This window comes from Dermatophagoides farinae, chromosome 1 (assembly GCF_024713945.1).
Source record: "Dermatophagoides farinae isolate YC_2012a chromosome 1, ASM2471394v1, whole genome shotgun sequence".
NCBI lineage: Eukaryota > Metazoa > Arthropoda > Arachnida > Sarcoptiformes > Pyroglyphidae > Dermatophagoides > Dermatophagoides farinae.
This window is the reverse complement of record NC_134677.1, coordinates 1-411,727: the sequence shown is the minus strand read 5'-3', so window position 1 is coordinate 411,727 and position 411,727 is coordinate 1. Positions and strand designations below refer to the sequence as shown.

General features: G+C 31.7%; 108 protein-coding genes, 4 long non-coding RNA genes and 1 other non-coding gene across 182 annotated transcripts; 62 read left to right on the top strand and 51 right to left on the bottom strand.

Annotated features, from left to right (window-relative positions):
* The first annotated feature begins 1,917 nt into the window (after nt 1-1,917).
* On the top strand, nt 1,918-4,311 carry LOC124491427 (Ubiquinol-cytochrome c reductase core protein 1). Its single transcript, XM_047054063.2, has 4 exons — nt 1,918-2,686; nt 2,755-3,398; nt 3,469-3,670; nt 3,734-4,311. Exons 1-4 carry the CDS (start codon nt 2,633-2,635, stop codon nt 4,247-4,249), a joined length of 1,416 nt encoding a protein of 471 aa, XP_046910019.2. The 5' UTR covers nt 1,918-2,632; the 3' UTR covers nt 4,250-4,311.
* LOC124491431 (motile sperm domain-containing protein 1) lies at nt 4,312-5,529 on the bottom strand. Its single transcript, XM_047054067.2, has 3 exons — nt 5,083-5,529; nt 4,927-5,002; nt 4,312-4,858 (listed from the first exon to the last, which is right to left on the bottom strand). Exons 1-3 carry the CDS (start codon nt 5,198-5,200, stop codon nt 4,414-4,416), a joined length of 639 nt encoding a protein of 212 aa, XP_046910023.1. The 5' UTR covers nt 5,201-5,529; the 3' UTR covers nt 4,312-4,413.
* Nucleotides 5,530-5,656: 127 nt separating this feature from the next.
* LOC124491424 (uncharacterized) lies at nt 5,657-10,599 on the bottom strand. 2 transcript variants are annotated; one of them, XM_047054059.2, is made up of 4 exons: nt 9,775-10,599; nt 7,968-9,702; nt 7,178-7,905; nt 5,657-6,556 (listed from the first exon to the last, which is right to left on the bottom strand). In XM_047054059.2, the coding sequence occupies exons 1-4, from the start codon at nt 9,836-9,838 to the stop codon at nt 6,021-6,023; spliced, it is 3,063 nt and encodes a 1,020-aa protein (XP_046910015.2). In that variant the 5' UTR covers nt 9,839-10,599; the 3' UTR covers nt 5,657-6,020. The 2 variants fall into 2 exon arrangements, with proteins under 2 accessions (XP_046910015.2, XP_046910016.2); XM_047054060.2 differs by lacking the exon at nt 5,657-6,556 and adding an exon at nt 6,624-7,032 and having other exon boundaries at nt 9,775-10,598.
* A 707-nt stretch (nt 10,600-11,306) lies between these two features.
* On the bottom strand, nt 11,307-14,021 carry me31B (ATP-dependent RNA helicase me31b). Of its 3 annotated transcripts, none has more exons than XM_047054065.2 (3): nt 13,168-14,021; nt 12,596-13,091; nt 11,307-12,542 (listed from the first exon to the last, which is right to left on the bottom strand). In XM_047054065.2, the coding sequence occupies exons 1-3, from the start codon at nt 13,224-13,226 to the stop codon at nt 11,796-11,798; spliced, it is 1,302 nt and encodes a 433-aa protein (XP_046910021.1). In that variant the 5' UTR covers nt 13,227-14,021; the 3' UTR covers nt 11,307-11,795. The 3 variants fall into 3 exon arrangements, with proteins under 3 accessions (XP_046910021.1, XP_046910022.1, XP_075587614.1); XM_047054066.2 differs by having other exon boundaries at nt 12,596-13,088; nt 13,168-13,993; XM_075731499.1 differs by having other exon boundaries at nt 12,596-13,085; nt 13,168-13,989.
* Nucleotides 14,022-15,522: 1,501 nt separating this feature from the next.
* On the top strand, nt 15,523-20,942 carry LOC124491426 (uncharacterized). The gene is made up of 5 exons (XM_047054062.2): nt 15,523-16,837; nt 17,696-18,086; nt 19,641-19,900; nt 19,972-20,043; nt 20,107-20,942. The coding sequence occupies exons 1-5, from the start codon at nt 16,134-16,136 to the stop codon at nt 20,747-20,749; spliced, it is 2,070 nt and encodes a 689-aa protein (XP_046910018.2). The 5' UTR covers nt 15,523-16,133; the 3' UTR covers nt 20,750-20,942.
* A 495-nt stretch (nt 20,943-21,437) lies between these two features.
* Nucleotides 21,438-22,676, top strand: LOC124491593 (uncharacterized). The gene is made up of 2 exons (XM_047054267.2): nt 21,438-22,198; nt 22,280-22,676. Exons 1-2 carry the CDS (start codon nt 21,753-21,755, stop codon nt 22,557-22,559), a joined length of 726 nt encoding a protein of 241 aa, XP_046910223.2. The 5' UTR covers nt 21,438-21,752; the 3' UTR covers nt 22,560-22,676.
* On the bottom strand, nt 22,659-24,446 carry Rho1 (ras-like GTP-binding protein Rho1). Its single transcript, XM_047054068.2, has 4 exons — nt 24,080-24,446; nt 23,797-23,997; nt 23,670-23,727; nt 22,659-23,608 (listed from the first exon to the last, which is right to left on the bottom strand). Exons 1-4 carry the CDS (start codon nt 24,233-24,235, stop codon nt 23,460-23,462), a joined length of 564 nt encoding a protein of 187 aa, XP_046910024.1. The 5' UTR covers nt 24,236-24,446; the 3' UTR covers nt 22,659-23,459.
* Nucleotides 24,447-26,031: 1,585 nt separating this feature from the next.
* Nucleotides 26,032-36,489, top strand: jbug (filamin-type immunoglobulin domains fbug). Its single transcript, XM_047054057.2, has 16 exons — nt 26,032-27,629; nt 27,684-27,897; nt 27,967-30,892; nt 30,979-31,125; nt 31,197-31,283; nt 31,340-31,480; nt 31,609-31,740; nt 31,804-31,839; nt 31,899-32,042; nt 32,113-34,026; nt 34,095-34,418; nt 34,485-34,607; nt 34,703-34,849; nt 34,927-35,046; nt 35,112-35,723; nt 35,788-36,489. Exons 1-16 carry the CDS (start codon nt 27,043-27,045, stop codon nt 36,261-36,263), a joined length of 8,130 nt encoding a protein of 2,709 aa, XP_046910013.2. The 5' UTR covers nt 26,032-27,042; the 3' UTR covers nt 36,264-36,489.
* Nucleotides 36,297-37,464, top strand: LOC124491433 (golgin subfamily A member 7). Its single transcript, XM_075731559.1, has 3 exons — nt 36,297-36,719; nt 36,782-36,934; nt 37,011-37,464. The coding sequence occupies exons 1-3, from the start codon at nt 36,561-36,563 to the stop codon at nt 37,152-37,154; spliced, it is 456 nt and encodes a 151-aa protein (XP_075587674.1). The 5' UTR covers nt 36,297-36,560; the 3' UTR covers nt 37,155-37,464.
* Nucleotides 37,011-39,908, top strand: LOC124491425 (uncharacterized). 2 transcript variants are annotated; one of them, XM_047054061.2, is made up of 3 exons: nt 37,011-37,720; nt 37,785-39,727; nt 39,873-39,908. In XM_047054061.2, the coding sequence occupies exons 1-2, from the start codon at nt 37,584-37,586 to the stop codon at nt 39,718-39,720; spliced, it is 2,073 nt and encodes a 690-aa protein (XP_046910017.2). In that variant the 5' UTR covers nt 37,011-37,583; the 3' UTR covers nt 39,721-39,727; nt 39,873-39,908. The 2 variants fall into 2 exon arrangements, with proteins under 2 accessions (XP_046910017.2, XP_075587541.1); XM_075731426.1 differs by having other exon boundaries at nt 37,785-39,237; nt 39,322-39,894.
* A 342-nt stretch (nt 39,909-40,250) lies between these two features.
* LOC124491423 (dual oxidase 2) lies at nt 40,251-45,574 on the top strand. Its single transcript, XM_047054058.2, has 6 exons — nt 40,251-41,076; nt 41,139-43,989; nt 44,062-44,308; nt 44,375-45,004; nt 45,076-45,204; nt 45,293-45,574. Exons 1-6 carry the CDS (start codon nt 40,269-40,271, stop codon nt 45,413-45,415), a joined length of 4,788 nt encoding a protein of 1,595 aa, XP_046910014.2. The 5' UTR covers nt 40,251-40,268; the 3' UTR covers nt 45,416-45,574.
* Nucleotides 45,575-45,720: 146 nt separating this feature from the next.
* LOC124491429 (uncharacterized) lies at nt 45,721-47,822 on the top strand. The gene is made up of 2 exons (XM_047054064.2): nt 45,721-46,295; nt 46,362-47,822. The coding sequence occupies exons 1-2, from the start codon at nt 46,085-46,087 to the stop codon at nt 47,489-47,491; spliced, it is 1,341 nt and encodes a 446-aa protein (XP_046910020.2). The 5' UTR covers nt 45,721-46,084; the 3' UTR covers nt 47,492-47,822.
* A 147-nt stretch (nt 47,823-47,969) lies between these two features.
* Nucleotides 47,970-48,969, top strand: LOC124491660 (serine/arginine-rich splicing factor 10). The gene is made up of 4 exons (XM_047054338.2): nt 47,970-48,180; nt 48,257-48,465; nt 48,559-48,652; nt 48,712-48,969. The coding sequence occupies exons 1-4, from the start codon at nt 48,083-48,085 to the stop codon at nt 48,887-48,889; spliced, it is 579 nt and encodes a 192-aa protein (XP_046910294.2). The 5' UTR covers nt 47,970-48,082; the 3' UTR covers nt 48,890-48,969.
* A 142-nt stretch (nt 48,970-49,111) lies between these two features.
* On the top strand, nt 49,112-50,701 carry LOC124491482 (uncharacterized). The gene is made up of 2 exons (XM_047054126.2): nt 49,112-50,059; nt 50,126-50,701. The coding sequence occupies exons 1-2, from the start codon at nt 49,236-49,238 to the stop codon at nt 50,292-50,294; spliced, it is 993 nt and encodes a 330-aa protein (XP_046910082.2). The 5' UTR covers nt 49,112-49,235; the 3' UTR covers nt 50,295-50,701.
* A 225-nt stretch (nt 50,702-50,926) lies between these two features.
* On the bottom strand, nt 50,927-53,787 carry LOC124493202 (dual specificity protein phosphatase 2). The gene is made up of 4 exons (XM_047056281.2): nt 52,691-53,787; nt 52,428-52,621; nt 51,893-52,360; nt 50,927-51,825 (listed from the first exon to the last, which is right to left on the bottom strand). Exons 1-4 carry the CDS (start codon nt 52,927-52,929, stop codon nt 51,596-51,598), a joined length of 1,131 nt encoding a protein of 376 aa, XP_046912237.2. The 5' UTR covers nt 52,930-53,787; the 3' UTR covers nt 50,927-51,595.
* An 84-nt stretch (nt 53,788-53,871) lies between these two features.
* LOC124493013 (uncharacterized) lies at nt 53,872-60,795 on the bottom strand. The gene is made up of 15 exons (XM_075731280.1): nt 60,660-60,795; nt 60,408-60,593; nt 58,919-60,328; nt 57,989-58,833; nt 57,763-57,910; nt 57,652-57,693; nt 57,525-57,587; nt 57,402-57,470; nt 57,237-57,326; nt 57,058-57,176; nt 56,888-57,002; nt 56,746-56,828; nt 56,587-56,685; nt 56,497-56,521; nt 53,872-56,438 (listed from the first exon to the last, which is right to left on the bottom strand). The coding sequence occupies exons 3-15, from the start codon at nt 59,538-59,540 to the stop codon at nt 56,236-56,238; spliced, it is 2,523 nt and encodes an 840-aa protein (XP_075587395.1). The 5' UTR covers nt 59,541-60,328; nt 60,408-60,593; nt 60,660-60,795; the 3' UTR covers nt 53,872-56,235.
* Nucleotides 60,796-61,611: 816 nt separating this feature from the next.
* LOC124492353 (E3 ubiquitin-protein ligase MARCHF5) lies at nt 61,612-63,503 on the top strand. Its single transcript, XM_047055223.2, has 7 exons — nt 61,612-61,988; nt 62,047-62,135; nt 62,208-62,330; nt 62,401-62,448; nt 62,515-62,604; nt 62,685-63,040; nt 63,116-63,503. The coding sequence occupies exons 1-7, from the start codon at nt 61,717-61,719 to the stop codon at nt 63,233-63,235; spliced, it is 1,098 nt and encodes a 365-aa protein (XP_046911179.2). The 5' UTR covers nt 61,612-61,716; the 3' UTR covers nt 63,236-63,503.
* LOC124492350 (insulin-degrading enzyme) lies at nt 63,208-66,905 on the bottom strand. Its single transcript, XM_047055217.2, has 8 exons — nt 66,762-66,905; nt 66,449-66,704; nt 66,250-66,380; nt 65,882-66,174; nt 63,997-65,822; nt 63,719-63,928; nt 63,519-63,647; nt 63,208-63,454 (listed from the first exon to the last, which is right to left on the bottom strand). Exons 1-8 carry the CDS (start codon nt 66,839-66,841, stop codon nt 63,338-63,340), a joined length of 3,042 nt encoding a protein of 1,013 aa, XP_046911173.2. The 5' UTR covers nt 66,842-66,905; the 3' UTR covers nt 63,208-63,337.
* Nucleotides 66,906-67,184: 279 nt separating this feature from the next.
* Nucleotides 67,185-71,290, top strand: LOC124492347 (5-oxoprolinase). The gene is given in 4 exon segments (XM_047055215.2): nt 67,185-67,655; nt 67,657-68,704; nt 68,777-70,849; nt 70,913-71,290. Coding segments are annotated over 4 exon segments (3,759 nt in total). The 3' UTR covers nt 71,080-71,290.
* Nucleotides 71,038-74,586, bottom strand: LOC124492351 (cGMP-specific 3',5'-cyclic phosphodiesterase). The gene is made up of 17 exons (XM_075731287.1): nt 74,280-74,586; nt 73,875-74,222; nt 73,698-73,819; nt 73,534-73,635; nt 73,387-73,476; nt 73,161-73,325; nt 73,051-73,109; nt 72,925-72,994; nt 72,817-72,864; nt 72,472-72,732; nt 72,148-72,402; nt 71,967-72,076; nt 71,814-71,901; nt 71,650-71,750; nt 71,336-71,590; nt 71,236-71,278; nt 71,038-71,173 (listed from the first exon to the last, which is right to left on the bottom strand). The coding sequence occupies exons 1-17, from the start codon at nt 74,581-74,583 to the stop codon at nt 71,072-71,074; spliced, it is 2,523 nt and encodes an 840-aa protein (XP_075587402.1). The 5' UTR covers nt 74,584-74,586; the 3' UTR covers nt 71,038-71,071.
* Nucleotides 74,587-75,041: 455 nt separating this feature from the next.
* LOC124492354 (WD repeat domain 54) lies at nt 75,042-76,347 on the top strand. Its single transcript, XM_047055224.2, has 6 exons — nt 75,042-75,257; nt 75,321-75,383; nt 75,440-75,789; nt 75,846-76,008; nt 76,073-76,144; nt 76,205-76,347. Exons 1-6 carry the CDS (start codon nt 75,042-75,044, stop codon nt 76,337-76,339), a joined length of 999 nt encoding a protein of 332 aa, XP_046911180.2. The 3' UTR covers nt 76,340-76,347.
* Nucleotides 76,336-77,701, bottom strand: Sil1 (Sil1 nucleotide exchange factor). Its single transcript, XM_047055222.2, has one exon. It carries the CDS (start codon nt 77,698-77,700, stop codon nt 76,399-76,401), a length of 1,302 nt encoding a protein of 433 aa, XP_046911178.2. The 5' UTR covers nt 77,701; the 3' UTR covers nt 76,336-76,398.
* A 114-nt stretch (nt 77,702-77,815) lies between these two features.
* Nucleotides 77,816-83,266, top strand: Oseg1 (intraflagellar transport protein Oseg1). Its single transcript, XM_075731265.1, has 16 exons — nt 77,816-78,475; nt 78,528-78,758; nt 78,812-79,022; nt 79,078-79,227; nt 79,297-79,482; nt 79,540-79,681; nt 79,750-79,808; nt 79,866-80,315; nt 80,405-80,530; nt 80,596-80,717; nt 80,788-81,321; nt 81,388-81,946; nt 82,051-82,154; nt 82,253-82,530; nt 82,597-82,994; nt 83,050-83,266. The coding sequence occupies exons 1-16, from the start codon at nt 78,417-78,419 to the stop codon at nt 83,128-83,130; spliced, it is 3,690 nt and encodes a 1,229-aa protein (XP_075587380.1). The 5' UTR covers nt 77,816-78,416; the 3' UTR covers nt 83,131-83,266.
* LOC142597542 (uncharacterized) lies at nt 82,996-84,332 on the bottom strand. Its single transcript, XR_012832245.1, has 2 exons — nt 83,809-84,332; nt 82,996-83,105 (listed from the first exon to the last, which is right to left on the bottom strand). It is a non-coding gene; the product is annotated as an uncharacterized LOC142597542 (long non-coding RNA).
* A 9,667-nt stretch (nt 84,333-93,999) lies between these two features.
* Nucleotides 94,000-98,143, bottom strand: LOC124492737 (RNA-binding protein 5). Its single transcript, XM_047055717.2, has 13 exons — nt 97,928-98,143; nt 97,766-97,853; nt 97,171-97,611; nt 97,037-97,106; nt 96,893-96,966; nt 96,715-96,825; nt 96,511-96,640; nt 95,810-96,375; nt 95,153-95,734; nt 94,995-95,069; nt 94,742-94,921; nt 94,525-94,633; nt 94,000-94,462 (listed from the first exon to the last, which is right to left on the bottom strand). Exons 1-13 carry the CDS (start codon nt 97,963-97,965, stop codon nt 94,395-94,397), a joined length of 2,532 nt encoding a protein of 843 aa, XP_046911673.2. The 5' UTR covers nt 97,966-98,143; the 3' UTR covers nt 94,000-94,394.
* Nucleotides 98,144-98,558: 415 nt separating this feature from the next.
* Nucleotides 98,559-100,427, top strand: cpa (F-actin-capping protein subunit alpha). The gene is made up of 7 exons (XM_047055721.2): nt 98,559-98,951; nt 99,028-99,091; nt 99,157-99,208; nt 99,262-99,325; nt 99,386-99,687; nt 99,759-99,915; nt 99,983-100,427. The coding sequence occupies exons 1-7, from the start codon at nt 98,910-98,912 to the stop codon at nt 100,184-100,186; spliced, it is 885 nt and encodes a 294-aa protein (XP_046911677.1). The 5' UTR covers nt 98,559-98,909; the 3' UTR covers nt 100,187-100,427.
* Sld5 (DNA replication complex GINS protein Sld5) lies at nt 100,305-101,073 on the bottom strand. The gene has a single exon (XM_047055722.2). The coding sequence runs from the start codon at nt 101,068-101,070 to the stop codon at nt 100,414-100,416; it is 657 nt and encodes a 218-aa protein (XP_046911678.1). The 5' UTR covers nt 101,071-101,073; the 3' UTR covers nt 100,305-100,413.
* Nucleotides 101,074-101,205: 132 nt separating this feature from the next.
* ais (DExD-box helicase 52) lies at nt 101,206-102,921 on the top strand. The gene is made up of 3 exons (XM_047055719.2): nt 101,206-101,344; nt 101,402-102,696; nt 102,762-102,921. Exons 1-3 carry the CDS (start codon nt 101,276-101,278, stop codon nt 102,874-102,876), a joined length of 1,479 nt encoding a protein of 492 aa, XP_046911675.2. The 5' UTR covers nt 101,206-101,275; the 3' UTR covers nt 102,877-102,921.
* Nucleotides 102,876-138,535, bottom strand: LOC124492738 (uncharacterized). Of its 2 annotated transcripts, none has more exons than XM_075731210.1 (5): nt 138,467-138,535; nt 108,406-110,245; nt 104,688-104,798; nt 104,525-104,615; nt 102,876-104,454 (listed from the first exon to the last, which is right to left on the bottom strand). In XM_075731210.1, the coding sequence occupies exons 1-5, from the start codon at nt 138,476-138,478 to the stop codon at nt 103,515-103,517; spliced, it is 2,994 nt and encodes a 997-aa protein (XP_075587325.1). In that variant the 5' UTR covers nt 138,479-138,535; the 3' UTR covers nt 102,876-103,514. The 2 variants fall into 2 exon arrangements, with proteins under 2 accessions (XP_075587325.1, XP_075587330.1); XM_075731215.1 differs by lacking the exon at nt 138,467-138,535 and adding an exon at nt 126,626-127,337.
* LOC124492740 (beta-1,3-galactosyltransferase 1-like) lies at nt 133,485-136,772 on the bottom strand. 2 transcript variants are annotated; one of them, XM_047055720.2, is made up of 2 exons: nt 136,102-136,772; nt 133,485-135,132 (listed from the first exon to the last, which is right to left on the bottom strand). In XM_047055720.2, exon 2 carries the CDS (start codon nt 134,750-134,752, stop codon nt 133,646-133,648), a length of 1,107 nt encoding a protein of 368 aa, XP_046911676.1. In that variant the 5' UTR covers nt 134,753-135,132; nt 136,102-136,772; the 3' UTR covers nt 133,485-133,645. The 2 variants fall into 2 exon arrangements, with proteins under 2 accessions (XP_046911676.1, XP_075591557.1); XM_075735442.1 differs by lacking the exon at nt 136,102-136,772 and adding an exon at nt 135,966-135,982 and having other exon boundaries at nt 133,485-135,129.
* Nucleotides 138,536-139,267: 732 nt separating the features above from the next.
* Nucleotides 139,268-142,594, bottom strand: LOC124492715 (integrin beta-1). The gene is made up of 8 exons (XM_047055690.2): nt 142,298-142,594; nt 141,931-142,228; nt 141,626-141,868; nt 141,387-141,568; nt 141,176-141,330; nt 140,481-141,108; nt 139,490-140,424; nt 139,268-139,414 (listed from the first exon to the last, which is right to left on the bottom strand). Exons 1-8 carry the CDS (start codon nt 142,383-142,385, stop codon nt 139,310-139,312), a joined length of 2,634 nt encoding a protein of 877 aa, XP_046911646.2. The 5' UTR covers nt 142,386-142,594; the 3' UTR covers nt 139,268-139,309.
* A 53-nt stretch (nt 142,595-142,647) lies between these two features.
* LOC124492714 (uncharacterized) lies at nt 142,648-147,377 on the bottom strand. Its single transcript, XM_047055689.2, has 5 exons — nt 145,507-147,377; nt 144,790-145,445; nt 143,219-144,723; nt 142,907-143,153; nt 142,648-142,830 (listed from the first exon to the last, which is right to left on the bottom strand). Exons 1-5 carry the CDS (start codon nt 145,876-145,878, stop codon nt 142,782-142,784), a joined length of 2,829 nt encoding a protein of 942 aa, XP_046911645.2. The 5' UTR covers nt 145,879-147,377; the 3' UTR covers nt 142,648-142,781.
* A 13-nt stretch (nt 147,378-147,390) lies between these two features.
* Nucleotides 147,391-149,001, top strand: LOC124492716 (carbonic anhydrase 7). Its single transcript, XM_047055692.2, has 4 exons — nt 147,391-147,874; nt 147,953-148,180; nt 148,244-148,362; nt 148,419-149,001. The coding sequence occupies exons 1-4, from the start codon at nt 147,784-147,786 to the stop codon at nt 148,929-148,931; spliced, it is 951 nt and encodes a 316-aa protein (XP_046911648.2). The 5' UTR covers nt 147,391-147,783; the 3' UTR covers nt 148,932-149,001.
* LOC124492717 (ras-related protein ced-10) lies at nt 148,947-150,467 on the bottom strand. Its single transcript, XM_047055693.2, has 5 exons — nt 149,885-150,467; nt 149,783-149,817; nt 149,590-149,704; nt 149,481-149,525; nt 148,947-149,405 (listed from the first exon to the last, which is right to left on the bottom strand). Exons 1-5 carry the CDS (start codon nt 149,999-150,001, stop codon nt 149,079-149,081), a joined length of 639 nt encoding a protein of 212 aa, XP_046911649.1. The 5' UTR covers nt 150,002-150,467; the 3' UTR covers nt 148,947-149,078.
* A 2,216-nt stretch (nt 150,468-152,683) lies between these two features.
* dtn (transmembrane protein 132C dtn) lies at nt 152,684-174,909 on the top strand. Of its 9 annotated transcripts, none has more exons than XM_075731015.1 (8): nt 152,684-152,816; nt 156,355-156,662; nt 159,102-159,745; nt 170,230-170,654; nt 170,734-171,939; nt 172,000-173,141; nt 173,201-173,864; nt 173,946-174,909. In XM_075731015.1, exons 3-8 carry the CDS (start codon nt 159,255-159,257, stop codon nt 174,638-174,640), a joined length of 4,623 nt encoding a protein of 1,540 aa, XP_075587130.1. In that variant the 5' UTR covers nt 152,684-152,816; nt 156,355-156,662; nt 159,102-159,254; the 3' UTR covers nt 174,641-174,909. The 9 variants fall into 9 exon arrangements, with proteins under 9 accessions (XP_075587130.1, XP_075587126.1, XP_075587141.1 ...); XM_075731011.1 differs by lacking the exon at nt 152,684-152,816 and adding an exon at nt 155,682-155,851 and having other exon boundaries at nt 155,961-156,662; XM_075731026.1 differs by lacking the exon at nt 152,684-152,816 and having other exon boundaries at nt 155,682-156,662; nt 173,201-173,831.
* Nucleotides 174,910-175,096: 187 nt separating this feature from the next.
* On the top strand, nt 175,097-179,834 carry LOC124491587 (uncharacterized). Of its 7 annotated transcripts, none has more exons than XM_075731104.1 (4): nt 175,097-175,334; nt 175,655-175,846; nt 177,912-178,502; nt 178,578-179,834. In XM_075731104.1, exons 3-4 carry the CDS (start codon nt 177,917-177,919, stop codon nt 179,756-179,758), a joined length of 1,767 nt encoding a protein of 588 aa, XP_075587219.1. In that variant the 5' UTR covers nt 175,097-175,334; nt 175,655-175,846; nt 177,912-177,916; the 3' UTR covers nt 179,759-179,834. The 7 variants fall into 7 exon arrangements, with proteins under 7 accessions (XP_075587219.1, XP_075587235.1, XP_075587226.1 ...); XM_075731111.1 differs by having other exon boundaries at nt 175,185-175,334; nt 175,554-175,835; XM_075731095.1 differs by having other exon boundaries at nt 175,185-175,334; nt 175,554-175,846.
* On the bottom strand, nt 179,759-180,992 carry LOC124491582 (uncharacterized). Of its 2 annotated transcripts, XM_075731143.1 has the most exons (4): nt 180,829-180,992; nt 180,523-180,766; nt 180,413-180,460; nt 179,759-180,319 (listed from the first exon to the last, which is right to left on the bottom strand). In XM_075731143.1, the coding sequence occupies exons 1-4, from the start codon at nt 180,958-180,960 to the stop codon at nt 179,847-179,849; spliced, it is 897 nt and encodes a 298-aa protein (XP_075587258.1). In that variant the 5' UTR covers nt 180,961-180,992; the 3' UTR covers nt 179,759-179,846. The 2 variants fall into 2 exon arrangements, with proteins under 2 accessions (XP_075587258.1, XP_046910210.2); XM_047054254.2 differs by having other exon boundaries at nt 179,759-180,460; nt 180,829-180,960.
* A 397-nt stretch (nt 180,993-181,389) lies between these two features.
* Nucleotides 181,390-182,668, top strand: LOC142597537 (uncharacterized). The gene is made up of 3 exons (XR_012832240.1): nt 181,390-181,532; nt 181,593-181,800; nt 181,889-182,668. It is a non-coding gene; the product is annotated as an uncharacterized LOC142597537 (long non-coding RNA).
* A 239-nt stretch (nt 182,669-182,907) lies between these two features.
* Vps28 (vacuolar protein sorting 28) lies at nt 182,908-183,997 on the bottom strand. The gene is made up of 3 exons (XM_047055678.2): nt 183,785-183,997; nt 183,303-183,724; nt 182,908-183,242 (listed from the first exon to the last, which is right to left on the bottom strand). Exons 2-3 carry the CDS (start codon nt 183,708-183,710, stop codon nt 183,030-183,032), a joined length of 621 nt encoding a protein of 206 aa, XP_046911634.1. The 5' UTR covers nt 183,711-183,724; nt 183,785-183,997; the 3' UTR covers nt 182,908-183,029.
* Nucleotides 183,998-184,060: 63 nt separating this feature from the next.
* RpS21 (ribosomal protein S21) lies at nt 184,061-184,672 on the top strand. Its single transcript, XM_047055688.2, has 4 exons — nt 184,061-184,221; nt 184,296-184,428; nt 184,487-184,542; nt 184,604-184,672. The coding sequence occupies exons 1-4, from the start codon at nt 184,172-184,174 to the stop codon at nt 184,611-184,613; spliced, it is 249 nt and encodes an 82-aa protein (XP_046911644.1). The 5' UTR covers nt 184,061-184,171; the 3' UTR covers nt 184,614-184,672.
* Nucleotides 184,673-184,689: 17 nt separating this feature from the next.
* On the top strand, nt 184,690-192,112 carry Shab (potassium voltage-gated channel shaker cognate b). Of its 6 annotated transcripts, none has more exons than XM_047055655.2 (8): nt 184,690-185,323; nt 186,511-186,931; nt 186,995-189,187; nt 189,243-189,268; nt 189,324-189,497; nt 189,571-190,023; nt 191,518-191,702; nt 191,778-192,112. In XM_047055655.2, the coding sequence occupies exons 3-7, from the start codon at nt 187,663-187,665 to the stop codon at nt 191,677-191,679; spliced, it is 2,340 nt and encodes a 779-aa protein (XP_046911611.2). In that variant the 5' UTR covers nt 184,690-185,323; nt 186,511-186,931; nt 186,995-187,662; the 3' UTR covers nt 191,680-191,702; nt 191,778-192,112. The 6 variants fall into 6 exon arrangements, with proteins under 6 accessions (XP_046911611.2, XP_046911610.2, XP_075587205.1 ...); XM_047055654.2 differs by having other exon boundaries at nt 186,412-186,931; XM_075731071.1 differs by lacking the exon at nt 184,690-185,323 and adding an exon at nt 185,483-185,517 and having other exon boundaries at nt 186,412-186,931.
* LOC124492709 (ubiquitin-conjugating enzyme E2 W) lies at nt 192,006-194,614 on the bottom strand. Of its 2 annotated transcripts, XR_012832239.1 has the most exons (5): nt 193,544-194,614; nt 193,380-193,471; nt 193,242-193,316; nt 192,312-193,173; nt 192,006-192,247 (listed from the first exon to the last, which is right to left on the bottom strand). XR_012832239.1 is itself a non-coding variant. In XM_047055686.2 (4 exons), the coding sequence occupies exons 1-4, from the start codon at nt 193,556-193,558 to the stop codon at nt 192,900-192,902; spliced, it is 456 nt and encodes a 151-aa protein (XP_046911642.1). In that variant the 5' UTR covers nt 193,559-194,614; the 3' UTR covers nt 192,006-192,899. The 2 variants fall into 2 exon arrangements, 1 of the variants encoding a protein (XP_046911642.1); XM_047055686.2 differs by having other exon boundaries at nt 192,006-193,173.
* A 96-nt stretch (nt 194,615-194,710) lies between these two features.
* On the top strand, nt 194,711-196,156 carry LOC124492702 (uncharacterized). Its single transcript, XM_047055677.2, has 2 exons — nt 194,711-194,976; nt 195,270-196,156. The coding sequence occupies exon 2, from the start codon at nt 195,280-195,282 to the stop codon at nt 196,012-196,014; it is 735 nt and encodes a 244-aa protein (XP_046911633.2). The 5' UTR covers nt 194,711-194,976; nt 195,270-195,279; the 3' UTR covers nt 196,015-196,156.
* A 727-nt stretch (nt 196,157-196,883) lies between these two features.
* Nucleotides 196,884-199,784, top strand: LOC124492704 (heat shock protein beta-1). Of its 3 annotated transcripts, none has more exons than XM_075731175.1 (5): nt 196,884-197,279; nt 197,347-198,073; nt 198,132-198,336; nt 198,409-198,879; nt 199,184-199,784. In XM_075731175.1, exons 4-5 carry the CDS (start codon nt 198,481-198,483, stop codon nt 199,382-199,384), a joined length of 600 nt encoding a protein of 199 aa, XP_075587290.1. In that variant the 5' UTR covers nt 196,884-197,279; nt 197,347-198,073; nt 198,132-198,336; nt 198,409-198,480; the 3' UTR covers nt 199,385-199,784. The 3 variants fall into 3 exon arrangements, with proteins under 3 accessions (XP_075587290.1, XP_075587285.1, XP_075587280.1); XM_075731170.1 differs by having other exon boundaries at nt 196,973-197,279; nt 197,347-198,053; XM_075731165.1 differs by having other exon boundaries at nt 197,078-197,279; nt 197,347-198,879.
* A 1,167-nt stretch (nt 199,785-200,951) lies between these two features.
* LOC124492698 (potassium channel, subfamily K, member 16) lies at nt 200,952-203,646 on the top strand. Its single transcript, XM_047055672.2, has 5 exons — nt 200,952-201,934; nt 202,110-202,574; nt 202,645-203,257; nt 203,316-203,401; nt 203,471-203,646. Exons 1-5 carry the CDS (start codon nt 201,923-201,925, stop codon nt 203,555-203,557), a joined length of 1,263 nt encoding a protein of 420 aa, XP_046911628.2. The 5' UTR covers nt 200,952-201,922; the 3' UTR covers nt 203,558-203,646.
* Nucleotides 203,647-203,812: 166 nt separating this feature from the next.
* LOC124492706 (uncharacterized) lies at nt 203,813-204,668 on the bottom strand. Its single transcript, XM_047055682.2, has 2 exons — nt 204,060-204,668; nt 203,813-203,991 (listed from the first exon to the last, which is right to left on the bottom strand). The coding sequence occupies exons 1-2, from the start codon at nt 204,469-204,471 to the stop codon at nt 203,813-203,815; spliced, it is 591 nt and encodes a 196-aa protein (XP_046911638.2). The 5' UTR covers nt 204,472-204,668.
* Nucleotides 204,669-205,018: 350 nt separating this feature from the next.
* LOC124492693 (complex I assembly factor Egm, mitochondrial) lies at nt 205,019-207,365 on the bottom strand. The gene is made up of 3 exons (XM_047055663.2): nt 206,992-207,365; nt 205,479-206,919; nt 205,019-205,418 (listed from the first exon to the last, which is right to left on the bottom strand). Exons 1-3 carry the CDS (start codon nt 207,198-207,200, stop codon nt 205,116-205,118), a joined length of 1,953 nt encoding a protein of 650 aa, XP_046911619.2. The 5' UTR covers nt 207,201-207,365; the 3' UTR covers nt 205,019-205,115.
* A 273-nt stretch (nt 207,366-207,638) lies between these two features.
* On the top strand, nt 207,639-207,723 carry TRNAR-UCG (transfer RNA arginine (anticodon UCG)). Its single transcript is given in 2 exon segments — nt 207,639-207,675; nt 207,688-207,723. It is a non-coding gene; the product is annotated as a tRNA-Arg (tRNA).
* A 308-nt stretch (nt 207,724-208,031) lies between these two features.
* Nucleotides 208,032-210,382, top strand: LOC124492692 (complex I assembly factor Egm, mitochondrial). The gene is made up of 2 exons (XM_047055662.2): nt 208,032-209,881; nt 209,943-210,382. Exons 1-2 carry the CDS (start codon nt 208,109-208,111, stop codon nt 210,237-210,239), a joined length of 2,070 nt encoding a protein of 689 aa, XP_046911618.2. The 5' UTR covers nt 208,032-208,108; the 3' UTR covers nt 210,240-210,382.
* Nucleotides 210,261-216,162, bottom strand: CtBP (C-terminal binding protein). 6 transcript variants are annotated; one of them, XM_075730971.1, is made up of 8 exons: nt 215,961-216,162; nt 214,341-214,442; nt 213,165-213,259; nt 212,815-212,975; nt 212,235-212,741; nt 211,951-212,175; nt 211,754-211,882; nt 210,261-211,694 (listed from the first exon to the last, which is right to left on the bottom strand). In XM_075730971.1, exons 4-8 carry the CDS (start codon nt 212,855-212,857, stop codon nt 211,324-211,326), a joined length of 1,275 nt encoding a protein of 424 aa, XP_075587086.1. In that variant the 5' UTR covers nt 212,858-212,975; nt 213,165-213,259; nt 214,341-214,442; nt 215,961-216,162; the 3' UTR covers nt 210,261-211,323. The 6 variants fall into 6 exon arrangements, with proteins under 6 accessions (XP_075587086.1, XP_075587099.1, XP_046911626.1 ...); XM_075730984.1 differs by lacking the exons at nt 213,165-213,259; nt 215,961-216,162 and having other exon boundaries at nt 212,818-212,975; nt 214,341-214,789; XM_047055670.2 differs by lacking the exons at nt 214,341-214,442; nt 215,961-216,162 and having other exon boundaries at nt 213,181-213,802.
* On the top strand, nt 216,137-217,953 carry LOC124492700 (uncharacterized). Its single transcript, XM_047055675.2, has 2 exons — nt 216,137-216,652; nt 216,725-217,953. The coding sequence occupies exon 2, from the start codon at nt 216,904-216,906 to the stop codon at nt 217,837-217,839; it is 936 nt and encodes a 311-aa protein (XP_046911631.2). The 5' UTR covers nt 216,137-216,652; nt 216,725-216,903; the 3' UTR covers nt 217,840-217,953.
* Nucleotides 217,824-218,847, bottom strand: Tctp (translationally controlled tumor protein). Its single transcript, XM_047055685.2, has 3 exons — nt 218,668-218,847; nt 218,532-218,602; nt 217,824-218,444 (listed from the first exon to the last, which is right to left on the bottom strand). The coding sequence occupies exons 1-3, from the start codon at nt 218,693-218,695 to the stop codon at nt 218,022-218,024; spliced, it is 522 nt and encodes a 173-aa protein (XP_046911641.1). The 5' UTR covers nt 218,696-218,847; the 3' UTR covers nt 217,824-218,021.
* Nucleotides 218,790-226,394, bottom strand: Oseg4 (intraflagellar transport protein Oseg4). 2 transcript variants are annotated; one of them, XM_047055646.2, is made up of 5 exons: nt 225,989-226,394; nt 223,875-225,920; nt 223,371-223,818; nt 222,823-223,313; nt 218,790-218,905 (listed from the first exon to the last, which is right to left on the bottom strand). In XM_047055646.2, the coding sequence occupies exons 1-5, from the start codon at nt 226,392-226,394 to the stop codon at nt 218,823-218,825; spliced, it is 3,474 nt and encodes a 1,157-aa protein (XP_046911602.2). In that variant the 3' UTR covers nt 218,790-218,822. The 2 variants fall into 2 exon arrangements, with proteins under 2 accessions (XP_046911602.2, XP_046911601.2); XM_047055645.2 differs by lacking the exon at nt 218,790-218,905 and having other exon boundaries at nt 222,226-223,313.
* On the top strand, nt 218,948-222,814 carry l(1)G0020 (RNA cytidine acetyltransferase l(1)G0020). The gene is made up of 3 exons (XM_047055648.2): nt 218,948-219,425; nt 219,484-222,212; nt 222,271-222,814. The coding sequence occupies exons 1-3, from the start codon at nt 219,226-219,228 to the stop codon at nt 222,447-222,449; spliced, it is 3,108 nt and encodes a 1,035-aa protein (XP_046911604.2). The 5' UTR covers nt 218,948-219,225; the 3' UTR covers nt 222,450-222,814.
* A 24-nt stretch (nt 226,395-226,418) lies between the features above and the next one.
* Nucleotides 226,419-228,150, top strand: Alg7 (Alg7 dolichyl-phosphate N-acetylglucosaminephosphotransferase). Of its 2 annotated transcripts, none has more exons than XM_075730966.1 (4): nt 226,419-226,772; nt 226,915-226,981; nt 227,043-227,683; nt 227,756-228,150. In XM_075730966.1, exons 1-4 carry the CDS (start codon nt 226,519-226,521, stop codon nt 228,069-228,071), a joined length of 1,278 nt encoding a protein of 425 aa, XP_075587081.1. In that variant the 5' UTR covers nt 226,419-226,518; the 3' UTR covers nt 228,072-228,150. The 2 variants fall into 2 exon arrangements, with proteins under 2 accessions (XP_075587081.1, XP_046911622.2); XM_047055666.2 differs by having other exon boundaries at nt 226,430-226,772; nt 226,840-226,981.
* A 5,163-nt stretch (nt 228,151-233,313) lies between these two features.
* On the top strand, nt 233,314-235,891 carry LOC124492699 (uncharacterized). Its single transcript, XM_047055674.2, has one exon. The coding sequence runs from the start codon at nt 233,887-233,889 to the stop codon at nt 234,907-234,909; it is 1,023 nt and encodes a 340-aa protein (XP_046911630.1). The 5' UTR covers nt 233,314-233,886; the 3' UTR covers nt 234,910-235,891.
* A 4,852-nt stretch (nt 235,892-240,743) lies between these two features.
* LOC124492687 (telomerase reverse transcriptase-like) lies at nt 240,744-247,111 on the top strand. The gene is made up of 3 exons (XM_075730920.1): nt 240,744-241,163; nt 243,633-246,483; nt 246,540-247,111. The coding sequence occupies exons 2-3, from the start codon at nt 243,960-243,962 to the stop codon at nt 246,998-247,000; spliced, it is 2,985 nt and encodes a 994-aa protein (XP_075587035.1). The 5' UTR covers nt 240,744-241,163; nt 243,633-243,959; the 3' UTR covers nt 247,001-247,111.
* Nucleotides 247,045-250,595, top strand: LOC124492683 (ribosome biogenesis protein BMS1 homolog). Its single transcript, XM_047055647.2, has 2 exons — nt 247,045-249,273; nt 249,336-250,595. Exons 1-2 carry the CDS (start codon nt 247,156-247,158, stop codon nt 250,551-250,553), a joined length of 3,336 nt encoding a protein of 1,111 aa, XP_046911603.2. The 5' UTR covers nt 247,045-247,155; the 3' UTR covers nt 250,554-250,595.
* On the bottom strand, nt 250,496-253,197 carry LOC124492688 (ATP-dependent DNA helicase DDX11). Its single transcript, XM_047055653.2, has one exon. The coding sequence runs from the start codon at nt 253,195-253,197 to the stop codon at nt 250,588-250,590; it is 2,610 nt and encodes an 869-aa protein (XP_046911609.2). The 3' UTR covers nt 250,496-250,587.
* Nucleotides 253,198-253,200: 3 nt separating this feature from the next.
* Nucleotides 253,201-254,401, top strand: LOC124492701 (uracil-DNA glycosylase-like). Its single transcript, XM_047055676.2, has 3 exons — nt 253,201-253,406; nt 253,473-253,831; nt 253,884-254,401. Exons 1-3 carry the CDS (start codon nt 253,272-253,274, stop codon nt 254,293-254,295), a joined length of 906 nt encoding a protein of 301 aa, XP_046911632.2. The 5' UTR covers nt 253,201-253,271; the 3' UTR covers nt 254,296-254,401.
* Syn (synapsin) lies at nt 254,304-257,281 on the bottom strand. The gene is made up of 6 exons (XM_047055667.2): nt 256,706-257,281; nt 255,949-256,647; nt 255,790-255,879; nt 255,508-255,713; nt 255,149-255,436; nt 254,304-255,083 (listed from the first exon to the last, which is right to left on the bottom strand). The coding sequence occupies exons 2-6, from the start codon at nt 256,507-256,509 to the stop codon at nt 254,552-254,554; spliced, it is 1,677 nt and encodes a 558-aa protein (XP_046911623.2). The 5' UTR covers nt 256,510-256,647; nt 256,706-257,281; the 3' UTR covers nt 254,304-254,551.
* A 2,149-nt stretch (nt 257,282-259,430) lies between these two features.
* Nucleotides 259,431-263,201, top strand: LOC124492690 (SWI/SNF-related matrix-associated actin-dependent regulator of chromatin subfamily A-like protein 1). Its single transcript, XM_047055659.2, has 6 exons — nt 259,431-260,012; nt 260,068-260,125; nt 260,187-260,242; nt 260,298-261,950; nt 262,009-262,250; nt 262,308-263,201. Exons 4-6 carry the CDS (start codon nt 260,837-260,839, stop codon nt 263,043-263,045), a joined length of 2,094 nt encoding a protein of 697 aa, XP_046911615.2. The 5' UTR covers nt 259,431-260,012; nt 260,068-260,125; nt 260,187-260,242; nt 260,298-260,836; the 3' UTR covers nt 263,046-263,201.
* A 1,028-nt stretch (nt 263,202-264,229) lies between these two features.
* Nucleotides 264,230-268,301, top strand: UbcE2H (ubiquitin conjugating enzyme E2H). Its single transcript, XM_047055683.2, has 6 exons — nt 264,230-265,506; nt 265,589-265,673; nt 265,750-265,826; nt 265,889-266,003; nt 266,068-266,249; nt 266,330-268,301. Exons 2-6 carry the CDS (start codon nt 265,621-265,623, stop codon nt 266,446-266,448), a joined length of 546 nt encoding a protein of 181 aa, XP_046911639.1. The 5' UTR covers nt 264,230-265,506; nt 265,589-265,620; the 3' UTR covers nt 266,449-268,301.
* Nucleotides 268,302-268,494: 193 nt separating this feature from the next.
* On the top strand, nt 268,495-269,163 carry ND-13B (NADH dehydrogenase (ubiquinone) subunit ND-13B). Its single transcript, XM_047055687.1, has 4 exons — nt 268,495-268,594; nt 268,651-268,695; nt 268,752-268,868; nt 268,922-269,163. Exons 1-4 carry the CDS (start codon nt 268,574-268,576, stop codon nt 269,087-269,089), a joined length of 351 nt encoding a protein of 116 aa, XP_046911643.1. The 5' UTR covers nt 268,495-268,573; the 3' UTR covers nt 269,090-269,163.
* On the bottom strand, nt 269,101-270,799 carry RtcB (RtcB RNA ligase). Its single transcript, XM_047055665.2, is given in 3 exon segments — nt 269,101-269,482; nt 269,541-270,086; nt 270,088-270,799. Coding segments are annotated over 3 exon segments (1,518 nt in total). The 5' UTR covers nt 270,721-270,799; the 3' UTR covers nt 269,101-269,143.
* A 204-nt stretch (nt 270,800-271,003) lies between these two features.
* LOC124492686 (glutamate [NMDA] receptor subunit 1) lies at nt 271,004-274,695 on the top strand. The gene is given in 11 exon segments (XM_047055650.2): nt 271,004-271,515; nt 271,575-271,644; nt 271,714-271,856; nt 271,914-272,110; nt 272,174-273,089; nt 273,149-273,319; nt 273,377-273,419; nt 273,486-273,729; nt 273,731-273,752; nt 273,817-274,244; nt 274,315-274,695. Coding segments are annotated over 11 exon segments (2,910 nt in total). The 5' UTR covers nt 271,004-271,100; the 3' UTR covers nt 274,576-274,695.
* Nucleotides 274,696-274,719: 24 nt separating this feature from the next.
* On the bottom strand, nt 274,720-278,152 carry CaMKI (Calcium/calmodulin-dependent protein kinase I). 3 transcript variants are annotated; one of them, XM_075730871.1, is made up of 11 exons: nt 277,512-277,648; nt 277,191-277,314; nt 277,006-277,106; nt 276,799-276,933; nt 276,606-276,680; nt 276,395-276,533; nt 276,178-276,309; nt 275,895-276,105; nt 275,761-275,809; nt 275,608-275,695; nt 274,720-275,539 (listed from the first exon to the last, which is right to left on the bottom strand). In XM_075730871.1, exons 2-11 carry the CDS (start codon nt 277,263-277,265, stop codon nt 275,225-275,227), a joined length of 1,320 nt encoding a protein of 439 aa, XP_075586986.1. In that variant the 5' UTR covers nt 277,266-277,314; nt 277,512-277,648; the 3' UTR covers nt 274,720-275,224. The 3 variants fall into 3 exon arrangements, with proteins under 3 accessions (XP_075586986.1, XP_075586972.1, XP_075586977.1); XM_075730857.1 differs by having other exon boundaries at nt 277,006-277,314; nt 277,512-278,152; XM_075730862.1 differs by having other exon boundaries at nt 277,006-277,314; nt 277,392-277,517.
* Nucleotides 277,628-284,495, top strand: LOC124493079 (uncharacterized). Its single transcript, XM_047056138.2, has 10 exons — nt 277,628-277,888; nt 280,237-280,347; nt 280,409-280,521; nt 280,578-280,645; nt 280,718-280,973; nt 281,032-281,196; nt 281,278-281,644; nt 281,699-283,924; nt 283,987-284,159; nt 284,228-284,495. Exons 3-10 carry the CDS (start codon nt 280,486-280,488, stop codon nt 284,285-284,287), a joined length of 3,351 nt encoding a protein of 1,116 aa, XP_046912094.2. The 5' UTR covers nt 277,628-277,888; nt 280,237-280,347; nt 280,409-280,485; the 3' UTR covers nt 284,288-284,495.
* On the bottom strand, nt 284,345-286,005 carry LOC124493080 (2-acylglycerol O-acyltransferase 2-A). 2 transcript variants are annotated; one of them, XM_075730880.1, is made up of 5 exons: nt 285,583-286,005; nt 285,173-285,495; nt 284,982-285,112; nt 284,722-284,921; nt 284,345-284,662 (listed from the first exon to the last, which is right to left on the bottom strand). In XM_075730880.1, the coding sequence occupies exons 1-5, from the start codon at nt 285,788-285,790 to the stop codon at nt 284,511-284,513; spliced, it is 1,014 nt and encodes a 337-aa protein (XP_075586995.1). In that variant the 5' UTR covers nt 285,791-286,005; the 3' UTR covers nt 284,345-284,510. The 2 variants fall into 2 exon arrangements, with proteins under 2 accessions (XP_075586995.1, XP_046912095.1); XM_047056139.2 differs by having other exon boundaries at nt 284,982-285,116; nt 285,177-285,495.
* A 339-nt stretch (nt 286,006-286,344) lies between these two features.
* On the bottom strand, nt 286,345-287,994 carry LOC124493081 (2-acylglycerol O-acyltransferase 2-A). Of its 2 annotated transcripts, none has more exons than XM_075730889.1 (6): nt 287,647-287,994; nt 287,266-287,588; nt 287,078-287,208; nt 286,871-287,007; nt 286,752-286,814; nt 286,345-286,685 (listed from the first exon to the last, which is right to left on the bottom strand). In XM_075730889.1, the coding sequence occupies exons 1-6, from the start codon at nt 287,849-287,851 to the stop codon at nt 286,534-286,536; spliced, it is 1,011 nt and encodes a 336-aa protein (XP_075587004.1). In that variant the 5' UTR covers nt 287,852-287,994; the 3' UTR covers nt 286,345-286,533. The 2 variants fall into 2 exon arrangements, with proteins under 2 accessions (XP_075587004.1, XP_046912096.1); XM_047056140.2 differs by having other exon boundaries at nt 287,078-287,212; nt 287,270-287,588.
* Nucleotides 287,995-288,367: 373 nt separating this feature from the next.
* On the top strand, nt 288,368-294,468 carry LOC124491576 (protein ECT2). Of its 4 annotated transcripts, none has more exons than XM_047054247.2 (17): nt 288,368-288,849; nt 289,418-289,793; nt 289,850-290,158; nt 290,213-290,299; nt 290,359-290,487; nt 290,550-290,885; nt 290,947-291,127; nt 291,192-291,286; nt 291,345-291,530; nt 291,609-291,719; nt 291,777-291,873; nt 291,940-292,021; nt 292,084-292,315; nt 292,392-292,548; nt 292,630-292,844; nt 292,907-293,152; nt 293,276-294,468. In XM_047054247.2, exons 2-17 carry the CDS (start codon nt 289,674-289,676, stop codon nt 293,387-293,389), a joined length of 2,697 nt encoding a protein of 898 aa, XP_046910203.2. In that variant the 5' UTR covers nt 288,368-288,849; nt 289,418-289,673; the 3' UTR covers nt 293,390-294,468. The 4 variants fall into 4 exon arrangements, with proteins under 4 accessions (XP_046910203.2, XP_075586947.1, XP_075586954.1 ...); XM_075730832.1 differs by having other exon boundaries at nt 288,393-289,292; XM_075730839.1 differs by having other exon boundaries at nt 288,650-288,875.
* Nucleotides 294,469-294,840: 372 nt separating this feature from the next.
* LOC124492233 (uncharacterized) lies at nt 294,841-301,190 on the top strand. Its single transcript, XM_047055072.2, has 12 exons — nt 294,841-296,460; nt 296,955-297,383; nt 297,457-298,407; nt 298,469-298,506; nt 298,589-298,669; nt 298,737-298,799; nt 298,862-299,002; nt 299,123-299,315; nt 299,387-299,549; nt 299,619-299,721; nt 299,781-300,801; nt 300,859-301,190. The coding sequence occupies exons 2-12, from the start codon at nt 297,082-297,084 to the stop codon at nt 300,995-300,997; spliced, it is 3,195 nt and encodes a 1,064-aa protein (XP_046911028.2). The 5' UTR covers nt 294,841-296,460; nt 296,955-297,081; the 3' UTR covers nt 300,998-301,190.
* Nucleotides 301,191-301,287: 97 nt separating this feature from the next.
* Nucleotides 301,288-302,211, bottom strand: LOC124492243 (NPC intracellular cholesterol transporter 2 homolog a). Its single transcript, XM_047055082.2, has 3 exons — nt 301,815-302,211; nt 301,671-301,749; nt 301,288-301,606 (listed from the first exon to the last, which is right to left on the bottom strand). Exons 1-3 carry the CDS (start codon nt 302,014-302,016, stop codon nt 301,420-301,422), a joined length of 468 nt encoding a protein of 155 aa, XP_046911038.1. The 5' UTR covers nt 302,017-302,211; the 3' UTR covers nt 301,288-301,419.
* A 317-nt stretch (nt 302,212-302,528) lies between these two features.
* thoc7 (THO complex subunit 7) lies at nt 302,529-303,620 on the top strand. The gene has a single exon (XM_047055075.2). It carries the CDS (start codon nt 302,658-302,660, stop codon nt 303,450-303,452), a length of 795 nt encoding a protein of 264 aa, XP_046911031.1. The 5' UTR covers nt 302,529-302,657; the 3' UTR covers nt 303,453-303,620.
* A 49-nt stretch (nt 303,621-303,669) lies between these two features.
* On the top strand, nt 303,670-305,070 carry ppl (glycine cleavage system H protein, mitochondrial). Of its 3 annotated transcripts, none has more exons than XM_075730798.1 (5): nt 303,676-303,884; nt 303,962-304,072; nt 304,153-304,434; nt 304,502-304,654; nt 304,712-305,070. In XM_075730798.1, exons 3-5 carry the CDS (start codon nt 304,263-304,265, stop codon nt 304,936-304,938), a joined length of 552 nt encoding a protein of 183 aa, XP_075586913.1. In that variant the 5' UTR covers nt 303,676-303,884; nt 303,962-304,072; nt 304,153-304,262; the 3' UTR covers nt 304,939-305,070. The 3 variants fall into 3 exon arrangements, with proteins under 3 accessions (XP_046911035.1, XP_075586913.1, XP_075586924.1); XM_075730809.1 differs by having other exon boundaries at nt 303,691-303,884; nt 303,962-303,992; XM_047055079.2 differs by lacking the exon at nt 303,962-304,072 and having other exon boundaries at nt 303,670-303,884.
* On the bottom strand, nt 304,941-305,649 carry LOC124492245 (dynein light chain roadblock-type 1). Its single transcript, XM_047055083.2, has 3 exons — nt 305,516-305,649; nt 305,219-305,462; nt 304,941-305,165 (listed from the first exon to the last, which is right to left on the bottom strand). Exons 1-3 carry the CDS (start codon nt 305,516-305,518, stop codon nt 305,083-305,085), a joined length of 330 nt encoding a protein of 109 aa, XP_046911039.1. The 5' UTR covers nt 305,519-305,649; the 3' UTR covers nt 304,941-305,082.
* A 37-nt stretch (nt 305,650-305,686) lies between these two features.
* Nucleotides 305,687-309,355, top strand: LOC124492234 (aspartate aminotransferase, mitochondrial). Its single transcript, XM_075730778.1, has 5 exons — nt 305,687-305,912; nt 306,178-306,888; nt 306,959-307,241; nt 307,301-307,591; nt 307,682-309,355. The coding sequence occupies exons 2-5, from the start codon at nt 306,809-306,811 to the stop codon at nt 308,318-308,320; spliced, it is 1,293 nt and encodes a 430-aa protein (XP_075586893.1). The 5' UTR covers nt 305,687-305,912; nt 306,178-306,808; the 3' UTR covers nt 308,321-309,355.
* Nucleotides 308,321-309,273, bottom strand: LOC124492235 (uncharacterized). Its single transcript, XM_047055074.2, has one exon. It carries the CDS (start codon nt 309,271-309,273, stop codon nt 308,458-308,460), a length of 816 nt encoding a protein of 271 aa, XP_046911030.1. The 3' UTR covers nt 308,321-308,457.
* A 640-nt stretch (nt 309,356-309,995) lies between the features above and the next one.
* Nucleotides 309,996-310,819, top strand: LOC124492242 (low molecular weight phosphotyrosine protein phosphatase). The gene is made up of 2 exons (XM_047055081.2): nt 309,996-310,182; nt 310,254-310,819. Exons 1-2 carry the CDS (start codon nt 310,085-310,087, stop codon nt 310,633-310,635), a joined length of 480 nt encoding a protein of 159 aa, XP_046911037.1. The 5' UTR covers nt 309,996-310,084; the 3' UTR covers nt 310,636-310,819.
* Nucleotides 310,689-311,303, bottom strand: MED20 (Mediator complex subunit 20). Its single transcript, XM_047055077.2, has one exon. It carries the CDS (start codon nt 311,301-311,303, stop codon nt 310,689-310,691), a length of 615 nt encoding a protein of 204 aa, XP_046911033.1.
* Nucleotides 311,304-311,395: 92 nt separating this feature from the next.
* On the top strand, nt 311,396-312,367 carry EMC8-9 (ER membrane protein complex subunit 8/9). The gene is made up of 2 exons (XM_047055076.2): nt 311,396-311,789; nt 311,846-312,367. Exons 1-2 carry the CDS (start codon nt 311,517-311,519, stop codon nt 312,290-312,292), a joined length of 720 nt encoding a protein of 239 aa, XP_046911032.1. The 5' UTR covers nt 311,396-311,516; the 3' UTR covers nt 312,293-312,367.
* A 13-nt stretch (nt 312,368-312,380) lies between these two features.
* LOC124491573 (mortality factor 4-like protein 1) lies at nt 312,381-313,978 on the top strand. Its single transcript, XM_047054245.2, has 2 exons — nt 312,381-312,884; nt 312,944-313,978. The coding sequence occupies exons 1-2, from the start codon at nt 312,491-312,493 to the stop codon at nt 313,867-313,869; spliced, it is 1,320 nt and encodes a 439-aa protein (XP_046910201.2). The 5' UTR covers nt 312,381-312,490; the 3' UTR covers nt 313,870-313,978.
* Nucleotides 313,884-314,685, bottom strand: LOC124492240 (uncharacterized). Its single transcript, XM_047055078.2, has 2 exons — nt 314,596-314,685; nt 313,884-314,536 (listed from the first exon to the last, which is right to left on the bottom strand). The coding sequence occupies exons 1-2, from the start codon at nt 314,617-314,619 to the stop codon at nt 313,988-313,990; spliced, it is 573 nt and encodes a 190-aa protein (XP_046911034.1). The 5' UTR covers nt 314,620-314,685; the 3' UTR covers nt 313,884-313,987.
* Nucleotides 314,686-314,869: 184 nt separating this feature from the next.
* Nucleotides 314,870-319,174, bottom strand: Tsc1 (tuberous sclerosis 1 protein hamartin). The gene is made up of 6 exons (XM_047055071.2): nt 318,726-319,174; nt 318,540-318,667; nt 318,301-318,462; nt 315,582-318,246; nt 315,346-315,497; nt 314,870-315,274 (listed from the first exon to the last, which is right to left on the bottom strand). Exons 1-6 carry the CDS (start codon nt 318,877-318,879, stop codon nt 315,149-315,151), a joined length of 3,387 nt encoding a protein of 1,128 aa, XP_046911027.1. The 5' UTR covers nt 318,880-319,174; the 3' UTR covers nt 314,870-315,148.
* A 217-nt stretch (nt 319,175-319,391) lies between these two features.
* Nucleotides 319,392-322,317, bottom strand: LOC124492246 (uncharacterized). 3 transcript variants are annotated; one of them, XM_047055084.2, is made up of 6 exons: nt 321,804-322,317; nt 321,650-321,742; nt 321,519-321,589; nt 321,271-321,375; nt 319,765-321,111; nt 319,392-319,692 (listed from the first exon to the last, which is right to left on the bottom strand). In XM_047055084.2, the coding sequence occupies exons 2-6, from the start codon at nt 321,702-321,704 to the stop codon at nt 319,396-319,398; spliced, it is 1,875 nt and encodes a 624-aa protein (XP_046911040.1). In that variant the 5' UTR covers nt 321,705-321,742; nt 321,804-322,317; the 3' UTR covers nt 319,392-319,395. The 3 variants fall into 3 exon arrangements, with proteins under 3 accessions (XP_046911040.1, XP_075586849.1, XP_075586848.1); XM_075730734.1 differs by having other exon boundaries at nt 321,929-322,173; XM_075730733.1 differs by having other exon boundaries at nt 321,650-322,286.
* Nucleotides 322,318-322,867: 550 nt separating this feature from the next.
* On the top strand, nt 322,868-332,683 carry LOC124491945 (uncharacterized). 5 transcript variants are annotated; one of them, XM_075730692.1, is made up of 9 exons: nt 322,868-324,721; nt 324,805-325,564; nt 329,071-329,333; nt 329,399-329,469; nt 329,541-329,645; nt 329,749-331,048; nt 331,153-331,661; nt 331,747-331,946; nt 332,007-332,683. In XM_075730692.1, the coding sequence occupies exons 3-9, from the start codon at nt 329,258-329,260 to the stop codon at nt 332,245-332,247; spliced, it is 2,502 nt and encodes an 833-aa protein (XP_075586807.1). In that variant the 5' UTR covers nt 322,868-324,721; nt 324,805-325,564; nt 329,071-329,257; the 3' UTR covers nt 332,248-332,683. The 5 variants fall into 5 exon arrangements, with proteins under 5 accessions (XP_075586807.1, XP_046910633.2, XP_075586813.1 ...); XM_047054677.2 differs by lacking the exons at nt 322,868-324,721; nt 324,805-325,564 and adding an exon at nt 325,617-327,360; XM_075730698.1 differs by lacking the exons at nt 322,868-324,721; nt 324,805-325,564 and adding an exon at nt 326,142-326,484.
* On the top strand, nt 332,604-336,839 carry pic (DNA damage-binding protein pic). The gene is made up of 6 exons (XM_047054019.2): nt 332,604-332,979; nt 333,037-335,923; nt 335,987-336,162; nt 336,231-336,457; nt 336,528-336,626; nt 336,697-336,839. The coding sequence occupies exons 1-5, from the start codon at nt 332,919-332,921 to the stop codon at nt 336,606-336,608; spliced, it is 3,432 nt and encodes a 1,143-aa protein (XP_046909975.1). The 5' UTR covers nt 332,604-332,918; the 3' UTR covers nt 336,609-336,626; nt 336,697-336,839.
* Nnp-1 (Ribosomal RNA processing protein 1 homolog Nnp-1) lies at nt 336,447-337,759 on the bottom strand. Its single transcript, XM_047054023.2, has one exon. The coding sequence runs from the start codon at nt 337,645-337,647 to the stop codon at nt 336,610-336,612; it is 1,038 nt and encodes a 345-aa protein (XP_046909979.2). The 5' UTR covers nt 337,648-337,759; the 3' UTR covers nt 336,447-336,609.
* Nucleotides 337,760-338,014: 255 nt separating this feature from the next.
* On the bottom strand, nt 338,015-338,842 carry Fdx1 (Adrenodoxin-like protein 1, mitochondrial Ferredoxin 1). The gene is made up of 2 exons (XM_047054024.2): nt 338,242-338,842; nt 338,015-338,182 (listed from the first exon to the last, which is right to left on the bottom strand). The coding sequence occupies exons 1-2, from the start codon at nt 338,702-338,704 to the stop codon at nt 338,079-338,081; spliced, it is 567 nt and encodes a 188-aa protein (XP_046909980.2). The 5' UTR covers nt 338,705-338,842; the 3' UTR covers nt 338,015-338,078.
* A 10-nt stretch (nt 338,843-338,852) lies between these two features.
* Nucleotides 338,853-339,992, bottom strand: LOC124491390 (uncharacterized). Its single transcript, XM_047054022.2, has one exon. The coding sequence runs from the start codon at nt 339,987-339,989 to the stop codon at nt 338,877-338,879; it is 1,113 nt and encodes a 370-aa protein (XP_046909978.1). The 5' UTR covers nt 339,990-339,992; the 3' UTR covers nt 338,853-338,876.
* LOC124491389 (chitinase) lies at nt 339,565-341,906 on the top strand. Its single transcript, XM_047054020.2, has 5 exons — nt 339,565-339,713; nt 339,768-339,955; nt 340,108-340,551; nt 340,604-340,945; nt 341,042-341,906. The coding sequence occupies exons 3-5, from the start codon at nt 340,479-340,481 to the stop codon at nt 341,836-341,838; spliced, it is 1,212 nt and encodes a 403-aa protein (XP_046909976.2). The 5' UTR covers nt 339,565-339,713; nt 339,768-339,955; nt 340,108-340,478; the 3' UTR covers nt 341,839-341,906.
* A 1,206-nt stretch (nt 341,907-343,112) lies between these two features.
* On the top strand, nt 343,113-344,386 carry LOC124491446 (uncharacterized). Its single transcript, XR_012832472.1, has 2 exons — nt 343,113-343,449; nt 343,680-344,386. It is a non-coding gene; the product is annotated as an uncharacterized LOC124491446 (long non-coding RNA).
* A 1,952-nt stretch (nt 344,387-346,338) lies between these two features.
* On the top strand, nt 346,339-347,925 carry LOC124491381 (uncharacterized). Its single transcript, XM_047054011.2, has 2 exons — nt 346,339-347,279; nt 347,339-347,925. Exons 1-2 carry the CDS (start codon nt 346,751-346,753, stop codon nt 347,452-347,454), a joined length of 645 nt encoding a protein of 214 aa, XP_046909967.1. The 5' UTR covers nt 346,339-346,750; the 3' UTR covers nt 347,455-347,925.
* A 50-nt stretch (nt 347,926-347,975) lies between these two features.
* shi (dynamin-1 shibire) lies at nt 347,976-354,706 on the bottom strand. Of its 6 annotated transcripts, none has more exons than XM_075730616.1 (10): nt 353,962-354,706; nt 352,856-353,016; nt 352,631-352,795; nt 352,383-352,562; nt 351,187-352,316; nt 350,766-350,927; nt 350,386-350,696; nt 350,222-350,321; nt 349,781-350,163; nt 347,976-348,490 (listed from the first exon to the last, which is right to left on the bottom strand). In XM_075730616.1, the coding sequence occupies exons 2-10, from the start codon at nt 352,929-352,931 to the stop codon at nt 348,313-348,315; spliced, it is 2,685 nt and encodes an 894-aa protein (XP_075586731.1). In that variant the 5' UTR covers nt 352,932-353,016; nt 353,962-354,706; the 3' UTR covers nt 347,976-348,312. The 6 variants fall into 6 exon arrangements, with proteins under 6 accessions (XP_075586731.1, XP_046909953.1, XP_075586736.1 ...); XM_047053997.2 differs by lacking the exon at nt 353,962-354,706 and adding an exon at nt 353,297-353,573; XM_075730621.1 differs by lacking the exon at nt 347,976-348,490 and adding an exon at nt 348,570-349,365.
* Nucleotides 354,702-356,419, bottom strand: LOC124491375 (polyprenol dehydrogenase). Of its 2 annotated transcripts, none has more exons than XM_047054005.2 (4): nt 356,247-356,419; nt 356,005-356,150; nt 355,057-355,910; nt 354,702-354,987 (listed from the first exon to the last, which is right to left on the bottom strand). In XM_047054005.2, exons 2-4 carry the CDS (start codon nt 356,087-356,089, stop codon nt 354,784-354,786), a joined length of 1,143 nt encoding a protein of 380 aa, XP_046909961.2. In that variant the 5' UTR covers nt 356,090-356,150; nt 356,247-356,419; the 3' UTR covers nt 354,702-354,783. The 2 variants fall into 2 exon arrangements, with proteins under 2 accessions (XP_046909961.2, XP_046909962.2); XM_047054006.2 differs by having other exon boundaries at nt 356,005-356,172; nt 356,247-356,412.
* Nucleotides 356,420-356,506: 87 nt separating this feature from the next.
* Smyd5 (SET and MYND domain containing, class 5) lies at nt 356,507-358,073 on the top strand. Its single transcript, XM_047054004.2, has 2 exons — nt 356,507-356,699; nt 356,767-358,073. The coding sequence occupies exons 1-2, from the start codon at nt 356,649-356,651 to the stop codon at nt 357,913-357,915; spliced, it is 1,200 nt and encodes a 399-aa protein (XP_046909960.1). The 5' UTR covers nt 356,507-356,648; the 3' UTR covers nt 357,916-358,073.
* On the bottom strand, nt 357,934-358,523 carry LOC124491382 (cyanate hydratase). The gene has a single exon (XM_047054012.2). It carries the CDS (start codon nt 358,509-358,511, stop codon nt 357,960-357,962), a length of 552 nt encoding a protein of 183 aa, XP_046909968.1. The 5' UTR covers nt 358,512-358,523; the 3' UTR covers nt 357,934-357,959.
* A 1,263-nt stretch (nt 358,524-359,786) lies between these two features.
* Nucleotides 359,787-360,548, bottom strand: LOC142597496 (uncharacterized). Its single transcript, XR_012832214.1, has 3 exons — nt 360,106-360,548; nt 359,971-360,051; nt 359,787-359,913 (listed from the first exon to the last, which is right to left on the bottom strand). It is a non-coding gene; the product is annotated as an uncharacterized LOC142597496 (long non-coding RNA).
* Nucleotides 360,549-361,572: 1,024 nt separating this feature from the next.
* LOC124491383 (serine/arginine-rich splicing factor 3) lies at nt 361,573-364,067 on the top strand. 2 transcript variants are annotated; one of them, XR_012832212.1, is made up of 5 exons: nt 361,573-361,921; nt 361,985-362,125; nt 362,190-362,231; nt 362,510-363,460; nt 363,675-364,067. XR_012832212.1 is itself a non-coding variant. In XM_047054013.2 (4 exons), exons 1-4 carry the CDS (start codon nt 361,710-361,712, stop codon nt 363,790-363,792), a joined length of 513 nt encoding a protein of 170 aa, XP_046909969.1. In that variant the 5' UTR covers nt 361,574-361,709; the 3' UTR covers nt 363,793-364,067. The 2 variants fall into 2 exon arrangements, 1 of the variants encoding a protein (XP_046909969.1); XM_047054013.2 differs by lacking the exon at nt 362,510-363,460 and having other exon boundaries at nt 361,574-361,921.
* Nucleotides 364,068-364,144: 77 nt separating this feature from the next.
* Nucleotides 364,145-365,098, top strand: amrt (TM2 domain-containing protein 2 amaretto). Its single transcript, XM_047054010.2, has 2 exons — nt 364,145-364,572; nt 364,632-365,098. The coding sequence occupies exons 1-2, from the start codon at nt 364,233-364,235 to the stop codon at nt 364,937-364,939; spliced, it is 648 nt and encodes a 215-aa protein (XP_046909966.1). The 5' UTR covers nt 364,145-364,232; the 3' UTR covers nt 364,940-365,098.
* Nucleotides 365,099-365,206: 108 nt separating this feature from the next.
* On the top strand, nt 365,207-384,898 carry Hipk (Homeodomain interacting protein kinase). Of its 2 annotated transcripts, XM_075730603.1 has the most exons (13): nt 365,207-366,005; nt 366,348-366,803; nt 366,862-367,151; nt 367,207-367,626; nt 377,200-377,595; nt 377,666-378,042; nt 378,124-378,283; nt 378,339-378,790; nt 378,863-379,039; nt 379,104-381,991; nt 382,049-382,422; nt 382,485-382,777; nt 382,861-384,898. In XM_075730603.1, exons 1-13 carry the CDS (start codon nt 365,872-365,874, stop codon nt 383,581-383,583), a joined length of 7,140 nt encoding a protein of 2,379 aa, XP_075586718.1. In that variant the 5' UTR covers nt 365,207-365,871; the 3' UTR covers nt 383,584-384,898. The 2 variants fall into 2 exon arrangements, with proteins under 2 accessions (XP_075586718.1, XP_075586721.1); XM_075730606.1 differs by lacking the exons at nt 365,207-366,005; nt 366,348-366,803; nt 366,862-367,151; nt 367,207-367,626 and adding an exon at nt 376,053-376,688 and having other exon boundaries at nt 377,144-377,595.
* LOC124491378 (uncharacterized) lies at nt 368,442-369,636 on the bottom strand. Its single transcript, XM_047054009.2, has 2 exons — nt 369,282-369,636; nt 368,442-369,211 (listed from the first exon to the last, which is right to left on the bottom strand). The coding sequence occupies exons 1-2, from the start codon at nt 369,589-369,591 to the stop codon at nt 368,568-368,570; spliced, it is 954 nt and encodes a 317-aa protein (XP_046909965.1). The 5' UTR covers nt 369,592-369,636; the 3' UTR covers nt 368,442-368,567.
* On the top strand, nt 369,877-371,193 carry LOC124491377 (uncharacterized). Its single transcript, XM_047054008.2, has one exon. It carries the CDS (start codon nt 370,172-370,174, stop codon nt 371,180-371,182), a length of 1,011 nt encoding a protein of 336 aa, XP_046909964.1. The 5' UTR covers nt 369,877-370,171; the 3' UTR covers nt 371,183-371,193.
* LOC124491372 (uncharacterized) lies at nt 371,223-375,024 on the bottom strand. The gene is made up of 5 exons (XM_047054001.2): nt 373,354-375,024; nt 373,116-373,298; nt 372,566-373,037; nt 371,876-372,495; nt 371,223-371,819 (listed from the first exon to the last, which is right to left on the bottom strand). Exons 1-5 carry the CDS (start codon nt 373,540-373,542, stop codon nt 371,670-371,672), a joined length of 1,614 nt encoding a protein of 537 aa, XP_046909957.2. The 5' UTR covers nt 373,543-375,024; the 3' UTR covers nt 371,223-371,669.
* A 596-nt stretch (nt 384,899-385,494) lies between the features above and the next one.
* On the top strand, nt 385,495-393,263 carry Galphao (G protein alpha o subunit). 6 transcript variants are annotated; one of them, XM_075730568.1, is made up of 10 exons: nt 385,495-385,520; nt 385,603-385,926; nt 385,990-386,125; nt 386,218-386,683; nt 388,825-389,275; nt 389,340-389,382; nt 389,482-389,784; nt 389,865-390,123; nt 390,185-390,338; nt 391,229-393,263. In XM_075730568.1, the coding sequence occupies exons 5-10, from the start codon at nt 389,158-389,160 to the stop codon at nt 391,414-391,416; spliced, it is 1,065 nt and encodes a 354-aa protein (XP_075586683.1). In that variant the 5' UTR covers nt 385,495-385,520; nt 385,603-385,926; nt 385,990-386,125; nt 386,218-386,683; nt 388,825-389,157; the 3' UTR covers nt 391,417-393,263. The 6 variants fall into 6 exon arrangements, with proteins under 6 accessions (XP_075586683.1, XP_075586689.1, XP_075586680.1 ...); XM_075730574.1 differs by having other exon boundaries at nt 385,990-386,484; nt 388,850-389,275; XM_075730565.1 differs by having other exon boundaries at nt 385,990-386,683.
* Nucleotides 393,170-398,377, bottom strand: LOC124493045 (uncharacterized). Of its 3 annotated transcripts, XM_075730561.1 has the most exons (9): nt 396,081-398,377; nt 395,806-395,961; nt 395,603-395,734; nt 395,455-395,517; nt 394,781-395,400; nt 394,286-394,710; nt 393,897-394,183; nt 393,442-393,842; nt 393,170-393,377 (listed from the first exon to the last, which is right to left on the bottom strand). In XM_075730561.1, exons 3-9 carry the CDS (start codon nt 395,727-395,729, stop codon nt 393,279-393,281), a joined length of 2,022 nt encoding a protein of 673 aa, XP_075586676.1. In that variant the 5' UTR covers nt 395,730-395,734; nt 395,806-395,961; nt 396,081-398,377; the 3' UTR covers nt 393,170-393,278. The 3 variants fall into 3 exon arrangements, with proteins under 3 accessions (XP_075586676.1, XP_075586669.1, XP_046912048.2); XM_075730554.1 differs by having other exon boundaries at nt 395,806-396,336; XM_047056092.2 differs by having other exon boundaries at nt 393,897-394,222; nt 395,806-396,270.
* LOC124493043 (uncharacterized) lies at nt 395,899-398,378 on the bottom strand. The gene has a single exon (XM_047056090.2). The coding sequence runs from the start codon at nt 398,363-398,365 to the stop codon at nt 396,110-396,112; it is 2,256 nt and encodes a 751-aa protein (XP_046912046.2). The 5' UTR covers nt 398,366-398,378; the 3' UTR covers nt 395,899-396,109.
* A 62-nt stretch (nt 398,379-398,440) lies between these two features.
* On the top strand, nt 398,441-399,384 carry LOC124493047 (uncharacterized). Of its 2 annotated transcripts, none has more exons than XM_047056096.2 (3): nt 398,441-398,637; nt 398,689-398,810; nt 398,859-399,384. In XM_047056096.2, exons 1-3 carry the CDS (start codon nt 398,522-398,524, stop codon nt 399,311-399,313), a joined length of 693 nt encoding a protein of 230 aa, XP_046912052.1. In that variant the 5' UTR covers nt 398,441-398,521; the 3' UTR covers nt 399,314-399,384. The 2 variants fall into 2 exon arrangements, with proteins under 2 accessions (XP_046912052.1, XP_075586711.1); XM_075730596.1 differs by having other exon boundaries at nt 398,465-398,637; nt 398,700-398,810.
* Nucleotides 399,385-399,439: 55 nt separating this feature from the next.
* On the top strand, nt 399,440-402,227 carry LOC124493044 (uncharacterized). Its single transcript, XM_047056091.2, has 5 exons — nt 399,440-400,192; nt 400,247-401,068; nt 401,130-401,192; nt 401,279-401,685; nt 401,748-402,227. The coding sequence occupies exons 1-5, from the start codon at nt 399,709-399,711 to the stop codon at nt 402,069-402,071; spliced, it is 2,100 nt and encodes a 699-aa protein (XP_046912047.1). The 5' UTR covers nt 399,440-399,708; the 3' UTR covers nt 402,072-402,227.
* Nucleotides 402,228-402,238: 11 nt separating this feature from the next.
* Nucleotides 402,239-403,185, top strand: RpL13 (ribosomal protein L13). Its single transcript, XM_047056097.2, has 2 exons — nt 402,239-402,667; nt 402,724-403,185. Exons 1-2 carry the CDS (start codon nt 402,394-402,396, stop codon nt 403,092-403,094), a joined length of 645 nt encoding a protein of 214 aa, XP_046912053.1. The 5' UTR covers nt 402,239-402,393; the 3' UTR covers nt 403,095-403,185.
* Nucleotides 403,117-404,746, bottom strand: jub (LIM domain-containing protein jub). The gene is made up of 2 exons (XM_047056095.2): nt 403,756-404,746; nt 403,117-403,695 (listed from the first exon to the last, which is right to left on the bottom strand). The coding sequence occupies exons 1-2, from the start codon at nt 404,534-404,536 to the stop codon at nt 403,238-403,240; spliced, it is 1,239 nt and encodes a 412-aa protein (XP_046912051.1). The 5' UTR covers nt 404,537-404,746; the 3' UTR covers nt 403,117-403,237.
* A 1,556-nt stretch (nt 404,747-406,302) lies between these two features.
* On the top strand, nt 406,303-410,129 carry Ythdf (YTH domain-containing family protein). Of its 3 annotated transcripts, none has more exons than XM_047055930.2 (4): nt 406,303-406,836; nt 406,924-407,230; nt 407,309-408,496; nt 408,577-410,129. In XM_047055930.2, exons 2-4 carry the CDS (start codon nt 406,975-406,977, stop codon nt 409,491-409,493), a joined length of 2,361 nt encoding a protein of 786 aa, XP_046911886.2. In that variant the 5' UTR covers nt 406,303-406,836; nt 406,924-406,974; the 3' UTR covers nt 409,494-410,129. The 3 variants fall into 3 exon arrangements, with proteins under 3 accessions (XP_046911886.2, XP_046911885.2, XP_075591278.1); XM_075735163.1 differs by having other exon boundaries at nt 406,320-406,384; XM_047055929.2 differs by having other exon boundaries at nt 406,304-407,230.
* A 78-nt stretch (nt 410,130-410,207) lies between these two features.
* JMJD4 (jumonji domain containing 4) lies at nt 410,208-411,562 on the bottom strand. The gene has a single exon (XM_047055931.2). It carries the CDS (start codon nt 411,375-411,377, stop codon nt 410,262-410,264), a length of 1,116 nt encoding a protein of 371 aa, XP_046911887.2. The 5' UTR covers nt 411,378-411,562; the 3' UTR covers nt 410,208-410,261.
* Between the last annotated feature and the right edge of the window lie 165 nt (nt 411,563-411,727).

Sequence of the window (411,727 nt, the reverse complement as noted above, 5' to 3'; positions counted from 1 at the left end):
ATGACCATATGAACCATAATAATAATCACCGGAAATTGATGTCATCATTTTCCATATGGATAATCATCATCATCATCATTTGGTCAAAGCAAAAAAAACAAGCAACAGATGTGCCATACACACACACATATGATGAGATTTATTTATTTTTGTTGTTTTTCAAGAAAAAAAAATTTTTTTTCCTTTCACATAAGAATCATAATTTTTTTCATATCAGCAAACAAAACAAGATAAAATAGTGATTCCAGAGGCGAAATTTTTTGGCCGTCATACATAATTATCATTATAATGGAAGAGGGACAAAGAGAGGTGCTATGATAAAATTAAATTCTGCACCCAGTAAAGAAAAAACCATCGTGGCTCATTTATCATGCCACCCGAATGATGTAATAAAGATTTTTTTTGTTTCTTTTTCTTCTTTTTTTTTGGCTGAAAGAATCATGAATTTTTTTTATTTTGGTTTCTGGCTCAGAAATTGACTTTTTTTTTGGGGTTTAAACTTTTACACGACGACGATCATCTTCATCATGATGATGTTTGGCTGCTGTTTTCGTTTATTGGTCGATTAGTTGGTTCGTGACCTTTACTTTATATTGATGCTACACATGTGTGGAATTTTTTTTTGTTTTTTTTTTGTTTTAGCCATCAAACCACCTGACCTCGAAGAAAACAAACGAAATTATCGATATAATGATAATAGCTTTTAATAGATGAAAAATTTATCGATATTTTTTTCCATTTCTCTACGTTCATTATCTCAATCATTCATTCAAGTGGGATCCACCACCATCCACACACATCCATAGAGTAAACACAAATTGTTGTTGATTGGTCAACAATTATCGGTGAAGCACGAAATAATTGGCTTGTCATCAGGATTGTTTTTTTATCTTTCAAGCGATCTATTCGAAAACATCATCATCATTTCATTCATCTCCATTTATGGTGTTTTTTTTTGTTTTGTTTCATTTCAGATAATGTAATGTGATAATCACCTGTGTATAGAAATTTGGATTATTTTTTTCCTGACATTTTTATTGGAATCTAATTTAACCGAAACAAACAAACAAAAAATATGATCTGGATTTTGTTGAACCAGATTGATTGATTTATCTACATAAATTTAAAAAATCAAAACGACAGTTTTTTTGTGTGTGTGTGTTGATTATGATTTTATTATCGCGTGTATGTGTTTCACATGTCACATATGATTGATTGATTGATTTATTAATAGTGGGCCATATTTTATCGTCATTTTACCTGCAACTAATGTTGATTTGATTTTTGTGTTCAACATATGTTGACCATCTTTTAATTAATAACCATGGAAACATGGTATCTCAATAGATCAATATATTGATCGATGATTGATTGAGTGATCAAATTTCGATAGAATAAACAAACAAAATTGTTGAATGAATGACAGATTTGATGGAAAGTAGAAAAAAAAACATTAATGCATATCCTAATGATGAATTTGATTAATCAACGGGAAAAAAACAAACAAACAAAATAAAAGCAAAATGAAAACCTTGAATAGAAACGATGAAACTATTATGAAAAATATCATCACCATAATAATATAATGCCATATGGCCATCAATGAATCAACGGATTTATATGGATGGATGGATGGATAATCAAATAACGATCGACGATGATGATGAGAAAATGAGATTGTACATATGCATTAAAATAAAAGGATGATGGTGATGGTGATGGTGATGGCTTTCTTCAATCATCTAATCGATTAAGCTATTTATGTGTCTATATTATCGTTGAATGTTTCTTGGTTTCCAGATGTTTACTGTTTGATCATTATAAGAAGAATAAATATAACTGAAATTTATTTAGATAATGTTGGTGGGTGGCTGTTGATGTGTTGGTTGATGGATGTGGAGGGTTTGTTGTTGCTATAACCAAGTTGCTGTTGATGATCCAAATATAAACCATACAAACCATACAACCACACAACCAATCTGCACAAATGTCTATGACCTTTTTTACACAATTTGTCTTAATTCGTTGATTAAAATTTCAACATGTTATGAATGATGAATGATTCCAGATACTGAATTCAATTTTTTTGTTGTTGGAATACTGATTCTGTTTTCGAAGTACATTACGTTTGTCGGCAAATGTTTGTGAACATTTATTTCTGGATAAAAAAAAAATTCCAGATTAAAATCTCAATGATGAATTTTATTATATTGTAGCAGTCAACTGGCAAACATTTTAGCCAGAAAAAAATGACCACAACAAACAAAACAATTGGTAGTAGTTTGAATATATAAACATTTTGTTTTGTGTTTATTTCCAAATCCAAATCAATCACAATCGAATGTTCATTTTTTTGGAAAATAAAAATAAAAAATTCCACCGCCTGACAATAGATGTCGCGTGCATTACGATTATTTTTTTCTATAGAAATTAATTCAATGAAAACATGATCAATTGATGATTGGGTAGAAATAGCCAATCCCAATTGATTTGTGTATTAAGGTCACATTCTCACAACTGATTTTTGCCAACAAAATCATCATCATCATCAACATTTGTTCTGATTCGGCAAACAAAAGAAAAAAAATTTTACTTTCTTTCTTTGCGATTATAGTGATAATATAAATTACGGATGGCTCTGAATTTGATTCGTTCGGGCTTGTTGGCCGGTAAAAATTGTGTTGGGGTATGTGTGTATTTTCAAGTTTTTTTTTGTGGTTCAATGACGAATAACTTGAATTTGTTTGATATTAGGCTCGTTATTCTCATCATGCAGCACATAAATTTAGCCATGCATTGAAAAATGGTGGCCAAACCAATGTGACCGAATTAAGTAATGGAATTCGTGTGGCTACCGAACAGAATAATTCACCATCGGCAACCGTTGGTATATGGATCGATTCAGGCTGTTCGAGTGAACCAAAAGAATTGAATGGTATCACTCATTTTATCGAACATCTTATACTTCAAGGATCGAAAAATCGTGCCAAGAAACAACTGGAAAAAGATATGCATGGTTTGGGTGCTATTCTTAACTCATACACTCAACGAGAATCGTCCGGTTACTATATGACATTGGCACCTAAAGATGTAGCAAAAGCAATAGAAATCATCTCCGATATGGTTCAAAATCCGATTCTGAATACTGATGAAATTGAAGCCACAAGAAAATTTATTCTAAATGAATTGAATGAAACGGAAAACAATTATGAACAGGTTGCAATGGACCATTTGCATTCAGTTGCCTATCAACAAACACCATTGGCTCATACCAAATATGGTCCAACTGCAAACATTGAACGATTCACCAAAGCCGATATTGAACGTGGAATAGATCTGATATTCAAAGGGCCACAAATGATTGTTGCTGCCAGTGGTCCAATTAGCCATGATCAAATGTATGTGTGTATGATTGATTTTTGATATTGTTTGATGAAAGCTAATGCTAATTTTTCAATTATATTACAGTTGCAAGGATAGTGAAAAACATTTGAAAAATGTGACAAATATTTTCGAGAAAAATATGATTCCAAGCTTGACGGTTAATCGTTATACTGGTAGTGACATTCGTGTACGTGATGATTCAATGTCTTGTGCTCATGTTGCCATTGCCGTACAAGGACCCGGTTATTCGGATCCTGATTTTGTTGTCATGGATGTTGCAGCATCGGTGAGTGTTCCTTTTTTTGTTTGCTTATGTCAATTTATCTGAACATCATCATTAATTGATTAGCTTATGGGTCGATGGGATCTTACTCATGGTGGTGGTATCAATGTATCATGCTATATGGGCATGGTTTCCAATATGGATCATCTGGCACAATCATTTCAATCTTTCAATTTGAAATACAAAGATACAGCACTTTGGGGAAGCTATTTTGTTGGTGAACGAATGCAATTGGAAGAATTCGTCTGGCATTTGCAGACACAATGGAGACGAATGTGTATCGAAGTTGCTAACAATGAAATCAAATTGGGTAAAAATATCCTGATGACCAATTTGATTTGTGAACGTGAAGGTTCAGTTAATAATGCAAATAGCATCGCTACTGATATGTTACGTTTTGGTCGTCGAATCACATTGGAAGAATGGGCTGAACGTATCAATCGTGTTAATTCAGCTAAACTTCATAGTATTGGTGAAAATTTCATCTGGGATCGTTGTCCAGTGGTAGCAGCCATAGGACCAGTAGAAAACCTTCCATTATATGAAGAACTGCGAATGAAAATGTCTTGGATGCGATATTAAAATTGATCGGAGTTGAATAGTAAAAGAAATTAATTAATAAATAAATGAATATTTGTAAATTATCAGTTAGATTAATATATTGTTTTGTTTTATTTATTATTTTTGTACATATTAATATTACACAGAATAATGTCACAAGTTTTTTTTTCTTGGTGGTCAAGTGGTCAATTACGAATCAATAACACGGTTACCAGACCCAGAATATATGCAGAACAGATTTTAACATTGACGCCAATTTGTAGATAGCTATAATTGGACTCATCATCATGTGGTAACATTAGAATTATCAAACATATGATCAATGCAGTCCATATTAGATATTGATTCGGTAATTTTTGTCCACTATTGTGTCGGGTACGCTGTGTAGCTGTTCGATCATCATATTGTTGTGATCTATTTGGCTGGTCTGATAAATCATGAAAATAATCATGATCTTTTGATGATGAAACATTCAATCGTCTTGTTGTCTTTGTTGTCGACGACATTGATTGTTGATCATCAGGTCTATACATTACACGAACAATTTTTTCACCAAGTTTTTTATCCTTTGAATAGATTTTAATCAGAAATTTTTCCTCTACAATTGTCTTGTCCAATAGATTGATTAATCTAATAACAACAAATGAAAAATGAAAAATTGACAATTCAAATCAAAAAAATTCGAGTTGAAAACTTACACATCTAAAGAATGTCGTGATAAAATATCTCCATGTGTTGCTGATAATATAAATGCATTTGGACGGGTTGATTTGACTAAATGGAAAGAGAATTCGAAATAGAATGAATCCAGAATGATGATGATCACACAACAATTTTTTTGTTTGTCAACTTACAATTAAATGTAATGGTAAAATCATATGGATTAAAAATTGTTATTGTCTGTGATTGTTGTTGTGCATCATTATCGTTGAATTCAATTTCATGTTGATTAATGAATACAAATGAACTCATGTTTTTGATGATTTGAATTTACCACTTTTTTGGAATTTGAATATACGAATACGATGAGATTCGAATTATTCTGGTAACATTTCGAACAAGTTTATTTACAAATAATAGAAAAAAAAATCGCAATCATTAATTGAATGATGATGATCATGCCATCGTCAATAATCACAGACGCACACACACACACACAAACGATAATCAATCAGAACAAATCACAAGAAAAAAAAACGATCAAATTCAACAACAATTAATGCATCAACGACGCATACAAAAAAATTGCTGGCCATACATTCAACTTGTACTCATGTTGTTTGTGTATGTGAGTCCATATCATCATCAATATATCGTCGTTGTAATCTTTTTTTTTTTGAATTCAAAGTGCGCGCGCGCGTATTGCACTTGTCACGTGATGATTTTTTTAATTTTAATAAAAAATTTTAAAATTATCGATCGAAATCATCGTTTGATTTTTTTTATTGATTTAAATAATAATTATACAAATAAACACTAATTAACATTAATTGAATTGGCATTATTATTTGTTTTTTGTTTGTTTGTTTGTTCCTATCATCATCATTATTATCATTATTGATTTGAAACGATATCAAAAAATATTGATTTTTTTGTTTTGAAAAATGAAAAAAAATGTCACAATTTGATTGATAGCTCACAAAGCTTTGTTTCAAAGTGTGTGTGTGTATGTGTGCGGGTGTGGAAAGGAGTGAAGTAATATAATTACATAATAATAACAAACAAAATAAATCAATTTGATGATTGATTGAATGAATTTATTGATTTGATTGCCTCACATATTCAAATATGTTTAGATTATAGTGGATATTAATTCATGACAAAGACTTTGATATTTTGTTGCATCACCAGAAACATGTTTTAGAATCAATTTTTGTTGTAATTGATTCCATTCTAATGAAATTTGTAATTCGGTTTGGCCATAATTCAATACATGATTCTCACGACAATCGATTAATTGATCATGATCACGGCGACCAAAATGGCTTAATAATTTTGCCGCTGTTTTTCGATCATTAATACATAATGATCCAGAATCGGTTGTAGTCAATTGTTTGCTATTCAATACACATGGTACACTGGTATAATGATTGTGCAATAATGTTGATGATGATGATGATTGACATTGATCATGATGATCATCATCATTGTAATAACCATCGATTGATGATCGATGATAATCAGATGATAAATCGATTGATTGTGTATTGTTTTTCTTAAGATTTGGATATGATGGATAATTTGCTATTGCTTGATGATGATGATGATGATGATGAGCACCGACGACCATCATACATTTCGACGATTCAATTATTGGTGATTGTAGTGCTATTTGACGAAGAGAAAAAAAAAACAAATTAACCAGCTATTTTAACATCAAACCAGAAAAAAATCATGCATCAAATCATTTCGAAATTTATTCATCAATTCACATTTTTTTCATTGTTTAAATTCCAAATAATAAGTGTTTTTCAAACAAACATTAGAAAAAAAAATTCAAGGCACAATTTGGTTGAGTGTAGGTGTGAATTTGTGTGTGTGAGAGAGAAAAAAATGTGTGTGACTACAATTGAAAAAAAAAATTTAACACACATACAAATTGATTGACTAAATGATGATGATTGTGAGAAGAGAAAATGAAAAACAGAAAAAAAAACATAACAAGGTTAAATCAATATAAAAGAATGGAAGAAAATAACAATGAAAAAACAAAACAAAAAAAAAACATTCCAGGTTTCAGTATGTGTGTGTGTGTGTGATAATCATCATGATGGAAATTGAATTGTCAAGCATTGCTACAATATCTACAAAATAAACAAAAAAAGAAAAGCAAATTTGATCATTCAGTAACATGGATAAAGAAAATCTGATTTCCTCGGGAAAAAAACTCTCTCTACAGAATGGAAGTAGTGGTGACCGAATAGGATGATGGTAAACGGTTGTACTCACTTTCATCGTTTCGCCAACGATGTAGACGATTGAATAAAAGATCGGTGGTTACTATCTTGGCGTTGGTAACCGAATCTGAATCTTGATCCAAATTTGGATGTGAATTTGTCATGGTCAATTGAAAATCAATAGGTGGTGGAAGTATCGGAAATTGTGATGCTCCCAGTTCATCTGTTACCGATATTGATGGTGTTGTTGCATGATTTGGCGATGTAACCGGTGATGATCTAAATGATTGGGGTGGTGTAATTAATGGTACTGATGATCCAGCAGCAGTATATCTGCTGTTTGGAAGTTGTTGCATTTGTTGTGAAGTAGTTGTTGTCAGCTTGGCTGATTTGTGCTGCAGCTGATGTTGAGGTTGTTCCAAATCGATATCAATTTTATGAATTTCTTCACTAATCTGAGGCAATGTAGGAGGTGGTGATGATGGTGGCAGTGATGATGATGTAGCTGATGAATTCGATATTGCTGATGCTGATGATATATGGTGTGATTGTTGCTGATTGGCCATTGCAGTTGATGTTCCATGATGAATGGGTGAAGTATGTAATGATGGTGGCGATGATAAACATAGGGCCCTTAATTCATGCTGTAAGAATGGTATCGAAATCTGTTGTTGTTGATGATGATGATGATGATGTTGATGATGTTGATGCTGATGTTGTTGATGATATTGATGATAGATGCCCGCAGCTGTTGATCCATCGGATGCTCTTCTACGTGATCTAAAAAAAATGATGGATAAAATTAATGAAAAAGGAAATCGTGAACTAATGGTATCCATTACCTTTCAGCATTAAGATTGGCTTGAGCAAGCTGCATTCTACGTTGACGGGAAATCAATTCATTCGTATCGGTAAGTGAATGCCTTTTACGTTTAATATAGCTAATTGGTGGCGATGTTTGTGCATGTGTTGTAGCGATCGGTTTCGACGACGAAGATGATGATGATGTTTGTTGTTGTCCATCTAAATGCGTATTGGTATTGGTGGTGTTAGAGGTGGTGGTGGTGGTATTGGTTCGTGCATAATTGGCTTGACCATCCGATGCTCGACGAACCATATTATTATTAGCCAATAACAATACAGGTGGTGGTTTCAATAAATCCATTGCTAATGGATAATTGGGTGGTGCCAAAGGAAGATTACAGATTGGTGGCGCCATAGTTGTTGCTGTCATAACCGGTGGTGTTAGAAACAATGTTGGTGTGACCATCATTGTATTCATTGCGCCAGAATGATCACCACCACTAACATCACCATGATGATCGGATGGATTAGCATCGGGACATGTATGACGACGAATTTGTGAAACATTTGGTGCTAAATTCGTTGGTGTTGGTTCCCTTTCAACAATACCTGTAGTAATACTTGATTTACGTTGATTAGTGGACGGAACAATAGGTAACAATGGTGGTGATGGTGGTGCAGATGATAATGTTCCAGAACAACAATGACTAGAATCATTGACAAGATTATATAATGCATAATATTCATCAAATGAACGATTTTTTATCGATGATAACACTGTCTCGGAATCGATATCTAATTCAGATGCAATCCATTCTACTAATGAATTATCGATATCATCATTATTGTTATTGTTATTGTTATTGCCATTATCATTATCATTATCATTATCATTGGCTTTTTGATTATTGGCATTGATGTCGTCATCACCACTATTATTATCACCAATATGGACATTTTTCAGTCTATCACTTAGTTTTTCAGATGTCGATACTACGGACGATATATTATTATTATTCATTGTTGAATGAGACATCCATCGATGTTGTTTGATTTGTTGAAGATTGAAACGTTTTTCCGGATCAATCACAAGCATATGTCGAATAAGATGTTCGCATTCACGTGACATAAAGAATGGTATACGAAATTTTCCCGATAGTACACGTGTTTTGAGCGATTGCAGTGTATTACCATCGAATGGAAGTGAACCACAAACTAGGACATAAAGTACAACACCCAATGACCAAATATCGGCTTTAGGTCCATTGTATTGTTTACCCTCGAATAATTCTGGAGCTGCATATGGCGGTGAACCACACCAAGTGGCAAGAAAACATTGATTTGTATAATAATTTGAGAAACCAAAATCGGCCAATTTAACACATTTAAAATCCGATGTAAGCAATAGATTTTCAGCTTTCAAATCACGATGAACAATTCCATTTGAATGTAGATATTTAACAGCATCGACAATTTGATGAAAATAGAATCGAGAATTGGATTCCGATAAACGGCCTTTAGTAACTAATTGTTCGAATAATTCACCACCTTGACAATATTCAGTGACCAACATGACATGTCGATCTGATTGCATAACTTGATAAAGACGAACAATATTTCTATGTGATCCAACACGTTTCATAATATCGATTTCACGATTCAATTTTAACAATTGATCCGCTGTTAATGATTTACGTGATATCACTTTAATGGCTACCTGTAAATTGATGATTGTATGACGAGCCAACTTGACAACGGCAAAATTGCCTTTGCCTGTTGAAATAAATAAAAAAAAATTCACATCACTTGATGAAATAATATTATGGATCCAAAAAAAAAACTTACCAATCGTTTTAAGCATTTCATAGCAGCCAAATCGAATCGGTATGCCATTCTCGTCAGTAGTCATGGCTTCTTCTTACTAACAATTTGTTCACTTTTTTTCACAGGGTGTGTGATTTATTTTTTTATTGTTGTTGTTGTTGGTGGTGGCGATTTATTGATACAATGATGATTTCCACAATTATTCATTAAACAAACAAATGAACAAAAATGAAAAACAAAATGTTCACAGCAAAAAAAAAAAAAAAACAAAAGAAAAGTTATGATTATGGATGGAATGATGATATCAAGTGCAAGTAGAAGAAGAATGGATCTGTAACATTCATCATGACGAAGTAATGATGATGACGAATGATTCTCATGTTACAAAAAAATGTGTGTGTGTGTGTGTGTGTGTGTGATTCAAAAACAAAAATTGATTGCCCCTTTGTTGTTGTTGTTGAATAGCAGCAGATTCTTTTTCTTTTCTTTTTACAATTTTCAATCAAATTTTTCATTCATTCATTTTGATGTTTTTGTTGCTGTTATTGTATTTTTAGTCTATTGAACAGAAAAAAAAACATCGATATGAATTGATTTTTTAATTTTTATTTTATTCACATCAAATTCTTGCCCCCTTCAACAACAACAACATCATCATCATCAACAACAACAACAACAACAACAACGACGACGAGGATGATGATGATGACGAAGACGACGACGGCAGCGGCTGCTATACCATATACACACAACATTTATAATTTCATTCGAAAATTCACTAATTTTTTTTTCTTTAAGCCACAGCAGCAAGCCATATAGAGCATAGAAAAGAAAATGATGATTGAATTTTAGTGATAAACATAACAAACAAGCGACAAGAACATATAACAATATAGAGTTGTGTTTGGTTTTTTTTCTCTTTCACTTTGCTCTTTCTCTCTCTTTCTCCATCAATTTTTTTCTTAGAGTGAAAAAAGATAGCAGTGCAAAACCGTATTATTATTTGTATTTAGGATTGAATTGAATTGAATTGAGAATGAGAATCTGTGTGAACGAAGAAGGAAAAAAAATGAGAGCCAAATGACGCCAATCGTCGGCTATATGATGATGATGATGGACTATGCGCGCACATATGATTCCAATTGATGATGATGATGATGATGGTTGTGGTTGATCCAACATACACACACAAACATACATTCTCACCGTGTATATACATGATGATGGTTGTGAGGATAATAATAAGTATGAAAAATAAGAAAAAAAAAGAGAAAATGGAAATGATGATCATCAAACCAAAATGTATGCGGTGTGTATAGGTATATTTTCAGATGTGCCGCATCGTTTTTTTTTTCATTTATATGGCAAAAAAAAATGACACTGATGACGCTGATGATGATTATGATTATGATTGTGGTGGCTCTATTATAGACATAGCAGCATCAGCAGCAGCAGCAGCAAATATTCATATCAAAAGAAAAAATTTTCAAATTTTTGAATCGTGTGTTACATAAATGGATCACATTAGAATGAAATTCTCTCACGTGATTCGATTAATTTGCAAACGAAAATTGACTTTTTATTTATTCAATGAAACAAAGATTTCAAAAACAATACAAAGGGACTAATTATAATTTTTTTGTTTTTAGAAAGAAAAGTGACAGACATTGTGTGAATGGAAAGAGAGAGAGAGAGAGAATCCTTTTTTTTAAATGATACTTGTTTTGCTTTTTGTTTTTTTTGTCTGTTTGTTTGTTGCAGGTAAGAAAATATGAAATTGGTAAAATACAAATTTTTTTTCGCTTTTTTTTGATTAACACTATATAGAAATTGATATATTTATTTCATGGATTTACCTTTTTTTTCTTTTTCTTCTCTTTGGCCGGATCCACTGGTTGTTGTTGGTGGGTATGTTGTTGTTCTTGTTGGTTGGTTGGTTGTGGTTGATTGGGTATGATGATCTCGATCAATGTCTGTGTATATAAATGTGTGTGTGTGTTGAATATATTGATTGATTGATGATATATTAGTTGGTTAATTAATTAGTTATTATCAGCATTTTCAGCTTGTGCTTCAGCAACATATAATGTTGGATCAATAACTTTGGGTATTGGTTTAATGGTTGTGTTTAGTTCCGCTTCAACTTTGTGTAACAAATCACGATCTTCATAGGTAATCAAATTGATAGCAATACCTAAATGTCCAAAACGTCCTGATCGACCGATACGATGAAGATAGGTTTCGGCCATTTTGGGGAAATCGAAATTAATGACAACATTGACAGCTTGAATATCGATACCACGTGTAAAGAGATCACTGCATACAAGATTTCGGCAAAGACCTTTTCGAAAATCATGAAACACACGATTACGATGTGGCTGTGACATACGAGCATGAATGTAATAACATGAATATCCAAGTTCAGCAATCTTCTTGGCTAACAATTCCACTCTTTGGGTAGAATTACAGAAGATGATCGATTGATTAATTTGTAGCTTTGAGAACAATGTATTCAAGCAATGGACCTTTTGTCGTTCCTGTACAAACGCATAGTATTGAGTCACACCTTTCAAGGTTAATTCTTCCATAAGATTTATTTCATGTGGATTTTTCAAATGTTTCTTCATGAATTGTTCAACCGTAATTGGAAATGTTGCCGAGAATAACAATATCTGTCGCTCTTCAGGTAAATACGATATCAGTGTATCGAGCATACCCTGAAAATCTTGGCCCAACAATTTGTCAGCTTCATCCAATACGAAATATTTGCAATTATTCAATGCGGCCACCTGTCAATCGATTAACAGATAAAAACAAAACAAATGAAACAATCAATCAATACCTTTTTCTCGACCAGATCAAGAATACGTCCAGGAGTTGCGACCACAACGTGCACATTTTCATAGATACGCATAATGTCATCTTTGAGATTAGTTCCACCAGTAGTGACCATTACTCGAATTCCCAGATGACGACCGAGCTCCATACAAATGTTTGATGTTTGCATGGCCAATTCACGAGTAGGTACAACTACTAATGCTTGGATAGCATTATTGGTCACATCAATCTTTTGCAACAATGGAATAGTGTATGCACCAGTCTTTCCGGTACCATTTTTAGCTCGAGCCAATATATCATTACCAAGCAATGCGACTGGTATAGCTGCTTCTTGAATTGGTGATGGTTTCTCCCAACCTTGTTCAAATATGCCCATCAATAGTTCACGTTTCAAACAAAATTCTTCAAAATCATTGCCACGTGTCGATGTAACATCAGATGTTTTGATACGATTATCTTTCGGTGGAACCTTAAGTTTAGCTTTCCAATCGTTGCTACTACTGGTTATAGACAAAAAAAAGAGACAAGTTTAATAGACAAAATTAATCAATGAATCACAATGATAAATGGACATACTTGATTCCGTTATTAGCATGATTATTATTGGACATTGTTAACGTTGCGTTTGTTGCCATAACACCACGTAGGAATTTAAATTTTGAATTATTATTAATAATAATAATGACACTTTACTATAACACCAAAACAATTGATGAAAAAAAATGTTTGAAACAAAATATATTTATATATGTAGAGATGCTATAATTTCTTGGTCAAATTTCAAAAATATTATTCAAATTTATTATTAGAACGTGGAAAAAAAAGTTTTTTGTACAAAATAAACGAATGATTGTGAGTAAAAAGTGATGCCAAATCAATTTATATATGCTTGTATGATGGCTAAATCGATTTTGTTTGATGATGACGAATTTTAATCAATCTATATAGATGAATAGATGAATATATGATGTATTGATGACTCAAATGTATAGAGATTCACATTTACAAACAACTGACAATCATCAAAATTGACCAATAATAAAAAAAAATTTATAAATTTGTCAGCTCTAGTTTTGAACAATGAGAATGCGAATAGATGTGTAGTTTTCAATTTCACAAAATTCATCAACACAAACACAGAACAAACATATATGTTTATTAGAGTGACGACAAAAAAAAAGAGGTAAAAGTGTAAAGAGCAAATCAAACAACAACAACAACAAAAAAATGATGAATTGTTTTATTTCGATAATTACGAATCAAATTTTTTTTTCTTTGCTTTAATTTCGTTTTTTTTCTTTCTTTCTTTTCGTTATCGCTTTGTCAGTATTATGAATACACACAATACAATACAATACAATGAAACACGCTGTGTGTGCTGCTCAAAATTTTCTTCCCTTCATCATCAGAGTCTTTTTTCTTTTTGGTTTTTTTCGCTCAACAAAACTCACAAATTGCACATGCGTAGATTGATTTTTTTTTTTTGTTCATTCGACGGTTGTTTGTGTTTGCTTGCTAAATACAACACACACACACACAGACACAGACACATTCAATGGCTACTGGGTTGGTGGTGGTGGTATAGTTTTCAATGTTTTTTATACCGGCAATGGCAGCACTGTCGAAATTCGAAAAATTAATGGTTATAATCAACAACAATAGATGGCGATTATTGTGGTCTCTTTTTTTTGAATTTTTTTTTTTAAATTCGTTCGAAATTTTTTTCCCTTTGAACACTAAGCCTCTCTCTCTGTGTGTGTGTGTGTGTGTGATGAACTTGAAATTCCAGTTTGATTTTTTTTCTGTTTGCTTTCTGACCACATTCATTTGGGACTTTTTGGGTCTGTTTCGATGATGAGAACAAGTTTGAAATTGAAATCAAAATCAAATCAAATCAAATTTCTGTCTTTTTTTTGTATTACAATTTTCAAGAATTGTATTTGTCCCTTTTCTACACGTTTGCCAATGTTGCAGCTATTTTTTTTGTGATTTGGTCGATCGAATAACAAAAATAAAATATCAACAACAACAACAACAAGAACAGCAAAAAAAACGACAATTAAAAATGATTATTATTGTTATTGAACAAAATGGATAGTGCAGAGCAAAAAGCCAATAGAACACACACACACACACACATCTGTCTAATGATTACAAGTAATCATTATCATCATTAGAATTGTTATTGTTGTTATAAATATAAATGGGTTATTTTGCCCAGTTTTTTTTTATTATTATCATCAAACAATCAATTATATTGGACATTGTCATTTTATCATAATAATAATCATCATCATCATTATTATTAATCTCTATTTCATTATAAGTGGATTTAAGAGAGCTAGATTTTGAATGATTGTATCAATTAAATTATTACCATGGAATCATTTTTATTGTTCATGATGATGATTATATGATCATCGGTGATCATAATCATCACCATCATCATCATCATTATACAGACACATGCTATAATGTTATCAGTCAATGTGTTTGTTTTGCCAGTTTTTTTCCTATAGAATGAGATCAAAAACAAAAAAAAAAACTCAATCCATTCGAATGTTCATCATCATCATCATCATCATCATTGTTGTTGTTGTCATTTGTACAAACAAAAAAAACAACACTACGGGTGAATTCAATGTCCGATCCAAATGTTGTTTTTTTTTCATCATGATTTTGATTTATAATAACTACAAAATAACAACCATCAACACACAACACAACCAATGATGACCATACAGAGAGAAAATGTTTTGAATGAGATTTAATCCAGTTTGTTCATTTGTCTATGTGGTGAATTTTTAGTCAATACGTGTGAGATTCACAATGATGATGATGATTATATGAATGAATCACAATACATACACATACACACACACACACACACACACTTACCTGAACATGTATATATACGACGTTATATGAACGTTTTTTTTTTTGCATTCATTCATTGATTTGTTTTTTCAGTCATTCGTTGTTGTTGTTGAATGTAGGCGGTATCAATGTGTGTATTGAAAATAAAGAGAGAGAGAGATTTGTCCAACAAAAAAAAAAGAAATTTTCTTCCATAAAAAACAAAAAATTCTTCTTCATTCAGCAGCTAGGCAGCAGCAGCAACAAAAACCAAAAACAGTTTTATTTGCCCTGATATATATGTGATTATATCAGCCATAACAAGAAATGTTGATGATTGTCGTCTGCCAATAAACTTAAGGGCATGCATTCATTCATTCATACCACACAGGTAAAGCAACAGGCCAGGTACAATTCATTCAACATTTCGAACGTCAAACAACGAAACAAAACGAAACGATCGAATCGAATACATTTTGTATGTGTGTGCTTTTTGTGTGTGATTGTTGAATTTTATTTTTTATTTCGTTGTGTTTGTGAACCAAAAAAAAAAAAAAAAAAAAATCCAGCAATTCGCAGTGATGATTTAAATTGAAATTTCATCATCGATTAATCATCAAAATATTTTACACATATCTTGATCTTTAACTTGTGATTTTCATTTGATTCGATTCGATACAGCCAAAATGACGAATCATCATCAATTGAAATGTCAAATTATTATCACCTATTTGGTGATGATCATTTTGATTGTACGGGCAAATCCGTTGATTAATTCTTGTCATAATGTTCGACAATTGTATCAATTATCGATTCATAATAATAATAATCATCATCATAATCATCATTATCATCAAAATCATCGATCTCAACAATCATTAAATTGTGCTGCAAGTGCCAATCCATCCAGTTGTTGTTATGGTCTGGATGATGCAATCGCTACAAAAGCTTATAATGATTTTCATTCGGATATTGAAAAAATTATGAAAATATCAACATTTGAAAATCATTTCATTCAATATTATAATCGTATCTATTGGAAATTGGATCAAATTCTCAATGATACCATCACGGATATTGATGAATATTTTGGCCGCACAAAAACAAATCAACAACAAGATCATCGTATTGTAAAAGCTAATCGTAATCTGATTGAATTTATTCGCATGGTAATATTTGAATCCCGACATCATACACCAATTCAATTGAATGATCATGTGGATCATTTATTGGAAGCGATTTTCATCGATATATTACAACAGCCACATCAGAATAAATTTCCAAATGAATATGAATCATGTCTATTGGACACAATGAAAGATTCAGATATTCTAAGTAAAACACGTGATGAAATGTTGTTCCGTTTTAGTCGTACAATTGATACGGCAAGGTATGTATCAAATTTTTTTTTGTTTTTGTTTTTGTTCAATCATCGAGGTATTATTATGATCAGAATTCCAGAACACACACAAACACAAATAAACATTCCACAAACTCAATCAAACAAACAAAAAAAAATACCGTGTGTCTGATATGTGGTGAGAGAGAGAGAGAGAGAGAGAGAGAGTTGAAATGCAATAAACGCGAATTTCAAGGTATGATGATGGCCATCGGGCAAATCCGGTCCTTCTCCTCTCCTCTTCGACCGATCGACTAACAACAACAACATTCTTGGTGGATATGAACAACAACAGAAAAAAAAGTAAAAAACGACGAGGACCAGCTTGCGCGGTGTGTGTGTGTGTGTGAATAGGAAAAAAGCCGCATATTTTTCTTTATCAATAAAATATAATCATAGAACATTTGAGAATAGTGAAAAAAAATTGGTAAAGTAGAAAATATTTGAAATACCATTCCATTCCATTCATTCAGTCAATCTAGTTGTTGTTGTTGTTGTTGTTGTTTTGAAGAGTGAAATTGAAAGAATGTTTGTAACGACTAAAATCAAATGTACAACAATCACACACTGAAATACTGTTGGTGGTAGTAGTAGTCTCATGGTCAAAGGTCATTATTATTGATGATGATGATGATCAATGAATCAATTTTCAGCTATATAGCTCACACTTACACATTTTGTTCCATTATGAATGAATGAATGAATGGAATTGAATGGAAAACGTATACATGTTATTATTATGATCAATCAATCAATTCCTATTGGACGTGAACAAATTTTTCTTTGAAAAAAAATTGACTAATCCGGATCTAACAAATCTTTTTCGTTTTTTTTTCTTTTAATCATTAGCCTGATTGTACATTCATTACAAAATTCATTACAATTAATCAATCAAACGATTGAGATTAAGACAATCAACAAACCGGATTGCATACAACGATTATCACGAACATTTCATTGTTATCATTGTACAGCAACAACAACGGCAACAAATTGGCCATCGATAATGACAGCAACATCATGTTCATCATCATGTTATGAAACAATCAACAATTGTTTGGATCAAACAAATATGGAAAGATTAGATTCCACAATGAAAACATTATATCGTTCATATCAACAGCTAGTCAATTTAATGGTTAATTATTTTAATCCAGAAATATTAATGTCATCACATCGTCGATCGATAGAACAGGCACAGGAATGGATACGTTCCAAAAATGATAAGATAGCCAAAAATGTAAGTTATTCATTAATTTTTTATTTTACATCCGGATAGTGTGAAATATAATAAGCCTTGTGTATAATAATTGAGTGTTTGTGTTTGTGTGTGTGTGAAAGTTTTTGTTAATTTCGTGCGTGGGCTCGTCTCGACAATGACGACCACGAACGACACAACGTCGGTGGTAGTAATGGTGGTGGTTTTTGTTGTTGATGATAGTGTGAGAATGGAATGCCGGAATCAAGCATATACCTGGCTTTTGTCCTGTGTTCATGTTATCATGTACCTTGACCTGGCCCGATTTGGTTTTTTTCTTTTGAGAAGAAAAGAAGAGAAAGCTCCTCTTTATTGTTGTTGCTAACACACGCCTATCGATAATACATAGAAAGCAATGGATTTTTTTTTTGTTTCTTCATCATGACAGCCCGGATTCTGTTGCTTTTTTCAGGTTTTTTGGTCGGTTTAAATCATCATCAACGTACGTATGGTGTGGTGAAATCAAATGCAAAGAAAATTTGCTGCCGGCCTTTCCTTTTAACTTTTTATTTTTTATTTTGCTTCTTTGGCAAACGACAACAAAAAACCGATGAAAAAAAAATGATTCACAATCAAGCAAAAGCAAAGACATATATATATTGATTGGTAATGATCATGATGATAGTTGAAAAAATGTTGTCGTCAATTTGAAGAAAAATTTTTTTTTTATTTTTGAGGAATTATCGTTACCTCAATGAAAGAGTGCCACCACTTGTTGAATATTTTTTTTTTTTACACGGACACTTTTCATCATTGGCCACTTACCACCTGGTGTGTGTGTGTGTGTGAAGAAAAAATCTAGCCATCATATAGCATAAAATAAAGTTTTAACACAACGAGGGTAGAGAGTAGTATGATTTCTGAGTCATTTGGCGTTTATATTCAAATTTTTCCAGAAAGAAATGAATAATCAATGAATAAGTGTCATTCAATTGTCATTTTTCACACACTACGACGCGATCGTTGTCGTCGTCGTCGTCGTCGTAAACTACCATTCTTTTTTTTCTTAGTCATTTGGCTAATCACATATACCAGTGTCAACAAAAAAAATCGTAAAATTCAATTAGTGGTCAAAATCAAAAATCATCAACAAAACAAATAAACAATGGAAAATTGGTTTTGGTTGTCGTTGTTGTTTTTTTGGCCAAAAAAAAATTGATATTTTTTTTTACCACACACTCATTTGATTCAATCAATCCAATGCTAGAATGAAATATCAATCATCTAGCTGGGTTGTAAATTTTTTTTTCTGTTCTGGGTGTTCTATACTATGCCCATTATACAACAACAACAGTCTAGTCAACTTGTTGAATGTTTTTTTTTTTTTTTTTTTTTTTTTTGATTGTATTTGGGTGGCTATTATGACTACTTGTTTGCGGAAAATGAAAATTTTTTTTCCAGATGATTTAAGTGTGTGTGGCTTGTATTTTTTCTTTTCACATTTACATAATCATCATGATGATTAAAATTATCAAATAAAAATGAATAAATTGAACTGAATAAATTGACCAATGTGACCTGTTTATCCATATTTAGGCTCGTATTGCTTGTGGTTCATTAAAAAGATATTTTCGAAGTGCCGCCGGTATAATTATATCTGCCAATACAAATAATGGTAACACTGGTGAAAACGCCTACGATTTTTATAATTATTCAACAACAACAACAACAACATCGCCAAATGATGATTTAACCGACGATGATAACACTGGCAGCAATGTTCATGGATTCAGTCTTTATGTTTCTATACAATCAATGGCTCATCTATTTGCTAAACATAAAGATATGTTTGCCGAGTAAGTCTCTCTCTTTTTTTTATCATCAAGTCAAAATCAATGAATTGATCAATGTTTTTTTTCCCATACAGTTTGGATGGTAAAATGTGTGCCCAATACAATAATAATGATCAAAATTGTTGGAATGGTACCAATATGGTTAGGTAAGTTTTTGATTTACAATGTTGATAAAATTGTCCCTAACTTTGTTTTGCTTTGTCGTTCAGTTCATATCAAGCTAGACAACAAGACCGGCAACAACATCAATCATTATCAATGAATAGTGGACATCATCGTAATCATAATCAAAATGTCAGTGATAATGATATGATTATTACATTACATGATCGTGTTAAAAAATCGGAAACAACCATAAAAGAATTGCTTATCCATAATCAACGTTCATCAAAATTTATTAATAGTCAATCAACAGCAAATGATGATCATCAATTACTTATTGATAGAAATGATAACCATTTTGATGACGATGATGATGATGATTTAAATGGTCATGATGGTAGTGGTGATAGTAGTGGAATGAATCCAATAATGCCTGATGATGAAGATTACAATTATCAAGATGGTTCTGGTCATTTACCACGATTATCCATTAATCATGACCAACAACCAAATAATATGGATGATGATGATGATGATGATTCAACAACAAATACTGGCGATATAATGATTGATCCAATCACCAAAAAAGTTAATCAAGTAATCACTACTACAACTACCACAAATACCAAACATCAATATTCGGATAGTTCAGCTAAACGATTTGCTATGCCCGCCAACAGCCTTCTATTTGGATCCATCTTATTAACCACCATATCATCATATTATCTATTGTTATTCACCACTTCATAGATTGATTGTCAAATTCTGTTGTTAATTCTGTTTTTTTTTGTGGTGAAAAACACTGTGATATCACTTTTTGTATATAATGATTTTCTAATTTCCTTTTTTTTCTGCCTTTTTATTCATTTTTTTTTTTTTTTTGATCAACTTATAAATAATTAATAAATTTGATGATTGGTTGATCAATTTTCAAAAACAGAAAGAATCTGAATGTGTACAACTTTTTTGTAACATTTTTTGTTGTTGTTGTTGTTGTTTTGTTAATTATGATGATGATTGGAATTTTTTTTTTGTTTTGCTCTTTGCACTTTTTTTTGGATACTTGTTGTTGTCGATGATGATGATGATGATGTGATTGATATGTGCCTAAATTCAAAATGATCACAACCCTATGTGAACGTTTTTTTTTATTTGGTCGGTTGATTGGATAATCTTATCACACAATCGTGCCTAAATGTGAATTCAATTCAATTCAATCAATGATGAGCTATGTAAGTGTATGGTGTATGTTTTTTTTTGGCACATTTGGTTGCCAGAAAATAAAAAATTATTGCAGAATGATACTGTCAACCATCCGGCTGTGTGTGTGTGTGTGCCTGATTTGCGAACGTTTAGACATCATCATCAAATGGTGGTGGTGGTGGTGGTGTTAAGGGGAAAGGAAAAAAGAAATCAATTATGACAATCAGCCAAAATGGTAATCTTGCGTCACATTCGTGCCTTTGTTGTGTGCAATGTTGTAATTAAAATCAATCAGAAAAAAAATAATTGGGTGATGATCGAATCGAACCAATGGATCAATGATGATTTGTGATATTGCATAAATATTGCGGGATGAAATTTGGACTTTTTTGTTTTTTTTTTGTTGATCATGAGCTTTGGTTTTTTTTTCTCTACTGGCTTAAATCAAAAAAAATTTATTCGACTATATAAATACATGGCAAACATTCGAAACGAGAACTATCCATCCATCGCATAATTTTGCATCATCGAAACAAAAAACAAACAAACTATGTATCCATCAAATCAAACTAGCGTCATTACTAAAAATGTTCAGATTCAACAACAACAACAACAACAGCAGCAGCAGCAGCAGCAGCAACAACAACAACAGCTTAAACATTCCGTACAAACAATGGTCATGATGACCAATGATGATGAATTATCGAATCATCGTTTTACTGATTGTAGCCATTATGATGATGATGATGATTATGATCAACAACGATTATCCTATTCACCAAGTAATTCGTATTCATCATCATCACCGACATCATCACAAATTAGTGATTATTATCATCATCATCATCATTCTTCTACGTCACCATCATTGGAATCACATTCTTCGATGACAAAATTTGAATCATCGTCGTCGCCGACCAATTTGATTGCTTGTGATCATTATAGTAAAAGAAAACGACAACCAATACCAGTTCCAAGCGAAAATAAAGATGATGCGTATGTATTTTGAATTCAAAATTTTTTTTTTTTGGTCTTTGTTAATTGAATTTTTTTTTTAATTTGTCATTCTCTGTACAGCTATTGGGAACGTCGTCGACGAAATAATGAATCGGCAAAAAGATCACGTGAAAGTCGTCGCCGTAAAGAGATGCAAACAACAATAGGTATTATGGTTCTGGAACAAGAAAACGTTAAATTAAGAGCTGAAGTAAATTTATTACGTGAAGAATTGAATCGTTTACGGCAAAATGAACTGTTACAGTATTTAATGATGAATAATAATAATAAAACAACAACAACAGCAGCAGCAGCACAATCACCAGATTTGATAAAAATAAATCATCAGAATCGATTATAGGAAGAAAATTTTTTTTTTTTTTTGTAAATCAAATCAATGTATAAATCGATGTATTTTTTTTTCTCGATCTTTCCTCGAATCAAATTAAAAAAAAAATTGTTTCCATTTATCATTTATCAATTACAGATAGTTTTTATTCATTTTTTTTTCGTTTTATTTAATTTTATAAATTTTTTTAATTAATTAATTAATGGACCATTGTGTGTGTGTGTGTGTGTGTGTGTGTACGTGTATATGATAGACAATTTATCAAACCAAAATTGTTGTTGTTGTTGTTATGGTTTCAATTTCAAGAGAAAAAAGTTTCAACATTTTAAGAATCAAGTTATGTTTAACACAACAGGTATTTGTAGGGTAAAATTTGTGTGTGTGTGTGTATGTGTCTGTTTTGGGATAAAAAGATTTAAGCAACAAACAAATGATGACCATTTTCCAAAGAAAAAAAAATCGGGATACCACATTATCAAATTGAAAAAGAGGAAAAGGAAAAAGGGATTATCATATGTGTGTGTGTACGTGTTTAAAATTCAAATTTTTTTAAAAAAATCATCAAATCAAATCAAAATCAATCAACATTTCGCCAATGCTATGCAAAGCAATCAATCATATAAATATTTTATGTGTGTGTGTTTGTTACAAAAAGATAACCAAAACAGCTGGGTAGAAAGAGAGAGAGAGAAAGATAGGTGGTAGGCAAAGATTCGCTGTATTATTTGTTGTCAAGATCATGAACATATATCATCATAAATTGTGATGTGTGATTTTGGTAGATTGTTGTTTGCAGGAATACCGTTTAAAAAGAATCCAAGAATTGGGGATGATGGTGGTGGTGGTGGTTTTTTTTACCGTTGCTGTTTTGTGTATGGCGGTTGATGTTGAGCAACTCTCACTCTCTGTGTTTTACAAGATTGTACATTTCTTTCTACGTCTTTTTTTCGATTGTAGAGCTGCACGTGTTGCTACTTCGAATACTTCGCGTACACCATCTTTGGTCTTGGCACTACATTCAAGATAACCAAAAGCATTTATCTTTTCAGCCATTGCTTTACCTATGGACAAAAAAAATCATATGAATGTGTAATGTGATGAATTTCTTAATCAATCAATTACCTTCTTCGGTTGACACTGTCTTGATTTTTGATTTAAGAGTATAATCATTTCGTAAATCCTAATTCAAAGAATCAACAATTGATTAGTCATTATTATTCATTTAGAGAAAGAGCTCAACAAAACGAACCTTTTTATTACCAACAAGAATAACGGGTACATTGGGACAAAAATGTCGTACTTCTGGTGACCATTTCTCTGGAATATTTTCAAGTGAATCAGGACTATCGATACTGAAACACATTAAAATGACATCGGTATCTGGATAAGATAATGGTCGTAAACGATCATAATCTTCTTGACCGGCTGTATCCCAAAGAGCCAATTCAACCTATGATGATGAGTGAGTAACGGAATCATATATTAGATATCACAAATGGATATTCTTGAAATCATAACACAAACACACACACCTGTTTACCGTCCACTTCAATATCGGCAACATAATTTTCGAAAACAGTGGGCACATAAAATTCGGGAAATTGATCTTTACTAAATACAATCAATAGACATGTTTTACCGCAAGCACCATCACCAACAATAACAAGTTTTTTTCGTATCGATGCCATCGTTTGATTGTTGGAATTTTTATTCTATTTTTTTTTCTTTAAAATTATAGATAATTCTTCTTAAGAATAAATATATAAGCAGATGATGATTCGAAATTTTTATATGATTGATCGAATGCTGGTGGGAATTTCAGTGAAAAAATAATTTAATGGCAATAATCATCATCATCATCATCATCATCAACAACATCATCAGCATCAGCATCAACAGCGAATAGAGCCAATAAGCACACACACACACACACACACACACTGGTCGTTGGGAGGAGAAAAAGAGCAAGAGAAAAAGCGCCCTCCTAAAATCATATAAAACCGCACAACATACACACACATAGATCAACGTTCAAAGTTTTGTGTGTGTGTGTGTTACTCCCCCCTCTTTCAATAGTTTCACACTGTGTGTATTACTCACCCTCGTCAGTTAATTCAATACCCAATTTATACTATGCAAGTTTATCAACGTATTTATCATCATTTTTTTTTAATTGAAAATTTTTCTATCAAAATAAAAAATCAATTTTCATTAATAAAAAATAAATGTTTTTTAAAATTAATTTTATAAATCTATTATCATCTATAATTATGCTATATCATTGATATCGGAACATTTGGAATTTTTTTTGTAAGATATTGAATAACTTGTCTTTGTATGAAATTGGCAAACAAAAAAAAATCAGCGAAATCGAAGGTGTGCCGTTTTTTTTTGATGACAGACTCGTGTTTCTTTCTTATTGAAAGTCGTTTTAGTTTTTGGTTAAAAAGAATGAATTTTCGAATTACAAATTTTTTTTATTCACAAACATCTAGCCGACAAGGAACACACAATGCCGAATAATGGAGAATTTCGAACAATAATATGGCTAGAATCCATTACGAAATCGAAATGAAACGACTCAAACAATATAATGGCGATTCTAGATTGATCATGTACACTTCACAAATGTTTCACGGAATTGTGTTTCAAGATAAACGAAATTCTTTGACGAAAAAAAAATCTTAAAATCTAGAAATGAAATTATCCATAAATCCATTTTCGAATGGAAAGAAAATGTATAATAATTTTGCGCAACAACAAGATGGCAGCACTTGGTCTATAAAAAAAAATTTAAAATTTTATTATTTTTATCTGTCGAAAACAAGACTTTCTTTCAAATAAAAACAAATCATGAAGCAAGCATATATGATTTGGCTTCAAACAGTCAAATGGTTATACATACATAAAACTTTGAACTTTTTATAACATTTTTATCGTTTTTCTGTTTGAACAAGGTGTAATTGGTGAATGATAAGCGATAGTTGTAGCAAACGCGATTTGATCAAATTCGATTGGTAATCAAGTTTAGCCATAAGCCATTTTGATCGGTAAATCTGTAATTACATATTTAATGGGCGGACTGGCATACCACATACGAAAAAAAACTTGTTAATTAAAGTTTTTTCGCTGCAACGGTGATCATAACACCAAATAAGTCAAACAACAACAAACGAAGACTGTACAATGGTGATAAACATAACCGGTAATCATCTCTCTCTCACTTTATCACTTTTTATGAGAAAAAAAATCAAAAAAAAAAAAAAAAAGATAATCAGTTGCAATTTTCAAATGTTAAATTTAAATTCAAAACAAAATATATGAATGAAAACAACAATCGTCATGTATTTTATGAACAGAACTTGATAATCGAACGTTTTTTTTCCGTTTTTTCCAATTTAATCGAAAAAATATTTTGAATTTTTTAGTTTTGTTGTAAAAAATAAAAAATTTATTTATCTGAATGTATATTTGCCATGGAAAATAATACATTCGTGTGTGAGTGTTTTATATTGATTGAATAATTGACATTCAATGATTTTATGATTCAATAGAATGGATGGATCACTTGTTGTTCCATTAGAGAAACATGTGTGTGTGTGTTTTTTGAATACAAAAAAAAAGAGAGAGAGAGAAAAAAAAATTATACAGAAACCATTCCAAATATAGTATGTTTGTCGGACATATTGGACATTTAAGCCAATTGAGCGCCACACAAACATTAAGAATGTTTGTGTGTATGAATGCGGTGCAAGGTGTGCGAAAAAATGAAAAAGAAAAAAAAATGTTGAAATGCCAAATAGCCAGCCCGAGTTGTGTTTGTGTTTGTGTTTGTGTGTGTGTGTGTGTGTGTGTGTATACAAACTGTTTGTATACTGATCATCAGCTTTCGAAGCAGCAGGTTGTTGTTGTTGTTGTTGTTGTATAACATTCGAAAACAACAAAAACTTGTTGCTTGTGTTGTGTGTATTATGCATTTCTTCTTTTCTCAAGCCATCGCCATCATCATAACATTATTTTTTTTTTTTTATTTGATCAAAACATTATTGATATCTGAATAAATCAAGAACAAAAAATGTGTACGACGATATTGACTTGTTGATTGAAAATATGCTCTTGTGTCGAGTTAGTGGCTGTTATTGTTGGTTGGTTGATTGGTTGGACATTCCCTTGTGTGTGCATGCATTAGCCGCACAAATAAAAAAAAAATCAACTGGATAATTTCGATTAAATGAGAGAGAGAGAAAAACGGAGAGGTTAAAAAACCGAACAACGACGGCGACGACTATAGATTATTATATGCCAAATAAAAATATTTTTCTTTTTTTTTTTTGACCACGTTTCGAATTTTGTTTGAACCATCATCATCATCGTCAGTGTTTGTTTATTTTGATTTTTTTTTGCTGTTTGTTGTTGTTGTTTTTTTGTGAATATTACTCATCATCATTGAATTATTACCATAATGATGATGATGATGATAATGATTACATAAACGATGGAAACACAACGAAAATTGAATCTAACCGATTCTTGCAATAATGAACAACTTCATCAGAATTCAAATTCAACAGAATCAATCTGGATTAATATACAACAAAAAACATTTATAAATTGGATAAATGAACAGCTTCGATCAACTGGTGTTCAAGTCCGAAATCTACAACAAGATTTTGCAAATGGTTTAAAATTAATCACATTGGTTGAATGTTTACAGAATCGTAAATTGAAAAAAATCCAACGACCATTAAATCAACATCAATCAATTGAAAATGTACAGATTGCATTGAATGCAATAGCTTCCGATCATATACGTCTTGTCAACATAGGCAGTACTGATATTGTGTCTGGTAACCTAAAGCTAATACTTGGTTTATTATGGCAACTGATCACTCGTTATCAATTGGGTAAAGCAACTACACTGCCAAAAAAATTGTTGCTTTCATGGCTTGAATCTGCGTTACCAGATTTGAAAATAACAAATTTCACAAAAGATTGGAATAATGGCATTGCATTGGCTGCATTATTGGATTTTTGTAAACCGGGCATATTCAGTGATTGGCGAAAACTTTCACCAAAAAATAGGTAATGATGATGATGAATTCTTGATTTGATTAATTTTAATCCATTTTCAATTAGTGTGGAAAATTGCCATAAAGCAATGACAATGGCCAAAACTGAATTCAATATACCGATGATTATAACGGCAGAAGATTTAAGTAATCCAAATTTGGATGAAAAATCTGCGCTAACATATCTATCGTATTTTATGAAAGAAAATGGTCCCGGTTACAATCTAATCGTTAATTGGACAAAACAAATATTGCCAAATGCTGATTTAACAAATCTAACGGTAAGTGTTTATTCGAAATTCATTGGTCAAAATTTTGATTGACTAGAATTTTTCATTTCAACATTTCAGACCGATTGGAATAGCGGCATTCTGTTCTGTCATTTACTCAATAAAATTGGTGCCAACATTGAAAACGTTCAAAATCTCAAATCGGATAAAAAATATTGGGAAAATAATTGGTCACTAGCCTTCGAAACAGGCCGCAAAAATCTAGGCATTGAACCACCGAATCAATTGAAAGCAAAACATTTTTCTGATCCAAATATTGAATATATAAGCGTTATGGCTTATCTGACAAAATTGATTCACATTTCACGTAAACAAAATGATCACGATCAATATGATAATCAACTACGTGTAATTGGTGTAAATTTGAACAATGTTTTCGTACAAAAAGAAGCATTATTCAATATTGAAATATTAATGGATAATATTGAATTGGAATTTGTTCGATCAGAAGTTCATCATTTATCGACGAATAAATTGATAACATCGGAAATCACTGTGAATAAATATGGTGGCACAGGAAAATTTACACCACTAGATGCCGGATTATATGAATTGAAAATTTTCTACAAAGAAACTTTGGCCACAAAACCATTAATGATAAAAGTACATCCTGATCTAACGAATGTCATATTTTCCGGCATTGAACCCTGTTCAGTTGGTTCACTAGTTGAAGTGGTGATCAATTCCAATGGTGCCGGTTCATCCGATGTTAAAGTAGTGGCCGTATCGTCAACGAAACGTGAATTAAATTGTGAATTAATCGAAAAAGATAATTCAATTATTGCAAATTTTATACCGGATGAAATTGGTGAATGGCGTATTGCCATCACATATTCCGGGGAACATATTAATGGTAGTCCATTTCCATGTTTAGTTTATGATTGTAATCAAGTGACAGTCAATCATAATAATAATCAACAGCAAGTGAATTTGGATGAAAAAATTTTCTTCACCGTTGATTGCCGTAAAGCTGGCTGGGGTAAATTGAATATAAAAGTTTTTCATTCATCGAATCCACAGCATCAGCAACAACAACAACAACCGCCAATTGAAATTGATGAACGTGGAAATGGAATCTATAATGTATCGTTTAAAGCAGAATCGATCGGAAAATATTTCATTCACGTTACATTCAATCAACAAGAAATACCAAATTCACCATTTGAAATTCAAGTACTTCCGCCATCATCATCATCATCATCAATAATTGATCTAAATAATCGAATGCAAAGAGCAGCTATCAGCGATCATGCTATGGCCAGCAATAAAAATGGCCAAGAAAAGAAACAGCAACAACAACTTGATCAAAAATCGTTTATTGTTGAAAATCAAGAAATTTTTCGTACACAAGTTGGAAAACTGGCACAATTAGAAATCAATAATAATTTTGGTGATTCAAATTTGTTATCATATTTTGTTAAAGATCCATTGCAACAAAAACTTTCGGCAATTTTGAAACGAATTGAACCAACACCTGGTGATGATGGTGGTTCATATAAATTGGAATTCATGCCCATAATGGTTGGAAATCATACAGTATTCATTGATGTTGATAATCAACCCATCAAAGGTAGCCCGTTCGTATGGAATGTTTATGATTTGAATCAAGTGAAAGTGATATTTTTCCATGAAAATAATTTGAAAATTGGACATGACGTTCATTTTGAAATCGATACATCCAATGCTGGTGTTGGAAATGTTGAAGTTTTCATTGATAATGGATCAGTTCCTTGTACATTGAAATCGTTGTGTAAAACACGATATTTAGTAATATTTAAACCAAAACAATCCAATTCAATCATCGATGTACGATTCAATGGTGAAAGTTTGCCAGAATCACCATTTCATTTGCAATCTGCAACATCTACTACAAACGGCGCTAAACATCATCAACATAATGGCAATGATGATCAAGATGAAGATGAAAAATCAAGCGGTACATTTCATATTGAATCTATTGAAAATTTCAAAGTCAACGTATCTACTTCGTTCACAATTAGTGTTAAAAATATGATCATCTCAATGGAAGATTTATCCGTATCGATATTGGATTCAACAATTTCATCCGTAATAAATTATCGTATCGTTGAAGAACCGGATAACGTGTATCGTGTTTTATTCACTGCCCAAGCGGTTGGAACTTATGAATTTAAAATATTCTATAAAAATACAATGATTCATTTATTTACGGCCAAAGCATATGATTTAACGAAAATTACCTTGACTGATATACCAAAGACGATAATTTTGAACGAAAAATGCAATATACAAGTTGATGCATCCAGTGCTGGCGAAGGACAACTGGAAATTGCCATAAATGATGGTGAAGTACCAAATCATGTACAAGTATTGGGCAATGGAAAATGTTTGATAAGTTTCAAACCAGAATCACTGGTGGAACATGTAGTGGATATAAAATTCAACAATGAAAACATTATCGGCTGTCCATTTGTTTGTCGTGTTCAAGAATTTCCGGATCTAAAATTTGATCTTTCGAAAATTGAATTAATACAGGTGGGCTTTCCTGTTCGATTCACAATCGATAGTGGTAATTATCGATTGGAAAAGAAAAATTTTTCGATTATCATTCTATCACCATCATCGAATGAACCGTTGCCCGTGAATATAACATATGGTCCAATTGTATTATGTGAATTCATACCGAATGAAGTTGGTCTATACGCTATTAATTTTGAATATTGTGCCAAACTAGTCTTTAATCAGCCATATTTAATTAAAAGTTTTGATCCAACCAAAGTAATTGTTCAAGCACCGACAAATGGTTGTGTAGGGAAACCGATACAATTTATTGTCGATGCTATATATGCTGGTGAAGGTAATCTTGAAATATCTGTGGTAACCAATGAAAAAAATGTGCCAACACAAGTACAACCAATTGGTGGTGCTAAATTTGGTGTCTGTTTCACGCCATCACAATCTAATGATCACGTTGTTTCCATTACATTCAATAATATTGCTGTCAATGGTTTGTTTTGTTTTTGTTTTTTGCTCTGTTTTGTTGATTGACACTGACATCTATGATTTGATGATTTGATCATTTTTTAAAATTAGGCAATCCATTTTTGGTCAATGTTCTGCCATCAACCGATAAGCCGATTGTAACCGGATCGGCATTACATTATTCACCAGTCGATCAAATTGCGCGTCTCACCATACATAATGTTGATTCGGAGAATGATATCATAGCCAAAGTACAAGGTACGAATAAAGAGAAAAATTTTTCTTTGTGATTCATAAACAATTTTTTTTTGTTCCGAAAAATTTAATAGATGGAAATAATCAAGTCATTTCGGCCAACATTATCAAAGATTTACAAAATCAATGTATTCATTTGGAATTTTTGCCAAAAATGCCAGGTATATATGTCCATCATCATCATCATTGTCATGATTTGAAATTTTCCATTATTTAGGCGAATATAAAATTCAACTTAAATATAAAGGCGAACATATACAAGGATCGCCTTTCTTGACGAAAATTTATGATATCAAAAAAATCAAAGTAAAAGATATCCCAGATGAAATTTGTATGGGAAAGATGGTTACCTTTTTAGGTTTGTTTTTTTTTTGTTTTGTTTTGTTTGTAAATTTACCTTTTTAGAGATAATAATAATAATTTCAAAATGTTCATCTTATTTTTATTCTATTTTTTTTGTTATGGCAATGAAAAAAAAAACAAAAGTTGAAGCAACAAATGCTGGACCTGGAAATCTAGAAGTGATTGTTAATAATGGAAAAGTTCCATCCACGCCTAAATCATTGGGACCTAGTTTATATGCCATTTCATTTGTACCGATCGATCCAGAAATTCATGGTAAATTTATTTTTTCATTTCAATTCTCAACCTGATTTTTTCCCTTTTTTTATTAATGTTTAGTTATCGAAATTAAATTCAATGGAAAAAATGTTGAAAGTAAGTTTTCTTTGTCTGTCAAAATTGTTTTTTTTCACATAAAAAAATTCACCATTTAGATTCACCATTTCGTTGTAAAATACTTGATGCAGAAAAAGTGGTCATGTTTCAACCATTGGAAAAAGTGGCCGTCAATAAAGTATCACAAATTACGGTCGATACAAATGGTGGCCTATTGAATGAAAATTCCATTGTCATTCTAAGTATGATGATGATCCATGTTTTATGTAATCGAATGTATAATAATCGAATTTATCACCTTTAACTCAACAGGTCCATCACATCAAAATCTAAAACCAATATTATTAGGTGATCATTTAAATGGTTATCAGATTCAATTCAATCCACAAGAAGTTGGTGATCATGCTATTGATATAAAAATTGGTGGCAATTCCATTCCTGGTTGTCCATTTTTAGTAAAAGTTTATGATGCAAAAAAAGTTAAAGTTACCGATATCAAAAATGGTTTTGTTGGCAAACCAATTTATTTTTCCATAAATGCTAGTCCAGCTGGTGCTGGAAACCTGGAGATTATTGTATCATCGAATGGCCGAAATGTACCGAATTATGTACAATCAGAAGGAAATGCAAAATTTCGTGTTAATTTCAAACCAACAGAAGCAACATTACATATGATTAGTTGTAAATTTAATGGTGAACCAGTACCGGGTAGTCCATTCACCGTTCAAGTATTTGAAGCAAATAATCCATTGGGAACCCTATTCTCGGATTCATCAATCAAGAATATTTCATTAAACAAAGGCGTAGAATTTCGTATAGAAAATCCAAATAATGAATTGAAACAATGTCAAATCATAATAACTACACCTAGCCGTAAAAACGTTAATCCTGTGGTGGAAAAGTTACCCAATTATTTTAATGTACGATTTAAACCTATGGAAATTGGTCCACATCAAATGATTATATCGTTGGATGGATTACCAGTGCCTGGTTGTCCATTCACCAGTAATGTTTATGATGTTAACCGAATCAAACTTGGACAATTGAACAGATGCGCGTTGGGCAAACCATTTACCTTTCAAGTGGATGCATCACAGGCAGGTGAAGGTACATTAGAATTGGTTATATCCACTGATAATAGCTCCGTACGTGCTGAAGTATTGATGAAAAGTCGTGGGCTTTATGATGTTACTTTTATACCTCAAGAATGTGTGCCACATTATCTAAATATGACATTTAATGATGAAGATGTTCCAGGTAGTCCTTTCGATATTGAAATTATAAAATCTCCTGTTTCCAGTACAACAACAACGGCAGGGGCTACAGTGGAAGATCGACGGACTTTAACTGGACGTGTGAATCAAATCAACTTAGTGAATTTTCGTCAACAATCATCATCATCATCGAATATTCGATCAATGATCGTTGGACCAAATAAAACAAAAATAACTGGATCACTAATAAAAGTGGATGAAGAAAATTTTCGATTAGAATATCTGCCTAAACTGGTAGGCAGACATAAAATCGAAATTTTTGACAATGATAAACCAATATGGAAAGAACCATTATTTATTGGCGTCGTTGATCCAAATCAAATTCAAGTTTCAATGCCCGCAAATTGTTTACAAGGAAAAGAATATGAATTCAATGTTGACACTTCAAAAGCAGGCGATGGAGATTTACTTGTCAAGATTATTAGCGATCATGATCATAATCAGGATGTTCCATTCAAAACCAAGGATAACGTTGAATCACGATTACATCGATTTTCATTCATACCTGAAATGGCTAATATTTATCGTATTGAAATTTATTATAATAAATATCCAATGATCGGGTCACCATTCATCGTTAAAGTTCAACCTGCACATCTTGAATCAATCATTATCTATGGTGAAGGATTGAAATCGGCCCATTGTAATGAAAGAGCGATATTTTTCATTGAAAGCGAAGATTTATCTGCTAATGATTTTGATATCATTGTTACCGAGCCTATTACACGATCACCATTGCCAGTTAAATGTTATCAACAGAAAAATGGTTGCCTTTTAGTGGAATGGTTACCGAAAAAAATTGGCTCACATAAAATTGAAGTTTTTCGTGGCGATGATGCTAAGCCAGTGATTGGTTCACCATTTATATGTGAAATATTCGATGCATCCAAAGTGAATATTGAACCAATTGAATCATCAAGTTTTGTTATTAACAAAAAAATCACTTTACATTGTAAGTTGATTGTTTTTTTTTTGGCCAAATTTTTTTAAAAAATTTATTTCATTTCAAAAAAAAATTAGTAAATAGAAAAAATGCTGGCTACGCTGAATTGGATGTTACGGTGACCAGTCCATTGGGTCGTCATCTTCCTATTGAAGTGAAAGGAATGCCCAATGGTGAAGGTGAATTGATTGAATTTGTTCCAACGGTACCAGGAAAATATAAAATCGCCATCACCTATGGTAATGTTGAAATACCAGATAGTCCGATAACGTTTTTTGCACAAGAAAGTATTCTACCGAAAATATCTGGCAACGGTCTCTATTGTGGTATGATAAATGAGCCTTGTTTTTTCATTATCGATGCCAAAGATATTTATGGTTCACCTGAAATTAAAATTGATGGTAAGTAAATATCTCTATATGTTATATGTGTTTATATAATATATTTAAAATGGAAAAAAACACTAGGTCCAGAAAGTGAAACATCATTTTCGATTGAAAAATGTAATGACATTTATAAGATTACCTATATACCATTGGAAATTGGCATTTTCGACATAAAAGTCTTGTGGAATGGTCAAGAGATTCCAGGTAAATTGAAAATTTTTTTCGTTTTTTTGTTTTGTTTTGTTTTGTTTGTAAACAACAACAACGAAAACAAACATTAACCTTTTTTATCATAATAGAAAGTCCATTTCATCCACATATTGTCAACATTGAAAAAGTCCGTCTAATCGGTGGATGGGAAAACATTTTAGACGGCCATAATAGATTGAATTTTTGTATTGGTGAAGAAAAGAAATTGATTTTTGATATTAGTGAAGCTGGAACAGGTTTGTACAAAAAAAAAATTTTGTTTTTTTCTGTTTATTTATTTTTTTTATTTACAACATGTAATTTTATTGTATAGGAAAATTGAACCTTAAAATCAAACATCAAAACAACAACAGCCAAAATTCAGAAGAGTTATTACCATTGGAACAAATAGGATCATATAAATATAAAGTGATTTTTAAGCCAAAATTTTGTGGTAAATTTCTTTTTCAGTTCAATAACATTCATTGATGTTGATGCCTTTTTTTATCTTTACCATAGGCGAATACGATATTTTTGTTTATTTTGAAAATTTTCTTCTACCTAAAATGCCTATACACGCCGTTGTCAATGAAAATAGTATGGAAGGTGTAACCGTTGTACTTCGCGGCCATGGTCTTGCCGGTGCTAGAGTTGGTGAAGAAGCTGAAATCGTTATTGATGGAAAAGATGCTGGTGATGGTGAACCAGACGTTTCGTTGACGGGTGTTAAATCTGATATCAAAGTTAAATTGGTTGCCATTGGTCCTCGATTATATAAAGCGATATATGAGCCAAGAATTCCAGGAACCTATCTATTGAATGTACTTTGGAATCAGAAACAAGTAAAAGGATGTCCACTTAAGGTTCCAATATTACCTAGTTGTGATGCAAAAAGAGTTATTTGTACTGGTGATGGACTTAAAGGTGGTACAATTGGTAAAGAGATTAAAGCATTCATCGATACACGACGTGCTGGTCCAGGTGAACTAAGTGCTCAATGTGTTGGTCCGAATAAAGCTGCCATTTGTGAATTATATGATCAAAATGATGGAACATTTACATTATTAATTCATCCTCAAGAAGGTGGTAAACATACCTTGACGATAAAATATGGCGGTCAACATATAATCGGTAAGTTGTTGACGATTTTCATTGATAAATTCATTGAATAATTTTTTTCTTTCTTTGAAATTAGGATCACCATTTTTAATGCGAATCTATTCAGCACCAGATGCTAGCAAAGTTCGTGTGATTGGTCCCGGCATTGAACATGGAGTGCTGCCAATTTATCAAAGTCACTTTATGTGTGATACTAAAGGTGCTGGAGCTGGCCAATTAACAGTTCGAATTCGTGGTCCAAAAGGTGCATTCAAAGTTGAAATGCAACGTGAAAGCCAAAAAGATCGTACGATTTATTGCAAATATGATCCAACCGAACCAGGTGATTATAGAATCGAAGTAAAATGGGCCGGTGAACATGTACCTGGATCACCATTTTTCGTTATGATTTTCGATACTCAAGATGAATTGAATCGATTTATACGTAATGGTTGTAGTAATTCAATGATATCATCATTACCACCATTGAATGCTATTGAAAGAATGGCTGGACCAAATTATTCTGAAGAATGGAAACAAATTTCATGGAAAGGATCTACAGCTGATTTATGATCAATCGATGATAATAATAATTTTTATTTTTTATTTTACAAACATTGCATTTATTATCCTCACATATTATTTATTTTCAGGAAAATTTTTAAATTATTTTCATTGCCCGAAAAGTTTCTCGGTTCAATTTGTGAGCCAAAATTCTGGAAAAAATTTTCTGACGTAAATATACACACACACACAATTATTAATTAAATGTACAAATAATTTATTTTGAACAAACAAATTTTTTTTTTGTTCTTTCATTCCCATTGTTGAATTAATCAATCAATCGAATAGATCGATTGATTCATCATTATGGATCATCAAGCGAAACCATCGTCGACTACGAATACAGTGAAAAAAATCTTCATCCAAAGAGATTATAGTCAAGGAACAAACATTCGTTTTGATACAACATTTCCAAAAGAATTCAGAGATGATAAGGATAATAAGGATAAGGATTTTAAAAATAAGGTAAATTCACATTATTTCTCGTTTATTTTACATTCTATTTATATTCTATTTATCTTGTCCAGATTGATATTAAAACATATACAGATTTTATCATTACATTGAATACAATGTACGGTGAAGCAGAACAAATGAATGCAAAAGTCTGTATGGAAAGCTGTTTTGCTTGTCTCACCGCTTATCTTACATATTTATGTTTTGATACATATTTCGATAAGGTAAATTTGTTTGTAAAATTTTTATTTCATTGTAAATTGTAATGTTTTATTATTATATTATTATTATTATTCGCAGTGTTTAAAAAAAATATCCGCATACATTGATGAACAAAATGACATTGTTTTCCATCCTCGTGGTTTACACGTCACCGATCCAATTGAAAGAGGACTTCGAGTGATTGAAATATCCACTACAATCAGCAATAATAATGAAAGATGAAACGGATTTATTTTTCTGGTTTTAATATTCAATGAATGTTTTTCTTCAAACAAACAAACAAACAAAAAACGGTGTATAATAATAATTTTATTTTCGTGAAAAATCAAATTTTTCTCCCATACATTCATTTGATCATTTTTTTTGTTTGTTTTCTCGGAAAAGATGAAAAAATTGTTTTATTTTATCTTTTTAATTTTTTTTTTTTTTTGTAAATTTTAATTCATCAATTTGATGATAAACCCACTTGCATCCATTTACAATTTTTTGTCATCGGAACATATATTATTATCATTAAATATTCGCACAATAACAATCTGTCTATTCTGAATTTTTCCAAATGATAATTGTGTGTGTGTGTATGTGAGTGGACACCCATCATTCGTACGTGTACACTCTGCATTAGCGTTCGAGTTTTTGCAGTGTGTTTGAATGAATGACGGTTGGTTTTTTTTTCTCTTCGAACATTGGTTGCATGCATATCTGCATGTTCGATGTTTTGTTCAAAAAAATCAAAACAACTCATTTTTTTTGTTTTTTTTTTTGAAAAATTCTTTTTTTCCAATCATGTAAGTGATTTTTTATGATTGATCGAATCAAATATGTATCATTTATTGTTGTTCTTTTTTTTAGGGATATCCAAGATGAATTGTTGATGAAAATTGATGATTTAGAAATGTTTCTTAAAGAAAAAGATAAAATCATACATGACAAAGAAAATGTAATTAAAAATCAACGTGAAACATTGGCCATAATTCATGATCAAAATGTCGATATCGATTTATATAATGGATTGAAAGAAGAATTTGAATCTCTACAAAAGAAATATGATAATATTCGTCAAAAATATGAATTTATTCAAAGTGAAAATCAAAGTATTCAACGTCAAGTCGATGATCTTTATACATCAATCAATGAGAAAGATGATGAAATTAAAAAATTGGAAAAATATAAAAATGATTTTAAATTATTGAAAGAAAAAAATTCCACTCTATCTGAAGAGCTTTTACAATCGGATCGTATTATCAATAATCAACGTGAAAAAATGTCCGATTATGAAGAAATGGTCAAAACGCTTGAAACTCAAATATCGCAGCTAAAAGAAAAATATTCCATCAATATCAAAAGAAATATTTCATTCAATTATTCATTTGATCATTCGATATCGGACTTGAATAATGTTTCTATGCAAGAGATGGTTGGTGAAACTGTTGCCGATATTAAAATCAATTCATTAGAGGAAGATATACGTAATCTAGTGGTGGAAAAAAAAGATCTCGAACATAAATTATCCACCGTACAAAATGAGAAAACATTGGCCATGAAATCGCAAAAAGAAGCTGAAGAAACAATAAATTCATTGAATATTGAAATGAATCGTTTGAAAAATCAGTGTGATGAAAAAAACCAACAATTATTGCAACAAAAAACACGTATCCAATGTTGGAAACAATCAGTGGATGAAGAATTGAATAAAGTCAAAAGTTCGTTTGTAGCAATGAAAGATAATCATGAAAATTTTACCAAAAAATTTGAAAATGAAATCTACAATAATTGTAGTCAGATTATCAATGTTTTCAATGAACAACTGAAAACAATATCATTGCTATCACATTTTAAACATACGCTAGAAATTCGATTAGAAGAAATTTGTGCCGACAATACAAAAATTCAACAAGAAAATCAAACATCGAAATTAATGATTGAAAAACTTGAAAATAATCACACCGTTCAAATGGAACAAACCGAAAAATTACAATCAGAATATGATGAAGCTAAAAAAGAAATCAAACGCCTATTGGTTATCATTGATGATAATCGTGAAAAAATCAATGCTACAAATAATGATGAAAATTATCGAGAAAAAAGTGCAAAACTTACCGAAGAATTGGAAGCTATGAAAATAGAAGCGAAAAAAATCGAAATGAAAAGAAAAAATCTTCATAATGCATATCTGATTGAGCAGCAATCATTTATGGCCGAAAGAAAAACTAAAGATCGATTGCTCAAAGAAAACTTGGACCTGGAAAGAGAAATCGGAAAGCTAAAGAAAACAATTGCTCAATTGGAATCTAATGTCACTGATAAACAACAACAACAACAACACAATCATCAGTTAATTAATCAGGAAACACCACAGATTAATTTACCGAGACAAAAATCTAAAACATTCGTGATACCTTCATCGCCATCAAATGTAAATCAAAAACATAATAATAAACTACCCGAAGTAAAAGGTATCAAATTTGAAATGGCTGATGAAGAAGGAGAATTTATGGATCCAAATAAAATTGAAATGCATCATCGATCACAACCAGCACAGCCACCATTGGCAACACCATTTCCACAGGAACGAATAAATCAATTGAGACACCGGAATAAATTGCTTAGACCACATCTTCGTACATCATATCCAGTGGAATTTCAAAATGTTAAATTGGATGAAAAAATTATACAAGGAGCCACGCCAGCAGCAGTAGCAGCTTTACGATGTCATCAAAAATCCACCAGAGAACGAATAACATCAACATCGGAAAATAATATTCCTATTAAAAGATCTAAATTATAATTTTCATGTAAGATAATATTCTTTATTCGTGCATTCATTCTAATTTTTTTTTATTATTTAATTTTATGATTTATGAATCCGAATTAACAAAAATATTATAAATTTCATTTCATCTATGTGGATTGTGTGTTATCACAAACAAATATTAAAAGTAAAAATAAAATAAAATAAAATTGCTATTGCGGTTTTTCCATTGTATTCCGTTTGCATAATTCAAGGATGAAAGTTTTCTTGTATTCATTGGAACAAGGAAACAAATAAAATGAAAAAAAAATTAATGGTAAGATTATTTTATATATGAAAATTCGGATAAACAGATGATTACTGTAAATTTTCATTTTTGTAGAATTACTGAAATTTGGCCATTGCAATTCAAGTTTGATTATGATGATGATGATGATGATGATGATGGCACACCAATTTCCTGTCATGGAAATTTTATATCACGACAACAACAGTATCCTCAGTTGTATAGAAAAAAAAGAATTTCCTCTCTGATTCAATTAATTTTTATTCACATTCATTCATTCATCATTTCATCATTGATCATGGATAGTCGTGTAGTTAATTATGGTGCTATAATATTGATATTGATGATTCTATCAAATCAATCATCTGCCATGGTTCCATTGTTTATGCAACGTTTACGAAAAGCAAATGAATCGAAAACAACTCATACAACGATTGATGGTGATTTTGATGATGAAATTAGTGGATCATTATTACGAATATTCAAGAATTTTCCATTGGGTTCCACTGGATCTTCGAATGAATTCATTAGTTATGATGGCTGGTATCATGATTTAAATAAACCAGATCTTGGTTCAAAAGGTTCACCATTGAAACGATTGATGTTTCCAAAATTATCTCAACCATCGGTTGATAGTAATATGACTAGCAACATTTTTATGTTAAGTGAATCAATTTTCAAAGATAATCAAATTCATTTCTCCGTCAATGGTAAGAATTTAATGTCCGTATATTTTGGCATGTTTATCATGAATGAAATGATGTATACATGGCGTCCAAGATGTCCACCGAATTATCGAAAAATTCCGTTGCCGAAAACATATCTGGATCGTCTTGGAAATGAAGTGCGATATCGCCCTAGTACTCCTGGACATAGTTTTATGTTTTTAAATGAAATTGAACATTGTAAATTATCCGAATCGTCCACCGAATATCTGCCGAGTAAAATGAATTTTCGTAGCATTTGGATCGATGGTGAACTTGTATATGGTGATTCAAAATTTTGTGCCGATTTTCTTCGTACATATAAACGTGGCCGTTTAATCGATCATACTAAACATCATCAATCATCATCGAACCATCGATTTGGTCGAGAATGTTTTAATTGTAAGTTTTGAAAATAATGATAATGATTTTTTTTTGTTCATAAATTTTTGTTTTCGTTTTAGATTTTGGTGATAATCCAATAAATGAAAATCCATTTTTATTGACCATACATTTCATATGGATTCATTGGCATAATCTGATTGCTGAATTAATTTATCAAAAAAATCCAAATCTATCCGATCAAGCTATATATGATGAAGCAAGAAAATATACAATCGCTACAATACAGCATATTGTGTTCAATGAATGGCTACCATCATTCATTGGTGAAACACTGCCACCGTATCATGGATATGATCCAATGATTGATCCACAAATTAGTGATTTATTTGAAATTCTATCCAATGTTTATCATTATACATTGATATCACCATTTGTATTCAAATTGGGTACAGAATGTTCAAAAAATTTCCGTTATTCAATCCTACGTACATGTAATACATATTTTGAGCCATTAAATTATGTAGTACGTGGTGGATTCGAAAAAATTCTGGTCGGATTATTATTACAAAGTGCACAACGTGATGATCATTATATTGTTGAAGATATTCTTATGTATTCCAAAGGAACAGCAGCAGATTTTACTCGACAAAATTTAATCGCTATTCTTCTACAATATTCTCGTGATTTTGGTACACCTGATTATCTATCGATAAGAAAACAAATTGGTCTTGATCAGAATATTACATATGGATCATTTAAACAATTATCACGTACACAATGGTCATATCCACGACGTTTGAATCATCAATTAGAAAGGAAATTATCACAATTATATCGAAATAATGTGGCCAACATTGATCTAATTGTTGGCGCATTATTAGAGAATAATGGTAAAGAACCGGGTCCATTGATAAAATATTTTTTCATTGAACAATTTCTACGTCTTCGTAATGGTGATCGTTTGTATTTTGAAAACACAAATAATGGCCTATTCGATTCATATCAAATACGAATGTTGAAACAGATTAAATTTTCCGACATAATCAGATCGATTACAAAATTTACAGATGAATTAATACAACCTGCTGCATTTAAATTACCAACAATGGAAAATGATGATGAAAATTCCATATCGGATAAATGTTTCGAGAGCCTACGGAAATTGATTCGTGTTTATCCATGTGATACAACTGCTGCAACGGAAACAAAATGTTTAACACTGGCAACATTTCAAACAATTGAATCAATGGAAAATTGTACCAATGGACAATGTTATGATTATTTCAATGGCAGTGAATTATCATTTATCGCCACCATTCTATTCATACCGTTGTTTATTATGTTGTTGATTATCATATTAAAATTATTGGTACATCGACGTAATCGTCAAACCGAATGTCAACGTATAAAAGTGTCAAAACTTCGTCGTATGACAATCAATGATGATAGTACATTGGTACAAGAATGGCTTGGCAATAACAGTGATGGTTATCGTAATACGATTGTAATTTTAAATTCAAAAATTCATGCTATCGTTGTGAAATTACAATATGAAAATCGTATTGTACGTAGTATTTATCTCAAAAAAAGTGCTGGAAAAATATCCGTGGAACTAAGTGCAAATCGATGCCAAAATCATATGTTGATTCGTTTTCCAAAAGAATATGATCTTGTATTGAAATTTGATTCATATTATGAACGGGAAAAATTTCTGACAAAATTTGAAACATTTCTAAATGAAATTCATTATCAAATGGAACGATCATCAAAAGAATTGAGATTTATATTCAGATCAGCATATACTAAATGTAAACGGCAAAAACATTTGGAAAAATTTTTTCGTGTCGTATTCACACAGGCTTTCAATCGAAAACCGGATAAAATTGGCAATTTAGATTTGAAATCGGCCAAAGAAATTATCGAAACAGAATTAACACAATTTGAATTCGCCGAGGTATTATCAATGCGTCCGGATGCTACATTCGTGCAGCAAATGTTTCGTTTGATCGATAAAGACAATAATGGTTATATATCGTTTCGTGAATTCTTGGATGTAATCATCATATTTGCAAAAGGTTCAGCTGAACAAAAAATTCGTATCATGTTTGATATGTATGATATGAATCAAACTGGTCGTTTATCTATTGATGATTTTCGTGCAATGATTAAATCATTGCTGGAAATTGCTAATCAAAGTGTATCATCAATAGAGATGAATGAAACAATACAATCAATGTTATTGGAAAATGGTTTCACAGCTAAAAAAGAGCTTACATTTGAAGATTTTAGTCGTTTATTTCATAATTATAAAGAAGAATTAGGTTATACTGAATTGAATTTTGATCTGTCCAGTTTGGATAAATTACCACAACAGATGATGAAATCGAATAAAAGACAGAGTAAAATAATTCGTGCAAACGATACAATTGTTCGCAGTTATTTTGGTGGTCATGCCAATAATGGGCCAGATTTCACTCGAATTAATCGAGTGCCAACATTTTTAAAAATTGAAACACAAGAAAATTCCCGTGAACCAGATTGGATTGTATCATGGATACGATTTTTTGATGCAAAAAAGAAAGAAATATTCTGTCTGATTTTCTACAATCTAATTGCAATGATTATTTTTCTGGATAAAGCTTATTATTATGCCAATCTAAATGAATCATCGGGACTTCGCCAAATAGCCGGAATGGGCATACCAATAACACGTGGTTCGGCAAGTGTAATGATGTTTACCTATTCAACGATTCTATTGACAATGTGTCGTAATATCATAACGGTAATACGAGAAACATTTTTACATCACTATATTCCATTTGATTCGGTTGTTGCATTTCATAAATACATTGCGTTCCTGGCATTCATAATGGCCATTCTACATTCATTTGGTCATGTTAGTAATTTTTATCATATATCCACACAACGTCCATCTGATTTGAATTGTATTCTATCGGAAACTTATTTCACGTATGTTGCATCATCATTATGATGAATTTGAATTTTTTTTTCTATTTATTTCTCATTTCATTGATTGAATAGTTCAAATGAAATGCCAAAATTTCATCATTGGGTATTCGGTACATTGACTGGATTAACTGGTTTCAGTTTACTATGTTTATTGTTCATTATTTACATTTTTGCTATACCATATTCACGTCGTCATATATTCAATGCATTCTGGATAACACATAGTCTTTATCCATTATTCTATCTATTGATGGTATTACATGGCTTGGGACGATTGGTTCAACCGCCAATTTTCTATTTTTATTTTGTCATTCCATTGGTTCGTTGTCATTTATTTATTTATTTTCTTTAAATTAACATTTTCTATTTATTTTTCTCGATCCAGACATTATTCACTATTGATCGATTGATTAGTGCAAGTCGAAAAAAGATTGAAATATCCGTCGTAAAAGCAACATTACATCCATCGAATGTTACACATTTAGAGTTTAAAAAACCACCAAATTTTGATTATAAAAGCGGCCAATGGTTACGTATAGCTTGTTTAGGTTTGAATCCAGGGGAATATCATCCGTTCACCATTGCATCGGCACCACATGAATCAACACTTTCACTTTATATTCGAGCGATTGGACCATTCACGAAAAATATTCGCCAAATGTATGATCATAACCTGTTGAATGGAAGACCATATCCTAAACTGTATCTAGATGGACCATATGGTGAAGGCCACCAGGATTGGTTTCGTTTCGATGTATCGGTGCTGGTTGGCGGCGGTATCGGTATTACACCATTTGCATCTATTATCAAAGATATAACATTTCGTTCAAGCATAAATGCCAAGATTAATTGTAAAAAAGTCTATTTTCTATGGGTAACACGTACACAAAAACATTTTGAATGGATGTCCGATGTAATACGTGAAGCAGAAGAAAAAGATTTCAATAATTTATTGGTCACACATATTTTCATTACACAATTTTATGAAAAATTTGATCTAAGAACAACAATGTTGGTAAGGTTCATTCATTCATTCATCAAATTAATAATTTCTTACCCAAAAAAATTTTTGCTCTTTGTTTGTAGTATATTTGTGAACGTCATTTTCAACGTATTTCCAACAAAAGTTTATTCACCGGTTTACAAGCGAAAACACATTTTGGTAGACCCAATTTTAAAGTTTTTTTGGAATCATTACAATATGAACATCGAAATGTAAATAAATATTATTATTATTTTTAACCTTTTTTTTTAATATTCATAAATTTTTTTTTCTACCCCTTTCGATTTCGATATATCACAGGTCGAAAGAGTTGGTGTATTCAGTTGTGGACCAAATCCAATGACAAATAGTGTACAACAAGCATGTGATCAATTGAATCGTAAAGAGGGAATTATATTTAAACATCATTTTGAAAATTTTTGACATATACAACTTGTTGTTGTTGGATTTTGTTGTTGTTCATTTTTTTGTTTGTTTTATTATGCAAATTATTATTCACCACAATTCATTTTATTATTTTTATCATATCATCATCATCATCATCATCATATATCGGGAATAAAATTCTTAAAAATGATGAAATGTATAACAGATAATGATGAAATCATTATTCTGTCAATGATGCAATGCTTAACAATATTGCCACCGGTTGGCAACAAAAAGATCTTAAAGACATGCGCGTAATATCTAATTGTATCTATTGTTATGGTGGTCGGTAATATTATTCACTTGTATTGTATGCATTCATGTTGGGGTAGAAAACGTTTGTATAACGTAAAGAATGGTTACAAGAAATAAAATTATCATTTTCATTTCAGCCTTTCACACGGACGCACACACACGCATACACACACACACACAAACACACGTTGTGATTGATTTTCAATCATTGCATTTCATTTATCATTTTGATTGGTGTTGGTATATATCGGTCATAGGCCATTTTGTGAACGAATCGATTTTTATTGATAACAAATCAAATTCTATTTAATCATCATCATTGATATAGAAACCAGAAATCTGGAATCAAACAACAACAATTCACAGAGAATATTATCACCGATTTTATCGCTATTATCACCGACATCAATAATGGCTTTGGAACAATCATTGGTTGATGAACAGTTTAATGATACAAATTATGATTTATGGAATGCACCGACACCATGTATCAGTCATCGTGATAATGAAGATCCATTATCATCATCATCAGATACAAATGTATTAATAAATAGACCGTCATCACCAATAATTACTACTACTACTACTGCTGATATTGCTACTGATCCATTGGATTGGAATGGTAATGTAATTGGAATGCCAACAACAATTGAATCCTCATCAGAATCATTTTTATTTGAAAATTTAGATTCTACTTGCATGTACAATTTGGATTTAGCATCGATTCAGCCAACATTATACTTTAATACTACACTTGTTGATGAACATCAACTACTACAACAACAGCAACAAATTAATCCAATTATTAAAAATAAAGATGAATTTTCATCATTAGTAACATTGACTAATGTTAATGAGCTACAACAAACACTAGTTGATCCACCTCGGCCACAGCAGCAACAGCAACAGCCAATATTTTCGCCATTATATGAACAGAATTTAAAATTTGAACAAAATGTTCAATTTGTAGCGAATATTGCTGGACAATTACAAGACCAAAATCAATATGATGATAATAATAATCCATTGACTAATAATCAAGATGATGATGATGATGATGATGATGATAATGATGATTTGATCTCACAATATTCATTATCGACAATAAATCAACCACAACAATCAAAAACAACAGCTACCATTTCTAATGATAATAATGGTGGACGAAGATCAACATCAAAAAAATCAACAAAAATTGTATGCATGAATCCAAATGCAATTGCTGCACGTCAAAATCGTGCCAAAAAGAAAACTGAAATGCAAATATTAATTAATCGTAATGAAAAATTGGAATCAGAATTGGCTCAATATAAACAAATGTACGATGGAATGGCAAATATATTGGACAAAACACAAAATCGAGTAAATTATCTGGAATTAATTCTACGGCAAACACCGCAAATAATGGAATTGATTGAACACATGAAAAAATTACCAACAATTAGATTGAATAGTGTTCATATCAATAATGATCAACAATTCAATATGATGAATGATGATGATCACCACCACCATCATGTTAAAAAACGATTGAAATCATCAACATTTACAACAACAAAAATGGACGGAAACAACCACAGTATTGCTGCTCACACCACCAATGTTCATTATCAAAATCCTTCTAAGGATAATTCGAATGCTGGAATCTGTTTTCATGTTAAACCAAATTGTGAAATGTCATTACAATTTTGTCATAATTGTTCCAATGCTAGTAATAGCAATAATAATAGTGCTACTACTACCGGTAGTGTTGGTGTCTGTGCTGGTGGTGGCGGTGGTGGTGGTGGTAAAACAATGATTCGAAAAAGTTGTTGTTGATCATCATTGTTTTTTTTTCTTTTGGCTATTTTTCATATAATTTATATTTTATAATCATGAATTTTGTTTCAGCATTTTTTTTCTTTCATAATTTTTACTTTCGATTGCATTTGATGTTTATTTTTAATTTTTAAGCATAATTTTTATAATATCCCATTCTTTCATACCTAGACTATCTTGATTGTGTTCCTTTTTTTTGCCATTGAATTTCACTTTGATTTTATACATTTTTTTTCTCAATTTTTATCTATGATAATGATATTAATGAATTACAAATTATTAAATTAAATAAATAAAATAAAAACAATGTCGCCACATTTTGTCAAAAAAATTTAATGCAATTACAAATTTTTATTATTTTCATTTATCGGCTATTTGGGTTAACCATAATCGGTGCAAATAGAAAACGAATGTTTAAAAGGAAAAAAAATTTTTTTTATAAAGTTCGAATTCATTACATTTCCCTTTGTGTTATATATGTGTGTTGACTTATTTCGAACGCGTTTTTTTGTGATCTTTTGGTGATAGTTTAGTGTTTTGTTTGATAATCAAAGATATCGAATAATTCAATTGGAAATTGAAAAAGAAAAGATGAGTCATCATCATCATCATCATCATCGATATGATTATTCATCAGCACCGAAACCTAATCGTTCTTTGTTCATAAAACGTGTTCCATTTCAGACAAGGTTTGTTTTAGATTTTTTATTAACAAATTCATTAATTATTTTTTTTTGTCTTGAAAATCAACTAAAATCAACACAGATCGCATGATTTACGTGAAATTTTTGAAAAATATGGCCCAGTAAAAGATGTTTATATACCAAAAGATTTTTATACAGGAAAAATTCGTGGTTTTGCCTATGTTGAATTCGAAAGACTGAAAGATGCTGAATATGCAATACGAAAATTAAAATATGATCGTTTATGGGGCAATGAATTATGCGCAGAATTTGCACAAGGAGATCGAAAAAGTAATTAAAGAATTGTTGATTTTTGTGTGTCGTATATGTAAAGATAATAATCTAAAATTTGAAATTTTTTCCCATCAAATCAATGATCAAAAGCTCCAACACAGATGCGAAAACGTAATAATTATTCAACAACAAGTTATGGACAACGTTCACCAATTTCTAATGAATATTATTCTCGTAAAGAAGGGTAATTTTAAATTTTTTCTGAAAAAATTAATATTAATGAATCTCTTTGAAAAAAACTAGAAATTATCATCGAAGGAATCGTTCACGATCACCATCATCAAGCCATAATTCTCATCGTCATCATCATCAAAAACGACAATCATTTAGCCGTTCAAGATCTCGTTCACCATATAATAATAAAAAATATCGACCAACAAGTCCAAAGCCAAGCTATGATCCAAGACTTTTTCTTGACTAGAAAAAAAACAAAACATTCCAAACAAAAAAAAATTTAATATTTTGTAATTAGAAAAAAAATTAAATAAAAAATTGGCATTTACCAAAAATCGATGATGAAATATAATTCAAATTTTTTTTTTCTGTTCGATAACGTTCTTTATGAATGACCCCATTAACTGTCATGGTTAAAAAAATCGATGATGATGAGATGCAGAATGGGTTTGTGTTGTGTTGTGTTGTCTTTCTTGTCTTGTGTTTTTAGTTCGTTGCCACATTCAATCGCGGTATATGATAAAAATTTGTTAACTTTTGGTCATTTTGTGTTTCAAAATATTATTATTATTCCTGAATTAAATCCAAAAACAATGGATAAAATGATTGAAAACAACGAAAATAATGAAAATGATGATGATAATCAATTCAACGCCAACACTGATCAGTTTATCGAACAATTGGATCAATGGGAATATAATAAAGATGGTAATCGTCGTGTTGTAAATGTTGGCCGTATATCGTTATATAGACAATTTGATCCATTGGTTGATACGCCCATGAAAGTGGCAGCTACAGCAACACCACCATCTTCAAATGATACGTATAATTCATGTTTAGATCCTCAAGTTGATAATAATAACGATGAATCGGATCTGAATTCTAATAATCGAAGCGAGGATCTTCTTCATCTTAACACTCCAATGAAAACGAATGATAATAATGATAATCTTGATGGCAAAAATATTGTTGTTAACGATGATAAGATTATCAATGAGAATGGATTAACTCCACTACAACAACAGAATATCGAGATGAATGATGAAAAAATTGAAAAATTGCAACAAAAAAATGATGATTTAGGATTATTAATGGAACAATTGTTATTGTATAATGAAGAAATAATCAATCAAACAACAATGAAATTGTCCATAAATCAGAAAGATATTGACATGAAAGATGAAGAATTGAAGAAAAATTCCATGATCATTAGCCAATTAGAAGAAGATATTAATGGTGTTGAAAAGAATTATTATGAAATTCATAGCCGTTATGATAGTCTGCGTACGCTAGTGAAAGAAATGGATCAACAATTGTTACAAAAAACTAATCGTATTAAAGAATTAAAAGATAAACTAAAAGAAAAACATGATGATTGTATTCGTCTACGGCAACAAGCTGATGAGGCAATTGAAACGTAAGTTTTTCCAGAAATAGTAAATCATTCGATATTAATTGAATATTTCCGAATTTTTTTCCACAGTGCCAATCAACGATTACTGAATAATAATGAAACTGTTAGCCTCAAAGCACAGGTAAAGGTTCTTGAAATGAAAGTAAATGGACTACAATCACAAATTGAACAAAAAAATCGTGAAAATGAAGGACTATCCACTATTGTCAATGAACTTATTGCTAATCAAAAGGCCTAAAATACATTGATACATTCTCAACATACACACACACACGACAACGTGTTATTATAAAACTTCAAAACATTCGATTTCGAAAAAAAAACGAAAACAATACACCAGTGGCTTTTAATCTAATAAATCACATTCATTCATTTATCCGTACCATAAAATCAAAATCATCATCAAAAGAGAAAAAAAAATCCTGACCATTGTGATACATTGCTTGATTCTATACGAAACGAAAAATGAAACCATTGCCTTTTTCTAATTTTTGATAGTTGAATCATTATTATTATATTCACTGGTTGCCATTCATGGTGATGATGATGATCGATTTGCCTAAATATAATTATAATTTTTTTATTTTAATCTCCGCATTGAGCTAATATTGATTTACCTCATTTCATTAAATAAAGAAAAATAAATTAATTTTTTTTTGTTTGAATTTGTAGAAAGTTCATCATCAATTTTAAATGATCAACGGTTTTTTTTAGTAAAAAAAAATATGAAAATGAAACAATAGTTCTTTTCTCTCCATTAACAGATGGCAGCACTTGAAATAATTGAAAACAAATACCGCTAATGATTGATTCAAATGTTCAATTATTTATTTGATGTTGATTTTTGTTTTTCAAATTAAAATCAACAAATTTTTATTCAATAGATTTATTTAGGCACTTTTTGTCGCTAACTTTTGTAAATATCAATGAATGTGAATTGTTCGTTACGTGTGTATGATCATGATGATGAAGATGTCATGAATGGATTATAATTAATGAGAACATGATAAAATAAAAATATGACTAGTGTTTGTTCTGTTTGTCTGAAAAATAGATATTTAGAAAAATATATAATTTAAAAGTGAATGTTGTATATATATTCGTGTGTTTATCTAGTGGTTGATGGTTTTTTTTTTGTAGAAAAATAAAGAAAATTTCATGTCAGACTGACAAAAATATGTAATTATTATAAGAAAATGATGATACAATATGATTAATTATTTATATGTAGAAAAAAAATGAAACAAAAAACACGTAAACATGAACCAATATGATGGTTGATTTGGCTGTGTTTGAATGTGGTAATATTGTGGAAACTGTGAAAGATATTTATCAAAAAGAATTCTAGATTCAACAGCTTAATGGATGATGATGATGATGATCTAGTTGTTGTTGTTTATATAACCAACAATCGAAAAAAACCAAATGTATAGTTGATCGTTTGTTAGTTGTTTAAAATGAAAAAGGGTGGTCTGTAAATATATTCGATGATGTTGATGAATGAATGAATGAATGAATGAGGATCGTAATATTTTGTTGTTAGATCTGTTTATTATCGGCAAATATTTGATCTTCAAATTCCATTAATTGGGTCATGAAATTAAAATTGGGCGATATTAATTGACGTCGGGATTTAACAAATTCATATGCTTCTTCCATACGTATACGTTTCTTTTTAATAAGATATGCAATACAAATTGTTGCTGATCGACTTATACCCGCTTGACAATGAACAAGAATTTTTCCATTTCGATCTTCTTTCATTTCATCTGTTAGGAAAATTTTGTGTGAGTGTGTGTGTAAGTTAAAAACATTGATAAATGAAACAATACATACCGATAAAATTTAAAGCTTCATTAATCCTAATGGTGATGTCATCACATTTAGAATCACTGATAGGTATACGTTTATAGAAGAATTCATCTTCAAAATGATTTGGACAACTTTGTGATACATTCAACACAGCGGTTATGCCTAGGTTAAGCAATAAATTTTTCGACGATGCATGACATTCATTGCCCAGATAAAGATACGGTAATAATTCGGCAGGTTCGGTTTGATCCTCAAAAAATATTCTTGGAAAATCATCATAAAATGTTAATGATGTTGGTGTGGATGGTTTGAAATAATTATTATTATTATTCGATTTAGATCGGAATGGCCACGTATGGATATATTGATAATTGGACCTTCGATTTGTTCGATTCATCATTCTTGTTTTCGATGGTTTCATCGTCAACATCACCGGTTTCGGTGTATTCGTACAAAATAAAGGGTATCGATTACGGAAACGATTAAAGCCACCTGAATATAATTATCAAAACAACCATTCATTATTATTACTATTCGATAAACACAAAAAAAGACTAACCTTCCAAATAATTGATATATTTAATTCCAGCTTCCTCTTGTAAACATCGTGCAATATAAAATGATATTGAATCCGATGTTAAATCATGATCTTCATACAATATTACATGAAAATAATAGTCAGTTATAAGACGATCTTGAATCAAATTATCGGAAAATAAAGTTTTCAACAATGGTTTTGTTCCATTTCGTCGCCTGTGTTTGTCAGTGTGAAAAAAAATATAAACAAAATAAACAAAAAAACAAGGCTTTTTACATCATTACCTTAAAAATGGTGGACAGAAAACATTAATCGAATGAACAATATGTGATTCATTGTGAGCAAGAAATGATCGACAATCAATCAAAAGTATTCTTGAATGCTGTAATTTATCCTGATGATGAAGATGATGATGATGATGGTGATGATTATTATGTGGATCGGTCAATGGATGATGAAAATGACCTAAAAGTTCACAAAGATGTTCAGCAGTAATGCCAATCATGTTGGCAATGTCGAACATCTTTGTTCTACAATATCATCGAATAATAATGATGAACAATGATTGTAACACATTGATTGACAAAAAACAAATCAATCAAATGAAAATGGATAAATGAATATTTCAAATGGCACAAACACTGATTATATCAAAAAAATATATGTTATGATATGAAGTAAATTTTTGACCGGAAAAAAAATAAATGAGATATAATAATGGAAATGATGATAATTTTGTGTTTAATTAATAATGATGATAATGATAATCATCATCGAGATTGTTGAATTGTGAACAGTGTTAGTTAGTTAGAAACAACAACAACAACCATATTTATATTTGACGATGAACATTATTTGATCAACAATCATCTCATCAATTTATTATAATAAAAATAAACGATGGCGATGATGATGATGAGTATTTCAATTTTTTTTCTCATCACTTTTTCCAGTATTATAGAGAGTTATAAATTTTATATATTAATCATTTCATTCAATCAATAGATGATATAGAAACAAAAAAAAATTTGCAGATGTGCAGAAGGATTTTTTTTCTATTAGGATCCATCATTTGTTGTTTTGTTGATGTCGTCGATGTTATGAATGGAAAACCAGTATTTTACTCAATGAACACAGATACACATACACGCATATATATTGTTGTTATCATCATCAAATCAAAAAATCGAATCAAAATGAATAACAAAAACAAATTTTTTTTTTTTTTTTTACAAATACGTCGTGTGTTGTTGTATGTAGTGCTCTTCTTCATTCAGTCATTCATTCATCCTCCTCTTCGTTTTTCTTCTTCTTTTTTTTCAATCAATCACTCACTCATTTTTTTTTTATTTTGCTCATCACTCTCCATTTTTTTCTGTACAGAGTTCGCGCGCGTGTTATGATCATATATAAGCGATATATATATGACAATCGATTGTTTGCTCTCATCACCATCTGGTGGCAATTTTGGTGATTAATTGAATTATTATTTTTTTTTTTAAATTGAAATTTTGTGTTTTTGAAAAAATGCAACTTGTTGAATAATAATAATTGAAAAGAGAGAAAAAAAAGAAAATTTTACAATTATATCGATTAAAGAAAATATTGAGAAAAAAAGAGAATGGATTGGTAATAATAATAATAATAATAATAGTATAGATTAGCAAAAAAAAAATCGATCCAATTAATAATTGATAAATGACAATAATAATAATATAATGATTGTAGAAAGACAAAAAATATTTTGTTGTAGCTGTTGCACAAATTTCATTTCATGTTTTTTGTTTTCACTGTTGTGATAAGTTTGATTCTCAGGTGGGGAAGAGGGGTTAGTGTGTCAGACGTTGTAAGGTGGTTGTAAGACAGTAGGGGAAGTGGGAAAAACAATGGAGATCTATATATATAGAGATAGCACACACACGCACACATTTGTTGTCTAGTAAAATGAATCAGAATCAGATTCAAACTAAAATTTGGAAGAAGGAAAAAAAAATGAATCATGAATGAAAATAGAAACTGAGTGAGAAGGAGAAAAAAATTTTTTTTCATTAAAAATTTAAATAAAAAATTTTAAAAAAAAATTTGTTTTCATTTTCTTAGTAAAACTTTTTGTAAAATTCATGTAATCAGGGAAATTATAAATGGATGATGATCCACAGAAAACGAAAAAAAAACATTGATGATAAAAATGACACGATTCTCACGGTTTTGTATATTTTTGTGTGTATATGAAGAATCATATTGGTCTGATATTCGTTTGTTTGTTTGTCTGTTTGTTTGTTTGTCTTTGAACTATATATAAAAATTGATTCAAAAAAAAAAATCATACGAAATTGTCGGTTGTTTTGTACTTTGTATCAAGATCAAGAATCAATAAGTGATGATGATTATTAGCATTATTAAAAACAAACTAGAAAAGAGAAAGAGAGAGAGAGAGAAAAAAAGTCTGTCAAATTTTGCTTTTTCATCGATGGAAAAGCAAGAAAAAAAAGTTATGATTATTTTATGACGAAAAATGAGAGAAAAGTGAATGGTTGCTTGTTGGTGTTGGTGGTTGACGGAAGAAAATCAGTCAAAAAATATATCAATTATAGTGGTGTTTGGTGTGGTAGTCACATTAGAATTTTTTTTTATAATAAAATTTGTCCTATATATAAATCTGATGATGATGGTACGAAAAAAATCATTGAAAAGTGAATTCGAAAAAATTGACTAAATCAAAACAATAACAACAACAACAGAAAAAAAAAGAGATTGCACAGAGGTTGTATGGGGTGATTGTCAATTTTGTATCTGACAAGGGATAGAAAAAATGGAAAACAAAATCTGACTAGATACGAGGAAGAAACCAAAAAAAAAAGAAGAAACTGGAACTTGGAATTTTTCATGGTCAAGATGGTCAATATAAAATATCATATTGCTGGATAATAATCAAAAAAAAACGGTGGTTGTAAATAACAATAAATTGAGATGGATAACAACAATAATAAAGACAAAAAAACAAAACAAAAACAAACAATCTGACCATATACTATAATAATATCATTATGTATGAAATATGAAATGAGGAATTGAAATGGAAAAATCAAACACAAAAAAAATCAATCAATCAATCAATAGCTTTCATTAGGTAATAAGTAAATTTATAGGTGTAGTAAATATATAATATAAATAAATATAATTCATTAAAAAGAATGAGAGTAAGAAGAGAGAGAGAGAGAGAAAGAGAAAAAAAATAGTAAAAACTAAATAAATAAATAGATTTTATCAGTATTTTTGTTTGTTTGTTTGTCTGTTTTGTGGATCATCATCATGTAAAATATTTGTGCAAATTATTATGTAGAAAAAAAGAAGAAAAAAAATTGACCAAAATAAACAAGTCAAAGTATAGAGAATGAGATTGAGAAATAAAAATCGAGAGAGAGAGAGAGAGAGAGAGATAAAAGGCGACTAGCATTTTGTTAGAAAATAGAAAAAAAAACCACAATTATAGACAATTAGAGATTAGACAAAAGTAATAAGTAAGTAAGTAACAAAGGAGATCAATCAATCAATCGAGAGCCAAGAAAACAAAAAAGACTAGTAACACGTGTTGTACCAAAAAATTATTGGATGATAAATAATATATATAGATAATAATAAATATTCATCATCAAAATCGGGTGTGTGTGTGTGTTTATGTATGTTCGATGTTTGTTTGTCTGTGTTGTGTATTTTGTGTGAAGGGGAAGAAAAAAAAAAGTTGAAATTCAAACAATATCGAAAAAATTGAACATAACCAAAAAAAAAAAAAAAAAAAATTTCACCACTTTTCTTTTTCTTTCGTTTATTAACACCAACGAAATGGTATTGCCCTAGGTCGATCGGCACCTTCTTTCACTAGTGGTTTATGAAATTCACGACCCGGCCGTGAATGAATTGTAGCCCAACAATTTTCACAATAATATTGAAGACAAGTTATATTGGCGCAAAAATATGGAGCATATTTTCCATTACAACGTGCTCCTTGACATTCATCGCATATTTGATCATCTAAATAAGATCAATATGATTATCAATCAATCAATAATTGAAAAAAGTTAATAATTACCCAATACGTATGGTTTCACTTCAACCTGATAAATATGAAAAAATCAGTGTAAATATAAATATTTAAAATCAAATCATTCAAAACACATACTCTTTTTTCGATATCAGCATGTTGTAATTGAACAAAACGTGCACTGATTGCTGCAATATAACTTTGTTGATTGGAAAATGCTACTCGGCCAGCTCCTTTCTGTAATTTTAAATTTTGTTAAAAATGACAATAATTGCACAAATTTCAAGAAATACAAACAGGATATTTGAGTTCAGGATCAGTATCAATGCCAGCATAACAAACACCACCATAAAGACGATCCATAATCATTGCAAGTTCCACTAAACAAAAATGAAATGAAATCCACATCCAATGGAAATTTTATATTTTAAATAAATACCAGCTTTAAGTGGTCGAGGAACACCACCAACAAACACCGTTTTTCTTGGATCCAAAGGCATTGATGCATCGAGAACATAATCAGCGTCACTTAATCGCCATGGACGAATTTGAACCTAAATCATATATCGGATTAATTGAGAAAAAACCAACAAATAAAATAAGCATTACCGGTTTGTCTTTCATTGTTGGACTTGAAACACAAAGATAAAGTTTATCATCTTCTTGAATGCAGCTATCAATCAACATTTGTACGGAAGATTCGTCCTGAAATAATAGAAACGCATAACCTGTGTGTTGATGTAAACATTTAGATTATTTGTCACATGTGTCAATAAAATTAATTGTACCTTTAGGTGGAAAATATGATTTACTTTCAGCTTTATGTGGCCAATCAACTACTAAATGTCCAAATCTTCGAAAACTGGCAGTGATTTCCTCTGTTTTCATCACAGCCAAGTATAAAGAAATAATTATAATTCTCTATATTACCATTGTGGCTAAAAAAATACTACCTTCATCAATATCAGGTGGTAGACCACCAACAAAAACTTTACGTGAAAATCGTTCATTGGGATCATTATCTAAACGGACAATGGTTATAAAAACGATGAAAACAAAAAATGATCTAGACTTACTTGACATTGGGAAATCATTGAACAATGATTCAGTATCATTTCCAGTGAAAAATGGTGATTTTCCTAATTGAAACAAAGAGAAAATAATTATAAATCAGTGCTGTAAGTTATTGCCATGATGGTTCACCTCTTCTTCGATTAAAACGGCCTTTTAAATGTTTTTTATCATCTAAAAAAATGAAGAAAACAAACAATTATTATCTGATATTGAATCATTCACTACTACAATACTACTAACCTGGTAAATTCGTCTGGCCAACATAATTATTGAAAACATTTTTACTAGCTTCTTGGCTTGATTTCAATACATCACATAGCTGTGGATCCAATGTTGTTGTGTTGCGTGTAAATGAATCAAGTAATGGGGTTTGTTCAAAATTTTTATCCTTTGAAATTATAATTATAAAAAAAATTAAACATCATCATCATTAAATTATGAATCAAAGAAAATATATGCAACATACATGAAAAAATAATCCATTCTCACGAAGATTGGCCGAATCACTTGATGATGAAGTATTATCACTTCCAGCTGAACCTAAATCATAGGTAGTTGTTTGACCACCACCAACAACAACACCAGGTAAACATGTGTTTGGAGGATAATTTTTTGTCGATATCATTCCGGCTGCTGCTTGAGTTTGACGACGAAATTTCATTTGATTCGCTTCATTTAAAAACAATTGATTTTCATTTGGAAAAAATAATTTTTTACTATTACTGCTTGCGGCTGCTGCTGCTGTTGTACTGGCCATTGGATTCTGATTATTGATTGAAAATTGTTGTTGTGGATTACGTTTCTGTTGTTGTTGTTGCTGTAGTTGTTGTTGTTGTTGTTGATTTGAATATAGAACATTAGACCATACATTTGGCGATGATGATGCCGATGGTGATGATGAAACAATATTCGAATTGGTAGTATTTGATGTATTATATATCGTTGATGAAATTGAAGGATAATTCGATGTGAATGCATTCGACCAACAATTCAGACCATTGGATTGTAATGAATTTTGTTGTTGTACTATTCCTTGTTGTGGTGACGATCGTGGCCAATTCAAATTGGATATTGATTTAGGATGTTGTTGAATACTTGCACTACTACTGCTGCTGATACTATTATTATTATTATTATTGTTGTTGTTGTTGTTGTTGTTGTGATTATAAAGACTAGAATTTTGAGATACCGATGATGACAGCAAAGGTCGATGATTCAAAGATGAACCATAATTTTGAATATTCATCGACAATTTTTGTGACATGTTTATTTGGCCAGATTGATTTTGCATTTTTTGAACTAAAGATTGTTCTTTTTTTTATTGTGAGGGTGAGTAGGAAAAAAAGTTAAAAATTTAATTAAATTGTTGAAAAAATTTCTTGAAAAAAAATCTTACCAGAAAATTGTAGCGAATTATCAGCTATAGCAGCAGCATAATGTTGATTATTGAAATTTTCATTCGAATTATTATTATTGGTGTTGGTAGCGGCTACATCCAGACCAGACCAGAATTTATCATTATTCGTTTCATTATTAATATTTAGATTGGAAAACGTTAATGAAATATCATCTTTATCATCATCATTGTTATTATTATTATTATTATTAACGGTGGAACAATTAAGCAATTGTGATTGCCTACTAGAATTAGAATTATTGATAACATCGGAAGATAAAGTAGTATTATTCAATATATTTGAAGTTGATTCTTCAAATGATGATGAAGAATCATTATTATTATGACCAATACTTTGCATATCGACCGTATGATGACCACCGTAGCTATTGAAATGATGATGATGATGATGGTTATTATTATTAGATAGAAAATTCATTAATGATGATGAGGTGGATGATGATTTTCCATTATCAATACAATCAGATTGTTGTTGTTGTTGTTGTTGTAATGATGATCTTCCACTAATCGATATGGTAATATTCTCTTCCGATTGTTGTTTTGTCGATGCATTCTGTTGTTGTTGTTGTTGTAGTTGAATATTCAATTCATCTTCATTCATATCTTTAGATATTTAGATTGTTATTTTGAAGAATAATTTCGTTGATTTATTCAAATTTGTACAAATATTGCGTTTTGTTTTGTTTATTTTAATGAAATTCTTGTTAGTAAAAAAAAAGAATAGGTCACATTGAATTTATCATATTTCGATGTAAAAGATCGAAAATTGGACACACACACACATATACTCATGCACACAAACACAGAGGGAGAGAGAGAGGAAATAAAAATAAAGACTAGAACAATTTTCACTGGGATATATAAATTAAAAAAAAAATTTTTTTTTTTGATGAAAAAAATGATGATGATGATATTGCACTTGAATATTGCACTCGGTTATTATTATTATTATGGGAGAAAACAAGAAAAAAAAATTATCAATTCTCACTTTTTTTTGTACTAAACAATTCTTTTTTTTATTTATTTGCTTGATGATGAGGATCGTCGTTTATTATTATGGATCAAAATCGTATCATTTAGGCTTTATTCTCTTGTCGATGTATATTCCTTCGTTGTCCGTCGTTTCAATTCAACTTTGTTTCATCATCGTTCGAGATGCATAGTAAAAATTCTTCATTTTTTTTCTTCTTCTTCAATCTACGTACTTCTTGAGACTCTATGTATCGATTCGCCAAAACACAAGCGTACTCGGGAGACAGAACCAAAAAAAATAAATTATTCTCTTCTTGACGCAAAATCTTCAGAATCACTGTTATTCATGGCTATAATAATGTTGTTTGAATGAATGAATGAATGGTATGTGTGTGTGCAAACTAAGCCAAAATTTGGCTTGATGGAGCGAAAAGGAAAAGAAGAAAAAAAAACATTTGGAGCATAGGAGCCACGATACTATAACCATCATATATACCATATATACATTGGTGTCATTGAGAACGGTTTTCGATATGGATGATGATAGTGGATAATTGTAATGCTGTTGATGATATAGCGGGCGTTCGCTCATTTTCATTCATTCATCGTAGTCGTTGATTATATATGTGATGATGCCGATCTATGTCATTCGAATGATGTTTTCGGGTTATAATATAGAATGCTATTCAAAAAAAAAAGAAAGAAATATGTGATACAAATTATTCTATATAGGATCATGTAAGCATACCATTGGATTTGATGAACATTGAAGCAGGCGCCATTATTTTTACGTTTTTTTTTCGTCAAAAAAAAAAATATTCGTTCATCATACCAAAGCAATGATGATGAGAATAGCATATTTAACACCACCACCCCCACATCACATCACATAAGATGAGGAAAAACGAAAAAAAAATCTGGTAGCGGCTTTTTATTTGCTATATGATGAGGATGATGATGATTATTACGAAATTCTGTGATATGTGAATCGTGCGCAACATGAAAAATCATTTTTTATTCTTATGAATTTGTCTATTTTTTTGTTGATTTTCTCATTGAATTGAGCATTTCATTGCCGCTATTTTTCTTTTTCATTGACAATATATTGGCTACCAAGAAAAATATTTATACATGAAAACGGTATTGCCCCGAATTCAATGATGATGATAATGATGAATCAATGCGTGTGTGTGTGTGTGTGCGTTTTATCATTGATGATTGAATCAATATTCAATTCAATAAATGTATGACATCATTAACAATTTGAAAAAGGAAGTCAAAAAAAAAAATGAAAATTGTAGAACAAAAACAAAAATTTATTCGAAAAAACGAAAATCATAACCATCGATATTTGCTATCGATGATGAGCAGCAGCAGCAGCAGCACACACGACATTCACATGTTTACAATAAAGCAGTCCATTTCAACCATTGGTCTAATGATGATAATTTTGTTTCTTTTTTCAAATTCTTTTAAATTGGTCTGCTAAGATATAGATAGTTGAAAATAAACGACAACAAATCGTGATATAACGAGAGAGAGAAAGAGAGAGAGAGACAAAAAAACCTTGTCCATCCTATTGTGTGTGTGTATGTAAAAAAAGGTTGAAGACCACTGTATTTGGTTAAACAAGGATTGGCAAGTAAATTAATTGGAAAAAAAAATTTTAGAGTTGGCATTGTGCAATTATTACTTGCAATTGCATTGATGCATCAATTTATCAACAACAACAAAAAAATATACGCTTCACCTTCAATTAATGAAACTTGAAACAAACAAATATTGAATGAAAAAAAAACAACAACATGAACAAAGTTGAAATGAAAATGGCCGATAATCAAACCGAAGTACAGATCGAAGTGATGATCGAAGATGATCATATTTCAATTCCATCCGAATATTTCTTACCAACACCATCATCATCATCAATTGATAGTGATATAAATGAAATAGTCGAGTCATCCACATTGAATTCATTGATGAAAAATAATGTTAATGATGATAATAATAATGATGATGATGAAATAACAACAACGAATAATAATAGTGGTGATAATGGTGAAACCATTAATGAAAGGTATGGAAATATTATTCATCAGAATTTTTTTTTACGAATTTCATTGATAAAATAATAGCCGTCAATGTTGGGTCTGTCTTGCTTCCGATGATGAAGATGATGAAAAAGATACCGAATGGATTCATCCTTGCCGTTGTAATGGCACAGGTAAGGCCGTACTTTGTTTTGTTTTGTTTTGTTTTTTTTTTTTTGACTTTCTGAATTTTCAATTTAATCCAGCCAAATGGGTTCACCAGAATTGTCTTCAACAATGGATCGATGAAAAACAGAAATATAATTCATCGTTAAATGTTTCCTGTACACAATGTAATACAGAATATTTGATTGTTTTTCCACAACATGGTAAAATTTTTTTTTGTTTTGTTTTGTTTTGCCTCATTCTAATTGAATTTTTTTCATGCAAAAAAAACAGGAAAACTATTCTATACAATCGAATTATGTGATAGAATTTTATATTCAGGTATGTCAAACATTCGATTTGATGTGATTTTTTTTTGATAATTATTTTTAATTCAAAACTATTTAGCATCTCCACTGGCTGCAATTACCTGTATAGTTGGATCAATCTATTGGAGTGCCGTTTGTTATGGTGCTTTTACTATTATGCAAGTTTTAGGTATGAAAAACGAAATATGAAAACCGAATTTGATTAATAATCATCATTTATCATTTAATTTATGATAATGATAAAAATAGGAAAAGAAAATGGTAAAATTGTAATCGAACAGTCTGATCCATTGGTTTTGTTAGTAGGATTACCATCCATTCCATTAGCATTGTTATTATCGAAACTGATTCGTTGGGAAGATCAAATACTGAAATTGTGGATACAAAACAAATGCCGTTTACCATTATTAGGCTATATAATGGGAAAACCGGCAGAAAAATCCCGGGAATATGCTGAACAGACAATTTTTGCACGTGATTCAATGTCTGATCCAATATCGATTTGTCGTAATTTTTGCGGTGCATTAATTCTACCAACAGCAGCCACATTTATTGGTGGCATTTTTTTCGATAACATTAAATCGAATTTTAGTCGAGCAATTCTGGTAAATCATTTTTTCATTTAATCATCATATAACCGTAATGCTAATTTATTCGTTTTGTTTTGTTTTTTTCAACAGGGAGGATTGACATTTGTTTTGGCCAAAGGTTTCATTAAAATTTTACTAAGACAAAATCAATATATAAGGCAAACGCATAGAAAAATCCTGAATTTTGATAATAAATCTGAAACAGAATAATCTTTTATTTTTGAATAATCAGTGAAAAAAAACCTATATTTTGTTTTGTATTTAAAAAAATGAAGATAAAAGTTTTGTTGTAACATGTATGCTCATTATTATCTATTCTTGTACTAAAAATGTTGTTGTTGTTGTCGTTGTTGATGTTTTCGGTTTAGGTAATGGATAAAGTGATTTATATTTTGTAAACTCTTCAACATTTTTAATCAATATAGATTCCTATAAATTGAACAAAATAAATAAATAACAGAGACATTTTTAATTATTATTTGTTTTGTCTTACCTTTTTCGGCGGTGCTGGCAACAGATCCGAATCATTAATTGGTGGTAATGTTTTATTCGCTTCTGAATCTGATTTAATGATTTGTATCATAATCTTTTTCCGTTCCGGTGATTCAATGGCAAAATGTTTCTGTGTAATGCAAATGAAAAAAAAATAATTTGAATCGAATGAAATGAGTTTGACATTATTTACAAACTTACAATAAAGAATGATGAGATATCTTCACGATTCAATTCTTTTACGTTGTCGACATATTTTTTATTTTTCTCAAAACGATATTGTTCTTTCGAAATCTCTCCCCATAATTCGGCCGAATAATCATGTAAACGTTTTTTCTTCTTCAACAATCTAGTAATCAATGATTGTTTTTCCGTGTTGAATTCATCTTCACTCATTTGAGTGAAATGTTTCTAATGAAATCAAATCAAATAAAAAAAACACATTAATTAATTGATTTTTAAAATTAACATCCAATTACCTTTGCCCAATCGATAAAAGCTTCGATTCGATCCTCAAGATAAGAGACATTATAATCTGATTGGATTACAAAAATCAATCCATAAACACCGCTAAATTCTCTCAGTTTCGTATAGACAACATAGCCTAATTGTTCTTTTGTTCGTAGATAATCGAAACATGGATCACTCAATATTTGTTCAATAAGCAAAAGTTTCGAGATATCATTAATATTATCGAATGAAACTTGATAATAAATGCTGATTGCTTTCGGTTTTTGAATATCGTTGATTACCTCATATGAATATGAACAGCCTGGTTCCAAAACAATTTCTCTAGGTATTGCTTGATGATATTTATGCAATGGCACCGAACGATTCGGAACGATGACATTGTTCTGAATGAAATCCATTATTTCCGATACCTGTCCTTTATCAATATTTCCATGAAAAAAAGCTTCCAATAAAAAATTCGTAAAAAATGCCTGCATAAGATTATTAATTGAACTAATCTCCATTCGATCCAATGCTTCAATAAGATGATCATATGACCAGAAAAGTTCACTAGTCACTGATTTCAAATAATAACTAGTCAAATAATAAAGTGGTTGTGTTTTATAGTTTCGTAGATTTCTTGCATATTTCTCTTTCAATATCTCAAATCGTTGTTCCGTTGGTTTGAATTGAATCAATTTTTCAAAAATTCTTCGAAGAAAAACATTCATCTTGTGATTATAGCCAAAAAATTCCATATCAAATCCATTAACAGTGCTGCGTATGTTGAATGAAAGTCCGGCCAATTCAGCATCGTACAAGAATTCAGTCAAATCATCTTTGAACAACATTGCAAACAATGAATTGATATTCACATTGTATGGATTTGAATAAACAATTGGATTAATCAATTTAAAGGCGTAAAATACTTTCGGTTTAACATATGTCTGGTCATGAAGATGCCAAACACGAAAATATTCATTACTATTCAATAATTTCGGCACATTTGTATTTGGTTCATTGCATTTGATTATATTGAAATCGGTTGGTATGAATTCATTTGGTTCAGGAAATTTAAGATTTTCATTTCGGCTAGGATTTTTCAATTTTTCAATCAAATCTTTTCCCATGTCAATGATTTTATAATCGGTACCATAATATTTTTCTTTACGATCAGTTTGTCCTTCAAAACTTTTACTTGAAATTGCAATAATACAATTTTCTGGTTTCAAATAATCAATATGTTCGGTGATCAAATCCGGTTTGAATTGATCAATCAAATAATTTGCAGATAGTACATCTTCAATTGGATAATAATGCATATCTGATGATATTTTGGCCACATAATCGATTGGATTACATTTTTCCATAAAATGAAATTTAATATAATTCAATCCTTTATTCTCTTCAAATATGTACTGTTTAGGGCCATTTTCTTTAAGCATGTTGATATATTGAAAAATCAATATGATTACATCATCGATACGATTCATAGCATCTTCGGTTAGATCAACATTAATGTGAAAGAAACCAAAACCTTCGTTACAATTAAAATAGCTCAACAATGCCGAAGATAAACCAAGTCTTTTCAGTTCCGAAAGAAGACTACCTTTACTTTCATGGCCAATCAAATGCGATAGATACATTCCAGGTGATGATTTATAATGTTTTATTTCATCAGGATATGTGAAAACTAATTCCAGTGTCCGTTTTTCTTTGATCGGTACCAAATATACTTGTTTCATAAGACTATCTGCTCCGTACGGATGAATAGTCCAATTCGGTGATTTGATATTTTTATTCTTTATCGATGTAAACAAATTGCTCACCATTTCAGTCAATTCTTCAGCAGTTTCTGTGTGGAGAGTGTATTCAAAGTGTTAAAAAAACAGATGAAAAAATTTTATCATTTACCTTTTCCATAGACACAAAGGCACATTGTGTTTGCTGAATACCATTGTTCATAAAATTTAAACAATTCATCTCTAATATTGATACCAGAAGAATTTGGTAAATCTCTCAACGTTTCATAATTACCAATATTGAATTTATAAAAATCATGTTTAGGTGATCCTAATGATTTTTTAATTTGTAATGAACGCCAACTATCGCTTTTAATATTTTTCTCAAATTCACTATTGACAGCTTCAAGTTCACGATTCACCGAGCTTTCAAGCATTAATGGTTCAATGAAAAATTGAGCAAATCTTGATATTGAAAGAGGAAAAAAAATGGGAAATTTGAAACCGAATGGCAATAAAAAAAATTCTCATCTCACTTACCGATCTAAAGAAGGAGCTAGATATTCAGGAGCAATATCGAAAAAGAAATTCGTTATACCATCAGCAGTGTAAGCATTGGAATTTCCACCATGTTGTGATAAAAATTTACTATATTCATTTTCATTTGGATACTACGAACAATGTAAAACAAATAATTTTTCATCAATCGATTGTAAATTATTTGAAATAGTAAACGAACCTTTTTAGTGCCCATAAAAAGCATATGTTCTAAAAAATGAGCCAATCCTTGAATTTCCCATGGATCCGACATGGAACCAACATTAACACTGAGTGAAGCAGCTGAAATATCGGTTTCAGGATCCGATATTAGCAACACTTTTAAATCATTTGTTAATTTTAATCCTAAATATTTTCTTTTATCTTCATTAGGTTTAACAATATTTTCAAATCGTTGTTGAATTGTTTTTGTTGCCATTTTTCCTATTGAAATTGGTCTATATTGGACAAGAATTAATTAAATTAGCCAGAAAATTTTAACAAAATGATTTTACCTTGCAGAAAATGTCAACGACAATCTATGGATATTTTTTAAAACAGAAGCTACACCTAAACAATGACGTATGGAAATCATTTAACAATTAAATATATGTAAAGCTTAAAAGCTTATGATGATGACCGCTGGGTTGGCTGCATGTTTTTTTTTCTTATTTTCTGGGGAAATACCATTCAAAAAGATTGTCGAATTTCCTAGAAATTTTCTTCGAGATTCGATTTTGAAAAGTTGAACACCGAGTACAAAAAGCGATAAGATTAAAAGAAGAAAAAAATTATCACCAGACAAACACCAACCACCTTCAAATAAATGTCAAACTAAGTATTCGAAATCGAATAAATCCTATCAAGTCTAAATCATAATTTATATTTTGTTTTTCTTATAATATAGAATTGTGATTAATTTAAAAAGAACAAAAAAAATGTTTCGTATAGCTATCGATCGTGGTGGTACATTTACCGATGTTTTTGCCATCGGTCCAGATAAACGAATTGTTACATTGAAATTATTGAGCTCAAATCCTAGTCAATATAGAGACGCTCCATTTGAAGCAATCAAACGAATCTTGAAACAATACAACAATCAATCCGTCGACCAACATGATAATATCGATTCGATTCGTATGGGAACCACAGTGGCCACAAATGCTTTACTCGAACATAAAGGTGAAAGAGTAGCCATTGTTTTGACGAAAGGATTTCGTGATATATTCCAAATTGGCTATCAAAATCGTGAAAATATTTTCGAACTTGATCTTGCTGATCCATTTCTTCTCTATGAAAAAGTTGTCGAAGTAGATGAAAGAATCATAATGTTCAATGAACAATGTGAGATTACCCGAAATAATATGCCTTTTGTGGATGCTATTACTGGTGAAAAAATCGGTATATTGAAAACGTGTTTGTTTGGATGATGTCCGGCGAGATTTGAAACAAATCTATGAATCTGGAATTCGAAGTTTAGCAATAGCTTTTGTACATTCATATTTATATCCAGAACATGAATTGATTGTTGAAAAGATTGCCAAAGAAATTGGCTTCACTCATGTATCGTTGTCACATAGAATCATGAAAATGATACGATATGTACCAAGAGGAATGACTTCAATTACCGATGCCTATCTCACACCTCATATCCAGGCTTACATTGACAGTTTCATGGCCAATTTCGAAGGAAATTTTGATCAGAAAAAATTATTATTCATGCAATCCGATGGTGGCTTGACTAATGTATCGAATTTCAGTGGTTGTCGATCAATATTAAGTGGTCCGGCTGGAGGTGTGGTTGGTTATGCACTGACAACCGTTAACGATATCGGCATAGAGAAACCGATCATTGGATTCGATATGGGTGGAACATCAACAGATGTCAGCCGTTATAATGGGAAATTGGAACATAAATTTGAATCGAAAATTGCCGATGTCATTATTCAATATCCACAGTTAGATATTCACACTGTAGCAGCTGGTGGAGGTTCACGTCTATATTTCCGTAATGGATTATTCGTGGTTGGTCCAGAAAGCTCGGGATCTTATCCAGGACCCATTTGCTATCGAAACAATGGTTATCTATCGGTTACCGATGCCAATCTCTGTCTTGGAAGATTGTTACCGGATCATTTTCCTAAAATTTTTGGACCAGACAAAAATCAAGGATTAGACATTGAAGCCGTGGTCAAAGAATTCACGAATTTATCCACCAAAGTCAATGAATTTTGCCGAAACAATGGCCGTAAAGAAATGACAATCGAAGATATTGCATTAGGTTTCATTATGGTCGCAAATGAAACAATGTGCCGTCCAATTCGTTCAATCACACAGGGTAAAGGATATGATATAAAAAATCATGTTTTAACCTGTTTTGGTGGTGCTGGTGGACAACATGCTTGTGCAATAGCTCGATCTCTTGGAATTGAAAAGATATTTATTCACAAATACTCTGGTATGTATGCTCTTTATGAATCCTTCCGTTGTTTTAAAATCCAATTTTTCATTTACAAACAAAAAAAAACAGGAATTCTATCAGCATATGGTATAGCATTGGCCGATATCGTTCATGAAGAAACAATGCCTTGTTCAATGGAATATCAATCATCAAATTTGGAAAAAATTAATTCCATAATATTAAAATTGACAAAAAAATGTGAAAATGTTCTCACGGAAAAAGGTTTCAATCAACAACATATACGATATGAAGTGTATCTCAATTTGAGATATGAAAAAACTGATTTTTCTTTAATGGTCACTAGTAAAGATGACAAAAACAAAATAGTCTTATGTACTGAAGACAATTTTCGTGATGCATTTATTGAACAATATGAACGAGAATTTGGTTTTGTTATTCCAAATCGATTGATATTGATTGATGATATTCGTATCCGTTCAATTGGATTTATTGATGAAACATATTTGCCCATTAAACAGGATCAGAAAATGATAAAAGAATTACCGAAGCCAGTTACAATAACAAAATGTTATTTTGAAAATATCGGCTATCAAGATACACCGATTTATCGTTTTGATGATCTCAAATACGGTAATTGCATCAATGGACCGGCCATTATAATTGAATCAAATAGTACAATTCTTATTGAACCATTATGTGATGCTCAAGTTACGAAACAAAATAATATTCTTATCAATGTAAAAACCGATTCATCACTTTCATTGACAACAGAGCTTGATCCGATTTATCTAAGTTTATTTTCCCATATCTTTATGGGAATAGCCGAACAAATGGGTTCGGCTTTGAAACATACTGCCATTTCTACGAATATCAAAGAACGGTTGGATTTTTCTTGTGCAATATTCAGTGCAAAAGGTTATCTAGTTTCAAATGCTCCACATATACCTGTTCATCTTGGTTCTATGGGTAAAGTTGTGGAATATTTGTATGAAAATATTGAAGATATGAATCCAGGAGATGTTTACCTCACCAATCATCCATCTGAAGGTGGCACACATTTACCCGATTTAACGGTGGTCACTCCAGTATTTCATAATGAAACGAAACCGTTATTTTTTCTAGCAAGTCGAGGTCATCATGCTGATATCGGAGGTCTAACACCCGGTTCAATGCCATCGAATTCTACACACTTGACTGAAGAAGGAGCACAATTTAAATCATTCAAATTGGTTTCAAAAAACATCTTTCAAGAAGAGGCACTAATTGCTCAGCTAATGAAACCTAAAGAATTTCCTGGTTGTAGTGGAACTCGAGCATTGAATGATAATATAAGCGATTTGAAAGCTCAAATAGCTGCCAATAACAAAGGATTGAAATTGGTTAATGAATTGATCGATATGTATGGGTTGAAAGTGGTATTGGCTTATATGCATCATATACAACAGAATGCTGAATTAGAAGTAAGAGATTTAATGAAAAAAATTGCTATCGAAAAAAATACAAATGTACTCATTGCCAACGATATGATGGATGATGGTTCGATTATTGAATTAAAAATTAAAATCAACTCGAAAACCGGTGAAAGTATTTTCGATTTCACTGGAACCAGTCAACAAGTACATGGAAATTGGAATGCTCCCGAATCAATTACATATTCGGCTGTTATTTATTGTTTGCGATGTATGATTGGTCATAATATACCATTGAATCATGGAATCTTATCGGCAATCAAGATTATCTTTCCAAAACATTCGCTAATATCTCCGGGCTTAGATTCAGCTGTAGTTGGTGGTAATGTATTGACTTCCCAAAGAATAACAGATGTTATTTTCAAAGCTTTCGATGTTTGTGCCGCATCACAAGGATGTATGAACAATATAACATTTGGTGATTCGAATATCTCTTATTATGAAACAGTTGCCGGTGGTGCAGGTGCTACGGCTAATTGTGTGGGAAGAAGTGGTGTCCATTCTCATATGACCAATACAAGAATGACTGATGTAGAAATTCTTGAAAAACGTTATCCAGTAATTTTGAAAACATTTACTATCAATTATAATACTGGAGGAACAGGTTTGAATTCGGGTGGAAATGGAATTATTCGTGAACTTTTGTTTCGAAAAAAATTAACACTTTCCGTGCTGACTGAACGACGAGTTTTTAGTCCATATGGAATCAAAGGTAAATTTTAATAAATCGAAATTTTCAGCAATATTAGTGATTTTTTGTTTGAAAATTTTTCAGGTGGCAAAAATGGCAAACGTGGTAAAAATTTACTCCAAAAACGCGATGGAACTATCGTCAATTTGGGCGCTAAAAATACTATCAAAGTGAATGAAGGAGATGTGTTTCATTTAGAAACTCCAGGTGGTGGCGGATTTGGTGATTGCTCAACAATTTCATCTAATTGATGCCATTTTCATTCATCAATTCTTGCCACATTTTACGATTAGCTAGGCAACCATCATAAAGTGGTTTCAATCTCGGACGGAATTCTGATAAAATCTAAAGAGAAATTTCATTTTTTTGTCCAAAGTTTTCAGATAAAACAATTGAATAAAACTAACTTGATATAGTGGAAGACAGATATTGTCGATGAAACCAACTTGTCTGCAAAATAAACTGATGAATTAGTTCAATTAATTAAAATTGTGCAAAAAATATTACCCTTGTGGTAAATTGGCTTTCTGTTTACGATCCATTATGGGTAATGGATTTAGATTTAGACGAGTTTCAAGATCACCTTGTAGATAGAATTCATCGGCAACAAGACTAGCGATTCGTTTTTGAATAGGCCACGGTTTACAGATGGCTGACAAGTCACAAGCTGTCATAAGCATATCACGTAAAAGTTCTTTATTTTTCAAATCATTCAAATCCATTTTGGCTGATTGAATAAGATCGGCAAATTTTTTGTTTTTCCTACAATTTAATATGAATAAGGATTAATTGTTTTTTGACCATCACCACAACTCAATTACCGAATATATTCAGCCAAATCAGTGGATAATATGCATTGTTCTATTATTTTGATAATTTCTTCTCGATCAGTGCTGCTGACGTTTTCCAAAATATTATTACCCTTTTGGATAATAAAAAAAAAAGAAATTCATTAGAAAAACCAAACAATGTTTTCTGTTCATACCTCTAAATTTAAAATCAACATTGTACAATTGAAATGATGATTTTCCATATAACTAGTGCTATAAATTTTTGTCAATGGATGACTTGTTCTACGAAATAAAAAAAAAATTTAAAATTAATAACTAAAAAAAAAAAAATTTTATCTATGCCTTACTTTGCTTGAAATGAATTATTCAAACCACGATGATCCAGATCATGACAAATTGAAGCAACAATCAATGCAAATCGTTCTTTTTGGTTGAGAATTTCTTTCAATTTGCATTTCTATCATTATGAATTTTGGAAATTTTTCCTGTAAATAAAAATCCTTCTGTACTTGGCAAAAAAAAAATTACCTCAATGATGACAAACATTGTTTGTGCCACATTCAATGCATGACGCCAATTATGATAGATGACGCGACGATAATTTTTTCTTACAGTCAATATCCATCGGCAAAGTACTTTATAAGATATTTTGAATGTTTCCAAAAAATTTAATTCCATAAAAATTCGAATAAATGCAGCAACGGTTTCATCATCATTCATTTCGATATCATCAAAATCAAAACTATCCAAATGATAAACATTTACCAATGGAATTTTATTATTCTGGAGATTAAAAATGTAAATTATTATTTTCGAATCACATAAATAAACAATGCACACACACACACATACCATGAATAATGTGGCCTCTTCTTCATTGGCCGATGCATGATAGGCTAATATTTCCAATGAAATTTGTTGTTGTGCATTCAATTTGATTGCCTCCTCATAAATTAAACAACTTTGTAAACCTAAACCACAAAATATGGAAAATGCTTCGATAACACCAGTTTCAGCATCAGTGAATACTTTTGATTCTGTTTTGATCAATTGAGCTATGCCTAAAAGTTTGTTTTCATTGTTGAAAATCGGTACCGATAAGATGGAGAGATTCTGTTTTCCAGAGAAAAATAAACGATAGTCCGGTTTTTTTTAAAAAAAAAGTTTTCGCTTGAAACCTATAAAAACTATATTTACACTGTCAACCACTGGTTCCAATAATAATAATTCATCAGAATTCAAAGTCTATTGAATTGATTGGATTAAAATGAATAAAAAGAATGGAATAAATGGAATAAAACATACTTTTCTATTAACAGCTGCCTGTTGAGCGTAATATGATGGAACATCCGATCCGTTGTCATTTTCTTCAATTCTATTCAGAAAAAAAAATTTTTGATTAAAATTGATAAAATGAATTTTTTCACATACCTAATCAATTCGACTTGATTAGTATCACTATCCAATTCAAAAATGGCTTCAAACATATTCTAATTGAAAAATTTTAATTAGTTTTTTTCATTTTTTAAATCCATATTCACCTTTATTTCATTATTATGATCGTCCGAGATTTGTTGCCTAGACATGATATAGACACGACATTTATCTATATCAAGAAGTGTTTTGGTTTTTTCTATAATTTTCTTGACCATTGTTTCTAAATTGGTTGTATCTTCGAATATAACTTTTGCAATGTTCAACAATAGCTTAATTGAAAAAAGAAAGAGAAGATATATAAATTTACAATGAAATTTTACATTTCATTACCTGATAACGTTTGTATTCAAGAATTGATAGCTGAAAAAGTTGTGCATTCTGTATGCTAAATCCACAAAATGTCAGATATTTTCGAAAAATCTGCAAAAAACGAATCATAAAATAAAATGAAATCAATACACAGACAGTGAACTTTACCTTTTCATCATTTTCAGTAAAACAAGATTCATCGGAAAGTTTATTGACACATTCTGCAACACCAATTACATCACCACTTGAATTGACAATTGGTTGACAGATCTAGATTAGGTAAATGTGAAACATTGTAAATTTATAACATTGTCATTTCACAATTGATTTACCAAAGATTTTGTATGATAACCAGTTCGAATATCAATTTCTTTATGAAAACGTGAATCTTGATAGACATTCTTAATGTTGACACTTTCCTTTGTCTTTGCAACATGTCCAACGATTCCAGTTCCTATTGAGAACAGAAAAAAATTAGACGTGGAGTAAATCAAATTTCAAATTCATACCAAATGGAATAGGTGGGACTTTTGGACGACCACCACTGTTGTTATTATTATTATTATAATTATTATTGTCAGAAACAACCAAGGCGTCTTGTAGTTGAGAATCAGGTGTGACATCAAATAATTTTGCAACCAAATAACGATTTTTACGATTTCCTTTAGCCAGAAACAATGATGCACGATCACAATTGATCAATACGGAAACATTTGTCAATATTTTATGACATAAAATATCCACATCCAATTCATTGATGATATCAATAATTAATTCCACCAAAAGTTGTTCTTCCGATAATCCAACAAGTTTTCGTCGTTTTTCACTTGTTGTTACACGAATTTTTTCCGAATTAGCTGCAAAAAAAACAACAGAACATTTATACAATGGTTTGGAATGGAATTGAAAATCACCTGATTTTCGAAAATTTCTATCCAAAATATTATCAAGTAATTCTTTTGTGATTGAATTTTGATCTTGTTGTTCACTTGTGTTCGATGTTGATAATTGATTCGAAAGAATTGATAAATTTTTCATAAGCCATCGATTACCATTATTTGTTTGTTCATCTTTTTCGGAAATATTGCTGGATTTTTTTCGACAATTGAACCATTCACGAATAATGTCACCGTTAGCATTTTCAATAAACCAATCACGGCTAAAATTGTAATTTTCATTCAAATATTTTCGAACTTGATTTTCATCAATATTGGTCATTGTGTTTCAATTCATGGATAGAATTTATTGAAATCGAAATATAAAATGTCACTTGAATCGAACATTCATTCTTCATGGCTATCTATTAAGTTGGTTGACAACAACGACAACAAAATCCAAAAATAGTAAAAACATTAACGATTAATGATTTCTTTTCTTCAATTGGATATTAACGTGATAATCATTAATTTGAAATATATAGTTTATTTTATTTATTGTCGTTATAATTATCGAAAACCATGAACTAAATCATTAAATTGAATTGAACAATTCTTCGTTTGATGCGTGCACTACTACCTAGTGGAATATTACTTGGTTACTTTGGAAACCATTTGGTGTGCATTTGGAACAACAAAAACATTTTTTTTCATTATTATCATCATCATAATTCATTGGTTCAAACGGTGATTATAAAATCAATCAATCAATCAATCAATCAATATTGATTTGAAGAAAAAATGTATTCTCAATTGAATCCAATCATAATACGATTAACAACATCTGCTTGTTTCGATAATTTGTCCATTGAATCAAGTAAAGATGATAAAAACACCAAATTAGCCGTACATGATGATCGAAAAATGTCCGTAATTTCGATTGATAATGGTGCAAACGTTATTGAATCATCAATGATTGATTTATCGAATAATGGTAAATTCAATACACTTCAGATGGTTAGTTAGCGATTGAAATTGATTTTTATTATTGAAATTGTAGATTAATTTATTTTTAAATAGATTCGATTGTTAAGATTACAGGATAAAATTTATTTGATTTCATTATCATCGAAAACATTAAAGGTTAGTTTATCGAAAAATTGATTGATTATTGATGAACGATTTTTCTCTTCATCAAGATTTATTCGACAGATTCAGGCTGTACATTGTTGTTTGATCATAATATTAACGATGTGGATACAAAAGATTTGCTGGCAATCAATTCAATAGAAAGGATAAGCAAAGATGTTTTCTGTTTTGTAACACAGAATCGAATACGAATGTTTGCAATCAACAGCAGCAATTGTTTTGTTGAAAAAGAATTTCATCAAGATTTAAAATCCAGTACTACATCTCAGATTGATAAATTCATTTCGATTGGTCAATCGCAATTTGCTTTATTTGAAAATTTAGCAAAAATTACAATTTGGAAATTGAATGAAAAAAATTTGTCATTAACAAGAATCACTGCATTCAATATTCATCCCAAGTATGTTTTTTTTTCTGTTTTCACTGTTTATACATTTCGTTTGTTGACAATTGTAGCACAAAATTGACTTGTATTCAAGTTTATAAAAATCTTTTGCTAATCGGCACCGTTTCTGGTCAGATACAAATCGTTAATATCAAAGATGGCCAATTACTTGGAGAAATTCAGGCACATATCAAATGTGTGACAAGTATGGATGTCGCCACAAACATTGGTTATGTATGTATCGATTGTTTGATCAATCATCAATCATCTGATTTATCTTTTGTTGTTTTATTTACAGCTGATTTCAGGTTCTGAAGATAGTTATGCCCGATTATTTCGTTTGGAACAAATCAATGAAAATGAATTTAGAGTAAGTTATAATGGCTGATATTTGTTTGGATAAAATAAATAATCATTTGATGATTAACAGGCTGAATTTCTTCAACAATTTATTGCTCCAAATGAAATGATTTTTGGCACGAAATTCTTGAATCCAAATGGTTCATTTTTAGCAATTTCGACATTCGAATCGAATCAGATAAAAATTTTCAAAATAAGCAATTGAATAATAATCATATTTAATTATTTGAATTAGAAAAATATCACAAAACAAATCACATAATATCATAATTCATCTTTTAATGTTAATGATTTCAATAAATTTTCCATTGTTTCAATAATGAATTCATTGTTGGAAAAATTTGATTTATCTAAAATTTTCACGAATGAATTTCGATCATATGAATTGAATTCATTTCGACATCGTGGAATCAAACCTTGAATCGATTCGAGAAGTAAAATAACATCTGATTTTTCTATCAAAGCATCATCGGCCAAAAGATGAACAATATCATGACAAATCTGTGAATCAATATAATCGTCATATTTGATGGTTTCATAAAAAGCTGATTCTTTCGGATTTGGATTTTCAATTTCTTCACTTAAATCGCAAAGAAATGCCGATATTTTAACAGCAATACGTTGATCAATGTTGAATAATTTTTTCAATAATTGTTTGCCATCATTTTTGTGGAAAAATTTGCTCTGTTCGGATGGAAAATTACGTAGATATGTGGATATAACGAAAAAACATTTTCTAGCCACATCTAAATTGTCGACATTTTCTAAAAATGAGATTATATTCGTAAGAAATTCTTGTTGTTTTGACAACGCCATCTTCACATACATGTTACCCTGTATGGCTGCACCGAAAACGGCAAGAATTTCAATCTTTAATTGATTAAAATCTGTCCGATTTAAATCTTTCATCAAAATGATGAAACCATCGGTATCATAGAAATCTTTAGCCACATTGATTGTATGCACCAAATATTCAATGTCGATTAACAGGGATATTTTTTCATCCAAATTCGTCGTTTGATTGTATCGTGACAATAAAGATTTGAGAATTTCACTTTCAGATTCGATACTTTCAGCGCTGATATTTCTTACAGTCTTGAATTTAATTGTTTTTCCATCAGAATCTTGTTTCTTCTCAATCTGTAATTTGTTAATATCTCTTAGGAATCGATCTTCATCATTGGTCATTAATTTAATCTTTTCTTTCGAAGATTTTGTTGCAATCTGATATTTGGTTGTTATCTGTGAATTTATGTCCACTTCATCGGCATTGTTATCATCTAAAATTTTAGCCTCTTTTCGACCGGTTTCCAAATTTATACGAACATGTAGTCCTTTGGGCAGAATTTCATCACCAATTTCTCGCCATTCATTTGTTGCATGGAACAATTTTATCGGCGGTTTATCCGATGATGATGAAACGTTTTGATTTTCCACAATTTCAGAAACATTTTCATTGATTTTAATTAATGATGATGATTGATTCTGGGAGCCATAAACGTGTGGATAAAATGAAAAACAAAATAAACATAAATCAGTAATAATAATGAAAATGATGGAATGCATCTTTTCCACAAAAAATAACAAACAAACAAAATGTTTTCATTGAAAAAAACGTCCATTATGAAAAAGTCAATCATGTGATTTTTTTTCTCTGTTGCATTCTCTTGCGAGAATTTTTACAACCAATTTGTATTGGCCCGGTCAATTGGATTGATTGATGACAACAACTTTACGGCAACAAACCATTGGAAAATTTTCCTACAATCTATCATCAATAACAATGGCGGCAAATATCCGAAAGGAAATATTCAATTTCTATCGATCCGTAATACGAATGACAAAAAATTGGAAAGCAAAAAATGAATCCAATACTGAAATTGAAATCCAGTTCATCAAAACGATGGCTCGTCAAATGGTCAAAGAATTACAAACAATACAAAACAATGACAATAATCAACAGATGATGAAACGATTGAATGAAATGAATAAATGGCTTCAAGTATCTCAACATTATGGTATACCATATGAACGACCTTATCATCTACCGATGGGATCAATGCGAAAAATGCGGCCAAAATTGTAACAATTTGTATGTGAATTTTTTTTTTTGAAAAGTTTTGTTTTTTTTTGTCAAATGTTGTTAGTAACCGTCATGGCAACCTTTCCTGGTTGCTATTGTGGATATTTATTTGTCATAATAATAAAAAAAAATTCAAAAACAAACCACAACATTCAATTTTTGATGTTATTCAATCAATTTAAATTGTTTTCTAAAAAAAATGAAATCAAATCTATTGTGGCAATATCAGTTAAAAGATAAAGATAATCAACCACTATGGTAAGTTGTAATGATGAATGTTGAAGAATTGAATTTTTATTTTCATTTTTAGCATCTATGATTTAGCCATTTCACCGGATGGAAATTTATTATTGGCTGTAGCTGATCAAAAAATCTATGTTTATGATATTTTAAAAAAATCATTGATAGAATCATTGAAAGGCCATAAAGATAATGTTTATTGTATATGCTATGCACATGATGGTAAACGTTTTGCAACCGGATCAGCTGATAAACAAGTGATTATATGGACATCGAAAATGGAAGGCATTCTTAAATATTCGTAAGTGACTTGTGTGTTTCATTCTCTCATCTCATTGATTCATTCTCGCGCAGACATAATGATTCGGTTCGATGTGTACAATATAATCCAACATCATATCAATTATTAAGTTGTACATCATCAGATTTTGGTCTTTGGTCACCGGAACAGAAAAATGTTACGAAAATTAAAGTAACAAGTCCAATCAATTGTTGCTGTTGGAATGAAGATGGTATCATATTTGCACTTGGATTCAATTCCGGTCACATTTCGATCAGATTCAAAGTAAGATTTGTTGATTTTCTTTAAAAAAAAATTATTATTTATTCCAAATTGATAGAATGGTGATGAAAAAATGAAAATTGAACGCAAAAATGCCATCTGGGGTGTACTGTTTTTCAAAACAAATGATGAAAAAATGGAAGATAGATTATCAGTAGTGGATTGGTCAACCAAAAGCATTTCCATATATGATGTGGATGGCAATCAGGTTTTTTATCTTTTTTTATGGTTTGATAACTAATGAATCAATCGAATGTTTTTTTTTCTGAAACAACAGAATGTTCAGGAACGAAACATTGGTTATGATCCACTATTCATATCATCATTATTGGGAAATGAATTTTTTCTTATCGGTGGCACAAATAAACAGGTGATCGTTTATACGGTCGAAGGAATCGCTCTCGATACAATTACCACAAAAGAATCGTGGATATGGTGCTGTAAAGCTCATGGAAATCGAATGGTATGATTAGTGATTGAATCAATTATTTATTTTTTGTTTGATTTTTTTTCCCGAAAGGCAATCGGCTGTCAAGATGGTACTCTATCAATGTATCAAATATCAACAATGACCGTACAATGTTTACATGAACAACTTTATGCATATCGTCATTCATCAATGACGGATGTTCTAGTCCATCAATTGAATACGAATGAAAAAAGTATGAATCATTACATAATTCAATTCTTTTTTTAAGAAAAAAATTCTCTCATTTCCCACATTTCATAGCACTTATCAAATGTAGAGATTTGGTGAAAAAGATTGCTATTTATAAGACATTATTGGCTGTAAGTTTCCATGTCATTTCATTTCGTTATTACTACATGTTATTTCACAATCTATAGATTCAACTAGCAAAACGTATAGTTCTTTATGAATGCAACAATGAAGGAAAACTAAATTATCGTATCAAAGAGAAAATCAATACAGAAACGATCAATGATTGTACAATGATCAGGTTATGTTCATCGAATCTGATTATCGTTCGCGATGAGAATGTAATACAATCATTAAATTTCAACGGAAAATTGGAAAAAGAATGGAATTTTAAATCATCCATTAAATATTTGAAAACAATCGGTGGTGTACCTGCCAAAGAATCATTATTGATCGGTCTTAAAGATGGCCAAGTATTGATGATTTTCATATCGAATATTATACCGGTTGAGCTGATTAAAATTGGTAATCCGATTCAATATATTGATGTCAGCATGAAACGACAAAAAGTTGCCATCATTGATGATAAAAATAATTGTTTGGTGTATGATTTACGTAACAAACAACTTATATTTGAGGTTTTTATTTTTGTTCAATATGACGATAATCATCTTTTTGTTCACAAAAAAAATAATATATGCCACCCTTTACCATGTTGCGAATACAGGAACCAAGCGTAAAAAGTGTTGTTTGGAATAGCCGTTTCGATGATTTGCTTTGTTTTGCTGGATCTGGATTTGTAGCAATTAAAATGGCAAATATTCCTATGCAAACAATCGAGTTTTCCGATCAGGTAAGATTTTGTTATTGTGACAAATGGTGTTATTTAATGAATACTTTGCTTCTTTTTTACTCTAGGCAAATGTAATTGGATATTCGGGCAATAAAATCTATCTACAATACAATGATATGAAAATTATTTGCCATGAAATTGCCTATTCCAGGATATTATTGCATTATATTCAGCTGAATAAATTCACGTATGTTTCATTCAATCATTTATCCGATTGACAGATGTATTATTTATGTTTTGAAACAAAAAAAAATTAGTGAAGCATACCGAATAGCATGTTTGAATGTGACATATGAAGATTGGCAAATGTTAACAAATCAGGCTATGAATAAATGTGAATTTTCAATTGCACGAAAATGTTTCCAACGAAACAATGATTGGCCATATAATGAATTGTTGTATTCGTATTTTCAACAAACGGATTCGATATCGAATGAGAATCGAAAACAATTATTATTGGCTAAATATCTAGCATATAAAGGACTGTTTGCTGAATCGGCAAAATTATATAAAAAGATCAATGCACTACATTTAGCATGGGAAATGTTTACCGATCTTCAAATGTATGATCAGGCTAAAGAATATGAAAATCATCAAAATCAACAGGTTTCATCATTATCAGTAGCAACAGCGGACAATTTCACCAATCAACAACAACAACAACAACAAAGACGACAACAATCCAGTAACAACAATGCTTTCAATGATTTACAAACATTGAGTAAAGTTTGCATTGCAAAAGGTGATTATGAAAAAGCATTTGAAATAATTTCAAAAAGTGATGCCAACAGGTTAGTAAAAAAAAAATCAATTTCAGATGAAGGAATTACTCAGTTAATTCGATTGAATTCAAACAGTATCGTATCATTTGCCGAACAAATCGATAAAGGTGAAATTAAATTATTAAATTTAATTGCCGAAAGTTTTCTAAACAAACAAGATTATGTGAATGCCATACAAATTTATCGTAAGATTGGTGATTTCAAAAGTTTAGCACTTACCTATATACACAATAATCAATGGGAAGAAGCATTGAAAATTTGTAACGATATACCATTAATGAAACAAGAAATTTATTTTCCATATGCAATGTGGTTGGCTGAAAATGATCGATTTGCTGAAGCACAAAAAGCATTCTATGAATCAGGAAAATATCAGGAATCCAAACAAGTATTGGAACGTTTATTGAAAAATTCAATAATTGAAAATCGTTTCAATGATGCAAGTTATTATTCATGGCTTTTGGCCAATCATTGTAATCAGATTTACAATGACCAACAAAATGATGATGAACAACAAAACAACAACAACAATAACAGTAACAACAACAAGAGGAAAATCGAAATGAATGATTGGCAAAAATTACATGAACAAGCCGAAATCTATCATGCATATCAATATATTTACAAATATATCGTATGTATAATAATAGTGATGATTTTGTTGGCGGTTTATTCACAATCGGATTGTTGTTGTTTTTTTTTTTGTTTTTTTTTGTTCAATTTCAATTACAATACAAGGAAGAACCATTCACATCGGTTTATGCTGAAATCCTTTTCAATTCGGCTTTATTTCTATTCCAATACATAGATGGAGATCTATTACCACAAGCTGTTTCAATGCCGTATGTGTATTATATATTTTATTCATTTTCAAAAAAATCAAATCAAATGGATTTAACGACAAAAATTCATTTTATTATTTACAATATTATTTCACCAGGTACATTCTATTTGCATTGGCTAAATTGGGCAAAACATTGGGCCATTATAAATTGGTTAGAATTGCATATAAAAAATTGAATAATCTTCGATTACCGGATAAACTATCGGAATCGATTCAAATTGGTAGCATTGAAATTCGTACAAAACCATTCGTTGATGCAGAAGAATTGTCACTATTCTGTTATCGTTGTTCATCACAATATTCATTGATCAATGGTAAATTGAATCGTTGTGTCAATTGTGATCATAGATTTATACATTCATTCTATTCATTCGGTTTGTTTGTTTGTTTGGGATTCTATGAAAAAAATTGATTAATAATTTTAAATTGATAATGAATAGATATCTTACCGTTAGTTGAATTTGAAATCAATATTTCAGAGGAAAATTTCCAGAAAATATTGGATTCAAATAGTGATGATAATGATGATGGTGGCGATAAAAAATCATCATTCGACCAACGACAATCACCACGACGACGAACATCATTGGTAAACGATTCTGAAGTGTTCACCAATGATTTATTATTGAATGAAAAAACTGAATCTGAACAACTGACCATTAATTTTGGCGATGAAATCAATCCCGAAACGAATGTGGCCATTTTGAATGAAAAATATCTTGATCAATTGAATCATTCAAATGTCATCATTGTACAGGATAATGTTTCAGATCGAAATCATTATTATTTGAATATGATGCCCGAAATTGGAATCGTTGCTTGTCCATTCTGTCATAAGGTTTGTTTATATCAATCTTTTATATCAAAATTTAACAATATAAATTTTCCCACAGTTTTTCTACAATGATGAATATGAATTTCAAATTCTAAAAAATGGAAATTGTCTCTTCTGTAGACAAAAAAAATTTGATTAAAATAATTCAAAATGAAATTGATTATTAAATAAATGATGAAATTTCTCTTTAAACACAATAATTGACACTTTCACAATTCTTGTGCAATTAACATTTTTTAAAAAAAATAAATTCGGAAATTATTTCCACACAAAAATGTGCCAGTGCCAAAATTTTGTGCAAAGACTTTGGCTAAAAGAAAAAAAAATTATTGAATAACAGGAAACACAGGAATATTGTACGATTGAATGATTGATGAAATGCATTTTCTTTGGCACTCAAGAATCCACCCAATTCAGTTTTTTTTTCATTTTTTTATATTTGATTATTTTTTTTTATCTGGTCAAAAGTGGCGAACTCTTCCAGTGCCAAGGAAAATGCACTATTTAGAAATTTGAAAAAAATGAAATGTTTGCAGTATAGAGAAGAAAGCGATCATCTAATGATGATGATGATGATAGAATGAAAGAAAGGTAGACATATCGATAGCCGTTCTTCAAAGCACTAAAGAAGCCACGGAACATTATTTAAATTTTTTTTTCTTTTCATTTTTCATGAAATGAATTGAACAATAGCCGTGAATTCTTCTAGTGCCATTAAGAAAGACCATGTCAATAAACTAAATGTTGTGTTCGTGGTCGTCATCATTGTCGTTCAATTGTGTGTGCGTGTGTGTGTGTGTATGATAATGATCATTACCTGATATATGTGTGTAGTGAAGATATTAGATGGTGTCATTTGCGCGGCTATATAGATGTTTTCATCATCATCATCATCATCCAAAAACATTGAATTGAATGATGAATTGAAACCACCGGCGGAATTGATGAAAATGATGATTATGTTGAATGATCAAAATAAAGAATCAGCCAAAAATAGACGATCATCATCATCATACAAGTTGCATAACAAATTATCGGCAATGTTCTTATCTAAATATCGCCATAGGATGTGTGTGTGTGTATATGATGATTTGAAGAATCAGACAAAAAAAAATAATCCATCGATTCATCGTTGTCCGAATAGTGGTGGCGACGGCAGCGGCGGTGGTGATGATGATGAAGAAACAAAATCACGCAACGATTACCATTACCATCATCAAGTGATCTGAATATAATGATGAAAATGGATAGCCTGTTGTTGTGGTTATGAAATGATATAAAAAAAAAGAAATGGACATGGACATTTTTTTTAATAATTTGAATCTTGTTCAATAATAATATTTTGAGGCACCACACACACACACATACACAAATACAAATCAATCTAGTGTATCATTGATGATTATAGATAACAACAAAAACAAAAAAAAAACAAAATCAAGTTCAAAACAATAACAATACAAAATAGACAGAAAAAAAAAAACAACAGTTTGGAAAAAAGCAAGAAAAAATTTTTTTCTCTTTGACTTAAACTTTAGACTGAAAAAATACACACATATAGATGTAGATGTCATGATTTTGATGATTTTACAAACACTACAAATGCAATGCAATTAGACCATTTCTTTTTTTTGATGAACATGATGACGATAATGGTCCAAAATGATCACTCTTTTTTTTTGTACTTAACGTCCGTATAGAAAAACAAAAGTTTTCATCATCATCGTTGTTGTTCAAAGACACGATATGGCCATAATCAGCAATTATTATTTTAACCATATCATCATCAGCTAATAATAATGGTTGACATTATGCAACAGGCATGTAATGCAAAAAAAAATGTACTGGTGAGATAATTCACCATTGACCAGTCAACCAGAAATCATCATATACGCTCGACAAGTTAATGTTTTAAATGTGATGATCAGGAAGACTTGTACGAATAATGAGTCACATGATGTTCGATCCACAAACAACGTACATGATGATGAATTCATATGGTATGACAATATTGTTGTGTATGTATAGCCTATTTATTTATACAGAGATTATCAAACAAACAAAAACAAAAAACAAATAGAAAACCTATTCACAAACAAACACACAAAACATACACACATATTTTATTCGCTTCACTTGTCTAAATAACTAGCAACCTGGACACAAAAAACAAAAAAAAAAATTTTAAGGGTTAAGCCCAGTATACAAAAAAAAAATTATCAATTGATTTTAACAAACAAACAAAATAAAAAATAAAAACAAAACAAAACAAAGAGAATGAGAGATTGTTTTATTTTTATTGAAACAGCTTATGACGACGACAACGACAACAACCATTACATCTGATCAAATGATCATCATAATGATGATGATGATGATGATTATGTGAATAGCGAGGAACGACATACACACAAAAAAACCGTCGACAATTTAACTGTTTTCAAATTACTACACACAGACATATTAAATGTTTTCAATAATAAATAATTATAATCAAATGACCAGAAAACATTGATAGTTTCCAATTAAATTCGAATTAAACTTACACACACACACACACATCATCATCATCATCATCATTGTAATTAGATCGAAAATTTTTCTCTGTCGCAAAGTGTTGATATTATTGATGATGATGATGATGGTCATCACCAACTAATCATAAACTATCATCATCATCATTCATTCATTCATTCATTCACAATCGAAAAAAAGTAGTAATGACAAACGATCATTTAAAAAAGATTCTTTTCATTCATTCAAGATCATCATCATCATCAAGATGGTTGTGCACCATTCAATCAACCAGCAAACAGTTCATAATGTTGTTGTTGTTGGTGGTGGTTCTTCTCAATATTAAATGAAACAAAAACAAAAAACATCGTCAAATCAGCCGATAAATCAGCAATAAAAATTAAACCGATGATATGTTGTTGTTGTTGTCGATGATGATGATGATGATTCTTTGATTGAACGCTTCTTGTTTGTGTGGAATGAAAAAAAATATAAACTTTTTTTTCTTTCTTTTTTTCCACCGACTACTAAATGGTTTTTCTTTTCGAATATGGCTAGCCAATACAAATGATGAATTTAAACGACGAATTTTTACAAAAGAAAAAAAAACAGATTACATACAGTTGTTGTATTACAGACTTTTTGTTAAATATCTCTTTCTCTCTCTCTCTCGCTCTTGCTGTGTTTACAAATCCATCACTTGGCTAATGAATTGATAGTGGAAAGGTTCAATTGTTATTGGCGACAAATAATAATAATAATAATAATCGAATGGTGGATGAAATTCGAAACCGATGGATTTTTTTCCATGAAGAAGAAAAAAAAGAAAAAAAAACATTCATTGATTTCAATCGGTCAAAATAGATAGAAGAGAATAGGATTCGATCAATGATGATGATGATGATGATGATGATAATGATAATGATGACCAAGGACACAATGATGATAAAAAGGGAAAAGGTCACTGGCCGTTTCGGTCTATGTCTCTTATTCTTGTTCACAAAAAAAATGGTTGTCATTATTATTATTATCTGAAAGGGGGGAAGTTTGTTACGTAATTCATCAACTTTTTCAACAACAACAAAAAAAATAAAAAATAAAAATCATATAAAAAAAACTATAAGCTAAATACACAATGGTAAATATATACCTATATATATATTGTCTATAATAATTCATTTTTAAAACCTAGGGAAAAAAAGGTATCTAAATTAAAAAAAAACGAATACATAGGCGACGAAAATTTACGCAAGAATGCGCTTCTGCGATTGATGGATGGCTGACTAACAAACTGACGATGATGATGATCATCATAATCATCATCATCATCATGATAATATAATAGTGGTGTGTGGTTCTGTGTGTGTGTGTGTGTATGGTGATCTCTGAACCATGGATACTGAATGAATGACTGACAACGACGATGGACGGAATGTTGATAATGTTTCATTCTCATTCACATTCTTTTTTTTGGATTCAAGAGAAAAAAAAACAAAAAAAAACTAATGATAAAACTCTAAAACAATTTTCATTATAAATAATCATCATTTGTTTGTTAGATAAAGCGTAAATGGAAATACAAACATTAAAAACCATACCTTGGAATAAGATGACATACACACACACACACACACTAATCAAATCAATGGACCAATCAAGCAATCAGGTAATGGTGATCAACCAAAAAAAAAAGAGATAGAGAGAAAAAGAACAACAAACGAATCGTCATTTTGATTCCAATTTCCAATCTACTACCTGTGTGTGTGTGTGTATGTGTGTGTTCGTTATACAAATGATTGGCGATAATTAAAATTGAATTTTTCGATTTCCACAACAACAACACAATACAAATATAATTTTTGTTTTTTCTCTCATTTTCAAAATAAAGAAAATTTATTCGAATCATTCCTATTCATATTATAGGTTTGTGAAAAAAAACCAAAAGAAATAAATATAATGAACAATCAACCAAAAAAAAAAAAACAGTTCAACAGAAAAAGAAAAAAATTCAGAATCAAATGACTTGACGGATCGATCAATCGATCGAATAAAACGGCCATGCATGCAACACACACACACACACACACATCGAACCGGAGAAAAAAACACATTTATATTCGTTTTTTATTATTATTATTCTCAATCTCAAAATGAAACACACAACAAACAAACAAAAAAAAATGACAAAAACCGAATCGAAATCGAAATGAAATGAAATGCAAAAAGAAACAAAAAAAAAAAACAACAAAAACTTGGCTTTGTTTGTCACATAATAATAACAGGAGTAGGGTAACCAAGGTAACTTGTTGTTCATTGGTGGTGGTGGTGGTGGTGAGAATACTGGATCAAATTTTTCTTCTTTTTCAATCCAAGAATAATGATGATGAGTTTTTGTTTCAAACAATTCAAATGAAAGAGAATATTACACGTACAAAAAAAAGAGAAAAAATAAAATGGATCGATCGTTGCAGCATAAACACAACACACAATCCGGATACGGAAATTTATTCATTCTTTTTCAGGATATTCATCTCATTATTACTACTACTACTGTTGGTTCGTTGTTTAGTTCAATATTTATATCGTTGATCAATAATATTGAGGAGTGTGTGTGTGTCATAGGTCGAACGTCTGAATAGTTGAATGACAGCTGGTTTTTGGTTTTTTTTTATATAATTATAATCATCATTATCGATAAATACCGTACACACACACAAATCGAATATGTACGTTATGTGTTTTTTTTTAATTTTTCATTCTTCACGATTAATAATCAATCAATCAATAATAATTATAATTTTCAAACATTCAATAAAGAAAAAAAACGACGATAATTTACATTCAATCTAAGGTTGTTGTTCATGGTTAAAATTTGAAATAACAGCACCAACAACACCATCTGTCATCCGGTTTATCATCATCATCATCACCATTCTTACTAATTAAACATTTTGAAAATTGTCATCATCCACATTGGATAATAATGATAATGATGATGATGATCAATAATAATAGGATAGGCACCATACATAAAAAAAACAACGACAACGACAATAATTGACTGATGGCTTCTTCATCTTTTTTTTCTTCTCAAATGTTGATTTGGATTTTCTTTTTACTACGCAAACACACACACACACAAACACATTACATTTATAATGACAAACGATTGTCACTTTAATCATCAACAAACAAACAAAGCACAGACCAATTATCAACATTCTGACTTCTTGTATTTTTTTTTTTCTTCTTGTTTTTTGGATAGCCCCACAAATCGGGTGCACCTTTTTTTTACCAATAAAAAAAACTGAATGAAAATGAGCATCAAATTTTTTTTTTTTTTTGATTGTTTTCTCTATGCGTGATGAACATTTCGTTTTTCTCTTTCTTTTCCCCAAACATTTACTCTTTTATATATGTGAATGAATGTAATGTTTTCTTTCTTTTTGAAAACAAACGAACACCAGAATGACAGAACAATCAACAGCCAAAAAAAAAAGATACTAGCCACTGTTTCGGTTTATATTTGACGACAAAGAAGAATCAGTGAACAGTGAAAAAAGATTGACAAAAAAAAAAGAAATTCCAAGAATAAATAGGGTTTGGATGATGAATTTTCATCATTCAATTTGGGCTGTTCAAATCGGACATGATGATGAAAGTCCAAAGTGAATGATGATGATTATGACGACGATGATCAGTGGGAAAAAAAACAAAGAAAAGAAGAGGGCCAAGTCAAAAAAAAAAGATTGTCTACGGTTGGCTCCACATCACTAGTCACATGTGACAAAAAAAAATGTGATCACATAACCCCTGTTTCGATTATCATCATCATAGATTTTGTCTTGTTTTGTTGTGTGTGTATGTATGAGTGTTTGGTAATTAAAATTCAAACAACAAAAAAAAGTACACTAAACATATTCGTCGACACTAATTAATGGAAAAATTTTTCATTTTCTGGAGCTACCTTATTGCTTTTTTCTGCCAATCTTAATTCGATTCAACCATTGATGATAATGATTATGGTTCGTTAGCCTATTATATAAGTGTGTGTGTGTATGTGTGTAATTATTATTGTTTCAAAGATGAAAAATTTTGTAATTAAAATTAAAATGTACTAAGACAATCATCAAGTACAATTTTTTTTCTCTCAAATTCAAAAATCAATGATGCGATTCAATGATAATCAATCTAATCAATCAATCAAAGAATGTGTGTGTGTGTATGGTGATGATGATGAAAAAACCTAGTGAACCACAAACAACAAGAAAACAATTAGATCAACAAAAAGGATCATCATCGATAAAAGCAATGTGAATGAAAAAACTGGACATCAGGAAAGAAAAAATAATCACCAATATGTAAGATTTAACAAAAAAAAACTCAATAAAGCAAAAAGAATTTTTTTTGCAGAATTCACTTACCACCACCAATAAAGAAAGGCCGAAAAAAACCAAGAAAGTTGATCGAGCATCGAGAAAAAAAAACGTGGATGTGAATTGCATGCCATACATACAAACATAATCATCAACATTCATAAAATAATAGCAATCATCATAAAAAATCACAATAATAATAAGGACGCGGTAAAGATGATAATACTACTGGACGGCAATTGTCGTCGTCGTGGTTGTGGTGGTGGTGGCGGTGGTTTTTTCAAAAAAAATGGCTTAAATTGCTGCAAACATACAACAACAACAACAAAAAAGTGATTATTACACAAGAGAATGGGCTGATATTATAAGGAAGGAAAAAAGTGGACGAAAAACCACGAACCAGATGATGATGATGATTAAATTCTCGTTTTTCTAAACTTTGTGTTTGCTATAATTTTCGAAAAAAAAAATTTTTTTTGTGTATTTCTCTCTTTGAAATGAACAATCATTGTTGTTAACTGTGGGAACCATTTGACATTTGTGTTATTTGTTATTGTTGGATTCTATTAATTCTAACCATATTCTACACACATCACACAATCCACATTTAAATGAATGTTGAATTTTGACCATCATAATTTTTTACATTTTACTTTCACACAAATTTCAATATATCGATTGATTGTTACCTGACAAATGATAATTGGAAATTAATAACGGAAATGTCAAAAAAACGAAGTTAAAAATAAATTTGTTTGTCGATAAATATTGTTGTTGTTGTTGATTAAATAAGACAAAATAGCTATCTTTCAGTGAAATCTAAACAGAAAAAAAATCGATTCATACACAATATTTGATAGGCAATACACACAAACACAAAGGTAAAAAATGACTATACAATGGTTAGTTGTTTTTTTCTTTTTTTTTTTGGTTGTGTAGTTGACGAGTCGCCTACCGGCCGGCTGCTTAGTTAGTTGGATTCGGTATTCTGGATCACTATAATAATGATAATGGAAACCTAGCCACTAACACCAACACCAACAACCAACCAATGAAGAAAAAAAACGACCAACCAAAACTTAATGACAATCAGTGTAAAACAAAAAAAAACGAACAACCGTTTGTGATATATAGATCTCCCATATATCGAGAATATTTTAGAATAGGGTAGAAACCTGAAACAAAACAAAAAAGACCAGAAACAACAAAAAAACTACCAACAAAAAATCATGGTTGTCAATGGAGCCACAAACACATTTTCTACACACACTCTATATTCTCTATCTACGACACACACACACACACAAGAACATTCTACTATCTATAACATTTTTTTTTTTTTTTGATTTTCTGGATCGAAAATGTTACCGTTACCGTACATGGTGATAATAATAAAATAATGATAATCGTCATCATAATGATAATAATAAACTAGTGTATATTTTCTTTGGTTACCGGTGGCAATACTCACTCAATACACACGCACACATCAAAAACATACGTTCATCTTGACAACAACAACAACAAAAGAAATAAATTAGATGACGATAGTGATGAAATAAAATGAAATAATGGGAACATACCTGAAAGAATGAAAAAAAATCGGTGATGCTCATTTTTGAATGATCAAATCCGAATCAATTATCGTACATATTTCACAATATCTTCATGATTCAAAAATGTAAATTTCCATTACATTACATGTTGTATGTATGTAGCATCATAAATGAAGGCCGGCGCCGGAACCACATGTTTTTATTATAGCCATTTGTTGTTGTTGTTGTTGTAGATGTTTACCACCACAACATACACACACAAATAGTACACATGTTGTTATTGATCGATAATAATATCACACACACATCTGCTGTCATGATGACACAAGGCAACACAGATTTTTTTGATTCTAAAATCAAAAAAAAATGTATCAAAAAACGGAAATAATTTCATCTACCGGTATAGTGTGTGTGTGTGTGAGAGAGAGAGAGAGAGAGAGAGAGAGAGCTAGAGAAGTTGAAGAAAAAAGAATGACAATGGCAATGGCATTGATGTGTTTTTGTCGCAGCATTTTAATGATGATGATGATGTGACAATAAAATTCAAACAACTCTACAAACGACCATCGTCATGAATGAATAGTTGGATTCTAAATGACAATGATGATGATGATGATCATTCTATCTATCTCTACCTACCATTACTACCAACCAACCAACAAACAAACCATCCATCCATTTATTCATTCATTCGACTATCATCAACCAAAATACAGAATATATACATCCTCCTATCTCTTATGATCAAATCAACCAACCAACCTACCAACAATGATGATGATCGACCAACCAACCAACCAACCAAAACAACAAACATTTTTTTTCATTTTAAAAAATTACAAAAAAAGGTGCACGCGCGCAAACAACCAGAAAAAAAATAAAAAGGAAAAAAAGGTATTGTTTCTTTGGCCACCTCCCACCTTTTTTTCCCCCACTACTACCACAACCATCATCATCATCCGTTCTCCCTCCACAGTATAATTCACATTTCTGTTTTTGTCATTTTTTTTTTATTTTGTAGTGGTGGTATATATATAAACACACTGTTTTTGATGATGATGATTATTATACCTGGTGATGATGATGATGGCCAGGTATAATTTTATCTAACACACACACACACACATACATATGGCAGCTGTATATATGCTATATCTGTATTTCATTCAATCATTCATTGTCCCATCATTGGTTTCTCTTTCTCTCTATATTCATTTTGTCCATTTTATTCCATTCCATCTATATGACTATGTCTTTATGATGATGAAACTGTGCTATTATCATCATCATCATCATCAAGCCCACCATCATATACAATCAAAAATGCCCTGCCGCAAAATTCAATTCTTGATGACAATAGAATGGAATGGAATGAATATAGTGAGTATCAGAAAACAATAGAAAAAAAGAGAGACACCGAAAGAGAGAGAGAGAAACATAAACTGGGTATAAGGGAAAAAAATTGAATGGTGAGACTGAATTTTTTTTTTCGTTCGCTGTTGATCAAAATATATCTTCTCAATACACAAATAAAAGAATAGCAAGAAAGAGAGAGAAACAAAAATTGAACTATTGTTTCGTATATTCATTCATTCATTATAAAAATTCTTTTTCTGGGTTTACTAAATTCGCGGATACAAAAAAAAGATTATGTGAAGAGAAGCTTTAAAAAGGTTAGTGCGGCGCGTGCTTGTATATTATATCATCATCATATAAATTTCTTCAACGAAAAAAAAACAATTTGATGATCATCATCATCATGATCAATGTCCTCGTTCTCTCTCTCTTGAATATCTGGTTATCCTGGTTATACCCATCTCTCTTGCTCAATCTCAATCGAAAAAAAAGTTGTCGCCTGATTCGTCAAAGACAAACGACAAAAAGAGAGAGATAGAAAAGAAAAGAAAAAAAAAACAAGAAATAGTCATTTTCAGAGAAAGAGAGAGAGAGGGTATATATCATTGTAATGATGATTGTTCAAAAGCAGCGTAATTTGAGAGAGATAGAAAGAAAAAAAATACCTGATGTATCAAATGTTGATGTTGATGTTTTTTTTTCAACGATATTAAAATCAAATGCTTCAAGTAGTGGTAAAAAAATGGTCACAAACACACACACACACACCAATTTCCAATCAGCCAGCCATGGACAACAAAAAAATTTGTTGAAAAAAAAATAAAGAAATTGTTTTCTGCACAATTGTTTAAAAATAATGATGATGATGATGATTATAATGGATAACGAATAATAATGAAATGATGACAAAAAAAAATGAAACATCAAGTATGTATTGGCTCCAAAAAAAATGATCATCATCATCATCATCATCAATTTCGAATGTTTATTTCCACAAGTCCATTCATATATAACGGTGCATTATTACCACTTGTTGTCATTCATTCAAATCAAATATTTTCAACAACAACAAAAAAATTTATCATTTCAACAAAAAAATTTTTTTTTTATTTTCATTCATTAAAAAAAATGAACAATTTGTGTTTGTCACACAACCAACACAGGTCACACTACCACCTGTCATGATTGACCTATGCCAGCTGAATTGTCAATAAAAAAAGAATGACATGTTCATTATTACAATGTGTTCGACGACAACGACAACAAAACATGAAAAAGATCCGGTTTTTTTTATGTTTCTTTTGTTCCGAAATATAATTATTGTTTTTTTTTTGTCATTCATTTATTGAGTAACAAAAAAAAGATACGTGTGTGTGTATGTGTGTATGATGACAAAACAACAATTACAAATCAATTCATTATTCATATAAGTATGTGAGATCCTGGACAAATAATGATTTGGTACAGAAAAAAAACATATAAAAAATATATATATGATGATAGTAATAGAATAGAAAAATTGATCACACCGTTAACACACATTTTGATGATGCATGATGTTTATAACATAAAATGAAATTACAATTTTCCACGATTTGTTATTAATTGTCATTCATCTCTTTAAAACGTTGTAATGCTGTACGACGTACGGCTTCTTTATATGATTCTCCTATATAAATTTTTTGTTAATAATGAGAAATTAAATCGATTGATTCGAAAAAATTCACATACTTGAAAATGTTGCATTTTGATTTCCAAGACCAAGACCAGATTTTCGTCGTTCCACTTCAATAATACCAGACATGCCTTGATTAGATTTTCCTAAACCGGTTCCTTCGGTCTATTTTTTTTTTTTTTTTTGTTGTGTAGTGAGTATAGTGTGAGAATTAGAAAAAAAAGTAATTCAGGTTCTCATTTGAATTTTGATGATAACAAAAAAAAAACGAACCCAGCCCATAGCTTTAAGCATTCTGTTACCAATATTATCATCGGAAATGGGTGGTGGTGTTTTCTCCTTTAGCGGTGGTAGTGATTGTTTTTCCATTTCAAATTTTCGTTTAGAAAATTCCGGTGTATCATCGATACCATATTTATCTCTACGTTCTTTCGCTCTATCTCTATAGTTCATCTGTAATCACAGTAAAGAAAGAAAAATTATTGGATTTGTGAATCGAAAAATTTGTTGATAATTGTATCCATACTTCTCTTTCCACTTGTTCAACATGTTCCAATTGTTCATCGTTCAATAGTGTTTGTCTTAAAACAGATAAATTTGTCTATAATGGGGAGGGGGAAATTGAAATCGGAAAAAAACAAAACATTGTTCAAATAAAATGAACAGATTTGATTGTGGCAATACTTTATGAAGCCCAGAAAGTTGTTGATGTTTGGCCAATAATTCGCCACTATTGAATTGTCGTTTACAAAGCATACAGGCAAGACGATCACGATCGATTAATTTTTCCTCTTCCGCTTTGATTATTTCGAATGGATCAATGGTTTCTTTCATCAATTTTATAGAATCATCAGCCGTGGCCGATAATGAATTTGAGATTTGTTGTTGTTGTTTCTCAAAAATACGATAACTAATATTTGATGCTGACGAACATTCTGGTTCTTCTTCAGCATCTGTTTGAAACACTTGTGGCTTTGTTGACAATTCTTTTCGTTGTTGACTGCTGTTTGCCAATGTTTTTGCCCATTTTTCCATATCTTTTGCAATCTTTTTAGCAATTTTAGCCTTATCTGTTGTCTTTTCTTCCGTCGAAGACAATGTTTTTTGTTGTTGTTGTTGATTCGATTGATTAGATTTTGATTTATCATTTACAACAGTTTCTGCTGAGGTCACAATGCTGCTACTTTCATTTGTTGCTTGTCCATTACTATCAACGGTAATGTACACTTGATTAGTCGTATCGTAATACATATATTTTTGATTTTGCTTCCATAAAAAATAATCACAAGAAAAAAAATCATTAGAAAATAGAAACAAATGAACAATACACATTTTGCTCACCGAATTGTAGAAATATTGAGAATTTGAATCATAATGAAATCCTGTCGTTGAATCATAATAGAATCCAGAAGTGGCATCATAATGGAATGAATTGTAATCGGGTTGCGGGTATTTTGTATATTTAACACCATTCAATGTAACACTACCAAGATTTGGTTTTTTCGTAGCAGAACTAGCTGAAGAAGCCGTATTGGATGAATCATCAAGATTTTTCCATTGAGCAGCAGCTAATGCAGCTACAGCTGCATTTTGTAATGCCATCGATGTATTGTTTGCAATCAATGATGATGATTGTTGTTGATCGATTCGTTTACCATAGGAAATGGTAGCCAAATGATTATCGATAGTTAATCCACCATCATCTAATGATGTGATGATTTTGAACAATTCGGTTGCCTCATAAACACTGTGTAATTCTACACAACATGTATTCGTTGGTGGCAACGATAAATTCCTGTTGGCCATTATCATACGAATTGATTTTATTGGCAATGATGTCTGTGATCCAATCGTAGCCAAAACAGTTTCTTCGGTTGTTTTCGACGATAGATTTCCAATCAATAATACTTCATTATTTTTTTTGATCAATTTCGAAGATAATAACAGAAATTTTAGTAAAAAAATTTTTTATAGTATCCAGTTTGTTTGTTTTTTGTAGTAGTAGTTTTGTGTTATTATTAAAATATAAAATTTTTCAATACCATTGGTTGGTTGCCGTACGGTTATACTGTTGCTATTGTTATTGTTGTTGTCTTCATCGATCGGTGTTTCATCTTTACTTGTTCCACATTTAAAACATTCATCACGACGTTTAAAATTATTGATACCACACTATTAAAATCATAATAAAAAATTAATTTTGGTTTTCAACAAGCAAAAAAAAAAAAAAAAAAAAAAATACAAACCTTTGGACAGCTCCAGTCGCTTTTGAGAATACTTTTATCTATTGGTAAATTATCTTTGGGAAAACTATAATGTAATGTACATTCATATTCACCACCAAATGTTAAACAATCCTATCAATTCAATTCAATAAATATCAATATCAATATATCGAATGGATTTGTTATGTGTATATATTACTTGTGTCAATTCTTTCAATTGAGTAGCTTGTTCAATTGAAACAAATTCAATAAAGGCAAATCCACGTGAATGACCTATAAATAAATAATGAAATGAAAAGATGACAGCAGCAATTTCAAACATAAATTCAAAAAAAAATCTTACCCGTTTCTTTATTCTTCATTAATCGAACATCTTTTGGATATAGACCAAATTGATTGATTTCTTCCATTATCTATCGAATATCAGAAATAAATCATTCAATTCATAATAATCACAAACATTCAATATCTCATTACATTCTTGTCATTAATATGTAACGGAAGATTACGAATCATTAATGTATTATTTGGTTTCTCTTCACGGCGTTCTCGTTGATGATGATACTGCTGCTGCTGCTGATTCTGTTGCGGATATGATGAACGTTCATCATAATAATGTTCATCTGAATCCTGTTGATATCTGTTATTTTGATTATGATGATGATGAGAATCGTTTCGTTCATAGCTACGACTTCGTGATCTACGATCTCGATTCCTATCACGATGATTTTTGCTATATGATCGATGATTATGATGATGGTCTGATCCATCATCATCATCATTTTGTTGACGATATTTTCTATTATTATTGACATAGCCTTGTTGTTCGTCATTTTCATCGTAATTGGAATGTTGTTGTGTTGTTGTACCGTCATCATCAAAATCATTTCGATTCAAATGATGTTGTTGTTCCGAAGACTGGAATTAATTGAAGAGACAAGGATTTGATTATTTTAATTTATATTTTACATATTTCAATTTATTAATTTTTTGTTATGGAAATTTCACTCTAGAGATTGTCTCTGTTTTTTTTTTTTATTTTTTATTTTTCTGTAACACTGTCATTCCATACCCGACGACTATTTGAATATGATCGATGATGATGACGATGATGGCGATGGTGGTGGCCACGTTGTTTATCGTTATCACGTTCACGATAACTTGATTACAATACAAAAAGACAACCAAAAATCAAATCAATTATTTTGTAGATGCAAATTCATATGACCCTTACCTTTCTTTAGACCAGGAATCGGAATTTTTTCCCATCATAAATCCAAAAAAAAAATCCTGATAAAATTTCTATCTATTTACCACGTTAAACACAAACAAACAAACAAACGAACAAAAATTATTCACTTTTTTTTTCTTCGAGCACGATGGAATTGTTGGCTTTTTTTTAATTGTTGTTACAATGAAATAAATTTCCAATTTTTACTCAGCCATTTAACCAAACGCAAAGAGGGCATACATACGATTTTAATCGAATGCCCGATTCATACGATGCAAGTATTTTTATTTTTTTACACAAAATACAAAAATGGACAGGAAAAAAAATTGATAATTTTTTCTGTGATTTGTTGATGATGATAAAGAGATTTTTTTTTCCATTCACCACACTGCTGGTGACAGATCCGACAAATCAAACCAAACCAAACCAAACCAAACCAAACCAAACCAAAAACAAATAAACGAGCAACAATCTGCAAAACACACAGAATATTGGTTGGAAAAAAAAGAGGTGTGGATCGCAAATTTGCATGCACACACACACACTATATACACTATACACAACAATTGTGCATGCTGCTGGTGGCTGAGCAACATTACCAATATATACAAAAAAGGGGCTCTCAATTTACACACACACACGCATCACAGAACGCAGAACACCACAGTAAAGATTATCATCATTTTGTTTTTTTTTTTTGAGATATTTGATTTCGTTTTTGTTTTTGTGGTCTCATTAATCATCATCATCACCATCATCATCAGCAACCAGAGAAAGAATTTGTTTTCCTCGAGGGTGGATTGTACAAGAATCGAATCTGATCGTCAAGTTTTTTATTTTTTTAAAAATTTATTATTAAATTTTAAATCTGTCGTTTTGTTGTCGGTGTTTTCCGTTTTTGTTGTTGTTGTTGTTGCTGTTGCTGTTGTGTATATATCTCTGCAATCATCATCATCATCTTTAATTTTCATTCACGAAAAAAAATATGGCCAACGAAAATGATAATACGCTTGATGATTCAGACAAGGTATGTAAAAGTTTTTCGTCAACGAATCAATGTGTCTTAACTTAATTTAATTTTGGTTCAAATTGATTCTATTTAGCTTCGTATTGTAGCCGATTTTATTCTACATGCACCGCCTGGAGAATTTCGTGAAGTTTTTTCCGGTATGTTGATCTTGTTGTCATTTGTTGTTTATTTATTTTTTTCCGTCAATTTTCCCAAAAAAAAGATGTTCGTCAATTACTTAACAATGATGCATTATTAAAAGACAAAGCATGCAAGTATGTTGTTTTTCTCTTTTTTGAATTCGAATTGTAAAAAAATTTCTTTACAGCATTTTTGCTCAATATCGTAAAGATCAATTGACACCGGTCAATCTATCAAATGGAAATGAATTTGTAAGTGGTTTGTAACGAATGTATAAATTATCAATTTCATTCAATTTTCATTATATACAGGCTTTAATTACCGAATTTAATGATCTTGGTTCGAATCGTTTTTATGATCCGAAAACAAAAAAATCATTTAAATATGATTTTTTAACCGAAGAAACATCCGATCATTGTAATTGGGAACCAGATCAAACATGTGAATCATGGCGTTTAGCACTAGATGATGTTTGGTCAAATTATTGTTCAGATCATTATTATAAAGGTATTAGCTCGGTATTTGCCACCACCACCACCACCACTAATAATAATGATCAAATAACATTGAGTGCTTGTATTGAAGCTCATCAATTTCAGCCAAATAATTTCTGGTAAATGTGTTAATAAATCATTGGTTATTCATTTGAATAATTTTTTTATCAACATTGAATATTGACAACAGGAATGGCTTATGGAGATCAATCTGGATAATAACATTGAAACCGAATCGAAGTGAAGCGGAAATATTTGGTAAAATTAAAGCACAAGTTCATTATTATGAAAATGGTAATGTTCAACTTGTTAGCTTTAAAGAGATCAAAGAATTGATGAATTTTACGGTAAATTCTCACTATACATTTATATATATTCGTATTAATGAACTAATTAATTTACAACAAAAAAAAGGATGAAAAAAGTTTGGCAGAAAATTTTAAAAATATCGTTGAAGAAGCCGAAAATGAATATCAGATTGCCATCTCACAGAATTATCAAAATATGTCCGACACAACATTCAAAGCATTACGACGTGCATTACCAGTAACTAGATCAAAAATTGATTGGCACAAAATAATGAGCTATCGAATAGCGAACGATATTAAACAATCATAAACAAACAAACAAACAGCCACACAATTTCATCAGATAAATCAACGCTCGAACTTTGCAAAAAAACACACACACACACAATGATAAATTATTTTTTTCCCAAAAAACAAAACAGCAAACATTTTAAGCCATTTGATGATGATGATGATGAATTTTATTTTATTTTTTATTGATGATAAATATAATCAATCAATCAATTCAATTATTATTATTAATAATAAATAATATTCTTACATAAGCACAACATTATTCTGGCTACCACTATTGAGAATAAAATGCCGTATCGATGAATATGGTAGAAAATGAATAGATTGTGGTTCCAATGTAATCGATTCTTGTTCACCATCTTCACTATTGATTAATACGTCAATTTTTTTCAACGCCTTTACGAATACATAGGTATTATCGAATATTTCTTGATCATTTCGTGGCAATTCTAATAAACTAAATGTATGCGATGCATCTTTGATCGGTATGTTCAGCTTGCCCATAACGGATTCGGCAAGATAATTTTCCATATTCATAAAATAACTATCCAGATATTTTATTTCACCGGCTGACATTAATTTCTGTGCACGTTGTTGATCTGATTTCAATATCTTTATCATGGTAGCACAGTTTTGTTCAATTTTCTTGATACGAGTACGTAGATAAACATTTACCGTATATTGTAATCGATCAATTTCGGTTCGATGTTGTTCAATACAAAATGTTTCCAATTTATTTTTCAATCTCGAAATATTATTTTCCATATGTTCAATTTGTTCGATCATACAATCGACCAATGTTTCTTCATATTCCAATAATTCAGGACTTTCATTTTCATTAGAGATGACTTCAAGAAATTTACAATAAACTTGTTTCGGTGTTTCCAATGTATTTTCCATTTTTATTTTCGAAATAAAAAAATGATGATGATGATCACACTATTTTTTCAAGTTTTAAATTGTTTACAACGATGAGTGATCACGTGATGGGTCACGCGTAAATACAAGTACGCGCACGTGCAATTTGCAATTCAAGGAAAACATGCATGGATCAAACAATTGAATATTTGTCCATCAAAAATTCATTCTTTTCCATTTTACGATAATGATGGATGCTTTTCGATTGTTAACCAAAGGTGCGAAATTTGATTCGAAATTTCAAACAAAATCTAAAGTAAGTTGAAGTGTTTATGTTTGGGATTTACCAATAACAATTATTTGACTTTACTAGAGATTTAAACCCGACGATAACCAACCAGACAAATCACCAGATGATATGAGAAAAAACGCCGAAAATGAACCAATGAATGATGAACAATTTCGTGCCAAACATGATATTATGGTTGATGGTTTTGATCCGATTAAATCGCCAATCAAATCATTCGATGAAATAAATGAAATAGCTGACGATTATCTTCGACAAAATCTCGAAAAAAGCAATTATCTATGTCCCACTCCGATACAAATGCAAACCATACCCTTAATGTTAGATCGACAACAATTGATTGCATGTGCACCGACTGGCTCCGGCAAAACATTGGCTTTTCTTTTACCAATCATCATTCAGCTAAAAGAACCAAAATCTTGTGGATTTCGAGCAATCATTCTAGCACCAACACGTGAATTAGTCAAACAAATCCATCGGGAATGTTTGTGGATATCGAATGGTTCTGGATTACGAGTCCACATGATTAAAAATGTTAATTTAGCAGCCAAGAAATTTAATACAAAATCTAAACTAAAATATGACATATTGATTACGACACCGAAACGTTTGGAATATCTTCTACGAAAAACAACCGATTCCATTAATGTTGATAATCTTGAATGGCTGATTATAGATGAATATGATCGATTATTACAAACGACATTTATGCAGCAATTATCGTCGATATTTAATATTTGTTTTGAAAGATCATCAACATTGAAATTGGCATTATTCAGTGCTACATTCAATGGCCATCTACATGAATGGTGTAAATTGAATCTGAATAATATCGTCACCGTTATTATCGGTGAACGAAATAAGGTCGTCGAATCAATAGAACAGAAACTGGTATTTACCGGTAATGAAACTGGGAAATTATTTGCATTGAAAGAAATCATTGCCAATGGCTGCCAAACACCGGTATTGATTTTTGTGAATACAGTACGGAAGGCAAATTTTTTACAACGAGAATTGGAAGATTCCCTTGCCATAACAGTGGATACAATACATTCGGATCGCAAACAAGAAATACGTGATCAAATTGTTCGTTTGTTTCGTGAGGGAAAAATACTATTTCTGATTTGTACAGAATTAATGGGACGTGGAATTGATTTTAAAGCCGTGAATTTAGTGATCAATTATGACTTACCTAGTTCAGCGATTGCATACATTCATCATGTTGGACGTACTGGTCGTGCTGGCCGCACCGGTAAAGCCATTACATTTTATTCATTGAAAGATGAAAAGAAAAATTTACTCCCCATTTTACAAGTAATGCACCAGTCTGGATGCTCAGATATTCCTCAGCATGTTCAAAAGTGAGCAAAAGTTTTTTTTTTTGTTTTTGTCATTTCATTTCATTAACATTTGTTTTTTATTTCAGAAAAATTCTGGAAAAGCAAAAACAAAATGATGGAAAACACCAAAAACAAAAACAAATTGTACATCGACGACGACAAAGAAAAAAGAAAATGAAAACCAACAATGATGATGATTGAAAAAAGAAAACAAAAATTTTTATTCATTTTAAATTTCAAGGGAAAGAGAGAGAGAGAGAGAGAAATTATGAAAACAAATGAACATTTATGACTCATTGTCATCATCAATATCAATCTGGTGATTGATTCAATGGCGTTTTTTTTATCGTTGAAAAAAAATTAATGAGTATATTGAATTGAATAACAAGCGAGCGAGAAAGAGAGAATTACAATTGCAAATTAATATTGTGTGATACTGATGATGATGATTGTTTGGTAGTGTTGTGTTGTGAATATAATAGAAACAACGAAAAACAGAACAAATAAATCAATAAATAAATAATAAAAAAAAAGAAATGTTATGTTATGATCAGTTGTTGGAAAAGTGGTGTGGGTGGAAAAAAAAAGTTCGATGATGGATCAATATTCAGAATGGCTACACACATACAAACACACAAATCAAAACATTGTCGAGATCAATGGATAAATAAATAAATGAGTTGTAAATATCAAACTTTTACATTGATTACAATTCGTATTAATTGATTAATAATAATTAGGGAATGAAATTTTCACAATATGACTAGATATATAGGAATTGTGTTTGCTACGTTTTTTTTCTGGCCATCAACTACTACTAATTAATTAATTAATTAATTTTAAGCTCTACATTGACCAAGCCAATTGGTAAAACGTGATTTTTGATTATGATTTGAATTTGTATTCGTCGTTGTTGATTGTTGATTAGATTTCATTTCAATATCTAATGTTTGATGATTATATGATGATGATGATGAATTGAATGTTGATAATTGATTATTCCGTTGTCTTTTGGTATTAGTGTTTGTTGCAGAATTGTTGTTATTGTTATTCATTGTATGTTGTTGATGATTTCGTCCATTACAAATATTTTCTGGCTCATCATCATCGTTGATTAATTCATCATCGTCATCATCATCATCGGAACCAGATTCATCATCTGGATCAAATCCATCATCATCATCATCGTCATCATCGAATTCTTCATCAATTGAATTTGCTTTAATTTTGTTATGTGAATTTAATGTTTCCAGTGTTGATGTTAAACAATTATAATAATTATTGGCAGCATTATCAATCGATGAATGATGGTGATTATGATGATGATGATTGAATGCCAATTGATGATGTGACGATGGATGATGATAACCATGGTGGTTTTGGTGATTCGATGGATAATTTTGATCTGCATATGCTGCTAATGGTAACATATCAGCCACTACATTTGCCGAAGCAGCCAAATGACCAATCATTGATGAACATAATGATGATGGTGATGTCAACGACTGCTGTTGTTGTTGTTGTTGTTGTTGCGGGTTGTGTCCATTTTGGTGATGATTATTATTCATCATTGATTGATTTGTTGCTGTTGTTGCTGAAATTTGATGAGATTTAGATTTACCCAATGTTGTTGTAGATGATGATGATGATGATGATGGATTATTTCTGGATGAATTCATTGATGATCCACCATTCTGGTGTTTCAATAAATTTTGTTGCTGCTGTTGATGTTGTTTTTGTGCAAGTTTTTCCATCGCCGCTATTGGACAGCCGGATAAGCTGTGTGAAAAAAAAAATTTTTCCATCAATTGAAATTGAATTCATAATGATTACAATCAAACAATCAAACCTTCGATGTGAATTACGTGATGAATTAACATGGCCACGACCATTACAACCAGGTGTTGGACATTTCAATATTGTTTCATGCATGGCAAGTACTATTGAATCAAATGACAAAAAAAATCATCAAAAATTTGACAATGGAAAAAAAATGAAATCCATCCACTCACTTTCCGGCGTTACTTGTCGTTTACGTGGACAGCCGGAAAGACTACGATGATGTGTATAGAGTCCGGTTGAATGGCCCGTACCATTACAGCCTGGTGTTGGACATTTTGAATCTATCAAAACACAAAGAGAAAGAGAAAAAAACAACAACAACAAATATTAAAAATCTGAATATATTCAATTTCGTTGTCTTCACACAAAACAAAACCAAAAAAATGAGATAACCAAACAATACAATGAATTTGAAACAAACAAAAAAAAATGAAATTTTCGAAAGAATCCTTGTCATTGGAATTATCATCAACGACAAAAACATGAAAAAAAAACAAAACAAAACACAATGTTTGTTTGCATGATACAAATTCAATTCAATTCAAATTCAAAAAAAAAAAAATTTTTTTTTTCATCTTTTCACAACCACAGAGCCACAAAACAATGCAGAAAAAAATCAATTTATTAAAATTTTTTTTTTTTTTTTGCTGCTGCCTGTGTGATGCAAGCAGGCAAAGATAAACAACAATTCACATACACACACAGATAGATAGATAGATAGACCATTGTCTGTGATTATGAAAGAGTAGAGTTATTCGGAATAATAATTGCAAAAAAAAAAAATGAAAAATTGTCAAACAAACAAAGTGGATTGAAAACAATTGAATGAAATGAAAACCTTCTTTTTTTTGTTGGAAATCAGGGAAAAAACCATTCTCTCTCTCTATCTCTCTGGAACTAGTTCAGTGGCAACATACAATGAGTCAGTTTTTTTTCAATCCTATTCTGTTTTTTTTTGTGGCAAATTTGAAACAAAATCGACTCGAACACACATTGGGCCACATCATCATCATCATCATGTGAATCTTACTTGATTGTGAATTTGATTTTGTTGGATTCAATAATGAATTATTCAAATCTCGATTATAAGCATTGAAAATCAATGGCCATTGATTATTATTTTCGCCAACTGTTGTTGTTGTTGTTGTTTTATCGGATTCATTTTTATCATTAATCGATGGTTCATGATTCAATGTTGTGGATGAATGATGTGAACCAATATCAGATGATGTTATTTGTGGATGATTGACATGATGACGAAGATTATTGTTGTTGTTGCTGCTGCTGCTACTGGTGGTGGTGGTGGTAATAAAATCATCATTCAAAAATGATGTTGTTGTTGGCTGATGATTCATCAATAATGATGATAATTGACCATGATGATGATGATGATGATGAGTAGCAGCAGCAGCAGCATTATTAGCCAGTGGTAATACATTGAATCGATTTTCAATTATTGACGATGATGGTGATGTTTGTTGTTGTTGTTGTTGTTGTAATTGCTGTTGTAAAACACGTAAATAAAGGCTTGAAAGTGCCTGACTTTGAACGAAATTCCACCAAAATGAATTTAACATTGTTTGTTTTTTTTTCATTAAATTTGAAATGTTTCAAACAAATGACAAATGAAAAATGAATTTTTTTTTCGACAAAAATTCTGGATGCTAATAATGATATTCTCCAGCATCCCGAGGGCAACGAGTAGTCGGATATTCCTGGGAGATTCACGACTAACGACACTACTACCGACGCCACCACCACCACCACCAATGTACTGGCATTTTTTTTCCTTGTCACTAATGATGCGTGTTAAATGGATTGTCACTAATTAGCTATCATCATCATCAACAGTGTTAATCAACAAACAAACAAATAGTAATCGATTTGATGAAATAAAAATTGCTACTGGCGTGTGATAATAATTACGTTTGATTGATAGAAATAGTGACAAATACACACACACACACAGTAAGGTGTGTTCCCTTGTGTCAAAGTAGTTGTTGTTGTTGTTGTTGTTTTCAAATCAAAACTCATGACACAAACACATCATCATCATCATTTTTTATTGAAATTTGAATGAAATTTGCAAATTACAAAGCGAGAACAACAACAACAAAAAAAATTCCTGTCATAAATCAGATTTGAATTCGAATTTTCAGAATATGCGCATTCATATTTCATTTTTTGATTTGTTACATAATGATTTGTACATCCCATCATCATCAAAAGATGCGCATAATGATAATAATAACCACTGGGAAGAAAAATTGAATCCCATTAAACTATTGAACACATTGGTTTTATTGATGAAATCAATAACCGATCAAATGAAAAAAGAAACAAAATCTTGACCAATCATCAACGATGTTACCACATGCCCACAAAAAAATATGTAGGCGTGAATGATAATTATGTGAAAAAAAGGTGGAATAATAATAAAAAAAACACACACACACACATCCAATGTGAATCAAATCATTTATCACCATCAATGAATGAATGTGGATGATGATGATGATGGGGAAAAATGGAATAAAATTCCATTTTGTTGTCGTTGTTGTTGTTGTTGTTGCCATTTTGCACGCGTTTGAATGTTTGTTGATATTCAATGAAATACAAATGAAAAATTTCGGATGAATGAATTTTAGTATCGTCGTTTTCCATTTCAAATGATGATGATGATTATTCTTTCAGTGTGTTTGGGCATGATGAGAAATGATTAGTTTAAATGGAATTATTTGATCGTGAAAAAAAAATTTTTTTTATTTAGTTAGTTTCATCATCATCATCATAACTGAAATCTCTGATTTCATTGATCTATGATGATGATTTTTTCCATACAAAAGATAATCATTATCTTTTGGTCTAGATAGAATTCAAAAAAAAAAAAATGAAATGGAAAAAAATTAGTTTTTTTTTGCCACCAAAAAATGTTCATTTTTTCTTGGTTGATTTACATTGTTGTTGTTGTTGATGTTCCAGAAAGAGTAGAGAATTCCAGCGAGAGAAAAAAAAACAACATTCTTTCGCTTCAAATGATTTATTCAACGAAGAAAAAAAATTTTCAAATCAATACCCCGACACACACAGAAAACAGTTCTCGTGTTTTTTTTCAATTTAAAATTAAAAAAAAAAAACACAAATACAGTGATATACATCACCGTACAACATGGGTCAACAACAAATGCCTCAATTGTGAAAAACAAGTAACAAAAAAAAAACACTAACACTCTATATTCCGGATAAGGAGAGAAAAAAAAATTTTTCCATCTTCTTTCGATCAAAATCTAATCGTCAAACAAAAAAAAAATGATGATAATTACACACACACACACACACATTTGAAACGAGAAAATTAATCTTAAAAAAACAATCAAGTTAATGTCAAACACCTGAATTCAATAATGTCAAGAATGAAAAACGTAGACAAATGAATGAATTGAAGAACAGAAATGAATATTCGTCTTATAGTTGACGGAAATGGAAAATTATTCAGTTTTCTATTTGCTGATACAAAAAAAAATATTGAACTCAGACTGATTGATTTTCTTCGTTTAGTTTCCACATAATTTCTTATTTTCATTATGATAAAACCCACCGTTAACACGAGAATCTTATTCTCACTGGAAACAAAACAAAACAAAACAAAACAAAAAACACTTTTTTCCGATTCTGTTTCCTGATTTGGAAAAAAATGATGATTACAATTCAATTTGAACAAACAGAAAAAAAAGAAATTAAATTACATGCCACTTGATAAATGAATAAAAAAAAATCGGAAATGAAATTATTTATCAAACGAAAAAAAAGGAAATATTAAAAAATCTGAAACACATGGCGCCATCTGTGGAAGTTAGTTCAAAATAAAAATTTCAAAAATTATTTTACCTTTCGTTATTGAATGTTCATAATGTGGCGGTGTTACACCATTTAGATGATGATGATGATGATTCGATGTTGATCCATTCAATAATGGTGGTGGTGGTGGCCTCGGTATACTGGCTGAAAGATCGGTATAATGTTTAATGTTCGCCGTTGTTTGATCATTGATCAATGATTTACGTTTATTATTTGTTGCGGTTAAATTTGTTTTAGCACATAATGATGTAAATTTTGACGGACTATCTGGTAATGACAGATTTGTTGATGAACAACTTGTCATTGAAAGATCTTCATCATAACCATATAGTGGACCAGTACCCAGATTATTCGTTGAATAACTATTACTGCCGGCACTTGGTAATGCTGGATAAAATTGATGAGAAAGTGGATGTTGCGATGTTGCTGTGGCTGGTGAATTAACAGCAGCTGCCGATGTTGTCATTATACTTTGTGGTGTTGCGATTGCTGTCGCGGTTGCAGCTTGAATATGATGATGTAAAGGATGATGTGAAGGTGGTACAGTGGCCGAAGCCGTAGGTGGTGGCGGTGGAGGAGGTGGTGGTGGTGGTGGCGGTGCTAAAAATGCTGGATGTGGTGGATGATGATATGGTGATTGATGATGATGTAGATTAGTTGGACAATAATAATGATAATGATGATAATGATGGTGATAATGATTCGATTGATTTATAATTGAACTTTGCATTACTGTTGTATGATGACCACCACCAGATGGCGTTATTGCACCGAATGGATTATTTACCAGATCTGTCATTTGTGTTGTTGTCGATGATGATTGTAATTGATTGGAATTTTCACCCGTTACTGGAACTAATGCATTATTGGCAACAGACGATGATGATGATGATGATGATGATCCATTTGATGATGAATTATTGGAATCTAAATTTGAATTTGTCGATGATGACACAGATGATGATGATGATGATGAATTGGAATTGGAATGCGGTAAAAAATGATAACGGCGTCTTTCATGATAGAATGTTTCACTTTCAACGATTCCACCACCACCACCACCATTATGTAACATATTGCTATTATCATCAACATTATTGAATGATGATTGTCCATTATAACGATTCAATGACGACGTTGATGTTGATGTTGAATTGGCCAATTGATATGGTTGTTGATCAATCGATATTGATGGATGATATGATGATGATAATGGAAGATAATGATCACCAGCACCACTACCACCACTAGTTGGATGATGATGATAAGAATTTGTTTGATCTTTATTTGATCCAATATCTGGATTTGTATAACAAGTCATTGCCGTATAGAATATGCTACTTGCTGGATTATTATTATTGCCTGTTGTCGTTGTCGATGTTGTCGAAATAGATGAAGTGGTTGGAATTGAAGTTGTTGAAATGGATGTATTATTTTTATCATTACCACCGGAACTATTATTATTATGATTTCTTGTTTCATTTTCATCTTGTTCTTCTTCTTCGGTGATATCATCACCAGAATCATCACAATCATCATCATCATCTAATTCATCATTTAAATCATTCATATCAGATGCAAATGATGTTTGTTGCTGTTGCTGTTGTTGTTGTTGTTGTTGTGATTGTAATGGTGATTGTGTTGGTGTTGACATCGGTGTCGTTGTAGTAGTGGTGGCCACTGGATTTAATCGATGACAATAATCATCACCATTACAATGATGAAATCCATTGATTGAATTGTATTTTGATTGATTCAATTCCAAACTAGTTGTACCCATTGTTGCTGCTGTTCGATGATCAATATGATGATGTGTTGTTGCTACTGGTTCTGGTTTTGGCGACATTAACATATGACAATGGTCGATCATCTGCAACAAAAAAAAAATTAAATTGAAAAAAACTTTTCCAGAAAAATCCAACACATGATAAATAAGAAAGATTTACAGAAAATGAAAACTAAACCGAAAAATTCTATGCAAATCAAGAAGTTTTATTGAATGATAATTTTTCATTTTCAACATAGAGTTAAAGAAAGAAAAAGAGAATCACATGCTGATTTATTTTGCATCACACACACATACACTGACGTATCGATATTCAATAATTCAAAAGTAAAGCAACTGTAACAACAACAACAACAACAACAACAAATCAATCATGTAAATATATCCAGGCTTAACACCTTTTTTACGTTCTCTCGGTTTGAGTTTTCAACAGCAACAACAACAACAACAAAAGAAAGGAAAAAAAATTAAGATGTACCGATTTCGTTGTGATTGATACGCATGGATTTATTTATTGACATGTGTGTGCCTGTGTCTGCTTGATTCACCCATCCTCAATTTGGACAATTGCAAAATTCTTTTTTCTTTTTTTTTTCTTTTTTGTTATCCATCGACTTTGTTATTGATTCAATCAGATATTTAAATTTTTTTTATTTATGTTTTTCAATATTATTCACATAAGAGTAAAATTGAATTGATCATCGATTCATTGATCGATTGAAAAAGATTTCCGGTGCTAAATCCATGTCCATTCTGTTTGTTTTCAAAATTTTAGTCCATTCGTTTTTTTCCTCTCTATATGGTATTTGTTAATAAATAAAATTTGAAACAAAAATAAAATTCTAGTCACGTAATTGAGTGGTCAACAACGACAACGACAACGACAACTTTCTCTCCATTTCAATTGTTCAAATTATCGTTATAAGTGTATGTGTGTGTGTGCAGTAAAGTTCAAGAATGTATCCAACATAACATAACATTTCTGGATGACTAGACTAGACTGGAGAGAGAGAGCAGAAGAAAATTGTTAACCATATGAATGATTGATATGGATATTTATCAAAACAACAACCAAGACCAAGAATCCAACGAACTGTCAATGAACATTACAAGCAACTAAGATAGGTGGTAGGTAAGCCAGCCATACAGCAGCAGCAGCAGCAGCAGTAGCCTTGATACATTGATGGCCAATCTATCAATGTCATTGGAAAAATGTGTGAATTGTTGTTGTCGCTGTTGCACATCCTTTTTTTCCATCATTTCTGTTTGACCAGAATGAAAATGAAAAAAAAGACCCTATCCCACACCACCAACAATCATCTGTCATTCTGATGACTTAGTATAGTGTTGATGATGGCAATGTTCACAGAATAACAGAATGCCTGCCACCATTATTTTTCACAACAGCAGCACATTGTTAATGTTGAAAATTAATTGAATCTAATTGATCACCATCACCATCAACACCACAATTGATCATTTTGGCCACAAAAATATAGGATAAGTTTAGCCTTTTAGTCGTTAGCCAGAATGTTCTCGCTTTTTTTTTCTTTGGATAGAATCAGAAAAAAAACCAAAACAAACCAGAAAATCTAGAATCAAAAATTGGTGAAAAACACAGTACTATTCACTCACTCATTGGATGACTATTCCCTCCACCGAAAAAAAAAATGTTTGCTCATTCCAGAATCCAAAAAAAAACAGACATTAATTAAAGACCAAATGGAAAAATAGCCACTATCTGGTCACTTTCTATCATTCTTTGCTGCTGCAAATTCTGCGATAAGAATGAATAAATTAACAACAAACATTCATGTTTTATTTCATTTGAGCCAAATATAATAAATAACAAACAGAAAATAAAAATTATAGCCCCAAGTGACGAACGCCAAAAAGAAAAAAAAATTTATTTTCGGTAATCCAAAAAAATAAAAAAAGTATACTTTTACAACCAACCAACCAACCATTGATTGGACATGGCTTGTTTTTGGAATATCATCATCATCATCATCAGGTCACTTGGTTCCGGTCATCAATTCAAATCATCATCATCATCATCATCATATATGATATGGGTATTATGCAAATAGCCTTGAGATTCGGTAATTTTTTTTTCTTTACTTTTTCTCTTGTTCATGATGATTTGGAATGGTAGAAACTTTTTTTTACCATTTTGTTCTGCATACATTAAACCAGAGAAAAAGAAACAAACTAACAAACCATGATGTAGAGAACGTGTTCCAGAGAGAAAAAAAAACTAATTTCTTTCGTCTCACTGGATGTAAAAAAGCATGTAAGCAAGCAAACAGAAAAAAATGGAAAAAGCGTCAAGTCCATTTGGGCTTTTTTTCATTTTGTAGTAGGTTTGGAAAATGGTAGTTGGAAAAGGGTTAAAAATCATCATGATCATTAAGACACATGGAACAGGCACTAACCTTTGACACACACACATACACACACCTGGCGCCTGATCTACGAGTTCCAGAGATTTGTTCCAGAATCAAAAAAAAAACAAAAAAAAAACAAAACGAAAACAAAATCATTATATTTGATCTCTCTCAAGGATTTTTAAAATCTCATTTTGAAAAACAAAAAAATTCTGAGAATCAAAAAAAAATCCCTTCCACTTTTTCCATTCATTCATATATGTTATGTATAGCGAAAAAAACGCTTGAAAACAAAAGCCGATTATGACCGACCGACCATTGAAACAAAACAGAAAAAAAACGTTGAATGGGTGGATGACCAATTGGAAAACAAAGAGTTGGTTTCATTTTAATTAGAACACAGAGAAAAACAACCGAATCAAAAATACAGCAGCTGACAGCATGAAACGTGAAATGAAATGAATACAAAAATGGACACACAAACATACACACACACAGATGCTGCACAATCCGATTGACAATAAATGGAAAAAAAAGTCAAATCAATTAGCCATATAGCCAAACAATGCAGAAACAACAAACATATTGTGGACGTTAATTCCATAGAATCTAGATTATTTTTATTATTTAAATCAAAAAAAAAAAATTCTCAATGAATTCTGATATTCAAAATGGTAAATGTAGTAGTTGGTGGATGTCACACATGGTTCGGGTCAATCATCATCATTTTGAGAATTTTTTTTCTTTCCCAATATGGTCCAATAACATAAAACGAGGACGAAAAAAAAGTCAGTCAGTCAAATGTCATTGTATGATGTGAATCTGCTTAAGCAGCAGCAGCAGCAGCAGCAGTAGCAGCAGATGGACAATGAATTTGGTTATCATTTTTTTTCCATCTTCTTGGCCATTCGTTTTATTTTATTGAATGGGTTGACTATATGGAAACAAAATGTCATGAATTGATTGAAATTAATCATATGCGCTCAATAAGCTTTCGGTTGCCGTTTGATAATGACGTTATTTATCAGAGTCATAGGCATTCCAATACAGATAGCCAAAAACAAACGTTCATAGACATGAGATGAGATGAGATGAGGCGAATGATAAATGGGCAATGCACACACACACGCAGACACATTCATTCAATTGATTGATTACATCCATAGCAGCAATAAGCTCCAATTAGAATGACGCCCAATAAGGAAAGAAAAAAAATATATTGGATCAAAATGAATGATGCTGACTACTACTAATTAGCAGATGTGGAGCATTTTGTTTTTCTATTTAGTTACAGAATTTAGTTGTAAATAAACAAACAAAAAAAAATTCATTCAATGAGGTGGAAAAAAAATAAACAAACAAACAATGATGATGATGATGATGATGAAAGAATTTCAAATAATCTTCATTCAATCTTATTGGCTGCATGTTAATAATAATGAAGCCAGAATAATACTCGGTTGGTTAGTGTATCCAATTATGTGTGTGTGTGTGTGACATTTACATTTACATCATTAGTGTATACTAGTTTGTTGGTGAAGGTGACGAAAAAAAAATGATCCTTTCACTCGACGAACACACACACAGACCATTTATTATTTTGTGTATATAAATGGGTTTGGTATTAATTAAAAATAATTAATTGAATCATTTAACATTAACAGTATTTAGTAGCTAAAAAAAAGAAAAAAGAAAAAAGAAAACGAATACCGATTAATCAGCCATACACACACACACACACACACAGAATCATGGATTGAGTGCAAGTGAAACGAGTGCAGCAACACTGAAAACTACACCGATTTGCATATGCACGGCATGAATATATGGGCACATGGAAAACGGAGAGAATTCTCGTGCAAAATGTATTCCGACAAAAAAAAAAATTCAGAGTTGAATTTTAAACATTTTAGCCCATCGGTGGCTATTCAAACATTTACACAATCAAGGCAACTAGAGTGAAAAAAAAAAATTTTTTTTTTTTGAAAAAGTTTTTGCAATCAAGAAAAAAAGGTAAACCCTTTTATATGAATAAAATGAATGGGAAACCAGAATGAAAAAAAAAACATCAAGGTTTAAATACCCATTACGAATGATGATGATGATGATGATGATGAGACAAGAATAATAACCATATTTTTGTAGGAAAAGCATCAGCAACAACAAAAAACAATTAGTGTTCTTGGTACTAGAATCGGATGATGATGATGATGATGATGATAATTGTAAACCATCACCATCATCATTATAAATTTGTTCGTGTAGAGAGAGAGAGAGAGAGGTAAACTTGTAAAGAATATTTCTGTTTAGAAAGTCAAATTTCAAGTGGAACGCAATCCAATTTATACAATTTACAAACAACACAGCTACAGGGAATAAATATGGCCTTAATTGCCAGAATATTTTCCATGTATATATAGTAAATATGGTTTTTATTCCCGGCTATTTGAGATTACATACACAAGTCACAATATATGATTGTTTCCTCTGTTTTTTTTTTTTTTTTGATTTGATTTCCTCTCTAATAGCCTTAGTATGCACATTTATACTAATGATTATCATTTTATGAAAAGTATGTATATGTGTAATGATGAAATCCAAACTAGAGAAAAAAAAACAACCAAAACCCCTTAACACAGAAGCAAGCGAAAAGCCACAGAATCAAATGAACATACACGCACGCACACACATACATTGAGAGTTTGGCTGCAAGGGAAATTTTTTTTTTTTTTTTGATTTGTTTTTTCCCGTTGCTGAATCTGCTTGAACAAAATTAAATTCTAGACAGACAGAGAGAAAATCGCATGAGATTCTAATGAGGATAATCACATAACGTTAGTGATGATGATGATGATGATGATACGTAGAATGCATACACACGGAATCGACCAATTAACCGAACGAAAAAAAACAAAACAGAATTTTAAGAAAAAAAAACTCATCATCATGTTGAAAAATTTTTCCAACATCATCATCGTCATCATGTCCGAAAAAAAAACTTAATTACTGTATATTTGGAGAATGTTTTTTTTTCTCATTTCCAGAATTCAAATGTGGTTCTTTTTCATTTTTTTCCGGCTTCAAATTCAATCAAAATTTGACGACAACGATGCCCATCTTTGCTCAATGTATATTCATCATGTATGCAAATCAAATTCCAAAAGTCCAATGACTATGGATAGGTCGTCGTTGTCGTTTTTTTCTTCAATAAATGTGATCAGATTAGATTCTGGTGTGGATAATGAGAATTCATATCTCGTATGAAATTTTTTTGGTATTTTGAAAAAAAAATGAAATAAAAATATGAAAAAAAATAAATTAAAAGCAAATACATGTTAATTATAAATTATTTATGAATGATGATGACGATGAACATCAAGATCATCAACGAAAAAATGTTCCAAAAAAAGCGAAAAAAATATCGATTGCTCCTAGAAAAAAAACTTGTGTTTTTTTCTTCACTCTCTCTCTCTCTGTGTGTATGTGATCAATATCTACACACACGTAGTGACACTGAACAAGTAACAGTTACCCCTCAGAAAAAAAATGGAACCCGATCCATATACGACGATGAATGAAACATCAGAAATTAGAAACCATCATCATCATCATCATCATCGTCATCATTATTCATGACAACACAATCACATCATTTTTTTTTGAGCGCGCGCGCCCGTTGCATCTCCACCCACTATTTTCACTAGGTTTTTTTTTACTCCATCAAACGAAATTGACTTTGTTTGTGATTTTGACCCGAAAAACCAAGCCTGTGTCGATTTTGGCAAAAAAAAAAAAAATGTCAGACCCAAGAAAAAAAATCAAATTTCGTTGTCAGCTGTCATTATGATCTTGGAGTTTATTTATCGTATGTGTATTAATATTCACACCGAAAAAAAAATTCCAGCAATTTTTTTTTGTTTCACCACCTCCTTCATCATCATCATCATCATCGTTTGCTGCTGCTCGGGATTCGATCAATCAACCAATCAATCAATCAATCATCAACAACGAAAATGAAAACATCACACACATGATCCATGACATCTAAGAAAGGCGCTAATGTTATTTTTTTACTGTGGAAATGGAGAAAAAAAATGACGATGAAAAAGTTAATCACACAGCAACAACAAACAAGTGAGCAAAAAATGAATGATCGAGAACAAGCGCAGAAAAAAAAATTTGATTAAAAAATAATGCAAAGATGAACAACGACGACGAGAAAATCGATATCGAAATGGACCTGAATGAGCCAAAATCAAATCACGATAATGATGATGATGATGATGATGATCTTGGGATTACCGAGTTGACTGTGCGTGGGTGACGACATTTGGTCATTCATAGTTTGAATGATGATGGTCAGCAGCTTTAAAAGCTTAATCTTCTCATATTATTGCTGTTGTCTTTTTTTTCTTGGTTGAAAATTATTAATTTGTCTCTATAACTTTGTGTGTGTGTGTGTGTGTGTGTGGTTTAGTTGATGAATAGTTGAAGAATATTATGGTCAAAGCAATTTATGGTTGCCTTTAAACATTACAAGCGATGAAAAAAAAAATTTCATTTCTTTTTTCGTTGTTGTTGTTGTTGTTTTCAAAAAGAAAAAAAAAGAAAATTATCATCATCCAATTCAACGAAAAAACCCAACTACAATATAAATCCTATGATTGAACGGAATCACGTTTCATCGATTTAATTGAGTGAAACCATCTTACACACACACACACACTTGACTATTATGGATTTTTTTTCATCATCATCATCATCTTTGTTGTTGTTGTCCATAACTTGTATTCGTGGCCGTTAAGTCAGCAGCGACGACAACAATCTCCCTTGAGCTTTATAAAGAGAAAAATTCTCAAACAAAAAATGGCAACACTCGAAATTTTTTTTTTGGTTGAAACCAGAACCAAGAACTTGAATTTCATTTCATTTCATTTTTTTTGAATCAAGTTTTTTTTCCATTCTTTTGTTTTTTACTTATTCTTGTGCTGATTGCACACCACCACCATCATCATCAATATCGAATCGATCGATTAGAATTGTTTCGTTGTTCCAAGTTTTTTTTTTATATTCAATCGATCCGATCGATGATTCGTGGCGATCACTTCAGTCGAGAGTAGTAGTGAAAAAAAATAGTTTAGAGTTTCCAGAGAATTTTAGTTTTGTTTCACAGAAAAATCCAGATCGATAGATCCATCTGTGGCCCCATTACACACACACACAGATATACCTGGATGTTGGCATTAGAGGCCAAGTGACTGGAGAATTTATCGGGTTAATTTATCGAAATTTTTTTTTAATTTCTGGCTGACTCAGAATTTCCACTTGATTTTGATCAATTTTGAAAAAAAAAAATTTGATTTATCACATCACACAATGATCGAATTGAAAAATAAAAGAAATAGAGAGACTTGTCATCGCGTGTTTGGTAATTTATTGCCATTCGAACAAAATAAAATGGAAAAAAAGAAAAGTTTTCCAGAAAATAGAAGAAAAATTTTCCAAAAATCTTGGCAAAAAAAACCGACAACATCGTCGATATAAAAAAAGGTCCACATTGAGATAATTTATTCATGTTTTTTTTTCACTTGAAAAAAATAATAATTTTCTTGTTCAACAACAACAACAAAAACAACAACAACGGCGAAAGAGTTAATTAATTTATTTTGAATAATTAAAACAATAACAATTAACCAAACGAGAAACTAACCAACATTAAACTTGACAATAATAACGACAACAACAACAACAACAAAGAAATAATAATAACCAGAAGAGAGAGAGATCATGTACCAGAATGCAAGATTGTTCCAAAAAAAGTCAAAACAGGGAGAGAGTGGAAAAAACGATACATCATTATCTATATTAATGACCCAATCTGTTGTACTGAACTTTTTTTTTTTTTGGTTCTCTTTCCTCTGTTTTCGGTCGAAATCATCATCATCATCATTAATTCAGTGTGTGTTGTAACGCCAGCAATTTAAATACTGTTTTTTTTCCCAACAGCTCAATCATCAACAGAATAAAATGATGATGATGATGACGATGGTCTGTAAGAGAGAAAATGGAATGAAAAAAAAATTAAAATTCTCATTCTATTCAAGAAAATGTTCCAATACCAAAACCGAATCGGTTTCAATCAATCAATCAATTTTTTTTCTCACTCTCTCTCTCTAGTTTTTTTCAACTTTCTTCCAATTCCAATCTGTGGCACATGTTCAACACAATTGATTTTCACATTGCGCTTTGGGCTTCAATTTTATTTTTTTTTTGCCTTGAAATTACACACATACTGATTAACCCTTTTTCTGCTCTCATTCTCTTTTTTAAACGAAATTCAAAAAATATGTTTTCGGTGGTTTCGGTGAATTTTAAATTTGAGTTGGTTTTAAAAACACCAGAGAAGAACAAAAAAAAAGTGTGATAAAATTCAAAACATACACGGTTTTAGTAATCTAATTTACCGTTTTCATTGCCCCGAAGGTTTCATTGATGATGATGATCAATGAATTTTTTTTTAGTTCAGAGATTTTTTGCCGTTGAACAAATTGAATTTAAATTGATTTTCAACTTTCTTGATATAAACACACTGAGAGAGAGAGAGAGAAATAACTTTACTAAATCTAAACTCAGGGGATTTGTGCTGTAGGTAATATAATAATGCAACGTCAGTCATTGGTTGATTGACATTCATTTATATTTTCAATCAGACGAAAAGAAATTGTTTTTTTGTGTGTGCGCACATGTTTTTTTTCAGTGTTTTTGTTGTTGTTTGTTGTCATTTACAAACTTTTTTTGCGGGGCAGTGGCTGAAGGAGGGATGAAATTAATTTCCAAATTTAAATCAAACGTATCACGTGTGATTTGAATGAATGAATGAAGAAAATTAATTTACCTAATCATTCGTCTGTAAATGATGATGGTGATGTTTTTTTTTTCGGAAATATGAAAATTCAATCAACAAAAAAAAAACAAAACAAAACTGAAAAAGTTAATCATGGATCAATCATTGTGCATCAAAAGATTTGTAATTTTCCTTTGTTTTTTTTTTGCAACAACAACAAAATATTTGAACTGAATGATCGTCAAAAAATGAATCGAAGCAGAAATATGTGTGTGTGTATGATTCTTGCAATTCATTCATTCATTCATTCATTCATTCAACAACAACAAACAGAATTTCGGTTTTTTTTCTCAAAGGTTGACTTGAGAAAAACTTTGGATGAAATTTTTTTTTTTTTGCTTTTTCTTTCATATTCGGTTACATGGTTCACTGAATTCATTTATTTTTTCTTCCATCTTTCATAGCCAAGAAAAAAATGAAAATGAAAAGAAAATTCACTTAGTAAAATAAATAAAAAAAAAACAACGACCACCACCAGGTTTGTTTGCACTAATCGTGTCGGTGTTGCATGCAATGATGATATAACAAGTCTGGCAAGTAGTGTGTGTGTGTTGGATATGTATCCATTATGTAATGAAAGAGGTTTTTTTTTGCCACACACTAATGATGATTGTTGTTGTTTTTCTCCTTGATCTGGACTAAACTATGCATTCAAATATAATTCATTCATTCAAAATTTAAAAGACATTTACAATTCTTGTGTTTGTTTCAAAGTTTTCTTTTGGTGGTAGCCAAATAAAATCATTATAAAATCATTAAAAAGCCAAGTTTTTTTTCTCGGTTTGTTTGTTTGTTTGTACTATTACCACTAATGATGATCATCATTATTATCATTTGGCAAAGAAAATTGAAATTTTTTCATCGATTCATCATCAAATTCAATAATTAATGTCTTTTTATTACTTATTCAATCAATTTCAATTATTGTCAAATGTTTGGCTAGCCGATTGGTTTCGTTTACAAAGAAAAAAATAAAAATGAAAACTTGACAATTTTCATCAAATATAGAGGGAATTTTCAACCACCAAAAAAAAAATGAAATGAAATAATTGCCTAGGAAATTGAAAATAGCCTAAAGCCCATTATCATCATCATCATCATGATCAGTGGGGAAAAAACTCGAACAATTAACCGAAAACAACCAGTTTAAATTCTGTAAATTCAACTTGAATTCAAGATTGTGTGCGTGTCTGGTTGTTATAGAATAATAAGGTCATCAAGTTTTTTTTTGTTGAAAAAAATTCTTTGTTTGATGATCATCATTGTATTTAATGAAGAACAAGAGTGAAAAGAATTGCAACTTTTCGTAATTCATTAGTATGTGTGTGTGTGTGGATCCATTAGAAATTCTCGTTTTTTTTCCTCTCGTTTCTGAATAAAATAGATGAACCATTGCTTTTATAAATTCGGTTGGAACTTTTTTTTTGGGTTTTGTTTCAAATTTAACCCATTAGTAGTACTAAGTGAAAATCGGACAGAATCTATCAGAAAAAGTAAGATAAATAGGTAAACAGTAAAAGTCTTTAGGTTTATTTGGCATACACACACACACACACAATAAATAATTAATTCCAGTTCATTCATTCTATTCTTCTTCTTGTTAACCCTTTTTACAAATTATTCATTCATCATTAGATGAATGGATGGATTTTTTTTTGTCTGATATATAAATAATATTGTCACTATAAACGGGTTATTATTATTGTGTTGCACAATAATAACATTATTATGGTGGTCATTTCATTCATTATGGATTTTTGTTATTCATTTTCAAACGAATGAAAAACAATGTTGAGGATTAAATAATGAATAAGAAGAAGAAGAAAAGAATTGGATTGAATTGGACCAAAGTCCACTGTCTAGTCAAAATGATAATAACACAATGTATACGCACGCCAACAATAACTATTACATTGTTTCAAAGCAGACAAACAAACAAACAAAAAAAAATGATTTGGTTATCATGATGTTTTTGTGGCCCTAATTAATTAATTCAAGATCTTAAATTAGGACCAAACTCACAACACACAAACGGTCAATCGAGGTCATGTCACAGAATGAAAGAAGCTAATTTCAAGGATGTGTGTGATTACCACCATTCATTTACAGTCCAAATGAATTATATATATAGCTTTTCTATGTAATCCGATTTCAAATCAGAAAAAAAACTACCAAAGAATTTCAAACAAAGAAAGCCAAACCAAATGGCTAATCCCTGAATAAGAATAAAATGAACAATAGCCCCTTATTAGCCATAAGAATTGTTTCTAGATAAATAAAACGCTAATCTTATTGCCGTTTTTTTTTCTCAAACAGAATTATGATGATTTCAAAGAATATTCTTCTGATCAAAAAGAGAGAGAGAGAGAGAAAGTGAGTGAGAATAAAACTTTTAATTAATCATCTCAGGTTTTAAATAATAATAATTATCATCATCATCTGATCACAATGATGATTTGAAATGATCAAGACGGGAAAAAAAGTTTCATTTTGGTGATTTTGATTTGTTGTTGAAGAAAAAAAAACTTGAATTTTTTTTTCGTTTCTCATTCGTTTTACTAATTGATGAACATGTACAGATCTGAAAAAAAAATTTGCATATCAAATTCTAAACACGTTTTGAATATCAATTAACAATCGTATACGATGATGATGATCATGATCCGAGCATTTTTTTTTTTTTTTTTTTGGTGTTAATTGGTTATGGCGAAAGAAAAAAATTTCAGAGATTCAGAGAATAAAATATATTCGTACTGCATACACGGCCAGAAAAAAAACTTTTTCATGAATTTCTGGATGGATTCAATAGAGTGGTAGTGGGAGGAGGATATTCACATAATTTTCTCATTAATTAATTAATTCTCAAGAATAAAATCATTTTCCATCACTGACCAGTGTGTAGAGAAAAAAATTTCAATTTTTTTTCTCATTCAAAAAAAATGATGATGATGATGAAGACCATGCAATGACCACTTTATCCCACACACACTTTACTGAGATCAATTCAATTTGGTCAGTAAATGGTTGGTGGAATCATTATGTTTTTTAATTACTTCAAATTGATGATGATCATAGAGTGGGGAAAAAAATTGTTTTTTTTTCCAGAAAAAAAAATGAAAATTCATTCTAACTAGACTAAAATGAAAAAATAAATAAATATCGTTTAAAAGAGCCACTGGAGAGAAAGAAAGAGTTGAGTTTTTTTCTCTCTCTCTCTCTCTCTCTCTCTGTTGGAATGAAAAAATTTTGAAAATTTTCTATTTTTAAATTGTTGTTGTTGTTGTTGTTGTCGTTTTCGTTCCAATCATACAAAGACAGAATCATCATCATTGCACAGTGCGTTCCAGATTCTGTTGCTGTCTACTGTCTACTGGTGGTAGTACAACATACCGTATCATTTTTGGAACATTCACACAGCACAGCACAGCACTTCAAATACATTACATACACACAAAAAAAAACTTTTAATAGCAACTAAAAACTTTTCTCATTCCCTACTTTTTTTCTGGTGCATCTATCCATCCATCCATCCATCCAACTAGCTTGATTGGCTATGCATGTGGTGGTGGTGGTGAATAGATGGATTGAAGTTGTTGTTGTTGTTGTCTGTCGTAATCTACAGAATAAATAAGCAAGATGCAGGCAGGCAGTGAACGAAAAAAAAAATTTAAAATTTTTTTTTTCGAATCGCTCATACTGGCCATTAAATATTCAAATGTTTTTTTTTCTTTTTTTTGTTTGAGAAGAAAAAATTTAATCGAATTCTAGTCTCTGTTATTTTTTGCATCTTGTTTCACGTAGAAAAAAAAATTTTCAGTTAAAAGAAGAATTTTTCTAGTTCTTAATCCTTTCATTTTACGGTCATTTATTGATTTTTAGCAAAAGAACAAGAAGAAGCATGCATGTATGTATGTTTTTTTTTCCAATGTATAACCACTCCATGACATATGGTCATTATATCACAGTATATGCAGTGAAAACAAAAATGAAAAAAAATTCAGATTCTCAGAGCTTAATATTTAAATTTTTTTTTTAAATTTGAAAAAAATTCAAAAACGATTCCACACCACCACATGCAGATCAAATCAATCTCTTTATATATATGGCTTGCTTTGAATGCCATACCACCATATGATGATGATGATGATGATGAACCAGTTTAACCCACAAAAAATCATCATCATCATCCGAACCCATGTTGAGATTACCGGATATATTATCCTATCAACTATTTGTACACACTGGAGAACCCCTTCATTGCTGTCACTTGTACGTAATATTCCAGAAAAAAATATGGCTATGATTCGCTTTTTTTTTTGATTGCCAATCATAATCATTATGAATATTCGTTGAACAACCATAACAACAACAACAACAACGAAAAAAAACAGCGAATCTCATTTTCATTGATGACGATAATCATCATCAATGAAAATGATGATGATGATGATCAACATTCAATACAATACAATACAATAATAATCGAATCTGAAAAACCTCAAAAAAATGGCGACATTTGGTCTCATCGTCTTTATGGTGATCAGCTTCATTTAGCATATATGCAGAACAAAAATGGAAATAAAATCATTCTTTTCATATGTGAATGAGTGGTGGCCCCGTACCCAGAAATCACGATTCGCAGTGGTTACAAATATATGGCATCACATGGGAACACAGGAACGTCATTTTTTTTTTTTTTTTTTTGGTTGTTGTTCCATTGAGAATAATAGACCAGAAAATTTATTTACCCAAAAAAAAAAGAAAAAATTCATTCAAACAAAATGTCGCCATTCCAAAAATGATAATGATAATGATTTTGAACAGTAAAAGTTTGATTAGTTTATCCACAAACTGAACCGATTGTCGATTATCAATGTGTGTGTATCTTAGTGTTTGCATCAAAAACAAACATAGAAAATCGAAGAAATTGACCAAATTGACATTATAAACATCATCAATCGCGGAACTGTTCATGCACACAGAATGCAGCAGAGGTGAATATATGTGTTCTCATTAATCAACCAAAAAAAAAAAGTTTGATCAAACAAATTTCTATGAAAATTGAATGAATAAATCTAATTATCCAAAGATGACCAACACAAAACATTCATGATGGAAACTTTTCTCTTTTCCTTGATGAACAAACATCTTTCTTTTGTATCGCACAAATTAGCTCATAATTTTAATTAATCAAACAAAAAAAGTTGTCTATTTGTTTAATCAATCGATCAATCAATCGATTTGTTTGTCTGATTGATTGATTGATTGATTGATTTGCAACTTGAACTTGGTATCGACTTTTTTTTTCTCTCTTCTACAAGTTTTGTTTGTTTCATCAAAACAGACAATCAAATTTGTCATTTTTGATTTAGATCCAAATGACACGCAAACCTTACAATACGAAAAAAAACCAGGAAATTTTGAAAAACAAAGCGAAAAAAATTGCCCGAATCTCTTGGATCGAATACCGGTGTTGTTGATGGAAGAAAAAAATCCATGTCATTTAATGACAGCCATTTTGGTCTGTCTCTAAAAAGAGCGGGAGAGAAACAAACACACACACACAGAGAACAGGACAAATTCTCATACAACAACAACGGAATCCAAGATGGGCAAATTACGACGACGATCATAATAATTATCATTCATTTTGGTAGTTGAGAATTTTTTTTTTGTCAGAACCGCAACAAACCAAAAAAAAAAAAAAAAAAAAAAATACACGAGAGAGACAATTGAACAAAATCAGAACAAACAGAAAAAAACAGACACACACACAGAGAGAGATGGTGAAACAGAAAAACCGGGATTCCATCTTTTTTTTTCGTTTTTGGAATAAAAACGGCAATTGTGTTTGTCTGTGTGTGTGCGTTTTTATTGCTGTCAATAACGCAATTTGTTCATAAACATTAACTTTAATATTGTTGTCGTTGTTGTTGTTGTTGTTGTGGCCTCCATTAGTTGTTTTGCTAAGTGGTAATAATGACAATGAAGAAGAAAAAAAAAAGAAAAATTCTGCATTCAATGTCTGAAATGAACACGACAAACCACAATAATCATAATCATAATCAACTCAAACTCATCATTCTTTGCTTTTTTTTTCTTTTTCAATGTCCATCCAGCAAAACAATTATTAAATTATTACATTACAGCAGAATGGAACATTTGGAAATTATCAGGAATAAAATTTCGGACAACAACAAATGAATAGAATGTATCGATCAATTTGTTTTCTTTCTTTTTTTTGGTTTGGCAGTCGATTTTCATTCTATTTCATTATTTCATCCAACATCAATTAGGCGTGAACACTAATTGACTGGACTATTGACCGGTTATGATTATGTAATGATTTGGCAATGACAACAACAACAACAACAAAACATCATCATTGACAGAATGAAAATCAAATCAAATTTCAATCATTCATCATCGTAGAAAAAAATAACGGAGAAATAGAAAATCATTTGGATTTGTGGTCAGTATGGTTTTTTTTTCTCTTTTGTTGTTTGGTTCATTTGTTCTGGATCGCTGACTACAAACACACACACACACACATCATTTGGAGTGCATCATTTGTCCATCATCATCATCGGTGGATAATTGAATTAGATTTTTAAAAATTTAATATGATTACAACATCATTAATAATGTGATGGTCCAGATGGATTTTCAATCACTTGCCACAGTTTGTTTTGTTTGAAAGTTTCATTTTTGAAACAAAAAGCGAAAAAAAAAATCATAATTCAATTTTGCCATTAAAGTTACCATCATCATCATAATAATAATATGACGACGATCGGGTACCCACACCAACGATTATGGCTAATTAAATGATGCCATCATTGGGCTCCACTGTCAAAGTTTAAATTTTTTTTTTTCATTTCACTTCAATTTCAATTTCAAATAGCAAACTAAATAGTAAAAAAAAATCCGTAAAACCCAATAATTTTGTTCAGTGTTGACAAAGCAGTTGTTCACCAGACACACACACACAGTCAAAAGTTTTAGGTTTCTAATTAGAAAAAAAAATTTCTCAATTTCTTCTCCCACTCTCTCTCTCTTTTTCTCTCAGAAATTTGTCTACGAAATAAAAAATACGTTATGCCATTCATCAAGTTAGGTTGTGATATCTGATATCTTATCAAATTCTCAATAATAATAATAATAATCATTTGCCTTGTCATCATCATCTTATCTTCGATGATTCTTCTTAGTGTTCTAGTCGTTTACAGAGTTTATAATCAGAGAAGAAACAGGAAAAAATGGTTGAAACAATTTTAGAATTTTTTTCAAACAAACAAACAAAACAAAACAAAAAAAACTTCACTATTTGATTGTGGATTTTGATATTGAGATTCAGTCAATCGATCGATCAATATATCGTGACGTTTCTTTTTTTCTTTCGCTATAATCAACACTCAAAACTTGATAATTAACACTGTCAATGCCGTCAACACCAATATATAAATGTTGCATTAACAAAAAAAAAAAAAATGGAAAAATTTTCATTTCACATTTGAAAATGAAATTTTTTTTCAACTTGAAAAAATAAAGACACAAAACACACACAGAGAGACTAAAAAATTGCACCAATCTTTACACCGGTTAATTATTTCAGATTGATTTTTTTTTCGTGTTCATTTTAATGATGATGATGATGAAATAACACCGACACAGACACACACACAATTCAAATGCAATGATGATACATTCAGTTGACATCTTTGTACACAAACACAAATGAATCGAGAAATTTTTTTTTATTTGTTTGTCAAAAAAACTTTTTTTCAACTTACTGAGAAAAAAAGTGTGTTTTTTTGTTAAAGTAAAATAGATTGGTATATATATGTTGTGCACAGGACATACGACCTGTACCCATAAGATTCTGAATATTCTCAGTGTTTGTGTATGGATATGTGTGTAGCACAACATATATACATATATAACAGAATTTCAAAGACAGAAAAAAAAACAACGCAGCACTTACGCATGCGATTCAAAATGACAACGGAAAAAAAACAAGAACAACATACAAGAGAAGCCGGGTCTTGTATGTTGACGCCATTTCAGAATTTTTTTTTTTTTTTTTTGATTCGGATGACGCCCGAATATTTTTTTTCGGTTAACTGTTTTTTTGGTGTATCGGGAAAAAAAGGGGACGGTATACACGGAATACACGTCGTTGTACATTTGATTATTGTATCAGTATAACGGTATATATGAACAGAGAAATATGTTCGAGAGTGTGTGTTTACCATCAATTCAATCTATGGCTATATATTGGGCGCCATCCGACTTACTTAACACACACACACACACAAATACACAAACATAAAGTACGGCCCTCATATTTAATGGTAGCCATCATTATAATCGCGCCCATTTTGGTGGAGCCCAAATCCAATTTGGCCCAATTGGACCAATACATATGTAATATACTTTACTACTTGTATATGTCATAACCGATCGGAAGTATCCTCCAATCGGGTCCCGATAAAAAAAATGAATTTTTTTTTCACTATGACTGTATACCAATAGTGTCGTAATGATGATGATGAATTTTTGACAAAATTAAAATTATCGATAATTGATTATCTGATTTTTTTTTTGAACGAAAAAAACTGGACTCTAAAATGAATTCCAATTCAAATGTGATTTTTTAAAGTCCAATCAAACATTGTGTGATTGATACCTTTTTGTTGTTGTTGTTATTGTTTTCTCAATATAAATGTGGATAAACCTTTGGCACAAAAACTTTTTTTTTTTGTTCACACATCCCATTGAACATTTCTTTCATTTTTTTTTTTGTTTTTGTTGCTGCTACTGCCTCATTTTTTTCCTTGGTGTTTTTATTAGTCACAGAAGAAAAAAAAACTTTTCACTTGAAAAGAAAAACTTTTCTCTCCCATCATATATCGTCGACCATATACTACAACACATCACATCATATTTCCATATAGGAAAAAAAATTAAGGGCAAAATAAGCCAACTAGTTGGCATCTAAACTAATTATTACAAACCGGGAATAAATATATCGATCGATATTCCCGGTTTTCAGATAAAAAAAACAAACATCAAAATTTTTGATTGAAAAAATATTTTCTGGTCAATTTTCATCAGTTCAAATACTGATTTGAGCACTACTGCAACGGCAAAAAAAAAAAAACAGGTCGATAACATCGATCAACAAATTCAAGGGGCCAACGAAAAAAAATGAATCACACTCTTAATTAATCATCATATTTTAATTAGTCGCCATTCAAGAATCTAAATCCAGAAACAGAACCCAAAATTCATCCATTTAACAGGATGTTTGTTGATTATATATGATTTATGACGATTTGAATCTCAAAAACAACAGCAACAAACAAAAAAAAACACATCACGATCGATAATTATGGATCGAAATTTTTATTTTTTAACAAAAAATGTTAAAATAGCCGGATTTATTAGCATAATAACTATCGATTGTTTTTTTAAAAAATAATCGATGATTTATAATGATTATCGATTATGTGTTCATCAATAACCTATAGGTGGATGATTTATTTTGGAAAAAAAGGTTTGAAAGTCATTAAAAGTTTTTTATTTGTCGAAATTTTTTTTCTCAAACCGAAATGAAAAAAAAATTCACAACCAAATAACCACCACATTTCCGGTTCACTATTTTTTTCCTACACAGGGAAAATTTCTTGGAATTTTCTAGTTCAACAGTTGTTGATTTTTGGGAAATTTTCCAATCATTTTGCCCAGAATACATTCAGTTTTCTTTTGTGAATGCCAATTAAAACTATTTTCTTTTCAAACTTTGACAGAAAAAAAAACAGAACAGAAATGAAAAATTTCAAACTAATGAACATCATGATCATGTTGTCAATTGAAAAAAAAAATTTCATTTTTGAAACAGAAGAACAAAAAACACACCGGAGATTGCCAGATAGAGACGAAACAATGTCCGGCAATGTGCAAAGCCATATCATTAAAACCAGCATGCTATCCATACATCATCATCATTTTATTTCATTCAAAAATTTTTTCATTTTTAAAACCATAGAATACCTGTGTGTGTGTGTGTGTGTGCAATCAAAAGTGACAAAACAAAAATTTTTTTTTTCGTTCAAACAAAACGAAAAAAAGTTTGATAATCAACACACAAACACACATATCATAGATTAATTAAAATTTCTTTTTTGCCGCAAAAATGTATTAATTTGGTTGATGATGAAGCAGCAGATGTGTGTGTGTGTGTGTTATATGTCAACTTTGATCAATGCGTAAATATAGTGTGTGATTCATTTTCATTTCATTTCCATTCTTGCTGTCCGAATTTTTTGGTTTTTCGAGACCAAAAAAAAAAAAAAAAAATGATGCCACAAAGTGTTAACCATCAATATCACTAGTGAAAATGGACCAATCCATTTTTTGAAATTTTGGATTCGCTCAAAAAAAAAATCGATTGACCTGTGATGGTGATGATGATGATGATGATGATGACAGGCAATACTTACCCCATCATCATCATTATTTGAATCGTTGAAAAAAAAGGGGAATCATAATCGATTCATCATCATAATTCATCTTTTTACATTATATTGATGATCGAATGATTCGTCCATCTATCTCTTACATCATTTAAATCGTTTAAAATGATGTCTCAAACACTGTGTGGTGATCCTTGATCATTTATGTGAGTAAAGAGAAAAGTCAAGTGTTTTTTCCAAGTCAAAAAAAAAAGAAAATTAGAAAAAAATCAGGAAAAAAAACAAGGGATATAATCACATCACATCAATGGTTGATGATGACCATCAAAATACATCGAGAATCGAGCTAAATCGAACACGATTACGAATATAAGAATGGCGATCATCTTTCAAGCGTGAATTTTTCTTCTACACATACACACAATTTATCTGTGTGTGTAACATATTACCAAATGGTCTTAACACTTAACGGTTTTTTTTTCTGTGCTACTGACTGATGATTGTCCTCGCGCTCCATCACACACACACAGAAAGACAGTTTTTGATCCTGAAACAATTTTTTTTGTTTGCTTCCTGACCGAACAAGAAATCGATTGGATAACACTATCATCATAGTTGAGAAAAATTTTTATCAGAATTATTGACGAGACAACAAACCGATTGGAAACTTTTTTTTTCTTCCAACTTGCATATGACCGATCATCATCATCATGATCATTTGATGACCGAATCCGGTTATTGTCATCATCGAGGTGTTAATGTGTGTGTGTGTGTGTTACATACAGTGATGACTATATCGATGCCAAGATTCAATGTGGTTCAATGAACAGCATTAACACATGAATGATAAAGGGGTTCAGGAAATGTCATCAAAGACAAAAAAAAGGAAATTTCTAAGGAAATAAAATTATAATTATAACATCAACATGATGTAAACCTAAGAAAAAAGATTGATGAGGTTATGCGGCCACCCCCCTCCATCACCCGACATCAACATTGTTAACCCATTGTTGTTGAAGTTAAATCAAAATCAAAAAAAAAATGTAATATCAACGCATTTTTGTGTGATTTTCGGTTCACAGGAATTCAACATCATTTTAAATTAAATTAAATTAATTTAAAATTAAACTATACTTTATTCTACTACCCACCATAGCCTAGCAGTACTAGTGGTGGTGGTGGTGGTTAGAGAATCGTTGAAATTCTTTGCTTTCGGAATGAAGAATGTTCAGGGATTTTGACCAGAAACAATTGAATTTTTTTTCAGAATAAAAAATAATTGCATTGAAATACAATGGACAACAAACAACAACAACGACAATGACAATTTTTTGAATAAGTATGGAAAAAAAAGGATGCAGATTCATTTTCTCTTTCTTCTATTGATGATTTTTGGTGGTTGGTTGGTTGGTTGTGATCTATTAGCTTTTGGTAGCTGAATAAAAATAAAAAAAAAAAAGAATTCTGCCTGGATAATTCTCTATATTCACATGGTGAAATGCGTGTTTGTTTGCATCCAATTCATCCATTCATCCAGTCATCCATCCATCCACATTTAACAAATATATTCAAAGATTTCAAGTATGTAGTCGTTTGTGAATTCAGTGATGCATGTAGAGCTTCGTTTTCATTTCGTTTTTTTTTTTTTTTGGTTTCTGGATTCTTGAATTGTGTGCGTGCGTGTGTGTGTGATAGGGATTTATGCCAAATTAGCTGTCCCTGGTTTTTTTTTGCTAAATAAATGAATGATGTAAATCTTGGAACGCCATCACCATCAACAGTATTTATAGATGGTCATAATGGTCAGTTGGTTGTTTGGTTGGTTGGTTTGATCCTTTGAAAGTGATGAATGAAATTTGTGTACGAAACAATTGCAGCGCAACATATTTGGGTTCAATATATATAAATAAAAAGTTACACAATTCCGGCATTCCATTTGAATAAATATATGAGAGAAAATCTTGACCGAAACAAGAAAAAAAAGTTTTGTGAATATACATCTGTTTTGAATACAGAGACAGAGAGAGAATTAGAAAAAAAACAATGTTTAACCATTGAAGTGAACATGAAACAAAATTTTTGGATCCATTATGTTTGCATTCAGAAGAACATCATGATCATCGCCATCGTCGTTGTTGAAATAATAAATGGTCAAATTCCCATTCATATATGTTTTTATGATCATCCATTGACGACGATGATGATGATGATGATTGTTCAATTTTCAATGCTATCATCATCATCATCATTGTGTTAATTGGATGACAATCTCTTGAGATTTGTGAAAGAAACAAAAAAATCTTTTACAAAAGGCAATATTATCGATATATATCGATATTTGATATTTCTTGATATATAACGGCCATGTAGAATCATTAAACTACAACAACAGCAACGAAATTTCATCTCATTTACATATATGCAATATATTCAAATGAATAGAATCAAATTGGACAACGCGGAATTGGATAGCCATCATCATCATCATCATCAGAAAATTGTGTAGATTTTTATGTTCATTTTTTTTGTACAGTACACAATTGTGTACCATTAAACATTATTGTACGAATAAAAAAAAAACAAGAAAATCGCAGACAATAGACACTGTTACATCCTGCTAATGCCAGCTAGCATTTCCGGTAGAAACTAAATTTTATTTTTTATTTTTTTTTTGTTCGTTATCATCATTATTATTGGACATTTGGTGAAAATGAATTTTCAAGAGAATCTCATTAAGATTCATTATGGTAAAAATATCCATACAGTAGCCGTAGTAGTAGTGTTTAAAAGTTGAATGGAAAAAAATAAATTTTAAATGATGATTTACAAACTTTTTTTCTATTCCATAAGGAGCAATTTTTTGTCGTCGTCGTTGTTGTTGTTGTTGATCAAAATGATTTGAATTTAGTAAAAGTCAGTCTCCATTTATTATATAACATATGTGTGTGTGTATGAGTGCATTTCGATAAGTGTGTTATGTAAATGATCCAAATGATGATGATGATGATGCAGCTGATGATCCAGAAATTTGCATATGACAAACATCATTTTTGAACCATTGGATAGGTCAAAGATTTTACTACTACTTAGATAGATGATCAATGATTTATTGAAATCAGGTAGCAAAAAAAAAAAATGGATCGAATCTTGTGTATCAATTCAATCGGAAAAATGATGTGTATGATGGTAAACAACAATCGTATCATCAACGGATATTTCCATTTGATTTCCATTTCCATTTCATCATCGTATTTTGTCAACAATGAAAAAAAAAGTTGGTTGGTCGTGGATCAACATTAGATTGAAGAATGAAATCTAAGGAATGATGTGATCAAAAAACAAACATCAATTTGCATGATTGTTGTTGTTGTTGTTTTGATTTGATTTTTCCAAAAAAAATTTTTTTGTTTTCACCCCATTCAACATTGAAATCCATAATCAAATAGTGAAAAAAAAGAAAATTTTTTTTTTTTATTTTCCATTTGGCAATGATAAACTTTTCATTTGTTCAAACAAACAAACATAACAACATAACGGAAATAGAATTAAGGGAATTTTGTTTTTTTTCGGTAATCTGGACGGTGGACAAATTTTGTGTATGGGTGACATTTTACAATTCGGAAACGCGAAAATATCGAGGAAAGGATTGTTTTTTTTTATCATATGGGGTAAATTTTTTTTCCTATTTTTTTTTTATTGCTATACAACACAATCATTATGGTTGACGAAATTTGAAACCAATCAATTGATGACTATCGATAAGATAATCAGTATAATTGGCTATAATTTGATCATTGGATATATGTTCGGTTGTTGTTGTTGTTGTTGTCGAAATACTTCTTGGTCTACGACGGCGATATGAACGGCTTAAACGGAAATGACGATAACAGGAAAGACGATCAGCATTTTTCCAGAAACGATACATATATTCACTATTCTTGGCACTAGGACATGCATGCATTGCTAATGATGTTTCCATTGTGCAAACATCGGTACCGCAAAAAAATTTAAAACGAAAACTATTATTGCGACGTATTTTTCCATAATCAGCAACAATGCCGGTAAGGAATAGATCATCGATATCCAGAATCGGACCAGGATATGTGATGATGGTTTTAAGAAAACTTTTCAATTTATCCATCGACAATAGATATGAGAAACCAGCAAGAAATTCATATGAATCCTTTGGATAAAGATGTTCAGGCATATGCCATTTGTGGCCATTTTCACGATTAGCTGGCGTAGTCATGACCAAACCGGTAAGACCGGATGGAATTTTCCGTTGCCGAACCAATTGATAGAGCATTGGCATATTCAGTACAACATCATCATCGGTTTTCACCATATACGGACTATTACTACAATGACGATATGACCATTTCAGTAATGATATTGCTTTCAATGTTAGATTATAGTAGTCTTCAATGAAATTGAATTGCAGAATATCATGATTTTTATCGGCTTCCATTTTCAATGATCTTTCTATGGATAAATCACGTGGTACACCCATGACGAATAAAATGCGCATTTTATATTTGTATGCTTCACGTGCCCATGTACGACGTATTACTTGACGGCGATTGAAATATTTTCCACTTGTCGATGCAGCCGTATGTATGAATATTGGTGTTTCATTTGGATAACAATCACGTTGTTGTATCACTACCTGATTGGTCAAAGCCATTTCTGTTGATGAATGTTCATAATTACGACAATCGATCAATGATAATTGAGATGATGATAATACAATCGTTGTTATCATCACCATAAAAAGTGATGATGACCATTCGTTGTTGATCAACAATTTATTGTTGGCAGCCATTTTTTTTTGCAATCAAATAATCGGTTGAACACAAAAACAAATACACGGGATAATATTCACGACAAAAACCGAGAAAAAATTATTTCAGAAAAAACACTATGAACATTTCACTTGTAAAAAACAGTTAATGTTGAAAATATAGATGGATGGACAGTGTAAAAACAATCATCAACAACAAAACAAAAACAAAAAACAAAGGGTTAATTCTGATTCAACAAACGAGCAATGATGAATGTTGATAAAAAATTTCCTAAATGTAGTCACTTTTTATATGATGCGATCGATCGGATCGATCACCCCCACAGTGAATGAAAAAAAACCACCGATGCATCATGAAATATTGAATGGCAGATATGAATGATGAATTCAGATGATGACTACTGGATGGACAAAACAAAACAAAACAAAACACGGTATCACAGAGGTAAAGGAAAAAAAACAAACAAACAATGAAATGAATCAACAACGACAAAAGAAACAATAAGAAGAAATGGCAACAAATCATTAAACATTGTATTAAATTCTTCTTCTTCTTCTTCTTCTAGAGGCTCTCATTTATTCATCATCATCATCATCGTTTGTTTGTTTTTTTGCCCCCACTTTCATTTTTTTTCTTCAATTAAAACATATGCACCACACACACACACACACACACACAGACTATTAGATAGATAGGTAGGTTGGTACATTACCTGTGTGTAGATTTTCTTTTCACACACACACACACACAATACTTTTTTTTCATGTCCAAACACCAATCATATTGCACAAATCTTTCATTGCCTTGGTCTCTCTTCTTTTGTTTTGTTTTCTTTGCCACGCTAAACATCCGACATACACACAAACACAAATTAAGCATTTATCTAACATCCAAATTATGAATGACATTGATCATTTATCGATAATCACTGATTTTGTTTATCAAATCAGATCGTCATTTTTTGTAACAAAAAAAAAATAAAAAAAAATACATGATTAATGTGGATACATTCGAATGGAATCGATAGGTTTTCAAATTCCCAATATATTAATGACCACTAAATCATCACGACACAAAGATGAATCTAATAAATCACCTTGATGGAAAAAAAATTTTTTTTCTTACATTCGTGGACAATATCATTATTATTATTAGTGGCCCATTGTCTTTTAATAATAATTCTTCACTCTCATCATATTGACCTATGAGCTGATGTATTTATTCTCATTATACCTGTGTGTATTTTGGGATCAAAAAAAAGAAAAACCTTTAATTTGTTCAAACAAACAAAACGATAGCCAATTAAGAACGGATTTGAGAAAATCAAAAAAAAAAAAAAAAAAAAAATCGAAGACATATTTTTACACACATATGTTGTCAATGATGATGATGAACGTCATTATTGAATGGCCACAAAATTTTTTTCAGTGCACGATTTTTTTTTCTATACCACCAACAAAATCATCATAATCACACAAATCATCATCATCATTTATAATTGTTTAGATTGTCGAAAGAAACAAAACAAACGAAAAAAAAATTCATTGTCATGTGTCTGTGTGGGTGGGGGTTAATAATCACAAAAAAAAACTCAATTTCATTGACATTTGAATTTGGTGGTTGGGACGATAATTGTGGTGGTTGTTATAAAAACAAAAAAAAATCATATATGCATGGATCGATGACCCATCCGGAATTTGTCAATAATAATGAATCAGTGGTGATGATAAGTTTAAGGTGGTGGTAAGTCGCTCTTGAATAATGAATGAATGAATGAATGGATTTGCGTTCGTCAAACACTCATTACGCATATTAAAATGGAGAATGATGGACAAAAAAACATTGGCCATCATGTGTCATCATCATCTGTGGAATGAAATTTTCATTCATGTCTATAATAGAAGACAAAATGATAATGATGTTTTCGATAAACATAATGACAACTGTATATAATTGGCTTGAAATGAAAAATTTCGTCCATGTTTTTATAATTGAATAAAATAGCGTTGATGATGATGACATAATCCAAAAAAATGGTGATAAAATTTTTTTTTTTTAAATTTAGAAAAAAAGCAAATAAATTAAAAATTTTTCAAAATTTCAAGATTCAAAATTGTTGTTGATGGAAAACGGTTGACCACTGCATATTATTGGTGGTTCATTCTTCAAGGATTCTTGCAAGCATTCTATGGCTACCATACAATTATCAAAAAACACACGCACACGAAAAATTGTAAATTCTTGATATTGTCCTATTTGTAAAAAACTTGTTGATCGATAATTATAAACAACAACAACAATAATCGATGTTTATTTTTTACATTTAATTCTGGATCACACACACACACACATGGTATAATTAATAGCTTTTAAATCATGATTTATTTTTTTTTCGCACCTTTTTCGCTATTGTTTCATTTATTTTTTTTTATCACTGGCTCAATAGTGAAACAATTTGTAACAAAATTTTTGGCATTCGTTTTTTGCTTTGCTCTCAATTATCATCATCATTATCATTATCACCAACGAGAAAACAAAAAAAACATTGTCACGGACAGTAACAACAACATGGACAGATAAATAAGGCCAATAATTAAATTCCATTGTTCCATTAACAATCTTTATTGTATGGAAAAAAAGAGAGAATCTCGTCTCTCGAGAGAGAGAAAAACTTTAATTTCATTTCATTTTTTTTTTGGTTTCATCATTCAAAAAAAACCACAATAACGATAATTTGATGGAAAAAATATTTATCTTCAATAAAGAGACAGACAGAGACAAATCCTATTCATTAACTCTAGTTGATTGCTTCATCATCACATATTTCTCAATACCGCGTTAATTGTTGGACTTGTTGGACATTTGGATACGATGATGATGATGATGAAAAAAAAATCGACAACAATTAACAACTTGTCAATATCTAGAGTTGTTGTTCGTAATAATAAAAAAAAAACATTCATCAATAAATCAATCAAACGATTAATAATCAATCTTGATTTTAAATGATGATTTTTTTTTTTTTTGGATAAAATCACACTTGAATACTCATCATACACACACACACACGATTTTCGGCTGTTGTTGTTGTTGTTCAATTTAATCAATGTGAAAAGAAAAAATGTTTGTCCATGAAATAGAGTCAGTAAGAAAGTGAATGGTTCTGATGAATGGATTATTGGTGTGTGTGTGTGTGTGGATTAGAGAGAACAAGAAAAATTTTTCTTCCCCAATGAGAGTGAGACATTGTCTGCTTTTTTAGCGATTCTCGAATCGATACATTCATCAAATTTCATTTTCATTATTTCACTTTACTTTCTCTTAGTGTAATCACACTTGAATTTTTTTTTTTTTTGCAACTTGATCAATGTGGTTTTCCTTACATATATACTATGATATATGTGTGATTGATTGATTGATTCACTTGACACACACACACACACACAGGGTAGTAGAGACTTGAATGTAAATTTTTTTTTTTCGTGAATAACCAAGTATCATCAAATAGAAAAAAAAAGAAGCAGAAGCAGCAGCAGCAGCAGCAATAGTAGTGAAGGGATAATGGCCTGACACTTGACAGTTACTTGTCAAAAAAAAAATCTGAATAGAACAAAGAAAGATTTTAAGACAAAAAAGGATGCGTTCGTTTTTTTGTTTGTTTTTCTATGATGTGCGTGCGTTTGGAGGGTGAAAATGAAAAGTAAAAAAAAAGAAAAAAAAATCAAATCATCTACCTTTGTTGTCATAGTGGAACATTTTTTTTTCTTCTTTTGATGTCTCAATTGTGTCTCGAAACAAACGAAGAAAAAAAGGGTTTAGATTGAATTGAATAAAACACACACACACAATAAATCAATCATCAAAATGATGCATCCGATTCATTTGATTGATTGATTGATTGATTGGATGATGAATTTAACAATCCAAAATGATTTTTTTTTGTTTGTTTTAAAAAAAAAGATGCGAGAGATCACGACAATTTACACTGATCGATGATGATGATGATGATGATGATGGTGATGAGGGAGAAAAAACCAGAAACAAATTGGCAAAGAAAAAAAAGAAACAAAAAACTTTTGATGATGATAATGACGGCATTGTCCTTGCAAAATATCAATAGGAAATACACACATACACACACAGGATTAAAACACATACACACACACTTAGTGGAAAAAAAAAGAAAAAAAACGAAGGTCAAGGTTATAAACAGCGTCGTGCATCCAAACCATTTACTATTTTTTTTTTTATTTTTTAAGGTTTTAATCAAACAAAACATAAAAATGAAAAATTTAACATCTTCGACTGACTTTGCCAGCTGACTAACTGACTGACAACTTGGCAATGGGCGAATTTTTGAACAACAACAACGGTAGTTTCAAGTACCAGACAATCAATTAATCAACATCGATCGAAAAAAGAAGAATTTTACAAATCTACATCGATGATCATCATCATCACATTTAAAGCAAACAAACAAACAAATAAAAAAATTTCCCACCAAAATCAAATGAAATATAATTTGTTCATATAAAACGTTTGTATAATTTTTGTTTATTTAATTTTAATCATCATCATCATTTTTTATTGAAAAAAAATAATTTCGATGTACGATCACGAATACCACCAAATACAGGATTACGAAACTGTGTATTGACATCTTTATATAGGGGATTTTGTTGCTAAATTTTGATTTTTTTTATGAATACAAATAAATTATCAATATATGGACATTGATTGATTTTCGAAACACTTACCAATGCAAAATCAGCTTTAGCTATTTCACTCTTGAATCTTTCATATTCACGATGATCTAAATAGCTGGTTATACATTTCATAATGATTATACCGATTATACCGGCAATAATTACTGTTACAAATGAACCAATTGCTACCTGTGTAGCATCGATACGTATTGGACATGCTTCGGTTATATTTTTCAATATAAAATTCAATGGTAATGATTGTTGTAGTTGTTGTAGCTGACCACCAATGTTTGTTGCTGTTGTAATAGTGACCATATTTTCCAATTCAAACAAACTTGTTAAACTATTTTCTGTTGGTTTCAGTAAACGATAATCAAATGCAACGACACATCCATTCATAATTTGTGAACATTGAGCCTGGAACCATGTCAATTCATGATTTGATTCCAACAAATTTGGCCATGGATCATCCACATTAATCACGTTGTCTTGATCATCCTGTTGAAATGACCATTGATAAGATGAACACATTTTCTTATCACATTCCGGTTTTATGGTTTCGTTTTTATCAATATCAAAATAGTTTTGGCAAAATTTTTGCTCGTAATTCGGCACACATGTACGAAGCAATTGACAATGTTTTTGATGATCACATTGCGCACAATGTTGACATAATCGTCCCATTGATGTTGGTAATGAACATTTACAACGTCCACAATGGCAATCACCCCGGCCATTACATAGTTCACCGGTTTTTATATCCGTCACACAGGTACTATTCGAGATTGGACAATCACAAAATGATCCTTGAAAGCCATCATCGCAAATACAACGTGATTGTAAACATTGTCCATGACTGCCACATTTTAAACCATTTTTATAGCATGCAGATTGATCTTCTTGACAGAATTGACCGGCAAACATTCCATCACAGATACATCGGCCGCAAACACAATGACCGTGTCCATTACAAGGCCGAGAATTACCTGAAAATATCAAAAATTAGATTATAATTCCAATAAAAAAAATCCAAAAACTCAACTATCTGGTCGACAATGAGCATCAGGACGTCGTGGATCAATCGGTTTATCTGGATCACATTCACATTGTTTTCCTGAACGTATACCATTACATTTCGTACAAATACCACAAGAAAATGTTCCATTATTCGAACATTTTGGTGAATCCAATTCTGCCTCGTATGATTCACATTCACAATGACACGTTGAATTTAGATGAATTTCAATTGCTTCATTTTTGTTCAATAAACCAATTTTGATGATATTTTCACCATCAGATGATTGTTTCGGACAACTTGTCACACGAATTTTAATATCAAATTCAATTTTTGCTTTACCGAAAAATCTACATGTCGATGTATGACGCAATGGATCACCTGGTACACCACAATTTGTCCATATCTCAACATCAACATTATCAGGTTGTTCTTCAATATTCAATTCAATTTGATTCGATATATTTCGATAAACATCATCGATTAATTCGGCAATAGTGTCATCATTCACTTTTAGACTTGCAACACGTGAATTGACACCGATTATATTGGAAAGAACTTGATATTTCTGCGAAACCATATCACTAACTGTGAAAACTAAATTGAATTTTTTTTGCTGTGCCACTTCCGATATATGATGCATCGATGGATAATCCTTGGATTCATTCCAATAGAGAAATGAAATTAGAAAATAAACAGAATCAAATGGACAAAACCCTTACATAGATGGTTGAACCAATATATCTACTGTCGGAAAGATGACATTGGCCATCATTAGGCAATAGAATGCCTCCTAGTTTTCCATCACCGGCATAATGAAATTCTTCATCAGTAGCGACAACAATGATTTTATCTGAATGTTCACGCCATCCAATTTCTAACAAAAAAAAAAAAATCAATTTTTTCAAAAAACAACATCATCGTACAACGAACCTTCTGGACAAACCATCACTTGCATTAAAGCATCCAATGTACCTTCAGGTGAATCAAGATTTCCGGAAATTTTTGCCGATTGTACTTTATGTTCAAATTCACTGGTATTCGAATTCAATGGCATATGATTGTAAAAGCTATATGTGTTGACCATTGGTTGTTTGTTGCAATTGATTTTGGAACTAAATTAACAACAGTTTTCAGCATTCAGTTTGATTTGGCTATATAAAACAACATACTTGAATTTATAATTGGAAAATGGAATCGTTTCTTTATCCACATATGAACCGAAACCAATGCGAAAATCTTTGGTAGTTGCTTGAATTTTCGACGCCAATTTTCTACCGACACGTGAAACACTGGTTTTATGTTTAAGCATAGTACACGAGATGTCCATCAAATAGTAGAGATCCATTGGATAATCTTTGGCTTGTTTGAATTCCATTTTAACCGTGACAACCGTTCCGATTCTTGAGTTAATTCTATAGATTAATTTGAACGAAAAGTTTTCGTTAATAATGGAAGAATGTTATGCATCACTCACCTGATTCTTTGTGGCCGCAATTGAATAGTTTGTTCCATTGAATCGGAAAATGATCGATTTTCCAAAACATCAACCGTAGCTATTTCTTGGGGATTTACCTGATATTTTTCTGGACATTTTTCTCGATCAAACCATGAACTACATCGATTATTTTGACCATTAGGATTTTGATTCGTATTCAAATCGAATTGTCCATTTTCCAATCGACACCAACGACATTGATATGAAATCGATATACATTCACTACATGTTCGTGCTGTTGAACAATTATTGTTGATATGATGATTTTTCGGTAATGCTTTACATTCAATGATGATTTATAAATTTTTGATTAGAACAAGATCATAGAACACATGAAACAACTTACTTTGAGCTTGTATCATCCAGTATATTTTCAAGAATAAAATTGAATAACCAAATAAATGGATAATCTTCATCTTCATCATCATCATCATCAAGAATAATTCATTCAAATTCAAACGATAAACAAAAAATGGATTCGAGTTGGAAAAATGTTAATCAAATAGAATAGACGATCGATTCACATTGTATAAACATCCTGCATTCATATCCTGTGATGTTGTCGTTTTGTTTTTTCATTTTTGTTTTGTTTGTTCTTGGCCAATGAATCCATCCAGGATGTCCACACATTACATTACATAACACAAAAAAAAAGACCAGAAAAAATAATTTTCGAAACAAAAAACAATTTTTCAATTTGACATGGCTGCCATCTAGTGACGGATTATAGAATACATATTTTATTCAAATTTTTTTTTAACAAAGTTATTATTATGACAGTACAAACAATAAAAAAAAAAAATGAATATTTCCTTCAGATTGGGGGTGTGTTAAAGATTAGTTTCAAACATTGGTAATTTGTTGATACCGAAATCAGCTCTGCAACAAAAAAAAAGAGAAATGAAAATTAATTCTATTGATGATGATGATGAAATAGGAAAAAAAATGTACAAACCTGAAAACAATATTGGTACCATTATTATTACAAATAATTGAAAATTTACATTCATTTAGATTATTATTTTTCGAATCATTATGACGATATGTCGGCACATAGGTGGTTACATTTGGTTTCGTTGTCGTATGAGTAGCAGATTGTGGCAAATCATCAATATAATTCATATCGATCAATCTAGAATCTGTGGTTGTTGTTTGAGATTTTTTCGATGACGTCTTTGGTGGTTCATTGGTAGATGATGGAGCTATTAGGAATAGAAAAAATTTTATTCACAAATCAAATTCAAAAGAATCATCAAAACAAACTTACATTCATTATATCTTGCTGTAGATGTTGTCGGTTTACGAGTTGTACTTGCTTTTGTCGTTATATTCATTTCATTATTGCCAACATTCTCAATCAGAGTTTCATTATTCATTACCCAGATATTGTCTGGCGAAGAATATTGAGGTGTTTGACGAAATGATTCTGGCGGTTCAATTAGATATTGTCGTTGTGAATGTGATGAATCATGTAATAATCTTTCACTATGATAACCTTCACTTGTCACTGGACTTTTTGCCATCGGTGGTGGCGGTGGCGGTGGTTGTGGTTGTGGTGGTGGTGATGATGATGATGATATATCTAATGAACTGAATGCTTTATTCGATAAAAAATCATCATCTGTTTTACCATGTAAATCATCATTATTATTATCGGTCATCAAATCGAATGCTGATTGTGTTCGTATTGGAAATATATGGTTCATTTTTTGATTCGGTGATACATTATTCATTTGTTGTCGTCGTTGCAGTCGTTCTTTTTGTTCTTGTTTTTGTTCATCATAATCATCATCATCATTGGCTTCTTTTTTATCATTAGTTGAACCACCACCGGATGTCATCATCATCAATGGTGGAAAACATTCATTTTCAATTTTAATCATATCCATTGGTAACATATGTTTTGTATTACGTATTTCTGTTGTACGACGAACTTTGCCGTCATGATCAATATCAGTTTGAATTATCACTTCTCGTTTTGTCGATTGATTGCCATGTGTTTTTCGTTCGATAATAATTTTCGATGTAGAATGCATTCCTTTTTGTGCGCTAGTTGGAATTGTATGATTATCTCGTTTCATCATCATAGCATTTCTTTGGGTTTGTGTTGATGAATTCGTTGTTCGATTTATCGTCGTATTATCGTCTTCCATCATCCTCGTTGGTGGCAAAAGTTGTTGCGCTGATCGACTTCTTGATATAATTTTATTCCTAATTAATGCACGACGACTAATTTCATTGAAAATATCTTTTTCAAAATCATCGAAATATGTATCATCACTATCGGAATACATTTCAACAATTGGTTCCGGTGTATGTCGTCGTTGTTGCGGTGATGGTATTCGTGGTGGATTTAGATCGATCAATATATTATCCTGAAACGGTTTATTATCTGCACAAACATGAAACGTGTTTATTGTTTTGGCCACCATTGGTTTTTCAATAATCGTTGGTAAATCCACAACATTATTCTCCTGATTCAATTTGGATTTCTGTTGCTGATTATCATTGAAAATTCGGTGTTTAGAATTGGTGGACAAACCAACATCATCATCAGTGGTGACACCTTTTTCTTCAAAAGATTTTTCACCATCCGAATCGGTTTGTATTTTAACAGATCGACTTATTGTAGTTGTTAATCGTCGTATTGGATCTTTCAATTGTTGACTATTTCGTCGTCGTTGTTGTTGTTGATTGTTCATTGTTGATTGAAATGAATCGATAGGATAACCAGAATGGGTTTCCCAATATTTAAGTAATTTATTCATGAATCTTTTTTTTTGAATAGAAAAAAAAGATTAAAACACAATTAGCGCAAGTAATGTAAAAGCAACTTACGTCATATCGATATCGGTGTTTTGTGATTTATCGATTAAATCACTTCTTTTTCTAATTCTATTATTGATTGGTGGTACATATGTTCCACCACCTGATTCATTACTATGAATTGGAATTTTTGATGTAAACAATGTTTTTGTCGTTGCCGATGGAGATGATGATGATGAATCCATTTGTTTTTCAGTCGTATTTCTTAAGGCAAATATATCATTTTCAAGCCGACGAATACGATCAATCGTCGATCGTGACATATCGTTGATTTCTTCAAGTTTGGAAAGCCATTCATTAAATCCTTGTTGTTTTTTAGTCGTCGTCGTCGTTGTTGTTGTTGTTGCTGCAGTTGGATCTTGATTTACTGGTTCTACAACAGTACGCATTGATTGAAATGTTGGTATTCGTTTATATTCTGGAAATATTGAATTTTGTTGTTGTTGCCCATTATTGCTGGGTTGATACAATAAATTGTATGGATCGGATATGGATCGTTTCGATTTATTCGACATTGCAGCAGCATTTGATTGACGTGAAAAAATTGTAGGATTTTCTTGGACATTATCATCATCATCGATTGAATCTCTGGATCTGGTACGAATCAAATGTGCTTTAAATTTTGATCCATCATCACCATCATTTGATTGATTTGATGTTGATTGAAACTAAATTGGAAAAATTTTTTTTTTCGAACTAAACAAAAAACAAATCACAAATGATACTTACATTCTTCGTCATTTGTGAATGGCCAACACTCGATTCTTGTTGATCGAATGTTGTTTGATCCATTGTTGTTGTTGGTGTCGATTTCTTTTTACATGAAGGAAATCGTCGTCTTCTTTTATCAAAATGATCTTTTATATTTTGCATTTCACTGAAACACATTTTCAATTTATCATGCATACAAAATTCAATATCATTATCATTGGTTGGATTATCACCAGCCCGTGATTGATGAACATCCTCATCATCATCATCATTTGGATTATTATTATTATCAATTAAATTGGTTTTTAATTCAATTTCCTCTTGATAGAATGGAAATGATGGATAATTGGAATTTGGTACTGTATGACGTTTTTCCTTTTTATGATGCATAATAATTAATGATGATTAATTCTCGTTGATTCTTTAGGTAACATCAATAATCATTTGATGATGAAATTTTGTGCAAAATCAAAACACAAAAATTGATTTGCCCGAATGGTTTGGATGAATGAATCAATTTTGATTCCATCCATTCGAATGTAGACATTTTTTTGTTTTACTGGCTATACACTTGATTCGCGAAAAAAAGCAAAGCAGGTGCACGGAAAAAGAACCGCGCCACCACCACCATCATCATCATCATTGGCAATATGATTTCTATACATGTTGGATCACGCCATTACAATTAATCCATTACATTTGGTTTGTTCTATAGCAGCCTGTGTTTGTATGTGTGTGTGTCGAATAATGTAAATATTATTTAAGAGAGGAAAAAATGTTTTGCACGTTTTTCAATTTTTGTTTCTCTTTCTCTCTATATTCCTCAGTTGACCATCCAATACTACATCAATATATTGTGACTTATTTAAACATTTTGACACACGTGATAATTATATATATATAGACAAGCCATTTGTGTTGTCATCTGTGTGGTCATCAACCACCAGTTGTTGTTGGAACATTTTCATATATATTTTATGGCGTGGCATACACGAGCGTGAACTCTGACTTGTTAATCGTAAACAATGGCATTGCAGATGTAAACAGGTGTTTTCCGCGATAAAATCCCGCATGATCATCATCATCATCATTGATGCAGCAGATTGATACAGGAATGGCATCCCATACATGGTGAGCAAATGTCTTTCGAAGTAAGAAATTTATTATCATCATTTTTTTAAATTGAAAATCAATTATCATTCAGACCAAAAAAAAATCAATGATTTCCGATTTGATTTTTAATTTCAAATCATAATCAGACCATTCAATCATGAACTGATTGTGTTTGTGTGTGTGTGTGTGTGTGTATCAACAATTACAAATTGAAAGTTTTCCATATTAATTACATATATATGGCACAATTATTATGTTTTTGGCATTAAATTGGAAACAATTTACGACAATCAATGATCATTGATTAATAATTTGTTGACTAATAATAATTATTTAATGATTTTAATACATACATGTGACTGATGCATGATGTATGTACGATTGAATGATTGCCATTGATCAATCGATTGATTGATTGATTGATTTTATTGATATTTTTGGCATATTAATTGATAAAATAGCAAAATTTTATCAATAGCAATGTACCATTGGATAGATGAAGAAAAACCATTTTTTCAATCAAGATGTTCGATTTGATAAAAATGAACGCGCCATCTGCGCCATATCATCATAGCGATATATTATTGCTCAATGCACAGATTTGATTTTGAATTTTGATTCGTACGCGAAACGAAATGAAACGTGAAACACAGAAACATTGACAACAACAACGAAAAAAAAAATTCAAGGACAAATCAGGATTTCTGTGATTTTTCTGTTTGATAACTCAAAAATCAAATGAAATGAGATTGTCTTGACAGAAAAAAAACGAAGAAGGAAAGACATCAGCAACAAGGAAACACTCTAAACACGTCATATATCCAATTAGTGGTGGTGGTGGTGGTCATATTATCTGCTGGTTTGTTTTTTTTTCTCCATAGGTACATGATGTACACACACAAACATAAACAGAAAACATTCGATCGGATGATGCGCTTTAATGATGATGATGATGATGATGATGTCCAAAAGTAAAAAATGGGGGGTGGTAACCAAACAGAAAAAAAGATTAAATCAGATTCGGCAACGAAATAATGTGTATTAACAATTTGTCGCATATTTGGATTTGTGGATTCGATCAATTCGATTCAATCAATCAGTGGCCATTTGATTCTTTTTTTTCTGTTTGTTAAAACAAGCTGTTGTTGAATGTTGTTTTGTATTTTCAAATTCTAATCCTAAATGAATCGTTTCATAATTCGAAACAATTTATTTAAATATTTTGATTATGTTCCAATTCGAACAACAAAACAACGACGTCCACATGTATCACGTAAATTATTTCATTGATTTCATTTTTCCAATCTAAAAAATTTCAAATTTTTTTTTTTGGACAATCAAATCTATATAGATCCTGCATTATGGTATGAAGACTATCCAATATCATTGATTGGTACAAGACAATCACCGATAAATATTAAAAAAGAAAAATGTATTCGAAATCACCAGAAATTAGAGTTGCCACCATTGCAGATACAATATCCACCGATTTTTAATGGTCTACGTATTCGTAATCCAAAAGATGATACATATTTTGGTTGGCGTGTTGATGTTCCATATGATTTTGGTGATCAGGCCAGTATGTTTTTTTTATTTGCTGAATGTAAACACAAAACATTTAATCATATGATGATCATTGCAGTCATTGCAGGTGGTCCATTAAATCATCGTTATAAATTAATACAATTTCATGCACATTGGGGTAAAGATTGTAATTGTGGTTCAGAACATATCATTGATGGTAAACCATATTCAGCTGAAGTAAGTGGTGGTTTAAATTTACAAAATAATCAATCAATTGACAATTGATTTTATAGTTACATTTTGTACATTGGAATTTTGATCTTTATTCCTCGGCACGTAAAGCAGCCGTTTCGAAAGATGGTCTAACGGTTATAGCGGTTTTTCTTCAAATATCTCCGGATGCTAAACCTTTGTCATCATTGCATAAAATTTGCAACGAAATTCCCAACATTAAATATAAAGGATCCATGAAGGAAATGAAACAACCAATGAATATAATGGAAATGATACCGAAAAATCGTTCATATTTCACATATTTAGGATCGTTGACAACACCACCATTATGGGAAACCGTTACATGGATTATATTTGAAGAACCAATTTATTGTACAAAAGAACAATTAGATGCATTTCGTATGATTTCTTATTATCAAAAAGAAAGCCTACAACAACAACAACAACAACAAAAACATCGTCATCATCATAAAAATTCATTGGATGAAATCTATAATGTGACAACTGTACAGGAAAATTTTCGACCAGTACAACCATTGAATGGTAGACAAATTATTCATGTACGGAAATAATAGGACAACATAGTGTTATTGAAATGAATTAATTTTTTGTTTATTAAAAAAACAAATGATTGTAAATCAATGATTATCTCGTTCTCATTGTGTGTGTGTGTGTGTGTTATGGACAATGTTTCAAATGTTTTAGTGTGAACAACTCGACTACATAACCATACAATTATTACGATTTGATAATTTTTTCGCATTTTGTCTTTCCGATGGTATCACTATATAACGAACGGCTTCTTCGAATACTTGTTTCAAACCACGTTGTGTTAATGCTGAACATTCCATGTATTTTATAGCTTTAATTTTTGTGGCCATTTTTTGTCCTTGTTCACGACGTACCGGACATTGACCAGATTGTGCTAATTGTGATATTGTTTCACGATCATCGCGTAGATCGATTTTCGTGCCGACTAGAATTATAGGAACATCATTACAATGATGACGTATTTCTGGTACCCATTTGACAGCAACATTTTCCAACTGGTAACAAGAAAGAAGATGAAAAAAAAACTTGAAAAAAATCTGAAATCAAATCAAATGAATGTGAAAACATACCGACGGTGGTGAAACAACGGAAAAACAAACTAAAAATATATCAGTCTGTTGATGGAAATTATTGAAAAAAAATTATTAAAATTTCGAAATGAAACAAATTTGTCCTCACCTGTGGATATGATAATGGTCGTAAACGATCATAATCTTCTTGTCCAGCGGTATCCCATAAACCTAATGAAACTGTTTCACCATTACATGCGATCAACGATGAATAATTATCGAATCTTTATGTGGAGAAAGAAAATTTGTTTCAATTAACACAACAAAAAAAAAAAAAAAAAAAACAGAGACAAAACACTTACACTGTGGGCACATATTCTCCTGGAAATGAATCCGTCTATTACAAAAATGTCAAAAATAATCAATCAATCAATCAATCGATTAAAAAGTGAAAAATAATTTACCGTAAATGAAATGAGCATACAGGTTTTCCCCACCGTACCATCACCGACAACAACACATTTTACGGCACGTGTAGCAGTACGTCTTTGTTGAAGCATTTCTTTGCCTTGTAGATCCATTTAGTAGTAGTGAAAAAAAAATTGACAAAATTCTGAATAATGTAAAAAACGGTGATTATGCAGAAAAAAAATTGGCGAGTATTACGAATGGCTTTGGTATGAGAACAAAAATGAGTATTGTTTCCAATAAGACAAAAAAAAAATTCAACTAGATTTGACAGTTTCAATAGTGATTGATTGATTGATTTTTATCTGTATCACATGTGTAGTATATGATAGTAAATTGGACAAATTTTCATCAAAATAAGGCGTCATAAGTCGTTGATACGACGACGACGACGACGAAAACGAAAACGACCAATGGTGATTATTATGAAAAATTTCATTTGACTTCGAAAATCGTTGCCAGAAAAAGGCCACGAAAATCAGCAATGAGGCCAGAATATGAATTCTTTAATGGCAAATTGAATCAAAATATAAACAACCACCAATTTGGCCATATGTTTATTTCAATTAATTTTTGGACGAAAACGACCAATGGTGATTATTATGAAAAATTTCATTTGACTTCGAAAATCGTTGCCAGAAAAAGGCCACGAAAATCAGCAATGAGGCCAGAATATGAATTCTTTAATGGCAAATTGAATCAAAATATAAACAACCACCAATTTGGCCATATGTTTATTTCAATTAATTTTTGGACATGTCTGTGTACAGTGAGTGTGTGTGTGTGTGTGTGTGCACACTTATGCACACACAAATATAAAAATGTTGTTGCCAATGTAATGAATATTCAGAAAAAGTGGAAAAAAAACAAAACAAAACAAAACCAGAATTTATTGAATGAAAAAGAGAATGAAAGTGACAAAAAAAAATTTTTTTTTTTTTTTTTTTTTTTGATTGAATTGGGCGTGCACACATGGCATTGAGCAGCAGTACAAAGATATGGCGCCATCTATTGATTAATGGTACAATTTGTCATTTTTATGTCATTCATAAAATTTATAATGAAAAAAAAAATTTCAAGTCTTTACCAAAATTCATTCATAGATGGCGCACATTAAAAATTAATTAATCAACAAACATTTATTGTTTTCACCACTATTGATTGATTGATCAGATCAGATCAGATTATTATTATCGTGGCCATCTAAGTTGTTAAACGAAGAATGGAAAAAATAACGATTAATTATCCTGATGATGATGATGATGAGAAACAAAATTAATATAATTCTGCAGAAAAGACCATCAACTATTATCAACCGATTCAACCATCCGAAAAATAATCGGGCATTTTTTTTTTGCTTCTTGTTGTCACCATTTGATTTATATTTAATATATAAATGAACGGACAACAACAACATCGTATAAATGAAATGAGATTTTATCAAATCACATCATTGGTTGTAATGTGTGAAAGTGCCAAAAAAAATTGTTGGAGATGTGTCCAGAAATTGAATTTATTGAACACCCCTCGAGGTGTTGTCATGATCATTTCAATTTTGTTCGGAAATCTAATGAAATCTAATTCCAATGTCGAAATAGCCATGATAACAAATTAGCCTGTCGAAATCGATAACGAATGATTGTACGTGGTAAAAGTTGGAAAATTTTTTTTTTGAACAAAAAAAAAATTTTTTTTTTCGTTTTGAATTGAATTGAATTTTTTTCCTGCTGCTGTTGTTTTTTTTAACAAAAAAAAAAAGAAAAAACTTGAAACATTTTCAATTGTCAGAAGAAAAAAGTTTTCAAATTGAAATTGTTTTTTCGTTTCGTTTCAATTCTCCAAAAGTTTCTGGTGGCTAAATAATAATTTTGATTAATGGACTTCTATTTGCACACAATGATTGTTTGTAGTCGAAATAGATACGATACATTCGAATGTTTACAATTAAAATAAATGGTTCTTTGTCTGTTCATTATTGATTGATCGGAAATTTGAAAACAAAACGGAACAAAACAAAAACAATATCATCACCACTCATTATGGATCAAATAAACAACAACGACCGGAAATGAATTCCATGTATGCAGATGTGATGTAATGATCAAACACCAGATGTGTGGCATGATTATCATCATCATCAATAAAATCAAAGCCGAAAATGCTTTCATCATCCTCATCAATGTATTTTCATTGGCCCCAAAGATGTTTATTTATACTTTGGATAAAGAACCACCACGAAAACAAAAAAAAACATCCTGTGCCTTTTCCTTATTCCCGAGATTATGATGACATACGTACATTTGTGATTTTTTCTATCGAACAGACAAACAAACAAACAAATACCATATAACAACAGCAGACAAGGCAATGTATTCATTCATTCATCTTTAGATAGTCATTATTTGATGAATAATTTTTTCTTTCTTTCATTTTGTTTGTTATTATTAGATGTTATTCAATGAATGAATCAATCAATGAACTAATGCACTATGATGTTGATGAAATGAAAAGAAAAACAAACAAACAAACAAACAAAAATCATCATCATTTGGGCAACAATCCAATAATAACGATGTTTGATTGATTAAACACAATGAATGAATGAATGAATCTTGCAAAACAAAATATGAAATGGAAATGGAAACCAATCACATCCATCTATCAATATCCATCGATATACGATATATTGGTGCTCAAATAAGAAATCAAATCATAGAATTCACTACCTATATATGTGGAAGGATTAATTATTTTCCAATATATGTCCAGAATAATGATATAAACCGTTTGCCGTATTATTTTCATTTCATTTCATTTCTTATTCCATCATCCTTATCATCATCATTTTTTGGAAAGAAAAACTTTCTGATGATGATCCAATCAATCCAAACAACATAATACATCCCCATAGGATAAAGAAGTGAAAAAGTAAGTTTTTCTTTTCATCTTTTAATTATTACAATGGACAAGTTTTTTCCATCAAACACTGATGCCAATTGTCTTTTTTTTCCTTGGTTCTCTCGTCTAGTTGCTACTTTTTTCTCTTATTTAATTTTCTTTCTCTTTCTCTTTGTGTGTATGTTTTTCGAGAGCAAACAAAAAACAATTGTCCAAGTTGCTTGCTTGTTGGCAATTGTTGAGAATTAAATTTTAATTAAATAATTGAATTCCAAACTGGCCAGTCAACAGAACATGAACGATGGTTATGGTCATCGAGTCTGTTTTGTTTTTCTTTTAAAATTAATTAACAACAAAATTGAATTTGATCCACATGGTCAAATTGACAATTTTTGTTGTCATATACCGGGACAAAAATGTGCAAAAAAAAAATCTTTTTCTTGTCGTATTCGCTCGACAGCACAAAACAACAAATGTCAACTAACTTGGCCATTTAAATTTGGATATTTTTTTTCTAAACTGAAAATGACAGCTTTGTCATCACATACACACACACAACCCATCATCATGCTTCATGCTTTATTTTTGTTTTTTTTTGTTTTGTTTTGTTTTGTTTTGAATGTTTCTCGTATCTTGACACTATACCCAAACACACACACACACACACATCTGTCATTATAGATTTTCATCTTTTCATCATACTGATGATGATGATGATGATCCTATCATCTTATGTGACAGAAGAAGAAGAAGAAAATATTATATAACACACACACACAGAGAGAGAGAGAGACATAGATAGACAAACGTCACAGTTTGTCTTGACATTTTTGTAAGATAAAGATTTTCATCCATCCATTTATACATCCATGTCTGGTGTCTGCTGATTTTTTCCCTGTTGTTTATAGCGTCGTTTATTATTTACAAACAAAACCGAAATTTTTTTAAAAAATTTGAAAAAGTTTTTTAATTGTTTTTTCTACTTGTTCTAGTAGTGTTGATGTCTCTGATCTATTCTGGTCAGTGTCCTTGACTTTTGTTTGTTTTTTTTATTTGTTTGTTTGTTTGTTTGATGAATAATCTAAATATTGACACACAGACAGAAAAATATTATGCAAATAAAATGCTTCAGTTGTATGAATGTTCTCAATTTGTTTTTCAAAATGTACATCATGCACAAACAAACATGAACACATATAGACAGACGATTGATTAACGTTTAAGGTTTGTTGTTGTTGTTTTTCATTTATTTCAACAACGGTTAAAACTTGATTCATTTTGGTGTCGGTCCATAAAAAGAAACATCGAAAAAAATGTATGAAATGACCACACACACACACACACACTGAGAAATGATGATGGCCATGATGATTCATTGGAAAAATTATGATTATGATAATCATAATAATCCAGGACCACCATCACTATAATGATTATTTCGAATGTTTGTATTTTTCTTGCCGACAAAAAAAAATTATCATTGGCGAAAGATTATGATTTTTGAATCCCAAATAGAATATCATCCGAAGATTTATTTTATGTTTGGCCTGTTTATATTGCTTTTTCTAACACTCGATTTTTTGTGTGAAAATTAGCTTAATAAACTGAATATATAAATTGGTTCGAACATCATAAAATGAAACAACAACAAAATCTAAATCTAAACTGGCCGGCCAAAGATTTGCTTGCTTTCTGGCATTTTTTCTCGATTTTTTTTTGCCTTTAGCTGCGATGATGATAACTATCAAATGCTAATTTTTGTTCAAATTGATCGCTTCTTTTGATTTTTCTTTTTTTTTTCTTAGTTAGTTTGAAATGTTTTTTTTTCAATGTTGTTGGTTAATGTGTTTCATATTAATGTTTATTAATCACTTTTGGGTGTTAGACACTCTCGTCTCGTACATACACAGAGAGAGTTTGTTCACGCCAAAAATTTTTTTTTGTCGGGGGTAGAGAAAGAAAAAAAAATGCATAATTTTTCCAATAAAAAAAAAATTCAAATCAAAAGAATGTGGTGATGTAAATCATCATCAGTTGGGTCGAGAAAAAATAAAGAGAGAAAGACATAGCCTGATTATCATTTACTTCCATATAATGGAGGGTACTACCATCGGGTATCTTTTTCTCGTCGAATTTCTAGTTCTATCAGTTCTTTTTTCTATTTGGATCGACATCTGAGCAGCAGCAGCAGCAACAGCAACAGCAGTAGCAGCAGCTGAACAAAAAAAAAAAAAAATCCAGCAACTAGCCACAACAGCCAGGCAAAGAAAAAGCAGATGTTCATTGATAAATCTTCTGTTTCGTTTTTTTTCGATTCGTTTCTCAATTTGACAATATTTTGTATTGGACAGTTGTTCTTTGCTTCATTTTCATTCTCCGGTATTTTTTTCCATCTGATTCATTTTATTCAGTTTTTTTTTCATCAATTCTACTTTTGCCTATTTCATTATAATTCAAATAATTCTAGGTATCTGATTCTGTGTGTAATAAATACTGCTTCTGCTGCTGGTGGTGGTGGTTATTGTATTCTCTGTGTGTGTGTGTGTGTGTTTTTGCAACAACATTAGCAACAATCGACCAAACCAAAAGAACCAGACCATCATCATCAATGGTATACCACACACACAACCAACCTAAACTAAAAAAAAATTCAACACAGACTCACAGTGAATGTATGTATTCCATTGGAATATTCTGAATCTGATACATACACATGGATTCGACTAACTTTTTTTTCTACTGCGCCGATTCATTTCTCTCTCTAATGCAACAACGACCAGATATTGAACCAAAAAAAAAAGAAAAATTTCTACGCGCGCGGTAATTGTATCTAAATGTTTCCAATAATAAAAAAAAACAGAGAAACAGACATTCTTCTTGCACCAGCCACGGTATTTGGTTCATGAACAGAGTGAACAAAAAAAAAAAATTTTTTTAGCTTTATCTGGTCCATGCATGATGATGATGTGCTTTACTGATTCTCATCTGTTCTGATTCTGGTTCTGTTTGGTTGGTCGATTGTTGTTGTTTTTTCTTTTGGTTGTATCACTGCTTGTGTTTGTCTGGTATGTAGTAATAGTTTGACCCTAGTATAGAGCAAAAAAAAAGCCGCCTTGTTTTCCAAAATCTTTTTTTTTTTTTGGTTTTTTCTTGTTCCATTCATTCATCGACAAGTGTGTGTGTTTGTGTCTATGTCGTCGGGTGTAGGTTACCAGAAAAAAAGCCGCCAAATCTTATTGATTCTTCGATTCTTTTTTTCATTCATTCATTCATTATGTGAGAAATGTGGACATGACATACACACAACCATATAAGGAGTTTTTATATATTTATTTATTTTTCTTGTGTGCAACAACAAACAAACAAACAAACGAAACGAAACGAAAAATCATAGCCCAAAGAAAATAAGTAACTGACTAAATCATCATTGTCATTACACAAATTTTTTGTGTTTTTACACACACATTACACAACAACAACAAAAGTGAACAAACAAACAAGAAAAACAAACTTTGGATGAAAAAGAAGATCATGAAAAAATAACTGATAAATGTTTGTCTCATTTCAGAACCAGAAAAATTTTATTTCGTTAAGACAGAATCGCGTTTTAAAGCAAAAAAAAAAAATTATAAAACGATCAAGGTCAACGACGATAAAAAAAAATAAATAAATAAACGGTCATCATCATCGATATCCATATATGATACATTCATCATTTCATCATCATCCAACGAACGATCAACAACAGAACAGCAATTTCTGTTATTTTGTGTTTGTGTTATATATGTCAACATATGAAAATTGTATAAAACGAAAAATTGAAATGACTGAATGCATAAATAATAACCGACCTAATCATTTATAAAATATCACAAGGTATGTATTTTATTGTCATTTTTAATGTCTTTGATGATTATTATGATCATTACCAGTGAATATAACGATAATCAAACTAAAACCGTTGTATGATACCTGAGACATACACACACACAGGTATATGACAATGGCCTTCTTCATTGGTCCCTCGATAGTGGTGGTGGTGGTGGTAGATAAAACAGCTAGGTATTTGAATGATAGTGGTGACTTTTTTTGTGAAAAATAATGTCATTTTTTTCTGTGTGTGTGTGTGTGTTTATGAAACATAACACTGAATGATCCATGGTAAAAATATACACACACACCTATCTATCTACATTGTCTTTACATTGTTTTTTTTTTGGTTCGAGTAGTTTCTGCTTTGGTTTAGTTTAGGACTGACCATACAGTGCGAGAGATAGAAAAAAAAATTCTGTAAATTTAATTCATTCATTCCATAATAAAGAGTGTTCCATAGCAGTAACAGAAGAATAAAAAAAAAGGTTTCTGGCAAAAAACTATTTGTGTGTTTGTGTTCCATTTTTTTTTCATCATATTCAATCTGGTTTATTTTTTCCACCTGGTACCTGGTTTTCATTTTCTCGTTCATCTTCATCATCATCATCATCATTATTATTCCGGGTATAGTAATATTATCATCATTATCAAATATCATTAACAGAAAAATATTTTTTTCCTGTGTCTATTTCGGTGTGTGTGTGTATCAAAACATTTGGGACCAACGAAAAAAAAACGAATCTTTTTTTTATGATGATGATGACAAGTCTGTTTTCTTTGTAAGAGCTTGGAGTAAAAATTTGTAGGGAAATTCTATATATATTTCAAATGATTATTGTCAATGTTTACCGGGCTAAATTTGAATTCAATTGCAGATGAAATTGTGTTTCACAAACACAGTGTCTGTCATCATCATTCAATCATATTTTTTTTCATTTGTGCGTGTGTGTGTGTGCATCATCGTCATTTGGGAATTGTCCCTTCTCGTTCTTGTGTGTGTGTGTGCACTGCATCCAATTATTCTGATTGTTTTTTTATTCCTGTTCTTGAGACTTTTTTTTCTTTCCATGCCAACATTTTCACAGTCTAACACACGTCATATTCGATTTTTTTTTGGTTTTTTTCCATTTTCTTCTTGATTTTAATTTCAATTTTTTGAATGGAAATTTTTTTTCTCTTTTTTTTGATAAACGTTTTGTTGTTGTTGTTCTTATCATTACTTACACGATGTGTGTGTGGTGTTGAAATTTTTAAAATTTTTAAAATTCTGTTTTGGATCACTAATCATCGATCGATGTATGCAGTGAATTCCATAATTCAATTTTACATCATCATCATCATCATAGATCATTAGCTTTCATTATCGAAAAAAAACCAGAAAGTCATCTATAGCAAAACGAAAAAGAACAATTAACCGTTGCATGAATTGCATTTTTTTGCCATATCAATGGAAGAAGAAATATTCCAATATTGCCACCGATATTCGAGGCGCTAGGCCAAGTTTCAAATTCTCTCTCTCTCTCTCTTTCCACACTTACATAATATACAACTTTCAAGTCATTGTTGTTGTTTTTGTTGCTATTTAACTGGTGTGTTGGCATTATATAATTAGACAGACAGAAAGATTAATTGATGAAAATTAAGTGTTTCTTTCTTTTGTTTGTTTTTTTTTCAGTCTAACAATTCTTTACTGTTATTTTTATAGTGTTTTGGTCACTGAATTTATAGCGAATATTCTAATAATGGCAACTATAGCCATAGCCACTTTAATTTATTTTTATTGATAAATCAAGAAAAATGACCACTACATCCAGAGTTTTTTCCCCAGTTGATATTTGCTTTGCTACTGCTGCTGCTGCTGCTAAAGTGTTGTTGTTGATGTTTTTCACTTATTTCTTCTTCTTCTTCTTCTTATTATTATTAATAATTTAATCTTCTCATCAATTATTACAACCCCGAGAAAAAAAAATACATTTAGCCATTACTTGGAAAATTTTTCCATTCATCTTGATTATACCTACTTTATTTTCTTCTTTTTTTTCCACAAACAAACAATCAACCAACCACTTCAACAAAAACAAGCAAAACAACAATCAAATAGCTGCTGCTGGTGCCTTTTTCTTTGTTATATAATTTTTTTTTGTTGGCCAGGAATTTTCAAGTGATAACAGACCAATTGTGGTCAATTCAAAGAATTGCAATATTTTCCGGAAAGTTTCCCTCTCTTTGAATGATGAATATAATTTTTTGCATTGTGATTGTGTAGAATTTTACATTTTGGGTGTATGAATACTGTTGTTGTTGTTGTTGTTTGGAAAAGTTTTCCATTATCAGAATTTTTTTCTTTATATTTTTTTAGTTTGAAAAATATTCTGTCCTTGTTGCAATAAACCATGAATGAATATACCACTTTTTCATTAATAATTTTTTTTTTCGTTTCAGTAAAAAAAAGTTACAACCAAAAAAACATGGTTAAATGGATTCGATCGATCTGGTTGAATGGTTGAACAACGCGACTAGGACTTGAACAAACGCCAGAAACTCTTTTATTAACCATCCAAAAATATTCATCAACCAACAACAACAAAAAAAAACATGGAATCGGCTATTGAATATTCTTTTTATCGTCATCATCGTCGTAAAAATTGTTTTTTCTCATCATCAATAATAATAATGATGATGATGATGATGATAATTTTATTGTTATCCACAACAATAACATTATCGATGCCAACAAAATTAGATGGCCAACAACAACGTTTTCGATTTGATCATCATCATCATCATGCTCATCATCAACATCATCAATCGATGACTAAACAAGTTATGAATCATAATCATTCTACTAATGAAATTGTGCACAACAATGATGATGATCATCTGAATCCACATCTTGATATCAGTCTAATCGATCTATTGCCAGAGGCAAATTTATTTCTAGATGAAACATATTTTCATCTTCATCCACATGTTTATAATCAACAACAACAACAACAACAACAGCAGCAGCAGCCAATCAATAAATTGGCCAGATTAAATGAATCAAAATCATCGTCAAACGAACAGGACAAAATCATCGATACACGGTAAGTTTCATTTGAATGAATTAATGTTCAACACACACACACATACACAAACTATGACAAAATTGTGAATGGTCCAGAAAAAAAAGTCAAACGAAACATTGGAATCTGAAATGAATCGAATCGTTTGGGTTTGCATTTATCAATCCTTAAGGGCATTGTTTTATATTTCTTCTGGTTCGATATTCCCGAACAATTTCATTCATTCTTTTTAGGTCCAATTCTCTGCTATTTTTTTCTCTTATTTCATCATCGAAACAAAAAGAATCTAATTTCTAAAAGTTACAGTTTTCTTTTTTTTTACTGTTTTTGTTTTGTTCTTTGGTTCATTAGTGTTTTGGTGATGTATAGAAAAAGGAAAAAATGGTTGCCCGAAAAAAAACAATAGAATCTTTTCCTTTCTTGCTTTGTTCAATGGAAATTTTTATTATTTTCTTCTTCCATATTCTGTCACAGTACATTTATGGATGAATGAATAGCAGATTTATTCATAATAATAATAATGGTAATAATAATGCAAAATCCATGTTTTTGAATGGAAAAAAAGATGTGGAGAAATTCTGCATTTTTTTCTTGTTTTTTTTTCGTTCAAGAAAGAATTATTATTTGATTTGCCATCATCATCATCATCATCGTATTGATGTATTATCGGTTGTGTTTCAGATGGTTTCACCATTCATTTCGTTGTCATTGTCATGTTGTTGTTGTTGTTGTTTATTAGTTGTAACAAATTTCTCGTTTTTCAATGCTTTCAATATCTATTCTAGATATTGAAATGGACAAGAAAGAGCAAAAGGAATTTTTTTTTCACCATAAGTCTAGTCATTCTTTTGATATTCGACATACATTTACATTACATTTGACACATTTGTTTCTTTTTTTTATGGAGAACTAGAAAAACAAATGTGTTGGCAACGGAGAATAAAGATTTATTTCTTCTATTCGTCCATCCATCCATCCATCCATCTATGTATCGTCCAGACATATGGTGTGTTTGTTTTGGCTATAATTTCTTCGTCTAATGGCTACTGTGTTTGGTCTTTTCATTTTTTTCTCTCTCTCTCACTCTCTTTGTGTCTTTGTTTCAGAATTTTGGGCCGAATTTTTTTTCAACACAAAAGCAAGGGAATCTTGGGTTCATTCAATATATTCAACTTCATTAATTTTCATAATAATAATGAAAAAAAACCGTATTTGGCCCGGTAGAACGAAAGAAGAAAAAAAACAAACTTAATTACACTTTGACACATTCACATACACTAACAGAATAACAGATTTGCTATTTGAAAACTTTTCAATCAATTTCAAATGAATGAAACGATTCTTTATTCCGAGAAAAATGTTTATGTTCATGTGTGTGTGTGTGTGTTGTAATTATTCTCGTTTTTTTTTCTCCATCATCATCATCCTCATTATTAACATAATTATTCATGATCAAAATGAGGAAATGTTTCATGTTTTTTTTCTTGTTTATTTTCCGGAAATGTTTATTCATTCATTCGAGTTTTTTTTTGTCAACTATTTAGGGCTGTTGTTGTCGAATAAAAGTCGATATCGATGTGTGATAATGATGATGGTGACGATAATGTTGTTGTTGTCGTCGTCGTCGATCATCGTCGCATCACTTTTATTCTAAAAACATTATAATCAACAAAACAGAATAATTAAGCTAATTATAAATGAAATTCTTTTTCGTTTGTTTGTTTGTGAATGATGATGAGTCCCATGATGTCGTTGAAAGAATTTGAATAAAATGATATTTTTACACATAGAAAAACAAAAGAAATTCTGACACTATATAAAGCTCTTGGAATGAAATTTTACCAATCATCTTGATATTATACAAACAAAAGGATTAAATGGAAATCGATTAATATTTTTGTTTGAAAATGAAAACAATTGCAACGAAAATTGGAAAATATCTAGATAGATGATCCATAAATAACGTTACAATTTATTTATCTCATCAAATTAGTATGTATTGTTATTTTTCATTGTTTCACATCATTTTTTTTTGTTCATCATTACAACGGTGTAATTCATTGGCCAAACAAAAAAAGTTATCGACAATTTATCATTTGAAAATAATAAATAAATGTGTCCACCACCATGAAAACCATTCGCAAATCAATTCCATGGGCTATTGAATCTATTGTGTATTCATCATCATCATCATCAACATGATCCCTGAAATGAAAAAAATGCGAATTGAATGAAATTGAATGCGAAAAAGGAAAATTTATCTTTTTTTTCTGGCTGAAACTTTGAAAGACAAGCTTTTTTTTCTTTCACTTTCATTTCTATACAATACTTTTTTTCGTCATTTTCAAGAGAAAAAAAGAGAGAGAGAGAGACTCTACTCAATTTATTGAGCTCGAAACTTGAGCATTCAAACCAAACCAAACACAACAACAAACGAACGAACCAACCATAAACATAAAAGGATTATATGATCCACATATACACACACACACACACAACCAAGAGAATAACGAACGAACAATGGAATGTTCTTTTCATCATCATCATCATGATCCAAACTAAACGAAACGCTTCAGCAATCAAAGAGAAGAAATTGAAAAAAAAAGAAAAGCGGATGTTACGTTATTTTGATCGGATAAATTGTTGTTGTTGAAATAGTATTCACGAAAAAAAAACTATCCACTTTTGGATCGATCAAAAATATAGTGAATGAATAAATTGTTGTTGTTGTTGTTGTTGTCAAGGAATATTCTTTTCATTTTCACTTGACTTTGGAATTTCTATTTTCTATTGAATTTGCCATACGTTTTTATTGTTGTCGTCGTTGTTGTTGTTGTTGTTGCTATCGTTTCACCATTGACATATACACAAGAATAAGTCTCATAATAATAATATATAATATATGATCCATTGGTGTGTGCCATCATCATCATGATCATCATCAACATCGTCATTGTGGTTTATTCAAATTGAATAGAATTACTGCATGTGTGTGGTTTTCTTTTTTTTTTTTTTTTTGGAATTTGTTGGTTTTCAATTTGCAGAGAATGAAAATAAAAGATTGAAAATGTCTGAATTTAATATGAGATTTTCTCACTAATAGATTTGTTCAACAATCTAGCCACAATTTTTATCATAAATCCGTGTGATTATAAATAAATTAATTTTAAATGAAAATTTATGAATGAAGAAATTTCCAGAAAATCATTTTAATTGTTTCCGGAAAATTTCTCCAGTTTGATTTATAAAATCAAATTGAACAATTTCTGGTTTATAAATCAAATTTTGTTTTGATTAATTTTTTTTTCATTTTTATCATCAAAACAAAACAAAAACAAAACACTGGATAAAAATAAAAGTCACACACCTGGCACCAAGAATGAAAATTATAATTCAATTTCGATTCTTTCATGGTGATTTTGGTGAATTTTTTTTTATTTTTCAATGAAGTTGTTCATTCGTTGTTGATAATGAATGTTGGAAAAATAAAATGAACATTTTTTTTGGGAAATAATTCTGTTTCCACAACACTAGAGATGCTCATGAATTATTTATTAAAATGAAAATTGGTTGTGTAATTTTCTCGTTCTCTCTCTCTCTCTTGATTTTCTGATGTTTTTGTAAAATTCGTAAATGTGAGAAAACATCGGTTGTCTGTCGAAACAAAACAAAAAAAAATGATGATGATGATGATGACGAGTGACTAGTCCGTTTGTTTTGATGAATATTCCGTTTTTCTTGTTGAACGAACAATTTTCCTTTTCCAAGTATTTCGAGTGTGTGTGTGTGTAGTTCAATTCAAGTCGAAAAAAATATGCTGAATCAGCACGAATAGAAGAGAAAAAAATTCTTTCATTTCGAGTTTCTGTTATTATTTGAATCAATTTCTCTCTTTTTTTTCTTGGTTCATTTTCATTGGCTTCGATCCAGCGCAAAAAAAAATTGCTTTATTGTTTTTCGGCTCATTCTGTATTTATTTTTTATTTCATTCAAGAATAAATAAATCGTAAAAATTTGAGAAATTTATTTTTTTCATAAGAAATCATCATAAACTTTAACAATTCTATCAGAATTTGTTCTCTGTACAATACGACGATGATGATGATGATGATAATGTATTTACTTTGTGTCTATCGATTATTACCGAAATTGATGGCTTTTTTTTCTCTTGCAAATCTGGTCCTAAATTTTTTGCTTTGTTTATATTTGCATGTGAATAAAATTTTTTTTGTTTTCACCTAAAAAGTTGTTGTCGGATTTATTTTATGACAGTATGCAGAATTTTGTTTTCACCAAGCCAATAAAAACGACGCTAAATTGGCCATTTTGTCAGTGTTTTTTTTTTCGTTTTGATCAAATTTGATTCAATTTATATCATCAATATACAGACAATAAATGAAATGATGATGACAACAACCATGAATGGATTCGAGATATATATCTAGCTTTAAGCTGTTTGAATATATCTAATGTGGCATGCAATACAGTCATTGTTTTTTTGCAAAAATTATTCATTTCTCCACATCTTTATTGGTTTTGGTTTTGTTTTTCGTGTCTTTCTACCATTTTGGTAAAATTCTTTTGCCTTGTGTGTAAATAAATGTTTGATCTCTGTGTGTAAAAGGGTCCATTTTTGTCAAATAAAAAAATATACATGTAATGTTTGTTGATGACACGGAAATTGTTTCCAAAACGAAAATTCGCCATCATTTTTCTCATGTCTCTTTTTTTCGTGATTTAAAATTAATAATAAATCTATTCCAAATTCTGTTGTCTTAGGATGGTTTTCTTTTTTTACTGGAAAAATAAATTTCTCTCTTTCTCTCTTTGTTCAGTTCCCATTTTCAAAAATGAAATTGACAATTTTTAAAGTGAACAAATAACCAGCAAGAAAATAACATTTTTTTTTCTGGATAAATAAAATAAACGAACGAGAGTGTTCCATTAGGATGTGAAAATCTAATTTGCTTATTGCCTGCATATATATAACACCCATAACAACGCGAAAGACAATATCCACGACGACAAATAATGGTGATCATCGGTCATTTGGACTGTCCCATTTGTTGTTGTTGTTGTTGTTGTCTGTTTCAATTGGTTTCATCTATCATACATCATTCATCATTTGTCTTACCACCATTACGACAAAAAAAGACTTGACCGTTGTTGTTGTTTTTTTTTCGAAAGTTTTAAAATTGTCAATTGAAATTTTTTTTATTTTATTTTATTTATTTATTTATCCGATTGCTTTTTTTTTGCAACTGAAATAGACACTCATTGATGATGATCATCACACATAGTGGAAATGAATTGAATTTTATTTTTCATCACACCAGACTATAAACTAAACTTTCAGTTTCTCACAATTTTCACTTTTCTTGGCCTAAATTTTCTAGCTTCTTTCTTTCGTTGTTTTTTTTTCTTGCGTGTTCAGCAAAGCATGTTGTAATTGAATTTGGAAATCTTCTTTTGTTTCTTGTGATCTTCTTTTGTTGAACGAAATAATATTTGTCGCACCCAAATCTAACCATTTTCGTCGTCTTCTTCGTCTTCTTAGTATTCTTATTCCTTATATTAAATTATAATATTCCAAATGTGTGTGTGTGTGGACCTTTAATAGAATCCTGAACTAAAATGGAAAAAAAACGATTTCTGTCTCTTGGGTCTGAATGAATGTATCCATTCAGTGTGTGTGTGTGTGTGAACAATGATTTGCCTTCTTTGTTTATTCGTCATATTCAGAGAAACAATTGTCATCATCATCATCATCATCGGATGTGGGGTTACAACACACCGATATATGGTGGATGCATATGGTTCACACTCTAGTAATGATGGCTATTTATAAGTGTTTTACTTTTTTTTCAAAATCGATTCACATATGGTGGTGGTAGTGATGATGTTGAATGGATTTTTTTTCCTTTCCGAAAAAATGAATAGGAAATTACATCTAGATTGGTGGTGGTAATGTTTTGTTAACATGAACATTATATTCTTGGTCGCATTCAACTAGATTCATTTCTGGAACTTGATCCATAATGGTAATGGATGGTTGTAATGACTTGAAAAAAAATGATAAAATAAAATGAGTGAAATGAAAAGAGAAAGTTTTTTTTGGAACATTAACAATGGTATAATCGATTTGCAGCACAAAAAACATTTATAGCTTGACTTGACCATTTCATTTTTTCTGGATTTTCATTGAAATCAATTTTTTTTCTGTAAAATGAAATTATTCCCTTGTCGTTTGTTCAGGTTTTTTTCGCCGACCTTTTGATTGTTTATGGGTTATTTTTTTTTGTTACAAATCCAATTCTTCTTGACCAATTGGTCAATTATCATTATGTCCAAGTTTAATAATGATAATCTGTACTTGGCATTTTTTTTGTCATGTTTTTTCTTTATTTCCTTGATTGAATCCGTGTGATGGGGGGTGGGGGGTGGATATTCAGTTTCTACCAAATTACCAAAAAAAAAAAAAAAAAACAAAACAACAACATCGACGATAATCATAATAGCCAACGATAAAGAGAAAAACGAATCATTAGTGTGAGTTGTTGTCGGATAACGACTACGATCAACATTTTATCGGTGGTTTAGTTGAGTGTGTGTATGTGTGTTTTTTTTTTGTTTCTCGTTTTGGATATTTTCCAGCTTGATCAACAACAATGGCTTGATGATCATTTATCTTTAGTCTATAGTCTAGTTTTCTTGGTGTTTTTTTTTTCTTTCTCTCTTCATTCGATTTTGGTTAACACATGAACATTATTTTTTTTTCGTTGGTGGTTGGTTTAGTTAATTGTTTTTTTTTTTTTGCTCTAATTCAGTGTTGGGTCCAATGGACAATGACGATTTGTTGTAATGTGTCTCATGATGATGATGGTAAATGATTCAGATGATACCACCCGTCTGTAACCGTGAATATTAGCCATTTTGTAGCATCATCATCATTAACATGAACATTATTCCAATATATTCATCGATACAATCATAGATCAAATTTTCAAAATTTGCTGTTTCATCTGAATGATCAACAATACAATGAAAATGAATTCAACTTGACTTTTTTTCCAAATAAAAGAAAAAAAAAGTTGATAAAAACTCTTTGTATTCAAAAACAGAACAAAAACAAAACAACGACAATTGAATTATTGTTGTTTTGACTGTAAAACAATAGTTAGTCATTTATTATTAGTTTGATTTAAATTTCAATTTCTTCTTCTTCATCTTCGTTGTTGTTGTTGTTGTTGTCTGTTGTCTGTTGTCGTCAAACTCAAACAAAAACGTTTAATGCATTTGATCCTGATCATTTTCTTTTTTTTTCTATTTTATTATGCTTTGATCATCAACGTCGTCGATGTCGTCGTTTTTTTTCAACAATGAAAATTTTCCATTGAAAATTCATTGATGTTGATCGTGTGTGTGTTGACATTTAATTATTCTGAATGCAACAACAAAACACGATCTATTTGATCGGATTTCTGGTTTTTCCAGTTAAAATAGTAGTTTTATGGTAAATAGATTTGATTCGATTTTTTTCTCAAGCTGATTATTGATTAGATTCTATTGTGTTTCTGAAGAGAGAACGATAGAGAGAGAGAAGAGTTAGCCAATATCAAGCCCTAATCGATCGATCGATTGATCGATTCGGAAAAAAAAGAACGAATAAATGTTCCATTTCTCTCTTTCTTCCTCATCATGTGAATATTCCTGAATAACGAAAGTACATTATTAGATATGTGAAACACAGATCACCAAAAAAAAAGAGAAAAATCAATAACAAACAAACTCAGTGAAGCAATAAAAGTCCACTTTATTTTCTATCTGCTGTTGGAATTCTTAACAATCAACCATAATATCCATATATACACACATGCATCTATTATTTGATCCTATCATTTACATTCTATAGTCTTTTGGAATTTTCAAAAAAAAAAAAAAAAAAAGAATACACACACACACAAAACGAGACAAGTGTGTGACATTTTTATTCATACATATGACACAGTTGTTTTCGACATTTGATTTTCATTTATGCTTGATGTGTGATGTGTGATGAAACAAAAAAAAAAAAATCTTTCACGTATTCATTCATTCACATTTTCGTTTTAACGCTCCATTCATCCATGAATATGATGATGATGATGAATAATAAACTCCAAAATGTTATAATAATCATAATCATAATTGAAAAAAATACGTTTTTCTCAATTTTATTATTCACTTTGTCACACACACATACACACAGAAAGACATAAACGCCCTCTATATCAAGTTATTGTTTTTTTTTCTTTGCTACATTATGATTAGTCGTTTATAATAATAATAATAATTTGCTACTTCCTTTCTCTTTTGGCCACCTCCTATTGTTGTTGTTGTTATGTTCCACCATGAAAAATAAATTCCTATGTTATCACTATTTCTCCGTGTGTGTGTGTGTGTGTGATTAATGGCAAATATGTCATATGTCTTTTTTTTCAATTTTCGATTCTGGAATTTAACATGATGTTTATGTATGCGTGTGTGTTTGTGTGTGTGTGTGTGTGTGTGAAAATGAACCCCTTCATCAGTAGTAGTGGATTGTATACATAATTCATTTTCCACATTTCAAATGAACAAAAAAAAGGACAAAAAGAAAACCCTAAATATTTTCTTCCTTGATCCTCAATGAAGATTTTCTTTCTTCAACACGCCATCAAAATTGCAATTGTATATGTGGATTGTTATTAGTTGTGAAAAAAAGTGTGTAATGAAAAAAAAACACAACGAGAAAAATGAATATGAAATATCTGGAAATTCAATTTATATTCTATTCTACCTGCTTGTTTTAATATTTTTGTAAATAAATTTTCGTTTATTTATTCATATGGTTAATGTTGGCAAGAGAGAGAGAGAGAGAGAGAGAGAGAAAGGAATCATAATCATCCATCTCTGGTTGTCGTGATGAATGAATATGAATTGGAAAATGTATTAGTGTGAAGCCAACTTTTTGCCATTGGCGATTTTTTCTCGTTTTTGCATTTTGTTGTCGCCGTTTACATATTCATTTCCTATATGCACATTTCTTCTCTACAGGATCATTTCATTGCACGCACACACACACACACATGCATGCATGTTTATAAATAATAATCTGAGATGAATGAAAATGTGAACACACTACCGACGATGTTGATGATGATGGTCCCAAAAGATATTTATTTTGAATGACATTTTTTTTCTGCTTTTCCGTTTTGGTTTATTTTTTCTTTCTTTCTTTCTTTCTTGCTTGTATCCAATGATAGGAAATGAAAATTGTGGTGTCGGTGATGGTGGTGGGAAAAAATGTTTAGAGATTTCCATTTTCTCATTTTCATCATCCACTCTGGTCTACTTGTGCTTGTATGTTCATGTTGTTGTTGTTGTTGTTGTTGCTGTTGGAGAGCATTGAGAAAAAAAAACATGTCACAATGTTTGTGAAAGAAACAATGTTGAAACGTGACAATTTTTTAATTTTCGTTTCGTTTCGTTCATCTTCAATCCTTATTATCAGAAAAAAATGTTTCAGTTTTTCATGTTTTTCCATGAAAAAAAAAACAGTCGCTGAAACATTAGATTCGTGTTGGTGACAGTGAATTAATTAAAAATTATTAAATAAAAACTTGATCAACATTCACTGTTTGTGTCTTTTTTTTGATAATGGTGTTCACTTCATTGTACTCAATTGGGCCAATTCTGTGCACTGGTTCCAGTGAGTGGTTTATTTTTGTTCATATGACACTGATTTGAAGATGATCATGAATTTTCAATTCTTGTTGTATTAAAAAAAAATTTTATTTTTGTTCATGGTTTTGGTTTAAAATAATGTGATGTGATGTTCTGTTTTACTCATCATTAAAATGGAAAAAAAAACATCATCATCTTACTCATATATATACATCTTATTTCAAGTATGAAAGAATGAAAAACATTTTTCTCGAATGTTTTTCTGTGGCATTCATCAATAATTTATTGTCTAAACTTATGCTTCAAGTTATTATTCAAGTTCGATATTTATGGCCGTCTGGGTTGTTGAGTCAATTTTTTTTTCTTTATTGCTTCCGGCCGCTTATTATAGTGCTCATTGAAAACGGAATTTCAAATCTATTTCATTCATACATACATTCTTGTTTGCGAACGAAAAATTCAATCAACTATGGAGCATTCCAGAACGAATATATCTTGCTAAATATTCAAGAATCGTCTTTTTTTCCATTTGAACCGAGCAGCAATATTTTTATATATCGAAATGATAATGAACCCTTTAATTAAATCAATTAACTATTCACTATTCCGGCTGCTGCTATAGAATAATAAAACAAGATTATATCATAATAAATGACCATAGAAGTTGTTGTTGTTGAATCGATTAATTTATTCGGTTGATGAAAATAATATGTTATGTTATGTAATTATGATGATGATAACATCCTTTTTTCTTCATTATCTTGATATATAATCGTTTAATTTTCTTTTCTCGCTTTTAGACATTTTGCTTTAACCGATTCAACTAGTTCGGTTACATTATATGCTACATATGGACCATTTATGGCAAAGAAAACCATAAATCCATTTTCGGTTTGTCGAAATGATTCATCATCATCATCAACAACAACAAAATGGACAACATCCGTTGATTGTCAAAGAAAATTATCATCCACAATTACTGATGGCGGTGGTGGTGATAAAAAAAATAATCTAAATCACAATTACAACAACTACATATCTGAACAAATCAATGCTTATCTTGTAACGAAAGAAGTACGTCGTAGTCATCCAGTACTTCGTGTTTTATTCTATGCTAGTCATTTATTTGAGCTTCGTTCCAATCATAATAATTTTGTCACACGACCATCATCGAATAACAACAATGTTGATCGAAATGAGAAATCAATTTGTGCCGTTGTCATTGGTAAGTGAATCGGTGACAATATTTTAAATTTTTAACTCGATAATTTAACTGTTTTTTCCACACACACACACACACACAGTTCAATATCATGGTGAACGTCTATTTGGAACATGTAGCCCAAGTAGTAGTCAAAAAAATCGATTAAATGCCTGTTTGGCTGAAATTATTATTCCGGCATTGTATTGGCCACCATTAGATGTAACGAATGGTGGCAATATTTATGCAGCTAAACAACAAAAATCATCCATCGCTAAAGTTTTCTACACAATCACACATATTCCCGGTGATCAACAATGTAATGATCAGAATTTTCTTTCACTATTAGCATCACAATCACCGAATAGTAATGATAATGATGGTGATGATGATGAATCAATATCCGATTTATTCAGTGCCGAAAATTCAATGAATCTGATCCATCTATCGGATGTGTTTTTAGTTCCATTTCGTGGTAGTTATGAAGAAGTTACTAATGATAATGTTGTCACCGTACTTATACCACAGGAGCCTGTCCATCCTAATAGCAAAATTTACATTCCAGTCAAATATACGTACAATCCAGAGTATCCGGTATCGGCATTCAGTCTTCGTGTACAAGTAAAACCTGGCTTGAGAATATTGGGTGCACAATTATCACATCCAAATAAATTATGGCAACTAAGTATTGAACTTGGTACCGGGCAAACATCAGCTACTGTAACGGCATTTCTACGTGATTCATCTCTAGATAGTCAATCATTACTGGATGAATTAATGGAAAATATTTCGCAAGAAGTTTATTCTTGGTTAATTGAAATCACTGATGAAGTGAATATAGCCGAAATGAATGGTAGAATCGTGTGGCAATTATTATATGAAACGGAAACGGATAGCTACCGAAATCCGAATACTAATATTATCGATGCATCCATTGAACAACATTTTGCATCACATCGAGGTGGACAATTTTTGAAACAGGAACCAAATTTCGAAAAAGAATCAATCAAATTAACATCATTAATTGACATACAAAAAGATGTAATGGAAGAAATCATTGCCATCACTAATTCAAAAGAATTGCTTAACACGGCAATATTGAATGGTAGACAAGTATCGCGTACAATGCGTATCTATCAGGTATCTGCTGCTGGCCATATCAGTGATATTACATTTCAATGTAGCTGTCAATCGATCGATGAATCAATTCTAAAGGTTTCAACATCATGTACATCTGTTTATTTGGATGGTAGTGAAATTCGTGGCAGTCAAAATGCAACCATTCTTATACGATATGGCTCATTCATAGGTAGGATTGTTTTTTTTGTTTGCTTACTTTTGATTAATTTTTTCATCGACAAAAAAATAGGACAAGGAAATTTTGTTGTTTGGATGCCACAAATACCGTTAGAAGTTCGTGTAAGTGATGATAAATTAAGTCAAATTAAAAAATGGCGTGTACATCGTCCAATTAATCGCATTGGTTCAATGAATTCCAATCTACCGAATCATGGTTCATCATCAATAAATGAAAATCATTTCGATACAATCGATGATGAAATGTTGGCCGATCAAAATGATAATGATGATGGTTATTGGCCCGAATTAATCAATATTCCAAATTCCATTCAGCCACAAATTTGTCAGCTGAAATTTCAGCAAACACGAATTGAAGTTTATACACGTTATATGAGTAGTGATCATGATTCAGGTCGTGAAGCATCATTAGTGAATCGTCGACATTCGATTCGCATAACGAAAATTGTACAGAATATGATTCGTGTTTCAGATAAAAAGATTTTGCGAATTTTGCGCGCAAATATTATTGAAGGCGTTAGTGCTGGCACTGCTAATGTGGAGATAATTTCGCCAATAACCGGCGCCATTATTGGTTCAAAACAAATTGAAGTCAACATGGAACGTGAAAGTATAACCAATATGAAAGTTCATTTAATATCTGGAATTCAAATGGAAATTGAACCCGTCGGTCAATTGAATCAAAATATTTGGATGGTTCGAACCAGTCTGATCAATTCATTAACAAAACAATATCAGGAAGCTTTATTGGAAGCTCGTCTTTTCTTTTCCGACCAAACATCGACATATTTATCAGAGATATCACCAAATGATTATCACTTGACCATCAATACATTTAAAGGCGTTGTAGATAATGTAACCCGTGATAATGTTATGCAGAATCGTGGTGAAGAAATCGGTACATTCATTTATGAAATACCAAGAATAATAGCATTGATGCCTGGACAAGGTGAATCGATTCATATGACAATTGATTCAATGCATTCATGTCATGAACAGAAAAAAAATTCACAACAACAACAACAACAACCACTATCATCATCATTCATAAATGTGGATGTTAATTTTGAATCACCAAATTCAATGTTTTCATTACAAAATGATGCCATTCATTATCGACGTTTTGGTGGTAATGGTGCTGTTGCCAAAGGTATTACACGTCATGATCTGTCATCATCGATTATCAATCAAACGGTAATTATTATTGTTGATTAAATCAATTATATCTAATTAATCAATCAATCGATTTATAGGGAAAATCAAATGAATTCTTCAATAATCCATACTATAATAACAAGAATAAAAGAATTCCAATTGCATCGACAAAAAAACATCATCATAATCATAATGATAATATTCGATTTCAGCGACATTCAATTGCAATATCGACATCATCATTAAATCATGATGAAAATGGATCATCATCAATTAAATTTGGAATATTAAGTTTTATCACCATTGTTGGTATTGCATTCATCATCGTTGTAATTTATTCAGTATTTATCGCACATTTTCGTCAAAATCATCAAATTACAACAGCAACAACAACGGTTACACAGACAACGGCATCCAATTCGATCCAATCACAATCATCAACAAAAGGAAAAGGAATCACTGATCTGAAACCATATCTGTCTGCTTGTTTGAATCGTAGTGGCAGCAGTAATCATCAAATTGATTCCAATGTTCATGATTGGATATGGATATCGAAAGAGGAACTTGAAAATGAACAAAAAATAATAAAAAATCCAATGGAACAGGCAAAACTTTTAACACCTTTATTACATCATCATCATCATCATGATCATCATAATAATGGTGATCAGTTGAAATTATCGAAAAAATTCAGTTCAAAAAATCAAACATCATCACCAGCAGCTCTTCGTTTATCAAATTCAGCACATTCAAATGATGAAAGTAAGTTGATTTGATTTGATTCAATACGATTCCATTATATCGATTTCTCTTTATTTTGCCAAAAAAAAAATCAATAAATAGATGAATCCGATGATAACCATAATGCAATGATAAACATAACGATCAATCCAAGTGAAACTTTTTTCAAGCATAAACAAATTGGTCATCAAAATGATGATGATGATGATGTTGCTGGTGATTCGATTATTCGAAAATTCAATTTTCCCGTTCCTGGAACGATCGAGGCATGGAATGATAGTAATAGTAATAATAATAACAAGGTGATAGCTGCTATGCCACCATTATCAGAGCCATTATTGACGAAAACTCGCCACATACCTATACCGAAACAGCGTGTTAATAATAGCAACAAAAATCATCATCATAATAATCGTAATAGGCGTAATGAACAAACGAATGAATTGGTGCCTAAACGAAATTCTTCTACATCATCATCAGCTACACCACCACCATTACCATTGCATAGAAGAATTTCAGAATCAAATAAACGGTTAAAAATTTCATCTTCCTATAATGACAACGATATCGATGAAATTCCACCACCAATACCACCGCATCGAAATATTGATAATAATTCAGCAATAATGAAAACACCAACAACGACGACGACGATTCTAGAAAGACCAAAACAATTATTGTTACAAAATGTAAATTCTATCAATAATAGTCAACGACAATCACCACGAGAACAACAAATCGATTATCATTTTATGATGAAAATTCTAAACGATAGGCTAAAAGAATCACAAGCTTGATTTAACTCGTTAATCATCATCACCAGAAAAAAAACAGAACAGAAGCCTTATTTTTCATCGATTTTCATCATCATCATCACAATTGCTTACCTCTTGACTTTTGTTTTCTTTTGTTTTGTGCAATTTTTTTTCTTGTTTTTTTTCGTTGAATTTTTTTCTTTATTTTTAACTTTTTTTCCCGTCATTTTCTTCTCGTAAACCCGGGCATATCTGTTTTTTTTCGATAAAAGAAAATTTTTGTAAAATAAAATGATTTAATTAAAGCCAAATTTTAACAAATTCTATGGTTACCTTTTTAATGAAAAAAATGACAATTATCGTCATCATCATCATCATCATCGTAATTGAAACTATGGTTTCATCATGATTGCAATTATCTCGCTATCGTTGTCGTTGACAATTAACGGACCCACATATATGGTAATGTCATTTCGTTGTCATCATCAACATCACACAATATCCCCATAGTATCATCATCATCATCATCATCATTGTCGTTTGCGGATATTTTCTATTTCTCTAAGAAATTGTTTCAAATAAAATGTCGTCGTCGATGTGATTGTTTAAATTTTCATTCCCTTCGATTTTGTTTCCATTGATGATTTGATCATCATCTAAACATCCCAAAATTTTTTGTTTGAATTTGAAAATTTTTTCCGAAAATCCAATTCACTATCGAAAAGAATTTTCCCGGGTAAATATGATTCGTTTGAATTTATTCGTTCAACATATTATCAGCTATGATATTTTGATTTCTCATATGTTAAGTGTTTTCTCGTCTGATTTTTTTTTCTCAAATTAATGATTGTTTATCTTATTTTTTTTTTTTGGTTGTCAATACTCTCGAAAATTCGGTTTGTTATAGTCTAACAATACTGTCAATGTCTAACTTTCTTTTTTTTCTCGTCTATAGTTTTCAATAATTTCAATTTTTTAATCTCGAAAATTCTAATGACCATTACTGTTGTGTTATTGAATCATTCTCTTTTTTCGATCATTATCTCATCCATCAAGTTGCTATGTGAACAAGCCAGCCGTTTGAATTTGAATCATCTTGACTTTTTTTTGTTGATAATCGAAAGACGACAATTCATTGGTTCATTTTTTTTTGTTTTGGAAAACCAAGAAAAAAATTCTAATTGTTTCACAAAAACCGCCGCCGATTAACAGAAAAAAATCCTACTAAGCAACAAGAGTGCGTGTCGTGTATGTATCTATGCATTTTTTTGTGTTATATGTCAAGTGATGAATGAACAACAATTTTCATCGTCAAGACCACCACAGCAATAGCAACAACAACAACAACAACACACAGCTATTGTCATGTTGACAACGACGATGGCCATATCGTCGTTTTTTTATGGATAAAAAATTGTTGGATTTTTTTTGCTTGATTCAATTTGATTGTTGTTGTTGTTGTTGTTGTTGGTCGAATTTATCGTCAAATCATCGGTCGGTCGTTATGAATCGTCGACCATGGTGATGATGATAATGGTGTTGTTGTTGGTGGTAGTAATGGTGGTGGTATTGGTATTGGTCGACGACGACGACAAAGGTTTCCATTTGAATTTTTTTTTTTTTTGGTTTGTTTGTCGCACAATAACCTACCAAACAACCACATACGCCCATTGAAAACCATAGAATTTTCATTTTTTTTTTCGTTTTCACTTTACCATTGTAGTCAAAGTGATGATTGTCATTTGTTTTGATTTGTGTGTGTAATATATCGCTGGTTTGTAGCTAATAATAATGATAATATTGATGATTTTAGTTTTTTTTATCATATAATTGTCCAATACACACACACATACAATATATTTAGATATCTAGGTTGGTTGACAGGCATAAACTTTACCGATTCATTATATATATCGTCGGTATAGGTAATCACCATGAAACTATTATACCAGGTGTGTGTGTGTGTGAGAGAGAGAGAGATAAAGAGAGTGATAGAAACAACAAAATACATTGATGACACTTGATGAATTCATTTCTCAAAAAATTATTGTTTATAGCTATACATTCGATCAATTGACCCTTATCCACCACACTTTTAGTCATTCAGATGATAAAGAGTTTAATTTTGATCCATTTTGTTTTCAATTAAAAATAGGTCACACTATATTGCATAGGATGACCATGAGATTCTATGAATGGCCAACAACAACAAAATTTTCTGATAATTTATTTTGGTTGGTTGGTTGGTTGGTTGTCAATGGCAAAAATAGTGGTAATTTAATTTACAACAAAAAAAATTCAGTTATCTAGTCATGTTTCTATTATGTTGTGTGAAAATAATAATAATTTCTTAAGACTAATCAAATTAATTTACAGTTAGTTACGGACAATCTGTCACTGTTATGGTTTCATCATCATAATTTTTTTCCCTTCATTCTTTTATGTTGTTTTTGTTTATTCACATTTTTGGTGGCCGTCATCGTTGTCGCCATTGGACACGCAAAACACACAGAAACACATTGAAGAAAAATAAACCGATTGAACAAGTCGTTGTGACATAATAACCACCGCCATTTTTTGTTTATTCTTTCCGGTTTTTTTCCTATCGCTGTCTGTTTGTTTGCTTCAAAAGGTAAACTCTAGCAAAAAAAAAAAAAAAATGTGGCCAAAATATGATAACCATTGTCTCAAATATTTCGTATCTTTTTTTTCATTTTCTCACCATTTGATGGCCATCATCATTCTCATTAACATTTAGTTTTAGTTGGTCGATTGGTCGTTGTTGGTAATGGTTGCCCATGGTTTAGGTGGTTTTTTATTCTATGGGTGGATATAATATAATAATTTTTTTTTTCTCTGATCACGATAACAAAATACCAACTGCGATTCTTCTTATATTTTGTTATTTTATTGTTTATGACACACTCTCGGCAACAGAATTGAATTGAATTGAATATATTATGAATTATAATGTAAAATAATTATTTTGCTTTATATGTTACCACGGAAGTAAAATTTTTCATCATCAAAAAATTTTGTCATCACCGTTGTTGTTATTGTTGTCGTCGTCGTTGTCGTCGTCGTCGTCGTGGTAATGTAATTTTCATCTGTTTGTGTGTGTGTCTGTATATATAACATGCCTGATTTTTGAATGTGATCTGTTTGTGTGTATGATGATGGTTTGATTGTCGATTGTCATCACATCACATAAACAAAAAGTTATCAAAATCTGATTCAATTTTTCTTTAGTTCAACGATGATGATTACAAAATTTGAATGAAAATTTTTAAAATTTTTTTTCTCATTTAATCAGATGATATGAATTTAAAAATGAATCATCGTCATATGAAATCAACTAGTCATCAATTGTATAAAAAGAAAAAATCACGATCAATGATTTTGAATCAAATTGATCATCATCATCATCATCATCATCGTCATTGTCAACATCATCATGATAATGGTGGCTTCACTACTGGCAGTGGTGATAATGATCTAACAAATCTGAATTGGTTACAAGATGTTAATCTTGTCAAAAAAGTTTATTCCACAATAAATTTTCAACAACAAGATTCAAAAATGATGATGATTTGTAATCAAAGTCAAAATGAAATTTTCACTGATAAAGCAGATGAAAATGAAACAAAAATGTTAATTAATGATCGACCAACTTTGAATTATATGGATGATGACAATGAAATCAATCATATAAATCATCATATCCATAATCGGAATACAAACAAACAACATGATGCTAGTCAAGGTAATGATGTAAAACCACCATATTCATATAGTATGCTCATATTTATGGCCATTGAATCATCACCAACACGTTCAATGATGGTTAGAGATATTTATAAATGGATCATTAATCAATATCCATTCTTTTTGACAGCTCGATCAGGTAATAATAATGATCAAATGAAAAGTGAATTTGAAATGAAAAATCTAAATTTTTTTTTCTCTCTCTTGATTCTAGGCTGGAAAAATACTATTCGTCATACGTTAAGTTTACGAAAATGTTTTAAAAAAATTAATAATCATCATCATAAAGATTCAGATTTAAAAGGTGGATATTGGTATGTTGATCCAGAATATCGTTCCATTCTGTTGCAACAAGCACAACTTATCGGAAAAAATGTATTGCAATCATCATCGTCATCATCATCATCATCGTCGTCGTCATCATCGTTGTCACCAAAATTAAAGTCTAAAATTTTGAAAGAAAAATTTGATAAAAATATTGGCAAAGATCTAAGACGAAAAAAGAATTTATCAACCATTATAAATCAATCGCCATCACCGAATTATAATCAAAAACAATTATATTCTACAACAACAACAAGAAAAAATGCCCGTCCTGTAAAGATGAATTCAAATTATTTTGTTTATAATCCAAATTTTATACGTATCGATAATATGACGGGAAATATTTATCGAAATTTAATTTCAATTATTAGTGTTAATCAATCGCCAAAACTTTATGCACCAGTGCCAATACCAACGATTATAACTAATCAGAATAATAATAATAATCGTAACCTATCAACGACGACAGCATTATTGTCATCAACCAACATTATGGACAAACAACAACGAGGTAAACATTATTATTTCAATTTATTAAAAGACAAACAAAATGTTTGTGATCATCATCATAATCATAATCACTTGGCAACCAGTGGTGTTTCATTCAACAACAACAACAACAGCAACGCACAAGCTACCGTGGAGAATAACAATAATAATAACAGCATACAACAATGTACAATGATGATGATGATGAAAAATGATAATAGCCATCATCATCATCATCATCATCAAACAATGGATGAATCGAATAATAATTTTTGGAAATGTTGTTCGATAACAAACAAAGCAACGACAACGACCAATGCTATAACCATGGTAAAACAACAAAATGACAAAAAATTATTGACGGCTGATAATATGACAGAAGTTTTGGATCAAAATAATAATAGAAATAATAATGAAAATGATATAAAAATTTCGAATCAAAAATCGATTATGGAAATAGATAATCGATATGTCAATGATGATGATCATAGCAATGATGATGATGATGGAATGTTACGTGATGGTGCACAGGCATTATTGAATTTTGCATCCAAAAGTTTTCTTTTCAACATGATTAATTGATTTGAATTTCAAATTTTGAGTGTAATTTCAATTATTTTGTGGAAATTTTAAATAAAAATTTGTTTTGTTTTGTGGAAATGCCATAAATTTAATAGGATTTACGGAATAATCCATTACCTAAAGTATGTATTGATATCGATAATGGAATTGATAGACCATTTGGTGCGGAAATAGTTGCCGGTGCTGTAGAAATTGCAGTTTCTACAGGTCGTATTACTTTCTCCACAATCGGTCCATGACCGGATGATTGAAAATTTGTTTCAGCAATATAATTAGAAGTTGGATAATCATTTTTGGCTAAAATTGGTACTGAAGCAACCGGTTGTGCTGGTGCTAATGCGGGTACTGTTGGTGGTGGTGGTGGTGGTAATAGAGCAGGATAAGCAGGCAATCCATGGGAATAAGCATCTTTCTGTGGTAGATAAGCTGGAGCTACATGTGTTGTTGATGTTGAATATGACATTGGAACCGAATTATAGCCACCACCAGATGAATGATGATGATGTTGTTGATTACCATATGATGGTAATGCTGGATAAACATTTGGAGCAACTGGATGAGCTGTTGAAATAGCATAATTGGCTGAAGGTGATGCATAAACATTTGGTAAAGCCGAAGCAATATGGGCAGTTGAAGTTGAATAGGAAAACGTACCATCATGTCGGGAAATCGTGCCATGGCCATCACCAACAACAGTATGACCTGGAATTTTATTTTTTTAAAAGTTTTAATTAGATAAAATTCAATGTTTTTTTAAATTTCACCATTAATGATATTCAATGCAGCTGGTTGCATCTGTTTTGAATCGACTGTTGTTCCAGGTTCATTTGTTTCAACTGAAGCACGAAAACCATTCACATCTGCCACATAGTTAACGATACGCATACGGCCATCAGCAGCACGTAGACCATATGAACCAATTTGAATACCGGGTGCACCTTTTTCTTTTCGAAAACTGCCACCGGTTGCATGATTTTCATTATAACCGAATGCATAATTACCATGACCCTAAAAAAAAATTCAACACAAACATTTAAATATTTTTGAACATAATTAATGAATGACCCCACATCTTCAGATCTAGCTACAGCTGATGATCCGGTGTTTACAATTGTCGATATTGGTTGTGGTTGTGGTTGTGGTATACATTGAACAATTGTAATAATCGAAGCAAATGGCCACAAGATGAATAAAGATTTCATTTTCAATCGAAAACAGAAAAAATCATTCGAACAAAAACAAACAAATTCCAACAAGAAACACTGATTTATATATACACGGCCAAGATGATGGCTACATGCGAATCTTTTTAGTCGCCAAAACGACGACTGAAATGAAATGGAGAAAGACTGCCAAGGCCGGCAATGAATGAATTCCTTCTACAATGAAATTCAGTTCAAAACGATCCATTATTGGCCATATTTCTAATGTCTATGTGTGATGTCTGGTGGTTTTAAAAAAGGCCCTTATGCTTTATAATTAAATAAATTACAAGTTGAATTGGATGTTTTTTGTTTTGTTTTGTTTTATTTTCCTATATAGAAATGATTCAAGCCAACAGCCGATGATCAACAAGCAATGAAGCGTCAATCGAAATTACAATGTTCATCGTCAATTTCAATCAGCAAACAAAACGGTGAACGATGATGAAAGCAGCCTGTTTTTTATTTATTAAAAAAAATGATCAAATTAGAAAAACACAATTGTTGATCCGAGATCATGAATGGATCAAGATTTTCCAGATAACGATAACAAATTCCTATACATAGAACAAGTAACTATTTGATTTGAAATGTGACATTTTAATTAAAAAAAAACTTTTTTCCCATCCAAGATCCAAGAACAACATCTGAAAGATCTATAGATAGTCGACGATCATATTATTCATTCATCGAAATCATCTTTATTTTTTTTCATCGATAATCGTTTCACTTATTTGGATCCAAGGTGAATGCAAAAAATTAACACGTTCAAACGTATAGGATACAACACCCAAGCATTGAAAGATCAGAAAATAAATCATCAATTACACCATTATTAATGTATGTATATTATATAAGTTTTGTTGTCTTGATTTCATCATGATGTTTTGTTTTTGTTTTTTTTTTATTTATTTTCAATGTGTTGTAGGCGTTGATTTGTGGTTATCATCATCATCATCATTGAACGATTGTCGATGGTCGAAATTTGTTGTGAATGTATTTTATAAATCGTGATTATCCATCCATCGGCTGTCCATTGGTCACCCCAAAAATACGAAATGATTACGATTTTTATGGTGACGGAATATGTGTCTGAATACGTTATTTTATTCATAAAATTATCACTTTGTGCGAGATGAATCCATAAAAAAAAATTGATTTTCAATGGATGGCCTTATTTGATTAACTTTTTTATATTGATGCTCATTCTGAGATCGCTTCCTTTATCACCACACAAGAAAAACAAAAGAAATCGAAATGCAAGTACAAACCTCAATCTTGACTCAATCTTGAACTGAACAATGATGATGATCCACGACAATTATTTTACATACGAATTGTAAAATTCAAATCCATCATCAATAAATAGGAAAAAAAGTATCAAATTTGTATTTTATTCATGATTCATGAATGATCACAATTTTTTCAAGACTGAAAATCAAATTTTTCTATTCAATCAAACAAAAAGATGTTTTTGTTTGATTGAATGAAAACAGCAGCAACACAAAAATTATTTTTAATTGAAAAAAGCCTTTATAATGATAATGAGATGCTTATATTTTGATATTTTGTTACAATTTATTATTTATCTGGCAACAAAACAAAATTTAAATCATGAATCATGACACACGATTATACCATTAGATTTAAATTCATCGTCCATTATCACAATAAATGGTCACACACATTCGATTTGGAATTGCAAATCAATAAATCACGATCATTCATTATCATTCAAATAATTATCACCTACGCATAAATGTGGTGAAAATGTTAAAAAAAAAATTGTGGAACACAAAAACAATCATCATCAATAATAATGAACTTCAATAACAAAAAACATTGGGATTTTCAGAAACGAAATCTAAAACAATCGAATCCAATGTTTTTGTTCTATTTCGACGAATTCGACCTTGTGTGTTTGTTGTAAATTTTCAAAATCATCAATTTCAATATTCAAGAAATTGTGTGGTTTATTTATACTTTAAAAAACTGATTAATTAATTGTTTGTGGTGAAAGCAGGGCAAAGTAAAATTATTTAGATTTAGAACAAGTGAAAAGAAAACTTCTAAGAATTATGTAGAATTTTGTTGAAAGCATTGTATGATGATTCCATATCGAAAATTAATTGTCGTACTTGTTCCTCATTCAATTCCTCACTGGCACGCATCGATGACAATTTATCTAGCCATTCTTTGATTTTCATTTTTCCTTCAAAATTCTGTGGCAACAATGTCAAACGATTCATTGTATCGTATAAATCTTTGATATCGGGTTGTAACTAATGAAATGGGAAGAAAAAATCAGAAAAAAAGAATTTTGTATTGAAAAATTCAAATACCTCATCCATAGATTTCATATTTAAACGTAAACGATCAGTAATTGTTATGAATAGCGATACAATATCAGCAATACATTTTGAGGTATTGCCTTTATCATCCTTAATCGTAATTGGCCTTCCTTCACGTATACGTTCCAATGCAGCTGGACAATCGAAACGGAATTTACTCATAAATGTTTCGATTGTTGGAAATTCATCCGATTTCACCTGATTGAATGCAACATTGAATTGTACGAGTAATTTCGAACATGTAGCCGTATATTCTTTCGATGTAATCGAATCTTTGATGTATGCTTTTTCCAAACAATTCAATGTATTAATCACCGAATAAAGATCGGCCATATTATCATAATGTTCACGTTCACGTGCCGTACGATAAAGTCGAATCTCTTCGTATAGTTCGCCCATGTTTTTTCTCACAGCTGATCAAAATGAAATGAAAAACTTGAAAATTAATCAAAATTTTCTGGTTTTTTACCAACCTTGTTGGAAAACAAATACGAATGATACAGATTTCCAAAGTGATGAATGAATTATAACAATTGACAATTAGAAAATATAAAAAATGAGTGGGTGTATTCGAGTTTTGATTAAAAGAAATAGGAAACGAATGAAAATTGTCAATAATGCGTATCAATGAAAATAATCATTTGTTTTGTTTTTGAGAAAAGTTTCCGAAAGAAAAATCCAATCATATAATGTCCTCTATGAACGATTAACATTCTATGCTCAGTCTTTTTTTCACGTGTTTGTTTCTCCGAAGATTTTTCCTCTTCCTTTCTCCGTGTGTTTGTGTCTGTGTATGTTGTGTGTTTATAATTTGATTTTCTTGTCCATTTCAAAAATTTATTGAATTTTTTACTACCAAAATGCAAAACGATCACGGTGAATGTGTTGATCTTTATATTCCGCGTAAATGGTAGGATTTTTTTTCAATTTTCAATATCAATTTACAATGACAATCGATTTTTTTTTGTTTTCTTTTGACAATAGTTCGGCATCAAACCGAATCATTCACGCTAAAGATCATGCATCGATTCAGATAAATTTCGTTGATATAGATGAAAGTGGTCTTTTCAAATCCTCGTGTACGGCTTATGCTATTTGTGGTGCATTGCGACGAATGGTTTGTATTATCTTATAGTGAAAAAAAATCATTTTTCAATTATTTGGTTTTTTCATAGGGTGAATCCGATGATTGTATCAATCGTTTAGCTAAACGTACTGGAATTCTACCCAGGTAAATTATTCAACAGGAATTTTATTAAATCGATCAACTAATAAATCTATCATTTATTTAGAAATTTTTAACGAAAATGATTGGAATTTTTTTCTTTTAAAATGAAATAAAATAAATTTTCCAACAACAAGATATTTTGTGTTTAATTTTCATAGATGGCGCTGTAAGCGGTTTTGATATTTGCGCAAATCAAAACGAATGCAACAGACAGAATCAGAATCATGTTAATAATCGATGAGAATTTCAGCTACAAATACTATACCACCTACCTAAACTTAAACCTACCAGGTTGAATGCGCGGATGGCGGTAACTGGATTTGATGGATATGTGGCTTGAATGGTTGATTTGTTGTTGATGGTGGTGGTGGTGTTTGCGTATTTGTTTAAACGGAGAGAGCGAGAAAGAATCAAGAATCGACAAGCAACAGAATGGCAAAAAAGCGATGATTCCTTTTGAAATTCTTTTTCGTTTTTCATCGTCATTCCTTCTCTCATTGTGTGATTTTTGTTTTCGGCGTTTGTCGATGTTGATGTTGTGTGTGTTTGTATTGTTTGTTCCAATTTCAACATTTATCATTTATTCGGTTCAATGCCATTTATTTTTTGGTTTTGGTTAATTAGTTTTTCTTTTATTTGTATATATCCCAATTGAACAAATCTAATTAAAATGTGAAAATTTTTTTCTTCTATTCCACGATCAATGACAATTTACAACACACACACACACACACACATCATCAATAACAACAACAAATCTTACGATGATTATCGTCGAATAAAGGTATATTGTTTAGTTTTATTTATTCGTGTGTGTGTGTGTGTGTCTTTTTTCTCATTTCATTCGACATCATCATTCGGTTTCTTTAACGACCCGTTGCCGTCATTTTGTTGTCGTTTTTTTTTGTTTGTATCATATTGCCATTGTTTTTCCATTATTATTGTTGTTTGTTTGTTGGTTGGTCGGTTGGTAGCATGGTATTATTGTTTGCATTTATTGTTGCAATCTTATTTTTTTGCATTCGTTACATTTGGTTGTCAATATTTTTATTCAAGTAACCAAGGTGCTGCTGCTGCTGTTTCCAATAAAAGTAGTGTAACTAAAAAAAAAATTCTTATTTGTCAACGGAAAATAAAGGCCCCACTGCCTAAAAAGGATCTTATGATGAAAAATGAAACAGTGTACATATGATGATGATTACAGTTGAGGGCTTAGAAGAGGAGGTATTGCTTCGATCTAATATCTGTCAATAAATGACCTACAATAATTCCAATTCTTACTATAGAACAAGAGTAATAATAATAATGAATTATTCAAGAGAAAGAAAAAAAATAGAATCAAAGAATCGCCAACAACAACAACAGTTCAGACAAAAAAAACATTCGATTCTATTTCGATCCATTCAAGTATTCAATTCGAAAAATTACTGTGATTTGAAAAATTAAAAAAAATTTCTAATTAAAATAAATTAATTTAAACGACCACCGAAACAAAAAAAAGTCATTATTAGCGAATGGAATGAAAAATTCCATTACCGAATCTGTGTGCATCATCATTTCCTGTCTGTATGGTCTGTTTTTTTTATTTCTTATGATCATTATTATTGTTTATTATGAGGATGTTTATGTGGATTCACATTTCACATCTTTACACTTTAATTATTATTAAATTAAATTGAAGACACATTAAGAAGAGAAGAAAAAAACAAATTCGTCGAGGACACATAATTTTATATTTAGAATTTTTCAAATCACAGCCAACCAACCAACCAATGAATGAATGAATGAATGAATGGTTTGGGTGCCAATGTCGATGTCATTTTATTTTTAATTCCATTTCATTGCTCTTTTTCAACGGCTGAAAATTTGCAGCAAATGCACATTTAATTCTACAAAACAACGAGATCAACCCCACTTAACATTGAATTTGAATTTAAATTTGTTTTTTTTTCATCATCATTTACCATCAAGGAAAAACGGCTTACATCACACCAATATAACAACAACAACAACAACAAAAACAGCTACGACAGCAGAAGCAACTATTTTAATCTATTCAATGACAGTTTCTCATTCGTTTTTTTCTTTGGTTTTACCAATCAATCAAACCTTATTAACACCGCCAACTTTGACACATAAGTAATGAAAAAAAAAATTCTTCATTCTTTCACATGTGCATGTGTATTGTTGTTGTGCACCGATTTCAGTCGAATTTGAATTTAAACGATTTGTTGCACGAATCATTGTTTACCCAACAACAACAAAATGAATGGGCATCTAGATTTTTGTTTTAAAAGTTAATTTCATCATCATCATCATTGATCTCTTTATTTGATTGTTCGTTTGTTCAAATGAAAAAGACATACATAGTGCAATAGAAAAACTCTGATTGGTATGTATCTGAATTTTCTATACCTCTCTATCTATTCTTTAATTTTTTTGTTTTGTTTCTCAGCCAACATTCAATCCTATATATAAATAAATACATCTACCATTAATGAACATAAAAATGGGAAAATAAAAACGATCCACAAGAAAGTTGGGAAAAATTGGAACCAGAAAAACGAAAAGAAACGACCCAAAATCGACGAAACCAAATGACTGTGTGTGTGTGTGTGTGTGCGATATGTTTGACAACAAATTTTTCATCGTGTTTTTTGAAACCATCATTGGTTCCAGTTTGTCATCAACACACACCGACAATTCAGACAATTTCATTTCATACCGTTTCTCACAGCTTCATTTCTGTTTGTGGTTTTTTTTCATTGTGTGTTTTGTGTTTAATTTATGACTTACACTATTGTTGTTATCATATTATTATTGATTGACGAAAAAAAACGACTACGGCGACATAGTCTGAACATAAGAAAAAAGAATAGAAAAGAATTATTTAGGAATTGGCGATGGAAAAAATGTTGATGAAGAAGAGAATATGAATGGGCAACAAAAAATACAATGACAAACACCAGCACCACCGCCACTACTACCGACGGGGCAACATCGACAAGAATTTTCTTTATGATTTTTCAATGTGACTACTCTTTTTTCGTTTCAACATTCGCCTTATGTGGTAACAAAGTAGCACCAATAAATTAACTAAAATTGAATGAAAAAGAAAAAAAAATGTCCGATAACGATGAACAAACCGATCTAATCGAATTAGAAGTGCCTCTAAATGTGAATAAAACATCATCATCATTATCATCAACTACACAAACCACCACGACAGCCTTAAATGATCAAATTAAATCAAATACATTTCCACCGGAACAATCGTCAAAAATAAATGTCCAGATTGGCCGAAAATTTCGTTGGCCAACACCTTCAATGGTCAATGCAACAGCAGCATCAGCAATAAATAATCGATCATCGCCATCAATTGTCCATCATCATTCAACATCATCAGCATTAATTAATGATGCACATCATTCTCACTCATTGGGTTATATACCGATTGATCAGACAACGACAGACATTTTGAAAAGTCGTGAAGGTCGACGTCGTGTGACCATAAATGTGGGTGGTGTTCGTCATGAGGTATTATGGCGTGCATTGGTACGATTACCACATACCCGTTTGGGTAGATTACGAGAATGTGTAACACAAGAATCGATATTTGAAATTTGTGATGATTATAATGCCGATGAAAATGAATATTTTTTCGATCGTCATCCACGTTCATTTGCAGCTATTTTAAATTTTTATCGCACAGGAAAATTACATTTAGTTGAAGAAATGTGTGTTATGGCATTCAGTGATGATCTGGATTATTGGGGCATTGATGAATTGTATTTGGAATCTTGTTGTCAGCACAAATATCATCAACGTAAAGAACATGTTTTTGAAGAGATGCGAAAAGAAGCCGAATCATTGAGGCAAAGAGATGAAGAAGAATTCGGAACGGGCAAATGTGCACAATATCAAAAATTTGTATGGGATCTATTGGAGAAGCCAACATCATCGTTTGCTGCAAGAGTATTGGCCGTCGTATCGATATTATTCATCATATTATCGACCATAGCACTTACATTGAATACGATTGATAGTTTTCAAGTGCACGATCCAATCACTGGTGCCAGTGAAGAGAATCCAAAATTAGCTATGATTGAAGCCGTATGTATTACATGGTTTACATTGGAATATATGTTGCGTTTTATGTCATCGCCGAATAAATGGAAATTCTTCAAAGGTGGCCTGAATATTATCGATTTACTTGCAATAATGCCATATTTTGTATCATTATTTCTTATTGAATCAAATAAAAGTTCCGAACAATTTCAAGATGTACGTCGTGTGGTGCAAATATTTCGTATAATGAGAATATTGCGTATATTAAAATTGGCAAGACATTCCACTGGTTTACAGAGTTTAGGTTTTACATTGAAAAATAGTTATAAAGAATTGGGATTGCTCATGCTGTTCCTCGCTATTGGTGTAATGATATTTTCAAGTCTAGCATATTTTGCCGAAAAAGATGAACTTAATACAAAATTTCGTTCAATACCCGATACTTTTTGGTGGGCAAGTATTACAATGACAACCGTTGGTTATGGTGATATTTATCCAACAACGCCATTTGGTAAAATTATTGGTGCTGCTTGTTGTATTTGTGGTGTATTGGTGGTAGCATTACCCATTCCAATTATTGGTATGTTAAATTTTTTTTTATTGAATTTTTTTTCTCAAAAAGTTTTCCACTATAGTGAATAATTTTGCTGAATTTTACAAGGTAAGTAATTTGATTTTCAGACATGAATTTTTGATATTTTTTTTCTTTGATTTAGACGCAAATGCGAAGAGAAAAAGCATTAAAACGTAAAGAAGCACTGGAAAGAGCTCGTCGTGATGGTTCGATCATATCATTTCCACATGTAAATTTACGTGATGCATTCGTTAAATCGATGGATCTGATTGATGTGATTGCTGAAAATAATAATAATACAATTAATCAACAACAGGTAAATGACAACCAACCAATGCTTATGAATGATGAAAATCAATTTTGATTTTTTCTCTCTCCCATTTTAATAGATTGATCAAATCAGTGTCGGTGGTGAATCACAAGCCAATACTGGTGTCGGTTGTTATAGAAATTTTGATCATTTTCTAAAAGGTGGTTATATGGCTGCCACGGATGCCGGACAACGTGCTGAAGGTTATTTTGAACGACCAACATCTGGAATGGTGACAACAACAAATCGAGCCAATTCTATTAGTACGAATAATCTTCTTGATTTATCACCATTATCACAAACAACAACGAATACAAATCGAATGATGATGAATCCTATGGACGATCATCAAATCATGAACAATCAAGATAATCATCCAGCAACTAGATCGAGTAAAACAAATCTAAGTTTTTCAAATCCAAATTCAATGAATCAAACATTCAATGATTCAAATAATGATGATCAAGCAACTATGAATGCAAAAAAATCAACAACAATTCTGAATAATGTTGTGAAATCTACAAATCTAATGGTAAGTTTTTTTTAAAATTCATCTTGCTTGAAATCTCTGCTTGTTTTTTTCTTTTTGTTTTTGCTTAGTTTTTGCATGTGAAAAAAAACATTTACAGCATTTGCATGTCACCACTTATTGCACATCATTATTATCCGATTCGATTTCATCATCATGATTCGATCATCTTTTTTTTCATTCATCCCCTCAACACATATGACTCCCGAATATCTTGACCACAACAACAAAATTGTGTTGTCTGTGTCAAACACATTAATGATTTATTTATTTCGAACAACAACAACAACAACAAAAAATTTTGTTTTCCGCCCAAAACAACAACAGACCGAAAAAGAAGAAATCCACCCCAGACAGTCTAGGCTAAAATAATTAACATTTCAATTTTATTTCTACCACCAATTCTGATTGTTGATGGTAGAGTGGCGATGATGACGGTGTTTTTTGGTTTTTGCTTGGAATAACATGACCAAAAACGTTATTATTATATGAATGAATCGGTGTGGTCATCATCATATATTTGTATTGTGTATCTTGATGGCCATTTTGAAATTCATTATTCATAAAGAAGAACATAGCGCACAGAATAACAATAACAACGTCTGAAACAACAACAAGGAATCCTGCAATAGAATCATCATCATCATCATCATCATTGAAAACTGCCCATAACACCACACACACATATCCAACGGTCGAAAGTGAAAGTAATTTACAAATGAAAAAAAATCCACATAAATGTTGGTATAATATTTTTTATCGTTTTCATTTTGAATCCAACGGAATCACACCAGCATTCACCCAGAGATAGACGAATAATATAAAATCATTACCATCAAAAATGATGATTATGATGATGATATCGGTAATGATAATTGGCGATTGCACAATCAGATGAAAAATAAAAAAAATAAAAACACTTTCACCTCCTACCAAAAAAAAAAAAAAAAATTTTTGAGCACCAAAATTTTTTCTTTTTCGTTCATCATATGAAATTGAAAATTGCTTTTTTGATCCATACCTACGTATGTTGTTGATTTATCGAAATTTTTTTTTGTTTTCTTCACCCATATTTTGGCGCATTAGGAAAACGAACAACAACAACCACATATTCTATTCGATTGATCCATCGTTTGGGAGAGAGAGAGCACAAAAATAATAAACCTGAATGAAATCAAAGCTTCAATTTTGATATAATCCACACACACAAAAACAACATACCTTTTGAATTTGATTTACCGAGAAAAATGTCAATCACAAAACGTTTTTTGTTATTTTCATACTTTCCATTTTTCCCATGTTTTTGTCATAAGAATTAAGATTCGATGCATGTTTTATGATGATGATGAGAAATTTTGAAGAAAAAAATCTCTTTCCTCTGTTTGCCAGTTGTATCGATCAATGTTGTTTTTGTATGTGTCAAGGTGACAATCTTTTGTAAATATATGAAATAAACACAGAAAATTCTGATCAGGTTGATTGATTGATTGATTATAGGATTATAATAAAAGACCAACATCGAATGCATCGATATCATCATTTTCAGTAATAAAAACAACCGATGATAAACATCGAATGATGAAACAATCAAGAAAATCGATCGATTTACGTTCGAATGAACAGCAGCGTCATTCGATGAAAGGAAGATGGCGCCAGTAACTGAATGGCTGGAATAAATAATTGTAGGTATTCGAAAAATAATCAATCTGTTCAAAAATAAAGTATTTGTTTTTTTTTTCATTTTCAAAAATTTCAAGTTTCACCTGATAATCCCCACATTATGATACAATTATGGACCGTCCAATTTTTCTCCAAATACAAACCAAAAACAAAAACATTCAACTTTAGACGATAATTTGGAACCATCACAACAACAACAACAACAACAAAAACCAATGTTTGCCATTCGAATCGTTGCGTTAATTTTTTTTTTTTTTTGGTTGGAAATTCTAAATTTTGATCTTTGATAAAATCAACATTGAAAATTTCTTTAAAAATTTGTTTTATTTATCAATTATTTTACAAAAAAAAAAATTATTAAACTTCTATAATAAAAAAAATGTTCAACAAAAAAAAATGAAAGAAAATAAAATGTGGGTGAAATATGATTGTTTTGACCACCAACCTCTGGCCCTCATCATCATCATCATGATAATTTGTTCGGTATGTATCTTATGTGTGTGTGTGTATCATCTTTATATCAATCAATGGATTAAAAACTGAAAATCTAACATGGAGAGAGAGAGAAAAGTCAAAATTAAATTATAATTAGAATTGAATAAATCAAATACTGTATTGCAAAAAGAATGATGATGGAAAAGAGGGCGATTTGGTGATGGAAAATTGTTGAGTGGCTATAAAGAATTTTTTTTTTTTGCTTGAAAACAGGATTGATTGGTTGATTGAATCGATGAAATGATCAAATCTATGTAGTTTGTGTGTGTTGATTTTATGACTAGTATGATCAGTGTGTGTGTGTGTGTGTGTTTTGTATCCTGTAAATGTGAAAATTGTAATTTTGAAGAAAAAACAATTAATAATAATGACAATTTGAAATTTAAAATAGTGTGTGTGTTGCTGGTGTGCCGAGGAAAAAGATTTGACCAAATTTCATTGAGATAGAGTGACAAAGAGAAAATAACAACAAAGCTTGAGGCCAGCGAATTTTCAATATTATTTATATTTTAATATGGTGATGATAAACATAATGATGATGATGACATCTTGTGATGATGATAATTGTGAATGGTTGTTGTTGTTTTTTGGGAGGTTTTTGTTTGTGAAATTCTTGAAAATTGAAATTCAATATATCTGTAGAGAGAATAGTGAGAATGTGATGGATGTAGCCAGGAAAATGCAATGTATGTGTGTCGAATATTTCAAATATCTTCATCATGATAATACCATTTGGTTTTTTTCGGATTTTTCGAACATGTACGAACATACATTGTATTATCTGGTGGTCGTTTTTTCTCTTTACAACCAGCCAACATCGAAAGGATGCTTAAACAAACGGCTTGTACCGATAATGCTGGTGACCAATCATCGGTTAATATTGAAAGACAAATATGACCATTACTATAAACATGTGGATGTACGGGTATGTTTGAGCCAATGAATGTTACTTCCGGAGAATCGAATGGATAATTTGAACTATTTATTGATAACAAACAAATAATGATTATAAACGTTTTATTAAAAAAAAATAAAATTGTTCAAACCTGAATTTGAAAGACAACGTAAATCGTTCTTCGGCATATAATGTTCCTTTTGGACATACAATATCTATTGACCATCTAGAATGGTAAACGAAAAACGAAATTAAAAGGAAAAAAAACCAAACATCAATCTTGACTTACTGTGACATATCCGATTCAATCTTCATTTCATCCACAAATACACCGGTTGGTGGATCTTTTTTCAATGACATTAATTCTTTTTGCAGTCGTTTCTGTTGTTGTTTGGAATGTTTAAAGATTATTAAATTTTCAATTAATTACTCAAGAAAAATCATCTCATTTACCTGCATTGATGACATGATTAGAATGGACAAACAAAAACGTTCGAATTGTTGTTGTTGTTGTTTATAAATGATTCGAATCGATCAATTTTAAAATTCGAAAAAAACTAATTGAAATTTATTGAATGAATGCTTTTTGTTTTTGTTTTACACAACATTCGAATTTGATTCAATAATAAAAAAAACAAATTGTTTGATTAAATTGTGGAATTGAAATTCTGAATGATGAAAATTATCGATGAAACAAAAATCAATCAAACATAAATCGAACAATAGAGAATACGACTAGGAAAATTAGATCAAAATTTTTTAAAATAATTGTCGATTATGATGTATCATCAAATAGTTAATTAGTTTGATCGATTATGATGACATTCACCATGATAGATATAATGAGGATGATGATTAAGATGAAGAATCCAAAAAATTCCGTTGATTCTGGTTTTTTTTTTTTGAAACGCACGTACACAACAAAAAACAGAAAGCTCACACTTTTTGGTTTGGAAACTTTTTTACCCGTCGTCTTTTACCATAAATTTTATGGCATAAAACATCAAACATCATCATCATCAACAATAACAACGTATAAAAAGAAAAATCCAGATAATATACTAGTGCTGCCATCTTGTATCGACAATTTATGCTACACTGTGATTTTGATTCGAATTTTTTTCATTTGTTTTGAGTTCAAAACTTTGGTTTTCAAAATTATATTCCAGACGAGTTTTTTCAAAACGAATCTTTTTATGAGCTAATTATAATTAAATCAGTTCACTGGCAAAGTTATTTGGAAATATTCGATGTCAAATCTAATCAATTCGGAGAAAAAAAATCTAACCAAACAACAACAATGACGACGACAACGAATCAATCGTTCGAATTGTCATTATCATTGTTGGAAAAGAAAAAAAAATGAGGTTAGAATCATCATCATCATAAACAACATTTTTTCTTGTTGCAAATATTTTGATATCAATTTCATCGAAATGTGAAATGAACCGAATAACAACAACAGCAACTATTACTACTACTACTACTACTACAACCAAAAAAAATACCAGAAAGTGGTTAAAATGAAGATTCGAAACCCTTATCATCATCATCATCATCATCGAAGATAAGTATTTCAAAGTTTGAAAAGCTGATATTCATTGTTATTTCTATTGATATATAGTGTATGTATGTATGCTTTTTTCCTATGGTCCAAACGAAATATGATCATTTGATTGATTTCTCGAATTCAAAGATTCATTCATTTTTGGCCTATCGGTGGATCCATCATCACCATCATCATAAAGATAAATATTATATTTCATCAAGGAAAACTAAAAAAGTTTTTTTCTTTCATTTTTGATTTGGTTTTTCTCCTTTCACATCTGTGTGTGTGTGTGTGTGTGTGTGTGTGTATCCAAGAGAAAAACTTTTTTTTGCAACAAGTGCGTTTGTATTTATTATTGTTATTGTTATTAGAGATTGTATCCAATGGCAATCTCTAATAACAATAATAATAAAACTTCTAAATAATTATCACATGTTTTTTTTTGGCCTTTAAGTGTAGTAAAATTCATCGACCAATGATGATTATAAAGATTTCAAATATTTAATTTTTATTTTCAATTCTAGCCACAGAAATAATCAAGTGGCCAACAATTCTTTTGACATTTTTTTTCACACTTTGTGTTTCTGTTTCATCCTAATATTACTCTATTTGTTTTTTATTTTAAACCAGATAAATCAAGATGCCCAATTATGTACAACGAAAAATGAGAGAATTAAATTGTATGGGTCGTAATCATCAACGTCGACATTATGGTTCAATCGAAACAATCGATAGTGATGTTTATAATAATGATGATGATGATGATCAGCAACAAGTTAAAAGACCTGATGGAAAACGTATCGGTCTTTTTCGGTCATTTTCATTTATAAATAAGAAGAAAAAATCACAATCCCAACAACAACAGAATCTAAATGAATCAACAACAACAGAATTTAATAAGAAAACGGAAAAAACACGTTTAATTCTGGTTGGAAAAAAGAAGAAAACAGTCAACTCAAAAAATTATTCAACATTGATCGAATCGGATGATGATAATGATGATGATGATGATACATTTGAATCAATAATGAAAAATAATTCGAAAAAATCGGTACGTTTCGCCAATAATGACAATAATAATGATGATGATAATGGTTCGAATCGAAAAACGTGGACAAAGAAGAATAAAAATCGTAAGAACAAGAAAAAGAAATCATTATTGAAACGTACTGGATCATTAATTGTACGTAGTTGCCGTTTGATGACATACGGTGCACCACATATGCCATATAACATGCCATATAATGATTGTAATGGTCCATATCATTATGATTTTTATCGTAATTATGAATATTATGATGATGGATATGGCCGTTATGATAATAATCAATATATGCGCTATGGAGAATATGGTCCGGGTAGCATTTATTTCTAAATCTGATCAACCAATAACGACAAATAATCCATCAATATCTACTTTTGTATACAAGTCCTTTTTTTAGTTCTTTTACGATTCCAATTTGCTATTTTTTGACGATGTGACAATATAATATTTTTAAATATTTTTTCTTGTTGAATTTTACATTTCTATTTGTTTTTTTTAATCAAGCGAAATTTTTCTCTCTAAAACCAAAACAGCCTACATAATACATACACAGCCTACACAAAGTACAAATGTTTGCAATGCAATAATAATAATCGGCTCATACATCTGGGAATCATGAGATTCATTTGATTGTGTGTGTAGTCGGTTTCGAAAAAAGAAAAAAGTTTTCCTTTTAAGTCAAAAAAAAAAAAAAAAAATGAAATGGAATGGATTGGCCATTTATTTTGTTTATCATCATCATCATCATCATAAACAAATATTTTTCTTTATTTGGACATTCGATATGTTTGATGATGATTTTTATTTATGGAATTTTTTTCTTGCTGTAATGTTTAATAACCGGAACAACAAAAACATAAGGAGGTCGAAGCCAAAGAAAAATTTTCCATAGCTGATAGCTGCTGGATGTTATTCTGGTTCGATCATCAATTCATTGATTTGATCATTAAAACAAACGAAATTGTCAATGTTCTTGATTTGCGCCTTTCATTTCCATTTATGGAATGTAATTATGATGATGATGATGATGATGATAAACAACAAAGACCATGGCCGATCATCTTCAAATTGATTGTTTGTTTCCACTTTATGCTATTGTTTTTAAGATCAAGACAACATTCGAATGTTCGAGAACAAATTTTCAATACAAAATGTGTGAACATTTATTTTGTCAAGCTCTATATGAATCATCTGCTGCTAAATGATCATTTTTTCTCAAAAAAAAAAAAAAAATTTTATTTGAATTTTTCTTTGCTTCGCTCTTTTCATTTTTGACCACTGTCTGTGTGTAATAATAATCATGTACAAAATTACAATAATTACGATGTTGGTAACACACATCCGGAATAATACTTTCAGTTTTCATTCATTCAATTAATTTTCCATAATTGATTGATTGATTAAATGAATAAATGAAACATTCCAAATGATGCTAAATGTTCATGTTTTATAAATTTCTTTTTATTGTGTAAATGGCAAGTTTTTTCCATCATCATCATCATCATAGTTTATTAATGGATTCAAACAAACAAACAAGCAGCAAGTAAACAAATGGTTGTTTTGATTATAATCAATCGATGGAAATAAAAAAAAAGGTTTGAAATGGCATTGATGGCTCAAAGCACTAAATGCAATGAATTTCTATTTCTTTACGATTTATAGAGTTTATCCTACGCTCACATCACATATACAATAAATGCCAACCAAACAAATCCACCAGAACAACTACAATCAACAACAATAACAACATTCAAATAAAGCAAAACCGACCAACGAACGAAAGAAAATCTCATTCTAAACATTTAACATTCGATCGTGTCTCGTGTGTCTGTATGGCAAAAATTGTTTACAAATTTTCAGATGACCATCATCATCACCCAACGATAATAATCAAACATAAGGATAGCCATTAAACCATAACAACAAAAGCAATGAACATTTGCCGAGTTGCCAATTTAGTTGAATCACTTTGAATTGGGTTTTGTTTTGTTGAATGAAGAAGTAGCATTATTGTGTATCCAATATATATCTCATATGGGAATGGTTGTGTGGTCGGAACATGTATATAATTTATATTCATGACGCCTTTTTTCGTACATCCAACCATAAGCACATATCAATCTCTCTGCAGATAGATCTACTACAACCACGACGACCATGAAAGAATGAACAGCTACAACAACGGCTACAACGAATGGAAAATCATCATCATTGTCGACAAGTGAAAAAAAAGTCTTATCCCAGTGAAAGTGAAAGTTTCATTCATTCATTCATTCATTCGTTGATACCTGCATCAAACACAAAATAACAAACAGAAAATCGACAAGAATCCACCGACAGAGAGAGTATATAAATATCGGTTTGGTTTGGTATGTCTTTGTATTATGTGGTATGTGTTGTATTAAGTATCAAAAGTTTAATAAAATCGTTTTATTTATTTTTTTCAGTCGGTTCTACTTTTTCAATGATATTTGTATATTGAGACGACATTTTGCTTGCTTGTAAAGTTGTGTCATTCACACATTCATTTATTGCGTGTGTTAATCAACGTATTTATTCAAACGTTTCCTAGTTTTGTTTTGTTTTGTTTTGTTTTCTATCATCTGAACAATCATAAATCATCATCATAAATTTTATCAACCCAAATTTATTGTATGTGTGTTCCAATAACCTAGTTTTGTGGTTGTTCGTTGGTAATCTGTTTTATTGTTCCACTTTTTTTAGTGTTTTTTTTTTGGTTGTGTTTGCTATTTCATTCAATTATTCATTTAAAATCATCTAATCACTGAAATAATCATGGCACCAGAACGTAAAGTTCCTGTACAAAGGTCGGATAATAATCTGATTGATCAAGAATTCAGTTCAATTCGTACACGATTTGAAGATGAAATGAAAAAAATGGAAGAAGAAATGAATAGATTCCGTACACAACTTATGGATCGTGAACGAACATTTTTTGGACCTAGTAGTTTATCAAGTGGTAATTCGACAACACGTTCAACATTTGGTCGTGAATTGGAAAGTTCAGCACCAGGTTCGAAAGTTGGACAGATGACCACACATTGGTTGGATGATCTTAATTCACCACTTGTACAGGATAGTCCAGATGGTGGTAAAGTATTAAAATTACGTTTCGATGTCACACAATATGCACCAGAAGAAATTGTTGTCAAAACAATTGATAATCGTCTTCAGGTTGGTATTGATGATTTATTTTCTTGTTGTATTTGATTGACGTTTGTTTGTTTGTTTGTTTGTTTGAGCAAGAGCAACTCTATTGACATTTATTATCATTCCAGGATGCCATGATAATTGAATGTCATTTTTCCTTTTTGTGATGTCTTCAATACACAAATTTTTCTAATCATTGCCATCACCGGCATCTTTTGAAGAAAAATTTGCTTTTCTAATCCAATTTTGTTCATACCATTCATTCTTAACTCTTTCACTAATCGTTTTTTTTGTTTGTTTTTCGTTCTTGATCTCATTCTAATTTTAGGTCCATGCTAAACACGAAGAAAAAAGTGACAATAAAAGCGTTTATCGTGAATATAATCGTGAATTTTTATTACCGAAAGGTACGAATCCAGAATTGATTCGTTCATCGTTATCAAAAGATGGCGTATTGACTGTCGAATCACCATTACCGGCATTGGAATATCATGATGGTGAAAAACGTATTCCCATTCAACATAAATAATGATAATCAACGCCGAAAATTTAATGATTTCTGGTGATTGGAAAAAAAATATTAATCAACATCCAACACACACATACACATCATTTATCATACCGGATATGCTTAATTTTTTTTTTTTGTTTTCTTGTTTTGATTGTTGTTCGTCGTAACCACAATACAAATCCACACAAACACTAACAATAAACAAAACACAAGGCAGCATTATATTCATCAATTTTTTTTTCGGTGTGCATTTCATTTGTATTTAGAATTTAATTCTATATGGATCAGATGCCTTTAAAAAAGGGTTTAAAATTCCTGAATCGATCAGTTTTTTTCTATAACATGTGGTCATTTGTTTCTGTTCATTGTCATTATTTTTTGGCTCAATTTGAATAAATAATTAAAATCACTGAGGATAGATGGCGAACGTGTATTGTTTTTTTAAATGTTAGAAATTTTTTTTTTCTTTGTAAATCAACAACGAGTGTTTTAGTTTCAGTTTTTTCTATTTTTCTATTTTCATTCATCGATTCATCATGAATGATGAATATTATTATGACGTTAATTCTGTCATTGTAAAATGATTATCATTCTCTGTGTTCGATGTTCGAGAATTATTAATACACAATATACACGTCATCAACATTGTGAATAATTTGTTCAATAAATAAAGAAATAAAGACATAAAGAAACAGGAGCAAGGATTCGGATGACGAAGAAGAAGGCCACGCGTGTATATACTGTAGTATGTCATTGTCATCGAACATTCATTTTATTCGGGATCATCCCCGGGCAAATTTATCGTTCGACCTAAAAGATTATTACGATGAATTTCTAATTTTGAATCATTATCATCAAGATGAATGAGTGTGTTTAATATAAGATCCATAACGATTATCGAATGGAAAACATAAATCAACGCCCCCGCAAACAAATAATGATGCTATTTATGCATCATTGTTGGATGTCAAAGATTTATAAATATCAAATGACTGACGCCCTGATTATCTTGATCTCGATTAGAGAATGTAAAGTGTCATTTTCCGTTGTTGTTTTTATTCGGTAGGTTTTTTTTCATTCATCAAGAACCGTTTTGGATTCTAGCCAAACGATAATAATTTTTTGGCAAACAAAACATTTCACTTTCTTTCGGTTTGTTTTATTTGTTTGTTTGTTGAAATTGTTTCTATTGAAAAAAAATTCAATGGGTAAAAAAATCCATCATCATTGTTTTTGACCACAAAAAGCCAAATAAAAAAAAACAAAGAAGAAAAGCATTCGACATTATGATACGAAATGTTGTTGTTGTTGTTTGAAAAGAATTCAAGCGATAAATTGTCATCATCATCAACCACAGACATGAAAGGATTTTGATTCATCTTACCATTTGTTCGACATTGAAGTTGAAAATGAAATTATTTTATTACATACAATATCATCGACGATGAAAAAATTAAAAAAAAAATTGAAACATGACAAAGGTTGGTTATGTCGAATGAATCATAATCATCATAATATTCATATATAAATTTGAATGATTAATCATTAAAAAGAGATGGCAAAAACAAAACGATAAAAAAAACAATAATCAAATTGAGAATTTTTTCGAAAAAAAAGAAAAACAAAATCATCAAACAACGAATTACGCTATATGTGTGTGTTGTCCTTTGGATTATTCAATAAACATGGATCAACATGAATTTTTCACAATGACATTTTTTGAAGCGAAATTTCACACACACTCACACAGAAGAGTGTAATAGTTGAATGATAAATGGAAGAAACAGGCTAAGAATAAAATTCCGAGAATTAAAAAAAAATGAAATGTAATTGTGGCAACAAGTGATGTCTACGACGACGACGATGACGACAATGGCGATGGAGATGATTCCAACATTTCGAATATTCAAGTCAGTCAGTCATCAGTGTGTCTGGTGTGGTGTGTGCCTTCAAGACAAGAAGCAAGAATTCGACATTCGATACTTTTAGATTTTTTTCTTCTTTTTTTTTATTTTATTTATTCGTTGTGATGATAATTTGTGATAATCAAGTGAAAAATTTAAATTTGTTTTTTTTCATTTATTTGTTTTGAATTTTTTTTATTCGTGTTTTGCAAATGATCAAAATTTTATTGTTGAAAAATGTTTCCGTCCATTATAATTTAGATCTCATTATTCAATGTTATTCCATTCAAATCAATCAATATCGATTGTATAATAAAATACATGATGAAAAGAGTTCCATTATTGACCAACAACAAACAACAACAACAACAACAACAACCAAAGTCATTGAAATTATTCATTTATTATTTCCATAATCACCGTCGTAGACGACGAAGACGTGGAAAAATAAAACAATTAAAAAACGAAACTTTTCGAGAATTACTATTTTAATGAATATATTCATCATCAATCAATCAATCAATCGAATTAATCTATTTTCGTTTCTTTATTATTATCATCATTCATTTTACAAACAAACAAAAAAATTGTTTCAACCGAATTAATCCAACAGCGACAACGACAAAAAAAAATCTCAAATTGAATCATCATCATGATTCCGAAGGTAATTTATCATGAAAATTCTTTTATTGACTATAAACGGGGAATCAGGTCATTTATGGCTAATGAAATGGGGGCAACTTAAATGATGCTCTATTTTTAGTGTGAAATTCTCATTTTTTTCTGGAAAAAAAAATTTTAAAATTGCAATTTTTTTTTTGTTCAATTTTTATTTATAGGCTATTCCTATGGAAATACGACATATCGTTTTTCTATTAATATTTTTCATTCTATATGTAATATTTGGCGGCATTGTATTCATGTTACTTGAATGGCCTGATGAACAAATTAAACGCAAAGAGATTGGATTATTATTGAATGAATTTACTGAACATATCAAACGTTTGAATCATACACAATTCACGGAAGAAAAATTTCGTTTAATTATACATGAATTATTGATGGCACAAGATAACAATCTAATCGATAGCTATGGAAACCAACAGCCATTTATAAATTGGAGTTTTATTAATTCATTCTTTTTTGCAATCACTGTGATCACTACCATTGGTTATGGCCATCTGACACCGCGAACAATAATGGGAAAATTTTTCTGCATTATTTATGCATTGTTTGGCATACCAATTACAAGTCTACTTATTGGCAGTGTTGCCGATCGTTTTAGTAAATTATATTCACCAAAAGTATGTCTCTACTTATCATGTGCGAATTGTGGTAATTTGATTTGGTTATTTTTCAACAAAATTTTTCTAGAAATTACCACGCGGATTGAAACGAACCGCACCAAAATATCAACGACAATTATCTGCACGTTTTCTAATGTTAAGACGTGGACTGATATCATTGGTACCATGGTTTTTTACATTTCTTGTTGTTCCAGCATGGATTTTTCGTTATCTAGAAGGATGGTCATTCTTGGATGGTTTCTATTATTGTTTTATTACATTATCAACAATTGGTTTTGGTGATTATGTTGTTGCCGGTGGTTTTGAAAAGAATTATATTTGGATCTATAAGATTATTATTGTATTCTGGATCATATTCGGTTTGGCATATCTGTCGATGATATTGAATTTTATTACCAATGCAATACGTAGTCGAAGAATATCGAATGTAATGAATTCATTACGTGTAAAAATTAATTCAAATGGTAGTCTTGTGGCACGTATGCGCCGTAATCAGAATGATGATGATGATCATCATCATCATTGTCATTTAAATCATCATCAATATCAACGACAACAACAACAATTTCCAAGTCCAAGATTTATTAATAATAATTATCTAATTAATGATGATTATAGTAGCTATAAACAACGGCCAAATTCATCTATATTTAATAATTTTGAATCCGAACATTTAAAACGTGAGTATTGATTATTATTTATTTAAGCTTTTCGAAAAATTGATTGTCATTAATTAAGATGGACAAAAATCAACGATGCATTTATTCCATGTTTGGAAAATATTTAAATCAAAACGAACGAAAAATTCAAAAAGAATCAAACAAGTAAGTGAATTGAATGATTGAAAAATTCAACAAACTAATGAAACGATTATTCAATGTTTTGATCAACAGAAAATAATGCGTCCTACGACAAGTCTTCCGGAACTATCCGAATGTATGGTACGAACACAACAAGTGGCCACCATAACAATTGTTTAAAGAAGCTTAATAGTTTATTATTATTAATATAATATAATTTTTCATTGAACATCATTGGTCATTAAAAAAAAAACAGTTTTCAATCATTTAATCAAGTTATATCATACAAAATTGGTAAAAGTGCTACCATCTGTTAACAATGTAAACAACTATTGTTTCAATTTCATTTTTTTTTGACAATTTTATGATTCTTATATCGACGCATTGAGAATTATTGATCGAATCAATTTATCCATTGAAAATAGTATTCAACAGTCATCGTTGATGGGTCCGTTCATGTTTGCTAAGATGATCTTTGCGACCAAATCGTTTGTGACAAGTTCGACATTGATATGGTCGAATACCGCTATGAATACGTCGATGTCTGGTCAATTCTTCATTCCGTGTGAATGATTTGCGACAATCGGCAAAATCACATACAAATGGCCGTTCACCTATATATCGATATAATAGTGCAAACTTTGAAAATTTTTTGATAAAAATTTGATTGCTCAATACATACCTGTATGAGTTCGAATGTGGCTATTCAATTGGCTACGATTAGTGAATCGATTCTTGCATTCAAGGCAAACGAATTTTTTTACACGTTCCTTGTTGATTCGTTGCCCATTCTTTTTAGCCAAATCTTCAACTGAAGATGACGATGATGATGATGGTAAGATGGTCAAATTGTCGGTTGGATTGTTTGCGATCAAATCATTATCATGGTTGGTGAATAATGAATAATTATTATAGAATGATAAAAGTTGATTGTAATAATAATTGTAATAGAATCCATAATTCGATTGGGTCAAAATGACATTCTCGTTTTGCTCTTGTTTTGCTGCTGTTGATGTTGATTGTTGTTGTTGTTCATCTGATCCAAGTGGCTCATCATCATCAACTTGCCACGGTCGAAACCAATTCATACTCATGATGTTGATTGAATCATTGCTAGTTCAATAATGATCACATCAATTCCATGACAATCAGATGATCCACAACAAAAAAAAGTGAGAAATCATTTTGGCCTATCAATATCGATCATCGTGAACGAAAAACTAGAATCATCAACAAGTCAGTCAGATTTTCATTAATCCTTCAAAAATCAACAAACAAATTCCAATATTAAGTCAATCATATAATAAAGGCGTTGATTCCATATTACTCTTTCTATAAATTGATAAAAAGTTTGGTTATTTTTCATATGTTGATTTTTTTTTCAAATGACCATCACTTACCAAACATCAGAAAGAGCCCACCATCCATCCATCCATCCATCTCTATCCCACTGGCATCAAGCTGAGATTCGTGCCTGAATAATAAAGAAGATCATGATTCCATGTTCACGAATAGCCATAATCCTTGTTTGTAGATAAGATAATATAATCTCTCTCACTCACCACCAAATCAACACATCTTTATTATCTTTACAATTTAACACCTTGTCAAGTGATTATAAACAAACAAATCAAAAACAAATGCTCATCTAATGAAACTTTAATCAACATTTACACACAACACACATATGACTCATATGAATGAGAATCAGTTTACAAATCAAACAAACAATCGATTATTAAATAACTCTGTCAAAGGTTGGCTTTGCAAAATATCCATTGAATCGAATGTTACTTTGATGAATAATTTTTGTTCGTCGTTCTTCGGCAATTTCTGCAATGCCTTCGATTAGTTTCTCTAAACTCAACACCTCCCGATGAGATTTTTGACAAAGATTTTCACACATCCGTAACTGTTGTGATGTGAATGGTGATCCTCGTAGTAGACTGTCATTTGTTCGGCATATGATCGAAACCATTTGAAAAGCATTGACCGTCATCGTACAGAATCGATTCATATCGATCTGATTTTTAACACATTCCTGTCATTATAATAAAATGGAATGAAAATAAAACATTAACCATAACACTAACATTTTTACCTTGCCATATAATTTAAGAATATAGGTTCCCATCTCAGTTTCAATTTCCAAAACCTTTCTCAGTAAATTGGCTGAATTTCTAAGCAATGGATCAAGGTTTTCCAATGATTTGAAACCATCATAAGCTTCAGGATATCGAAGAAAAAATTGTCTTTTAAATCTGTCATACTGATATTTGAAATAATGTATTGGATAGATTCGATTCAGACGCAATTTGACAACATTATCATATCGCCATCTACCTATATTACGAAGACCATATGTTGCTAATAACATTCGTATCGATGTCGGTGTATCGAGAAAAGCATTGAGCACATTGATCACATCATTCATATCTTGTGAAACAATCGATGAAATTTGTTGTGGGCGATAAAGAAATCGAATCGATTTGAGCATCTCTTCCAAATATTCGGCAGCCATTATTTTCACAACCATAGCTTGTAGATATAGATCCATTTGATTCAATTTGAATGTATCATAATGAGAACAAGTTAAATATAAGGCTGATTCAAGAGCATAAATCATTTCCGACATTCGAGTGATGTGATTGATGAATAAATTCTTGAATTCAATTTTTTCTTCTTTTACTTGACAGCAATTGTCAATTATATTATTGAATACTTGTCTCATGATTCCCAATAAAACAGCCGATGACATTAGATGACCCGATGCTTTCATATTGAGCAACAATGTTGCTTGATCGTCAATCGCTATTTCAGCATTGTCTTTTTTTACATTCAGTTCATTGAATATAATGGTTTGGAATTTGGTTCCATAATTATCCGTACCGTCTGGTTCAATGATGACATCTTCTGCAGGTATTAGAAACGAACCAATCCCATGATCGTGTTCATTTTTGATTTTACAAAATACAAGATAATAATCATAATCATCACTAAGAATCCGAGATTTTTTTCCTTTTAGTAGCCAAGTATTTGTTTCTTGATCGAAACGAGCCGTAGATTGCCAAAATGGATATGTTGGTGACATGAAATAATCATTCGGCTCATCGAATGCTAATGCAATTCTTACATTTTTAAAATCAGACATTAGCCTCTGTTTTAGTTTATCATTGCTTGAGTTTTGAATTGTATTCGATATGATTGAATTACGTATTAGTAACGGCAATGTTGCTGATAAGAATTTTTTCTTTTCTTGATAACATGTTAGAAAAGAATTAGTCACTGAAAGTTGATCAAGCTTTATCAAATTGTTGGCAGATTCAAATTGCCTTGATTCATTTGTTTTGAATTCCAATGATGATCCAAGTGCTTCGAATAAATGTGCTTTTTCCACTTCGGTCAATGTTGATAGATCATAGAATCCATTTTGTTTGAGAATTTTCGGATCACCCGACAATTTTAGGAAATTTTTCCGTACAAATTCATATTGCTGTTTCAACAATACGCTTTCTTGGTCATTATCGACAAGTTTTGGAAATCTAAATCATAAGATTGTCGATTATGTGTAATATTATTATTATCTGATCAAATTACAAAATTCGGTCACTAACCTTAAATAATCGGGATCAAATTCACCGAAAAATGATCGAAAAACGAAGGATTCATGTTTAGTCGTTTTTTTCAACGATGATTTAATTCCAGTGGCTTGAACATTGAATACATCAGCATTCTTCAATGCGGTTAAAAATCGAATCAAATGAAAATTGATGGGAATCTTTTGGACCGAATTCAATCGACAACAATTGACTAGTTTATTCATTTTTTTTCCTCACATTGGACATATGTTTTTAAATCATTACGTTGTTTATGAACAGAATTGGTCGTTGAAAGTTATCGAAACAAATTGGCCATTTTAAAATGAAATAATTTACTAAAATTGGTCAATTCTTTTGATCAATTTATGGAAAAAAATCTGTAAGTGATGGGTTAAATTGAATTGTTCAATCCATATGTTTGATCACTTTCGCTATTTTCGGATTTCGCTATTTTTGGCTTTCGCTATTTTGGATCGGAATCGATTGTTTTCAATGATTCGCAAGATGTTTCAATGATTTGGAATTCAAGTTGTCAATGACATTGTCATTTAAAATTGGACATGGCAGTTTTACTAAACATTCATGTGAAATACAGACAATTGGTAAATTTTATATCCGATTTCTCGGGTGTAAAATATGTCACAATTGATTTGTAACCGGAAGTCGGCGTGGTGCAGCGGATAGCATAACTGACTTCGAAACCGGAAGTTTATCAGGGGGTCGCAGGTTCGAGTCCTGCCGTCGACGTTTTTGTTTTTTGGAAAAATAGCCAAAGTGATCAAACATGGATTTAACCATCACTTGCTAACCTAACCAACCTAATTCATGAATAAAAGAACAAAGTTTTTTTTTATTGTGTTGCAAATTTATTTAGGACCAGCCCAGTACTGTACTTGGTATCCAGCCAAAGGTGTAAATCCTTGACGGTAAACCACCATCATAAGCAAAATTGGGCTCGGACATGTTGAAATTTGAATTGATTAATTTATAATTTAAATTTAAATTAAATTTATTCATTCCATGCATGAAAAAACATTGCCATCCAGTGGCCAATCATACGAACTAATAGGATTCACATGTGTGTGTTTTTTAATTTTATTTGTTTGTTTGTTTGTAAATCAGATGTTGTTGTATGATTATCACCATCATGTTGATCAACACTGTTAATAAATCGCGACTTAATTTTCTCAAATATTGCCGTCGATGTCTGTCATCTTCTAATCAATCAATTCCCCAGCCAAAATCAGATAGTGATGGAAAAAGCAAACAAGACGAGACTACTACTTCTCATTATACGATGGGTGATACTTTGGTTGAACCGATTCCCATTAAATCATTGAATATTTTGTCCCGAATTGAAACCTATGAGAAATATGGATCATCATTCAAAAATCTATTTCTTGGTGTGCCCGATACGGACCTGTTAAGCTTTCCATTTTTGCTGAAATCACGTAAAGAATTCCTAGAACTGACCGAACAATATGAAATGGTACGAACAACGTGGAATAAAATCAAAAAAGATGAACAAACATTGAATCTATTGAATTATAATTCACTATATAAACTGAGCGTCAGTGAAATGATGTTCATTTTCGAAGCAATTGGTGCTAGTGTTGAGAAAAATCTACCATTCGGTACCAAAGAAGATGAAGAGAATCGTTTCGAAAAACGATTATCAAAAACATTCAATATTGATCCGACATCGAAGAATCGATTCAATATCGGTGAAGCGGCATTCTCTAGTTTTCATAATTTACGTGAAGCCATAGAAACAGTAGTACCATTGATTGAAAGAAATGCAATCGTCTATTATGCATTGAGTCGTTCTTCTAATGATCATATGAAATCAATACTTGCCAACAATACAAACATTGCATTTGCATTCGATGAAGATTTTGATTCCGATCGAACCGATATCAAAATTGATAGCTGGTCAAGTCAAGCTCGATTAGCAAACGATTTCAATTCCTGGGTAATCACGGGTCGAAAAAACAACATTATCAACGGCAATTATTCACATTATTTGATTTTCACCAAAACCAATGATTACACCGAAGTGCAAGGTTTGGATAAACTCCAAAATGATGTTGGAATCATTGCTTTGCTAGCGCCAGCCAATCAAGTCAAAGTAGAATTGGATGCACAAGATTTTTTAGCCATCCAACATCAACGTATCAGTTTCGAAGATTTGGAATTGTTTCGTGATTCAAGTGAAGTGATCAATGCCACCAAGAATCTTGCTGAATTCAACAACGTAAAAGGTTGTGGACAATTGGCTGTGTCAGCTTTCATCTTGGGATTGCTCAAACAATTGCAAAAAAATACCTATGCTTACCTGGTGAACAATCGATTAGGATTGACTGATTGTGAATTTGTTCAATATAAATTGTTTGCTTCTACTTGTAAGATATACGGGCTCGAATCAATGATCTATTTAACTGCTGCCATGTATGATTCATTCGAACGAGGTGCCAATCTAGGTGGCGAATCAATCACAATCAAAACGAAAGCCGTGGAATATGCGTATGATGTTATCGGCGAATTACGATCATTATTCGGTTCACGTTATCCATTCTCATCCACCGTTTATGATTTAATTTATTATCTAGATTCATTTCTCGATTGTTCCATGAATAATCGAATGTTAATGGCCAATGAAGCAGTGAAACATTACAAGACATTTGAAGATATGACACTGAATCGATTTAATTTTATACCGAAAGAACCGATTAATACAATCAGACATTATTTGAAACAAAGAAAACTTCGTAGATATGAAACCTATTTAACGCGAGAAATGACCAAATACGTTCATCATAATCTACATGCAGCATGTGATTGGATCGAACATTTGATCAATCTTTTGCAATTTTCTATGCACTATCTTTCTACCATTCATCAAGAGGTAATTTTGAATTTCATTCAATGCATTGCAATATAGCAGTAATATTTAATTACTTTCACAGAAATTCCAGCAACAACAATTTGATCTAAATCGATTGGTAGAAATGGCAATGGATATTGAAATGATGATTTCATGTTTATCACGTGCCAATCATGCCATCTGTTATGGCATCAGGAATGGACATTCAGAAAGAGATATTTGTATGGCCATATGTAAAGAATTGTTTCTTAAACATTTACAAACCTTTGAAGCGATTGATAAACGTACGTTGATCGATAATAATGATTATTGTCGACGAATATTCGAAACAAATATGAATGAAAGAGGTTATTTTCCTAAATTATTTCAAGTTGAGTAAATAGAATAATAATCAATTATATATTATTAATATGTATTTGTATTTCATTTATTCAAAATGTGTGTGTATTGGTTTGTTGGTTGATTGGTTGGTAGTGGTCAAATCAAAAAGTTCTTACAAATAAACACAAAAATTCAAATTATCTTTTATTGTTAAATATGTGTGTGTGTGTTTGAATGAATGTTGTGTGAGGCTTTTTTGTTTGTTTGAAAAAAAATATCAATCACTGAATCATCATCACCAGTTAATCGATTCAGATTCATTTCTCTAATAATTTGTTTGAAAAAAAGGTAAAAATTGTTATGACGAAAAAAATGTATTTATAAAGAGTGAGAGAGAGAGGAAGGAAGGAAAGGATTCGAATTGATGGTAATCAGCAAAAAAAAAGAAAGAAAGAAAAAACTAAATTTAAAGCTTATTAGATTTTCACTCACACGCACACAATTCAGTCTTTTTTGCGCCTAAAAATGTGAATTTGTCATGTGTATGTGTGAATGAGTGACGAATGAATAAATGTAAAAATAATGCCGAAATTGCCAAAAATGAAAAAAAATGACAATCGATCAATCAATCAATGTTTCGATGAAATAAAAATACATTTTTCCATTTTGTTACTGTATAATAATAATAATAATAGAAATAGATAATAGAAAATTTCTAATGTTGTAATGTTATGTTGTTTGTTTCTCTCTCATGTTTATATTGAATGGGATGAGATGAAATTGTGTGATTTTTTTTTGATTCGAAAATCCATTTTTTAACAATTACAAATGATAAAAGTGATGATATAATGGGTGGTAATGCGATGGTGAGAAGAAAAACAAAAATGATAATGAAATTTTTTATAATAATGAATTGTTGTGTTGCCTTTCTTGTTATTATTATTATTAGTTGTTGTTGTTGTTGTATAATTATAGAAGTAGTAATTATGATTGAGATTTTTTTCAGCATAAAAAGTGATAGATTTTCTTTCTGATCAGCTACACATCCTCATCACTGGGGCTTTTTTGATTTTCAGCAAATGTTGACATTGATCATCATGATCATTATCATTATTATTAATAATCGATATTATTGAACATTCTTAATGGACCTCCGAACTTTCAGCTTTGGCTGCAATGTGATTATTAGTATCTTGAAGGGTCGAATGAGGTGTTGAATGTGATGGAGTCAACGAATTGGATAATGAAGCATTTGGCATTGGTTCCACTGTGGTTGAGTGGGGAACAATAGGACCAGTGTAATTATAAGAACTAGCGCCATTCATACCGTCGCCATAAGCACCGCCGGTGAAATATTCTTTGTTGACACAATTACGTAAATTATCTGGAATGCGGCCCACAATTGCTCTACGAATCTCTGAAGCAGCCATTTCACGAAGTTCAGTAGAGCTTGCATCACTATACCAGGCTGCATGTGGCGTACAGATCAGATTCGGTGCATCTTTTAATGGACCTAATTCAATTTCAATCAATAAATAAAAAGAGTTGGACAAATTTTAAATCCTCACTAACCATGATTAGCATAAGGTTCGTTTTCATGTACATCAAGAGCAGCAGCCCGAATTCTGCCATCTTTGAGAGCGGCAGCTAAGGCGTTTTCGTCAACCAGACCACCACGAGCAGTGTTGCAAAGAAAAGCTCCTAAACAGATTGGTTGATAATTTTAATATAATACAACTAGTATATATGTCAATAATGACAAAACATACCGGGTCGCATTTGTTTGATTGTGAATTCATTAATTAGATGATGATTGTGTTCGTTGAGGCTACAATGCAATGATACACAATCACTTTGAAATAAAAGGTCTTGCAAGGTGTAAACACGATTCAAACCCAATGATTTGTCAATACCATCCGGTAGATAAGGATCATAGAATATAACGTTAAAGCCGAATGCTTTAGCTCGCAACGCCACTGCAGTTCCAACACGACCTAATCAATCAATCAATAATTGAAATATATCATCATCAATACAAAAAAACACGACATACCTAAACCGACGATTCCAAGAGTATCGCCACGAATTCGAGCACATCCACTAGCAGCTTCTCGAACTTGTTCTGGACCTTGAAATTTTTTTCCATCACGTACCATATTCGCCAGCCAATACGTGCGACGATATAGATTAAGAATTAGGCACATGGTAGAATCGGCAACTTCTTCAACACCAAAACCAGGTACATTGCAAACGGCAATACCAAGTTCGCCGGCAGCTTTGATATCAACATTATCGATGCCCGAACCGATACGTACAATTATTCTGAGTGCTTTGAATTTTTCCAAATCTTCCTTGGTCAAATTGATGGTATGCCACATCAAGGCTCCAACCGCTTCATTTAAAACTTTTTCGTGGATTTCCTGAGTGGATTGAGCATCGCAAAATGCCACTGTGGCAACATCTTTCAATATGGGCATCTCAACCGAACAATCTCGTCCATCGAGAAGTGCAACCAAAGGTCGTGAATGTAATGGACCATTTGAAATATTTGGTCCACGAACTATTTAATGGAATGGGGAAGAAATAACAAATTGATTTTAATGACAATTATTCATCATCATGTGTCAACTTACTACAATCTATTCTAGCTCGTTTAAGAGTTTTTTTCTTGTCCATGCTGCCTTGTAGAATCGTTGGCTAACTGGCTGTTGTTGATGATGATGATGATGATGGAAAAATCAGATTTTTTTTTTTGGTCAAATCCGATGACAAACGTCGTACCACAAACACACGGCTATTTTAAATTAATAGTCAAGTACAAATGAAAAAAAACACACGTGTTATTAGATTCTAATGAAAAATGTGGTGTGTGTAGAATAAACAAATGCGTGATAATGAAAAAAAATCGATGATGAAACAATGCAACCAATTGATCAATGATGATGATTATTACTCGACCTATAGTCGTAAATATATTACATACCGGCTATCGAACTAACCTATTTGAATACACACACACACAAACACAATGATTGATTTTGTTGTTGATGATGATGACGATGTGCAACTATACTAATACTAATAATAATGTGCTTACACAAAAGTAAGGATTGTTGTTGTTTTGTACCAATAATAACAATATATAAATTGGATTATGAGATGAAATGATGGTAATGAATGAAACAACGAAATGAATAGAGTAGTGGTTACGTTTTTTTTTACGAGATTCTTTTCTTTCTAATCTCGGTTAATGATAACAATTTTGTTTCAATCAATGTTTGAATCGATGATGAAAAACATTATTGTTGTTGATGATGATGATGATCAGTGGTTTGTTGAATTTGGTGACATGTAATCAACGACAACTAATTATTGCGATCATTAAGCGATCGAAGACAAAATCTTTTTCTATCTCTCTCTCTCTCACACACACACTTTCTTCTCTCGATCGCTAAAAGCTTGGTTTTTCAGAGAATTTCTAGCACAAAAGAAAAAAAATGGAGAGCAGCAGCAGCAGCAGCAGCAGTGGTAAGTGAAAAACAAAAAAGCCACAAAATAAAACCATCAGTGAATGAGTGAAATACAATGCAACAAACAAAAAACGAGCAAATCGATTGGTCGCAGTAGTAGCATTAATTATTGTTAGTATAACAACATATTTTACCGGTGGCTCTAATTTGCGGCTAAGATAGATTCATTCCGTCATTTATGAATAAATCAAATAGGGAGTGGTATTGTTCAACAAAACACGGGAAAAATAATATGCCGCGGAACCTAGGTTCCAATAGGATTATCGTTAACCGGATTAGTAAAATGAAAAATCAATCAATTGATTTCATATTTTTCGATAACATCATGAATCGAGAAAGAGAATTTCACCTTTTATGACATTTTTATAATCTGTAACAAGTAATTATTTCATGAAAATTAGGTCGTTAAGCGAGTAAGCACTGTAAATATGACGTTCACCACATTTTCGTCATTACGCGCGAATAGTGCTTATTTGTGATGGTGACATCACACACACACACACACAGAGCACGTGTATCGAGCAAAAAGAAATTGTGGATACAATGTCTTGTTGTGACAAACCAGATTAAAAAGATATATAACAATTCTTATAAAAGAATCAAATAACACATTGATAGAAAACACTTACGTTTATGAAGAAGATTTGGCATTCGATATCAAAATGTTGTTGTGATAATTTTTCAATTAGAAATTGATGAATGAAAAAAAAATCAAAGTTCAAGGGTATTTTCTATTCTAATCGATGATAATGAATCAATTTTGAATCAGGAAAAAAAAATGAATTTCAGTATAAAACAGCAACAGACATTGGAATATTGTTGTTGTATTGTCTATGTCTGTGGTGGTGATGATGGATGCTCACCAATCGAATTCACCATTCCACCACTCATCATTGAATAATTGAAAAGCCGAATGTAAATGTGTGTTACACACTCAGACAGAAACATAAACACAACACACAACATATGCACTGCAGTGCTAAACTGTTGAACATTCGTGTAAACACACTGGCCATATTTTTTTTTTTACTTGCCCATGCCATTCACGCTGTCATCCACACAACATACACACACACACAGTATGAATTGTTTTCCACTCACGTCTTGCTTAATAATCATAAAAATTGTTGCTGTAGTTGTATCTTAGGCCCAATGAAAATGTCTCAAATATTTTCACACGCACACACATACACACACTATATCGTTTTGTTTTTTTTTTGTTCATGAAACAAAAGACAGATTGATTGATTGATAACTGGATGGATTAATGAATAAAATTGGCGCCATTTCTCAGATAGTTTTCAAATGTCAACAAATTTATTCATCCAAGAATAATTGATGATGAATGCCACCATCAACAGCATATATTGATTTCCTTGCTTGCGCTCTGTTGTTGTTGTTCATTGCCATATCCCGGAAATAGACATAGACAACAACAACAAAAATAATTTGTAAACATATCATACCAGACAGACAGACAGACAGACATATATAGAAGCTATACAAACTAATAGGTTACGAAACGCTTCTTTTCGGTGCAATGTTTGCTGCTGCTGTTGTTGTTGTTGCTACAAACATTATCAATTTGGTTTATCAAAAAAAAAAATCGATACTTTTCTATTTTGTTTTGATTAGTGTCGCCATCTAATGTGACACATGGTCATTATTTCTTGAATTATGAATCACATTCAAAAAATGGATGGATTGAATAATTATTAAAGCAGCAGCAGCAGTATTATTGATGAAGGTTATTTCACATTCATTTGCCAATCATCATCATCTCATGCATCAATCGAATTGATGATAGGCCAAAGCAAAAAAAAAAGAAAAATTTTTTTGCTTGATCCGATCAACAAGTGTCCCTGCCATCATGATGATGGATAAAAACAAGACAAAAATGCCGCCTTCTAACCTCGTCGCGCCATTTTTCTTCCTCTCTCTTTTTCTGCACACTGCATGACTTGACTTGTTCAGCAAGTTTTTTTTTGTTTCGATCAAATCAAATATCTTTTTTTTTGGATCCTGACAACTGATTATTCAGACCTTGGGGCAGAAATTGTTCATTACATTTCATTTCCCATCATGTGAGCAAAATGAAGCGAAAATAGTCAACAAAAGAAAAAAGAAAAAATTTATAAATAGTCGATTCCAATTGGATTGAAAAACAAAAATTCGAATCAAATTAAATTGTGAAATCAAATTCATCATCGAAAAAACTTTAGACTTGAAATTTGATATACGCCCTCAACCTCAGAAATTCAAAATAGTTTCACATCATAAAATTCACGTGAATGTGACTATTATGGCCATAGGAAATGAAAGCACAAAACAGACACAAACAGACACAAACACACACAAACGGTCGATGATAATGACGATAATGATTGTGAATTTGTTTGTTGATTATACTGTGTGTCTGTGTGTGTGTGGTGCATACGTGGTATGTACATTAATGCATGCATGTATTAATAGATGGAGAGTTATATATATTTGCTATATATGAAGTAACAACATTTTTACACTAAAGGTTGAGTGAGAAGAGAGAAAGAGCAATCGACGATGAGCTTATAAAAAAAATGAACAAACAAACACACAGACACACAAACTAACGACGCCATTTTCTTTCAGGAATCCCTACCAAATGCATCGAATAAATTCATCAAATAAATTTACCATTTATAAATTTTTGTATTCAAATTTTTCTCCTGGATCACTATTACCAAAATGGCTCGAAACTTAGCCTAAATCGTACATTCTACGACAACGATGGAACCATCAACGATTCCAACACCATCGCAACAAAGTCAAAAACGGCTACGGCAACAAAACCAATCGTTCATCTTATTATTCATGAATTTAACCTGATTTTTAAACCATAAATCCAGTGCCCAAATTTCAAGGGTCTAAACACCACAAAAACAAAAATTCGTTTCATCATGGCGTATGTATCACCATCATCATGATTAAATTTATTTATTAAATTTTAAATTTTACAAAATGTTTCAATTTACAGGTCTCTAATAATAATCAGTTCTTCTTACTACCTTTCAACTATAATCATACCATCATCATCATTATTATTATCACAACAATCAACTAGACAACAACAGTTATCATTATTTGAAATATTATCTCGTAATAATAATCAATATTTATTCGAAAAACATCAAAAACAAATAGCCGATATAGAAAATGGAGTTCAATCATCATCAGCAGCAGCAGTTCGATCATTTTGCAGCCAGCAGCAGCTATGGCTGTTATGCTGAGTATGGTGAATATTCATATCATCATCATCATCATCAATCAGCTCATCAACCACCAGCAGCAGCAGAAATACAGCCAATTCAATTTGTTTGTCATGAAAACAATTTACAATTCAAACAATCATTAAGTAATGAATATGAAACCTATCAAAGTATACCACCATTATCACCACAATCACAATCATTGAGCTATACCGATAGTTATTATTATCCATCATCAGCGGAACAATCACCATATAATGAATCGGAAGAATCAAACAGTCCATTTGGCCAAATCGATAATCTTGATTCAATATTGAATGAAATTGCGAATGCAGAAAATATCGATGACATTCTTTTGGCTAAAAATGAAGATGACCTTTATAACCTGTTAGAAACTAGTGAACACGAATGTGATTCACAAATCATTAGCGTGAATTCGGAAACATCACCCAAACGAAAACTATCCATAGATTCTAGTGGTTATTCTTCATTCGAATATGATTCGGAAACATTATCACCATCAATTACCACCATCACCACCGCTACTACTGCAACATCTACAGAAACAAAAGAAAAGAAACGAAGAAATCGTCGTTGTAAACATACGAAAGAAGAACGGGCGTTACGTAAAAAAGATCAAAATAAAAAAGCAGCAATAAAATATCGTGAAAAGAAAAAAGTAGAAACCGAAACAATCGAACAGATTGTTGAACAACTAGAACACAAACGAGATGGATTGAGCATACAATTCCGGAAAATTGAAACCGAATTCAACGTTATATTACCGTTGGCCAAAGCGGCATTCCAGATGGATCCAATTCGTGCACCAAAATTACAGCAACTGCTCGCAAGGTTACAACAAAATGGTTTCACAATTAATTAATTGGTTAAATTTATTTCATTTCAAACATATTGAAAAGAGGCTTATAAATTTGTTTTTCTCCATTCAAAATTAATAAAAAAAAATCATTAAGCATTAAAAAAAATTATTATCTTCTCTGTTGTTTGTGTGTTGATTATTGAAACTGAAAAATCTGAATGGAAATTATTCCATACATTAATGATTTAAACTTTTTCAGCATCTAAACCATGTTTGAAAAAATTCATAACAGCTTTCTCGTTGCCATCATCACCTTCACGAAACTCGAGAACGCCAACGATACCATCCGGATTGGAGCTATTGCCCAAATAGAATTGTGCATCATTTACTTTGGGCAATATTTTCTTCACAGCTTCAGTGAATTTAGTTTTAGCTTCAGCAATCTGTTCATCACTCCATTCTAAATTTTTCCATTTTTCTTGCAATGTTTTTGTATAGGTTTTCAAATAATTTTTGAAATCAGCTTTTGAAAATGATGCCTCCACTAAACGTTGATTGAGAACCAAATCATAACCAGATTCAGTTATTTCATCGGTACCTTCATCGGCTTCTTCAGCTGATGGATTGAAACCTTCGATAGCAATGTCGCCTTGTTTTCGCATAACAAACTATTTTTCAAAAAAAAAAAAACAAACAAACAAACGATATTCTCATCAATTATCAATTTACAAAACCTAAACCATAATGATACTCACTTGACATTCAACTTCCCAGATACAATCATCGACCAGCTTGACTTTTGATGAATCGGTAAACATTTCATCGCCTAAAAAACAAACAATACACATCATCAACACAGAAATTCATTAAATTAAATTAAATCATACATACCGGTGATTAAATCCTTGTAAATGATCATTTTATAATTTATAAATTAAAAAAACGAATATAAAACGAGAAATAAAATAATGTGATGTGATGAGAATTTTGCCTGCCGAGTATGCAATACCAAATATATCGCGAATGCGGCATTGAACTTGTTGTTTTTAAAGGAAAAGGAAAACCAATGTGTGTGTTGAGCATATGCTTGAGCATAGAAGAAGCAGCACATTGATTTGAATCACAATTGCTAGCAGCATAGTGAATGAGTGAGTGATTTAAAAATTAAAAAATTTCAACAAAAACATTAAATTCATCATCAATCTTGATTAATCGATCAAAAATTTGAAATTTGAATCTGAATAATCGATAAATTTTATCTCTTTTTTCTTGTATATTCATGATTAAATTAAATGTCTGGATTCATTAAATCAGATTCAGGTACACACATGGATGTAACAAATTCTTTGAAGGGAATCACCACAAGGTAATCCATGCGGTGCTTTTTAAAATGCTTTTTATTTTGGATTCTAAATTTTCAAATTTAATTAATCTAAGCAACTAAAAAAAATGGCTATTAAAAAATTGGATAATCGTTTGCGAATATTGATTGAAAATGGAATCATTTTGGGACATCGAACAATGTTTGTGATTATTGGACCAAAAGCCCGTGATCAGGTGGTCATTCTTCATCAAATGTTATCGAAATCTCAAGTCAAAGCTCGGCCATCAGTGCTGTGGTGTTACAAAAAAGAATTGGGATTCTCTTCGTTAGTAGCCACGAATTTTTTTTGTTCTAACCAATTAATAATTTGTTAATTTTAACAGACATCGGAAAAAGCGAATGCGATTATTACAGAAAAAAATGAAATCCGGAGTGGAATTGGACAATCTGGAAGATATGTTCGAAACATTCATAGCTCAAACTGATATTCGTTATTGTTATTATAAAGAGACACATAAAATCTTGGGCAATACGTATGGAATGCTGATATTACAAGATTTCGAAGCCATTACCCCGAATATATTGGCTCGAACCATTGAAACGGTTGAAGGTGGTGGAATCGTATGTGTTCTATTGAATCAAATCACTTCTCTTCGACAATTATACACAATGACCATGGATGTTCATACTAGATATCGAACTGAAGCTCATCAGGATGTAGTGGCCCGATTCAATGAACGATTCATATTGTCATTATCGTCATGTAAAAAATGTGTTATTGTCGATGATAAACTTGATATTGTTCCCATTTCTTCTAATCTAAGTGAAATTGTTGCTATACCTCGAAATGATTCAACAGAACTTTCCGCGGAACAAATCCAATTAAAAGAATTGAAAGAATCTTTAAAAGAAACTCAACCAATTGGTTCCATCGTCAATCTATGTAGAACTTTGGATCAAGCACAAGCAGTATTGAAATTTATTGATGTCATTTCGGAAAAGACACTTTCATCTACTGTTTCTTTGACTGCTAGTCGTGGTCGTGGTAAATCAGCTGCACTTGGCCTATCGATCGCTGCTGCAGTTGCATTCAATTATTCTAATATTTATGTCACTTCTCCATCACCAGAAAATCTAAAAACATTATTTGAATTCATTCTAAAAGGATTCGATGCCATTTCATTGAAAGAACATCTCGATTATGACATCATTCAGTCGACAAACGAAGAATTCAACAAAGCAATCGTCCGTGTCAATATCTACCGGGAACATCGTCAATGTATTCAATATATACATCCTGCTGATGCGGTGAAAGCAAATTTTCTTGCACAATCGGCCGAATTGCTAGTCATCGATGAAGCTGCCGCAATACCTTTACCGATCGTTAAATCATTGATTGGACCATATTTAATGTTCATGTCATCCACCATCAATGGATATGAAGGCACTGGTCGTTCTTTGTCATTGAAATTACTTCAACAACTTCGACAACAAAGTCGTCGATCAGACAAGCAACCGAAAAATAATCATGATGATAATATTAGTGGTCACGGTAGAGTTTTACATGAACTAACTCTTAATGAATCGATCCGATACAAAAATGGTGATGATGTTGAACAATGGTTAAATCAACTTCTTTGCCTGGATGCTGCCACCGCTGACTCTAATGAAGTTTCAGAAGATCTGAAAATTGGTAGCGGTGGTTGTCCATTGCCAGCTGATTGTCAACTGTATTACATCAATCGTGATATACTTTTCAGCTATCATAAAACATCGGAAAATTTTCTTCAAAGAATCATGGCCTTGTGTGTATCGTCACATTATAAAAATTCTCCGAATGATCTACAAATGATGTCCGATGCACCTGCCCATCATCTTTTCTGTTTATTGCCTCCAGTAACATCGAAACATTTGAAAAAATCAAAAATTCCCGATATTCTTTGTTTCATTCAAGTTTGTTTGGAAGGTGAAATCTGTAAAGATTCCATTATGGCAAGTTTGTCTCGCGGACAACGTGCCAGTGGTGATCTTATACCATGGACGATTTCACAACAATTTCAAGATTCACATTTCGCCTCATTATCAGGTGTTCGAATTGTTCGTATAGCAACCAATCCAAATTATCAGAAAATGGGCTACGGCACACGAGCTTTACAATTACTTGAAGATTATTATCGTGGTCTTTATAATGTTGATTTAATCGAATCGATCAATAATGTGGATGATGAAGCAAACGCAGAGGACAGAATAAAAACACTTGATGCACCACTACTTTTGGATCTGAAAGAACGTAAAGCAGAAAAATTAGATTATTTTGGTGTATCGTTTGGATTGACACAAGAATTACTTAAATTTTGGAAAAAATCTGGTTTTATTCCAGTCTATTTACGGCAAACAACAAACGAACTTACGGGCGAACATTCTTGTATTATGCTTAAACAATTGAACAACAATTCTATCACGACAAATAATTGGCTTCATGAATTCTGGATTGATTTTCGTAAAAGATTCATTTCGTTGCTTTCTTATGAATTTAGTAAATTTTCCACTACGTTTGCCTTGAACATTTTGCAAAACGTCTCATCATCCACCAATGATCAAACGACGACAACAACAACAACAACATTGAACAAAGATGAATTGTTCATCCATATCAGTGTTTATGACTTGAAACGATTAGAATTGTATTCACAGAATTTAGTCGATTATCATTTGATCGTCGATCTATTGCCCACTGTTACGAAGATTTATTTTCTCAATCGATTCGATCCATCGTTTCATCTATCTCATGTACAGAACGCTATTCTTTTAGGCATTGGATTACAACACAAAAATGTTGATATCATTTCCGAGGAATTCAAACTTCCTGCGACACAAATATTAGGCTTATTTAGTCGAAGTATCAAAAAAATGACAAATTATTTTCGTTCATTGTGTGAAAAAGAAATTGAAGAATCTTTACGCACGAAAAACTTGGGTCAAGCATCATCATTGAATCCACTTGGACAATCATTGGACGATGAGCTTATCGAAGTGGAAAAGCTCATCAATGACGATGAACGTAAACGAAAGAAGCAGCTTGCCAAAGATCTCAGTCAATTTGCTATCAAAGGTATTATAATTGGTAACATTTCAATATTTTTATTCTGTCTTGTTTGGTTCTTTAATAGGAAATGAAGATGATTGGGATCGTGCATTGAAAGATTCACAAAAGACATTGATATCGATCAAAAGTTTGGCAACCAAAACGACAACAAACATTAATACCATGGATCAACAGCAAACAACTCAACAGAACAAAAGATCAGGCAATAATAATAAAAAACACAAGAAATTTCGAAGGAATTAAATTTTGACATGACAAAGTGGACAATTCGTATAGGAGACAATCTCCTCTTGGATGGCGTGATGTCGACATCTTTTACATGTCCAATTTTTTCGTTGATCAATAATGGATTTACCAGTGGCAACACAAGCATGAAATTTTGTCTGACATTTTGGACACGTCGCACTATATTCCGGTATTGATTGTCCACAGAATTTACATGAAATATTTGTCGAAACATTATTACTACTACTATTTTCATCAGGAGAATTCTTGAGAAAAATTTGTACGGCCATTCGTTCATATTCAATTCTTTTCTTTTCCTCATTCGCCATTGTTGTAATAGTTGATGTTGTATTAACATTGAATAAATCATTTATACATGAATTCCACTTACATTGTTGTTCATTGTCTATTGATTCTAATTTGATGAATGCTTTCGAACAAATATCATAGCATTTGTTTGCGTATGCGGCCAAAGCAAGCAATGAATAAATCTGTTGAACAGTCAAATATTCTTCATAGTCCTGTAGATGCAATGCACAATTCATGGCTAATTGATATTTTCCACGATAAAGATTACGTTGTGTTAACAGATAGAAATGATAAGCTTCAGCACCTTTCCATGGATCTGTACTGATGATCGGTTGATGCTGTTGATCTGTGCCATTGGCAAATATATCATTCTGTGATAGTAGCTCATCCAGTGTCTCATGTTTGTTGTTTCTGCCAGAATTTTGATTATTCAATTTGTTTTCCTCATAAATAATGCCAATGAGAAGATGTAATTTTTTCAATAAACTTGCACCATCATTGTTATCCATTTTTTTGGTTTCATCAATCAATTTTATAATGATGGCCACAGCTTTATCAATCATGTTTGCATTTCTAAACACATGGGAAAAAAGTAAAACTCCAATTTGATTTAATCAAAATAAATCATACCTATAAACCTGGATCATTTCCATGTATTTATGATCCGTTTCCAAATGTTGAATATATTGTTCCAGAAGCATATCAACGTTTTTCGTTTTATATCGATTAGCCAATTCAGTGGCCATTTTCCATTCACTTAGCTTCACACAAGCATTGGTAGCCATTTCGAAATTATTGGCTCGAATATAGGCTCGAACTGAATCTTTACAGAATCCTAGGGATTCAAGAAACATTGCCATTTGAAGCAATATTTTCTCATCATTTACTTTATCCACTAATGTTACAAGAGCATCATATTTCTGTTCACTGATATAACATTCAGCCAATTGATCGTAGGCATTGATTTTCTCGTAATAACGAATGGCTTGTTGCCATTGATAATTGTCTTGATAATATTCACCTAGATTCATATAACATTCTTTCATTTCTTTGTCGTGATTTGCCAAATTGTTGTATTCTATTAAATAAAAATTCAAAAATTAAAACAAATCAATCAATAATCATTTCACTCACTTTCTAATAATGTTCTGACTCTTTCAAAATTTCCATTCATTTTATTCAGATAGACAGCTAAATCAGGTCGATCCAATTCTTGTAGATATAAGGATTCTGCTTGTTGTATGTGATTTTGATAGGCACAAACTTCAGCATTTTTCAAATTCAAATCTTTAATTCTATTTAAACGTTTCAAGAATTGTAATCCTTTATAATCACGATTTTTAATCATTGCCAGATATGCTGTTTCGATATCCAAATTTTTCAAACATTCATTGCTCACTATTGTCCATAATGATGGTAATTCCGGAATTTTTACAGCATAATTGATTGCATCGGTTATGGAATCTTTTTCATCAATGAGATTCTTAATTTCATTCACATAATGACTGGGAATATTCACAATGTAATCATTTACGTCCAAATTATCCAAGTGATTACTAATGTCGACAATCAATTGATCCAATGCAATGGTCTGTATTGACAGTTGTTGAAATGAGCACAAATAGCCATCGAACAAAATTGGATCCAATATTTTCACGCCACCTTTATATAGATTGATGACAATAAATTTATTTTTCTCCAATAAAACAATCAAATCATTATTATCCGTCTCCCATTTGAAATCCCAGATATCTGTCAATTTAGCCACGGTGTTGCTTATTTCAATCCAATTTCCTTCGGTCCAAGTTTGTTCATTGTTGGCTTCAAAATCATATAGATAAAATCGTGAATTTCGATCAGTTAAGGCAAGTTTTGTTGAATTCTTGTTCAACGCCATACGACTAGGACTCGCGTCCAACTGGATCTTGTTAATGAAGCTGGCATTTGGCAATAGATATTGATTGATTATTCCCGATTCAAAACCAACAATAAAAAACTTTTCCGATACTGTCACACAGGAAATATTGTCATTATCGGTTACAACCACGACGAATGAAGTGGATGATGATTGCTGTTGTCGTCTGGATTTGACACCAACACTACCGCCTGCCATTAAATCGTTGTCATTGGCGATATTTTGTGTCAATTCTTGATACAAATTGTCACTATAAAATGCCAGACTTTTGAAGCTATTTGCATTATAAAGCTGTTTAAAAGGCCAAACGTAGAATGAATTATCCGATGCGACTATTACACGATTTGAATTCATACAACAGAATTTGATTTGCTGCAAATCGGTAAGATGATAATCAATCAATGTTCCAATCGAATTATACAAGTTCAAACAATAAACATCTTTATTGCTGCTGCTTTGATTGTTCTCCAGAGTGTTGTTTTTGTTGTTGTTGGATTGCAACTTATCCATCTTATCGACGACAACACAATAATGATGCCAGCAAGCCATCTGAATAAAATTATCGGCCGATCGTTCATTACGTTTATTTGTTTTCAATTCCCAAAACATCAACGATCTTTTTTTCTTTTGTTCGTCATCGAAATTGTTTCTCAGGAACGCTATTGAATTCGATAGAAAACACCAAGAGATTCGACATTTTAAATTGGCGAAATACATGAATGAATCGACAGCCAAAACCAATTTTCGACTATTTTTTTCCCATGAACAATCATAAACTTCATTTCCGGGAATTTTCGTCACAGTCAATAGTTGAGCTTGATCATTGTAAATTTTGATAAAATTCTTGTTACCCGTTGATCCAGTAACAGCAAACATATCGCCATTATAATTCCATTCAATCGATGTGATTCCCATTTCACAATAAATTAATTTTGCATTGTAATCTGATTCATTTCGCATCAATTGAATGACACCATTATCGAATGCAATGATCAATCGACGTGGATAATGATTCGAGGTGGTGCCATTCTTGAACCATTTAATGGCAATCAACTTTTCTGCTGCTTTGGCCACCACCGTATGATTCAATGACATCTTTTTCAAAAAATTACCTACATGATCAAATACATGAATCTCGACGTCTTTCGTGCCGATAAGAATAATTTTTCCATCTGGTGACCATTCCACTTGATTGAGGCTAATATTTTTCAATTCTTTTCCCCATAATCGGCTACCATCAACAGATCCGGTTATTATTGCACCATCTTTATAATATTGTGTAAATGAAATCAAATCTTACATCATGTCACTATTGACACACATTCACACATACCTTCATAAACGATGCATATTTTATTTCCATCATGTGTCCAAGCCATTCCGGTGACCAGAGATTTTTGTCGATTATTCACCATTTCTTCGTACCACATTCCTTTGTAGAACATCCATACAATAATCGTACCATTCGCGTCACTTGATGTAAGTTTTTGAAATTTTTCATTCCAACAGACACTTTCAACAGTTGCTTTATGGCTTTCTAGCGTTTGATTCACTGATAAATTTTTCGATAGATCATTTTTCGATGTTTGATGTTGATTGACATTTGATTCCAATTTAATCACTTTCAGCATACCGGCTTCACCACCACAAGCAATAAATTCATGTTCCCAACTCCAAGCAATACATCGTACTTGAGAACAATTTGGAATCGATATTTTCTTGTTTAGATGCAAAAACATGATGATAATTCATAAAATTGTATTTTCACATTGTTTCAACATTCGAACATTCAGTTTTTGTTTCCGTTTACGTTTCTATGGATACCGAAAAAACATTTAGTGCACACTGCTAGATGGCGTTGGCATGAAATTGTTATTGAGAACAAATCACATGTGTGATGTGTTTGTGTTTTGTCTAAACTTTGAATTTGATTCATTCCACATCATCATTGAATCAAACGAACAAATGGACATCAATTATACATTATACATAAATGGATTCATGTCGATATTGGCATATTTCGGCGTGAAAAATGTTATACCAAAAATGAGCTCAATGTTTATCGATGCTCATTTATTCGGCAATGATCTATGTAAAAAAGATCGAACGAAAAAAATGTCAGTGTCATTCTTGTGATGATAATAAAGAAATTTAACTTTTTTTTCCACTGATTGATTGATTTAGACCCGAATCACAAGGTGTGATTGCTGGATGCATCTATCTAATTATTCTATTCTGTTTTATACCAATACAATTCAGTCAATATAAATCAAATCATCATCATTTCAATCATGATCTCTTCACTATTAACAATCATCATCATTTGGTAAGCATTGATTGATTGATTGATTCATTGTCATGATATAACCAATGGCTTGTTCAAATAGTTTGTTCAATTTTTAGCCGGACTTTTGTCAATCTGTTGTATGCTTTTTCTTGGATTCGCCGATGATGTTTTGAATCTTAGGTGGCGTGTCAAATTATTGCTGCCCACGTTGGCTAGTCTGCCATTATTATTGGTTTATGCATTAACCTATGATAATACAACGATTATTGTTCCGAAACCATTTCGTTCATTACTAGGATTCAGTCTAGATCTCAACCTGTTGTACTATGTCTATCTTTCTTTGTTGGCTGTATTCTGTACGAATGCGATCAATATATTGGCCGGTATTAATGGTCTTGAAGTTGGACAAAGTCTATTGATTTGTCTTTCAATCATCAGTTACAATCTTGTGGAATTGTTGCGTTCATCGAATCATTACCATTCACATGTTTTTTCTTTGAACATGATGTTACCATTTTTGGCCGTTACCGGTGCTCTTTTACATTACAATTGGTATCCAGCCCGAATATTCGTTGGTGATACATTCTGTTATTTTGCTGGAATGACATTTGCCGTTGTTGGCATTTTGGGACATTTCAGTAAAACAATGTTGCTGTTTTTTCTGCCACAAATATTTAATTTTCTATATTCATGTCCACAATTGTTTCATTTTCTACCATGTCCACGACATCGATTACCCAAGTAAGTGCATTTGATAATAATAACAACAACAACAACAACATTGGTTGATTGATCATCAATTTATCGTTGCAGATACAATCCACGAACCGATCTAATGGAACCAAGTACATTTACTGTGCCCCAAAGAAGCCAAATGAGTGCAAGTGCTAATTTAATGTTGAAAATATTAACATTTCTAAGGCTAATTGAATATCGTGAAATTGGAACAAAATCCACAACAACGACGACCACCTATGAATGTTCTAATTTAACATTGATCAATCTAATGTTGGTATTTTTTGGACCAATGCGAGAATCACAGTTAACCCGATTACTATTAATTATCCAATTTATTTGCACTCTAATTGCATTCTTTATTCGTTATGGATTGAGTGAAATATTCTATTGAATCTATTTTTGTTTTGTTTTGTTTTTTGCTAAATAATAAACAAATGTGTGTATCATTATGAAAGACAGACAAAACAAAATGATTTATGTTGGAATTGTGTGTGTGGGTTTTTTTCGAAAGAAAAAAAAATTTACTGGACCAGAAATCAGACATTTATTATTTGCAAAAATGGAAAAAAAAACAAATCTAAATCTGCAGAGCATGGAGAATATTTTTGTTTTTGTTTATAAAACACCTTGATATATTAAAAAAAAGCAGATAGAGAAAGAAAAAGGCAGGCTTTGGCCAAAACACAATTCTATTCTAATTGACAATTGATAAATTGTCTTTTGTAATGATATGTTAACAGAGTATATATAGATGATGATGATGATTCTGTGTGATTGTGGTTGTTGTTAACAATAACATAGAATGTGTGAGAATATAGTGGGCAACCATCCTATATATGTGAATAGCAGAGTGCCGGTCGTGATTCCAGGTTGATTCCAGTAGCTTATTTTTTTTCTCTTTATCTTTCCTTCGTTATCATCTTGTGAAAAACAAATTTATTACAATAAATGATCAAAGATTTTTTTTTCTAGAGAAACACTGCTTATCCGCCAAAAAAAAACATTTTGTTTGATACACATTTGTCGTTCACAATCAAGTTGAGGATAAGTTGAAATTTTCTTAATCATGAGTAATGTTTCGCTATAGTAGTATACTATGGAGTGTAACCGTGAGATATCGAAGAGCAATATTTTTTTTCAAAGCCGCTGTTCTCATACACACTCAACTAACCGAAAAAAAAAATTTCAACATTGGAAAAAAAAGAAGGAAGCTAAATAGATAATTTGAACGGAATAATGCATTTGCTAATGTCACGATTGTTGTACGATATATATTGACGCCAGCAACAGCAAAAATAAAATAAAATAAAATAAAAATAATTCGGTCAACCAATTTAATACAAAATGACAATAGATAGCTAGATAGTTTGTTTGTGTGTTTGATATAATAAAATAAGAATCTTAAAGCATAAAATAAAGCAGCCATCATCGTATAAACACATACATCACTGGTATATCCGGTAGCCCTAAAGGCAAGTAACAATTTAACGAAACTCAGCAGCAGGACACAACATTAATGCTTCAATAGAATCAAGAGAGAGGATGGCATTGAGGAGATTATATTTGCTTTTTTTATTTTCTCTCTGTTGATTTTTTTTCTGGTGTTTCCTGTCATTGCTCAACAAACAAAATGAATGAACCAGTGAATCGATCCATATTTGGCAAATGTGCCACATAAAAAAAAGTCTTTCATCAACAACAAAAACAACAACAAATAATGATCACATTGCACATCCACACACAGTGAACAAGATGAAAATCGTTCAGCGTGTTTGATTCACTGGAAAAACATTGGAATTTACTGTGTTGATGCTCATTTTAATAATAAAAAAACAAAAAATAAATAAATTTTTGCCCTCGACTAAAGTCATCATCAGTGAGGATGGGTGGATGGAAGAAAATAAAAGATTTTTTTTTCTTTGTTTGAATTGAATTGAAAATGCAGTCATCTGTAATATGACCATCATCATTATTGTGAATGCGTGAGATCAACATAATAATGATGATGATGATGATGCAAACAAAAGTCATTAGAAATGCAAAAAAAAGAGAACAATTCTGAATTCTCTGTTCTTTTGAAATTTTCAGAATTAATTCTTATGATGATTAAAGCACAGTTTGTGTGTGTATTGAAATGGAAAATCTTCAAAAAAAAAAAAAAAAAAAATTCATATTCATGAAATAATCACCAGAAAAATTAATAACCAAACCAGATTTATTGGTTGTTCACAATTTTTTTTCTTTTGGCTACAACTTTATTATTCATTCAATCAAAAAAAAGGTAATGTTCCCTTCATCATCGGCAAAATGAAATGAGCCATTTTATTTGTGCTCATCATTTGAATTGATGTGAATTTTTCTTTTCCAAGAAAAAAAAAACGAACATAATGGCTTCCAGATACCCAAGTGGATGCACACACAAAAAAAAATGGAGAATAACATTATCATCACAATATCTAATCAAACAAATCAAATTCACAAAAGCACAATTTGAATGAGAGAGAGAGCATCATTAAAAAAATTGATTTTTTCGTTTTTTTTCGAAAAATTTCAATTGTGAGTGCGTGTATCGGAAAGGCAAGTTTTCAGGCAATGAATTTACAATAATAATAATTGAGCATTGTGTATTGTTAACCCTGGAAAAACAATACGATTATTTTCTTATTTATTATCTTTATAACACAAGTCACGGGATTGATTTTGACTTTGAAATTTCAACACTTTTTTGTTCAATCATATGACAAATTTATTGAGCCATCCAATTCAATTTAATTCATGAATTTATATTTTATCGATTAATTAATCGATTGGCTGTTTGCAATCCAGATTAATAATCGACGAATCGAAAGTGAAATAAAAATAAGTGATTCAATTGAGATCGATTTTGTTTGCTTTTTATCCATTCTTTTCAACATATATATAATTATAATTGACTGTCATTTGTTGGTGGTGGCGGTGTAATATGCGCACATGGAATACACATCATCACCAACAATTATGTCATCGATCATGAAATTATCATTTAGAGAAGGAGAGAAAAAAAAGAGAGAAATAAGACTGTTATCCCTATAATAAGGACATATCGTTTTGCACTAAAATAACAATAATAATAACACTGTGTATGTGTGCGTGTATCGCAAACATTTTACATTTACTGTCAGAAAAAATCTATTGACAAAATGATTGTTGTTTGAAATTTAGAAAATCTCTTTTCTTTTGCCATTTCATATTCATTCACATAAGAAGCTTCTAATTTTTGACATAATTCTCTGTGTTTTTGATATGGCTAATATAACATTACTACATACGTAAGTGGATTGAGAGAAAAATTGAACAAAAAAATCAAACCGTCATAACCATGGTTCTTTCTTTTTTTCCAATTTTTTTTTCACTTTATTTTTTATTATCAAAATCATAACAGGCAAATATGATGTGTTTGTAAAGAGAGTGAGAAAGAGAGAGCTCATTGAAAATCAATGATTGGACCATATACCACACACACACACACACTACATTGTTTGTGAGAATGGAATTTCATTTCCAATTCCAAATGGAACACAATAGAATCGGTTATTTGTGCGTCTATATATATATATCTATCTAAAGAGAAAAAATAAATCTGATTTCTTCTTCTTTTTTCGCTATGTATGTGGAATAATCTAAAATAATCAAAGAATGGTTGCATGATATACAAATGATATGTTCTTTCTTTCGTTGTTGTTTTATTGTTTATTGCCATTGCATTGATGCACAACTACTTAAAGTATTAAAATCGCAATAGTGTTTTATCAGTATGGAGCCATAGAATCATTATTCTATTTTGTTTTGTTTTTTGTTTTGTTTTCACTATTACCCTAATTGGTTTATAGTGGTGTATGGAGTACATATGGGATAGTAGAATGCATGTAATGGATCCACGATCAATATTGATCAATCTGTTTGTGTAATGTTGCTGTTTATTTTATTATTTATTTGGTTGGTTGTGTTTATGTTTAAAAAAAATTAATTTCACATTATAATTCCATGTGAAAACAGCGAAAAAAAGCGGCAAGCAGATTTTTTTTTCTAACAATTTTTCACTCAATATTTTCGATAACAACAACAACAACAAAAAACAAAAAACAAACAATCGATCAACCAACCAACCAACTAACTAACTAACTATTGCATTTCATCGGACAAAGATGAATGAATGCCCGTGAGTTTCGGGAATCATTTGGTGTGATGATGAGGAAAAAAATATGAATGAATCAATGAATGAAATGATAGAATTCGGGAAATTGGAAGCAATTTTTTTCTGTTCACTCTTTCATCGAGTAATTGTTTTGCATCACTTTTTTTGTTGCCTTGTGTGTGTGTATGGCTCCTATAAATAAGAATGATATTGAATGATACTCTCTGGTATTCCTTGTGTGTGTGTGTGTCAAACAAGGAATGTCAAACAATTATTTTTGCAAACAAGCCAAAAACTGAACCAACAGAGAGAAAGTTTTGTTGCAAACTTTTTTCTTTGCTTGAATTTCCTACTACATTTTCAGCAGTAGAATAAAGTAAACTAGAATCTCGTAGACATATTGATGACAATGATTATCACAAGTTATGAAATGGTGAGACCAATATTGTGTATCCACGATGATAGAATTATAAACCAGACAGAACAATTAAATGTTGAATGGATGCACATTGATGAAGAAGCCAAAAAAAAAAAAATAATTTTCATTTTCGGATCAAATCACTTGGGAATCAACGGAATGAATTGTCAATTTAAGCCAATAAAAAAAAATTATCATTAATTCACAATGAAAGGAAAAAAATTCTTAATAAATTCCAATCGGATCGATACCTGTCGTCTGGCGTAGCATAGATCTAAATGTTTCAATTAAGGCAGTGAAGCTGCCATTTTAGGATAACTTTTGTTTTGAATCAGAATTCTGTTTTTGACATTAAGTGCGACTTATCATCATCATCGTTGTTGTTGTTGTTGTTGTTTTTTTTTTTTTTGGTGAAAAAAAAGAAACTTGTTCAAATGAGATGCATAGTGGAAAAACGAAAACGATTTCTATTTTTATAAAGCCTCTCACTAACGCTAAATGTAGCAAGAAGTCGATGGCAATCAAAAAAAAAATATTACAACAACAACAACAAGGAGACAAGCACACAAATACAATCTATATCATTACATAACTCATAATAAACAATTTTGATTCAATGAAAAGAAATCATCGTTTTTCTTTTTTTTATTTTTTTTGTCATAATTTTTTTTTTTGCTTTTTTTATGTCCTGAAACTATGTGATCTCATTGAATGTGTACATTCTGGCATTAGTGCAAATATAAAAATCTGTTCAAACTCTGTAACAAACAAACAAACAACGTTGGAAATAAAAAAACAGTGAATGGTTATATATTTTTTTTTTTGGGCTGGCAAAAGGTCCCAGTTTTCAACTAAAGAAAGAGAAGCAAAACAGTAGTAGTCAATGTCAATAGACAATGGGCCATTAGCTGTATTTCAAACACACTTACACATAGCGACAGAGAATGGTTAGTGCTTCTAGTGGTTGATGGTTCATAATATATAATCCTGAAATCGGTTGGTTAGTTGATAGATGCTATAGTCATTTTTATAGCCAGACCTAGTTGTGTGAATTGATGAAACACACAACAAATACAAAAAGGAGGTATGCTTCATTCATTCCATTGCAAACGACAACGAAACTCTGCTCTTGAATTCGCAAGTTGGCGGCTTTAGTTTAATTTTGAAAAAAAAAAAAAAATTTTTTTCGTCACACAACAACATTTTGGCTTTGATAAAATGAAATGACTATTGAGGAAAATTAAGTTGTTGTTTGTCATTTAAGAACTAAAGTGACAATTAATGTTCAACCAAAAAGCAAACGTTTCCTACATACATCATTATATTGCCATAATTCTCCAATCATCATCATCATCATCATCATAGATCATGTGTGTACGTGATATGACAGTCGGTGGTTTATTAGATAAAAATGATCCATAATTGAATTTGTTGATTTTTCAATACTTTCTTCGCTTGTTTGTTTGTTTGTTAATTTAATTTGTGTTTTGTGAAAATTTGGCCTAGAAAATACCAATTAAACAATCGTGACGACGGTGGTGGTTTGAAAAAAAATTCGGTGCATCATGATCTATAATCAATAATCAATAATTGATTGATAATTTAAATTTTTAAATGAAATCCTCGTCATCACCACTACAACCAATATCCATCCATGATTCATCATTGATGATTGATTGTCACATATCACCACCACAATGTGATGGAGAACAACAACAACAACAAAAGTCGTCAAAAGCCATTAGTTTTGGATTGAAGCAAACATTGATCAAAATGATGATCATGTTACCGTCATCATCATCATCAGCGGCAGCAGCAATGTTTTATGGCCATTTATTGACAGGCTTATTATTGGTGGTTATTGTTGGATATCAATCCATATTAGTCAACTGTGAACATCGTGCCGGAAGTTATCGTAGAAATCAACAACAACAGGCATTATATCGTGCACCATGTTCCCAGACAACTGATTGTCCATTTGATAATACACAATGTAATTTAGTGAGCAAAAAATGTCAATGCAAACCGAATTTCGTCCAGGTAGATAGTTTTGTGAATCGTTCGTACATTACACATTTGGCAATGACATGTCTACATGTAGCACAATTGGATGAACGTTGTATAAGTGATATACAGTGTATTGTAGATTATAGTGAATGTCAATTAACTGTCGAAAATGTTGCTGGTGGCATCAATCGAACCATTCATATGTGTAAATGTATTTCGGGCCATGAGCTTAAACATGATCAAGCCACAGTGATAATTGATGGACAACCACATCGTGTGCGGCCAATATGCGATCCAGATAATGATCGTACGAATTCTTCATCTTGGCTTATAACGGTCGTATTGATCAGCATATTGGTACTGGTCATTCTAATTGGAACATTTGTTTTGATTGTACGTTACCAGCGTCTACGACAACCATACAATCAACAAACCATAACTAGTTTGACATCGCAAGGAGGAATCAATTCATCACATCAAATGGGTCAACATCATCCATTAGGTTCATCATCACCACCACCAATGGGTTCAGCTGAAGCTGAATTTCAAAATGATTTCATCCAAGTATTTCCGATGCATCATTTAGAACCGATGCCAGATAAAAATGTTCATGCATATATTATCAAATAGTGAGCAAACTAACAAAAAATAAAAATAAAAAAATACCCGGGATCATTATTTGCATCGTGAATCAACCAAACAACAGTAAAAACAACAGAATAACGCACAAAGTAATTTGAAAATATATTCATTGCATTTTAAAAATTGAAGCTCTAAACCGATCATTGTCTCTGCAGCCACTGTCATACACACAATCATTAAAACAGTGAGCCAACAACAAGAAAAAAAAAGGATACCTACTATCATTGTCCCGGGATCTATTTTAATTGAACGTTTTAAATAAATAAAAAAAAATTCGAAACTGGAACACCACTATCAAGTGAATTAAATGATGGTTATATGCAATGGATATGTGCGTGTGTGTGTGTGTGTGCGATGTGGTGCTTCTTATTAGTCGACTGAAATTGAGCGACTGAAACAAAAGCAGCACAACAAAATTAAATTTATTCAAACCTGGATCTAAATCGCTTTCTACACATTAAAATAAATAAAAAAAAATTTGTAAAAATGGGATAAACACACACACAGACACACACGAATACAAAAACAAAACAAGTACCAGAGTACTACACAAAATACATATCTCGAGTATTAACAAATATTGGGAATTATCGATAATAACAAAAAAAAGTGTGAATTTCGTGTAAATAATTTATTGCTTTGCTAATTTTCAGAACAAGAGAGAAACAATGAAAAAAAACCACCCTGTTTTGTTGTTACTAATTGTTATATTTGTTTGTTTGTTTTTTTTTCAATTGTAATCCTTTGAAAACAAATTTTTCTTTTCTTTTTTTTTTTTGAAACAAAATTTGAATCTATTTATATTTTATTTTAGCAATATTGATGATGACTATTTGTTTATAAGAAAAATTTCTATTTACATTCCAAAATTCATCATCATCATCATCCAAAAATTATCACACATATACATCATGTAATAATGCAAATTTAGCACCTTTGACAATGAAATAAATTTGTTTTCAGAACAAAATTTGGTTTAAAACAAAATTGAAAAAAAGAGATTTTTCGGAAAAAAAACCGTCTGCCTCCAGTCTGTTGAGTTTTTGATTATTGAATCCCAAATGGATTCTGATGATGACGATAACTAACATCTACATGGAGAAGAAAATCTAGATTTATGTTACGCGGTTATTAAGGAAATAATATATTCTCTCTATAGACTTTCAGAGAAATTGAATCTGAACAAAAAAAAAGAAAAATATTCAACTTATTTTGTTGCTGATGTTTTTTTTCTTGTCTGCAGCAAAATCAAAAAAAAAAAAAATCAAGTTTGATGCTAGCTACTACTAGCCCAATTCAATTAGAATAGAGCCGAAAAAAGATTAATGACTCAATGGGTAAAAAAAAGTGACAAAAGCAATATTTGCACATAAACCTAAAAAAATGGTAAAATTTTTATTTTCATTTCACCAAAAAAAAAGGAGAAAAATAATCATCACTTAATTTTCTTTCCATTTAGCAATTAAAAAATGAGGCAGCGATTTTATCATCACTACAATGAATGTAGGCTTCACTGTATTGTTTGCATTTTTTAAAAATAAAGTAAAAGACTTGATTTGATCATATTCACATTTTGTGATATAATCTAAATAATAATAATGTTCATCAGTTAACGTAAGTATATGACAAGAATAACAAACATTTCAGCAAACACACACTGAGAGATAGCGTTGGTTATAATTATAAAATTCTGGGTGACCAATCAACTTACGGGAATTGCAGTGAGTATGTGTGTGTGTGTGTGTGTTCATGTCACATGGGATATGATTTTATCTGAAACAAAAATTCTACAACAACAAACTACGTTAATTCCTTGGAATTTTGAGAAAAAAAAGATCATTCTATATATAGAAGAAGCCCGTTATCAGGAAAATGATTGGTTTAGAAAATAAAATTTTTCAAGCACAAACACAGTGAATCACGAACAAACAGAACAAACCAGATCAGTGAACAGAGCAACTTGAAAAATTCATAAAGGATAATGACTGAGGATTTTTTTAAAGAAAATATAGATTTCGTTCTGGAAAAAAACAATACTAAAATTTAATTATTAATGCCATGTGGATGTTGTTGTTTTTGTTGTTTTTTTCTGGGTGGTTGAAAATTGCAACGAACAACCAAGCCTAACAAGCAAACAATGCGATCCATGACTGACCAAGAAAAAATTTATTGTTTGCATTGCAACAACAAGCAAAAGAAATGCGTGTTAAATTGACAAAAATTATCTGCCAATCTATATAAATTATATTCGCTAATGGAACTTTATGTGTATTTGGGTTTTCTTTCATTTCTCCGAAAAGACAAAAAAAAACAAATCAGAGGTGTAACAGCCGTAATTTTTCCGTGTGTGTGTGTGTGTGTGTTTCCTTTTGCAAACATTTTGATGATGATAATGGCTCTCAACACACACTCACACACGCATTTAATAATGTCATCATAATGATGATGATGATGATAATGGTGATTGTCAATGGTCATCATCATCATTTCTTATTTTGTGGGTCGTATCGTATCTTATGTCTCGAAAAAAAAGAATCAAAGAAACAAACGACAACTTTTTTTGCATTGTTTTTTGCTTCTTTCCACATTCCATTCATCCAACCATGTATCTATTTAGCTTGAAAACTATGAAGAATATTTAGAAAACAAGCCACGAATTTCTGTTTTTTTTAATATATCTGTGAGTGAGTATGAAATTAATAGTGAAAAAATATCACAATTTACCAAAATAATGGTACAACAGATGTTGTTGTTTTATAATAATGATGTTGATGTTTGAATGGGATAGCCACACTTTTTTTCGGTGTTGTTTGTTGTTATTTGTAGAGTGTGAAGATGTGTGTGTATGTGAAAAATAAAGGTACCAACAACAACAACAACAAACACAAAAATCAAGAATGTGTTGTGCTGCTGCTCGAAAAAAAATAGAAATATTCAAGTATCAAACAAATTGTTAGATGAAAATGGCAAACAACAACAACAACAACAACACCCAGAAGTAGTAATGATGATGATAATGATAATATTATGATAACCAACCAACCTAATATTACATTACACAACGGAAAAACTAAAACAAACATCTCGTGTGAAAAGTTGTTGTTGAACATGATGATCATTTTTTTTTCAAAATGTGATAAATAACCTAAACAACAACAACGATACAAATAAATTTTTTTTTTTTTTTGAAAAAAAAATTTTAATCCATTGTAAGAATAACAAGGAATTGAATAATTTGTCATCATTCGATTGGCAATTCTTCTGTTGATAAAAATCTCAAAATGTTTACCTAGTTGCTGTTGTATTATACTAGCTAATAATAATAATAATAATATTCACCTCGGCTTTACCAAAGATGAAGGAGAAGAAAAAAAAAACATTCAAATATTGACACAAACATATCGAATATCTGCATCATTTATTGAAAAGTGAATTTTCATCGCCATTTTTTTATTCTCAATTCGGGGTTTGCCACATCATAACTTTTCCAGAAAAAAGAGAGAGAGAGAATATTTATTTATTCTTTCCTAAATTATTTGTTGTTATTGTTGGTGGTGGTGGTGGTGGATATGATTCTACGATCAAGTCACGTCATCATCATAGGCATCAAAACGAAAAACGAAATTCGAATGAAATATTATAGCGATCCGTATAGAATGAGAGAGAGAGAGAGAGAAGAGAGAAATGGAGAGATGATATATTATAATTTGAATTTTTTTCTTTCTCGTTTCATTCAGATGTATGTGTGTATGTGTGTGTCTGTGTCTGCCGAAACGAAACAAAACAAAAAAAAAATGAAATGAAACGAAAAGAGAAAAAATTCACAGTGTTTAAATTTTTTCCGTTTTTTTTCACTAAATTCGGAATAGTTACAACAACAAGAATTTGGAAAAAAAACACAAAATTCCAAACAATGACGACCACCACGACTAGCAGCAGAACCTTGATTTCCTGGACATTTGACAATTGACAAATGGAAAAATATTCATTCTATGCTAAGCTGCCAACACACATACACACACACACAAATACGCTCGATTGAACTATACAATAGTCGACGAGAAATAAATGAAATTCAAATTCATACATGTCATATATGTTTTTTTTTGTTGCTTGAAATGAACAGAAAAAAAAAGATTTTCCAAATCATTAGGTATGCATGTCCAACAGCAATAGCAACAAAAGATAACTCATTTGTTCCATGGTTAATGAATGTCGTTGTGGGAGGAATGGCAGAGAGAAACGTACGACGATTTTTGGACCGGTTCTGTAAATGAATCAGAATCATCATTTGGTACCAAAAGGGGAATATTGCATTCATTGTGTATTCAGACATATTTAATAAAAAAAAGAATCATTTGATTGAAACAATAAAGCTCATTTACAAAGATTTTTTGTTTTTAGTATTCCGTACGCGTGCCCGCGCGCTTCTACACAATTGTATATTGTATTGATCTAATCTTTGTCAATCTGTTTTTTTTTTGTTCATTCCCTGCTGCTTGTACATGGATCATATGTTGAAGAAAAACATACAACCAACACACACACACAGACATAGTGAAATCTGTCAAAAATTTGAATCAAAATAGAAAAAAAATCGAATATTGCATAATTTTTGTTGTTGTTGTTGTATCAGAAATTGAAATCAATATATGTGTTCACAGTGAGAATAAAAATTTAAATCTCAGCACAAAAAAAACTACAAAACAAAACGATAAACTCTTGATCATTTTTGAGAAAATAAAAAATGTAATAATCGTAATGGAATATACAACACATAAAATTACAAAATTCAATATCAATAGACATGTATCTGGCAAATTTCCCATCTCCCAAAATAATCATTCATTCATTACAGGAGATTTCGAGAGAAAAGTTTTTGTTTTTGTTTTTCTTTTTGATTGTTTATGGGAAAAAAAGGTTAATTTCATTTCATTTTTCTTTTAGAGGATTATGATGATGGTGAAAAGTTTTCAAAGTATTATTTCGCGATGCACATTGCAATGATATGATTAGAATTTTGTGTTTGTGTTTGGGACAAACTTTATTTATCATCATGATCAATTTGATAGATTGAAAAGTTATTGAAACTGACCAAACATCTAGTTTATTTAGAATGAAAATCATACATTTACACTCCATCATTTTTATCATCATTTGGCATGAATGATGATGAAAAAATCAATAATTCTCGACTGTTTGTTGAAAAAAAATGATTGATGCAAGACAACTCTATACAATAGATGCATTAATAATGAGAAAAACACACACACACAAGAATTTCGCCTTCTGATTCTATTATCATTGTATAATAATCATTTCTATCAAATCAGTTCAATCATTCTGACCAGATAAAAGGATTGTGCGACAACACACACACACACACACATATGTGTGTGGAATATTCATTTTTCTCATCATAAAATATTCAAGGTGAATATGCTGAATATTCATATGTTGTCTATGTGTGTGTGTGTATGTGTGTCTGCAAGATAAATCAAAAAACCGAAAAAAAGCAATTGTTATCATATAGAATATAATACAAAGCAAGATCAAATTTAAATTCGAGCATAGTTTATGATCCCAACTACTGCCACTAAATCAGTGATATTCAACCAAAGTAAACGAAAGAAAAAAGATGAAACTATTTGCTTTGGAAACCATTGTATTGTACAAGGTTTTAAGCTTGAGTGAAAATTGAGTGGAATAAAAGTCGACGACGACGACGACGACAATAAAGAAAGAATGAAAAGGCATAAAATTTAAAATTCTAATAAATGAAAAAAAAAATAAAGACTTGCCTTGACTTTTTTCTTCTGGTTTGTTGCTGTTGATTGTATGAGCTGAATGGATGATGATGCACATAAATGGTGGAGACTATGTTGACGTTTATTATATGGGCCATATATACGATGTCAATATCAAGTTTCAACTTTTATTCTTTCGGACCAAACAACAAAGCAATTTACGTTATTTGATTGCCATTTATTTATGTCTGTGTTAGTGAGGGCGCCATCACCATATTATTCGCTCTATGGCTCCTGGTTTTTTTTTCATCATTTGTGGAAAAGAAAATGAAAACGAAACAAAAAAATTAAACGATTTTTTTCTGTTTTAAATATACTATAACTGCTGGTCATCAAATGCATCAGATGAATGTAGAAGGATAATTCCGTCGGGATTTCCGGACGGTTATTCTTCTTTTTCACTATTTATCACATTCATTCATTCATTCATTCACGGTAAAACTATTAAATTGATATGTTGAATCTACACCAGTGTATCATCAGAAATCCTTCACACACAAAAGATTTGTTAAGTTGTTCTTTATATATTTCTTCCAAATTGATGATGATGATGATCATAATTCTTGTCAGATGCGTGGGTTATGGTGGTGATTGTGAATGCAGCATGTTAATTGAAGAATGTATGTGGAGCGTTCTTTTCTTTTCATCATAAATTCTGTTTTTTTTTCGAATAAAAAAAAGTTTGAAATGAATAAAATATCGATATGATAGGATGATGTTCATTCATCGTCGATTCAGTGTAATGTATAATGATGATGATGATGATAAATTTTGAAAATGAATCAATGAATGAGAGATAAGAATGAATTCCAATAATAATAAATGATCAATTGATTTTGCAATATTTGCTGCTTGTAGAGAAAAAAAAACTTTCCATCCACAGTTGGTCATCATCCAATTCATATTTTTTTTATTTATTTATTTATTTTTTCAGTTGTCGGATCGAAAAAGTGGAAAAAAATCGTAAACGATTCGAATGAATCAAATTGTGTGCACTACGGTCTACGTATGATGTATATTGATTCACAAATCAGAAAAACAGTGTCTCTCTCTCTCTCTTTCTCTCTCTGTGTGTGTGTAGGGAAAGAAAAATACAACTTTAAGTTAGCCATATCGAAAATATTAGAAATGGAAATTGAGAAAAAAATAAAAGATAAAATTACCATAATAAAGTAGTGCACAACCATGATGATTTCGACATTTTTATGTTTCGTGTGTTTGAAATTTTTTCGGTTTATACCGCGATGCCTTTTGTGCATAAATTCGATCGAAGAAAATACGGCTGACCAGGACACACAACGACAGTTTGTTGGTTGGTTGACCAATTTTTTTTTTGAGTTTCGTTTTCGTTTTTTTTCTCGCAAAAAAAAAAAAAAAAAAATGAAACAACCACGACAACAACAGAAGCAACGATAACAGTTGTACGATTTGTTGTTATATTCAGTTAAATTTTGTTTTCTCACATGAATGATTCGTGAAACACAAGAAAAAGAGGAAGAATTTGAAATTCTGAAATTGAGTGCAACGGATGGATATATGTGCGAAGGAGAACAACAACAAAAAAAACCAATTTTTTTTTGTTTCAATTCTTCTAGTTTGTTGGAGACATTTAGGAATTTGATCCACCGTTGTTGTTCATCATAAGGTTCATATAACCATGTGCTGTTGGTGAAACATTGGCCCAGCAGAAGAGAAAATCATCGACAAACGTAATCTATTATTATTATTACTAAGTGTATTACACATTGATTCATTTGTATTGATCTAGTAATTATTTTTCTGTGTACGATATTTTTTCGTCAATCCAGTTTTTTGTTTTGTTTTGTTTTGTTTTCTGTAATCGAACTCTAATAGCATGATGATGATGATGATGATGATGGAATTTTTCTTTCAGTCAATCCTGTTTGTGAGAAAAGAGAAAAAAAAGAAACAAATAAGCAAGTAGTGTAGGAAAAAGTGAGTAAAGGCAAAAAATGGCCAAATTACATCCATAAATTGTTTTTTTTTTCATCGTGCTATATATTGTTTAGCTGGCCCAAAAATCTGCCTGATTGCACATTTGACAAAAAATCGATCGATCGATTCCGGTAGTTGTACACACACATACAGCCATTGCACCATGATGATGATGTCAATGTTAAAATCAGTCTCACACAAGTTTGTTATATATATCGAGCCAAGGCATGGTTTCATTGATCAGGTATATGCAAAAAAAAACTTTGAATAGAAATGTTAAAGAATTAAAAACGAATTATAGATAAGAAGAAAGAAAAAAAAACAGAGATAATTGACCACAAAAAAAGAGTTAAAAATGAATGAAAATTGATCATCGTTATCATCATCCTAATAATTGCTCAAAATGTGACCATTCATAGTGGATTCTATTTCCTACACCATTTTTTTTCTTGGAAATTCAAATAAAATAAAAAAAAAACTATAGCACCAAAGACAAATATAGCCTATAGAAAGATTGATTCTCAAGTCACAAAAAAAACTTAATGGTTATCGAAAATAGAGTTTGGCTCTTTGCTTACTTTATTGGATGTGTTAAAAAACATAAGATTCGAAAATAGATATATAGAATGATGATGATAACGATGACGATGATAGCCATTGTGTTTGTTTTCTTTTTTTTTTTTTTTTTGTTGTCTCGGGATATAATACCGCCAAAACAAATTTGTTCGACAGCGGATACACTACTATAAATACTAGAATGAAAAAAAAAATAATTATGGTTTGATAAGCACAATTGTGTGAGAGAACAAAATGAACAACAAACAAAACAACAACACTAAGCCACCAACTGTTTTCATTTTCATTTTGTTTTTGTTTCTTGTTACTTAAAAGAATAATATATTATCACAAACCAACACCAGAATTTTTCTTTCTCTTTTTTTTTGCTAGAAAGTAAGCCAATTTTCGGTAATAATAATAAAAAACACTTTGCAAATACAAGCATCATCATTATAAACATGTTAATCGCTTATTTCAATTCTTGGTCCATCGTCGTTGCTGTTTTATCGTTATAGTGATTCGATGATAAATATTAGCATAGATGTAAAAAAAAGATTGTGAAATTCAAATATTTTTCTTTGGCAAGGTTTACTATCAACAAAATAATGGCGCAAACTTCGAATACATATGTAGCAAAAAATCTATCCACAAAGTATGTGACACAAAAATTTATCATCTGGCTTTTATTATAAACGTTGAAATACATTTTTGCAAAAGATGGATTTTCAAAAAATCCTCGATAAACATTATTCTTGTCATCATTCTTTGATGCAAATCCTTACAACATACATTTTTTCATCTCAAATTCGTGGCATTCTATTGCGATATTCACCAGAATCTGTTTCATATCTTGAATCAACATTTCTGGCTACAAATCAAGATTTATCTTTGCTTATATCGAATACGGCGAAACCTAATCATGATAATCAAATGTTGATAAGTTACATTAAAAAATTCAATGATTCAACTAAACATTTATCAGTGGATGAGAAACCGTATCTGAATCTATTCAACAATTTAATCGGTGTAAAAATTGCTTCAAGATTTGCAAAAAATTGTAGTTTCTTCCATTACAATAAAACATTGAATTATTTGTTTCTTGTAAAAGGAAAACATTTCAATTTTTATTCTGGAAATTCTGCATCCAAATCCAAAGGTGATGATTGGAATGAAATACGACCATTGTATCGGTCAATATTGGATTCGGTTTTCGATTATCAACAATTAAACAATGACCCGTATTGGAAAGAATATGAATTTGATAAACAACAAGAAAAACATTATAAATTGTATGCAAAATTATCACCAATTAATCGCGCCGACATGTTTTATTCACGACAATCTTCTGGCCGAATCCTACGGCGATCTAGAAATGAATTTCCATTTGTTGATTTCAATGATGATCAAACTGAGGAATTGTTACGCAAAGCTTATCAAGATATTTTCGGTGATAAAGCTAAATTTATGACAATTGAACAACAACCACAACAACAACAACAACAACAACAGTATCAGATTGATGAATATTTATTGAAAATTTATCGAAATTTCAAAAATACAAACATTGAAAGTCTTTTAAGACATTGTTGTCCATTGTTGCCATCTGAATCGTGGACTGATGACATTATTGAAATGCGTACTTCATCGAAACAATTGTTTGGTTTCATTTACGCTATTTATTACCGAATCATCCCCATGGAAGTAATGGGCAGTAGAAAAAATTTTCGTAATTTTAACAAAACTCTCAAGCAACTATTTACCGCATGTTCGATAACTAAATTTCGTCCATGGGATATTATCTACGGCATTGATGTTGCAATGATGAAACCGCTTTTCAAAGATATCTATAAAAGTATCAATATTTTCACACAAGAAAATGAAATTGAAATGCAATTTCTTTGTTGGATTTTCCGCGTGTTGAAACAAATCATTCGTTGTAAATTTCATATTACGGAAAGCCGGTCATTGAAATATTCATTGCTCTTTTATCGTTATGATTTATGGGCCAAATTTTCTAATCAAACTATTCGTCGGAATATCGAAGAAAAACATTGGCAATTGATCGACTACAAACCCATTGAGGAGACAAAAATGCAATGTAGTGATTTAGACCAATATCTCCGTTATTCATCATTACGTTTTATACCGAAACGTAAAACACTGCGTCCAATTACTAGACTTCGATATGCACGAATTGCAGCCAATCTGAATTTCAAAAAGCAAGCATCAACTTTTTCAGCATTATTGAATTGTTTGAATCAAAATTATTATGACAAACAAAATCAGTTGTCAGGATCACTGTTAAATCTGCATCAGAAATTTGTCAATTTCAAACAGAATGCAAATCTTGCCAGTGGTAATTATTACGTAGTACGTGGTGATTTTCGAAATTGTTATCCATCAATCAATCTAAGCAAATTGATGACAATCATTATGTTGGCCATTGAAAATATGACTCGGCAATGGAAATGTAAACGGGTCAAAATCGGAAACTATTCATTACCAGCAACATTGCATATGCAGAGTGTGAAATTGATTCGTAAAAAAAGAAATTACTTTCTTGAAAAAATGAAAATCATTCTTTACGATCCTAAAAGCGATGATGATGATTATCGTAATGAAAAGTTTATTGTCCAACAACTTGGCTATGTAAATCTCAATAATTGGATTATCAATGTTGATCGTTCGGAAAATAGCAGCAGTGGCAGTGGCAATAACAACGCTTTTGGTACAGAAAAAATTATCTGTCTTCTAAAAGCTTATTTGTATAAAACAATCATACGGCTTGGACGTAAAAGTAATTTGAGATATGAGAAATACGGCATCCGTCAAGGTGGACCATTATCCAATGCCTTATGTCGTATATATCTCAATTATATTTGGACCGATGCGTTCCGGAAACAATCATTCACTATTGATAAGAATGATTTATTTCAAACTTTTGCCGATGATTTCATATTCATGACGACTTCGATGGAAAAAGCGAAAAATTTTCTTGAAATTTTGAAATTAATTTCCAAAAACTTTCATCTTCACATAAATGATGAAAAACTTTTCATCAATTTTGATGATAATGAATTGAAAGAAAATTATAAAGTCCAATTCCTCGGTAGAAAATTGACTTTCAGTCCTGAACTTGGGTTCGGCATTGATTTCAATTCATTTGCTGGCCAATCAATTTTGAATACGTTCAATGCGAATCCAATGGCACCATTGTTAGTTGAAATGAAACTATTAATAGGTAAGTGTTGATCTCATGAATGACATTTACTAACTGATTGATCTGATTAAATCCAGGAAATATGCATCTTCATTGTTATCCCGAACTTTTTGATTGTCAATTAAATCCCGTGAATGCGGTTATCGACAATATTTTTCAACGAATCTTATTGCAAGCAATGAAATTGGCAAGTCTTGTTTCGAAAAAATCAACAACAATTCATTTAGCGTCAAATATCCTGAAATTCATCTATCATCTAGCCAGACGTCTATTTCAATGGATAAAAAATTGTAAAATTCAATTTCATTTAACGGAAATTCAAATTCATTGGATATCGGCTGAAGCCGTCAGATTATTATGGCAAACCAAAATGAAACATCGAACCAAAGTAGAACATTCATTTATTAAAAAGTATTGTCGAATTTTACATCAACAAAGCTGTTGTGATTCTGGCCAAAAAATCAATCTCACTGGTGATGTTGGTTATCAATTTCCAAAAGAAATGTTTTTTCCATTTGATCAAATCAAACTTAGATAATTGTGAAAAATTTTAAAAAATTCCCGAAAACTTTCTTACATATTATTATAATTAAAATTTCTGTAAATTTTCTCATTACACATGTTTGTGAACATGTGGTATATATACAAAGTATACGTTGTTTCGTGTTTTCGTTTTCTTTCTGTTCGCCAAAAATGGATACAACAAAACAAGAAAATAAAAAATTCAAACCAAGTTTAAAATCAAAACAAAAAAGAAAATTACTATCAAAAAATTCATCATCGAATCATAAAGCATTTGCCATCAAATCGGCTGTCAAAGCTGAGAAACAATTTCGTCGTAAACAAGATATAATCGCTAAACGGGAACGTTTACCACAAATTGATCGTCAACCATTGGAACCACCACCATTTGTCGTATCGGTTGTTGGTCCACCAAAAGTTGGAAAAACAACATTGATTCGTGGTTTGATACGGAATTATACTCGTCAAAATATCACTCAAATTACTGGACCGATTACAATCGTGTGTAATAAAAATTTGCGTATAACATTGATCGAATGTAACAACGATATTAATTGTATGATCGATGTGGCGAAAATTTCCGATTTAGTTTTGCTTGTTGTGGATGCAAGTTTTGGTTTCGAGATGGAAACATTTGAATTCCTCAATATTTGTCAAGCACATGGTTTTCCGCGTATAATGGGTGTTTTGACGCATTTGGATGTATTCAAAAATCCAAAAAAATTACGACGAACTAAAAAACAATTGAAACACCGTTTTTGGACTGAAATTTATGCTGGTGCCAAGTTATTTTATCTTTCGAAACTAGTGCATCAAGAATACCTTCGCAATGAAATTCATAATTTGGCTCGTTTTATATCAGTGATTAAATTTCGTCCACTTGAATGGAATTCCAATCATCCATATTTGATTGTTGATCGAATGGAAGATTTAACGAATCCTGATGAAATTCGATTGCAACCAAAATGTAATCGTAAAGTTTGTCTATTCGGTTATTCTCGTGGTGCCAATTTCAAACCAAATCAAGCCGTCCATATTCCTGGTTGTGGCGATTTCCAGATTCATAGCATCAATTTTATTCCGGATCCATGTCCATTACCAGAGAAAGAACCGATAAAGAAAAAACGCAGATCATTAAAAGAGAAGGATAAATGTATCTATGCTCCAATGGCTGGTGTTGGTGGTATCGTATTTGATAAAGATGCCATTTATATTGATCTTGGTGGTAGCCATTCAATGGGAAATGATGCGGCGAAAACTATGACTGAAGATGAGCAACTTGTCGCTGAAATTAATCAAACTGCACAGCCATTAAATGTGCAGATTTCTTCATCCGAATTGAAATTATTCTCTAAAACATTTGAAGAATCGAATTCAAAAGATTCGACAAAATTACGACGAAAAGTCATTTTCGATGATGAAGACGATGATATCGACAGTGATGACAATGATGATGATGATGATGATGATGACGAAGATGAGGAATCTGATTTTAGTGAGAAAAAGCTTGCAATTGGAGAAAATTCAGAAGTGGAAGATGACGAAGATGTTGCCTTTTTTAGTTCCGATGATGATGATGATGATGATAATGACGATCTGGATGACAACAAACGAAATGAATGGAAAGATAATTTGCGGAAAAAAGCTAGTGAGTCTTTTTATCAACGTATTGCAAGAACAGTGAATATACAGAAATTGGTTTATGGTGAAATGGATTCGATAATGTTCAAAAATGAAAAAAATCCTGTTGATTCATCGAATCATGAAATTTCCGACGGACTTTTTCGACAGATTCCGACCGATGATAGTGGCAATGATTCACGTAGTATGAAATTTACTATGAATTCATTGGAATGTTCGAATTTTCCAGCAGATTTATTAATCGATTTCGCTAATGATCCAACGGAATTGGATTCTATTCGTGATTGTTTCATCACCGGGCAATGGAATGAAAATGAAGATGCCGGAACGATTCTGGAACGAGATAAACGTCTTCGAGATGAACTTGATGCACAAGATGATGATGAATTATATGATGATTTTGAAGATTTAGAAAATATCGATGATAATGACAAAATAAAAATTGAAGATGATGAAATGATTGACGACGATAATGATGATGATGACGACGATGGAGATGGAAAAGATTTAATGGACAAGAAAATGATGAAAAAACAGCAATTCAATGAAGAATATGACAATTTGAAAAGTAAAAATGTTCTCAATACAGGTGGCGATGAAAAAATGTTTATTGATTTTGAAAAGGAAAAAATTCAAAGACAATCAGAAGTAAGTCCATTCGAGTGAATTGTGAAATGTTGAAATTACAATTTTTACATTCTATTCTCTAGTTAAATCGAAAAGAATTTGAAAATATGCCCATGGAACAACGTGTGCAGTATGAAGGTTTCCAGGCTGGTCTTTATCTTCGAATCGAATTGACGCAGGTACCGTGTGAATTGGTCACCAATTTTGATCCATCATATCCAATTATTGTTGGTGGCTTGCAGCATGCAGAGACTGACATTGGTTTTGTTCGTACACGATTGAAAAAACACCGTTGGTATAATCGAATATTGAAAACAAAAGATCCTCTAATCATATCATTGGGTTGGCGTAGATTTCAAACGCAACCATATTATTCCATTGAAGATCATAATGGTCGGAATCGTTTATTGAAATATACACCACAGCATATGCATTGTATGGCATCGTTTTGGGGACCAATAACGCCACAAAACACGGGTTTTGTTGCTTTTCAAAATATTTCAGAAAGAACCACACAATTTCGTATTGCAGCCACAGGTGTTGTTTTAGATCTGGATAAAGCTTCGCAAATTGTTAAAAAACTTAAATTAATTGGACGACCGATAAAAGTTTACAAGAAAACGGCATTCATTGGTGAAATGTTTAATTCGCCACTAGAAGTAACGAAATTTGAAGGAGCTGCCTTGCGGACTGTAAGTGGTATTCGTGGTCAAATTAAAAAACCAATTAGATCACCAGATGGTGCATTCCGTGCAACATTTGAAGATAAAATCTCATCAAATGATATTGTATTTTTACGAACATGGGTTAATGTACCGGTGGCCAAATTCTATGCAACCGTCACGTCATTATTGATGCCAATCGATCAGAAAGATCAATGGATCGGTATGAAAACTACCGGCAGATTACGTTATGAAAATCAAATAACCACACCGAATAATCCAAAATCTTATTATCAAGAATCGAAGAGAAAAGACTATCGTTTCAAACCAATGATTATACCGAATAAATTGCAGGAAGAATTACCATTCCGTTCGAAACCAAAATTAATGCCCAAAAAATCTAATCGAATCGACCGAATTGCCGTAATAAAAGATTCACATGAAAGACGAACGGATAATTTGATTAAAAAACTGAAAATGGTTTATCGTGAAACGACAAGACAAGATCGATTAGTGATGCAGAAACGTGCCGAACAACATCGAAAAGAATTGGCGAAAATTGAAAAAAATCGTGCCGAAAAACAAAAAGAACGAAAAAAACAAATTATGCGACAGCTAGGAAAATCTCACAAAATTTGATTTTTTTTATTTTATTATTAAAAAAATTAAGTTTTCAATTTTTACTGTTTTTGGTTTGAAAAAATTTTTCAATCAACAGTCGAGCATCTTTATGATTATTTGGCAAACGAAAACGACTGCGAATCCAATCCGATAATTTTGAATTGACCGATGATTTAGCGTAACGTTCATCAATCAATACGATTGTAGCATAATCATTTTGATGACGAATGGCACGTCCAATTGATTGATTCACAGCTCTCATGCACAGATTTTCATAATATTCATTACCGGCATCTGATTTGATGCGATTTAGATGATTAATTTTTTCCATTAATTCAATAGAATTTCTATTTGCATACGGCAATCCAACGACAACAATACCACGACCTAAATCATCACTAAAATTGATTCCTTCACTCATTTTACCACCGATAACTGAGAATAAAATTGCACTATTCATAGGTGATGATTTGATGAATTTCGTATAATTGTTCAATACGGCTTGAACTTGCGAGTTTTTCTTTGGTTCACGAAATATTCTTTTATGATTTCGTTCGAACAATTTCAATACATCTTGTTGTTCCCATTGTTTTAGCAGCGATTCTTGATAATCATACGAAGGAAAGAAAATGACAATTCCTTTGGGTATGGTTTTGACCAAATCGACAAGTAGCAAACCAGTTTCTTTGATAATAGCCGGTGAATTGCGACTGTGGTATGAATAATTCAATCGAACACCATTTGGCCCATTGGACACTCCAATAGCAACAAGTTTATCATCGCTGATTACATGATTACATGAAAAAAACATTTGACGTGTTTCTGGTATATTTAATGGCCGATATAATTGATTCACGTAATCATCGAATGGTTTCATTGTGCCACCACAAAGTATGACTGAACGACATTGTTGCAAAATATCTTGAAAATGATTACTTGGACTCAGTAATAAATATTTAAATGAAGAATTTTCAGGATTTTTCGCGTCAATTTGTATCAATATTTTGGCCTCAATATTATAGTTGATTAATGATGCGAGAAAATCTTTTATCAGATGTATTGTATTTATATTGAGAAATTCTTCCTCTTCATCATTTGTTTTTGTAATTGCCACTTTTTTCTTGTTGTCTTTTTCAGCTATTTTGACATTTTTGTTGTTGTTAATTTTTTTCAAAAATTCCAACGTACCAGATGGCTTTGTTATTTTCGTTTGAGGATTGTCATTAGTTTTTTTCGATGTTGAAAACATTTGTAATTTACTTGCAATTCTACTTTGTTCGATGAATTGCAGCAATTCGTGAATATTAATATTTTCAATATTCAATTTGATTGTCAGATCTAATGGTTGAATACATTGGTTCTCTTTTTGATTGCCAAGATGATTAAATAATTTTCGTACGACGAATATCATTTGTTTCAGATATTTCAAGTTCAATGCATTGAATCGATTATAATATCTGGCCATATACAGAGAAAGATATTTGAGCAGCAATGAAAGTTGTCGTGAACGAATTTCCAAACTATTTACATTTACAATTGTTTCCAACAGATTATGTGCTTCATCAATGATAACAATGGAATCTTGAAGTTTGATATTGAAATTTTCACGTGTTGCCCGATGCAATAGACAATTATAGGGCATTACAACAATTTCTGAATCAGGAATAACCATTCGGGTGGAATAGTATGGACACGTTTGACGTTGTTTACCCATCGATATGATTTCTTCAATATCACAAACGTCGCCAAGAATTTGTCGTCCAAATTCTTCCATTTTCAATACATTTTTATATTGACATTTTTGATTCTTTTTTTGTTTTAAATCATTACATTTTTCATTTATCATATTCAAATTATTGAAACAATTAACTTGGTTATTTATGCAATAATTAACCCGAGAACTTAGTGGTGTCAACATTAATGATTGTTGATTATCGTGGAAATATCTTGTCTTTTTGAATTCATTTATAAATTGCGATAATTGTGAATGGGTACGACTGCAATAATAAATTTTCGGCAGAAAATAGGCCACATTTTTTTCATCACCATCATCTTCATTTAGATTGAAATCTTGATCGAATTGGATGATTAAGTCATCCAGATCAGGATCATCATTGTTCGATTCATCTGAAGTTCGTTTCAGTGATGACGTTACATTGATTTGTCGATTGATACGTGATATTTTTTTCTTTTTCAATTCTTTTGAATAGGCGATATGTCGGGTTAATTTTTCTAGCTCAACATTTAAATCGTTGATTTGATTGTTATTTGTCATTTGTTTCAATTGAACCGATAGCCAATCATCATCGTTTTTTTGTTCATCGGAATTCTGTTGTCGTAATTCATTGATTTTATTTTCAAGATTTCGTTGTTGTTTTGACTTGTAATCTTCCATCCATTTGGATAATGAACAAATAATACTCAGTGATTTACCTGTACCGGTCGGACTTTCAATGATTGAAATCAGACCATTTTCAAATGATTCGTATAATTTATTCATTAATTTAATCTGTATATCGTATGGTTTGTATGGGAAATCATAATTTCGTTGATTTTGATCACACATTTTGTTGTTTACCATGGTACACAAAATCAAACAATCGGTGAAGATCGCGCTTTTTTTCCACATTGATTTGTGTTTTTCAGTAGGTACCATCAACATATGAAATGATCAAAATCAGCTGTATCGTTTATGAAACGAAATGTTTTAACGCGCCAAAAGCTCTATGAAATGAAATGAGCACATTTGTTAGATTGAATCATTTCTCATCGAATATTCACACAAACACAAAAATGTCAAAAACTCAAAAAACGATAACAAACTTTTTCAAACGTAAAGTTATCGACGACGATGAATCGAATTGTAAAAAGGTATGACAAAAAAGTTTTTTCTTTGATTTTGTTTTTGAAAAAATTTTCCTTTTTCTTAACAAAAAGCCATGCACCGATGTTGGAGGTGACAAACTTGTTTTGCGACCACAACATGATAATTTAAAGATCGTGCAAAGCAATAACAACAGTCGTCGTGTTGCCAGTGGATACATATCCGCGAAATGGTATCAGAGTTTCGAACAAGAATTTCATAAATCATATTTTAAAAATTTGGAAAAATTCATTACGAATGAACGGAATTCTCACACTATTTATCCACCAGAAAATCAAGTATTCAGCTGGTCATTTCATTGTGATATTGATAATGTTAAAGTGATCATTTTGGGCCAGGATCCATATCATGGCCCTAAACAAGCTAATGGTCTGGCATTCAGTGTTGAAAGAGATGTTGCTAAACCACCGAGGTATGATGGTGATGATTAAATTTTCATAAAATAATCCTCTCTTTTTTCTTAGCTTAATTAATATTTTCAAAGAAATCAAAAATGAATATCCCGAATTCATAATACCCGCGCATGGTGATCTAAAACAATGGTCAAGTCAAGGTGTACTGCTGTTGAATGCATCACTTACTGTACGTGCAAATCAAGCAAATTCACATTCAAATCATGGCTGGGAACAATTTACCGATTCGATAATCAAATATCTGAATCAAAATTATTCAAATCGTGTTTTTATGCTTTGGGGTAATTATGCACAGAAAAAAGGTGCTGTAATCGATTCGAAGAAACATTTAGTACTGAAATCTGTACATCCAAGCCCATTATCAGTAATGCGTGGATTTTTTGGTTGTGGACATTTTAAACAGGCCAATGATTATCTAATCAAGCATGGCATTAAACCTATTGATTGGACTAAATTAGATTGATTGATTAATTGACAAAAAACACACAAATCAATTACTTTTATTAATTGAAATCACACACGTAACACACACAAATGGACTTGAAATAAAAAAAAAATTGCAACAAAAATCTCACTATAATTTTTTCCCTTAATTAATTACCATCTAATATAACGTCTTTTGATCTAAAAAAAATTCAAATTAAAAAAAAAGAAACGATGAACGAAACAACAACAATTTGCACACAAATCTATCCTAATTGTAATCTTCATCGCATGGTTCACATATCACCGAAAATTCCGGCAAATGTTTTACGTAAATTTCTCATTGTATCATCCACTTCTTCTTTAATTTCACCGATTGTTGTCTGCGAATCACGCTTATTTAATGGCGGTGGCTGTTTTGTCATCTGTTCATTTTCATCATTATTGATGGCGTTTGGATTGAATGAACTTGCAAATGGATTGGTCGGATTTTCATTGATTGTCTTTGTTGTTGATGTTGTTGTAGCAACAGAAGAAGGAACTGTATTTGAGGAGTGCGTGGATGATGATGATGGTGGCGGTGGTGGTGGTTTAAATGGTGGATTTGCTGCAACTGATGACGATGTTGGTGGTGGAGGTTTAGGCGGTAATGGTCGATTACCCGAAGATGGAGGAAAAGAGGAATCTTTTGAGCTTCTACGATTCATAATTGGCGGCGGAACAGCTGCTGACGTTGGTTGATTCATTGATGTAATCGATGATCGTTTTGATTGTTGTTCAATCGATTCTGGTTCATTAGCCGAGATGCTAGCTCGGGATTGTTGTTTGCTATGTGTTTGAATGGAAAAAAATTCATTAATTTTACAATCAACCAATCAATGAGAATAATTTACATTAGAATATTTTTGCAAATAGCATTCATCCGCTGTATGATTAATTCCACGATATTTTTACGATCCTCTTCCTGGGTATCGCCCAACAATGCCATATCTGATCCACGTACTTTGAAAATAAATTCCCGGCCATCTTTACCAATAACACCTTCTAATGAACAGATATCTAGCCCGCCGAATAAGTCGGAAACATCATCAATCCATTTTCGATAACGATCATTAAATGGTATCGGTTCCAATAAAGCGGATCCAATATTTGCTTTCCAATTTCCAGATACTGATTTTCGTCTAATCATCATCCGAACAAAAAAAAATATTAAATTACAACGAAAACGAATTGGAATAAAAATGATTCTTACGTGAATGCCTTATAATTTGTTCCAATTTTCTGCAGATTAAAATCGCATTTAGCATCGATGAATGGCTCAATAGTACAATATTTATTGGTGATCATTAAAACGCTTCGTATATCTTGATATTGGTTAATATTTTCTACTTTAACTTTTCCTAAGCCAGAACTTGATGATCCAATTTTAACGACACATGGTAATTTTGGTACACCACTCTATTGACCCATGATCAAACAGGACAAAAACAATTATAATTGGAAGAAGAAATGAATGAAATTTCATAAAACTAACTGAATCTTTATATTTTTGAAAGAACGTTTGTTCAATCAATGGAAATGATTCTTTTCCTTGTTTTCGTTGTATGGCTAATAGATTGGCAAACTTTTTAAATTGGAAAACAACAAATAAATCATTAGACAAAACTTTTCAATTGATTGATTGAACACTTACCACCCAAGCTTTATCTTGAAAATTATAGAAACTTTGCAATGAATTAATTGATGGTATTAGGCCATATTTCAAACCGACAATAATGTCACTATAATTTTGATTACCATCTTGTTGAATATGTTGACGAATCAATACGAAATCTGGTCGAAATGTTCGTGCGATTCGAAAACCATTGCGATCAACAGTATAAATGGTGACCAGGGCACCAAGTTCGGAATCGGATGATAGATTTATATCTTTAAATTCAGCCTGTTCAACTTTAATGTCCCAATCACCAATCAAACGTCTTCCACGAAAATATTTGGACCAATCAACAAGATGATCATCAATAATTAATAAGATTTTATGTCGATCTTTTATTACGGCAGCCACCTGTGATGTGGCTGCGCGTGCAATTTGTTGTACAGTATTCGTCACAATATTACTTCCTGTCAGTGATGTTGCTCTCGACAATAGACCGCTAACACCTCTTGCTGATGGCACATTTGTTACATTTGTTGCTGTTGAATGTGGCGAAACTGGTGCACTAGTGATATTTGATGATTTAAAATTCAATATCATTCCTGTGTTTGGATCAACATTTGATGTTGATGATCGTAGTGGTGACTGATTTTGGTTGATACCACTATTAGATTGATATCGTGGTTGAGTCCTTGTTGTTGTTCGATCATTGCCAAATGGCCTATTTGATGGTATTTCCTATGTTTTAAAAAACAGATTAATTTTAAACAAAAAAAAAATTAATGGTCTGGCTAACCTGATCATCATCATGACCTTCGCCTTGTAGGTCACCGGATGAGAAACGCCTCTTTAAAAATGTTGTGGTCGAGGCGAAACCTTGGCGAAATGTTGTAAATGAAATTTTGAATGATTTTGTATGAGCAAATCAATATTTTGAAACGATGATGGTGAAGAACTGGTGATTTCAAGAAAAAATTTCTCAAATTAATAAAATAAGACGAAAACAAACAATTGCAAAAATTTTTGAAACTTTTTCTTTTCCTCAATCGATTCGACACACACACACCCACACTGAAAAAACAAACAAGGCCCATTTAACACTATAGTGGATGTCTGTTTTTTCTTTTTTGGTGTTCCTTGTTCGATCCATCCATTTTTTTCTTGCATTTCTTTCTTCCTCTGATATTCTTGCTGAAATAGAAAAATGAAACAGAAAAAGACTAGAATAACGCGCTTGCGTTTTTAGAAAGAATTTTTCGTGTCTCAGAAAAATCGAATGATCTCATTCTCTGTGTGTGTGTGTGTGTGTGTGGATCAAATTCATCCCGAGGTTGATCATGGATCTTTTTTTGCTATACAATTTTCTGTGTGTGCGAAATTGACATTTACAAAAATCATGATTTTTTCGAAAAAAAATAAAGATTACGTACTATATGAATGGTTATTTTCAATTTTTATTCTTAAAATCTAAAATTAGAATCACAGAGAGAAAAGTGAACAGGGTAAACTGCAAGATTGAGTGCTAAAAACCCTCCAAATTTGCAGGTTACTATCCATGCTCACAGGCTACGCTTCTTATTATGAGGTTACGCTGCTTCTTTGCAATGTAAACTGCATACTTGCAGGTTATTTTGCAGGCTAAACTGCAAAGTTGCGGGTTATTTTGCAGGCTAAACTGCAAAGTTGCATATTAACCTCCACCAAAGAATGGTAAATACACTTTCTAATTGGAGCTTAACCTCCAATTTTGAATTTCATTTTTAATCAAATTTAGAATTTAATTGATAAATTGATAAATTCTAAAAAATAAATTTTTAAATCATGAAATATCAAAATATCACTTCACAAATGAATAACAAACAACCCATTATGGGAATAATCTCTGATTCATTCATTTTCAATGTAATTTTACAATTTTATGATTGTTGTTGTTTTAGTTGCCAAATATTATCGGATATTTTTTGTTTTTTTTTTGAGTTTTTATTCGTAATTTTAAAGTTATGATTTATCTCGTAAAAGAATTCACCTACATCACAATTAATCTTCAAAAAAGAAAAAATAAAAGATCTATCTGGTTGAACAATCGTTTGCAAATGATCATGGTAATACACATATAACCATTTTCATAAAAATTCTGATATTTATTGCATCGATGGTGAGGAACTGTTCAATTGGTTATGAAAATGACTTACAAGAATGCAAAAAACTATTGAAACGTTGAATGCTGATAATTTTATATGATAATTAAACAAAGAGTGCTCTCAAGTAACATCAAGTAATCTATCTTTGGAAACTAGCTGCGTGGCAGTAAATTACAAATGAGATGACCGAGTACAAAAATCATTTTAAAAAAATTTGATCTATTAGAGAACAATTTTTCCAACATGAAGAGTTTTCAAAACAAAATCAAAAATGAATTGACAAATCAATTCAACGAATCAATGGATCAATTCAACACTAAGAATCAATTGATGGAAAAAAAATCTTTTGCCACAGCTTTATTTGAAACTAAAAAATACAATGTTCCAACTGAACATCTTTGTATCATAAAGTCAAATTCGTGAAAAACATTCACCCTATGTTTACCAAAAAAGATCTGCCTGATATGATTTTAAACCAAAATGATGAAATTCGTCAAGTAATTGATGATCCAAAGGAATTGTTCAAAATTATATTTGTTAAAAATGATTGAAACATGCAATTGCCCTGGCTACACCGAATTGTGGTAATTGTGAATAAGCAATGAAAAAATCTTTATTGATTACAATGTCTATACTATTGCAAATTATGTCTCAGTTACCCAATGCTATTGATGCCTTTGTTTTGGAAAAAAATGATTTTAAAAATGAACAAGTGTGTGTCAAATGAGTTGGCCCAAATCATTTTAGTGCTAAATGTCTTCAATCGTCATTCTCTTGCATAAATTGTAAATGGAAGAATCCATCAAAACTAATGGGTAGCAACGAATCATAATGCATTAAGCAAATCATGTCCAACTAATTGTGTTTTAACAAATAATATGAAAAAATGAATCGTTTATGGAAATAATTTCAAGATTGCAATTTTTCAGATTAAATAATTATTTTTAATTGGTTTTTCATTGTATATTATAGATTATCAATAATATAGATAGATAAATGATTAAATAATTCAATAATTTGTAACAGTCGTTTTATATAATTCCCGGTCTGGTCGGGTATCCGGGCTTCTGAAGGGGATATTTTCTGTTTACGAAGTTTATCCATCCTAATTTAAAAAGAAAAAATTGTCTAAGTTCGCGCCAACAAATTTTCCAAACTATCATGTTTGTCACAACCAAGTTAATATTGTTGGCTCAGTTGCAAGCTAATCGAATGGTCATCATTATGGCCTCGAGACATTTTACCCTTTCACCTTTCAAAATGTAAGCTATGCTCCACCTTGTAAAATGGTTGTTTAACTTTAACAGTTCATTTTGATGGTTATCAAAATGAACAAACATGCTTGCAAGCATTTTGCTTGACTGTTGGAAAAAATATTTTACACTTGGTCTTTGTGCAAAAATGCTCGTTTTTTTTCTCAAGCTTCGTCACTCGTCTTGTTCATTTTTTCATTGCTGATTTCGGACAATTTTTGGTCAAATGATCATGAAATTCTCAATTTTATCGGGTTATAATGATTATTTGGTACTGACTTTGTTCCATCACAAATGTTAACCAATATTTCGGGTATGTCTCATTTTATGATATTTCACTAACTTTCCATTTCTAGTTTTACTGATTTCTCATTGACATGAGAAAAATTCATAGCTATTTGGTAAGTTTGGTTATTATACTTGATAACGTTATGTTTTTTTAGGTTTGTTTCTGAAATTCGATTTTTCATCATGTTAGATATTGATTTGGCGGTTTCAGTCTTCAGTGGCATCAGATTCAAGAAATGCTCGGTAATGTTCAACTTTAAGTTAGGAATAGGATAGGATAGGCTAGGTTTAGGAACATGATCTGAGCTTTTTCCTATTGGATTTGATGCTAGTTGAAGTTTTGAAACCAATGAAGCAATTGACAAACATGATTAATTTTCGAAGATTCACGAAATGAAACACATAGTTGAAAGTGGTAATGGTAAGCAAATGAATGAATTGATTGACCGAAAAAACTAATATTTATTTCCATTTAGGTGAACATTTTGGAAATTGAATCTGGAATCAAGCCAGTTGGAGAAATCAGAGATCATGGTATGTAAATTGTTCAATTGATTACCCAAACTAACAACTATTTTCTTGACTCGTTTTCTAGATTCATTTTGGAAAAGGACAACGGAATGCACATTACGATAGATTTTTATTTACATGGTATGTGATTCTTGAAGGAAATGATTGAAATAACTAACGAATTTCTTTATTTAAGATCGACAACTAGTCTTGGATCATAAAGATTGGATTGGCGAACATATGCTCATGGTCATTGGTTAATTTATAAATGGATCAATATGGACAAGACGAAAATTGGATCGTATAATTTGGTTTTTTAATTATTGTCATCATTGCTTTATTAATTTGGAAAAAAAATTTTAATCCTAATATGGGGGTAAAATTAATGAAGTGAATGGGGGGCAAATGACTTCAAATTTGGAGGGTAAACTGCAGGGTTAACAAAACTTCAAATTTGGAGGGTATATATGGTGAAGCGTTCATATACAATGTTACATAAGCTGCAAGTTTGCAGGGTAAACTTCAGGGTAACCAAAAATGCAAATTTGAAGTTTAAGTTACATTGTATATGAACGGCCCCTTCATTGCAGGGTAAACTGCAAATTTACATTTTTGGTTACCATGCTTACTTTTGGCTCTGTGAACCCTTGATTTCATCATCATTAATTTAACTTTTGAGTGATCGGGTTTTTCTGTTTTTCATCTTTAAATCGTTTAAAGCGAGAAATTGGTTCAATGGAAATTAGTCCAGATACAAAGAAAATGATCGAAGAGAAACGCAAGCAAGCACAAGAACGATATTATCGTCAATTGGAAATGAAACGTAAAGTGAATGAAGAGAATAAAATGAATAATACGATTCATCATACATCGAAATATTTTTGTACCGAACGTAAATCGACAAATGTCATGGCAAATTCAAATCAATCGAGTGGTAATTCTTCACCTATGAAACAGCCGAATTCCTTCACAAAGATAAGTGATCGAAATGAAATAAAACAAAATACGGTTAAACCACCATCATCATCAGTTTCATCATCGATGCCTGCCAAAACAGTGATCAAAAAAACAATGTCTTTGTACCTCTTGGATAATTTACGTTTTATGGTGCGTGTTGATTATGAAGAAGAATTCATCAAGAAATTTAGAAACTATGAAGGACGACAATATGATCCAGTGAAAAAATCATGGTCATTTCCACTTAAAGAATTCGAACGATTTATGGCTGATATGAAAGAATTGAAGAAACAAAATTTTGATATAAGTTTCGACAAAAATATTCCTCAATCCTTGACCAAAAAATTACTCGAATATAATAATATACACAACGTGAAAATTGATTTATCCGAAAGATTAGAATCGGATTTTTATAATAAACTTTATCCATATCAACGTGAAGGTATTATATTCGGCATAAAACGTGGTGGAAAATTGTTGATTGCTGATGACATGGGTCTTGGTAAAACAATACAAGCAATCGGATTGGCCAAGTGGTTCCGTGATGATTGGCCATTGATAATCATTTGTCCATCATCATTGCGATATCAATGGAAAGTGAAAATATTGGAATATTCACCAGATATTAATGAAAAAGATATTTTCGTTGCAACGACAAGTAAAGATTTACTTCCATGTGTTCCAATCACAATTACTAGTTATGATTTAATGGTACGTATGAAAGATCGTTTAACAATTGGTGCGAATCGATTTTATCGAATGATTATAATGGATGAATCACATTATATTAAAACGGATGAATCACAAAGAACAATGGTTGCACGTGAAATTGCACGTTCATGTCAACGAATCATTCTTTTGTCGGGAACACCGGCTCTTTCTCGTCCAATTGGTAATTTTGTTTAATTTATTTGTGAAATAATTTTTAAAAATTCCAATTTTTTCTTTAGAACTATTCCCACAAATTAATCTAATTGCCCGAGATATTTTCCCATGCAAACATTCATTCGGTGTTCGTTATTGTAACGCTAAACAAAGAACATTTTTTGCAAATGGCAGACCAAAAACCGTTTGGGATTATAAAGGTGCAGATAATTTGGATGAATTACGCATCATTCTAGAGAATACAATCATGATACGTAGACTAAAAAACAATGTCTTGAGTGAGCTGCCCACCAAAAGACGTGAAATGGTTTGAATTTTTTTTTCTGAAAAATTTCCTTTATTTTTTAAATTTGTTTTTTGACAGTTTTCTTTACCAATGGATCATTTGTCAGCACTTGAACGTGCCCAATTGAATTCTTATATGGTGATGATGAAGAAATCCAAAATTTATAACGATAAAAGACATATTATAATGGAATGTTTTCAAAAATCGGCCGAAAAAAAAATTACTGCTGTGATGAAATATTTAGCCGAACTGTTAGAAAAGGATATCAAATTAATCTGTTTTTGTCACCATATGGTCATGATGAATGGCGTGGAACAAATGTTACGAAAAAAACGTGTCAATTTCATCCGTATTGATGGTAGCACACCGGCAAAAGATCGACAGGAAGCGTGTAATGTATTTCAAAGTGAAGCAAAATATAAAGTGGCCTTACTCAGTCTAACGGCATGTGCTACTGGATTAAATTTGACGGCAGCATCAATGGTCATATTTACTGAATTATTTTGGACCCCAGGAATATTGGCACAAGCTGAAGATCGTGCACATCGTATTGGACAATCCAATGCTGTACGTGTCATTTATCTGGTGGCTAAAGGTACAATTGATGAAAAACTGTGGCCATTATTGTGTAAAAAATTGGAAATCTTGAACAAAACTGGCCTAAGCCGTGATACGTATGATGGTACCTTTAATCCACTTGCAGCTAATGAAGATCAATTATTATTGACAGATTTTTTCAGTTATTTGGATCAAGATACTGAGGATAATAAGGATGGTGGAAACATTCACAAAAATCAACAACCAACAACAGAATAATTGAATCTGTATTCCAATTCATTACGAATTTTGAGTTTTTTTCTTTTTTTCACATTTTCAAAAATTAATGTTGGCCTTTTTTTTAAAAAAATTTGAATCTTTTTTAACTTTGATAAATATAAATGTCTTTAATGCGTATTTTTTTCTTTTCTAAAACTCATGTGTGGATTGCAATCTTTTTTGTTCATCATCATCATCATCGTCGTCGCCGTTTGGAGAAAAAAGTAATAATGACCTCGAAGAGTATAAAGTATAGTAGTTTTCCCCTTTGCATGAATTCGTGTGTATGATGAGCGTATAAATTCAAACAAGTTAACGTCGTATATATACCCCGCAATCACAAGCATCACCACTTTTTATATATGTAAAATATAGTGGAGGTGGCTTAATGATCACCACAACCATTCATTTATTGATTATCATCATCTTTTTTCTTCTATTTCAATTTTGTTTGGATAAATTTTTGTTTTTGAATAAAAAAATGATGATGGTCTATTTTGGTGAACGGGTTATTTATTGTTGTTGACATCATGATCCATGTAGAGAGTCCGCAAAAAAAAACATAGAAAGAGAAAAAAAGTGTCTGCGAGAGAGTGAAACTGAAAATTGCATCAAACAAAAAATGTTATAGATTCAAAGGTGGTAAATTATTATATCTCATCTATTTTAGATTTTTTCAACAAAAAAAAATGGTCAAATGTTGCATTCAAACATTGTGGCTGTTGTTTTTGTTTCCGATAGCTAGCGCGACCAGCTGACATTGTAGTTAATTGTTAACAATTGTTGTTGATTTTTGTTGCAACAATGATCATGTTGCGCATGTTGTTGTTGATTTTTTTTTTGTTTTTTTTTGTTGAATAGCGTCGCGTAAAATAGCTGGATAAAAAAATTAATCGTATTTTAAAATTTTTAAAAATTTTCTTTCACAACTTCAATTTAATCAAGCAAGCTATAAAATAATTTGTCAATAAATCAAATTTTTTTTTGTTAAAGCTACAATATAATCAAGCCATAGCCTAACGTAATCAGAATAATCGTCTGCAATTCATACTTGTAACAATAAAATTGTCGAATGTTTATGTATTATCTAAAATTATTGTGTTGAATGATGATTGAAAAAATTATTGTGACCATTACCATCTATTTATTTTTTTCAATATGTCAAATGACTGCGCGTGTTTTTCGTGTGTGTCATGTGTGTTTAGAATGGATACATAAAAATTATCATTCAAAATAGAGTCGACTCAAATCGAAGCTTCCTTTTTCAAAAAGTTATACTCCCTTTCTCTACATCGTATTTTGTTATCGTCGTCGTTGTCGTCGTAATAAACACATTCGATTGAGATGGATACACAGGATCTCGTTTTTTTTTCATTTCAACCACGAACCAACCAACCAACCAACCACCACAATATATACATTTTTGATGATTTTTTCAACATTCACAATTGATTTGGTATTTGTATCACACACACACACATCAAATTGCGTTTCCACCACTATTTCTCGTTCTCACCATTCATTCATTTGCTTTTTGTGCTTTAAAAGTCTGATTTTTTTCGTTCATTTGTTTCACCATCATTAAAGAAGAATAAAGTTTGTCTTCTGTCCAGGCTAATGTACCACTTCTACTGCTATTTGCTGCTATGAATTCTATCAAATTTTCATCATCGCACACACACGCTCACACAAATATATAGAAAACATTTAAACCAATTTCAACTATATCGACAATAGAGAGAAAGACTGCCTTTACTTACTATTTTGTGTCCATAAATATAATTCTTTTTTTTGGACAAATTCTCTCACTCGATCGAATAGAAAAAAACTAATTTCATTTCGTTTCTCTTACGCGACGTCTGTCTTTCGCTGTTGTATGTTTGTGTGTGTGTGTGTGTGTGTGTGTATGTATGTTTTTCTTATCCTCGATGACTCTAACACCAACAACAACAACAACAACATAGCTTATTTTTTCTTCTTTCTCTACTTTTTTCTTTCGTTCAAACACTATACATATACAGCAGAGAAAACAAAGATATTCAACAACGAAAAAAATTATCATCATCATCATTTTTTCTATAACTAAACATTTGGTCAAATATGATTATAATATATTCAGACTAAGCAAAAGAAAAAGATTCTTTTTCTCTTTTTTTTGTTGATCCTTGGGATGTGTATGATCATCGTGAAAAAAGAAAGAAATAAAGAATACGACAACAAAATTCTTTCTTTAAAAAGAACAACAGAATTTACACAAATACAGTGTGTGTTTGAATGAGTGAGTGAGCCAAACAGAGAATTCAAGATCATTTGTAACGGATAAAGAGAGAAGTGGTGTTTTTTGTTTGTGTGGATCATCATCATCATCACCTGATTGATTGATCACATTTTTTGTTGTGTGTGTGTGTGTGTCCAGAGATAATAAAATAAGCCTTTTTTCCCATTTCATCATCATCAGAATGTAAGTTTTGTTCTTTTGAATTAATCGATTCTGAAGATTTTTTTTTTTTTGGAATTTGATCTAATCGATTATATTTCATTAGATTTCTATTATAATCATCATCATCATTAGAAGATGTCTTCACCATCGGCTGGAAAACGTCGTATGGATACGGACGTTCTAAAATTGTATGTTTGTTTGTTTAATCTTTAGATTTTGTTGTTTGTCTAAATTTTCTTTTTTTGTTGCATCATTTTTTTTTAGAATCGAATCCAAACATGAAGTAACAATTCTAGGTGGCCTAAATGAATTTTGTGTCAAATTTTTTGGTCCAAAAGGAAGTAAGAGAATTTTAATTTCTTTCATGTTTGTTGATGATTAATCAGATAATTTTCTTCTTTAGCATCATATGAAGGTGGCGTTTGGAAAGTTCGTGTTGATTTACCTGAAAAATATCCATTCAAATCGCCATCGATTGGATTTATGAATAAAATATTCCATCCAAATATTGATGAAGTGTATGTATTATGTATTTCACATGTGGATTATAATAAACAAACAATTCTTTCTCTGTCTTTTTAGTTCGGGCACCGTATGCCTGGATGTCATTAATCAAGCATGGACAGCATTATATGATCTATCCAATATATTTGAATCTTTTTTACCTCAATTATTAACCTATCCGAATCCAATCGATCCATTGAATGGTGATGCAGCAGCCATGTATCTACATAAACCAGAAGAATATAAAAGAAAAGTTAGAGGCAAGTTTTGGTTATTTTTTTTGTATTTGAAAAAAAGTTGCCAATCATTTGGTTTTTTTTTATTATCAAAAACCAAATAGATTATGTTAAAAAATATGCGACAGAAGATGCATTACGTGAACAGGAAGAAGAATCTGATTCAAGTGAAAGCACAATGAGTGATTTTAGTGATGATGAAACCAAAGATATGGAACTTTAACACTTTATTTCCATCATCATCACCATTATCATCATTATAATCATCATCATAGAAGAAAATGTTTGAAACACATACAGAATCAAACAGAATTTATCCCAATCTAATACCCAATCAATTTATAATAATCAGCTTCATTGCATGATTTATTCATTTTCTTTTTCTTTTTAAATAATAATTTGTTAAATATTCATATGTTTATCGATTTATCATTCGTTTTATTATAATAATTCGTTATTTTTTCCTTTCTCTCTCTCTATGTCAGTTGCTCTCGAAACCACAAACACAAACACTCAAACAATATATACACTGTCTTTGTTTTGTTTTATTTTATTTTTTTTCGTTGTTGTCTGTTGTTGTTGTTGTTGTCAATTTCAGCAATTACATCGACAACGAAAACAACAACAATTCTGTATGGTTCAAATTTTTTTTTCAATTACAACACAAACACACACCTACACCTACCTACTTCCTAATTTTGTATAAATTTTACATATTCCTCTCTCTTTTTCTCTGTTTGTTTGTTAGTTGATGATGATGATGGTGTGGTGGTGGTGGTGTCGATGTTGGTGTATTAGTCTGGAGGGTATATAGTAAACTGTTTTTTATTTGCAATTTTGTCAACCACAACACACAATTAACACATCAAACGATGAAACAACACAACAGCAACAATATATCGAATCCATCTCGCGAAAGGGTGTCGTCTGAATCCAGTGTTTGTTTTTTTTTTTCTCTCTCTCTATATACTACACATTTTTTCAAATTGGTCTCTCATTATAATCATCATCAGCATCATAATTCAATTTCCTTCATCATCATCATCATCATCGTCATCAACAATTATATTGGCCATTAATCATAATAATCATCATTTCATTTCAACGAAAAAAAATCAATAATCATTCGATGATCTTTTTTTTCTTTCTCTGTTTTTTTTGGTCGCAATAATGCCAACAGTCTTTTCAATTTTCTTCTTCTGATGCATGCTGTTGATGTTGTTTGTTTGCTCTTCGATAATGATGAGATAGCCAAGTTTTTTTTTACACACAAAAACAAATAAACCACATGATGATGTATGATTTGATTTGTATACAATTTGTATTTCCTTGATCGTAGTGGAATATTTTCGTTCTGGGAAACACACACATACACACACAAATTTATATCAGAAGAATCAAGAAATTAAAACATCAGGATCAACAATTAAAATCAATTGACGATTTGAATGGATGATTTACACACCATTGTCAAAAAATATGCGAAACGAAAAAACAAAACAAAACAAAAAAATCATCATCCAACCAACTGACAATTAGCATACCAATCAATCAATATATTCGACTAATCGATTTTTTTAGGCTAGGTTAATAATAATAATTTTTTAAACTAATTTTTTTTTATTTTCATATTCTGTTTGTTTTTTTTCTTTCTGTTTTGTTCACTTTTATCCCTTTCTCCACCACGAACCAACATTTTATCCACGTTCGTTCAATATTATATTTTCGTATCCGATTGAGTTCACGATATTTTTTTTCGTTTATTCTATTGTTTTATTATTCCTATTTAATAACCACAATTTTTTTCGATGATGATGATGATTGTAATTTTTTTTTCTGTGTGTGTGTGTGAATGTTTCAACAAAATTCAAGTGAAAAATGTGAACAAAAAAGAACTATCTCGAATGGTTTATTTGTTTGTTGCATCGATAGATGGATGAATGAAAAACAAAAAAAAAATTATATCGAACATCATGACAAAAACAACATCACAACATCTGCATCATATATATTTTGATTGATATATATAACATATTAATAATAATAAAAATGCATCTATATTATATTGAAAAAAAAGTTTAATTTTAATCGAAATTGACCATCATCATGAGAGGATGGACTCGAAATGCAAATTTTCGTTTTGTTTTTGATAAATAAAATAACCAATAACCAATGTGTTTTGGATATAATTCATTCGAATTTTTTAAATTATTCAAATCTAACGCCATCTAGTGTAGGTTACTCGGCACTATTGAGTCAATGTTATAATTTTTCTATTTTCTCAGCTGTAGAAACTGAATGAATGAATGAATTCTTTCACACAAATCGCAAATTAATGTTCTGCTAAAATGGCGAATGTAATCAAAAAGGTTCGGTTAAATTTTTATTTGTTTCATCATTTCAATTTTGTAATTTTTATTTGCAGACTACTCGGCTTACTGGACTAAAAGTTTTGAAGAATCCAAGAGAGGTGACCTTTTTTTTGGAATTCTGTTCACTTACTAATGATTCACATTCTAAAATTAGGAACTAATTTCATGTTATAAAAATATCATCAAAGCTTTGAATGAAATGCCCGATAATGCTGCTTATAAACGATATACAATGGCCACCGTTAATCAACGATTAACGATTGTTCAGAACGTAATTTGTTTTTTTTTTGAATTTCAATTACAATTCAAAAATTTTTTTCTTAGGAAAATGACCCATCACATATTGAACAGAAAATTAAATGTGGCCAATGTGAAGAATTATTAATTCAGGCACAAAATGAATTATCATTAGCACGAAGATTTTTAGTGGAAAAACCATGGGAGCCATTGGCACGACAATCACCAGATAATCAATGGAAATGGCCCATATAATCATTTGGCAATTTAATAATTTGATCACTTTAATTCAATTTTAAAAAATAAAAATTAGCCTTTAATAACAGCAATTGGGCGTAATTTGATACATTTTTTACTGATGCCGGCAGCATGACAAGTATCGACAACATCAGTTACATTTTTATAAGATTCTGGTGCTTCTTCCATTACTAATTTTGGTGATGCTACACGAATCGATATACCTTTTGCAGCTAAATCATTCAGGACATCTTGATAATCAAGATTTCTTCTTGATTTTGCACGTGACAAGGCACGACCAGCACCGTGACATGTAGTGCCGAATGTTTCTTGCATTCCAGTTTCCGTCCCCGTTAATACATAGCTACATGTTCCCATTGTACCACCAATTAGAACAGGTTGTCCAGTGATCTAAAGACAAAGAAAATATGAAAAAAGTGAAATTTTAAAAAAATGTACATTCTCCTACCTGATAATCCACAGGAATCAATGGATGATGTGGTGGAAAAGCTCTTGTCGATCCTTTACGATGAACAAGTAATGTTTTGGGTTTATCATCCACCAAGTGTTGTTCCACTTTAGCAATATTATGTGAAACATCATAGATGAGATGCATATCTAAATCATCGGGTGTTGAATGAAAAGTTTTCGCGAAAGCTTGACGTGTCAAAAATGTCATTGAGCTACGATTGACCCAAGCAAAATTGGCAGCCGCCGCCATTGCTTTTAGATAATTTTGACCTTCCACAGAATTGATTCGTGCACATGCCAATTGTCGATCGTTCACTTTGATGTTATCTCGTTTCATTGCTTTTTCCATCTCCAATAGAGCATCGGTTGCAACTTGATGTCCAAAACCACGGCTACCACTGTGAATCATAACACAAATTTGTCCAATGGATTCAATGCCCATTTTTTCGGCATTATATTTATCAAAAATTTCATCCACCACTTGAATTTCAGCATAATGATTACCGGCACCTAATGTACCAAGTTGTGGTAATCCACGTTTTTTGCGCCTTCATCGATACTTTACTTGGATCAGCATTTAGCATACGACCATATTCTTCACAATGTTCTTTATCTTCGGCCCATGCATAACCTTCGCGCATTGACCAATCGACACCCATTTCTAAAGCTTCTTCTAAATCTTTAGCATTCATTGGAATAATACCTTTTGACCCGACACCCACAGGAATATGATCAAATAATGATTGTGCCAATTCTTCTTTAACAGGTTGGACATCTTTCTCGAATAAATTGGTTCGTAAAAGCCGTACACCACAATTGATATCGAAACCAACACCACCCGGAGAAACGATTGCTTCAGGATCATTCATATCGAATGCAGCCATATTACCTATGGCAAAACCATATCCAGAATGAATATCGGGCAAACCAATCGATTTCCCTATGATACCAGGCAATGCAGCAACATTGGCAATTTGTTTAACGCCGGGTAAAAAACCACCAAAACCTCCAGCACTACATGATGTTCGTAATTCTTCAAACATAAGTTTCTCCAAATGATCATTGACATAGAAAATTCCTTCCACCTTCATACCAGGTACAAATCCTTTTTTTATAGTCCAGCTATTGGAATTATTTCGAACCAAATATTCCAATTCTTCTTCATATGTTCGAGCCATTTTTTTCTTCTTTAATCAAATATAAAATAAAATTTGTTCAATTTGTACAATTCAATTTCTATCAATCAAACACAATCACTGTGAGAGATATTTTGAATAAACACATGCTTTTCTATTTTCACCCAACCCTAATAATCAATTCGAAATAGTCAATTATTAAAAGGAGAAACTTTTTTATTGTTCGCGCGAATCAATTCACAATTCGTCCTCGAACATAAATTGAATTGTTTGGCCTTTTTGGAATTTCATAATGCGCAGCTTCAAAGAATTGTTGTCATTTGCATCCTCTATCGTAGCATCCTACTAAAAATTCCAACATTTTTTTTTTTTTGGTTGTAAATCATGGATAAAGGAAATTAATAAAAAATTCTTTGGCCAAAATGATTCACCGGATATTACAATCGTTATTTCCTTTTTGTTTTGTATTCGCTGCTGCACATTATGATTATAATGATCGAACAGCAGTGAATAATCACCAGCAAATTGATTTAAATCATCGATATAATCTTGTAAATAATCCAAAAATATTTAACATTGGTGCAATACTCAGTGAATTCAAACACATTGAAGCATTTATCAACGGGATTCAAGATGCAAGTAATGAATCATTACCAGATGGCATGCGATTACTTCCGAAAGCATTTGAAATGTCACAAAATCCAATACATACTGCACGTGATGTATGTGATAAATTAATCTCATCCGAAGTTTATGCAGTGATTGTATCACATCCACAACATGGTAAACAATCACCGACATCGGTTTCATTCACTTGTGGTTTCTATAATATTCCGGGTAATTAATTGATTGATTTTTTAAAGATTGAAAATTTTTCCATTTTTTTGGTGGTTTAGTGATTGGAATATCGAATCGAGATAGTAGCCTATCGAATAAGAATTTACATCCATTCTTTCTACGAACACTGTTTGTATCGCTGGAGGCGGTTTTTTCGGATGAAATTTTGATGAAATTTTTTCCTTTCCATTTACATAGTCCACCATTTTCACATCAAGCCGATGTATGGATCAAGATGTTGTTGTATTTGGATTATAAAAATGTTGTCATCATTCATAGTTCAGATAGTGATGGCCGGGCGACATTGAATCGTTTTCAAAATCTTGCCGATGCCAGTCATAGTAAGTTATTTTCATTTTCATTTGATTGGTTTTAACTCTTTGTCTTTTTTGCGACAGTTAAAATTGAATCCATAATTGAGTATGAAACTGCGGACATGTTGAATATTGGTCAAGATTTGAAAAATGTTCGTGATAATTATTATTGTCGTGTACTATTATTATATGCAAATGCTGATGATGCTGAAATTATTTTCCATGAAATACATCGACAAGGAATGGATCAATCGGGTTATGTTTGGATTGTATCCGAACAGGTATTTGATCAATTGATTTTCAATGAATTTCATAAGCTACAAAATTGTTTTTCTTCATCCAAGGCATTGAAAGCAAAGAATCGTTTTGATGGTATCTTGTCATTACGTCTAGAATTATCCGATGAAGAATTAATGATCGGAGATAGCGTTAAGATATTGACAAATGCATTATTGGATATGTATTATCGACATAATATCAGTGTACCACCAACAAATTGTCGCCTTACATCCTCGAATAAATGGCAAACCGGCCAGCTATTTTATGATTATCTCAAAAAACAAACACTAAATGGACGTAGTGGACGTATTACGTTCGATTCATCCGGTGATCGATTGTATTCAGAATATGAAATCTTAAATATTTATGATAATAATGAAATTAGTGTTGGAAAATATTCATTCGATTCGAATCAAATGAAAATGAAATTATCACTATTATTACACCTGATACGATGGTCCGGGAGAGAAATGCAAAAACCATTAGGTTATTTTGTACCTAAACATCTGAAAATTGGTACATTAGCCGAGAAGCCATTTGTATGGGCACGACGACCACCACTATCGGATGATAGTAATGAATGTCAAAAAGATCAAATTTTTTGTCCAAAATTTAACCAAACCACTGATCATTATGATAATTATTGCTGTCAAGGTTATTGTGTTGATCTTTTGAAAGAACTGGCAAAACGTCTGAATTTCTCATATGATCTTGAATTGGTCAGCGACGGTCAATACGGTAATTTGAATTTTGTTGATGAATCCGGTCCTAGAATCTGGACTGGTCTGGTTGGCGAATTAGTTAATAGACGTATCGATATGGTTGTTGCACCATTGACAGCAAATCCTGAACGAAGTCAAGTAATTTCATTCTCAAAACCATTCAAATATGAAGGTATCACGATCCTACAGAAACGTCAACCACGTAAAGCTACATTGGCATCATTTTTACAACCATTCCAGAATACATTATGGTTATTAGGTAAGTAAATGATGATTCATCAATTCGATCGATTCATTTATTTTGATTTTTTCTTACAGTTTTGGTATCCGTACATATTGTAGCATTAGCCTTATATCTATTGGATCTATTTAGTCCATTGGGCAATTATAAAATCAATAATGTTGCATTATCGGATGAACCGTCATTAAATTTATCCAGTGCTATTTGGTTTTCATGGGGTGTATTACTTAATAGCGGAATTGGCGAAAGTATTTATCGATTTGCTATGTTTATTGTATTCATTTTTTATTTATTTATTTTGTCAGGAACACCGCGAAGTTTCAGTGCAAGAGTACTTGGTATGGTTTGGTATGTGCGTTCACTGATTTAGAATTTTAAACTTTAATTTTAATTATAATTATCCATTGGAAATAGGGCTGGTTTTGCTATGATTGTTGTAGCATCATATACGGCTAATTTAGCTGCCTTTCTTGTATTGAATCCACGTGATGACCATACATTATCCGGTATTGAAGATTCAAGATTACGAAATCCAACCGAAAGTTTTACATTTGCAACAGTCAAAGGAAGTGCAGTGGAAATGTTTTTCCGTAGTCAAGTACATTTATTCAATGCTTATCGTACGATGGAAGAAACAAATCGTAATAGTCCCGAAGAAGGCAATTGAGGCAATCAAAAAAGGTAATCTAATTTACTACTATTACCTGCAGTTTGGTTAATTGCTTGATTTTGTTTTCCTTCACAGGGGAATTAGATGCATTCATTTGGGATTCACCACGATTAGAATATGAAACATCCCAGAATTGTGAATTTGTATTGTCAGGTGAATTGTTTGGCCGGTCTGGTTATTGTATTGGATTACAAAAAAATAGTTTCTGGACTGATGAAGTTACATTGGCTTTACTTCGTATGCATGAAAGTGGTTTCATGGAATCATTGGATAATAAATGGATATTATCCGATGATAAAGACTGTGAAGGTAAAATGGAACATTTCCCATACACATTGGGTATGAAAAATATGGCCGGTGTATTCATATTGGTATTTTCTGGTGTTATTACTTCATTTGGATTGATTATCATCGAAATAATCTATAAAAAACGCAAAGCAAGAAAATTACATCGATTATCTATTGCTAAAAAAATGGCTATTCGTTGGTTGGTTAAAGTTAAAGTAAGTTTTGATTATTGATAATGATTTATGATAATTTTATTATTTCAAAACTCATCATTATAAATAATAGAGAAATCATGCAAAATATATGATGAAATCATCATCACAATCACCATCGATGACAATGATAACATCAAAATCGAAAAATATTGAAATCTATGATAAAAATGACAATCAATTTGGTTATCAATCATTTATGATACCACCACCGCCACCACCACCACAAAGATCTGTGCCATATATGTTGGATCGACCAACGAACAAACAACAACGGACAGCCCAGCAAAAAATCTATGAATTTAAACAAAGAAAATTTCTTGGATATTATTAATTTATCTGTTTTTAAATCAACAAATGCATTGCTATCCATACGATGGCCATAAATGTACAAATGACTGACTGAATTTTCCCTTTTCAATGAATTATATTCATTAAAATGTTAGAATCTCGACTTACGATCAATTACGAACAGTTCAGTTCAGTTCTTCTGGAACTGATATACCGTCTGTATTTTTCTTTTTTAAACAACAACAACAACAACAACAATAATGAATTAACGAGTCATAATAATTTGTGAAAGTGTGTGTGTGTGTGTGAGTGAGTATAATGAAAAATGAGGAATGTGTGTCTCATGAGTGAAATCACATCGAACAAAAGAAAGAAAAATTAACACAAAAATATGGCCGGAAATGTATGCATGTGATGGTATTCAAAAGTGGATTCAAAGTAGCGGATTCTTTTTGATTACATTTTACATTGCATGACAGAGCAGCAATTTTTCAAACAAACACTCACAAACACACACACACAACACGATCCACATTTGAATGATGATAATTGTTAGAAAAATCTATTTGATAAAAAAAAATTTTCAAACAAAGTTCAATGAACAAAAAGTAAAATAAAATGAAAAAAAGATATGAAAATGAAACCAAAATAGAAATAAAAAATTCGACAATAATAACCGAATAGTTGATTAATTAAGTAGAATCTAGTTGTTGTTTTTCTTGTTCTTCATTGACAGTAGCAATATCACCAGTATTGGAGAACAATTCTTCATCTTCATTATGATGATGATGCGGATGATGTGAATGATGGCTGTGTTGATTTGGATGATTATGTGGATGTGGATTATGCGAGTGATGTTGATGATGATGATGATGATCATGGTGCGTTATATTGGAAGTTATATCATTATGATGGTTTGTTGTTGTCATTGTAATTGTTGTTGATGAATTATTACACATTGCCAATTTACGCATCTGTCTTATTACGGCTGTTGCATTGTATGCTTGCTAAATTTCATGATTGTCAAAAGAAATTTTTTTTTTAAATGGAAATATCTTTTTTGTTCCAAACTTACTTTCCATTTTGTTTTAGCAAAATTTTTCTTCAATTGTTCACTAACAGAACTATGTATATTAATCTCACTAGCAGTGTTTCCGGAGATCCTATTTTTTGGGGTGAGAAAAAAATTCAAATTTAAATTATAGAAACGGAAATCGCAAAAAAATACCATGGATGTAATAGCGCATCTTTACAGGTGAATCGTTTTGAAACATCAACTGGAATTTTTTTTTTTTTGATTTGATAAAAGATGAAAAAAACGAATTTAAGTGAAATTCAGCAGTTATTACAAACAAAACATACCACATATAAGATGACGAATAAAATCTTTGGCTGAATCTGAGATATCATCCCAATACGGACTATCGAATTCAAAATCTCCTTTCAGAATCTGAGCAAAAAGATTTGCATCATTTTCATCATAGAATGGTGGATAACCACAAAGTAATATGTATGCAATAACACCTATACTCCATACATCCACCGATTTTCCATATGGTTTTTGTGCTAGCACCTATTAATTTATATATTTAAATTAAATTGGTGGAAAATACATTAAAATAATTGGCCTCTATATGGCGAATACCTCTGGAGCGACATAACCCGGTGTACCACATGCCGTTGCCATGACACCAGATTCTTCCATTTTTGAAAGACCAAAATCACTAATCATTATTTTTGAATCTTCAGATTGGCTATAATAAAGTAGATTCTCTGGCTGTAAATAAATTGCAGAAATAGAATAGAATATAGAATATAGAATATATGATGATTAAACAAAAACTATGAAAACCAAAACAAACCTTTAGATCTCTATGTACGACACCTTGTGAATGCATATAATCAACAGCTTCCAATATTTGTTTAATCAATAGACTAGCATCTTTTTCTGTATAGCTTCCTTTTTCAACAATTCTATCAAATAGTTCACCACCGGTCACTCTATTTACGATGATTTTCATAAAAAAAATTTATCAGAAAAAACAATAATCTATTGAGATTTATTCTACATACAATTCCATTACTAAATAGACCTTATTACGATCTTCAAATGTTTCCACTAATTGAACAATATTTTTATGTTTAAGTCTAATACAATCAGATATGATCAGATGATGATTCATTTGTTGAAAGTTAAAGTTGTGAGCAGTGAAAAACAAAACAAAATTAGATAAATGAAAAATCAATCAATCAATCGATTAATTACTTTCTTAAAACTTTAATCTCGTTATCCAATGAATCTTCTTTGCCTTTTAATGCTTTTTTATCGATACATTTAATAGCAACCATTTGACATGGATCATGATGATTTTGTGCCAGATAAACTTGTGAGAAAGCACCACTGGATAGAAAAAAACCAAAAAAACATCGATAAACAATTTTTAGCTATACCACACATATCCTAAACACTTACGTTCCAAGTAAATCTTTTAGCTCATATTTATCTTCCACTCTTGGCATTGGATTCATTTTACCGGTCATCGTTGTTGTTGTTGTCGTCGTTGTCGCTGTTGTCTGTTGGCCATTTGGATTTGAATTAGGATTATTATTTTTGTTGTTACTATTGCTGTTAGTTTTGGTGTTTTCATTTTCGTTCACCTTATTCATTGTTGTTGTTGTCGATGATGATGATGATTGTTGTTGTTGATCTTTAACCTTACCGAATAATGGCATTTTTTAAAATTGTTGTAATCAATGAGATGATATTTCGAATGTTTATTTTCTGGATTTCAAACAACAAAAAAAAAATCAAAAGAAAACTATCAATGTGGATGCAGTAGTAGTGGTGATCATCTTTACTTTGAGATTTATGTGGCATTTTATTATTGTAAAAAAAAATTTCTGAATAAGGGGATGCTAAAGATGAGCGGAAGAGAAGGGAAAGCAATAACGACAACAACAACAACTACTACTACTTACATGCTCAATGATAAAGAGAAAAAATAATCGATTATTTTATTATTGCAATGTCGATATTCGATGACGTCTAGAAAAAAAAATTTGACTGAATTATACTTGGATTATAATAATACTTCAAAATGATGATTAGGATGATAAATTCACAAATCACAGATCAAAATCTTAATGACGATGGTGGCGGTTGAAATCAAATCGAATTATTATCAATTGAACTTGAATGATTTTTTGTGCTGCCACTTATATTTTATGACACATTATTTGATATTGTTGTTGTTGATAATAATGATAATTATCATCGAAAATGAATGAACAACAATCAACAATCAATTCATCATCATAATCATCACATCATAATAAAAAAATCGAATCCAATCTAGGTTAGTTGTTGTTGTTGTTTTTTTTTTGTTGGTTATTGTCATTGATGATGATTATGATGCCGTCGATTGATGAGTGGATGCAGTGTGATATATCATCATCATTTACGTCATTTCCATGAAGAAAACATAGACACACACACACACACACACACACACACATCGAAACTTTAATCAAAAATCAATGTCCAATGAAAAAAAAATTGTTGAATTTTTTTCTGCTTCTTGTGATCGATGATGATGATCTTTGATCAATAAACAAAAACACTGCCAGAATAACAAAAATTAGATCACAACAACACAAACACCGGATGAATGTTTGTATTCGAAATTCAATGTGTGTGTGTGTTTGTATATTTTGAGAAAATTCATATGTTGTTGTTATTGAAAATTCTCATATTGTTTATATTAGCTATAGCAAAGAAAAAAAAGTTAAACAAGTTATTAATATCGTTGGATTGAAAGACAAAAAAGAAAATTTTTCCAACATTCTACAATGAGCACCACTATAGTGTATTTTCCCATTTTCCGTTGTGTCATTGAACATTTTGAGCTTAGATGAGATTGTAGTGAACATATAAACATACACTTTCTGCAAAAAAAAAAGAAGAAAACAAATGAATGATTAAAAAATCAAATTAAAAAAACAAACAAAAAACAAATCGACCAAAAAAACCGAGAGCAACAGACAAGCAACTCACCAATTTATTGGGGAGCACCAGAAAAATCGTAAAAAAATAATGATGATTACGCTGATACGGTTGTGGTCAGTAAGTGTGTGTTGCTGTTGTTTTTAGGCACCTTGAAATGATCTAAAAACACACACACACACAGCATAAAGTGATGAGCCCAATAACTATACTATAGTTAAGAATTATAAACTAGGAACCAGAAAAAACAACAAACAGAAAAATAAAACTGACGCGCCAATCTATACTAGACAAGCGAAGCAAAACTAAAAAAAAAAATCCATTATATATGACGATGGATAATGATATGAGTGCGTGTGTGTTCTGATGATTCTGGTACCAAAATGCATCCAAGAAAAAAAAGAAAATTTTTTCTTTTTACATAATACCGTTTTAGTGTGTCTGTGTGTGTTTGTCTTTCAGAAACAAGTCATAAAGTTTTGTCTGACTTATTTTCAGACAGAAAAAGAGAGAAAGACAATTGTGTGTTGTGTATGTTGTGTGGTGGTCCAAAAATTTATCGAGATTTTTTCTATATGTCTAAATGTCTATTTATATAAAAATATATAGAATCTATAGTAGGAGTCACCTATAGAATTTTTCTTGTTGAAAGAATCAATGATTATAAAGAATGTGAAATTACAACTAGGATCCTAGTTAGTCTAGTTTTATATGGGCCGAAAAGAGACCGCGGTAATTCAAGTAATTTTCATTGAAAAATAATGATGAACAATCATGAAATGAATTTCGAATGTGAAGGGTGAAGAAAATGCGATGATGATGATTATGATTATCGTGCATGATGCAGAGGAAATGATCAAAGTAGTGGTGAAGTGGTGGCGTGCTGGTAGTAGTTTTCGTAATCGTCATTTTTTCATATCGAATTCTTTTGAATTTATTTTATTGTGTGTGTGTGTGTGTGTGTGTGTTCGAATTCGAATTGTCAAATTCCGATTCCGAATTTCTTTCATCATCATTATCACTTATTATTCTTGTTCATCCCGAATGGTGATAATTTTCACAATTTATATTACACAGTATGGTTCAGCGAATTATGTGGATAATAAATAATAGAGAAAAAAAAATTCTTATATTTGTGTCACCATCATGGTTAAATGAAGCATGGTGATAATCGAAATTCATACGATAAAGTAAAGAAAAAAATTATCGATTTTTTTCATATTATTAGATGGGAAATTAATGGTTCCGGTACAGTTGACATTTTTTTTTTCTTCTTTAGTATCGGATTTTTTCCGTTTCGATGATTGTAGTTTTTTTTTTGAAAGAAATGTTCTTTTTTTTCTTCATTTTGATTCAATATTCTTGAAAATGCTCCGGTGGTTATATTTAGAAATGTTGAAAACACCTGAAAATAGAATTTTTGTTTCGGGTAATTTGAAACGGAATTCATGAAAGAAAATCATTAAGACAAAAATATTATGACCAGCATTGTGTAATAACATTTCTGGAATATAGAGGCCGCCATTGCTGTTAATTCCTTGTTCATCAAACACACACACACAGACACACGCACTAACGTAGAAAGAATCAAAGCAATAGTCACAATGTTTAAAGTTTTTTCTCTTGTGCGAATGGCTTTATCATTATCAATTCAGAACGTCTACCATTTTTATTTAATTTTACTATATTTTATGCTTCTAGTACAGCACGAAAAATATTACATTTTACATTGTGACCACTTATGGATGAAATAACATAAGTCGGCATTATAAAGATGATGATGATGATGCCATGCTACTCGACACAAAAAAAGTACAACGATTTGGTTATATTAAACACCCATTGTCTTTAAAGTCAATTTTTTTATTTTCAGTTTATCTTCATAATTTATTTTATTACAATTTCACCATTTTTGTTATTTTGTTGTAAAAGTGAAACCAAAAAACAAAAATGTCAATTCTATTAACACCAGATAAATTGAATCAGGTATGTAAAAAAATGAGAAATGCATTTCCGGAAACTTAAAACTTCTTTGTTCAAAGAAAATCAATCGAAATCTAAACATTGCCCATATGTTTTTTCGAAATAAAGATTACAAGTCTGCAAAAGCGTAAGTGATTTATTGTTTTTTCGAATTCAATTTGTTTAATCTCTTTTTCCATCATATCAATCACAACCAAAGATATGTCGATGAATTACTAGAAATGAAACCAGATTCACATGAAGGTTATAAATTATTATCACAAATCAATGAAGCATTTGGTCAAAATGAAATGGCCCTGAAAAATTATCAAAAATCATTGGAATTAAAAGCGACTGAATCTTATATTGTTCGTGGGGATCAAAATTATCCATCACCATCCAAATTAAAAACGACTTCTAATCGAGCGATTATAATTGGGAATCCTAAAAATGAAAATGGTCCAAATACAAGCCAGGTATATTTTGTTGTTGAGTAATTAATTTCATGATTGAAAACTTTAATTTTTTCCATAGAATACTTCTCCCACAGTGACAGTGGATTCACAAGTTTTCAAAAACATTGACAGTTTGATTGAAAAAAAATTTTCATCCGTAATGCAAGCGATTCAATTACTTTTAGATCAAGTTGCTATTGTTTCTAAAGCTCAAAAAGATACTCCAGATACTACAATGTTAAAAGTATGTGTATAAAATATTCTGATGACGTGGTTATTTTTATTGAAAATTTGAAATTTAATTCATCTATTCATCTATGATTAGCTACAATTGAATGAACTCGATAACAAAATCACAACATTATCGAATAAAAATGATGGAATCAGTAAATATTTGATATCGAATCAAAATCAAAACAAAATATTGACGGAACTAGATAAGGATAAACAAGTATTGAAAATGGAATTGGGTAAATTATCCAATACAATTAAGGAGTTTAACATAAAATTTGAACAAAAATTTAATGAATTGAATGAAAAAATTGAAAATATCAATATTTGCCGCCGAAATGATCGTGGTGGTGGTGGCGGTGGTGGTGGTGGCGATGACGATGACGACGACGACGATGATGATGATTATGACGAGGATTATGACGATGATGAAGAAAATGGTGAAAATTATCGTTTACAAAGTAAGTTAAATTTTCAATGTGAAAAATTAAACTCATTTTTTGCCGTGTTTGTAGATGAAAATGTTAATGATGTGCCATCATTATCATTATTTAAACCAATCACCACCGATCAAAGGCCATTGAATGAATTGTTTATGAAATCAAAACAAGAAAAAAATTTATGGACATGTAACATATGTGCTGTTCCGAATGATGATAATGTTTCCAATTGTGTTTCTTGTGAATCACCTAGATATCCATCGGAAAATCAAGTTGTTAAAAATCTATTTGCTTCACCCGTTACACAATCGCCCCAGCAACAGCAAACATCATCATTTTTTGGTCAAACAAATGCCACCGCCAATACAACATTCAAATTTGGTTCATTAACTTTTTCAGATTCAAAGAATACTAACGACAGCAGCAACAGCACTAGTAGAAACATTGGCGACATAAATGTTAATAATCAAACCATTTCTTTTAAACCAGCAAATTGCTCTGGTAGTCTTTTTGGATTCACAACAACTTCTGCTACGACATCGATGACAAAAACAAACGATTCATTTTCATTTGGTGGTGGTTCATTTTTTTCATTACCCAAAAACGATAATGAAAATTCATCGTTAACTACTACAACATCTCAGATGGTGGGTATTAATAATCCTGATTTGATTATTGGATCAACAGCAAATACAGGAATCCTGAACAAGCCCATTTTATCTGCCATGATTTCATCCACAACAACTGTAGCCCCAACTAAATCGTCATTTTCACTTGCTTCCAATTCTTCGAATGACACTAAAACAACAATAATTCCGCCAGTTTCATTTGTTAATTCAAATTTTTCATTCAATGCAGCCTCATTAAATGTACCAAACCCTACAGTTTCGGCCTCATTATTATTTCCCAGCCAGACTACACCATCATCAAATGCAAATTTAGATGTTTCAACATCGGCTTCATCACCATTTTCTTCGGCATTTCAATTTGGTAACATTTCTAATCAATTTCCAACGTTCAATAATCTAGGACAACAACAACAACAGCAGCAGCAGCAGGCCAATCAATTGTTGTCGTCGTCGACGCCTGGAAAAGCTCAAAATTCTGGATTATTTTCATTTTCTAATAATATGAATTTAGGCCAGAACACAGTGTTGTTTTCACCACCGAAATTAGATTCAAACAATCCACCGCAGCTGCAGCATTTAAATGATGAACATGATCAAAGTGGTGGCGGTGAAGATTTAATTTTACCAAAAGTTAATTTGCCAGAAAATTATGAGCATATTACTGGCGAAGAAGATGAATTGGAAATTTATTGTATGAAACGTGCCAAACTTTATGTTTTCGCGGCACCTGAATATAAAGAACGTGGAACAGGTGAACTGAAAATTTTAAAACATAAAATTACGAAAAAATTACGCATGGTTATGCGTCGTGATCAAGTACATACGGTTTGTTTGAACACTTTGCTCACGAAAGAGAGTAAATTTGATGAAAAACCCAAACACGTGTTGTTTCAATGTATCGATTTTAGTGACAACAAACCGGATCCACAAACATTTGCTCTTAGATCACGAGATTTGAAAGAATTTTTACAATTTATCAATGAAACTTTAGCTACTGCTGATACTGCTGAAGACGAGGAAAACAAATTGCCACAAACTAATATTACTGTTACTGATAAATTCTGTACGGACATTGAGGAGAAGATAAGCAAAGAAAAAGTTGTGTATTCATCACCCGAACAAAAATCTTCCAATGACTCAAATGATGATGATAAAGACATAGAGATTGTGTTTGTTCGTGAACCAAAACCCGAGCATTTGCAAATTATTGATTCTTTAAAATTGCCGAAAAATTTCTTTATTTATGAAGAAAAAGAACCATGTAAAGGATGTATTGGTTGTCAAGTGGATGAATTATGCTGGAATGATCTCACTTGTGATTCACTGTTGAACACCGCAGACCACAAAGAACAACAACAACAAAATGCACAATCCAATTCAACATGGACAACATCAAATGGATTATTTTCTGGCCTTACTGACAATGTTCAAACGGAGAAAATTGATACAATCAAATTGAATAAAGATCCGCATGAATGGGAAACCGAAGCGCAGAGTTTTGTATCGGAAAAAAGTAAAATGTTACCAGACAATTATGTCCATATAACTGGAGAAGAGGACGAAGAAACCGTTTATAAAGAACGAGCTAAACTTTACCGATATGTTAAAGATACCAACGAATTCAAAGAACGTGGTGTTGGTGAAATGAAAATCTTGCGAAAACGTGATACAGGTAATTGATTGGATTCAAATTCATTACAAAAAACTCATTGATTTTCTCTTTTTTTCCATTAGATGATTATCGCTTATTGATGCGTCGTGATAATGTTTATAAAATTATTTGTAATCAAAAAGTTACTGAACATTTACAATTTAAAGAACAAACTTTACAAAGTTTTATATGGGGTTGTAAAGATTTTTCCGAAAATCCCAATGGTGATGATCAAATATTTGTGATTAAATTCAAGGTATTAACAAGTCCCTGTTCTTTTTTGAATTTGAAAAATTAATTTTTTTTCTTCATAATTTTCATCAGGATGTAACACGACGAAATGCCTTTCAACAAGCTGTTAAAAATTGTTTGCCATCCAAATGAATAAATATGATATGGATGATATGAAAAAAAATTCCTTTTGAATACAGCAACAGTATATTTTCGGATAAAATTTTATTGAAAGAAAATAGTTTTTTTCAATTTTTTTCTATAAAGGTCTCCAATAGTTGTTTTGTGTGCATAAATTTCTCACGAATAAAAACAAAATTCTGATCTATTTAAATAAATTCTGTGAAAGTTTTTTTTTAAATCTGTGTGGTTATTTTCATTTAATTTTCAATGGAATATCTCCATAACCATATTTCATTTTATTTTCTTCGTATAGATTTGTCAATTCTTTCAAATATTTTTCATGCAATTCATCCACTTGCGAATCGGTAGGATGTGGTGTTTTTTCCACAAAAATTGGTCTGCCAACTAAAATTTTTTGAATTAAATTTTTGAATATTTTCTACGATCATCATCATCATACGTACCAACTGTAAAAACCTCTTTACGGAATGGCATTATACCGAATGAATATTGAAAAATTCCACGACCGAGAAATAATGGAGGTGTAAATGTTAATAATTTGTACAATTTTTCCTGTATTTTTCGACCAATCGTCATCTCTTCGTGATGCATTGTTTGATAAAGTTCATTTTCACCAAACGATATGACCGGTACTAATGATGCTCTGTTGTTTGCAGCAAAAAAAATTAGTAGAGTTAATAATCAAGAATTTATTCAGAATTACCCATTTTCTAAAGCTACTTTCGCATAACCTCTACGTTTTTTCAATGTCAATATCATTGTATTCGGTATGGTATCAAGTACTTCACGTGCACCACCTATAATTAGACCTACAGCATTTCCGGTTCCTTTTTTCTTACTTTAAATCAATAAACCAAAATTGATGATTGTGAATTTAAATAAAAAATGAATGACATGCCTGAGAATAAATTCCAAACTTTCTTTCGATGCTGAACAAGCACCAGTCAATGAGAATTGTTCACGTTGTAAAGGCATCAGAAATTGAAAATTCAAGGTGATCAAATGTGGTGTAATGCCTGGAAATAATTGGGAAAAATTTGTTCCTTCTGTACCGAAATTAACAAAATGTGAGAAACATAAAATTCCATGTGGATGCATTCCGAATATATAATTTCTATCTGCTGGTAAATCAGTGGTTTTAATCAATTTGACAGGGAAATATTCGGCAAACCAACGCCACATTGGTAAGCGGCGAAACCAATGCCATCTCCGTCCACCTTTTTGCGACAGATGAAATAATTTATTTTCAATTCAATTTCATCATCAATCATCAAACTTTAATTATTTGTGGCTCGTTTACATACCACGAACAGGAGTTTCTTGGTCGAAAATCCACCAACCCAGATAAATTAATGATAAATAATAGTAAGGTGTGAATAATAAATATAATAAAAATATCAAAACCGTGGTTCCTGAGAATAGAAAATTCGAACAATAATAAAATACGGCTGCTGTTTGTAGACGACGTCTTAATGGTATAAAAAGTGGTGCGAACTTGATACCAAGTGCCATTCTTTTATTTCTTTTTTGTTGTTGTTGTTGTTGTTGTTCAAACAGGAAAAAATTATAAATTCGTTACTTATGGCAAATCAAGTACAAATGTTTTTTTCGTTTTCTTGAAACTCATCAATTCAATTCGTCAACACATGTCAGTCATTCAGACATAATGATGTTCGTTTTGGCCACAAATAATATTTTTTAGTGTGAAAAACAAATATAACTTTTCTGTCTTTTTCTTTTTGTTGTTGTTTTTCTGTCTTTTTTTCAAACAAATAATTTATCAAGAAAAATTGATATGAAATCAATGAAAAAACTTGGTTGTTGTTGTTGTTCATGGCCATCATAATCATTAATTAGATAATCATTCAATTCTTTTGCTAAAACAAACGATGAACAGTTGTTGTTTTTCTTCTTTTTTTCGACATTTGTCAATTTATCTATATCGAACAGACATATATTGATTGATTGATAGCAAATGAGATTGGTGATAATATTCTGATTTACACTGTTTCCTTTTCCAACATCAAGTAAATATAATAATAAAATTTTCCTATATACACCCTGGATATTTGAATGAATCGAAATTGATAATTGTTCGAATTTTATTTAAGTAGATTTTCATCTGTTTTTGTTTTTGTTTTTTTTTTTTTGGGGCACCAATCGATTTGTTTATCTGCAAATAAAGTAAAATTTTTTTTCTATTTCGAAAGAACATTTTTGATGATGATGATGATGATGAAAGCTGCTTGTAATTTTCATTTAATTTTCAATGGAATATCTCCATAACCATATTTCATTTTATTTTCTTCATATAGATTTGTCAATTCTTTCATATATTTTTCATGTAATTCATCCACTTGCGAATCGGTAGGATATGGTGTTTGTTCCACATTTATTGGTCTGCCAACTAAAATCAATGAATGAACGAATCACATTACAATCATTGATCATTATCGATCATCATCATACTTACCAACTGTAAACACCTCTTTACGAAATGGTAACATACCGAATGAATATTGAAAAATGCCACGACCTATAGATGATAATCAATGATAATCATTGGGTTAACAAATCGAGCATTAAGCATACCAAAAAATAATGGAGGAGTAAATGTTAATAATTTGTACAATTTTTCCTGTATTTTTCGAACAATTGTCATCTCTTCATGATGCATTGTTTGATAAAGTTCATTTTCACCGAACGATATGACCGGCACTAATGATGCTCTATTGTTTGCGGCAAAAGAAATTAGTAGAGTCAAGAATTTATTCAGAATTTCGATCATTACTGCATTACCCATTTTCTAGAGCTACTTTCGCATAACCTTTACGTTTTTTCAATGTCAATATCATTGTATTTGGTATGGTATCAAGCACTTCACGTGCACCACCTATAATTAGACCTACAGCATTTCCGGTTCCTTTTTTCTTACTTTAAATCAATAAATCAAAATTGATTGTGAATTTAAATAAAAAATGAATGACTTGCCTGAGAATAAATTCCAAACTTTCTTTCGATGCTGAACAAGCACCAATTGCCAACAACACTTCCCGTTGTAATGGAATTTTAAATTGCAAATTAAGCGTAACCAAATGTGGTGTAATGCCTGGAAATAATTGGGAAAAATTTGTTCCTTCCGACCAAAAATTGACAACATGAGAAAAACACAGAATTCCATGTGGATGTATTCCGAATATATAATTCTTATCCATCGGTAAATCAGCTGTTTTGATCAATCTAACTGGGAAATATTCAGCAAACAAACGCCACGTTGGTAAACGACGAAACCAATTCCATCTTCTTCCACCTTTGAAATTTATCAATTCATCAAATCAAATCCATTGTTTGAATTTTTTTTTACATACCGCGTACACAAGTTTCTTGGTCGAAAATCCACCAACACAGATAGAATAATGATATATAGTAGTATCGTGTGAATAGTAAATACAACAATAACATTGATACAACAGTCACAATAATAAGAAAATTTGTAAATAACAATACAATCGAGGTTTGTAATCGCCGTCTTAGTGGAATAAAAAGTGGTGCAAATTTAATACCTAGTACCATGGTTTTTTCTGGCTTTTTGTTTGAATTCTTTATTCAAACAAACAGAATCAAAAGAAAATATTCGATTCGAGAATTCTTATTTGGTGACTAAAGTAGAAATTTTTTTCAGTCCTTTTTTATTCGTAAACAAACACAAATGTTACAAGGAATTAATGTTGTTGATGGCAATCATTAATTTTCGACGATAATCAAATTGTCTAAAATAACGACGACAACAACAACAACATCAATGATGATGATCATGATAAATGACTGAACATTTTAAGATTGTTGTTGCTCTTCAACCAAAAAAGACAGTTTAATTTGTCACTTTTATCATATCGATTGATTGATAAAATGTACCAGGTTTCCTGAAAAAAAAGCGATAAAAAATATCCTTCTAATATGTACACCACTCGGATTCGAATGAATCGAAATTGATTTTTTGAATTTACTATATGAACGCCATCTATTGACAATGGAAATATTGATTCGAATATTTTTAAAACGGCCAAATTGACGGTTCTCCATTATCGCACACACACATTTTCTCACTGTGTGTCTATTTGGTCAGAGGGAGAGAGAGAGAGAGAGGGAGAGAGGCAACAATTGTGTTAACACCATCCATTCAGCAATTTTCATCATCATTAATTTTTCAATCGTTTGTTGAAAACTTCTAATGTTCAAAAAAAGAAAAAAAGAAAAATTATTAAGCAAAAAAAAAAAAACTTGTACATGGTGAGCACAACATCATCATATACACCACAAAAAACCAGTGTTTTTTTCACTTGTTCATCATGATCAACGAAAAGAAGCAGCAGTATCAATAACAACTATAACAACTGCAACAACAACAAAAACAAAGTTTTATATCCCCTTTTTGTCTAAATGAAATGTTCGGTTATTATTTTGTTCACATTAAAATTCCGAGATTTCTTTTTCATTTCTTTCGTAATCCAAAACAAAAACGAAACTACGACTACGACCTAAAACCTTGTGTTGTTATGATAATGATCATAGTACGTTTTTTGTTATTGTTACATGTGTATGTGTGTAAATTCTTTTTTCATTTTTAAATTCGTTATATTATGGATATGGATGATCCGAGTGTATATGTTTCAAGTTGTCTGGTATTTTTTTATATATAGTTGTAGTTAGCATGATGTGATGATTGTTTCATTTTCTCATAATATCGCCTGTTGCTTCTATAATATTCTCATTCTATTCTATATTCTGTAAAATTAATTGTGTGTGTGTATGCGTTTTTTTTGTATATATGTTAATCATGGTCATGATCATGATGATGATGAATCAAGTGAATTTAATTCATTTTTTCATTAAATCCATGGTTGTTTGGCTGTAGTAGTGTGTAGACAAATAATAGTTGGTTTTAACACATATCATCATCAAATCATCTTCTATCTATATGTGGTGTGTTTATTTGTAAAATATAAATATAAATGTAAATATATAAAATGTAAATGGGCACACACACACACACACTTCGATTTCCATTTACTACTCTGTTTTCGATTATTGTTTACTAATAATTTTCATGTTTTTTAATTTATTCAATAATTGATACAGGAAGAATGATATTGATTGATTAATTGATTTGATCGATCAATCCAGTCATTGATTGATTCAAAATTATCAACAAACCGAAAGTATTTGTTTGGTGGTGTACAAAATCTATATATTTTTTACAATCATTCTTTTCTCACTCTGATCATCATCATCACCCATCGTTCATTCATTCATTTTTTTATTGCTCAATTTGTGTGTTGTGTTATCGTAAAATTTTCTTCTTCAATCATTTAATCATCATCAATCGTAAATAATAATGTCATCATCATCATCATCGTCAACAACAACGATAAAACAATCGACACATGTCCATCATTTGGTCATTATAGACAAAGATCTCTATGAAAATGGTCATTTTATTCAATCAATTAAAAAGGTATGTGTGTGAATTTTGTTGTCTATTGCATTAATACAAAATTTGTCAAATTAAAGAATTTCGATTTCAATATCGAACTTCAAACTGATATTATATCATCATCATCATCATCATCCACTGATTTGATCGACAATAATAATGATACGAAAAATGATAATCAACATGATGTTATTATTATTGAAGATAACGTCAATAATAATACAACAGAATCTTCGTTATCATCATCATCATCATCATTGAATAATGGAAAAAATATTCTTTACATAAGTAATTCATTTGAAGGGCCATTATTTCAGCATTTAATATCACAACGTAAACCAATCATTAGTGATATCGTTGTGGAATATTGTATAGAAAATCGAATGGTAAGTATTTACACGCATGTCAAACGAAAATTCAATTTTTTTTTCATTCACTAGAGTCTTCCATTGCCTAAAAATCCATTATACAATTATCTAATGAAAGATTTTGTAATATGTTTTTCGGTTCATGATAAACGTAAAATGGTATGTTTTTGATTTGTTTTTGTTTTGTTAATTAACATGAATTGTGAATCGTTTTTTAGCGCAAAACGAATGATTATCTAAATTTGATACGTTATATGAGTGGACAAAGTCGCAAAGATATGAAAAGTGGTCGATCATTTGAACGTACACATTTGATTGAATCGAAAACCGATTCAGATAATTATAATGTAAATGATTTTTGGTGAATTGAATTTTTATTTTAATCTTTTTCATCATTGAATTTATTTAGCTTGCTGTAATTTATAATTTACCAATTCTTTGTAAAGAATGGATTGATCATGTATGGGAACATCGACGTGAAATTCATTTCAATCCAAACGATGAAAATATTTTGGCCAAATATCGATTGAAACCATTAACAGATCTGCGTATTGCTTTGTATAATTTTTTGCCAAAAGAAATTGCTGAAAAAACCAAATCAATCATTGAATATGGTGGATACTCGATTTCATTTTGTGAATCCAACAACACCACACATTTGGTAATTAAAGATCAGTCTGAAGTGGATTGTCAAGAGATTATGGACAAATACTCGAATCTTCCAAAATTTATCGTTTCAGAATTGGTAAGTGATCCAAATTGAGCCATTTTTTGGATTCATAATTTTCAAATTCGAATTTACTCAGTGGTTAGAAAAATCGCTACAAACAAATTATCGCCAACCTGAAGAGGAATTTTTATTAAATCTTCCATTAATTGAAAATAAATGCAACTCTAGTCCAATGATGGCACATCATGATTGTTCCTTGAAAAATTCAATTTTATCAAGTCCAAATTTTGATAAATCATTTGACGAATCTTTTATCGGTGAGTATGGTTACAATCATCAATTTTTCTTGTCCTTTTATTTTTTTCTTCATTCAATTTTTAGCTGCTGATAAAAATGATCTCAAAAAACAAGCCATTACTCAAGAATTATATCAAACTGAATTTAATTATGTCACAATCTTGAAGGATATTTTAAAGGTTTGCATTCAATGTCGATTGGGAAATATGAAAAATCAGTTGTTCTCTCTGCAAATAGATTTTTAGTGACCCGCTGAAAAATCATCGATTTCCCGGTGAACTACCAAATGAAATTGAATTGAAAACAATTTTTGGTGGTCTACCGCCAATCATTGATGTACATGAGAAAATATTGAACGAATTAGAACCGGTAGTGAAAAATTGGAAAGCTGAAAATGAAATCGGGAAAATTTTCCAAAAGCACGTGAGTGTTTTCTATCCTTTTTAATTAATGTCTGATTTTCATTCAATTTGTTTGGTTGTTCATTTTTTTTTGTTTTAGAAACAAGATTTCCTTACTGTCTATCCACAATATGTAAATTTTTATGAAAAAACCAAAGAAATGATTGAACAATGTGTTAAGAAATATCCACGATTTAAATCTTTTCTAAAGGTAAATTAACCATAATCTATGAAAAGAAAAAAATCTAATTCATATAAAAATCAACAGGCTAGTCAAGAATCACATGAATGTCGTAAACAAACGTTTCAAGAATTATTAATCAATCCTATACAAAGATTGCCTCGTATTGAATTATATTTACGAAGTAAGTTTTTTTCGGGCTGAGTCATTAGATTTTCCATTGTGTAATTCATTTCATTTTTTTCCGTAGCATTATTAAATAGCACTGATCAACTTCATCCTGATCATAAACTTTTGAATGATGCCTTAGAAACAATTATCTCTGTTAACAAGTAAGTATTGATGACGATGATCTTTCATTGCAATTTAATTGATCTTGAAAACGAAACGAAAGAGTAATCAATTTAGGAAAGAAAAAAATTGAAGGACAAATGGAACTATTTGAACTAATGAATGATATTGAAGATTGTCCAGCCACACTATTATCGGCTAATCGACATTTTATTGCTAAATGTGATGTTAAATTATTACTGGAAAAGGATGGCATTGATGATTATGAACAACAGCATATCAGAAAATTGGAAAACAATGTTTTCACTCTGTTATTATTTACTGATTGCATTTTGGTAAGTTTTGTTGTTGATGTTTCGTTATCTGTGAATAACCTTTGTTTTTTTTGTAATTCGAATGATTGTGGTGAAGTTATGTAAAAAAAGAATCGTAACACGAACCACATCGTTGAAAGATCGTGCCAATATACCGATGAGTGCATCGAAAAAATCGAAAAAAACTTATCGTTTTATTGAAACAATCGAATTATCAGCATTAAAATGTATCATCAACGAATTTGAAGAAGCAGGTAAGTGTGGTGCTTTGAATTTTTTTTTTTTTGTTTTGAATATACTAATATTAATATGAATTCTAATCATCATTATTACAGATTTGGATCCCGTTTATTTGGATGCATTTGCATTGTTTGTCAGCTATGAATCACGTTATTTTCATACATATCCATTCATTGTTAAAGATGTTGCAATGAAAAAGGATAAATTTATTGAAGAACTTGTTAATGCTTATGAACAATCAGTAAAACAATCATTATCTGATGATAATGATAATAATGATGATATTGTTGTTGTTGATGAAGATATTCAGGTAAAATATAGAAAAAAACAATCAACAATTTTTAATTGATTAATTAATTTCATTTGATTCAGTTTCTGAAGAAAGGAAATATTCATGCCATTGATTTTGATTATCTAATACTATTAGCACGTTCATTAAATAAATCCAAATATGTATTCAAACGAACCAAAGAACGACTGAATCGGAAATTATCACTACGTCGTGGTACATCGAATTTGCTATCAGCATCATTAGATAATATATCATCATCCACGTTGGTATCACCGTCATCATCACGTTTATCTAGAGTTTTTAATTTTAATTTTTTCACTCCAAAAGTAAATGATGCCGTTTAATTATTATTCAATTTGTGTCTATGTGTGCGTGGTTTAGTTTTTTTTCAAAAATTGTAATTTTTTTTTCTTTTTTCTCTTTCCAACATTCATTCATTATATTCATAGGAATTGAATCATGCTGCAGCAGACAATTTTAGCTTGCCATCAACACCGATTCCAAGGAAAAAATATTATAAAGGAGCCGCTACTGATCTTTATAGGCCAAAAAAAATTGATTAGATTCATTTTTTCAACGATCCTTCACTGAATATTAATACTCGAACTATGTGTGACTATATATATTTTACCAATTCTATATCTCTATCTCTATATATTCATCATTCTTTCATACAAATGGATCTAATTGAATAATGGTTATCTCCATAATTATAATGCTGTCGTGTTTTGGTCTCTTGGAAAATGAATCAAAAAATCGAATTAATCGTCGCTTTATTCAAACAAACACATTTATTGAAAATAAATCTCTTAATGAAAATGACGTGACCAAAGAAAAGCAAAATTTTCTGTGAATATTGATTTAGAAACAAAAACAAAAAAGAATTGAATTGAAAATAATCACCGATTAATTTAAATACAAAAAAAACAAGAGAAAACACTTGATGATACGGACCCCAAATTTCCATGTTCAGCCACCATTAACCAAACACTGAAATTATTTATTATAACAATAATGGTATGCGAAAGAGAAAATAAATTTACATGAAACGCAAATACTGTGTGTGATTTGCATCTGTCTCAATCATCATCATCATCGACGCCTACATGGAACATGAAGATTTGATTTTTTTTCTCTGTTTTTGTCCTGAAATTCATACGAATAAATTGATTGTTTATAGTTTATAGTCGAATGGAAAAGGGATTTCTTTATAAAGAAAAAAAGAAATTCAAGAAAACTATTCGAATGCGCCACACACACACACACATCTTTTTTTTCTTTTGCAAACAATCGATGGAGATGGTGGAAAAAAGAAATGTTTCAATCGAATCGAATCGAATTCGATTCAATCATCATCATTCACACTATTGTTGTTGTTGTTGTTAATCACTTTGTTTGTATGATTTGGGATTAAAAGATTCTTATTCTCATTCTTGATATATGATGGGGATGGTGATGATTGTTCATCACATGAATCTCTTAAGAATCACAAGGAATAATTCTTTAGGATTTTTTTTATTTTTCATTGAAAATAAAGACGTGTGTGTGTTATTATTGCATACCATAGTCATGATGATGATCATCAAAATGAAATAAAAATGTAAAAAGTAATAAATATTAAAAATAATTCATTCAAACTAAACAACAACAATTAAATTGAATTGAATTCAATTCAAAAATGAAACCGATCAAAACATTTCATTCACAAATGTTTTTTGTTTGTTTGTTTGTAACTGGATTTCGAACGCCTACAATCATCATGATGATGGTGATGAAAAGAAACAAATCACGAGTGGACCAAATGGGCATGAAAAAAAAATCCAGGCCAAATTATCAAGAATTTTGAAAATCGAAATCTACATAATAAGATTTTTTTTTCTTTTTTGAATACATAATTCCATATTTAATAGCAGTAATAGTAGTAGTAGTAGTAATAATAATAGTAGCAACGGTAGTAATAATCGTGGACCAATAATAAATGTTGTGACAATTTTTTTTAATATTCATATAAACACACATGAATCACATGAAAACACAATTCTGTCATTTTTTTTGTATTGTTGCTTGTTTCTGTCCACCATTGGCCATATAAGGATTACGTTGAAAAATCCTGATCTCATTTTCTCACTCTTTTTCGGGTTCATCAATTCCAACATTTCAGAATTCCAAATTCGATTCATGTTCGTCTGTTGTTTGTCATACATGTTTTTTTCTATTATGTTTTTCTCCCTCTCTCTTTCTCAACTCCTCTGTGGTTTAACCCGGTTTTTTTTCACAATATTTCGCAATATTAATGGTGGATGATGATGATCATGATGGTTTTTTTCCATTTTCATTTTCACATTTTTTTAGTTTAGTTTATTTGATTGTATATGGCCCACATATATTTTCTATATATTAACCAAATAGAACAACAACAATATATACAGATTCTGATTCGAAATTCATTTTGTTTGTGTGTATTCAGAAATTCATGACGAATATTCCGGACGTAGTAGTGGTGATGGCGCCAACACTATATATAATACAGAATAATTTTATGGTCAAACATTCATGTTCCATACCTCTACTTACGTTCTCTATTTTTCATCGGTGAAATGAATAGAGGAAAAAAACCAATGAAACATTTCTTCATCATCATAGAGAGAGAGAGAGATGAGAGATCATCATCATCGAATATTTACGATTCCATCACACACGCACACACACTAAAATACACAGATAGGCAAATTTTAATGTAAATTACGAGAGAAAGAAAAAAATAGTCCATCTACACACACATACAATCAGATTCTTCTTTTTCATTCCATTACATTTGAGCATATGCTATGTACCACCATCATCATCATCATCGTCACACACACACGCACATTGATCAAACGGGGCAAAACAACAACAAATCTCATAAGTGTGTTGTTTATTTCCATAAATACCGACAGACAGACACATAATAACCGAACCAATGAACAACAACAAAAATTGAAATCAAAAGCTAATTGTTTTTTTCTTTCATTTGAAGATTTTTTCTCTCACTCACTCTACGACTTCAATTTTTTTTTCCACCACATAAGAATGAAAATGTGAATGTATCATTCGAAATAAAACAACAAAAATTTAGTGCCGAAAAATTTCTGAGCTTTAATAATTTTCCTGTGTGTGTGTGTGTATTCAAAAACGAAGACAAAAAAAGTTGCTACCATATACCACTTTTTGGATTGATTTTTTTCACTATGTGATTCACTTCACATGTTTTTTTGTTTGTATGTGTGTGAGTGTGTATATACATGCAATTTAAATCGGCTAGTGGTTTTTCTAATTTTCATAAAAAAATATCAAAGTTTTTAGTAAATGTTTTTTTTAATTTCTCTCTTCAATCTTCTTTCCATAAAACATTTAATTATTCATAAAAAAAATTGTCAACATTGCCTGTTATATCTATCATTTTGAATAAAAAATTAATTTTTAAATCCAATTTATTCAATAACGAAAATTCATCAATCAATCAATCAATCAAATTGAACAATAAAAACACTATTATCGTCAGTGATGGTTAAAATAGAAATTAAACAACAAAAAAATATTCAATCGAATCATCATCATTATTATTGTGGCACATCCAAAACAATACTAATCGGTAAATATTTATTCAAAGTACTCTTTACACATGATGATGATGATGACGTATGGCAACATAAAAATTGTCCATTGTTAAAAAAGGATTACTACACAACAAAAACGAGATAAAAAAGCAAACAATCTCGCAAAGCTTTTAGTATAATTTGAGAATCGAGAATGAAATCATCATTCATTCAGGTCATTTTGAAATTCATTTCATTCGGTGGTTGATATATATCATCACATTTAGTCGAATGAAATGATTATAGATGAATTCTCTTGATAATTTCCTTTGCCTCTACCTTTAGCAGTAAGGTAACTTTTTCTTTTCATTTTTTAACATTCTGAATAGGATTATATTTTTTTCATATTAAAAATTTATTATCTTTGTTTGTCATGCACACACCGTAATCGGTCGTTGATTTCAGAGGTTTTCGTTTTTTCTCATGAATTATAACAGTGAAGCTGACATTTTCATTTTCATTTTCACATTATTTAATATATTAATTCCAGGTGTGGCGATGAATGTGGAAATTGTTGGCTCTAAATTTCAATTTTTTTCTACCGATGATCATTGAATCTAACAACCAACCAAATCATTCGACAAATACAAAATCAAAAAGGTTGATCGAAATCAACGATGATAAAAAGAATATCATTATCATCGCTACGTTCAAGTACAAAAGATTCAACAAAAATTGTTAAATATACAACATGTAGTAGCAATAAAATGGTTGATGATGATCTTGATGAAGTGGCTGTCATCAGTAGTAATGCTGCACCTGAAAATGTTCGTTATGGGGATGGACATTATCACCATCATCATTATCATTTAGCCACGGCAAACGGACCACGGGTTGTGCCCGGAATTATAACTGCAGGGGTTGATCGCACCAAACTATTGACATCATCATCATTACAAAGCGCCAATGTTATTATCAGGTAAAATGAAGACAAAACAAATCAAATGTTACCATGACATTGATTGACATTATTTGGTTTTTCATTTCTATAGAAAGCCTTCGAATATTGTCACAAATGATAATAATGACACAAATAATGATGATGATCATGATTTTAAAGATCGCTGTCCATCACAACAGTCATTAATAGCTGTTAGTTGTGGTCAACGACAACAACAGGATAAACAATCGATATTATCGACGACAACAACAACAAACGCAACATTAATAAATGGAAAAAATTCTCAAGGCAAAAAACGTTCAATCCATCAAATGACAACAGGGTTAATCAATAATGCTAGAAATGATCTGGAAATTTCGAAAAAAACACGTGAATTACGAAGAAAAGAGATAAAGAAAGAATTTGAAAAATGGGAAAATGTAACCGGATCTATGCATCATAAATCAGGCTGTAATTGGTCATTTGTGTTTGATCCATCTGGTCGTCTTTGTTATTATTGGTCATTGATCGTGAGCATTGCATTTCTTTATAATTTTTGGTCAATCATTTATCGTTGTGCATTTCAAGAGATTAATGAAAAAACCGTTGCATCATGGTTTGCACTGGATTATTTTTCCGATTTCATCTATATATTGGATATTGCTGTCAATTTTCGAACCGGATATCTAGAAGAAGGTGTTTTACAAACCGACAGTGTTAAATTACGGCAACATTACATGAATTGTACAATATTCTATATCGATTGTCTTTGTTTATTGCCATTGGATATTCTTTATTTATCCATTGGCTTCAAATCTATTCTTCGTTGTTTTCGTTTGATAAAAATTTATCGTTTTTGGGCATTTTTGGATCGTACTGAACGTCATACGAATTATCCGAATATATTTCGCACATTATCCTTACTGCATTATATATTGGCCATATTCCATTGGAATGCATGTCTCAGCCATATAATACACATTAAAGACGGTTTTGGCTCTAGAGATTGGTTTACTAGATCCAAAAATAAAGACTGTGAAGGCGTTACTTGTGATTATCTTCAGTAAGTGCAGAGGATTATTTTTATTATTTAATCACTTTTTTCATTTTTTTCTTTCTTTCAGCGCCATGTATTGGTCAGTATTGGCTTTGACCACAATCGGTAAGTTTTACCATAATCGTTGTCATTTGAATTTGAATAATTTTTCTTGTCTTTTTTTGCGGTGAAAATATATCGTCAATAGGTGATTTACCAACTCCACGAACTAAAAGTGAATATGTGTTCCTAATCATGCAACTTGTTTTTGGTCTTTTTCTATTTGCAAGTATGTTTTGTTGTTGCATTTCTGGAATATATCGAACAATTGACATGTTTCCTTTTTATTTGATTAGCCGTACTTGGTCACGTAGCAAACATTGTGACAAATGTTAGTGCGGCACGTAAAGAATTCCAAGGTAAGCACTGATTGATGATAATCGATTTACAATTATTGATTGATTGATTGATTTATTAATAGCAAAATTGGATGCCGTCAAAACATATATGCGTATGCGAAGAGTACCTGATCATATACAAACAAAAGTGATACGTTGGTTCGATTATCTATGGATGACGCAAAAATCTTCGGATGAAGAGCGTTCAGTTGGATGTCTTCCAGGTAAAAAAATGAAATGAAATGAAATGTTTTCTCATTTCTCTGTCTAATCTAATGTCTAATGTTTATATTAATTTTATTGGATAAATAAATCATCATCAACAACAACAACGAAAAAATTAGACAAACTTAAAGCTGAAATTGCCATCCATGTACATTTAGATACATTAAAAAGAGTGGAAATCTTCCAGAATACTGAAGCCGGATTCCTTTGTGAGCTAGTATTACGTCTGCGACCAGTATTGTTTAGTCCTGGTGATTATATTTGTCGCAAAGGTGAAGTAGGTAAAGAGATGTACATCGTTAATCGCGGAAGGTAAGTATTTTGTTTGTTTGTTTTTTCTTATTCTGGTTTATTATATTTTTTTTTTGCATTTTGTCAAATAGATTACAGGTTGTTACCGATAATGGAAAAACAGTGTTGGCAACATTACGTGCCGGAAGTTATTTTGGTGAGATTAGTATACTAAACATGGGTACAGCTGGTAACCGTCGAACAGCATCCGTCCGTTCTGTGGGCTATTCTGATTTATTTTGTTTGAATAAACAAGTATGTGTTATGTGGCTTGGTTTGTGGATTGGCTTTTTTCATTATTTCTTCATAAACAATATTTTCTAGGATATGTGGGATGTACTAAAAGATTATCCAGCAGCTAGAGTTAGACTTGAGGCAATTGCCGTGAAACGGTTGGAAAAATATCGTAAAGAACCGTTGAAGAAAAGTAATTTGTTTCTCTACTTGTTTCTTGCCTCAAAATACTAATTTGATTTTTTCCAACAGTTGCAATGGGACGAAGTAAAAGTACACCTGGTCTAGTCGAATCGAAAGGAAAAATACCCGTTGGCAATATGAATGTCTTACAAATGAAAGAAAATCAATCGGCATCGACAGCCACTTTATTAAAGGCTGATGATGATGATGATATTGAAGATGGCGAAGAAAAAATCAATAGCGACAAAGATAAACAACAACAAGATGAATATTGTAATACAGTAGATGAATCCACAAGCAGTATGGATACAATGAAACAATCTTCATCAAAAGAAGATAGTCATCCTGATGGTGGAACATTGATAGCACAACAACAACAACAACTAAGCTGTTGTGATATAATCTTGACAAATAAATCACAACAACAGCAGCATACACCAACGATAGCACATCAACAGCATCAAACATTTGCATCGCCATCATTAATATTAGCGGCAACAAATAATAATCATCATCAGCCACAACAACAACAAACGCAACAACAGCAAACATTGATCTATTCATCACATTTATTAAGCCCGAATATAGCATTTATGAATTTTGATAATAGATCACAACAACAACAACAACAGCAGCATTCACCATCACCAATACAATCGAATAATAATACTCTTTATCCATCATCATCATCTCCATTACAATTGCCTCATACACATCAATTTCTTCAAGCTCAGCATCTGCATCCACATCATTTGCATCATCAATTTACACCATCATCATCATCATATTGTACAATAAGTCCTGCAGCATCGACAAATCAACTTCCAATTTTTTCCAATTCGGCTACTCCAATCTTGGTTCAACAACAACAACAACAAACACCATCATCAATCAATAATAACAATAGCAACAATAATTTATGTGGATCAGATGACACCAATTCCTATAATAATATACAGATTGAATTTCCAACACAAGATGCATTGTTATCTGAAATCAAACGATTACGTGAACGTTTATTAACATTAGAAACAGAAAATGCATCTATGTCAATGAAATTGAATCAACAACAATGGCAAGTGGAAAATAGGTAAATGTCAGCAAAAAATCCTTTTGATTCATACTAATAAATTGTTCTTGTTTTTAGATTGGCCGAAATTGAACATCAAATTAGTTCGGCAGCAAGCGCCAACTCTTGTTCTGCTCAATTAGGCTTTATCAGTTCGAATAATAGTTCGAATGCAAGTGTCGAGGATAATGAACGTAATAAAGAATCGATCATTTGATATATTTGTCTAATCTATAGATTACAATCAGAATCTGATCCATCATTGCAATATTGGACAAGGATTATTTTTTTCAAATACACCATTGCAGCTACATTCCTTCTTTCTGGTCATTTTTTGTTTTCGTTGTTTGTTCATTCTTTGAATTTTTACAACAACAACAAAAAAATAATAAATATTCTATTATTTGATATACAGACGGTATCTTATTAGTTTAATGAATTGAGATTGAAACGAATTTGTCATGTAATTTATCACTTGATTTGACAACTATAACTATAAAACCATCATCATCATCATCATATGTTTATTTTTTTAATTGGAAAATATGAGAACGTTCATAGGGTATATAATGATGAACATTTGCAAAAACATAAAATAATCGATGATTGATTTGTTTTGGTTTTTATCACATATTACAGTCAATTTGAGATCCTGGCCTTGAAACGGATGCATACAATTTTATTGTTAGTATCTCCTTCCATCAGATTAATCTGTATGGTTACAGGAATGGACGGATAAATCGTTTTTATCGGCAATGCTAGATTAAATTGGTTCGTGTGACCAGCAATTAGTGGACATTTTAAGCCATAATTACCACATGCTTCACTGATTAATGATAAAATGAAATTTTATAATTTTAAATTAATTCATCATCATAACGGAAACTTACTCTGGCTCAATGACGAACGGAACCTGAACACGGGCTATTTCGCCAAAAATTTTCACTTTTACCGAATCGGTTGCTTGATCTTGATGCATCAAGACAAAAAATAAATGAAAATGAAAATGAAAACAAAAAAATTCTCAAACTCACCTGAAATAAATGTTAGATTCATTGCAACATCAACACCTTTTTTCAATCGACAATAGGAATCGTTATTTTTGCACCCAGTAACATTAATCGATTCAATATGGCCAATATTTGATGGACAATTTTTGAATAAATTTTTCGAATCAATTCCAGATAGCAATGATGCAACGATAAACAATACGAATGAACAATTTGATATTTGCATTTTGGATTGATTGATTTATATTCAAAAAAGTGGGATTTTCGGAAAATACCCACGTCAGCGTAAAACAAAAACAAAAAGATTAATTTACGTTTGAAATTGCAATCTGTGATAGTCATGAAGTCATGAAATTATGAAAATGAATGAAAATTGTGTCGACATGAGAAAAGTGTTTGATTTTTATATGTTTTTTTGTTTCGTTGTACTCATCAACATCACTTTGGTTATTTGTTGACAATTAATAAATTAATACTATCGATTATTGGATGAATGAATCAAATACCATCGTGACATTAATCTCTATCAACCGTGGTAATTTGATTTTTTTTTTCATTAATTTAATGTTCAAAACAAAATGCAATAACTTTCATGCAAATTGATCATGAATGTAGTTGAGATGGCATATTTTTTCAGTTAAAAAATAGTGATTAATCTATTAGTAGAAAGATGGCGCCACGGCATTTTTATTTGTGATTTTTTTCGCTCCAATTTCAACATTCACAAACTATCATTGTATGAATTGGGTTACAGTTTAAGCTCCTCCTTTGTGTATCTTTTTCCAATATTATTATTCTTTGCTCTTCACGTTATTGTTATTTTTTTGAAAAATTGATTATTGATTAGAAAGTTATAAGATTTTACGAATGATGAATTCGACAACAACAACAACAACAATGGCAAATGATTCAAAAATTACATCGTTTTCAAATAAGTTACTTCAAATGATAAACGATGATGAGATTATGAAACGAAAATTAATGGTCGATGGTGATGGTATTGGTGATGACCGAAAAATCTCTAATTTAATCAAACAATTCATATTATGGTGCTACAATGATAATGAATCCGAATTGGAAAGTGAATTGTCTGCCGAACGTTTATTGAATGTAATTGATCAGTCAGAATTGGCTATGGCTAAATCGGTTCAAACAATAAAAATGATTACACATGAACTTGATAATTATGAAAATACTTATAAAAATATTGAAAAAGCCATTGCAGATGCACGTGCAAAATTATCTACATGTAAAGCTGAATTAGCTCATGCTAAACAGATTCGCCGTTATAAACTTGATTATGATGCCATTGCCAATATAATTGAACAACATCCTAGTACGCAGGAAACACAAATCAAATTGAATGTATTGGAAAATGAAATACAAACATTGCAAAAGATTAATAATCAAATTGAATCAAAATTGGAGAAAAGACGTCGCCAGTTTCAGTTACTGTTATCGGCATCACATCAGCTGCAAAGTGTTTTGGATGAAGAAAACACCGCAACAACTACTACGGATCATCAAACCTCATCATGTTTGGTTGATAATAATAATGATCTAATGACTATTCCACCACGTACACTGGATAATGACAATAATCTGGAATCATCATCATCATCGACAAAGGAAGCTTCACCAATTTCTATGGAAACGAATTGATATTCTTATTCTTATATATAGCAACTATTTATCTTTCTTTCTTTATTTCGATTTTTTCCTGTTTAAAAGTTTTTTCCCAAATTCACTTGATTTGATTTTCAAAAATCTATATCATTCACTTGTGTTCTATTTCAATTAAATGAATTTAACAAAAAAAAAAAAAAAAAATTTCTGTGTTTTATAAACGATGATTCGAGATGGCGTGTGTGTTTATTTATATTCACATGTGATTCACTTGCAAATAATATTCCACGATTATAATAAAGAAAATTGAAAAAAAAAATTTCTTATCGCCACCAAATTATTAGCTGATTCGAATACCAGAAGAAGAAAATAGAAATAAATTTTAATTCCATATTTGTCATTATTGATTTTTGTCATTTGATGACATTTTCTTCGCTTCACTCGTTTGTTATCATCATCGTCAAAAAAGTAAAAGATTGTATCTTTATTTATTTATATTTATTTATTATTTCTTCTTTTTTGGGCCATTAAATAAACAAAATCAGTTCATCCAATTCATAAAATCATTTGATAAAAGTATTGGTTTTTTTCATTAAGAAACTAAACTGTGGAATGATGATATGATTTATCGTGATCCCAAAACTGGAAAGAAAACGGTTGATTTTTATCATCATCAACATTCGAATGAGGTGCTAATGTTTTTCTTATTTTTATTTTTATTTTTATTATTATTTAGATTAATTTCATTTTTCGTCATTGAAAAGGCAACGAATTCGTTGCCCGCCATAACAAGTTTCCATTTTAAAATTTGCAACATTTTCAACAACAACACACACGAAAATCACAATGAAACAAATATTTAGCCGTAGTAAAGTATTTTTAAGCTGTAATCGTTTGATTCTGGGACAACAGCAGAAAAAATTTCTATCCCAAATAACGTCATCGAACAACAATACAAGAATCCTCTGGTCACGAATCATTCGCCCTATTTATTCTTCCTCAGCAAAGTTTTTATCAGGTGTTTTTTGTCGGTTTTAAAAGTATTCATATCCATTCTTATAATTTGATTTGTTGCATTGTTGTAGATCGTCGTTACAGTGAAAAACATGAATGGGTTCTATTGGATCCTAATGATAAAACAGTCGGGACGGTTGGAATCTCACAATATGCTCAAGAAGCATTAGGCGATGTTGTCTATGTACAATTACCCGAAATAGATTCGGAATACAATCAAAATGGTTCGTTGTTGTTATGACAAAGCAAAAAACATGCGACCAATAATTTAATTTTTCTAGATGAAATTGGCGCCATCGAAAGTGTGAAAGCAGCCAATGAAATTTATACACCGGTATCGGGTAAAATTGTTGAAACCAATAAAAATTTGGAAGAAAAACCCGGTCTAATCAATTCGTCATGTTATGATGAAGGATGGCTGTTTAAAATCAAAATCAAGGATTCGAAAGAAGTAGATGGATTGATGGACGAACAAGCATATGAAGAATTTCAAAAAACCATACCTTAAAATTTTCTTTTCTCTTTATTCGGGTTAGAGACTTATATTGTTATTAGTTTAGGAAATGATTATTAATTTACAATTGTCATATATTGCAAAATTTTTTTGAAAATAAATATAAAAAATCAAATTTTGAAACAAGTCTTGTCAAGACTAGTTTGACGATAGTGCATGTTGTCCATGAGAGAGAGAAGGATTATTCGCATTCAAAATTGTTATCAACATAAATTCTTTATCTGGAAATAAATAAATTGAATCAATCAATAATGGATGAATCGAAAATTCTTACCAGGTACAACAATGAATTCATTTCTTTTTGTTTTCATTCGAAGAAATTGAATTTCACCATTTTCCTTCAGTGCTTGATTCGACATTTCAACAATCTGTGCAATACTCATTCCATAGTTTTGTATTGTTTCCACCACTTCGTTGATGGTACTTTTGATGATAATACCGTCACGATCCACAATTAATACACCGACTACATCTTTAAATTGTCCATCAATATTTTTAAGTAATTCTTCCACTTCATTCTGTAAAGTAAGAAATTTTAATACAGGATTCTGACCGATAAATTAAAACAAACCATTTTTATTTTTCAATTGATAGATTTCTGAAAATCAATTTCGATGAAAATAAAAAAAAGTTGCGAGTTAAAATGCAACATTCATATATGACATGTATTTCTATTTCATCAGGATTGATAATATTCTGTAATTAGAATTGATATAAAAATAAAAATAAAGTTGAAGAAAAAACAATTTCAAAGAATGAATTTCAGGAAAACCGATACGATCTAAAATTGATTAATGAACATCGTCATGTGATTCATTCACCTTATCCATTTGTGTGAAGAGAAATGAAAAAATCATTCACCTGTTGATTCGACTGTTCTCATATCATTCCATCCATCACCAACAGGAATTATAATTCCTCGAATGTATCGTAACTTTATTTAATTTTGCCTGAGGCGACCAACAAATGTGAATAACAATGGCCGGATTTCCAGATATTTTCTAGTTATTTAATCAATGGAAAGGGAAAAAATAAATAAATCATGATCTGTGTTTTTTTTCAAGCACATGATACATGATGAATGTCCTACATTTTTAATTTCTAATTCAATTCAATTGAAAAAAAAACAAAATCCAAATTCAACGATTGATTGTTATGCAATAAAAGTTACAAGTACAAAAATGAATTACAATTTTTCTGTTTTTTTTTTGTTTTTTTTTGTGACAACAACAGCTATACTTATTCAAAGGTCACATTATTGAAGGATGGGACAACAGATGACAAACAACAAACACTCTTGTGATATGAAGAAGAGTGCATAAGAAATTAATATCTTCGATATATGTGGTTGGAACAAAATTGTTGATAATGTGAACGAGATGGTGACAAAAAAAGAAGAAAATTATTGAATCAAAGATTCATGCATTACAACAACATGCACAAAAGTGATTAACGTATTTCAACGTAAAAAATGTTATAATCAACGACGTTAAACAAAAATGGGAGGACATTGTATCTTCAACTAGTTTCTTTTATGGAAACTCTACAATCAATGGCGGTGAAAGTTGAAATTGATCATTGAAGCCTGAATCTAGTTGACGATATCTTGAATTTTTCTATATGCATGTGTGTGTGTGTGTGTGTGTGGTATTTGTGTTTGAATGAATTATACAGGCATGATGTATGATGTTACCATGGGGCTACTGTTACTAAAGTTTGATTCTTTAATTTGAAAAATTTTTTTCACCAAAAACTTATAAACAAATACAGCGACTATCATCATCATCGTCATCATCGGCCCAATCATTTTTAATCTTATCCATGTCCAGTTAATGCTGGTGGCTCATCACTATTACCAATCACAATGACGGCCAGAATCTATTCAATTATCAAACGTTCAGCATATCAGAATGCTTTTCCCAAAGTTAAAATTTCTCCCAACAAGTATGTGAAATTATAAATCAATATTCTATAATTGAATTGATGAATTCATTTCTATGTTTTCCACCAATAGTTTCTGGAATAAAATCAGTCTAGCTCCAAGAGATCCAATCCTGTCGATAAATCAACTTTATCAACAGGATCCGAATCCTGAAAAAATCAATCTTTCCATTGGTACATATCGAACCGAAAACAATGAATCCTATGTATTTCCAACAGTAAGAAAAGCTGAAAAAATTGTCTTTGATGACTGTTTCGTGATTGACAAAGACTATTCACCAATGGAAGGTTATATGCCGTTTAATCGTGAAGCATTTAGATTGTTATTTGGTGGTGATCGTGCTCTTGAAAAATCTGTTCGTATAACATTGATTCAGTTTTGGAATTTTTCTCATATTCTACAATTTTTTTGCAGAGCATAACCGTACAAACATTAGCCGGTACCGGTGCATTAGATTTGGGAGCTGCATTTTTGGCTAAATTTTTTCAAGGCCACAAACAAGTATCAATTTCAAATCCATCATGGATCAATCATTACTTTATATTTCGAAATTATAATTTCGATATCCATGCATTTAGATATTATGATAATAATCGTAAAACTTTTGATGAAGATGGCTTTTTCGAAGATCTTAAAAATTTGCCAAATAATTCTGTTATCCTCATACAACCTTGTGGCCATAATCCATCGGCCATTGAATTGAATGTATGGTAAAACTGAATGGAAATGAAAAAGTGATAATAATCTAATCTAATCTAATCATCCAATCCAATTTATTATTAATTTTATCAATAGTCAGATCAATGGATGATGGTATCGAGGATAGTGAGAAATAAAAATTTACTTCCATTTTTTGATATTGCTTATCATGGATTATGTTCAGGAAATATCGACCAAGATGTCAATCCAATTCGTTTGTTTGCTGAACAGGGCCATTTGATGCTTATATCGCAATCATTTTCAAAAAATATGGGTATCTATAGTGATAGAGTTGGATCATTGACCATTGTATGTGATTCAGAGAATGAAGCTTATCGTGTACAATCACAACTAAAAAATATAATCATTTCGAAATATATCTGTCCACCAACTCAAGGCGGACGACTTGTTGCCTCGATACTGTTGGATCCATCATTGAAAAAAGAATGGCAACAAGATCTGCAGCGGATTTCATCGCGATTGTCGTTGACAAGAAAAGAGCTACAATCCAAACTAGAGATAGCTTGTCCATCGTATCATCAACAATGGCGTACAATCACTGAACAACGTGGCATTTTCTGGTACTCAGGATTAACATCATCACAAGTTGAAACATTGATTAATGATTATAGTATTTATCTTTGTGAAGATGGTCGTGTCAATGTTGCCGGTTTGACTTGGAAAAATATTGATTTATTTGTCAATGTTGTGAGCAATATACTCAACAACCAATGATTTATGGTTTATGGCATATATTTATTTTATTTTATTTTTTAATTTTAATTTTAATTTATAAAATTTCAAAACCTAACTATAATGTGTTAGTCATGCATGTTGATTATTATTAAAATAAATGATGATAATTCAATTCATTATGATTGTTGTGGCTTGAATGCAACAACCAAAACCCACGATTGATCATCATTTTGGGCACGTTTGATTTTGGCAGTCCATCCATTTTCGAGATCATCGTAATCTTTTTGAGAGAATTTCGACAAGAAATCTTGTTTACCATCACTTAGTTTTTTCAATTCACGTTCTAATGATTTGACAAATTGATCTTTTGATTCTTGAACTTTAAGATTGACAAATCCTACTTCTTTCAACATTTTTTCATATTCGTTTTTTGTCCATAGTGTATAATCACGTTGTTTGACGTATTGTTGAAATTCTTCACTGGTTTGGCCATCACCACGTAGATAATCAGTAAAAACGATGCGTCCACCAGGTTTAAGCCATTTCATAAAGTTTTGGAACAATTGATGTTTGTCTTTGATGTGCAAAAGAGCATCACGGCTATAAATAGCATCATAATAATTACTTGGAAATTCAGCCTTAGTCACGTCGCACAAACGGAAATTGATTTTATCTTTCAAATGAGGTTTTTTGTTATAATAATCCATGACAACGTCCATCATATTTTGTGATAAATCCACGGCATCAATGTAAACATCATATTTTTCCACCATATAAAAGTCATGGCCACCAAGTCCCGAACCCATATCCAATAGTTTTTGGCCAGATTTCAATTCTAAATGTGGAACAATTTCTTTGGTTGTTTCAAGACCACCAGTTGAGAGATATCCTTCACCAAATATCCATTCATAACGAGCGACTCCATTTTTCGAATACTGTACTTGATCAAGAAATTTCTGATATTCAGTTGCATTGTAGTTTCCAGAACCCATGATTATTGAATTGAAGATTTGCAGCGAGAATGAATAATAATTCGGTGTGTTTGAGTAGGAATTTCGTAGAGTAGTTGATTGGTGAGCACCACACTCTGATACATTTCGATTGATTTATATAGGCAATTTGGATTGATTTTTATTTTTCATTTTTGTACATTTTCCAATCGATACAATGATTGAATGAATACAATAAAAATAACTACCGTCATCATAATCATTCATTCAGTTCATTTAAAACTCGGATGATTTTTATCTAATCTTCTTTTTTCCAGAAAAATGGCTAAATTTAAGACTGTAAAATTGCTATTTTCGCTATTGAACTTGTTGTTTATAATCAAGATTCTTCAACAAAAAATGAACGCTGATTTTTGTGCTCAAAATATGACTTGATGTAAAGAAGAAAAAAAAATATTCGAAAAATATTTGTCTGGAAATGATTAAAACAAAATAATCACCACCATCATGATGTTGATTAAAAAACATTTCAACCTTCTCGTTTTAATATTAAAGTGATGGAGCACAATTTTTTTTCATGAATTAATCAAATTCAAACATCATCATAATCATCATCATTATCAAAGATGTTGTATAAGAGTATGATTATTATTCAATTTCATTGGAAAATATGATTGGAGCATTGAATTGAATTCAATGATAATTTGATGATGGCCATAGATGGCGATACTGTATACAGTATGTTGTAGTTTTATGATATGATTTGATAATAAATATTGAACATCATCGTCATTGACAACTATTCACATCCAAGTTTTGCAAACATTCCATTCTTTTGATCATCATCCGAACAATGTCATCGAATAAACGTGGTGTACTATTTGTTTGTCTCGGTAATATTTGCCGTTCCCCAATAGCTGAAGCTGTTTTCAAAAGTTTAATCCAAAAAAGGTTCTGTTGAATACACGTGTTTTTATCATCAATGATTAATTTTGATTTTTTGTTTCGAAAAAACATTTTAGAAATGTAACTGATGAATGGTTTTGTGATAGTGCAGCAACAGCTTCATATCACACGGGTGAATTACCGGATCATCGAGCCATTGAGATATTGAAAGAACGTGGTTTGACTACCGATCATAAGGCTCGTAAATTGACAAAAGAGGATTTCACAAGATTTGAATGGATTTTCGGTATGGATGAAAGTAATATTAGTAACATCAAACGAATGGCACCATCTAATTCAACATCAAAAATTGAATTACTTGGATCCTATGATCCTGAAGGTCAATTAATTATTGAAGATCCATATTATCAAGGTGGCAATGATGGATTCATTGCAAATTATGATCAATGTTTACGTTGCTGTAAAGCATTTCTTGATAAAATGAATGAATTGAAATGAATTGCATGAAAAATTGTTTTTCATTTCAGCAAATTTATTTGATTGAATTGAATTTACATTGTATTACCTTGAGGTGTTTGTTTTTTAATCTGATTGAATATATCATTATATTGATGGATCGTATCCACTGGACCATACAATTCATTCATACGAGCTAATAAATGTTGATGTGGTTTACTAATCGAAGGGCCAACAAATGATCGTCCCAATTCTTTAATTAGATCCCAACAAGCACTTGGTACCGAACAAGGGCCATATTCGATTTCGGCAATAACCGCTTTGAAATTAGCTCCCATTGTACATGATCCAAGTTTGACAATGAAATCACCAAGCGTCCATTTTTGACCACGGACTTCAACACGAGCCAATTTTTTGGGTGAATAAAAATTTGATAAATTAGTAATTATCTGTTCGAAAGATGAATCGGCAACAATGGTTGGACCATTTTCTATCAATGAAAATGCACTGGCAGGATATTCCGATGATTGTAATAGATTGAGCAACTTTTGTGTGGGGAATATTGCGGCATTAGAATAATAAGTGTCGCATTCGATTAGAAAATTGCCCGATTTTTTTGCACCCAATGTTTCCAGATTTGTCTGAAATGTTTCGACCATTTGTGGACCGGCAGCAAAATCCGAAACAATATGAACGGAACTGACAACCATTTTGTTTCAAAAACCAATGAGATCAATAATAAAATGTGGTCAAAAGAAAAAATTGCGAGAAAAAATTTTTCGACACTGGTAACGAATATATCAAGAAACTTTCTGGAAATTGTTTTGCTTATTCATCAAAAATCATCAAAAATATTCGATTCATCTCATAAACAATTTGGAAGCTGATTGAGCAACATTGTAATTTATGAAAACATAATAATCATGTCTTCAGATGAACAATTAGATTTATCACCTACATCCCCGGGAACATCATTATCCAGCAATAATTCCAACGATGATCTAGTCATTTCAATAAAATGTTACATCAAAGTATTGATGCATGCACTACGTTATCCTCATGCCATCGTCAATGGTGTATTAGTGATGGAAAAGAAAAAGAAATCTGCTGATAAATCGAATCGGCTTGTCGATTGCATTCCGTTATTTCATTCGGGTCATGGCTTAACTCCAATGTTGGAAGTTGCTTTGAATCAAGTAATTAATGATTGAATATTAGATAAGCTATAATTATATATATTTTCATTTTAAAGGTATCGAATTATCTACAGAATAACACCAATTACACGATTGGTGGATATTATCAAGCGAATGATTATTTCCATGAAATTCCACATCCAATTCCTACGGTATTTGCTGAACGTATTTCGGATAAAATTAACGAAATCAATCCAGAATCGGTGATGATCATGTTGAATGATTATAATCTAGCTACTTTTATTGATCACGCTGAAAAGCTTAATCAACCACTATTCATGTACAATTATGTTGATGGAAAATTGAAACTAAAATCGATTAATAATAATGTTCGTGGATTTCAATTGGAAAATTTCCAAACACTTTACCAAGCCATACAGGAATTAATAGTCCGAAAACAATATCATTTAAACATTGTTGATTTCGACTCACATCTTGAGAATGTAAAACATGATTGGCGAAATACTAAACTTGATGAAATGATTGAAAATTTTGAAATTTAATAAAATAAATAATTTATTATGATTATGATGATCATTTGAAAAAATCTGAAATTCAGTCTTGAAATATTGGCCACTAGAGTTCACTGTCCTCAATAACTCGTGCATGATCGAGTGGCAGCGCGCTCAGTCCAATACATGTTGGACCCGACCATCATCTGAACAAATGTTAATCATTTATACACGGCCACCAGGACAAAAATGACCAACAACAACAACAACAACAATAAAAAGAATGCGAGCAAAAAATTTAAATTTGAAATTGGTGAAAAAGTTCTCTGCTATCAAGATAAACATATCTACGAAGCTAAATGTGTTAGCATACGAAAATCAAATACAATAATTGAATATCTAATACATTATCGGGGTTGGAAGCCCAAATACGATGAATGGGTGTTGCCAGATCGAATTCTTAAATATACACAGGATAACCTTAAACTTCAACAAAAATTACGACAATCCAATAAGAAAAGTCATAAGAAAAAATCGAAAAAAACTGAACACCATAAAACGAACACGAAAGAATCGAAGAAAAAATCAACGAAAAAAGATGAGTTGAAAAAATCCACTAGCATCGATAATACAAACAATTCTGGTATGTATTCCATTGGCAATTGAATTTGTCATTGATTTTTTGTATTTTTGTATTTTCAGTAAATCACAATTATAAAAATTTAAATTCAAATGACATCGAAGTTCCCGTATACATTGAAAAACAGGAAGATTTTCTCAATAAACGTGAAGTAAAGATTCGTATACCTGAAGATTTGAAAACCATTTTGACCGACGATTGGGAATTGATTATCAATCAGAAAAAATTGGTACATCTTCCATTCAAGTTGAACATTGACAAAATATTAAATGATTATTATTTCAACAAGTCGCAGGCGGCAAAATTACCCTCAAATCATACGCTCGATGGTTACATCGATTTCCTAAACGCTATAAGACGATATTTTAATTTTTTTCTCGACAAATGCCTACTATATCCATCGGAAAAACAGCAAATGGAATATTTGATTAAAAATTATGATGAATTTTCCAAGACAGCCAAATCCGATCCCTCCAATAGCAAAGATTCGAAACGTTTATTGAAAAAATTTCGAAAAGCTACACCGAAATCTGGAAACAATCGTTTTCCATCCTCATCGAATCGAACAAATGAAAGTGAAAACAACAATCAAATTTGTATTAAATCTTCTCGTCTACCATTGTTGTTCAATGATCAAAATAGTCAAACTAGTGAAACATCGGATAGTTGTAGTACGAGTACTGAAGTATCCAGTACCGAACTACAACAATGTCAACAACAGAATAAATTGGATTCAGCCACAATGATGAACATGAATGATAAACGAATCGATTTTACCAAACTTTATGGTGCTGTTCATCTATTGCGATTGTTTACTAAATTGGGACAATTCCTCTTTTACACTGATCTCAATTCGGAACGTATAAATCTAGTGAATAGCTATATTTATGATTTTCTAAAATATCTTAGTAAAAATCTTTGGCTTTTTGCCAATGAATCAGATACGTCATACATTGATTCATTTTTACTTGACAGAAATACTAGATGATCAATGTATTGTTTATTTAATTTAATTTTATTTAATTTAAAATTGATTATTTTATATTTTCTATTTTCTTTTGATAAATAAAATTTTATATAATTTTTCTAAAACAAAACCATCCATTCTAATCATCGTAATGGCTACCACGACCACGACCACCACCACCACCACCAGCATAGCCATGACCATATCCAGATCGATGCCGTGTTGCAATGACTGTTTCGATTTTTTCATGCACAGGTTTAACCTCTTGAATCCTTTTCCTGTACGGTGTAATGCTTTCTCTAATTTCTTGTATGATCGGCTTTTTAATATTGTGTATCAATATATCTGGTTGATCAATTGAATTGGATTTCTTCACCTGTCCATGACTACCGAAATGATTCTGTACGGCAACAATATTGGATGAATGTGAATTGAAACGAATTTTCAACGATAATGGTACGGAATTAATATCAACCACTGGTGTTTTATGTTCGGCACTTGTAGGTACTGAATACGTTTCGATTGCATGTTTTGATGTAAATGCAGCTTCAATGCCAGGTTCCTCTTTTCCATAATCATTATCATGATGATCAGTTTCCACTTCAGATGAATACGTTCGACCACTATTATATGATTTAACCACAGAAGCTAATGATGCCAAAACAAACATGGATAATAAAGAAAAAAACTTGATTCGTTTTTCGTTGTTATTGTGAATCAAATAAAATTGTTATGGCTGAAACTTACCGATTGATTATTGAATGAAATCATTTGATCATTACGACATTATATCCTATCCGTGGTGGATCTATTCCGAACAGATCAAAATCAAATGCTCAACTATCTTTGGTACCATATACGAGCATTCATCGAGCTTTTATACCTTTTATACCTTCGCAACAAACAAGATTTGAGACATTATTATTCTTACCCAAAGAAATGGTAAAAATTTCCTGTAACAAAAATGGGTCGTTGAGACCACCACCACGGGATAATATTATCCATTCGGTTCCGTGGAAAATTGTGCAATGACATGAAACGGTTCGATTTTTTAATTTCTTTTTTATTTATTGTTTTCATTCATCATTCATTGATACGATCATGATACAAGAAAAAATAACTTTTAACGCTTCGATGATCGTCAGTTTTTTTGTTAAAAGGATGGAAAAAAGAATCATTTCGTGTGGCTTCGTCGATTGTTATACAATAGTTTCGGTACGTGTGTGGTGTATGTATGACTAGCCCAATTGTCATCTCAATCGATCGATTGGATTGCAAAACTTCCGAACACCGAACCGGATCATTTTGATATTACATTATTATCGGGTGATAATTTCAACGCAATCATTTCACCGTTCAATTTTTTGATATGAGCCTCATAGTTGACTACCAACGTTTTTAGAACATCGTTCTCATTCTCTTTAACCTGTAAACAAATGTAAAATCAAATCTTTTCCAGTCAAGACCATCTGACAAATTTTGCATATGCATTCATACCTTTAGACATTCTCGTATAAATTCCAATTCTTCGGCAGCAATTTTTTTCTTGTGCATCGGTTCAATTTGTTTGATTTGATTTTCCAATGTTTGACATTTTTCCATGAAGAATTTCAATTGTGAACCAAGATCCGTATTTCGTTTTTGTAGATCTATTATGAATAAAGAGAAATTTTATTTTATTCATTCAATTACAGATTACAGACATCAATTAGTTATCATTATTAAATTATTACCTTCATTCTCGAATCGTAATGCTTCATAGATAAATTTATCGTTTATTTCTGGTGCAGATTTCATATGGGAATAAGCACTTCTGATTTTGCCACAAAATTCACCCAATAAAAACATTCGATTTTTCAGCTCCAGATTCTCTTGTTCCAATTTCATTAGATCAACATTTTTATCAAAATTACAAAGAAATCTATTCAACTCCACTTCTTTGGAGCGGAAATTTTTGTTCAAACCATCGATCTCTAACCGATAATGAAGCTCTAAACTTGTTTTTTCATTCAATAATTCTTCATAATCATTTTTATATTTATTCAAAGTTTGCTGCAGCTTCCCAATCTCGTTATCGTATAATCGTCTTTCCTTTTCAAATTTCAATGAATTACGTTCAGAATTGGATTTCATCAATTCAATTTCTTTCATAAGTGATTTGACTTGAGCTTGCATCGATTTAAATTGCTCTTCCAATTGGATACATTCTTTGGATTTTTTATACAGACGTCGATTTCGAATAACATGCATATTTCGTTGATGACGTTCGAAAACCAGTTGTGCATACATAATGGCAAGAATTTTTCTCATGTCTTCTTCATTTGGGTTGGAATTCAAATAATTCAATGATGGTATATGTTCAACACTACTACTTGCACTTGAATTTGTGTTCAATATTGAATCACGACGACTTGTCTGATTAGAATCTTCATGTGGATCATCGGCTGAAAGATGACATGGTTCATTTGCTGTTGATGAATCTTTAAGATAAAATTCACTCAATGTTGATAATGTTCTATCCAATAGTTCATGTGGCGAACTAAATTCCAATTTGGCTGGTGTCTGAAAATCAATCGATGATGATGATGATAGAAATAGATGTCGTTTCGATTCATGCAACAATCGATTGAAATTAACATTTTTTGCAGATGACAATGATTTTGTTTCTTTTGTAAAATCTACAGATTTACATGTTTTATTCGCCACAGATGTTGACGTTTGTTTCAATCCGGCATTCGGATCATCCAATATTAGATTAACACGTTGAGATTTTTCCAGCGAATATTTTCGTCTCGTTTCTTGGCTAGTATTGCTGTATTGTATTACATTTTGTTTATCTTTAATATTTGGACCATCTTTTATGATTTCGAATGAATCATCGACATTTTCAAAATAAAGCATAGGACATGATTTACTGTATCCAAAATCATCATCATCATCATATCGACCCGTTTCCGCTTGACAATTACTTTGATAACGAATACGAGTATTCAATTGTTTGAATGATGATTTAACATTCGCAATCAATTCATCATTCAATTTGCCAATTGCAATACAATCATGAATTTGATTCTTACCATTATCATCATCATTACTGGGTGTACATTTATCATCGTCGTCGAATGAAGTGAATTCATTACGATTGTTGGATTTGGTTTGAGTTTGATTTTTTGTATTGCTAATGGGCAATTTGGTACTGTTTCCATTTTCTAGATTATAACTTATTATTTCAATATCAACATCATCATTTTCAGCGCTGTGATGATCGATCAAATTATAGTGATTACGTTGAGTTGAGTTAAATAAATGATTATCGATCGGTGATGATTGTTTCGAAGAAGATGTCATCAGATCATTTTGTTTCAAATTATTTGTTTGAACAGCAGCAGCAACAGCAACATTACCAATTTCTTTGATTGGCTCGAAAGGTGAAAAACAGGGCTGTTTTTTATTGATATTTTTCTTCTGCATAGAATTCAACGATGCTTTTGCTGCATTGGCCGATATTGCTACAGGTTTGACAAGATTCTTTTTTTCACTATTCATTGCAGATGGTAGTTGTTGGTGTTCACCATCAATAAATGTCGATGACGAGACAATTTTCTGGCTCATATCTATTGCTTCTTGTGCCGATTCAAGATTATCCGAATCTGTTTTGTTCGTTATTACCAAATGAGTACTATGTTTCAATGAACTAAGTGATGATAAATTTTGTTCCCTTTCGTTGTTGTTGATTGCTTCACTAAGTTCAGAGAAAATAGCATTCGATTGATCCATTGGATAGAATGGTTCTTGTTGTTGATGGTGGTGGTGGTTACCGGTTATTTCATCATCATCGTCATCATCATCATCTTGTTTGGATGGAAATTCGTAAAATTGTGAAACATCTTCAACAAAATATGATGATGATTCAATTGGATCAATGGAATATTGTCCACATTCTTCCAATATATCATGAGGTTCTTTATAAAACCAACGAGTTTTGTCACATTCACGATCTTTTGATGCAGTTATAAGAAATGGATGGAAACGAATCTTATTCAACATTGGCTGAATAATCTGTCGAAATACAGCACTATTCTCTTTACTGCAACCCATTCCATAAGTAGTTTTAAGATATTCAAGAAAATTACAAGGATATATTGCATACAGCCGAATGAAGACACGATAGACAATAGAATTCAAATTGAGGAATGATAGATTTTTTCTATCGGTTGAACCATTCTTGTTGCTAGCAGCATGTTGAAACGACGACATTCCTTTATAAAGAAATGTCGATAAACGTGAAAAACAAACGAATATATCTTCAAGACATTGTGCCATTAAACAAGGTAATGCTGCAAGCAATTCCACCAGAATCAATGCAGATATCGCAAGTATAACTATTTCTCGATCATTCTATTATATTCATAAACAAGAGTTAAAAGTTAGCTTAATTCAAAAACAGTATACCTTTAAAATGTTGAAAAAACAATTCAATAAAGGCATGTTGATAATGCTCGGTAGCCATGATGGTGACCGATGAACAATGTTGGAAATGAGAATAAAAACAGCAAACCGTTTTTCAACAATACATTGAACGGTAATTTTTTTCATCAAAATATTAAACAGACACTATATTTTCAATTTTCAAATTTCAAATTAAAATAAAAAATTATTTTCAATGAAATAAAATTCATCATGTTAATAACCTCGTCCAATGGTGTTGAAATTCCCACAAGAATTTTAAATACACGATCCGAAAATGATTGTAGATAAAGATCCACTAATTTTTCAACGAAACTTTCTTTAAAATGACGTTCATGAGTTTTGTGTTTACCTGGAAATTTAAAAAAAAAACATAAACAAAAATAATGGTTACAAAATTGACAACTTACTCTCATCCAATAATTCAAATATCTGTTCATATAATGATTCAAATTCCTCATTATTGGAAACTTTTTGAATTTTCGATAATAATTCTTGCATTTGAATTTTATTATTATTATTATTATTATTATTGGCGTTGTTGTTGTTATTATTATTAACCATTATTATTTCAAAATTCTTGTTCCAGCTGACAAATACAATATCAAATGATGATTACGATGATGACGATGATGACACAAACGAATAACAAGAAAAAAATGAACAACAAAAAAAAATAAATCGAAAGACAACGCAAGAGAGAACAAACAAGCCAGACTAGAAATTCATGAAAATCCGGTGTAGCTGGCAGCAGCAGCTGTTTTTCACAAATCAGAAATGCTTCGAGTTTTTTTTCTATAAAAACAAAACATACAGCAACCATTCGTTCTGTCATCTTATGCACACACACACACACACAGAAACCACCAACCGATAGTGATGGACGAATTAATGAAAAGTTTTTTGTCTTTAATTTACCTTAATTATTGATATAATTCATATTTTTTATCTCATTATCTTAAATTCTTGACAGGTTAATAAAGACTAGAGACAAAAATAGACTATAAATTTTGCCCGTATATCAAATTGTGTTTTGAGAATTCCGCACGCGCAAACGAAACGAAAGAAATTCTTCATTTCTCAATGATTCAATTTATTTTTTTTGCTTAAATTTAAATCATATAACTCAAGTGTTAATGGACCAATTAATTTCATATCAATTTTCAACATTAAATCCAAAAATTGTTCATTCAGATATCGTATCTCCTGGATACCTGTTAATAATTTAAGATAGATTGAACGTCCTTCGCAAATGGATGAATATTTGACTTGTAAATATTTTCGTAATAGATGACTGTATGTTTGAAATTGTACGGCGATATAATCACGATGAATTAGATTTGATCTTTCCGGATAGAACAGGATCATCATTGATAACTGTGTCGCAAAAGTTGAATGGAATTAGATTCGATTAGAAAGCAAATAAATAAATATGGAAATATCGATTACCAGATTAAGAATTGAATCATCATTACGCCAATCATATCGAAATGAAATGAATAAATTTCGTAAACGAGCAATCATTTCTTCCCCATAGGTTTGTTGCAGATAATCATCGTCGAATACAATGAATGAATGGCGGTCTTCTGCGTCTGGATTAGGCAGCAAACATGATTTACGTGATTCGTCGAAAAATCTCAAATTAATAATCCATTTAATATCAATGGCACTGGCTTTCAACAATTGTATCTGATCTTCTTGACACATTCTTTTGAATGGTGGTATATTCTTCACTGTTATAATTAAATTTTTCATACTCATTTCCAGATATTTAAGTCCATCCTGTACATGACGTATGATTTTTTTATTTTCAGGATTATCACCTAAATCATATAATGTTCGCAGATAATGATTAACTTCGTCCAATTTTTCTTGTTCCAATGGATTCAATTCAAACAGTTGTTTTTGTCGCTCTTGTTCATCATCAGGGTTAATGTTTGTGACTGATGATGTTTGGTGATCCAATGGATTCAATGTGTGTTCCAATCGAATAGCATGACGATAAGCAAAATCGGAAATGTGCCAAATATAATTACTGCAACTTGATAATTCTATTATCGGTGCAGCTTTTTCTAAATTGTCAAACATTTCGTGACCATTTGAATTATTGTCGTCGTCGTCGTCGTTATTTATACTATATGCTGCTGTTGTTGTTGTTGTTGTACTATTCTTGTTGCGTAAACAATTTGAATTTTCAAAACATTCGAATTGGTCATCATTCATCAAAAAGTATTTTTTGCCATCACAATATTGTTTGTTGTTGTCGTTCAGAACGTCGTTTGAATTAGAATGGCTACTGTTGTTGTTATCATTTGTAACGATCCCAATGACTTGTTTGACATTTTTCTCATTTTTTGATTCATATTTTATTTCATTTAAATTGCAATTTTTCGTGCCAAAAATATCTTTCTTGTTATCATTGATCATTGACATATTGCCAACAACATCATGATCATTATAACATTGGTTTGTCGGCCATTCGTGGCCATTATCAGTAATAATATTACTGCTTCCCATTGTTGAATGGTTTTTCGTTTCACATTTTTTATTAATAAATTTGATCAAATCATCATTTTGGACCAAACAGTCCATCGATGAGTCATTATTATTATCCATTAATAACGGTATGATGATTATATTTGTCGGCGATGATTGTTCATCATCATCACTGCCACCATCATCGGAAGTTGAGGTTTTTGGTTGTTGTTGTTCCGAACTATTGGGCCGTATATCATGACGTCGACGATGTTTTCGATGTATATTCAACTTTTTATAATGTTCGGTGAGAATCCAATCCTAGACAAACAATCGTTCAAAAGAGAATGAAGAAACAGAAAAAAAACAAACAAAAAAGCAAATAAAATATGCAAAATGATTATCATCACCATCATCCATCTCCACTGAGAATCAAAATCATTGGAAAAACAATCATTAAATTCATCATTTTTTGTTTACTTTTCGCATTCCAATTTCGAAACATTTTTTCAATCGACATTGGCGACAATTTTTTCTTGTACGGGCTGTCATTTTACAATTGCCTCCGGTTGAACAACGAAAATTCTATTAATCATCGAATTTTTTTTGTTTTGTTTTGTATTGGGAAAGGAATCGTAATACAATATCGAGATCATGATCGTGATGAAATAAACAAATAAACAAATAGAAAATTGAAAAACAAAAAACAAAACAAAACAAAAACGAACCTTGTTACGAAGTGCATTACGACGAAAAAATGCTTTACACGATTCACATGTTAATGCATTGAAATTATAACCTAAAAATGATGATAATTAACAAACATTGATTGATTGATTTAATCGATCAACAACAATACCTAAAGCTTTATCACCACATACACCACAGATTTTGTTCTTCAATGGAAAGTCCATTTTCTCATCAGCATTTCTTCTTTTTCAAGGTTGTGTTTCTATTTTTGCAAGAAAAAATGTCAAGAGAATATTATGAAAAAGAAGAAACTTTCAAATTACTTTAATGATGTATTGATTTGATTTGATTGGAAATGAAAAAAACACTAAAAATAACAACGACAACAACAAGAAACACATAAACAAAACAAAAAAAAATTCAATTAAAAATTCAAAACAACAACGACAACAACAACAAAATCAATTTTTATCGTCAATTCACGAATGTAATGATTATTTCTTTTTCATCAGCATCATCAACATTGAATTACAATAATAATGATGATCATGATGATCATCTGAATGTGGTGACAATAGTACTCGATTTGTGTATGTGTGTGCGTTTGCATGTGTTTTGGTTGGTTATTTTTTTATGATTGATAAATTATTTGTTTATTGCCATGATGATGGTGATAATGATATTTTTACCAGAGATTTACACATTTGAATGTTTGTGGCAGCAATATCAAATTTGATAATTTTTTTTTTATTGGTAATCCAGTGAAAGAAATATTTTAAAAGAGTGTGTGTTTTCCAGAATTGGTTGATTTTTAATTTTTAGTTCTTGATTTTTTTTGATTTTGTCTTTGTTGTCGTTCGTGTTGGTGGATTCGAATTGTAAGCCAATTTCAAATCATCGGTCATTGAACTGGCAGATTAGTATTTAGAATCCAAAAAATTGGGATTTCAACGAAAAGAAACAACGAAAACTTGGATTAATCAAAGCGTAACCAAAAAAAAGGAAAAAAACGAAAAAGTTCCCAATTAAAAAAATTCACTTGCTATATTTATCTATCTGTGAGCGAGATGGAAAAAATGCAGTAATATGCTTGTTTCAATAAACATAATTGTTACATTCGGCAAACAGATTCATTCATTGAGTGAGAGATTTCTTTTCAAGAATCACCCGAATGAATAAATTATAGTAAAGCAAAAGATTATCTTGATTGTTCAGCAAACATATTTTCGAGGGTGCGAAAATGTAAAAAATATGCTTAATGATTTACCATTTTTATGGTAGACTGAATTTTTCTTTTTTTTCATTACATTATGACTATTATCTATTATTATTATAATTATGAGGATGATTTTTTCCTGAATGAATTAATCGAAAAATATCCATAGGTGCCTTGAAGCATTTGATTTTTTATTCAACAGTTAGTTTCATTAGTCATGAATGTTGTTGTTTGATCATAATGATCAATGTTTTGCTTTTGGGTTTCTTCTGGTTTACCTTTCTGGTGTGCGTGTGTTTGTGTGTTAAAACATGTTGTCATTATTGGAACTCGTCAATCTGGTTTTTTCGAATGTTGTTGTTGACTTGTTCGATATTCAATAATGATGGTGAGGATTTTTTTCCATCATCATCATTATTTACAATGCGACTAAAAGCCCATTGCAGACTATTATAATGATGACTTTTCCAAATTCCAAACTCATCTCTGGATTATAATTTCAATGATTATAAAATAATGGACTCCATTTGACAAGAATATGACATGGAATAATCAAGTTCTGTGTGCTGTGCTGTGTGCTGTGTTGTTAGATAGATTCATCATTTTTTTATTTGTCCATTATATATGACAAAATTACACATTACTTGGGAAATTGTCAGAGTCAATAATTCATCATTTAGTTGCTGATCAATACGAATACAAATACGAATAGAAAAATGATTAATTGACTGTAGAATATCTACTACTATTCTTTATTGGGAAAAAAACCCAAAACACACACACACACATTGTGACTTTATTGCCAAGGTTTTTATTCTTACCGTCCAAGAGAGTTTTCCACTTCGTCATCATCATTAATGTGTGTGTCTGTGTGTGTGTGTGTGTGTGTGTGTTCATCCCACATCCTACATCAAAACATTTTTTTTGAAGATAGAGATAGTCTTGAAAATAAGGCAATGCAATTGTGTTGTTGTTGTTTGGGCACCACCACCATCATCATCAATAACCAACCATTATTATTGCGTTTGCTCGAGTCAAGCCAAGCCGAAAAAAACCACCAAAAAAAGTTCTCAAAGCTATAGCTTGCAAAGTAACTAAAATCATGTTGATGAATTTCACAGTGAGTGAGGTTTTATTCACTTTTTTTTAAAAATTCTCTCTGCAAAGAATATACCATCCATCCATCCATCCACTTTTGTCTTCAATAACAACAACATCATTATCATCATCATACAGCATTGAGATGATGACGACAGAAACAAACAAAATAATGAAAAAATTACAAATCCATCTAAACGACTCTGTTGCTGATGTTGATTTTGATTATCTGCTGCTATATATTCAATTATTGGCGCATGCTCATTTTTCATAGTTTGTTGCGTTTCCTATGACGACATTTAATTTTTCAATATATTCACCATACATGCGTCAATAATATCAGAGAAATCTGGAACAGCAACAAAACGGCATTGGTCATGATGGTTGACACACAAATTGGAACCAAAATCAACATCACGAGTATTGATATATCGTATATATCAATATCGCTGCATTAGAGAAAAGTCGTGGTGCAAGGCCGAATTCAAAATGAGAAAAAAACATTTGAATAAAGTCTCGAGACTCTCGAAAAAAGAGAAACAAAACACATAGTGATTGCATGCAACGTACAACAAATAGTGGCCGGCAAAATTTTTTTTTGTTTTGTTTTTGCGTGTGGAACCAGAAAAAAATAAATAATCGATATCCGAACCAACAGTCGTCATTTCTTTCGAATGATAAGAATGCGCCTGTGTATTCGATATGCGCTGTTGTGCTATTTGTTCATTAATGTGTTGTGCACATGTGGCGTCTGCTATTTTATCAACAATTTCGTTTCAATTCATTCACGGATTCGGGTATTCGGGTATTAAAAAAGAATTCTTGTCTTGTGTCATTTATTGTTGTTGTGCTATATCCCCATCCATTCACACTATTCCCAATCGTCATGGATTGTTTGATTCGTTCTTCAACATCATCGGTTACAATGTAACAAATTTTCTTTCCATTATTTGTCAGATGATCTTAATTTCAATTTCAATTTTAAAAAATCATTAATTGCTGATCCACAGATTATTAAATATGATGATGATGATGATTTTGAACGAAACGAATTCGATTCCATCAAATGACAAATACACACCACACATAAAGGCATTATTATACAGATTATACAGATCTCACTCATTCTTCATTTGAAAAAGGAGCGATATACACTGTATGTATGTATGGTTAGATGAAACAAAAGTATCCAATTAAAAACTGTTGAATAGTAGTCATTGATATCCAGTCTTGCCTGATCTCGTGTGTGCTCAACCTTCATCGATCTTTATTTTTCTTCTGATCAACTGTATTTGTAAATCTCATTTATCGTTTTCATTGGTTTTATTATTGTCATTAAACTAATTAAATAAATAACAACAACCAAGAGGGAGTACGGCGTGAAAAGCGGTAGTAGCTATCTGTGTGTCCGCTCGACTGATGATGATGATGAAAGAAGAAGGAGGAGGAGGATGGATGAATGAATGAATGAATGAATGAATGAATGATGATGATGAAGAGTAAGAAGAGAAATACAATCAACCAAAAAAAAAAACTAACCAAACCAACCAACCAAGTTTAGTTGTCGATCAGCTATCAAATAATTGACAACAACAAAATCATCAACAATCATCATCATCATCATAATAAACACATTGCAAGTGTTTGTGTGTGTGTGTGTGTGTGTGTGAAATACACAATTTTCTCTTCTTTTTTTGGCGTCATCAACAACAACAATATTCATAAACATATGCATCGATGACAGCAACATTGAATTTCGATTCGACAATGGTATATTTTTTTGATCAATAATTTTCAAAGTCTATTCCATGTGTGTCTGTCATTGTCAGTGTCATTGTCGTACAGCTTGTCATTTAAAAAAAAAATCCAGAATGAAATTTTGCCGTTGTTGTCTCCAAATTTTCTCTCTGGTGTTATTTTTCAAAAAAAAACTGCAGACAAAAATAATCGTAGCCGTTTTTTATTTTATTATTAACTACAATCGGTGCATTTTTTATTTTCTTACTTTTCGTTTTTACCGTTTCCTTGCCCCCTTTTTTTGCATCTATCTCTCTCTCTCTTTTGCACATACCACATTTGAAAACAAACACACAGTTATACACACTATCCAGTAAAGTTTTTTTTCCATGTTAATGATAATGATGATGATGATGATATATTTCATCCCTATCTCTTTGCTTTCTCTCTGATCTTTATTGATGGTGTATGTGTGAGCTGTGTATACATGTATGATATGGATATGGATGTGTGTATCCATCTCTTATCCTCGATTAAAAACCGAGAAAAAAAAATCTTTTTTTATTCTCCAACATCACAAATATACAACACAGAGACGGTATCGTTTACGATTTATTTTTGCTTGATAGATTTTCTTTCAAACTGTTACTACCACACACATCTTCTTTTACCCAATCGATGCTCATCACAATATCAACAACAAAATTCATCGATATTTTATGGTTGTGGTGAAAGAACAAAAAATATCTGAAAATTGCCATTGTCGTTTTAGCCTAATCTAACTATATTACAATGTGTTGTGTTATTGATTCTATGTATTCACAACATTCACATTTTTATAAAGAAGAGAAATTATAATGCAATTTCACAAGAATATCAACAACAAAGCAGAAAAAAAAATTTCATGCATGACGACGACAAGTATCTTTCGATTTTTCTTGCTAATACGACGTGTGCGTGTGTACGATGTTTGTTTTCATTTTTTTTTCTACATTCAAATGTTGTGAATAGAAATTCGCCGCTTTTTATTTTCTGATGATTTTGTGTGTTTGTGTCATATCACAAATTTCAGTAACCGACAAATTATCACGAATTGGAATTTTTTGTTTTGTTTTGTTTTTGCACCATTATTCGAAATATTTGATGATTTAAGAAAATTCAAATTTTTCGACTGAAAAATATTTTTCCTGAAAAGTGTGTACAGTATGTTTGGGTCATTGCACGGTTTTTTTCTCATCAGATTTTAACTAACAAGAGAGCATAGTTTATAATCGATTGGTTCCATTTCTAATACTTTTTTTTTAATTTTTGTGATGATTCTTTGAATAAAACAAACAAAAAACTGCTTGTTGATATGTACCCCATGATGATGACCATGATTACAATGGGAAATGTCTATATGTGCCATTCATTTATCAAACAACAACATTAACAACAGAAATGGACAAACTGAAAACAACATTTTATCAAATGATAGAAAGAAGAAGATGAAAAAGAAAACCGTCCACCCATATTTGTCACAATAACAATTTTTTTTTTTTTTGGATGCATTGATTTATATTTTCACCCTTAAAAAATTCATTCAGAGATTCAAGTTGAATTTACACATCATAATCAAATGAATAATGTCCATTTTTTTTAACTCGTAAACAATGACTGTGAAATGTCAATGGCAAATATTTACTCATGAAAACGATCAACTACTACTACTACTATTATACCGATCACATTGATTTTTTTCGTTTTTTGTTGCAACAATTTAAATTCCCGTTTTCTGTTTGTTTATTATTTTTTCCCTTGTCATCATGATCATCATCATCCTGAAAAATGTTAGCAAAAAAATTATGTATTAATGTGCAAGTTCATGATGATTTTTTTTTTGATATTAATTTTCAATTACAATGCTATGTTATTTAATAATGGCAATAACGATAATGATGATAAAATTGTGTATTGTATACAATGTTTATTTAGAGTTGAGTGTGCGTGTTATTACATAATAATCGTCATCATCAGTTTATCCGATTCTATTCTATATATCACTTTTGTCCATCTGCGAGTCTGTGTGTCTTTAGAACGAAATTCAATTAAATTGATACAACTGTGATAATTGAATTATAAGCACCACATTACATTACACATTATGGCTTTTTTTTTGTTGATTTTGTCATTTTAAAATTCCTTTTTTTTTGGTTCACATTCTTGAAATTATATGATCACAATAATAATGTATTTCGAAAAGATTATCCAATCAATTTGATTGACTTTTGTGTCATCCGGGCCATATAGATCTGTTTTTTTTGTTCTATATAGAATGTTGAATTGCGTTCTATATATATATTCTGGTGAATTTGTGTGATAAATCATTATTTTGTTTCTACTTTAGTTATCATATTTTTCACGTGTATCTGTGTGTATAGTGTTGGTTTTCTATATATGTTGTATGTTGTGTGTTGTGTGTCGCAAGCCAAAAAAACACTCTTTATCTATCTAACTACTCAACTGTTGTTATTGGGGGTTCTAATTCAAATATTCACACAACAGGAATAAAAAGGAAAAAAATACGACAGCAAACACCAGCGAAAACATAGTAGCTAGCCGCGAATCGCTGTTGAACATTTTTTTTCTTTTTTTTTGTTGTTGTTGCCTTTTTCCTCTTCCTCGGCAACGGAAATAAATGATAAAGATGAATTTGTGTGTGTGTTTGCTAGTATGTGAGATAAAAGGAAAAAACGAAACGAAATGAAAAAAATGTTCAACAGTGAAGCGCATGAATATTGTATCCAATTTTTTTCGTTTTCCAACCAAAATGATACATAGATTTAGACAGACAGAGAGAGAGAGAGAGAGGCTATTTTTTCTTGTTTGTTGTTATCAATCAATCTATTTATCTGTCTGTTCATTATGGTGAATTTGATAGTGTGACATTTTTTTTTATTTTATTTTTTGATCTTTTTTAACCCTCAACCCTGGCAAAATGGTGATGAATATTTTCATCATAAAAAAACCACTACATTCAGTGTCATGTTTGTTTATGTGGTTCGATGCTTAGAATGACGATGATATGTGAATACATCTTAGTCAGTCATTTTCTCTTTTTTGATTTATATTTATATTAATATTAATTAATCGCAAACTAATCAATCGTCATCATGATCAGGACAGGGGTTCAGTACAGTTTGATTTCAAGTTTTAATGTGTGGATAAAAGATGGATTGATGAAACAAAAACGTTAATAAAATACAGCAAAACAGGTTTTTCTTTCTTATTCACATCTTCTTTTTTTTTATTAATTCACTCATTCGTTATTTGGGTTAATAATAATTATTTTCTACCAAATGCCTATATCCTCTGTCTGTGCGTGTGTGTGTATTTTCCCTAAAGTAATTATTTTCGCATACAACTTTAAATCCTTGTTCAACGTGTTTAGATGATCATCTTAATTTTTCTCTATTTTTTTTCTTCTTTTTTCATTGGCCACTATCGTCGTCATCATCATCTTTCTGCTTGCAATTCATCAACATTTTCTTCTATTACAGAAAAAATTGGATACCTACCCCAATCATTAATGATACAATAGTAAAGTTGTCAGGGGTGATATGGATAACAATACAAATCATTCCAATCATCATCATTACCAAAAGAAGCGAATATCGATTAGCATTCATTATTGTAAATAAATAATCGAAATTGAAAAAAAACGAAACAAAACAAAACAACAGAGCCATGATGGAGGATAGTGATGATCATTTGAAATATAAACCAAATAAATTGTGTGGAATTTGTGGTGATAAAGCATTGGGTAAGTATTGGATTTTGTTTGAAATGGAAAAAACTATTAATTAATTTGGAAACAAAATACCACAGGCTACAACTTTAATGCAATAACATGTGAAGCATGTAAAGCATTCTTTCGACGAAACGCCCTTAGAACAAAGGTAAGTCATTTTCTTTTCATTTTTTTTTTTTTTTTGCTTTTGTTAAATTTGCCCATTGCTTATTGATTTAGGATTTTAAATGTCCATTTGATGGTAATTGTAAAATAGATTTGGTTACCCGTCGATTCTGTCAGAAATGTCGATTGAAAAAATGTTTCGACATTGGAATGAAAAAAGTAATGATGATGATGATGATGATTTATTATTAGATCATCGAATGATTTGTTTGTTTGTTTTTCATTCATTCTCAATTGTTTTCTCTTTCTTTATATTATATAGGAATGGATATTATCCGATGAAGAGAAACGAGTAAAAAGAGATAAAATAATGGAAAATCGTAGGAAAAAAGAATTGTCATCAACATCATCATTATCCTCGCCATCATCATCCTCTATTCATCAGGTAATGATGGCCAATGGAAACACTAACAATATCGATGTGATGATGTCGTCGATCACTAGTCAAGAAGACAATAGTAACCATTCCGACAACACATCATCATCGAACCAATCATTTGTTGTGAATGATAATAAGTCGATTTACAATACAGTTAACAATAACAATCATCATAGTAATAAAACTTTAATGAAAATGCCGGCCAATGGTAATGTGAATACCCATCATCAACCAATTAATCGGGATATTCCGGAAAATAATCATCACAACAATCGAAATAATCAGAAAGAAAATTTTTTCAATTCTTTATACCTATTCGAACAACATAAATATCAACAGAATCTATATTTATCGAGTAAATTTTTCCCTATTTCTCCTCGAACCGAAAACAACAACAACCATGAACCATATTCGACATCAAGATTTGTAAATAATAATAACAACATTAAGTCATCAAATCAACCACCATCATCATACCAACATCAGCATCATCATCATCATCATCATCATTATACTCATCCTCTTCATTCTCCTCAACCTCAACCTCAACCTCAATATCATCATCATCAACAACATCATTATCAACAACAGCAACTACAACCTCAATCACAACCTTTGCCTCAAATTCATTCTTCTTCTGCATATGAAAAGTCGATTAACCCGACCGCAACAATGTCTCCAAATAGATCGTTGTCACTGGCAATGAAAACAACAAATTTTCAAGGATCTCTACCATCACCACCATCTAGCCATTCATCTTTGTGCAATATCAATGCAAAAAACAACAATAGAAATATTGAACCTGATCATCTTAATATTAAAACCGAGTGCAATGACCCTATGCAAACAAACAGCACATACAACATATCATCATCGCCAGTTGTTGACCAATGTCAACGTCCAATTTTTCCTCTTAAAACCGAACCAGATGAATACGTTACACTGGCAAAGCATCATATATCATCGATAATTGATAACAATCACAATCAATTCAATGGCAAAGGACAGTGTCAATCTAGTTGCCAATCGAATTCATTCACCGATCATCATCATAGACCATTCATTTCATCTGACGAAAGTGAAAGTGCCAACACTGTTCTAAGTACATACAACAATAATTCCAGTGATGCAGAAAATTTCAAAGAATCTGCATCGAAACAGCCTGTAAACATAAGCAAAGAAGGTAATTATTATTTTGTATGATATGATGATAAATGCCAAATTGACCCATTTTGTTTTTTTTTATTATTATTCATATTCATATTGAATAACAACAACAAAATATAGATGTATGTCGTTCACCAACATCTCCATTAAATGATAAAACTTTTTTGACAAATGTTTCATCTACATTGCCTGAGGAAAAATCCGGCCTAAGTGGAGCCAACAAATATGAAGATAACTTTGCCAAAATGATGAAAGGCCAATCAGCTGGTAATCGTATCAGTGTTTTTCAATTGAATCTAAATGCAATGGCGCCCGAGTCCATTTCCGAATCCTATAATTATATTGAAACTTATCGTTTGGAAGAGCTTGCGGATGCTTGTGCACAATTACATCATTGGTGCAATTATAGATCGATTTTATATGAAATGCGCAATCTAAAAGAAATCTATCGAGTTGCTGAACATGTATTTCAACATTTTATTTCGATGGCCAAAATGGTTACTGCATTTACTAATTTATGCGAAACTGATCAACTATCATTGCTCAAGTATTCGGTTACAGAGATACTTATCTTGCGTTCAGTGTCTTGTTTTCTGCCCAATGAAGATGCTTGGATTTTCAATCTAGATGTATGTTTTTCTCAAATATATAAAATGTATATTGATTTGTTGATTTATTGATTTATTGATTTATTCATATTAATCACAACTATAGAATAATGAAAAAGGTACATTACTACAATTCAACACTTGCAAAACACAATTATCGGATTCAGAATTTAGCGATGATATAAGACATTTCATTTTGGCCGTACCGGAAAATTGTCGAAATGATCGTAACTTGTTCGATTTAGCGACAATGGTTGTTCTCTTCAATCCCAATTGTTCCGAACTGAAACATAAAGATGTTGTTAGGTGAGTTGTAAATCAATATCTACCATTTCCTTGATTTCTTGTTGTTTTTTTTATCACAAGATTGGAACACATCACATATTGCCATTTGCTCTGCAAATATATTCACATCAATTATTCATCATCATCATCATCACCGTCAGCGTCGTCTATGGTTGAACATGATACAACAAAAGCTATTCAGTTCAATACAATGTTGAATCTCATTGATCGTTTACATAAAATCAATCAAAAGTTTAATAATGTTTTTCCATTCCGTTTCATTACTGAAGAGTACAACAAAAAACGTTTGGCTCAAATATAAAATAATCATCAAACCTCTGGTCCTCAAAAAAAACAATCATTTTTTGTTCATTTGTTTGGTACTTGAAATTTAAAAACCTTTTTTTGGTTTTTCTCTCTCAACACTGAAAAAACTTATTTGTGTAATTATTATTTGTTGAATATATATATTTTTTGTTTTTATTTTTATTTTCATAATTATTATTATTAACATTATTATTATTATTTTTATTGTTGTTGTTGTTGTTGTTGCTGTTGCTGTTGCTTTATACAACATGTTTATCATTTTATCTTTCAATATCAATTCTCTCTGTAAACACTCAAAAAAATTTCTCCACCAAGTGATTCCTTTTCAAAAAACAAACAAAAAATTATCTCTGGGTTTAATATCGTCATCATTGTTAATTTGAAAATTTTTATTACGTAATAAATTTTCACAAAAATCTTTTTGACTGAAATTTATTGTTTTTTTTTCAAAAAAAAAAATTGGAAAAAAATTCAAAATTCGCTCTCAAATTAAACGGAACGTACTATTTGAACGACAAGGCTCACGAAAAAGTCTGAAAGAAAAACATGCGGCTTGATTTTTTTATTTTGATTTTTGTTATGAATAATAAATAATATTCGTCTGCATTTTGGTCATCAGTTTATCGATTTGTTTATGAAATCCACCGTAACCATCAAAAAGGAAAAATGACACATAATTACGTTGTCACTGCACAAAAATCTACGGCAGTTTTTAACGCCATTTCAGGTAATCTATTCTTACTATTCTTTGCTTGAATTAATATGATTGCTAAATTCAATTCAGGAAATTTTACATCTCCCACTGATTTGAACTTAATTCTGGACAAATTATGTCGAATCGAAGTTCACCTAGTGACAGCCGAAGGTTTACGATCATTGAAAGAAATTCCTCTTAATGGTCGAATATCTGTCATAAAATCTTTTCGTATGCCCAATGAAGATAAAGATCTTTTGTTTATCATGACACTCAAAAATAATTTAATGATTCTTGAGTTAAGTCGTGATCCAAAACATGGTGATTTTGAGGTCAACACAAGAGCCCATGGTATTATTACTGAAAAATCCGATCGACCATCAGAGAATGGTACACTTTGTGATGTGAATGCCAAAGCTCGAATTATTGCCTTGAGAATATATGATGGAATATTGAATGTATTGAAGCTGGATTTCAAAAATCGGAACATCAAATCCTACAATATTCGAGTGGAAGAAAATACTCTTATCGATTTTGTATTTCTTCATGGGTACGATAAACCAGTACTTTGTTTCATCTATCAAGAAGATCGAAGTCGCCATTTGAAAACGTATGAAATAACCGAAGATCGAGAACTTCGTCGTGGACCTTGGCTACAGGAAAATATCGAATCAGATTCATCTATGTTAATACCCGTATCCGAACCTTATGGCGGTGTCATCGTGGTTGGCCAAGAATCAATCACTCATATCATTGATCAAAATCAATATACTGCAATTGCACCACCCGAGATTGCAAGTTCAAATTTTTCATGTTTTTGCAAAATCGATACTAATCGTTTTCTGCTCGGTGATCTAAGTGGACAATTGTTCATATTGATTTTGCATCCCAATGTTCAAGTTGCTTCATCGTCGTCGGCGCCAGTTTCACCATATGGTTTGAAACTGATTTCATTGGGCGAGACATCTGTTTCCAGTTGCCTTTCGTATTTAGACAACAATTATGTATTTGTTGGCTCAAGATTTGGCGATTCACAATTGATCAAACTCAAACACGATGATAATGATACCAGGAAATATATCGAAATAATGGATACGTATGTTAGTTTAGCACCTATCGTTGATATTCTCGTTGTTGACCTTGACAAACAAGGTCAAGATCAATTGATCACATGTTCGGGTGCATATAAAGAAGGATCTTTGCGTATCATCCGTAACGGTATCGGTATCAATGAATTGGCCACTATCGATTTACCCGGAATCAAAGGCGTTTGGCAATTGAAAGTCAATTCGATCTACGATAATGTCGTTGCAATGGCTTTCGTTGGGCAGACAAAACTATTAAAATTAAAAAATGAAGAAGTGGAAGAAACTTTTATCACGGGTTTTGATTGTTCACAAGAAACGATGTATACCGGTAACATTATTGCCGATCAATTTGAAATGATTGTTCAAATAACGGCCAATTGTATTCGATTGTTATCGGTACACGACAATAGAATCACAAGTAAATGGATTCCACCAAGCAATATAACATTGGTTTCTGTCAATGATTGTCAAATAATTTGCAGTTCCAGAAATAAATTACTATATTTGGAAGTGATCCGATCGGAAATTAAATTGATCAATGAAATTGAAATGGAATATGAAGCTTCATGTCTGGATATTAGCTCGTTGACCGAAAAACGAAGCAAACTTTGTGCCGTTGGATTATGGAAAGATATCTCGGTTCGAATTATGAGCCTACCGGATTTTAAACTTTTGCATACGGAAAAACTTGGTGGTGAAATTATTGCCCGTTCAACATTAATGGCTCATTTCGATCATACCAGTTATCTATTCACAGCCATTGGTGATGGATCATTGCTTTCGTATATTTTGAACACTGAAACTGGTACATTGTCTGAGAAGAAAAAAGTAGTTCTAGGAACACATCCAACATTTTTGAAAATGTTCAAGACTAATTCATCTAGCAATATATTTGCCTGTTCCGATCGTCCAGCTGTCATCTATTCAAGTAATAATAAATTAATATTCTCCAATGTCAATCTAAAAGAAGTGAATCATATGTGCACATTAAATTCGGAAGGCTATCCTGATTCATTGATATTGACCAACGATAGCCAATTATTGATTGGTCAGATAGATCAGATTCAAAAACTTCATATTCGAACGATTGCATTGAATGAAACTCCCAGACGTATAGCTTATCAAGAGTCCACGCAGACATTTGGTGTGATAACAATGCGATATGATGTACAGCTTGAAGATGGCCAAATGGTTTCCTCACGGATTAGCGCCAGTACTTTGGCGCAAAACATTACTCATTCACGATCATTACCGACAATGGTGAAACCAACACAGATTTCCAATCACTTCTATCCGAATGAATTGGAAGTTTATCATCTATTGATTATTGATCAAACAACGTTTGAAGTTTTACATGCCCATCAATTTATGGTCAACGAATATGCCACTAGTTTGGTTTCCTGTAAACTGGGCAATGATGCCAATCATTATTATATTGTTGGAACGACATTTATGATTTCCGATGATATTGAACCGAAAGCAGGCCGTATTATTGTATTTCAACTTGTCGATGGTAAACTTCAACAAGTTGCTGAAAAAGAAATCAAAGGAGTGCCGTTTTGGCTCCATGAATTTCATGGAAAACTTTTAGCTGCCATCAATACATCGATACGATTATTCGAATGGACATCGACACATGAACTTCATATGGAATCATCGGTATTTTCATCGACATTGGCCATTCATACGAAAACCAAAGGAGATTTCGTATTACTTGGTGATTTACTGCGATCATTCTCACTGTTTGCATATAGTCCACTTGGTGGAACTTTTACTCAATTAGCCCATGATCTCGAATCGGCTTGGTTGTCAGCCATGGAAATCATTGATGACGATACATTTATTGGTGCTGATACTAATTTCAATCTATATCTCGCTCAAAAAGATTTGTAAGTCTTGGTTGTTCTATTGATGATTGCTAATGTTTTTGTTTTTTTTTTCCATTTCAAAAGGAATGTGGCAGACGATCCGGATAGATCGAAATTTCTTACCCAATGTGGTTTCTTTCATTTGGGTGATCTTGTCAATGTCATGAAACATGGTTATCTTGTTATGAATTATCCACACGAAATGAATAATCCAATCATCAATAAACCGATTCTTTTCGGTACATACTCTGGGAGCATCGGTAAGAATTTTTGTTAGAAAAAACCATCTCTTGTAATTATTAATGTCCTATTATTACATGTATTATAGGTTTAATTGCACAAATACCAAAAGATTATTACGAATTTCTATTGAAATTACAAAAGAATCTAGCATCTAAAATCAAATCGGTTGGAAAAATTGATTACGATTTCTGGCGAACCTATACGAACGACAAGAAAACCGAACCATCATTGAATTTTATTGATGGTGATCTTATCGAATCATTTTTGGATTTAAACAGTACCGAAATGGCCGAATGTGCTGAAGGGATAATGGTAATGGGCAATATATATTTTTTATTTTTTATTATTGAAAAATTGTCATTTTTCTTTTCATTACATTTAGTATAATATGAATGGCCAGAATCGAACAGCCACTGTAGATGATATCATCAAAATTGTTGAGGAATTGTCACGAATTCATTGATTTACATCATTGGCAATGGTACTATTGAACGAACAAACGGGGTATTTGTTACTGTTTCATATTTGGTTCTTTTTGTCTTTCTACACAGTCCAATCACCACTTTGCGTTTGGTTTTGTTTCTTGTTTTACCATCAAATTCATCCAATTTTTGTTTGTAATGGTCCAAAATTTTAACACGATAATCATTATTTCTCGGTGTTGTACAGGAATAAAAGCCATTCATATTTAAAATTGTTTCATACATTTTTTTCAAAATTATTCTCCGTACTATAAATGATTCATTCAGTAGAGTTTGTTTTGCTAAATGATTAAAAATATTGTCGCACATAGATTTTAATAGACGATCATCATTGATCAATGCTAACCACTGAATAAATGGTAGCAATAATTCGTAATAGATTTGGGACCTAGCAGCTTCATCGATTTTTTCATCTACGATCAATTTTAGTTCTTCAAGATAAATGTCACAAATATGAAGAAACAGACCAATGGATTGTGATGTCACCGATATGATATAGTCAATGACATCGGCTTTAATTTCAAATGTTCGATGTTGGTTCACGATACTTTGACGATAATTTTTTAGGAAAATTTCATGTTCAAACAATTTTTGTTGTTCATTGTTGTTGTGGACAGTTTGTATTTGTTTTTGCAAACAATTTCTGAGCATGATACGAATGAGAAACATATATTTATCAATGCGAAATGCATCGATACTGTTCCAGGATTCAGCTAATGCTTTGAAGCCCGACATAAGGAATGATCCGTTGTCCGAGGATCCCATTTCGATAATCAATTCTTCGCCACCTTTTCGCATTTCTTCATACCAAACGATGTAGTAAAATCCTCTCCATAATTGCATCCACTGAATCATTGTCAAATCATTCGGACAGTTTTGCATCATTTTTCGTAAGGTTGCCAGACGTTTTGCGTGGGTTTGAGGAGCGGAAACTCGTTGAACAAAATTCAAGACAAATAATTCGTTACTTGTTTTATTCTTCATGTTGATTTTTGAATAATTTTGCAAAATGAATGCCATATATATGCACACCGCGTGTGGCAAATATCAAATCATCATTAAACATGTGATCACTGTTGGATACTTGATTCGTATGAACTTGGCATATTAAAGTGTTTTCACCAAGTAAAAAAAACCAACCATGGATAATAACAGCTTGAAAACTGATAATTTGGACATTAAATATCGTAATGATTTCCTCTATTTTCTTAGTAAAAGTCAACAGAATAAAGCATCGATCCGTTTCATAGAAAACGCACAAGATAAGGATGCCAATATAGAAGCGTATGATCCCAGTGTCAAACATTTGGCTGTTAGTAATCTACAAACATCGATCGGTTTACAGAAACATGCTATTCTTCGAAGTAATGATATAGAATGTGTAAAATTTTCGAAAACAATAAATTTTAATAATTAAATTCTTCAACGAGAGAATATATGCACATGAATTATCAATGATGGCTTGGTTTTTTGCCATCCACATAAAAATTTCGTGTTGCAGGCGGTAGTGTGACTTGAATATCTTGTAAATCTTTTTTTAAAATAATTTGACAACCTAAAGAGTGAAATAAATGAATTAAAAATCTATAAATGCATTTGATTGCAGTTAATTACTTAATCTAGAATTTGATTTAAGAAATGGAGCCATATCTAGAAGATCCTCTTCTTCTTCACTGGCTTCAGGTATTTTATCGAAATAATCATCACGAACATATACATGACATGTACAGCAAGCTAATGATGCTTCACATGCACCTTCAATATCGATAGAATTTTTTTGAGCTAAATACATAACATTATCACCGGCAGTGCCTTCAACAGTAATCTTTTCGCCTTTATTTGTTATGTAATGGACACGTATTTTCTCGGCCACACTATCATCATTATCATTCTCAGCAGCATTATTATTATTCGAAGTATCATCAGTTTGCAAAGTCGATGTGAATGATATGTTTCGTGGTGAGCTTATTAATTTATTATTATTAAGATTAAGATTGATGATTTGAAAGAATCTTCTAGCATTAAATGATGAATTTGATAACAATTTACAAAACATTTCTGGCTTTTCATCAAACATTTAAACTACTATTGAACCACACATGACAGACACAATCGAATGTGCGTCACACACACAAACATTTCGATGGTAGTTTAAACAATCGATATTTCAATGAATCGATGGGAATATAATTCGAAAAATATCATAAAATCGTCATTGTCATTATTTATTCCATATGCATATTTATTGATTATTGATTTCCGAATAATATTTTTGTAATCTTTATGTATATCATTATCATTGGAATACCATAAAACGCTATGATGGCCGATCCAATATGAAATGTTTTTCTTATTTCATTCGCCAGATGATCATGCTTTTGAAAGTCTTGAACACTTTTGATTGCCACACAGATCGCTATGATGATGCACAATATTAAAAATGTAATCATTACATAGATGAATTTACGTATTGGTTTTCCGGCTAAAATCTGATAAAAAATGCCATAAATAACACCGGTAGAACCGAACACAACAAAAAACCATCTGATTGCTGCATAGATGCCGATGACATAATTGTTTTCATCGTTGTTCGTATCAATACATTCACGAAATAATAAATTGAATGACAAATACATTGGTGGAACAAGATCAAGAAATCGTATGCAATTCGGTGTAGCAAATCCACCTTCTAATCGCATATTTGATTGTGGACTGGCTGGAAATGGACTTTGTTCACATTTTTCTTTCGGCATCGATTTGATTCGTTGTTCAATACAACAAATGAAACCATTTTCCTGTTTAGTATTCTGTATGCTAATCATTGATACATAGAATTCGGCACCATCTTTATGATCATCATGAGTTATAGCTATGTTTTTCACCGATTTGATTTCCGAGTTCCGAAACAACAAGAATTTCATGACACAATAATCTTTGCTTGTTTCGTTGTACATATTTGGACGAAAAAATTTCGGTGTAATTTGAATGGATATTTTTTCTGTGGTGCCAACAAAAAAAGTGATCATGACTTTTGTTTTTTTAAAATCAATGCTGCTTTTCCGATGAAAATATACCACATGGATTACGTAAATATGTCGATAAGAGTTTAATGTTTTATTATCATTATTGTTTTGTTTTAGACACACTTTATTCCATAAATTGGTTGAACATCGTTCGTTCACTAGGATGGATAATATCAACGACATGATAGACAATAATAAACCGATTACGATTAATGAGACAAAGTACGTATCGAGGGTTAATTTGAATTCCATCAAAGTGTCGAGAATTTCGAATCGATACATTTTGATTACAATGGCTTGACCTGGTATGTTTTTTTTGTCGAAACAATCTTTTTTCATATATAAAAACGAAAAGTTCGCCAACTAAAAAAGTTCTAATTACCAATTATTGCCAATTATTACCAATTATAAATTATAAATGTTTAATAAATGTTCCCCCCTTTCGTTTGTTTGTTAGATTGGCAATATCATAATCGATTGAAATCTGGAGATTAATCTGTAATTTTTGGCCGTTGTCGTAAACATCTTATGACATGAAATGGGGCAAAAAATAGATATACGGAACTCGATTTGTTATTCAAGTGGAATTTCATTACTGCATTCGATAGATTACAATGGATAATCAACTTTGATATTTGCGGATTAGTGCTCATAGCGATGATCATTATCATTAAAGATCGATTCAATCATCAATAATTTTATTGCAGATAGACAGACAAATTGAATACTATTTAAACCCTTGATATAAGCTAATAACGAGCCTCTTTTTGTTTCATATTGATCAGTGATCTGTAACAACAACAACAACAGTGAATCAAATCCGAAAGGATGAAGATTGAAATTTTTTGTCTATTTTTAATTACATCATCATTATGGATGATGTCGATAGAAGCAGCTCGTGGTAAGATTATTGATTATCGTTGTTTTTTCCTGAATTCACATTTTGTTTTTAGAACCGGCCGTTTCACCTTATGTGGATGCAACAAGAATGCCGAATGAGAATTATCTTGTCGATCTTCATCGTGAAACAGGACTAAATTCAGTTACATTAGCATTTGTATTGGGAACGGGTTATGGTTGTACACCTAGTTGGGGTGGTGAGAGTACATTGCAAGATTCGAGAATAATAAATGCTGTGAAAGCATTCAAAAATGTTGGCGGTGATGTTATTGTTGCTACTGGTGGTGCAATGGGACCATATTTAGAGGCAACTTGTTCGTCACCCGATCAATTGGCCGATGCATATAAAAAAGCATTAGACATTGTAGATAGTACACATCTAGATATCGATATCGGTAAGTGGTGGTCACATTCAGTGTTGATGATAATAAATTAATCCACAAGTGGTTTACCATTTTTTCCCATGCACACTCATATATAATCCTATTAAGAGGCATCAATCAATGTTGATATAATGATGAATGCATTGAAAAAATTACGATCCATGATACCATCATTGACCATATCATTTACAATGATGGTCCAAGGTGATGATTATGGTATTGTCGACATTCTTGGGGTTGATATATTGAAACGTGCCGTTCAGAATAATGTTGAAGTTAACATTGTTAATGGTATGACAATGGAATTCGGATCCAAGCGCGCATCATGGGGTGATGCAGTCATAGCTGCTAGTGAAAGTTTACATCGACAAATGAAACAAGTTTGGCCACATAAATCTGATGAAGAATTGTATACAATGATCGGTGTGACACCAATGATTGGCCGTAATTTTAATGGTAAAATATTCCAAATCAAACATGCTGAACAATTGGTCGATTGGGCTAAACAGAGGAAAATCGGTCATCTATCCTTCTGGTCGGTGGGTAGAGATAATGGTGATTGTCCGGGTGGCGGTGTTTCACCATCATGTTCAAGTATTGCTCAGAATAAATTTGAATTTAGTAAAATTTTCCAACAATATTCCGGTACACATATTCCGGACCATTTTTCTACGACTAAAAAGCCAAGTACAGAAAATCCTCATCATTCAACAAAACCTAAACCATTGAAAATTGATTGTTCCACTGGTGTACAATATATTCCACATGAAACGTATTGTGATAAATATTATTGGTGTTTCGAAGGTAAACCACATCTGGAACAATGTGCAAATCATCTGGTTTGGGATCCGAAAATTAATTCCTGTAATTATGCTGAAAGTGCACAACGTACTGATTGCATTTAAGAATAGAGAATGTTTGAAATTATTTTAATGAACTAAGTACTAATTAAAATGGCATTTTCAATTTTCAATTTTCAATTTGAATTTCATTGATTACGATCCATATCGATATGATGATGATGTTGACTTTGTCTCAATCTCATTTTCCATTATAAGCATTATTATACACACATACACAAACAGAAGGAAAAACCAAATGAAAGAGAAATTTACCCGGTCGATTTTTTCGAATGTGAACATCATCATCATGATGATGATGATGATCGTTTTCTTTTTTTACTTTTTATTTTTCACTCCCCGTGCGTGTGTGTGTGTGTGTACACAAGATATACGATAAAGTGCAAACGCGTTTCCATGAAGAAGAAATAGAAAAAAAAATCAAGAAATTAAATGTGTGCAAGCCAATGATGAACCAAAATAGCAATGACGATCATCATCATGATCCTTTGATCATCCGACAAACTTGTTACAATAAGACGAATACACACGAATTATTTATCGAAATAAAAAAACGAATGAACGGAACGTATCCAAAAGAAAAATAACGAAATTTTTTTTAATCGTTGTCGTCTCGATGATGTTGTTTGATGATAATGTTCACGAAAATTTTGAACGATGGATACTTTTTTTGAAAAGAAAATCCAGCAGTAAAAAAATCCATTTTACTGACCCGTTGATCACGAGACATTTTATCTCTCTCTCTCTCTCTTTTTCCCCTCATCACCAACAACCTGTTGACCGATCTTGACCGAACGCATTTTGTGGGCTGAATATAAATGTAGTAGCTATACAGTACCAAAAAAAAAAAAAAAAAAAAAAAAAAAACAAAAACAAAAAACAAATCAACATTCGTTTGATACATTCGAAGAAAAATTATGATGAGTGCAAAATCAGTTTACCACTAACCATTGATATAGATGACTGATAAGGACAGAAATCGTCATCATCATCATCATCATTTTCTATAATTACAAATGATGATTATTAACCAAAAGCTTAATTGAATGATTTTTTCTATTTTTTAAAAATAAAAACAACGGTATCCATGATTATCTTTCGATGCAAAACTGGATGATCATTGATTTCAATTTTTCTTTTCTCTGGCCATCGGAAGAATGCTGCTCATCATCATCATCATCGTCATCGTCATAATCATAATCATCGATCATTAATCATGATCGAAGGGAAGAAAATTAATTTCCAATAAATTCAAGCAATACACACTATATACACCTTTTAGACACGCAACTCTATTTCTATCGATCATGTGAATAATTTTCATTGCTGTGTTGTTATATTTGATCACATTTGAAAATTACCTTTTCTTCGTTTGTTTCGAAGGCTTACTTATTTATTGCTTTGCTCAGAGATAATTTAATTTAATTTATTTTCATTTCATCTCCATATGAATGAATGCCCCTTTTGGCTTCTTGTGAATGAAGAACGGAAAGAAAAAAATTTCACTCATATCAATCCATTCGATCTATAATACACACACACTCAAATAAAATCGGAAATCCGAATGTTACACGCTTATCGATTTTATAACAAAGTGAAAACAGACAAAATTGATTCAATTTCCGTGCGAAAAAGGCTCAATGATCGTAATCATAGGTAAGAAAATCATTCACACTGCATTTCAATAATTGTGTGTTATTTAGCATCGTGCAAATTTTTTTCCACTCTCTCTCTCTCTCCATCTCTCATTATTGATTCCGAAAAAAACAAAACACAAAAATCTTGCCTTTTTTCTGCAACAATTTTCCTCATTTATCATTTGAAAAATTGAATCGATCATTCAATCTTTATTTTTTTCTTTTTTCTTTTTAAAAATTTACACATAGCATTGTAACAAAGACGAAGAAGAAGAAGAAAAATAAAAGTGACGGGCAACTGGTATATAACTGGTAATTACCGTATAGGTTAACGTACATTTGGTGAGATTCTATTATTATCATAAAAAACGAATCGTTCGATTTTGATTATCGTCGATCATCATCATGATCCAAACATCCATCTATCTATCCATCAGTTGATTCATTTTTTATTCTTGGAAAACTATTTCTCTGGATGCTATTTCAATAACGGATAGTCGTTAGATACATAATTGTACACAAAGAGATGGATAAATCCGTTATATTTGAACCAAAAAAAAAATATTAAGAACTAAAGAAGATTTCCAAAAAAAATTGGACAAAAAATCGTCGTCATGTCTATGATGATTATCATCATCATGGCTCATCGTTCATTCAATTCGATTCGTTTTGATATGATTTCTCATCCATTCATTCATTCTCAACATGATAATAATGATTGATGACTTTTTTTAACTTTTTTTTGATAAATTCATTCCCTCCCTGTCTCGGATAATTTTTTGTGGTTTTTCTTTCGTCTCGATAATCATTGAATTATGATGTAACCTGTCGTATTGCCTGGCGAACACAGATTAACACTTCCTTTTTATTTTTACTTTGCAGACTATAAAAAAAAACAAAATAAACACCGAAACAGACAATATGTGCAGAACATTCATATTGTGTAATTTGGACAATAATTAATTTCCATAATTTGGCATGAATGAACATTCTCCAAAACAATTAGTAACCAAAATAAACATCCTTCAATAAATCATCCAATCAGGTTTGTATGTCATTCATGTGTGGCCGGATGTTATATTTATTCTTTCTCTATATACATCAAATATGGCAAATGGTCATTTTTGGCATTTTTGGAAAGCTTGAAAATGAAACTTCTCTGTGTGTATAAATATAAATATAAATAACGGTATTATTGTTCTTGCTCTTGTTCTTTGTGTGTGTGTTTGTTTCTGCTTTTTAAAAAGATTCCAAAACTTTGACGAATTATCATTATAGAGAATATAATAGTGTTTGATTGACTCATACACGGTTGTGGTTCAAATATGAAGGAATGAATGAATGGAGTGACCAATAAACAAACGGTGTGGACGACCTGTTGGATGGATGGTCATTTCATTTTTTATTTTATTTTTTTTATTTTTAAACGAGTTGTTCATGAATGAATGTATGGATATAACAACAACAAGTCATCTCATATCATTATCGATCGTATACGCCGTTGTTTGCCGAAATCGTTTTTTTCATTTATTCACTGAAAATGATCGACGCGAATGGATGAGGCTTGAAAAAAGAAAAGAGGCAAATGGCAAAAATAGTGAGCAAAAAAGTGATCACCAAGATCAACATCACTTGAGAAATTCTAACGTTCGAATGAAAAAAGTACCTATCCTACAAGTCCGTTCCCAAAGAAAGTTGGTAAATCGAAATTCTAACATTTTAATTGATTGTCATCCTTTTTGACATTTTCAGAATTTCAAATTTGTATCGCTTTTGTGAATTTGCGATTTTTTTCTCTTGTTTATTCGAAAACGAAAAAAAGAAAATTTTAAAAAAGACAAACCAAATTAAACTTGGTTCATCATATTCATTGATTCATTGATTCATTCATCATAATAAATTCAACAATAACAAGCAATATGTATTTTAGTCATATTGATAAGCTATAGATACGGTCATCAACATGAACATAAAGGAAAAGCCGATGGACGATCGGATCAGACATTGTTATGGAGATAAAAAAAAGAGAAAAAAGCAGCGAACGAGAGAGAGAGAGAGAACAACGATAGATGATATCCATTCATCCATTATAGCTATGAGACTTGTTGTTGTTGTTGTTGATGATGATGATGATGATCATTGCAAATGTTGGTTTTTAGTTTAGAAAAGTATATTTGCTATAGTATAGTGATGATGTTTTTTTGGATAATTCAACTGACCTCATTCTTATGGTGGTCATTCCACCTTCGTTCTAATTCAGAAGAAAAGCAGAAAACAAACGACGTCGCCATCGTCGTCGGATCTCATCATGGATCTTTTCAATCACCATATATATAAAAGTGATGCTTGAGGGCTACCATTTATTTATATAATGATAATGTATATAATGTATAACCAACCAATGATGATGATGATGATGATGATGAAAGAAAATCGGTAGGAAACAAGAGAAAAAAGAAAAAAGATAAGCGAATACCAGGTTTACAAACACAACATAACTAATACAGAGAAAGATGGATGATTTGAAGCTGACGTTGTGTTGTTGTTCGTCGGTTTTAATTTTAGAAATTTGTTTTTTTTTCACTACTAATCATTTCATTTGGTCATTTAGAGATTTCGTTCGATTTTCGCCTTTTTTTCATTTTCTTCTTTTTCTTCTTCTGATGATGATGATGATTGGCTGGTATGGTTTATTCAAGTCTGCCGGTTGTTGTTGTTGTTGTCGTTGTCGTTTTTCTTGAATGGTAAAAGAGACAATCAAAAATGCCAATGGAAAGAGCGCCACACACATAAACTGTTGGTATATGGTACATACTCATGGTTTGAATTTCACTTTTATCCATAAAATAAAAAATGAAAAAAGTCTCCCACTCATGTTAGTTAGTTCTTCTTTTTCTTTTTCATTTATATGAAATCACCAAAAGTTTAAACATCCTTGTTGAAGCATCGTTTTTTCCATTCGTAACTCGTTCGACACTTTGTTAGTTATACACACACACACACACACACACACACACACACTATATTGACCATACCAAACCAGCCGAAAAATCGGACACACACACACATATCCGATCGACATATCTCAAACGACATCGAACAGATCGACGTACGTTCATTCATTCATTCATTCATTTTTTGTTCATTTATCGTATCGGTTACAGCATTCATTCATTCATTCATTTGCCAGCAATCGTTGACTTTGGTCATTCATCAGTTTCATTGATTTTTTGTTTTTCTTCTTGTTGCTTTCTTGTTGTTGGTTACCAAAAAATCTCTTCACATAACTTGGATAAATATACACCGAACAAATAGACATCATGTACAACAACAAAATCACTTGTTTATTAGTTTGTATGCTATTGCATATTGTTTCTGGTCAATTTTCTTTCGGCGGTAGCAGCGATAGCGGTTTCTCGGGATTCAAATTATCCGGCCCATTAGGTCAATTGATGCGTGGATCAAGTCCATTGAATTTAATGACATCAAATTATGGTTTTGGCCAAATTCTTGGATCATTGATCAACAGTGGTTCGAATAGCGGTGGACCATTAAGTCAATTGGCTACGGCAGCATCATCTCAATATATAAATGCCCTACGAAGTAATCCATTGTTGAGTCAATTCGCTAATGTTGCAGCTGGCCAACAATCAGGACCACCATCAGCAGCAAGTCCATATGCTGCTCCACCATCACATCAACCACATTCACCACATCATCATTCTATGTACCAGAATCCAATGGCTCTTTTAGGTGGTGACAGTTCAATGTATGGACCACCACAGCAACCAGGTTATGATCATCATTTTGGTGGCAGCAATGTTTTCCCACAATTTGCAACACCAGACAGTAAGAGTCTTTTTTTTGTTTCATCCACTATAACGATACCTCGTTCATTTTCTTAACAGACTATTTCCCCAATGGCCAATATGGTGGCCCACCACCAATTCCATCGTATGGACCACAATCCTCATATGGATCACAGTTGCCATCACCAATCCATCACCTTGATCGTAAAAAATAATAGATAATGCAGCGAGTTATGCATAAAAAAATCCTCAATAATTTTACCTTGAATCATTTTCCTCGTCATCATCGCCATCATCATCATTATCATCATCATCATCACATCATTAAAGCGTTAATTTTTATAATGAAAATTCACAAAGCCCAATACTTCTTCAGTCACAAATTAATCAAAAACAATCAAACTAACACACACTGCTGCTTGTCCAATTTTTTTTTTCACTTTCGTTTCCTTTCTGTTCGTGGTGTGTACATTCATGTACATAGTATTTTTTCTCGTCATTCATTCATTCATTCATTCATTCATTCTTTTCTCAATTTTCGTCTTTAGACCAACTAACAAATCATTCAACAGAAACAAAAACAAAAACACCGAGATGTTTTCGATTTTTATTTGTTTTCTTTTCGAGAATAATTTTTTGATTTTTGAATAAATAAATTTAAATTTCATTACAAAACAAAACAAAAAGCATGAAACTTTTCCAAAATCAATCAAGCATTGTATCAGATGTAATAATCTACTAGTATAATATAATATATTTATTGTTGATTTTTTAATTTCATTTTTTCACTAAAATAACATTATGTGGAAATGAAAGAAAATGTTATTTACAGCAAACACACGGGAGGATAACAAAATTAGATTAATGAGAAAACGAGAAAAAAATGACAATTTGTTGTTTCAATAGGAAAGAGCTTTTCTCCAAATGAACGAATCCATAGAAAAGGAATGTCTGTGAAGATTTTTTTTTAGAATCTTTTAGAATTTCTTGGGGACCAATCAGATGAAATGAAATGAGTAGGAGGTACCATCAGTAGTTTCGAATATTGTTGGCATATTAATGCTCGAAAAATACTATCGATTTATTGGCCGTGGTGGTAATGATGGTTTTTCCAGTGCAGCAAATGCAGCATTAGCTAAATGATTTTGTACCTGTGGATTGGTAGCTATTTTAATCATCTGATTCTGCACTTGTTGATTATTGGCCACTTGATTCAGAAAATTATTGACTAATGGACTTGGACTGACTCTTCTGTGTTTGGGTGATGATCGGGGCAGGGGAAGAAATGCAAAGAATTAATATATTTTCCATTCAATAATTAAATTGGTAAAGAAATTTTAAAAGACATTTATTATAATTATTGCAGCCAAATTAATCAGTTTATATAATAATAAATCAATTTATAACATTAGCAATCATCAATCATCAAATTCAATTCAATTTCAATCATTTATATTATTAATAATAGAGAATAGAGATAGAGATTACTTAGTAATTGATTAGTAGATTTGAACGAGAATTTTCAAAGAAATTGAAAGCAGAACTGTGAAGCAGAAGCATTATTGATAAGAAACGAATGGTCGAGAGAGATTTGACTAAACACACGTTGATTATCTGAGATGATGAATTAAATGTGGTAGATGTGTGTGTGTGCACAGGTGTTGGAGAGAAAAAATGTATATGTGGTTGAAAACAGTTGACATTTCAATTTCAATTTCAATATTATCATTATTATTATTATTATGCACTAGGAATAAAGTATTTATATTTATGAATGTGTTATAAATGGGTAATAAATCAAACATTAACCATCAATATATATGAGAAGATAATCAAGAGAAAAAACATGATATTCTATTCATTTGGTTGTATCAAAGTATCGGAATTGAGATTCTGGATTCAGTTTGTGTTTTCCCAAGATAGTGGGTAACAAATAATTAAGCAGAACGTTTTCAACATTAAATAATTGTTTGTTGTGGTTGTTGAGACTAATGATTTAGTAGATTTTTTATTTATGTGATCCGAATCCAAAAGCATCGAGCACTGAATCAGTAACAGCCTGTGTGATGCCTTGCTGTATACCTTGTTGGATACGTGGTGGTAGATTAGGCATTCCTCCTCCTCGTCTGATTGTGTTTGTAAACAATGTTTTGATTTGATTTGTTTTTTGGCACAGAAAAAATGGATTAAATTATAAATAAGAGATAAGAGATTAGAAAGCACAGAGATTGATTGGTTAGATATTTACATTTGAAACAGATTTGTTGTGGTTGTTTTGTTTTGGAGCAGTAATTGTTGTTAACAGCAAAATAAGCAGCAGCAGCAGCAGCAGCGTTGTTATTCAAATGTATTTGATTGATTATATGGACATGTATGGACAAATCGATTTATGGGAAACAAATTAAGACAAGGACAATGAAGCACAGATTAGTTTAGAGAAAAGTTTGTACTATTACTTGACGATAATAATAATAATTCGTCTCACTTTGCTCGATAAACAAGAATGGTAGATTGATAAAAAATGAAAAAAAAGTTACTCACGTTGGTATCAATGGAGGCGGTAATCCTCCAGGACGAACTGGTGGTGGTGCTGTTCCTCTGCCTGGAACGTTCGGGGCCGGACGTCCAGGTGGTGGTGGTGCACCTCGGCTTGGATTCGAGCTTGGTGGTGGTGGCCGATTCATTGGAGCTGTTGGATTTGTTGCCGGTGGCGGTGCTTTTGATATATTATTACTCATTGGTGTTGGCGATGGCGCCATATTACGCCATGACCAATCATCTTTAATGGGTGGTGGCGCCGGTTGATAGCTAGTCTGCATTGATACATCGCCAATGATTTGTAATGCTTGTTTGCAAGCATGATACATTCGCAACATTTCTTCTCGTTTACGTTCTTCTTCTGGAGATTCTTCCATCATCGTTGACTATTGAAATGAATTTGATTTCATAAGTAATGATAGCAACAAGAAAAATTTTACTCACCTGATCACCAGCTTGATAAAGTTGAGCCAACAGCTCTGAGTAAATGAAATCTTTCGATTCATTGATCATAAGATGCATGATGATCTTGGGAACGAGGTCCCTATAAATGAGAAAAAATAGACATTTAATGTTTTCGTCTGTTGAAAAAATGATCAAATATTTACCGATATGTTTTGGTGACGATTTTCATGTATGAATCGACCAAATTTCTAATTGTTTCCACTTGTCGTTCCAATTGTGGATCAAGACTAGATACACCTGCATCGGCACCATCTTCACCGCCGTTGGCTGTACTGGCTTCACTACTACGTTCGGGATAGACACCAGCACGAAGGAATGATGCTTTCCATGAATCAACATCTTCCTGTGATTCACATGACAATTCTAATTGTTTATAATCTTTATAGACATTTCTTTGATCAGGATTGAACAATGCAAACGTATGTCGTCGTGACATAAAACCGGATTCCATGTCCTAGTGGCAAAGTAGTAATCACGTGGCATCATTATAAACAATTGTTAATAATAACAACAAAAAAGGTACCTTAATTTTGAGACCATCAAGTGGAAGCATGTATTTCTTATCTTTTTCTTCTTCATCTTTATACCAGGACAACGATTCACTGGTCAATACAAACCAATAATCACGTGAACCACCTTTCATGATACCCAAATTGTGAATATTCATGTAGCCTTTACGAATTACCTAAAATGATTTCAACAATTGTTGATTGATAAATTAGTTCATATTCAATGCATTCCTAAGCTTATACATTAATAGATTATTATCGGATCTAAACCTATCTAAAACTACTTAAAGATCGAGAATCTTACCCCAGTCTTTTTTTCAACAAAACAATAACAATAATGCAGCATTTAGAAAGGGAAAAAAATTAAATGTGATCAACAATGAGTTATCAATGCTAGAATCGATTCTGATACAATACATGTAAGCAGATTATTACCTGATTTCCTAGTTTGCGTTTCTGTGAATTGTCTGCTGATTGTTGAGCATTGGAAAATCCAATGAAATCTTCGTGATTTGTGTTCATATAGGCCAATTCAACATCGCATAACATCATTATTTGGTCTTTTGTTTTTTGTTCACGTTCACGGACATGTGACATTATGATTCGTTCTGTTTCTTCTTGTAGCCTTGGATATCGAACCATTTTCTGTGTACAACGGCGAACAACATTACCCATTTCGGCAATAACTAAATCAACGCATTTAATTGATGGTTCTCGAAGCTGACCGATTTGTCGTTTAACAATAGCTTCAAAGGCCATATCGGGTGTGAACAAACCGACACGAATACCATGAATGTTTCGAATGGCAAACGCAATCTCACGTCGGAGTTCTTTCTCGTCGAATTCCATTTTAACAATTTCAAATGGAAAACGTTCATGAAATATGCGATTGATACGAGCACCACCGGATAATTCGGATGTATTGATTGCAGCTGAACCGGATCCTTCAATGTTTCGTTCGAAATCTGTTTGTAGCTGTTGTATCATCTGCAACATTGCTTTTGTCTTTCTAGTCGGATCGTCCGGACGAAAGTTTTTATATTCTTCCACTTCTTTTTCCAGCTGTAACATTTGCTTCTGGAGCTTATCGCGCAATGCAGGCAATGTATCACGAATGTGATTGGTCAGTTGTTGATTAAGCACACGTTGAAGATATGGTGTGCCCATACGGTCTGCCATATGACGATATGATGGGTGGGAGAGGAAAAATTTTCGTTCAGCATCTAAAGCTGTTTTGATGTCTTTACGTCCCTCGATGTCACGTTGTGAACGATTAACCACACCGATATAACCACGTCGGAGTGGTAATAATTTGTTCTCAAGAATATCTTTGGCATCGGTACCTTCGTCCATCAAATCAAGTTTAGTAATTACACCGATGGTACGTAAACCTTCTGGATCAACTTCTTTAGCCAATTTTAAAGCGTCAGATGTAGCCAAATCTTGATTTGCACTTGTTACGGCCAAAATCAGACAATTTTCACGACGAATATATGTCAAAAGCATTTCACGAATTTGATGCTCAATGTCGGCTGGTTGATCACCGACCGGTACTTTTGTCATGCCTAAGAGAGATATTAGTTTCCATTACAAAAAAAACAAACACTAATTTTGTTTATGTCATGACTAACCGGGTAAATCAATCAAAGTTAAATTTAATACATGAGGTGAATAAACTCGAAGATTGATTGGTATTGGCGAGATGCCTTTGTTTGATCCGGTGGTTCGATCGGTTTCATCCTCAATTTCTTTACGTATTTCATCAAAGTTGGTGAACTTTTTACCACGACAATGTAAGAACTCGCCATATTCTAGTGAATAATAACATCAACAACAACAAACATTGAGTAATAAAAAACTCATTTTTGAATATACAAACCCATATTCGAGTGGATCAGTTGCAATACGAGCGGTCTTCGTGTGACGATACCTGAACCACGTGGAAGAAAATCTCTACCGACAAAATTTTCCAAAACAGATGATTTACCCGCAGATTGGCCACCAATAACTGCTATCTGTGGCAAGTCCAATGACATGGACACACCTGTAACGAATAAAAAACCATTTGATGATGAATAACCCAATCAACTAGAATTCAACATACCCAATGCAGAAAATGCATCTTGCAATTTATTGACAATGGGGATAAGGCCTTCCATCCCGTCGTTGCCAGCGACCATTAATTGTTGAAAGACAAATCAATCAAAAATCGTTTGTTTTTTGCTGATCCACTTGGGAGGCAAAACTGAAATCGTCATGAAAGATCTAGTTTTGGTAGAAATAAAATGAAAAAATGCAAATTTTGATTAGAATTTCTCATAGACTGATGAATTATGCGACAAATGAATGAACGAGAGGAAATCATTCACAATCTAATGCAATGAATTCCTATATAGAGAGGTGGATCAATGAACGAATTCGAATGTTTGACAAATGCTCGACGAATGAATGAATGAATAAATGAATGGTCGAGAAAAAACAACAACAAAAGAAAAGAATAAGGATTGCTACAAAAAAAGAATTGAATTCACAATTGATTAATCACCTATAACATTCAATTTCAAGAACAGGCAGCTGTTTCAGAAATTATCTTTTTTTACGCTTTATTTTTGGATGAAAACTGTTGTTACTTTGTGATGATGATGATATAATACAAATTGAATTGAATTGAATAAATATATCATGAATCTCATGCACACACACACAAACACAAACAATACACACAATACACACAAACAAACTCAAACTAAACTCGGAAAATAATGAACAGAACAAAAAACGATAAACGAACGAGTCAACCAAACAACCGCCTCTCTTTTCTGGCAATCATCATCATCATGATCAATGGCGTAACAAGCAAGATTAATGCATGCATGCATTACACATCCACTTATTTTTTTTACTTTATTTTTTAACTGGCGCTACAAGGCTATCGATTACGCATGCGTTTAGGTTTTTTCTTTCTCGTTGCTTTTGCATTATTATTGCTCATCATCATCATCATCATGATTTCACGCCCACCACAAATTGAGAAAAATTCAATCAATTTTCAATAATCAAAAAAACTTTGCATCTCTGATTGTCTATTGTGATTGATGAAAATTAATTGTATTCACAATTCAATTCAGTCACTAGTCAGTTTTTGGATAAATGATGATCACTCACTTCTTGAATCATTATTGGTCAACAAATTGATTATCAAAAACGTACCTTTTATTATTATCTGTGATTATTGTTGGCGTTTTAGCCGATTATTTATTGAATTTGATAACAAAGAAAATAAAACTAAAATGTCACTTTTTTATTGTTCCAAAATATTAAATCGTCGTGTGTGTGTGTGTGTTTGTGTTTGTGTGTGAGATTCAAAGCTAATTGATAATGATGACCAATTTATTCATTTTAGGCGATTGTTTTGATTCAATTCAATGATGATAATGATTCGATGGTGGTGATGGTGATGACGCACAACAACAATTGATTTTTATTTTGGAAGACTTTTTTCGGTTCATAGATGACGATGATGATTTGATTATTAAAACAAAAGCAAATAAAAAACAAAATTGATGAAACGAAATACAGATCAATGAATCAAAAAGATGGAAACCATTCAGATGATGAAAAAACGAAAACAAAAAATAACGTTTGGTCCAAAGCCCCTATGAGAGAGTGAGAAAAAGGCCCTTGAATGTGACACTCACTGTTCGATATGGAAAAGGCAATGAAGAATTTTTTGTTCTCTTGAAGGTCTTACCATTCAACGGCAACGGCAACGACTATGAAACCAAACAAAAAAAAACTGTATCTAACACTGGCCTATATATGTGAAGCTATCATTGCGCCGGTTTTTTTCGGTGAAATTTCATGAAAATGGTTCCAAATTTTTTTTTGCGCAAATGCCCAGTTAGTGTGCAGTGTGTACTATATATTTGGTTAGTAGATTCTTGCATATATTTGATGTGGCAATTTAGTTTAATAGTTTTGTTGGTCAATAACAAATGAAAATATGAATAACACACACATGAAGACATGGATTTAAAGATCTTCAAACCAATATCCATTGGTCCATTTTTCCAGTAAATTCCTGGTAACCATCCATAAACGGCTTTGTACATCCAGATTATATGATAACATGCTTGATCTGGTTGCTTTACTGTCTTCGAAATATTCGCCACCTTTTTGCTTTAATTGACTTGACAATGATGCATATATTATGGTTTCTGCACCGGCTTTTGTGTCCTGAAAAAAATGAAATCAAATATCGGTGATCGGTGATCGATGATCGATGTTGATTGGTTGATTACTTACACGAAATGTCAATTGATTCGCTAGTGATGGATATTGTTTCATTATTTCGATCGTGTTCAATAGATCTGTATCAACTAATCCTGGATGTACAGCAAATACTTTAACACGTTCATTCCAATCTTGTTTAATGCTCAATGTACGATTCAGTGAATAGATGAACATCAAAACAGATAGTTTGGATAATCCATACGCATAATGTGGTGAATATACTTGCAGTGATTGCAAATCATTAAAACGAATTCTTGTTGGGATATGATGTAAACATGATGTAACCAATACCAATCGTGATTGATCACGTTCATCTTTTGCTGTTCGATATAGATATGGCAATAGATAATATGACATCAATACATGACCAAGATAATTGATAGAAAATTGCGATTCAAAACCATCCTCGGATAATTTGAATGGCGGAAACATTACACCGGCATTGCCAATAAAATAATTCAATCGCGTATCATTTTGACTCTTGAATCGATCCAAAAATCTTATCACCGAATTCATAGACATTAGATCTAGATGCCAGATTTCCAGATTCCATTTGCCAACCGGTATGCCTTTCGTTATCGATTTATATCGGGATTCTATTTTTCTTGGATCATTCGATGAAGCCGTAGTGATTACACGAGCACCTTTACGGAGAAATGATCGAACCACTTCGACACCAAGACCACGACTACCACCAGTAATGATGGCAACTTTGCCCTCTAGATTTCCACGAATATCAGGATCATTTTCATTTAAAATTCGAATATTATTCTGATATGGTGCAACTTTGCGTTGGTGTTCACGCAATAGATATGGCAGAACCACAGCATAAAATTGAAGACGATTTGCCGTTATGAATACTGGATCTATGAATGAATGAATAAAATGAAAATGAAAATGAAAATGAAAATGAAAATGAAAATGAAAATGAAAATGTTTGACATTTATCCAAATACTCACTGATGACAATTTCGAAGCCCTTCACATCACTACTGTGGTGAGATAGAACGGCCAAAGCAGAAAGAAGTGGTGCAAAAATATTCATGATGATTTCTTGTGTTTCAGCAAACTAGAGAAACCACTGGATGAGATGATCTTGTTTGTTTCTGTCAAAAAAAAAATTACAAACTGAAATTTTTTTCAAAATTGGAATAGCCAATGTTTTTTCCCAAACGGAAATCAATTATTAATCATTGGATTACCTCCCAATCGATGATGATCTGATTTCCTGATAATCTGATTTCGAAACAAAACAAAATGTAGGGTATGTGATCATCAGACAAACAAATGATGAATGATTGATGACACACAATACAATGTGTTGGATGTGATTTTTTTTTTGGCTTTAAATTGCTGATGATTTTTTCAATAGTAATGTTCAGAATGAATTTTTGTTTTGTTTTAAAATGAAAAATGTTCGCGCTTGCGCATCTGTGTTGATGTATCGAATACGTCATTCATTGATTTACAATATCACGCCTCGTGTGTGTGTGATTTACGTATTTAACACATGATTGGTATAAAAAACTTTTTCTTATAAATAAATATCACCATCCACATCCATCCATTATTATTGTAATAATGTACTGTGGTGTTTAAATAAAATGGCCACTAATAACACCGTTAAGTTCGTAATCAATTATGATCCGATCAAGGTATTTGATTATTATTTGGCGGTTGAAATGAAATGAAATGAAATGTATCGATACATTTATTTTACAGGGTCGATCACTAATAGCAAAGGAAACGATTGTTATGGGTGAAATAATCTTTGAAGAATCGCCATTAGTTTGTTCGCAGTTTTTATGGAATGCTGAATGTAAATATGACGCTTGTCAATATTGTTTAACACCATTAGAAACGGCTGAAGAGAATGTTTCCAGATTGACAAAAGAATGCATTCAATTACCATATGTTGAACAATGTTGTCAGACCGATAAATGTAAACATGTCGATTGTTTAGGTTGTGGTCGACAGGAACGATATTGTTCGATTGAATGTCGTCAACGTGCGCGTGAAAGTTATCATCAAACATTGTGCCCGTCACAATCAGAAACGATGGCTATCAATTTGAATAAATTGTGTCAACATTGGAAATCGATTCACTATCCACCTGAAACAGCCAGTATAATGTTATTGGTGAAAATTCTAGCTCGTATCAAACAGGATGCAACTGTTGTAGAAAAATTGCAACAATTTTCAAGTAATACTGCCCAAGAATCAGAAAAATTTGTCCATATTTTATGTGGCGATAAATTTCAGGAACAAATCATTATTCTTCGTCAGATTATCGTGGATTTATTTCCAAATGAGGAAATATTGAATCCTTTCTTGACTGAAAATGGCTTTAAATCACTATTGGCGATAGTTGGAAAAAATAGCCAAGGAATTGGAACAAGTGCATTCAGTCAATGGGCACGAAATTGTGAACGATTAGTTGCCAATAATCCAGCCGAATGTGAACAAATTAATCAATTGATTGATGGATTATTTGAAAAAATGGAACAAATTTCTGGATGTTTCATAAACACAGAAGGATCTGGTCTTTATGAACTGCAGAGCTGTATTAATCATAGTTGTCAACCAAATAGTGAAACATGTTTCCAACATAACAATTTCATTCTATCATTGAAAGCATTGGAAACAATCAATCCGGGCGAAGAAATAACCATTTGCTATCTGGATGAATGTTGGAAAGATCGAAGTCGACATAGCCGAAATAAATATCTACAGCAAAATTATTTATTCACTTGTCATTGTCCAAAATGTCAACAACAAACAAATGATGCCGATGAAACCAGTGATGAAGAAGATGAAGACAGCGATTTACAATCAAATCCCGATGATGACGAAGCAATGAATTGTGATTGATTATTTGTAAAACATTGGTGAATACTTTGATCAATTTATTCGATTCATTTATCATTTTTGTATTGCAAATATTTACCATTAATTGTTATAACGATTCGATCCTCTTTGTCGTCGATTGTTTGCTTTTCAAAATGAACGGTACAATCGATTGCTGACATTATACCATCACCGAATTCTTCTTTTATCAATGTTTTGAATGTATCGCCATAAATGTCGAGCAATTCGTTGAGTCTTCGAATGGTCGGATCACGTGTTACCGTCTGATTGACCAATCCTCGATTATCCGGAATCGAACCAAGTATTTGAATGAGTTTTTCCATTTCATCACCTGGTCTTTGTATGCTTAGAATTTTTACCAATTGTCGAGATAATTGTTCGTTTATAGGATGCTGTCCAAGAATGGCCGATGTTAGCCATACTTTATTCACTTCAAGTTTATTGGCAAGTTCTGCGAACTTTAAATTCGATTTACGTTTAGCATCTAAAATTATTTTTGACGCAACATTTTTTGACATGAAATTCAAATTCAAATCAGAATTAATTGTCGAATTGTAACGCGAAAAATTTCGCATCAAAGATGATAAATTTCGATTCATTTTCGAGTTGAAAAATTTTATAAATAAATAAACACTGATACATTGTATGTGAACAGTGCAAAATTCTTAGCGCATGCGTCTGTTTTAATCTGAGCACAATGCAGTTGAATATTATTCAATCCAAAAACACAGAAAAGAAAGTAAAAAGGTTAGTACTAACCTTTTTTGGTTATTATACAAAAAATAACCATTTAGGGTTAGTACTAACCTTTTTGGGTTATGAGCAATTTTGCCAGCCGATTGTTGCAACGATATATCGAAATCATCGATTGTGTCGTTCATCACGCGATTGTTGCAGCAATTTTTACCCCCTTTTATTGCATTTGACCCCCATTAAAATTTAATCGATATATATTGAAATTTAATTGATTTTATTGAAATATTAATTTATTAAAATATTAGAAATAATAAAATACATCCATATTTCACATCCCAATTGCGCCATACAACGTTAATTGTCCCGTTTGAAATAGATCCAATGTTCGCGGTCCATGTTCAAAGACAATGTCCAAATTCTATCCGTGGTTCGAGATTCAATTTCCCAATTGTTCGCCGGCAATCCTAAGTGAAGATAAATATTAGTTGTTTGTGCAATTAATCTATTCATTTGCTTACCAAAATAATCATCATGGCTGTCCAAATTCTATCCGTGGTTCGAGATTCAATTTCCCAATTGTTCGCCGGCAATCCTAAGTGAAGATAAATATTAGTTGTTTGTGCAATTAATCTATTCATTTGCTTACCATGACCATTTGAAATAGGTCCAATATTCGATGTCCATGTTACAATCCAGATTGCAATTTCCCAATGTGGGTAATCCTAAGTCAAGACAATTGTCTCACAAGACAAAATTCTACTTGATGAAGATAAATATTAGTGTTTGTTCAATTAATCTATTCATTTGCTTATGACCATTTTCAAGCCAAATTTCGATCGCTTCATTGATTCCAAAGATTCAATCAGCATCAAATTCAATAGGAAATAGCTCAGATCATGTTCCTAAGCCTAATCTAACCCTAGCCTAACCTGTTATCATGTGTTGAACATGGCCAAACTATTCTTGAATTGAATGCTGATGAACAATGGAACCGTCGAATTGATCTCGAACATAATCATCAATCGAATTTCAATTTGATGATTGTAAAATTTCAGGAACAAACCTAATAAAAAAAGATAGACCAATCTTTATTAGATATGAAGAATGAATATGTCGACTTACCGAATAAGTTGCTCCAATTCCGTGTTAGAATCATTGATAGCGAAATTAGAAAGTTACCTGATGATGACCAGATATCCACCAATAAATTTGTAATGTTCGGCATCATTACCATGATCGTTTTTATAAAGACGGCACCAATTTTATGTCTAATGATGATCATTGATCATCAATGAAAATTTTATGCTTCAAAAGACAAGGAAAATTGTTAGCATTTTCAATCTAAGGCAAAATGTAAATTACCTCATTGACCATGTTTTCACATATTAATCCGAATTCCATACATTGTCATACATCAAGTATAATGGACTCTGAAAAAGAAAACTTGAAAAGGATATGATTGAATACAATTTGGTGAAAACAAAATGTCATAAATACATTTGAAAGTCATCGAAAATGGGATTTGTTCGCCAACTTGTATCATGATTACATGATGACCGAACCAAACGATCTTCATCGATTTCGGGGCCAATTTTTGATCTTAGACCACAATAAGTTTGAACAACGATAATCTTGAATCGATTAAATTCTTTGTTCCAAAATTTAGTGCAAAAATCTACGATTAAAATAGAAAAAAATGAAAAAAATATCACGACATGATCACGAAAAATAGCGCAAAGTTGAGTGAGGACAACCGTCTTCGACGACCGTTGAATTCGAATGTTCGATTTTTACAACGATCAAATTCAAATTTGTATGGGGAATAGAAGGGAAAAGAAGCGCGCAGCATTTGCATTGAAAATAGTTAGCTGCACTACCACTGCTTGACTATGCGCAGTTGCTCATTAGTTGGACTTGGAAATTTTAGGCGGCAAAATGAATGCATTGTTTTTGCCATAGAGCAAGGTATTAACCATACATTGTTGAAAACAATTTAACTATCAAGTATATTCTATTTATGAATCAATAGACGTGATTACCGACGTCGAAGTATAATATTTCAATAGTGTCCATTCCTCAATCATAGCTGCGAACATAATATTCGATACGATTATAACCATGTTATGTCCACATAATGTTATTACATGTATAAATTAAATGTATGCGAATCATCACGAATTTCATTAGTAGCAGCATCAAATGATTGTGAATTTGGTATTGAAATTGGTATTTGTTGTGGCGATGCAGCTGTTGCTGCTGCTTGATGATATGATGATGGTGGAATATTTGCATTCATGGATGTTTGATTACAGCACATGTACAATATTCCGTTGTTGTTGTTGATGGTGTTGAAAATTATGATGCTGTAATTGTGGTGACATTATCATCATATTTGGTAAATCAATCAGTGTAGCAGGATGATGACGATTCATGATGGCCATTTTTGTAGCCATTGATTGTTGTTGAATTGGATGACCATCTTGATTATTATCGATATCATCATCGTAGTTTCGCACTCCAAAATGATTTATGATGACCATCTTTTTTAAAATTTTGATAATTACATTTCGGTATTTGATATAATATTCATTAAATAATAATAAATCTGAATAATTTAGTTATAAATTTTTGCTTATAAATTGATTTCATTATATATCGATTACTCTGTTGTTTTGGTCGAAAATTATTTTTCTGATTTATTTTTTCACTATAAATATTAATTTATTAATTAATGATTATTGATAATTTATCTTATAATACAAAAAAAATTAAATTTTAAAATAATGGATAGCGCTAACCAATTCGGGTGATTGCTAACCCAAAAAGGTTAGCACTAACCCAAGAAGGTTAGCATTGCAGGTTAGCACTAACCCAAAATGGTTAGTACTAACCCAAGAAGGTTAGTACTAACCTTCTTGGGTTAGTTTTTAGGGTTAGTACTAACCTTTTTTGGTTAGTACTAACCCTACTTTCTTTTCTGTGAAAATGAGCTCGCCGATCTGCCATTGAGTTTGGGGCTGGTACGATTGTTTGTCATTTGAATATATACCAGATTCCAAAAATCTACTTGGCCATCTATCTAACACCTCAAAATAATCATCATGGCTCGTGGTTTCCGTAGCTGGAATCCAGATTGCAAAGTATATGTGGGTAATCTTCAAGACAATTGTCTCAAAACTGATGTGGAAAATGCTTTTGCCAAATTTGGACCATTAAAAAATGTTTGGGTGGCTCGAAATCCTCCCGGCTTTGCATTTGTTGAATTCGAAGATAGCCGCGATGCCGAAGATTCGGTTCGTGCTTTGGATGGAACGTAAGTTTGACCGATTGTCATGAATTGAATTTTTGACAAATTGCAAATTTTCTCAAAAAATAGTCGAATTGGTGGAAATCGAGTTCGTGTTGAAATGTCTCATGGCCGTAGTCGACGAGGCGGCGGTGGTCGCCGGTTTGGTGGTGGTGCAGGAGGACCGGGCTATGATCGTAGTGGCGGTGCCGATCGTTATGGTGGACCAAGGTATTAACCATACATTGTTGAAAACAATTTAACTATCAAGTATATTCTATTTATGAATCAATAGACGTGATTACCGACGTCGAAGTATTTCCCGATCTCGTTCGAGGTATTTATGTTTTTGAAATTGTAAAAAATTATGAAAAAAAAAATTTCAAATGCTAATTTTCAAAGTTAGTCCATATATGTGTGTGAATAACGTTTCAAGATGAATAACGTTTCAGTTGAGTTGTAGTCTTAAAGTGTTGGCCATTTTTTCCTTCCATGATTTTTATTTGTTTTTCTTTTCTTTTTTTTCTTAAATTTTTTTTTGTTTTTGTTTTTCTCTATCATTCTCTGCACATTATTATGCAATTCTATATATCCTTTTTTATGAAACCAATTTAGGTGATTTACCAACCACCTAATATCCCTTCTACTACATTCATACAACTACTGCTACTTCAGTGTTCACCTTGAATATTATTGAACTTCGGTTCCGGTAAAAAACAAACAAAAAACTTTGATGATGTTTGCGGACAACGGTCAACCGCCGATGACCGCCCATTTTTGGCATGCATCTTTATCTTCAAATTGATATGTTTATGCCTGTTTTTCTGAATAGCTTATTGATTTGATGTGACATCTTGAGCCGATTGTCGGTTCGTCTGTCTCATCATCAGTCATACTGTTTTGTTCTGCCAATGCATCGAACGCAAAACATTTAAGTATATATTGATTATTGATTATTGATTGATAATTTTTGTTAAAAATCTGAATTCAAGGAAACCAAAATCTAATTTATAGCGTAACTTGATCATAACTTGTCCCATAGAAAAACATCTTTAACCGAAAAGAAATCTGATAGCCCCAGTGAAAGTTGAATTTGTTTCCATTTGTTTGCCAAGACAAACAAATATCATCGACTACTTTGATAATACCGACGATTGATCTGATTTCTGACCAAAAATTTAATTCCACAGCGCGATTGTCATCGTTATTGCTTTGATTTGATTGCAGAAAGATACACTTACATTTCCATTTCCGAAATGTTAACAAATTGAGTCGCATCAGTGCAGAGAAACATCGGCCCTCTATCTGTCTATTGATCTTGGATCATTCGTTCGAATAGTCATAAAGCAACACAACTTTACCACTTGTTCAACTGTATAGCGCTGCTACACTTCCAAATTGATATTTTGACAGCCGTTGTTAGACAAGACAAACCATTGTTGGACGATTTCGAGAGCCAAACTTGGATTCTGGTGTTGCTTCGATGATTGTTCGAAATGAAATGATGTATAATATCGAACATCATGAATTCTTCCATTCATTCATTCATTCATTCATTCAAATTCGGTATAGTACCAAATTATCAATGTTGATAAGATGTGTGTCATTTTTTGAATTGACTAAAACAAAAATGCAAATTATCTCAAATCATTATCATCATTATCATTATTAATATTAATATACATCCATCTACTACCTATTTGCCATTCATTCTGTTTGTCATTACTGAATCTCTTTTTCATCTCGTCTGGATTGATATTGATTTCGGTCCATTTTTTAGGTCACCACCACGACGACGATATTCAAGCCGCACACCAAGCCGATCTCGTTCACGTTCCACATCTCGTAATCGACCAAGGACTCCACCATCTCGCTCACCATCACGTGAAAGACGATGAAATGAAATGGACGACATAACATTGAAATTGAAATAGATTCTTTTCTCTTCACTTGACATCATCGACATTTGGTTTGAATGAATCTGGAAACAAACATTTAATTTTTCCATTATATTTTATTCTATTTTTTCTTCATTTTAAATCATTCTTCTTATTTAGTATATAATAATGTGACCAACATTGATAATTGCATGAATATTTGACTATTTTCAATTTCACTTTAGTTCTTGAAAAAGGCAATTTAAAGAATTTTTTTTGTTTTTGTTTGCTTTTAACAATTCTCTCTCTCTCTCTCTCTCTCTCTCAAATCACATCACGCGCGTCACGATCAGCTTGAAAGTAGATACCGTTCATAGATGCAGTACATGAGTCATTCGATAAAACTAACATATCGATTGAATTGTTATGATCGAATGTGTTGGTGGTTAGTCTATTAAACAATGTTTCCATTCGATTGTTTATGTGAATGGTTAGTTCTTTTGGCATTACTTTGTCAATTAACATCAGGTGATGAATCGATCATTTCGAAAGACAATTCATCGTCAGAATTGGATACACTTCTGACATCACCAAATTGGACAAAGAATAGCAATGGTAATTGGTGTGATAATGAACTTTGTCCAGACAAAAATTATGGTCCTCATTCACCCTATGTACCTTGTGATCATTTACCGATGGATTTTATTGAATGTGATGAATTGATAGATCATCAAGGTAATGAAACATCTTATCATCAAAGCGGAGGCCTAGGATGTCTGCAGTTTCAAGGTGGACAACGAGGTAAGCATACATTATTACTTGATAATCATTGATGATTGATTGTTTCGTTTCAAATTTAGGCATCTACTTTGGTTCTAGTTATTGTCATGCTTTAAGTTTTATCGAATGTTATGGTAATCGAACTTTTATCCGCAAAGGTCTACCATGTGTTCGATATAATGGTCATTATTTTATCACAGCATTATTGTTTTCTGTTTTATTGGGATTTCTCGGTATGGATCGATTCTATCTTGGCCATATCGGAACGGCAATCGGTAAATTATTAACGATTGGTGGTGTTGGAATCTGGTGGATTGTCGATATCATCCTATTGATCACTGGTAATCTTGTTCCCGAAGATGGTAGTAATTGGATGCCTTATGTCTAAACTTGAAACTAAATGTAAATGTGATCACCATCTTGAATCGGTAATCAATCAAGTTGATTGTAAATATTATTTTTTCGTATGAAATGTTTTTTTTTATAAACACTTTTGTTTATGTTTACATAATCGTGTATTATTATTAAAAATTGAAAATCCATTTTTTAATTTCTGTCTCTGTTTATTCTTTATCTTCAATTTTTCTTTCTCATGCATATCATCATAGGACATGATGAGAGATAAGATAGAGGGAGAGAGAGAGAGAGAGAGTGAGTGAGTGGGATAATTTCTATCTGTCTTTCTCTTTCTCTCTTTGGGGGGTGATTGTCCGTCCGGGTTTTTGTTTGTTTTGGCCACTTTATTATGTTTGCTCATTTAAGAGGGCAAAGAGTTGAGATAGATCGATCGATGATGATGATGATGATGATGATGATGATGATGATGGCAGCCGTCGAGCAGAACAAGACAAAGTAGAGGCCACACTAAATCAGAATGATGATGATGATGATAATCAGTCAATGTAAACGAACCAGATGGATGGTTTGTTTTCTACATTTTGTATGTTTTTAGTCGGGCAAGAAATCCACAAATTACAAATGAAGAAGAGAAAGCTTTAAGGATTTAAGGCTCATATAATGATATTGATGGTGAATCTGTTGAAAAAAAATAAGAGAAAAGTATCAACGACAACTGCAATTCGAATGTAAAAAAAGTGAACTATACCCAAACTTACCAAAACCATTTTTTTACTTTTTTCGTTTCGTTTTCGTTTCGTTTTTGCTCATTCAATTCAATATATTCGCTTGTTCGACTCTGTTGTTGAGATGAATTCGGATCATCACCACCCACGATTCTGTTAACATTTGGTCTCGACTATTTTTCTCTCGCTTGTTTTCTCGATTTTGTGTGTATATTATGTGTGTGTGTGTGTGTGTTAAATGGTGATTACTAAACATTTAAATCAAGTCAGTAAAAACAAACAATCCATTTCAAATGCAATGCCAGTTCAACGTCTGCAGGAGGTCAATTATTATTCGACAATCTCTGGAACAAATCAGCAAACAATAATATGGTGAATTGTGGTCAATTTAAAATGAACGTTTTCTTTCTTTGACCAAATTGTTCTTGTTTGATTGAGTGATAGATAGATTAGCTTCAGATCTGGGACTAGAAATTTATAAATAAAAGTCCATTTATAATTAACTTTGACTGTGTAGATGTTAAACAATATACCTGTTAGTGGACAAAGAAAATCTGGAATCGAACCAATAAAACGGTCATCACAATTTATTTGGTGGTCAGTCAGTTGTCTATTGACCGACCGGTTATATGAAATGAAATGACCATCATCTATTCATTGTTTGTTTGTGAATTGATGATGGTGATGATGATGATTTAATTTTCAATTCTTCAGTTTGTTTCCGTCCAGATCTGATACTACCAAGTTCACATACTCATACATCATCAATCATCAATCATCAATCATGTCAACTATATCAACTATATTAACATCATCAGTGATTTATCGAACTCGTCATGTTTATTCATCATTATTGATAGTGTTGTGGTTGGTGGTGGTAAATATTGATGCCAACACTTTCATTTGGGACCCAAACAATACAGATAATATCGATCTTGTACGACCATTCAACCGTCATACAACGTTTGCCAATCCACCGAAATGTGTTCATATACCAGCCAATCTTACATTGTGTCATGGTATCAAATACAATGAAATGCGTATACCTAATCTACTTTATCATGAAACAATCAATGAAGTTATCGAACAATCCAGTTCATGGATTCAATTGATTAAAATTGGCTGCCATCCTGATACCCAATTATTCCTATGTTCTCTCTTCAGTCCTGTGTAAGTTATTGCTGAGTTTTTATTGGTAGATTTTAGTTAATGGACTATGCTACTACAGATGTTTAGATCAAACCATACCACCATGTCGATCTTTATGTGAAAATGTTAAGCAAAGTTGTGAACCATCCATGCTCATACATGGATATAGTTGGCCACCAATGATGCAATGTAATTTATTTCCTATCGAGAATAATATGTGCATCGAATCACAACAGGTGACTAGTGGACCATCATCATCGATTCGAGGCAATAAGCAGCAAACTAATAAAAATGACCAATCTAACAACCGAACCGAAAATGAACAATTTCAACGGCAATTAATGAATTCTATATGCAATTCAGATTGGGGTAAGTTTCTATTTGATTGTAGATTTCGATCACACTCAGTAAAATACCCATTTAGTAATCAAAATTGGCCTGAATCAAATCCGTAACAATCGAGTACGAGTGAAAAAATTCAAACCCTTATTTGGAACATTGAATGTATCACCGCCATTCATTTTGACATTAAACAAATCTATGATGATTGGTTCGACCGAATCTACTGGCACTACCGGTATGCCGAGTATAAAACCGAATCGAGAAAAATTTATCGTCATTGGTCGTGGTAATAATCATGCACATGATCTATCGATAAGTTTAGCGGTTAGTTGGCTAAAAAATACGCCTCAAATCAAGAAAGCTATTCGTAAAGTGAAAAGTAGTAATGGCTGCAAGAAATTCATGATTTCCACTGCACAACAATCATCAACGAATGTTTCTTTGAAAACGACAAATGGACAAACAAAGCGTAATCGAAATAGGAATCGTAAAAAGAACTCAAATATGGCACGAAGTCATTAACGAATCGATCGATGAATAAATGGTCATTTTAGATATTTTTATTTTCTGTACTTGATTCAATTGATTGGATATACAAAAAAAAATCATTATATAAAAGCAATCATTAAATTATGTTTATCAATATCAATATCAATATCGTAACGAATCAATCAATTTATTGAATAAATTGAAACCAATCTGAATGATCTTAGAATATATGAAATATACTTGGTCACTCATATATTAAACCATTGGGATTAGATTGTTGAACAACTAACTGGCCATCATGTATAGATTGTCATTGCTTAAAGCAAGATGTTTATGGCCCAGAATGCTAATTAGCAGCATTATAATCAACATTGGTGTGCAGATTGTATACATTGAATCGAATAATGCCTATTACATTGAACAATGTATGACGAAAATCATCGAGGAAGTTCAACCGTGCAGTGAACGTGCCATACAGAATTGGAATCTGAATCATAGCTATTTTGTTCCATCCAAATTAAGTACTTGTTGTGCAAATTGGCAAGTATATGAATGTTTCATACAGGCAGCACTGGTAAGTTGTTTAGTTTTGCCTATTAGATTTATCTATAATCCACACGATGTTCCCCGTGAAACAGACTGGATGTACATTGTTTGAATTTCAGGCCATTGTCAACAATATGACCATGGATGCAATACTGTTGCAACGAAACAATTGTTCACGATTCAAATATCATTCCGAAGTCTGTTCATCATACAATAGTGGCTGGATGAACGACCATCATTGCCATCATATAATGATCATTTCTATGGCATCATTGTCTATGGTTTCATTTTATTTAACACCAATTTATTAGATTATAGATTATAGATAGATAGATTATAGATTATTATTATTATATACACCAGAAAAGTCAACCATGAACCAGTCGGAATAGTGGCAAATTACCATTATCAATCTTGATCGTCGAAAATTTTCTGTAGTATGGAATTGATGTCATAATTATTACTCAATGTCATGTTGAGATATTTTTGTGAATATAGTTGAATAATGTCGCGAATAAAGTATTTCTCCTGTTGTACAATGTTCGAAACAATCTCATTGAATGGCCATGTTAGTGGTTCGGAAATCAGTTTAAAATCGCCGAAAGATTTTATTTGAAATGAATTTGTAAACAAAAACTGACGACTGAAATCGAGTGTGAATCCAGCACGAAATCTACATTGTTCGATTCGGATGCCAAGCTTCCATTTTTTCACGAAAATTTTCCCATCCATATTAACGTCGGCCATAAAATCGGCTGTTATGTTTGCTGCATAAAATGTCATGTTGAAAGCCCAAATGGATGATTCCAATGAATTTTCCATTTCAATCGATTCTTTCACCGGTTCTATTTCGTCCAAACCATAGATTTTCAATTCATAAACATCTGCTTGGCCGTAATTACGAAGTTGAATGCTTTGCACCGTATCGATGATCAACGGTTTCAATTGACCACCATAATCCAATTTCATATGTTTGATCAATTGAACAGTGAATTCATAAATAACACTTTGTTTGTATTCCACCGAATCGGATAACCGCTTGTTTTCTTGTTCTATTGGAATCAGAAACAATTGAAATTATCAACATGAGTGAAATGACGAATGAAATTTGTCATCACAAACCTTCTTCGATCGTTTGTCTCATCTTTTCCGTTGGTGATTGGAATGATGGTCGAGTTTTGAAATGCACAATGATTTTCGGTTTAATTGGGTTATTATTCACCACACAACTGCCACGAGTTATAATTTCAATTTCACACTTGTCACGTGTCGACTTGGTTTTCGTTCCAGTATCAATATCATTCAGACGATATAGATTATCCATCAATGATTGTCCATTATGGATATCCATCGTGGTTGACGGGCTACTGTTTTGCAGTAATATCAGAGCGATAATTATTGTGTAGAAATGGCAATCATTTGGATTATTCATAGTTGATTTTTTTCTATAGAAAACACACGAGGAGTTGATGAATGAAATGTGGCAGAAATTTGTTGGAAAATGAAAACAATTTTCTCAATTTCTCAATTTTTCAATTTTTCAATTTTACTCGATGACGAATCTGTTTGCATAATGATTGTATGCTGATAACAAAACGGATATTGCCATCGTCCATTCTACACATTACGTTATTGTTGCCATTTCATTCAAGAGAGTGCAATCTATATATTCACTTGTTGGATGAATTTTTTGACATTTATTTTAGTCCATCCAACAACACCCAAATTCAATCACGATTCGCTGAATGTCGTATTCACAATTTTTGACGTCTTAATTTTGATGTATATCATTATCCTATGTATTAATCCAATGTATTAAATGTTGAAATTGGGATTTTTTCTCCATCTGATCACTTGCAATGGATTTTTACCAACTTTTTTCTTGAACGGACTTGTTGTTGTTGTTGAAAATTTAATTAAAACACCATTGTTTGCCACTATTATAAAATTGACAAATTTTTTCGTTAGAAAACTTTAAATTTGTCCTAGGGTTTTGTGGTTAGAAGAAAATTATGAGCAGCATTCAATCGAATACCGATGATTTTGAAAGTGATAAAATTCAATTACGCATTTGTATAAATGAAAAAACCGAAAATGATGCCGTCCAGGTAGCTATTGATCTACAAAAACGATTACAAAATGATTTAGAAAAAATTCTGTCAAAAGAAACGGATGGTAAAGAGAATGTAAAAGTGAACATCAGAAGCAAACTATCATCACCGTCGTCAGCTTTATCTAGGAAAAGATCGTCCAAGTCATCGTTGAAAACAAGGTCGAGAAAATTATCTTCATTGACGGAAAATTTAAGAAAATCATTGCAAATATCTGGGAAAATAAAAAGTCCACTATATGAACCGTGTTCTAGCAAAATAACAGCTGCTACTACTCCGGCAATCACTAATAAAGTGAACAATAATTCTGGAAAAGCTTTTTCCGGTGTACTAGTAGTTCCATTGAATGCAATGGACAATCAACAACGTGAACAGTATAAATTCGAAGTAAAAAATCATCAAAGTCCAATCATTTCATCGAATGATCAAAAAAGGTCCGAAAATCCACTCGTCATTATGGATGAAGAACAACAACCAAATTTTTTCCACTTTCAATCATACGGATCCTCCCGGTTACCGGTGCGACGAAATGTGTTTGATATATTCGGTATCTATCCAAAACGATCGACACAAAATATTCGACAAAGACCACGACGACGTTCAAATAGTTGGTTTAATCACACACGATCGAGAAGATTACCACGATTTAAGCAACGAAATCGGTTCCCATTACGACGAAAATTTCGATCACCATCGTCGAGAGGACGACGAAACACACCAATCAAAATGCAATCAGATCAAAGATCGGAATCAAGCACGTCATTTTGTTCATTAAATACTTGTGATATGGCTGAAGAAGAATTACGACAACCATGGATTCAACAACAATCACCAACATATCATCAACCGAAATCAAATTACCAAAATGTAGATACCACAACTATCACGGCAAACTTGGCCGCGCACCACTAGCTCATATGAAATTAAAAATATTTGCTCAAATTCTATAAAGTTTTTTTCTTTGCTAAAAATTTTACTTGTAAAAAAGTTATCGCATTCAACACACCGAATGAAAATTGGTGGTTATTACTTTGAAAAATGATCAACAAAATTATAATCTGTGCTCATGTATAATATGTTCATATTCATGATGATGCACAAATATCATGTGTAATTCTAGATGCACAAATTAAAAAAAAAAATATCAACAGATGACAGTGAGAAAAAACGGTAATCATCAAGCAGACAAACACAGACACACTTTCCTTTGGTGGCTATTTCGGTTTTTCTTCTGACCAGGAATAATGATGAACGACGCAAGCAACAGGAGACAAGAGCGAATAATAAAAAAAAATGGAAACAATAACCAGATCGCGAGTGAAAAAAATATGAATGTTTGATGGCTTATGATTATGAAAATCGAAACAATACGATTGGATTGTGGGAAAAGGGCAATTCATCAGTTGTAAAATGGACGTGATTTGATGAGATCACCAGTGTTCAAACGTCGACGTGGTCGATCATCAAGTATGTAAATTTCATTTCGTACGCTACGAGCCATTTTTTTTATAGAATCGGCCATCGATTCACCGGGATTAATTCGAAAACTCTATGAAGAAGGAAATTTTAAAATTTATGGACAAATTTCATTTCAACAATTCTTACCTCTTCCATTTCACGATCGTTTCGCCTACCACCGAACTGAGGTATCTGTATTGGCAAAGAATTTGCAATTTGTGTCGATGGATGATAATGCTGTCGTTGGCTCGAATAATCATCATGATCATCATGATAAAAATTTTGTTGTTGTGCATGATGATTAATATTATGGGAAACCAAGGATGAGGAAATTTTTCGTTGTAAATTTCGATGATCGGAAGATGAAATCGGTAAGCCAACAACAACATTACCACTAGCACTTGAGGAATATGATTCATCATTCATTATGTTGTATGTTTGGTTATTAAGTACTGATGAATATTGGTGTGATTCTTTCAACGGAAAGACATTGTCACGACGTTCTTCATGAAGATCATCATCATCATCATCATCATTCAATTGTTCACCGACCTGATCATCATCATTATCATCACTGTTATCACGTTGTCGCACAACACGACCATACGATTCCATTGATGAGCCACCAAATTGATTTGCATCCAAATCATCAATATCGAATATGGAATCAAATTCATCAGAATTTTTCACTGCAGTATGCACTGTCGACAATGAGGATGGTAGATCACTAGCAGATATCTTTTGTGATCGGTTATCAAATTGAATTGCTGAAAATAAAATCAAAACAAAAATAGAATTAGTCAGAATTTATCCCGCAATGAATCGGTTGTCATTTACAATTTTTATCCATCACAAACGAATCAGTTAATCGACGATGCTGTCGAACAGCAGCATCATTACGATTCTCTTTATTGTCTTTGTTATCCTCATCATTGTTGTTGTCGATATTGTGACGGATTTTGATTGCTTCGATCATTCGCAAAAATGATTGCTTGTTATTCAATGTTTTCTGATAAATTTGTTTGAATTGTTTTTCCTGTTCAGATGAAAAACGTTTAATACGTTCATTCATGTGGAGCTTTTCTTGTTTCAAAAACATTTTGATTTTATCGGCTACATCCGCCTGTATGTAGTTTGAAACCAAAAAATATGAATTGTCACTGTCGGTTCTAGCGATTCCCGAATCGCAGGTATTATGTTGTTTCATTTCATTATTTAGATTGGTCATCAATCGATCAGGCACTATGATGCCTAATGCAGGCGAAAAATTTTTCGATGATTTTAATTCCAATATCGCTTTTTCATCACTCTACAGTGAATGTGTAAACAAAACAATGAGAATGGAAAATTAATCGTCAATCGTCAATCATTTTAAAAATAAATTTACCAATAACGAAGAATTGGCAAAAGCAATCGATCCTTTGGATGAATCAACCATCATATGACTCGATGATGATGATGATGATGTTTTCGAAATAAAGATAGCATGAGTTTCTAATTCACATACGGTACAGAAGACTATCTGCAAATTGTCCTCAATCACTCTTTTCAAACACAGATATTCGTAATTCTGTAATGGAGAAAGAAATATTAATAATTGACAAGTCAAGAATAATCCAATTTACAATTTTAATTCCAGCCGGAATAATTTGAATCAAATTCGAATTGATTAGAAATTGATCCAAATCTTGATCACTGTTTTGGTTACGTCCCAATAGTTCGAATGTTTTTTCAATTGAAGGTTGTTCACGTTGATCATGAATCAATTGAACATTCAAACAACGGCATGTCAACAATTTCGATTGTAGAGTCATTTTGTCTGTCACACAATTGTCAAATAATTTCTTTTTCTGTAGAACTATAGTTGAAAATTTTCAATAACAATCAACCAAAGGGTTTTCTTCCTAATGATGAGTTGATTTTATAGAAAGGCAAACAAATTCATTTGATGCTTGCTTCATACAACAGTTTTAAACTGTTTGGATGATGACGATGATGATCAAATTATTTTGATTTTGATTTTGATTTTGTTCTTGTTGTTGTTGTTGCTGACTTGTTGGTTGGCTTTCATTGAGATTCGATTTTTTTTTCAATATATTGAATCGGTTCGTTGACAATTCTTTGTGTGTCAAATAAACATTATGGTTGTTGTTGTTGTTGTTGTTGTTGCTGCTGCTGTATCATCATCATCATCATCAATAATAATTATTTGTTTTGATTTTGATGATTATTTATATCTTGTCAAATCATAACCATAATCGATCAATTGAAAAATAAAATGGAATCAATTTTTGCTCGGTTGTTTCAGTAATTTCACATTACAGTAGCATATGTGTATTGATGATGATTTTAGTGATATACAACAATTGTTTGTATATTGGCTGCTTGGTGTGTGTGTGTTTGTTTGTTTGTTTGAAAATCAATGGCTTTTAGTATAGCAGCAGAAGATATATGAGAGCATTTAGGTTTTTCCATCCATCCAAATCGATAATAACAATCGCTGGTGTAAATTTATGAATGTAATCAACACACACATAAACACATCAATGCAAATTTAGATTTAGATATTCAAAGATGAGCACATTTGCCATCGATCGAAGAAAAACAAGAAACAAAAAACAAAAAAACAAAAAAACAAAAAAAAATGATAATGTGTTGATGTGATTGAAATCGTAAATTGATTGCCAATTATGTGTGTGATTCTTTTGAATTCAATTCAATTCATCATCATAATCGAACGTTGTTGGCAGCATGAAATGATGAATATGATTCTTCAACCATCAACGGTGATGACTATGTCTCTTACCAGAAATCAAATCTTGGGTAGTGTAGGGAGATAAACACAAACAAACAAAACAAAAAATCGAATGAATAAATGTCTCGATTCGATTCCGATGTTGTCGTTAATTTCTTGATTTTTCAATCAAATTTGTTTTTACTGTTTGGCTATGGTTTTTTTCGTGTGTTATATATGTGTGATGGATTTTTGTGTGTGTGCGTGAGTGATACATGTATGCATATTGTGTTGTAGCCTTGAGATGAAAAAAAAAATCGCTTTGCCAAGCTTTTTATTGAACGCGATACATACAAAACTCTCACTTGTTTCTTTCTTTCTTTTTTCTGTTGTTGTTGTACATCTCTTTGCAGACAATATGTGTGTAGCTGGTTGGTTCTTTGGTTGTGATGATCTCTTTCTCCCTTTTTTCTCACCACTATTTTTTTTTGGATGATGAAATTTTTGTTGTTGTTGCTGAGTTTTTGAATCAGAAAGAGAAAGAGAATTAAATCGAATCGGATCTAATGAATTGAATATGAAACGAATGAATGAAAAAAACTGTCTGCACACACACACACACACACATACACGGCAACAACAACAATTTCCGAATGAAGATTAAAAGTATACAGTGCATTTCCCATATTTATTGCACACTTTTTTTCGAATTTTTCTTGTTCTTGAATTTATCAAATTATCATGTCCACTGAATTTTCATTTTCTTCTCATTTCATTATCAACGTGGAATAGACTCATCTTTTTGTTGTTGATTAATTATTCTTAGTCATAAAATAAACCAGACAAAATGATGAAAACAAAATTTTACTGTATCAACGACGACAACTAATCAAAAGACAGACACATTCATGCATGTATGATTACGCCACTAAGTAACACGCAAGCGCATTTCATTTGACAAAAATTTTTTTTTTTTTTTTTTTGAAAGAAACTTTGTCGAATCAGAAATAATCATCATTTTTCCGGTTTCATTTTAATTTTGATGCAACTCAATTTTACAGATTTCCATGCTGACCAGAACAATATATTCAATCTGTACAAACGATGGATAATTATTTTGTTGAATTTGAAACGGAAAAAAATTCCCGCACTTGAGAAATTTGAATTTTCAACACTTATATACTACCATCTAGTGCACAAATGCATAAACACCGTCGAATGAATTGTATCCTGTTTAGCAGAGAAAAACGAATCATTTTGAGATCAATTATTGGGCAATTTTTTTCTATATAAAAAAAATAGACATTGTTCGTTCCAATTGGATCTGCAAATATTTCTTTTCTCTCCTGTCAATTGAGTGTGTGTGTGTGTGTGTGTGCATAAAAATAATGATAACCTCTATATATAAAAATGAATGAAAACTTTTCAATAGTGGCAATTTTTCGGGTCATTCATATATACCATTACTTTTGTCGTCGTATCGTTGGTGTGTGCGTCTTTGATTTCTAGTTCTTTCTACGAATGAATGAATGAATGAGTGTAGCACACATATGCGTACATCCGTCTGTTTGGTCGATAGTCTGTCGTTGTTGTGTTGTGTGTGTGTGATGTAAACATGGTATTATTTTGTGTTTGAGTTTTTTGTTGAGCACTCACTCACACACACACACAGATTTTATTTGTTTGGGTGTTTGTGTATTTGTGTATTTCATTCGCATTTCATTTTGGATCATCTTTCTTGGTTGTTGCAAAGAATCCCATTGTGTATTTTTACCAGAATGGTGATGTATTGTGCACCCTTTTTTTGTGTGTTTGGGATCAGAATGTTGTGTTTGTGTGTGTGTGTTGGCGAATGAAAGGGTGTTTTTTGGTTTCGAATAAAAACAAAACAAACATTTTAATGTTTTAGCGAATTTTTTTTTCTGTGTGTGTATATTACAGTGATATTTTCCCAACAAAAAGAAACAATTTCTCATGGAATTTAATAATTTGAAATAAAAATGTAATTTGAAAGCAAAATATAGCTAACCGGCTATAGCTACAAATTCTATTGTGATTTTTTGTGTCTGAGTGTGTGAATGATTTGAACCATCAATTTAATCATCATCATCTGAATAGAGTAGCAATTGCTATTATTTATCCCCTTGAATTTTTCCATTTCAATCATTCTTTGTTATACTCTGAAGCAATATAATAATAATCACAGTAAATCGCAGACAATTAAAAGTGAGTATCGATTCAATTTTGATTATATATCCTATACGTTTATATTTACATGGTGGTGGAAATTGCGTCTCTTTTTTTACAACGTAAAAAATGAAAAAGCACTCTTGCTTCTTCAGTCTGCGGTGCTGTATAGATGATTATTATGGCGAGCAATTTTTTTTCTTTTGTTCGCTGAGGTTTTGACATTTTTTTGACGTCTTTGCCAAAAAATGTTTTGCTAGTTGTCGCCGTTGTTTTGTTGGTATATTGGAGATGAGCCGGCTTTTTATTACACTCGCCATTACCGTTATATTTTTGCTCACTACTAAGAAATTGAACATGATTGTTGTCAATATTTATTCACCACATTCATGATGAATCTTTTCTTGTGTGTGTGTGTGTGTGGTGAATTTTATTAATTTTTCGAGTCAATTTCCATTATCATTTTTGTGCGATTCGAATTTTTTCCTTATTAGACCTGTAATGCTTGATAATAATTGCCGTGGTGAACAAGTATTTATATCATCAACACGATCACTGACGACGACGACGACAACAACAACAACAACGACAACCACAGTGAATAGTAGCCGAAATATTATCAATGGTGATAGAAGAAACATTCATTGCATAACGTTTGACACTGAAGATTGTGAAGATCAACAACATTTGTCCACCACCATCAATCGACGTTTAGGTGATGAAAACGATTCTATGAAAAGTGCATTTATTGTACCAAATAGTAATATTGTGAATCATCATAATCTGATCATCGAATCATCACCTTGTTTAACATCATCTTCTCATATCTCATATCATTCACTGCAACAACAACAACAACAACAACATCGACATTCACCTTTGATAAATAAACGACGACGTTTAGATTTAATCATCAATGAATTGAATCATCATCACACTAATGAAGGTTTCTATAATTTTAATTTTGAATATTTTTGAGCACTAATAACAATAACAACTATATTAATAATTCTTAGGTGTAGGATTATTATTGGCTAATCAAGTCGAAGATATCACTTCCACATCCATCCAAAATGAAACTAATGATTTTCGTCAATTGACAAGCCACCACGATGGTAAACAAAAGCATCAACAACGAATAGACGACGATGATGATGATGGTGATCGTAGTCATGATCATCCATTGAATCATAGGAAAAAGAATCATCCTTATCATTCCGTTAATAGAGGTGATAATCAACAACAACAACAACAACTACAACAACATACTGTCCATGGCAATTTTATTGTGAATTTATCGTCCAAACAAAGCCACCTTGGTGATCTAGACATACAAATTAACGAACCAAATGATTATTCCTCATCTTTGAATCAAAAATATCAAAATGTACAAGTAAGTCATCCAGTGATAATGATAATGATTGTTGTTAATTAGTAAAAGAAAATTTTATCCATCACGTTGAATCATTCACAGCAGCAACAATCGTTGAAACGAAAATATCCTCATTCTCATGATAATATTATCACCAATAATGACCATGAACCATCAATATTACCAGGCCGTAGTTACAGTAAAAACCTTCATACAACTACAACAAGACGAAACTCGTACAACGACTCAGCAGCAGCTTCGGGTAAATTCTGCATTTGGCACTTGAACATTTTTTAAGTTTTGAATTTTTAAAACAGCATCCAAAGCATTTGTTATCGGTCGAAACGGTGGCGGCTGTGGCAATAACCGAGTTGAACAACTCTTTCTAAGTAAAGATTCGTCAGCAAATTTATTGTTACCAAGTGTTTGTCCAGCAGCAGTAACGGCACTGACAGCGACCAGTATTGCTACTGGTACTGTCAGTCGAACAATAATCACAACGGCGCCCGCAACTTCCAAAGCATCTTCCTCGAATTCCGAGGGAGATTATCAGCTGGTTCAACATGAAGTTCTTCAATCTGCCAATCACCATTATGAGGTGTTGGAATTTTTGGGTCGTGGTACATTCGGTCAGGTAACTAAATGTTGGAAAAAAGGAACCAATGAAATTGTGGCCATCAAAATATTGAAGAATCATCCATCGTATGCTCGACAAGGCCAGATCGAAGTCAGCATACTTCATCGGTTGAGCCAGGAAAATGCAGACGAAGTAAGATCATGTTTACTTTATTTTTATCAAAATTGACTCTCACTCACTCACTCACTTGTCTTTAAATTCTAGTGGAATTTCGTTCGAGCTTATGAATGCTTTACGCACAAGAATCATACCTGTTTGGTGTTTGAAATGTTGGAGCAAAACTTGTATGACTTTTTAAAGCAGAATAAATTCAGTCCTTTGCCACTTAAATTTATCCGTCCAATATTGCATCAAGTTTTGACTGCACTTCTCAAGCTCAAAGTAAGTGAATGAATGAATGAATGAAACTTTTACTTTAATGTAATTTTTCCAAAATTAAATAAAGCAACTTGGCCTAATCCATGCGGATTTGAAACCAGAAAATATTATGCTTTGTGATCCGGTTCGTCAACCTTTTCGTGTGAAAGTGATCGATTTTGGTTCAGCTTCTCATGTGTCCAAAGCGGTTTGTTCCACTTATCTTCAATCACGTTACTATCGTGCTCCGGAAATCATTCTCGGTTTACCTTTTTGTGAGGCTATCGATATGTGGTCATTGGGTTGTGTGATTGCCGAACTATTTCTCGGTTGGCCTCTATATCCCGGTTCATCGGAATATGATCAGATCCGTTATATTTGTCAAACACAAGGTTTACCCAATGAACATATGTTGAATCAAGCAACAAAAACTACTCGTTTTTTCTGCCGAGAAAATAATTCAAATTATCCATTTTGGCGTTTGAAATCACCAGATGAACATGAAGTAGAAACCAATATTCGATCAAAAGAGGGGCGAAAGTACATTTTCAACTGTTTGGATGATATGGCTCAAGTGAATGTTCCAACAGAATTGGATGGCCTTGATTTGTTGGCCGAAAAGAGTGATCGTCGTGAATTTATCGATTTATTGAAACGGATGTTGACATTGGATCAAGAACGTAGAATCACGCCTGGCGAAGCATTGAATCACAGTTTTGTCGTTTTGAATCATTTGATTGAATTTCCGAATTGTTCGGTTCTCCTGTCATCAGCCAAAATGATGGAAGTATGCCGTCGTCGTATATTTAGTAATCACACCACTAATAATCACCATCATCACCATTCATCATCGGGATCATCATTAGTCAATGGACATAATTCTAACGTGGTCGGTAGTCATCAAGTTAGTTATGATTCTAATGCTGGTGGTTTGAATGCAGCAACGACCGCAGCAGCTGCTGCTTCTTCAACTGGGCATCAAACCATGGCCATTATCGCTAATAATTTCAATTCACCATCAGCAGCAAATGCTGTTTCAGCAGCCATATCGTTTAACAATCACTTGACCGCCACAAATAATAATGTCCAATCAGCAGCGGCTAACGCTGCTGCTGCTGCGGCTGCGGCTGCCTATCAATTTCATCCATCAGCAGCGGCCAATTTTTATTCTGGCCCCCATAATTTATCGGTTACAGGTCAAGCAAATCAATCAACTCGTACATCAAATCACCATCAACAACAATCTGCCGCTATAGCTCGAGCGGCGGCCATTTCTAATCCATATGCGGCCGTGGCTCGTGCTGCAGTTGTAGCGGCTGCAGCTGGTGCTGCTGCTGCTTCTCAATCGGCGGCCACAGATCCATTTGTTCCTGGAGCGTCTTCATTGTGTATGCCTTCGATTCTCTGTTCTAATCCTTATTCACCGGCTGGCAAACATCCAAATGCTGCCGCAGCTATGATGCCAATGACTGCAGCTGTTCAATTTCAACCTTCAGCTACCTTTTTCACTCAAATGGCTGCTGCCGCAGCAGCTTCTGGTGGTCAGCAATATGTTCCAGTTTCAGTTGTCGCTGCTGCTGAACAGAATGGCCGTCAAATGTTGTTGACAAATCCTAACCTGGCCAACGTAGCTGCTGCCGCAGCAATACAATCAGCGGCCACTGTCGGTGGTTGGCCATCGGCTGCAACCAATTCAAATGGACGCCATCAACCGATGTTTGCAATGCCATCTGCATGGCAACAGTTTCAAGCTTCCACTGGTCGTGTCCATCAACACCATCAACCATTGAGTGATGCTGCCGCAGATGCTTGGTCCCGATCGCTTATGATGGCTGAACGAGCTGCTGGAATGTTGCCACCGGATCAAGCGGCTGCTGCAGCTGCTCTGGCTTTACCGATGGAATTTCATCATGCCGCTGATCAAACATCATCAATTTATGAACAATTGCGTAATCACCAAAATTGTTCCAATCTGATACAATCGGCAAATGTTTTAGCTGCTGCGGCAAACGTGGCAAATCCATGGAATGCTGTTGTTGCAGCTTGCGGTGGAGGAAATGGACCACAACCAACCGCTGCATCATCATCATCGGTTGCATCTAATTCGATCAATAATAACGCCCATCCAAATCAGTATTCGGCCAGTCAGACAAATTGTGTATCAGTGTCAGCTAATCTTAATAATAATCAGAATCAGAATCATATGTTTCCCGGTGCTCACCAACACAGCACTCATTCTTCGGCATCAAATTCATCCACTCAACATCATCATCATAATCATCATCATTCGATATTACAGAATATTTCGGGCTCTGGTTGTCCAACATCAAACATAGCTAAACGTAATCAAACCATTCATCATCATAGTAATCAACAACAACAACAGCAGCAACAACAACAACAACAACAACAACAACTACAGATTGTGAATATGGCCCAAAATGTCAATTCAATGATTCAAAATTCACAGATCAATAACAATTTATTGGCAGCAACAACAAAACCATTGAAAATAAAAGAACACATTTCACCGGTGAAAAAGAGAGCCAAAGAATCATCTCCTCAACATAAATGGCTTCAAGATTCTATTCGTAATAACCAGATTGATCTGGCTAATTTTGAGCCACAAATGAACCACCAAAATCATTTATCGTTCTCCAATACACATTCACCTCCCCCAAATGGAAATTTGATTTTTCGTGGCGCATCATTCGACCAACAACAACAACAACAACAACAACACCACCACCATCATCATCATCAATCATCACAGCCACATCATTCATCATCGATGGGATTGAATCAAAATTTGAAAATCAGTTCTTCATTATCACGTAGTTCGTCATGGCTCAATCAATCCAATGGTAACATTCATCATCATGGCAATCAAACCATTACTATTGAAGATACACCATCGCCTGCTGTTTCAGTCATCACCATTAGCGATTCGGATGATGAAAAACTTATGGATCCAAGGTTTGTGAATTTAGTTGAAATTGATTGAGTAATTTATTCATTGAATCATTTGAATAGCACTACGAGTGGTGGCCAAAAAAGTAATCAAACTTCAAGTTATAAACCTTCGATGCAACATGCTTCAAATTCGGTAAATTCCACCACTGGTAGTGTTGTAGCATTGACTCCGGAAGAACCATTATCAACTGAATCATATTCACATCAACAGCATTTCGATCAAGCCCACAACGGCGGTGGTTCAATCAATAAATCATCATCATTTATTTTTGATAATCATCAAAGGAATCTGATGAAACCAACATCTAAATTGATACATTCATATTCCACTTCTGCAATCGTCAAGAATCCTCACAGTAATAGTAATCATAGCTCGCTTTCACAAGTGGCCGCCGATACGACTACGTCATCAATTATGGAATTTCCTGAATTAGGTAAGATTCGGCTACTTTAGTGTTGTTCAGACATGAGTTTCTAATTGATTATTTTCATATAGAAAATTTTTCACAAAAAAAACGAATTCTTGCCAAGAATCGATCACTGCAACAACAACAACAACAACAACAACAATCATATGACAATCCACATTCAATCGCCAAACAAGAAATGATCATCAATGACGAGGAACTTTGTACTTCAAGTACGAGCCGTTTAAATAATTGGAATCGAGATTCAACATCATTTCGACACGCGAAAGTTGAAAATTATGATTATGATGATGAACAAACGTTGCAAGATGTGACGCCAAAACCACAAATGAATTACCAATTCTCTACACCTGGTTCAAAGGTGAGAACATATAAATTTATATTAATATTAATATGGATTCATTTTGATAATGATAACCATCACAATCTCTTTCTATTCTGTAGAAATATCCAGTTCTAGCTGGTGTAGTCACCAATCAACAGCAATTATCATCTCCATTGACTGCGTCCAATTCACATAATTCACTTTATTCACCACAAAGTTCTGATAATTCACTGTATCGTGATTATGCAGCAGCCGTATATGCAGCATCATCATCATCATCATCATCGATGGCTATGCCTCATCAAGGTTCTTCAAAACGTCAACCTTCATCACAAATTTCAACATCTTCGTCATTGAATTTACCGGCACCACCACCAGCCCATCATAATCCACATAACATTAGCAAAAGTCATCATCACCATAATAATCATCCATCCACAATGTCTGGAATGCCTTCCTCCGGTATGGTGGTGAATGTTTCAGCAAATCCACAAACATGCGGACATGGACATCATCACATGATGCAACATCATGGCCGACCAAATAGTACAGGAAATCCATTACCGGCACATTTGCAATCGCAATCACATCATAATTCCATTCATCATCATGGTAGTGGCGGTGGTGTTAATGGCATGGTTTCCGCTGCCATACGATTCGCAGCAGCCACACAATCGAATTATGCCGCAGCAGCTGCGGCTGCAGCATACAATAATCCTCTACCACAAACTACTGGTGGTGGTGGTGGTGGTGCTGGTGCTGGTGGATCATCATCAGCTGTCGCTGCCAAAGCAGCAGTCGCAGCTCAATACCAAAATCTTTACCAGCTGTTTGCTGAATGAATTGAGTTTTTCGGTTTTTCATGTTGAAAAAAATTACTGTAGTGATATGATATTTCTGTCTGTCTAATTTGTTCATTTTGCCTTTTCTCATCATCATCATCATCATCATGAACATTGGTCCATTATTGAACACCTTTCTTGCCTTTTCACGTGCTACATCTATGGATTTCAAATGTATCCACTATTATATTCCTGTACACGATACAAATCTGTTCTCCTTTATATTATCATAATGACTGAATTTCTCATCATCATCATTATCATCATTGATTATTTTTACACTCTTCATCATCGTTATATATACTAGCTACTGTTAAATATCCTACAAAATGAACGATCATCAAAAAAAAAAATGAAATGAAATGAAATGGTCTTTGTCCAACCGAAACGAAAATATATATTTTAGGAATGAAAAAAACAAAAAAAAATGAAAAAAAATTTCAAGCTCAATTCATCATCATCATCATCATCATCAAACATATGATATGAGAATATAATTGCATACCATTTTTCCACTTTTTTTTCTCTCGTTTTCATTTTCAAAACAAAATTCAATTATTCAACACAACAGTTTGATATTTATCAAGAAACAGGAAAAAAAATATTCCTTTTCAAATTTATAAGTTTTGTAACCGATGCCACACACTTGACCCATCAATTCATCGATTAGATATAATTAATTTCCGGATCCGGTTCAAATTTAGCTTTCTTTTCTTCGTTTTTTCGCCTTATTCATGAATTTTCATCCTCATTACCATCATTATTAGAGTTTTCATAATTGAGAACATGTGTGAAAGGAAAATATTTGGTCAGCAATTTGTCATTCTCTCCTTCTTTATAAGTATAACTTGATTAAGTGAATCTGTGTGTGTGTGTGTATGTGTGTGTATCTTTTTCATATTTTCTTTTTTTTGTAATTGGTTGTATATGAGGATATATTTATATTGTAAAAGTGAATAACATGACAACAATATGTGCAACACACCAAACAAATGACTGCTATTTTTTGTAAATAAAATTCAATTCAATACATACAGCGAACACATGAACCACACTTAATTATCATCATCATCGTCATCATTTGAATCACAATTACGTCATATATGGATGAAACGCCCATTTCACTTCACTATTGGAATCTATGTCAAATCATCATCATCATCATCATCATAACAAACACGATTTTTGTTGCTCCAACACACATATCCATTTTACCTTTATATAGAAAATGATAAAAGTTGATTGATTGATTGATTGATGAGTGATGTATGAGATAATTAATAAAAACCGATACATGTTTTATGTTCTATGTTGATGTTGATGTGTTGTAAAATTTTTATGAAAACCGCGCTTGTTTTTCATTTTCATTTCATTATCGAAATATTAGTAGTGTAACATTAAAATTAAACTAGTAGACTAGTAGATGTTCTGGTTTTTCATTGACTTTGCGACGCTTGCGTATCTTGTGCATGTATTTTTGATGAGACTTAATAAACGGTATAAATATAGCTACAATTACCACCACCACACCACTATCAAAAACACTATGATCAGATAGCGGACCCGAGAAAAACAAAAATGCAAAGGTGCGGCACACGCTACTTGAATATCGAATTCGAAATGGAATGTACCAAGTATTTGGAGGGGACAGGGGATACACCATCACTTCATTATTCACTCTACACACACACACACACATTGAACTGGTTGGAACCGACTAACTTGACAGGAAAAAACAAAACCAAAGCAGCGGCTATAGCAAGTAGAACCTATCTATACAAAAATAGAATATGGCAATATATTCACGAACTAGCGCAGCACCAGATTCTCTTAGTTTCCGTGTACGTTATACGTAATCGCCCACTTGAGTTGAATGTGTGTCTGTGTTGTTGGAACAGTCGAATAATTGACATACACGCAAACACCATATATTCAATGTATGTATTCAAATAACAATGATAATCTGTTGTGTTGAGATTGTTTGTCGTTTTTGTTGTTTTTTCATTCAATTTTTCCTAGTGGTAGTGTCGAGTACGACAATGACGATGACGACGACATTGGTCCATTCGTTTGTTCCAACAACAACAACAACAACAACAGCAACTTCATCATCATCATCATCATCATCATCAGGTCAAATATTCTGCATGGAACAGTGAAAATAGCCTGATTTGGCTTGCCTATACTACGGGATCCGAGGAAATTGAAAAAATTCTTTGCCTGAATGAAAATCAACAAATCATCATGCTGATTGATTGCATTCGATGAATTTGATTACATGTTAACAGTAGTTGTTGCCTTTTCGTCTGATTTCGGATTCGTTCGCGATATGGGTAGATGATCGTAAGTTATATTTTGCTATTCATTCATTCATTCATTAAGCCGAGGTTTTTTGTTCTTCCACAGAATTCTCATTTTGACAACAAGTGACACAACGAATTCTTTCATTCAAATTGCACAACAACGAACAAGGATCCATTATTGATGTATCGAACAACAATAACAACAACAAATCGACTAACAAACACACACGGAAAAAAGAGTGTTTATCTGGTGTTAAATGTGATGTGTGTATGTGTGTGCGTGTGTGTGTGAGTGTTTGAAACGACGAATGTATGAGCCAGAATAAAAAAGAATTTTCGAAACAAATCTTCGTCCCACGAATTGATCGTCTACTTGTTTTAGTGTGTGAATATGCCACAAATATTCAAATGAGTGTTGTTTGTTGTTGAAGAACTTTTTTCGATCAAATTGACTAACGGACTTGTTCTAGTTTGGTGTGCATACCTAATTTTTCAGTTTTTGTTTTTGTTTTTGTTTAGCCACATTCGAATCGAAATAGCTCAGATCAAAACAAAACAAAAAAGCATGTGATGTTCTTGTTTCATTGATTCAATCAATGTAATAATATAATATAATGATATAATATATCTAATTATATTTTCCTCTTATTCTCAATAATCCATAATCCACCAAAAACACGTGTTTGCCGTGTTTATTTCGAAAAATAAAATTTTCATTCATTCATTCATTCATTCATTCATTCATTCATTCATTCATTCATTCATTTCTCTGTTCGACACAACATCATTATTTGTCGGTAAGTACGAATTTTTTGTTTCAAAAATGTGTGAGAACATTATGAAAACGACATGCTTCCAGACAGCAATAATAGAAACTATAGGATTACATCAATGATGAGAGAAGGGTAGAGTAGAAAAAGCACCTCGATGACATTTGCCAACTACCTCAAGGTTGTATGTGTGTGTTATGGATAAACGAATGAAATGGATATATGTGACCGCACCTTGCATGTATGTATGTGGCCCGAATATGCCACAGTAGTGAATATATGATGGCTGTTTCATTCTGTTTGATTGGATTGACGAAGAAGAAGTAGAAAACAGAAAACATGGAGCATGTGAGGAAGTTTCAGTCGGTGGTGGGCGTCCGGGTTCCAAATGTTCTTGTTTTATGCTTACTGGCTTGTCTTGATGACGTTCCTTTCATTTTATGGTTGAAAGATGATTTTTGATTTTGTTATTCATTCATTTGGGTTCATATTCGTATTCTGTTTCGCATGTGTGTGTGTGTGTGTGGTAGTTGGACCTTTATTCTAAATGATCCAACACACACACACACACACACATAGCGGTTTGGTGCTATATAAACACGAATGAAACCAAATTGACGAATCAATCCATGTTTGGCCAAACACTGCAATATAACTGCCCATAAATTGAAAAGAAAAATTAAAGGTTCTGCTAGCATTTAGTTGCTTCTTTTTTTTCCGTATGATGATGAATGTGATGGTGGATTGGGTTTATTTATTTGTTTTATTCGGCATCTCCGCATCATCTATTACAACAAATGGTTTGGTACGGTAGTGGTAAAAAAATGGTGAGCTTCTGGTCTTTCTCATGGACATCATCAACATCATTATATCCTCATCACTTGTAATCATCTCAATTCAAAAAAAATCGGCGCAAACTCCCATTGCTCGAATATTTATATATGAAATCGATCGACCAAAGAATTAATCAAACATGCATGCATGTGTATGGCTGTATGTATGTCGTATAAGTTGACTAGGGACCTCATCATCAGCCTATATAGTTCCTTGAACTATGGATCCTTTGGCGTGTGTTAGAAATCGAAACTGCTAGCTATAGAATATGGCCAAGTTTGTTCCAAATGTTTTCCGACAATTATGTTTAACGAACGAACAAGAAAAAGACATTGTTTCGAGTCTAAAAAGCGACCACCGCCTCCTTTCGGTTGGATCAAACCATACTGCCAGCATTTTTTTCAAATTGTATATATGACCTGTTTCGATGATTCTGGATTCTAGTGTTGTTAGGCTACGAATAACCACTACTATCGGCATCGCTCGAATCGTTGTTCCTATTTGTTTTCTCGATCATTATTCAGTCACTTTCACTATACCCCCACTGTCTTGCTTTTTTGCTTATTTGTTTGTTCGACATTTGGTCAGAAGAAGAAAAAAAGAATCCTAGAACCCTAAAGTCGGCTGTGGCGTGTGTCTGCTTTCCTTCTGGTGTTTATGATGATGAGGATGTTGTTGATGTTGCACATCAATACTATAGTTATATCAGGTTGATGAGAATGATGATGATGATGATCATCATCATTGCCACCGCCACGAAGACAACAACCACCACCACCAACAACATCATCCACTCGATTCTATGGGCACAACAATAATTTTTTTCCCTTTCTTGAAATTTTTTTTATTCATTCATCTCATTGATTGAATTTTTTTTTTGTTTTTTCTGTAGCCACAAATTTTTAATTTTTACTTTTTGATTATTATTTATAATAACATAATAACATGATGTCGTCGATGATGATGAAGATGTATGGCCAGAAAAAAGACCTCAAGAATAACAGAATCTAAATCGACCGACGCCCATTCAGCTATAGCTAACTGACTAACTAACTAACTAACTAACTAATCATCAAATTCAAACTCTTTTTCTGTTTGTATATATTTTATTTGTCTCTATGTGTGTATGTTATATTCACTAAATTAAATAACGAACTAAACAACAAGCAAACGATAATGAGAATATTTTTATCAATGAAATTTTTTTTTTTTTTTTTTTGATTGAATGAAAAGATGATGAACACGTTTTGAATCGATTGTTTTCTAACTTTTTTTTCGTTTTTCCTCTGTCCCGGTGGGTGTGTGTGCGTCGGTGTATGTCGTTGTCTGTTTAGGTTCTGTTGTTTGTTTCGATACAAGTGATTCATTCATTCATTCATTCATTCATCCTCATTATGTTCATCGATTGATCATCATTATCATCACAAGTGACTTCGTACAAATCCACCCGATTCGAAATACACACACATTGATTCATTAGTTTATTTTTATCGATCGACACTACAGTGATTAATTCTTCAAGATTAATATTCAATATTCAATATTCAATCTTCAACGACATCGATATCGATTCTCTTGGAACATTTATGTTGATTGGTTGATTTATATCGATTCGACGTTCGACAAACACTACGACCATTACGACTATAACACATATCTGTGGCGCGATGGGTTGTGCTATGTCCGCTGAAGAGCGGGCAGCTCTTGCACGCTCAAAACAAATCGAAAAGAATCTCAAAGAAGATGGTATACAAGCGGCCAAAGATATCAAACTTTTGTTACTTGGTAAGTGACTAACCTTTGACTTTACTTTGGTCGCTAACATTTATTTTTCTTTTTCATTTTACAGGTGCTGGCGAAAGTGGGAAATCGACCATTGTCAAGCAAATGAAGTGAGTATGATGGTGATGGTGATGGTGAAACATTTTTCATAACACGTTTTTTTGTTTTTTCGTTTCGTTTTTGTTTCATGCACACCATTCATTGGCTAGAATCATTCATGATTCTGGTTTCACCACCGAAGATGTAAAACAATACAAGCCAGTCGTCTATTCGAATACTATCCAATCGACGGTTGCAATTTTACGTGCAATGCCTAATCTTGGTATATCATTTGGTGGACCGGACCGTGAATCCGATGCTAAAATGGTATTCGATGTTGTGTCGCGGATGGAAGATACCGAACCATTTTCCGACGAACTATTAGCCGCAATGAAAAGGCTGTGGTTAGATCCGGGCGTTCAAGAATGTTTTGGCCGATCAAACGAATATCAACTCAACGATTCTGCCAAATAGTACGTGCACATTGAGTAACTGAGTAACATGATATATACGATATATGATATGTTTGTGTTTGTGTTTCATTTTCAAATAGTTTTCTAGACGATCTTGACCGTCTAGGCAAAAAAGATTATATGCCAACACAACAAGATATACTGAGAACACGAGTGAAAACCACCGGCATTGTTGAGGTTCATTTTTCATTTAAAAATTTAAACTTTAAATTATTCGATGTCGGTGGTCAACGTTCCGAAAGAAAGAAATGGATCCATTGTTTCGAAGATGTAACGGCCATCATATTCTGTGTGGCCATGTCCGAATATGACCAAGTATTACATGAAGATGAAACAACGGTATGTGTGATCTATTCGACATTCGATTCCGATTAAATGTTTTTTTCCCCAATCATTACAGAATCGGATGCAAGAATCGTTGAAATTGTTCGATTCTATATGTAACAACAAATGGTTCACCGATACATCGATAATATTGTTTTTAAACAAAAAAGATTTGTTTGAAGAGAAAATTAAAAAATCCCCATTAACAATATGTTTTCCTGAATATACAGGTATGTAATAGTGTGATTCCAAATCAGCACATAATATTCATCATATATCTATGTAGTTTATATTTGATTCGATTATTGATGATGCGCGTTCATGTGTTATGTTATGTTATGTTATGTTGTGTTGTTGTCCCTGTTTATCTGTTCACATAATCCTTAGTTTCCATTCCAAATGACATCTTTATTGTCTTTTTTGTTGTTGTTGTTGTTGTTGTCTTGTTCGGTTCGAATTCAAGAGAGCGAGAGAGAGAGAGAGAGATTTCTTGATTGAATTTTATTTTTTGAAATTTAAATCAAAAAACTCCCCGAACACACGATAAACCAGGGACAAGCAAGCAAAATGATAAGAAATGCGTGTTTTTTTAGTAGGTCACTACTACCATACAGACTCGAACAAGAACAAGAATAGCCAGATAGATTCTCTTTTTTTGTGGAATTGGGTTTTTTCCATCTAAAGCACCACTAATCAAATGACGTAAATGCGCACACCATTCTATATTGTTGTTTGGTTGAACCTTTTTTTCCAACTACACATCATCATGATCAACGAAATGATAGAAAACACATAGACTCAATAGACTAGAGTGTGTGGCTTATATAACGAATATTGTTGTTATTTGTTATGATTATGATTCAATTGGTTTGAATGTCTATTTATAGTACTTCTAGTCTGTCTAGGTTTTTGTTTAGCTTATTTTTGCTTTCTCTCCCATCCTGAAACGGACGGATGGATGGCCAGTAGTAAAACTTGCTCTCTGCCTTCCTTCCTGATTGGTTCAATCATTCAATTCAAGGTTGCGAAATAGAAAAAACCAATGTTTTGCATGAATCATCCGATGGAATTCAATTGGACAATTATTAATTAATTGACGTGATTTTTATTTTAAAAACAGGCGCTCAGGAATATGGCGAAGCGGCAGCTTATATTCAAGCGCAATTCGAAGCCAAGAACAAATCGACAACAAAAGAAATCTATTGCCATATGACCTGTGCAACTGATACCACCAATATACAGTTTGTATTCGATGCTGTTACCGATGTTATCATTGCCAATAATCTACGTGGATGTGGATTGTACTAGTCACAGACACACACACACACACAACAAATGTTTATCAATCAATCACAATGATCAGTGACCAACATTGTCCATTGATCGGTACACACTAAGATACATAGGATACACTCCCACCAATATTAATTTTTCTATCTTTTCTTTTTCGTTCTCTCTGCCTATTTTTCTGTGTTTCTGAATAATAATTGTAATGATAATGATGATCATCATATCCACGGTTGATTGATTGATCATTGATTGTTATTATTGTTGTTATTCTGTGCAACGTTCTCCAAATACAATTGACACACACACCTTCACTACCATGAAGTTGATTGATCTATGTCGCAATGCGATTGATACGTCATACACACACACACACACACATCATTATCATGATCGTCGGGAAAACATCCAAAATCAAAAATTCGACAAACATACTCTGTCAATCTTCATTTTTTGCATCGTTTTGAATCGAAAACAACAACATTTTGGGTCTATGGAATTATGAAAAAACAAAACACCCAAAGATTTTTTAGGTCCACATCATCATATCCACCATGTTCATGATATGCAATGATTTTGATTTATATAAAATAATCTCTATAAATATTTTAAAACAACAAAATAAACTGTATATTGACACACACACACACACACACACACACAATATGGCATACATTTCTGTCTTGTTCTGCTTATTATTATCATTATTTTATTCTTGAAAATCAAATTTTTTCACTCGACATTAGTGAAAACAACAACAACAACCCAATTGAATGAACACTAATGAAACAAACAAACAAAACATTCTAGTAATTAACAAACGATACTCAGCTGAAGTTTCAGTTGAGTCGTTTTTCTCCACCCGATTGATTATGAATGGAAACAATTTTACCCGAACGCAAAACACACACACGTTCATTTATACATTTGCCCCTTCCTCCCGCACACACACACACAAAAATCACACACCGAAAACCGGATGCTGAGTTGTTATTGTGACAAAAAAATATAGGTCCTTTTTCCTTTTTCTCTCTGGTCTTCACATTCAATTCATCCATCAAATGAATTTGCGTTTTCCATTTTGTTCCGTTTTTCGTTGTTGTTGTTGTTGTTGTTGTTCATTAATGTTCATCCCATTATATTTTATTCATCGCTCTCATTCATTCATTCTGCATGCTTTATACAAACAAGGACACGAACACAACAATTTTGAGAATCAAGGAATCCGTAATCCATTCTATTGCTATAGAGGTGAACATCCAACATCCAATTTCCCTCCAATTACCCTTTTTATTCGGTTCTTTACCATTTTCTTCTGCCACCCTCACCACCTCATCATGTGAAGCATTATTTTTCATATTAATAATTTCTTTGTTTTTTTGTTGTCTGCCATTTCACTTGTTTGGTTTCATGTCCATGTGTTGTGTACTACAAAATTGAATCGACCACAACCAACACCAACAACCCGAATCATCATCATCGAGTATGATAAAAAACAACAACAACAACAACAGCTTAACCTGTTTCTGTATCTAATCTAATCTAATCTATTATTTATGTAATTTAATTCATTTTTTCAAATTTTCACCATCATAATCATCTTCATCATCCACCACCACCACCACCACAACAACAACAACAACAACAACAATAAGCAACGACCAAAAACCACCAATTACACTAAATTGACACATACAAAAAATAACGACGATGATCATCGATGAATGGTATTTTTTTGTTCGATGGTCATCACTTGTTCACCCACTTGTCATTATATCGTATACCATGAACGCAATTTATAAATTTTGAATGAAGAATGGATAATTATTTGAAAATTAAATAATAAAATAAAATAAAATTGAAACAAACGACCAATTTATCACTCAATTAGGCAGAGCAGTGATTAGATTGTAGAAAACGTATGCCAACGCCACATTCAATGCACAAATTAATAGAAAGACAAATTGTTTCGTGAACCATATCTATGAGGAACAAATGAAAACAAAATCAACAATGAGCCACAACATTCACACTGAGATCACTTACGCCAATTCTTTTCATTTTCTGTTTCAATTGATTTTCGGGCCGTAATTTTCGTTCGCGCGCCTCATGAGCTAGATGGGCAACATTTTCACGGCACCAATCGTTTGTCAATTTCAATTGTTCAGCGGCATTGGAAGCAATGTATTCGGCTGGTAACGATGCTTTTCGTTGGTGAACAGCAAGATTATTGGCGGATGAATTTCTTCGTAGTTCTTGTATTTTCGATTCGACCAATAATTTTTCGCCAAGTTTCGCTGCAAATGTTTCAATCTCTGATGTTTGTACATTTTCATTCAATGGTATGTCAGTCGTCATCATTGAATCCAGTCTGATTGGGTTTAGCTCATTTCGATTATTAGTGGCAATTGGTTCGAAACAATTTTGCTTGTCGTTCATGTCGAATTCTGGAAAAAATGCCAATCAAATGATTGTTTGAAACAATGCAAAAATTCCGATACCTTCTATATCAACACAAGGCGATTGGTCGCCAATTTTATTTTTTCTATTTCCAAGAATTTTGCTCGTAACCGATTTATATTGATCACAATGATCGGTGAATGCTTGCGAAAAATGTTGATCACCACCACCACCAGCAGCAGCATTGGAGCTATTCAATTCAGACATTGGTTTGGCTGTAAAAGTATCTGGTACTTGCAATTCATTCATTTGTCTTTTATTATCCACCAATACGGTGTTGCATTGACCCATTGCTTTGGGAGATTTGGGAGAAAGTAGATTCTTTGAGCTATCATCGAAAGACAATGTTTTCGTATTGTATTTTGAACTGTAAATGTAAGAATGGATAATCATTTTCTTTATATTTACTAGGAACTGCTATATTACATACAAATTGATAAATGTCCGAATTGGCGATGGTTCTCGCGATGGTGTCCGTGATGAGCCCGGTCGAAGATTTACCGATGAAGATCGAGAAAGTTGGGGCCGAGTAAAATTTGGACTATTCATATCTGTCAACGGCAATGGAGATGTTGGACGACTTGTGTACGGACGTTGTATACCACCACCAGGCGGAACAACTCGTGTTGGTGATAGCGAACGCCTATCTCGAACTCTATTCTTGTCGATGACAGCATAATCATTATAATTCAAACCAGTCAAGCCACCCGATGTCGGAGATGACGATGATAGATTCTCCATGCTAAATCTTGAATGAAGTTTTGGTGGCGGCGGCCTTGCCGGTGGTGTTCTGTCCTGTGCGAATCTCACTTGATGTATGGATGAATCGTTAAAGTCAAAATTTAATTTTTCTCTCTGCAAAAATGAATTGAAAATAAATTCATGACAATTTGTCACCAAAAAAAAAACAAACAAAAAAACTTACACTACTATATTTGGGATCACGTCTTGTTGCAATCGCAGCGGTAATTGGCGAAGAAATTTGCGACGATTGATATCCATCCAACGATGGCTTGGCCATCAATGTTGGATTGAATTTAGACTGGTATGGATTATAATGAACATTGATCAATTTGAGATGATCATAATGAGGACGGACATTCATTCGATTCAAGCCGATAGCCGATGACGATGATGGTGAAAAATTCATTCCACTTGCTCCACATGGATTAGGGCTGAATCGAGTTAATGGACCAGCCATCGCTGCAAACAATAGGGATGGTTGATTATTGATCAATGTTGTCGGTTGCCGAATTCCTTGTTGTTGTTGTTTTTGTTGTTGTTGGAAATCATCACCAAAAACGTCAGGGTGATTTTGATAATCTAGCAGTCCGCCATCATGATAACCTTGGTTATTTGGCAGATAAAATTGCTGTTCTGCAGGATAGTTTTGTAAATATTGCTGCTGATGCCCTTGATTAGGTGAATAATTGTGAGCTGTAATCAATGGATTTGTTTGTGGATTTGGCTGTGAAAAGTTCAAATTGTTGAAACCCGTACGAATCAATGGTTGTAGATTATTGTTTGGATTTTGTATATATAAAGCTATCAATAAAGATGTGTTAGACGAAACGTGAAATGTAACCATTCAAATCATACCAGGAATATGTTCTTCCGAATAATTGGTTCTATTGCGATGGGAAAAGGTAGGACTACCATATCCTATAGAATGTAAAATTGATTGATTCAACAAAACAAAACAAAACAGAAGAAAGCGAAAAACAAAAAACAATTGACAAAACCATACCTTGTTGTTGATGGTGATATGATGATTGATGATTGTATGGTGATTCTTGTGAATCAAATCTCGAAGTACTCAACGAACGTTTCCTACGCGGTGGAGCCGAGGGTTCATGATGGTGGTAAAAATTCATCGTTTCTTTTTAAACAATAAAAAACAATAATGAGCCGTGGTTATTGTAATAAATTTAGGATATACTAAAGTATTACAATTGTAGATACAAAGATCATCATCATCATCAGGTTATATATTTCGCTATTGTTTTTGCGGCCAAGTTTTTAGAAGAAAAAAAACATGTCTTGTTGATAAGAATTTCTCATTTTATTCACGGTGAATAGGATTATTTGGCTAAAAATATAACAACACTTGTGGCAGGAATCCAATTTAGAATTTAGAATAAAAAAGTAAAGCGAATGAATGAAGATTTTTCATTGGTGAATTCATGTAAGGAATTTGAAATGTTAATTAAAAGAAAATTCCGTACACTTGTTTAAATGTCACACGGTGTGTTGTTCAATAACAATCCATCACAATTTGATCCGATAACAATTTCGATGTATGAATAATGTCGTCCAACAGTGATAACTGTGGACTATTCAAAGATTGATTTACGTGGATCTTGTTCATTTGTTCTTCGAATCGTGATGATGATGTTAACAGTGGATAGATGCCATCGTGTTTAGAATCGGGATATTTATCCATAATTATAACCAAATCGTTTCGATATCTGCCAAGAAATTGCATGATTTCCATTTCAACTTGACAAGAAATGAATGAATTCTCACCAAATAAACCGAATAACGATGCAAAGAGATTTGTATCGATTATCAATTGAGAGAATTGCGGCGAATCACGCAGCTCTTGTTTGCATATGATCAATTCGATCAGATTCAACAACACCAACAGCAATTCAGTATCGTTTTCATCTGAAAAAATTTGACAAACTAAACGTAACACAAGTTTTTGCTGCGGCAAATCAATGCTGAATTTCGAAAGAATTTGTTTCATGTTTGCGAAAAATTGCTGTCGAAATTCCAAATCCAATTGATCAAATTGGAGAAATGATTGTTCGAAAAATGTATCACCAAGGAAATTCGTATTCAGAACGATTGATGAATGATTTGATGAATGATTCGATGAATCAAAGCAGTAATGAGCCATGAAAAGGGTTGATAGAATGTTGGCACGACAATTTGCTTCCAAATCGATCGTTCTAAGCAGATAGGCATGTTCGCCGGATAGAAATTCATTGAGCTCTTGAGTTTGCTCATCTTCCAAGATTATGTGAAAGATCAGTTCAATGATAATGTCGACAATTTCGTCATCGTCATCTTTATCGACATTAATCAGATGATTGAGCCAAATGGGAAGAAATTTTGGAAAATCAAATTTTTTTCGTTTGCGAAAAATATCAACGATTGATTGTAGAATCGATTTTCGAACCACGGGATAATTGCAATAGATTTGCAGATAAATGTCTTGGATTCTGCGGTCAGCATCGTAATTTTGAATGATCAATCTCTCAAAAAATGATAATAACAAATTGAGATGTTTCTTGTTGTTTGCTATGTTATTGTTATTAACGTTAATAACGTTCTCAAGCAATGGGACTAATTGATGACATTCAGTTGATGGTTGCAATTTGTTCAACTGTTGAAGGCAGATGGTCTGCAATCGGATCATTGGAATATTCTCAAGCAAGACTCGTTCTTCGTCCGATAGGTTGGCCAGTCCATTCGAATCATGATGACCGAGCAAATGCATTAGATAATGGCCAATAAAAGAATGGGATTTTCCACGATACATTTCTATATCCACACATTTTGAATGGGAATTTGACAAGGAAATTAAAAATGTCGAATAAGCAAAACAGTCTTGTTGTTTTAGCAATTTTTCCTTCAATAAAGCGATTAGATATTCTGTTTTATTTGCATAATTTTTCAGGGATGAAATCAATTCGATTAATTTGATTGATTGTTTCAGGAGATCGTCATCGAATCGATCACAGTTGACTAAAAAAACTTCAAATGACAAGAATATCTGAAATCGATGAAAAAATTCATTCCGATCCGGTAACAAATCAATTATATTGCAGACAATTTTTGGTAAATTGAATTTCAGATTGGCAAATTTATATGCGACAATTTCTTGCAATCTGGTCTGATCAAACTCCAATGATAAACCGATAATGTTGGCCAAAAGTAAATGAATTTCTTTTTGAATGAAACGGGTTTGACAGTCATAATCGAACAGATTTTCGATGAAAAATGAACCATTTTCTGGTGTAAGAAAATGAGTGATTAGAAATTGTTTGCCAGTTTGATGATGACAAATACTGTTGAATAATGAAAAGAGCGCAATGTTCAACATGTGGTGTTGGCTCAATTTATCTTTGTAATTTGTTGCAATTATTTTCAACACTAATTCAATGAGATTTTGGTTAGATTGTTTCAAATAAATCTGGAATATGAGTTCGCGATTCAACAATGGCTTGCATATTCGCAATACAATGACCACATTATCGATTTTCAATTCGAAATCATCATCGCAGATGAAACTTTTCCATTCCAAATGACTGTCGATCAATGAGAGCAAGTTTTCATTGGTGGTGACCAGATTTTCGAGAAATTTCTCATCAAATTCATTCAAAAGCGAGCAGAATTTTTCAATCAAAGTATCATCGTGATTATCTTTCAATTCACTTGCAATGATTGTGTTCAAGGCGGTGGATACTTTTTGATTTAATAATAATTCGGAATCATCCATCATTAAAAAAAAAATTCAAATTCTTTCCAGTTAAAAAGTTTCGGCACACTATTTTAACACTATTTGTTTAACTTGTGTGAAATTAGTTCTCATTTATCAGTGCAGCATGTTGTTGAATTTTCTGTCCAAAGTATAAATATAAATTCAAAAATTCAATTTATGATAATAATGAAACATCGACGAATTCCGAAAAGTGATCGCCATAAAAAACTAAAGTCCATCAATGATTTGCAACAAGTCAATGTAATCAATGATAATGTCGTCAGAAATAATTTGTAAGTTATGCTTTTTGATATATGTAAATGGCTAAAGTTTAAAGTTTAAAGTAATCAATCAGTTCCACGAAAATGGCAAGAAATTTTGGATGCGAAAAAGCAATCACTTGCTACTACGGCTGCTAAGAGGAAAAGGAAAAATAAATTTTCATCCAATGCATTGGTCACGATCAGTAAGTTTTGTTTAAAATGAACAACTATTCACCGTAATTTATTTACAGTTAAACCATCGGAAAAATTTGAAATCGAACCAGGAATGACGAGAAAACCAAAACCTCTGCCAGAAATGGTTGTCAAAGATTGTAACGAAAGTCATCATCATTTTATGAATCGTCTGAACAAATTGGTATCTCAATCTATGGCCGAAGCCAATCTAGAGGAACATTTTGATGTTGATCTTGGCGACAGAATCCAAACAGATTCTGAGGATAAAAAAGCAAAACAAACTGAGGATGGTAAAGATAAAGAAAAAAGTGAGCGAAAAAGAGAAAAAAATCGTCAAAATTTGCTTAGACGTAAAGCGAATAAATTGAAAAAACAGCGTCGATTACTGAGACAATTGAATCAAAGTGATGACAATCCTTTGGGTGATAGAGATTGGATTGAATTTGGTCAAGTGGTACATTGTCCACCAAACATTGATCAATTTACGAAGAAAAGAAAAAAGTGTAAATAAATCTTGTGAATGTTTGCAATTTCAATTTGTTTCATTTGTTTCAAATTCAAATAAAATTTTGTTACATTGCATATGAACGGAACACTGTTCTTGGTTTTGACACTCGCGAGCATCACCAATTCACACAAACAATGCTGCTGCTATTGTAGTTCTTGTTTGCTGTGTGCTCTCGACAAATAGTGCATTTTTGCATCTGAATATCATCATTTTTTGGCTTGTTTGTTTGAATTTGCTGATGAAATTCTTGTAAATCGCGATATTGAATAATAATAAATTAGATAAGTTATTATTATTATTTTGTTTTTGTTTTGGCGAATGTTTGTCATATGTAACGATCATCATCATCATCATCATCTATAATTTTCTATAGTAATCCATCAATATCACTAGAGAAAATGTCATTGGCTTGTGAATCACCGATTCATAATAATGAACAACAACAACAACAACACCACGAAGATCCTCCCAAAGGAACAATATATGATGATGAAGAATTGGATTTTGAGGAAGAAGTTCCATCACAAAAATCACCAAACGATGTGTCCAAAAGTGATATTGACGAGGATTTGGATGCCGATGACAATCAATCAATGAACGAGCTGCAAACATCACCAACGGGTAATAATCGTAGACCGAAAGAAAAAGATGAAGGTGAAATTGATTCCGAAGATGAACTTGAAGAAGGCGAAGTAAAAGAAGATGAAAAAGCTGAACAAGCCACAGATGATTCTACAGTCGATAATTGCTCATCCAAAGCGTCGAATCGCGAAGAAATTGCAAGTAATGTTGCGGCCACTAATGACAATAACAATATAAAACGACCATTGTTACCACAGGAGCGGAAAGGTTATTACAACAATCAGCAACAGCAGTCTTACTGTAAGTTTTTGTTTTTCATCCAGAAAGAATGTAGAATTTAACTTTTTTTTCTAGATTACAATAATCGTTATTTGAATCCAAGAATCGATCGTTATGGTAATCAAATTGTCCGAACAAAAGAACCGATTCTACCATTACCAACGCCGACAGTTGCTCATAAGCCAAAAATACAACACCAATCATCCTCTGAATCGGCTTGGGAACGAGGATTGAAACAGGCTCGTGAATTAATTTCACGTGCATCGAAACGTAAAGAAGTGGAAGAAGATTTCGATCATAAACGCTACACTAACACGGAGAAAAGTCAAGAACCATATAATGAACTTGAACCATCTGGATCTCCAACATTGCCGCCATTGCCTGCACCACCACCAACTTCGACATCGTTGCTTGGCAATCCACCGTCCAAACGACGTCGACATTCACATTCTTCGTCCGAAGATGAAATGGAAAGAAGACATCGACTTGCATATGATGCTGCTCCATGGAATAACCCACGTGAACTTGGTTCAACTGGCCAGCCATATTCATCATCATCGAATTATCGTTCTTCTCGATCTAATTACTATAGCTCTCAATATAGCCGATCATCCACTGGCGGCAACGATTCGTTTCGTGATCCATGGCGACGATCTAAATCTCCACAAGCTCGACAAATTCCATACAATAGAAATCGAGATGTGCCTGCCGATGCACGATATGGAGAAACATTGTATAATAAAAAAATGGGCGCCGAAAGTCGATCCGACTCGATGTCATCATTATCATCCATTTGTTCATCATCATCATCATCCGAATCAGGTCACAGTAGCCGAAAATTACCTTATAGCCGACGACGATCAAGTTCAGATTCGCGTAGCCGTTTGGTGGATAATGGTTTGTGTTTGTTTGTTGTTATAATGTTGATAATGATCAAGTGATAATTTTGATTCTATAGAAACATACAGCGAACATAGTAACAAATCAAAAGGTCTTGGTAGAATACCCAAAAAAATCAATGGTAAAATTCATTCATTCAGACAATGATATGTGTACTTTCGGATCAATCAATCTAACTTTTTACTCGCACTCTTCCATTGTCAACAGCCACATCAACCGTGGTCAAAACAAAACATGATGATGACGACGATGACCATTCAATTAAATCATTCGATTCGTGGTCAGAATCACTATCAGATTCGGACAGCTACTATTCGATTTCAGATTCCGATGCAAGTGATCATCATCATCACCGTCATACGAAAGAATCATCCAATTCCAAACAAGGTGCAAAAGTGTCATCCACTAAGACATGGCGAAATTCGGATGAAAATCGTTTGCAATCATCATCATCATCATCATTATCATCGAAATCGCATCATCATATGAGTAAAAATAGCAAGGATTCATCAATCAAAAATAATGACCATGCAATGAGCATGAAAGAAACGAATGTGAAAAAATCGAAAGCAGCAGAAAGTAAAGTACCGATAAAAATGACATTTATGAAAAAGGTTGGTTTCCATTTTTACAGCTATTTGGATTGTTTTTCACATTCTTCATCATTTATTTCTAGCAACAATCATTGAAACAAGATACAATCATCAATGAACAATTGAATGGAGGTAATGTATCGGATTTAGATGAAAATTCTTCATTCTCTAGAACTAGCCAGAAAAGTGTGCAAAGTAATCGATCATTGGATGACGATGCAATGGATGCCGATGATAATCAAGATGAATTACAACAACAACAACAACAAATAGATGATGATGGTGATACTACTACTACTTCATTATCATTGAAATCATCGGAAAAACATCATCGACGAGAAGAGTTGCTCATGAAATTGAAAGCTGTTGAAGAGGCTATTGAGCGAAAATTGAGTTCCAAAAATTAATTGAGCCTCAAATATATTTGACGATGATAATTGAACAAATGAGGCAGAAAACATATATTTAGCGTGAAAATATTTTCATTTTTTTTATTCATTCATTTATTCATTTCTGTATAAAAATATTTAATTTGAAAAAATAAATGTAACATTGTTTATGAATGGTCCCATGTATTGCTGCTGCAGTACATGTACATAAAATGAGCATGTGTTTGCAAAACACACACACACAAATTCTTCCTTTTCCCTTGTTTTTTGGTCAAGGTGTCTGTGTTTTTTCATTATTTAGCCCTTTTTTAAGTGATTTTGCCCGAAAAAATTCTACAAAATGGTGGGAAAACGCAATGGTATGATTCCGAATGCCCATTTTCATAAAGATTGGCAACGATTCGTGAAATGTTGGTTCAATCAGCCGATGCGAAAAAAACGCCGTCATCAAGCACGTGTGGCTAAAGCTCGATTGGTTGCTCCAAGACCAACGGAAAGACTTGCACCATTAGTTCATTGTCCTACGATCAAATATAATTCAAAAGTTCGTCTTGGACGTGGTTTTACTATTGACGAACTTAAATCGGCTGGTATTCCGCGACGATTTGCTCCAAGTATGATGATTTGTTTATTTTTGAAAAATGCAAAACTAACCCATTTCTTTCTTTAGCCATCGGAATCAAAGTAGATTACCGACGTAAAAATCGTTCTGTCGAATCGATTCAACGAAATGTTGCTCGTCTCAAAGAGTATCGATCTAGATTGATTTTGTTCCCAAAGAATTCCAAGAAATTGAGAGCAGGTGAATCGAGTGCCGAAGAAATCAAATTGGCCCGACAAGTGACTGGAACAATCTTCCCGATTGTTAAGAGCAAGAAATCATTGAAATCGGAAAAGGCAAGAGTGCCAACCGAATCGGAAAAGAAATTCCATGCTTATCATTCGCTTCGACGAGCTAGAGCCAACAAACGTTTGATTGGTGTTCGCGAAAAGAAGGAAAAAGAAGCAGCAGAATCGTTGGATGCACCGAAAAAGAAGTGAAACAAAACAAGACAATGATCTATTTTTTCAATTTTTTGCTTTATTATAACTTGAAAAAATTGCAAGTCAATAAATTGTTCATGAATTTGAATATAGAATGAGAATTACATATTATATATACACACACATCAAACAAGGTCAATTCACTGTAATCGAGTAATGTGACATGTTTTACACAATAAATGTCCACTCAGTGGATAACAGGTACCATCGGTGAGTTGAAGATTACAATCTTCACATATATAACAATCAATATGATAGTCTTTGTCCATCGAAACGACACGGACAGTTTCTTCGGAGCCCTCCATCGGTACGATTGGGGTATTACAGACGGCACATTTTGGTGCATACAATTTATGGTAATCGGAAACGCAAAATATTCGATTGTGAACATCAACAGTGAATGGAACACCATCCAGACATTCATTACATTGCTGACAACGAAAACAACCCGGATGGTAGGATTTGCCCATTGCATGTAAAATTGTTTCCATGATTAAATGGCCACAAATGGCACAACGATCAGCTGTCTGTTGAAATCCACAATACAGATAGTCTTCTTCACAATACACTTTTCCCAAAACATTGTAGAAAGCTTTTCCTGGGAAAAAAACAATCACAATCAATAGAAGAACAAAAAAGAAAACAAAACAAAACAGACCTCGTAACGGACGACCACATGAGCAACAAGTGAAACAATTGGTGTGGTATAAATTTCCCATCGCTTGACATGCATCGATTACACCGAGGACTTTTTCTCCACAATGACAACAGATACCGAAATAATCACCGACGGGATCCTTTTCTTCCATTTCTTTTTCAATTTGTTGCGTCAAAGCTTCAATCTTTTTCTCGGCTTCGGACATTCCTAACGGTTTCGGTGGTGTCACATCATAATTGAGCTGAATATTTGTTCCGATACATCGATTCGATGGTTCGCTTCCATTCGTTGACTTGTTGTTGCCATTCGTAGTGGTGGCTACATTTGATGATGCTGATGATGATGATGATGATGAAGTGTTGAAATAATGAGCACTTGTTGGTTGTTGTTGACCATTTGTTTTGTAAATAGGATTCATCGTCGACGATGAAGTGTTTGATGTGAATGATGATTTCTTAGTCTCAACTGTTGCACGGACAGCCGTTGCCAAAGTGCTGTTGGAACTATTATTGGCCATGGAGGATGTGTAATTGTTTGCAGCACTTGATTGATTTGGCAAAGGAATGGCTGCTTTTTTAAATGTTCCAACTGAAGATGGTGATGGCTGTACTGGAGGTGGCGGTGGTGGTCGACATGGTTTGGCACTTTTGGTTGTCAAAGTTGTTTTACTTGTCGTCGTCGTCGCCAATGTTCGAACGGACTTGGATCCACCACCAATATTGCTTGATGAGTTTGGCTCAAAAAGCGATAAATCACGAAGAATGTTATTGATATCGCCCATTTGGAATCAATTGGCAATTTAGGAAAGACATTCGACGAGATTCAGTGAGTTGAAAATGATTCAATTTCGTTACAACTGGCAATTGGTTGATGGCGAAAACAAAAACAAGGATTTTTTGCTGACAAAATTGTGTGTCTGTGCATGTATATGTCTGTCTGTGTGTGTGTGTGTGTGATGCATGCATGAACATTTCACCATTTGTCTTCAGCTTGGATGATTCATGACCAATCATGTTGATTTTTAGCTCCGTAAGATGGTAGCACAATTTTTTCTTTGTTTTCGCTGAAAACGGAACCGGATTGTCTGAAACTTTCCCTGTCATTTGATAGTGGGTGTTTTGAAGTTTCTAATTTTCAGTTTTTTTTCCAATTTTTCTCCAATTTTTTTTCATTTGATGACTCATTCCATTTTGATGTTTATTGTTATAATGCCTATTTTGTATCGATTGGTCCATACAAATATCGGATATTATATAACTTTTAAAGATGAAAAAATCCAGAAAAGAGGGTGAATGGATTTTGAAATGAATGATTTGAGTATGTGAGTGAGTGCGTATTTACTCTGTGTGTTCTGTTGTTCATTGCTCTCAAACCGAAAAAAGTGACAGAGAATAACAATAATGAATATATGAATACCGGTCTGATTGGTTTTCCATTCGAATCATATAGCTGATGATTCGGCTAGGAGAAAAAATCCGGTTATAATGATGGAATTTCAAGATTTGTGGTTCCACCATCATCATGACCACATCACACAAAGAAATCCTCTCATAGCTGAATATGGATTATCATCAAGTCAACCAACATCCATTATCGTTGTATTGCAGACCTTGATTGGAAACCTCGCAACCAACGGTAACAAGTTTTCTCTCCATCTTTTGATGATGAGTATGTAGAAACTTGGTCATTGATGCATTGTTGGTGTGTGTATCTGTATTGTGTATACCAACACTGTATGTGCGTCTGTATTGAAGAGATAAAGTACAGACAAACAGAACCAAGACTATATATGAGAGTCGCGCGTAGATGCATCCCAATTGGATGCGTTTGATGATGATAATATAATGTCATTATGTGCGTGTGTTTAGTCACTATAATGTGAAAAAATAGAAATCCTGATTTTTTCAGTCTGATGACGATGTCCAGTTCAATGATAATGATGATGATGACGTTGTATCGCTCGTTTCTCATCAAATAATTATGATTAGAGTAAAACATTGTTAATTTGAATTCTTGGAATCCTGATGATAATATTTTTCAAACACAATTCTTTATTACCTCGAATGTGTGTTGATAGTTATAATGACCTAAACGGTTCATGTTTGTTGAAAAAGATGATGATGATGATGATGATGATGGTGGCGAAAAAAAAAATAGAAATTTGACGCATGCTCAACAAGACATGGGCGGTTTTGTGATGTTTCAATTTTCGAGTTTTCTTTTTTCTTTTGCTCCACCTCCTTTTTTGGTTTAGACTCAGATTACAATAATTACACAAAGATTTTCCCACCACTGCTATTAGACCACCACCACCACCTTGATCAATGAAAAAAAAACAAGAACAAAGGGGCAAAATTCTGCTAGCAGCAATAAGAGAGTGATGAATGGATAGTTGAAAAAATAAGATTCTGCTGCGCTTGCTTGGACCAACATCATTGATCATTTCGTATCGTATCAGTAGCGGCCCCATTTTTTCAACAAAATTGTATACGTCTACAACGTGGTGTGTGTATAGCATTAGCAAATTGTCGATTTGACGATTGTCGTCGTCGTACTATTCTTTCAAGTGAGCTGAGTAATACATTCATTCCTATTACATGGAAATAATGTTTTTTCGTTGTTTTCAGTGGTAACATTTTTTTGTTGGTTGATGTGTTTCTGTATGTGTGTAACGTTTGATGTCGTTTTTGTGTTTCTCTCACCGCTAACTGTGTGTGTGTGTATGTGACTCTCTATCAATTGGACCTATTTTATGGGTTTTTTTCCATTGAAACAAACATTAATTTCCGATCCTTGATTTTTTGTGGTTTGAAAAAATCAATCAAAGAATATTCATCATCTTTTGGTGAAATCAAAATATCCATTGTGTGTGTTTGTGTCTTGTGAATTTGTGTATGTGTGTCTGTGTGCTGTATGTGGATTGTCTCTCTATTCACTGACTAATCGAATCTTTTATTTTCGCATAATCTGGTGATTTCTTCAATTCAAATTGTGTGCATTGTTAACTGTTTTTGTGTGTGTGTGTGTGTATCATTTAATTTTGAACCATTGAAGAATCTACATTCATCATCCATATATATTGTATTGAATCAAGAATTCTTTCTTTTCTGTTCATCAATCGCCAAACACTGTTTGATTCCTTTGTTAATATTTTATCATTTCCAATAGGTCATCATTATAGCTTCGTCAAAGTCCATTTCAAACCAATTATTTGATGCAATGTTTGGCTCACAAAAAGCCTATGGAGCAAATAATCAACATCAAAATAATAACAATTCCTATGGCAATAACTATTCATCATCGCAATCAAATGATTCATTTTGGGGAAATCAACAACAACAACAACAATATCAACAAACACGGTCAAACAACGTTGACAATAATCAATTGAATTATTCGTCTGCTGCTGCTGCTGTTATTGCCAATGATTCTCTTTATGGTTACCAGGCTAATGCTAACATTGATTCTCGTTCAGGTAATGATTTTGATTGTTGAAAAGTGTCAATTGACAAACAAATTTAATTTTAATCTATATATAATCACCACAATATAGATAAATTGGCTCCTAAATCCGAGAAATATGGTAATTTAGCTTCATTTGCATCATCGGCAAAAAAGTCAACAACATGGGCAACGATTGCATCACAGCCAGCTAAATCGCAACCGAAATCATTGAAATTGACTAAAATGGCAGGATTAACTGGTACGACATCGAAACATTTACCGCCAACAGTCGCAATGGATGCCATGTGGGATTCACCCAAGAATGGTGTTTCAAGTGGAGCAAGTAAATCAATCACAGGTCCTTTACCTACTTCTGCTTCTGTGATTACTGCTGTTCCGTCTTCAGTGTCTCCAACAGCAGCAGCAGTGGCACAACCAATGTCTGATGATCTTTATTCGCCGGTTTCGAATATGGTCGAACAATTCCCCTCTTCCGATAATGATCCACCACTTCCGTCAGCTCAACAACCAGTAACCAGAGAAAATTCTTGGAACAGTACCAATAATAATAATAATAATAATAATAATAATGGAAACAGTTCACCTGTAGGTTCGGTTGCTAATTCTACGGATTCAATTCGACCAACCTATGCAACGTCGGTGCCCAAATACAATGAACACAATGGTAATAATAATAATAATAATAACAACAACAATCATCATCACCATCATCATCATAGTCAAGCTATTTGCTCCAACCCGATGTATGATCAACGTAATATGATGGATTATCCGCATCATCATCACTCACAACAACAACAACGACCACCAGTAAACAAATCACCGATGGATAATAATAATCACAATCAATCCTTTGCCAACAATAATAATAATAACAGCAGCAGTAGCAGCAACAATTCCGATGCACGCTATCCAACACATGAACAACTTCCACCTCCTCCAGCAATGAGAGATCTAGAGCCAGAAGAAGATGAAGAGGATGGTGATGATGGCAATGACGAACCAATCAATGCAAATGATGATATCGACGACTTGTCATATGCGTTGTTGGAAAAGCTGCGTCTAGAAAACAATTACAATCCAAAAGAGTTTGATTTGAATCTACGTCAAGCACGATTTTTCATAATCAAATCATACAGTGAAGATGATATTCATCGTAGTATTAAATATTCAATTTGGTGCTCCACTGAACACGGCAACAAGCGATTGGACAATGCATTTCGTCAACAAGAAGACAAAGGTCCAATTTATCTGTTCTTTTCCGTCAATCGCTCAGGTATTTGATGATCATTTTTCGTGATTTGAAATTTAATTTAATTTAATTCTGTTTAATTCTGGTGCTTGTATTTGATGTAGGCCACTTTTGTGGAGTAGCTCAAATGATGTCGCATGTTGATTATGATGCATTGTCGGGCGTTTGGTCGCAGGACAAATGGAAGGGCCAATTCAAAGTGAAATGGATCTATGTGAAAGATGTACCAAACGATGAGCTTAGGCATATAACATTGGAAAATAATGAAAACAAACCAGTGACAAACTCAAGAGATACACAAGAAGTGCCCTATGAACAAGGAAAAAAAGTGATGACCATCATACACAATTACAAACATGCCACATCAATTTTTGATGACTTTCTTCATTATGAAAAGAAACAAAACGAAGAACAGATGAACTATTCGACGCCAACCAATTCTTATCATCATCATCAACAACAACAACAACAACATCATCATCATCACCAACAACAACAACAACAACTACAACAACCACAGCGAGCAAGACCAAACATGTCTTTGCCTCCACCGTCACATGTGAACAATTATTATGCCAATGTCCCGAAACCGATGCAATCAAATGTCAAGAATCAAGCACTACCACTTTGTCATGAATCGAGTAATGGTCCCATGATGCAAAGCGGGCCATATCGTGGCAATAGCAACTACAATAACAAGTCGAATCGTGGCATGGACAACAGCAGCAGTGGAGTGCATGATTATCGTAACAACGATGGATATTCACAACCACCACCTCCGCAAATGGCGATACAGCATCGAAACAATTTCCGTAATAATAATTATGGTGGTGGCTATCGAGATCGTGATTATAATTCATATTATCAACGAGATATGGGTTATCGAGGCAGCGGTGGTGATTATTATCAACCACCGCAATCGCAACGTGATTATGGCCATCCACCACCAGTCAATGATTATGGTGGTAGAGATTATGCCAGTAACAGAGGAGGAGGAAATCATCATTCATGGAGAAACTAGATTAAATTAAACTAATGAATTTGGACGAAAATCATGGTTACAACAACAATTACACTTATGATGTGTAACATTTGCAATTCTTTCATTCATTAATTCGGCAACGAACGATTATTAATTTCAAATTATCTGTCTCTTGTTTTTCGCTGCGACATGCGTTTTGTCATGATCATTTTAACCTAACCACAAGCAGAGCATACACTCGGCATACAAATACACTTTTTTTTAAAAAAAAATCAACAACTATATTGGATAATTTACAACCATATTATATTTCCTGTTTTTATCCTTAATGTATTCCCTCGCTGCCCAAGACATTTAACACACACACACACACACTTATCCATGATTATGATGTACACGGAATTTTTTTTTTTTTTTTTTTTTGAAACAACAATTTATTGATAATCATAATTTGAATTTGAATATATAAAAATTTGGCTTTCCATTATTTTTCAGGCATTCAGCAACCAATTTCCATGCCAATCTAACTAATTGAACCGTTGACAAGCTGCTGTCTCTACAAATTACCACATGATTATTATGTTCGATTTATTTATTATTTCAATTCCAATAACTGATAATTTGTCTGCATAGATTCTGATTACAATTTAAAATAATATATAGACAACCAACTAACCACTCATTTGTTTCATTTGCCCATTTACTGACTGATGTGTGCATTTGGAAATTTCATCATGATGATGACTGTTGTTGTTGTTGTTTAGGAAAAATTAATGAACTAGTTTTATTTATAATTTATGATTATAATTATAACAACTTGTTGAGACTTTTCAACGATTCACAATTTTTCCAATCTTCGTGGTTTTTATTCTGGAATTGATGATTGGATAAAATTTTCGTATAAATTTTGGCCAAACATTCAATATCATGTTTGTATCGAAAATGATTTGACTGTCGTAATAGTCGATTGGTGGTTATGTGACGAATTTGGTCCATAAAATAGCTTCTATTCATGCCGAAATGAATGGTGAGGATTCGGTCACACGTTTCATTCCATTCGTCCGTGTTCTTTAGATCGCTCATTTCATTTTGCACATCTTTCAATGCATTCAATAGATTCGAATAAACTCTGTCCAGATTACAGGCATTGAACCAGTTATGATTGATGGATATGGTATGCTCAATGTTTTCCACTTGATGCATATAACCACTTGGTACGAATAAAACTTGACCGGCCTTCTGTATGATTTCGAATCCATTGACTTTGGCAATGATTTGCTCATAGTTTGGCAATGTATAGAGATCATGGGGTAAATTATTCACACCGATTAATTGTTTTAACGTTTCGACACAATGATCGGGAATCATGAGCCATCGTTTGGTTCCGATAACATTGGCCGACCAACTAAACGACCCGAACACATCGACATGAAGCGGCGTCGTCGAACCTTTTGGTCCCATGTATGTGAATTTGAAATCAGCAATTGATTTGGCTGTACAATATTCATTCAGATAGTCGGATTCAAAGTATGTGGGAATTTCATAGAAATCGCCACAATTTGAATCTTGAGCCAGATGCCAGTCTTTTAGGTAGAGTATTCGATTAGTGTCGATTACTTGTTGTTGTTGTTGCCAATAATCAGCATATTGGCTGAATAACATTTCGGTTCGCGGATTTGAATTGAAATGTTTTTCGCTACAATCGTACACCGGCACTGGTAATGTTGCATATTTATTGACAAGATGGTCAAAGTCTATGCTTTGGCCATCAATGGTCCATTCTTTTCTGCATGTCCATTGTTCAGTTAATTGTGGCCCAAACATGCAGGCGATATTTTTGCGCATAACATTCTCATAAAAGTGTTCGTATGACGGCAATTGATCCGAATAATCGATGAAATAATCATTGCTTTTCGCTTCCATTTTGTTAACATGTGATTCATGTTGTCAATACGCATGCGTCACTGGAAAAATAACAACAAGCTGATTTAAATGAACAAACCAACCAACCAACGAATTGTGTTCGTTTCCATGGATTCGCTTGCACTTTGTTGGTCAAGTTGTCTCTGATTGATGAAAAAACGTTTTTTATCGTTGCCGGTGATTGTGACGAGGTGAGGCCAAGTTTTTTTTTGATGTAATTTGCTTTGTCATTTGATTTCATTTTTCACCATAGTCATGATCATTGTTGTTCTATGATGAATCACATTTATGAAGCCAAGGGAGCTGCTGCAGACGATTTCGAAATAAAACAAACTTCGGTGTAGCACATC

Coding starts and splice junctions, on each gene's coding strand:
- LOC124491427 (XM_047054063.2), top strand. CDS start 2,633: ATGGCTCTGAATTTGATTCGTTCGGGCTTGTTGGCCGGTAAAAATTGT. Junction 3,399..3,468: donor CCAATTAGCCATGATCAAAT/GTATGTGTGTAT, acceptor ATTATATTACAG/TTGCAAGGATAGTGAAAAAC. Junction 3,671..3,733: donor TCATGGATGTTGCAGCATCG/GTGAGTGTTCCT, acceptor TTAATTGATTAG/CTTATGGGTCGATGGGATCT.
- LOC124491431 (XM_047054067.2), bottom strand. CDS start 5,200: ATGAGTTCATTTGTATTCATTAATCAACATGAAATTGAATTCAACGAT. Junction 5,003..5,082: donor TTTTACCATTACATTTAATT/GTAAGTTGACAA, acceptor CTTTCCATTTAG/TCAAATCAACCCGTCCAAAT. Junction 4,859..4,926: donor TCACGACATTCTTTAGATGT/GTAAGTTTTCAA, acceptor TGTTGTTATTAG/ATTAATCAATCTATTGGACA.
- LOC124491424 (XM_047054059.2), bottom strand. CDS start 9,838: ATGACTACTGACGAGAATGGCATACCGATTCGATTTGGCTGCTATGAA. Junction 7,906..7,967: donor GCCAATCTTAATGCTGAAAG/GTAATGGATACC, acceptor CATTTTTTTTAG/ATCACGTAGAAGAGCATCCG. Junction 6,557..7,177: donor TCGTTGGCGAAACGATGAAA/GTGAGTACAACC, acceptor TTCGTCAAATAG/CACTACAATCACCAATAATT.
- me31B (XM_047054065.2), bottom strand. CDS start 13,226: ATGGCAACAAACGCAACGTTAACAATGTCCAATAATAATCATGCTAAT. Junction 13,092..13,167: donor CATGCTAATAACGGAATCAA/GTATGTCCATTT, acceptor GTCTATAACCAG/TAGTAGCAACGATTGGAAAG. Junction 12,543..12,595: donor TTGATCTGGTCGAGAAAAAG/GTATTGATTGAT, acceptor ATCGATTGACAG/GTGGCCGCATTGAATAATTG.
- LOC124491426 (XM_047054062.2), top strand. CDS start 16,134: ATGACGAATCATCATCAATTGAAATGTCAAATTATTATCACCTATTTG. Junction 18,087..19,640: donor ATGATAAGATAGCCAAAAAT/GTAAGTTATTCA, acceptor ATCCATATTTAG/GCTCGTATTGCTTGTGGTTC. Junction 19,901..19,971: donor CATAAAGATATGTTTGCCGA/GTAAGTCTCTCT, acceptor TTTCCCATACAG/TTTGGATGGTAAAATGTGTG.
- LOC124491593 (XM_047054267.2), top strand. CDS start 21,753: ATGTATCCATCAAATCAAACTAGCGTCATTACTAAAAATGTTCAGATT. Junction 22,199..22,279: donor AGCGAAAATAAAGATGATGC/GTATGTATTTTG, acceptor TTCTCTGTACAG/CTATTGGGAACGTCGTCGAC.
- Rho1 (XM_047054068.2), bottom strand. CDS start 24,235: ATGGCATCGATACGAAAAAAACTTGTTATTGTTGGTGATGGTGCTTGC. Junction 23,998..24,079: donor TTGAAGTGGACGGTAAACAG/GTGTGTGTGTTT, acceptor TCATCATCATAG/GTTGAATTGGCTCTTTGGGA. Junction 23,728..23,796: donor TTCTTGTTGGTAATAAAAAG/GTTCGTTTTGTT, acceptor TCTTTGAATTAG/GATTTACGAAATGATTATAC.
- jbug (XM_047054057.2), top strand. CDS start 27,043: ATGGAAACACAACGAAAATTGAATCTAACCGATTCTTGCAATAATGAA. Junction 30,893..30,978: donor CAATAATATTGCTGTCAATG/GTTTGTTTTGTT, acceptor TTTTAAAATTAG/GCAATCCATTTTTGGTCAAT. Junction 35,724..35,787: donor TGGCGGTCAACATATAATCG/GTAAGTTGTTGA, acceptor CTTTGAAATTAG/GATCACCATTTTTAATGCGA.
- LOC124491433 (XM_075731559.1), top strand. CDS start 36,561: ATGGATCATCAAGCGAAACCATCGTCGACTACGAATACAGTGAAAAAA. Junction 36,720..36,781: donor ATAAGGATTTTAAAAATAAG/GTAAATTCACAT, acceptor TATCTTGTCCAG/ATTGATATTAAAACATATAC. Junction 36,935..37,010: donor TTGATACATATTTCGATAAG/GTAAATTTGTTT, acceptor TATTATTCGCAG/TGTTTAAAAAAAATATCCGC.
- LOC124491425 (XM_047054061.2), top strand. CDS start 37,584: ATGAATGACGGTTGGTTTTTTTTTCTCTTCGAACATTGGTTGCATGCA. Junction 37,721..37,784: donor AATTCTTTTTTTCCAATCAT/GTAAGTGATTTT, acceptor TCTTTTTTTTAG/GGATATCCAAGATGAATTGT.
- LOC124491423 (XM_047054058.2), top strand. CDS start 40,269: ATGGATAGTCGTGTAGTTAATTATGGTGCTATAATATTGATATTGATG. Junction 45,005..45,075: donor ATCTAAGAACAACAATGTTG/GTAAGGTTCATT, acceptor CTTTGTTTGTAG/TATATTTGTGAACGTCATTT. Junction 45,205..45,292: donor TACAATATGAACATCGAAAT/GTAAATAAATAT, acceptor GATATATCACAG/GTCGAAAGAGTTGGTGTATT.
- LOC124491429 (XM_047054064.2), top strand. CDS start 46,085: ATGGCTTTGGAACAATCATTGGTTGATGAACAGTTTAATGATACAAAT. Junction 46,296..46,361: donor TGATCCATTGGATTGGAATG/GTAATGTAATTG, acceptor TTGAAAATTTAG/ATTCTACTTGCATGTACAAT.
- LOC124491660 (XM_047054338.2), top strand. CDS start 48,083: ATGAGTCATCATCATCATCATCATCATCGATATGATTATTCATCAGCA. Junction 48,181..48,256: donor CGTGTTCCATTTCAGACAAG/GTTTGTTTTAGA, acceptor AAATCAACACAG/ATCGCATGATTTACGTGAAA. Junction 48,466..48,558: donor TGCACAAGGAGATCGAAAAA/GTAATTAAAGAA, acceptor AATGATCAAAAG/CTCCAACACAGATGCGAAAA.
- LOC124491482 (XM_047054126.2), top strand. CDS start 49,236: ATGGATAAAATGATTGAAAACAACGAAAATAATGAAAATGATGATGAT. Junction 50,060..50,125: donor GCTGATGAGGCAATTGAAAC/GTAAGTTTTTCC, acceptor TTTTTTCCACAG/TGCCAATCAACGATTACTGA.
- LOC124493202 (XM_047056281.2), bottom strand. CDS start 52,929: ATGTTCGACATTGCCAACATGATTGGCATTACTGCTGAACATCTTTGT. Junction 52,361..52,427: donor ATATATCAATTATTTGGAAG/GTTAGTCTTTTT, acceptor AATTATATTCAG/GTGGCTTTAATCGTTTCCGT. Junction 51,826..51,892: donor TGAAGCTTTAAATTTTATCG/GTATGTATTGTT, acceptor TTTTCCTAACAG/ATGAAATGAAAGAAGATCGA.
- LOC124493013 (XM_075731280.1), bottom strand. CDS start 59,540: ATGAATGAAGATGAATTGAATATTCAACTACAACAACAACAACAACAG. Junction 57,327..57,401: donor ACCACCTGATATTGATGAAG/GTAGTATTTTTT, acceptor TGATGAAAACAG/AGGAAATCACTGCCAGTTTT. Junction 56,439..56,496: donor AGTGAAACCATACGTATTGG/GTAATTATTAAC, acceptor GATCTTATTTAG/ATGATCAAATATGCGATGAA.
- LOC124492353 (XM_047055223.2), top strand. CDS start 61,717: ATGAACAAAGTTGAAATGAAAATGGCCGATAATCAAACCGAAGTACAG. Junction 61,989..62,046: donor GGTGAAACCATTAATGAAAG/GTATGGAAATAT, acceptor ATAAAATAATAG/CCGTCAATGTTGGGTCTGTC. Junction 62,605..62,684: donor TACTATTATGCAAGTTTTAG/GTATGAAAAACG, acceptor TGATAAAAATAG/GAAAAGAAAATGGTAAAATT.
- LOC124492350 (XM_047055217.2), bottom strand. CDS start 66,841: ATGATTTCCATACGTCATTGTTTAGGTGTAGCTTCTGTTTTAAAAAAT. Junction 65,823..65,881: donor CCTTTGTGTCTATGGAAAAG/GTAAATGATAAA, acceptor CTCTCCACACAG/AAACTGCTGAAGAATTGACT. Junction 63,648..63,718: donor ATATCTCATCATTCTTTATT/GTAAGTTTGTAA, acceptor TGCATTACACAG/AAACATTTTGCCATTGAATC.
- LOC124492351 (XM_075731287.1), bottom strand. CDS start 74,583: ATGACCAATATTGATGAAAATCAAGTTCGAAAATATTTGAATGAAAAT. Junction 72,403..72,471: donor AAGAGGCCACATTATTCATG/GTATGTGTGTGT, acceptor TTTAATCTCCAG/AATAATAAAATTCCATTGGT. Junction 71,279..71,335: donor AAAGCCAATTTACCACAAGG/GTAATATTTTTT, acceptor TTTATTTTGCAG/ACAAGTTGGTTTCATCGACA.
- LOC124492354 (XM_047055224.2), top strand. CDS start 75,042: ATGTATTCTCAATTGAATCCAATCATAATACGATTAACAACATCTGCT. Junction 75,790..75,845: donor GCATTCAATATTCATCCCAA/GTATGTTTTTTT, acceptor TGACAATTGTAG/CACAAAATTGACTTGTATTC. Junction 76,009..76,072: donor TCGCCACAAACATTGGTTAT/GTATGTATCGAT, acceptor TTTTATTTACAG/CTGATTTCAGGTTCTGAAGA.
- Sil1 (XM_047055222.2), bottom strand. CDS start 77,700: ATGCATTCCATCATTTTCATTATTATTACTGATTTATGTTTATTTTGT.
- Oseg1 (XM_075731265.1), top strand. CDS start 78,417: ATGAAATCAAATCTATTGTGGCAATATCAGTTAAAAGATAAAGATAAT. Junction 79,682..79,749: donor ATTGAATACGAATGAAAAAA/GTATGAATCATT, acceptor CACATTTCATAG/CACTTATCAAATGTAGAGAT. Junction 81,947..82,050: donor AATATATTTACAAATATATC/GTATGTATAATA, acceptor TTACAATACAAG/GAAGAACCATTCACATCGGT.
- LOC124492737 (XM_047055717.2), bottom strand. CDS start 97,965: ATGATGGGAAAAAATTCCGATTCCTGGTCTAAAGAAAG. Junction 97,107..97,170: donor TACATATTAATGACAAGAAT/GTAATGAGATAT, acceptor GATATTCGATAG/ATAATGGAAGAAATCAATCA. Junction 96,826..96,892: donor AATTGAAAGAATTGACACAA/GTAATATATACA, acceptor TTGAATTGATAG/GATTGTTTAACATTTGGTGG.
- cpa (XM_047055721.2), top strand. CDS start 98,910: ATGGCCAACGAAAATGATAATACGCTTGATGATTCAGACAAG. Junction 98,952..99,027: donor CGCTTGATGATTCAGACAAG/GTATGTAAAAGT, acceptor GATTCTATTTAG/CTTCGTATTGTAGCCGATTT. Junction 99,092..99,156: donor ATTTCGTGAAGTTTTTTCCG/GTATGTTGATCT, acceptor CCCAAAAAAAAG/ATGTTCGTCAATTACTTAAC.
- Sld5 (XM_047055722.2), bottom strand. CDS start 101,070: ATGGAAAATACATTGGAAACACCGAAACAAGTTTATTGTAAATTTCTT.
- ais (XM_047055719.2), top strand. CDS start 101,276: ATGATGGATGCTTTTCGATTGTTAACCAAAGGTGCGAAATTTGATTCG. Junction 101,345..101,401: donor AATTTCAAACAAAATCTAAA/GTAAGTTGAAGT, acceptor TGACTTTACTAG/AGATTTAAACCCGACGATAA. Junction 102,697..102,761: donor ATTCCTCAGCATGTTCAAAA/GTGAGCAAAAGT, acceptor TTTTTATTTCAG/AAAAATTCTGGAAAAGCAAA.
- LOC124492740 (XM_047055720.2), bottom strand. CDS start 134,752: ATGGCTGCCAACAATAAATTGTTGATCAACAACGAATGGTCATCATCA.
- LOC124492738 (XM_075731210.1), bottom strand. Junction 104,799..108,405: donor TGAACATTCAATAACGAAAG/GTAAAATAATTT, acceptor GTGTTTTGATAG/ATTCAAAATGTCCAACACCA. Junction 104,455..104,524: donor TCACGTAATTCACATCGAAG/GTTTGATTGTTT, acceptor TTTTTCACACAG/CTTATCCGGCTGTCCAATAG.
- LOC124492715 (XM_047055690.2), bottom strand. CDS start 142,385: ATGATGATGATGATGAAGATGAAGATTATCCATTTATTTGGTTATTCA. Junction 142,229..142,297: donor CTGGATGATACAAGCTCAAA/GTAAGTTGTTTC, acceptor TTGAATGTAAAG/CATTACCGAAAAATCATCAT. Junction 141,331..141,386: donor AGTGATGGTTTGTCCAGAAG/GTTCGTTGTACG, acceptor TTTTTTTGTTAG/AAATTGGATGGCGTGAACAT.
- LOC124492714 (XM_047055689.2), bottom strand. CDS start 145,878: ATGCATCATAAAAAGGAAAAACGTCATACAGTACCAAATTCCAATTAT. Junction 145,446..145,506: donor ATTCACAAATGACGAAGAAT/GTAAGTATCATT, acceptor TTTCCAATTTAG/TTTCAATCAACATCAAATCA. Junction 143,154..143,218: donor TACAGCAAGATATAATGAAT/GTAAGTTTGTTT, acceptor TATTCCTAATAG/CTCCATCATCTACCAATGAA.
- LOC124492716 (XM_047055692.2), top strand. CDS start 147,784: ATGAATCGTTTCATAATTCGAAACAATTTATTTAAATATTTTGATTAT. Junction 147,875..147,952: donor ACGACGTCCACATGTATCAC/GTAAATTATTTC, acceptor AAATCTATATAG/ATCCTGCATTATGGTATGAA. Junction 148,181..148,243: donor TGATTTTGGTGATCAGGCCA/GTATGTTTTTTT, acceptor TGATCATTGCAG/TCATTGCAGGTGGTCCATTA.
- LOC124492717 (XM_047055693.2), bottom strand. CDS start 150,001: ATGGATCTACAAGGCAAAGAAATGCTTCAACAAAGACGTACTGCTACA. Junction 149,818..149,884: donor GTATGCTCATTTCATTTACG/GTAAATTATTTT, acceptor TTTTTGTAATAG/ACGGATTCATTTCCAGGAGA. Junction 149,526..149,589: donor GACCATTATCATATCCACAG/GTGAGGACAAAT, acceptor TTCCATCAACAG/ACTGATATATTTTTAGTTTG.
- dtn (XM_075731015.1), top strand. CDS start 159,255: ATGGAATCGGCTATTGAATATTCTTTTTATCGTCATCATCGTCGTAAA. Junction 159,746..170,229: donor GACAAAATCATCGATACACG/GTAAGTTTCATT, acceptor TCTCGCTTTTAG/ACATTTTGCTTTAACCGATT. Junction 170,655..170,733: donor AATTTGTGCCGTTGTCATTG/GTAAGTGAATCG, acceptor ACACACACACAG/TTCAATATCATGGTGAACGT.
- LOC124491587 (XM_075731104.1), top strand. CDS start 177,917: ATGAATTTAAAAATGAATCATCGTCATATGAAATCAACTAGTCATCAA. Junction 178,503..178,577: donor CTTTTTGACAGCTCGATCAG/GTAATAATAATG, acceptor TCTTGATTCTAG/GCTGGAAAAATACTATTCGT.
- LOC124491582 (XM_047054254.2), bottom strand. CDS start 180,960: ATGAAATCTTTATTCATCTTGTGGCCATTTGCTTCGATTATTACAATT. Junction 180,767..180,828: donor CTGTAGCTAGATCTGAAGAT/GTGGGGTCATTC, acceptor ATTTTTTTTTAG/GGTCATGGTAATTATGCATT. Junction 180,461..180,522: donor TGCATTGAATATCATTAATG/GTGAAATTTAAA, acceptor ATAAAATTCCAG/GTCATACTGTTGTTGGTGAT.
- Vps28 (XM_047055678.2), bottom strand. CDS start 183,710: ATGGGCGAACTATACGAAGAGATTCGACTTTATCGTACGGCACGTGAA. Junction 183,243..183,302: donor ATATGAAATCTATGGATGAG/GTATTTGAATTT, acceptor CCATTTCATTAG/TTACAACCCGATATCAAAGA.
- RpS21 (XM_047055688.2), top strand. CDS start 184,172: ATGCAAAACGATCACGGTGAATGTGTTGATCTTTATATTCCGCGTAAA. Junction 184,222..184,295: donor CTTTATATTCCGCGTAAATG/GTAGGATTTTTT, acceptor TTTTGACAATAG/TTCGGCATCAAACCGAATCA. Junction 184,429..184,486: donor GTGGTGCATTGCGACGAATG/GTTTGTATTATC, acceptor GTTTTTTCATAG/GGTGAATCCGATGATTGTAT.
- Shab (XM_047055655.2), top strand. CDS start 187,663: ATGTCCGATAACGATGAACAAACCGATCTAATCGAATTAGAAGTGCCT. Junction 189,188..189,242: donor ATTACCCATTCCAATTATTG/GTATGTTAAATT, acceptor TTTCCACTATAG/TGAATAATTTTGCTGAATTT. Junction 190,024..191,517: donor TGAAATCTACAAATCTAATG/GTAAGTTTTTTT, acceptor GATTGATTATAG/GATTATAATAAAAGACCAAC.
- LOC124492709 (XM_047055686.2), bottom strand. Junction 193,317..193,379: donor ATTGAATCGGATATGTCACA/GTAAGTCAAGAT, acceptor TTACCATTCTAG/ATGGTCAATAGATATTGTAT. Junction 193,174..193,241: donor ACGTTGTCTTTCAAATTCAG/GTTTGAACAATT, acceptor ATCAATAAATAG/TTCAAATTATCCATTCGATT.
- LOC124492702 (XM_047055677.2), top strand. CDS start 195,280: ATGCCCAATTATGTACAACGAAAAATGAGAGAATTAAATTGTATGGGT.
- LOC124492704 (XM_075731175.1), top strand. CDS start 198,481: ATGGCACCAGAACGTAAAGTTCCTGTACAAAGGTCGGATAATAATCTG. Junction 198,880..199,183: donor CAATTGATAATCGTCTTCAG/GTTGGTATTGAT, acceptor TTCTAATTTTAG/GTCCATGCTAAACACGAAGA.
- LOC124492698 (XM_047055672.2), top strand. Junction 202,575..202,644: donor GTAAATTATATTCACCAAAA/GTATGTCTCTAC, acceptor AAATTTTTCTAG/AAATTACCACGCGGATTGAA. Junction 203,402..203,470: donor ATTCAAAAAGAATCAAACAA/GTAAGTGAATTG, acceptor TTTGATCAACAG/AAAATAATGCGTCCTACGAC.
- LOC124492706 (XM_047055682.2), bottom strand. CDS start 204,471: ATGAGTATGAATTGGTTTCGACCGTGGCAAGTTGATGATGATGAGCCA. Junction 203,992..204,059: donor CCACATTCGAACTCATACAG/GTATGTATTGAG, acceptor ATCGATATATAG/GTGAACGGCCATTTGTATGT.
- LOC124492693 (XM_047055663.2), bottom strand. CDS start 207,200: ATGAATAAACTAGTCAATTGTTGTCGATTGAATTCGGTCCAAAAGATT. Junction 206,920..206,991: donor TTTGATCCCGATTATTTAAG/GTTAGTGACCGA, acceptor CTTATGATTTAG/ATTTCCAAAACTTGTCGATA. Junction 205,419..205,478: donor TTCTTAAATTATATGGCAAG/GTAAAAATGTTA, acceptor TTATAATGACAG/GAATGTGTTAAAAATCAGAT.
- LOC124492692 (XM_047055662.2), top strand. CDS start 208,109: ATGATTATCACCATCATGTTGATCAACACTGTTAATAAATCGCGACTT. Junction 209,882..209,942: donor TTTCTACCATTCATCAAGAG/GTAATTTTGAAT, acceptor TTACTTTCACAG/AAATTCCAGCAACAACAATT.
- CtBP (XM_075730971.1), bottom strand. CDS start 212,857: ATGGACAAGAAAAAAACTCTTAAACGAGCTAGAATAGATTGTA. Junction 212,742..212,814: donor ACGAGCTAGAATAGATTGTA/GTAAGTTGACAC, acceptor TCCATTAAATAG/TTCGTGGACCAAATATTTCA. Junction 212,176..212,234: donor TCTTGGAATCGTCGGTTTAG/GTATGTCGTGTT, acceptor TTGATTGATTAG/GTCGTGTTGGAACTGCAGTG.
- LOC124492700 (XM_047055675.2), top strand. CDS start 216,904: ATGGAGTTCAATCATCATCAGCAGCAGCAGTTCGATCATTTTGCAGCC.
- Tctp (XM_047055685.2), bottom strand. CDS start 218,695: ATGATCATTTACAAGGATTTAATCACCG. Junction 218,603..218,667: donor TTACAAGGATTTAATCACCG/GTATGTATGATT, acceptor TTTGTTTTTTAG/GCGATGAAATGTTTACCGAT. Junction 218,445..218,531: donor TCTGGGAAGTTGAATGTCAA/GTGAGTATCATT, acceptor TTTGAAAAATAG/TTTGTTATGCGAAAACAAGG.
- Oseg4 (XM_047055645.2), bottom strand. CDS start 226,394: ATGTTTTTGCATCTAAACAAGAAAATATCGATTCCAAATTGTTCTCAA. Junction 225,921..225,988: donor AATATGCATCGTTTATGAAG/GTATGTGTGAAT, acceptor AATATTATAAAG/ATGGTGCAATAATAACCGGA. Junction 223,314..223,370: donor GAAATGATCCAGGTTTATAG/GTATGATTTATT, acceptor CCATGTGTTTAG/AAATGCAAACATGATTGATA.
- Alg7 (XM_047055666.2), top strand. CDS start 226,519: ATGAAATTGTTATTGAGAACAAATCACATGTGTGATGTGTTTGTGTTT. Junction 226,773..226,839: donor AAAGATCGAACGAAAAAAAT/GTCAGTGTCATT, acceptor TGATTGATTTAG/ACCCGAATCACAAGGTGTGA. Junction 227,684..227,755: donor CCACGACATCGATTACCCAA/GTAAGTGCATTT, acceptor TTATCGTTGCAG/ATACAATCCACGAACCGATC.
- LOC124492699 (XM_047055674.2), top strand. CDS start 233,887: ATGAAATCCTCGTCATCACCACTACAACCAATATCCATCCATGATTCA.
- LOC124492687 (XM_075730920.1), top strand. CDS start 243,960: ATGGATTTTCAAAAAATCCTCGATAAACATTATTCTTGTCATCATTCT. Junction 246,484..246,539: donor TGAAATGAAACTATTAATAG/GTAAGTGTTGAT, acceptor GATTAAATCCAG/GAAATATGCATCTTCATTGT.
- LOC124492683 (XM_047055647.2), top strand. CDS start 247,156: ATGGATACAACAAAACAAGAAAATAAAAAATTCAAACCAAGTTTAAAA. Junction 249,274..249,335: donor AAATTCAAAGACAATCAGAA/GTAAGTCCATTC, acceptor TCTATTCTCTAG/TTAAATCGAAAAGAATTTGA.
- LOC124492688 (XM_047055653.2), bottom strand. CDS start 253,197: ATGTTGATGGTACCTACTGAAAAACACAAATCAATGTGGAAAAAAAGC.
- LOC124492701 (XM_047055676.2), top strand. CDS start 253,272: ATGAGCACATTTGTTAGATTGAATCATTTCTCATCGAATATTCACACA. Junction 253,407..253,472: donor ATGAATCGAATTGTAAAAAG/GTATGACAAAAA, acceptor CTTAACAAAAAG/CCATGCACCGATGTTGGAGG. Junction 253,832..253,883: donor GATGTTGCTAAACCACCGAG/GTATGATGGTGA, acceptor CTTTTTTCTTAG/CTTAATTAATATTTTCAAAG.
- Syn (XM_047055667.2), bottom strand. CDS start 256,509: ATGATATTGAATTTTAAATCATCAAATATCACTAGTGCACCAGTTTCG. Junction 255,880..255,948: donor TTCAAGATAAAGCTTGGGTG/GTAAGTGTTCAA, acceptor CAATTTAAAAAG/TTTGCCAATCTATTAGCCAT. Junction 255,714..255,789: donor TTCAAAAATATAAAGATTCA/GTTAGTTTTATG, acceptor ATGGGTCAATAG/AGTGGTGTACCAAAATTACC.
- LOC124492690 (XM_047055659.2), top strand. CDS start 260,837: ATGGAAATTAGTCCAGATACAAAGAAAATGATCGAAGAGAAACGCAAG. Junction 261,951..262,008: donor GGCTCTTTCTCGTCCAATTG/GTAATTTTGTTT, acceptor TTTTTTCTTTAG/AACTATTCCCACAAATTAAT. Junction 262,251..262,307: donor CCACCAAAAGACGTGAAATG/GTTTGAATTTTT, acceptor GTTTTTTGACAG/TTTTCTTTACCAATGGATCA.
- UbcE2H (XM_047055683.2), top strand. CDS start 265,621: ATGTCTTCACCATCGGCTGGAAAACGTCGTATGGATACGGACGTTCTA. Junction 265,827..265,888: donor ATTTTTTGGTCCAAAAGGAA/GTAAGAGAATTT, acceptor TTTCTTCTTTAG/CATCATATGAAGGTGGCGTT. Junction 266,250..266,329: donor ATATAAAAGAAAAGTTAGAG/GCAAGTTTTGGT, acceptor AAAACCAAATAG/ATTATGTTAAAAAATATGCG.
- ND-13B (XM_047055687.1), top strand. CDS start 268,574: ATGGCGAATGTAATCAAAAAG. Junction 268,696..268,751: donor TTTTGAAGAATCCAAGAGAG/GTGACCTTTTTT, acceptor TTCTAAAATTAG/GAACTAATTTCATGTTATAA. Junction 268,869..268,921: donor GATTAACGATTGTTCAGAAC/GTAATTTGTTTT, acceptor TTTTTTTCTTAG/GAAAATGACCCATCACATAT.
- CaMKI (XM_075730857.1), bottom strand. CDS start 277,265: ATGCCATTATTCGGTAAGGTTAAAGATCAACAACAACAATCATCATCA. Junction 276,310..276,394: donor TCGTACATAGAGATCTAAAG/GTTTGTTTTGGT, acceptor ATTTATTTACAG/CCAGAGAATCTACTTTATTA. Junction 275,810..275,894: donor TATTCGTCATCTTATATGTG/GTATGTTTTGTT, acceptor AAAAAATTCCAG/TTGATGTTTCAAAACGATTC.
- LOC124493079 (XM_047056138.2), top strand. CDS start 280,486: ATGTCAATTCTATTAACACCAGATAAATTGAATCAG. Junction 280,522..280,577: donor CACCAGATAAATTGAATCAG/GTATGTAAAAAA, acceptor CTTTGTTCAAAG/AAAATCAATCGAAATCTAAA. Junction 281,645..281,698: donor TGAAAATTATCGTTTACAAA/GTAAGTTAAATT, acceptor CCGTGTTTGTAG/ATGAAAATGTTAATGATGTG.
- LOC124493080 (XM_075730880.1), bottom strand. CDS start 285,790: ATGGCACTTGGTATCAAGTTCGCACCACTTTTTATACCATTAAGACGT. Junction 285,113..285,172: donor TGGAATTTATTCTCAGGCAT/GTCATTCATTTT, acceptor ATTTAAAGTAAG/AAAAAAGGAACCGGAAATGC. Junction 284,663..284,721: donor TAAAGAGGTTTTTACAGTTG/GTACGTATGATG, acceptor AAAAAATTTTAG/TTGGCAGACCAATTTTTGTG.
- LOC124493081 (XM_075730889.1), bottom strand. CDS start 287,851: ATGGTACTAGGTATTAAATTTGCACCACTTTTTATTCCACTAAGACGG. Junction 286,815..286,870: donor TACTCCTCCATTATTTTTTG/GTATGCTTAATG, acceptor TATCATCTATAG/GTCGTGGCATTTTTCAATAT. Junction 286,686..286,751: donor TAAAGAGGTGTTTACAGTTG/GTAAGTATGATG, acceptor CATTGATTTTAG/TTGGCAGACCAATAAATGTG.
- LOC124491576 (XM_047054247.2), top strand. CDS start 289,674: ATGTCATCATCATCATCATCGTCAACAACAACGATAAAACAATCGACA. Junction 291,128..291,191: donor ATTTGACGAATCTTTTATCG/GTGAGTATGGTT, acceptor TTCAATTTTTAG/CTGCTGATAAAAATGATCTC. Junction 291,531..291,608: donor GGAAAATTTTCCAAAAGCAC/GTGAGTGTTTTC, acceptor TTTTTGTTTTAG/AAACAAGATTTCCTTACTGT.
- LOC124492233 (XM_047055072.2), top strand. CDS start 297,082: ATGATAAAAAGAATATCATTATCATCGCTACGTTCAAGTACAAAAGAT. Junction 297,384..297,456: donor AGCGCCAATGTTATTATCAG/GTAAAATGAAGA, acceptor TCATTTCTATAG/AAAGCCTTCGAATATTGTCA. Junction 299,722..299,780: donor TAAAGAACCGTTGAAGAAAA/GTAATTTGTTTC, acceptor TTTTTCCAACAG/TTGCAATGGGACGAAGTAAA.
- LOC124492243 (XM_047055082.2), bottom strand. CDS start 302,016: ATGCAAATATCAAATTGTTCATTCGTATTGTTTATCGTTGCATCATTG. Junction 301,750..301,814: donor GAATCTAACATTTATTTCAG/GTGAGTTTGAGA, acceptor TGATGCATCAAG/ATCAAGCAACCGATTCGGTA. Junction 301,607..301,670: donor CCGTTCGTCATTGAGCCAGA/GTAAGTTTCCGT, acceptor ATCATTAATCAG/TGAAGCATGTGGTAATTATG.
- thoc7 (XM_047055075.2), top strand. CDS start 302,658: ATGATGAATTCGACAACAACAACAACAACAATGGCAAATGATTCAAAA.
- ppl (XM_047055079.2), top strand. CDS start 304,263: ATGAAACAAATATTTAGCCGTAGTAAAGTATTTTTAAGCTGTAATCGT. Junction 304,435..304,501: donor CTCAGCAAAGTTTTTATCAG/GTGTTTTTTGTC, acceptor GCATTGTTGTAG/ATCGTCGTTACAGTGAAAAA. Junction 304,655..304,711: donor TTCGGAATACAATCAAAATG/GTTCGTTGTTGT, acceptor TAATTTTTCTAG/ATGAAATTGGCGCCATCGAA.
- LOC124492245 (XM_047055083.2), bottom strand. Junction 305,166..305,218: donor TGAATTCATTGTTGTACCTG/GTAAGAATTTTC, acceptor ATTTATTTCCAG/ATAAAGAATTTATGTTGATA.
- LOC124492234 (XM_075730778.1), top strand. CDS start 306,809: ATGACGGCCAGAATCTATTCAATTATCAAACGTTCAGCATATCAGAAT. Junction 307,242..307,300: donor ATCGTGCTCTTGAAAAATCT/GTTCGTATAACA, acceptor ATTTTTTTGCAG/AGCATAACCGTACAAACATT. Junction 307,592..307,681: donor CATCGGCCATTGAATTGAAT/GTATGGTAAAAC, acceptor TTTTATCAATAG/TCAGATCAATGGATGATGGT.
- LOC124492235 (XM_047055074.2), bottom strand. CDS start 309,273: ATGGGTTCTGGAAACTACAATGCAACTGAATATCAGAAATTTCTTGAT.
- LOC124492242 (XM_047055081.2), top strand. CDS start 310,085: ATGTCATCGAATAAACGTGGTGTACTATTTGTTTGTCTCGGTAATATT. Junction 310,183..310,253: donor AAAAGTTTAATCCAAAAAAG/GTTCTGTTGAAT, acceptor AAAACATTTTAG/AAATGTAACTGATGAATGGT.
- MED20 (XM_047055077.2), bottom strand. CDS start 311,303: ATGGTTGTCAGTTCCGTTCATATTGTTTCGGATTTTGCTGCCGGTCCA.
- EMC8-9 (XM_047055076.2), top strand. CDS start 311,517: ATGTCTTCAGATGAACAATTAGATTTATCACCTACATCCCCGGGAACA. Junction 311,790..311,845: donor TGGAAGTTGCTTTGAATCAA/GTAATTAATGAT, acceptor TTCATTTTAAAG/GTATCGAATTATCTACAGAA.
- LOC124491573 (XM_047054245.2), top strand. CDS start 312,491: ATGACCAACAACAACAACAACAACAATAAAAAGAATGCGAGCAAAAAA. Junction 312,885..312,943: donor CGATAATACAAACAATTCTG/GTATGTATTCCA, acceptor TTGTATTTTCAG/TAAATCACAATTATAAAAAT.
- LOC124492240 (XM_047055078.2), bottom strand. CDS start 314,619: ATGATTTCATTCAATAATCAATCG. Junction 314,537..314,595: donor TTTCATTCAATAATCAATCG/GTAAGTTTCAGC, acceptor AAACGAATCAAG/TTTTTTTCTTTATTATCCAT.
- Tsc1 (XM_047055071.2), bottom strand. CDS start 318,879: ATGGTTAATAATAATAACAACAACAACGCCAATAATAATAATAATAAT. Junction 318,668..318,725: donor ATTTGAATTATTGGATGAGA/GTAAGTTGTCAA, acceptor TTAAATTTCCAG/GTAAACACAAAACTCATGAA. Junction 315,275..315,345: donor TTATACGAGAATGTCTAAAG/GTATGAATGCAT, acceptor ATTTGTTTACAG/GTTAAAGAGAATGAGAACGA.
- LOC124492246 (XM_047055084.2), bottom strand. CDS start 321,704: ATGGACTTTCCATTGAAGAACAAAATCTGTGGTGTATGTGGTGATAAA. Junction 321,376..321,518: donor GTAATGCACTTCGTAACAAG/GTTCGTTTTTGT, acceptor GATGATTAATAG/AATTTTCGTTGTTCAACCGG. Junction 319,693..319,764: donor ATGATTCAATTCTTAATCTG/GTAATCGATATT, acceptor TTTGCGACACAG/TTATCAATGATGATCCTGTT.
- LOC124491945 (XM_075730692.1), top strand. CDS start 329,258: ATGATGGAGGATAGTGATGATCATTTGAAATATAAACCAAATAAATTG. Junction 329,334..329,398: donor TTGTGGTGATAAAGCATTGG/GTAAGTATTGGA, acceptor AAAATACCACAG/GCTACAACTTTAATGCAATA. Junction 331,049..331,152: donor TGTAAACATAAGCAAAGAAG/GTAATTATTATT, acceptor AACAAAATATAG/ATGTATGTCGTTCACCAACA.
- pic (XM_047054019.2), top strand. CDS start 332,919: ATGACACATAATTACGTTGTCACTGCACAAAAATCTACGGCAGTTTTT. Junction 335,924..335,986: donor TATCTCGCTCAAAAAGATTT/GTAAGTCTTGGT, acceptor CCATTTCAAAAG/GAATGTGGCAGACGATCCGG. Junction 336,458..336,527: donor AATGTGCTGAAGGGATAATG/GTAATGGGCAAT, acceptor CATTACATTTAG/TATAATATGAATGGCCAGAA.
- Nnp-1 (XM_047054023.2), bottom strand. CDS start 337,647: ATGGCATTCATTTTGCAAAATTATTCAAAAATCAACATGAAGAATAAA.
- Fdx1 (XM_047054024.2), bottom strand. CDS start 338,704: ATGTTTGATGAAAAGCCAGAAATGTTTTGTAAATTGTTATCAAATTCA. Junction 338,183..338,241: donor TAAATCAAATTCTAGATTAA/GTAATTAACTGC, acceptor TTCACTCTTTAG/GTTGTCAAATTATTTTAAAA.
- LOC124491390 (XM_047054022.2), bottom strand. CDS start 339,989: ATGAAAAAAGATTGTTTCGACAAAAAAAACATACCAGGTCAAGCCATT.
- LOC124491389 (XM_047054020.2), top strand. CDS start 340,479: ATGAAGATTGAAATTTTTTGTCTATTTTTAATTACATCATCATTATGG. Junction 340,552..340,603: donor GTCGATAGAAGCAGCTCGTG/GTAAGATTATTG, acceptor TTTTGTTTTTAG/AACCGGCCGTTTCACCTTAT. Junction 340,946..341,041: donor ACATCTAGATATCGATATCG/GTAAGTGGTGGT, acceptor AATCCTATTAAG/AGGCATCAATCAATGTTGAT.
- LOC124491381 (XM_047054011.2), top strand. CDS start 346,751: ATGTACAACAACAAAATCACTTGTTTATTAGTTTGTATGCTATTGCAT. Junction 347,280..347,338: donor ACAATTTGCAACACCAGACA/GTAAGAGTCTTT, acceptor TTTTCTTAACAG/ACTATTTCCCCAATGGCCAA.
- shi (XM_075730616.1), bottom strand. CDS start 352,931: ATGGTCGCTGGCAACGACGGGATGGAAGGCCTTATCCCCATTGTCAAT. Junction 352,563..352,630: donor ACTGATCCACTCGAATATGG/GTTTGTATATTC, acceptor ATTATTCACTAG/AATATGGCGAGTTCTTACAT. Junction 350,164..350,221: donor TTTATCAAGCTGGTGATCAG/GTGAGTAAAATT, acceptor TCATTTCAATAG/TCAACGATGATGGAAGAATC.
- LOC124491375 (XM_047054005.2), bottom strand. CDS start 356,089: ATGAATATTTTTGCACCACTTCTTTCTGCTTTGGCCGTTCTATCTCAC. Junction 355,911..356,004: donor GGGCTTCGAAATTGTCATCA/GTGAGTATTTGG, acceptor ATTCATTCATAG/ATCCAGTATTCATAACGGCA. Junction 354,988..355,056: donor CGAATCAATTGACATTTCGT/GTAAGTAATCAA, acceptor CATTTTTTTCAG/GACACAAAAGCCGGTGCAGA.
- Smyd5 (XM_047054004.2), top strand. CDS start 356,649: ATGGCCACTAATAACACCGTTAAGTTCGTAATCAATTATGATCCGATC. Junction 356,700..356,766: donor TCAATTATGATCCGATCAAG/GTATTTGATTAT, acceptor TTTATTTTACAG/GGTCGATCACTAATAGCAAA.
- LOC124491382 (XM_047054012.2), bottom strand. CDS start 358,511: ATGAATCGAAATTTATCATCTTTGATGCGAAATTTTTCGCGTTACAAT.
- LOC124491383 (XM_047054013.2), top strand. CDS start 361,710: ATGGCTCGTGGTTTCCGTAGCTGGAATCCAGATTGCAAAGTATATGTG. Junction 361,922..361,984: donor GTTCGTGCTTTGGATGGAAC/GTAAGTTTGACC, acceptor CTCAAAAAATAG/TCGAATTGGTGGAAATCGAG. Junction 362,232..363,674: donor ATTTCCCGATCTCGTTCGAG/GTATTTATGTTT, acceptor TCCATTTTTTAG/GTCACCACCACGACGACGAT.
- amrt (XM_047054010.2), top strand. CDS start 364,233: ATGTTTCCATTCGATTGTTTATGTGAATGGTTAGTTCTTTTGGCATTA. Junction 364,573..364,631: donor GTTTCAAGGTGGACAACGAG/GTAAGCATACAT, acceptor TTTCAAATTTAG/GCATCTACTTTGGTTCTAGT.
- Hipk (XM_075730603.1), top strand. CDS start 365,872: ATGGTGATTACTAAACATTTAAATCAAGTCAGTAAAAACAAACAATCC. Junction 367,152..367,206: donor TATATGCAATTCAGATTGGG/GTAAGTTTCTAT, acceptor ATACCCATTTAG/TAATCAAAATTGGCCTGAAT. Junction 381,992..382,048: donor GAAAAACTTATGGATCCAAG/GTTTGTGAATTT, acceptor TCATTTGAATAG/CACTACGAGTGGTGGCCAAA.
- LOC124491378 (XM_047054009.2), bottom strand. CDS start 369,591: ATGAATAATCCAAATGATTGCCATTTCTACACAATAATTATCGCTCTG. Junction 369,212..369,281: donor GAGACAAACGATCGAAGAAG/GTTTGTGATGAC, acceptor TGATTCCAATAG/AACAAGAAAACAAGCGGTTA.
- LOC124491377 (XM_047054008.2), top strand. CDS start 370,172: ATGAGCAGCATTCAATCGAATACCGATGATTTTGAAAGTGATAAAATT.
- LOC124491372 (XM_047054001.2), bottom strand. CDS start 373,542: ATGACTCTACAATCGAAATTGTTGACATGCCGTTGTTTGAATGTTCAA. Junction 373,038..373,115: donor TTGCCAATTCTTCGTTATTG/GTAAATTTATTT, acceptor CATTCACTGTAG/AGTGATGAAAAAGCGATATT. Junction 372,496..372,565: donor GTTTGTGATGGATAAAAATT/GTAAATGACAAC, acceptor TTTTATTTTCAG/CAATTCAATTTGATAACCGA.
- Galphao (XM_075730568.1), top strand. CDS start 389,158: ATGGGTTGTGCTATGTCCGCTGAAGAGCGGGCAGCTCTTGCACGCTCA. Junction 389,276..389,339: donor TATCAAACTTTTGTTACTTG/GTAAGTGACTAA, acceptor TTCATTTTACAG/GTGCTGGCGAAAGTGGGAAA. Junction 389,383..389,481: donor ACCATTGTCAAGCAAATGAA/GTGAGTATGATG, acceptor TTCATTGGCTAG/AATCATTCATGATTCTGGTT.
- LOC124493045 (XM_047056092.2), bottom strand. CDS start 395,729: ATGAATTTTTACCACCATCATGAACCCTCGGCTCCACCGCGTAGGAAA. Junction 395,518..395,602: donor ATATCACCATCAACAACAAG/GTATGGTTTTGT, acceptor TACATTCTATAG/GATATGGTAGTCCTACCTTT. Junction 394,711..394,780: donor GTGATCCCAAATATAGTAGT/GTAAGTTTTTTT, acceptor TCATTTTTGCAG/AGAGAAAAATTAAATTTTGA.
- LOC124493043 (XM_047056090.2), bottom strand. CDS start 398,365: ATGATGGATGATTCCGAATTATTATTAAATCAAAAAGTATCCACCGCC.
- LOC124493047 (XM_047056096.2), top strand. CDS start 398,522: ATGATAATAATGAAACATCGACGAATTCCGAAAAGTGATCGCCATAAA. Junction 398,638..398,688: donor AATGTCGTCAGAAATAATTT/GTAAGTTATGCT, acceptor TAAAGTTTAAAG/TAATCAATCAGTTCCACGAA. Junction 398,811..398,858: donor CAATGCATTGGTCACGATCA/GTAAGTTTTGTT, acceptor ATTTATTTACAG/TTAAACCATCGGAAAAATTT.
- LOC124493044 (XM_047056091.2), top strand. CDS start 399,709: ATGTCATTGGCTTGTGAATCACCGATTCATAATAATGAACAACAACAA. Junction 401,193..401,278: donor AATACCCAAAAAAATCAATG/GTAAAATTCATT, acceptor CATTGTCAACAG/CCACATCAACCGTGGTCAAA. Junction 401,686..401,747: donor AAATGACATTTATGAAAAAG/GTTGGTTTCCAT, acceptor ATTTATTTCTAG/CAACAATCATTGAAACAAGA.
- RpL13 (XM_047056097.2), top strand. CDS start 402,394: ATGGTGGGAAAACGCAATGGTATGATTCCGAATGCCCATTTTCATAAA. Junction 402,668..402,723: donor TCCGCGACGATTTGCTCCAA/GTATGATGATTT, acceptor TTCTTTCTTTAG/CCATCGGAATCAAAGTAGAT.
- jub (XM_047056095.2), bottom strand. CDS start 404,536: ATGGGCGATATCAATAACATTCTTCGTGATTTATCGCTTTTTGAGCCA. Junction 403,696..403,755: donor ATGTGGTCGTCCGTTACGAG/GTCTGTTTTGTT, acceptor TTTTTTTCCCAG/GAAAAGCTTTCTACAATGTT.
- Ythdf (XM_047055930.2), top strand. CDS start 406,975: ATGTTTGGCTCACAAAAAGCCTATGGAGCAAATAATCAACATCAAAAT. Junction 407,231..407,308: donor TAACATTGATTCTCGTTCAG/GTAATGATTTTG, acceptor ACCACAATATAG/ATAAATTGGCTCCTAAATCC. Junction 408,497..408,576: donor CTTTTCCGTCAATCGCTCAG/GTATTTGATGAT, acceptor TATTTGATGTAG/GCCACTTTTGTGGAGTAGCT.
- JMJD4 (XM_047055931.2), bottom strand. CDS start 411,377: ATGGAAGCGAAAAGCAATGATTATTTCATCGATTATTCGGATCAATTG.